Here is a 576,716-nt window from a genome sequence, read left to right on the forward strand (position 1 = left end):
CCCCCCCCCCACCCCCCCCCCCCCCCACCCCCCCCCCCCCCCACCCCCCCCCCCCCCCACCCCCCCCCCCCCCCACCCCCCCCCCCCCCCACCCCCCCCCCCCCCCACCCCCCCCCCCCCCCACCCCCCCCCCCCCCCACCCCCCCCCCCCCCCACCCCCCCCCCCCCCCACCCCCCCCCCCCCCCACCCCCCCCCCCCCCCACCCCCCCCCCCCCCCACCCCCCCCCCCCCCCACCCCCCCCCCCCCCCACCCCCCCCCCCCCCCACCCCCCCCCCCCCCCACCCCCCCCCCCCCCCACCCCCCCCCCCCCCCACCCCCCCCCCCCCCCACCCCCCCCCCCCCCCACCCCCCCCCCCCCCCACCCCCCCCCCCCCCCACCCCCCCCCCCCCCCACCCCCCCCCCCCCCCACCCCCCCCCCCCCCCACCCCCCCCCCCCCCCACCCCCCCCCCCCCCCACCCCCCCCCCCCCCCACCCCCCCCCCCCCCCACCCCCCCCCCCCCCCACCCCCCCCCCCCCCCACCCCCCCCCCCCCCCACCCCCCCCCCCCCCCACCCCCCCCCCCCCCCACCCCCCCCCCCCCCCACCCCCCCCCCCCCCCACCCCCCCCCCCCCCCACCCCCCCCCCCCCCCACCCCCCCCCCCCCCCACCCCCCCCCCCCCCCACCCCCCCCCCCCCCCACCCCCCCCCCCCCCCACCCCCCCCCCCCCCCACCCCCCCCCCCCCCCACCCCCCCCCCCCCCCACCCCCCCCCCCCCCCACCCCCCCCCCCCCCCACCCCCCCCCCCCCCCACCCCCCCCCCCCCCCACCCCCCCCCCCCCCCACCCCCCCCCCCCCCCACCCCCCCCCCCCCCCACCCCCCCCCCCCCCCACCCCCCCCCCCCCCCACCCCCCCCCCCCCCCACCCCCCCCCCCCCCCACCCCCCCCCCCCCCCACCCCCCCCCCCCCCCACCCCCCCCCCCCCCCACCCCCCCCCCCCCCCACCCCCCCCCCCCCCCACCCCCCCCCCCCCCCACCCCCCCCCCCCCCCACCCCCCCCCCCCCCCACCCCCCCCCCCCCCCACCCCCCCCCCCCCCCACCCCCCCCCCCCCCCACCCCCCCCCCCCCCCACCCCCCCCCCCCCCCACCCCCCCCCCCCCCCACCCCCCCCCCCCCCCACCCCCCCCCCCCCCCACCCCCCCCCCCCCCCACCCCCCCCCCCCCCCACCCCCCCCCCCCCCCACCCCCCCCCCCCCCCACCCCCCCCCCCCCCCACCCCCCCCCCCCCCCACCCCCCCCCCCCCCCACCCCCCCCCCCCCCCACCCCCCCCCCCCCCCACCCCCCCCCCCCCCCACCCCCCCCCCCCCCCACCCCCCCCCCCCCCCACCCCCCCCCCCCCCCACCCCCCCCCCCCCCCACCCCCCCCCCCCCCCACCCCCCCCCCCCCCCACCCCCCCCCCCCCCCACCCCCCCCCCCCCCCACCCCCCCCCCCCCCCACCCCCCCCCCCCCCCACCCCCCCCCCCCCCCACCCCCCCCCCCCCCCACCCCCCCCCCCCCCCACCCCCCCCCCCCCCCACCCCCCCCCCCCCCCACCCCCCCCCCCCCCCACCCCCCCCCCCCCCCACCCCCCCCCCCCCCCACCCCCCCCCCCCCCCACCCCCCCCCCCCCCCACCCCCCCCCCCCCCCACCCCCCCCCCCCCCCACCCCCCCCCCCCCCCACCCCCCCCCCCCCCCACCCCCCCCCCCCCCCACCCCCCCCCCCCCCCACCCCCCCCCCCCCCCACCCCCCCCCCCCCCCACCCCCCCCCCCCCCCACCCCCCCCCCCCCCCACCCCCCCCCCCCCCCACCCCCCCCCCCCCCCACCCCCCCCCCCCCCCACCCCCCCCCCCCCCCACCCCCCCCCCCCCCCACCCCCCCCCCCCCCCACCCCCCCCCCCCCCCACCCCCCCCCCCCCCCACCCCCCCCCCCCCCCACCCCCCCCCCCCCCCACCCCCCCCCCCCCCCACCCCCCCCCCCCCCCACCCCCCCCCCCCCCCACCCCCCCCCCCCCCCACCCCCCCCCCCCCCCACCCCCCCCCCCCCCCACCCCCCCCCCCCCCCACCCCCCCCCCCCCCCACCCCCCCCCCCCCCCACCCCCCCCCCCCCCCACCCCCCCCCCCCCCCACCCCCCCCCCCCCCCACCCCCCCCCCCCCCCACCCCCCCCCCCCCCCACCCCCCCCCCCCCCCACCCCCCCCCCCCCCCACCCCCCCCCCCCCCCACCCCCCCCCGCCCCCACAAGCCCCCCCCCCCCCCCCCACCCCCGCCCCCCCCCACCCCCCCCCCCCCCCACCCCCCCCCCCCCCCACCCCCCCCCCCCCCCACCCCCCTCCCCCCCCACCCCCCCCCCCCCCCACCCCCCCCTCCCCCAACCCCCCCCCCCCCCCCACCCCCCCCCCCCCCCCACGCCCCCCCACCCCCCCCACCCCCCGCCCCCCCCCCCCCCCACCCCCCCCCCCCCCCACCCCCCCACTCTTCTCCTCTGTTTGGTGTTGAGCTATTAGGCTTGCGGCGCCGCCATTTGGCTTTTGCCTCTCTCGACCCACTGCAGCTGACTCCTCACGTTTTACTTGCAGGGAGTTGTTTTGGTGTTACTTTTGCTTCTCCCCCAGACCCTACTGAGGGATGGAGTCTGTACTTTTTCAGACAAACCCCTTGCTCATCGCCTGGCTTTGCTCAAAACCGGAAGTCATCCTCCCCAAAAATGTTAATAGCAACCTATGCACATGTGCTGATGCTACTCAAATGATCAGTTCTTGGAATCTGATGGATTTTTTTCAAACTTAACCTGCGGGTAGTGAAGTCTATTAATGGTTTTGTCCTGTTAGGGGGGGAAAGGGTACTGAAAGAAGTAAAAAGGGTTGTTTCAGCCAAATCCAGTGCCCATTCACTTGTACTCTCTTTCATCAGCAGCACCAGATTGGGAACACAGTCTTTTGAGATGCTCTCTTTGGTGGAACCCTCTAAGCATCCCTGAGATTTCCCTTTATTTTCATCTTGAGAGCCAGCGTGGTGTAGTGGTTTAGAGCAGGTGCAGTCTATTCTGGAGAACCGGGTTTGATTCCCCACTCTGCCACTTGAGCTGTGGAGGCTTGTGAGGCAGGTGGGGCTGAGAGAGTTCCGAAGAACTGTGACTAGCCCAAGGTCACCCAGCAGGAATGTAGGAGTGCAGAAATACATCTGGTTCACCAGATAAACTCCTGCCCCTCAGGTGGAGGAGTGGGGATTCCCACCCGGTTCTTCAGATTAGAATCCACCTTCTCTCAACCACTAGACCACACTGGATGGGATATAACTGAATAGTCAGATGTACAGAAACCAGAGATGAGACAGCCTGATGGTAGGCAGGGACGGGAAGTCAACGGCAAAGGGATAGGGGGGAATGGGATTTTCCATCCCCCACAAATCCTTACAGGGTCCTCATGTTCTTTTTGTTACCTCTGGTCAAAGGGATGGTTTCCCTCTTAATGCCCAATTCAGAGTGAGGGCCTGAGGTGATTCCTGGAGGCAACGTGAGGCTACATTGGCAGATTTTGCTTCCCCAGGACATCCCAGACACAGTGCCCAGAGTCCCATCAGTGCTCCCACACCACCGCCAGCCCCTGGGGTGGAGCTGACGTTAGCTGGCTTTCACCCCAGGTTTGTGGCCCATTGCACCACAGCTCCAAGCTTCAACTTAAGTCACCATTTCGGGTGAAGGGCTTTCCAGTAGTGGAATGGGATTGGTGGGTTTTCTCCTCCCCATGCCACCGTAAAGCCATCTGGTTGGCCAGGACTGGATTGGGCTGTAAGTGGGATTGCTCTCTCTCTCTCTCCCTCTCCCTCCCCCCCTCTCCCCCCTCTCTCCCTCTCCCCCCTCTCCCTCTCTCTCCCCCTCTCTCTTTTCCCCCTCTCTCCTCCTCTCTTTCCCTCTCCCTCTCTCTCTCTCCCCCCTCTCTCTCCCCGCTGTCCCCCCCTCTCTCTCATCTGTCTATGAGCAGGTGTATAGTTTGAAATAAAAAGCAAAAAAAATTATCTTAGTCAGCACAGACACCTTCATGAAGCCAGCTGAGGGGAAAGGGGTGGAGGCCATCTTTTGCTGGTCACGTCTTTTAATTCATCACTGGGAACAGCCTTAAGGAGCCTGTATAATTCATTATAGTCTCCAGTTAGACATTTGAGCACTGAAAGCAAATTCCGTTCTTTGGGCCTGGTTTTTTATGTTTGGCATTAGACTTGGAGGTAATCGAGCCCAAATAAAGACACCCATCCAAAAGAGCTACAGGGACACCATTGTAAAGTGTCTCCTTCCCTCCCTCCCTCGCCCCCCCCCCATCACCCCACCTCGCTTATAAATGATGGATGGCTTTTCCCTGGCTATTTAATCAGATCTTCAAACAATGTTGCCGTGATTCCTCAGAGGTGCTGAGAACGGTGGCTGCACAGATGGCAGGGGAGCCAGATATAAATACAAATTAAGCGTTGGGCTTGACCACAGTGGGGGCAGAAACGTCGCCCTTCTCAGTTCAGAATTTCGTCAATAAAGGGCACCGTATCTTTCTCTCACGGTGCGAGCGCGACACTCCCACAGCTGTTCCGTTTGAGCCTGTCCGTGGGCTGCAGACGGGGAGTTACCCCTAGCAACTGTGTCAGTCAGTTTCTTGCAGAGACACAGACAATGAGGTATTAAAGCCAGCGTTTGCTGTCGGATGGATATTTATGGGAGCCTAATGAACTTCCAGTAGTCTTCTGAGTGGTGGCCAGCCTGCCCTTTTGCAAGGATTATGCTCAAAGAGAGGGCAGGAGGAGCAAATGGAAAGGACTGCTTAAAAGAGAGGGCATGCCTCTCTTGCAAGCAGTCTGCTTAGCTTCCCACATTGGATGAGATTGATCTAGCCTGGGCCATTTATCTGAGGCGTTTGGCCTTCATAGGTACTAAATAAACAGTGAACATCAGTGAACTTATGGTACCAAGGTTTTTATTTCTGTATTTATTTTTATGTTAGAATGCATATTATTATGTTAGAATGCAGGCTTAAGGTAATAGGTTGGAGGTCCTGTCATTTCAATGTCTAGAAAGTAGAAGTGTGTGTTTGTGTGTGTTGGAGGAAGAATCCTGTAATTTCAACACTGGAAGGTGGTCTGAGAGCAGAACTACTTATGAAAAAGAGTTTTGAGATGGCTGTACCTTTTCTGTTTCAGTCCACTCCTGGGATGCTGACCCACTAATCCTATTGGCTAAGAAACTTGCTGCTTCGTATTCCTGGGGAGGGTGAATAAGTTAGGAGATGAGCCTTCCTGCCGGATGGTTTTAAATAATACAGTAGATGCATTTGTCAGATGAGGTTATTAACCTGCTAATATTGGGTCATGCATTACCCAAAATGTGAGGCTAGGTGGCAGTCTTGACTCCAGTCTGCCATCCTTAGCCAAAAAAAGGGCAAATAGGAAAGTGAAGTCAATGAAGTGATGTCAAAAACTCTACTTGAAGTACCCGTCTCATGGCTTGTTTTGGATTACTTTAGTCAGGCCTGATTCACGTATAGGCATGCACTTAAGAAACCCAGTGTGTCATGTTAGTTTCTCTGCATCAGATAATTTAAGTTCATTTTAAGTTTATTAAGTTTATTAAGTTTATTTAAGTTTAATAAGTATTATTGAGAGCCACGTAGTGTAGTGGTTAAGAGAAGATGAATTCTAAACTGGAGAACCGGGTTTGATTCCCCCACTCCTCCACCTGAGTGGCAGAGGCTTGTCTGGTGAACCAGATGTTTTTGGCACTCCTACATTCCTGCTGGGTTACCTTGGGCTAGTCACAGTTCTCTCAGGACTCTTTCAGCCCCACCTACCTCACAAGGTGTGGTGAGAGGAAGAGAAAGGAGTTTGTAAGCCACTTTGAGTCTCCTTACAATCCAAACTCCTCCTCCTCCTCCTCCTCCTCCTCCAAGTTCTAGTCAGAGATGGACCTCAGTAATGCTATAGGTTCGTCCTACGTATAGCACACAAGGAAATACTGTTGGAGAGTTTTTTCATTTTTATTTAAACATAACTGTTGTATTCACAGACTTATTGCATTCATATTGTGTTCGTAGACTTGACCCACCAAATAATCCACCAAATATTTCTCCATCCACCCGTCATTGTTACATAGATAATGAAAGGAGAGCAATTATGAGAGTCCATTAAAATGTCTTGGTTGTGGTGGTGGAAAGCGTAGTCCAGTCGCAGCTAGGCTTGGAGATTCGGGTAAAACAAATACCAGATTCGGCCAGAATCTGGGTGAATTCAGGCATATTTGAGCAAAAAACGGCCGAGTGTGTCCTGCCCGAATATGAACTAAGCCGAATGCAAAGTATTCGGGCTTTGGGGGGCATTTTTGTGGTTTTTTTTACATTTCGGCCTGCAGGGAGCACACGTTTAATGATAGCAACACTGGAATTTCAGGGTATCATCTGGAGACTGTCCTGATGATACCACCCAAGTTTGGTGAAGTTTGGTTCAGAGCAAAACCGCTTTAGGACTGGGAACAGTGCAGAATGGGACATTTCTCTTTCTCAACCCAGGATATTTTGATTGTGCAGAAACAGCCATAGGGTCTGTGTGAATAAACATGGCTCTTTTGTCAACCTTTTATAATACTTGAGTTGATGGACAGTGACAAACACACACATGGAGCTCCAAACCTGACATTTAAAAAGACAAGAAAGTGTGTCTCCCAAGAAACTAGCAAACAGCAATTTGATTTGTCTCTGCATGTTCTGCCTTTGCTTTTCAGATAAAGTTTCAAGGAAGCACGCTTTTGTTCTTTAGCTTGATCAGTTTCAGCGTACTGAGGGGTGAATTCCAGCCAAGGCACATCTAGAATAAGCCTTTGTTTTACCATCTGATGCATAAGCACGGGGATAATTGTCAACACTATTTCATAACAACTTTTCCTCGCTTGCTAGAACCTTAGCTTGAGGATATATGCTCAGGCTCTGGACATGAGAGAAAATTATCAATCATTAATCGCTCCAGGCATTACTTTCAGTAACTGATTTACAAACGGCAAGTTAAGGAAACCATGTCTTGCAAAAAAAGGATTGTGTTGCACAACTCCAAGGCTGTATGGGGCTGCACCATACTGAGAGGCTATCAGCATGACTGCAAATACTTCCAAAATGTGGGCAAAATCTGCCTTCATTTCAATATGGCTTGCGTGGGAGAGGTTCCCGGTGGACTGAGCCCAACCTGCTGGTGGTGTGTGTACAAATGACGAGAGTTCAGGCTGTCAGATGTTAAATATTGATGGTAATAAAACAGCTCTTTGGAATGTGCATTTTCGGGTGGCAGGTTCTGGTGACCTTTTAAAATGCATTAAGTGGCCAAGTGATGGAGTTTCTATGGAAATGAGAGGTCTGTCAGGAGATGGATTTGAGGGCCACCTTGAGCAAGTTAGATTTATTCTGTGGTTTGCTAAAAGCCCAATGGCTATGGAAATTTTCATGTGTTGGACATCTTCGGACAGCTGGATTTGACTGTGCAGAAAAATCAAGATTCCACTTGCAAACAGTTGGGAAAGTGGATTGGAAGTGCATCATTCTGCATTTGCGGAATGGCCCCATGTCTTGATTCCATTCCATTCGGTGAAAGGTTCGATTTAGTAGTGTTAGGGAACCACAATGGATGGACCGGCTTTCTGTAAATCCTTTTTAAAGACTTTTAAACTAGCCTCCATCACAACATCTGTACGCTGTGTAAGCTACATTTTGCACAACATGGGCCCCTTCCACACATGCAGAATAATTCACTTTCAATCCGCTCTCACAATTGTTTGCAAGTGGATTTTGCTATCCCGCCCAATCAAATCCAGCCTCAAAGTGCTCTGAAAGAGGATTGAAAGTGTATTATTCTGCAGGTGAGGAAGGGGCCACCGAAGTGCTTTTAGAGGCATATCTCAGTGGGGGAGAGCAGTTTATAAACCAAATCATCATCATTATCACCTATGGAAAATAGCACCAATGGTGTTGGTTTGCTACACAGTGTTGATACATCTCTCAGGTGCCCAGCCCAGGGTTTGGGCCTCCTGCCAGCCAGCCGTTTAACCCGATCTCGCCAGATCTCAGAATCTAAGCAGGGTTGGTAGTGGGATGGGGGACCACCAAGGAAGACTCTGCAGAGGAAGGCAATGGCAAACCACCTCTGCTTCTCACCTGCCTTGAAAGACCCTTGCTGGGATCGCTATAAGTTGGCTGTGACTTGACAGCACTTTACAAAACTAAATGGCACAGTAACTGGATGACTGAGGGACTGGAGCACCTTCCTTATGAGGAGAGGCTACAGCATTTGGGACTCTTTAGTTTGGAGAGGAGACGTCTGAGGGGGGATAGGATTGAAGTCTATAAAATTATGCATGGGGTAGGAAATGTTGACAGAGAGAAATTTTTCTCTCTTTCTCACAATACTAGAACCAGGGGGCATTCATTGAAAATGCTGGGGGGAAGAATTAGGACTAATAAAAGGAAACACTTCTTCACGCAACGTGTGATTGGTGTTTGGAACATGCTGCCACAGGAGGTGGTGATGGCCACTAACCTGGATAGCTTTAAAAGGGGCTTGGACAGCTTTATGGAGGAGAAGTCGATTTATGGCTACCAATCTTGATCCTCTTTGATCTGAGATTGCAAATGCCTTAGCAGACCAGGTGCTCGGGAGCAACAGCCACAGAAGGCCATTGCTTTCACATCCTGCATGTGAGCTCCCAAAGGCACCTGGTGGGCCACTGCGAGTAGCAGAGAGCTGGACTAGATGGACTCTGGTCCGATCCAGCTGGCTTGTTCTTAAGTTCTTATGTTCTAACTGAACACCAAAAAGCACACAGAGCTGTACGGGAGGGGAGTATATAGAGGGAGGTTGGTTTCTTGACTTCCTACCATAATTTCTTTATGTGCCATAATATAAGGTTTGATTACCCACATTTTAGCATGCACAGCCAGTTTGTTATGCCCTTCTGAGTCCATCTAAGCACCCATAATAATAACAGTGATGATGCTAACCATGAATGATTACTTCTGCATATTTTTAATGGCTCCCTTTAGTTTAACATCCTCTATCCTGTGCTGAATTTGTAACCAACTGGTTTAAAAAAAATGCAGATCAGCCAAATGTTTATCTAGATTAAACTTTGGTCTTCGTGGGGCCCTGCTGCAACAGCCACTTTTAAGTCCTCGGGAAGAACATGAGGTTCCCTCTAGGGTACTTTTCATTTTGCCTTTGTAGCATTTGCCTGATAATCTTCTTGGGGGTAGGGAATTGCTTCTTACAATGACCTCTTCTAGTCATGCTGAGAAGTCAGCGGAAACATGATTGCCAGGTGACCTTACCTTGCTTGAATGCCCTCAATTACATGAAAGGTGATTTCCTGATATCAGGGTTCCCCGCTGAAGTTTTTCCTGTACATAGGAGTGCGCAGTTTTGTACCTGTGCAACGCTCACTTGTCGTAGACTGGGATTGCTTGTGCCCAATCCATGAACTAAATAATCACATATGACCGGACAAGAGACTGTATAACCCAGGATCATGCTTGAGACAACTGAACTGGCCTATTGGTACTACAGAGGATGAGGAATGGTATAGTATAAAAAGGATATCGAAGAGATAGAAAAAGTGCAGAGAAGGGTAACGAGGATGATTGAAGGATTGGAGCACCTTGCATTGTTGTCTTTCCCAGGGATTCTTGTGTTATCATCATGTGTCCAAAGTATGACAGTTTGGTTCTAGTGGCAGTTCAGGTTTGGTTTGATCTAGAATCCACTTTGTTGTTGTTTTGGGTGGTCCATGGCTTTCTTCCAACACCACATTTCAAAGGAATCTGCTTTCATCCTGTCAGCACAGACTCAACCCTTCTGTCCTTCCCTCTCATGATCTGCATAAGTTCACAGAGCCAGCATTGCTGTCAGATAACCATCTAGCTTGGGTTTAAAAACCTCCAGAGAAGGAGAGCCCACCTTTATTATTGTTATTATTATTATTGTTATTATTATTGTTATTATTATTATTATTATTATTGTTGTTGTTGTTGTTGTTGTTGTTGTTGTTGTTGTTGTTGCTGCTGCTTCTGCTGCTGCTGCTGCTGCTGCTGCTGTTGCTGTTGCTGTTATTAATTAATTAAATTTAGTATACCACCCTATCCCCAAAGGGCTCAGTTTTGTATAATGGGGCTAAGGAAGCAACATCGAGTAAGCATATGAAAGGCAGAAAGACTCACCACCGGTATCTGAAGCCAGAAGAAAGCTCTCAGGAGACGAGTTTTATTCTGTGTAAATTGTTTCTTTTGAACTTTCAGCTTGCTGTTCTTTTTCAAGAGTATTTTCCTTTTGCAACTTTTTTTCCCCACAGTCTTTCTTTCAGATAAGCTCTTTGGGGAAATAATTGCAATACTCTGGAAAAAAAATAGCCAGCCTAAAATATGTTTGTTCATTTTCTTCCAGTAAAATCAGTCTTTTCCAAAACGCTTGTTCTTTCTTGCTCGGTTACTTCCTTTCATTTGCTGGGGAAGGTAGGGACTTCCCCTGGGGTAAAACCGTGACCATACAAGTTGAAGTAAATTTTGCACGAGCCTCCCAGTTTCTTTATATGTACAACGCAAATGGGTGTGTGTGTGTGTGTGTGTGTGTGTGTGTGTGTGTGTGTGTGTGTGTGTGTGTGTTCCATGCTGGGTGCTCCCTTCGCTGCCACCGCCACCTGGCCCTCCACCTCGACTTCTTCCTTTTGCTTGGCTTTCCCCAATCCTGCTGCCACCACTCATTGAGTGCAGGAGAGAGAGGAGGAAGGTGCTGTCCTGCCCCTCCAGTGAGACGATGCCTAGCTCGCAGTTTGCAGAATGGGGCAAATGGGGGTGGTGGCAGTGAAGGAGGGGGCAGCGATGGCGAGACTGTAGACGAGTGCAGGGGCAGGGAAAGCAGGTGGCGAGGCAGGAAAAATAAACCAATCCTTCTCCCATGATATTTGCATGGCAGCAGGATCAGCGCAGGATATTTGAAAAGAGCCGCCAGTTTAGCAATTTTTTAAAACCCTGGGATAAGAGAAATCTCATGGGGCAGGCCCAATTTAGGACCAGAAGCCGTGCGAAAATCATGTGCAGACTGGGATATTTCACCTCCCCATCCCAGGATATTTGGACTGGGCAGAAAATGCCACAGAAGTCACCTTTCCTAGAATCACAGGCAGTGGTGGGATCCAAAAATTTTAATAAAAGGTTCCGATGGTGGTGGAATTCAAACAGTGGTGCCGCTGCACACACGCACCTCAAGTCCCTATTGGTCAGGGAGGTTGCTTTAGTAACCCCTTCTCGACACTCAGAAAAAATTAGTAACTTCTCTAGAAGTGGTGAGAACTGGCTGGACTCCACCTCTGATCACAGGATCATATTGGAGGGAGCTGGACAGGCCCTCTAGTCCAACCTCCTGCTCAAAGCATCCCTGACAAGTTGGCTGCTCGTAAGAAAATTAAGGGGATTTAGGTTCTGAATCTGGGGTACTAGTTACCAGATTTTGATCAATTTTGGTGCAAGGCGACATGTGTTTTTTAATATAGTTTGATCTATACATTTGCTTTATGTGTTGGTAAATATAAAAGAGAGACAGAGTGAGAGAGAGAGAGGTGTAATAGGTGAAATTTACTGTTATTTGTTATTTACTTTCAAGGCCCTAAATGGTCTGGGGCCATTGTACCTGCCAGACCGTCTCTCTCCATATGTCCCCCGAAGGATGTTGCATTGACAAGTAACAAACTACTGGAGATCTCTGGCCCAAAGGATTTCTGGCTAAGTACTCACAGAGTCAGGGTGTTCTTGTCCTTGGCCCCAGCTTGATGGAACACTCTGTCAAATGGGACCTGCTTGATCTAATGCAATTGATCTAATGCAATTCTGCAGGGCCAGTAAAACAGAGCATTCCAACAGAGGCATCTATGGTTCCTCTACCATCAAAAAGCCCCCCTCTCTTTCCTCCTTTGTATTGTGGTTTCTGTTTCATTGACTGAGATGTAAAGTCTTTGGCATTTTAATGGTTAAGGATACATTGTTTAGTCGCCATCTATATTTTCAATTTTTATTATTTTTAAAATAATGTATTTATTGAAGTTTTAATACATATAAGTAAAATGATAACATAGACGCTTTTAAGTAGCAAGAAAAAAATAGGCATCTCCCTCCATTTGGTGGGGAGTTGTGTAGTTTTAGGGTTGGTCAATACTAAAAAAAATTGGTAAAATTCGGATTTGGGTATTTTGGGGCATAAAATTATTTGTATGCCCGAATCCGAATCGTAGCCAATTCGGATATACCCGAAAATTCGGGTAAATCCGAAAAATTCGGGTCCGTTTTATTATTTTTTTGAATTTTGGGTGTTTTTACACGTTTTGGCCTGCAGGGGACGCAATTTTAAAGCTAGCGGCACCAAAATTTCGAGATATCATCTGGAGACTGTCCTGATGATTCTCCCCAAGTTTGGTGCAGTTTGGTTCAGGGGGGGCAAAGTTATTGACCCTCAAAGGGTGCCCCATCCCCCATTGTTTCCAAATGGAAAGCTAACAGGAGATGGGGGCTACACTTTTTGAAGGTCCATAACGTTGGACCTCCCTGAACCAAATCTTCTCACCAAACTTGGGGAGTATCATAGGGAACCCAAGTACATTTATGATACCCCAAAATTTTTTGGTGACAGTAGCTCTAAAACTGCATCTCCCTCACAAAGTCACCTCCAAAGAAATTTCCCCAGATACTTATGCTCTGTAGTGGCTGGCTGGTTCCATTATTGTAGCCAATAGGAAATTTCTAGTGGGAGGGAGTTGTGGAGGGCACATTTCTCATGGTAAACCCACCAGAAGCTTTCAAGGGTAGTCTTCAGGAGAAGTCTCTTCATGATCACTACATCCAGGTTTGGTGACCGTTGCTTCAAGGGGTTCAATGTTATGGGTAGGGTCCATCTCCCACTGCCCACATAAGCAAAGTTCCTCAAACCTGGATGGTGTCATCCAAAGACTCTCCTGAAGATACCCTGAACATTTTGTGACTGTACCTTGATAAATGTGCAACTCCCACAGCCCCTCCTCCAACCATTGTGAAATTCCACATTGACAGCAATGCAGAAGTCACTGCAGAAAAGAACCTTGGGCAAATTCTTGGGGTGCTCTCGCAGGGGCAACATTTTTAGACATATCAGCACTAAAATGGTTCAGGGTTGAAAATATCAGAGACTGTCCTGATGACACCCCCATGCTTGGTGCAGTTTGGTTTAGGGGGGCCAAAGTTATGGACCCTCAAAATGGTACCCACCATCTCCTTAGCTGTCATTGGAAACAAATGGGGGATAGAGGCCCTTGAGGGTCCATAACTTTGGCCCCCCTGACCCAAACTGCACCAACTTAAAATAATCAGGACAGTCTCCTGATGATACCCCCTGAAATTTGGTGCCACTCAGTTTTAAAAAATTCCGGTTTTCATGTTTCACCGCCTCCTGCACACATGAAGCCTGCTGGAGTGAGTGAGCGGTGAAACACGCAAACCAGCATTTTTAAAGCTAGTGACACCAAACTTTCAGGGTAACATCAGGAGACTGTCCTGATGATACCCCAAAGTTTGGTGCAGTTTGGTTCAGGGGGAGCCAAAGTTATGGACTCCTCAAAGGTGTAGCCCCCATCCCTCTATCAGCTCCCATTGGAAACAATGGGGGATAGTTGCACCCCTTTGAGGGTCCATACCTGGAACCAAACTGCACCAAACTTTGGTGGGCAAACATCATAGGACAGTCACCCCGATGATACCCCTGATAATTTGTTAATACATTCTCAAAATCAGTACCTGCAGGTATTCCCTCATAGTTTCTGTTCCGAAGATTAGTACTGCAGTGATCTTTGCTGTATTGCAATGTCAATGGGGAATTTCTGGTAGAGGGGCCTGTGAGGTGCACATTTCCCTGAGGGAAGGAGCCCAATAGTTCAGTAGTGTCTTCAGGAGAGTCTCTTCATGACACCGTCCAGGTTTGGGGAATTTTGCTTCAGGGGGTTTAATTCAATGGGACCCAAAAAAGGTAGGGCCCATCTCCCACTGCCCCCTGAAGCAAAGTTCCCCAAACCTGGATGGTGTCATCCAGAGACTCTCCTGAAGATACCCTGAAAGTTTTGTGGGTTTACCATGAAAAATGTGCACTCCACAGCCCCTCAGAAATTCCCCTATTGACAAGCAATGCAGCTAAGTCACTGCAGAACAAAGAATCTTGGTGCAAATTTCTGGGGTGCCTGCAGGGGTGCATTTGTAGATGTAATGGTGTATCAATATTAGTAATCATCAGGAGACTGTCCTGATGATACCCTCCAAGTTTGCGTGAAGTTTGATTAAGTTAAGTTATGGACCCTCAAAAGTGTAGCCCTCATCTCCTTAGTTCCCATTGGAAAGAATGGGGGATAGGGACACCACTTTTGGGGGTCCATAACTTTGGCCCGCCTAAACCACAATGCACCAAACTTGGAGGGTATCATCAGGACAGTCTCCTGATGATACCCTGAAAATTTGGTGCTGATATGTTTAAAAATGTCTCCCCTGCAGGCCGAAATGTGAAAAAACACCAAAAAATAAAAACGCAATTCGGCTGGTAATCCGAATCCCATGGATTCGGATCTGTTAGGATTCGGACAGCTCAGATTCGGCCCCTGCTCGTCCGAATCCGTCCGAATCCGTGCAGATTCGGTAAAAATTCGGATTTGGACTGTCCGAATCTCCAACCCTAGTATATATCTATCTTTCTGTTTAGTTACAGTACATTCTTTAATATCTATTCTCCCACCACTGCACCCTCCCGCCAATATATTTTCAATTATTTCAACATATGATTTTATTGCTTTCTGTGTTGGAAGCCACCTGAGCCCCTAAGGGAAAACTCAATAAATTAAACTAAACTAGGCTTGGAGATTCGGGTGCAACAAATACCAGATTCGGGCCAAATCTGGGCAAATTCAGACATATTCGGGCCAAAATCTGCCTAATATATCCTGCCCGAATATGAACAAATCCGAATGCAAGGTATTCAGGCTTTTTTGGGGGGAGGGGGTATTTTTTGTGTTTTTTCACGTTTCTTTTAAAATTGAATTGATGCCTGGAATTTGCAGCTCCAAAGTGCCTGTTCAAATGTAATGGGCTGCTAAGTCCCAGATTTACCAGTTTCAGACAATTAAATGTCTCAATTAACAGCCTTTATTAAACAGAAGTATTAGTAGAAACGCCCAGAGAATCCAGGGTGGTATTTTTTGGTCATCAAGTTTCAGCTCACTTTTTAAAATATCTACAGAATTAATACGTGTTGTTACAATTTATGTAATATTTGCAGCTTGCTTACATCTATTATTGTCTGACCTTACAATATCTTAAATGCCAATTAAGATTTTTCAAGTCTAAATGCAATGTAAGATCTAAAATCCCAATTGAACATTTTGTCCTTATACACATGACCCTTATTTCCTCTCATCACCCAATTCTTTGATTTATGTAGTCCAAAAAAACCCTTCTCCTGTCTTCTTCCAGACTCGGTGGATGGGCTGATATGTACCAACACTGTCTGCTTTGCCATGGACGAATATTCTGTTACTTTGTTCGTCCATTTCGTTAGATCTGGGATCTGCTTTCCATCTTGTTGCTGAACCAGTTCTGGCCACTGCCACACAGGGAAGTGGTTTGCCATTGTCTGCCTTTGTGTCATGATTCTGGTAGTCTTTGGCAATTGCCCATCCAAATTCTAATGAGGTCAGTCTAGCCTGGGGCTATCCAGATCAGGGCAAAGTGGCATTCAATGCACCTAAATCCATTAAGTTCAATACCTGTTGCACACCCTTATGCCATCCATGCATGCGATGCATGAGCATGACTTTGGCCCCTTCCACACCTGCAGAATAATGCACTTTCAATCCGCTTTCACAATTGTTTGAAAGTGGATTTTGCTATTCCACACAGTAAAATCCAGCTGCAAAGTGGATTGAAAGTGGATTGAAAGTGCATTATTCTGCATGTGCAGAAGGGGCCTCTATAATATGGCCCTATAATATGTAAAACAGGATCCTGCCATATTTCTTTCGAGACAACTCTTAAAGGGCAGCATTGGTGTTTGCTCTGTTTTCAACTTGTACCAGCCTGTCTCTTGTCTTACTTGTTAATAGTTTCTTCATCTGGGAGCGGGGTAGGTTTTAAGAGCCTGTTTCTCACTGTCCGAAGGATATCCGTGAGTGTGTCTTTCTGTACGAAGGTGGAGTAGGGTGTGTGTGGGAATGACGTTACCACTGTGGGGGGATATATTGCTTTGCCGGTTCTATTGTATTCAGTTCTGACAACAGGACGCCATAAACTTTTCTAAGCTTGTAATCAATAAATAAGAATTCGGCTTTCAAAGTACCGATTCATTCACTGGACAAGACTGGAGTCGCGACAGACTCAGATCTGAATGACGCTCCTTAAAGCAATGTTTGTGATCTCGAAGGAGAACTTAGCATGCAGTTTGGCTGGTTGTGGACAGCAATATGCTTGTACTGCATACTAGCCATTTGAATCCATGGTGCAGTCAAGCCTGTTTGGGTTTTGGTAGGGTGTTTCCTTTGGTCGAATTTCCATTTCCAGAAGAGAACAGGTCTGAAATCAGTGGTGGGATCCAAAAATTTTAATAACAGGTTCCGATGGTGGTGGGATTCAAACAGTGGCGCCGCCACACACACACACACACACCTCCAGTCCCTATTGGGCAGGGAGGTTGCTTTAGTAACCCCTCCTCGACACTCAGAAAAAATTAGTAACTGGTGAGATCTGGTTGGATCCCACCTCTGTCTGAAATGAACAACAGTCTTACAGTTAGACTCTTATGACTTGTAAACTTCATTTCCTGGGAAGTTTTCCTCAAAAAACTCATCTTCTCATTGAGATGTTTCTTTGCTTACTTATTTGGCACATGCTCAGCAATTTTTATGTCTTCCCTTAGAGTCTCGCAGCACTTTACAGAGTGATTAGGAGCTCTTGTGGGGGGGAAAGCATCCCTAGAATTTGCTGTGTCATGTTTTTTGCTAAGCTTTAATAGGCATTCTAATGTCAGATAAGTGTGAAAAGTTCAAACGGTTCCTGGTTAATCCTACCTGGCTCAGACAGTTATCCATCTGCCTCTTTTGCTTTTGAGTATTACAATTCCTCAAAGCACTATGTACGTAAACATGGTTGATGGAATTGTTTTATATCTTCCTTTGATACATTGCAGGCTTGAGGAACATGCAGCAGAGATGAATGATGGTCACACAAGTGTTGTATTGTTTTCTCAGGATCATAATTTCAATTGAAGTTATAGCTCCAAAGTCCAGTGGCACCTTGAGGAGACTTACAACATTTCCAGAATCTTCAATTTTGTGTGTTGTGGAGTCGATGCTGTGTAGATTCGACCTCAGAATCGGCAAGACTTTGGATATCGAGTCTTTACAGCATCGAAGCCACAAATGTGTGGGTTTTTTAAAGAAAGAAACATTTTTATGAGCTATGCGGACAAAACCCACAAAAACAATTATTTTCAAAACTTGTGGCAAACATTTTAAACTTTTTGTGTGGAAACGGCCCTTGTCGGATCTTGGAAGCTGAAGAGAGGCAGTACTGAGAAGACTACCAGGGAGAAAGGCAATGAAAAATGACAAACCACCTCGGCTTCTTGCTTGCCATGAAAGCCCCTTGCTGGGGTCACCATGTTTGTTGCAATCTGGTGGCACAGACATATATACAAACTGTCAATAATCTCTTTGTCAGAGAAGGGATGAAGAGGGTTTTGACTTTCAAAAATGTATATGCTGGACTTTAAAGTGCGGTTTGACTCAAATCTTGGTTTCTCTTGTGTTTAGGGTCTTTTTTTCTGCAGCTTGCCCCCCTCCCCCGCCGCACCTTTGGGAACCAGATGCTTATTATTATTATTATTATTATTATTATTATTATTATTATTATTATTATTATTATTATTATTATTATTATTATTATTATTATTATTATTTATTTATTTATTTATTTATTTATTTATTTATTTATTTATTTATTTATTAATATACCGCCCTATCCCCGAGGGGCTCAGGGCGGTGTACAGTATAAAATATCAGATAAAATCATACATACAATTTAAAACAACAGTTATATCCTAAAACAGCGGCCCACAAACCCTTACAAAACCCTCCCAAAAAAGAATAATGGGTCCCGATGGCATTTGGGACCCATATGGAGCAAAGAGGGGAGGGGCACCCTCAGCAGCTGGTCTCTCCAAAGGCCCGGTGGAACAACTCGGTCTTACAGGCCCTGTGGAACTCTCCCAGGTCCCTTAGGGCCCATATGGTAGATGGTAGAGTGTTCCACCAGGCCGATGCCAGAGCCGTAAAGGCCCTGGCCCGAGTGGAGGCCAGCCGCGTCATCGAGGGGCCAGGGACCTCCAGTAAATTGGCCTCTGCTGAACGCAGAGGTCGAGCTGGGACATATGGGGGTGGTGGTCTTTGGATGGCCTAGTAAAGATGCTCTGTGATTACTTCAGGGTGAGATAACGTGAATCCTGCTTTTCCACACATAAACTGCACATTCCTTACTGCGCGTAAACCTACTACCTGTTCAGAAAGCATAAGAATGCTCATTTAAAATATTTATATCCACCTTTCAAGAAAAGTGCACATTTTTAGCCCCCATGCCAGTTATTGAACACACAAGTTTTTCTGTGGTTAAACCAGGAGTACATCTGATGAATCACAATTCCCATTTGGATTCTTCTTCGAGGGTTATATTTCCCCTTGGAAAGTGGTGCATGCTGTTAGGCTTATTGTAGATGGTCATGTCCATGCAGTGTTCAGTAATGATTCAGAACTGTGTTCCAAAATTCAAGCATCCTCAAATGTCAAGTATATTGGCTCTGGACATGCTGAACATATTATATTAGAGAACAGGGTCACTGCAAGGATAAGACAGAAAAATGCTAACAGGGTGGAGGAAAGACTGAACTACTCAATACCTTTTTTGCCTTAATCTTATCCCCAAAGGAAAACAGTGATCAACCAGGGGGAAATGGAACAGAAGATGTGGTAGGGGAAACTCAGCACAGAATGAATAAAGTGGTAGTACAGAAGTATCAGGCTCTTTTAAATGAATTCAAATCTCCAGGGCCTGATGAACTACATCCCAGGGTACTAAAAGAACTGGCAGAATTAATCTCGGAACCATTTGCAATAATCTTTGAGAATTTCTGAGGAATAGGAGAAGTCCCAACAAACTGGAGGAGAGCTAATGTTGGCCCCAAATTAAAAAAGGGGGCAAAAAGAGGACCCAAACAATTACTGTCCAGTCAGCCTGACATCATTTTTAGGAAAGATTCTTGAGCAGATCATTAACAGACAGGCTGTAAGCACTTAGCAGGGAATGCCGTAATCATTAAAAGTCAGCATAGGTTTTCATGCCAGACTAATCTTATCTCTCTTTTATATAAAGTGACTTTGAATGGAGCATACCTTGATTTCAGTAAGACATTTGACTGGGTCCCCCATGAAATTCTTGCAAGCAGACTAGTAAAATGTGGTCTAAACAATGCGATTGTTAGATGGATTTATAATTGGTTGACCGACTGAACCCAAAGGGTGCTCACCAATGGCTCATCTTCATTCCGGAGGGAAGTGACTAGTTGAGTGCCACAGGGTTTGTCCAGTGCTATTGAGTTAGAAGATGGAATAGGGGGCATGCTAATCGAATTTGCAGATGACACCAAATTAGGAGGGGTAGCTAATACCCAAGAGGACAGGGTCAGAATGCAAAATGATTATAGTGCTGGGCCGAAACGAACAGAATGAATTTCAACAGAGATAAATGTAAGATACTACACTTAGGCAGAAAAAACCCAATGCACAGATATAGTATGGGTGACACCTGTCTTGACAACTGTATGTATAAAAGGGAACTGGGAGTCTTAGTGGACCACAAACTGAACATAAGTCAGTGGTGTGATGCAACAGTCAAGAAAGCCAATACGATTCTGGGCTGCATCAATGGGAGGATAGCGTCTAGATCAGGAGTCAGCAACCTTTACCACCCAAAGAGCCATTTGGACAAGTTTTCCATGGCCCCGAAGATCTACTGAGCCAGAGAGGTGGCTCCGCACGGAGCCGCCTCCAGTTTGGCCCCTCCACTCACCGTTCCTGGAGGGACATGCCCATGCTACCCTCCGACCTCCAGGACACCGGGAGCCGCAGTATAAGGCTAAAAGAGCTGCATGCGGCTCCGGAGCCGTGGGTTTCAGACCCCTGGTCTAGATCAAGGGATGTCATAGTACCATTGCATTCTGCATTGGTCAGACCTCACCTGGAATACTGTGGTACAGACTGGGAAATGGCTGCTGCAGAAGACTTGGGTAGAAGAAATGACACTGCCATGGGTGGGATTTTGATGATCTGGAGTTTCTACCCATATGACACTCACGGAAAGATTGCAGGAAAGAAATGGAAAATTCAGGCGATGCAGGAAAGCACCACAATACTGTGACAACATGCAAACAAGGTCCCCTTTCTAATAGCATACAAGCCAGGGTAAGCATTATTTTTGCAAGTGACTGTTGTGTCCTCATTTATTCCGGAACCTCTACCCAACCCGCACATTCATCATCGCTAGGATAATAATCATACCTGGCACCATCAGTGCCTTTCAGATGCAAACACAGATGGTGTTAGACTCTCTCAAATCTGAAAGTGTCAAATCTAGCTAGGGCTTTGTGTGTATGTATGTGAATGTGCATGTGTGGGTGGGTGGGTGGATGCGAACACAAGTGTCTTTTTGTTGCCACATCTGAGTGAATTATGGAAATGTTTCTGTGTTATCCAATACAGTCTGGAATATTGGAAAAATGGGATGAAATCTTTCTGTGCTTTGCCAAACATGAGAAAGATCGGTACTTAGCAAAACCTTCCATCATTAGATTTTTTTTTTAAAAAAATAAATGTCTATAGTTCCAGTTTGATGAGTAGTTTGAAAAAGTTTTGTACGAAAGGTTAGCCTCTGATGGCAGGCCTGTTTGGGTGCAGAAAGACCACCCTGTGGGATGATATTCTTGTGGCTAACTGAAGTCTTCATCCTCTTTCGTGATCATCTCTGCTTGAGCTGACCTCGTGGGCTGTGAGCCCAAAACTTCTGGTGATCCCTGGCCCTAAAGCTAACAGGCTGGCCTCTACAAGGGCCAGGGATTTTACAGCCTTGTCCCCTACCTGGTGGAACAGGCTTCCAAGGGAGATCAGGGCCCTGTGGGACTTGCAGAGTTTCCACAGGGCCTGTAAGACGGACCTGTTCCGCCAGGCATTTGGCCAGCCTGGTTGAATACATCGCTGCCATTTCATCTGGCCTCCCGTGGGCATAAAGGGGGGGAGGGGGGGAGGATGACACCATCTGACGAGGTATGGTTCCGGTTTTTATTTTTATTATTGCGAATCGGTTTTTACGTTATGTTTTTAAGTTGTTTTATCATTGTTGTTCACCGCCCTGAGCCCCTAGGGGGAGGGCAGTTTAGAAATCAAATAAAATCAATCAATCAATCAATCAGTCAATCAATAAAACTGAGGAGAAAGCTGTAGCAGCCACATGGAACCCTTACACTGGGAGTAAGCCACATTGCACTCAGTTGGACTTTACTTCTGAGCTAACCCGTGAGTCTAAAAATGGTTGTGCAGTGGCAACTGGATTCTGACTGCTTTCCGACAGCTCCCTTGTTAAACAACAATGGTATTAATTAAGGAGAAATATTTGGTTTTGTTAATGATAGAATTTCAATTAGTTGGAGTGGCGAGCAGGTGGCCTTTTCATTCTGCTATAATCTGCTCCCATATGCTTCATAAGGCTGTATTTGTGCACGGTTTGTCATTCTCAAGATGTTGAGGAAGATACCACAGCTTGGGAGGATCATATTCCTTAATCAGAATCTCTGTTGGATCAGGAAAGACCACGAGGCACAGGGCTTTTTTATCTCATGTTGAGTGGGAGCACACTTGTCTGCCTTAGTTGTGGACTGTGGGGACACTTTCCTTCTAGATGCTGTAATTGAAAGGAGTTGAAAGAACAGCTGCTATGGGAAAAATAGATCTAACTCTTACCCCATCTCTGAGATACCCCATCTTCTGAGATACCCCATCTGTAGCAGCTTAGTCCCACTACAGTATAACCATTGGATGATGATGATGATGATGATGAAGAGTTTGGATTTATATCCCCCCTTTCTCTCCTGCAGGGGCTTACCATCTCCTTGCCCCTTCCCCCTCACAACGAACACCCTGTGAGGTAGGTGGGGCTGAGAGAGCTCCGGGAAGCTGTGACTAGCCCAAGGTCACCCAGCTGGCTTGTGTGGGAGTGTACAGGTTAATCTGAATTCCCCAAATAAGAGCTCTGAGAAGCTGTGACTAGCCCAAGGTCACCCAGCTGGCGTGTGTGGGAGTGCATAGGCTAATCTGAATTCCCCAGATAAGCCTCCACAGCTCAGGCGGCAGAGCTGGGAATCAAACCCGGTTCCTCCAGATTAGATACATGAGCTCTTAACCTCCTACGCCACTGCTGATGTGGCTCTTATGTACCTTTTGATGCCCACGAAGATGCAGTGTATGCGAAGTCTAGAGTGACCTAGGGAAACTGGGAATTCTGTCTGGAATTACCTCCAAGACAGTGCTTTGAGAAAGGTTTGGGGCAATGTTAGTGTTCCTGGACAAAGATTGCAGGAACATTAAGAAAAGGTTTGGCCTGTGGATGTCACAAACAAAATAGAGTGTCAATTGGACAATAAGAGCCCATTCGATATTCTAATGCATAGGTGTCAAACTCACAGCCCTCCAGATGTTATGGACTACAGTTCCCATCATCCCCTAGCAGCATCATGCTGGCAGAGGATGATGGGAACTGTACTCCATAACATCTGGAGGGCCGCTAGTTTGACCCCTGTGTTCTAATGTCTGCATACTCCTCGTTTCCTCGTATATGGAGCTATCATTGAGGACATCCTGTTTTAGGAAGTCTACCAAAAACTGTCTTTTAATGTTGGGTTGCCAATGATCTGGTGGAAAATTCTTGGGATTTGAGATCAGAACCAGGGAAGGACAGGCTTCGGGGTTGCGATATTACTCAGCAAAGATATGATTCCATAGAGTACACACTCTGGAGATCCCACCCTTGTCCTTCATGAGAACTGATTTCTGTAGACTGGAGATTACCTGTAATTCTAGGAGATCTCCACATCCCACTTGGAAGATGGCAGCCACACTTGGCTGTGATATTTGAATCCAGATGGTTCAGCCAACTGATGTGTTTCTTGCCCACATGTTTAGGGGTGGTTAGAATTCTGGTTGGCAAGCCTGAAGCATGCTCTGATTTCTTGAAATCCCTAAATTCCTATATCACAAGATACAGAAACTATTTCCTCAATCAAGAAATCTTTAGCCTTAGTTCCCCTTGAGGTGAAGAGATATATATATACTAAACCTGTTCTCACCTCAACAAACTCTGAATCCCCCAGATAAACCTCCACAGCTCAAGTGGCAGAGCAGGGAATCAAACTCGGTTCCTCCAGATCAGAGTGCACCTGCTGTTAGCCACTATGCCATTGCTGCTCCCATTACTACTGATCTGGAGATCAGTTGTAATTCTGTGAGATCAGTAGTAATTCTGATCTGGAAAAGTACAGGAAATTTCTAGGCCCCACCTGGAAATTGGAAGCTCTAACTTGGAGGCAATATGAGAAGAATGAGAAGGAGGCAGCACAAATATGTTGTCAATAGCACCCCGAGGATTGAATATATTGATCTCATTAGTGTTTAAAGACATCATAAAGAAGGTCTGTCAGTTTTTTCTCCTCTTTTCTTTGGATGTGAGTATCTCTTTTCTTCTAGGCCCTTTTAAATGCAGATTATTCCCCCTCCCTTTCCTGGTTACCAAAGATTAAAAGAGTACAAAAGGAAGGAAAAAAAGAAAAGGAAAAGAAGGGGAAACGTTGACCCTCTGCGATCGAGAAATGAAATCCATTTATTTCCCCTAACTATCCTTATTACAGTGTTAAATATGGACTAAATAACTGGATATGGATTTATGTAATCAGCTCACAAATTGATTTTTTGCAGTGCAAGCCCCGGTTTAGAGTTGAGGAGCAGACGGCCTCTTAACAAGATCTAAAGACCATTCTTCTGTTGTGACACTAGACAATGTATTCCTTTTGTTACTGGTGGGGGCAGAGTTAATACAGTATTGTGTGTCTGTGTGCATTTCTGATTTTTGACATTCCGCCAGTCACTGTGGATTTGGGGCTGTTTCCCGAATTTTAATGCTGCTCTTCTCACCCCAAAAAAGACTTCACAAGAAAAAAAAAGTGTGGTATAAACCAGTCAACGATATCTGGGGATCCACACGTAGAACCACAGATCTATTTCTCATTTCTTTGTCTTTTCTGAATAACCATCCAGTTAAGAGAACTACTAGGTTTGCCAGCTCCACATTGGGAAGTTCCTGGAGGGTTTTTTTGTGTGGGGGGGTGAGCCTGGGGGGAGTGGGATTTTGGAGAGAGGAGAGATGTCAGCAGGGTATAATGCCAGAGGGGGAACATTTCAAAGCAGCCATTTTCTCTAGGGAAACTGACCTCTTCCATCTGGACAGCAGAGTTGTAATATTGACAGATCTCCAGTCCTTAGCTAGAGGTTAGCAGTTCTAAGAGTTATTGACAGGTTTGTCTTCCTTCCTTTCTTTTAAAGGGAGGGGGAAGGGAAGAAAAGAAGATTCACTCCATAATTTATTTATTTATTTATTTATTTCTCTCTCTCTCTCTCTCTCTTTCTTTCTTTCTTTCTTTCTAAGCATTTTCAATCTCCTGGGACTCACGAGCATCTCTTTCAGGTTGGGGAGGGGGGATGCAAATGCCATATCACTTTGAGTGACAGGATAAAATAGGTTTCATATCCCCTCTCCCGCCACCCTCCGCCACCCTCCCCCCAACCCCCGGTCCTCCTCAGTCGTCTTCTGTTCGGAAATAATGTCACACACCTGATTTAAGCATTAATTATTTAGCTGGGGTGATCTGCTGATAATTTGTGGAATACAATTCCTCCCGAGTTCTGAGAGGGGCGAATCTCTGAGCAGCGGCCTTTTTCAATCCGACCCCTTTCCCCTGTCAGGTTCTGAGGTATCAGTTAAGTGCATTTGTAATTGGTGTCTGGGTTACAGTGGCAGCCTATCATTTCTGGGTTTAGAGCAGAGCGCTGGGTAGCCGGATTTGTAATTTTAATAGACTTTATTCCTATTTATATTCAGGAGGCGGCTCACCTGACGGTGCCTTCCCCTGGAATGGAAAAGTGGTTAGATGGCACGGGAGACTTCAGATCAGTTAACTCTTTTTCCGTCCTTTACAACAGCTCGCTTTCTCCAGGGTACTGGCCAGGTTTTGAGAACTAAAATTTATGTGAAGTAAAGAAATGTTTGTTTACAGCAGTTATTGGTCCCCTGGGTCTTCCTCTGTGAAAGGACCAGCCCAGCCTTCAGGCACTGCTACCCTATTAGAAGTCAGAGGCACACACTCAAATGTTTTCTGAATTCACGAGGCAGTCCAAACTGTGATCAGCAACCTTGGAGGCATTGTGGATGCTTTTCAAATTCTCCTCCTCCAAATTTTCCCCTGGATTTGGGGCAAGACTGCCAAGTTGGAGCAAAATTGTTGGATCATCCTGAGGTTTGAGTTTGGGTCTGAAGATTGCCCCACTGTCTCTACAAAGGTGGTGGACCAGTTCAGTTCACCCTTGAGATTCTAGGAAGTACTAGAGGATGTTGGGAGCCTGAAAAGCAGGTCAATACAGTAGGGAAATGTTAAGAACATAAGAACAAGCCAGCTGGATCAGACCAGAGTCCATCTAGTCCAGCACTCTGCTACTCGCAGTGGCCCACCAGGTGCCTTTGGGAGCTCACATGCAGGATGTGAAAGCAATGGCCTTCTGCTGCTGTTGCTCCTGAGCACCTGGAATGTTAAGGCATTTGCAATCTCAGATCAAAGAGGATCAAGATTAGTAGCCATAAATCGACTTCTCCACAAATCTGTCCAAGCCCCTTTTAAAGCTATCCAGGTTAGTGGCCATCACCACCTCCTGTGGCAGCATATTCCAAACATCAATCACACGTTGTGTGAAGAAGTGTTTCCTTTTATTAGTCCTGATTCTTCCCCCCAGCATTTTCAATGGATGCCCCCTGGTTCTAGTATTGTGAGAAAGAGAGAAAAAATTCTCTCTGTCAACATTTTCTACCCCAGGCATATGTTGTTTTCAGCCTGTATTTAGTTCAGAATTTGATCCCATTTGTGCAGACATTTTATCTGGGCAAGCTGATCCATGCAATGGTGACCTCAAAGCTAGCCTACTGTAATACGCTGCACATGGGGCTGCCCTTGAAGGCTATTTTGAAACTTTAGCTGTTGCCAAATGTGATGGTCCATTTTTTATTAGAGGCAGTCTGACAGAACCATGACATACAAACCTTGAAGCATCTTCACTGGCTGCCTACTTGTTTCTGAGTCCAATTATGCTAGTGCTTACCTTTAGGGCCCATTGTGACTTGGGACCCACATACTTGTGGGACCATTGGCCCTGATCTAAATCCAGACAGCAATTCTCTTCCTCATCATAGGTTCCCAAAGCAGTACCCCCATTCTCAAGAATAAAATCTGTTACAGCTCAGGCATTTTTCTGTTGCTTCTCCACTGCTCTGGAATAACTTTATGAGAGAAATGAGGTCAGAGGCTACCTTTGGGGTCCCTGGCGAGGGTATAAAATGGAACTATTGTCGAGAGTTTATAGGACAGTTTGAAGTTTATAGATACAGGCTGTGGCTATTTAATGATGTGTTTTAGTTATATTATAGGGTTTCTTGTTATCTGCTTTGGAATCCGACTTTGTCATAAGGAATGCAGGGTATTAAATTTCCCTAAATAAATGAGCCTGGGAGTCGAAACAAATCTTTTGTCTTAGACTCTCCATGTCTGTTGCATTCCTGCATTTTAGAATTCCAAACCACCTGATCTGAGGCATCTATAAATATCCATAGTTCTGTCTGCTTCCAGATTTTGTATAATGTATGTTCACAGAGTTTTGTTCTTACAGTTCATTTTAATTTCCACCATCCCCTTCCCCGACACGTAGCTAAGTGCACATTGATAATCACTGTTAAAAAGATTGTTTATTTTTATTGTATCAAGATTATCTTTGTGTGGTGTTTTCTTATTTCATAGGAGTTCATTGTTTCCAAAAGAACTTTATACAACTAGACACAGGCAGTGGTGGGATCCAAAAAATTCAGTAACAGGTTCCCATGGTGGTGGGATTCAAACTGTGGCGTAGCGCCAATGGGGCTGGGTGGGGCATGATGGGGGCGTGGCTGGGCATTCCGGGGGCGGGGCATTCCTGGGCAGGGCTGTGGCAAGGACGCAGCCGCTGCGCTGGTCCTTGGGTGGGAAACAAATGCACGCAGGCGCAGGATGCCACACATGCTGGTGCACTTCCTGCTAGACTACTTCAAGTTCTGCGCGCTACTGCTGCGAGGAGGGGCGTAACTAAGGCAAAAATCACGTGGCAAAATCACCAATTAGTAACCCCCTCTCGGCCCAAACAAATAATTAGCAACCTACTCTCGGGAACCTGTGAGAACCTGCTGGATCCCACCTCTGGACATGGGCCATTTACACACTTGTGGTCTCCTTTGTGTTCAGCGTACATACTCTTTGGTTTGGTATTTTTTGGTTACATACGTTTTCCCCCTCTTCAAAACTCACCACGCTTCAGATCAGACTGTTTCCATGATTTCCAAAACAAGTTAAAGTGTGACTTTCCATCTTCCTTCTCAGGGAAAGCGAAGGGAATCAGCACATGCGCAGCTTCTCCCTGCCTCCCCCTGGCTACAAAGCAGCAGTTCCACTCACTTCTCTATGGAATTTCAGGAAGAGCAGTGGGGTTCTTTACTTAAAAAAAACTATGTAGGTCTATCACAGGAGTGACAGACCATTGAAATGCCCCCCACAAAAAGCAGCAGGCAGCCTTCCCCAATGTGAGTTGCAGAAACAATCAGAAAGCACATGGAGAGGGCAGGCAAAATAGTTACTCAGTGGGAATACTGTGTAAATGAAAAAGTGGGGAAGAAACCCACTGCGGAACAAACAGCCTTGTGATGAGTTTTGCCTGCATAAAGGTCCATACGGTTGTATCTGTATTGATTTTTGCAGGGTTTGATCAGAGTTCATGTGTGAATGGTTAACAAAGATTAAGGGGAAGAGATGTAGCTGAAAAGAAGGGTTGAACAGACAGAATTCTGATAGGAAGAGCAAGTGGCAAGAAATTCCGGAACTAGAGAAAAATTGAATGAACCTGGAGTTTACCGCAACATGAATGGGAAAAATCTGCTCATCCCTCATATACTACAGATATGAGTTCCCTGTAGTATATACATTATATTTATTAACTGAAAAAAAACCAATGGCACCTTCAAGATCAACAAAATTTTCTTCTTGGTATAAGCTTTTGTTTGCATGCATCCTTCTTCAGATGCACTGTGTGTCTGGAGATACATGCATATCCACAAAGCTTATACTAAGAATACAACTCAGACAGTTGCAAATGTGAATTCAAATGCAATTGTAAATGAACTCCACATGAGGTAGACAAAACACATACCCTGCCACATATTATGTCCACACTACACCACGGAGAGAAACACGTTTTACTTTGACATGCCTCTTGATGCCAGCCATAGATGCAGGCAAAACATTAATAGCAAAAACCATCCGCCCGTGGCCACACAGTCCGGAAAACCCACAACAGTCAGTTGATTCCATCTGTGAAACCTGTAAATGATACATTTTTATCTTACTTTTCATAAAATTTGGTGTCTTCTAAAAATGTCAAACAATGATCAAAATTCTTACTTGAAAAAAAGAAGCAGCTACCATTTATACCATGATAACTCAATCTGCTCCTGATCTAGGAGACCTGGCAAAATGGTCTTCTTTCACACCTGGAGAGGTGAAACTGTATATAAACCAATTAAAAAATGCTAAAGCCCCCAGTCAAAATGGAATTTACCCAGAACTTTTACAAACAGTTATTGGGTGGTGGGCCTCATCTATATAGACGAAACTGGCCAAATCCCTGAAGATTGGGGCATGGCCATTGTAGTTCCATTCTACAACAAAAGGTTGATCAGTCTATTAAACAAATTACAGGCTGATCAGTCTATTAAACATTATAGGTAAAGTATGCTCAAAACATCTCCTGGAGAAATTTACAGACTAGTCGGATGGAGATGTGATCTTGGTAATAGAACAGGTGGGTTTCAGAGCAGCGAGATCTAATCTGGATCACTGCATAGTAGTTCAGCATCTCATAAGTCCCTTCTGCACATGCAGAATAATGCACTTTCAGTCCACTTTCACAATTGTTTCCAAGTGTATTTTGCTATTCCGCACAGCTTCAAAGTGCATTGAAAGTGGATAGAAGGTGCATAATTCTGCATGTGTGGAACGGGGCATAGTGAAGTATGCATCTGGGAGAGAGACATCCCTGTATGCAGCATTCATAGACCTGAAAGTAGCTTTTGATTCAGTGTCCAGAACAAGACTGCTGTGCTTTATTCAAATTATGCATGAGAACACCATAGTTAGAGTCAGATAAAATCATAATGGCCTTTTGTGAGACTCCATTAAAACATGTAAGGGAGTAAAACAAAAATACTTGCTTGCTCCATTGCTGTTCATTTTTTTATTTGAATAACTTAGTAAACTCCCTGAATAACCCAAAATTTCACCCCCCTAAAGTGGCAAATACATATCTCTGTTTGGCTCTACGCAGATGATGCCGTAATCCTGTTAAGAACACCAGTAGGACTGAGGAGCCTTAATCACGCTGGCTTACTTTTGTAATCAAGAACAATTAGTAATCAGTTTTTTAAAAAGCAACAACCCTAAGATCCTTGCTTTTGGGAAACAACCTAAGATAAGAGACTGGCAATTGCAGGGAAATAAGATTGAACAAGTCCTCAGTTTCAAATACCTGGGGGTAATATTACAGGCCTCAGGTGGCAAATCACTCCACCATAATGCGATAGCTGCTGCCAGGGAAAGGTCTGCAAATAGTATCCTGAAACTATGTAAATCCCGAGGAGACTTTTTTGTTCCAGTAGTCTTTAAATTATTTAAAGCTAAATCAATTCCACAACTAATATATGGGTCCCCACCCCCCCACAATTTCTTTCATTGGAACATTGGAAAGAGTGCCATCTAAATTTCTTAGGTCCCTATTACAACTGCCTGAAAGTGTTTCCAATGTGTGGATTAGACTGAAAACCAGGATGCTCAGGGTCAAGGCCAAAATCTGCATATTTTAATCTGTAGATGGCTACCTCAACCCTCAAAGACTGTTTCCATTAACTCTCCAAGACAGTTTCCCAGCTAGCTGGCATATGACTGCCTTATGCACTCTTTAAAAATATGGGAATCTCCTCCAAAACCATTTTAGATTTGGGGCTTGAGCGGGCAAGAGTGTTTGTTAAATGGAGAAGGTTCGATTTCGAGCAACAAGCAGATTTAAAGTTCTCATCTGGATACTTCTCTCCGGACAACTTAAGATATAAGGTAGCTCCAGCAGCTTATTAATATTCTCCGGAAGTCGGTAGCATGAGGAGAAGTAACTCCTTGCCTTCGTCTGTATTGGAGGGAAGATTCAATAAAAATCCACGCGAGAAGAGGCTTTGCGCCGGTCCTTTACAGGAAATTGACTCAATCGAATGCATGTTTTTCGAATGTCCTTTTAACCCAAAAGTTTTGTAATGAAACTGTAGGCCCTCTGCTGTCCAGATTGTCTGGAAGGAATGATATGGAGTCATGTAAACAAGTGTAAATTGGACCATTTGCTACTAGGGAGAGACCACCAAATTACAGCCATTGCAGCTCAGTTCTGTATATTCCTACATAAAGGTAGGAAAAGCTGGGAGGCAGATGAAATTTAGGGAGGGTACTCTATTTATGTATTTTGCAAACATCACAGGTTCCTTTACAATTACTTCTCCAAGTGGAGGAAATGTTACAATTTTTTCATGGTTTTAAAATGTAAGAGATTGTCCAGTCTGCACAGGGTTTAGTTAAGTTTGGGTAAGGTTGCACACGCCGTACAGTTCTGGCTTTGCGCGATGCTGGTTTCTTTGATAATGGCTGTTTTATTGTCGTTCCCGTTTTGTATACCGTTCCGGTTGTTGACCATTAAAAATAAATCATTATTATTGCATTATTACCTGAGATCAACTTCTGACGGGATCAAATTCAGGTCGTGAGCAGAGCCAGAGAGGATTTAGGCAAATTATAGGGAAAAGAGAATTCCGTCATCATGGTACTATCATTGAAGTGCCATTCACGTTGTCATCACCTGCCTCACTTCAGAAGGTGATGGTACTTGCAGAATTGCTTCTCTGAAGTGCCTTACTAAATTTTTTAAAAAGGAATCTCATTTTGGAATTTTTCCAGAGCAGAAACTCTCAGCTCCCCCCCCCCCCATTTTTTTTCTTTTTTGACCTGGTATACATGTTGTCCATAGTACATTTTCACTGCCGTAAGGGCAATGCAATGCTCTTTCTGACTCTGTAAATTGATTTCATTTGTTCCATTCTACCTCAGTATGTCACCGCTGTAATGCCACATTGAGGACAGCTGCTTTCAGGCCTATGATGGTGGCTAAGGGGAGTTTGAATAGTTCTGCTCACTGCACGTTGTTATCATTAACAATGACTTGGTGCGTGGATGTTGTCAGATGATGAAAGTTATCGGTATCCTGATAAGCTTCTCATGCTTATCTACCTGCTGTTTTAGGCCCAGAAGGTGACCTGGCAATTTGCTTCCTAGTCAGTTGTCATGGTGTAACAGAAGAGGTCTGAGGGCAGGAGAGTTGGGGTACTGAAATGTCACTGCGTTGCTTCCTGGGGAAATTGAGAAGTGATGTGGAGTAGCTCTAGGAACTCATGGGAAACTCTGTGGTAAAACTTGCAGGGTTTTTTTTCCAGAAGTGATGTGGTAACTCCTCCTGTATTGCTGTGATAAATATGCTGTGGCTCAGACTGGGAGTTGGTCATGTTGGGGTGCTCTCCTCTGCCTTTCCACTCTGCTTCCCATTCTCACCTGTGCCATCTCTTAGACCTCAGTCCCACAGTTGTCTGTCCCTGCCTCGTCTTCTCTGGGTGAACCCTGCTGCCGTCAGAGACTAGTGTTGTCTTCTCTTGCCTGCCACAAGGTGTTTTTTCCTGCTGTATCCACCTCCCGTCCAACAGACGAGAACTGATTCACTGTTGCCAGTTGTTTCTCTTCTCTCCTAGCCATGTGCAGACTCCTCCAGTGCCTGCTGCTATTATCCCACACCCCCAGTCTGTTAATTGCTTCCTTTCAAATGTATGGCTTACCCATGGAGGTTCTGCCTCCCTGCTGGTATCAACTCACTGACAGTCCAGAGGACTTGTCTTTCAGTAATGCTGTCTGAAGTTTCCTGACATTGCTCAGACCTTGAGGTACTGTTCTGATGACCACAACCGCTTAAAAACAAAACAAAAGTAAAAAAAAACTCCCAATGATTCTTGAAACATCAGTGAGCAAAGCAAGCTGCCAGCAGAAAACCTTCTGCCGTAGTGTGAGGTCTGGTAGCCCCAGACTTTACTCAGTGGTACCGTACATAGTTTTCATGCCAAAAGTCAGGGATGCCACCTGGAGATCTTTCCCTATTTCAGTTGATTTCTAGATGACCAATATCAGTTCCATGGAAGAAAATGGCTGCTTTGGAATGTGTTCTCTTCGGCATTAAACCCTGCTGATATTTGGGAATATATGCAGTGGTGGGAGCCAAAAATTTTAGTAACAGGTTCCCATGGTGATGGGATTCAAACAGTGGCGTAGCGCCAATGGGGCTGGGCGGGGCACGACGGGGGCATGGCCGGGCATTCCTGGGCGGGGCTGTGGCAAGGAAGCAGCCACTACGCCAGTCCTTGGGCGGGAAACGAATGCACGCAGGCGCAGGCTGCCACGCACGCCGGTGCACCTCCTGCTAGACTGCTTCAAGTTCTGCGCGCTACTGCTGAGAGGAGGGGCGTAACTAAGGCAAAAATCACATGGCAAAATCACCAATTAGTAACCCCCTCTCGGCACACACAAATAATTCGTAACCTACTCTCGGGAACCTGTGAGAACCTGCTGGATCCCACCTCTGAATATAAGTAACAAGACAAAACAACAATTGCTAAAGGTAAAGTTTCCCCTTCAGTCATGTCCAACCCTGGGGTACCACTGTGAGCAGTGATTTTATAGGCAAGCCGTTTTTGTGGGGTAGTTTGCCATTGCTTTCCCCAGCCATTCTTTACCCCCCAGCTATGTGGTAGGTACTCATTTACCGACCAAGGAATGGATGGATGGCTGAGATGACCATGAGCCAGCTGCCAGGCTATCTGACCCACAGGGGGCTCGAACTCCTGACCGTGTGAGTGGCAGTGCAAGCACTTAACCATTACGCCATGCGGCTCCTACATGCTACATAGACAATTATCAAAAAGTTCGGACAAATATCAAGGAAGATCGTCAAAGTGGGCAAAATTACAAATTTCCTGGTTGGAAAGAATTTCTGCACTTCAAATGAATATATTGATTTTTTTTAAAAAATCCAAATGTTAACAATTTATAAAGATGACAGAGAATGATACACAATTTTATATGGAGTGGAAATAAGCCAAGTTAAGATTTAAAATATTAAAGATGAAAAAAAGGACAAGAGATTTAGCAGTACCAAACATTATATTGTACTGTCAAGCTACCACACTAGTCCGGGTGTCAGACTGGATTATCAATCCGTATCAAAGGAATGTGAAACAGAGCCCTTCAGGGATAGGGCGGTATATTAAATCAAACAAACAAACAAACAAACAAACAAACAAACAAACAAGTGACACTAAGGAAGGCATTCATACGTGTCCTGTGGATTAAGAAGTCATTAAGAACAATTCAAACTCATGATGGAAGATATATTTTGAGAGATGGTTTGTTAGGAATATAGTTTCAATGAAGAATAAATCTGTCAACTTCATCAGTTGATATTTAGTGTGATGAAAAAAGGAAAATTGATTATATAACTTATGAGAATACGATGGAAAAAAGAATACCCTAATAAACAGTCAAAGATGAAGGCAAAATATTCCATGGTTAATCAAATGTATCAACATCGAGAGAACAGATCAAGAGAACTAAAAAGGTGGCCAATTAAGCAGAAAGACAGGTTTTGAACAATCAACAGGAGACTCAAGACATTTGAACAACTGGAGACTCAAGACATTTATTGAGAAAAATATATAAAATGTTATTGTAACATGATTCTAAAATGGAACAAATGAAAGACGGCATGACAAAATGGATGCAAAATTTTGAAGAAAATATACTGTCACTGTCAAATATTAAGCGAAAATTCTTTTTAAAAAATGTTCTTCAGATGGCATATCACACCCAAAGATATAGATTAAGCTAACAAAAATTATAATGCAAAGTGTTGGAAATGTGAGGGTACAAATGCAATATTCTGTTATACGTGGTGGACATGCAAGAAAGCAAGAAAATGATGAAATGCAGAAGATATTAAAACTGAAGTTTGAGATAAATCCAAAAAATATGCTAATAAATATCATACCAAGTAATATTGCAAGAATATATAGGTAATTATTCAAGTACATGGTAATGGCAGCAATAATAACACATGTAGCAGAACGGAAGACAGAGTAATACCCAAATTTGAATGAATAGATGAGTAAATGAACTGAATATGTGATTATGGCAAAACTAATATCCTTTACGCATAATAGACCAATTTCAGAATTTCAAGAAAAATGGAATGTCCTTTTTAATTATATAGTTGAAAATTGAGAATAAAGTTAAATCAAGTTAGATGAAAATAGAGGAGAAATATTTAGGCAACTTATGTTTCACCATAAATGTTATTAGATATGAAGATATATAGAAAAGATTGAGTGGTGTAATTAAAAAAAATGTTTTAAAAATAGATAATAAACTCCATACAAGTTGTAAGAATATGAATGTCTATGCTTCATGTCTGTGTATTGCTGAAAGCTTTCATGGCCGGAATCAACTAGCTGTTGTGCGTTTTTTGGGCTGTGTAGCTGTGGTCAGGCGGTTTTTGCTCCTAACATTTTGCCCGCATCTATGGCTGGCATTTCATATGCACATCACAGTGAGATATGTTCCCTAGAGAGAAACACATTTCACCGTGACATGCCTCTGAAGATGCCAGCCATAGAAGCAGGTGAAATATTAGAAGCAAAAGCTACAGACCTCGGCCATGCAGCTTGGAAAACCCACAATGGTCGTTTCCCCACTTACCATCAACCACCCTTTGCTGCGCGCTACTCTCAGCGCGCGTCATTTCTGGCGCGCTCCCGGGCTTCCCCACGACCCCACGCTCTGCGCAGGGTCATCAAAAGGCGCTGTTTTGAGGAGCGCCAGGAATGACGCACACTGAGGGGGCGCGAGAACGGCAGTGTTGGGGCAGCTGCGTTGTCGCCGCCCCTGTAGTGGGGAGTGCTGCGGGACCCCGCGCTACTTGGCGACAGTAGCGCGCAGCAGATGGTAAGTGGGGAAACAACCTGTGTCTATGTTTGTTTTGTGTAACAAAATAAAAATTTTTTTAAAAAAAATACTCTGCTGTGGTCCCTCTTCTCCTCAAGCCCCCCTCTGCAGCCCCCGCCCCGCCCCGCATCTCCAAGTATTTCCCAACCCAGAGCTGGTAACTCTTCTGAAAGCCCCCAGTTTCATATCTTGAAACTGCTAAAGGGACTTTGTAGCAGATGTTAGGAAAGGCCTTCCTCTGCTTAGGACTCTGGAGAGTTGTTTCCTGGCAGAGTAGTCAATGCTGAGCCATATGGACCACTGTACTGACTCAACATGGTTAGTTTCTTATATACCTGCCATTTCAGGTGGTAGAGAATTGCCATAAGAAAGCCAATGCGATTCTGGGCTGTATCAATAGCAGTATAGTGTCAAGATCAAGGGATGGAATTGTACCTCTCTATTCTGCATTGGTTAGACCTCACCTGGAATATTGTGTGCAGTTCTGGGCACCGCAATTCAAGAAGGGTATTGACAAGCTGGAACGGGTCCAGAGGAGGGCAACCAAAATGGTCAAAGGTCAGGAATCAATGCTGTATGAGGAGAGACTTAGGGAATTAAGTATATTTAGTTTGGTGATGAAAAAATTAATAGGTGACATGATAGCCATGTTTAGATGTTTGAAGGGATGTCATGTTGGTGAAGGAGCAAGCTTGTTTTCTGCTGCTCCAGAGACTAGGGCCAGGAGTCATGGGTTGGAGGTGAAGGAAAAGAGATTCCACCTAAACATCAGGAAAAACTTCCTGACAGTAAGGGCTGTTTGACAGTAGAATTCACCGCCTCGGGGTGTGGTGGAGTCACCTTCGTTGGAGGTTTTTAAAGAGAGGGTGGGTGGCCATCTGTCAGGAGTGCTTTAATTGTGTGTTCCTGCATTGCAGGGGGTTGGACTTGATGACCCTTATGGTCTCTTCCAACTCTATGATTCTAAGGGTGTCCTTCTGCATGCTCCTTCCTTATAAAATAGTAGTTACTTTAGATAATAAGAAGCAGATGTATTTTTATCAACGAGTTTTTGGTGACTCTGTGTGTATTTCCTGAATTTTTTGTTTTGCATTGGTCTGAGTATTGCTTACAGTTCTTTCATTCTGAGCTCTCTTCCTACTTTCCTTTAGGGCTGAGTTAGTTAATGCTTCGGTAATCTTGCTTGCTTCCTGACATGCTGGTACGAAAATGATCGCTGCCAGTAAGAACGACAGCTACTTTAATCTTTGATTCACCAGGACAAATCTGATGTAATTTCATTAAGTGAAACAGGTTTGCTCCAGTTTTAAATTAATGTAACTCCCTCTAAAGCACTGATAGATAAAAATTGAGACAGCTGCTCACCTAGTGAAGCAGAACCGGGCTTTAAATAAGATCTTTGACATTTGGGGCTTTTGTTCATCCCTCATGTGCGCCAAAAATATAAATAACTAGAACGTTGACGGTTTGACCCAGAATTTTACTCACCATGTTTGCTTCTGGACGCATAATTTATATTGCCTAATTGTTCCACATCTAATTCCAAACAAAACAATTATATCCATAAGTATTTCTTGTTTTTTAGTTCTGTGAACTGGTTGACTCTACATCAGCTCCAATGGACTGATATAACTCAGTGTAGGATGTTGCTCCATGTAGGATACTGGATATGCTGTCTTGTTCCCTTTCGCCAGCGTAGTGTGGCGGTTAAGAGCAGATGGATTCTAATCTGGAGAACCAGGTTTGATTCCCCACTCCTCCACCTGAGTGGCAGAGGCTTATCTTGTGAACCGGATGTGTTTCTGCACTCCTACATTCCTGCTGGGTGACCCTGGGCTAGTCACATTTCATTCAGAACTCTCTCAGCCACATCTACCTCACAAGGTGTCTGTTGTGGGGAGAGAAAGGGAAAGGAGCTTGTAAGCCACCTTGAGTCTCCATACAGGAGAGAAAGGTGGGGTATAAATCCAAATTCTGCATGCCTGCGCAGCTATACATGTGTTGTAGGAAATTTAAAAAAGAGAAACGTCTTTGTGCGGAGGTGCAAAAGCAACCCAGATTGTTTCCATGGGCTCCAATTGCTGCCTGAATGACACACATATGAACTACAACCCATTACACATTTGCTGTGCAGAATGGACCAAAATGAGCTTGCCTTCTAGTAGGAATGAGACAATAGGACCATTTTAATTGTTTCTAGATTGCATATCTTGTCATTGGTATTGACTGACCAAGATTTCATTGCCCTTGAGGATTTTTTGGTTTCTTTCACATATGTTTTATGATATTTTGACACCATTTATCCACAACTAATGCACATATAAGATGGAGCAAATATACTACTCAAGTGGTGTAGCAGCTAAAGGGGAGCAGCAGTGGCGCAGGAGGTCAAGAGCTTGTGTATCTAATCTGGAGGAACTGGGTTTGATTCCCAGCTCTGCCACCTGAACTGTGGAGGCTTATCTGGGGAATTCAGATTAGCCTGTGCACTCCCACACATGCCAGCTGGGTGACCTTGGACTAGTCACAGCTTCTTGGAGCTCTCTCAGCCCCACCTACCTCACAGGGTGTTTGTTGTGAGGGGGGAAGGGCAAGGAGATTGTAAGCCCCTTTGAGTCTCCTGCAGGAGAGAAAGGGGGGATATAAATCCAAAACTCTTCTTCTCTTCACTTCTTAAAAGCATTGGGGAGTTCAAAACCTCACTGAGCTATGAAGCCCACTGGACCAATCACCCACTTCCAGCCCCACTGACCTTACAGGCTTGTTGTGAGGGCAGAAAAGTCAACTCTGCACTGAGTTCCTAGGAAGACTGAAAGAAAGACAGAAAAATGTGTAGGCTTTTTATGGGGAAAAATCAGCCCAGGAAAATATGAGTCAGTGTTCAGTGGTCCATTTCGCACAACCAAAATAAAACGTTTTCAGGCAGGAAATAAAACATTTCCTCCAAGGAGTTCCATGTTTTTTTTAGCCAGAAACATTTTATTTCCAGCTTGAGACCATTTTAAATGCGTGCTGGATTTTAGCAATTCTTTTCTCAAAACATTTTGAAAACGATTCTTTTTCTCAAAACATTTTGAAAATGTTTTCACTTGCTGTGCAATCTCTTTAAAACATTTCTCTCTCCTCTCTCAATTCTTACACTTCCTCCTCAGTGCCATTTTCTGAGTTCACTCCATCATCTCGCCTGTGTATTTTCATCATTTTTAAAATTTATTTTGGGGGTGATGTCTTTGTAGCTATGAAGACATGACCCCTGAAGAATCACAGCATGAAGCTTTGAAACATTGGATCCACAGAGATTTTTTTTAACAGGAACAAGCAGAAAATGGCTGCCTGGAATCATTTTGAGGGGCTGAGTGCAAACAAAAGGGGTAGGGGATTGAAAATGTCTTGAAAACTTGTGTGGAATGGGCCAGTGAGAAAATCAAGGTGAAAGGAATTCATTTCTTTCAATGGAAAAGTGAAACAGCAGTAGACCTATTTGAATCAATCTAGGAGGCTTACAAATTTCAGTCTGATATTCAGACTTAAGCACGGGGCATCTATACTTGCATGCTACAACTGGATTGGATGACATTTGCCACTTGACCAATACAGACCTTGTTCTGCATAAAATTCTTGTGTAGATAACTGTAGCTATCTTATACCAACTCAGATCACTGGTCCACCTAGCTCACTATTGTTTAACCCAGGTGTCCCCAACCATTTTGAGCCAGTGGACACCTTTGGAATTCTCTTACAGCATGGTGGGCTCATCCACAAAATGGCTGCTGTTGTTTACCTTCAGTTACAGTGAAACCCCTTGTGCTGTGGTGGCAGCGTCTGCCAAAGCAATGTTTTTTTTAAAAAAAATAGAACAAGCAATCCACTCTCCAATAGCCAATCAGAAAGCTTGCTGGGCCAAAACCAACATGTTGTTGATCATCATGGTGCCCATGGGCACCAGGTTGAGGACTCCTGGTCTAATCTGACTGCGGGTGAATCTGAGATTGGAACTAGAAGGAGAGCTGGGGGTAGGAACATGGTGGATGAGTGGCATTGCAGGTGTGACAATTCACTTCTGATGAAAATCCGGAAGTGGCAGTGGATAACTCTAGGAATCAGTGGAATCTCTGTGGTAAAACCATACATTTACTGGCAATTCTTAGACCTTCCCACCATCACTTTCAGGTTTTCCCCAGACACTGCAGAATTTTTTTTTCTTCCACTACTGCTTGGAGCAGCAGAGACTTTCCCCAATATCTGATACCACACTTTTTTTTAACAGGAGATGTTACAGAGTTTTAACAGGAGATGCAACCAGCACCATTTGTTTGCATAAGTGAAGCCTCTTTGCATTTTAGCAGGTGTGAGCTTAGAAATCATTCAGCAAGATTCTTTGATTGTGGTCCTTCCAATTTGTTCTCAAAGGCTTTGAAGATGCCAGCCACAGCTGCAGGCGAAATGTCAGGAGAAAATGCTCCTGGAACACGGCCGTGCAACCCGGAAAACCCACAACACCCTGGTCCTTCCAATTGTTTCCAATTATCAGCCTTTGCAAATGTCAGAGAGGAGCATAAAGCAAAAAAAAATAACCGATTAAGCAATGGAAACATTATGGCAGTGTTGTGCAATGTGCAAAGCATGCTTGACAGCTCTCAATTTTGATCCAGCCCATTTCATAGAAAATGCCAACGGCAGGCGCTACCTGATGTCACTCTGTGTGTGCCATTTTACGAGGCAGCAAACGATTCCCTTTTTATGGTTAAGGTTTTGTCTTTCAATTGCTTGAAATCCCATGCAGCAGAGAGACCAGTGCCATGCTGTTAATGCTGATCCACAGGGGCAGGTTTGGGTGTTGCAGTAGCCCTAGAGCAAGCTGAGCCGAGTGGCTCCCATGTTTCCTGGTCCCAGCAAGCAGCCACTGTGGCTCTTCCAGCACCACAGGGTCTGTTGGCTCAGCTTAACCCAGACCTCCTGCAGCTTCTCTGAATTGCAGCCCACTGGGAACTTTTCCTGGTAGGTTAAAAAAACTGGTCTATCCCTGCAATTTCTTGAGCAAGGAAGCAAACAACATATCCCTTTACTGTTTGGTTTTGTATTACTTCTGTAATAGAGGGAGAAAGTGCAAATCCTAGGTAAGGTACAGGACTCTGCTTGCAGGGAACTCCATTTCTAGGGTTGCCAGGCCTTCACTGGGAGCTCCTCCCATGCTCTTCAGCTGTTTGGCTGAGGCAGAGGTGTGTATGGGGGCAAATGGTGCCCAGGGCAAAATGGTACCCAGGCCTCACCCCTTTGGGGGCCCTCACTGGCCCCCACCCCCCATGGGCCCCTGCCCCCTCCACTTACCTTAGTTCAGCCAGCTGCAAAGAGCAGCTGGCTGCAAAAGCAGGCTGGTTGGGCCTGCCAGGCTGATCTTGGCTTCTGTCAGGCCTCGGGGGTGGGGCAAGGGTAGACTGACCAGACGTCCCGCTTTTGGTGGGACAGTCCCGCCTTCAAACAATTTGTCCCACGGGTTATTTCAATTGTCCCGATTTTGGGGAGGCTGCCACACTGCCTTCTGGGGCGCATGGCAGTGCGGCAGCCTCCCGTGCGTGTGGCCGCAGGAGCACGGCCTTCTCGGGCGCTGCCGTTTCCCGCCCTGTCACAGGGGCGAGGGGAAGCGACTGTAGCATAGCTGTCTTGCGCTCCTGCTGCTGTCTTGGCGCGCATGTCTTTGTGATCTTGACCCGCCTACCCCTGTCCCAGTTCACAAAGGTGACTATCTGGTCACCTTAGGCAAGAGCCAAGGGGCGGGGGGGGGGGGGCTCACCCACTTACCTTAGTTCAGCCGGCTGCTCTTTGCAGCCAGCTGAAAAAGCAGCCTGGGCTTCTGCCGGGCCTGGGGGGGCAGGGCAAAGGGGAGGGGTTGGGGGGCGATTTTCTGTCCCCCACATGATGCCAATGGCACATGCCCAGGGTGGGGCACCCCATGTCTCCAGCACAATGATGCACACTACTTCCCGAAGTGACATCACCACATTGATGATTTTGCAGGTGATGTTCTGGTATTTGGGCAAAAATCTATGGTAAAAACAGCATCTACCATAGAGTTTTTGTCCAAATATCTATCCAGCTGCTTTGGTGGCCCTTGTGAGAGTAGAAAGGCAGAATATAAACAGTGTAAAACAAATAAGGAAATATAGAAGTAATAAAATAATAGGCCAGTGTGGATTAGGATAAAATAAACTGTCCGGCGTTTGCAGTCTGTTTAAAGCTACATGTGTTAGCCTCTGTTGTTTCCATATGTCCCAGTGCAGAAGATACCACAGGAAAGCTCTATAAATCTGAATTGTATCAACCAGTTGATCTGTAGCATTCATAATTACCAGCAAATGAAAATAAATTTCAAAAAGACTTACTTTGGGCGATCTTCTTCCTGTGCTTCAGTGTTAAGTACTTGTTTACATTTACATTCTTTCCTTTCAATCCATGAAGGACCGTCACATGAGACCCATTCTAAATACAATGAATAGAGAGTAAAATACGAAGAGTGCAAACTAAACATCAGCCAGAGAGATTAAAACCATTTAAAAAGAACAGGGTCATCTGCCATGATTTGAGCACCAAGAAACTGATGGATAAGGGTATGGTTGAAGCTTAGAGGAGGCCAATAGTTAATCTTAGGACAAGAAGCTTGGGGAATCAGGGACCGTAACTCAGAGGTAGAGCATCTGCTCCATTCAGTCCTCAGGGTCTTCACTTAAAAGGCTCAGGTTGTAGGCGATGTGAAACACCTGCAGGTGAGACCCTGGAGAGCCACTGACAGTGGACGAGACTGACTTTGATGTGCTGACGGTCCAGTTCTGCGTATCGCACCTTCAGGTGTGTCCAACTGGATTCTCGTTGGAAGAACCAGCCACTTGTCGGGGAATGCTCATATCAACAATAATGTTTCAAGATCCAGAATTCTGTCGCTTTCTCCACGCGTGCTCAGAAGTACCAAATGTGCCCATTTTGTTACCGTATGATGCTCTCTGTCCCCTCCCTTGGTAGTTTATTTGCAATTTCACCTTTCCCTCCCTGCTCTTACCAACGCGGCAGGGTGTTTGGACTTGGGAAGGTTCCCCTATGCTTTGTTTGATGCAGCTGCTATGGCACACGTGTATATACGTTGATTTTGGCAGCCCATGCTGATTGGCATTCATGCTTCAGTGTCTTTTTATTTTCTCCTTGGCTGCTTGGAGCTGGCCAAGTATCTTGGAAACGAAAGAGCTTCATCTATTAGGCGTGACAGATTTGTATTTAGCGGTAAATGCCTGACCTTGCTCAGACTCCCTCATCCATTCCTTTCATCCCCCTCCTCAGATGAAAGATTCTGCTGAACTCCGGCTTCCTGTCTGTTGCCTTGGAAACGCGGACGAAGCAACTTGGCTAAGAGAATACCTAATAAGAGGATATCTCTGTTTTAAGGAGGAGGGGGAATACGCTAGAAAAGAAAACAGCGCTTCGGCCTCGTCTCAAAACAGGCACCACTTTGAAAGGGAGGATTCTCGAGGCTGTCTTGCAGGCATTTAAAACATAATTGCAGCCACTAGGAAATCAGCCTGCAGGGGAGTTCCAAGGTAATGAATGAGGTTCTCTTTGCTCTTGTGCAAGTCATAAGAATGTAAGAGGAGCCCCAGTGTCCTAGTTCCTTTGGTCAACCAGAACTCCTGGATGGCCTACAAGAAATGGCACGGAAGGTCACAGCTCTCCATATTGCTGATTGACATCAACTGGGGGGAAGAATTAAGACTAATAAAAGGAAACACTTCTTCACGCAACGTGTGATTGGTGTTTGGAATATGCTGCCACAGGTGGTGGTGATGGCCACTAACCTGGATACTTTAAAAAGGGCTTGGACAGATTTATGGAGGAGAAGTCAATCTATGGCTACCAATCTTGATCCTCCTTGATCTCAGATTGCAAATGCCTTAGCAGACCAGGTGCTCAGGAGCAGCAGCAGCAGCAGAAGGCCATTGCTTTCACATCCTGCATGTGAGCTCCCAAAGGCACCTGGTGGGCCACTGCGAGTAGCAGAGTGCTGGACTAGATGGACTCTGGTCTGATCCAGCAGGCTAGTTCTTATGTTCTTATGTTCTTAACTGGTATTCAGAGAAGTGCGTGTTGTGTCAAGTCCCTTCCAACTCATGGCAACTCATAAAGGAGTGTCCTCCAAAACGTCCTGTCATTAACAGCCTTGCTCAGGTCCTACAAGCTGAAAGCTTTGACATCTCATGGTGGGTTTGCCTCTTTCCCTGCCACCTCCAGCTTTTCCTAATGTTATTGTCTTTCCAAGCGACTCTTGTCTTCTCATTTAGCTTCTAGGGATGGTGCAGGCTTGATTTGATCTCAGATCCAGTGATTTGGCTTTTTTGGCATTTCACAATATCTGTAATCATGGCTAGTAGACAAGGGTTGCTCCATAGAGGAAGGCAGTAGCAAACCACATTTGCTCTCCTCTTGCCTTTCAAACACCTTGATCGGGTCACAATACATCAGTTGTGACTTGCCGGCACATTCCACCATTTTAGCTCCTCCTAGCTGTTAAACATTATTCTAATAGCTGACCCTTAAAACTACCTGAGAATGAATTTATGATTTCATTTCCATGAAGTTATGCATTAGTAAGAGACCGGTTTGGGCATTTAAAAAAATGCTATTATTAGCTTAGATGCTATGAGGGTCTGTAGAGGAATAAAAATGTATGCATAGAAGCCCATTGATTAAACAGAAGGTTTGGGCCCTGGGAGAGCCATTAGTGTTCTCAGTTTCCATTTCTCCTCTTCCGTCTGACTTTTTGGCTGTGCATTTGAACACTTCCGAGATGGAGAAGTAATTGTTTTTACTTCATTCCTGGTCTTTCACCCATTTCCCTCACCTTGCACCCCCCCCCCCCCCCCGAGAACTGGGTCTCTGTTTTGAGGGGTGGGGCGTACAGGTGTGTGTAACGGTGAATCGTGCCTTGGCTTGTGGTGCAAAACGGTGGATCGTGCCATTTTGAGTGCAGACTTTTTTCCCACATTCGAAGGGGCTGAAAGGAAGGCACTGAACACATTTGCAACTAAGAGATTCCCCAACAGGCACTGAAAACGGTGTTCAGCTGGAAGGACATATCAGGGAATCATGAACGAACAGGGACAATTTGTCAGAAAGAGAGACACAGGTGTATTGACCAATCAGGGCAGACTGAGCTAGGTCATGTGGATGTATCAGTAGTAATGCAACAGACCTTCTCATCTCTAGGAAACCTGCACCAAAAAAGGAAGGTAATTATTCCCCATGTCGTGACTGACCTGACCCCTTCCCCCTGCCCCAATGAATTGCCTCCTATAAGGATAAGATTAAACTGAACTATTACAAAGGGTCGCTACCTATCTATTCCTCTCCAGGATCGGGTCTGTCCACACTGTAAAAACCAAGTGGAGACTCTTGCTCACATTATACTTGACTGTCCGAGATATGTGGGTATTAGGAATTTCTCTCCTGGGCGGGTCTTAGACAAATCTGAAAGGGACTCTGACAACTCTGTTGTGGAGCTTTTGTTAAATAACACAGAGGCCGTGCTCTTGGAAAAAGTAGCAAAATTTCTTTTACAAGTGACAGAACTTTCTAAGTAATGTTCAATGCTCGATACAGTTTATCTGTCTGTGTTTTGAATGTACTTTTGATTTGTACTTCAGAAATGTCTGTAACGCTCTGGAGCCTATTTTAATATGCCTAATAAAGGTAGTTGTATTGACTAAACTGAACAAAAAGAGCCTTTGGGAGGGAGGCATGTGGACAAAATTCATGGGAAATGATCCGCTCAACAACACCTAAAATATGGAATAAATGCAGTGTGCTGAAAAGGCTTTGGCTAGTTTACAATGTTTTAATTAGACAGGCAGTCTCCTGACTTCCGCTGGGTGAGTAGTCAAGATTCATTATCAAGTACTTGGTTAATAGCATTAAAAGTTAAAAAGTCATTGTTAATATTTAACTAGCAAACCGAGTGGGGGTGAGCGCAGATGGATGGGACACAGTACGCCGCATATTGCAAACTTCCTTACAATGAAGAGACAACGGGGCATTTTAATCTAATCGCTCCTTGACTATTGAGTTTGTCGTCATATTTTATTGCTGATTTAGAGTTCCTTTTCTCTCTCTCTGTTTAAGTATCGTCTTGAATAGTTTTGTTGTATCTAGAAGCTTTGATCTTAGGGGGAAAAAACTGTATTAGAAGCATTTTGAATTAGAGAAGGAAAATAGAACAATAATGTTCCTGCAACAGAAGGAATGCCTGCTGGGATCTTCATGAACACAAGAAAATGGCTAACAGCGAACCAGGCCATTTGTCTGCCAGGTTCAAGATTGTCTACGGCAGCTTTCCAGGATCTTGGGTCAAAGTATTTCAGACCAGTACCTACCTAATCCTTTTAACTGGGTCTCCAGGGATGGAATCTGGGACCTTTTGCTTGCTAATCAGATGCTCTATCACTGATGCCCCTCCTTCTTCATCCCCAATGATCGATCAGTCTGGCAAATATCAGTAAATAAGTCTTTGCAACTTCTTTGCAACTTCAAAATTGCCTCCCTGAAAATTTAAAAAAGGGGGGAAAGTGACACATTCCCGTAATTGGCAGGAGAAGAGGAGTCCATTCATGTACTTTAACCACTGAAAAGGTAGGTGCCCAGTCATGACGCCAGCAGAGCAGATGTCGCAACAAAACGTCAGCAAATGATGGGCGGCTGGAGGATTCAAGACTCAGATAGTGAAAAGGAGAGAGGATGAGGAACAACTAGCCCTCCCCTCCGCTGAATGTTGAATTTGCATCTCACATTCCCTTTTGGCTGGAGGGGTATAAGAAGAAGAAAGTGGTATCCTTTCAGAGCAGGAGAACTTTCCCCCTTTCTCTCCCCAGGAGCATTTGCAAGCAAAATCCCCCCTCCACAAGCACATGCAGTGCTGAGATAGTTTCATCTCTTCCCATGAGCTGTGCGTGCCTCCATGTCAGTTTTTAAAAAGCAAACCTTCCAGACAGGTGGGGGGAAACTCCACTATCTCTTCACACGTTGTGTTTGTCTGTGCTATCTGGACAAAAAATGAGAATACTTTTTAAGACGTCCCCATGACGTCTTAAAACGGTTGTGCGGGCAGGACTGGAGTTCCGAGAAACTGTGACTGGCCCCTTCCGCACACGCAAAATAATGCGTTTTCAAACCACTTTCACAGCTGTTTGCAAGTGGATTTTGCCATTCCGCACAGCTTCAAAGAGCAATGAAAGCAGTTTGAAAGTGCGTTATTCTGCATGTGCGGAATGAGCCACTGACAGCCCGGCAGGCTGAATATGGACAAGTGGGGAATCAAACCTGGTTTTCCAGATTAGAGGCCGCCGCTCCTGTAGAGGAATGGGGAATCAAACCCAGTTCTCCAGATCAGAGTCTGCCGCTCTTTAACGGCTACACCACACTGGCAAATAGATGACAGGCCCAGTCAGTCAGAAAACCTCCCAATGGCAAAATTGGCAGAAACAAGGTATGCCACGTCTTTTTAGAAACTTCTAAAATCATTGGGCAGCACAAATTTTTATGTGTGACAGTTCTGATGTTGTCTTGGAGCCTCCCGCGCTACAGAAATGAAAATATTTGATCCAGCGCTGCGGGTTATAAATAATTCATTTGAACCAATTGAAGGATGGGAATGAAGCAGTTCTGTCCCGTTGCCCCTTTGGATTGTTTCTTGAGAAAAAAAATTGTTTGTGCTTGACTACGGCGATGCAGATAACGGGAGCGTTCAATCTAATCTGCTTTATGAGGTCTGCAGAATATCCCCAAATGGCCCGTCCATAAGTTGCGATCAATAGTGTTAGAAGTTTGACAGACTGTTCACCTGCGCTCGCACAGTTTGTGCATTTCAGTTGCACAAAAATGTAAATGGAAGCCCAATAGTGGATGCTGCTTTTCTGATTTTTTTTCTTCTGTGTTGGCTGCTACCTTTGCCTGCTCTCTTTCAGAGTGCAAAGCATTACTATTTTGGAGTTAATTATTTATATTCCTTTCATCCTTCACAACTGTCTGATGCGATGTTCTTCAATGGGAGAGGCAGGCGGACTACACAATTTTCATGTTCTCCCAATGCCTCATGGATATTGTAGTTCCTCCAGGAAGAGCTAGTATTCCCTTGGCAGCTATGTGACAAAGAGTAATTTCATCGGGGTGCTGTGTGGTTTCCGGGCTGTATGGCCGTGTTCTAGCAGCATTCTCTCCTGATGTTTCGCCTGCATATGTGGCTGGCATCTTCAGAGGATCTGATAGTACAGACTTCTTTGTTACTCACATGCCAGGCTACTCTATTCAGATGGCCTCACCTTTTGACCTCACAGTATATATACTCCACTCGCTTTCCATTCCTACTATCTGATGCATTCCTGCATCAGATAGATGCAGGCGAAACGTCAGGAGAGGATGCTGCTAGAACACGGCCATACAGCCCGGAAACCACACAGCACCCTCAGTGATTCCGGCCGTGAAGGCCTTCGACAATACAGTAATTTCATCACTACAAAGCATTGGGCGGATCGATGGCAATAAGGTCTCCAGACCTTTGGCGCCTGTGGGTGCATTTGGAATTCTGACACAGCATGGCAGGCAGGGAACAAGATGGCTGTCACAGGAAGTGGGGCCAACCACAAAATGGCCACCACAGCTTACTTCAGTAACCTAGTGCAGATCTCTTGTGTTGTGTAGGCCGCTGCTGCCAAAGCAACATTTTAAAAAATAATCTACACAGCGAATAAAATCTCCAGTAGTCAATTAGAATCCTTGCTGGGCCCTTCCCACTTCGTAAAAACAAGAAAAAGAGTTGGGCCTTAAGAAAAAGAGTTGACAGGTGCCATGTTGGGGACCTCTGGACTACAACATATAACAGTGATGGCGAACCTTTTCGAGACCGAGTGCCCAAATTTCAACCCAAAACCCACTTATTTATTGCAAAGTGCCAACACGGCAATTTAACTTGAATACTGAGGTTTTAGTTTTTAAAAAACGGTTGGCTCCGAGGCATACATTACTCAGGAGTAAGCTTAGGGAAGCAACCATACAACACTTCAAATGGGTGAATCACGACCCTAGGAGGGTTTACTCAGAAGCAAGCCCCATTGCCAGCAACCGAGCTTATTCCCAGGTAAAGGATCATGTCCAGGCCAGCCTAGATGTGTGTGTGTGTGGGGGGGGTGATTTTCCACTCCCCCCCACATGATGAGCTCTGTGTGCGAGTGCCCACAGAGAGGGCTCAAAGTGCCACCTCTGGCACCCGTGCCATAGGTTCGCCACCACTGACATATAACATGCAAATAGAGCTTGTTTTCCAAAGTATAGCCTGCCCACAAACCTATAGCATTCAGCAACTTAAAACCTGTAAACCTGCCCGTCTGAACATCCACTAAACCAAATGATGCAAACTATTCAGGGTCGAAGCATATCAGCACCCATGACATTTAATTCAAAAGTTGATCTTAATACCAAGGTGATCTGATAAGGGGTTCAACTTGTCTGTGTTCAAGCAGTTTGATCGCAGTGAGTTGGGATGTTGGTCTTTTTTTTTTTTTTGCAAAGTTTGCGGCATCTTGCTTTATTATGTGGCATCTGACAAACTCCCCAAACTGAGCTAGCCGAAGATACTGACATTAGAAAGAAAGCTAGCACTTGTCCAGTTGCTTCTGTGACAGCCTTGTGTTCAAAATCTCTGGGTTCAGATTCCAGCCCATTTAAATTCTTAGAGGGTCTTTTATCTAGGAAGGCAATTCCTCTTCTTCTCAGTTCTAAGTAGCTTGATTTCAGCAGACTTGAATTCCAGGCAAAACCAACTTTAGATGGAGGGAAGGTGGAATGGTATAACCCGATCTTGTCAGATCTAGGATGGTATGCAGAGCTGGTATTTAGATGGGAGACCATCAAGGAAGGATTATTTGAATAAGAAGCTTCTGCTATCTGTTCTTATTTCTCTGCTCTAGTTGCCTCTAGAGCACACTGAATTTATTCGAAACAAAATTGACAAGGCGTTTAAACTGATATGCTGTTAGGCATAATAGCTGATTGAAACCGCCCTTCCACGGCAATATTTTCCAGGTAACAAGCAGTGAATATCCTTTACCTGTCTAAGGTTGATTCCCCACTGCAGAGTCAACTAGATTCGACCTGGTTCCCTGAAAAGGAACTGACCTAGGTCGACTCCATTGTTACTCCCCATAGCAGCTTAGTTCGTCCCACCAGAGCTGAGCTCAGAGGGCGGGATCACCTCAGCGCCTCTTCTGCCCTTTGTTCCCGATTGGCTGTCGTGTTACCATGGGAATGTGAACGTGCGTCCATTTTTTTTTACATAATGGCAACATAGCCACAAATCAGTGCTCTATGTAGCTAAAAGCAGCGTGTAAACGTGTGCTGTTTATATTTATGGCCATCGCTTCAAGAAGGATTTTTGAAAAAGGGCGTGCTTTTCCCCACCGCAAGTCTTTTGTTCTGAGCATGCCCAAAACACTGAGCTGTGATTGGCTGACCGGAGGGAACAGTTCCTCAATGATTCCCCAGTTTACCGGCTTTGACCTGAGTTCTACCTAGGTTCGCTGAAAAAGCTGTACCTCCCTGATGGAGTCAGAATTTGACAGTTTGAAGGGGTGAAGCTAGGACAGAACCGTGTCGAACTCAGCGGCTGTGGGGAATACCTAAGTCAAACCTAGGTTGAACCTAGGTCAAACCTGCCAGTGGGGAATCGAACTAAGTGAGCCCCTTACATTCAGGCACTTGGTGACCACTGCAGAGACATAATACTGGATGTCTATTCCTGATCCAGCAAAACAATCACTACTTTGGTTGAGGATGTGGTAACTTGTTTCAGAGTTTGACACAGTCAATATGGTTGCCATCTAAGTTCTAAGTTCACTTGATAGCTCTTAGGCCCTTTCTGCACATGCAGAATAATGCATTTTCAATCCACTTTCACAATTGTTTGCAAGTGGATTTTGCTTTTCCACACAGTAAAATCCAGCTGCAAGGCGCCCTGAAAGTGCCTTATTCTGCATGTGTGGAGGGGGCCTAAGATGCTACTAGAGTTGAATTCAGCTCTATGTAATTTTAGGAAGGGCTTGGAAAGGGCTTTTCCAGTAAGGCTCCCAAGTCTCACCGTCATCCTGTTCTGATGTTGGTGAGTATTACTTTTCTTGACCTATTTAGAAAGGGTTTCAGAAGGCAGAATAATGGCTCAGGACTGCGTTTGCAATACCTTTCTGAAATATTTTCCATAAAATGGATCTGAGAGATAGGAGAAAATCCCCCCCACACACACACACTTACAGAGTACAGCTCAACACAGACAATGTCATCCTAACCTTGACAATATAGCGGGGCAGACCCAGGGGTATAACCAGCAAATGCTCCTTAGGAGTTTTTTCACGGCATTAGTCACACTCCAGCTTCCTCTAATATCAGATATTCATGGGTATTTGTTCCAGTAATCCAGTTTCATTATCAGCACCCTGAACCAAATCATGTCCCTGCTACGAATCCCAAGGAGACTTTGCTGGGAAAGTAGGACCATCTGAAAGCGAACCTCGTTGTTTCCTGTTTCATCCTGTACAGTTGGTAGTTCCGAACAGTCGTTCCAAATACAGTTTCCTTGAAGGTAAATAAAAGTGGATGGGTGGAAAAGTGTGGGAAAAAAGCACACTTGCTGCTGAAAAAAAAAATAGCTGGATAGCAGCAGTCAGAATGTCGCGTGGCCAGTAGAGGTCTGATTGCCACACTGAAAAGGGTAGCACTCTTGAGTTGTTCAAAGGGAACAGAAAGGAAATGGATGGATAGAATTCCAGTGGCCAGCTGCACCTGAGTGTCTGCACCAGAGGTGGGATCCAGCAGGTTCTCACCAGTTCCCGAGAGTGGGTTACTAATTATTTGTATGTGCCGAGAGGGGGTTACTAATCGGGTCCGCTTTTTCGTTAGAAATTCCATTAGGTCCAAAAATCATGAAGTCCTGTTGTTTCCTATGTGGCTGGTTAGCGAAGGTAGAAAACGGGATGATTCTCCCTGCTGGGCTGTTTTAAAAACATGTTTTAGAAATATGGTAAAGTTCCTTGTTTAAGGAAAGTATCCTTCTTTTGATTTCTAGAAACAAAATGAAGTATTTGAAAGTATTATTTGACAGGCAGTCAGTTAGAGAAGTAGTTGTTTCTGTTGGCAGTAGACAATAGGACTTGCTATAATGAGTTTAAATTATGGACAGAAAGGTACCAGCTGGAAATTAGGAACTTTTTTTTAACAGTAAGAGTTTTTTACTAATAACAGAGAGGATTATTATTAATGCCCTCACCGAGAATGCCGGCCCACACCCGCTGGAGTGCCCTGCCCAGCCCCATTGGCGCTACGCCACTGTTTGAATCCCACCACCATGGGAACCTGTTACTAAAATTTTTGGATCCCACCACTGGTTATGGTAAGCAACATTGTTTATTTTCCCCCTTTTGGCTAGAGCAGGGGTAGGGAACCTGCGGCTCTCCAGATGTTCAGGAACTACAATTCCCATCAGCCTCTGTCAGCATGGCCAATTGGCCATGCTGGTAGGGGCTGATGGGAATTGTAGTTCCTGAACATCTGGAGAGCCGCAGGTTCCCTACCCCTGGGCTAGAGAAAGCATGAGTTTAGAATAGGGGGGAAATCTTATGAAAAACAGCACTGGTGGCTGGTTGTGTTCTCAAAATTAATAGTGGGCGTTTTCCCACTTACCTTCGGCCCCGCGCTACTGTAGCCAAGTAGTGCAGGGTCCCCCGGAACTCCCCACTACAGGGGTGGCAACAACGCAGCCGCCCCGATGCTGCCGCTGTCGCGCCCCCTCAGTGTGCGTCATTCCTGGCGCTCTTCAAAACGGCACCTTTTGATGACCCGGCGCTCTGCATCATGGGGAAGCCCAGGCATGCCAGAAATGATGTGCGCTGAGAGTAGTACGTGGCATAGGGGGCTATGAGTAAGTGGGGAAATGCTCAGTGTTCCAAATTGCATTCCCCTGACCCACTGAAGTCTGTCCATACACGAGGGTGGGGTTTTCATGGTCATTATCAGCTTTTTCAAGTCTAAATTATTCTTGGTGGGGGGACCTTGCTATAAGTGTAAGCATGGTAGGAGGCTTACAGGGAATAATGCACAACATAAGAAACATTACTTAAAGCAAAAGTTTTTTTAAAAAAAATTAACAATAATTATCTTAATTAGCAGATTAACTTTTGACACTAGCAGTTTTTAGACAGTAAAATATCCATTGTTGTTGACTTTGGGGAAATCATTATAGATGTTTCTGTTGATTTTGAGATAACCAAAGGGCCTTACCTTTAAATCTGGCAGCCATTTCTCATGAATAGTGAGCACATAGGCTACAGTCCTAGGGCCAAAGTAGATTTAGGCAATGGCATATTTGCCTGGGGACATGGGGTTACCATGTCCCTGGGTGCAACTCATCTGGTTATGTGGAGGGCGCAAAATTGGCCCCCCACGTGACCAGATGCCTTCTGGCCCAGCAGCCGCTGTGCGTGCAGAAGTTTCTCTTGCGCTGTGGCTGCTGGGCTGGGAAGAGTGGCTGGCCAAGCTTTTACTGGTGAGTATGTGCTTTTAAAAGTAAGCATTTACTTGTGAGTAAGCCCCACTTACTCGTGAGTCAGGCTCCAGCCCCTCTTTCTGGCCCAGTAGCTGGGGTGCGAGAGAAGGAGGGGCTTGTGAATACGAGGGCCTTACTCGTGAGTAAGTGGGGCTTACTCATGAGTAAGCACCAAGAGGGCGGCCAGACAGGGTTTTACCTCCAGGCACCACATGGCTTCCACATGCCTCTGGATTTAGGGATGGGCCAAAGTCCAACAAATATTGCAACCTCAATCTCCCAGACTTTTCTTCTGTAATATTCTTGTTTAGTATCATCCTCCCTAAATCCATACTTACACCATGTTCCTCAAACTCACAAGCCATTCAAATGGTTTATATGATTTTTATATGCCTGTGCACTGTGTCAAGACTGTGACGTTTCTCTCAAGATGCCAACCATAGATGCAGGCAAAATGTTAGGAGCAAAAACCGCCACACAGCCCAGAAAACCCAAAACATTCTCATTTGCTTTTCGTTTTTGTTTCCCAGATGTGGATCCTCTGCAGTTATCCTTGTTTAATTGTGTCTTGTTCACATCCACCCGTTTTTCCAGTGTATTCAGATCTCACTGGATTTGATCTTTATCTTATTTATATATATCTTCATCTTATTTATATATATATATATATATAAACCGAATATATAAACCGAATATATATATATCTATAAACCGAATATATATATATATATTCGGTTTATAGACCGCCCTCCCCCTTAGGGCTCAGGGCGGTGCACAACATAGATAGAGCACAATATATCAAATCAGATAGAGCACAATATATCAAATCAGATTAAAATTCATTAAGTTAATTAATACAGGCTCTAAAAGATAAAATATAAACCTTCCCCATTAAAATGCAGCATTAAAATTAATATTAATACAAGATGGCATCTACTGTCGACTCCCTCAACCCCAAGAGGGTGGCAGGATTTAATGATGTTATCAGAAGAGGGGGGAACGAAGGGGAGGGAGGGGGCCCTCATCAACGGCTGGTCTCCCCAAAGGCCCGGCGGAACAGTTCGGTCTTACAGGCCCTGCGGAACTCAGCAAGGTCCCGCAGGGCCCGGACAGTTGGTGGTAGAGCGTTCCACCAGGCTGGGGCCAGAGCTGTGAAGGCTCTGGCCCTGGTAGAGGCCAGCTGTATCCTTGAGGGGCCAGGGATCTTCCGCATGTTTGCTCCTCCTCCCAGACTTAATCTGCAGATTTAATGGGTAGTCTCCCCCACCCCCTGATCCAAATCATTTCTGAAAACATTGAAATGTACTGTGCCAAAAACCAAGCCCTGTGGCACCCCACGAGACACCACTTTTCAAACAGATGAAACTTCATCGATAACTACTATTTGGGCGGAGTTCTCCAACCAGTTCCCTGTCCACCTAACTATCTTAGAGCCTAGTTTGCAGTTTCCCTAGCAGGTCATCAAGTGGGACCTTGTCAAAAGCTTTACTGAAATCAAGGTAAACAACATAAACAATGTTCCCACAATTCAGGAACCTCTTTCTGATGGTCCTTGTTGACAGTATTTATTAACAGGTTTATGTACAATGTCAAGTGCAATCTATAATCCAAATGGAAAAGCGTCCAGACCCCAGAATATATAACGCACACCATTATTTGTGCGGATTCCTTGTCTTGTCAGATCCATTTTGCCATAGTCAGAGCATTAACCTCATTGACTCAGGTAATTTATAAAAGGACACATAAAGCATCTTTCCTTTTATCTCATTTTCACAATAGATAGAGTGTTAGTGCACCTTCTGGAACAATAACAAAAATGTTCTCGATTGAAATCATTTTTTTTCCTGCTGGTAACTAAGACTTTTTTTCAACCCCCCCCCCCCCCCGTTCAGATATAGGAGTACCTTTCCTCTCCACATACCCCACGTCCCAATCTAACATGAATTTCTGCTGCCTGGTCAAATGTAATGCATTTTTGCAGCCGATATATTATTTTTCTTATCAGTCTCTGACAATTGGTATTCTAACACTCCCTGGTCTCTGCCGTCCCACCAGTCTGGGAGAATTATTGCAGTGTGACCACTGTCTGAAGGAACTCTTCGGTGTACTCTCTCAAGTTCTGCCTCAGGCAGTTTGTCTGCCTGCCATTTTTTATACTACCCTGATGACCTGAGAAAGAAAATGCAGTCCGTAAAGCAGCAAACGGCACCCGGTTGAGTCTCCAGTGCTGCATTTAGAGACTTTTTTTATCTGTTTCTTTGGCTTACCTGAGACGTGCAGAGTTGTGAGGATTTCCCCTGTCAATTAAAAGTAGACATGGGCGAAACGTTAGGAGCAAAAACTACCAGGCCAACGCCACGCAGCCCAGAAAACCCTCAACAGCCCGTTGATTCCAGCTGTGAAATCCTTCAACAATACTATTAAAAGCATTTACCAAAATGCTTTCACCAAAACCCTGCCCATTTTATGAATGGTTCAAGGGGAAATCACTTGCATATGAAGCCGCCTTACACTGAGGCCCTCTTGTTCAGTATTGTTTAGTCTTATCTCACTGCCTATCGGAGTGAGGTGGACCGATTGCTCTCATGGTGCAGGGAAAATAACCTGGTTCTTAATACTAACAAGACAAAGGAGCTTATAGTGGACTATAGAAGGAATAGCTCAGAAATTCAGCCCTTGACTATAAATGGAGATCAAGTAGAGCGGGTGGCTAGTTTTAAATTTCTGGGCGTTATGATTAATGAGGACTTGACCTGGGGCGTACAGACTGCCGCAGTGGTTAAGAAGGCCCAGCAAAGACTGTACTATCTGAGACTGTTAAGGAAACAACAACTGAATGGAACACTCCTGGTGTCCTTTTACCGCTGTGCTATAGAGGGTGTCTTAACCTACTGCATCTGTGTATGGTTCTCCAGTTGCACAGTGGCAGATAGGAAGGCGCTCCAAAGGGTGATCACTACTGCACAGAGGATTATCGGCTGCCCTCTCCCCTCCTTGGAAGGACTCTATAATTCCCGAAGCCTAAAGAAAGCCCAAAGTATTCTGAGAGACCCGTCTCATCCAGCACACTCTCTTTTTGAACTGTTACCATCCGGCAGACGATACAGGTCTATCAAAACTAGGACAAAGAGGCTCAGTGACAGCTTCTACTGTAGAGCTGTGGCGATGCTGAACGAGGCTTTGTGTTGATATGTTTGGGGCTGTGTAGGGATGGGTGGAGGAAGGGGAAAGTGAGGATGGGGTATGAGTCTGAAATTGTGTGCATCGAGGAATGCTGCTGTAAATTTCGTTGTGTATGCACAATGACAATAAAATGCTTATGCTTACTGGCGGTAGCTCTCCAGGGTCTCGTGAGAGAAAATTTCTTCCCAAACCTGCTGGGGCATCAGGAAATGAACCTGTTGGACCACTGAGCACATGGCCTCTTCTACTTAGCTCCTTCCAAAGACTGGAAGCTCTATGATCTAAATGATCTCAAGCGAACGAACAGTGAGAAAGCAGATAGGTGATAGGTAGGTTGCCCGATTTGGGACCAGAAGATATGACGGTTTAGATGGGAACAGAATTTAGGGTGGTTTAGGCTGGACGTTCTTGACACATGTCTATTGAAAATAATCAGGAGATGAGCAAATGGTCCTTTCTTGATTTATGGTTATATCAGCCAGGAATTGTGTCTATAGACAGAAATCTAAGAGTTTTGCTCATTATCCTGCAAAAGTGAGTCATTATTTGCAAAGAAATGGTGTGAGGAGCTCTAGAAGTTCAAAGGAACCTTTTTGATATTGCTCCACAGCAATGGTAGGATTCAAATAATTTAACAGTTACCTTAAACAAGGTGGTAAGAGCTTATAACAATCAATCAAGGTCCCAACCCGGTAGCCTTCCTTCCTCTAGCTGTCTGCAGCCTACTTCTACCCCTTTCTGGGTCATCTCATTTTTAACATAGGGGCTACACAGGCACAGAGGTGGGATCCAGCAGGTTCTCACAGGTTCCCGAGAGTAGGTTACTAATTATTTGTGTGTGCCGAGAGGGGGTTACTAATTGGTGATTTTGCCATGTGATTTTTGCCTACACCCCTCCTCTCAGCAGTAGCGCACAGAACTTGAGGCAGTCTAGCTGGAGGTGCACCGGCATTCGTTTCCTGCCCAAGGACTGGCGCAGTGGCTGCGTCCTTGCCACAGCCCTGCCCAGGAATGCCCCGCCCCCGGAATGCCCACCCCCGCCCCTGTCGTGCCCCACCCAGCCCAATTGGCGTTACGCCACAGTTTGAATTCCACCACCATGGGAACCTGTTACTAAAATTTTTGGATCCCACCACTGATCTCAGGGCCAAAATATTAAGGCCCTGAACCTGTATCTTGAGGTAATTCCACTGGAAGTGGGTCACTACACAATACAACTGAGTTCTCTATTATTGTCTGTTTTCATTTATCATGGGGGAAAAAGGCTAATCTGTGGAGTTTTCAAAGCCAGGGAGGCTTTTCTTCTTATACGTAAGCTACAAAAGCAAAATTACCTTAACATCAACTATTGCATTGGTGTCAAACTCGCGACCCTCCAGATGTTATGGACTACAGTTCCCATCATCCCCTGTCAGCATCATACTGGCAAGGGATGATGGGAACTGTAGTCCATTACATCTGGAGGGGCGCGAGTTTGACACCTGTGATCTATTGGTTGTGAAACTGATTTGGCAACTGATTCAAGGTAGACAAACCGAAGTACTCAGATGAGACAGACTGTAACCTGGAGAACCATGTTTGTTTCCTCACTTCTCCACATGAGGCCTGCTGGGTGACCTTGGGCCAGTTACAGTTCTCTCGGAACTCTGAGCCCCACCTACCTCACAAGCTGCATGCTGTGGGGAGAGGAAGGGAAGGCAACTGTCAACAGCTTTGAGACTTCTTACAGTTAAGAAAAGTGTGTATAAATCCAAACTGTTCTTCTTCAATGTATTGTCAAAGGCTTTCACGGCCGGATTCAACTGGTTCTGGTGGGTTTTCCGGGCTGCGTGGCCGTGGTCTGGTGGATCTTGTTCCTAACGTTTTGCCTGCATCTGTGTTCTTCAAACAGTTTAGGGAGTTGAGGTGCTGTGTGGTTTCCGGGCTGTATGGCCGTGTTCTAGCAGCATTCTCTCCTGATGTTTTGCCTGCATCTGTGGCTGGCATCTTCAGAGGATCTGATGCCAGCCACAGATGCAGGCAAAACGTCAGGAGAGAATGCTGCTAGAACACGGCCATACAGCCTGGAAACCACACAGCACCCCAGTGATTCCGGCCGTGAAATCCTTTGACAATACAGTTTAGGGAGTTACTTATCCAAAATGTTGTGATAATCATTAGATTAGATGGGGTTATAAAGGAAACCAGTTTATGGAAGAGAGATCTATTATTGGCCCTTGGTCATGATGGCATGACTCTGCCTCTGAGAGAGCACTCTGCCTCTGAGTGTTGGATGCTATGGAGGAGTCAGTGGGTGAAACCTGCTGTTTGGGGCCTTGCTTGTGGGCATTCATAACATCTGACTTTGCAGCTGTTTGAAACAGGATGCTGTATTAGAATAGCCATGGGTCTGGTCCAACAGTTATGTACTTTGGGCTTCTCCAGTGGACAAACAGTGCCACTATGGCAGTTTCAGGTCAGGAACAAGACATGAGACTGTTCTTCACAGACTTCAGTGCTGATCTGAATAATATACGGCTGTATCCAGAGGTGGGATCCAGCAGGTTCTCACAGGTTCCCGAGAGTAGGTTACTTATTATTTGTGTGTGCCGAGAGGGGGTTACTAATTGGTGATTTTGCCACGTGATTTTTGCCTTAGTTACGCCCCTCCTCCCCCTCAGCAGTAGCGCACAGAACTTGAAGCAGTCTAGCAGGAGGTGCACCGGCGTGCGTGGCAACCTGCACCTGTGTGCATTCGTTTCCCGCCCAAGGACTGGCGTAGTGGCTGCGTCCTTGCCACAGCCCCGCCCAGGAATGCCCCGCCCAGGAATTCCCGACCATGCCCCCATCGTGCCCCACCCAGCCCTATTGGCACTACGCCACAGTTTGAATCCCTCCACCATGGGAACCTGTTACTAAATTTTTTGGATCCCACCACTGGCTGTATCCAAATGATGTACCAGTGAATTGAGGGAAACCTGCAATTCAGGTCTGACTAAAAGAGAAGGAAACCCAGGCATGACCTGTGCAAACTGCAACATGTCAATTGGCCCTCAACAGCTGCACTAAGACGTGGGGATTGAGCGGCACTGCCTGGCAGTCTCTCTGCTTGCTTGCGATACCACGAAGAAAGCTTTCTTCTTTTTTAAAAAATTAGAAAACAAACCTGAAAAGTTTTATCAAGACCTTCGTGTCAAAAACTTTTTTATTATGTCCTTTTGAAAGGTTAAATAAGGAACGCCACATCTCTGTCCTGTCTCCACAAATATTTTTCCATATGCTGCTGTTATTTATGTGCCGTTCAGACTTGCTGTTTCATAAACAAGACAAGATCCCTGAGTTACGTCCTTTTTCAAAGTGGAAAAAAGAAGAAGAGAACAGCGATAACTTGGTTTGTCTTGCCGGGTTTTGTTCCCTAATGACTGCTTTGTAGAATCGGTTCAAAGCTTCTGATAAGTCTAAGAGGCTTTACTCCCCGTCACGTGGACCCCAACCACCTCACAGGATCAAAAATGAAACAATTTTTTTAAAGCGAAATAATTGAAATCCAGTACGACAAGGGCTCCAGTTGTACATTGAATGCAACTGTGTTTGAAATAGAACTGAAGCAGGGAAGGATTTTTTTTAAAAAAAAATTGTCTTTCTGAATTCAGCAACTTTGACTCCTCAAATTATTTGAAGAAGAGTTTGGATTTATACCCCACTTTATTCTACCTCAAGGAGTCTCAAAGCAACTTTCTGAATTCTTTCCCACTGGGATTTATGTCTGGGATATGCAGTTCTGAACCAAAGTGGCAAGATGAAGCCTTCTCATTATTGTACATACTGTATATACTCGTGTATAAGTTGACCTGGATATAAGTCGAGGCACCTAATTTTACCACAAAAAAACTGGGAAAACTTATTGACTTGCGTATAAGTCGAGGGTGGAAAATGCAGCAGCTACTGGAAAATTCAAAAATAAAAATAGATACCAATAAAATTACACTAATTGAAGCATCAGTAGGTTAAATGTTTTTGAATATTTATTTCAAAGAAAAACAGTAAACTAGCTCTATAAGTGGAAAAGAGGGTCAACAAGAACAATATGGTATCAACAATAACTTTAAAAGCACAAAAACCCTTAGCTTTTTTGTAAGGAAGGGTTTTAAACAATGGATCTTACAATAAAAACTGGAATGAAAATGCCTGTTCACTGTGACTCAAAACTACCCTGCTTTTTGAAAGAATAGTTCATTATTTTTAGTGTACATATTTTTTAAATTGCACATGGCAGGTGTCATTTTAGAAGGAACATTCACACAACCTGTCCGGGGAGGAATGTTTATGCTAGCAGTACCAACATTTCAGAGTATCTTTAGGAGACCCTCCTGATGATACCACCCAGGTTTGGTGAAGTTTGGTTCAGGGGTCCAAAGTTATGGACCCTCAAAATGTAGACTCATCTACTATTAGCTCTCATTGGAAACAATGGGGGATGGGGGCACCCCCTTTGGGGATCCATAACGTTGGACCCCCTGAACCAAACATCACCAAACCTGGCTGGTATCAGCAAGAGATTATCCTGATGATACCACCCAGGTTTGATGAAGTTTGGTTCAGGGTCCAAAGTTATGGACCCTCAAAAGGGTAGCCCCATCTACTATTAGCTTCCATTGGAAACAATGGGGGATGGGGGCACCCCCTTTGGGGGTCCATAACTTTGGACCCCCTGAACCAAACTTTACCAAACCTGGCTGGTATCATCAGGAGTGTCTCCTGATAATACCCTGAAATTTTGGTGTCACTGGCCTGAAAACTACGCCCCCAGGCGGCCGACAAAGTAAAAACCCTAAGATATTTTTTAAAATACACCTGACTCGTGTATAAGTCGAGGGGGGCTTTTTCAGCACAAAAAATGTGCTGAAAAACTCAACTTATGCACAAGTATATACGGTACATACATAGCCTTTATTAGCATATATACTAAACATAACGTTACAACACAAAATACAATAAAAGGAACAACCAATAAACTTATTTAAAATTATTAATTATCTCAGATAGAAATTTTGAACTGCATACAAATTGAAGAGATAGGAAAATAAGGTACATCCTTGTCTGATACCTTTGCCATTTGGAAACCACTCTGTTTCTCCATTTTCTGTCCTAACAGTAGCCTCTTCTCCAGAGTACAAGTTGTGCATCAATCCTATCAGACACTGGGGCACACTAGTCCCTTTAAAACTAGACATAACTTTTCATGAGTCACATGGTCATAAGCTTTGCTGGAGATTTGGGGGGTGGAGCCTGGGGAGGGCGGTGTTTTGGAGGAGAGGGACTTTATTGGAGGATAATGTCACGCAGTTCACCAACCAAAGTCTTTCTGAAGCAGCTACATCTGTTGAAATCCCAGGACATCTTCCATCTGGAGATGGGGCAACCTTAACTGCAGCCCAAGCTAATCATGGTATTTGTAGCTTTTTAGCACTGTTGGTTGTACTATACAGCAGGAAACTCAGTCTCGAGTTGATTCTGCACAGACGGCATGGGTTCATGGAACCTGTTTCTGTTTCCTGTGCTGTTTACATGGCAGGTGCAGGAACCAGCCAGGATCACACAGAGGCAGGAGACAGCATGGTTCACGCAAACCATGCAGCTGAGAACCCCCCATCTGAGAATCCACCCCCAGCCAAGAATCCTCCCCACTTGCCTGCATGGCATGGTGACCGCCTTTTAGAGCAGTGGTTCTCAACCTTCCTAATGCCGTGACTTTTTAATACAGTTCTTCATGTTGTGGTGACCCCCAACCCTAACATTTATCCATTTCACAGATGGAGAACACTGATGCAGAGAGTCTTAGGTGACCCCTGTGAAACGGTCATTTGACCCCCAAAGGGGTTGTGACCCCCAGGTTGAGAACCACTGTTTTAGAGTATCCATTCTGATAGCGACCGCCTGGAGAATCCACATAATGGTGGATGGAAGGGGGTGGGGATTGAGTGCTTCCTGCTTGCCATTGTTCACACAGGTAATCAGGAAATGTTTTCAACCCAGACTTAAGAAAGAAAGCCGCTAATATAGCCATTTTCATTTAACCCAAGTTCTGGCCAATGAGAAGAAGAAGAGGTGGAGTTTGGATTTATATCCCCCCTTTCTCTCCTGCAGGAGACTCAAAGGGACTTACAATCTCCTTGCCCTTCCCCCCTCACAACAAACACCCTGTAAGGTAGGTGGAACTGAGAGAGCTCCGAGAAGCTGTGACTAGCCCAAGGTCACCCAGCTGGCATGTTTGGGAGTGCACAGGCTAATCTGAATTCCCCAGATAAGCCTCCACAGCTCAGGCGGCAGAGCTGGGAATCAAACCCACTTCCTCCAGATTAGATACACGAGCTCTTAACCTCCTACGCCACTGCTGCTCATAAATAAAACAGATTAGAAGTGTTTTTTGGGGGGTGAGTTATGTGGGAATACCCCCCCAAAAGCTTTTTAAAAGGGCCTCAACCCATTTTACTTGGCCCATTCAAAATCACCCTCTCTCTCTCTTTCCCCCCTTGTATGTCAGATAAGCTGATGCTGTAGTATTGCTGCCACCCACAGCAAAAGGATGCCTGTCTGAAGGAGGAGGGGAAAGGAAAGAGGCAATGTTCTGTCCCTCTGCGCTGAAGCAGTGGGGTTATTTACATGCAGATCAGCTCCCCGGTGCTGAATTGCTTCTACACAGAATCACTCTGGTTCTTCAAATCACTCTGAATAGACAAGACCGGAGCGATAGATTCCTGCAGGCCTCTCAGCTTGATTACATTTATAGTTGGATTCACAAAAAATTTCTTTGGGGGGGAGAAGAAAAAAGGCAGCTCATTTATTTAGGGCCAATGGAAAACACATGAAGGGATTTTCATGTACCTGATGATGAAAGGAATGGGTAACCAAATACAATTATTATCTTGAACCTGGCAAGTCGGAGCCATTGTGATCATCAGTGCCAGCGAGCGGGCCGCGGCCGCCTGATGAAAGTGCCGGCTGGAAATGAACCCCGCCGTTCCCATTTAGTTCAAACCTGGCCTTCATTTTGCAAGTGCTCACCAAACGGAGGGAACTTTCAGAAATGTGCGCGTTTGTAACCCGGCGCAGGGTCATGTCAGGACAGCTATGGGCGGGAGGGAGGAGAAAACGGTGCCTCGAAGAGATGAAGACTCGCATTTGTTGCAAGTTGGATACGTGAGTCACCTGCAATTGCGCTCCAAACCGTCGTGCCCGACTTTCTCTCTTACCAAACATCCAGCCAGCGGAAGGGATTTTATGATAGCTTTATTTGCAAAGAAAGGGGAGCCGTCCAGTGGTGGGATCCAAAAATTTTAGTAACAGGTTCCCATGGTGGTGGGATTCAAACTGTGGCGTAGCGCCAATGGGGCTGAAAGGGGCACTGCGGGGACGTAGCCAGGCATTCCAGGGCGGGGCTGTGGCAAGGACGCAGCTGCTGCGCTGGTCCTTGAGCAGGAAACAAATGCATGCAGGCGCAGGCTGCCACGCACGCTGGTGCACCTCCTGCTAGACTGCTTCAAGTTCTGCACACTACTACTGAGGAGGAGGAGGGTTGTAACTAAGGCAAAAATCACGTGGCAAAATCACCAATTAGTAACCCCCTCTCGGCACACACAAATAATTAGTAACCTACTCTTGGGAACCTGTGAGAACCTGCTGGATCCCACCTCTGGGACAGACTCCGCTGAAACATCCCAGACGTGGTAATTTATAGCCTATTATTCCCGACTGAGAAAAGCCCTCTCCATTCCCCCATTGGTCAAGGGTAGTAAGAGTCACAGACTTTCCGTTTCACCTACATGCATGTTTCCCCTTTGTATGTTTTTTCCCCTCCATTATTCTTCCTGTATGTTCATAATAATATAGTTTGTCATCAGGGCCAGAGGAGAAGTTAATACTTACTAGCCTTTCAGCACACATAGCTTGAAGTATTTGAAACAACCTTTAGACTTTCACCCTGAACAATGCTTTATCTAGTCTCAACCGATACTGGCTAATCCTTCTAGATCTTATCTGCTAAATATCATATGGGCATTGTCCAGTTCCTACTTTGAAGTAGAAAACATATTCCTTGCTCAACATAAGATCTACCAGACCACGGCCACCCAGCCCGGAAAGCCCACAACAACCAGTTGAGTCCAGCCCAAAAACCTTTGACAATACTCTCTGGTAATGACCATAGAGACTGCTGGATTTCTAGAGTAATAGGTGGGTCAGGTCAGCAATGACACTCCTCTCTCTTACCTGACACTGCTGGATTAATTGGCAGCAGGCACTTAGATGCTTGGTACTAGCAAGGTACTTAGATGCTTGGTGCTAGTAAGGTACATGCCTATTGCACTCTTTGATAGTTACTGCTATAATAGTGTTTCTGTTCTTGCCTGCCTTTCTCACTCTGCACCGCTGCTTCTTCATCAGCTGAACAGACTAGAAGCAAAACTTGCACCAATACATTATGTACCTACCAAAACATATGTTTGGGTCTCTGTTTCATAATTTTTGTCTTGTTACTAAAATGGATGATAGCCTCTGCCCCGTTCTGTACCTGGCTGGGTAGGAAGTCATGAAGATCATAGGCAGGCAACCAAGAATGACCCAAGCTGGAAATGTCCATTTTCTCAGAAGTGGGAGGTGGAGACGAGGGGTCTCCACAAGAGGCAGCAAGGGCCTGTAGAGCTGGCGCCCACATAGAAGAAAGTTGCCCAGGCCGAGAGGCCAAAATGGTTTTTAGGGGTTGTTGAATCAGCAGAGAGCAACAGTGTAGTGCAGTGATGGTGAACCTATGGCACTCCAGATGTTCATGGACTCCAATTCCCATCAGCCCCTGCCAGTATGGCCAGCAGGGGTTGATGAGGAGTCCATGAACATCTGGAGTGCCATAGATTCTCCACCACTGGTGTAGTGGGATAGGAGGTGAAAGCTCATCTTTCCCTGTGGCTGAACTTCAGAAAGTTGTGCTCTCCTACTGAGTGAGAGGGAGCGTCTGTGGCTTAGTGCTAGAATGACTGCTTAGCATCCAGCAGGTCCCAGGTTTGATCCCTGATATCTCCAGTTAAGGATCAGGTTGAAGGGGATAAGAAAAATCTCCACCTGAAACCCAGGTGAGACATTGTCAGTCTGAGTAGACAATACTGACCTTGATGGACCAAGGCAGCTTCATGTGTGCTCATGAGATGAGTAGGCAGGAGGACTTATGCTCCTTGACTTCAGCCTGGTTCAGGTTCTGGGCTTGGTTCTCTAAACCCTTGAGAGCCAAGGGCGACTCTGGGAGTGACTGGTCCACTCAGGAAATTCCTGGTTTTCCTTGTACTGGCAGGTATTAAATGGAAGCCTTTTGTGGTCGTGGGAATTCCTAGTGGGAGTTTTCAGAATGCACAGAGCCTCAAAGGTAGGGAAGACCATGGTGTGGGCCCTTTTCTCTTGAACAATCTCCTGGGGTTTTTTCCTTCAATGTTAAGTAGGGATGCCAGTCTCCAGGTAGCACCTGGGGATCCCCTGGAATTATAGTTCATCTCCTGGAATTATAGCTCATCTCCAGTTCCTCTGGAGAAAATTGATGCTTTAGAGCAGTGGTTCTCAACCTGGGGGTCAGGACCCCTTTGGGGGTTAAACGACCCTTTCAGAGCGGTCGCCTAAGACACTCTGCATCAGTGTTCTCCATCTGTAAAATGGATAAATGTTAGGGTTGGGGGTCACCACGACATAAAGAACTGTATTAAAGGGTCGCGGCATTAGTAAAGTTGAGAACCATTGCTTTGGAGGATTAGACTCTGTGACATAGTACCCCACAGAGGTTCTTCTCCCCCCGCAAATTCCATCTTCAAATCTCTAAAAGTTTCCCAACCTGGATCTGGCAAATCTACCCCATCCCCCCACCAGTGGCCAAAAAGGACTTGAGAATCCTAATGTTAACTCTGGGCTAGTTTGGACCCAGTTAACGTCTGAACGATCTTTTCTTTTCTTTTGCTCCTAATGGGGATGAGACGGGATCCCAACAAAAAAAAAGAACACAGTTTCCCAAATGTTCGGCGTTGATTGCCTCTTGAGCAATAAATAACTCTTTCAAACGAGCTTGTTTTTAATCCCTTTCTTCCATCCTGTCTGTGTGTGCTTGCTAGAAAATCTTTTTTTTTCCGCCTGCAGTAATATTTTAAATGGGGGGAAATTACATTAAACTGAAGGCATATTTACTCAGTGATGTTCAAATTCTCTCTGCATCTGTTAAAAAAAATCAATCTCATTATTTACAAGGGATGCGATGTAAAATACACAAGACTAATAATCACAGCATAATGATTATGAATAATGAATCTTTGGAAAGTTAGAATGCTGCAAAGATGAATTTCTGGGCTGTGTGTTATTCCTTAATTATTGAAGCCTCCCTGATAATTACACGCTTGTTTTTAACTCCGTCTAGGTAGCTGATTGGGACCCTCAAATAATAAAGGCCCCTTTGACATGACATTTCAAACAGGGTTCATTTGAGAATGATAAGATATTTTACTTTATCATCTGCACATTTTTTTTTCTCTCCCTATGAATCATCATCAAACCAAACCTGGAGCTATCATAGGGCTTTAAAAGGATAGATCTGGAAAAGGGGGTAATCATTTTTACGACTCTCTTAAAAATTAATGGTACCGAAGTGGAGATTATGTATTAAATATTTGTCTAGAGTGCTGTGAGTTCTTTCTCTGTTGCTGAAATATGATTGGGGGCCCTGCCTGGCAGAAATCCCAAGGCCTCGCTTGGAGAAAAGAGAAGAAAACCCTGTTAGGCTTAGATGTGCTGAGGCACTTTCAGCTTGCGGTGTTCTGTGTATGCTGTCGTGCCCAATCTCCAGGGCTGAGGAATTGTTCCATGCTGGCATGTGTCACACTTGCTCGAAGGCCTGCTGCCACACTCTGCCTGCCACTGGCAAAGAAACATGGCACCCCTCAGCAGAAGTGTTCTGTGGCCTTTAAAGAGCCTGAGTAGAGCAGCAGTGGCGCAGTGGTTAAGAGCAGGTGCATTCTAATCTGGAGGAACCGGGTTTGATTCCCTGCTCTGCCGCCTGAGCTGTGGAGGCTTATCTGGGGAATTCAGATTAGCCTGTGCACCTTCCACACACATCAGCTGGGTGACCTTGGGCTAGTCACAGCTTCTCGGAGCTCTCTCATCCCCACCCACCTCACAGGGTGTTTGTTGTGAGGGGGGAAGGGCAAGGAGATTGTAAGCCCCTTTGAGTCTTCTACAGGAGTCGTCTCCTTCTCCTTCTCCTTCTCCTTCTCCTTCTCCTTCTCCTTCTCCTCCTCCTCCTCCTCCTCCTCCTCCTCCTCCTCCTCCTCCTCCTCCTCCTCCTCCTCCTCCTCCTTCTTCTTCTTCTTCTTCTTCTTCTTCTTCTTCTTCAAGTTGCCAGTGCCCAGTGCCCACCTTGTTTAGCTTTCGAGATCTGAGAAGATCAGGGTAGTCTATTTTGGATTCCTATGCATTTCTTGGCCTCCCCTTCAAGACCTGCCGTAACACTTTATCATCTAGTCAAAAGATCCTTTTAGCTGGCTGTTGTTTCAACTTTTTTTATTGTTGTCCAGTTGTTGACCTTTTTAATTGGATCGGATGAAACCATTAAGGATGCTGCTTCCAGAGGCATTTTGCTCCACCCAGGGCTAAAACCCAAGCTAGGAGCTCTGCATGTGAGAACAGAGTAAGAGGCTGCCAAAGCAGGGTGGTTTTTCTGTACTGGTGCCCGTTTTGTCCACTGGACATGCTAGACGTTGACTCCGAGACCTTGTGCATGCAACACAGATGCTCTAGCAGCAGTGGTGTAGGAGGTTAAGAGCTTGTGTATCTAATCTGGAGGAACCGGGTTTGATTCCCTGCTCTGCCGCCTGAGCTGTGGAGGCTTATCTGGGGAATTCAGATTAGCCTGTGCACTCCCACACACGCCAGCTGGGTGACCTTGGGCTAGTCACAGCTTCTTGGAGCTCTCTCAGCCACACCCACCTCACAGGGTGGTTGTTGTGAGGGGGAAGGGCAAGGAGATTGTAAGTCCCTTTGAGTCTCCTGCAGGAGAGAAAGGGGGGATATAAATCCAAACTCCTCCTCCTCCTCCTCCTCCTCCTCCTCCTCCTCCTCCTCCTCCTCCTCCTCCTCCTCCTCCTTCTTCTTCTTCTTCTTCTTCTTCTTCTTCTTCTTCTTCTTCTTCTTCTTCTTCTTCTTCTTCTTCTTCTTCTACCACTGAGATACAGATCATCCTCTTACACATAGTAACCCAAGCACTGTTCACAAGCTGCAATAAACACCCCCCCCCCCCAATTTTCCTCTTGCTGCCCAAGAGTAGAGTGGTGGCGGGAATGGTCTTTGTGGTACAACCCAAAAATGACAGTGGGTAACTCTAAGGTTCTTTGGCAGCCTTGGACTTCTAGGGATTCCTAGAGCTACTATTTGCCACTTCTGGGTGCAAGCAGTTCAGAGGACCTCATCACGGTTCTTCATCTTTTTGTAGAAGATCAGAGGCAATCTTCCTGCGGATGCCTATCACTCAGTCAACTGGCGTATATGACCTTTTGACTAACTTTACCCACCCCACCCATTCTTATTCTACAATCTGTTGAGTTCCAGAGAGGAGAACTTCAGCCAGGACCCCTTGTCTCCCTTTGGACCGGTAAGCAGGATCCTTGCCAGCGAATTTGTCAAGAGCATACTCCTTTCTGTGGGTAGGCAATATCTGTTTATATATAGAGCAACTCTGAAGATTTATGATGAAGGGTTCATCGAGATCCAATCCCTTCCACCACACTATATTTCTCAGCAAAGTTTGCAGCCTTGCCTGCTGCAGTTATAAAACTGGGGAGAGTGAACCAATAAACAAAATGAATCAAATCCCTCAGTCACAATGCTGTTCTTTTAAGGACATTTTGTGGCTTCCGAACATTCTCCGAAGAGCTGCAAAGGACCTCTTGTACTGCCATCATTCACTGTAATACAGTGTATTTATGTCTCACGCGGCCCTTCTAGGCTTCTCGGTCAGGAATGAAAATTCGCATTGCCTTTTTGCTAAATGTCACCCAAGCCTGGAAGAAAAAGACGACTGGCTGCTAAGGATCCGAACCGCAGAATGAAGAACCTCCCCCCACCCTCCTTGGGTATGGTCCAGTTGTCTGACTTGGGTTGTTCCTAGGGAGGAGGAGGAGGAGGGATTTATATCCCACCTTTCTCTCCTGTCAGGAGACTCAAGGCGGCTTATAAGCTCCTTTCTTTTCCTCTCTGCACAACAGACACCTTGTGAGGTAGGTGGGGCTGAGAGAGTTCCAAAGAACTGTGACTAGCCCAAGGTCACCCAGCAGGAATGTAGGAGTGCGGAAACACATCCGGTTCACAAGATAAGCCTCTGCAATTGGAGCCCATGGAAACAATCTGGGTTGCTTTTGCACCTCCACACAAAGACGTTTCTCTTTTTAAAATTTCCTGCAACACATGTGTAGCTGCGCAGGCATGCAGAATTTGGATTTATACCCCACCTTTCTCTCCTGTAAGGAGACGCAAGGTGGCTTACAAGCTCCTTTCCCTTTCTCTCCCCACAACAGACACCCTGTGAGGTAGATGTGGCTGAGAGAGTTCTGAATGAAATGTGACTAGCCCAAGGTCACCCAGTAGGAATGGAGGAGTGCGGAAACACATCCGGTTCACAAGATAAGCCTCTGCCACTCAGGTGGAGGAGTGGGGAATCAAACCTGGTTCTCCAGATTAGAATCCACCTGCTCTTAACCGCCACACTAAGCTGGCAAAAGGGAACAAGACAGCACATCCAGTATCCTACATGGAGCAACATCCTACACGGAGTTATATCAGTCCATTGGAGCTGATGTCGAATCAACCAGTTCACAGAACTAAAAAACAAGAAATACTTATGGATATAATTGTTTGTTTGGAATTAGATGTGGAACAATTAGGCAATATAAAATTATGCTTCCAGAAGCAAAAATGGTGCGTAAAATTCTGGGTCAAACCGTCAACGTTCTAGTTATTTATATTTTTGGAGCACATGAGGGATGAACAAAAGCCCAACACCAACAAAGTTGCATGTGTGAAGACAGCACTGCAGGGCCCAGGGCCCAACCAACTTATTCTTTGAATCGTTGTAGCTTCAAGCCAATGTCACTGTGTAAACGTTTGTGTTTGGTGCCAACAATCAAGCAGCGCGAAGAGCCGATGTCTCTTTTTTAGAACCAAAGCACCTGTTTCAATCACTCTTCTTTCTGGCCACCGTCAATTAAAAGTCACCTTGTCTTTTAGTGCCACTTCAGTTTGATAACCAGAATAAATCCCACGCAACCATAAAACAAGCATCACCGGCAAAAGTGTGAGCGGAGCAGGCACAGAGGAGTGAGATCTTTGACTTCGCGGCCAGCTCTGCGGCAACTTCCTCAACTGCCTCTAATGCAGGCAATAGTTTTGGCCTGACACCTGGCACCAACAGCTGTGACGACAAGGTCAACAGTGAAATCTGCATGCTGTTCAGAAAATATGTTCCCTAATGTGTTGTTCCAAAGTTCTCCCTTCCCAGTTCTTATGCATGTTTCATAGTCGAAGCAGCAGGGGACCTTCTTGCAGACGGCACTCAGACCCGAGAGCCTCAAGCAAGCCTCTAAACTACCTGCCGTGTAGCACATTGTAGCTGCTCTGTGTACTGTCTTGCTTTTTGTTTTCAAAGGACATTATCATAGTGATTTTTACAACATCCCTGTTAGGCATGTCAGTGGTATCATTATTACTTACATAAGGTACTTCCATCCCACTTTTTGAAAATGTGCCACCAACGTGACTTTCCATCCATCTGGCATCTTCAGAGGAGTATCATAGAGGGAAGTCTGTTATGCACAGTGTCCAGAGAGAAGATGCCAGCCACAGATACAGGCGAAATGTTAGGAACAAGATCCACCAGACCACGGCCACACAGCCTGGAAAACCCACCAGAACCAGTTGAATCCGGCCGTGAAAGCTTTCAGCAATTTCTTGACATTAGTCACAAGTTAAGAGAAGGTTTGCGCTGAGGACGTTTGGGGGGGAGGGGTAGCGCATGCAGCATTCTCTCTCGTTTTATTTTGCTCTCCTTTTATTTTATTTGTTTTAATTTTCAGTTTCTTTCCCCCTTGTTGGTGTTAATTATTCAGATGTGTTAATTATGTATATAGCCACACCGGCTCTCAGACTCAATGGGAATTGTTATGTTTATTAAAAACAGTACAACCACTTTCAGGGATGCAAATAGATCAATTTGTGAACAGATGTCGGGACAAATCAAGTTCTGCATCTTCTGGAGGTGAGTCTGTGGTTCCTCCAGAATGGAACAAGGCTGTCTATGCAGAGATAAGCAGATTCCTATGAAAATATAAACTTCCTTTAAATTCCTCCCTAATTATTAGGTCTGGGTGGTCATGAGGATTTTGGTTGTGTAGGACCATGTATTCTTTCATTGTTTATACATGGTGGTTTTTGGGGCCAACAGAATGTGGTTATTTCTGTACTGGAATGTGGTTATTTCTGTATGGAATCATAGAGCTGGAAGAGACCACAAGGATTGTCAAGTCCAACCCCCTGCAATGCAGGAACACACAATCAAAGCACTCCGGACATATGTTCATCCAGCCTCTGTTTAAAAACCTCCAAAGGAGACTCCACCACTCTCCGAGGCAGTGAATCCCACTGTCAAAAAGCCTTTACTGTCAGAGAGTTCTAATGTTTAGGTGGAATCTCTTTTCCTGCACCTCGACTCCATTACTCCATGTCCTAGTCTCTGAGGCAGCAGAAAACAAGCTTGCTCCCTCTTCGACATGACATCCCTTCATATATTTAAACATAGCTATCATGCACCCCCTTAACCTTCACTTCTCCAGACTTCTCCCCTGCTCCCTAAGTCTGTTTTCATAGGGCCGTGGTGGTGAACCTTTGGCACTCCAGATGTTATGGATTACAATTCCCATCAGCCCCTACCAGCATGGCCAATTGGCCATGCTGGCAGGGGCTGATGGGAATTGTAGTCCATAACATCTGGAGTGCCAAAGGTTCGCCACCACTGTCATAGGGCATGGATTCCAGACCTTTTACCATTTTGGTTGTCCTCCTTTGGACACGTTCCAGTTTGTCAATATTCTTCATTTAAAGTATTCAGGTATTCCTCTACTACTGGCTTTCTTCATGTCATTGTATCCTGCATGCATCCATTATGGACTGCAATCTCATCTATCTTTTACATCTTCTCATGTTGTTTACACCTTGATGTGGGAGACGCCGTAACTCAGAAGCAGATCATTTGCAGAAAGTCTCGATCCAACATATCCAGGTAAAAGAATCTGGTACAAGGTCACACAGAGGACCTTAGTTCAAGATCCTGGACAGCTACTGCCAGTCAGAGCAGGCAATACTGACCTTGAGAGCAAGCATGGTTAAGGTCAGATGGACTCTAATCTGGAGAACTAGGTTTGATTCCCCACTCCTCTACATGAGTGATGGACTCTTGTCTGGTGAACTGTACTTGTTTCCCTGCTCGTACACAGGAAGCCTGGTGGGTGACTTTGAGCTAGTCACAATTATCTCAGAACTCTCTCGGCCCCACCTACCTCACAAAGTGCCTGTTGTGGGGAGGGGAAGGGAAGGAGCTTGTAAGCCACTTTGAGATTCTCTACAGGATATAAAAACAGGATATAAATCCAAATTCTTCTTCTTCTTCTTCTTCTTCTTCTTCTTCTTCTTCTTCTTCTTCTTCTTCTTCTTCTTCTTCTTCTTCTTCTTCTTCTTCTTCTTCTTCTTCTTCTTCTTCTTCATAGTTTTGTCCCTTTGTCTCTTTGCTCCTCCAAATCTTTGGCCAAATTTGTTGATTTTGGAGCGGATTCTGCATGGGCCAAAAACAGCGGAGTGAAAACAGTGTAAAAAGGGTTTAAAACGGGGTAAAAGGATTTACAACATTTTCACACCGTTTTCACTCCGCTATTTTTGGCCCTTGCTGAATCCACTCAAGAGTGGTTAATCAGGATATCTGTCTGTCCATCTTCCCGTCCATCCATCCATCCAGTCATCTCTGTCTGTCTGTCTGTCTGCCTGCCTGCCTGCCTGCCTGCCTGCCTGCCTGCCTGCCTGCCTGTCTGTCTGTCTGTCTGTCTGTCTGTCTGTCTGTCTGTCTGTCTATCGTCTGTCTGTCTGTCTCGTCTGTCTTTCTATCGTCTGTCTTTCTATCGTCTGTCTTTCTATCGTCTATCTGTCTGTCTCGTCTGTCTTTCTATCGTCTGTCTTTCTATCGTCTGTCTGTCTATCGTCTGTCTGTCTGTCTGTCTGTGTCTGTGGGAAAAGAAACTGTTGCATAGGGACAATAAGGATAAAAGAGAATTAAGAGAATTTATCTGAATAATACTAACAGGTTTCACTTTATTCTCTGTTTTACGCAGATTTTAGCACAGATACTTTTCTCGCTCGAAACATTCCTTTGCTCTTTTGCGGTCTTACAAATCTTTTCTTTCTTTCTTTTTTAACACGAGCAGTTATTGTTCAGTGAATCTGAGATGGGCGAGTAGATTAACTGACCTGTATTTCTTCAGGGAACATTTGTGGGTGATTGAATTTCGTTGCAATCTCCAAGCTATCACTCCTTCCTCTTGTAAAATCGCTCATCTCTCTTGTTGACTAATTGTTTATGACAGATGTCACCTGAGCGATGAGGCTAATGGTACCCAGGCAGCCCTTGATTGAAGACTGAGGGTGGCACTAATAGAGCTTCTATGAGACCACCATGCTGATCACTGTTATTTTTGCCAATTGATTTCCTAGTGCATGGTGTCAGTTAATTATGGAGACCTGTTCAGCACATAAATGAAAGCGGCCATTATGGCTGTATTTCCAATTGATTTTTCTCACAAACACGAGGCGCAATTTGCCCAACCAGTGAAGGGGAGAAGCGAAATCATACATATATTCCATAACTTGACATAAATTCCCACTTGCGGCTGAAAAGGAGGTCAGGAGCCCCGATGCTTACGACATCTAGCAGGTGGGATCTGACCTAGTCACGCGATTTCGCCTGGAGCAAAATCAGATTTGGGAGAGCCTTCTTCCTGTGAGGTATCCTAGAATTGCGTTTTAGTAAGAGGAGAGGAATTCATCGACACGATCAAGTTGCCACCAAGGCTGCATTGTATTGTCCTTCCTTTAGCCTGTTAATAAATATAAAGTACATCAATGAGATGAACATGAAAGTTTCTGCTGAAGAAAGAGAGAGGAATTTCAAGAGTGTCTAAAAATATTAATAAGACAAACCAAAAATAAATTCCATGTGTCCCTAGTTTGAATGTGAAGGCACGCAGAAATGGTGTTCCTTCAATGACACCTGGAGTCCTGCTCCAAACTAAACAGATCTGGAGTCCTGCTCCAAACCAAACAGTGCACAAAAAGCATATCTGTCTAGCTATCCAGATGGCTATCTAGCTATCTAATGATATTTTTTTCAGACCTTTTGAATGCACCCACGAGGTTGGTGACATAAGAGGGAGTGAGAAACCGATGAACTGCAGGCATGGCAAACCGTGTACACCATGCTGTGTAAAGAATTTGTCATTTAATGCACGTGCATGTGCGTAGGCACACAACAACACACACAATAAAGAAATGAATGATTCCCGGTGTGCAAGTTTCAGTGTGGGAACAAAACTATTTGGAAACTAAACTAGATTTTATAAGATACAGAAGGAAATTGGGAAGAGAAACGTTTTAGAAGGATGTTATGATGGGAGGGTGCATCATCAGGGCAGAGTGGTTCCTTGAAGGGCCTTCCCACTGACTCGTGTCCTGAGGAAGAAGAAGAAGAAGAGTTTGGATTTATATCCCCCCTTTCTCTCCTGCAGGAGACTCAAAGGGGCTTACAATCTCCTTGCCCTTACCCCCTCACAACAAACACCCTGTGAGGTAGGTGGGGCTGAGAGAGCTCCGAGAAGCTGTGACTAGCCCAAGGTCACACAGCTGGCATGTATGGGAGTGTACAGGCTAATCTGAACTCCCCAGATAAGCCTCCACAGCTCAGACGGCAGAGCTGGGAATCAAACTAAGTTCCTCCAGATTAGATACACGAGCTCTTCACCTCCTACGCCACTTGTCCCTCCCAAGTTCTAATGGTCACTGCTGTGGTAACTGAACAGGCCTTATGGAATGCAGTAGTGTGAGTGTGGTTATTGGAAATTTGTTCTTTCTCTTGGAGATTTCCCACTTTTATAAATTAAATACACAGAAAGAACGGTATTTAAATGTTCTGCTAGGGCACTTTACAATCAAAAAGATGTGCAGCGCTCTCCGGACAATGAGTAGCCTGTTCCTATCTGTTAGAGAAATAATAAATTGGCACCCGAGGCAGGTAGAGTTCTAGCAAAGATTTACTTTTTAATAATTTACAAGGAAAATAGTAGAAACTGGGAAGTGTTTCAGGCATAGGACAACATTAATAAGTACATATGAGAAGTTGTTTCAGAGAAGTTACTTGTTTACCAGATGTTTCAGTATCATTGTTACAAAGTTCTCATAGGTCACTAATTGTAGTGCCTGCACACTTGTTACAGTCACTTAGGAAAATATCCAAAGCCTCGGGGATATTCAGTTATCTGTTCAGAACTCGCTAATTAAAATGCTGACAAGATGTAATTTCAAATTTCTGTTAAGTGTAACCAACACAGTTCCTAAACCACAAACTCCTAGACTGTCTCCCCCTTTTAAGGTCTTTTTCGCACATTGCTTCCCGTAAAAGGGTGGTTTCCGCACAGACCAAATATAACAGTTGAGGAAGCAATTTGCCCTGCTTTGGGGGAGAACTTCACACAGGGCTCTCCCCCCAAATGGGTTCAGCATGTTATATTTCCCTCAACCCTGGTTTTACAAAAATCACTAAACTAGCTATCTTCTGGGAGAAGCCGGGTAGAAATCGTTTTCAAGCAAACATCACGATTCCTTCCAATGGCTCACACACTTTCTTTTGTTTCTGCAGCCGTCTACCATCGCAGGAGGTGATTTTGCCCACCCATCGTCTTCCCACAGTTCACCAAGCATGGGGGGGGGGGAGAGAATTCTCTGAGCTCCCTTTAAATGTCCCAAGCAACTGGGGGCCAAGGTGGAATTCTCTGACACCCAGATTTAATGTCCCAAATATGAGCGGGGGGGGGGGTGTGATTCTTTTTTTAAAAAAAATTGGTGTAACCAATGGGTAGCTACGGAGATACATGGAGGATTCTTTGCTCCCTTGCTGCACATTCCTTTTTTGCGGGGGGGGGGGTGTTCTCATGCAAAGGAGCCACAGCAACCTGGATTGTTTGCAGTCACTTCCTGGAGGGGTGAAATCTCCAGTGTGAAGGCGCACAGCGGGAAATGGGCTTATTAAAAATGAGTCATATGAATTATTAGTGTGCCGTGCAGCAACTATGGAGGAATTGTGACTTTCCTCCAGAAAACCCAATCCTTTCTTTATTTACAATTTCACCAGCCTCAGGAGCTTCACTGCCTCACATCTAGGCGGGTTCTCCTCCGGGAAACTAAACCAAGTCACCAGTGTAATTAAGTGGGGTTTCTGTGTCATGGATAACCACAGGACCTTGGCACAGATGAACCTGCCCTTACCCAGAGTATCTCAGCTATCACAGAACTGGCCCTCAGCTTCCAGAGACCGGATCTGTAACAGGACAGCTGTTCCCTCTGGCGTTCCTAACAATTCTCCCTTCTCAGCACTAACTGCCCTTGAGATAAGAACTCTCAGCAGTTCTCTCTGGCAAATCAGGCTGCATTCTCTGTTAACCCTTTATGCTCTCTGCCAAAGTAGAAGTAGAAGTTACACATGTCTTGATCGATATGTTTTGTTTTTCCTGCCTTTGTTTCTGTGATCCTGGAGGCCGGCCATGGTATTGCAATGCAGTGATGGATTTAGCACATTTGTGAGGAATAGAAAGCTGAAGATGGCGGCTGTTCTTTCTTTAGGGTCAATTCTGACCAAAGTGAATAAAGTATAGTTTTGCTTCCGTCTGAACAAATGTTTTTTATGTTCCTGTTTGCACATTACCCCCACCTTTTTTTCTGCTCTGTTGAGTAGTTTTGATGTCTGTAGTTATCTGTTGCTTCTTGTCATGGGTAATAAGAGTTTTTAACAGTAACGTTTGCGAGAGAGAGAGGCAGAAGTGTGGCTTTAAAATATTTTTTTGGCAACACATCATTATTTCTCAACCTCCAGAAACTTAACATTTTTCTACCTAAAGTGACAGGGAACGAGACAGCCGATGATGCATACCCACAATTTATGATTACATAATGAGATTTTATTACTTTAATTAATCACTGCTACGAGTTATTCCTTTTCATTTGCCTACATAATGGATTTCAAGCCCAAGTGCCATTTGCAGCCAATGTACTTCCTATTTATGCTTTATGGCCCTACTGGCAAATTTCTCGCTTGCACACACAGAGTGAGAGAGATTGGCTGGTTTTCTAGCACAGGAACAAGTAGGCTTGCAGAACATCCTTTACTTGATGGAGCCAGGGTGGTCTAGTGGTTAAGAGCAGGTGCACTGTTATCTGGAGGACCGGGTTCGATTCCCCACTGTGTTGCTTGAGCTGTGGAGGCTTATCTGATGAACCAGATTCGCTTGTGCACTCCAACACATGCCAGCTGGGTGACCTTGGACTAGTCACAGTTCTTCGGAGCTCTCTCAACCCCACCCACCTCACAGGGGTTTTTTTGTGGGGTGGAGGGGGGGGGGGAGAAGGGAAAGGAGATTGTAATCCCCATTGAGTCTCCTTGCAAGAGAGAAAGGGGGGATATAAATCCAAACTAGTGTTGGAATCAAGCTGAATTAATATACTAAAAAAAATATGAAAGCTTTATTTACAGGAAAGTTCGTCCTCACCAAAAACCTATGTTGATAATACACCAGTAGCAGAAATCTCATCTCTCAATTGGCCATGCTTGCAGGGGCTGATGGGAGTTGTAGTCCATGAACATCTGGAGAGCCACAGGTTGCAGACCTCTGCAGTAGACCAATAGAGTGATCCGAAGCAGAGTTACACTCTTTTAAGTCTATTGTAGTCCCCACACTACAACAAAAAGGGAACTGCAAAGTCAGAACCTCAAAAAATAACCATTGTGTGTGTTCATGTAATACATTTCAGTAGAAAATTAGTTGTGTGTCAATGTCAAAATATTGGTGTCAAAGGAAGAACTGCACTACATGTTTCTTGATTACCAGTTATACAAATTTGCAGCAGTTGTAACTTTCAGGGGTTTTTTTTGTAATTTAGAGATATGCAATTAAGGGTGGTGGTGGTTGCATAGCAATTGTAACCTGCTGTCCGGGCGCGGCCCTGTCCCCAGCGCCCAGACTCAGCACAGCAGGCAGGGCAAGGAGCTTAGAAGGGGCGGCTGCCCAGCGCTGTGGGGAAACAGGCTGGTGAGCCCCGGGCTTCACACCGGCTGCTCACCCACCCCACCCCTGTGAAGCATAACAGGGTGGGGCAAGGAAGCCTGGGAAGGGGAGAAGCAATCAGAGGGCTCTCTTCTGTGGGGCAACAGAGAGAGTGAGAGGGAGAGGGGTCAGGCAAGCCGGTGGCTCTGGCAAACAGCGCCGGGACCCCAGGCCAGGGTACGGGAGGAGGGTACAAGGCGTGGCCTAACGCAAGGCGCCCTGTGGGCAAGCCTGTTCCTTGGCCCTCAGGGCCAGGCTAAGATAACATCGTCTGGGGAGTCCAACCCCCAGGTCAGGGAAGGTGGGTCGGTACAGCCACTTGCGGGGCCGGGGCAACTAGGCGAAACGCCACACCTGCAGATTCTAGTTATCCAGATACATGTAATCAAGTTGTTTCTTTGATTTTCATATCCAGATACTGACAAACACTAATATTGTATTTATATGTATTGCATGATTATGTGTATATATAAACCATATTTTTGAGGTCATAATTTTGTCGTTTCTTTGAAGACTCCCAGCATCTGGATAGAAATTTGGATAGGGAGATTTCTTGAGAATCCCGGGGCCTTTCCCCACTCGCTTCCATCCCCCCTATGCCGCACGCTGCTCTCAGCACGCGGCATCCCAGGGGCGCGCCCAGGCGTCCCCACGACCCCGCGCTCTGTGCGGGGTCGTCAAAAGGCGCCGTTCAGAAGAGCGTCTGGGATGCCGCGCGCTGAGGGGCGCGACAGCAGCAGCTTCGGGGCGGCTGCGCTGTCGCCGCCCCTCTCAGCGGGGAGCGCCGAGGGACCCCGCGCTACTCTCCTCGAGTAGCGCGGGGCTTAAGGGAAGTGGGGAAAGGGCCCCTATCTTTTACCACCGTGCCTCACCCAGGAGGCAAGGACTTACAGCACAATTCAGATGGGTATAGGGAGCTGCACGGTGTCTGGAGAGTGGATGCTCAAGAAATGGTGCAAGACCGAGGGCTGTGCCAAGGGCGTTCCCAGCATGAAAGCCCAGTGACAGCAGACTAAAATCAGCTCTACCCTGGGAATGCCCAAAACCGCCCCAACTGCTGTGACCTACAGCTTTAGGCTGGCACGGCTCTGCAGGGTTCAAGGTCTTTCTGGTTGAGTGCCGCAGAGCTCCACGGTGCCTGCCCCTCCCATTTTGCCGTCCCCACCAGTGTAAGGGCCACTTACACCAGCAGGATGGGCAAATGCCCCGGTGCTGCCTTGTGCCGGCTCCAAGAGCCAAATTTCCCCCCAGATTGGGCTGCCCATCCCAGTTTGCATTAAGTCTGTTTTCTTAGTTTTGTGCCATTGTGAACTCCGTGGGATCCTGGGAAACTTATAAGAACATAAGAACATAAGAACAAGCCAGCTGGATCAGACCAGAGTCCATCTAGTCCAGCTCTCTGCTACTCGCAGTGGCCCACCAGGTGCCTTTGGGAGCTTACATGCAGGATGTGAAAGCAATGGCCTTCTGCTGCTGCTGCTCCCGATCACCTGGTCTGTTAAGGCATTTGCATTGCGTGTAGAGGTGTGGCCCTTCCTGCTCAGTGACTAGATACACAGAATAATACACAGGACAGTATGTATATAGTGTGGGTAAGCAAATGGCCATAGCCAAAGAATTTATTAACCGAAAATACAGGAAGGCAAATTGGCGCAGCATGGGAGGTGATCCAAGCATCTGGGCAGCCCGAGTGCTGTACCCAGAGGATGGCTAGTTCCCTCAGCCCGCCTGCTGGAGGAATCTAGCCAAGCCGAAGATTGGAGTGGGACATTCCAGACCAGCGGCGCTCCATGACTGGGGCCCCATCTCCATCCTTCTCGCTAGGTGCAAGCTCCTTAGCCCAACCGTGGGACTTTGTTCCACCCCTACCTCTTAATGAGGTAATAAACAGGGGAGCTCTCCCAGCTCCCCTGCCAGCTGGATCACTTCCCATGCGCGAACCCGCAAAATGGCTATGACAACAACACAACGCTTTTAAACATTTCAAAATAGGGATCGGGTGGTGGGGAATCCTCGCGAAGTTCGGCAGAAGCGGAGGGCGGCGACCACGAAAGCGGGCCTTTTATAGGCTCCAGCCTTCCGCCTCTTCAGAGACGGCTCCTTATCGCGAGAGCACGCCTATCAGCTGGGGCCCTGCGCCATAAGAGGGCGAGCCCCGAAGCTGCCCGGGTCTTCTGCGATGCGCTGGACGGCCGCGATGCGCCAACGTGGCCTGGAGCCTTCGGGCTGCCTCGCCTCTTTACAACGGGCGGCCGCTTGTCGCGGAAAGCCGCTTTGCGGTAGAGGTGTGGCCCTTCCTGCTCAGTGCGACTAGATACACAGAATAATACACAGGACAGTATGTATATAGTGTGGTAAGCAAATGGCCATAGCCAAAAGAATTTATTAAATCGAAAATACAGGAAGGCAAATTGGCGCAGCATGGAGGTGATCCAGCATCTGGGCAGCCCGAAAGTGCTGTACCCAGAGGATGGCTAGTTCCCTCAGCCCGCCTGCTGGAGGAATCTAGCTGTCAAGATTGAGTGGGACATTCCAGACCGGGCTGGCGCCCATGACTGGGGCCCCATCTCCATCCTTCGCTAGGGGTGCAAGCTCCTTAGCCCCCCGCGGGGCGTTCCAACCGTGGACTTGTTCCACCCCTACCTCTTAATGAGGTGTAATAAACAGGGGAGCTCTCCCAGCTCCCCTGCCAGCGGATCACTTCCCATGCGCAACCCGCCACAGAACCGGGCCGAAGGTCATCCCTTCCCCCCGGTTCCCGCCAAAAGCCTCCTATGCCTTCAGCCAATCACACAATGCTGTTCTAAGGCTATGCAACCACAAATCCGTGCCCCGAGGCGACAAATGAACCCCATCCTGGCTGTACAGTGCTTCTACCTGAGGAGAAATGTCCCAATGTGAAACCTCCCGCCCCCCAAAACCCTGAACAAAACGCGACACGGTCCGGCAGATCCTCGCTCTGGCTCCATTCACCCGTAGCGGGTCTGAGGCACCCCTCCAGACGCGCCTTCCCAGCAAGTGAGACCAGAAGATCGTAGTTTCTGGTAGCAGGTGGTGAATGGAGTCCAAGTCCGCTAACATCGTCTGTAACAGCTGCACGCTCTTCACTGCAGGGATGTCGTTCTCTCCGAGCTGCAACACCAGCGCGTGGGGGGGCTTGAAAACTTCCAGCTTGGTCCGAAGGGTGGGGAGAAGGTCCTGCCAATGCATGCCTCTTCTTCCGATCCACCGTAGCCTGGACTGGTGGTGTAAGCCCAGGTCCCGACCCCATCCTGAAGAGGCTGCGTGTCTGCCGGCCCAGAAGACGATGCTGTGGCCAACCACCCAAATGACTCGCTGGTGTCCTGAAAGAGCTGACAAAATTGCAGGTTAGGTGGGGCCACAGGGTGGAGCACCCTACTGGTGCGCAAACGGCCTGATGTATGTTTTGTAGGCTGAAGAGCGCCAACGGCCCACGTCCATGACTCTGCCTGCTGTGGCTCCCAGTCCCGCTAGGGTGGATGCTGCCCCGATCCGAAAGGAATGGAGCCCATAGGATGCAGCGGGGAGGTGTAGGGCCGATAGGCAAAGCCTCAGCACCGCCGACAGCTGGTAACGCGAGAGGCGAGTCCCATCAATATGGACAAATAAAGGGGCTCCCCCCTTCGGGCGGATTGCCAAGTAAGATGCCATGTCCTTCACTGGGCAAGGGCCAGGGGCTGTGGAGGCCTGCATGGAGATGCAGGTGCCTTTGGCCTGCTGATCCGTCTTGGATCGCCGTAGGTGGATATGTATAGTGCGCCCATGGATCCGGACATCCTTGAGCGACAGGGGTCTGTCGCTGGCACCCTCCCTGGAGGCGGAGACAATTTCCCCGCATCGGAAAGCCCCGAAAAATGCCAAACTAAAGGCTGCTTTAAAGAGGCAAGTCTCAAAGGGGGACGTGCACACCCGGGGGAGTGTCGCGGCTATCTGAGTGAGCAAATTCAGAGAAATTGGGAGGCGCTTGTCCCCGACCCTAGGTGCTATCCGGGTCCACCCCTTTATGGCCTGCCTAACCAGGAAGGATCCCGTGGGGTCTGGAATCCCTGAAGCTTTGCAGTAGAAGGATACCGCGGCCAGGTGTGTTCGCATGGTCTTGGGAGACCGCCCCTGCGTTTGTAAACAGCCAAGGTACATCAGGAGAGAAGACTCGGTAACCAAGGGAGCCCCCCGCACCCCTTGAGAATGTTGGAACTGGAAGAAAGCATGGATTGCACCCTGATAGGACTGCCGCGTTGCCGGAGCCAGCGAGTTCAGGATTCCTGTGATGATTGTGTCCTCCCAAGGGCCCAGAGCTCCTGTGGAAAGGGTGCCGGGTCCGAGGATGCTCCAGGGGCGAGTAGGCGGAATCTCTCCATCTGGAACCTGGAGAGAGCGTCTGCTATATCGTTCTCCACACCTGGAATGTGCTGGGCCACAAAGGAAATGTTATTGATCAAAGACAACACCACGAACTTCCTAACAAGCCGCATGACCCGCTCAGAGCGAGATGATTGCCGATTGATCACTTTGACCACAGCTTGGTTCTCACACCAAAGATGACTCTGTTGGCAAACTGCTGGCCCTACAGGTGTAAGGCCACCACTATTGAAAAAATGCCAGGGAGGGAAGGTCTTTTCCCAGGCTCCTCGCTACCGAGTCTGACGGCCACCGTTGGGCACACCATTGCCCTCTGAAGTAGACCCCAAACCCCATTGTGCCCGTGGCATCCGAATGCACTTGTAAAGTGGACTCAGGGTGAACCCGTTCCTGCCACAGGGAAGTCCCGTTAAGCAATGGGCGAGGAACTCCTGCCAGACTGCCATGTCAGCCCTAATGCCCCTGGTCAGCCGTATGTCAAGGGGGAGTGGACACTCCTCTAGTGGCATGTGCCAGGCGGGCACAGAATGGTCTGCCAGGCGCCACCACCCGGCATGCAAAATTCAGGTGGCCTAACAACCTCTGGATATCCCTCAGAGTGCATTTTGATTTCCCTCGCAGCTGAAATAATAAGTCCTTAATGGCTGCTAACTTATCTGTTGGGAGGCTGGATGTGCCCTGTAGCGTGTTCAACGTGATCCCAGGAAATTAAGGTGTGCGAGGGGCCCTCGGTTTTCCATGCGGCCAGTGGTACACCTAGCTCTGCCGCCAATGCCTGAAAGTCAGAAGCCTTTGGTGGCATTGTAGGGTGCCCGCCTCCCCCACTATGAGGAAGTCGTCCAAGTAATGTGTGACAAATGGGCTGGAAAAACGACCCTTTGCTGCCCATTCCAAAAGGAACTGAAGGTTCTCAAAGGCTGCGCAAGCAATGGAGCAGCCCATGGGCATGGCTTTATCGACAAACCATTGCCCCTGGAATTTAATGCCCAACAGGCAAAAGTCATTTGGGTGTATGGGGAGTAACCGAAAGGCGGACTGTATGTTGCACTTTGCCAGGAGAGCCCCTGGCCCGCAAGCCCTGATCAGATTGATGGCATGGTCAAACGATGCGTAGCGGACGGAGCAGAGATCCTGCTCTATGTAGTCGTTTACTGAGGAGCCCTTGGGGTAGGATAAATGGTGAATTAAACGGAACTCTCCTTGGGCCTTTTTAGGCACCACGCCCAAGGGGGAAACCCTCAGGTTAGGGAGTGGGGGGGAAGGGAAGGGACCAGCCATGCGGCCGGGCGGCCACTCTTTCCATAAAGTTTTGCTTCTACCACTAGGGCATGTCCCTGGCAGATTTAAGGTTACTGCAGTCAGTGGCCACCTTGGGACCAGTGTAGGGAATGTGGAAACCCTGAGAAAACCCTTCCCAAAAGGAATTTGGCAACCGGCCGGTTAGGATAGCCAGATAGTGGGACTGTAGTGCGGGAGTTTGACCGGGGACGCAGCCAGGGTTCCCCAGGACCCAAGTACTCCCGTTCTAGGATGAGGCGGCTGGGGCGGAGTGGCCCGGCCCTCCTCCCCTGGGAGTTTGGTTACTTGAGGGCCGGGCTCCCCGAAAGGGCCGGGACTTAATGCCTCTTGTGCAAGTTGTCTTAGTGTGGGGGCCTAGGCAAACCTCGCGGGAACCCTCCCCCCGAAAAGTCGGCCGTTTCTTAAGAGAGTGGCCTTGGGGGCGGGCAAATGGCTGCACAAACATTGTCCACGCTTTCCTGGATTTAACTTGTCCCATCGAAAGCATCACTGCATCCCGATGCATCCATGCTAAACTCCTCGTCGTAACTCAGAGCCGCAGAGTCCCCCCTATAAGACGAAAGCCCGTGAGCACATTGAGCACTGGTGGGTCGCCAGGTGCCAGGCCCATAGCGGGTAGGCTGTCAAACCAATGCCATGTATTCCCCGAAACCCAGCAACCAGTTATCAGGTCCTTCCACCCGTTTGGCCTTGGGACCGGTGGAGGAGGACCCCGTGACACCTGAAGAGGCACCTGGGCGGAGAAATTTAAAAATGTCCACATAATACCCGTTGAGGGCCCTATCCTTCAGCTTACGGGTGAGGTGTTTTCCTGGGGGATGCTTGGTGGGCTTCGCACCGCTGAAGGGGACTGGTGGGGTGGGGCCCCCCCTGGCGGTGAAGCTCCAGGCCTGCGGTCGCTCAGGCCTGGGGGGAGTGATGGGACGGCTGCCGCATCCTCCCAAAATGTTCCTTCCCCCCGAGGAGAGTCCTCATCCGAGGAGTACTCACTGGAGGAAGACGATGGAGAACGCCGACGAGATGCGTGCCGGCGAGATCCTTTCCTTGGCTTCTTACGCTGGATGTCCCGGCTGGACCCTTCGCCCTCTTCCGCCGATGACGGGCTCGCGGTCTCCTCCTCTTCTTCCTGTGAAAAGGCCTCCTCCCCCTGGTCCCCTGCTGGCTGAGAAGGGCCTGCTGATGTAGTAGCGAAAGAGGCCGCTGCTCCGCTGGCGGAAGAGCTCTTGGCCAACCTTGCGAATGTATTCGCCAGGTCATTGAAAATCTGGGCACTGAGATCTGAAACCCCTGGTTGGTTCCCGGGGGGGGGGCTGGTGCTGCCCCCTGCACAGCACTTCTAATTGCCGGGGTTGCTGCTTCCCGGCTCCGGGCTTCTGAAGTTCTAGAGGCTGCCCCTTGAGAGCGCTTAGGCCGGGCAACATGAGATGAAGAAGTGGGTTGCCCCGCCCTGGCCCCTGCTGGGGAATCTAGGTCGCGCCAAGCAGGCGCCTTTCCCGCCGTTGTTCGCCGGGGCCTGCTAGTTGACGGGGGGTCTCTAGGAGCTCCCTGGGAGGGGCCTGGGCATGCTCTGCTGGAGCCCGACCCACGAGAGGCTGTAACTCTCACTTTGGGGGCTTGCTTAGCTCGGCCCTGGTCCCCACTCGGGGTTTTCCTTTTATCTCCCTTAGCCGGTGCCATGGTGTGACGAATAGTTGGAGTAATGAGAGCAATGAGCTACAACCGCACTGAGCTACGGTGTGGTGCCTCTCACACTACTGGGAACAACGAACAAAGCGTCTAGTAGCTACTCAGCCAGCTGGACAGGAACGGAATTGGAGATCCCCAAAACAAGGCAAAAAGTTAGTAAATAAGCGAGATTACTGTGAAAGTCATGTGGCCAACCCCCGCTGCCCGTGGCCCGCCAGCTCCCCTCTTAGACCGTGGGGTTTTTCTGTCCCCGAAGCCGACATGATAAGGCAAAACCAAAACGGGGGGGCGGTGGGTCAGAGAGAATTCTGAGAGGACTGTGACTGGCCCGAAGCCACCCGGCACGTTTCTTGGGGGTGGGGTGATGAATGAACCCACTCCCCAATACCATGTCTGCTGCCCACCCGAAAGGTGGGGCATCCACCCCTTGCACCGGGGTAAATGGCACTGTTCCCCTGCTGCAACGTTAAATGGGGGGGGAACTTCTGGTGAGCGAAAAAAGGGGGTGTGTGCCACGTACGCCCGGGTAGTCCCAGCCGCCACGCTTGCTAGGCCCCCCCCCCACGCTGGCCTGGCGCCATGTCCGTCGCTGGAGTCCCATGGTAAAGCAGATAAACAACAAACAAAAGAGGAGGGGGGGAGGGCAGTAAGGCCCGTCGCCCCCCCCATGTCGCCTGGCGCATTGTCCGTCGCGGGAGTCCCCTGGTAAAGCAGATAAACAACAAACAAAAGAGGAGCGGGGGAGGGCAGTAAGGCCCGTCGCCCCCGCTATGGCGCCGCGGCCGTTGCCGGCGCCATACCCGTTGCGGTGGTCCCGTGACAAAGGAAGGGGGGGCAAGAAGGCCTGTCGCCCCCGCTAAGGCGGCGCGGTCGTTGTCGGCGCTTTTAGCCACTGCGGAGGTCCCGTGGCAAAAAGGGGGGGCTGTAAACGGCAGGCAGCCGACCCATCGGCTTCACCCCCCCGCCCCCACCATACCCGGACAAATCCTTGAATCCCTCGAAGTTCGGAATCCCTCGCAGTTCGGCAGCGGAGTGGGCCGGCGACCACGAGGCGGGGCCTTTTATAGGCCCAGCCTCTCGCCCCCTCCGCAGACGTGCTCCCGCGTATTGCGAGAGCACGCCGCCTATCAGCTGGGGCCCCCTGCGCTTGCGCAGGGCGAGCCCGAGCTGCCCGGCCCTCTGCGCATGCGCGGGACGGCCGCGCAGGCGCGAACGGGCCTGGAACCTTCGCCGGGCCCCTCGCCCTCCCGCAACGGCGGCTGCGTTTAAGTCGCGGCCGCGCTATCTCAGATCAAAGAGGATCAAGATTGGTAGCCATAAATCGACTTCTCCTCCACAAATCTGTCCAAGCCCCTTTTAAAGCTATCCAGGTTAGTGGCCATCACCACCTCCTGTGGCAGCATATTCCAAACACCAATCACACGTTGCGTGATCTTGGGATCCGTGGGATCCTGGGAAACTTAACAGTGCAGTCGTAACCAGAGTTGTACTCTTTTTAAAAATAATATATTTTATTACCATTATTTTTCCAAGAGAACCAATATAATAAGCATTTATACATTAGCACTTAATAATATAGTCTCTTAAACATAGGAATTACATTTACTTATATATTAAGATTAAAACACATATAGAATCATAAAGTGAAGGAAATAGAAAGAGAAAAGTAGCATTAGATAGACTGACAAAGGAGTGAAGTGTTTGGAGAATAAAGAGAAGAAAAAAAGGTGAAGAGAAAGAGAAAAACAGAATGTTGGAAAGTAAAAGAATATGGAATTTCCAAAATTAACTTCGTCTTGGTTTGGAATTTAATCTGAAACATCTTAACTTCGTTGCCCTGTGCTGGCTCCAAGAGCCAAATCTCCCCACAGATTGGGCTGCCCATCCCAATTTACATTAAGTCTGTTTTCTTAGTTTTGTGCCATTGTGAACTCCGTAGGATCCTGGGAAACTTAACAGTGCAGTCGTAACCAGAGTTGTACTCTTTTTAAGTCCACCAAAGTCAAAAGGGTATAATTCTGCTTCTGATCACACTATTAGTCTATTGAATCCTGAGAATTCTGTTACTGACATATGATCAATATAAGTACTTGGCTTATATTGAGTCAGATCACTGACTTCAGTGTTGTCAATGGTGAGTGGCATCGGCTCTCCAGAGAGAGAAACACCTCACAAATTGGAGATAGCAGGGATCGAACCTGGGGCATCCCGCACGGAAAGCCGATTCTTTGTCGCCGAGCCGTTGCTTAGTCCTCCAGCCCAGATCTGCAGTTTTCATGGAAAGGTCTCGGTCTTTTAAAGTCTGTGATGTTACTGTGCCCTTCAGCTCTTTGCTGTGAAGGTGCCATAATAGCTCCTATCAGTGACTCTAATACCCCTTAGCACTTACCCAGCACTTTTTCAGTATTGAAAGGTTGCATTATCCTCCGTAATCCTTGTAAGATACGCCAATATTGTTATCGTCCTGGTTTTGAAGCTGGAGTGGCTTGTACTGATTCATATTTGTCCTGTGGTTTTGCTCTGTCAATTTTCCGCACTCTGCGTTCTGCTGATAAGTGTCGCTGCAAATGCTGGTAAACTTCGTTTGTGTGGACACGCATACAATGTGTATTTTGATCCATGCTCTCTGTGTATTTGGCATGCATTGAAATCCATATTTCCGCCATTTCCCCATAGCTGTAATAGCTATCAAAACACATCTCCTGCACCTACCTGTCTTCCTAGCCTGACAACATAAGCAAAAAAGCAATCTGTAGGCAATTCTGTAACACAGACAATGGCGATCAGGGCAGGGTGTTCCAGGAATAATTCCTCTTGGGGAGAAATTTGGAAATCTCCCCTGATGGCATTGGTCAGTCATGAAAATTACCACTATCTTTAAGAGTGCAATGTCAACGTTAGCCCAAATAAACTCAAAAATACACACGTTGCACTCTGGCTGTGTCTAATCTTATATATTGATCTTACATATAATTAAACAACTTAACACTTCTATTTGTATTTACATTTCCTTATTTCTCTGACAAAGTTCTTAAAGATACAGCATAAGTCTTCCAACTCTTATAACTAAACATAAATAATCACTTAGTCCATTCAATTCTTTTTTTCAGGAAACAAAGCTTCAGTTCCATATAGTCCATATTCCAATTCTGTAGGTTCTACATAAAAACGTCTTGCGCGCATAGAACGTTTTTCGTGCGTCTTTCTCAGTCTGCCAGTATGTTCAAACAACTTCCAACAGTTCTTTGAGGCTTCTAATGGGTATATCTGAAATTAAAATTACACAGATACATATATACTGAAATCAAAATTATGCCTATGCATCTATCTTTCTTGCACCAGTCCATTTCATCTGTCTTTCCTGCATCTTTTATTTTTATTACTCCCATTTTATTACTCCCAAGGGAGTGGGCAACTCTTAACAGAGAGCCAGTCATGAAATTTAGCCATGACTTGGTGGTAAAACAGATACTTCTCTTGTGGAAGTTCCAGTTTTAAGCTCCACGGTCTCCAGTTTAAAACAAAAATCTCGAACGTGTGTTGGAAAATAATGTCGTTTTTTTGCCTTCCTGATACCCCAGAAAGCCACTGCTAATCAGAAGAGCAAACACTAAGCTAGACGAACTAATAACATGGCTTTGTATAAGCAGCTCCATATGTCCCTAGCAGTTTGTCAGGTGATGTTTAATCCTTGGTCTTCCCGGCTCTCACTCCACCAGGTGGACGTTTGTCTGGCAGCAGCTGAGAAATATGGGATAAACTTGGACTCTCAGACTTGGTTTTGGCTTTAGAGTTTATCTCCCCACCTGCTAAAAAATATTTATAGCTGAGGCAGAGATGGTTACATCTTAGATGACCTTTGCTTGCAGTTTTCAATTTTGTACCGTTTGGTTGGCCTTCTCTTTTTCTCCCCCTCCTCCCCTACCTGTTGTCCCTGTCACTGCATTTACTTTCAAGAATGCTGGTCAGAACTTAAGACCAGAATTTTAAAATGTAGGAGGTTTTTTTAATTAATATATGGATTTCAAATCAATTGTATACACTTTGGTCTAAGTTGCGCTGAGCCAGAATATAATCAGGAAAGGACAGGATAGCAATCTAATAAAACTCAATAAATAAAATAAATAACTTTAAAGAAAATAAATAACTTTAAAGCAACCCCCTCCCTTCCTTGAGGAAGTCAGCAAGGAGAGAAGGTGAGTGTGGGGGGAAATGGAGGCATCGAAAAGTGGCGCCGGCAGAGAAACGCTATTTCCCAAATGCGTTTCCCCGGGAAAAGCAGGGTGCTGCCTCGATTCAGAGGTGGCAGCCGTGCAAACAGCACCCTTGGAACGGTGTTTTTACTGTTCCAGGGGCGCTGCTGGAATCTGCTTAAGATAAGGTGGCCAACTCGGGCTTGGGAAATTCCTGAAGGTTAGAGGTTTGAGCAGAGGTGGGATCCAGCAGGTTCTCACAGGTTCCTGAGAGTAGGTTACTAATTATTTGTGTGTGCCGAGAGGGGGTGACTAATTGGTGATTTTGCCATGTGATTTTTGCCTTAGTTATGCCCCTCCTCTCAGCAGTAGCACGCAGAACTTGAAACAGTCAGCAGGAGGTGCACCGGCGTGCATGGCAGCCTGCGCGTGCATGCATTTGTTTCCCGCCCAAGGACCGGAGCAGTGGCTATGTCCTTGCCACAGCCCCGCCCAGGAATGCCCCACCCCCGGAATGCCCGGCCACGCCCCCGTCATGCCCAGCCCAGCCTCATTGGCGCTACGCCACAATTTGGATCCCACCACCATAGGAACCTGTTACTAAAATTTTTGGATCCCACCACTGGGTTGGAGCCTGGGGAAGGTGAAATTTGGGGTTGGGGCAGAGCTGAGTGGGGATTAAATGCTATAGAATCCTCCATCCGAAGGGTCAAGCCCCAATCCCCATTGTGTCTGGCCATGGCCACCCAGGGGAGTCCAAGAGTCTGTGGCACCCAAGAGTTCCTTGTCCGTGCTTGTGCTTTGTTTAGAGACTGATAGAAACAGCTCTTCCCAGCCTAGCCAAACAACAACTTCTACGTATCCAGCTTTGATCTTGGGAGGGCTGAGGAGCCTGAGGATGCTTTTGGGGGTGACCGTCAGGGGAGGTGTTGCTTAGATGGAGACATAAACTGTTGCGTTGTAGGTGAATGTTCGATTTGGCTGAAACCCTGTTGGTGTGCACTCTAAAGCAATAAACCTGATTTCTGCAATCCTGAGAGGGTTATTTATTTATTATTGGAGTTATATACCGCCCTCCCCCGAAGGGCTCAGGGCGGTGTGCAAAAGGAACATAAACAGACAGGGCCTAAATTAAAACTAATACATATCTAATATAAGCTCTGTGTCATTACTAGACCATTAAAACAGCATTACAGCATTACAACGTACAACACCAGCATCCGAGAACTAAAACTAAACCCTCCCAAGGGACCCAAGAGGCCCCTCACTAAAATGGGCCGCGTAGTTAAAAGACAAAGAACAAGGGGAAGCGGGTAGGAGGCAGCTCAGTGGGCATGACTCAACGGTCCCATTTTCTCTAACAAGACTGGTCTCTGTAGTCTGGAGATGAGTTTTGATTCTGAAAGATCTGGAAATTCACTTGGTGGTTGACAACTGCAGCCTGAGAAAAATCCAAGCTTGTAGGGTCCGTCCAGGGGCATAATGCCCATTGGGCAAGGTGGGCAGCTGCCCAGGGTATCACCTTGTGGGGGGCACCAAAAATGCAGTGTTCGTTTTGGGGTATTTTAGTGGTTTTTTTGTTTTTGGCCTGCAGGGGGCGCAGTTTTTAGGCTAGAGGCACCAAAATTTCAGCGTATCATCAGGAGACTGTCCTTATGCTATCCCCCAAGTTTGGTGCAGTTTGGTTCAGGGAGTCCAAAGTTATGAACTCCCAAAGGGGTGCCCCATCCCCCATTGTTTCCAAAGGGAGCTAATAGGAGATGGGGGCTACACCTTTGAGGGTCCATAACTTTGGCCTCCCTGAACCAAACTGCACCAAACCTGGGGAGTATCATTAGGGCAGTCTCTCCTTGGGATGAGACCCCTGAAAGCTTTTGAGACTGTGCCTTCAGAAATGGCATCGCCCCCCCCCCCGCAGCCTGCAATCCCCATTGACAGCAAGGCAGAAAACTCAATGCAGAACAAAGATTCTTGGGCAAATTTCTGGGATGTTCCTGCAGGAGGCGCATTTTTGGACATATCAAAACCAAAATTTCAGGGTATCATCTGGATACTGTCATGATGGCACCCCCCAAGTTTGGTGCAGTTTGGTTCAGGGGGGCCAACGTTATGGACTCTCAAAGGGTCCATTTTTTCCAATGGGAGCTAAGGAGATGGGGCGATATGTCTAAAAATGCACCCCCTGCAGGCACCAATGACCTGGTTCAAAAAAAAATTTTTTGGTCATGGTGGAGTGGCCGCCCATTGGGGGGGGGCATCCAACTCAGATTTTGCCCAGGGCTCCAGTTTGCCTCGTTACACCCCTGGATCCGTCAGAGAGAGAGAGAGAGAGGCCATGCCATTGCATCATTTCACCCCACCCCATCCTATTTTCACAATCCCAGCACGGTGCTCTTTTGAAAGTCAGAAAGTTTCCTCCCTCCGTCATGCAGCTTGAGTGGACCACACTGGAGAGAGATAACGCTGCAAGGGAAGCAGGATGAGAAGGCCCAGGCGCAAAAACATTAACAATTGAGAAAACAAGCAAACATTTGACAAAAATAGCATGTTTTCCCTTAAAAGGCCGAGGGCTCTGCTCTCCCTTTTTAATCAAATTGTGATTTGGACGGAAAGATGTGAGATCCATTTCTAATTTTATGTGCTGGCGGGGGAAGTTAAGGGCTGGTGCAGCAGTGGGCGGGGGTCTGGACACACACAGGCATTTTTTCCTTTTGCTGTGATTGGCGTAGGTATCTATCATATAATTTTTTCCTTGGGATAATTGATTGTGCAAGCAAGTCGGGGTTGCGGGGGAGGGGGGGAGGAGAGAAAATGCTTAATATTCCATAGGCTCTGTCTCTTGCCTTTGGCCTTCTCAAGGCCCACACTGCCGTTCTCTGAAGCGACGGGTATAAATGTCTGTAAGTGAAAACTTTGGCCTTACTTTGGCATCATCTTGATAGGCTATGCATTGGGGTCTCCAGGAAGGCCAGCGTTTTGATCCATGGCTCTTATTACAGCAGTGGCGTAGGAGGTTAAGAGCTCGTGTATCTAATCTGGAGGAACCGGGTTTGATTCCCCGCTCTGCTGCCTGAGCTGTGGAGGCTTATCTGGGGAATTCAGATTAGCCTGTACACTCCCACACACACCGGCTGGGTGACCTTCGGCTAGTCACAGCTTCTCGGAGCTCTCTCAGCCCCACCTACCTCACAGGGTGTTTGTTGTGAGAAGGGAAGGGCAAGGAGATTGTAAGCCCCTTTGAGTCTCCTGCAGGAGAGAAAGGGGGGATATAAATCCAAACTCTTCTTCTTCTTCTCCCTATCTGAGCACTGCTAATGGCGTATTAGGAATGTGTGTGTGTGTGTGTGTGTTTTTGTGTGTGCACAAAAACATTTAGAAATGCGGTGTCATGTCCTCAGTTAATTTAGTCTGTCTGAGTGATCCTCTTAGCATGGTTTTGAAGAGACTGACGCTCCTTATGTGACCTGATGTGGAATATTTTTTCCCCCTTCTTCCTCCCACATATGTGCTTGTGTACTTGCCGTCGCTGTTCTGTTCAAGTACTGGCAGATCGGATCACTCCGAAGAATCTCATGCAAGTCAAAATGGATTATTCCTTCCCCGTGCCCCGCCCCTCTCTGTTCTGGGTTTGAAAAGAAAACAAAACAAAGACAGACGTGGTTGTTCCATGTGCGCACGCAACTGTCCTGGAGTATTCGCTGAATTCCACAATATCAAGACAGGCTGGGACAACTTATAAATAAGCTGGCCAAATAGGGAAAGGCATGATTGTCATCCCCATATGTGACCCAGAAGTGAAGCCATCATGCTGGCAATGATGCTTTCGCATTCTCCCCGAAACCCTTTTTGGCAAGTCCTGGAGAATCATGCCAGAGAATCATGCTTGGCATGATGGTGTCATCTAGGGGCTGTGCCCCAAATTGCATCATTGTGTGGGGATGATTGCACTTCCCCCTTAGTAAGTTGCCCCCTCTTTTTATCTCCTGCTGGGTGAAGTGGTTAAGAGCAGGTGGATTCCAATCTGGAGAACCAGGTGTGATTTGCCACTCCTTCACCTGAGTGGCAAAGGCTTATCTGGTGAACGAGGTGGGTTTCCACACTCCTACATTCCTGCTGGGTGACCTTGGGCCACTCACAGCTCTCTCAGAACTCTCTCAACCCCACCTACATCACAAGGTGTCTGTGTGGGGAGAGGAAGGGAAAGGGGCTCGTAAGTCACCTTGAGTCTTCTTACAGGAGAGAAAGGTGGGGTATAAATCCAAACTCCTGCTCCTCCTGCTCCTTTTCCTCCTCCTCCTCCTCCTCCTCCTCCTCCTCCTCCTCCTCCTCCTCCTCCTCCTCCTCCTCCTCCTCCTCCTCCTCCTCCTCCTTCTTCTTCTTCTTCTTCTTCTTCTTCTTCTTCTTCTTCTTCTTCCTTCTCCTCCTCCTCCTCCTCCTCCTCCTCCTCCTCCTCCTCCTCCTCCTCCTCCTCCTCCTCCTCCTCCTCCTCCTCCTCCAAATGTACTTGCCCCTCTTGCATGTGTTCTGTCCAAAGCAGGCAGTGTCTACACACATAAAAACCATATGTGTGTACTGTGTACCATGATAGACAACAGTGTATTTTGAATGCTTTCTACCATGAGACTGATGCATACGTGGGCACAGTTTATATATTAATTAAAATGTATATATTCTGCCTTTCCCTTGTGGCTGTAAGCTGCTTACAATTTTAGGATGTAGAAAAAAATAAAGTAAGTCTGTTAGTTTACTTTCTGTATGGTATAGTGGTTAAGAGCAGCAGTGGCGTAGTGGCTAAGAGCAGTGGCTAAGAGCAGGTGCACTCTGATCTGGAGGAACCAGGTTTGATTCCCAGCTCTGCCACTTGAGTTGTGGAGGCTTATCTGGGGAATTCACATGCCAGCTGGGTGACCTTGGGCTAGTCACAGCTTTTCGGAGCTCTCTCAACCCCACCCACCTCACAGGGTGTTTGTTGTGAGGGGGGAAGGGCAAAGAGATTGTAAGCCCCTTTGAGTCTCCTACAGGAGAGAAAGGGGGGATATAAATCCAAACTCTTCTTCTTAACAGTGACAGACTCTGATCTGGAGGACCTGGTTTGATCCCCCACTCTTCCACATGGAACTTGCTGGGTGAGACCTTGGGCTAGTCACAGGTCTCTCAGAACTTTTTCAGCCCCTACAGGGACAGGCAATGGCAAACCCACCTCCTGAAGCTTCTTGCCTTGAAAATCTACAGGGTCGCCTCACGTCCGTGGTAAAACTTGATGCAGAGGAAGGCAACGGTAAACCACCTCTGCTTAACCCCTTTCCTTGAAAGCCCCACCAAGTCTTGCTACAAGTTGGCTTCCCCTCGATAGCACTTTACGCACACCCACAACCCCGGTTCAGGTCCTGGCTGAGCTCAGAAGTCAGCGGGATGGTAAACATGCCAGTCTTTAGGGAGGATAAATGAGCTGCGCACTGTGAAGTGCTTTGCACAATGGAAAGGGGTAGGGTGATCGTTAACAGTAATGGAGTGGGCTGTTAGATCCCTTTCTGCTTTGCTTTGCCATTTATCCCCGTGCAAAGACACAAGCAAAGGTGTTTTGGCAGTCGGGTTGAATAATGACGTGGACCCAAAAAAGACCCCTTGTCTGTGCAGTTGCATTGTGCAACAGGTGCGTACCTGGTCAGACTCCTTGACCAGGCGTGAAATGATTGAACGTCCTCGTAAAAAAGAAAAACAAAGAAAGGAACAAAGAAAACCTTCAAGTGATTTAGGAAGTAACCTCTCGAGAAACATAAAAATAGGCTGTAGATGTGCTTCTCTTTTTCTGTATTGTACCCTGAGTGTAAATAACACGTTTGCTATTCAGTGCCTGCTTCCTAGCAGCTTGCAAAGGTGAAATAGATTTTTTCCCTGGTAATAACAGAAAAATGTTATGTATCAAACACTCTGTGGCTTACAGAATACCAGCAGGGTAGGGGAGCTTGAAGTGGTGGGCAAGATTGGGTTCGATTTCCTGCTGGTGGCCGGGGTTCATTCAGAGACCGAGACAATTTCAGGTCCATTTCAGAAACTGCTGCCTTTTTCAATATTTTTGGTCAGTGGCATTAAATGAAGAGTAGCCCCCGTTGGCAGTGGTGGGGGCGACCACATAAGAACATAAGAACATAAGAACAAGCCAGCTGGATCAGACCAGAGTCCATCTAGTCCAGCTCTCTGCTACTCGCAGTGGCCCACCAGGGGCCATTGGGAGCTCACGTGCAGGATGTGAAAGCAATGGCCTTCTGCGGCTGTTGCTCCAGATCACCTGGTCTGTTAAGGCATTTGCAATCTCAGATCAAAGAGGATCAAGATTGGTAGCCATAGATCGACTTCTCCTCCATAAATCTGTCCATCAAGCGCGCACCTTTTTTTAAAGCCCTGTATCCAGGTCAGTGGCCATCACCACCTCCTGTGGCAGCATATTCCAAACACCAATCACACGTTGTGTGAAGAAGTGTTTCCTTTTATTAGTCCTAATTCTTCCCCCCAGCATTTTCAATGAATGCCCCCTGGTTCTAGTATGGTGAGAAAGAGAGAAACATTTCTCTCCGTCAACATTTTCTACCCCATGCATAATTTTATAGACTTCAATCATATCCCCTCAACCCGTGCCACTCTCCAAAACTAAAAAAAAAAGGAGTCCCAAAGCTGCTGCAGCTGGCCTCTCCTCATAGGGAAGGTGCTCCAGTCCCTCAATCATCCTTGTTGCCCTTCTCTGCACTTTTTCTATCTCCTCAATATCCTTTTTGAGATGCGGCGACCAGAACTGAATTGTCCAAGGCTTTTATGGCTGGAATCAACGTGGTATTGTGGGCTGGGTGGTTGTGGTCTGGTAGTTTTTGCTCCTAACATTTCACCTGTATCTAAGGTTGGCATCTTCCGAGGCATGTCATGATAAGACATGTGCCATGGAAAGAAACAAAAGGAGTCACCCTTTGCTTGCGCCTGACATTTTGCGTGTTGCTGAAGGGATTCTCCCTGCCTCTATTTGCGGAAGGGACATTTGCTCTGCAGGCTCCGATCCTGGGTGCCTTTTCAACCCGAAAAGAATGTTGTTGTACTCAGCTCTTCCTGCCAATTCTGGCAATATATAGTTTTCCTTTTTTTAAAAAAAAATGAAGATACCAGTCCTAGTGCTTTTCAGTGGGAGTCCTCTGAGCTGCTAAGATTCTCTCTGGCCCCTTCCGCACATGCAAAATAATGCATTTTCAAACCACTTTCACAACTGTTTGAAAGTGTATTTTGCTATTCTGCACAGCTTCAAAGAGCACTGAAAGCAATTTGAAAGTGCATTATTCTCCATGTGCGGAATGAGCCTCTGAGTACCTTCAAATACAGCTCCTCAAAAAACAAGAACTATATATTGCCAGGAAGAACTAAGTATAATTATGTACTTTTCAGTCTGAAAAGGCACCCAGGTTCAGAGCCTGCAGAGCAAACAACCTGGGGTAGCCTTCAGAAAATGGTGGCAGGGAGAATCCCAAAATGGCGGGGAGAATCCCAAAATGGTGGATACAAGCAGAGGATGAAACTGACCAGAGAAATGACCGGGCAGGCAGGAAAAAATCCCCTTCCCTCCTCTGATTCCCTTGCTGTCTGGAAAAGAAATGAGAGGCCGCTTTTTAAAAGAACTCCCCAAGATATCTTATTTTGGCTGCGTAGAGTAAAATTAAGCCATCTCCTCTTTTTAATCTGATTGCCAGTCTTCTCATTTGTGCTGTGCGGAATGGACCGGTATTGAAACCATTGATGAAAATACAAACAAAAAAATTAAGATCAAATGAAACGTGTTACTTCACTTCTGGTAAAAAAAGAATACTGCCAGTGACGTAGAATAGTTCTTGGAATTGCTGGAAACTCTGTAGTATTTACATTGAACTGGCACAAAAGAGCAGAAGATGGAAGGTCTGAAGATAGTGTTTGCAGTCTTTGGAATATATGTTTTGCGATTAAATGTGTCAAAGGTAAAAGTCTCTGTTGGAAAGTGTTTAATCTGTATGTGAAGACTTTTATTAAAATTGCAAAAGGTCTTCTTGATTCTTCTTGGGGAATGTTCTAATTTTAATTCTGCTTCTTCTCTGTTCCTCATACCGTGTTGTTTGCTCAGGGAAAACATTGCTCTTTGCAAGCTGAAACTGCTGTATTTACAGCACTGATCAATGAAATATTTGGTAAAGTTTCATGAAGCCTCACTGCTCATTGGCTTCACGGTGAAATCAGAGAACCCTAAAATCTAACATATTTAAAATATAAATATCTAAATAAAAAGAATCTATGCAATTTCTGAGACATATCCACAACATTCAATTCTTACCAATTTATGAACTACAGGCATAAGTCATAGGTCCTTTCCGTACAAATCACCTAAAATGTTTCTGAAACATTTTCAGTTCCCCCCTTTACAATCTATGTCCGTACTCATTCCCTCAAAACAATTCATGGCTGCCATTAAGCGCGGCCGCGCCTAAAACGCGGCCGCCGTTGCGGGAGGGCAGATGGGCCCGGCGAAGGCTCCAGGCCCGTCTGCACATGCGCGGCCGTTCCGCGCATGCGCAGAGGGCCAGGCGGCCCGGGCCCAGTCTGCCTTACACTGCAGCAGGAGGGCCCGGGCCGATTGGGTGAAAACGTGCGGCTCATTCGCGTTAGCGCGGGAACACGCGATCATCAAAAAAAGGGGCCGGAGGTAGGGAACACTATAAAGGGCTCCTGCCTGCCAATTATGGCCTTCGGCCTCACTCCGGCCAGAATGTCGAGGGATTCTCCCACCCACCCGTTCCCTGTTTTTGGAAATGTTTAACTGTTTTCCTGAATTTGTCGCATTGCCGCTTTGCGAGGTTAAGCGCATGGGGGTGATCTGCTGGCAGGAGGGAGCTGGGGAGAGCTCCCTGGTTTGTATTATACCCTCCTTAAGAGGTAGGGGAGGGTAGAACAAACCCACGGTTGGAATGCCCTGTGGGGGGGGGCTAAGGAGCTTGTGCCCTCTAGCGAAGGATGGAAAGGGGGCTCCAGTCATGGAGCATTTTCGCCCGGTCTGGAAGCTGTCTCACCTCCAATCTTCTGCTTGGTTACATCTCCTCCAGCGAGGCCGGGCTGGAGGAACTAGTCATCCTCTGGGGGACAGCACTCGGGCTGCCCAGATGCTTGATCACTTCCCATGCTGCGCCAATGTTGCTTTCCTGTGTTTTCGGTTAATAAATTCCTGGCTATGGCCATTTTTCTTACCCACACTACATACATATTGTCTGGTGTATTATTCTGTGTATCAGGTCACTGAGCAGGAAGGGCCACGCCTCTACCCGCAACATGATTTTCCCCCTTTTTAAAAAAGGTTCTGTGTTGAATCAATGGCTCAGTGCTTCAAAATCTTGTTCTTCAATTCTCCACTCATATTTATTTTTTTTATTTATTTTATTAGATTTTTAGACCGCCCCATCCCCGGAGGAAGCTTTATCTGGGCGATTATTACAACAATCTTCAGAGCAATACAGTTGAATAACAATTAAAATAACATATAAAAACAGCAATAAAATCTCCTAGTACATTTATCAAATACAGACCTAAGTCAAAATTAAATTAAAATTCAAGATATAAATTAGTTAGTTGGCGTCCAGCGTCTCGATCAAATAAAATCCCTCCCTCCCTACGATAAAGGGAGGCATGGTGAGTCACAGTGATGGATTTGCGGCCCGGATGTTAGGGGCCGATATCGGGGGCACTATATGCCTGATGCTTTAAAGATTGACCCCCAAATTAAAAAAAAAACAAGAACAAACAGAAATGCTGCAAATAAACACATGAAGGGGAATGGAATGAGCTCAGAAAATGGCGCCGAGGAGGAGGTTCAGGGAAGCAGAGAAGTGTGGGAACATCGTCAATAGATTGCACAGGAACTAAAGTTATTTTCAAAATGTTTCAACTGGGAAATGATTTTAAAAGGGGATTCACTTAAAATGTTTCAAAGCTGCAAATGAAACATTTGGGGGTAAAAACAATGGGGAACTCCATTTTTTATTTCCTGCCTCAAAATGTTTTAGTAAAGGCTGCTGAAGAGAAAAGAGGGTCATATAGCGTTGCTTTCAGTTCGGCTTGAACTGAATGTGGTCCATAAGTTCTACTGGTCTACCGGGGAGAAGGCCGAAGCACATTTAAGCCACTTGCTTAACTCAATGATGGAGTGTGGCTCTACGAAATGAATAAGTTCAGCGAAACCTGTGACGATTGCCACCATGTTCCAAACGTGTTTTTGGTTATACAAAACTTGGTTTCAAAAAAATGATTTTATTGTTAGTTCTTTTTCTTTTCTCTTTTTCTTCTTCCTCTGTTGATCACATTCACACCTGATCCACTTGGTCCTTTGTCTCCTAAAACATCAGTGGTGCCTACGACAGCTCTTCCCACTAGCCCCAAAACCCTCGAACCACCAACCTCTCTGACTGATACCTCTCCTTCCCCTTCTTTAGCTATCCCAAGCTCCAGTGCCCTCCCCTCTGCTCCCCGCGATGTGGTCCCTGTTTTGGTCTCCAGTCGATTTGTCCGTCTCAGCTGGCGCCCACCTGCAGACGTGAAAGGGAACGTTCAGACCTACACCGTCTACTTCTCCAGAGACAGCGTGAACAGGTAAGTCCTGATGCCCACTTGCAAGTAGCAGATCTGTTTATGAGGAGGGGTCTGCACATTATGTTCTGTAAAGGGATTAGAATGCTGTGACCCCAACAGCAGGTATTTATTTATTATTTATTTGGTTGTTTGTTGACATTATTTATAGACCACCTTTCTCACTGAGACTCCAGGTGGATCACAACACAGTGGTCTTTTATGCACACATTACTTTTCCTGTGATTGTGGTGGAATCATAGAATCATAGAGTTTGAAGAGACGTCAAGGGCCGTCAAGTCCAACCCTCTGCAGTGCAGGAACGCATAATCAAAGCACTCACAACAGATGGCCATCCAGCTCTGTTTAAAAACCTCCAAAGGAGACTCCACCACACTCTGAGGTAGTACATTCCACTGTCAAACAGCCCTTACTGTCAGGAAGTTTTTCCTGATGTGTAGGTGGAATCTCTTTTCCTTCACCTTGAACCCATTACTCCTGGTCCAAGTCTTTGCAGTCTCAGAAAACAAGCTTGCTCTCTCATACCGGTACATGACGGCATCCTGCATTTTATTCAGGTGCACACATAGGAAAGGAGGCTTGGCCACACAGCCCCTTGCAGGAACTAACCTCGGAGCTTAGGCAAATCGAATCCCCACTACTGTCTTAGCCAGGTTTCAGAACACAAACTAACCAGGTTTGAGGTTGTTTGTGTTCTGAAACCTAGCTAAGATGGTAGTGGGGATTCGACCGGGGAGGTCGTCCCTCAAACCTGGTTAGTTTGTGTTCTGAAACCTGGCTAAGACGGTAGTGGGGATTCGACCCCAGAGACAGTGGATGTGGTGGGAGATATTGCAAGAGGAGGAAACAGTCTCTTCAAGGGGGGCTTTCAGGAGGGCTCACTGACCTCCAAGGGGGTTGGAAATATTAAAGTACCGGTAAGTTTGAAGAGAATGGGCAGTGAGAGCATGGCGACAAAGGAAGGAAATGCAGTAGTGGGATTAAAATAATTTAACAACTGGTTGTTTACAAGCACCATTTTAACAACTGGTTCTGCCAAAGTGGTGCTAACCTGCTGAATTCCACCACTGAGGAAGTGGTGCAGGCAGTTTAGAAATCTGTGCATGGTGGACATGTGTCTGCTATCCTCCAAGCAAGTTCCAAAGAAACCTTGTTGCAGCCCAATACTGGGCACTTGGAACGGAGCTGCATCAAGGCCTGAAGAGTGGAAAGAGCTACTGTGGTGTGGGCAGGAAAAGGCAGAGGGAGAATCAAGAAAACCTGGAAAAAAAACTTAGCCCACTGTGATTGCCTTCACTTTCCCTGCGAAGGAGGAGGAAAGGTTGAAATTAAACTGCAGGACTTCTGTAATCTGAAGCGGGGTGAATGCCCAAGGTGTGGAAGAGCGTGTGTTTCCCAGATTCAAATATGGAGGGAATGCAGGCTCAGTCCGAAGCAGACCAAAAGTTCTTAAAGGGCCAGTGAGTCAAGGCAGTCAACAGGATAGGACAGGAGTGGCGAACCTATGGCACTCCAGATGTTCATGGACTACAATTCCCATCAGCCCCTGGCAGGGGCTGATGGGAATTGTAGTCCATGAACATCTGGAGTGCCATAGGTTGGCCACCGCGGGGATAGGACATTCAGTGTGCCATGAAATAAGATTTGTGTTGTAGAACCAACCAGAAACCCAAAAAGCAGAAGTGAAGATGTATAAATGTACAGTTGTCCCTTCCCGATCCTTGGGGTTAGGGGCGTGGAACCCCCGTGATCTGGAAATCCCCCTAAAATATTTTGGCCTCTCCTTCGTACCAGAGAAAAGGTCTGGTTTTTTTCTTTTTCTTTAACTTAAAAAATGTGTCTATTTATGGTATCCAAAGATAAAATATGTTGATATTCTACAATACCATACAGATATTTTATGCCTCTCTTGAGTTTCTAAACTTTTCCTGCGTCATTTGCTGGTCTTCATGGGTTGTCTTCAGTTGCTACTGAGGATCTGGTCTTAAAAGAGTTCTTTGAATTTATCTGCCATCCTTTTACCATCCTGGGGGTATCCAAGGCGGTTGATGTACAGAGTGAATAGAAAATAAGCGGAATATTAAAATCAACCTTGTAATAAAAGCATTAAAATTATCCATTGTATTTTTAAAAGGGTATTGCAAAACAAATAAATGAAAGTACAGTGAATACATTTTCAGATGCAGGAGTCTGCTGGGGGACCTTGGGCTAGTTACAGTTCTCTCAGAACTCCTTCAACCCACACAGAGGCAGGCAATGGGTCACTAGCCTTGAAAACCATCAGCAGAGTTTAAAGCGGAGCTACTCCGGTAAGATGAGAAGGTCTATTGTCTTCTTGCACTCACTGCAGCCTCCTACCACTCTGGAAAAGAATACTCTCCACGCAAGATGTTCTTTCCATAGGAAGGTTTTACTTTAGCAGTTGCAAGGTTACACAAGTCTATTCTATACAAGACTATAAAGCTATACAGAACTCTTCAGCAAGAACAAAGTGAACTTACACTGAACTAACACTCTGAACTTTGACTCAGAACTTACACTGAACTTAGCATATACAATGCATTGGTTCTTATACATCCAACCAGATACTATTCCCCTGCCCCGGCAACAGCCTCTCATTGGTCTATAGTCACAGTTCAACTCACTAATCATGTTAAAGGTTAACTGTTGCTCCTTTGCCCTAGAAGACTTACTGTCTCCGGCCTTGCTGTTGGCAAACCTCTGCTAATTAGAAGATGACCCTTTTGTGAATCTTTATTATTATTCTTTTATATCATGACAAAAACTCTTCAGGGTCACCATAAGTCAGCTATAACTTGACAGCACAGGCACAAGACTAATTAATCTGATTTGGATAGCACAGGGTAGTGTGGTATAGTGATTAAGTGCAGTGAACCCTAATCTGAGAATCGCGTTGGATTCCCCACTCCTCCACATGAGCACTGGTCTCTTATCTGGAGAACCAGGTTTGATTCCTTCTCTTCCCAATGAAGCCTTTTGGGTGCCCTTAGAACTCTTTCAGTCCCAGCTGCCTCACAAGAGGTCTGTTATGGGGAGAGGAAGGGAAGGGGTTTGTAAGTTGCTTTGAGACTCCTAACACAGGGGTCTTCAAACTATGGCCCTCCAGATGTTCACGGACTACAACTCCCATCAGCCCCTGCCAGCATGGCTAAGTGGTAGGGCTCATGGGAATTGTAGTCTATGAACATATGGAGGGCCATAGTTTGAAGATCCCTTTCCTAACAGAAGAGAAAGGCAGGGTATAAATCCAACCTACTACTCTTCTTTCTCCTTCCTTTCTCATGAGATCACAGAAACTTAGCAGGGTCAATCCAGGCAGATACCTCCAAGGAACGCCAAAGTAGCTGTGCAGAGGCAGGCAATGGCAAACCACCTCTGAACATGTTTGTCCTGAAAACCCTACTATCCATCCATCCATCCATCCATCCATCCATCCATCCATCCATCCATCCATCCATCCATCCATCCATCCATCCATCCATCCATCCATCCATCCATCCATCCATCCATCCATCCATCCATCCATCCATCCATCCATCCATCCATCCATCCATCTATCCATCTATCCATCTATCCATCTATCCATCTATCTATCTATCTATCTATCTATCTATCTATCTATCTATCTATCTATCTATCTATCTATCTATCTATCTATCTATCTATCTATCTATCTATCTATCTATCTATCTATCTATCTATCTAATAGACCCCCCTACCCCCGAAGAGCTCATGGCGGTTCACAAAACAATTGAACACAATACATAATATGATTTCAATTAAGACAATAAATGAATTAAAACATTAAAACATTAGCAGCAATAATCTTCTATAATTATAATAAGTAGATGATGTCCTTCATTAACCCCTGGGAGGGGACTGGCCGATATTCAATCAGCAGATGACATATGGAGCGACAGAAACAGCAAAGAGGGGCGGATTCAGTGGCCAGCCTCACCAAAGGCCTGGTGGAACAGCTCGGTTTTATTGGCCCTGTGGAGGTCCAGCAGGGCCTTAACAGATGGAGGAAGAGCGTTCCACCAGGCAGGGGCCAGGGGCATAAAAGCCCTGGCCCGGGTGGGAAAACTAAAGTTAAGCATCATGGAGGGACAAAGGGACCATCCAAGTACGATTGCGCATACTCTGCCGAGGCGGAGAGGTCAACTTCTAAGGACATATACTATAGAGGAGTAAGGTGAGTCCTACCGGCAGGTATGAGGGCCCCAGGCCGTAAAGGGCCTTATGGAGACTAGGGGTCTCCCTAAATCAGGTGTGACTTGACAGGGAAAAGAAAACTCGTCCTTTACTTTTATGAAGGCTCTTTGAGAACTGGCTGATGAGGAGTTCCCTGGCTCTGCATCCGATAGTTTTTGCTCCTAACGTTTCACCTGCATCTATGGTTTACATTTTCAGAAGCCTATCAAGTAAGATGTGTTTCCCATCGTAGCACAGTTTGGAGCGTTCTGTGTTGCTGGGTATCGGTTGTGTCCACCTCCCATGGCTACACAGCCTGGAAAACCCTGATTCTGTCCATGAAAGCCTTCTCCAATACTATTGGAGGACATGGTGGAGATGTTCTTACCTTCTGCAGATCACATGTGTTAAAACGTCAAGGATAGCTTTTGATATTTCAGAATATCCAGGTGACGCAGTATTCATTTTTCATTTTTTTCGGGAAGTCTTCAGTGCTTTTTCTCAACTTATGACTGAACGTGTTGTTGAAAATGAATCCCCGCTAAAGGAATTTCTTTTCAAAATCTGTAGTTACTAATATTATAGCTATTTTGCAGCTTAAACTGTTTTAAAGGTTAAGTGTAGAAGTTTAAAGGCATGGTAGAAAAAGAATTATTTTATCCGTTTCAGAAAAGGAGCAGGACTTCAGCTTGTATTTTTCAGTCTCATTGCAAATTGTCAACATGTCCAGTTGATTGGGCTTCTCCTTTATTAAAAAAAAGATCCAGTTTTTCACAAGCATATGGCTTGGAACCAGTCTGGCATTTCCACACACAGGAGGATTTCCATCCATGGAAATGCTGTGATAGATCCATGCCATCACTTGGAGTTTGCCAGCTCAAAATAATGACCCCATAGCACAGAGAGATAAACTGTGGTGCTTCAGCCAAAGGTCTCTTGACAACCTACGTTTGATCAAGACAGAAGTTGGATTTCAGTCTACACTTTTCCACCAAAAGATATAGGTGCAGTCAGTCATGATGCAGCGGAAGTGAAAATACTGTGTTTCAGGCAGGTGAAAATACTTAGAGATTATTTCTAAGTATTACAGAATCATTTTTAAGCACAGCCTTTATCAAAACCATTATCCTGTGCACTGTTAAACATGGCAGTTTGGTAAAAGAGTATTGATATTGCCCAGTGGTGGGATCCAAAATTTTTAGTAACAGGTTCCCTCGCCAGCCCCCCCTCAGCAAAGGGAGCAGAGGCATACCTAGGCAAACCTGAGCCCTGGGCAAAACCTGAGTTGGATGCCCCCTCCATGGGCAGCCACCCCACCACGACCCCAAAAAATGTTTTTGCACCAGGTCATTTCTAAATCACCATCACATTGTAGAAAATGCCCCAACTCACAAATCTGAACACAGCAATGGTGAAACACACAGGTTCTTTGATAGAGACTGGTGAGATAAAAGGTACGAAAGGCTGAGAATCCATGAATTGCAGTACCTGAAAGGGATTAACCCCAGTTCAGGTAGTTACATTATTAGTCGCAATTGCTATATGGAACCTTCACGTTCAAAGGCAGTATGCCTCTCGGGGAGGCGAGGGCGTGGAGATGGCAAAAGCGGACCCAATTAGTAACCCCCTCTCGGCACACACAAATAATTAGTAACCCACTCTCAGGAACTGGTGAGAACCTGCTGGATCCCACCTCTGATATTGCTTCAAAAGACTTTTGGCGAAACTTGCCCTTTTCAAATGAAGACATTCCTTTCCATTGGAAAAAAATCAGCCAGATCAGGAGCTGGCTTTTCAAACTCTACAGAGAACTCTCACCAATGTCCGAAGTCAGACTCCGCAAGTAACTCTGAATGCGAATCTCCTACGAAGTGGTAAGGGCAATTTTTAAATATACTTTTTTCGTTCATATGGGGCTGGGTGGAATAGAACAATGCAGGCACTAGGACCTTGTGGATCATTCCACTACAAATAAAGTTAAGGAAGAAGTGGTGGATGAATTTGCAATTGTACTTAGATCTTTTGGTAGACAAGGGTATATCTGGCTCAGGGTTGTTTCAGTCTTTCATCCTTCCAAGGTTGATAAAATGGATACCCAGCTTACTGGGGATAATGTGTAGATGCTTGGGAAAGGCAACGGCAAACCACCCCATAAACATAGTCTGTCTAGTAAATATCATGAAGTGATTGTCAAAGGCTTTCACGGCTGGATTCAACTGGTTGTGGTGGGTTTTCCGGGCTGTGTGGCCGTGGTCTGGTGGATCTTGTTCCCGCTGTGATACACCTCTGAAGATGCCAGCCACAGATGTAGGTGAAACGTTAGGAACAATATCCACCAGACCACGGCCACACAGCCTGGAAAACCCACCACAACCATCATGAAGTGACATCACCCCATTGGTCAGTAATGACCTTTACCTATTTTACAATGACCTGAAAAAATATGTAGATGAGCCTGTGTAACCTCTATCTGTGGGTTCTGTGGGGCAGAACTTGGAATGAGTTTGCAACAACAAATTTTAAAAACAACATGGTTTACTTTCTTAACATATAACATCAACATTTAACATTACACTTCAAGGTCCTGTTCATGTTGCATTTTCAAGTCCTTTATTTACAGTGTACTGATACTGCCAAGTCCAATTCTTCTTTGCAAGTGGGTTGGCTCCTGAAGACTCCAAGGGCTTGATGAACAGGATTCAACATGATGAAGGTTTCCAGGAGAACTCTCACCCATTACAACCACAAAAACCCTTAACAAGGTGTTAAGGGCTTATACCAATCAAGGTCCGAGTCTGGTAGCCTTGTCTCCTCCAAACTACATGAGCTCTGCTGCAGCCTCTTGCTGCTTTGAGTCTCCACCCCTTACTGGGTCAACCCATTCTGAGCATGGGGGTTACACCTGGAGAGCAATCGGTAGGCCTGGTTTGAATCAGATGGAATTGCAGTGCCAGAGACCGATACGGTGCAAGAAGAGAGATATGGGAATTCAGAGTACATTTTCACAATGGGTATGCTTTAGGATTTTCAGTATGCATCTTCAAGCAGCTTAGTTTAGAAACCCTACCGTTTAGCTCTGATAGATGCTTTTACCTGGAGGATGGTTACTGTGCCGTCATTGTTATTCACATTGTTCTGCAGAACAATCATAAGTTTGTGCTGTACAATATACTCATCACTCCTGCTTTTACATTCACACCTTCCCACCCCCCCCAAGATAAGAGCCACAGTTCTGACTTAGATGGAAAGCCAAGCCGTTTTTTGTCAAGCAGAAATTTCTGAAAGTACACAACGCCTCAAGTGCTTTTCTTTGTGATTAAAGTGTGAAATGCACACAATTCCTTCTAACAACTGCATTTTAATTAAAGTTGGCATTTTGGAGACCAGGCCTGGAGGCAGCCATCTTTCAGAAACACCATGTTATTTGCCGGCCCTTGGAAAGACTGTCATAATACAGAACAGGGGCAGGGGACCGTAGCCTGAATGCTGACCACATCTTTATCACCTGCAGCTAGTTGCTTAGAGATCAAGTTCCTCTTGACGAACTGAGCAAATAGTGTAACTCAAATATTTTAGGAGGGGAGGGATGGACAGGTACACGGTTGGGCGGGTAAGAGACCCGAGAGAGTCTAAATCAGGATTCTGCAAGGTCATGGTTTATTTACTCGTCTCTTTTATATCCTGTCTTTCTGCCCAATGGGAACCCAAGAAGGTTAAAGTTCTCCTTTTCACTCCTGTGTTTCTTTCTCACAACAACTGTTTGAAGTAGGTTAGTCTGAGAGTGCCTGACTAGCTCAAGGACACTCAGCGAGCTTCCAGGGTAGAGTATCTGATAAAGGAAGAGAAGAAAATATATATATATATTGTTTCGCAAGACCCTAATCCTAGCAACGCATACCTTGGTGCTCACCTTCCCTGTTTCTCTGTTATGTCTTTGCCTCTTTTAATCGTGGTGTGAGAGTCAGAGTGGGTTAGTGGTTAAGAGCAGTGGACTCTAATCTGATGGACTGGGTTTGTTTCCCTGTTCCTCCACATGAGGTTTGTTTCCCTGTTCCTCCACATGAGGTTTGTTTCCCTGTTCCTCCACATGGGTTTGTTTCCCTGTTCCTCCACATGAGGTTAGTGGTTAAGAGCAGTGGACTCTAATCTGATGGACTGGGTTTGTTGCCCTGTTCCTCCACCTGCTGGGTGGCCTTGGGCCAGTCACAGTTCTCTCTGAACTCTCTCGGCCCCACGTACTTCACAAGGTGTCTGTTGTGAGGAAAGGAGTTTGTAAGCCACTGTGAGTATCCATACAGGAGAGAAAGGCAGAGTGTAAATCCAAACTCCTCCTCCTCTCCTCCTCCTCCTTCTCCTCCTCCAATCCAGCCATCTCTGGCAAGTCTATTGAATATAGATTGTCCATTATCACAGGCTACTTTTTATCAAAACATATTCCACAGTGACTCAGATCTTACATCATACAAGTGGAGCAAAGATGCATTAACAGTGACTTTCCTGCCTTCTCCCTTTGATAGCGGTCTTCTGTTCCCCCACCCCCACCCCAACCTTTGTTTCTCTGAGATACTGAACCTTCAGGAACAATAGGAGGATCAGTTTGAGGGTCTTCACTGAGTGGGAGGAGCTAGTGAATATCACCCTGTTTTTCCACAAGTGGAAGTATCTACACATGAATCCATGATGCGGCCTTACACTGAATCTGATTTTGCCCCACCATGGTCAGTACTGACCGGCAGCCGCTCTCCAAGTTCTCAGAATTGAGATCTTTCATGTCACCTGCGACCTGATCCCTTTAACTGGAGATGCCAGGGAAGCCCACAAATGGAAAGGTGCTTGGGATCCAAACCTGTGGGAAGACACATTACGAGCATCATCTCAACACAACACTCAACAACCTGCAATTTTATGGCCATTTATACACTCCCCACTTACTTTGTCACTCTTTGCATCAAAGTGGGATTTCCTCGAGTCTGTGGGTGTGCATTTGAAAGGTGTCTGGGCCGATCTGCTTTCAAAGGCTCATTCCGCACATGCAGAATAATGCACTTTCAAACTGCTTTCAGTGCTCTTTGAAGCTGTGCGGAATGGCAAAATCCACTTGCAAACAGTTGTGAAAGTGGTTTGAAAACGCATTATTTTGCGTGTGCGGAAGGGGCCAAAGTCTCCTTGCAGCCATTTCAGGACAATCAAAGGGGTTTTGCTTTTGTTTCTAAATGAGAAAAGTTGATCCAGGATTCTGCAGTCCCCTTTCCTTCTGCCTCCTTTGTTTCTCCCTGAAGAGGGATTGCAGAGTGCCTGAAGGAAAGACGATTGCTGTGTCCATTAGATCAGCTTTCTCAGTTCCCCACTGAGTTTGCATAGGAGAGAGAGTGATATGAAAGAGGGTGAATTGCACAATCCATCCAATCTTCATTGTTACAAAAACAAAACACTTCCAATCATCCTGAAATTACCACCATAGAGTGCTGTGCTGTGGCAGGGAGGAGCCAGGAAACCTAAAACAAACTGAACGCTTACTGATTTCCTCTGAGGGGAAAGCAGAGGGGGCTGAAAAAGTCACGCTTTACCAGGTTTCTAAAGTCGCAGAACTTCTATGACCTGGGGCACAGTAAATTTGGAAGTGGCAAAAAAAGAGTGCATAACAAAAAACAAAACCTTACAGGAAAGTACGCTGGCTGCAGGGCAGATGGCAAGGACATAATAGGCCTCTGTTTAATAGACAGCATTTCAAAGTCCAAGGTTCCTAAGTCCAATAAACATCAGCAGATGCCCCTCCAGAATAGCTGGACATACTTAACTATAAAAGTGCTCACAGGTTTAAAGCAAGATGCAGACTTTGTTTCCCTGCTCTCTAACACTCATCCCCGTCCCCATTCCGCTCAACAATATAGAGATGTGCACAGAATCATAGAGTTAGAAGAGACCCCAAGGGCCATCAAGTCCAACCCCCTGCAATGCAGGAACACACAATCAAAGCACTCCTGACGTATGATCATCCAGTCTTTGTTTAAAAACCTCCAAAGAAGGAGACTACACCACACTCTGAGGTAAGAACATAAGAACAAAAGAAAGAGCCTGCTGGATCAGACCAGAGTCCATCTAGTCCAGCACTCTGCTACTCACAGTGGCCCACCAGATACCTTTGGGAGCTCACATGCAGGATGGGAAAGCAATGGCCTTCTGCTGCTGCTGCTCCCGAGCACCTGGTCTGCTAAGGCATTTGCAATCTGAGATCAAGGAGGATCAAGATTGGTAGCCATAGATCGACTTCTCCATAAATCTGTCCAAGCCCCTTTTAAAGCTATCCAGGTTAGTGGCCATCACCACCTCCTGTGGCAGCATATTCCAAACACCAATCACACGTTGCATGAAGAAGTGTTTCCTTTTATTAGTCCTAATTCTTCCCCCCAGCATTTTCAATGTATGTCCCCTGGTTTTAGTATTGTGAGAAAGAGAGAGAAAATTCTCTCTGTCAACATTTTCTACCCCATGCATAATTTTACAGACTTCAATCATATTTCCCCTCAGACGTCTCCTCTCCAAACTAAAGAGTCCTAAAGGGGTAGTGCATTCCACTGTCGAACAGCACTTACTGTCAGGAAGTGTTTCCTGATGTTTAGGTGGAACCTCTTTTCCTTCACCTTGAACCCATGACTCCTGGTCCTAGTCTTGGGAGCAGCAGAAAACAAGCTTGCTCCCTCACGAACATGACATAGGCCGTTTCCCCACTTTAAAAAATGACGTCGGTTTCATCCGGTGTGGACCTTTTCAGCGCGGGGATTGTGTTCCCCGGTTTCCCCACTGCCCCGTGCTCTGCGCGGGGTCATCAAAAGGCGCCGTTTTTAGCAGAGCCAGAAATGATGCGCGCTGAGGGGGCGCGAGAGCGGCAGTGTCGGGGCGGCTGCGTTGTTGCCGCCCCTGTAGTGGGGAGTGCCGCTGGACCGCGCGCTACTTGGCAAGAGTAGCGCGCAGCAAACTGTGAGGGGGGAAAGGCCCATAGTGTGAATGTGAATCCACGTCACATGGTTTTTCTTCTGCACACACACTCCCTTTTGCTCTGCTGTCCCTGTGCAGCTCCAAGACAGAACTACATTTTATACTTGGCGTGGGCCTGCTGCTGAAAACAGCATTCACACTTTACCCCATAACATGTAGTATCACTTAGGTCATGCTGTAATAAGAGCATGCTGCCTTTGTCTCCCCCTCCATTAGCAGTAACCAGTAATGAGCAGAACATAATCATGGTACAGCATGACCTAAGTGATTGTGCCTATTTTTAGAGAACATGACACAGGCCCCTTCCACACAGCAAATATATCGCGGCTTGCAGTCAAGATAAAGTAACCGCTTTCCTGTTTTCGCGTTTGCGTGCATCAGTGCAGGCAGCAATTGGAGCCCACAGAAACAATGTAGGTTGCTGTCGTTCCTTCACGTGGAGGCACATCTGTTTTTTGTATTTACCTCCCACTGATGTGTAGCTGGGCAGCAATGCACCAATGAACCTCCACAGCCATTCTGACGTCTCACGATACCATGATATGACCCTTTGCGCCTGCGTGGCTATGCAGATGTAATCTGGGAATTTTTTTAAAAAAAGGAAAACACAGCCAAATAAAGTGCCTCCTGCCCGGCGGTTGGCTTGCAAGTGGCTGCAAAGACTCACAAAAAAACCAGTTTGGGGAAAATAACACAGGGCAGACTCGCTTTAGGGGTGTGATCAGAGGTGGGATCCAGCAGGTTCTCACCAGTTCCCGAGAGTGGGTTACTAATTATTTGTGTGTGCCGAGTGGGGGTTACTAATTGGGTCCGCTTTCCCATCTCCACGCCCTCGCCTCCCCGAGAGGCATCCTGCCTTTGAACGTGAAGGTTCCATATAGCAATTGCGACTAATAATGTAACTCCCTGAACTGGGTTAATCCCTTTCAGGTACTGCAATTCATGGATTCTCAGCCTTTCATACCTTTTATCTCGCTAGTCTCTATCAAAGAACCTGTGTGTTTCACCATTGCTGTGTTCAGATTTGTGAGTTGGGGCATTTTCTATAATGTGATGATGATTTAGAAATGACCTGGTGCAAAAAAAAATTGGGGGGGGTCGTGGTGGGGTGGCTGCCCATGGGGGGCATCCAACTCAGGTTCTGCCCAGGGCTCAGGTTTGCCTAGGTACGCCTCTGCCCCATTTGCTGAGGGGGGGGGGGGCTGGCGAGGGAACCTGTTACTAAAATTTTTGGATCCCACCACTGGGTGTGATCTGTGTGAAGTTGCCCCCCCCAATGTTTTTTATCACCCTTAACTTGTGTTTATTGGCCCATGTGGAATGGGCCAGTGATATATCAGTTTAATGGCACCTTTCTGTCAAGCGTAACGTGTATTTTTCTGCCTCTAAAGACACACAGTGCATTCTTGGGTAGAGCACATAATATTTAATGTGTTCAGCAGTTTAGCCATTTGCATGTATTTGTACCATGCTGTAATGGGGGAAAGTTAACTGCAATACTGTTTAAGATGTTTAAATATACATAGTTAATACGGAATTAGTTAAAGTCTGTTAAGAGAAATATCCTTTCCTCTTTTGCTAGAGGATAGTCCTTAACACGGGCTAACAATGCCACTTTTAATTTAAAATGAAAACTTTTAGAAACCATTTTAAGGCTTCTGTTGTGCTAGGAACTGCCTCCGGCCTTGTGAACTTTCAGGCTCTCTGGGTGAACAAAATAAATGGAGTTTCCTTTAAGTGCTTGGGTGGAATACTGAGTCATTTATTGTTTATACATTTTTTTTTTTACAAAAGAGCTATTTTTCTCTTTACAATAATAGTGGATCTGACATTAACCTCAGGCATGCACAGAAATTGTCAGACAAATTACTGCAACTCAGCAGAACGTAATGATTCCCGGTGTTGAAGAATAACAGTAATTTGGCTCGACAATTGACAGTCCTGGTAACGCCAGCAGTGTACGCAGAACCAGCCGTTCCGTAGCACATCTTTGACGATTGCATCTTCTTGTTTTCCCACTATTAAGTGTCATCTGTCTCAAGACTTAGAAAAGTGCAAGCTGTATTTTGGGGAGACCTGGGGTTCCTTGAGAGCTTTTCTCTTCCTTTCATGAGTCTCCACGTGGTTTACAAACTCCTTCCCTTCTCCTCCCCGCAGCTGACACCTGATACCTTGTAGGTGGGGCTGAGAGAGTTCTGAGAGAATTATAAGAAGAAGAAGAGTTTGGATTTATATCCCCCCTTTCTTTCCTGCAGGAGACTCAAAGGGGCTTACAATCTCCTTGCCCTTCCCCCCTCACAACAAACACCCTGTGAGGTAGGTGGGGCTGAGAGAGCTCTGAGAAGCTGTGACTAGCCCAAGGTCACCCAGCTGGCGTGTGTGGGAGTATACAGGCTAATCTGAATTCCCCAGATAAGCCTCCACAGCTCAGGCGGCAGAGCTGGGAATCAAACCCGGTTCCTCCAGATTAGATACATGAGCTCTTAACCTCCTACACCACTTCTTCTTCTTCTTCTTCTTATGTTCATATGTTGAAATGAACCATGAAAGTAATCAAAAACCAATGGATTGACTGCAGAACAGGTGTAATAATTGCTGAGCTGCAATATTCTGTGGATGCCAGACTTTCTGAGTTGTCTTGTGAGCAAACCCAAGCACAATGTGCCCCAACAATCTAGCCTCGTGGTTAATTCAGCGTGGATCCATGTGGCCAGATTTTAGTTGCAACAATCGTTCTGGGGTGGTGGTGGTGGTGGTTACATGTGTAAAGGGCCACCAAGTCACATCTGATATATGGCAACTTAGTAAGATTTTCAAGGCAAGAGATGTTCCAATGTGGTTTGCCATTGCCTGCCTCGACCCTGATATCCCTTGATGGTCTCCCATCCAAGAACTAACCAGGGCTGACCCTGCTTAGCTTGTGAGATCTAACAAGATCCAGCTGTCTAGGTCAGGGAGTGGTTACATACATATCTATTAAGATGGCAGTGAGAGAGACTCCCGCCGCCCACCTCCTGTAAATGGTACGGTTCTTTGCTTTATTAAGGCTTGCTATCTATTGAAAACATGCCCTTTTGCTTTTCCCTTGTTTCCCTTGGTTTCCTTCCGTTATCTCAGTTAGCCGCACAGATATTCTTTCTCACTCTGCCTCATATGAAATGTTTACATTCCTTTCTGTTTTCAGCCCTAATCTCACTTCCATCTCTGCCTTTGTCATTCATCCCCAGAGAAGCTGGAGTGTTCATTCATCTAGGGGTGTGAGCCTTTTGCTGGGGCTCTCGCATTGTCCCTAGCTGCAAAGAGAGACATCTTTTGAAATACCTGATATTCAGCAGTGTCATCTATGCTAGCAGATGCCTCACAGACTCACAGCAATCCAGTAAACAGCATGGGATCTTTTGACATCAACCTTGCACTTCAGTCAAGGGACCCTCTTTTTTAACTCCAATCCTAGGCCGTTTCTGCACGGCCACGCTGGGGATCGGGTCGGCGTACATGACGCCGACCCAACCCCCCCCCCGGATTGTTTGCACAAACGGTTCCGGAAACTACCAGGAAGACGGCGCCACTCTGCGCCGTCGCCCAGTCGACTCACCTTCCCTGCGACCATCCGGTGCGTCGCCGAGGCCAGGGGACATGCCCACCTGCCCTGCGTGACCGCTCCGGAGTTGCAGGGCAGGGGGGGCGTGACCCCATGCCTTAGCAACGTGCCAGACGGTTGCAGGGACAGTAAGTCGAGTAGGACAGGGGGGAGGGATGGTGCCTCCCAGCCGCTGCCCTTCACATGGCAGCGTTTGGAAGCCGCTGTTTCCCAAAATCCTCGCTCGGAAAGCGAGGTTGGGAAACAGCAGCATCATGCCGCTCGGGAGGAGTGAGGGCAGCGCAGCTCCCTGGGGACGGTGTTTTTGCCGTCCCCAGGGCGCTGTTTTTGGCCCATGCGGAAAGGGCCCTAGAGTAAGAAATCTAAATTTCCGCTCTGGAGCCCTTCGGGGATCGGGCGGTATATAAATTAAATAAATAAATAAATAAATAAATAAATAAATAAATAAATAAATAAATAAATAATAATAATAATAATAATAATAATAATAATAATAATAATAATAATAATAATAATAATAATAATAATAATAATAATAATAATAAATTTCACATAGCGTCACCTGGGCATGACATTTGGAATTCCAAGGCGGAGGGAGAACTGGCAGTGTCGTCCAAAGCAGTTAACCCCTGTTAAGCCTATTGACTGGGGAGGAAGGCATTACGGTATAGTCCGATTTCAGAGGAACTCAGATGCTAAGTAGAGTCAGTACTTGATAGGGAGACCTCGAAGGAAGATTCTACAGAGGAAAGCAATGGCAAACCACCTCTGCTTTTCACTTACCCTGGAAACCACTTAATGGGTCGCAATGGCTCTTGCTGTACAAATTCCTGAAAATGCTTGTAAAACAATTTCAATCCCCCCTTTACCATGATATATGGCTGCACTCCCCCCCTCCAAATGATTCCTGACTGCCATTTTGTGATCTCTCCCATTTTGTTTGGGAATGTTGCTTCTATGCTTCACAGCAGAATGCTGCAATTCTCAGCATCTTTTGAAGTCTATCATTCAATGATTAGCCGTTCCAAAATAAAGAAACCTGGAGGAAAATTCTGCACGGAAAAAAGGCGAGAGGCAAGGAGTGAGCTAAGAAAATGGCGCCAATGAAAGAAAATGACGCCAATGAGGAAGGCAGGGAAGGCAGAGAGACTTGGGTAACGTCTTAAATAGGCCAGACAGGCAAATGAAGCCGTTTTGAAAATGTTTCAACTAAAGAACTGTTTTTAAAAAGGCATTAATTTCAAATGTTTTGAGGATGCAACTGAAATGTTTAGGGGTAAAAATAATGGAGAACTCCATAAAGGGAACATTTTATTTCCTGCCTTAAAATGTTTTAGCATCTGTGCAGAAAGGGCCAATAAGTCTTGGCAACATGTTACACCCGCAAGCGTATTGAAAGCACAAGTTGTTTGGGGATGTCAGAATGGGAATTTGAATTGGGGTCTCTCAGATCTTGGTCCAACATTCTAATCGCCATGCTACGCTAGCTGTAATGAGTGAATAACTATAGTTCAAGAAGCGTGCAGTATTATGGCTCAGTACTACAAGAGCAAAAAATACCATTATTTTCTTCTTCTACAATATTCTAATATTGGCTACTTTAATGTGGGATTCATTGTATTTCATTATGCGGTTTTTACCAGCGTTGGGTCTTGACTGTTCAAGAGAGAAGTGTGATTACAAATAGCGTAAAGGCAGAGAAACAAATATCCGCCCCATCTCTAAACAGTGCAAAGTAGCAGTGAGGAAATACTTTTGAGATCCAAGCCTCCTTTGTATGCAATGCCTGTTTTCCCTTGAGTTGGTGTCCCCGTGCCACTCATATCCACAATTGGTCGGCAGTTTAAATGAGCAATATCTTGAATGTATTTCTGTTTGTGCAGCCGACGACATCAATAATCACACAGCTACTGCTGGCAAAGGCTCAGAAGCTCTTGGATTGTAGCACTGATCAAAATTATGACTTTCTCTGCCTTTCAGTACAGTGCAGGAGTCAGTGAAAACCACAGTTCCCACCGACTCTAACAGGAAGTCAGTCTGAGCAAGATTGGCAACACTAATTTGCAGGTACAATGAGCCCAAGACTGAGCCTATTCCCTTTTTTTTGAAGAGCAGTATTTATCTTTGGAAAGGGATCTTTGCAGAGAGGAGAACTGGTAGGAAAAGGGACAACCCCCCCCCCCAAAAAAAAAATGTTTCTCCATTTTGCAAACATTCCATCATACACTTTCAAACACCCCAAATTCAAGCAAAAAAGGCAGTTTTATAGCAAGCATAGGAAAACAAGTTATCCAATTTCAGCAGTATCTATATTACACTGATGACAGACAGACAGACAGACAGACAGACAGACAGACAGACAGACACCGTATATACTTGTGTATAAGTCAACCCAAATATAAGTCAAGGCACCTAATTTTACCACCAAAACCTGGGAAAACTTATTGACTCAAGTATAAGTCTAGGGTGGGAAATGCAGCAGCTACCAGTAAATTTCAAAAATAAAAATAGGTACGGTTGGGTGCTGTTTGGGGGTCTCTGCCACTGACCTCCCCATCTCGCCAATCCCAAGGTCTCTGCCACCGACCTCTCCATCCCACAGTTTGTCCAGCTCACCCAGGTCGACTGGCTGTCACCCACCAAGAGCCAGGGGTCGGCCGCCACCAATAAGGCAGAGGCAGAGAAAATAGCTGAAAGGGGGAAGGCAGAGAAGAAGGCAGAGGAGAGCGAAGCAGAGAAGGAGGCAGAGAAAGTGGCTGAAAGGGGGAAGGCAGAGAAGAAGGCAGGAGAGAGTGAAGACGGGAGAGGGGGAACACAACACAAGAATTAAGTGGGACCCTCACTCGCGTATAAGTCAAGAGGGGCTTTTTCAGCACAAAAAAAGTGCTGAAAAAGTAGACTTATACGCGAGCATATTAGATGGATGGATGGATGGATGGATGGATGGATGGATGGATGGATGGATAGGTAGGTAGGTAGGTAGGTAGGTAGGTAGGTAGGTAGGTAGGTAGGTAGGTAGGTAGGTAGATGAGAGATAGATGAGAGATAGATGAGAGATAGATAGATAGATAGATAGATAGATAGATAGATAGATAGATAGATAGATAGATAGATAGATAGATAGATAGATAGATAGATAGATAGATAGATAGATAGATAGATAGATAGATAGATAGATAGATAGATAGATAGATAGGATTTTATGGTCATATGAATCTCTGATGTGCTGGACGAGGCCAATGGCACATTAAAGACAAGATTGCTAATAACAGCAACAACAACAATAATAATGGTGATAAGGATAATAATAATTTCTCCAGTAGATAGTTTCTTTGTTTGAACATAGGGTTTGACAGAACAGGAAACCATGGCAAAAGTTGTGATTTCAATTCTGTCCATGTTTTATGTTTCAATGTGGCAGTCTTTCCCCTAACTCTCAAAATCCGATGAGTGTCTTTTTTGGTACGGTTACTGCAAAAGGCAGATGCCGTTGTGGCCATAACAAAGCAGTCTTATCATTCAGACAGACACTGCTGAATTAGTTCAGATACGACTTGACAGTGAAGTGAGTGACTGGGACCCTAATCGTGTCTAGCGAGCAGAATGCTCGGCTGTACCATCTGAGCATGACTAGTCGGAATCACAGAATCATAAAGCTGGAAGGAGCTATGCAGGCCTTCAATGCAGGATCAACGAAAGCATTCCTGACAAGTCTTCGCCAAGCTGCTGCTTGAAGACTGCCGGTGAGGGAGAGCTCACCATATACAGTATGGTGTATGGGCTAAGACAGGGGTAGGGAACCTGCGGCTCTCCAGATGTTCAGGAACTACAATTCCCATCAGCCTCTGCCAATTGGCCATGCTGGTAGGGGCTGATGGGAATTGTAGTTCCTGAACATCTGGAGAGCCGCAGGTTCCCTACCCCTGGGCTAAGAGCAAGTGCGCTCCGATCTGGAGAACCGGGTTTGATTCCCTGCTCTGACATGAGCTGTGGAGGCTTATCTGGTGAACCAGATTAGCTTGTACATTCCAACACATGCCAGCTGGATAACCTTGGGCTAGTCACAGTTCTTTGGAGCTCTCTCAGCCTCATGCACTACATTGCTCCCCACCCCCTCCTCCCCATGCTGAGCCAGGGATCATTTGACCCCCCTTTCCCTGTGGGCAGTACGCAGCACCAGTCTGAGCTGCCTCCTTCCCTCCCCAGGCTCTTGGGGGCAGGGCTCAGAGGCAGATGCTGCTTGTAGGGGTCTGGCTGCCACAGTGCCCTACCTCCCTGTGCCTCCCTGTAGGTTGGCTTCTGCAGGAGGTGGCTTTCAGGGAGGTGGGGGAGGACAGCTTGGATTGACGCCATGGAAGCAGGCTGGCCCAGGAGCCGGCCTGCCACTGTGGTTCCCTTCCAAGTTGCCCCACCCCCAAACCCTGCCCCCGGACATGGATGGCAGGGCCAGGGGTGCACAGAGCAGGGGTTATCCCTGGGTGCCATTTCCCCCGGATATGCCTCTGGGCAGCAGTGAGCAGCAGTGGCGTAGGAGGTTAAGAGCTCATGTATCGAATCTGGAGGAACCGGGTTTGATTCCCAGCTCTGCCGCCTGAGCTGTGGAGGCTTATCTGGGGAATTCAGAATAGCCTGTGCACTCCCGCACACGCCAGCTGGGTGACTTTGGGCTAGTCACAGCTTCTCGGAGCTCTCTCAGCCGCACCTACCTCACAGGGTGTTTGTTGTGAGGGGAAAGGGGCAAGGAGATTGTCAGCCCCTTTGAGTCTCCTGCAGGAGAGAAAGGGGGGATATAAATCCAAACTACTCCTCCTCCTCCTCCTCCCCCTCTTCTTCTTCTTCTTCTTCTTCTTCTTCTTCTTCTTCTTCTTCTTCTTCTTCTTCTTCTTCTTCTTCTTCCATCTTGTCCGTATCCTCCTTGAATTATGGTGCCTAGAACTGGGCGCAATATTCCAGGTGAGGGCTGAGCAATGCAGAACAGAGAAGTACTAGTCCATCCCTTGATCTAGAATTTATGGGGAAGTTCTCTAATAATTTATAGAAGTCTAGTCGTTATATGTCTAGTCATTTTTGTCGAGGCAATACAGCTTAGCAAGAGAAGTTATCTCGCTGAACTTTTTTTTGTTCATTGAAACATTGCACAGTTAGAGAAACATTAACATGACTCTTCCGCTTTGAAGCCGCTAATTAGGTGTTTAAGAGATTATAGCAGTATTTGTAGGCCACCTACGAGGTGTGGGGAAAAAACGGTGCAATTACATTTTTAACACCCAGGTGCACTTAAATAAGTTGATCTACGTTCATTACCTCAGGAGGGTTCCATATTTTTTTCAGTAGATGAATTATAGTAGAAGCTCTCTTGGTTTGTGTTTCCATGATCAGAGCAATTTTCTGTTTGGGTTTGTTTCAGGTGAATGGCTTTCTCGGAGCACCTGAATGCCAGACAGTTTTGAAAAAAATATCTGTTCACCGTGTGTGTGTGTCTCTGTGTGTGTGTGTCTGTGTGTGTCTGTGTGTGTGTGTGTTCAGCTACAGAATGTTTAGTTTAGGCTCAGAACTGGAAGTAGGCAAATGGCCATCTCGGGAAGCCCCAAGGCTAATCCTATACATATCACATATCACAGCCCACCAGTGTATAAAAGGTTAACTTCTTTACACTGTGGTTAAGGTATGTAGTATCCTTCGAGGCCCAGTGGGTCAGCGAGAATTTCCTTTTTCCTGTTTCTGATAATCCTTTGGTCCTGTTTGTAGGCCGGAGTTTCCGGTCTCTTCATTGTTTCTAACTAGGAGAGAGAATACTAGCATACATACAATGGGAGAATACAGCCAACATATACACACATAGAGGACACAAATGAGGCACCTGGTTTGGGAGAGGCAGTGATCCAATGGTTGATCATCTGCATGGCTTGCAGAAGGTCACAGGTTATAAGTAATTAATTGATTAATTGATTGATTGATTGATTGATTGATTGATTGATTGATTTCGATGCCACTCTTCCTCAAACAGGCTCAGGGCAGCTGATAACAATATAATAAATAATAAGATTCAGTAAAAATCAGTCCCTTTTTAAAATTTGAGGACTAAAACAACCAACAACCCCCATGCCAACCTATGTCAGCAATTCAAAAATTTGCCCCAGTCTCCATTTCTACCACTGAGAACTACCTACACAAAATGGAAGCAAAAAAAAAAGCTTACGGGAAGACACCCCCCCCCCCCCGCGCAATAAACACATTTTCCAGCCAAATTAGAGTTCCAGTAAAGGCAGCCCCTTATCAATTTCACTCACACCTAACTGCTGACAGCTATCTTCTCCTCTTTAGGATGTCATATATACTGTTTGGGGGGGAGAACTTTGCACAGCTCTCTCTCAGTTTCCCCGTTCAGACAATAACTCACTTGATGGGTTCAAAAATGTTATTGAAGACATGAGAAAGACAGGAGTAACAGTTCTGGCGAAAAGGTGCCGAAGTAGTTGATAATGTGTTGCAGCAGTTCCCCACCCTCACATGAGAACCAAATCAGTTAGAAAAAGTCCAGCCTAAAGTCTCGTCCCAGCCGCTGAGCTCCAAGGCTAGGGAAACAGATAAGCAGCACCTGCTGCAAATGCTAAAGCTCTCCCCAACAATCCCCCCCCCCCCTCACAGCAATGGCATCCTGACTCTCCCTTAGGCCTGTTATATTTCTCTCCACCTGAGTTTTTCAAGATCGCTAAACTAACATTTTTTTTCTCCCAATCCGGGTTGAGGATGATTCCTGCCTGCTGCATGAACGCCACTGGTAGGAAACTCTTCATTTCTCCCACCCAAACCACTTATTTTCAGTCCAGCAACGTTTGCCTGCCAATACATGCGCTGCAGGAGATTCTCCGTGAAGATTTCCTCTGCCTGCAACTCACTGGCTTGCTATTTCATTGTAAACAAGTAGATGAATAAAGTTTGTTTTGCCTGGCGATCGTGTGCATGGGTCGTTTTTCCTTTTTTTTTTTTCTTTTGAGGGAGGTGTCTGCAAAGATATGGCAGCACAAGTACGTGCATATTGCGGCTTCTCTAGCTCGTCATGTCACCGTAGCTTTGCAGGCAGCCCCCACGAAACAAAAACAAGGACAAACAACATGTGCATGGGATCGCTGGGCTAAACAAACTTTATTCTCGATAATTATATCTTTATTATAGTTTTAACCAATAATACATCATGTGTCACTTCCAACGCATCAAACTTCAGTTACTTCTTTACAAAACACGAACAAAACATCTACGTAATCTACCCACAACAACAACAATAACAGGGAATTATAACAAAAGACCAGAGACACAAAGAAAGAAAACAGAATATGTCTGGTTCACTTCCCGCTAACCTTACATTTTTACTTTAAAACAATTTCTCACAGTCCTTATTCTGACTTCTTATGATTACAGACTTCTAACTTAACAAATATACTACAATCTGTAAATTAAATGATAGCTGGTGTTATTATATTCCCTTAAGTTATATGTAAATTTATGTCTATGACCAATTTATTATCTTATTGTTGTAAATATATTGACAAATGCTTAAAAGTTTTTCTTGTCTTAGAAGAATTTGAGGAAGAGTTTGGATTTATATTCCCCCTTTCTCTCCTGTAAGGAGACTCAAAGGGGCTTACAAACTCCTTGCCCTTCCCCCCTCACAACAAACACCCTGTGAGGTGGGTGGGGCTGAGAGAGGTCCGGAAAGCTGTGACTAGCCCAAGGTCACCCAGCTGCCGTGTGTGGGAATGCACAGGCTAATCTGAATTACCCAGATAAGCCTCCGCAGCTCAGGGGGCAGAGCGGGGAATCAAACCCGGTTCCTTCAGATTAGAATGCACCTGCTCTTAACCACTACGCCACTGCTGCTTTCTTAGTGTAATTCACCAAGGGATTCTAGTCATTAAGAAAATTTTCTAAATTGTTATATTTTAACTATTTATTCATTTGTTCTATTTATCTGCTTTGTACAGTGAAATAGCAAATGGATGAGCTACAAGCAGAGGAAACCTCTGTGGAGAATCTCCACAGAGAATCTCTTGCAGCATACACAGTGGCAGGCACAGTGTAAAATTGACAAGAATTGACAGGTGTGGAAAAAGATCCCTTTTGGCTGACAATGCTTGTGTTACCCTGTGCTGTGAGAACACGAAATCCCAAACCGGATCTTTTTGTAACGTCTTATTGTTTACTAGAAAACATTATTTATCTTTATTAAGTTCTAAACCTGATACACTTCCAAAATTAATTAATCCTTTTTTAAGATGTGAAAGGGAGTCAGATGGATTTTCAAGTATTGTGACTACGTCATCAGCATACACTCTAACCTTATAATCTTCCTCTTTAATTTTAAATTCCTCTGATATAATTACTATTTTTTATGAAGTTCAACAATACTTCTAAAGAAAGAATAAACAAAAGCAGAGAAAGGGGGCAGCCTTATATAGATTTTGTTGGGAAGTTCTCCATTTATTATTAATTTAGCTTCTTGTGTTTTATATATTTGATTGACACAACCAAGAAATCTCTCTCCCAAATCTCTCCAATGGATGATTCCCAACATAAAGTTCCATTTCAACCAAATGCTTTATGCATATCAATAAAGAATGACACTAATTGTTTATCTGGTTTCTGTTCCATCAATTCCAGGGCTATGGGAGATTTGAAGAGCTGTGCAATTTTTTTTTAAAAAAAATGTGTTTGGCAGACTTGCCACCACAGTCACCACAGCAACCACTGTGTTGCTGAAGTCAAACTGTGGCAATCCTGTTGTGGCTGACTCCAACTGTTGTGGCAGCCATTTTGTGGCAGCAATTCTGTTTTGGTGCGTACCATGCTGTGTTGGAATTCCAGAGGTGGCCACAGGCTCAGAAAGATGGGGGACCTTTTGTTTAAAATAACAGATACTGTTTTTATAGAAATGCAGACAACAAGTTTTCTAGCTTTTGCATGTACAACAACTAACAACCACCCACTCGAGGGCTGCCATATGTTTTCTGGGTGGGAGAGAGAGAGGTCAGATACTTCTTGTTTTGTACATGTAAAGTTTCCTATCTTCACTTAAAAATGGATTTCAGGTAGCGACGTGGGACTGCTACTCTGCAACTTCAGTTTGATCTCACAGTGTGAGCAGTGTCCGAGAGCAATAAAAGGTTCGCTTGTAATAGCAAATGTTTTGGAGACGTGCGTTCCTCTGCTACTTATCACAGCTGTACCTGTGCCCTGAAAGCTGTACTGAACCTCCGCACAGCAGAATTCTATCTTTTGGCCGCTTGAGGAAGAAGTTCACGCTGAGGCTTGCTACTTAGAGAAGAAATAGAAGTTGCTTATTGTACGAGAACTCCATACTAGATAGGGAAAAGAGAGTAAAGGTGTCTAGCTAGCTAGCTAAGTTAGGATGGAGAGAGATTGTAGAAAGCAAAGAAGGCAAAGAAAAGGCTTCTAGCTATCTATCTGAGGTTTATTAAGCATGGAACGCTTACTTCAGGGCTCTTCGCTGCACAGTGAGGTTGCAGTGGCATCTCCTCACATTTCTCCATTTACGTGCGAAGAGACACCTGCTGCCTACTGTGAAGTTTGCCTGCTGAACTCTCCTGGGTCTCTGCTTTTCCTGGTTCTCTAAACTGCACCCATCAACTCACTCTTAAAGACACACAGTCGCTAATTGCTGGCGTTGTTAAAACCCTTTAAATTGCTGTTGTATCAATATTGCGGTTGTTGCAGTTATATCGATATTATAGCCCCTTTCCAAAAAATAATTCCCTCCGAATGAAAGAGGCAAAGTAATTTCCTGGACCACATTCTGCTGGAGAAGGGGACCATGTTCTAGAACTGATATTCTCTCTTCTCCCCATCTCCACACACGCGCACACATGCACATCTTAATTCTTGCTGCTGCCATGGGAGGAGAGAGAGGCTTGTTATTTTGATATTTCTTGATATTTTGATATTCTTGTATTATTTTGATAGATCTAATACAAATGATACAAATGCTTAAAGTTGAAACAAAGTTTTAAAAAGCTCTGCCAGTCATTGGGGAGGGTGGAAGGAGAGTGGGGGAGATGGCATGGAACCAACAAAACTCTCTGCTTGTACTATCCATAGAAATGCCAACTTGTCCCCCAAACAGAAATGAGCACTGTACAACCCCCCCCCCCCACACACACACACACATCCTGCCACCCCTGTAGTGCGTGAAGGGGGATTCTCACCCTCCCTGGAACATAGGGGGAGGTGAGTGCATAGGAACATTGGGTATATGGTGAGACCAAGTATTTTTTTATTTCCACTTGCTGACTACCAAAGAATGCTGGCAGGATGAGTAGGAGGCCAGAAGGAGCCGGCAACATGGAAGTGGGGGAGAGGGGAAAGGGATAGATGGCGGTGTGAGGGAGTAGGTGTAAGGAATTCCATAGACGCAGAAATAAAAGGCTTTGGTAATGAAAGTCCATTTATTAAGACATCTTAGAAAGCTCAAGTACACGCAGTGGCAGGAATGACACTTCCCGCCAGAAGCACAGGTTATAATACCATTCACCCCATCCCCCCCTTCCTGATTCCCATGGGAACGGAGACTTCATCTCCCGCGCAAAGATAAAGTCTCCGCCGATGCATCTGGCCCATCGCCCGGGCTGTGGAATGCACTCAAGGTTACTTCACCATCAACACCATTGAATCCTTTACACTCTGCCTCCTAAAGAAGACCCCTTCCAGGTTTATGCGGGGGAAAGCAGAAATAAGGGTGGGGGCTTCAATGTTTTCGGAATAAACCCATTGATTATACCCAGAGGAATATCCCACCCAAGAAACTAAATATTGCAAGCGGTTGCGATTAAAGCGAGAGTCCAGGATAGCGTCAATTTCGTAGTGCTTGTGGCCATCAATAATAGTCGGAGGGGCCTCTCCGCTGGTCGTGCCAGGCATCGGAAGCGGGGAGCCTCCTTGAGCAAGCTGGAAAGGAATACAGGATGGATGTTACTCAGACAGTTAGGCCAATCTAACCGGACAGTGACCTCATCCATCCCTTTCGTAATTTGCAAAGGCCCAACCTACCTCTTGCCCAGTTTGGAAAATTTATGCACGTCTCTGAGATTTTTTTGTAGATAAATACACCCAGGAGCCCACACGCAGAGGGAAATCTGAGCGGTGTTTATCCTTGCAGTTTTTGGGAGTCCTTTGCTTGCTGTAAGGCGGTCTGGACCGACTTCCATCCCTCGGCTAGGGATGAAATCCATTGTTGGAATTTGGGGTCCAACGCTGCTGCGGGTAGTTGTGGTAACGGCGGGAAGGAGCGACCAGACACAATTTCAAAGGGGGGTTTCTTTGTACTACTATGAACCGCATTATTGTAGGCGTACTCCGCAAACGGAATAAGCTCGCACCAATTGTCTTGGTGGTAGTTGGTGTAACAACGTAAATACTGCTCTAGGGTTCTGTTCGTTCTCTCCGTCTCTCCGTCACTTTGAACGGGCGGCGACGGCCGGGGCGGCTCCCAACAATCCCAAAAAACGCTTTCCAGAACTTTGAGATGAATTGGGGGCCGCGGTCGGAGACCACCTTAACGGGGGCGGAATGGAGACGGTAAACATGTTGAATAAACAGCCGTACAACTTAGGAGCAGAGGGGATGGAAGCCATGGAATAAAATGGGCTTGCTTTAGAGAATAAGTCTACCACCACCCATAAAACCGTGTTAAGGCGACTTTCGGGCAAATCTGTAATGAAATCCATGGAGATGACTTCCCAAGGGCGGGAAGCTACCGGGAGAGGTTTCAACAGTCCATGGGGCTTTCCCCGATGGTTTTGGCTTCTGCACAAACCGAGCAGCCTTTAATGTAAGCCTCAATGTCTTTGCGCCACCAGAACTGCCGGCGGGCTAAGTGCAGAGTTTTCAAAAAGCCAAAATGTCCAGCCGAACGGGCATCGTGGCAAGCTTCAAGAACTTGCTTGCGGAGGGGGGGGAGGCACGTACCAACATTCCCCCCTCCGCCAAACTGCATTCTCCAAACGCAATTGGGAGTCCCCTTCAGCCGCTGGCTTCATGCAGCCCCCCCTCCTCCAATTCCCCCGCAGGAAAGGAGAGACGGTAGACTGGGAACGGGGTGGAGGGGAGGCGGACGTTTGAGATCGGGTGACAGCCAACCCCAACTGGGAGGGGGAAAGAACGGTGCGTGGAATGTCTCGCAAGGCAGCTCCACCCTCCCCGGGTAGGCGCGAGAGCGCGTCAGCCAGTTTGTTGGTTTTCCCAGGAAAAAAATGGACTGTAAATGAGAAACGAGAAAAGAAAGCGGCCCAACGAAGTTGTTTTGCGGACATCTTGAGGGGGGTGGAAAGAGCCGCCAGGTTTTTATGATCCGACCAAACTTGAAAAGGATGCTTGAATGTAAGGAATTCCATAGACGCAGAAATAAAAGGCTTTGGTAATGAAAGTCCATTTATTAAGACATCTTAGAAAGCTCAAGTACACGCAGTGGCAGGAATGACACTTCCCGCCAGAAGCACAGGTTATAATACCATTCACCCCATCCCCCCTTCCTGATTCCCATGGGAACGGAGACTTCATCTCCCGCGCAAAGATAAAGTCTCCGCCGATGCATCTGGCCCATCGCCCGGGCTGTGGAATGCACTCAAGGTTACTTCACCATCAACACCATTGAATCCTTTACAGTAGGAAGTGTGAAGCTAGGTAAGCTAGAAGTAATGTCGCTCGCTCTGGAGAGAATGGAAAATGAAAGCAGGGCTCAAGGAAATACGTCTGTATGAGAAATCATGCCGCAATGGACATTCGCCCCAGCAGTGCCACAGACACCATGTGCATAATCAGTCTAAGATAGGATGGAGAGATACTGTAGAAAGCTTGATCAGACCTCATTGTGAATGAAGAGAGTGGGGAGGATAGAGAGAGAGACGGGAGAAAGTTCTCTATTGTGAGAACTCCATGCTAGATAGAAATAACAATAGCAGCTAAGTATCTAGGCTAGGATGGAAAGAGACTGTAGAGAACTTGATCAATCCTCATGGTGGATGGAGAGAAAGAGAAGGGAAGCGATTGCACCCCTCAGTGTAGCATTCTGGGTATCAAAGTGACAGCAGCAGGAGTAGGCTTAGGAAAGGTCCAATAGCACCCTTTCTAGCCCTTTACTATCTCTCTATCCCCTTGAGACTCATAATGGCCCTTTCCCCACTTACCGTTTGCAGCGCGCTACTCTCAGCACGAGTGATTTCTGCCGCAGGGTCGTGTTCCCCACTGCCCCGCACTCTGTGCGGGGTCATCAGAAGGTGCCGTTTCTTCAGCGCCAGAAATGACACGCGCTGAGGGGACGTGAGAGCGGCAGAGTCAGGGCAGCTGCTTTGTCACCACCCGGACTCGTGGGGAGCGCCACTGGACCCCGCTCTATTTGGGGAGAGTAGCGCGCCGCAAATGGTAAGTGGGGAAAGGGCCAGTCTGCAGTAGCGTCAAGTGATATTGCACGATCCTTTCCTTCCAATATCCCAGTCTATGTTATGATTTTTAAAAAGCCTTTCCTGCCACAAGAAAAATGCATTTCTTGGTTGTTTCTCTGGGTGGAAAAAGTGATATGGTTTCTCTCTCTCTAGTATTCTAGCCTTGGCTGTTTTTGCCCACCTGAGTCCAAAGGCAGAGTGCGTTCGCTGCCAAAATGGTTAGAAAATGTTTTGTGTATTTTCACTCTGCCACCTGGGAACTATTGTTCAGTTCAATAAGTTGTACACACAGGACAGCGTGATGGACACCTCTGGCTATGCAGGTGCAAAAGCATCATACATGCTCCAAACGGAGCTGGTTTTAAATGATGAATGACCTGCCTTTCGATCACCCAGAAGCGTGCATAACCCAAGCCAGCCGGTAAATGGTGAACAGGGGCCAACAGGAGATGCTGAGCCAGTTGCAGTGCAGTCTACCATCAATTGGACCAGGACAAATGCTGCCTATTTTGAATGCAGCACATTTTCAGTGCATTTGTATGGGGTGTTCAGCTCAAGAGAAATGGGGCATTGCGCAGTGGGGAAGCACCTGTTCTTTGCCAGGTAACAGGGCTGAGAAGAATCTCCGCTTGAGATCTCGAAAAACTTCCAGCCCAAGTAGAGGAAGATCCAAGCTACATGGACCGGTACCCTGACACAGTATAAGGTCACTTCAAGTATTGTCAAAGGCTTTCATGGCTGGAATCAACCGGCTGTTGTGCGGAAATGTATGGGTATAGTAGTGGACTCTAGTCCGGAGAACCAGGTTTGATTCCCTACTCCTAGACATGAGTGGCAGACTCTAATTTGGAGATCTGGGTTTGTTTCCCCACTCCTCCAGATGAAGCTTGCACCGTTCTCTCAGGGTTGTCTCAGCCCCACCTACCTCACATGGTGTCTGTTGTGGGGAGAGGAAGGTGATTGTTCAAACTCTTTTCTGGATTGTTTACTGCAGGGGTATCAAACTCACGGCCCTCCAGATGTTCATGAACTACAATTCCCATCAGCCCCTCCCAATATGAGCATTGGCTATACTGGCAAGGGCTGATGGGAATTGTAGTTCATGAACATCTGGAGGGCCGTGAGTTTGACACCTGTGGTTTACTGGCATTAACTTTTTACATTGTTGATACCTTTTACACTTTCATTTTTACCATCCACAAGATTCATCTACAACCTTTCTGGACTGGATTCTTGGACTAAGAATTTTTATTATTTATTTATTTATTTATTTATTTATTTATTTATTTATTTATTTATTTATTGTCAAATTTATATTTTTATTGTCAAATTTATATACCGCCCTTCCCCAAGGGGCTCTGGGTGGTGAACAACAAAGTAAGCAGACAAATAGATCACAAATAGAATAAAATTGTAAATAATAGGCTCCATGAGTCCTAAAATCACTAAAACCCCAATAAGTGAAAATACACAAACCCCAACAACATTACATACAACTTCCCGGCATCCGACATTAAAATTTCAATAAAAACCCTCCCCAGAGAGCGGGGAAGAACAGTGGGTTGCACAGATGATAAAAGTCCCAAGATGTAGGCAGGACAACCAAGGGGGGGGGTGCACCAATCAGTGGCTGGCTCCCCCAAAAGCCCGGCGGAACAACTCGGTCTTATAGGCCCTGCGGAACTCACCAAGATCCTGCAGGGCCCGGACAGATGGAGGAAGAGTGTTCCACCAGGCAGGGGCCAGGGCTGTAAAGGCCCTGGCCCGGGTGGAGGCCAGCCGCATCATCATGATGTTGTTAAGCTTGTGTATGTGTTTAATAGTTTGATATCTGAGGGAGATTGTTTCCGGTTGAAACAAAGCAGGTCTTTGTATGATGTGCTATGTGTAACTATTTATGTGTTCTATACAACTGTGTTTTTTAATTCACTTTTTCATGACTAAAGATTGTTTTTAACTTACAGATGTGTGCACTGTGCAATAAATGTTGACCATATATTGTCTTCTTGGTTCCTAATCATGTTGGTTCCTAGTATTTTATACCAACTGTGTTCCTTTTCTTTTTTTTAAGGGAGCGGGCTTTGAACACGTCACAGCCTGGGATGCTTCAGCTTACAGTAGGAAATCTCAAACCAGAAGAAACCTATACATTCCGAGTGGTGGCTTACAACGAATGGGGACCTGGAGAAAGCTCACAACCTGTCAAAGTGGCAACACAACCTGAATGTAAGTGTGTCACTTTTAAGTGTGTGCTTAAGACCAATTAAAAAAAACTGGTCTATCGGACTGCTTCAATTGCTCTAGGTCGCATGCGTGTTGAAATTTATAAAGCGATATTTCATCAGGGTGGGTCTCAGGCTATTTAGGCATGCACTACTTACCCCACGACTGAGAAACAGTCAATTCTGTAGCTTTGCTTTGCAGTGAGGTTTTCCTGTTTATACCATCTCTCCACCATTCCATTTAGGAGATCCAAGGAAGGAAGGAAGGAAGGAAGGAAGGAAGGAAGGAAGGAAGGAAGGAAGGAAGGAAGGAAGGAAGGAAGGAAGGAAGGAAGGAAGGAAGGAAGGAAGGAAGGAAGGAAGGAAGGAAGGAAGGAAGGAAGGAAGGAAGGAAGGAAGGAAGGAAGGAAGGAAGGAAGGAAACAATGTTGATCTCATTTGCATTTGTGAACTCACGTTTGTAGAAGAAAATGATATTTTCTTAGTTATTTAAATGTTCTCTTTTAATCAGGCAATATGGGGAACAGAAGGAGAGGCTGAATTTGTAAAAGATTGTGGGCAGATGGTGTGGAGAAGCTCTGAAACATACTGAGTTCATAGGTCATTTTTTATTATCCCTGGAAATTTTGAACAGGTCTGACAGTTATATTAAAAGACATTTGGTGATATGCTCTGATTAGGGCATCTGGTGATTTCCAGAGTATTGTAAGCAAAGGCACATCCTGATGTGACTATTGATTTTCATCTTTGTTTTAAAAGCTCATTGTTAACAGCCTGAAGTGTTCTATAGTGCAGGGATCTTCAACCTTTTTGAGCCTGTGGGCACATTTGGAATGCTGACATGGTATGGTGGGCATAGCAACAAAATGGTTGCCACAAGATGGCTGCCGTAGGAGGCAGAGGCAGTCACAAAGCCATTACCACAGTTTAACTGCCAAAACAAGGAGTAGATTCTTGTGCTGTAGTGGCAGCTGCTGCCAAAGTAACATTTTTTAAAAAATGTGCACAGCCAATCAAATCTCCAGTAATCAATTAAAAGCCTACCTGGCCCCACCCACTTCCTAAAAACACTTTTAGGTTTCAGCAGGCACTATGTTGTCTAGCAGATGTTTGGCTGCATCAGCACTTGATTGGATACTGTGCTATCATTATCATTCACAACTGTAGCAGTCGTTGGTGTTTTCCAGATGGACATAATTTCCTGGGATAGACCCAGGATCATGCATACTGAGTTGTTTGTTTCTCAGTTTCTCCCTTTGCACGGCAGTCTGTTACCGTGTTAAAACCGGGAGGGAGAACTCCAGTTAATTATGCATGAACCCCCGGTTTACTTTCATTTTCTACGCAAATGTTTCCACGCGTCCACGAACAGTCCTGTTTTCCTGATGTTCTGATTGGCTGTAGCTATGGGGCAGGGAGAGCAAGTGGCGAGGCAGGAAAAATAAACCCATCCGTCTCTCATAGGCCCTTTCCGCACGGGCAGAAAAGAGCGCCCCAGGGACGCTAAAAACAGCGTCCCTGGGGAGGGGTTCACATGGAAGCGCTAGCCTCGCAACCCCCGAGCGGCGCGAAGACGCTGCTTCCGAACCTTGCTCCCTGAGCGAGGTTTTTCAGAAGCAGCATCTTCCAAATGCTGGAAGGCACCATTTCCCCTGCACCATCCCCGAATGCCTACCTCATCTCCTGGCTTCTGGCTCGTCACAGACACGCCCCCTGGCCTGCGACTCCAGAACCGTCGCTCCAGCCTGTGGGGGCATGTCCCCTGGTCAGGAGACGAGGTAGGTGTTCAGCGACAGCGCAGCCTGTGCAAAGGCTGCGCCGCCACCTGCTGCCCTCCCAGGACCAACCGTGTGAATGGTCCTGGGGGCGTCGGCATTTTTTATGCCAATGCACCCCCGCACCGTTGCCGTGTAGAAAGGGCCATAGTGTTTGCATGGGAGTGGGAGCGGCGCAAGGTTTTTCAAAAGAACTGCCAATTTAGCAATTTTTGAAAACCCCGGGAGAAGGGAAATCTCATGCGGTGGGCTCGATTTAGGGCTGGAAGCCATGCAGCAGTCATGCACAGACCAGAATATTTCACCTCCCCATCCCAGGATATATGGTCCGTGCAGAAATTTCCTCATTATACCACTTCCCCCCAACACTAGTAATTTCAATGTTAGTTTGGTTTATTTAAATGGCCCTAAAATAGTGATATAATGCCGCAGTGTCCCAGTGATCATTTATGGAGTTTCTCTAAATTCCCAATGTTCATTGTTTGCTTTTTAAAAAAGAAGTAAGACTCTGTCCTCTTCCCTTGTGGAGATATGCCTTTTTCCTTATATCTCCTTTAGGCAAGGGGTGAGTTACTTTTTTTAAAAATAAAAGCTGGGAATTGAGAAAATCTTCTTAAATACTCAGAGTAACACAACAGCATTGTAGCACTATTTTAGGGCTCTGACGCCACTAATATTCAGACAACAGCAGCCTCCCTTGAAAATCGTCAATATTTAGGCCACATGCAGAAGAAAATAAATGGACTCAACAACTGAAAGAAAAATGCACAGGGGGGGCAGATGTGCAGAAGAATCCTGCCCAAACTGGTTCCAGTGCCTGTGGATTGACTCCCAAGAAAATCAGGAGTAACTCCAGCAGTGGTGGGATCCAAAAATTTTAGTAACAGGTTCCCATGGTGATGGGATTCAAACTGTGGCGTAGCGCCAGTGGGACTGGGCGGGGCACGACGGGGGTGTGGTCGGGCATTCCGGGGGTGGGGCATTGCTGGGCGGGGCTGTGGCAAGGACGCAGCCACTGCGCCGGTCCTTGGGCGAGAAATGAATGCACGCAGGCGCAGGTTGCCACGCACACCGGTGCACCTCCTCCTAGACTGCTTCAAGTTCTGCACGCTACTGCTGAGAGGAGGGCGTAACTAAGGCAAAAATCACGTGGCAAAATCACCAATTAGTAACCCCCTCTCGGCACACACCAATAATTAGTAACCTATTCTCGGGAACCTGTGAGAACCTGCTGGATCCCACCTCTGAACTCCAGTGCGTGGAAAAGGTCCTGATCAGGAAAACATACTGAAAAATGGGGGAGAAGAGGGAAAGTTGTGCATTGTTTCCCTGAGAAAACTTTTTTAGCACCTTCCAGGACAAGAAGGAGATTATCTCTTATGTTTTCCAAAAGGAAGAGGTGTTTCCTAGCTACTTATTATTATTTCAGGGTTCAAGATCTGAGGTCTACCATTCTATCCATTTTCTTGTTGCTTTCCCCCCACCAACCTTTGCCCCATGACAAAGTTATTTTTTTCCTGTTTATCAAACAGCCCTCAAATCTCCATAAAATCTGGACAGATTGGACTTTGCTCTTTCCTGAAACATGCTATGATCAATGTATATTTCAAACAATTTCAAGATCTTTGTGTTATGTGAAAATATCAAAAGTCTTCTGCAATCCGAGACAATGGAGTAATAAAAGCAGATAGAAAAGGGCACCCGGAATACAGCCTGCCATTTGTGTGTACATTTTCTCTGCATGTAATTAGTTGAAATATCAGCAAAAATACTAGCTTTTCCGATAATTTTTGAATATAAGGGTTGCTTGGATTTCTGTAGTGTGCGTGCCTTGCTCTTTGATTAAATCTAATTTTTGCTAGTTCTTGTCCCCATCTCCCTTGCTTTTACAATGTTTAATTTCAGTGCTGTGTTACCAGATAGGATATAAAACTCACTGCTCCTAAAGACTGTCTATTTTTCCCACAATGTATGTGTAGGCTCCCCTCCTCCCCAAAAATATTATTCTGGCTCTTCCAAGCTGCTGCTAGAGATTCTCCAAAGGGTAATTAATGGGCATCAGTTTCTAGGTTGGAGAGTTGAGCAGGCTGATTTGTAATGCAATGTAGGATTCATTCATTTGCCTAAGGTACTAAGAATTATGATATCCACCTACCCAGCTATCCCAGCAGATCCCATTCTGCAATGTGTCAGAGTAATCGAGGAAAAAAACTCCAGGTTGGAATTAATCAAACAAAGGCTAGTGAAGCTTTCAATTGGTTTTTGAGCACTTGCCTCAAGGCTGTTTGGTTCGCAGTGGGGTTTTCTCACAGTTTTGTGTTTACACAATAATTGGACTGGAATACTCACTTCGGCACTGGTTCTCAGGTCTATTCAGTAGAGACAAGCTGGTCCAAAGCAACAACTTTTATTTGCAAGGAAGGCATCTCTTACAACTATCAGCATTAGCTAACCTACAAGAACTAGAAACTGAAAGCAAAAGCTCGGCCCCGAAGGACCAAACTAAATCATACAGATAATAGGGGAGGAGCAGAGTCTTCCATTTTTTACATACACTATAAACGTGCCACACTAGCAGATTTTGCCTACACTACTTGCATTTTTAAATCCTTCTCTTCATATCTAAAGTACTTCTACCAGTCCAATGCAGACAAAAGTTAAAATCCTGCAACAAAACCCAGATAAGGAATTACACTTCCTGATTAGCTGTTTTGCTTCACAGGAAGAAATGAAGCAACAGGAAAATTTGGGTTTTGCCAGCATTTGGAAACCTCGTGGGTTCAGGGCGGCTTCCAACAGCAGGGAAAGCAGGCTCCTCAGAAATGGAGCTTGTGCTCAAGAGGAATGATGCAATGCAGTACACAAATGCAACTGCTAATGACCTCTCCCTAGGCCCATGCAAATGTGCATTCTCCCCCTCCTACCTGGGAGGGGGTAAAAACAAATAGCCAGCTACTCCACGCTGTACCACAGAGATAAAAACATCTTACCGTGACATGCCCAGAGGTGGAATCCAGCAGGTTCTCACAGGTTCCCGAGAGTAGGTTACTAATTATTTGTGTGTGCCGAGAGGGGTTTACTAATTGGTGATTTTGCCATGTGATTTTTGCCTTAGTTACGCCCCTCCTCTCAGCAGTAGCGTGCAGAACTTGAAGCAGTCTAGCAGGAGGTGCACGGGCGTGCGTGGCAGCCTGCGCCTGTGTGCATTCGTTTCCCACACAAGGACCGGCACAGCGGCTGCGTCCTTGCCACAGCCCCACCCAGGAATGCCCCGCCCCTGGAATGCCTGGCCACGCCCCCATCATGCCACGCCCAATCCCATTGGCGCTACGCCACAGTTTGAATCCCACCACCATGGGAACCTGTTACTAAAATTTTTGGATCCCACCACTGGATATGCCCCGAAGATGCCAGCCACAGATGCAGGCAAAACGTCAGGAGCAAAAATTACCAGACCATGGCCACACAGCCCAGAAAGCCCACAATAGCCAATGCAGAAATGCTCAGGCAGTGCTGACATCTACTGGCACTTCTTGTTTTAGAACTATAGATATATACTAAGGCATATTTTTTTAATGTGAAGGGATGTGCTAGGAAAAGAAAATAACTCCAAAGACTCTTTGCCTCTCCCTTGTAAAACTGATGTACAAAATATTTATTTTCAATAAGCCAATAGGCAAAATAATCCACATGTCCTAAATTAGCGCCTTTTTTCATTAGCAGCTTTTTTGACTACGATCAGGGCCAAGTACTGTGTGCGTATTCCAGCTACTTGCAAATCTGGGGTAAATTAAACACCATGTTTTCAATTTGTTTTTGCTTCACTCGTTTCCTTTGCCAACGTTCCAGATTTCTTTGTTTTTGCATCAATTTATGCTCCCTCTATGTTGTGTATTGGTTCATCAAAAAAATTAACAGAAGTGAGGTAGCAGAAAAATTGTTTAACAACAACGTGCAGGGAAAAGCAAAATTGAAATGGGGACCTCATTGGGTATATATTTATATATTAGCAGAGTAGAACAGAAGAGACAGATTCTCAGTTGCTTTTTATATAAATGAGTTTACTAACTACTAGGGTGGGCTACATGGAGATAATATAAGAAATCCTTTCTTTCCTGTTACACAGCTACATTACTATGCATTTGGTTACATCTTGCTACTGATCTGGTGTCTCTTCATGCTTACTTCATGGCTTCTCTTCGAAGAAACTTTGTCCGTTTCCGCACAGGCGGAATATGGCGGCCTGGGGACAGCAAAAACGCCGTCCCCAGGCCACCATTCACACAGGGGGTGCAGCTGCAACCCAACGCGCCTTCCCCCCCCCCCACTCCCTCCCTTCACTTACCTGGTCTCCGGCCCTCTGGCCCATTGCCGGGGCCTGGGGACACGCCCCCCTGCTCTGCGACGCTGAAGTAGGCGCGCAGGGCAGGGGAGGCATGTCCCCAGGCCCCGGCAACGCGCCGGAGGGCCGCAGGAACGGTAAGTCCACCGGGCGACGGTGCCCAGCGGTGCTGTCTTCCCGGTTCTTTCTGGGACTGTCCATGTGGATGGTCCCGGCATCATCGGGTCGGCTTCGGTTACCCCGACCCAAGCCCTTCCGCCTCCGTGCGGAAGCGGCCATCATTAACTTTATTACTTCTGATGTATGTGCTCACGAGCATGTAAGCAATGGTGGTCTGCCTGACCAATACCTAATCAATAGACCAGGTCATAAACAGTGACCTCAGCAACTTGTTTATGACTGAGTTGTGACAGACACTTGCAAATACCAACAGACCTTTGAGCAGAAAAAGCAGGAGTGAGACATTCAGGATGGTCCATCCCTAATGCCATGAGTATAAATCAGAATAAATCTATCAAGGTGGAGGATGGGAAAGAAGAACTACATCTAATCTGTAGTACTACTTGGGGACAAATGACAACTAACCCAGCGCATGGTCCAATAATGCAGTGTACATTATAGGAGCAGCGGTGGCGTAGGAGGTTAAGAGCTCATGTATCTAATCTGGAGGAATCGGGTTTGATTCTCCGCTCTGCCACCTGAGCTGTGGAGGCTTATCTGGGGAATTCAGATTAGCCTGTACACTCCCACACATGGCAGCTGGGTGACCTTGGGCTAGTCACAGCTTCGCGGAGCTCTCTCAGCCCCACCTACCTCACAGGGTGTTTGTTGTGAGGGGGGAAGGGCAAGGAGATTGTCAGCCCCTTTGAGTCTCCTGTAGGAGAGAAAGGGGGGATATAAATCCAAACTCTTCTTCTCTCCTACGCCAATACAGCAACTTCCTTTACTTTGATTTTTTAAAGAAAAGGTTTCTTAGATTTCTGAGAGGTTTTTAATGGATGGACTCCCTAAAGGTAAAGGAACCATGTGAGATGTTTAAATTGATGTGCAGTCCAACTTTGATAGACAGGCACAAGGTCAGTGGAGTTGTTACAACCCCATCTGTCTTTTTTATGACATGTAACATCTGTCTTGTTTCCCCAGGACATATGCAATACAATCCCCCCCCCTTTTTTTTTTTTGGTCAAGGACAATATTGTACTAACCCTTGATGATTTTGCAGCCTGGCCCTTTGTAATTTCTTTTTAGATGTGGTGAAGTTTAATGGTACCAGAGGTCCTTCGGGAAACTGAAATTTGGGAAGTGCTGTAGGGAAAACCACATAATTCTCAGCCAAATCTACTGAACCTAAAATAAGAGTGATGATTTTCTCAGCCTTGAGGTTCTTGTAGGAAGGGCAAATCAATGACCAACATTATCACGATTTACCCACATTATTGTCAATAGTATGTTGATGACATGGTAAAGACATACAGATATATATCCTCAGCTAGCAAAGGAGAGGGCTTAGCAATTGGAAGACCTATCTGAGAGATCCTGTGGACCATAACAACTAAACATGCCAAGGGCGTATTGCCCAGGGGGACATGTGGGGTCAAATGTCCCTGGGCTGTGGCCATTTAGTCACATGGGGGGTGGAGAGTTGCCCCACACCCCTCCTCCTTCCCCCTGGGTCCATACATTGACTTCAAGACCTGGTGCAAAAAAAGTTGTTTGGTTGTGGTAGGGGAGGGCAGCCGCCCATACGGGGTGGGGGAGGGCAGAAAACTCAGATTTTGCACCAGGCTACATTTCCCCTAGAAATGCCTCTGAAACATGCCCACCACTTATTCCCGCCACATGGTATGTTTCTGAATGTATCATGGCCTCTGATTCAACCTGCAAAATCTTGTGTTAGTTGAACCTGCGATTCTGTTTTCTCCTTTCCTGAACTCAGGTTTTCCTCTCACAAAATGAGCATATTTGTCCATGTTTTTAGGTGTCAACAGATCAATCAGCCTTGTGCATATATTATCTCTATAAATGACATGCATCGTACATATAAATAGCTACAATATGCACACACAATAGGAAGGAATCTGTAGAGCCAGCGATGCAAATTGGAGGACAAAAGTATTGTTAAAATTATGACGGAATAGGAAATAAACGAATTGGGAGACCTTCACTTGACCCTATCGAGAGTCAGCATGAACATAAGAACATAAGAAAAGCCAATGCTGGATGAGACCAAGGCCCATCAGATCCAGCAGTCTGTTCACTCGGTGGCCAACCATGGTGTGGTGGTTAAGAGTAGCAAACTGTAATCTGAAGAATTGGGTTCAATTCCCCACTCCTCAGAGGTGGGATCCAGCAGGTTCTCACAGTTTCCCAAGAGTAGGTTACTAATTATTTGTGTGTGCTGAGAGGGGGTTACAAATTGGTGATTTTGCCAAGTGATTTTTGCCTTAGTTACGCCCCTCTTCTCAGCAGTAGCACACAGAACTTGAAGCAGCCTAGCAGGAGGTGCACCGGCATGTGTGGCAGCCTGCGCCTGCGTGCATTTGTTTCCTGCCCAAGGACCGGCGCAATGGCTGCATCCTTGCCACAGCCCCGCCCAGGAATGCCCCACCCCGGAATACCCGGCCATGCCCCCATCATGCCCCGCCCAGCCCCATTGGCACTACGCCACAGTTTGAATCCCACCACCATGGGAACCTGTTACTAAAATTTTTGGATCCCACCACTGCCACTCCTCCGCTTGAAGACTGCTGTGTGACCTTAGGCCAGTCACAGGTCTCAGAACTCTCTCAATACACACAGGGGCAGGTGATGGCAGAATTCTGAATGTTTCTTACCCTGTGGTTAGTGACGGAGCTACAAGGGGGTGGGGGTGGGCGCCTGGGGGATATGAAAATCATCCCTCTTCCCCCCGCCTCACCAGACCTGGCCCTGCCCCACCAGCCTGGCCCATTTTCAGTTGGCAGAAAGCTGCTTTCTGCTGGCTGGAAAAAGTAAGTGGGGCAGGAAAAGGTAAGTGGGGGCAAGGGAGGGGGTGGGGTCACGGGGGTGGTGGAAAACATGGAGCATGCCCCAGGCGCACGCCTGCCTAGCTACACTTCTGCCTGTGGGGTAGTCCACTGCAACTTGACAGTGCTTTCCACCACAGTCCACTGCAACTTGACAGTGCTTTCCACCACACCATCTTTTTGCTCCTATCTGTTTGGACGAAACTACTTTTAGTTAAGAGCATCTAAAAACATTCTCCTTGCTGCATTTATAGAATGGCTTTTTTATAGCTGTGCTGCAATCTCATTTGGCAAGGTATGGTGTTGGCTTTACACAAATAGTACAGACTCGCAAGTTAATCGCATGTGTTCAAGGGCAAGGGTGGATGCGCGATATGGAAACTTACCTTGCAGCAGTCTGTCTCGTTCTTGCCTGGATGATAAAGAGAGAGCTTTGCTCTCCAGAGCTCTCCATCTGTCATTTTCCAGTGCTGTCTTTCAAAGGAGGGGAGAAAATATAGTATCATCATGAGGAAAAATTGACTTTCCTCAAGTCACCATTGCGTTCCCCAGCCGAGGTTATTGGTGCTAGAGTAAACAAATGCAGAATAGCAAACAGCTTCCTGTTGGGTGGCCTAAATGGTGTCCGTTTTGTGGGAGGCAAATGGTACTTACATGCTTTGAAATGTCAAAAGTGAAAAGTATTATCTGGAGGGAGAGGGACGCCCAGACGCTCTGCCATCCCTTCCAAGTTTCCAGTACTTTGGATTTCATATTAAAATCTGTTTCTGACAAGTGGTGTTGAAGGTCAGATACACAATAAAAGGTTTCAAAAGGTCAAGGTGGTCTCCTGTGCGAGCATTAGGTCATTACTGACCCATGGAGTGATGCCACATGGGACAACAGCCTTTGTTGGAAGCTTAAATACAGTATCTGGAGAGTCAACAGGAGGATTTGATGAACTTGGAGACCGATTCTTGTTTGAACAAGACACTTCCTTATCTAAGTTCAGCCCATCAGGAGCCTTCATGATATTGATGAATTGTAATCTAGTTCCTTCCAGTCTGTCAACCACATTTTTCTGTTCCTCCGATGATAGTAATCTGAAATCATCAAGGGCCTCTTGTACTAAATTAGCTGGCATCAGTGAAGGAGACAAGGTCACTGGAGAGTCCTGAAGATCTTTACTGCAGCTATCCTCAGAGGGGCAATTATTATGATGCCACATAGGTACCCAATATGAGGTGCCAATTCTGAGTTGGACACTAGGAAGGGTTGGATTTTAGGATGAAAGGGACTTCCAAATCAGCCATTTTCTCCAGGGGAATCTCTGTTCTCTGGAGATCGGTTGCAATTCTGAGAGAGCTCCAGGCTCCATCTGGAGGTTGGCAACCTAATATACAATCCAACTTCCCGTGCCACTCGATACTCACATATTATGACAGGAGCCCTTTTTCAATGATACAGTCATGTATAAAGGGAGCTTGCTAATGTGAACGCATTCTACACACAATACTTCTATATGGGGGGTCAGCATTTTGTGTGCATAGACCAACACGGAGATTTCCCATGTGCAACCAGCTTTGTAAGGTTGCCAACCTCCGGGTGGACCTTGAGGCCTCCCAGGATTACAAAGTACCTCCAGGCAACAGAGACCAGATCCCCTGAAGGAAAATGGGGTCTTTAAAGAATGAACTCTATGGCATTATACCAGCTGACGTCATTTCCCTCTCCAAATCCTATCTTCCCCAAGCTCTACCCCAAAAATACCCAGAAATTTTCCATCCTGGAGTTGGCAACCCTGTATTTTGTACAGAGGAACATGAACCTATGCCGTTTCCGCACGGCCATGCTCGGGGGGGTGCGTCGGTGTATGCGATGCCTACGCACCCCCCCCCGGACTGTTCACACGAATGGTCCCGGTAGGGGCGGGGAAGATGGCACAGCGCTGCACCATTGCCCGAACGCCTTCCCTTCCCTCTGACCTTCCAGCGTGTCGCCCAGGCCAGGGGACACCCCCCCTGCTCTGCACGACAGCTCTGGAGTTGCAGGGAGGGGGGGGCATGTCCCCAGGCCTGGACGACACGCTGGAAGGTCGGAGGGAAGGTAAGGCATTTGGGAAAGGGGGGGTGGCGCCTTCCAGCCACTGTTTCCAAAATACCTCACCCAGGGAGTGAGGTTCGGAAACAGCAGCTTCTCGCCGCTTGGGGGTTGCAAGGCCACCCCTCCCCAGGGGTGTTTTTAGCATCCCTGGGTCGCTGGGTTAGCTGTTTTTAGCATCCCTGGGTCGCTGTATTCTGCCCGTGCGGAAACAGCCCTAGGGTGTTTCATTGGTTGTACCATCTGAAAAGGGCTGTGTGACTTTGTATGTGTATATAAAGGGCTGTCAAGTTGCAGCCGACTTACGGCGACCCCATAGAGTTTTCAAGACAAGAGACAGACAGCGGTGATTTGCAATTTCCTGCCTTGGTATAGCAGGTGTAACAACCCTGGTCTTCCTTGGTGTTCTTCCATCCCAGTACGAACCAGGGCTGACCCTGCTTAGCTTCTGAGATCTGATGAGGTCAGGTTAGCCTGGGCTATCCAGGTCAAGCCAAAGAGGGCTATGCCAAGCAAGAAATCCGGGAAGAGATCACAGTGCCATTGTTTATCTCATTTCATCTTTTGCCATTAATGTCCCCAGGGGGTCATAAAAAGGAGCAGCAGAGATAATTGCCTACCAGGGCAAGATGAGCATGGGTAAGCAAAGGCCGTCGGAAGATAGTCAAGGAATCCACAGCGCTGTGCAGCTTTCTCTGTGGGATCCTTCAGGATTCTCAGCCATTTTATTTATGAGGTTGATTTTCACACCTGAGAGCCAAGATCTGGGTGGGGTGTGAAAGCAAAAGCAGGCTTTGGTGTCTCAGAAGGAGAGCGAGGGTTTAACAAGCTGTAGGCCTGCCGCGTTTCCACGGATGGCCCTAAGGTCAGCTCCGCAGGTTGTAACAGAAAAACGGGCCTTTGCTGAGGGGATCAAACAAATCAAAGAGTCTAAGTAAAACTGACAGCCTTTTAATTCACTCTTTGAATTTGAGGTTTATTGTAGGATTTATCAGCACATCGTGTATTGCTAAAATAAATAAGCCCATCTTCCTGTGATAGACAGATGCCAGAAAGATAATCCCATCACCTGCACTTTGTCAATACGTGCTTGCCAGTCAGCTGGAATTAAATATTGCAGTTAATCTTACCGTTCCGTTTTGCAAGAACCGTTTAAGAATTCATGCCTGTACATTGCAGAATCCTGGCAAAATGAGGGGTGGGAGGATCATAAGAACATAAGAACGAGCCTTCTGGATCAGACCAGAGTCCATCTAGTTCAGCACTCTGCTACTCGCAGTGGCCCACCAGGTGCCTTTGGGAGCTCACATGCAGGAGGTGAAAGCAATGGCCTTCTGCTGCTGCTGCTCCTGAGCACCTGGTCTGCTAAGGCATTTGCAATCTCAGATCAAGGAGGATCGACTTCTCCTCCATAAAAATGTCCAAGCCCCTTTTAAAGCTAAAGATCAATTCAATAAAGTCTAATCTTGTAACTGTTGTAAGGAAGAAGAAGAAGAGAAGAAGAGTTTGGATTTACATTCCACTTTTCTCAACTGAAAGGAGTGTCACAGTGGTGTATGAACTCCTTCCCTTTCTTTCCTCAAAACAGACACCTTGTAAGGTAAGTGGGACTGAGTTCTGAGAGAACTGTGGCTAGCCCAAGGTCTCCCAGCACATTTCAAAGGTAGGAGCATGGAAACAAATCTGGTTCACTCATGGGCAGTAGTGGGGAATCAAACCCAGTTCTCCATATTAGAGTCCACTGCTCTTAACCACTGGCATGTGTGAGTATGTGTGATTGTGTTTTCTGCCATCAAGTCAGAGATGAGAGCCAGTGTGGTGTAGTGGTTAAGGCCAGGTGGATTTTAATCTGGGTTTCCACATTCCTACATTCCTGCTGGGTGACCTTGGCCTAGTCACAATTCTTCGGAATGTTCTCAGCCCCACCTGCCTCTCAAGGTGTCTGTTGTGGGGAGAGGAAGGGAAAGGTGCTTGTAAACCACCTTGAGTCTCCTTATTAGAGAAAAGGTGGGGAATAAATCCAAACTCCTCCTCCTCCTCCTCCTCCTCCTCCACTTCCTCCTCCTCCTCCTCCTCCTCCTCCTCCTCTTCTTCTTCTTCTTCTTCGTCTTCTCCTTCTTCTTCTTCACCTCCAAGTTACAGAGTCTGAATTGTGTTAGAGATCCAGTGCTTGACATCTGGTGCAATTTACTAGTCTGCGCTCTAGGGCTCTTCAATACAGTTTGTAGGGGAAGGAGAAACCCAGCGTACTTAAAAAGCTGATCTGCATTCAAAAAGCTGGTGTGGAAAGGCCCTGCATAATTCCAGACCATTGAAACTTATTTAGGATCTTGTAGATACAAATACACATTTAAATCTAAAATGACACCCTTGTTCATTTTTTCCCTACTTTGAAGGCAGGAAGAGCAAGACACCTTGAGCAGCACAGTATCATCTTTTGTTTTAAAAAAGAAGAAAAAACTAAATATATATTTTTTAAAAAGATATACATAAAGACAAAAATGTAACAACCGTGGTGGCGTATCTACACATAATTTTCTATAAATGGTTTCCAAATGTCTGGATTTAAAAAAATTTATTTGTACCTATAAGCGCTTAGTCAACAGCAACAAAGAATTACAGGGATTACCAATAAAGACAAATACATTCATCACAGGAACTTCCAGCTTCATCAGCATCGAGTGTTAGTTGTAGGTAAATATACCTTTTGGTCCTTAGTAACACAAACAGAATTATATATTTATATAAACATCAGTTGCAAATTAATGAACATTACACTTTTCTCTATTGATTCATATAATTTTTAAAGTCCATTAAGGTTTTCAGATAATCTGACAACAAGACTTATGGTATATGCAAGTACGTGGCTCCTAGTCAGGAGTAGATCTGTCCTCCAGGAATCTGCCTAATATCATTTACACTATGTGCCTGTGACCAGCTCTACCTCCTTCAGTAGTGAAATGGACTGTGCCAGCCCAGTGATAAGCTAAGGGTTAATACAAGTCATTATTCTAAAATCCCCAGAGTTGGTTCAATTTGCAAATGATCTTGACTTTAATTATTACTAAGTAGATTACTTATTTCCTGCCTCCCGGTCATCATAATTTAACTGGGGGGAAAACACCTTATATATTCAATGGAGCACTCACACTGTCTCTGTTGAAAAGCGCCGAAACATGTAAGACTCTAATAATAACTGGAAGAGCATTTGAATTAGTCTGTATCTTTCCTAATCCCGAGCATCCGATGCCTCTTAGCAAGAATATGTCATTAAATCAAGAATATGTTCTTCAGGTACAGGCATACAGTGCTTTTTAATACCGGTTAAGTGATCTTCTGAGATGATTTTTTTTTCCTCCTTAACTTTATAATTTAAAGACAAATGGACAAGGCTGCTTTGATTTTGCATCAGAGGTCCAGGCTGGTTGATTATATCTTGGATCACTAACCTGTGGGGCAAAAATGCCACATGGGATGTCCTTGGTAAAGGAAAACAAGGAAGTTCACAGCCCTGGCAACTCCTTGGGATGAGGGTAGATGGTGAGGGACACATGATGTACACCGCCCTGAGCCTACTGGAAACACTTCTTCACACAACACGTGATTGGTGTTTGGAATATGCTGCCACAGGAGGTGGTGATGGCCACTAACCTGGATAGCTTTAAAAGGGGCTTGGACAGATTTATGGAGGAGAAGTCGATCTATGGCTACCAATCTCGATCCTCCTTGATCTCAGATTGCAAATGCCTTAGCAGACCAGGTGTTCAGGAGCAGCAGCAGAAGGCCATTGCTTTCACATCCTGCATGTGAGCTCCCAAAGGCACCTGGTGGGCCACTGCGAGTAGCAGAGTGCTGGACTAGATGGACTCTGGTCTGATCCAGCAGACTAGTTTTTATGTTCTTATGGCGGTCTAAAAATATAATAGATAGATAGATAGATAGATAGATAGATAGATAGATAGATAGATAGGTAGTAGGTAGGCAGGCAGGCAGGCAGGCAGGCAGGCAGGCAGGCAGGCAGGCAGGCAGGCAGGCAGGCAGGTAGGCAGGCAGGCAGGCAGGCAGGCAGGCAGGCAGGAAGGTAGGTAGATAGATAGGTAGATAGATAGATAGATAGATAGATAGATAGATAGATAGATAGATAGATAGATAGATAGATAGATAGATAGATAGATAGATAGATAGATAGATAGATAGATAGATAGATAGATAGATAGATAGATAGATAGATAATACTGGCAGCAAACTGAGACCTAGATCTCTGGTGCCAGTGACAAGTTGACCTCATTTCCAGCATGCACTGGATGTGATGTCATCATGTTGCCAGTGGCCTGGGGGCACTCTGGCATTTGGTCAAAAACTCTATGGTAGAAGCAGTTTTTATTATAGAGTTTCTTTCCAAATACCAGAGTGCCCCAACACCAGAAGTGATTTCAATGTTATGCTTGCGATAGAGGCCTGAACCTCTGTTGGCTGCTGAAAAATCTCCCCACTGGCGAGGGAGGGTCTAAACTGGGGCAGTTTAGACCCTGGGGCAGCAGTCCCACTGGGGCAGCAGTCTGGCAACCTGGTGACAGAGTCAGGACATCCACTTGCCTCTCAGATACTGCTTTACTGATTTTTGCCCAGTTCAGTGGACAGAAGCCACTGCAGTGGAGACCATGCAGTGTTTTCAGCCACAGATCCCTGCACTAACACACACACACAAAGATGTTCCTGTCCTCCTGCCCAAATGGAAAAGCCCCACCAGTGAGCTGACAGAATGGCACCCCAGGATCCAAACTTATCTAGTGCATTTTTATCAAGGAACCAAGAGCAGTGCGCATGGCTTTCCCATTCTTATTTTACCCTTGAAGAGGAAGAGTATCACTGGTCCAAGGTCACCCAGCAAGATTCATGTAGTGTGAGGATTTGACCCTGAGTCTCTCAGATCCCAGTCCGACACTCTAATCACTACATTGTTCTTGGGCAGCCCAAACCAGTAGGGGGAACAAAAGAAGGCAGTTATCTGTACCGAGACTACTTCCTTTTCCTTGCTGGTCGCCAAAGCAAATCAAGGGGTGGGCTTTTTTTAGTGGGGAAATGAAAGTGGGAGAGAATTAACTCTCTTCTGCATGAGAGGCACCACCCCAAGTAGCTTTTAAAGATCCGTTTCATCAACACAGGTTGTAACTGGGCAAGCCCCAGGCTCCCAGCCTCAAGGCCAATCTGTGATTTCTAGCTAACACTACTGACTTGCCTTATATGGTTGTGTTATCAGCAGAGTTTAAAGCGGAGTCACTCTGGTAAGATGAGAAGGTTTAGTAGTCTTCTTGCACTCACTGCAATCTCTTACCATACTTAGAAAAGAATACTCTCCACTCAAGATGTTCTTTCCATAGGAAGGTTTTACTTTAGCAGTTGCAAGGTTACACAAGTCTATGTTACACAAGATTATAATACTATACAGAACTCTTCAGCTAGAACAAAATTGAACACGCACAGAACTCGTCTCTATCTCAACTATCTGAACTTAGCATAGCATATACAATGTATACATCCAACAAGAATACTTTTCCCCACCCAGGCATCAGCCTCTCATTGGTCTAGAGTTACAGTTGAATTCACCAATTGTGATAAAGGTCAATTTTTGCTACTTTTGCCCTTAGATTGACTGTCTCCGTCCTCTGGGTTTTGCAAACTTCTGCTAACTCAGCAGATGACCTTTTTTGTGAACTTTTACTCTTTTTAAATATATTATGACATGTATAAAGTAATTGTAACACAGCATGATGTAGCGATTACAATGTCAGACAAGGATTTAGGAAACCCAGCTTCCAATCCTCACTCTGCCAGGGAAATTTGCTGGGTTATCTGGAGCCAGTCACACATTCTCAGCCTAACCAACCTCTCCGCATTGTTGTGAGGATAAAACAAAGAGGGAAATGATGGAAGCCATTTTGTGTCCCCATTGGGGAGAAAGTATATAGATAAATTCAATACATTGTGTGAAGCTGGGACACACTAAAAGTGCTGCCAAGTGTTGTAGAATGGGAACCAATGTGGTAAACTGATTCTGGTCTCCAATGAGGACCTGGGAAACCCAGGTTTGAACCCCCAGTCATCCCATGGAAACTTTCTGTGTGACTCTCAATCCTGACCGTGGCTACTGTTTGGATGGGAGACCACCAAGGAATATTAGGGTCGTAATGCAGAAACAGACAATGGCAAACTACCTCTGAAGATCGCTTGAAAATCCCATAGGCTTCCCATCAGTCAACTGTGGCTTGATGGCAGTGAAAGTGTTATAGCACCTAGATCTTCCTCTCGCAGCCCAAAGAGATCTCCTGTCCCCAAATCAGATCTACTGAACTAAATTCTGCCGTTAGGAAGGGAGCCATCACTTTTCCCTTAGTACTGAAACTTCTCAAAGTTTTTTTTTAATTTAACTGCTCTTAAAATCAACAAACTGTCTTCTTCCTCCTGGGTCAATGCAGATCAGATTTGCCAAAAGGCTGCAATATCTCCTTTTGCATGAATTCCCCACCTATTGTGTTCGGCATTCATTGTAATTGTAATCTATTGCATGGAAGAATTGTTTCCAGAACTAATGAACCATAGTATATATTTTGCAATGTCTTTTCCCGATAAATTGTTACCTGGCACCATTCTAATAGCACAACAACATCAAAACCAGCAATAGCGCGGTAATTAAAATGTACAGAGTAATTACGCAAAGGTCCCCTTGTTCTTAAAATAACTTCTATGCAGCTAGATATTCTTGAATGGGGGGGGGAGCCGAAAAAAATCTGCCACCTGATTATTAATGAACAGCTTGTTTTTTAGACAAGAATCTTGTATCTTTTTGCCAGCAGTTCATCCATTTTAAGCATTGTCTTAAACTAATTAACCTTGCATTCTTTTCCAAAGACTGCCTGGTATAGAAATCTGTCCTGCTTTTTAAAAAGTTGAACGGATTGTGTGAAAAGACAGTGATAGAATCAGTTTTTCAGGCAGAAAGTCCCACACAAATGCATAGTTCCAAGGGGTCCAGGGGGTGCGTGATGCACTTGCCCCTGTGGGGGTGTGGTGAGGGTGTTCCAGGGGCAGGACGGGGGCATTCTGGGGCGGGGGCATAGGACGCACCAGTGCACCAGATGCTTTTCCCCCTTGTTATACCTCTGGTCCAACATTCAGTCCCCAATATCTCCAGGAAGAAGGATCAGGTAATAGCAGATGTGAAAGACCCTGCAGCCACTCAGAGGAAATAGTTACCTTGAATGGTCTCATTTAATCTGAAGTCATTTCCTATGTTCAAGGAGACTTCAGTAGAAATGTGTGCCGGTGAGAAGAGAGCAGGTGACTCCACTGCCCAAATAAATCAGAGCAACCAGGGAATCTCAAAAACCAATTGATCTAGATTTGAGTCCTGTAGCACCTTAGAACTCAAGGAAGAAGAAGAAGAGTTTGGATTTATATCCCCCCCTTTCTCTCCTGCAGGAGACTCAAAGGGGCTTACAATCTCCTTGCCCTTCCCTCCTCAAAACAAACACCCTATGAGGTAGGTGGGGCTGAGAGAGCTCTGAGAAGCTGTGACTAGCTCAAGGTCACCCAGCTGGCATGTGTGGGAGTGTACAGGCTAATCTGAATTCCCCAGATAAGCCTCCACAGCTCAGGCGGCAGAGCTGGGAATCAAACTCGGTTCCTCCAGATTAGATACACAAGCTCTTAACCTCCTACGCTCTTAACCTCAAGAATCAAAGCTCCATTTGTCAACTACCTTTGCAAATCTTAAATCACAAGCAGCTCACACACACAACACACATATCTGAAAGCTGCCTTATTTGGAGTCAGACCAACAGGCATGCACGAATGCTCACTCGTTCGTCTTGTGTCCTCTGTGCCAGTTGTGAACATAGACCTGATTTTTCTGTTGGAAGTGAAGGCCTTTGCACTGTCCCTTAACCTTAGACTTCAGAAGGGGATTTGACTAGAGAATATGAGAGATAGAGGGGTCAAGGCACTGTGCAACCTTTCTCTATTGCTTTGATACTATCCCTTTGATAAGTAGATTCCTACTCTCAGGGAAACTTCCTTGTTTTACATCCTCTCTCCATACCCCTTCATCTTGTAATCATGAGGGCAGGACATGGATTCTGCATCTCTCTCCATCCTAGATAGACTAGTTGAGGGAACTATATTTATCCTATCCAGAAATGGAGTTCCTACAATAAATGAAATATATTAGTTTGGATAGACAAAAGGCTCCAAGTAATTTTGTTCCTGACACTCACAGAGATCAGATGAGATTTGCTGAATCCAACATTTTCAATGATGCAGTGGTTCTCAACTTGTGGGTTGAGACTCCTTTGAAGGTCGAACGACCCTTTCACAGGGGTTGCCTAAGACTCTGTGCATCAGTGTTCTCCATCTGTAAAATGGATAACTGTTAGGGTTGAGGGTCACCACAACATGAGGAACTGTATTAAAGGGTCGCAGCATTAGGAAGGTTGAGAGCCACTGGTTTAATGATTTGGTGATCTGTTCATGTCTGTTCAGCATGTTGCTCCACTTAACTATGCAGTTCTGCATAATTAAGTTTTCACATGTGCCTTTTTACGCCATCCAATTGGCTTCTAAAACCATCCTTGCAACCTAACAGCTCTGCTCACCAGCCAATTGTTTAAAGAGAGAATCACCCACAAATAGGGTTGCTACTTGCCATCCCTGAGTTTGGAAATACTTGGAGATTTTGGGGGTGGAGCCTGAGGAAGATGGGGGTTGAGGAGGGGAGGGACTTCAATGGGGTATAATGCCATTGAGTCCACTGTCCAAAGTGGCCATTTTCTCCAGGTCTCCTGGAGATCAGTTGCAATCCCAGGAGATCTCCAGCCACCACCTGGAGACTGACAACCCTAAAAATCAATAAATGTTGTGTTTGAAGTAAAATCCTACCCTCTTTGTCCTCACCCAGGGACTTCAGGTGATGGGTGGGAAAGAAGTACACAAATAAAATAAATAAATAAGTAAGTAGTTGTAACAAGCCTTTCTATGGCAGTATTACCCCAAATGGTGGGAGCCTGTCCTTTTCGAGTGGGGAATTAGCGAGAGCAGACTTTTGGCTTAGCAAAAAAAAAAAAATCCTGGCAAGGTCGAGATCTTTGCTGCCTACTTATACCACCATCAGCTTTTGCAAGAAATCTGCAGGAGTGCAAATTAAAGTTTAATATATTGTCGAAGGCTTTCACAGCCGGAATCACTGGGGTGCTGTGTGGTTTCCAGGCTGTATGGCTCTGTTCTAGCAGCATTTAAAGGTGGCTCAATCTTTGTTTATTATAAATGTACATTTTATACCATCACTCACATTTTAAAGTTTCTAGTATGTTAAGTACACATCAGCTTCAATTCCTGATGTCTTATGGTTGCTCTTGTATTTTTTTGAAATTAAATGTAAATAGACTGATTAATGCATGCTCTGTAATGACAGTTCAGAGGACTGTCCAGTCATAGTTAAATATTTGATTCTTGAAGCTCTTCTGACAAGTGTATGTAGATTTAATTAGTTGAATCCGACTGCTTTTTCCACTGGTGCGAAAGGAAGGCGAGTACCTTTTTTATCACCTAAAGAGCTATGATGGGATTCGTGGGACTGGCATGGACAATATCTAGGTGGAGCAGAGGCATAGCTCCAAAAGGACAGGGGGCGTGATGCACCAGGCACGTGCCGCTGTGGGGGTGTGGCGAGGGCATTGGGGCATGGCGGGGTGGGATGGGGCGGAGGATGCACCGGTGCACCAGGCACTTCCCCCCTTGCTACGCCTTTGAGGTGGAGATATAATAAGGAAGAGACTTTGAGAAGATTGTAGGGGAAAAAAACCTGGCTGGGTCTATTCAAAGATTCACTGTGGTATGATATTAAATAAATGACTGAATCCAGCTTTTCTACTCGAGGAAGGATTTATCGTCTAGCTTTTAAGCAAGTTGTTCACTAAACAAGGGACAAATTGTGTTCTCAGCATGAAATATTTCACCCTTCAAAAGTGCTGAAAGACCACGGTCTGTTTCTCCCCTTTGTCCCATCCAACGATGGTTGTGATTAAGTAGTCCTTGAGTAGTTCAGAGGTGTATTTTGTACACTGTTGGCCTGACATAATCTGAACAGATTTGGCAATTACTATAAAGCAAAATTGAACTCATCTCTCCCGTCACATAAGAGCACAAACTGTTTCAGATGCTGTTGAGATTATTCTAAAAGTCCCTTGTGATGGCCGGGTATGGAAATCTATTTGTCTTCCTCTGGCTCTCTCTGAAGTAGCCTAAATCTGCCACCAGGGTAATGAACTTCTTATCTTTTGAATACCAGAGCTGGAATCAGTGTAATCATCGCTGGTGTAGTTCAGTCAGTGAAATGTGGGGTCCCTGATAAATGTATTCCACATTTTCTTGATGTATTGGTTTTATTCATCTCTTTCCTGGGTAGCAGTGGGTTCAGCGGTTTTAGAGGGGCATTTCACCCCTCTTTCATAAGATGTTTCTTTAAAAAAAAATAATCAGTGTGAAATAACAGATAACAGATAACCTTTCATGGCATAGTACAAAGACCCAAAACAAGATACAAAAAAAATTAAAAGACAACAAAGCAAAATTAAGATCATTTGTTTTAAGTGACCGTGCATAAAAACCTGGTTGTTTCCTCGAGGGCATAGCTGGATTCGTTGTTTAATAGTGTGAAATATTAACCTTGTGTTGTGTAGATTATTCAATTGTATCAGATTGTCTTCACCGAGAGCTGCCATATTGTTTGCAATTAAGGCCTTCAGGGGAAATACATTCTGACGAGATATGCGGAGTCTCCTGAGAAAATGTGTTCCTCTTTTTGAAATTCTTTTAATTTCCCTTGAAATTCTCTAACTAGTGAAATATCAGCTCTAACTAGTGGAATATCAGCACTAATAAAAACAACAGCATAAAATACTATATATTTATATATAGATTGCTGTATACTATGTGTCTAACCAGACTTGGAAACAGCACCTTCTACAGAGTAATCTGTTATCTGTTTTATTTCTGAATAAGTCTGTTTTATTTGATGTGGTATGCGGACAAAGAATCAGGTAATGTGTTTCAATCTCTCCCTGAAGGAAGAACTTGGCATGTTCAAAACGAGGAAGATCAGCTTAGTGGTACATGATATTGTATTATTATCCTGCGTAGAAAGCCCAAAACATCTGGATTTTTTGTTGTTAAGTAGAGATTAGAGACATGATAGAGATTTATAAAGCTATAGATGATGTGTGTGGAAGAGTATATCAACAGAGGAAGTTTTCTTCTTCTTTAATAATCCAAGGTTACCTAAAGGCCCTAACCCTGCTCCTTTTTTGGTGAAACGAATGGTTTGGAACGTCACCATTTCAGGGACACATAATCAGTGCTTACCAGACCAGTGGAAATCAGAACCCTGGAACTGAGGTGAACTGATAGATATAAACAGCTCAGGAGTAAACCACGCTCATTGTTCCTTGGGGCACGGTATGTAAAGTGTCCTCTTGACACAACTGACTTAAGGTGACTCAGTAGGGTTTTCAAGATAAGAGGCTAACAGGGGTACCTTGTCATTGCCTGCCTATGTGTAGTGACCCTGGATTTTCTTGGTGATCTCCCATCCAAATACTAACCAATACCAACTCTGCTTAGCTTCCAAGATCTAATGAACCTGCGTGATTCAGTGTACGTGTGGTTCTATCAAGTTGTACCTGATTTATGTCACAGGGTTTCCAAGGTCAGCAAGGAACAGAGGTGGTTTGTCACTGACTTTCTCTGCATACTGACTGGTATTCCTTGGTGGTCTCCCATCCAACTACTAACCAGGGCCAAACCTGCTTAGCTTCCCAGATTGGACAAGTTCAGGCTAGACTGGGATCTTGCCAGTATTGTAGGAACTGTTCAGCTTAGATCTGGCCATGCAGCAGGAGGCAGCATCTGAGCCAATACCCATTGTGGATTGTCCAGGAAAATGGATTTACTACTGCTCTTTCAATCACTAGAAAGCCAGGTTAGAAACTGGGTCATAATTGGGCACTAGCTCCCAACTGTGCTGAAATAATACTTTGTACAAATACAGATCGCCCCCATAATCGCTAAGAAGTTCCCCACATGCAGTATGCTACCAACCACAGGAAAAAAAATTATCCAGTCCAGGGCTACAATCTTGATATGTTGATGTCAGAGCTGTCCAACAATGTTTGTTCTGGACAGATATGGGTCAGTTTTGAGATTTCAGATGTGTGATTGGTACCGTATATTACTGTGGTATAAGCTCGAATCCGCGCAAGATATAAGTCGAGAGGCACCTAATTTTACCACAAAAAACTGGGAAAACTTATTCACTCGTGTATAAGTGGAGGGTGGGAAATGCAGCAGCTACTGGTAAATTTCAAAAATAAAAATAGATACCAATAAAAGTGCATTAATTGAGGCATCAGTAGGTTAAATGTTTTTGCATATTTATTTCAAAGAAAAACAGTAAACTAGCTCTGTAAACCCTGTTTCTCCCTTTAAATCCACTCAGAAGGGGAGGGGGTGATTTAAAGGGAGAATCTGGGGAAAAATTGAGGATGCCTGTCAGGGGAGGAATCTTTAGGTTAGCAGTACCAACATTTCACAGTATCTTTAGGAGGTCCTCCTGATGATACCACCCAGGTTTGGTGAAGTTTGGTTCAGGGGGTCCAAAGTTATGGACCTTCAAAAGGGTAGCCCCATCTACTATTAGCTTCCATTGGAAACAATGAGGGATGGGAGCACGCAATTTAGGGATCTATAACTTTGGACCCCCTGAACCAAACTCCACCAAACCTGGTTGGTATCAGCAAGAGATTATCCTGATGATACCCTCCGGGTTTAGTGAAGTTTGGCTCAAGGGGTCCAAAGTTATGGACCCTCAAAATGTAGCCCCATCTAGTATTAGCTCCCATTGGAAACAATGAGGGATGGGAGCACCCCCTTTGGGGGTCCATAATTTGGACCCCCTGAACCAAACTTCACCAAACCTGGCTGGTATCATCAGGATCATCAGCAGTGTCACCTGATGATAGCCTGAAATTTTGGTGCTGCTAGCCTAAAAACTGCACCCCCTGGAGGCCGACAAAGTAAAAACCCTAACATATTTTTTAAAATACACCTCACTCGCGTATAAGTCGAGGGGCCCTTTTCAGCACAAAAAAAGTGCTGAAAATTTTGACTTATATTCAAGTATATACGGTATGTCCCTTCCTCTCCTGTACTTGTGGATACTTCCTCCAATCCTCATGTGGAATGTCTGGACTTTAGTCTGTGCACCTCAGGCTAAGAACCACAAGCCAAGACCCTTGTGCCTTAAAAATATGGATCTTCTTCCTCGGCTCTATAATCAAACCACTGCAGAGATATCTGAGGGGTAGAAATTGCAGCTATGTAAAGCACACAGGGATTATTTCATTCCTGTTTGAATCAGCAGCAAAGTTGTGTGCGCACTGACTTATTCCTGTTACCACTATTGTTGTCGGGAGTTTTTCCCCCCATGCCAAACACCTGTCATGTCTTCAAAACACTTTCAGAGAGAGGAAGCAGGGATTTCATTATGTTAATAATTACATTGCTCCGAGCTTTATTTAAAAAACAGTTTTTAAGTCACATCACCCCACACACCCTGGAAACTGATTTTATAGAAATGCCATTAAAGCTATTAACTGCGAGGAGACAAGTGGAGAGGAGAGAAGGGGAATCGCAAACTATCAAAAGATGCTCTCTATTATCAATAAGAGCAAATGGCTTTGTAAATAGGTTACATCAGCGATGTTTTCATTGTGATGATTCCAGACAAGGACTGGCTGTTGAAAGGGGGAAGTGTCACATAATGAAAGAGAGAGACGACAACTGTTGGTGGCATTTCATTATTAGAGCTAAGTGAGTGTGCGAGCTTGCCTCTTTCTTCAAAGGTAAAACGAACTGTAGTCACAGAGGAAATTGCCAGCTTACGTGTCTTTTTTTTTTTAAAAAAAGATGAAATAGCATCCTTCAGTGTTTTCGAGTTAATGCTTGCAACAACGCACGATGCAGTCACCGTTTTCCCTTGAGGATCTCTTGAATGTATGTGGAAGCTCCACTGCATTGTGGGTCAAAACCAGTGGGCGTGGGATGCGCCATTCTTTAGGAGGAAGGGCATGTCCCTATGCCTCTTGACTTAGCTGCCACTAATGAGAGACAGATATGAGGTTTCGGGCCAGAGGCGTAGCTTCAAGGGGACAGGGGGTGCACGTTGCACCGGGTGTGCGCCCCTGTGTGGGTGTGGCGAGGGTGTTCCAGGGTGTGGTGGTGGCTTTCTGGGGGTGTTCCGGGGCAGGGAGGGGGTGTTCTGGGGGAGGATGGGGCACCAGTGTACCTGGCACTTTCCCCCCTTGCTACACCTCTGTTTGGGGCTGAATCTGGATGCAGAGAGCACTCATAGAAATTGATGTACTAGAGTAAAACATGTCCTTTAATTTCCAGTTTGATTTGGACATTCATGGGTCTATCTGCCACGTGGGGCTGCCAGTGTATGGTGGGTAGAACCAGCCATGATTTGTGAGGTAGGCTATAAACTGAGTTTTGCAAGCTGGGTTCGCCAATTTTCAGCAGGGCCTGGAGATCTCTCTCTATTACAACTGATCCCCAGACAATGGAGGGCAGTTCCCCTGGAGAAAATGGCTGCATCCACCTTGAAGATCTCCAGGTAATTCCCAACCCAAAGGTAGCATCACTAGACTCCAGTGGCAAAGCCACCAGGGGACAGGGGGGTGCCCAACGCACCGGGTGTACCATTTCTAGTCACATGGGGGTAGAAAAATCCCCTCCCCCTCCCCCCATGCCCCCCTGCGGTGCCCTCCCTGCGCCCCCCCATGGTGCCCCCCACAGTGGCCCCCGAGCGCACCACCTCACTAACTTTTAGGAATGGAGCAGGCTGGAAGCCTGCCTGCGTTGCTTGGGCCTGATGGGAACTACATTTCCCAGGGGCTCCTGGGAAATGTAGTTCCCATCAGGCCCAGGCAATGCAGGCAGACTTTTGGCCTTCTTCTCCAGCCTGCTCCTTTCCTAAAAGTAAGTGGGGTGGGGGGTGCGGGGGTGCGGCATGGGGGTGAGGGGCACCGCGGGGGTGCAGGGGGTGGGGGGACATCGCGGGGGGCGGGCACAAAAGCCAGAGTGGTCTAGCTATGCCTCTGCTAGACTCTGAAAGCATACCATCACACACTATTGATGCTAGACTTGTGGTGATTCCAGAGATGCAGATCAGCAATGGGAAGAAGGCTGTGGGGTGTTTCAGAAGGTCGCTTGTCCCACTGAGATCTTTCCATCTTTCCCCCAGTATGGTCTGACTCATAAAAATGAAGTTGTTGTTCTGCATTATTATTGTTTCTCATACTGATATGCCCATGTTGGATTACCGTATATACTCGTGTATAAGTCGACCCGCATATAAGTCGAGGCACCTAATTTTACCACAAAAAACTGGGAAAGCTTATTGACTCACGTATAAGTCGAGGGCGGGCTTTTTTCAGCACCCAAAAAGGGCTGAAAAACTCAACTTATACACAAGTATATACAGTATTACCTGCCATTTTCTGTGTCCATGTGGTCAGCGGCACTTTGATGAGCTCTGTGTTGCCAGGTTCATTATCATTCTAATTGCATCTGTTTAATCCATGAAGCACACTTTAAATATTCTTCAAACAATGTATTTCTTCTTCCTTCTTATTCTTTTGAAGTGATATCAGCCTACTGACCCATGGGGTGACATCACATCCCAGTGTTTACTAGACAGACTTTGATTATGGAGTACTTTGCCACTGTTTTCCCCAGTTGTCTACACTGTACCCCTAGCAAGCTGTGTACTCATTTCACCAACCTCAGAAGGATGGAAGGCTAAGTCAACCTTGAGCAAGCAACCTGAAACTGACTTACTGTACCCCTAGCAAGCTGTGTACTCATTTCACCAACCTCAGAAGGATGGAAGGCTAAGTCAACCTTGAGCAAGCAACCTGAAACTGACTTCCATTGGGTCTAACTCAGGTTTTGAGGTCCTGGTTTGGGTTTTCTCCATTTTTTAGCCATCAGAATCGTTGCTGACGCCAGGATGTTGAAAACCAAATCCAGCCTTCAAATTTCTAACAATTCCCTCACTAGCTGTCACAAGGGACTGTTAACCAGTTGAAAGCCATCAGATATTCACCAGGTTTGCCCAACTGGCTAGTGGAAGAAAAAGTTCTACAATGCAGATGGAGAATGTCTGCCATCTCACGATTATTGTCACAAGGGCAGTGGGGTTACTTATGTGTGACTCTTTCCCTTTGAGTAGCGGTTGACTTTGGCTGAGGACAGTGATGGGATTCAGCAGATTCGCACCACTTCGGCAGAACCGGTTGTTAAAATGGTGCTTGTAAACAAACAGTTGTTAAATTGCTGCCAATGTCAGAGCTTCCAGGTGAATAACCACAGGACACTTTTTGGATTAAATTGGGCTGCAGCCCTTTATTAATGTTGAAGCTGAACGAGCAAGAGGAGCACATCGTAGCAGCCGATCAGCATCCATGGCTGACCCCGGCAACAACCCCAATGGGGTGCTGTATGGTTTCCGGGCTGTATGGCCGTGTTCTAGCAGCATTCTCTCCTGATGTTTCGCCTGCATCTGTGGCTGGCATCTTCAGAGGATCTGATAGTAGGAATGGAAAGCAAGTGGAGTATATATGCTGTGAGGTCAAAAGGTGAGGCCCTCTGAATAGAGTAGCCTGGTATGTGAGTCACAAAGAAGTCTGTAGCCTGGGAGTGACAATGAAGCTAGCAAGGTCAATAGGTGAATGCATCTGAATAGAACATAAGAACATAAGAACAAGCCAGCTGGATCAGACCAAAGTCCATCTAGTCCAGCTCTCTGCTACTCGCAGTGGCCCACCAGGTGCCTTTGGGAGCTCACCTGGTATCCTGGTCTTTGTTTCCTTGGTTGCTATTGTCTATAGTTGTCCTGTGTTTGTGTGGAGCTGATTAGTCACTGTCTTGATTCTAGAGTTTTTCAACACTGGCAGCCAAATTCTGTTCATTTTCATGGTTTCTTCCTTCCTATTGAAGTTGTCCATATGCTTGTGAATTTCAATGGCTTCTCTGTGTAGTCTGACGTAGCGGTTGTCAGAGTGGTCCAGAATTTCTGTGTCCAGGTTGGTTTATCAAGTGTTCTGCTATTGCTGATTTTTCTGGGTGAAATAGTCTGCAGTGCCTTTCGTGTTCTTTAATTCGTGTCTGAGTGCTGTGTTTGGTGGTTCCTATGTAGACTTGTCCACAGCTACATGGTATTCGGTAGACTCCTGCAGTAGCTAGAGGATCCCTCTTATCCTTTGCTGAACGTAGCAATGGTTGAATTTTCTTAGTGGGTCTGTAGATTGTTTGTATGTTATGTTTCTTCAACAACCCCAATCCCTACTGGGGAGGACCGAAAGGTACCGGGCCACCAGGTGCTTGCCCTATTTTGGCCCCCTAACTGCTGGGGTTTCGGGCTCGATTGCAGAGGCCTCTGCGGCATGCGCCATGAGCACGACACCCCAAGCCTCCGTTGGAGGCCCCCAGCTGTGGGGAGGTGTGTAAGCTCAGTCTCCCCACAAGGATCCACTCCTCTGCCCAAACCGCCAGAGCTGTGACTTGTAGTAGCCAAGAAACACCCTCCCAAAACAGGGAGGGTGGATGGGTCAGTTTGCTAAGGTGACAAAAGAGGCCGAAGCAACCGCATGCTGCCAAATATATAGGGAGCTTACACCACCCCTTTTGCCCATGTGCGTGTCGCACAACATTGCCGGGTGGTAAGGCTTGGCCGTTCAGCCGCCCAGGGCCGTGCATGCTCTCTATTCTGGAGCTCACTAATGCCCTGTCCCCTGTCGCAATTACGGGCCTCGTTGATTCCAGTGCCATGATTTATTTAAATCCCATCACCGGAACCAGTTGTTAAATTATTTGAATCCCGCCACTGGCTGAGGAGAGAGTACAGTCTAATGGATGGTTTGCAAAGTTCTGAAATGGGTCTTTAAACCGAAAGGAACTTTAAAAGGAGAGGGGGAAGCTAACCACAAATGTTTATTTTCACCAAACTCTTATTTAACGCTGGGAATCAGGGATTACTGAAGACTGTTCGGCGCGCGAAAGAGTAAAGCGTATTAGTTTAACTGTCAGTCTTGTAATGAAACAGAGAGTCTGGGGAATTGGAGGGTGGGGAAAAAACTTTCTAATTGTATTGATTTCACAACTGGGTATTAATATTAAATGGCTTTTAAAGTCCATCTATGTTGGTTTTGTATGACACGGGACTGTCAGCTTTTCATTGATTTCTGCTTTTGCATGTAACGGCTGTACAGAAGAAGGGAATTAGTAATGCAAACGATGCTGAAGCTGTCTTTCTTTGCCATAATGTGCACTGAGGTACTCAGAATCCTCTTAGGGGTCTTCTGGTGCCCATTCCACCCATTTATTTACATAGCGCTCTCCATTTATAGCCTCCTACTCCTCATAAACTTTGGGAGCGGGGATATAGCCATATAGAACTCAAAACTCTTGGTGAGTTCCGCAGGGCCTGTAAGACTGAGTTGTTCCACCGGGCTTTTGGAGTGTCCAGCCACTGAAGTGCCCCCTCCCTTTTATTCCTCCCACTTGGAGTTCCTTTGCCATCTGGGGGACCCACTTTCCTGTTTTGTCTTCCCCCCCTCTCTCTGGGAGGGTTTTAATTGGGGTTTATCGCTGACGCCATCTTTGTTAATTACCGCTGTGTTTTAAACTAACTGAATCTAATTTTAATGGGGTTTTGTTTGTATATGTTGTATGAGGAAATTATGTTGTGCACTGCCCAGAGCCCTCCAGGGGTAGGGCGGTATACAAAATAAATAAATAAATGCATGAATGCATGAATGCATGAATGAATGAATGAATGAATAATAAGATAAAATAAAATAACATTAAAATAGCCCTAATAATCCGAAAGCCAGTCCAGATGTATCTGAAATATGTGCAGGCTTGGGGTTTTGCTAGATGTTTGGTGATATGACCAGATCCAGGAACACCAGAAGACTACTTGAAAAATGGAGAGTAGATGGACCTGGCAGGTCTCCCACTATGGAAGGAGGTCTCCCACTGGCAAGCCCCATTGTGATTAAAAAAAATGAAACAGCAATGTCATCAACATTGCTACGTCACTTTCGGGTAACTCTAAGACTCGCCAGAAACTCTATGGTTTGTTCTACCATAGAATTTCCAGTGATTCCTAGAGCTACCCTTTGTCACTTATGGGTGACACCCAGAAGTGATGTAGCAATGGCAGTGACATCACGTGCACTCCCCGTATTCCCACCCCGTATTCCCTATCCCTCCCATTTGTTGTGGGATGCAGTTAGCTTTCTCTTCAGCCGAGGTTCCAGGTGTACATTAAAACATCACAGAGAAAAGACACTAGTCTCAACCAACAGGCCTCTTATGTTCTTAATACCTCAACATCTGTCTGCTGCTTTCCCCCCTGCCAATCATGCTGGGGAAATGTTTGCACACTTCCTAATGTCAGTGACTTCTTTTAGGATGCCTCAGTTGTTATTTCCTTAACGGGGAATGCCCATGTAACCTTAACGGATTGTGCCTTGCCTTATTCTTGGAGAATGGATCAAAGTAATCGGTTTCTGTGAGCCATTGTAAAAATAAGGCATTTATTGTGTAGTGCTTCATCACAGTTCATTTGATTGAACATGGTAATTTAGACCTTGTTCTGCCCCCCCCCCCCCCGTGAATCTGTTTGAGGTGCCCTGTACTTGGCTAGGACAGAGTGGGGGAGGGACAAGCCAGGTTCAACAGTTCTTACAATGGGTTTATTACTGGAGAGAAACAAGACCCTAACTCCTCCCTTGGGTCTATCTAAGTCAGAGTACTTGCTCGTCTTGAGCATGTTTGAAGTTGTAGACTGTGTCGTCTCTTGGTTGCTTTAGGAAAGTCCACTGTGTCTTGCTTCCTTTCAGCTCTTTCAGTCTTTTTTCTAGTTCTAACTGCTATTAAACTTGACTTGTACTCTATAGACCACCATATATTCATATGGATGTCACGAATATTCCAGTTTCCAACTACTGTTAACACCTCTCTCAGACTGACTGACTAGAACTAAAACAGGGGATTGTTGGGTAAAGAAAAGAAACTGCCTATTGGGAAATGTCTTAAAGGGACAGGGGCTAACTAAAATACCCTCCCTTAGAAGACTTTACAAAGAACTAAAACCATGCTAACTATGGGGAAACTAAAGCTTAATGGGGAAATAACAAAGACCTCTGTGGGGGCATAACAGACCTCTCTTTTATTTTAATACAGTGCAAATCCCTGGACCGGTGGAAAACCTGCGGGCTGTATCTACCTCACCTACCTCAATTCTTATTACATGGGAACCACCAGCCTATGCAAATGGCCCAGTCGAAGGCTATAGGTTATACTGTACCGAAATAGCTACTGGAAAAGAACAGGTGAGAAAATCAGGGAATGTTATATTCTGCCAAACGTACCTGGGTGCCAGATCCATTACTTCATCTGATCTATTACATTTTGGTGTTGCATCCTGTAATGTTGTTAACGCTGCCACTTTTGGGCTGTGTGGTGCATCTGTTGGGAGCCCTAGAAGGAACAGTGGCCCAGAGTTATGTACAAGGCAAAACCCCTGTATGGCTCTCCAGCAGAGAGACAAATGAAACCCTTCACTTTTTGTTCTGTCATTTGGGATGACCTTTCCATCGCATGTAGTTTTGAAGACCAAGCCTGCAAAAACGGCATGACGCCTGGAATCACTTTGCAAAGAGATATGTTGGAAGCTTGTTGAGGTTGATAGATTTAACCCATATTTTTTTAAAAACAAACAAACAATAAAGTCAACTTAAAAAAGAAACAAAAGTAAAATTGTAAACAAAACTTACCAGACCAGGGCCACACAGCCTGGAAAACACACCAGAACCAGTTGATAATATGTTGCAGCAAATTCCCACCCCCCCACATGTGAACCAAGACAGTTAGCAAAAGTTCAGCCTGAAGGCCCGTCCCAGCCGCTGAGCTCCAAGGCCAGGGAAACAGATAAAACAGCACCCGCAAAGCTCAAGCTCTCCCCAGCAATTCCCCCCTCCTCAATGGCATCCTGACATTAGGCAAAAATTAGGTTTCCCAACCTCTGGTTGGGATCTGGAGATCTCCTGGGATTACAGCAGATCTCAGGATGACCAAAATCAGTTATCCAGAAGTGCACATTAGCTTCGGGGGGGGGGGGTAGACTCTATGGTATTACATTTGCCAAGCTCCCTCCCCTGCCCAGGCCCCACCCTCCCCAGGCTCCACCCCCCCAAAAAAACCTAGTAAAAATGCTGGAATATTGGAAATATGGTCACATTCTGTTAATGAGTATCTACGAAACTACAAATCCCATAATGCAACAGTCCCCGCTGAAACTCCCTGGCGGGAAAACAGAACAATGGGAGACCACTACATATACTAAAACTGAGGGCACAAACCCTCAGTTCCAGCACCCTGTAGTTAGGGCGATACAGTTTAATAAAGTCCGTTCCTTTCTATAGAACCGGCTTTGTCTGAGTGTGTCCAGCCTTACATTGAGAGCTGTAGGGTGGCAAATAGAAAAGTCCATCTTTTTTTAAAAAATGCCCAAATTGGCATCCACTAACCTCCTTCTATTACTGTCCCTGCTTCTGTCTCTGTCTGGTTCAGATTCTAGTAAGCCCTTCTACAATCGGCTTCTTTAAAGAGTGATCTTCTCCCAAGATGGAAAAAGACAGGTTACAAATGAAATAAGTAAGCCCTTTATGATAGAGTCTGGATACAGTCATAGACATGTGTGGTTAACAATTCCCTGCCCATAAAAAAACAGGGGTTATTTATCCAGGATAATAACCGTGAGTTATCAGCTGTGGGGAGTGGAGCGTGGTGGATTGAGTGCTTTACACCAAACCGGCTTTTAGAAAATGAAATGGCTCTTTCGACCGTTGGGATGATGTTTCGGCCCGTGTAATATTTCTGTGCAGTAATGCTGGTATTGTTTCTCTTTGTGCCTAGAATATAGAGGTGAATGGCTTATCCTACAAGCTGGAAGGGCTAAAAAAGTTCACCGAATACACCATACGATTTCTGGCTTACAATCGTTATGGACCTGGAGTATCTTCTGAAGACCTGACTGTCAGGACGCTTTCAGATGGTAAGACAGAGCTAAACATAAGTACCCATAGGTGGAGAGAGCTGCTATAGAGTAGACTTCACAGTTGATGTCCCTCACTAAGGTCCATGTGGTCACTAAACCTCCATTTCAGTTCTTGCTCTGCCATTTTTTTGGTCCCTCACCTCACAGCTTCGCCCCCTCTTGTAAAAATGTAAAGTGATGCACATAGGGGTAAAAAATCCAAACTTCACATACACGCTACAAGGGTCAGTGCTATCAGTCACAGACCAGGAAAGGGATTTGGGCATCTTAATTGATAGTTCCATGGGAATGTCAACTCAATGCATGGCAGCTGTGAAAAAGGCAAACTCTATGCTGGGGATAATTAGGAAAGGAATTGAGAATAAAACTGCTAAGATTGTCATGCCCTTATATAAAGTTGTGGTGCGACCGCACTTGGAGTACTGTGTTCAGTTCTGGTCGCCACATCTCAAAAAGGATATCGAAGAGATAGAAAAAGTGCAGAGAAGGGCAACGAGGATGATTGAGGGACTGGAGCACCTTCCTTACGAGGAGAGGCTACAGCGTTTGGGACTCTTTAGTTTGGAGAGGAGACGTCTGAGGGGGGATATGATTGAAGTCTATAAAATTATGCATGGGATAGAAAATGTTGACAGAGAGAAATTTCTCTCTCTTTCTCACAATACTAGAACCAGGGGGCATACATTGGAAATGCTGGGGGGAAGAATTAGGACTAATAAAAGGAAACACTTCTTCACGCAACATGTGATTGGTGTTTGGAATATGCTGCCACAGGAGGTGGTGATGGCCACTAACCTGGATAGCTTTAAAAGGGGCTTGGACAGATTTATGGAGGAGAAGTCGATTTATGGCTACCAGTCTTGATCCTCTTTGATCTGAGATTGCAAATGCCTTAGCAGACCAGGTGATCGGGAGCAACAGCTGCAGAAGGCCATTGCTTTCACATCCTGCATGTGAGCTCCCAATGGCACCTGGTGGGTGGGCCACTGCGAGTAGCAGAGAGCTGGACTAGATGGACTCTGGTCTGATCCAGCTGGCTTGTTCTTATGTTCTTATGTTCTCTTCTTAAATTTTATTACTTCTGGTGTTTTTTTGTTTTTCCCTCCATTTTTGGTATCAATGAATCAGTGATGCCATGAAGTATCACTAGAGCACGTGCGTGGAAGGAAAAACTGGCAGCCAGGAAGCAGCATTTTGAGAAGGGTAGTGCAGACAAACTTTGTTGTAAACATTGGGCTCGAAAACATCTTCGAAATGGCATAAGTGGCATGTGCAGAAAAGGCCAGAGTTTGATTCTTGTCTGTGAAGGGAGCTTTAATTGTAAGACGATAGGAAAATTCTCATGCAAACAAATCGTCAACACGCTTGACCTGAGATCACTGGTTCAACTTATACAGGTTCAGTAGGGAGCAGCGGGGTTCATTACATTTGCAAAAAGTTCACTTTCCATATAATGGTCTCACTCGGGGCTCTGCTCTGTTGCTCCTCAAGTTGGCATTTCCACAATATGTTTTCAAGTGCCACTTGCTCCAATCCATCTAATTGAGAGAGATCTTTTGTGATACAAAACAGACCTTGGCGGAACAAAAGTACCTCATGAATAGAATTATAAAAAAAAAACAAAAAACATTAGCTGAAACGTTAACTTTGTGCATAATTTATGGAGATTGGATTCCACCTTTGAAGAGGAGGCCTGTCACCCAGGCAGCGAACTTTGGCTCCCAGATTGTGATCAATTGAGGGAAAGGATGATTATTATTCAAGCAGGTGTCAGGAATGTTCTCCTCCAAAAGCGTTCCAGAAGTTTTAATTCTACTGGAGCAAAAATGGTCAAGAGAAAACTTCTGTGGCACTAGAGGCCCAAGCGACAGGCCTAGATCTGTGAATAGGCACAGCTTATAATAAACAGCAGTGATCCCCCTGAATCCATTTTTAGATATCATCAGGCCAGATAGCAAGTGGCATATAAAAGAAAATGGAGGTAGATCCCAGTAACAGAAATGATTGCAACAAGCAAAGCCCGTGAAGTGCACTTATCTTCTACCTGCCTAATTCTTAGCATGTTCAAATCTGTGGATACTTAAATCCAGAGCCTGGAGCCATGGTCAAACAGGACAGATCCTTCTACAAACCTGTGAAAGCTCCAGATCTGCAGAAAAATCTGAAACGTAAAAACAACGGGCGTTTCCCCACTTGCCACCCCCCCCCCCGTATGCCCCGCGCTGCTCTCAGCACGCGTCATTTCTGGCGCGCACCTGGGCTTCCCCACGACCCTGCGCTGTGCGTGGGGTCATCAAAAGGCGCCGTTTGAAAGAGCGCCAGGAATGACACGTGCTGAGGGGGTGCGACAGCGGCAGCGTCGGGGCGGCTGCGTTGTCGCTGCCCCTGTAGTGGGGAGTGGCGGGGGACCCCGCGCTACTTGGCGACAGTAGCGGGGGCAGAAGGTAAGTAGGGAAAGGCCCAACAACAAGAAGAAGGGATTCAAATCAGCCCTCTGCCATGTAAACTCACTGGGTAACTGGGCTAGTTACACATTTCCAGCCTGACTTACCTCACGGAGTTGTTGTGAGGGGAAAAAAAAAGGAAGAGAAGACAATGGATTTCCTTTGAATCCCAACTGGTGTTGCTGACCCTTCAGCGTTCTAACTGTTTGTGGCAGGCTCAGGCAGCCTCCTAACTATGCTGGACAGGTTTTCCCTCCTTTTCTATAACTGAGCTGTTTTGATGGTTGTGTATGAAAGGTTTTATGCTTGTTTGCTCAGTCTTAGCGTTAGGGTTAGGTGAAGGGAACCTTTTTTCCCCTTATGGCAAATTCCACTTTTCAAGGCACTAAAGAGGTCTGAGGAAGATTCAACAAACAAAAATAAAAAGAATTACTGTACAAACTAGACGGGATCAAGAAATATTTCAGTAGATGGTTGCAATTAACTATATACATATAGAATCATAGAGGTCGATTCCGAACTTGTGTTATCGACCTAAGTTCGAGCTGCGTTCGACCTAAGTGCTCCGCACAACCACTGGGATCGACGTGGTTTTGTACCAGCTTCGCCCCGTGTAACGGTCAAATTTTCGACTCCAGTTGGGAACTATTACTTTTTCAGGGAACCACGCTCGAACTCAGCTCGATTCCAGTAAAATGCGGAATCTCTGGTGCCAGGAGTCCCCCATTCAGCCAATCACAGCTGAGTGTTTTGGGCATGCGTACAGCTGGCCAATCAAAAAACGGCACCTTCGTCCCTCCATTCCTGTGGCAGTTTTTTTTATAATGTGTGTGTGGATAGATGGAACATGGCCGTAGAACAGTAGCCAATCGGAACGGAGCGGCAAAGAGGCACAGGATGATTCTGCCCTCCGAGCTGGGATCAAGCTGGCTGAAGTGGGGAACAACAATGGCTTCGACCTAGGTTAGTACCCTTCTCAGGGAACTGGGTCGAACCTATTTTACTCATGTGTGGAATTGCCCAGAGTTCGAAGAGACCACAAGGACTATCAAGTCCAACCCCCTGCAATGTAGGAACACAAAATCAAAGCACACCTGACAGATGGCCATCCAGCTTCTGTTTAAAAACCACTCTCTGAGGCAGTGAATTCCATTGTCAAACAGCCCTGACAGTCAGATAGGTATTTCTAATGTTTAGGTGGAATTTCTTTAATATACAATTAACTATATATATAACTATAATCAGGTTTCAATTAGCTACATACAAACATCGATTTGGGTACAGGCACAGCTCTTAATCAAGCTTTGTAAGTTTTTTTTTTCCAGTTGCTTAGATATTATGAGAGATTCTTTAGTTTAAGATGGTATAGTTAGAAGTTACCAGCTAATGGATTCACTATGACTTTGGGTTCTAACAGACTGATAGCCTTTCACACAGTGCACATAACAGCTTTAACACTTTTAGCTATGCACTTCACATAAACCACTCTCCTAAAGGAACTATAGCAGAACACTAATACACCTGCAGTTGGTAACGGCTGTTAACGTACTAATCCTATTTTGAAAGGAAATATTATGTATTAGGCCCCTCATTGGACAGCTCCATTGGAAATAGCCATTCCTAATACAATACATTTTGCTTTGGGAAACTCACACTTACAACCCAGTAGAGCGAAATTAAATGACATAATGTCATTATAGTGCTTTCTTTCATATAGGTATTGATTTGTCTCAGACTGCTCCAACTTCCATTGTGTGTGTGGGGGGGGGGGTTGTTTTCCTTTGTGCAGACTTTGCTTCCCTGTGTACAGTGCCTGGAGTGGGTCAATCTTATTACCTTAAAAGATCAATAAGAAGGAACTATCCTATAAGCTCAAAGACCAAATCACATGGAATTACAGTTTTTCAAGTTCCAAGGAGTGGAAAACCAGACTAAAAATAATAATAACCAGATAATGGAAAATATTAACAGCATAAACTACTTACGAGGGTCAAATACATGCTGCTCTTATGTGATTAACACTTAGACTGTTCTTCTCAATTACTTTATTGGTTTCACCCTAAATACTTGTTATATATTTTTTTTCCTTTATAACCATCCCCTTTAGGGCATTTTTCAGCTTATTTGGATTAATAAAAGCTCCATGGTGTGCTGATTGATGTAACCAGATAATGAAACATCAGTAGTCCACGTGAGATAACTTAATTACCTCTGCAATATCATGGGACAAGCAGCATTGTTCAGTGTGTTATTTAATTGAAGCATCCACAGTTCAGAAAGCAATCCCAAGTACATTTTTAAAAAATTCTGGGATGATCACTACAAACCTGGAATCTAGCTCACTGAGGGCACTGGGCTGATGAGGAAGATGAAGGAGAAGAGAGAATGTTAGTGGAAAGCAAGATTACCAGCTCCAGGTTATGAAATTTCTGGGTATTTTAGGGGTGGAGACCTGCTGTAATTCTGGAGACATGCTGTCATTCTGGGAAATCTCCAGCTACCACTTGGAGACGGACAACCCTTGTGGAAAGTAATAGCAACCCCACCCTTCTCTTTTTCTGCAATATCAGCACATTCCCAAAGGGGGTTTGTAAAAGCCAAATACTGATTTGTTCTGGTATCAGATTTTGATGTTAGAACAGTTCATTTGACAGGCCAGGAACATCTTACATTCCTTTGAGAGCCAGCGTGGTCTAGGGGTTAAGAGCAGGTGAATTCTAATCCGGAGAACCGGGTTTGATTCCCCACTCCTCCACCTGAGTGGCAGAGGCTTATCTGGTGAACCAGATGTGTTTCCGCACTCCTACATTCCTGCTGGGTGACCTTGGGCAAGTCCCAGTTCTTTGGAACTCTTTCTGCCCCACCTTCCTCACATGGTGTCTGTTGTGGGGAGAGGGTCTGGTGGCTGACGGCTGGGAGCCAAGAGCCTGGGGGAAGGCTTGGGGGCAGGGCTTGGGGGCCCCACCCCCTGAACCCTGCCCCTGGTGTAGCAGGGGATGCACCCAGAGAACGGCTGTCTCTGGGCACCATTTTCCCACCATGCACCTCTGTTCTTTAGTAAGCTTATTAGCTATCACATTAAAGAATGAGCATCTTGTAACCAATCCGTTGTGACTTTTTCTTCATGCTAAGTAGTAATAACAAGTGGCACCCGGGGACAGAGAGTACCCCTGTCCCTAGGCAGATACACCACTGCTAAGGAGGGAAAGGAATGGGTAGGTATTTTAGCTTTCGCCTTATGGAGGAGTTCTGTGGTCCTGGTTGGGTGAATTGCACAGTTATTACCCCATTGTAAACTCATAGAATCATAGAGTTGGAAGGAGCCAGACAGGCCAGCTAGTCCAGGGGTCTGCAACCTGTGGCTCTCCAGATATTCATGGACTACAAATCCCATCAGCCCCTGGAGAGCTGCAGGTTGCAGACCCCTGAGCTAGTCCAACCTCCAGCTCAATTCAGTCGGCCTGAAGTAGTACATACGTTTGTGTGTGTTTTTTAAAAACTGAGAAACATTTGTCATTGTCATCTTTGACTCCTCTATTAACAGATTTTTCATTCTCATTTCCCCCTCTTTACTTTTCAGTGCCAAACGCTATGCCTCAGAATATCTCCCTGGAAGTGGTTAATTCAAAGGTAAGCACTCCTAATCTGAAATGACCCATATGTCTGTGTCTCTGTTTTGGCACGTGTTTGTACAGTACATTTGGCTTCATATATGCTCAATATGATGTTGCCAGAAAACATCCCTTCTCCCCCCCCACTGCAATTGAAAATCTGACTGTTTACATTACCCATCCATCCATGCTGATAATTTTAGTCCTGTTTGATTTGACTGAAATAGTGTCCTGATTCTGCTATTTGTGTTAGGTAAGTAGAAATCAAGATGGCCCATTTTCTCACTTCTCTAGTCGCAGAATCTTTCATGCATGCAAGTTTATAACTTTACATAAAGAAACATTTTTTGAATTGTATGTGTGCCAAATTCACATGCGCTATGCTAGCACCTTTAAAGCACCACAAACATTTTGTGGGTTGGCTCTTGAAAACTAGATATCTGATTGGTCTTTAAGGTGCTACTAGACTAGATTCTTGTTCTCTATAGCAGACCAGGATGGCTATCCACCTGAAACTATGTGTATAAAACGTCGAACTTTGAAGTGTTGTGCAGGTTTTGTAACTGTTTTGTGTTTCATAACTCTGAAACATGTATCAAATTTCAGGTTTTTGAACGATAACCAGTTTGACCCTCACGTTTTGAAGGAGAGATTTATAAACAGAGGCGTACCTAGGCAAACTGGAGCCCTGGGCAAAACCTGAGTTTGATGCCCCCCGATGGGTGACCACCCTCCCCCACCGTAATCAAACAATGATTTTTTTCCACCAGGTCGTTTCAAAGTCACCATCACATTATAGAACATCCTCCAACTCACAAATCTGGATTTAAAAAGAGAATCTTGGGAAATTTAGGGGGTGCCTGTTGTCAGGGGTGCAATTATTAAGATAGCAGCACCAAAATTTCAGAGTATCTTCGTGAGACCCTACTGATAATACCACCCAGCTTTGGTGAAGTTTGGTTCAGGGGGTCCAAAATTATGGACCCTCAAAGGTGTAGCCCCCATCTCCTATTAGCTGCCATTGGAAACAATGGGGGATGGGGCACTCCCTTTGGGAGTCCATAACTTTGGACCCTCTAAACCAAACCGCACCAAACCCGGGTCATATCATCAGGAGAATCTCCCAAAAACTCCCTGGAATTGTGGTGCTGCTAGCCTAAAATCTGCGCCCCCTGCACTCCAAAAACTGAAAAAACACTAAAAATACAAAATCCCCCACAAACGAACCTGCAATTTTGTCGCCCACCACAAGGTGGTGCCCTGGGCAGCTGCCCACTTTGCCCAATGGGAGGAACGCCTCTGTTTATAAATGACCCCTTTCCAGGATTTTGCCATATTCAAGTTCTAAATGTCAACTTTCTAGTTTGGAAAACTGTTTAATAATTCTAGGCATACCGTATATACTCATGTATAAGCTAACTTTTTCAGCACATTTTTTATGCTGAAAAACCCCCCCTCAGCTTATACTCGGGTCAGCTTATACTTGAGTATATACGGGTTGGCTTATACTCGAGTATATATGGGTTGGCTTATACTTGAGTATATATTGGCAAAGTCTTCTCAAGTTACTTTGGCCATTATTCCAGGTGGGCTTACAGAGCTAGTTTACTGTTTTTCTTTGAAATAAATATTCAAAAACATTAAACCTACTGATGCCTCAATTAATGTAATTTTATTGGTATCTATTTTTATTTTTGAAATTTACCAGTAGCTGCTGCATTTCCCACTCTAGGGTTATATTTGAGTCAATAAGTTTTCCCAGTTTTTTTGTGGTAAAATTAGGTGCCTCGACTTATATGCGGTTCGGCTTATACTTGAGTATATACGGTACTTTGTTTCTCTTGTATAGCAAGAGAGAGATTTCCTTTTTAAAATGTTCAAATATTCTTGGTGTGTTTGTCTAGTGTCATATATTAAATTTCAGGTCTCTCCCAGGAACCTATGTGCAAGAGTGTTAGAAAGTAGTGCTGTTACCAAATTTTATGATCACACTGTTCAAGTCTCTTTGATGGCTCCTCCACTCTTGGGAGAAAATTTCTGTCATCATTTTCCCTCGTCGGTTCTGCACAAGAGGCACATGCAAATTATAAAAGTGGAGCATAATGTAAAGATGCCGTAGAAATGGCAAAAAAGAAGCCAAATTTTTGTTTTAAAGAACCAGATTAAAATAGTCTCTCTCTTTTTTTCTCTCCATCAAGTCACACCTGACTTATGGTGACCCCACAGGGTTTTCGAGACAAGAGACGTTCAGAGGTGGTTTGCCATTGCCTGCCTCTAAATCATGTTCCTGGTATTCTCTGGAAGTCTCCTATCCAAATGATCTTCTAGACCAGTGTTTCCCAACCTTTTCGACATCACGGTACCCTTGACCTCACTCTTCAGATCTCATGGTACCCCTGCAATCCCCCCCACCTTCCCCTCCCAGTGCCCCTGCTTGCCACCCCCCGACCTTCCCCTCCCCGGGTGAAGAGAAGCACTGGGGGGGGGGGTTGCGGGAATTGGCTGCTGACTTTATGGCAGGCCCTGCCTCCTGGGCCAGCTCCATGTCCTTGCTGGTGCCAGCAGGAGACACCACAAAAGCGAGGGGGGCCGGTAGCATTGCTGTGGTACCCCTGGGACATGCTCATGGCACCCCAGGGTACCACGGAACCCTGGTTGAGAATAGCTGTTCTAGACTATGCAAAAAACTAAAAAAAATTGGTTAAAAACATGTTCATAAACAGGAAGTGGGGAAAATGAATGTTCAAAATGTGCTGTGCAATTATTTTTGTTGATTATCGCCTTATCCTTCCTTATTAGCTGTACTAGCCATTCTACCTCCATGCAAATTGTCCATGCGAGAAAGGGAGCTGGGCAGGCAACATATATTTTTCTCATGACACGGACCATAATGTTACAGATTCCAAAGAGCCTGTTTAATTAAGAAAAAACACCCTGTTTCTCTAGGACTTGGGGAGATGTAGGTGGTTATTAATTGCCAGCAAACCAGACTTTGCAAAGCAGTTGCTGACGCCGACAAAGAGTGGAGGACTCCTCCCGACGCTTTTAATGAGGCGTCAGTTGTGCAGTACACTTGAGGTTGCAATCTGCAAAGCGTAAGATAATGCTGGCTCACCGGTGTAGACATTAAAGGATTCCTTGTCACGCATAAAGCAGCTCATTTGTGTGCCAGAAGCCATGAAAAGAAGCATTCTCCTGCAGGATAGGAGAAAGTTGCATTTCTCAAAGCAAGTAACAGAACTCGCTAATTGGCTCCTTCACTTCCCGGCTCTTCAGAGAAGCTTCACCACCGATCTGCGGCTTAATGATTTTGTCTGTGCCGCGGGAAACAATATGGCGGGCGCAACTTTACAAAGAGTCAAGTTTTGCTGATAGCAGTCCGGGACAATATAAACACTCTTTTTTTTCAAAGGTCTGGGTTTAACAGTGCAGACAATACTTGTTTTGACAAAAGGGGCACTTACACAAGATTCTTAAACAGTGGTTCTCAACCTTCCTAATGCCGCAACCCTTTAATACGGTTCCTCATGTTGTGGTGACCCCCAACCCTAACATATATCCATTTTACAGATGGAGAACACTGATGCAGAGAGTCTTAGGCGACCCCTGTGAAAGGGTTGTTCGACCCCCAAAGGGGTCTTAACCCGCAGGTTGAGAACCACTGCATTAAACTGATCATTGAAAATGTTGGATTCAGCAAATCTCATCTGATCTCTGTGAGAGTCAGGAACAAAATTACTCGGAGCCTTTTGTCTATCCAAACTAATATATTTCATTTATTGTAGGAACTCCATTTCTGGATAGGATAAATATAGTTCCCTCAACTAGTCTAACTATCTAGGATGGAGAGGGATGCAGAATCCATGTCCTGCCCTCATGATTACAAGATGAAGGGGTATGGAGAGAGGATGTAAAACAAGGAAGTTTCCCTGAGAGTAGGAATCTACTTATCAAAGGGATAGTGTCAAAGCAATATAGAAAGGTTGCCCAGTGCCTTGATCCCTCTATCTCTCATATTCTCTAGTCAAATCCCCTTCTGAAGTCTAAGGTTAAGGGACAGTGCAAAGGCCTTCACTTCCAACAGAAAAATCAGGTCTATGTTCAGAGCTGGCACAGAGGACACAAGCCGAACGAGTGAGCATTTGTGCATGCCTGTTGATCTGACTCCAAATAAGGCAGCTTTCAGATATGTGTGTTGTGTGTGTGAGCTGCTTGTGATTTAAGATTTGCAAAGGTAGTTGACAAATGGAGCTTTGATTCTTGAAAGAATGCAGCCCAAAAATCTCCTTGAGTTCTAAGGTGCTACAGGATTCCAATCTAGATCAATTGGTTTTTGAGATTCCCTGGTTGCTCTGATTGATTTGGGCAGTGGAGTCATCTGCCCTCTTCTCACCGGCACACATTTCTACTGAAGTCTCCTTGAACACAGGAAATGACTTCAGATTAAATGAGACCATTCAAGGTAACTATTTCCTCTGAGTGGCTGCAGGGTCTTTCACATCTGCTATTACCTGATCCTTCTTCCTGGAGATATTGGGGACTGTATGTGGGACCAGAGGGGGGAAAGCACCTGGTGCACTGGTGCGTCCGACACCCAAAGGGGTCGCGACCCACAGGTTGAGAACCACTGTTCTTAAATAAGACTAAAAGAGAATTGGAAGGCAGTCGCTAGGACCCCACGGAGCATTCAACCACAAGGAAGGTCCAGGAAGATGCGGCAGTTTAATACACACATCTCGTGACCTCTTTCACTGAGACAGAGTATAGTCCGCATCTCACCAAGGAATTGACACTCACATGTGCAGATGAGGAAGTTTACTGCTAATGGTATAGGATGCCAATCATTAGGGGCAGATGAGCCTTCTCAAAGTATTCAGGGTGTTGGTAGAACTGAGGGTCAGTTGGCCATCTTAAGAAAATCTAGTGATTCCATCTTGCCTGACCTAATGGAAAAGTCCCCATTTTTAGTCTGGGCTGCTTCCACACAATGACAACACCTCTCGGGGCACCCATTGAATTCAGCTACATTTGCAGTCACAATACAGCATCTGTGTGGGGGAATTATCTTTATTTTTCCCAGGCCTTTCCTTGTGCCCCCCCCCAACCCCGTACCCCACTAGGAATCTTACACTTATTTTTTTAAAATGTAGTTACAGTGGAACCTTGGTTTTCATCGCCCTTTGGTTTTTATCGGTTTCGGTTTTCATCGATTTTTTCAGTGAAAAATTTATCTCGGTTTCCATCGATTTGCCTCAGTTTTCATCAGCTTGCAGTAAGGTGCAGGGGTTTGTGGAGAAAAATCACCTGAACAAAGCTCTTGCAGGCCGTGTCTTCAACTTGTTTAATGACAACATCTTGCCCCATTTCAGACAAATCTTAAAGAGGCGTCAGAAACAGACCTCTTTGGACAGCTTTCTGGTGCAACATTGGTCCACTGGCTCTGAAGCTGGTCCTAGTGTTATTGTTTGTTACTGTTTTCAGCATTAAGCACTATTCTTATTCACCCAAAAATGTGTTTTTGGTATGTTTTTTTGAGTGCCTAGAACGGATTAATTGGATTTACGTTGATTCCTATGGAAAAGCTTGCCTGGTTTTCATCGGTTTCAGTTTTCATCGATTCTTTTCGGACGGATGACCAACGAAAACCGGGGTTCCGCTGTATTCTGGTATACTGCTATCAGACTTTTTTTTCGTATGAAGTCACAATTAACTTATGGCGACCCCTGGTGGGGTTTTAAAAGCAAGAGATGTTAGGAGGTGGTTTGTCATTGCCTGTTTCTGCATCACAATCCTCGTATTCCTTGGCAGCTGCCCATCCAAATACTAGCCATGGTCAGGATTGAGAGTATGTGACTGGCCCAGGGTCATCTAGCAGGCTTCCACAGCTCAAGGGGGGATTCGAACCTGCATTTCCCAGGTCCTAGTTTGACACCTTAACAACTGCATCATGCTGGCAATAGCATTAGAGTAACCAGTGATGTTTAAAAAAGGACACCATTGGTCCTTAAAACTGCTCCACCGCACTGCTTGAGGAAAGAACAGGCTGTTGGCCAGTTTGCTGCTGTCTCAACTCGAGTTAGTGAGATAGAAGTACCTCTTGTTGTGACAGTTGCTGACTAAAGCCCTGCTTAGATCCTTACCTACCCGTCCTCATGGGGAGCCATCTTTATTTGGGTTTGATTGTTCAGAGAGAAGGATAGTACCCTGTGCAAACACTGGGTCCTTCCTGACCAATGGAGTGATGTCTCATCATGTTTGGAATATGCTGCCACAGAAGGTGGTGATAGCCACTAACCTGGATAGCTTTAAAAGGGGCTTGGACAGATTTATGGAGGAGAAGTCAGTCTCTGGCCACCAATCTTGATCCTCCTTGATCTCAGATTGCAAATGCCTTCGCAGACCAGGTGCTCGGGAGCAGCAGCAGCAGCAGGCCATTGCTTTCACATCCTGCATGTGAGCTCCCAAAGGCAAATGGTGGGCCACTGCGAGTAGCAGAGTGCTGGACTAGATGGACTCTGGTCTGGTCCAGCAGGCTCTTATGTTCTTAAGGCCATTGCTTTCACATCCTGCATGTGAGCTCCTAAAGGCACCTGGTGAGCCACTACGAGTAGCAGAGTGCTGGACTAGATGGACTCTGATCTGATCTAGCAGGCTCGTTCTTATGTTCTTATGTTATTTACTAGGCAGACTAAGTTTATGAGGTGGTTTGCCATTGTATTCCTCAGTTTTCTACACTTCACTCTCACTATACCCCACTTTACTGCCCTCAAAATAATGGAAGGCTGAGACAGCCTGGAGCCGGCTAGCTCAAACCGACTTCTGTTGGGGTCGAACTCATAACATAAGTGGAGCTTTGACTTTAGTACTCCAGCTTACCACTCTGAGCCACCAAAAGGGGGAGGAAGGGGGAAAGGGAAAAGGGAGCTGACTGTTTGGCACTGTAGTATGGAAGCTACCACACAACCATCACAGTCCTCTCAGAACTCTCTCAGTCTTACTTACCTCACAAAGTGTCTGTTGTGGGGAAGGGAAGGCAATTGTAAACTGCTTTGGGACTTCTTTGGTCGAGAAAAAGCGTGGTGTGAAAGCCAACTCTTCTTTTTCTGAAAGGACTAGATTCCTTGTCCTATTTTAAAAAAAGAGTTAGAAGATAATTCCGTCTTGGATTGCACAAATATTAAACAAAATGCAATTATATTTGGCTATCCTGAAAGAAAATCCTTTTGCCATATTTTCAAGCATCATTATAGAGAAGGGACCAAACCCTTTTCTTGGGGATGTTAATATGCATGCACTTTGAAAAAAAATGCATTACCAGCCTTGGCTTACAAATATAAAGAACTCCTGTTTGAACTCCTCTTTTTCATCTGGAAATGATGAGGGATGTACACATCATAGAACTGATTTATTTATGAGCAGCAAGACAATCAATCAAAAAGTCTGTTACATAATTCTTCTCCCTCCGCACCACAGCTTATTTCTCCTTGCCAGGCATATATTTGTTGGCAGGGAGAAGGGGCTGAACAGCACTTATCTCTGAACACCGGAATAAAAATAATAAACTCTATAAATTGAAATGCAGGGAAAAAATAATTCATGATGCTCAGTCTCAAAAGTTAGAGTCTCCCCTCCCATCTTTTTTCTCTCCCTTCCATAATGAAGAAATAGACTCCATTTAAGTGTTACATTTGTTGACAACATTTGTTGACGCCTGTCACGGGTGTTTTCCGCAGGCCTTTACATGAGTTAGTTGCTTTGATTCGATATTTCTGGCTTTCATTTGTTCATTTAGGAAAGCATGTATCCCCATAGCTCAAGGCAGCCTAGGATACATGCTTAAAATCACAATGTTATATATTTATTGACTTCATTTATTCCTAGTCTTTCTCCCCGGTTGGGACCAAAATGGCTGACATGTTCTCTTCTCCCTGATTTTATCCTCATCTCAACTCTGAGGAGGGCTAGGCTGAGAGTATCTGCCTGCTCCAAAAATAAGGTCGCCAGCCTTTAGGGGGTGGAATCACTTTGTACCAAAAAGGTTAGCAGTCCAAATTACTGAATAGAAGAAGAAGAAGAAGAAGAAGAAGAAGAAGAAGAAGAAGAAGAAGAAGAAGAAGAAGAAGAAGAAGAAGAAGAAGAAGAAGAAGAAGAAGAAGAAGAAGAAGAAGAAGAAGAAGAAGAAGAAGAAGAAGAAGAAGAAGAAGAAGAAGAAGAAGAAGAAGAAAAGGAGGAGGAGGAGGAATTTGAATTTATATCCCACCTTTCTCTCCTGTAAAAAGACTGAAGGTGGCTTATAAACTCCTTTCCCTTCCTCGCCCCACTACAGACACCTGGTGAAACAGGTGGCGCTGAGAGAGTTTAGAGAGAACTGTGACTAGCCCAAAGTCACCCAGCAAAAACGAAGGAATGCGGAAACACGCCTGGTTGCCACATTGTGTTTACAAATGCGTTTACTCAGAAATTCACATACAAAAACTCAAGACACCAAACTGCTTACAAACCTCACATGTATATACAATACCTCAACAGCAGAAAATGCTAATAAAGTTATCCTTCTGAGACATGTGACAAGGTCTTCAGGACGTTTCCCCGGGCTTGCCGTGTCTTCAGAACATCCTGGGATATGTGAATTTCTGCAGCTGTGTAGTTTATTAGCCTCCTGGGGTTACAGTTTTCTGTGGGGATAGCTTGAATGTCTCTATTCCTTTGGCTTCAGTCCTTCAACTGAGCATAGTGCTGTTTTTTCCTGTTGTTGATGTATCGTATATACACATGAGAATTGTAAGCAGCGTATGAAGTTTGGCGTATGAATTTCTGAGTTTAAAACACATTCATATTTGATCATTGCACGATATTCAGAAAGTTGTTTTGGTAGCTTCCAGGGTTCAAAACTGTTCAATGGGGGCATTATTGTTCCACCTCCCGCTTTTCTCGGTTTTAACCTATAGGAGATCCACTTGGACAACTCATCTCCAGGCGACAGAGATCAGTTGGCCTGGAGAAAATGGCCACTTTTGAAGGCAGACTCTATGGCAGTGGTGGCGAACCTTTGGCACTCCAGATGTTATGGACTACAATTCCCATCAGCCCCTGCCAGCATGGCCAATTGGCAGGGGCTGATGGGATTTGCAGTCCATAACATCTGGAGTGCCAAAGGTTTGCCACCACGACTCTATGGTATTATACTCCACTGAAGTCCTTACCCGTCCCAAACCCCACCCTCCTCGGGGTCCACGCCCAAAATCTCCAGGAGTTCCCCAACCTGGAGCTGGCACCCTAGTCCAGAGTCACCCAGCAAGCTTCCTGGATTCCATGGGTCTCCCAGATCCTACCCTCGACATCAAACCCAGTCCACCTCCAATCTGATGAAATGACTGCAATGTGGGTATAATGAATTATTGCAATTAATAATACGGGAAGGAAACTGAAAAACTTCATTCTCATCCAGTTTTTATCAATACATCTACCTTGCCTTTCCCTCCAGATAGGGACTCTTATGGTAGGAAGAGGGGAAAGAGCTATGAAACTCTCCTAGACCAAGGGTTGCCTGCAAAGCCCCCAGATAATGAGTGTCCACCATTCAGGGATCTCCTGAGAATATTTAAACTGACCCGCTGAGATGGCATCCTTTCAGTGAAAAACTAGGCCAGAACAAAACAGGATGGTTACCTTGGCAGATACATTAGAGCACAGGTGTCAAACTCGCGGCCCTGTATGGGAACTGTAGTCCATAACATCTGGAGGGACGCGAGTTTGACACCTATGCATTAGAGCAAGGGTGTCCAACTCTGGCACCCCAGATGTCCACGGACTACGATTCAATTGGTACAATTGGCCATTCTGGCAGGGACTGATGGGAATCATGAGTTGGACACCCCTGCATTAGAGTTGGACACCCCTGCATTAGAGCAATTAGAGCATTAGAGTTGGACACCCCTGCAATCAGAGTTGGACACCCCTGCATTAGAGCAAACTATGTTGTTCTTATGTGACTTGGCACTTAGGAGAAATATCCCAGACAAATGGATTGCACTACATGAAGCCAAAACAATGTAATTATTGTCGAAGGCTTTCACGGCCGGAATCACTGGGGTGCTGTGTGGTTTCAGGGCTGTATGGCCGTGTTCTAGCAGCATTCTCTCCTGACGTTTCGCCTGCATCTGTGGCTGGCATCTTCACCATCAGATCCTCTGAAGATGCCAGCCACAGATGCAGGCGAAATGTCAGGAGAGAATGCTGCTAGAACACGGCCATACAGCCCGGAAACCACACAGCACCCCAATATAATTATTGTTCCTTGCAGAACCAAAACAGGGGAGTCCTGAACTCCTATTCACCATTCTTGCTGTCACCATATTTTCTGTTGTTCCAAATGGAGGCAAAGACACATTCAGAACTCCCAGGTATTTATGGGCAGTGGAATCTGACCTAAGCCAGCTTCCTCTGCAAAACTGACTATGCTCCCAACTTCCTCAAGGGGCATGTTCCAAGGGACGCACTACTAGATGTTGGTTCCTTTCAGATGAAGGAACATCAGAGGCATACTGCGTTTTGAGCAAGATATGCTTTATTTGCCAATATATGAGACGAGCCCATCAAAGATGCATGCTACAGGGAGCTTCCCATGTTTGTATGGGTAATTCATGAGCGTTTCCCAACCCTTCTCTCCGAGATCCAGAATTAGCAGTGCCCGCCTCAGTTTGATCTGTGAGGAAGGAAGAAGAAGAAAAAAAATCTGCTTGAAGAAGGGGAATGACATATTTCCCTTCAAGCTTGCTGGAAATGAGTCGAAATGGGTGTTTTATCACATTTGTTCTGACACTACTGGAAATGGTTTAGAGGAGGAAGGTGAAGAGAGCAGGGCTAAAAGAATAGCATGTCAGAATATAACTGGGCTGGATGAGCCGCCCACACAACTTTAGAAAGCTACCTCAAAACCTCGTTTTGCAACATATTGGGTATGTTGCCCTTGAGGGGAAACTTTATTTGTCTGAAATCCTTCCGTAACTCTGCAGCAAGATTAAGAACAGTGACGTTTCCGCTCTCCCTTTCTGCAGAAACAGAAGGGACATTATCCAAGGTAGAGTTCCTTTGGAATCCCTTTTCTACTTTAGGCACTTGTATTGAAAGCTTATTTGCAGATGTATTTAGAGGTTATTCGGAGAATAACGTCAGGGGAAAAGTCCACATTTTTGCAACTTCAACAAAGACACCTTGAGCTGATAAAAGGCATCTTGGGAACGTCTTGGGGGAAAAGCTATGCAGAGTTCCTCTCCAGGGTCATTTCCGCATGGCAAAATTATACCCGTGTACCACTGTTTTTTTTTAACCTGGGTCTGTTTTATCCCAGGGTGTCCGTTCACATGGCTTCCCATTTTTTGAAGGGATTCAGTGAAGACCAGGAGGAAATACTCCAGCTTGTTTTGCATGAGCCCAGGACTTCTGTATTTACATTGGAGGCATAGCTGAGCATGCCCGGTGTCCCACGTTCTAATTGGCTGTTGTTTTTGAGTGGCAGCTTGAATGAACATCAGGCAGGGAGATCAGGCAGCTGGGCGGGAAAAATAAACCAGTCCTGCTCCTGATTGGTGTTTGCACTGTAGCAGGCTCTAGCAGGCTCACCCCGGGATTTTTAAAAAGAACCTCCAATTTGGTGGCTTTTGAATACCCTGGGATGAGGGAAATATTGTGGGGCAAACCCACTTTAGGGCAAGGAACTGTGCAGAATTGTTGTGCAGAGTGGGGCATTTCTCTTGGAGACGACTTCAGGGAAAAAGTCCACATTTATATTTCGACCATGCAGAAATGGCCTAAGATGCCATTTTCCCCATCCTCAAGATGTCTTATTTGTGCTGGGCAGCATGGGCCATTGCCCATTTCTCCCGGTCTTTATCATTCTTGACGATGTTTGCTTATTTTAAGCAGGTGGAAAAACATTTCTTCCACCAATCTGTCTTAAATGTAAAGTTCTGTTGCCTGATGCTAATAGCTTACCGCCTCCTCCTTCACAAGGAGAAAGAACTTCAGCGGCACGGCTTTGCTCGAAATGCATTGCCAAAGGAGATGCTGCATTGCTGCAGCAAGGCAGGCTCACCTGAAAGCATCTGCTGTTCTCTCTAGGCGAGCGGGCAGACTGCGAGGCGCTTCTATCCCATTCAGACCTTTGGAAAAGAAATCATCCCGATGTGTTTCCCGAAGCAGATTTTAAAGCTGTGAGCTGTATCTTCTTTTTTATCTCGCCCAGTAAGCAAGAGTTACCAATTCTCCGGAGAGACGTGAGATAAAATCAGTAACTAGGGAAGGGGCAAAAGGGTGTCTCTTCGTTGAATGCACTGCTGCATTCAGCCTGGGAGACTGGAATCCCCAATCCACAGGAAGCAAATTACACTGGCAGTATAATTAAGTCCTGTTGACTCTGTGGCTATTACCAAAGGCCCCCCGGTGGTAAGAATCCCACTTTAGCATCCTCCAGGAGTCCAAATTCAGAGGCAGAAAGATCTCAATCTTGAAAGGGAACAACATGGAAGCAGAGGAGGAAACGCACAGCAAATGTGACGTAGCTCATCAAGAAAGGTCTCTCCTTTTTCTCTGACTCTGAGTTGTGCATTCCGGCATCAGTGTTTGATCCGAATCTTTTCATAATAGCCCTGGTGACTTAAGGGAACCTCCCCGCTCACAGGTAGTTGTCAGAAAATGGTTTACCTCTTGCAATTTCCCAGAAAGGCACCATCAAAATCTCACAGCTGTGCCTGGTTTGCTTAGCTAGTCAAGGTAGTTCTCCGTGTTAATTGGAAAGATTCTTCACAGCGGTGGCATCTTCTGGAAGGGTGGGGTTGTTTTCTCCTTGCCGCAGGAGGAGGGGAGAATGAGCTCCAGGGCGCGGAAAGACAACACAGACAACCACCTTGTGTGGTATAAAATTTGGCCCCAGTCTGTTTATTGGTATGCTGGCTGAAGGAAGCAGAAGCGCAGCATAGGGGACGAATCCAGCATTGGGCAGCACATCTGCTGTCCCCCAGTGACCACTAGGCAGCACATCTGTTATCCCCCAGTAATAACCTTTCTCCAGCCTGATGCATGGGGGGAAAGCCAACACCCGGAGCAGCAAGATAGTGGGAGCAATCTAGGCTCTGGCCCCTGGATGAACTTTCCTTGCTTCCTGGGGACAAAAGCCACCCGCAGCCCCCTCCTGGGCATGTGGTACACATGCTCACTACCACCCCCACCCCTCTTATGGAGGCCCCTTTTTTACTCATTATTTGGGTTATACTTCCACTTTTTAAAAAAGAAGCCCTCTTGCCTTTTATTACTGCTAATAATTCTTTAACCACAATCTCATCATCTTGAACGTGTTCAAATCTCCTCCAGCCCATTTTGTAGGTAAATATCCATTACCACTATTTTAAATACTGTATGCCATTTAACCATCTTGACTTACCTATTAAAGTTTCTTTTAACTAATCGCATTACTTTTTAGAATTTTTTTGTCTTTTGATATTGTGACCAGAGGTGGGATCCAGCAGGTTCTCACAGGTTCCTGAGAGTAGGTTACTAATTATTTGTGTGTGCCGAGAGGGGGTTACTAATTGGTAATTTTGCCATGTGATTTTTGCCTTAGTTACGCCCCTCCTCTCAGCAGTAGCATGCAGAACTTGAAGCAGTCTAGCAGGAGGTGCACTGGCATGCGTGGCAGCCTGAGCCTGCGTGCATTCGTTTCTCGCCTAAGGACCGGCGCAGTGGCTGCGTCCTTGCCACAGCCCTGCCCAGGAATGTCCCACCCCCGGAATGCCCAGCCACCCCCGTCATGCCCCGCCCAGCCCCATTGGCATTACGCCACAGTTTGAATCCCACCACCATGGGAACCTGTTACTAAAATGTTTGGATCCCACCACTGATTGTGACCATATTGAAATTTCTGGGGAACTTTTCACTGATGTGTGTTTCATGTAGGATTTCCTCTTATCACTCACTTCAAGAATATTTACCTCACAATGCTGATGGTCATCTCTCTTCTAATTTGTTCTGTGATTACTGCTTTAAATCAGAATCAAATTCTAGGTCTAGACATGCATCATGATCTGAATGTTTATGTACCCGATCAATATAAAGGCTGTTGAAATCAGGAATTTGTCCAATACTTAAACTGGATCAGTTGGGTAACCAGGCATCAAGTTCAGACCACTCAAAATGTTATACGCACAGTGACATGGTTTGTTGATGTTGTATTTGATTAATTTAGTTTTAATTATTCGATTGTGAGTTATTTTTAATTGGTTTTATCTCCTTGACACCGCCCAGAGCCCTTTGGGGGTGGGCAGTATAACAAGTTAAATAAATAAGGGGGGGGGCCAGCATGCAAGCCCTTCCTCCCCTGAGTGGATCAGTCCCCATGCGCAATCCGCCAAAGAGCAAGGCCACCTCACCTCACCAAAGCAACAACCAATCATACAAAGTAGATCTGATGCTTTGCTGCTAAAGGCAGAGGCGTAGCTGGGCCAAACTGTGCCGGGTGCGCAGTGTGTTTTTACGCCCCCCATGGCTACCCTGAAGCCCCCCATAGCGCCCTCCCACAGCACACACACACCGCCTCCCCACACTTACCTATGTTCCTTTTCTTTTTGTAGTGCTTTTTGAGGCTGAAAAAAGCGGCCGCTTCACAGTTCAGGGAAAAAACTGCCTGATGAACTCTACTTCCCAGGAGACCTTGTGAGCCCGAAGGTCTCCTGGGAACTGTAGTTCCTCAGGCAGTTCTTAGCCTGAACTGTAAATAGTTCTTAGCCTGAACTGTGGGGAAAAGGGGGAGGGCTGGGGGGCGATTTTCCGCCCCCAGGCATGCTCCTGGTGCACAACACAGCTCCCCGCCCCCTTGGCGCTCCGCCACTGGCTAAAGGTCCACTGTGTGTGATAGGATCCTGGGCTAGATGGACCACTGATCTTATCAAGCGAGGCTCATTTTATTTTCTTATATAAGGCTTGGACTCTATGCCCAGTTCATTGGCCACACAGAGCAATTGTTTGGCTGCTATTTGAGATAGGATGCTGAACTAGATGGACCAGTGGCCTGATCCAGCAGGGCTCTTCTGATGTTCTTACCAGCATTTTGCTCACCCGACGGAAGGAGTAATTCTCAGCCAGGAATTTAAACCATTCATTTTCTGGTCCTGTGTCTGATGTTATTTGATTTCCTGTTGTCTAGAAGCACTTTTTCTCATGTGCAGCATACTGGATGTTTTGAAGGTTGCAATGTACTCCTTGCTGAAGAGTGGATTTTGGTAGGAGAGGAGCTATGGGCATGCTTATGTTCTGGTTACGAAAGAGAGTTGCTGTGGTAAAGCAGCTGCGATGCTGAACTGTGAACAAGCACATCCCTGCCATGAATTTACTCGATAACCTCAGGGAAGTTGATTTCTTTCTTAGCTTCCACCCTCATCTGTAGTATGAGAATCATAGTGTTGGTCCAAGTTTGCCAAGCCCGCAGTCGGGTTGAGAGGTCTCCCACAATGAGTTCTTATTACCCACCACTACTTGGGTCAGAAGTGGGGAAAAGATAAAATCATTAACATTGGCGAATTCTTCCGCAGTGCTGCCTGTGGCAGATTCTGCACGGCCAAAATCACTGGTGTCGGCCCAGTAAAAACAGTGCTGCCGTGGCCTGTGGCAACATCTCCGCATGAAGGAGGTAAGTTACACAAAAAAGTGGCACGTTGGCATGTTGGAAAACAGAGCCTTCCCCTGGTGCCGTTCGCTTGGCACCGGGTGGACAACACTGCTTTCCAAAAGACTCGCTTATTTAACAAGTCAACAAAACACCATTTTGGGGGGGGGGAAAGAGCGACGCTGCCTCAATTTGGAGGCGGTAGCCATGGGGAGTTCCCCCTCCAAATGGTGTTTTTACTGGGCCAACACCGGTGATTTTGGCCCGTGCAGAATCCGCCATTGCAAGTGCAATGATGTCACTCCCATGGAAAACCTGGAAATAATGCTAAAAGGTCTAGAATTGCCCCAGCCTTGATGGTTTTATCATAGACTTTCCAGTAATTCCTAGAATTTCCCCCGGAAATAATGCCATCATGCTTGTGATTACATCCACTGCCATGTCCCTAACTCCAACTTTCCTACTGGTTCCCTGGCTAACCTGGCAACTCTATGCTGGCCTGACGTACAGCATTATTTCAAGGATCGCATCCAGTTCATACGTGGAACCTCTTTTCAGCATTCCAAAGGGCTATGCAAATTCCTGTTGCTATCATGGGCTGAAGGATACAGAGGGGGGTGGGATTTTGCTTGGACACAATTTTTCAAAGTGTGTTCATGGAGAAAGGATCCACCATCACCAAAACAGGACCCCAGAATCCAGCTCTGTGTATGTATCCTTCATATGCAACACTTTTGTGGCACCAAATAAATATTTTGAGCAGAGCAACTAAGCCTCTGAGAGATGAACCAGAAGATTCCCAATTCAAAGCCCTCTCTCTGATATATGCTCTGACCTACAAATAATTCAGGCTCAGGCTCCCAGTGCTCTGCCATTTGAAATATTGGGATTTTTTTATAGGGTGGTTGGCAGGATTACAGTGCATGACAGATACGAAGCTAATTGTGCACTGAAAACATGGTGGGTTGTAATTTACAGATTCCCTTTTGCTTTCCCCTGGTTCATGGAATATTTCCCTTGAACTGGTAAAAAAATACCACTATTAATGGAACGAACCCATGGGATCCAATCCTATGTAAGCACTTAGTGTTGTTAATAAATACTTTTGCAACTAGGAGCGCAAACCACACTTGTTACCCTTTCCCTTGCCCATGTAAAAATCTCTGAAGTGAGATGCTCCATTTTGTTTCTGTATTCCTCGCCTCCAGTAAAGTTATCAGTGACAGGTCAAGCCTGAAGGTTGAAGGAGTGATATTTCATTTAGATAATAAAGTTGTACTCAAGGCAGAGAGAGAGAGTAAACAACTCCCTTAATCATAGTCATTCATGTCGCAAGCAGGGGGGCTTTTATGCTGCGTTGTGCAAGCCAGAACATACATTTCTATGTCACTTAGGCCAAGAATAATCAAGCAGCCGATATTATGTTGCCTTATTTGCTGTTTGAAAAGTTGCACTTCTGGTCTCTGCAAATGAGCACGCTTACTCAAATGGTAGCAGACAGCGCCGTTTGTATCCTGACAGCAGTGGTTTCCATGAGACGGGACATTTTCGGTTCAAGTAGGCAACTGAATATGCTTCCAGAGGAGAAGAAATTTCCCAGGGCTGCCAGGGCAGTTTAAGAGTGTGCATTTGGCAAAGCTGAACCAGGGGGAAATGCGGCTAATTTTGCTCCTGAAAAAGCTGGAAAAAATTGGCTTTCCCTGGGATCATTTTGGGATTGCCAGCTACAGTGGGAGAAACCCCTTTTTAAAGAAAAAACCTGCTTTGGCATATTAGTTCTGAGCAGTGGTGGGATCCAAAAATTTTAGTAACAGGTTCCCATGGTGGTGGGATTCAAACAGTGGCGTAGTCCCAATGGGGCTGGGCGGGGCACGACGGGGGTGTGGCCGGGCATTCCGGGGGTGGGGCATTAATAATTTCTCTGTTACTGTAAAAAACTCTTACTGTTAAAAAAAGTTCCTAATTTCCAGCTGGTATCTTTCTGTCCATAATTTAAACTCTTTATAGCAAGTCCTATCGTCTACTGCCAACAGAAACAACTACTTCTCCTCTAATTGACTGCCTGTCAAATACTTCATACTTTCAAATACTTCATTTTGTTTCTAGAAATCAAAAGAAGGATACTTTCCTGAAACAAGGAACTTTACCATATTTCTAAAACATGTTTTTAAAACAGCCCAACAGGGAGAATTATCCCGTTTTCTATCTTTGCTAACCAGCCACATAGGAAACAACAGGACCTAATGGAATTTCTAACGGAATTTGGACCTAATGGAATTTCTAACGGAAAAGTGGACCCAATTAGTAACCCCCTCTCGGCACACACAAATAATTAGTAACCCACTCTCGAGAACTGGTGAGAACCTGCTGGATCCCACCTCTGGACATGGCTCATTTCACCAAATGAATCCAGGTTTGATGAAGATCGGGTTGCCCTCCATTTTTCCTCCATCCGGGGGGTCCATAAAATTGGGCCAAATTATTTTTTTGTTTAGGGAATGAGTGAATTTTCCTTCCAGAGACTCTGGGGTGGCAGTTCAGAATGAATGAATGAATGAATGAATGTCCTTGAACTAATCCTCAGTTCAGAGCATATGCTATATTTATTTGGTCTGGAGGTAAGGGCCATAACCAGTCTTGATCACCAGGAGGGGCTGTCATATTTTCAAGCTGTGCCTTAATATGACTATTGTGGTTTTTCCAGGCTGTATGGCTGTGGTTTGGTCGTTTTTGCTCCTAACGTTTTGCCTGCATCTATGGCTGGCATCTTCAGAGGCATGTCATGGTAAAGTGTGTTCTCTCCACGGCACATCTTACTGTGCCATCTGGTCCAATGCCCTGTTCGATGCAAGCTCAGCCAAAAGCATCCCTGACAAGTGTTCTTCCAGCTGCTGCTTGAGGACTGCCAATGACGGCGAGTTCACCGGGCATCTTTGAAAGAACTCCTAGCACCAAGGGGGTGAAGCAGTGGTGTATTGCTAATAGGGGCATGTGGTATCCCATGTCCCTAGGTGCACAACATTTGATCATGGGGGAGAGTGCCCGGCGGCTCCCACTATGCTGCTCAGGTGGGCGCCGCATCTACAGGCCGGCTCCTGCACTCCCTGGCATCCCTGATGACAGGGAAATCAGCTGCAGCTCCAGCCTGACCCGCCTGCTGTTGAGCCGTGGCCACAGGCCAACTCCTGCCAGAGAGCCACCCTCCCTGTCAGCAGGGAAGCCTGCCTGAGCCATGAGCCACAGTCACAGGCCAGCTCTCAGGCAGGAGCCAACCTGCGGCCGCGGCTCAACAACAAACAGCTTGGGTGGGGGACCCTCGGCTCAGCCAGGCCTGGCCCTGCCAGGCTGCCCAGGACTGCAGCCATTGGAGTAGCCACCGGGACTGCCACTGCCAGAGCAGCCACTGGTTAAGGTAAGGGGGACACAGGTGTTGCCCCCAGGCACCATTTCCCCCTGGTACAGATCTGGTGTGAAGGAAACATGCAGAGGTGGAATCCAGCAGGTTCTCACCAGTTCACAAGAGTGGGTTACTAATTATTTGTGTGTGCCGAGAGGGGGTTACTAATTGGGTCCGCTTTTCCATCTCCACGCCCTCACCTCCCGAGAGGCATACTGCCTTTGAACATGAAGGTTCCATATAGCAATTGTGACTAATAATGTAACTCCCTGAACTGGGTTAATCCCTTTCAGGTACTGCAATTCATTGATTCTCAGCCTTTCGTACCTTTTATCTCACCAGTCTCTATCCAAGAACCTGTGTGTTTCACCATTGCTGTGTTCAGATTTGTGAGTTGGGGCATTTTTTATAATGTGAAGATGATTTAGAAATGACCTGGTGCAAAAAAAAAATGGGGGGTCGTGGTGGGGTGGCTGCCCGGGGGGGGGGATCCAACTCAGGTTTTGCCCAGGGCTCAGGTTTGCCTAGGTACGCCTCTGTCCCCTTTGCTGGGGGGGGGATGGTAAGGGAACCTGTTACTAAAATTTTTGGATCCCACCATTGGAAACATGCTTTACATATTTCATTGGTTGGTTTCGTTGGGCAGAGAAAGGGGATAATGTGGATCTTGAACAGCCACAGGATATGATTGTCAGTCCTTCAGTGGGGAAGGAGACCCTCAATTCCTGTTTCTCGCTGGTTCTGTCAACAGTAGAAGGTGAAAAATTTCAAAAAAAATGGCCATCAGCTTTCCATGTATGTGCAACTGTCCTGTCTAGGAAACACTGGTTTTACTGTAGAGTTCCTGGAGATATATGATGACCATTCCTGGTTTTTTTCCCCCTGGAAGTGACATCACGGCATTGCCAATAGTCACCCTTCCCATAGGAAGCACAGGCTCCAGGCTTATCCGGAACCCTGTTTGCTGGCCCACATGGGAGTTTAGGGGGGCGACGATGAAGCAGCTCCTGCCAGTCTCAAGCAGTGGCATGGCTCTGTGGAACTTGCCAGGGAAGCTAGCACAGCTGGGCAGGCTTCCCAGCATTCCTATTCTGTCAGTGGCTTTACAGCTGTTTCCCACTCTGGCCGGGCCAATCAGGAACAGCCCGATAAAGCTGGAGGGGCAGGGCCTGTGCCAGCAGACTGCAGCAAAGGGGTTTTCCCTCTGGTCCGCCAGCCCAGAATATAAACCACCCTGCTGAGCCACCTGGCACCAGGAGGCCTCATGGCTGTATCCTGCCCTCCTGCCCAGTATTGTATTTTTCAGTTCACAGTTGTACATTTGTTGTTACTTCGCAGTTCATCTGTTGTTACTTAATTCTTTTGCCACAACATGTTGACAGTGCCTGAATGGGGCAAGATCCATTTTGGGGGGCGGGGGGAGCCAGCCTAGAATAGAAAGCCAGTATAGAGCAGTCATGGGAGTAAGCCAGTGATGGGATCCAGAAATTTTAATAACAGGTTCCGATGGTGGTGGGATTCAAACAGTGGTGCCGTTGCACACACGCACCTCCAGACCCTATTATAAGGTGACCAGATTGTTACCTTTTAAAACCGGGATGGGGGGGTACACGCGCGCACGCAGCCGCAGGAACGCACTGCCTTTTGGGGCGCTCCCCGGATTCCCCTGTCACAGGGTGGGAAATGGGAGCGCCCCAGAAGGCAAAATCGGGACAGGTACAAAACCCCACGGGACGTGGGACAGATTGGTGTAAGGCGGGACTGTCCCGCCAAAAGTGGGACGTCTGGTCACCTTACCCTATTAGGCAGGGAGGTTGCTTTAGTAACCCCTTCTCGGCACTCAGAAAAAATTAGTAACCACTTCTAGAGAAGTGGTGAGAACTGGTTGGATCCCACCTCTGGCGTAAGCCCATTCTCCCCTACTTTGGAGATCCCATTGAGGGATTTGGGAATTAACGGAAGGAATTTCAGAGGATATGCCCAGCTTGGGGCCTGCCAGGACAGCCTCTCTCCAAGTGGCAGGGGAAATCATGCAGTGACCTAAGCCCAGTGGTAATCCCATATACTGCCATCCCATGCTACTCCCCAGCAGGCAGGGTAGGAGTAGGAGGTTAACATACTAATTGGCAACTGGGTCAAATGATGACATGGTGGTGACTATTTAGGGATTATTAGCACTTCTCTGCAGGGATATTTGGCAGGTGAGCAGTCTATTCTCCATTGCCCTGGGCACCTGTGGGCCAAACCATCTATCATCCAGCTTCACCATCATCGGCTTTGGGAAATATTTTTGTCTCTCCGATACCAGCCTTTGCAATTTCCCCTCAAGGCCCGTCATTTTTTTCTGCTAGCCTCAGAGATGCTAAAAATAAACCGGCATGACATTACGGGTAAAACTTCTGTTAAATCCTATTGCTCAGCATATTACTATCAGACAATAAAACGAATGTACATTTTATGATTCTGCTGTTCAGTTGGTATATCATTCTTTTTTGGCTGGAGACCAGATTCATTAAGGTAGCCGTTTGTGATCTTTCTTCCTCCAAATCAGAGAGATTGTACCAATATGCTTGATTGATAGAGGGGGAAAAATGCAATAAACTTTTATGCTTCTTTCCTTAAGCTTTCATCGAAAGCCAGTTGGACCGCTGGATCTGATTAAAAATAATTGACGACAATTTTGTGACCTCGAGTTCGAAGGCCACCCCCGGGTTTCTTTCCGGATTTAATGAATAAGCTTGCCAATGGATGAGTGTGTAGAATATCAGGACTCCAACTCAACAGAAACAGGGCAATTAATTGAATCAGTAAGCAGTGACCTCTTACAGATGCGGGTAGATTATGGGCCATTTAAAAATGGTTGCATGTCTGTGTAAAATAATGAAGTTGTTGTGGACCACAGTGATCTCGGGAATGTTTCTGAGTAACATATTACCCTGTTTTCACTTGTTTTTTGAGATAATGGTCTGTTAATTTAGAACTGTGCTAAAGACAGTGATTATTTACAGCATAGGTGTCAAACTCACAGCCCTCCAGATGTTATGGACGACAGTTCCCATTATCAGGGATGATGGGAACTGTAGTCCATAACATCTGGAGGGCCACGAGTTTGACACCTGTGATTTACAGGATCTCCCCCCTGCTGTCACCGCAGGTTTGGGGTACAGACTCAGAGGCAAATGAGCCAAACCGACAAAGGAATGAAATTAAAGAAATAATTTTATTCAGACCAACAAGGGCTCCGCTAGAATCAGGAGAGTCGCGCCCAAGTGGTCAAAACCAGGGGTTTATAAAGGGTACAAGCCAGGGTACATCAAAAGAATAAAAGACCAATCGGTGCAGCTAGAGTTACAGCATAAGTGTCATAATTAAGTCATCAATATGCCAGGAGATGTTCTTGATGTTCCCAAAACATGCAGAGATTTAGATCCGTAGTTTGACCTGATTTAGCATATTTCACACTATTGACATCCTGTTCCTCGGATGTTCCTATTCTCTTATCTCAATGTGCCTTTTATGGCCCTGACTTAAACTAAACAAAGGAGGCTAACTATTGACACTTCTTCTGGAATATCTCAGAACATTGGTGCCAGGGAGGGATTGTTTCTGGGCAGAAGAGAGGAGTGTTTCCTTTATCATTGGGATGCTTGCATTCTTGGGCATGATTTAGAACAAAAGGGGTCAAATTCAAATTCAAAGACCTTTATTAGGCATCAAGAGAAAATACAGATAAAACTGTGCAGTAATATGATCCTGAGTTTGACAGGGTAAAACAACTGCTCATAGTTCACACAGTACAAACTTCAAGAAAATAAGTAAATAAAAAGAGAGCCAGAAACTTATTTTACAATATAGAGCAGGAACTTGGCCACCATTTTCAACTGCCTGGGATCCTCATTGTTCAAGAGGCGACAAAAGGGGTCTTTTGATGACACAATGAATTCCATTAGGCCAAATGCTAATGGACCAGGGCAGAGAGCCTACGTCAGTGGTGGCGAACCTTTGGCACTCCAGACGTTATGGACTACAATTCCCATCAGCCCCTGCCAGCATGGTCAATTGGCCATGCTGGCAGGGGCTGATGGGAATTGTAGTCCATAACATCTGGAGTGCCAAAGGTTCGCCACCACGGGCCTACGTGGTCTCTCGCTTAGCAGATGATGGCTGCTGCCATCCGAAGACCTGGCTAAGAAGAGAAAAATATATTTTTTCGTTTCTGCGCTTACAGTTCAATGCGGAGGTTGCCAATTTTGGATTGGGAAAGTCCTGAAGATTTGGGGGTGAAACCTGGGAAGGACAGAGCTTGAGGAGTGGGGAGAACTTAGAAGGATATAATGGCACAGTATCTACTCTCTGAATTAGCCATTTTCTCCAGGGGAACTAATCTCTGTCATCTGGAGAGCCACTGAAACTCCAGATCTCCAACCCTGATTTGGAGGCTGACCACCCAAATCTCCAAATCACTGTTTTATTTCCCCTTCTATAGACAATTTTAAAAAATTAAACACTATTCTCTTGGTTCAAATTGGATTTTCTGACATAAAATGTTAATGACTTCCAAGATCCCTTCCTGTGCCAACTCAGCATTATGGACTATGTGTATATTATGCCATGTGACTTTAGGGTGGCCAGGGGAATAGAGATCTCCTGGGATTACGACTGATCTCCAGTTGGCAAAGATCAGCTCACCTGGAGAAAATGCTTTGGAAGGTGGGCTGTATAGCATTGTACCCCGCTGAGGTCCCTGTCCTCACCGGGACCCATCCCCAAATACCCAGGAGTTTCCCAATCTGGATCTTGCAAACCAACTCCTCCCATCCCCTGGTGGCTGCTGGTGGAACCTGACAATCCTCTCTGTAATTCAGTCTTATAGTTACCAAGTTACATATCACGGTTGCTCAGTCCTTCTCACCCTCCCTCCCTATCCTCCTAAGTACACCTGTTCTCTTCAAGTACTTTGACAGGCACCTGTAGAACCATATACAAACCCATTTGTTACCTTTCATTGCTCTTTTGAAGGCCATGCAAGATATCCAGAATATTGATGCATGCCTATAAGGGCTCTTTTTGATAGCAACCGTATGTTCTCTTCATTATGAAGAGCTGCCTCGAGTGAGTTTCAAAAGGAACGTGGTCCCGGAGCAAAAGGACCCATAAGGATAGATAAACCCCAGACCCTTGAGACCATTTCTTCTGACAATAATAACTTTCTTTGTTCCATACTTCAGTTTCTCAGCGAGACTGAATGTGCTTTCAGCAGAGCAAGCCCAGTGGTAGCACCAGGGCATCCGGCTCTCAGCGCAATGTTCCTCCAGTCTGTCACTTGCCTTTTGAAAGAAATGAAAACCAAGACCATTAAGGGGGAACAATGGAAAGAGAGAACACTACGGCCTGCCGCAGCAGGTCCTTAGCAGTATAGAACCGTCATGGGAGTAAGCAAGAAAGACAGAAAGAAAGAAAGAAAGAAAGACAGAAAGAAAGAAAGAAAGAAAGAAAGAAAGAAAGAAAGAAAGAAAGAAAGAAAGAAAGAAAGAAAGAAAGAAAGAAAGAAAGAAAGAAAGAAAGAAAGAAAGAAAGAAAGAAAGAAAGAAAGAAAGAAAGACTGTATAATGCAGTTCAGCTAAGGTGCCTCTATGCTCCTCTGATAGGTTTCTTGCATACTTTTTCTAACAGAAGGTTAAAACTTTTTTTTTCCTTTTTAACATTTGGACAAACTCATCAAAAGCACCGGAGGCATTTTACCCTGATTGAGGACTCTTTTTCTCAAGGATTAATAATAGGTTAAGTGACAGGGAACAGTAGGCAGGAATAGAGATTTCTCACGATGGAGGGAACGAAGAAATGGTGTTGTGCTGTTAAAGAGGAAAATCAACTTTTCTTTAGGGTTTATACTCACCACATGCAGGATATTATAGGTCAGGGGTGGCCAACCTATGGTGCTCCAGATGTTCATGGACTACAGTTCCCATCAGTCCAGAGATGGGATCCAGCAGGTTCTCACCAGTTCCCGAGAGTGGGTTACTAATTATTTGTGTGTGCCGAGAGGAGGTTACTAATTGGGTCTGCTTTTCCGTTAGAAATTCCATTAGGTCCCAAAATTCATAAAGTCCTGTTGTTTCCTATATGTGGCTGGTTAGCGAAGGTAGAAAACAGGATAATTCTCCCTGTTGGGCTGTTTTGTTTTAGAAATATGGTAAAGTTCCTTGTTTAAGGAAAGTATCCTTCTTTTGATTTCTAAAAACAAAATTAAGTATTTGAAAGTATTAAGTATTTGACAGGCAGTCAATTAGAGGAGAAGTAGTTGTTTCTGTTGGCAGTAGACGGTAGGCCTTGCTATAATGAGTTTAAATGATGGACAGAAAGATACCAGCTGGAAATTAGGAACTTTTTTTAACAGAGAAATTATTAATGCCCCGCCCCCAGAATTCCCGGCCACGCCCCTGTCGTGCCCCGCCTAGCCCCATTGGCGCTACACCACTGTTTGAATCCCACCACCATGGGAACCTGTTACTAAAAGTTTTGGATCCCACCACTGCATCAGTCCCTGCCAGCATGGCCAATGTAGTCCATGAATGTAGCCCATGCCAGCATGGGAATAGTAGTCCATGAACATCTGGAGCACCATGGGTTGGCCACCCCTGTTATAGGTAAAGGAAGTCCCCTCTGTCAGGTTGTTACCTTGTTTACTAGGCAGATGGTGGTCCTTGGTTGATTATTTATCTAATCCATGTGTCAGCTGCATTCTCAAGTCCAAAACTGAGTCAGTTAAAAACTGGAAAACCGTTTAAAAACAGTGAATGAGATTTTAAAATTTACAGCAGTTAACCAGCAATTAAACAATTAGCATTACTCACGGTTGAAATGTGAAAAGAGGTATACCATCATAACATTAAAAAAAACCCAGTAAAGATTGAAAACTTAGATAATAATACCACTGATGAAAAAAAAGAGCATTTCATCTACAACCAACAGCAATTTTTAAAACCTGAACAAGCCCACCCTCCAGCGGCTAGCTAATAATCTCATTTTAAATGCAACAGGCTGAAAAAGGTTAACATGGCTCTCCTAAACAGAGTTACATTGTAAACCCATTGAAGTCAGTGGGATTAGAAGAGTATAAATCTGTTTAGAATGATGTTGCAAAAAATATGTTAAATAGAGGGCAACCAACACTTCAACAAGATCGTCTAAAATTCCTAGATTAGTGATTTCAAACCTTGCTAAGCTTTTGGGCAATTTTTTAGAACTTCTTTAGAACTAATGCCCGCTGCCTACTACACTTAAGGATGCAGCTTGAGCTTCTGCCCTTCAGGACTCATCTAGACCTGAGGTTTAAACATGGCTTCCAATAGACTTGGAACTTGGAATTAAACATGGCTTCCAATAGGCATGTCCAGATGCTGGGCACCCTCACCCTCCCTTACATGCCATCCCTTACTTCCTCCCTTTCCTTCCCTTTAGGCCAGTGATGGTGAACCTTTTTGAGACCGAGTGCCCAAATTGCAACCCAAAACCCACTTATTTATCACAAAGTGCCAACAGGGCAATTTAACCTGAATACTGAGGTTTTAGTTTAGAAAAAAAACAGTTGGCTCTGAGGCGTAAGCTTGGTGAAGCAACCGTGCAACACTTCGAACGGGTGAATCACGACCCTAGGAGGGTTTGCTCAGAAGCAATGTTTGTGTGGGGGGCGATTTTCCGCTCCCCCCACATGACGAACTCTGTGCTCCCGTGCCCACAGAGGGGGCTCTGGCCATAGGCTCACCACCACTGCTTTAGGCAGTCCCTTTAGCACTGACACTTAAAATGGAGCAGTATATTTGTATGCTATATTGATTTCTTTTGTATTTGTTTCTCTATGGCAGGGGTAGGGAACCTGCGGCTCTCCAGATGTTCAGGAACTGCAATTCCCATCAGCCTCTGTCAGCATGGCCAATTGGCCATGCTGACAGAGGCTGATGGGAATTGCAGTTCCTGAACATCTGGAGAGCCGCAGGTTCCCTACCCCTGCTCTATGGGGTCCCAAAAATGTCTGATGACACAACAACATAAGAAAAATACAGTGAAAACAGACGAAAATGGGAGAATTGAGGGCATTTTCAAAGAGCTAAGCAGGCCTTTCTCCTCCTTTCCTGTCAGAATTCCCTTCCCGCTCTAGGTTAAGAACCAAAGGTCTTTAGCTCAGGCCTCTGGACGTGCAGATGTTTTCCCGCTAATTTGAGCCATGTTTCTTTTGTTCCCTGAATTGCTGTGCAAATACTCTGCATCAATAATCCACTAAGACCACTGAAATCAATGGTCTTATGGGGAGGGGGGGGGTCACACCACATAGGATTACACCATTATTTCTCATAGTCAAGTTTCCCAACAGGTCCCCCCATCCATTTTCATCCCGATTCGCCTGGTGTCTGAGAAGGAACGTAGGCATTAGGCCGCACTCCCAACAGATGGTTGCCGCCAGACTTCCCCCTAGTCTTATTTGGCGCTTATTGGTTTTGTGAAATAATTAGGATTTGGATTAATTTAGAGCACAGTAGAGCTTGGAAGCCGGGTGGAACGTTTGCCAGAGAATGCCGAAGAGAAATTAATATATGTTGGGGGGGGGGGGTTAATCAGCAGTCTGAGTCTTCGGAGTTTAAACTGTACAAAACCCTAGAGCTGGCAGGAATGCCTAAGAGAAAGCCGACCCTGAAAACTATGTGAACTGCAATTAAAATACCCCCGACGCATAATTTTCGAAAGAAAATCATTTCATCATTCACGTTTTGCTACCGGGGAAGAAAATGGCTTCCTCCTGAGCAGTTTTCTTTTAAGCAGCTGCTTGTCTACATGGTAGCCAGTGGGGAATGGTCCCTTTTTTTTTGTTTATACATGTGTTTAGGTTTTCATCAGCAGTTTATGTATCTTTTGCAGTTATTTATTTATTTATTTATTTATTCCACTTTTATACCGCCCTCCCCCAAAGGGCTCAGGGCGGTTTACAACATAATTACAGGCAAGTGGATAAACAGGATAAAATGCTAAAAATTAATACCAGTTAAAATGCAGCGCTCCAAATCCATAAATATTTAAAACAGATGGCATTCAACCATTAACTCCTCTAACTCTGAGAGGGGAACAGCGGATCTCAGTTGTTAATGGGCACCTATCAGCAGCCGGCCTTCCCAAAAGCCCGGCGGAATAACTCGGTCTTACAGGCCCTGCGGAATTCATTTAGGTCCCGCAGGGCCCGGACAGCTGGAGGAAGAGCATTCCACCAGGCAGGGGCCAGGGCCGTAAAAGCCCTGGCCCTAGTGGAGGCCAGCCGCATCATAGAGGGGGCGGGGATCTCCAGTAGATTGGCCTCTGCCGAGCGCAGAGACCGACGTGGGACATATGGGGCCAGACGGTCCCTGAGGTACGAATTGATGTTAATCGTATTGATGTGTTTGCATTGTATACTGTGATATAAAGGCACTGATATTCAGAGGTTCACTGCTTCTGAATGGTGGATTCCACACAGGGCAAAGAGCGTAGAGCTCAATACAAACTGTTGTCGAAGGCTTTCACGGCCGGAATCACTGGGGTGCTGTGTGGTTCCCGGGCTGTATGGCCGTGTTCTAGCAGCATTCTCTCCCGAGGTTTCGCCTGCATCTGTGGCTGGCATCTTCAGAGCCAGCCACAGATGCAGGCGAAACGTCAGGAAAGAATGCTGCTAGAACACGGCCATACAGCCCGGAAACCACACAGCACTGCAATACAAACTGTTTTGTGGGGGAGGGGACGTCGCGCGGGTCCCGTCCCCAGAACGAGTTTGGCCCGTTTTATTTCCCTCAACCCAGGATTTTTGAAAATCACTAAAGTCCCGATCTTTTTTGCCAAATCCTGGGTTAGAGCCACTCCTGGGTAAACAGACGTGCAGGAGATCTCTTTGTCACAAATGCCCACATGAATCAAGGACCCCTTCCGCACAGGCAAAATAATGCGTTTTCAAACCACTTTCACAACTGTTTGCAAGTGGATTTTGCTATTCTGCACTGCTTCAAAGACCACTGAAAGCAGTTTGAAAGGGCATTATTCTGCACGTGCGGAATGAGCCAAGTATCTGGCCTTGTTATCAGACTTTTGTTGTTGTTTTCCTGACAGCTGCATAAAAATGGCCTGCTGGATCTATCTAGTTCAACACTGTATTTCCCACAGTGCCCCTTCTACTCTATTCCTCCGGTTTTCGGAGTCCCCCTATCATCTAGGGGACCCACTTTTGTTACTGTCTCGTTCCCCCTTTTTTGGGAGGGTTTAATCTGGGGTATTGCTGACGCCATTTTACTGAATTACTGCTGCGTTTTAAATATTTAAACTTTTAAACTTACATTTTAATTTAATGGGGTTTTGTTTATATACTGTATGTGGAATCCATGTTGTACACCACCCAGAGCCCTTTGGGGATTGGGTGGTATAGAAATCCCATAAATAAATAAATAAATAAATAAATAAATAAATAAATAAATAAATAAATAAATAAATAAATAAATAAATAAATAAATAAATAAAATTAATGTCCACCAAGCAACTATGTCCACCAAGCAACCAATGTCCACTACAAGTGAACATGGAGGCTCAGTGCAGCCATTGTGGGTGGTAACTGTTAATAGCTAAAACATATTTTACTGCAGCAATAAAGTGGTAGAACCTTTGCTTTCCCCAATTTGTTCTCTTTGCGATTCGATTCGATAATTCATTAATCTCCCTGCAGCCACAGGAGGCTTGCTGAAAGATTATTCAAAGCTAACTGTGGCTTTGGAAGCAGATATGTAGATATTATATAGATTCCACAAGCCTGTACAAAATTGTTTAAATTTGACTAGTCTGAAATAGAAGATCATTTCAAGGCAGCGGGGGGTGGGGAATAACCCTTTGCTAATGCAGAAGTTGCAAAATAATCCCGAAGATTGCATGGCCAGACGGGAAGTGAATTTCTCTCTCGGTCTGCCTGATATCAGCCCCACAGACAGCCTGAGGGAGATTAAAAGAATGTACGCTTATTAGAAAGAGATTTGATGGGAAATCTTATCATTATAAAGGTCTTAATAAAATGAAGGAAATCCTGATTTAGGCTATTGTTGGATTATAAATTATTATTTTTTCTTGGGTTATTCTTTCCTTCAAGGGATTGGGGCAGCTTGTCGACATGGCTTGTGCCATGTTTACATCTTGAGTTTACCTCAAGAAAAATCAGCTCCCCGGATTGACATTCTGCTTTCCTCTGAGGGCGAAAGTTGGCTATTTTAAAAGTTATCAGTAGGAGAAAGAAAAACTGTTTTTACTTCCATTCTGGAGAGGAGGTGGAACAAGGTATTTTCCATTTCTACCTGAGCTTTGTTTTATTTTGTTTAATTTAGCCTGCAGTAGATGGGTCAAAATCTGAATGCAGGCATACGCCGTAAAGTGTGGTTGGAAACAGGACTGAAACGTGTAGCCAAATCACTCTAACCTCATTATTTAGTGTCTGACTATTTTCACCTATTGTCTCTTTTATTACAGACTTGTGGGGTGGGGGGGAGGTGTGTCTGACTATTTACACCTATTGTCTCTTTTATTACAGACTTGTGGGGGGAGGTATCAGGTAGAGAAGGAGCATTCAGATTTCTTCAGAGGTTGGATCCAGCAGGTTCTCACAGGTTCCCGAGAGTAGGTTACTAATTATTTGTGTGTGCTGAGAGGAGGTTACCAATTGATGATTTTGCCACGTGATTTTTGCCTTAGTTATGCCCCTCCTCTCAGCAGTAGCATGCAGAACTTGAAGCAGTCTAGCAGGTGGTACACCGGCGTGCATGGCAGCCTGCACCTGCGTGCATTCGTTTTCTGCCCAAGGACCGGCGCAGTGGCTGCGTCCTTGCCACAGCCCTGCCCTGCAATGCCCCGCCCCTGGATTGCCCTGCCACGCCCCCGTCGTGCCCCGCCCAGCCCCATTGGCGCTACACCACTGTTTGAATCCCACCACCATCGGAACCTGTTACTAAAATTTTTGGATCCCACTACTGGATTTCTTCCATTTTACATTCAATGCCAAAACACACAAGCACGTACAGGGGAACACAGACAGGAGTGAGATGAAGAGTACAAGATTCAATCCTCTAATGCTGCCATTTTCTCCAGTGGAACTGATGTATATAGTCTGGAGATCAGTTGTAATTCTGGGAAAACTTGGGCCCCTTCCGCACGTGCAGAATAATGCACATTCAATCCACTTTCACAACTGTTTGAAAGTGGATTTAGCTATTCCGCACAGTAAAATCCAGCTTCAAAGTGTATTGAAAGTGGATTGAAAGTGCATTATTCTGCATGTGCGGAAGGGGCCCATGTTCTACCAGGAAGTCGACAATCCTGTTGGAACCACATTTTTAATTGTACTGAGCACCTCTTATTTTTAAAAAATATATATATTGTTACCCTTCTCTCCCTTGCTATAGTGGGCTCAGAGCGGCTTCCAGCGTAACACTATATAAATTCCACATTTCATACAATATATTACAGCATATAATAAAGGGCGATAAAAATCCCAAGGCACTGAAACCCAACCAAAGGTGGAATAATACAAACAGTTTGTCAGCTCCACAACTAATATATAGCCCATTCCTATTAGCCAACAAGAAAAAGATCTGTGGGGAGAAACATTAATTATCACTTTTGGAAAGGAAAACTGAGGCAGATGAAGTTCATATGGGCACCTGGTGCAATTCAGAGGCACCAGGTTGGGGGGTCTGATGCATCTAATTCTCTTTCAGGTTAACCCATATCCTCCTGATCCAAGTTATTTTGCTTGGGGCTTTTTCAGGACAAACATTTTCACATTTAATACATGCCCTATTATTCGCCTTCAGTGTTCTTCCATTCATTTGAAGTGGTTCCTCGAAGGTTCAGTTAAATATTGTTGAAGGCAACTAGTATTGACTCATTTAATTAAAGAGGTTTACTTATGAACCTTTTCTTCTGAGGCGCTGCCATACTTAATGAAGCCGGATTTGCTCTTCAAATGTTAGAGGCGGTGGGTACAGAGCTACGCAGACCGTTGAGAATTTGCAAGAATAAAGCATGGGAGATGAGAAGATATTTGAAAAACACATTTGAGATGGGTGTCTCTCATAATCGTGAGGATAAAAGGGGGCCGTGTCTTTCTAAAACAAAACAAAAAAGTAAAAAGGCAAGGCAAGGCAGGAAGACATGCATATGTCACTCACTAGCTTTTGAGCTCTGCTCTTGGAACTTCTGCTTTTGATATTTTTAATTAGTGTGTTGGAACAGGTTGGAAAAACTGATTTTAAAAGGGTATAGGCGCTGTTTACGCCATCATCTGCATCAGGGTTTTCTAACAATGATTATTTGTGTTTGCTTATGGCAATGACTTGATTTCACTTTGTGCGTATATGTGGGTGGGGAATGGAATAAAAGGAAAACCAAGAAATCTTTGCATTTTTTTAAAATGGATCAGTATAGTTTTTTTCAAGGACTTTGACAATCTTGTCAAATAAACACACTGGCAATTTCTTTTGAAACTGTTTATACCAATTTCTTCTTGGCTCTCTCATAGATGGTCGTGAATCGTAGGGATTTCAGAACACTTACAAAGTTTTGTGATTGGATGGTAGTTTTAGCTGTGTCGTTTAGTGAAAATGTCAGTTTTTACCACATGTTTGTGTTCATTTTGTAGTGTTCCCATTTAAATAGAAGATGGTTTGATTCGCCATGCTTTCAGGCCTGGTGTAAATTAACCATTTAACAGAACCATTATGGGATGGTTAGGAAAATACAGAGCATGGATCCTGTCCATATTTCTTTATGGAAAAAGCAAATGTTCGTTTGGGGGAAAGTGACACCGCCCTGAGAAATTACACACAAAAATGGCAGTTGTTTGAGATATTGTAGTCATTTGGAACAGGGAATTTGGTCAATTTAATCCAGCTGAAATTTTCTTGGATTTCTGGACCCCAGCCTAGGAAAACGATTTTGGTCAATGGGGTTTCCAGGCTGTATGGCCGTGTTCTAGCAGCATTCTCTATAACACAGCCATATAGCCTGGAAACCACACAGTGATTCCGGACGTGAAAGCCTTCGACAATTTTGGCCAATATTTGAATAACCCCTCCTACAATGTTGCCAGCTGCCCTGTGCTTTCAGTTTCCATTTCTATACACTGTCTTTCTGTTTCCCTGTCGTTGTAAAGGGGGAGGTGCTGAGCAGATGTATGTTTGATGAGCTGACTATCCAACCAGAACATTTGACTAATGTTCACACCAAGTAGAGAGGAGACCTGTCAGGATATCAAATGAAAATACACTATGGGGTACACAGGGGAGAAGGAAGTTAACAGAAAATGAATCTGAAAACACAGTGCCAAAATTGTAGTATATGTCAGAGTGATCCTGAGAGGGACTTTGAGACATCAACCATTGTCCTGACATTCATTCTAACTGAAGGACCCAGTTTGCATTCCAAATTGGAATAGATCTGGACATTGTTGTGAATCAGAGAGTTCCACACAAATCATTGTACTGGAATACAACTCACTCGCCCAGACTCTGTGCCATCACAAACTCAATGAGGCCCCTCTCCAGCAACCTCTGATAATCTTCAGAAGTTTCCCCCAGATGGAGTTGACAACTGTAGACCCAGATCAGAATTTTTGGGGAAGGGAGGGAGATGATCATGAGAGTAGAAAATGGACTGAGTAGACCAGGGGTCTGCAACCTGCGGCTCTCCAGATGTTCATGGACTACAAATCCCATCAGCCTCAATTTGCCATGCTGGCAGGGGCTGATGGGATTTGTAGTCCATGAACATCTCGAGAGCCGCAGGTTGCAGACCTCTGGAGTAGACTGTTTCAAGGCCTGGTGTTAGGGTTGCCATCTCTGGGTTCAGAAATACATGGAGATTTTGGCGTGAACCCTGAGGGAGGGAGGATTTAGTGAAAGAAGGGACTTCAATGGGGTATAATGCCATATAGTCCACCTTACAAAGCAGTCGTTTTCTCCAGGTGAAGTGATCTCAGCAGTGGCGTAGTGGTTAAGAGCAGGTATACTGTAATCTGGAGGAACTGGGTTTGATTCCCCACTCTGCCGCTTGAGCTGTTGAGGCTTATCTGGGGAACTAGATTAGCCTGTGCATTCCAACACACGCCAGCTGGGTAACCTTGGGCTAGTCACAGTTCTTCAGAGCTCTCTCAGCCCCACCTACTTTACAGGGTGTTTGTTGTGAGGGGAGAAGGGAAAGGATTTTGTAAGCCCCTTTGAGTCTCCTTACAGGAGAGAAAGGGGGATATAAATCCAACTCTTCTTCTTCTTCTTCTTCTTCTTCTTCTTCTTCTTCTTCTTCTTCTTCTTCTTCTTCTTCTTCTTCTTCTTCTTCTTCTTCTTCTTCTTCTTCTTCTTCTTCTTCTTCTCTATCACCTGGAGATCATTTGTTATAGCGGGAGATTCTCAGCCACCTCCTGAAGGTGGCTACTTGACATCCACCCAAAGATTGGGGTCTATCTCCTGAAGACCTAAGCTTCATGTGGAACTCTGAGAATGGTCTCAATGAGTGAGATCCATTCTATCCGAAACACACTGATAATCCTTAGAATTCGGACATCTGCCTAGGGCTGGTAAGTACTGAGTTTCAAATGGCAGAGATTTAGCTAAGACTCTGCTTTATCTTTAGTATGCGTAGAGGGTTTCTGGACAGATTTTGCTTTCATTTTCCATTTCCTGTTCCTTCCTTTTTCCCCCTTCATTCTTATCCTCCTCCGAGAATTACAGAGAATTAGGCTGCAGTTACATCAAGTACTTTCATTGTCTTTTGATAGCAAAATTAAGTACGTTGTGTTTTCTGATCCTACGAGTAATTAATCATATACATGAGAGAGACTGAACAGTCTGTTACAAATATTAACAGAATTTGTATAATGTTTTCAGGAAGCGGAAAACTCCCCAGGCATCCAGAATATAAGATTACTTGAATAAAAGCAGATTTAATTTTCATTCCTGCACATATGAAATCAAAAGTTTAACAGGGCTGCCTCTCAAACCCAATTTGGAACAGAATTGCTAACTGCTCCACAACTGTTCCATTGGGGGTTTTCAGTACTAAATAAATCGGGGGGTTCAAGTAGTAACATATCAAAGTTTGCTGGGGATACGAGCCATGATCTGAGCCCCAGAAATGAAAGATCAATTCTGACGGCTGTCCCCCATTTGCCCTTACATGGTTTTCAAACTAGTGGCAAACTTGTTGTGATTTAGAAGATCTAAGAATAGATCTCACTGATTTTTTTTAACTGATTAACCCCCCAAGTAGCTACTCTGGAAATGTGGAAAAGACTGGATGGGAATAAGGTTCTTAACCCTTTCCTCCCTTGCTGCTTCAGTGATACTTCCGTTAGACAGGAATGCAAGCCTCCAGGTTAGACCTGGGAATCCCCTGGAACTACACCTTGACTGCAGAAATTCACAGGGACAACATCCCCAAAAGTTGTATAATTACTGCATTGTCACCTCTCTCAAGGGGTTTGGGGGCGCGTAGGGGGAAGAGTGCTTCAAACAAACACGAAAATATGTGTGATCAAAGATGCCACCAAGAAGAAGAAGAAGAAGAAGAAGAAGAAGAAGAAGAGGAAGAGGAAGAGGAAGAGGAAGAGGAAGAGGAAGAGGAGGAGGAGGAGGAGGAGTTTGGATTTATATCCCACCTTTCTCTCCTGTAAGGAGGCTCAAGGTGGCTTACGAGCTCCTTTTCCCTTCCTCCCCCCACAACAGACACTTTGTGAGGCAGGTGGGGCTGAGTGAGTTCTGAGAGAACTGTGAATAGCCCAGGGTCACCCAGCAGGAATGAAGGAGTGCAGAAACACATCTGGTTCACCAGATAAGTTTCTGCCACCCAGGTGGAGGAGTGGGAATCAAACCCGGTTCTCCAGATTAGAATCCACCTGCTCTTAACCACTACACCATGCTGTTGCCAGTCTCCGGGTGGATTCTGCAATTTTCCTCAAATTTTCCTGGAATTATATCTGTTTTCCAGACTACAAAGGAAATGGCAGCTTTGGAGGGCTGCTTGAAATCATCACCTATGTACTGAGCTCCTTTCCGTTCCTGAACTCGGCCAGTTTCCACCCCCAAATCTCCAAAAATGTCCCAACCCAGAGCTGGCAACTCTGGAAGGGAAATCAGTGTATACACTGCCATGAAAATGAGACTGTGGTTCTTCCACCTTAGACCACCACAAATGGTTATCCGTCCTCAGTCTTTGCCTTATCAAGAAGGAGCATATCAAGAGGTATCTGATTGCTCTCCTTAATACAGTTCCAAGTCCTTGGTTTGTTCATGTTGTTTTGAACCCACCCACTGTAGGCAGAGGTGGGGTTTTGCAGTATGCACGTTGAGACTGTTTCCACTTGATAGAAGAAGACGAAGAAGAAGAAGAAGAAGAAGAAGAAGAAGAAGAAGAAGAAGAAGAAGAAGAAGAAGAAGAAGAAGAAGAAGAAGAAGAAGAAGAAGAAGAAGAAGAAGAAGAAGCAGCGTTGGATTTATATCCCCCCCTTTGTCTCCTATAGGAGACTCAAAGAAGCTTACAATCTCTTTGCCCTTCCCCCCTCACAACAAGCACCCTGTGAGGTAGGTGGGGCTGAGAGAGCTCTGAGAATCTGTGACTAGCCCAAGGTCACCCAGCTGGCGTGTGTGGGAGTGTACAGGCTAATCTGAATTCCCCAGATAAGCCTCCACAGTTCAGGCAGCAGAGTGGGCAATCAAACCCCTCCAGATTAGAGTGCATCTGCTCTTAACCACTATGCCCAGAGGTGGGATCCAGCAGGTTCTCGCCAGTTCCCGAGAGTGGGTTACTAATTATTTGTGTGTACCGAGAGGGGGTTACTAATTGGGTCCGCTTTTCCATCTCCACGCCCTCGCCCCCCTGAGAGGCATACTGCCTTTGAACGTGAAGGTTCCATATATCAATTGCGACTAATAATGTAACTCCCTGAACTGGGTGAATCCCTTTCAGGTACTGCAGTTCATTGATTCTCAACCTTTCGTACCTTTTATCTCACCAGTCTCTATCAAAGAACCTGTGTGTTTCACCATTGCTGTGTTCAGATTTGTGAGTTGGGGCATTTTCTATAATGTGATGATGATTTAGAAATGACCTGGTGCAAAAAAAATTGGGGGGGGGGTTGTGGTGGGGTGGCTGCCCATGGGGAGGCATCCAACTCAGGTTTTGCCCAGGGCCCAGGTTTGCCTAAGTACGCCTCTGCCCCCTTTGCTGAGGGGGGGCTGGCGAGAGAACCTGTTACTAAATTTTTTGGATCCCACCACTGACTATACCACTGCTGCTCCTAGGAAGTTTACATTAACTCAATTATATAACATTCTCCCCCCCCCCCCCCATGAAATCCCATTGGTTTGGTACAGGGAGGCTGAACTTTCCTAAATCCTACTTAATAATACTGGGGCAAGGGGTGAAAGGGTGTGCTGTGATCAAACTCTGCATTCTACACAACAGTCTTACAAACGAATGCAGTAACATAAATAAGACGAAAGCAATATTGCCAAAGATAGGCTGGGCTTCTCCGAGGGCAGGAGAGATGAAACTCTAGAAGTGTCAGTTGCTCCTTGGCTTCCTTCCATGGGGTAATGATCTAATAAAGCATAAACCTGGTAGAGATTTGTTTCATCTGTCGAAGGCTCCTTTGTGTTCTAACTACACGTATAATTGTTTTGAAGTCATAAAAAGTAAGCACTTGAAGCTCCGGAAGGTTCCCCTGCGAAAAGGTTATGCGGCAGAGTTATTGCTTCAGTGCAGCTCGGGAACTTCTTCGGTATCTGCAATATTTGATTTTGACTTGAACGCGAGCAATTAGAATGAGTGTCTAAAGGGTCTCTGAGGTAAATTTACCCGGGAACAAGATTAATATTGAAACCTGCCAATGGCTCTCAGAGAGAGGGCTGTTGGAGGAGAGGCGGAGGGCTTGCAGGAGAAATTTACCGACTGGTAGGTTGAGTTCAAGACAGCCAGCATGGCGTAGTGGCAGAGGTGTATCTAGGGAAAATGTAGCCTGGTTCAAAATCTGAGAGGCCCCCCCCCCACAGACCCAGTATGACTAGTTCCACATAGGCAATGCTGGGGCTAGCTGACCAATAGTTTAATCAATGGACTGGCCATAAGGCTCTGACCTCAGTAGCTAATTAGCATGCACACGCTTAAGCCCTTCATGCAGTGGTGGGATCCAAAACTTTTAGTAACAGGTTCCCCTGGTGGTGGGATTCAAACTGTGGCGTAGTGCCAGTGGGGCTGGGCGGGGCATGACGGGGTGTGGCCGGGCATTCCGGGGGTGGGGCATTCCTGGGCGGGGCTGTGGCAAGGACGCAGCCACTGTGCCGGTCCTTGGCAGGAAACGAATGCACACAGGCGCAGGCTGCCACGCACACCAGTGCACCTCCTGCTAAACTGCTTCAAGTTCTGCGCGCTACTGCTGAGAGGAGGGGCGTAACTAAGGCAAAAATCACGTGGCAAAATCACCAATTAGTAACCCCCTCTCGGCACACACAAATAATTAGTAACCTACTCTCGGGAACCTGTGAGAACCTACTGGATCCCACCTCTGCCTTCATGTCTGAATTGTGACAGACACTTGCAAATACCAACAGAAAGGCTGAGAGACTTGAGCATTGCACTGTTATGCTATATTACCACCAACAAAAGAACATAGAAGTGGCTATGGCTATACTCTAGGATTGGACCGAATCTTTTGGATGAATCCTACAGCATTGCCCTGATGCAATGATACTTCCACAGAGTCCCTGTACCATGGAGAGAACTACATCTTATCGTGGCCTGTCTTTGAAGGTGCCAGCTGCAGATGAGGGCAAAACATTAGGAACAAAAACTACCAGATCATGACCACACAGGCCTGGGAACCCACAACAACAACCAGTCACTTCCGATTGTTGACTTATTTATTTATTTTTACCAGAAGTGACATTGTGTCTCATAAGGTATCTGTTTTGAGGAGAGGAAGGGAAGACGTTTATAAGCTGCTTTGACGTTCCTTATGGCTGAGAAAAGCATGGTAGAAGACCAAACTCTTCTTCTTAGTGCAGAGTCCATGGATGGTAGTGGAACATGCTGTTAAGTTGCAACCAATCCTTGGCAACCACATAAGGTTTTCAAATCATGAGACATTCTGGCCCCTTCCGCACACGCAAAATAATGCATTTTCAAACCACTTTCACAACTGTTTGCAAGTGGATTTTGCTATTCCGCACAGCTTCAAAGAGCACTGAAAGCAGTTTGAAAGTGCATTATTCTCCATGTGCGGAATGAGCCTTTCCTTTGCCTGATTCTGTGTAGTGATCCTCGAATTATTTTGTGGTCCCCCAACCAAATACTAATCAAGGTCAACCCTCCTTAGCTTCCAAGATCTGGCAACATTGGGCTCACCTGGACAATCCCAAGTCAGGGTCAGAGTCCATTAGAATAGCTGCATTGTGGCAAAATCAAAAAACGAGTCCTGTGGCATCTTCAAAACTGACATATCTCCTCAAGCAGAAACTTAAATGTACTAGACTTTCAGGGGTCACACAACTTTTCTGATTTAATTCAGAAGCTATGTTATTCCAAAATACTTCACAGGCTGTAAACTCTATGACAGCAAAGTCAGTAATTCAGGTCACCAGCATGGTGTACTGGTTAAAACCAGGTGGATTCTAATCTTTAGAACTGGGTTTGATTCCCCACTCCTCCATCTGAGTGGCAGAGGCTTATCTGGTGAACCAGAGGTGTTTCTACATTCCTGCTGGGTGACCTTGGACCACTCACAATTCTTCGGAGCTTTCTCAGCCCCACTTACCTCACAAGGTAAGTGTAAACCCACTTACCTCACAAGGTAAGTGTAAACCAGCTTGAGTCTCCTTACAAGAGAGAAAAGTGGGATATAAATCCAAACTACTACTCCTCTTCCTCCTCCTGCTCCTTACATCTTGGATTTTTTTAAAAGTAGTACTAACTCCTAGATTGCTCTTCAGTATATAATTGGCTCCTTCTACAATCATAACACGCTACTTCTGAAAGTCTAATGGAGACATTCTGTGAATACCTAAATTACAACTGCCACTTGGATTATATTTAATTTTGTAGGAGTGGGAGGAAAAGAGCGGTAGAATGTTATTCATTAAATAACATTACTGTTTGGGGACAAAACATTCTATTAGTGACTCATTTATAACCCAATCTAAAATCCAGTTATATCCAGCATTGAATTTGCCATCTGTTGAAAGCGCTGACATCAACTTCAGTTTCAGCAGAGACTTACAGCCCAATCCTGAGGGGAGTTATTCCAGTCTATGCCCATTCATTTCAATGGGCTTAGACTGGAGTAACACTGCATAGGATTGCACTGTTAACCATCTGCCTGGGAGAAGTAATGAGTTTCTACAATGAAGGATTTGTTTTCTACTCTTCAGTATAAATATACAGCATCTTGTCATAAAGCAGGCCATCAAGGGCCTCTCTGGCTCTGAACTAGGGGTCTTCCCACATTTCTTACTATCTGGCCTTTTATTTCTTTCACTTGAGATGCTGGAATTTGGACCTGCGGCCTTCTATTACTGAGCTGCAGCCCCTCCCCCCACTTCTGGAGTATTGGACAAAAATGAATTGTAGGGCAGGCTCAACTGTGTTTGGAACCAGTGTGTCTCTGAATATCAGTTACTGGGAGGGTTTCCAGACCAAGCCTGAGCAATCAAAAGAGAGGGTTAGGATAAGGTGACCAGATTATCACCTTTTTAAACCAGGACGGGGCGGGGGGGCGTGCGGCCACAGGAGAAAGTTGCCTTTTTGGGCGCTCCCCTGTTTCCCGCCCTGTGACAGGTGGAAAAAGGGGAGCGCCCCAGAAGGCAAAATCGGGACAGTTAAAAAACCCCGCAGGACACGGGACAAATTGGTTTAAGGTGGGACTGTCCCGCCAAAAGCAGGACATCTGGTCACCTTAGGTTAGGAGTGGAGACATGAGGGGTGTGGCATGGGTGGGATCTCTACATCACTTCCTGGCAATACCCAGAAAGTGATGAAGTGTACAGCCTTCAATCAGAATATTGAGAGGGTCCAGTCCTCCTTCTTGCGCGGCATTCTAACTGCGTCGGGCTTTCAGCTCTGTGCCTTAAAATTGGGCAAGGGTTCCTGGAAACCAGGGCTTGGATTCATTAGGTCAAGTTCTGGCAGCATCTGCACTTCCTAAATGAACATCCTAGTGCTATCACTGTCATGCGTCCAGACTCCTATGCAAGTAAGTTGTTGAAGCTAATTAAGTGGAAAATAACATCTATTTCTTTCGACTCTCTTCTGATGCTTGGAACGGAATGAGCCTTTATGTTGTCGCGCCAGTGCCTGCTGGATATAGAACGGCAAACTATTTTCTTCAGTGAACAGACCCTGTGCTTCCATGTCTCATGATATTGTGCTAGATTACAACCCTGCAGTTGCTTACCTGTCTCATCTAGAATTACCTCATGTTCGTAGAGCTTTCTTGATTAAATATTCTTCCTGCTACATGGAAGATACAAGAGAATTCCTCTCTGCGATCGGTGCTGCTCTTGTAAGGCTGGGGTGCGTGAACATTGAACTCAGGTGTTATTGTATTGTCAGTTTTACTCACTGAAAAAGATAAATTATCAGTCTGTTATTGTGTAATGCGTAGAGGTTTTCAGAACAGCACGTTGTGGTGTACCTTCTGTCAGGCCAAAACTCCAAGCAGCCAGATATTCGTTAGCCACAGTAAAGATTCACAAGCAGTTTGTATGTGCTTTTTGATAATGTTATTGACAGTTGGTTGTGGTGGGTTTTCCGGGCTGTGTGGCCGTGGTCTGGTGGATCTTGTTCAGAGGTGGGATCCAGCAGGTTCTCACAGGTTGCTGAGAGGGGGTTACTAATTGGTGATTTTGCCACGTGATTTTTGCCTTAGCTACGCCCCTCCTCTCAGCAGTAGCGTGCAGAACTTGAAGCAGTCTAGCAGGAGGTGCACTGGCGTGCGTGGCAGCCTGCGCCTGCGTGCATTCGTTAACCCGCCCAAGGACCGGCGCAGCAGCTGCGTCCTTGCCACAGCATTGCCCAGGAATGCCCCGCCCCTGGAATGCCTGACCATGCCCCCGTCGTGCCCCGTCCAGCCCCATTGGCGCTACACCACAGTTTGAATCCCACAACCATGGGAACCTGTTACTAAAATTTTTGGATCCCACCACTGATTTTGTTCCTAATGTTTCGCCTGCATCTGTGGCTGGCATCTTCAGAGGTGTATCACAGAGGGAAGTCTGTTACACACTGTGTCCAGAGAGAAGGGAATGTTTGGGGTATATATTATTCATGTCCCAGGGTGGGAACCAATCAGTATGTGTTTGGGTCGAACTTGTTATGCAAAGATGTGTTTGATAGTATTGTACTGCGGGTGGGGCTTATCAGTCCAGTGAGTGATTCACCTTTTCATGCCCTGCAGCAGCAGCAGTATTGGTGAATGCTGATCCTGTGTTTGGGTGGAGTCCATTGTTCATGAATTTAGCATGACCTTCGGATTTGCTTTTGGTGTTTTTAAGAACTGGTAGCCAAGCTTTGTTAATTCTCAGAGTCTCTTCTTTCCTGTTGAAGTTGTCTTGGTGTTTGTGAATTTCAATGGCCTCCCTGTGCAGTCTGACAAAGTGACCTTCTGAATTGTCCAGAATTTCAGTGTTTTCAAATAAAATGTTATGTCCAGTTTTGTTTATGACATGTTCTGCAACTGCAGATTTTTCAGGATGGTTAAGCTGACAGTGTCTTTCGTGCTCCTTAATACGAGTCTGAATGCTGCATTTTGTGGTTCCTATGTAGACCTTTCCACAGCTGCAGGGTATGCGATAGACTCCTGCAGAAGTGAGGGGGTCTCTCTTGTCCTTTGCCAAGCATAGCATCTGCTGTATTTTCCTGGTAGGTTTGAAGATAGTTTGTAGCCTATGTTTCTTCATCAGATGTACGGTAGAAATATTTTTCGTGTGGTGGGCTGTTTCTCCTCAGTCCTCTGGGTTTCTATTGGTCTTAAAGCTCTTCTAATTTCTGTTGTGGAGTAGCCATTAGCCTGCAGAGCCCAGTCTAGATGATTGATTTCATCAGGGAGGAGGTGAGGTTTACAAATTCGTTTTGCACAATCTTATTGACAATGTATTGTCGAAGGCTTTCACGGCCGGAATCACTTGGGTGCTGTGTGGTTTCCGGGCTGTATGGCCGTCTGAAGATCTGAAGATCCTCTGAAGATCCTCTGAAGATGCCACCCACAGATGCAGGCGAAACGTCAGGAGAGAATGCTGCTAGAACACGGCCATACAGCCTGGAAACCACACAGCACCCAACTTATTGACAACTTATTGACAACTTATTGTTTTAAATGCTTTTATATGTTGCTTAAATTACTTTGTAATCTTGTTTTTTAATAGATTTTATCAACATATTCATTTTCTCTCTTCTTAAAAAATGTTTTTATAATGGTGGTATGACAAATCCCTAATAAATATAAGGAGGAGGATAAAGTATGGCTCTATGAATCACTGAATATTTCATAAAACCATAGAGTTTCTGGTGATTCCTAGAACTACCCCTCATAATTGTTGTGTAGTGGTTAAGAGTGGTGGACTCTAATCTGAAGACCCACTTCTCCACATGATGCCTGCTCGGTGACCTTGGGCCAGTCACAGTTCCCTCAGAACTCTCTCACCCACTTACCTCACGAGGTATGTGTTGTTTTTTTCTCACAATACTAGAACCAGGGGGCATACATTGAAAATGCTGGGGTGGAGAATTAGGACTAATAAAAGGAAACACTTCTTCACGCAACGTGTGATTGGTGTTTGGAATATGCTGCCACAGGAGGTGGTGATGGCCACTAACCTGGATAGCTTTAAAAGGGGCTTGGACAGATTTATGGAGGAGATGTCGATCTATGGCTACCAATCTTGATCCTCCTTGATCTCAGACTGCAAATGCCTTAGCAGACCAGGTGCTCGGGAGCAGCAGCAGCAGAAGGCCCTTGCTTTCACATCCTGCAGGTGAGCTCCCAAAGGCATCTGGTGGGCCACTGCAAGTAGCAGAGTGCTGGACTAGATGGACTCTGGTCTGATCCAGCTGGCTTGTTCTTATGTTCTTATGTGGGGAGGAAAAGGAATGAGGCTGCTTTGCAAAAAAGTGGGCTATAAATCTAAACTCCTCTTCATCTGCTTTTTCCTGGAAGTGATGTAGCAATGACACCACTGTCACAGTTTTATTCTCTTCCACCACCACCACACCAAGCGGCATTGGACAAAGACAGCTGCCTGCAGGAGATTTCCTGTCATAGCAAGATACCTAGCAGCCCTATTTCTGGGAGACAGGCAACAAAAACAAAATGCATTGGTTGTCACGCCCATAGGTAAGCCATGTAGGGGACACAGGGTTAAAAACAACAAAAATATACGGTGTAGCAAACCAAACAGCCAAAAAACAGAAGAAACCTGCTACATCTAGGCTACCGGCAAACAAATGACATATAATGAGTTAACAGTGCCAAAAAGTGCTCAATGTAATAAATATGCGTGAGAAAGCTTATCATATAACATATAGCACAAGCAAAAAAGACAAGAAAACATAAAAGATTGCTTAGCCGACTGGCAAGCATCTACAATCTAACAAACACCAAACACAAACATCCTAAATGCTGTATCCAAAATAGAACAATGTATCAAGGCATCTTTATGTATGTTATACATTCAGATCACTTGCAGATAAATAGTAACAAGACTGGTAGATGGACAAGAAGATTGAACAGATGGACAAGGAGATTGAACACTGGGGCGACGGAGGGAGCGACCCAAAGGAACCATAACTGATTTAATGAGCCATTCATAGTTTCCCTATAACACCCATGTTTAGTTGGACATGCATGGCTTAATCTTTGAGACAAGCATATGCTACTGGCAGGATCAATTAGGTAGGACACGGGGTTGCCCAACATCCAGGTGGATCTAGAGTTCTCCTGAAATTGCAATTGATCTCCAGAAATCAGTTCCCCTGAAGAAAATGGCAACTTCAGGAGCCAAACTCTATGGTACACCATGGATTGTAAGTGAACTTTTTCTCCCCAGATTGCCCCATCCACTGGAGTTGCCTTCAAATTTCCAGGAAATTCCCAGACTGGCATAGGCAACCCCTAAGGGGACAAACTGATTTACTGTGGTATGGAACCAGATACCAGGCTTGAAAAAGAGTTGCTCTTGTCCAGCAGAGTTCATCTTTCATGTTCTTAAGAAAACTGCTTCCCCAGGAGCATTGCTGTGTTTCAACACACCTTCAAATTATCTTTTCTTTTGTAGTCCCTGCCTCTCCCTCCACACTCCTGGCATTCAATCTGTCTCACAGTGAATGTAGCCAGGAACAGGAAAAAGTAATCAAATATGCTCTTTGTATGAAAAGAACCACGTGAAAGAATCTGGGAAGTGTGTGTCACAACAAAGTTAACACGTCTATGTGATGGAAAGAAGGCCGGGCAGCTAATGGTCACAATACCTTGAAAAGTGATCTTTCTTTGATCACCACTGAAACAACCACTGCACAGCAATGCACAGGCATTTGTAAACTCTCCCCGTCGTTGACATTCTCTTGCTTCCAGCTTAAGCTTTTATAGCTTGGTTTAATTGCTATTCAGCCTCTCTCAGTGATAAAGTGTATATTGCGTGTCGATAAAAATATCGTTTCTTCTGCCCCATTTGACACCGGTGTATATTTTTGGGGGGTTTTGTTTTCAAAAATTTCATTTGCATTATGTGTTACTGTATGCACTGTGGCAGGGGTCTGAAACCTGCGGCTCTCCAGATGTTCATGGACTACAATTCCCATCAGCCCCTGCCAGCATGGCCTGCGGGAACATCCTCCTTCTCCCGTTTCTCCTTTCTCTTCATTAACCCTGTTGGTGGATGCCATTTTTATGCCTGGCGGTTGGCTCATGCTTGCACTAACGGCAGATGCCAGGCAGGTGTCTGGCCAGCCAGCAAACTGGCTGGAGAATGGAAAGAGAATTTGGACCGCCTCTCCAAATGCATCCATAGGAGAGTGCTTTGCTTTATGGAGAACAACCTATTGGAGGTCCCTGGCTCGAAAGATATCTAGTTGTCCTCGACCAGGGCCAGAGATTTTTCAGCTCTGGCCTCAGCCTGGTGTATTGCCCTGGGGGACTTCTCACTGTTCCACAGGGCCTGTTAGATGGAGCTATTCTACCAGGCTTATGATTGAGGGCCCCAACAGCTATCCAACAGAGCTGGCCTCCCTTTATTCTCCCCCTCTTACCTTAGAACTGGCTAGGGTGCCATAGGTTAACATTTATTGTGTGAATCTAATTGTTATATTATGATTTTGTTATGAACATTTTTGTAAGTCGTCCTGAGTCCATCAGGGGAAGGATGCCCTATAGATCAACTTATAAATAAATACTCCATCAGCTCCTGCCTGCTTGGATGTATCCAAGTTACTGTGCCTAGATGCACAATACTAATGTGCTGGTCATGTTTCAAATTAACACATCAAAAATCCAATGGATCATATTTTCTAGGGTGTGAAAAGGCAGGGAAATTTGGATATGTCTGAAACAACACCAAAAATGCAGTGGGAGGTGACTGGGGAGCAGGAGAGAAAAAATATCATATTTCAGCCTGTCTGGGATTGCCAACCCCCAGGGCTATTTCTGCACGACAAAATTATACCTGTGCACACCAGTTTTTTTAACCTGGGTCTATTTTATCTTGGGGTGTCTGTCCACATGGCTGCCCGCTTTTTGAAGGAGTTTATTGAAAACCAGAAGGAAATACTCCAGCTTGTTTTTGCACAAGTCCGGGACTTTCTGTCTTTACTTCAAACAAAAGCATAACTGAGCATGCCCAGTGTCCCTTGTTCTGATTGGCTGTTGTTTTTGAGTGGCAACTTGAATGAACATCAGGGGGGAGATCAGGTGGCTGGGTGGGCAAAATAAACCAGTCCAGCTCCTGATTGGTTTTTGCATGGAACCTCCAAACTGGCGATTTTTGAAAATCCTGGGGTAAAGGTAACATCATGGGGCAACACCGGGGCAGGCCCATGTTAGCACTGGGAACCATGTGGAATTCTCAGCTGCACAGGGATATTTTTTTTTTGCTCAACCCAGGATATCTTAAGCATGCGGAAACAGCCCAGAGTGAGGCCAAGAGTTCTCCCAGATTTGCAACTGATCTTAAGGCTAGAAATATCAGTTCCCCTTTAGGAAATGGCACATTTGAAGGGGATACATTTGTATGTCCTTATATTTTGCTGATCTCCCTCCCCTCCCCAAACTCCACCTTTCCTAAGCTGTGCCCCCAAATCTCCAGAGATTTGCCAGCCTGGAGAACCAGCTGCACCAGCCACCCTCTGCCACTGCCAGCACAGTAAATACAGCAGTAGAAGAGGAGGAGGAGGAGGAAAGAGGGACCATGGGAATCTCTCCCCATCTGTGATTCCACTGAACTCCCTCAATTCTGGCTTCACAGCCACAACAGAAGCAATGGCCAACATTCGTTTGGAATTTTCCCCATTTGTTTGAATTAACTGAATGAATCCAAAGAAGCTATCTAGTATTCTCTCTAGAAGCTAAAATAACGAAACCAAACTAAATGAGATGCAAAGAGAAAAGTCACTAGAAACGACAGTAATGCCAGGAAAAGTTGAAAGCAGCAGGAAAAGAGGAAGACCCAGCATCAGATGGACTGACTCAGGAGACCTCAGTGAGGCTGTTAATTATAGGATGTTTTGGAAGACATTAATTCATAGTGTCACCATAAGCGGAAGCAACTTAATCGCAGGGTGGCATGTATGATTTCCCTCTCTCATGTTATCTTCCCAGCAACCCTATGCAGTAGGCTGGGTAAAGAGAAAGTGACTAGTACAAGATGACCCCTGTGAGCATTGTGGCAAAGTGTGGATTTGAACTGCAATCCTGGTCTGGCATTCTCACCCTTATATCATGCTGGCTCTCTGAATGGAAGCCAGTGTAGTGTAGTGGTTAAGAGCAGGTGGATTCTAATCTGGAGAACCGGGTTTGATTCCCCATCCCTCCACCTGAGTGCCAGATGTGTTTCCGCACTCCTACATTCCTGCTGGGTGACCTTGGGCTAGTCACAGTTCTCTCAGAACTCTCTCAGCTCCACCTAACTCACAAGGTGTCTGTTGTGGGGAGTGGAAGGGAAAGGAGCTTGTACGCCACCTTGAGTCTCTTGACAGGAGAGAAAGGTGGGGCATAAATCCAAGCTCCTCCTCCTCCTCTTCTTCTATGGTTCAAATTTTAAAAACCTCACTATTGGACCAACCTATGCTCAAAGCAGGAGCTGCTGGATGAGAAATCAGATCAGCAATACCCTTTTTCAAGACCAATAAGATGGATAGCGTTGTGTGCTTAAAGCCTGACCTTTATAAGACGTTTTGAGCCTGTCTTGCGTTCTGATCCAAGGATCAGCATGCTGTTGCCCTCTTACACAACATTTTTCTTTTTTGTGTATGGCAGGCGGTCCCTTGCCACACTCAACTATGCCTTTTGTCAGGACAGAGCCATGGGGTCTGCCCTGAGCCCAGCCTGACATTTGACTCCTGGTGTTTCTTTACATTTGCTATTGATTTTTTAGACCAGCCGTGCCCACAGATTCAGGGACAGATACCTATGTATTAAAACTTAGCTTTGTCAGCCAATTAAAATCAAGGGAACAGATGAAACCTTAAATATTTCACTTAATCCCGGCTGCCAAATGTCAGTTCTAAACTTGGAAGTCTTCCAGTGCTTTGAAAAGACATCCGGTTGAGTCTCTGTGGGAAGGAAGTTCCAGACACCAAACATGCTTCCTTGACATTAACTTATTGACCAAACTTGGTGTGCACTGAATGTATTATTAGCAGGGTTCTCCTGGCCCAATTATCAGAAGGCAAAGCAACTCAGGTATGTTGGATGGGAGCTGCCTAGATTGCTCAAATAGTTCCTTTGAGGTAGCATTTTTTTTTTACTTTGGAGGAAAAGTCAACAGTGAGAGATGTGCTTAGGAATGTGCATCTTGCCGTTACCTGTGACACTGTTTGGGGCCTTGTAATCCACAAGAGAGATTGCTTATTATCTCTAATCACCAGAGTATTGATTTGTGCAACACAGGGGTCTGCAACCTGCGGCTCTCCAGATGTTCATGAACCACAAATCCCATCTGGCAGGGGCTGATGGGAATTGTAGTCCATGAACATCTGGAGAGCTGCAGGTTGCAGACCCCTGGTGTAACATATCAATGAAACTGAGCAGTTTATATACTAGTGAAAAGACTAGTTTCTACTAGAGGTAAGCACAATCTTTTCGATTCGCTAAATTTTCGGTTCAAGTTTTAAAAACCAGGAAATTTTTGGTCCAGCCGAATAAAGCTGATAACCATCAGCTTTCTTCAGATTTTTACCAGTTTTTTTTTTGTTTCTAATACTGGAACCCAAATATTACCAAATAAAAAAGATTGTGCTGTCCCCCTCCCCCTCGCATTGCTGGCTGCTGTTTCCCAAGACCATGTGGACCTGGGAAACGGCAGTGGCTGAGGGAACTTCACCTGAATTCATATGAACTGATTCAGTTGAAGCTCTTGCCTCCCCAGATGAGAAAAAAAAGTCAAAATCATGTTTGGCTTTTTTGGCACCACATCTGTTGGTTTTGCTTTGGGTTTTGTATTGGTAAATTTTGGATGGTAAATTAAAAAATGGCTTTTGGGTTTTTCAAAGGTGAATTGGTTTTACTGAATCACCACCCCTAGTTTTTGCAAGAAGGCACACAATCTAAGTAAACATCGAGGGTAAGAAGCTGGCAGAATTGATAGGAAAGGCCCTGATAAAAACTTTAATTGGCCAGGAGACATTGAGAATAACACTATATGTTGTATGCCATTACACTGTACTAGCCTGCATACACTCTTACCATACTGGCCTGCATGTACTCTTGCTTGGCTTGGTTGTACAATGAGAATAATTCTGACCCAGCATTTCTTTTCAGACTGGCAAGTGAGAGGTCCATGTTAATGCAAAGTGCCCACTTTTGCTGATGCTTCATGCCCAAACTTCCAGTAGCATCCCAGTGTGAGAGCCAGCATGGCATAGTGGTTAAGAGCAGGTACACTCTAATCTGGAGAACCAGGTTTGATTCCCCACTCTGCCACTTGAGCTGTGGAGGCTTATCCGGTGAACAAGATTAGCTTGTGCACTCCAACACACACCAGCTAGGTGACCTTGGGCCAGTCACAGGTCTTCGGGGCTCTCTCAACCCCACCTACCTCACAGGATGTTTGTTGTGAGGGGAGGAGGGAAAGGAGATTGTAAACCCCTTTGAGTCTCCTTTCAGGAGAGAAAGGGGGATATAAATCCAAACTCCTCCTCCTCCTCCTCCTCCTCCTCCTCCTCCTCCTCCTCTTCTTCTTCTTCTTCTTCTTCTTCTTCTTCTTCTTCTTCTTCTTCTTCTTCTTCTTCTTCTTCTTCTTCTTCTTCTTCTTCTTCTCTTCCTTGCAATAAAATTGCCAGCTTCCCATCCAACTGAATGAGAATGTTCACTATTTCATTGCATTTTGGAAGAACCAGCTGTTCAGTGACAACAGATGTAGCTGTGTTTGATCTTTATTGAAAGTTAAGTTACTTTTAAAAAGCATCAACCATGTTCAGTGTTGCTTCCACCAAATTTATCTCATCATTACACAATTTTGAGTGACTAAAAGCTAATGATAGAGCTTGACTAGCAGAACGTGGAGAGATGGGCTCTTGTTTGCCCAGCCACCTTGGAAAAGAAGGGACTGGAGCTTTGCATACATAAGATCCCAGGTTCTGGCCTCAGCAGCAAGGACTGCCAATTACAGGTTGCAAAATGCCTGGAGATTAAAGGGGTGAGGGGTCAGGAGGGTGTTTGGGGAGAGAAGGGAAAGCCTCAGTGGCAGATGATGCCACAGAATCCACCCTCCAAAGCAGCCATTTTCTCCAGGGGAATTGATCTCTATTATCTGGAGATCAGTTGTAATACTGGGAGATCTCCATGCCCCACTTGGAGGTTGCCGATCCTATCTCATCCTGGCAACTTATGGGCTTGTGGGGAACACTGACAGTTAGCATGAGTGACTCAGAAACATCATTGTCAGCATGCACTGGAATGGACATGATCACATTGCTGATGACCACATGAACACTCCGGTATTTGGGCAGAATTCTATGGTAGAGGCCACTTTTTAGTTATACCCAAATACCAGACCATATTCAGTGATGCAATAACATCACTTCTGGTTCACCCTAGCAATGACGTGGCCATATTTGTGATGGCTGAGGTCCAGAGGCGTTCCTCCCATTGGGCAAAGTGGGCAGTTGCCCAGGCTGCCCCTTTGTGGTGGGCGCCAAAAATGCAGGTTCGTTTGTGGGATTTTTTGGTATTTTCAGTGTTTTTTTCTGTTTTTGGCCTGTAGGGGGTGCAGTTTTAAGGCTAGCAGCACCAAAATTTCAGGGATTTTTCAGCAGACTCTCCTGATGAAATCACCCAGGTTTGGTGAGATTTGGTTTAGGGAGTCCCAAAGGGAGTCTGAAAACTCCAATCCCCATTGTTTTTTTCAATTGCAAGGAGCTAAAGGAAGGAGATGAGGGGCTACACCTTTGAGGGAGTCCACATAACTTTTTGGACCCCCCTGAACCAGAACTTCCGCCAAACCTGGAGTGAAAATATCTCGATAATGGGGGCTCACAAAGATACTCTGAAATTTTGGTGCTGCTATCTTAATAATTGCACCCCTGACATCAGGCATCCCCTAAATTCCCCCCAGATTCTCCTTTTAAATCCATCCCCTTCCTGCCAATGCTTGTTTTCTTTCTTTCTTTTATTCTCTCAATGCCTAATATAGGTTATTATTATTATTATTAAATCCACCCCCTTCGGCATGGATTTAAAGGGAGAATCTGAGGTCCCCAGTTTAAACATTGAAAGTGATGCTGTTTCAGGGTGGGGGAGAATCCACTCCAAAATATCATCACTTTCAATGTTGTTTAAACTGGGGACCCCAAATTCTCCCTTTAAGGTGAATTTAAAAGGAGAATCTGGGCTCCCTAGTTTAAACAGCATTGAAAATGATGCTGTTTGGGGGTGGATTCCAGCATCACTTCAGGGGGAGAAGTGGAGAATTAAACCCAGTTCTCCAGATTAGAGTCCTGTTGCTCTTAACCCCCTACACCACCCTGGCTCTCAAGTATGTATCACCTTTGTCTAAAGTTACTTAACAGTGTCAATCTGGATCCAGAGTTTGCATCCTGAAGGAGTGCTTTGAGACAAACTGTTTCCTTTTCATGATTCAAATACTGGGATGTTTTTCATCGTTCCTTAAAATATATATTGCTTTTAAAAAAAATAGAAAACTGATTTTCACTTGTCATTTTTACGAACATTTTTACTTGCCATTGAAAACAGCATTTCTTCACAGTAAGCTGTTGGTGAGACTTTACCTGCAATTTTGTCTACACATTTATCCAAGGTACTTAGCTGCACTTATCCAGTGTTTAAAACTAGGGAAAAAATAACAGAATGATGGCAGTCACCAGAATAATAAAGTACTCCCCCTCCCCCCCTCCCCCCATTGTTACTTGGTGACAATTGTTATTTCCTTAAAATAAAATATATTTTTCCAATGCAGACTGATACAGCTGACAGCTCTCAAAAATGATGTTTCTCCAGCTATAATGGCACATACATTAAGTTTTTCCCTAACATAACCTAGAGCCAGCATGGTATAGCGGTTAAGAGCAGGTGGATTCTAATCTGGAGAACTAGGTTTGATTCCCCACTCCTCCACCTGAGTGACTGAGGTTTATCTGGTGAACCAGATACGTGTTTCCGGACTCCTAGGCCCTTTCTGCACAGCGGAAAGGGTGCCTCTCCACCAGCAGAAATTATGCCGGTGGAGGGGAGGCAGCCATTCGCATGGGAGCATGCAAGCAGCCCCCACAGAGGCCAGCACAAAAGAACTGCATCCCCCCACTCACCCCGTCCTCCAGCATTGGTCTGGAGGGCTGCAAGGACCCGGCCATGCTGCCCTCCATGCCTCCAGGGGTCGGCGGGCAGCGTGGGCAGGTATCAGTAGCCTTCCAGACGGATGCTGGAGGACGAAGTGAGTTGGGGGGGGGACGGGAAAGCAGCACCTTCAATGCAGTGTAGTTCGCACCGCGCCGATGGGAAGGCGACGCTTTCCAAAAACCTCCCTCGGGAAGGGAGGAGGAAAGCGGCACCTTCACATCTCTTGGGGCCACACAGGACGGCGCTGCTGTGTTGTGGCAGTGCTGCCTGTGCAAACAGCTCCCCAGGGACCGGTGTTTTTCTGTCCCTGGGCCGCTGTTTTTGGCCCCGTGCAGAAAGGGCCCCACATTCCTGCTGGGTGACCTTGGGCTAGTCACAGTTCTTCGGAACTCTCTCAGCCCCAGTTACCTCACAAGGTGTCTGTTGAGGGGAGAGGAAGGAAAAGTGTAAGCCACACTGAGTCTCCTTACAGGACAGAAAGGTGGGATATAAATCCAAATTCTTCCTTTCTTCTTCTTCTTGAAAGGCTGAGTTTTGTGTCCCTTTTGACAGTTTTGGCAGCACTGTTTCTTAGGGTTGTCAGTTCTCTTCTGGGAACAGGGGATCCCAAGTACCCGTGAGGAATTACATCTGAATTACACCTGGTGACCTTAATTCTTAATTAATTAATTCACTAACTAATTATTGTGACCATATATACTGTTGAATACAAAAGCCACTTAATTAAAGAGATGTCACAGCAGGCAACACGTTGAGACTTGTGCTTCAATGACCCTGGTCATTGATCCTTGAAAATCAATGCATTTCTCTAGTAAGTATGGTCATGTTGCTTTGGACATGAATTCAGCGCCTGGATCACATGATAATTACAGAAACCCTTCAGCCCCCTAGACTTTAGCAAGACTAAAGATGGCAGGAGGGAAATCAAAGCCAAAATCATTAGTAAAGATTTTATGTTTTCATGGCTGACTGCAGTCAGAGGTGGTTAAGGTGAGATGGGGTGGCTGAAATGTTCTTATTTAACGATACAATATTTTATAGATTTGGGAAAAAAAGCTGAAGGCAAAGGAACAAATAGAGCGCAATCAGAATTCTCAAGTAGGAAACAGCCTTCGGTGGGCGAAATGTGAACGATGGTGGCAATATGGTAATTCTGCGGGCGATAAAAGATCAATCAGGAGACAAACAGAAGGCTGTGTCCCTGCTGGAAATGGATATGTTCTGGTTGTCAAAGCAATGGTACAGTGTCATTGTTCTTTCACCAGGTGCCATATTTACTTTCTATTTTGGATGAACATTTTGGATGAAAAAGGCAAACTCTATGCTGGGAATAATTAGGAAAGGAATTGATAATAAAACTGCAAAGATTGTCATGCCCTTATATAAAGCCATGGTGTGACCGCACTTCAGTTATGGTTGCCACATCTCAAAAAGGATATCGAAGAGATAGAAAAAGGTGCAGAGAAGGGCAACAAGGATGATTGAGGGACTGGAGCACCTTTCCTTATGAGGAGAGGCTGCAGCGTTTGGGACTCTTTAGTTTGGAGAGGAGACGTCTGAGGGGGGATATGATTGAAGTCTATAAAATTATGCATGGGATAGAAAATGTTGACAGAGAGAAGTTTTTCTCTCTTTCTCACAATACTAGAACCAGGGGGCATACATTGAAAATGCTGGGGGGAAGAATTAGGACTAATAAAAGGAAACACTTCTTCATACAACAGGTGATTGGTATTTGGAATATGCTGCCATAGGAGGTGGTGATGGCCACTAACCTGGATAGCTTTAAAAGGGGCTTGGATCGATTTATGGAGGAGAAGTCCATTTATGGCTACCAACCTTGATCCTCTTTGATCCAAGATTGCAAATGCCTTAGCAGACCTGGTGCTCAGGAGCAGCAGCAGCAGAAGGCCATTGCTTTCACCTCCTGCATGTGAGCTCCCAAAGGCACCTGGTGGGCCACTGCGAGTAGCAGAGAGCTGGATTAGATGGACTCTGGTCTGATCCAGCTGGCTTGTTCTTATGTTCTTATTTTTTTAATGCTTATTTGTTGTGTAGCTTAGAAAGTCTCTCTCCTCCCACCATTAACTTTTACATCCTTAAAAAGTCTGACTTGCAACAAAGTACTTGAAACTGGCGATAAAAGAGGTTCCCCCTGCCCCGATCCTTTGGTCAATCTTGGAATCAGGGGTGGGAGGAGAGAGCTATTTAAATCTAGGCTATTCTGAACCAGTTAAAAGTAAAAGCACCTTTGTAGTGAGTGCACTGCCGACCCAGCTTAGTGCATGTGAAAGTACTGCACTGCAGAAACGTTGGGACGCGTAGCGGACCTGCGGCCTTGCGGTCGCATCGTACCCCCACTCCTCATCCCCATAGAGTCGCGAAGAATTGCGTAGTGAACTGTCACCAGGCTCCAATCACCGGCGCAGGGACAATGAGATGCTGCCCCAAAGGTGAGATTAAGAGCTCCAGGCCCAGCATGCGGCTCTTCTCCATGCGCGTAGCCAGATGAGATCATGCATCACATGATGATCTCGACCTCCATCTCTCGGAAGGAGACTCCCCAGTCCTCCCTCCTACCGCTGATAGAGAGTAACAATACAAAGGTGCCAGGGGCAGCGGCAGGCCAGGGGAGACTTCGCTAGGAACCGGACCTCCGGTCTCCGCTGCTGGCGATCTCCCGCAGGAGGACCAGATGTGCTTATCTCCGGCGTCGTCACCGTTCTTCGCCTGACGGCGTGGAATTGAGCTACAAGCTGGTGCGAAACCGGGAGATCCTCGAAGACCTCCACCCTGCTCCACCGTGCAGCCCAGGGGAAGGAGCAGCGATACCGAAGTCATTTCAAGGATGCGATCATCCAGGGACCCTTACCGTTTGATTATCGCCTGTCCCTCTGGATCGGCGCATCCAGAGACTTCTTAGCGTCCTAGAGACACTCCTCGTCCGGCCGGAACACGGTGAGTATGGGAGCTTACCAAAAAGCAGGAGACTTATGACTTAAGCTGCGTTAATGAACTAAGCGTTAACGAAATACGGTAGGAGTCCCGTAAAGAGAAGGGAGCTGCGCAAATTGGATTGAGGAGATTGAAGCTCCAGTGTCGCATAGGTACGCAGAGGGGGGACATTTGAATCGTAAAGGACTGAAAACGGATAGAAAGCTGCTCTTAGCTGCAGGAGCCACCAAAGCGGCGATAATGCCGCTGCTACTGGCGATGGGAGACAATGTTTATGTAGCCATCAGCCTGCTGAACCCTCGGCTCCCCTTGCTGTAGGCCTTCCTCCTTCGATCTTTCACCTTCAATTTCAGCCGAATTTTTTCTCTATCCACTTCGGTTAGGCGCCTGTCCTCCCTTCTGCCCCCCTCGGCTCCTTCACCCATTTCAAACTCTCGCGGCTCAGCCGCCCTCCCCACTGCTCCGCTTCATTTTCGAAGCCACTGCACCTCCGTCCAGGCGCCCACGTAATAGTGCGGGTTTCAAAACTCTATAGAGCAGTATTAAAAAGCCGCGATCTGCAGAAGAAACCTGGCCGGAGGAAGGCGAATGCGATATTCTTGCATTGTGCCCCATCGCACTACAGATACTGAGGAGGGGATGCGCATAGTTAAATGAGGTTGTCGAGTACAGCCTGAGCTATAATATCATACCGAGCTCCGCCAAAGCAATGCAAAGGGCCAGCGGTAGGTCACCTAACCCCTCACATTGAGAGGCATGCTGGAAGCCATGCGCAAGGAACCACCTAATGGATTTCCAGATGACTGGAAAACCACCTTTCGCATGCTCCTGAGCCCTCGCCAATTTGTGAATGCCAGGGAAAGTGAGTTCGCCAGCAATGCTTCAACAGAACTAAGCCACCTCTGGGGCTGAAGCCTACACCGCCCGACTTTCCAGCACTACCCGGTTTCGTCTTTTGCGCAATCCCAATGATCAGATTGTGTCCTGCCTGAGGCCACACCTTACGATGTAAGCCTCTGAGTGCGCTACTATAGGCACATTTATCAAAGTCCCACAATGCCCGGCCAGAAGCCAACCCAGAGTTTCTCTCCTCCATCCGGCAAAAAACCCCAGAGCCCTATGCTGAATTTGTGAACGGAGCCAGGAAATCAAAGAGGCGGGTAAGATGGCGAGGCCCAAGGCAAAAGCAGGCTCCTCATGTCTTCGCCAAAGGAGAGGCAGCTTCCATGGCGGTGCATAGAACAATCCGCGGGCCCTGGGCAAAAATCGGAACTAGCGACATGCTTAAGGCTTGCCAGGACAGCCCGGATCCCTCCAGCCCACCAAGCTAGCCTCTTTCGCGCGGCCTCTCCGCGGCGGGAGACAGTCTCAGGATGACTGCTTCAGCTGCGTACGGTCCGGACCTTCCGAAGGGTGTAAGGCAGCCGGTGGGGGGCCTACAACCCGATGGAGGAGGAATCCTCCCCAGGAGAAGGCCACCTAAAACCCGGTGCTTACGTTGCCAGAAAGGGCTTCCGGTGGAGATGACTGCCTGTCGAGAGCGCTCCGCCATGGCGTCTCCCAGCCCAGGACCAAGGAGGAGAGTACAAGAGCCAGACCCCAAGCGCCCAGGCCCTGCCAAAACCACCCCTCATCGTGGCATCTACCGGCTGCATGCACCCAGCCCATCTCCTTTAGAAGTTCCCCACGAGGGTTCTTATTAAGCCCCAACCCGGCTATGGTGCCGTAGGCCCATCCCTACCGGGGACCGAAATTGGGCTAAAGTGCTGCGCAGAAGCCTCTGCCGCTGGAACAGGGACTGTTCATACGTCCCGAGTGATCGACTCCGCAGCACCCAGGACCCATCCGCCTCCAAGGTCCGCCGGACAACCGACATCCCACAGGAGCTGCCGCCCGGAGCCAGCTGGCTCAAGCTGGAGATTCATCCTGCCCCATCGCTGCCCGCTGCCGACCCAATAAAGGCTACGAGCCCCAGCAGCCAACATGGCGCCCAGCCTACACCACCGATAAAGCGGTGGAGGCCTTCTCGGGAGCTCCCGTCCATATCTGGGCGGCTTAGCCATGAAGGATGTAAAGTTTCAAGGGGCCTGTGGTGGACTTTTGGCTGATGTGTACCGTCACATCAGAGCAGCCGAGGTGAGTGGCCCGACCAGTGGCGACCCGAGGGGCTTACCGCACATCTGGGGGGGGTGGGGGGGGGGGGGACAAACCCAGCGAGGCATAGACATCCAGCCGCTCACGGTCCAACAACCCAGGACTCGGCGGCGGCTGCTGATCCGCCCATGCGTTTAGACATCCATGTCAATCCTCTGGGGAAAGAGACGCCTCATGAGGTCCAAGAGTTAAAAAGCGACTCTGGTCACTGGGATAGATGCAAAGCGATCACGGATCATTGATTCCAATCGATGCCTTCCGAAGTTGCCTCCCTAATGAATTTCCACAGGAAATCTGTTTCCCTCTCCCCTCCCCTTTTCCTTCTGTTTTCGACCGGTAAAAGGCGGAGGGACGAATTGCCAATTGTGACTGGCCCTCCCACTGGATTAAAATCTGGGCCGATCTGATACTGCGCCAGCACTGTCAGGACGGGGCCCCAGTTGATTTAAAAGGGGATGCCGCAGCCATTAAAATTCGCCCATAATACGGCAGGCGCAAACCCGTAATGTTGCTCTCGGTTATGGCTGCCAAGCCTTAGTATATAGCGAAGCTGTATCAACTACCATGTTAAAAGGCCGAAGCTCCAGCGGGAAACGCCCTTAAGAGGAAGCGGTGATCTCGTTGACGACTATTCCCCAAGATAAGTCCGATCACAAAATTTTAAGCACCATCAGCTTCACTGCATTTAGCCCACCAAAGGTCGCGGAAACGGTAAGTGCAGCTCCACTTGCAAAGAAACCCCTTCGCCTTTTCTCCTTTGTTGCCAGTAATGCGAGGAATTTTGCCTCCTAATTGCCCTGATTGCTTCATTCCCGGATGCACCCATCCCCACGAAAGAAGTGCTTCCAAAGCCCCTTTGTGTTGCTGATTGAAGCATGCATACCCACAATCCCCAGGACTGCGCCTGTTCCCTCCCCTCGAGGCTCGGACCCTCGCCTTGGCAGCACCCTGATGGCGGCTCTGAAGCCAATTCCCACAGGGGTGCGCCTGCCTCCTGCCCTCCCTGTCAAACGAAAGCTAAAGAATTGAGTAGAAATTTAGGCCCCAGGAGGATTGCATTAAAAAGCAACCTTCACAGGCTGCAAAACAAGCCTTCTTCCTTCCCATATTAAATCTAAACACTAACTTCGATCCCAATCTCGCCATCCGGCTCTAGAGACTGAGCCTGGGCGGGACCCAGTAACCTGGGAAGGGGTGTGGAACTCAGTCCCTCTTCCTACAGGTTCGTGGACTCCGATTAAGCCATGACAGGCCAACCCATGGAATAAGCCAGGAGGAAACCAACCCCATCCAGATGGAGCGCATCTCTCTAGAGGATCCGCCCAGCGATCCCAGCAGGAGCGCCCGTCATGCGCTAAAGACCGAATGATGACCAGGAGGCGTCAAAGGCTGACCACCAGCCGGAAACCCTAGGCTGCTCGCATCCAGCCAAGACCACCCGAAGACACCCGAGGAACCTCTGTGCGCTCTCTTTGCGATCATCACCACCAACTCGACCACCATCGCTTTGCCTGCTCTGCTGCCTCCTGCGATGGCGATCGGCCACCCTGGCAAGCTTTCACCAGACCAGCATCTGGGAGGCAGTTTGCTGCGCTGCCAGCGTCTCATCTTTCTGCCTGGGCCAGTACCTGGGAGTCGGGGAGCCTGCTAAGCTCCTGCCTGCCCGTCTGCAAAGCACCCGGAGACTTCCTAAGCGGAGTCTGGGCTGAGCTTCATGAATGCCTCATCCATCAGATATTCTATGAGCGCCGACTGGGGACCCGTCGTCCAAACCCTCCCGGCTGGCGCTCTTTCCCTTGTCACCAAGGCGGTGCTTTAACCACGAGTCCAACACCTGCGCCCGCATCACCCGGCGGCGCAGCCGAAGCGAAGGAACCGACCGGGCCCATTAAATTCGATGACCCAGTTGGAACTGCACACATGGAGGACATTCCCGTGTTCGGAAGCATCCTGCTCCCCAGGGGCTGGTTCTGGACCTGCGGGGAGAGGACGTTTAACTACATCCCGCCCGACTCCCTGCGGAACTCTTTGCTGCCTCAATTAAGCCTCACCATTGTCTACCCAGGCTCCACCGGGGAGCCGGACGCCGCCGCAGCTCCGCCCTTTTCGACCCCTCCTGGGCGGGCGGTCGCCCTCTCGAGGCGAGGATTAAGTCTCCCTCGCCTTCCCTGAGTGGGAGTCCCGGACTTCGCTTCCTACAATGCTAAGACTATTGGCCGGCTGGCCTGTGCCCTTCTTGAAGTCCATCAATTCTACCTCCACCGCTCTGGATGCCCTGGCCTCCGAGCAGCAGGAACTTCGTCAAGCGACCCTAGACAATCGTGCGCTATCGATTATTTGTTGTTGTTACATCCACCAAGGTTGTGAGAATGTACATAATATGTGTTGTTTTAATCTTTCTGATAATTCCCAGTTGATCCACATGAAGTCGTGAGCTGCAAAAGTTGTATCTAATCTGAGAGTATGATGTTTTGCCCCATTGGTGGTCAGCCCTCTGGAGCTGGCTGCGGGGAGGATGGTTGAGTGCTATTGCTTACAGCTCTCTGCATTGGATTTAGGTATTGATGCCTTGCTTCTCCGGATCTTGTTTACGTTCAATGCGTGTCTAATATTGCCTGTAGCATGTATTGACAAGAAACCCCTCGCATTTCCCTTACCCGCAGCCAAGTTCCTATTATGTTGCACAAAGCAGCGGCCAACTTGACCAAGCGGTAGCTGAGACTAAAGCGTCCATAAGTAGCCTTAAGCGGTTTGACCCCGTTTTCTAAAGTGATAAAAGGAGGAGATGCTTGGTAGTGCACTGCCGACCCAGCTTAGTGCCGTATTAGTAGAAACGTTAAGGGCCTTCCAGCGGACCTGCGCGATACCCGGTCGCGCTCGCACCCCCACTCCCTCATCCCCATATGAGTCCGCGGTCGTGAACTGTGAACTGTCTGGCTCAATCACCGCGAGCAGGGACAATGGTCTTGCCCCCAGGTGAGGAGAGTTAGGGCTCAGGCAGCGTACGGCAATCATCTTGCCCCTACTCCATACGTAGCCAGATGCGATCATGCATCACATGATGCTCTCCCGACCTCCCGCTCTCCCGGAACTCCCCCCAGTCCTCCCTCCTACACGCCCCCGATAGAGTAACAATAAAAGGTGCCAGGAACCGGCAGACGGGAGACTCGCTAGGAACACGGACCTCCGGTCTCCCGCTGCTGGCGATCTCCACCAGATGTTATCTCCGCGTCTCGTCTCGTTCTTACGCTGACCGCGTGGGTCGACTACAGCTTGTAATAGCCATGGCATTCCTGATGATATGATGGAAAAGCCCCATGGGCTTCTCAAAACACTTCACCAACAACTGACCTTACCTGCTCTTGCAGAAGCAGATGACAAACATTACTACTGGTCAGCATATAGGAAAGATCTTACTAGTGTGTGCTCTTCTTTGCATGGTGCATTCTGGGAAATGCAGTTTCCTAGACATGTGACAGGAATCCTCTCATACCCTGCTTCTGCAGCCACAGCTGATAAACCAAAGAAGAGAAGAGTTACCTGAGTCACAAAAGAACCCTGTAGTCCTTGCCAAACATCAATGTTGAGGATTAAAACCATTTGAGCTTGTCTGTATGGATTTTGGCATCCCAAAGACAGAATGGAGGGAGAAAATGTGCTGTAGAAAGACATAGCTGGGAGTTACCAGTGTATAGACAGACAGTGCTGAAAGTACAAGTGTTCAAGTATCTGCTAGTACAGTTCCTGTTGTAAGATGGGGTGGCTGCCCTTTTCATCCCACAGAACTAAAATTCAACATGCTGTTCAGCCTGTATTCAAACATCTTGAACATGCAGTACAGAAATGCTGCCACTCTGCATGGCCAGAAATGTGATAACCACATTGACTTTTGTCCACACCCACAGCTACCAGTCATGGCAGCCAGCAGAAAACTGCAGGGACATGGCGAAACATTGGCATGTTGCCACAGGTGATGTCCTCACACCTCTTTAGGAATCTCTGTGAACTCTATGCTAAAACAATAGACAGAGGTGCAGACAGGGTTTTCCCAGGAAGTAATATCATACTAGAAGAAGAAGAAGAAGAAGAAGAGGAGGAGGAGGAGGAGGAGGAGGAGGAGGAGGAGGAGGAGGAGGAGGAGGAGGAGGAGGAGGAGGAGTTTGGATTTATATCCCCCCTTTCTCTCCTGCAGGAGACTCAAAGGGGCTTACAATCTCCTTGCCCTTCCCCCCTCACAACAAACACCCTATGAGGTAGGTGGGGCTGCTAGCCGAACAGCTTTTAAAAAATCACCGGGGGGGGGGGGGGCTGGCAATCCTGCCACCAGTTGTTTAAGCGAAAAAAATTAACACAGCATGTACATCTGTGTGCTGTCAACTCACAGCTGACTTATGGAGGACCCAGCAAGGTTCTCAAAGCAAGAGACATTCAGAGGTGGTTTGCCATTGTTTGCTGCTGCATAACAACCCTGTTTTTTTATGCTCTCCCATCCAAGTACTATTCAAGGCTGACCCTGCTTCGTTTCAGAGATTGGATGAGGTCAGTCTAGCCTGTGCCATCTACATCCGGGCACTTTGTTTCATAGGTATATTAGACAGGTATATCTTATCCAGACAGGTGTATCTGCATAAGTAGCCAAACACAGGAAATGAGATAAGGCTTTAATTGATTTAAAACAAACACATTCATGGCTAACGGGACATCTTGAACACATCAGGAGATTGTTAAAGAAGCTGATTGTGGAGGGCAAAGGGCCGTGCAAAACGGGAGGCGGGGAGGGGGGAAATCCCACTTTCTCAATACCAAAGTGCAAATATTTAATAAAACAGATTAGAACTCCAGCACTCTGCTGGGATGCTGTTTTGATGTGCCTTTTTGTCCTGAGGGACAATTGGCTTATTCCAAATCACTTCCACGTCCCATAGAGAGGTGAGCGATTAGGCGCACTGCGGTGATCCGTTCTATCAGCTCTCGCGGATTAGGGAGGGGAACACGTCAGCCAGGTTTTAAAATGGAAATCCTTTTTTAAAAAAACAACAACAACCACCACCCGTATATATTAGACATTTTCTCCTCTGAATATTAATAGGCTAATTACCTTGGAATGGCTTTGGCCTTTGTTTCATAAACTCTTAATCGGCAGACCCTCGTGCCGACGCCGTTTCAGTAATCACAACGGGTGCCATCGGTAATTAAAATGGCAGCTGACTACAGGTGTCATAAATTGTCGATCCCTTAAAATGTGCTGTTCCTGGGTTTCTAATTGAAAGCTGTGTTGGGGCACGGACGGGTGCCTGCATCCCTCGCAAAGGCGGGGTGACCCTGGGCACTCCTAAGGTCCACTTGGGCATCTGAGGGATCTCCCTCCAGCCTCTCCTTGTGGTACCCGGTGCCCTCCCTTAGATTAAGGAGCGAAATGGATACAGGAGACCCGAATTGCCTTGATGGGCTGTTGAAAAGGGGATGTGAATTTTAATAGGTTTATTTGCATGCTAATTGGCAGCTCCCTCCAGATGGTTTTGCTCTTCCAGGCACGTCTGCGGTTGGCAAATGCCAGGCCCACTACGCAGGCGACGTGACAGGCGCTAGACAACGATAGGATTACTCTTTTGCTAGGAGGCTGTTGTTCGTATCAGTGTCAGTTTGCCGCGGAGCCTTCGGAGAGGGTTAATTAGTCCGGATACTGATAGCCTTTTGGAGACTGCAGACAGAGGAACGGTCGGCATCAGGCTGAGTGAATTGCAATGCAGTCCTAAACAGAGCTGCGTGCGACGGACTTAGATGGATCTACTCTGTTTAGGACTGCACTGTTATTGTAGTTCGTAAGCTACATTTGTGCTCTCAAAAACAGGAAATGATGTAAGGCAAGGATCTCCAACATGAGGCCCATGGCACCCTCTGATATACTTCCTGGTGCACACCAAATGTCTTTAGAAAGACTTTTCTAGAAAGTGGATGGGTGGGCTCATATGGGGCTTTTGAGAGCCTGCATGGTGTGCTGGTTAAGAGCAGGTAAACTCTAATCTGGCGAACCAGGTTTAATTTCCCACTCCTCCACATGAGTGGTGCACTCTTATAAACTCTAATTATACAGGTCATTAGTTTGCACAACTATCCAAGTTCTCAAATGGTATAATCCGAAAAAGCTTTCCACCTTCTTTCATAGCCTTTGGAGGGTCTGCTGCTAGTTTTGCTATCGTTTAGCATTCTGTATCCAGGGTAGATGATACAGACCTTGATAGACTGACTGCCCCATCCAAAGGGGGAGGATTGCCCCATGGAAGTGGTGCATGTCTGCACCAACGATCGCCCTTTCCAGGATACTTACCACAGCAAAGGGGGCGTGTTAGGGGCGGTCCCAGGGGTGGAGCTAACATTTGTTAGCTTCCAACCTGGGTTTGCAGCAGCTATGCCTCAGCCCTGGCTCTCAAACTTATGCCACCCTGGAGGGCTCTCCAGCAATGGGTTTTTTTAAAAAACATATTGTTTGCCTGCCTTAGAAAACCCTGTTCTCACCAAGATGGAAGAATGCCTGGTTCTTCCCTCTGCCCACACTGAGAGTCAGCGTGGTTTTGTGGTTAAGAGCAGATGCACTCTAATCTGGAGAATTGGATTTGATTCCCCGCTCTGCCACTTGAGCTGTGGAGGTTTATCTGGGTAACCAGATTAGCTTGTGCACTCCAAACACATGCCAGCTGGGTGACCTTGGGCTAGTCACAGTTCTTCGGAGCTCTCTCAGCCCCACCCACCTCACAGAGGCCCTTTCCGCACGGGCCAAATACAGCGCCCTGGGGACGGCAAAAACACCGTCCCCAGGGAGCTGTTCGCATGGGGGGCGCAGCTGCTTTGCAGGCACACCGCCCTCGCTCCTCCCCAGCAGCGCGAAGCCACCATTTTCCCACCTCACTCCCCAAGCGAGGTTTTGGGAAAACGGCGGCTTCCAGCGACTGCTGTGCGAATGGCAGCGGCTGGAAGGCGCCATCCCTCCCCCCTTTGCCTGATCAACCTACCTTCTCTGCGACTATCCGGCATGTCGCCGAGGCCTGGGGACATGCCCCCCTGCCCTGTGACTCTGGAGCGGTCGCACAGGGCAGGGGGGCGTGTCCCCTGGCCTCGGCAACATGCCAGACAGTCGCAGAGAAGGTAGGTCAATCGGACGATGGTGCTCCACGATGCCATCTTCCTTTTCGTTACCGGGACCGTTCATGCGAACAGTCCCGGGGGGGTTGGGTCGGCATCATGTACGCCGACCCAACCCCCAGCGTGGCTGTGCGAAACGGCCAGAGTGTTTGTTACGGGGGGGGGGGGAATGGAAAGGATTGTCAGCCCCTTTGAGTCTCCTTACGGGAGAGAAAGGGGGGATATAAATCCAAACTCTTCTTCTTCATCCTCTGTAACATTGCTTTTCTTGTAGAACAGGCATGTTTGCTCATGGCTGCAGCATCAAGTCTTCACTTGAATGCCCGAATGCCAGCCAACCACCAGCTGAGCATTTCCCTCACCTCTCATCAACTTAAATACCGCATTCTTCAATGGAGCCAATTCACACATTCATCAGTGACTCATGAACCTATGAGAAACTAAATTATGTATGTGCAGATGTGAACTGCTGACTTCCATTTACGATAAACAATGGCGTGAAGCATTTGCTTTCTTTTCGTGAGCATTTTTTTTTAACGCGGGGATAATTTGACAGGACTAAGTGTTATTTTAACATAAAAGCCATTTGTGAAAATAATAATTGTTGAAGATAAACACCATAACAAGAAAATTAGAATTTGCGCTCCAAGTCTGATGTTTGTTAGAAGGGCTTAAGGCTTTTTTTTTTTTTAAATGACAGTTAAACATAACATTTTTTCCTCCTTTTCTGTTCATTAAAGAGGAGGGGGTGAATTCAAGGTTTTGGAGAATTAGCAACATTGGTTAGGAACTTGCTTGTATCCAAGGCAACTGCTAGAGGGTTTCAGGCATGGTTTGTAAATTAATTTGCTGTTTACGTGTTGATTTTAGGAGTGGAAAGTGTGCTGTTCGGGAAAAAAAATTACGGCTAGAATAGTTCAGCAGTGGAATTGGCTGCCTTGGGAGGTCATGAATTTCCCTTCACCAGCCATCTTTAAGCAGCGGTTGGACGAGCGTTTGCTTTAGGCTGATGCTGTATTGAGCAGGGGGTTGGACGAAATGGCTTGTACGGCCCCTTCCAACTCTGTGATTCTATGATTCCATATCCCTTTGCACTTGGAACGCTGCTACTGATTGGCTGTGCCCAGCGCAGAGATGATTTTGAATTTCTCTTTCATGTCGTCTTGATCCAAAAATGCCCGCTTCCATTTCAGATCTCCCTGATGCAGATCAAACCCATGGTTCCGTATTTGTGTGATTCCCCCCACCCCCGGCCCTGTCTTTATAACAAACTTGTCCTGTAAAAGGCGTACTTTTCTCAATGCTATGTTTGAGGTCAAGAAATGAGTACTGTATTATTTGCTGAAGGTTGCCCCAGAACGTTTGCTCTGCAGCCTCCGATCCTGGCTGCCTTTTCAGCTTGAAAAGCACATAGTTGTACTCAGCTGTTCCTGCCAATTCTGGCAATATGTAGTTTTCCCGTTTTTTTAAAAAATATATTTTGGAGGAGCTATTTTTGAAGATATGCAGACACACAAGAGAATCTTAGCCATTCGGAGGACTCCCATTGAAAAGCACTGGGACCGCGGAGGACAGGTCTCCGCCCGTTGAGAAGCATTGTGCCCAGGATTGGAGCCTGCAGAGCAAACGTCCTGGGGCAACCTTCAGCAAATGGAGGCAGGAAGACTCCCTTCAAAAGCACACAGAACATCAGGTACAAGCGGAGGGTGAAACTGACCAGAGGGCGAAACGGTCAGGTGTCTTTGCTTTTCTGAACCAAATCAGCAGCCACCAGTTTTTAAGTCTTCCCCTGGACATCTTACTTTGGGTGCGTCAAGTGAAAACAAACAGTCACCTCTTTTTAAAATATCCCACATGTTTTTTGTGCTGTGTGGAACATCTCTCTGTGTCACCACCCTGGGCTTCATTCGTGGTCTCCTATCCAACTATTAACCCCACCGGCCCTGCTTAGAATCTGAGATCTGTCCAGATACGGCTACCCTGACCATCCATGTTATGCCATACCAATCAATATTTTCTAAGGATTGCAGGTTCCCATGGTGGTGGGATTCAAACTGTGGCGTAGCGCCAATGGGGCTGGGCGGGGCACGACGGGGGCGTGGCCAGGCATTCCTGGGCAGGGCAGTGCCAAGGGCACAGCCGCTGCCCCGGTCCTGAAGGAAAGCGAATACTGCATGCAAGCGCAGGCTGCCGCGCCGCGCCCGGTGCACCTCCTGCCCTAAGACTGCTTCAAAGTTCTGCTACTGCTGAGAGGAGGGGCGTAACTAAGGCAAAAATCACGTGGCGAAATCGCAATTAGTAACCCCCTCTCGGCACACACAAATAATTAGTAACCTACTCTCGGGAACCTGTGAGAACCTGCTGGATCCCACCTCTGATTATAGGTGTTTGCAATAACACAGAAGAGATCTAACTGTAGCTATTGTTCACAATTACTAAGCAGAACCTTCATGTTCCGATACAGCAACTCTCTAAAGATAGTTTCAGAGGGTACTTGTATTGGGCTACAGTAGAACAGCTAGAGTGAAGTCCAGTAGTACCTTAAAAACCAACAAGATTTTGTGTGTCTAAAGTTTTCAAGACTCAAAGCTCCCTTCATCTGATAAGCTTCTGAATCCCAGTTCTAAGGGGCAATGATGGGGAGTGTTGTTGACATACCAGGGACGTCTGACTATCAACAGTGTCAGATATGATGCTGGGGATGGCTTTGCATCTAACCATAGAATCATAGAGTTGCAAAGGACCATGCAGGCCATCTAGTCCCACCTCCTGCTCAATGCAGGATCGGCCTAAACCACAGGTGTCAAACTCGTGGCCCTCCAGATGTAATGGACTACAGTTCCCATCATCCCCTGCAGCATGATGCTGGGAAGGGATGATGGGAACTGTAGTCCATAACATCTGGAGGGCCACGAGTTTGACACCTATGGCCTAAAGCATCCCTGACAAGTGTTTGTGTAACCTCAGCTTGTGGGTTCTGTGGAGCAGAACTTGGAATGAATCTTGTAAGCAATTTGAAATACATTTTCTTTTTTACTTTCCGCTTAACAAATCATCTATCAACACAGAGCTTAGTAATACAACCAAACCATGACCTTATTCAAGTTTGACCTTGCCCCTTTTCCACAGCTGGCCAAATCTGTGACTAGGGAAATGGGGAGGCAGGTGGGAGGCCGACAGGAGGGCAGGTTGGTGCTGCTTCTCCGCTGGCCCAGGGTTGGGTTTTGGAGGAAGGGGAGGATGGCTTGGGAAATGGGGAAGCGGGTGGCAGACCTGGTGGAAGGGCAGACAGGCTGGAGGGCACCTTGCACAGTTTGTCTGCAGGCTCCAGGTTAATTTTTGGGATGTGTGGAGGGTGGTTGGGGACCTGGGAGGGTGGTAGGTTTGGCAAGCTGTGGGATTTCTTTCCTCTTATGGTAGCCAAGGAAGTCTCCAGGTGAATTCTTAGTTTACTGATCTCAGAAGATGAAGGTCCCGAGAGAACTCCCACCAAATAAACACAGCTCTAAAACAATAAATGCTAAAACTTACAGTTAAGAACAAAATCCCCCTCCCTTACTTGTTCCCATACAAGCATAATAATTACCTTAAACAAGGTGTTAAGAACCTATTATTGAATTTCAAGCTCCCAGTCTAGCTTTCTTTTGCTTTCCATGCCTTCTGCACCCTTCTGCATCTAGCCCCTTCTGTACATGCAGAATAATGCACTTTCAATCCACTTTCACAATTGTCTAAAAGTGGATTTTGCCATTCCGCACAGTAAAATCCAGCTGCAAAGTGCATTGAAAGTGGATTGAAAGTGCATTATTTTGCATGGTCGGAAGGGACCCCAGAGGCTCAACCTCTTCCTGACTTGTCTCATTCCTGTGTAGGGTTACATTTGCCCAGCTGCTGCTTGAAGACTACCAGAGAGGGATGGCCTACCACCCCCACCCTCATTCACCAAGCCCATTGTTACATCATAGATGGATAAGATGGGAGAGGGTGGGGGGGAAATATGAACGGGTGGGATTGAAAGCTGTGAAGTTTTATGATTATTAGCTCCGACCTTGGTTTTCCTCACTACGGAGATGTTCCTTCTTTGTCTGCATTCTCGTGCTTTAAACTTTACTGCAAAAGAATCCAAGTGCTGGCCAAGGAGTGCGTTTAGGCTGTCAGCTTTATGCAGAGGATCACACCCCCATGTATTAATAAGACAACATAATCAAAGTAGCTTCTCGAAAGAGAATGAGAGGACTGGAATTCTTTCAAGTACAGTCGCTGGATGGTTTTGCTGCTCGCAGACTATGAGGTCCCCCCTCTTTCAACGCCCACTGTCTGTGTTCTAAGCAAAGAATATGCATTTTGCATATCGTTTTCTCGGCAATCTTTGAGCAGTTGGTTCTTGCGGAACGCTCGGTTGTTTGAGCAGCTCCTTCCTAGAAATTGATCTTCCCTTTGGAAAGTGGGAGAGCTTAATTGTGACAGCTGTTGTACATTAAACTCTCCACTTCAAGATGCTTAGCAGTCAAGAGACCCAGTTTGGTGTAGTGGTTAAGTGGAGCAGACTCAAATCTGGAGAACCAAGTTTGACTACCCACTCCTGTAAATGAAGCCTGCTCTCTGAGCCCCACCTACTTTACAATGTGTCTGCTATGGGGAGAGGAAGGGAAAGGAGTCTTTAAGCCACCCAGAGACACCTTACAGGTGTCAGGACTAAGTTTAATTTCTCCGAATCTCCCATTTCCTGCCACAACGAACCGCCCACTCACACACCCTATATATATACTGGCACTGAGGGCAACAACCCTCAGTTCCAGCACCCTGTAGGAGCAGCAGTGGCGTAGGAGGTTAAGAGCTCGTGTATCTAATCTGGAGGAACCGGATTTGATTTCCAGCTCTGCTGCCTGAGCTTTGGAGGCTTATCTGGGGAAATTCAGATTAGCCTGTGCATTCCCACACACGCCAGCTGGGTGACCTTGGGCTAGTCACAGCTTCTCAGAGCTTTCTCAGCCCCACCCACCTCACAGGGTGTTTGTTGTGAGGGGGGAAGGGCAAGGAGATTGTAAGCCCCTTTGAGTCTCCTACAGGAGAAAAAGGGGGGATATAAATCCAAACTCCTCCTCCTCCTCCTCCTCTTCTTCTTCTTCTTCTTCTTCTTCTTCTTCTTCTTCTTCTTCTTCTTCTTCTTCTTCTTCTTCTTCTTCTTCTTCTTCTTCTTCTTCTTCTTCTTCTTCTTCTTCTTCTTCTTCTTCTTCTTCTTCTTCTAAATGTTGTGATGTGACTTCACCCTATGGGTCCATAATGACCTGATATTTGTTCAGGGGACAACCTTTACCTTTTTAGAAGAAAAACTTCAGTGTCTTGCATATAATTTATTGAGGGTAGAGTTTTCCAGGCTAACAGCGATTGTGTAGAACAAGTGGTAGCACAGAGATGATTCTGGGCCAGTTGGTCATCTAGTCTACTTCACATGAGGAATGAAGAACCATAACATCTTGAGGGGAAACGTGGGGCAAAGTAGGATGTCCATGGGTAGAAAGTCTGGTAAATGCAGTGATAGTAGGGAAGGTGGCACAGTATAGCCCAGTCTTGTCAAATCGCAGAAGCTGAGCAGTGGCATTACTTGGATGGGAGGCCACCAAGGAAAGCTCTGCAGAGGAAGGCCACACCAAACCATTTATACCTCTAATTTGTCTTGAAAAGCCCTCTGCTGGTGTCATCATGTTGACATTTGTATCATTGATGATATTTACGTACATAAATGCAATCATATCTCTCTGGGTGCAGCACTCTATGAGGAGAAATATCAACAGATGAATAAATGCTTAATTAAAGATAAATTTTCATGCCCAGGGGGGAAATCTGAAGGATGTGTACTCTCATCTTGCTAATAAAAGGGAAGCTACAATCCACAGGAAAACTAGAACATAAGAAAGAGCCTGCTGGATCAGGCCAGAGTCCATCTAGTCCAGCACTCTGCTACTCGCAGTGGCCCACCAGATGCCTTTGGGAGCTCACATGCAGGATGGGAAAGCAAGGGCCTTCTGCTGCTGCTGCTTCTCCTGAGCACCTGGTCTGCTAAGGCATTTGCAACCTCAGATCAAGGAGGATCAAGATTGGTAGCCATAGACTTCTCTTCCATACATCTGCCCAAGCCCCTTTTAAAGCTATCCAGTTTAGTGGCCATCACCACCACCCGTGGTAGCACATTCTCTTTTGCCTCCCTTTGGAATATGTTGCCACAGGAGGTGGTGATGGCCACATATTCTCTTGCTCCAACCCTCTTGTAAAAACTAGCACAGCTGAAAGCTTCCTACCAAGAGGTTTAGTATGGACGAGGCAGACTTGGTTATATATGGTTACCTTTTCTATAGCAGAGAGCTGTCCGACGTGTTTCAAATGAAGAGTGCAAACGTAACAAATAGCGTAACTCAATAAGCGATGAAAAATAAAATAGAACTTCCCAGCAGGTTATACAGGTCTGATCCTCCGTCTTTTCTCCCGTTTTCTTGCTCTTCCTCCTAACAGGGGCAAAAACGTGCAGCCCTCTTGGATTTTCATGTGCAATGCTAAATCCCTCTCACTGGATCTTGTATCAAATCCACCTTGGTTTTTCAGTGATCATGTGAGATTCAGAGCACCTGTATGGAGTGTGGAGAAGTGATTGTATTACAACCCCGGAACACGTGTGAAAGGCGATATGTTTCCTTCTGTGAGGAAAGTCTAGAACTGAAAGCACTGCAATTAGTATTCTCTTCTGCCGCTTTCTCAGAAGTTTGGGACGACAAGAAATATTTCACAACTTTGCCATTGATTTTGCTACAGCAAGACGAACATCTGAAATGCTATTGATTTTTAAAAGGGGAAGTCGCTGCAGCGTCCACAGAAATAACAGCTTTGGTTTTGTTAGGTTTCGTTACTGCTGGGCCATCTTCCTTATGTACCACTGTGCCGCATATGGGGCTTACTTTGAGCTGATGGGGGCTGAGAGTTGTATTTTGATCGCTGTTAAGGGTAGCCCTGAATACCTGATCTTGCATGGTCTAATGGTTAGGAGTGGTGGACTCTAATCTGGAGAACTGGGTTTGACTCCCCACCCCTCCACCTGAGGTGGATTATAATCTTGGGTGTTAAGGAACTTACCTGCCAAAGCCCAGTCTTGATTCTAGTTTGATGTAAGGGCTTTGCGCAGTCCGAGATAGTTTGTACGACATATCCCAGGATTCCCTTAGGCAGTGCCAAAATTTTTTGGGATGCTGCCCAATGACTTACATGGTTCCCTCCCCTGCGGTCAATTCAGACAGTGGAGAGTGTGGGCTGCTTGGGATATGCAGATGCAAGGCCCTCAAGGAATCGAAGCCCACGATTCTTTACTTCCAGTTTAACACTATAGCCAGCGTGGTGTAGTGGTAAAGAGCAGGTGCATTCTAATCTGGAGAACTGGGTTTGATTCCCCCCTCTGCCACTTGAGCAATGGAGGCTTACTGGGGAACCAGATTAGCTTGTGCATTCCAACACATGCTAGCTGGCTGACCTTAGGCGAGTCACAGTTCTTCAGAGCTCTCAGCCCCTCCCTGTTTGTTGTGGGGGGAGAAGGGAAAGGAAATTGTAAGCCCCTTTGAGGAAGGGGGAAAATAAATCCAAGCTCCTCCTCCTCCTTCTTCATTATTAAGTGGGAAAACTTGTCTGAATATGGACAGATAGAGCTGGGGAAAAGAAACAAGTACAAAGCAAATAGATGAATCCCCTGAAGTTTCATGTGGACAGATTTAAACGTGTATATGCTATATTGCACCCATTTCATTGAGGAGAAACTAAGGCATTACTCCTATAGTTAAAGCTTCTAATGTTCTTATAGGAAAATTAAAGTACTTTTTCTGTGTCTTGGGTCCAAGCAGAGAGAATTTTCTTTTGCTTCCATATGATGTGCTTCAAAAATCAGCAGTTTATGTATGTCCTAGAAAGGTGAAGGTTGTCTGCCCATTGTGAAACTAATGGTTTTCGATGAGTCTGTGGATTTGAGCTACTAAACAAAATCCTTCATTTAATTCTGCTTTTATACGATTGCATTTAATTTTGTTTTTTATAGGTTTGTCGCTCTCCTCTGCAAAACTGTTCTATTTCAAAAGTGTTTTATAAGTTTGGGCTTACAGCGTGCCTTTTAAAGCTCTCTTTGAACATTTGCATTTTCATACAAGTATTATGTGCATACCATTTCCTTTACGACCCTGGCTACTAAATCCACATTTAAAATAATGGTTTCCGGAATTGGAAAATACATCTGCTCTGCCATAAGGGCACTTTGTATTATCCAGCACTGAAAACATCTGAGGTTGTATTGCCTCACAACAAATGCTTCCACGACACATATGCAAAAATTGGGCTCTGTAATGCAGTTAGCGACTTGGATTCAAGCCGAGGCTTATATTTATTTATGGACTAATCAACTTCCTTGTGATAAAAACCGGATGCTTTTTATGAAGTATTCATTGACACCTGTTCTTAATCAGCTAAATTTTCTTTCTGTTTGAAAGAGAGCGGCAGAACTGGATACCTGATTCCGTGTGGTCATTTGCTTATCTGATTCTGCTGCTCTCCTTCAACTAGAAAGAAAAGTTGCACAGGAGCTTTGAGCCGAGTCCTGGGGCCTTTCCCCACTCTCTTCCATCCCCCCTATGCCGCGCGCTGCTCTCAACTCTTCTATCCCCCCCCATGCCATGCGGGGTCATCAAAAAAAAAAGGTTTCCCCTTAAGAAGAGCACTCTACAGGATGCCAGGCGCTTGAGGGGGGGCTGGTACCAGCCCGGTAACAGCGTCCGAGGCGGCTGCGCTATATGCGCCGCCCCTGTAAATATAAGGGAGTGCCAGGGGACCCCAAGGCTACTCTGCCTGGCAGAATAGCGGCTGGGGCTTAAAGGTAAGTGGGAGGAAAGGCCCATATTCAGGGGGCATAATGAGGCAGCCCACAAAGCTAAGGGCAAACTGTAGCCCTGGGCAGAAACCTTGAGCTTGGATGCCCCCCCCCCACATGAGCGGCCACTCCACCACTACCTACTCAAAATTTCTTTTTTTAGCAATTAGGACATTGGTGCCTGCAGGGGGTGCATTTTTAGACATATCAGCACCAAAATGTCAGCATATCATCAGGAGACTGTCCTTATGCTACCCCCCAAGTTTGGTGAGGTTTGGTTCAAGGAGTCCAAGGTTATGGACTCCTCAGTGGGTGTGTTCTATCCCCCACTGCTCTAAATGGGAGCTAATAGGAGATGGGGGCTACAGTTTTCAGGGTCCATAACTTTGGCCCCCCTGAACCAAACTGCACCAAACTTGGGGGGTGCCATCATCTCCAGATGATACCCTGAAATTCTTTATGCTGACATATCCAAAAATGCACCCCCCCAGGAACATCCTAGAAATTTGCCCAAGAATCTTTTGTTCTGCATTGAGTTTTCTGTATATTAAGCCACAAATGTAGGCTGTGGGGGGTACATTTCTGAAGGCACACAGTCTCAAAGCTAGGTTCATCATCAGGAGACTGCCCTATTGATAACCCCCAAGTTTGGTGCAGTTTGGTTCAGGGGGGGCAAAGTTATCGACCCTCAAAACTGTAACCCCCATCTCCTATTAGCTCCCATTGGAAACAATGGGGGATAGGGGCACCCTCTTTGGGAGTGCATAACTTTGGACTCCCTGAACCAAACCTCACCAAACTTGGGGAGTAGCATAAGGACAGTCTCCTGATGATACGCTGAAATTGTGGTGCCGCTAGCCTAAAAACTGCGCCCCCTGCAGGCCAAAAATGGAAAACCACTAAAATACCCAAAAACGAACCCAGCATTTTGATGCCCCCCACAAGGTGATGCCCTGGGCAGCTGCCCACCTTGCCCAATGGGCATTATGCCAGTGCCCATATTTGGCAGCTATAAGGTATGGTGGCTTTTCTCTGAGTTCCTGTATTACACTGTGCACATTTTGATGTGGTTTTGCTTTAGACTGTATGGCATTATAACCAGCTAGATCCCTCCCCTTCCCAAACCCTTCTTTCCAGAGCTCCACCGCCAGATCACCCCCTTATTCGGCCTGCCATTTAATCTCCTCCTTCTCTGTGTCCCTGTAGATCTGTGGGGGGTAGGGGGAGTTGCAGCCAAAGACAGGACTCTTTTAGTGGTGGCACCTCACCTTTTGAATTTGCTCCCCTTTGAGATTTACCTGGAGCATTTCTTTTTTACTCAAGATTTTAATGGAGGTCTTCCATCTTGTTAGGCTTCTAAAGCGTTTTAATGGTCTGCTTACAGCCTGGGAGTGGTTTTTTGAATATCATTTCTTTCTTCTTCTTCTTTTACATTTTTAAAATGTTTTAATGTTCTTGATGTCTTTGTGAGCCGCCTTGACCAGGTCTTAGTTGAAGTAACATATGTACAATGCTCCTAACTAAATAAATGCAAAGCGGTTCACTCTGCTTTGAAAACTGGTGTGTTGAGTCAAAAGCAAGAATGCTTCTCTTGGATGCCAAGTTATACTCATTTTTCCCCCTTTTTGCACAGAGGTGAAATCAATCGTGAAGTCACCCGTGTAAGGACTAATATATGAGCTCGTTGTTGTTGACTATGCTCTATTACACATAAAGTTGACAGTTCAGGTAGTTGAGGTACAACAGTTGAGAAAGTTGTATTCTTCCTCATTGGAATATAGTCCTGAATGATTATGAGAATTACCATTCATTTTCCTCCACTGCCTTTGTCAAAACCATTGTTTTGTGCATTGTTGAACATGGTACATTGATACAAGAGCATTTATGTCAAAATGTATGTTTACTTTCAAATGGATGGGGGGAGTAGGGTAGGTAGGAACTATGACCCAGGCAGAACATTCTACAACAATGACGCTCTGGCATGCTTTGTTCTGTGGCGGAGGAATATGCCATCTGACCTTTAAGGCCTTGCGCGGTCTGGGACCTCCGTACCTGCGGGACCGCCTTGCCCCATACGTCCCAAATCGGCCTCTGCGTTCAGCAGAGGCCAACTTACTGGTGATCCCTGGCCCCTCAATGATGCAGCTGGCCTCCACCCGGGCCAGAGCCTTTACAGCTCTGGCCCCTGCCTGGTGGAACGCTCTACCCCCAGCTACGTGGGCCCTGCGGGATCTTAATGATTTCCGCAGGGCCTGCAAGACAGAGCTGTTCTGCCGGGCTTTCAGGGAGGCCGGCCGCTGATGGTTCCCCCCCTTCTTTTCTATGTCATCTATGGACCATGCCGTCCCTTCCCCTTTCTTCTTCCTCCAAGGGGATTTAGTAGCTGGATGCCATTGATATATTTTGCTGTCAGAACGCTGCATTTTAATGGGGTTGGTTTTAATAACATAGAGCCATTATTTAATGTTTATCTGAAATTGGTTTTACTGATTTTAATGTGCTCTACCTATTTATCTGTACACCGCCCTGAGCCCTTCGGGGGAGGGCGGTTTATAAATACAACAATAAAATAAAAAATAAAAAATACTATCATCTTTATGTGAAACAGAGTATAGGTCTGCATTGTTTAGATCAGTGGTTCCCAAACTTATTTGGCCTACCGCCCCCTTTCCAGAAAAAATATTACTTAGCGCCCCCTGGAAATTAATTTTTTAAAATTTTTAATAGCAATTAAACAGAAAGATATATGTATTAATGTTTCTACCTGTGGCCATCACCGCCCCCCTGGATTGCTGCAGCACCCACCAGGGGGTGGTGGCGTCCACTTTGGGAATCGCTGGTTTAGATCGATGTACTACAATGTACTTCACCTTTATAGGAAACCAACGAAACAAAAATTAAATCATCAGTAACCTTTATTTTTGCTTTATTTTTCAGAGTATCAAAGTTAGTTGGCTGCCGCCACCACCAGGCACACAAAATGGATTCATAACAGGCTATAAAATCCGACACAGAAAGACAACACGTAGAGGCGACATTGAAACGTTGGAACCCAACAACCTCTGGTACTTGTTCACAGGTGAGTATTTGTGTGGTGTAACCCTACACAGAGATTGACAACTGAACTGGTTTGGGAATAGAATTTGCTTTCACTTCCAGGGGGACGTTGTTTACTTTGCATTCAGGTGACATTTATTGGACTGTACAGCAACAACCTTCATGCATTTTTACTTGGTTTTCTCCTTCTCGAGTTTTTTTATCGCATATTCATCTCTCGGTTTCCCTCGAGTTAATGAGATTGAAACACAATTCCCCCTTCTGCTTAGCAGTTTAGACTGAAATTACTTTCTGCAAATGCCAATTTGACAACAACAAAAAACCAAAACTTTTTTACTCTGGTACAAAGCTATTTTTTTGTATTATTTATTAAGTAGCAAAGCGTCTGTCGTTACAGCCAAGGGAGGGGGGAGGAATGTTGTACCCCTGAAGGGTGCCATATTTTTCCAGCATATTACAGCATCCTGGGAGATTCCTGGTATTGAGGACCTGGTAATCAAGTGTCAAGAGGAAAGTGTGTATATTTCCCCCCCATGGGTACTGTTTCCTCAAAGCTGCTGCTTTGCTTTTCCCAGAATTCAAAATGACCTGGACAGATTAGAGAGCTGAGCCAAAACAAACAAAATCAATTTCAACAGAGATAAATGCAGGATACTACACTTAGGCAGAAAAAATGAAATTCATAGATATAGGACAGGTGACACCTGGCTTGATAACACTACATGTGAAAGGGATCTGGGAGTCTTAGTAGACCACAAGCTGAACATGAGTCAGCAGTGTGATACGGCAGCCAAGAAAGCCAATGCGATTCTGGGCTGTATCAATAGGAGTATAGTGTCTAGATCAGGGGTAGGGAACCTGCGGTTCTCCAGATGTTCAGGAACTACAATTCCCATCAGCCTTTACCAGCATGGCCAATTGGCCATGCTGGTAGGGGCTGATAGAACAACGGATTCTAATTCCTGAACATCTGGAAAAACCCGCCAGGTTGTTCACCCCTGGTCTAGATAAAGAGATAATAATTGTTCTTCTCTATTCTGCATGGGTTAGACCTCACCTGGAATATTGTGTTCCGTTCTGGGCACCGCAATTCAAGAAGGATATTGACAAGCTGGAACGGGTCCAGAGGAGGGCTACCACAATGTTCAAACATTTGGAATCCATACCCTACAAGGAGAAACTTAGGGAGCTGGGTATGTTTCATTTGGTGAAGAGAAGGTTAAGAGGTGACATGATAGCCCTATTTAGATATTTGAAGGGATGTCATTTATTTATTTATTTATTTATTTATTTATTTGTTACTCTGCTTCTTACTTACTCTACTTACTTCTACTTGACTTACTGCACTTCTTAAACCACTTCCCTACCCGGAGGGGCAGAGTGATGTGCATTCGCAAAACAAATGAATACAATAAAGCCGCTTGATAATGGCCGTTATGTTGGGGTGAGGGTAGGCAAACTTGTTTCCTGCTGCTCAAGACTCTGGAACCAGGGAGTAATGGGTTCAAGGTGAAGGGAAAAGAGATTCCACCTTAAACATCAGGAGAAACTTCCTGACAGCAAGAGCTGTCTCGACAGTGGGAAATGCCACCACCCTCGGGAGTGTGGTGGAGTCTCCTCCTTTGGAAGTTGTTAAAGAGAGGCTGGATGGCCATCTGACAGGAGAGCTCTGATTGTGTGTTCCTGCATTGCAGGGGGTTGGACTTGATGGCCCTTGGGGCCTCTTCCAACTATGATTCTATGAGTTGGAGCAGGGGTGGAGCAAGGGGGAACTGTTTCTAGGGCATGCGTGCATCTTGCACCCCCGCCTGCCGTGGATTGTCCCCACCATGCCCCCGTACTGGTGCGCTCCCAGTGCATCGCGCCCCACCCCCTTAGCACTACACCACTGAGTTGGAGCCATTTGTTTAAAAAATTCCCTGTTTACAATCCTGAAAAGTACAAGGACCTTGTTTTCTGTGAGTTGTATCCACATGCAATATATTTGAACGTATAGGTTTCGAGTTTTCATCATTCAGTATGCCAAGTGCAGTCGAGAACAAAAGCCATATCTCCCTTCTATTGTTTATTTGAATATTACATGATTTCTAGAGGAGCTGAAAATCATGAAACTTTTAAAGAGATGATTTAAATATTCAAACAGTCGGCCCTTATGTCTCCTCAGAAGCTTTTGTGGGGGAAGGCAGGTGTTTTCGCCCGCTAATGAGGACATCTGCAACCAGTAAAGTAATTCAGAGTTACAACAAGGACTTTAAATCACCGCTATTGGTTTTATTGTAAGACCATGCATCAGCGGCTAAAATTTAAGAAGATTGTTTTTAATTTTGAACGGTATTCTTTCCCCAGGGGATCTGGACAGTGCATCTGACTGTTTATCTCTTGTGGCTTCATGGTCAGTATAGGGTACCTCCCCAAAATGATAAGCAGCATGTATGGCTGTGGCTTGAGGAGCAAGCAACCCAGAGTAGTTCATTAGAAACGGGAAAGAAAGTATCAGCGTGGCTCTTTCTCCTAACAAACTTAGCTGTGCTGAGAATGGATTAGCTCTTCCAGATTCATACTGGCTCGCAGGCATTGTAAGGGGGATGCAGTGGGCTCGAGCCCCAGGCACGACTTCCATTTATCACATGGGGATGCATTTGGCTACCAGGACCCCTCCCCATCCACCCCAGTAGCAAGGATTTGGGGTACTGTGCATCCTACTGCAGCCACTTCCTTGTCCTCTTCCACTTCCCACCCACACCCAGTGGTGGGATCCAAAAATTTTAGTAACAGGTTCCCATGGTGGTGGGATTCAAACAGTGTATGCTTTTAATGGGGCTGGGAAGGGCACACGGGCAGTGGCCAGGCATTTCGGGCGGGCATTAATAATTTCTCTGTTACTGTAAAAGCTCTTACTATAAAAAAAAAGTTCCTAATTCCCCCCCAGCTGGTATCTTTCTGTCCATAATTTAAACTCTTTATTATAGTGGCAGTCCTGTCAGTCTGCTGTCTAGCAGAAACAACTAAGCTACCCGCCAATGGAAGCTGCCCGGTCAAATGCTTACAATACTCCATTACCTAATTTTGTTTCTAGAAATCAAAAGAGGGATACTTTCCTTCAACAAGGAACTTTACCATATTTCTAAAACATGTTTTTAAAACAGCCCAACAGGGAGAATTATCCCGTTTTCTGCAATTAGTAATCCAGCCACATAGGAAACAGCAGGACTTCATGATTTTTGGACCTAATGGAATTTCTAATAGGAAAAAGCAGATTTAATTAGTAACCCTTTCCTCGGCACACACACAAATAATTATTAGGTAACCCCTTTCATGGGAACTGGTGAGAACCTGCTGGATCCCACCTCTGCCCACACCCTCTGCTGTAGTCACATTCTGCCAGGGTTTCCACCACCCATGGATACTTCTCCAGGTTGATGCACTGAGGAGAGGGCAGAGACCGCAGCAGCGAGCTGGGGATGGGGGCACATGCACATCCCTTTCTCATGCTACCACCCTCCCGGCACTGCCTCTGGTGATGCCACCACTGGCGACCTGTCCTCTGGGTCGGGTTTTTGCCAACTGAGAAGGTGGGGGGTGAAAAGTCAGTCAGGTGTTGGAGGCACCTGCCAACCAGAAGCAGGAGGCCCTGGACAGCTGCCAGTTCAGGAGCCAGTGGGGCTTTGGGAGATGAAGAGTGGAGAGAGAGGCTCTCTCCGCCCTCCCAGCTCAGCCATACCTCCCCTGCTCAGCTGGGAAGAGAGTGGGTGTGTCCTCCACAGCTTCCATCTCCTCGGAGGGAACTGCCCGGAAGTCCGTCACTTCTAGATGAGGGGGGTCAAGGGGAGGGGATGGGAACTGGCCTCCGCAGAAGTAGGAATGGTGCTTTGTGGGGATATTTTTAGGTGCTCAGCCTCTTCCTGCAGAGTCTGGTCTGTCTGCCTTTCTTTTCTTTCTTTGCTGCTCTTTCTTTTCTTTCTTTCTTTCTTTCTTTCTTTCTTTCTTTCGGTCTTTCTTTCTTTCTTTCTTTCTTTCTTTCTTTCTTTCTTTCCTATGGTTTGCAAAATTCCTGGATATTTTGGGGTGGAGCCTTGGGAAGGCCAAGTTTGGACAGGGGAGGGAGCTCTGCTGGGATGTGATGCCATAGAGCAGTGGTGGCGAACCTATGGCACGGGTGCCAGAGGTGGCACTCCGAGCCCTCTCTGTGGGCACGCACAGAGTTGCCCCCCACCCCCCACACATCTAGGCTGGCCTGGGTCGCTGGGCTTGATTATTAGCATTAAACCTAAGGTCTAGTTTTGGGGAAGCAGTGTAGGTAACCCTTTTAAGTGCTGTTAAACCCCACTGATTTTCATGTGAAGAACTAGAGTGCGATCCTTTACCTGGGAGTAAGCTCAGTTGCTGACAATGGGGCCTGCTTCTGACTAAACCTTCCTAGGGTTGTGATTCACCCTTTGGAAGAGTTGCACAGTTGCTTCAAAGCAAAGCCACCGACTACCACCAAGTTTACTCCTGAGTAACACACTCCTCAGAGCCAACCGTTTTGCTAAACTAAAACCTTTGTATTTGGGTTAAATTCCCGTGTTGGCACTTTGCGATAAATAAGTGGGTTTTGGGTTGCAATTTGGGCACTCAGTCTCGAAAAGGTTCGCCATCACTGCCATAGAGTCTATGCCCCAAGTTTCTGTTTCCTCCAGGAGAATTGGTTTCTGTACTCTGGAAATCAGGTATAATTCCAGGAGAACCCCATTGCCCCACCTAGTGGCTGGAAACCTTACCCTGATCTCAGGTTAAGTTATTAATATGATTCATGTTGCTATTATTTTCCCTTCTCTTTTTAGCAGCTGCTACAGTTTACTGTTGTAAATGGTTTATGCATTGTTTTAATACTGATTTTAGTTGTGTTAGCTAGGTAGATGAGCCACTGAATTCCATGGTGCTTCGTAAGCTTCATCCAAAGCCAAATGTATAACTTTTCAAATAAACAACATAAACATGCTTTCTTTTGGGCCTCCCTTCCCTGAGGCATTATCAACCAACATATTCTGGGGAGTTTTTTGCAAGCTGAAAATAATGTTTTCCCCATGAAAGCTTTTGTGCAAATATCCACTAGTTTTTAAAAAGTTTAGTACTTAAAAGTTTTTACATCGCTTGAATCAAACAAAGAGCAATTCACTGAAGTTCAAAGTACATATTCCATAGGATCTTCCAGTTTCTTCGGTGCAGGATATTAACACCAAAAGTATTATTACCATGTGGTCATTAATCACCCCAAATTGGATCTTTAGAGCTACTATGAGGCTTTCCCCACTACAGAAGGGAGCTAAGGTCGACTCAGTTCCCTTCAGTGGAGGGGTATTCCAGGCTGAGTTGGCCCCCTGGAACCGAGCTAAGTGGGCAGGATCTTTCATCTTGGTGCCTGTTTCACTCTCATTCGAGGGATTGGTGCTTTGTGTTGGCGAGGAAGCGAGGGCTTTTTTTTTTCTTTTACAGTTTTACAGTTTACGGTTCATGGCTTTTCTGCCACGCCATGACTCTCCCGTTCTGTGCATGCCACAAAAAAACAGCTTCGTGGATTGGTTGAATGGATGGGGAATTGTCCGTTCGATGCTTCCCCACTTTGAAGCCCGGTATTGACCTTTGTTCTGGCAGAAAGAGGTGGTTCGGAATCACGCATAACGCATGTCGCCAGTTCCGAGGGGCAGGGGAACTGAGACAAAACAATGTTGAGCTCACCGGTGGCAGTGGGCATTCACTGAGGTGAACCTAGGTAGAAACCAGTTCAACTCTGTCAGTGGGGAAAGCCCCTAAGTCTCATCTTTCTCTGTTGGTTCTTATTTTAACAGTTCTTAGCCTTCAAAACATTAATGGTCAATTTATCTTTTCCTATTTTATCCAAATACTCTATCAAGGATTTCCAATTGTACTGCACCCCCCTGCCCCCAAACAAACAACTATTCACTAGTTTTTATCCCATTCAGGACACTGTTTGCCCTGGTGGCTGCTGCTAGTATAGTGCTACCATTCCAGCGGCTGTCAACAACAACTCTCAGATTGAGGATTGCACAGCGGTTTAGTAATTAGAGGGTTAGACCGGGATCCATAGTATTACGGGGTTTAAAATCGGTGGGGCTCGCACCGTTGAACTTGGGCTAGATCGCGCGTTATAGCCTACCTCTCCTATCTCACAGAGTTGTTTTGAGGAGAATATGTAGGTGAGGAGAACAAGTAACTTTTGGGTCCCCAGTGGGGAGGAAGGCCGGATATAAATGAAGTTGAATAAATAAAGATGTAGTAATTCTGGTGATCCCCGCTAATAAATTGTTATGGAATGAAGGTTGATGTCAAAACAAGATGCAGCAATTCAGATTTGACATCCCTGAACTCAGCTGAGAGCAAGAGCAAAAGATATTGCTGTCAATGAAGCAAATCTGAATGTCATTGAAAATACCAAGCATATGTGATTTCTGAACATGTTTACAGAAGAAACACCTTATTATGATTCAGTTTCCTGCTGTTCTTAAAAACCTCTCAATTCTTTGAGAGGGCCATCAGTTGGATGGACAATGGGTGGTTCCGTATGAAATATAATATGTTTAGGACATTATACATACATGCCGTAAAGCTGGCATGGTGAAAAGAGTTACACAAATTGGGAACGAAATCTTGATCCTCTTGATCTCCAGATTACCGTAGAACCAGGTGCTCAGGGCAGCAGCAGCAACGAAGGCCATTGCTTTCATCACCGAGTGACTCCCAAAAGGCACCTGGTGGGCCACTGCAAGTAGCAGAGTGCTGGACTAGATGGACTCTGGTCTGATCCAGCAGGCTAGTTCTTATGTTCTTATGTTCTAATTCCATGGGTACATGATAGATAAAAGACCCCACGGGGAGCACAACAAATACGTTCTACTGGGAACTCTCAACTATCGCCAATGAAATTGGCGTCTCTTCACAAAGACCCGGGGTCGAGTTGTTTAACAATAGAGATAACCTAGTCAGATCAGGCAGCCCAGATTAGAAGAAAAAATGTAAGTTGGTATATTTAGATCTGATGTTATCAAATCTGGTGCAGTGCAAGAGTTGGTGAGTCAGGGTTTCAAGCACATTAAGTTTGCAACTGCATAACCTTGTGGAGTTTAGGACATTATAAAAAGATCCATTTTGACATTTTGTGTTCCCAAGCATGGGATAACACAAGCGTTGCCACCCAAAATTGATTTTTTTCCTACCTGCTCTTGTCAGTTTCACAGTTGCGCCAGCCATTTTGTGCGCTGCGGCAGATTCTCCATGAAGATTCTCCATGGAGGTTTTATCTGCTTGTGTTTCATCCATTTGTTACTTCACAGTAAAAAGTAGATGAATAAAGTGTGTTTTGCCTAGCAATGCTGTGCACGTCTCATTTGTCCTTTATTGTTTTGTTTTGAGGGATATGTCTGCGAAGCTACGGTGACAAGATTAGAGAAGCTGCAATATGTACATATTTGTATCACTGTATCTTCACAGACACCCCCCTCAAAACAAAACAAAGGGAAAAATGACACTTGTACAGCATTACTAGGCAAAACAAATTTTATTCATCTACTTTTTACAGCGAAATCATGCGTCGATGGCAGAACCGGTTGTTAAAACGGTGCTTGTAAACAACCAGTTGTAAAATTATTTGAATCCCACCACTGCCTCGCCCCCAGAAAGGGAGTTGCATCCCTAACATTGATTGGTAACTGCGAATGTTATCATGAAATCCAAAATGGCTGCCACTGTGGCCATTTAGCTTAACAGTGTTTACATCAGAAATGTGTCTGTCTGTGCTTAGAATGCTTTGGATTTATAAGTGGGTTTCAGACTAAAATCCTGGCAACATTAACTGTTCTTTTCCCTGCATTACTTTGTAATTCTAACAGGTCTTGACAAAGGAAGTCAGTACAGTTTCCAAGTAGCAGCCATGACAGCTAATGGAACTGGACCCTCCTCGGACTGGTATACGGCAGAAACTCCAGAGAGCGATCTGGATGGTAATTGAATTCCTTTCCTCCACTGTTATTACTGCTTTTAGCTTGTTCTGATGGTTGGCTTGCCCTTCAGCGGAGGTTGCTATGGAGGTCAGAAGCATTTGGTTCCCAGAGATAATGGTCATGAGAGCAGGAGTCTGAGTTCTTTGGAAAAGAAAAACTCACAAACAGCATGCCGTTAAAAAAAACCAACTTCTCTTTCTAGAGACTAGGGAAGCAAAAGAGAGAAAATAAGACTGTTTATCTCTCTTCCATTACTTTCCCCAGTGCTTCCAGCACCTTTCGTTAGTTTTAATTTCTTTACTAGCTATTACCTCTGCAGCTTTAGCCAAAATTTGACATTGGGATTGATGCTGAGAAGCCCAGTTTATTTTAATAGAATCATAGAGTTGGAAAGGGCCATACAGTCAGTGGTGGAATCCAAAAATTTTAGTAACAGGTTTCCTCACCAGCCCCCCCCTCAGCAAAGGGGCAGAAGAATACCTAGGGCAAACCTGGGCCTGGGCAAAACCTGAGTTGATGTCGCCCCTCGCCGGGCAGCCATACCCACCATGACCCCTAATTTTTTTTTTGCACCAGGTCATTTCTAAATCATCATCACATTATAGAAAATGCCCCAACTCACAAATCTGAACACAGCAATGGTGAAACACACAGGTTCTTGGATAGAGACTGGTGAGATAATGGAATGCGAAGGCTGAGAATCCATGAATTGCAAGGGACCTGAAAGGGATTAACCTGTAGTTCAGGGAGTTAGCACTCGTGAGTCACAATTGCTATATGGAACCTTCACGCGTTCAAAGGCAGTACATGTCGAGGGGCCCGAGGCTAGTGGATATGGGAAAGCGGGGACCCAATGGTAACCCCTCTTTCGGCACAACACAAATAATTAAGCAACCCACTCTCAGGAACTGGTGAGAACCTGCTGGATCCCACCTCTGCATACAGGCCATCTAGTCCAACTCCGTGCTCACTGCAGGATCAGCCTAGAGCATCCCAGACAAACGTTTGTCCAGCCGCTGCTTAAAGACTGCCAGTAAGGCGGAGCTGACCACCTTCCTAGGCAGCTGATTCCACTGTGGCCCAATTCTTCCCTTAACACCCAGTCAGAACCTTTCTCCCTGAAATTTATATGCATTATTTTATTTTATTGGATGTATACCCCACCCAATTCCTGGCCAAGGCTGGCCTCAGGGCAGCTTACAACAAATTAAAAACGCAACAATATACGGTAAATACAATTCTAAAAACAATTTATATACACTGATTCTGGTGGGGGTTTACGCAGGCGTGTATTTGCGTGGTCTGGTAGATCTTGTTCCTAACGTTTCACCTGCATCTGTGGCTGGCATCTTCAGAGGTGTATCACACTGGACACAGGTGTATCACACTGGACACACTGTGTGACAGACTTCCCTCTGTGATACACCTCTGAAGATCTTCTTCTTCTTCTTCTTCTTCTTCTTCTTCTTCTTCTTCTTCTTCTTCTTCTTCTTCTTCTTCTTCTTCTTCTTCTTCTTCTTCTTCTTCTTCTTCTTCTTCTTCTTCTTCTTCTTCTTCTTCTTCTTCTTCTTCTTCTTCTTCTTCTTCTTCTTCTGGATACCCCCTGAGATTGCATTAGCTTTTTTGGTAACTGCATCCCACTGGCTGCATCATATTTAACTGCATCACACTGACTCTTTCATATTTAACTGTCTACCCATACCCCAAGGTCTTATTCACACACACTGCTACTCAGTAGTATATTCACCACCCAGTATTTATGTTTCTCAGTTTTTGTTCCCTTCTTACTGCTTGTCTTTGATTTGCAGCACATTGTACCATCCTAGCATACACTGCAGGAGCTTTCTTGTCTGGGGGCATCACAATTAATTTTGCAGAGGTGCTGGGTTTATTTTGGTTCCTTCTTTGCATCTTTGAGAGCGAGAGGGCAAGGGATTTTTGCAAAAAGCAAGTATAACAGAGCCGAACAGTACAGAATTCGTCCATTATTTCTCTCTCGGTCTTCCGTAAAGAGTGTTAAATTCATTTTACCCTTCAGAGGATTAGATTCCTTTGGAAAAAGGGAACATCGGTGCCTGTGTAGATCATTGAATTATTTGCTGATGTACCAGCAGCGTATGTATTTTGGAGGAGCGGAAGCGAGCCCAGAGGAAGGGCCCTCTCCAAAACACGCCAGCCATTTAAATCCAGTCCCGCATCCAGATTCAATCCCAGACAACTTTGATTCAGTCCCCTGCCATGATATGTGGCCAAGATGTAGGGTCCACGTGGCAGCATTATAAATCCCCACCGCCTTCCAGCTTCTCCATGTGTAGTGCGTTCCAGTGGGACCTCCTTCAAAATAATTAGTTTAGCCAAGCACACAGAGGCCTGCGAGGATCAGCTAAACTCTAACTACGCTGCTGGGAAGATTTTAAATGTCTGTTCCTTCTTTGCTCTCTTTTGCCGAACCGTTCTTTGCTTCACCGGGCTGCCTTCTGCGGCATCTGCTGCTACAAACACGAAGGCATCGAACAGTATTTGGAAAAATGCTCCCTTGTCTCCTGACGGGTATTCCTTTTAATTAGTGCGTTTTTGTTAAACCAATTAGAAACCCAAACACCACTGCTTCTCCACAGTTCCCTGGAAAGCCAGAACGGTCGTTCGGACAGCTGGGAAGATTTTAAATATTTATTTTCAGCATCAAAGTTTGTGCATTTCTTTTTTTTCTGGGGGAAGATGGGGAAAAAAACTCAATATTCTCCCCCAAAGAGTGTGATTAAAATGGTTTAAGTACTTACGTCAGGAATCCTAGATCAGTCTGGAAAAAATATGTTCTAGGGAATGGGCTCGGTATATGTATGCAAAATGCTGTCAAATCACAGCCAGCTGATGGTGACCCTGTAAGGTTTTTAAGACAAGACACTAGCAGAGATGGATTGCCATGACCTTTCCTCTGCATAGAAACCCTGGTATTCCAAGGTGGTCTCCCAACCAGGACTGACCCTGCTTAGTTTCTCAGATCTGATGAGATCCATCTAGCCTGAGCCATCAGGGCTAGGCTCAATATATTAGGTTTAAATTCATTGTGTAGAGATTAGACATGGGCAGACCTTACAGGGTGTTTGTTGTGAGGAGGGAAGGGAAAGGAGTCTGCAAGCCCCTTTGAGTCTCCTACAGGAAATAAAGGGAGGATATAAATCCAAATCTTCTTCTTCTACCTAGTCAGACCTTTCATTCCCCAAAATAAAGGAGGGAAAACAATATGTAGAGGCATACCACCGAGGGGGACATATGGGGTCAAATGTCCCCATACCACCCAGGGGCGTCCCCGTATCCCTGTACCACCCTGGGGCATACCACCCAGGGGGACATTTGGGGCCAAATGTCCCTGGGCTGCAGCCATTTAGTTATGTGGGGTGTGTGGAAAATTGTCCCCCCACACCCCTCTTCCTTCCCCCTGGGTCCGTACACTGACTTTCAAGACCTGGTGCAAAAAAAATGTTGTTTGGTCATGGTGGGCACCCATACTTGGGGATGGGAACTCAGATTTTGCACTGGGCTACATTTTCCCAGGTGTGCCTCTGGTAGAGTATGGCCATATGTCAGTGGTGGTGAACCTATGGCACAGGTGCCAGAGGTGGCACTCAGAGCTCTCTCTGTGGGCACTTGCAAACAGAGTCCCCCCCCTCCACACACATCTAGGCTGGCCTGGGCTGCTGGGCTTGATTATTAGCATTAAACCTTTTGTGGAAGCAGTGTAGGTAACCCTGTTAAACACTGTTAAACTTCACTGATTTTCATGCGAAGAACGAAAGCGTGATCCTTTACCTGGGAGTAAGTTCAGTTGCTGGCAATGGGGCTTGCTTCTGAGTAAACCCTCCTAGGGTTGTGTTTCACCCGTTGGAAGAGTTGCACGGTTGCTTCAAAGCAAAGCCACCGACTACCACCGAACTTACTCCCAAGTAACGCATGCCTCGGAGCCAAACATTTTTTCTAAACTAAAACCTCAGTATTCAGGTTAAGTTGTTGTGTTGGCACTTTGCGATAAATAAGTGGGTTTTGGGTTGCAATTTGGGCACTCGGTCTCGAAAAGGTTCACTATCACTGCCATATGTGAACGGTGGTGCATATGAGCCCTGCTTTACTGATTCTCTATCAATGGCTGCATAAATTCTGCTATGCAAAAAAAACCCCAAAATAATCAATCAGGTACATTGCAAGGTTGTTACATGGTGAATTGAATTGCAGTGTTGGTGGCTCTGCAGTGGATATACCGAAGCAGGGGCAGAAATGCTTCATTGGCTACGCTTCAGTTCCTTTTGTGCCAAGATGCAGGAAAAAAAATGATGTGATAAAAATTATTTAATAGATGGATAAAGACCGAGGGACTGATCAATTCCAAGGCAGCCAGCTCCCTAATTACTGGGACAAGCCAGAGTTGTAAGTACATGGTTTTATGCAAGCTACATTAAATGAAGTCCAGGCACAGTTGCTGAAAAAGCGATCAGAGTGCCATTGCCAGTAGCTTTTTTTCCTTTTTTCTTTTTGCATTGTTCCAATTAGTAACGATTTGTCACAAATTTAATAGACAAACCCACTAATCTTATCCAGCCTCACAATAGCCAGGGCTTAATTTCTGAAGTGCAATATCTGAAGATGCAAACATGTTGGGATATCACACACATCCTTCCAATTTCCTGCTATTTTCACAAATAGTTCCTTCCTTCCTTCCTTCCTTCCTTCCTTCCTTCCTTCCTTCCTTCCTTCCTTCCTTCCTTCCTTCCTTCCTTCCTTCCTTCCTTCCTTCCTTCCTTCCTTCCTTCCTTGCTTTTCTGCTTGCTTCTGCTTCTGTTTCCTTTGCTTCCTTGCTTCCGTTGCTTTTGCTTTGTCACTTGCATAATGCCGTTAGAAATCCTCCATTGTTCTCTACGCTTGAGTGGCGTAGGAGGTTAAGAGCTCGTGTATCTAATCTGGAGGAACCGGGTTTGATTCCCAGCTCTGCCGCCTGAGCTGTGGAGGCTTATCTGGGGAATTCAGATTAGCCTGTGCACTCTTACACACGCCAGCTGGGTGACGGGCTTTAAGGTCACAGTACCGGAGCTCTCTCAGCTCCACCATTACCTCACAGGTAAGGCCGTTTCATACGGCCCATTAACGACACAGAGGCATTAAAAGCAGACGCTACACGCTTCTACCTGAAGCGCCGCTTTCGCGACCTGACTGGCACTTCCTTCCCCCCCCAGAGGCGTCGCAGGCAGCCCTAAACAACAACCCTTTAAAAGGGTTTGTTGTTGGGGAGGAAACGTCTTCAACGGCGGTGCGAACCTTTAAAGGAGTTGTTGTTAGGGGAGGCGTCTTCCGGGCGGTGCGCGAACTGCACCGCTGAAGATAAAGCAGCCTGTTCTCCCTACGCCACTCCGGTGTCCTTATTATAGCCTGCTGAAGTGCTGGCCTACTTACTGTCGATATCCAACCCTCCTAAAGTCCGGAGGAGCAGCGTATGGGCTGCACGCTTCCAGCAAGCTTACCCATTTAGGAAACGGTGCGTACCCGCCAACTGCTGCTTTGGCGGAAGACTGATGAATAAAGAGAAACGAGGCGACTACGATCTTGCGGCGACGCCTGCCGCCTGTCGGCCTCAGCTTCGCCTCGTTCATCGCGGAAAGAAATTCGCTACCACGCCGCCAGAACTCTTGGCGGCGTGGGGGCGCATTCTGGCCGTGTGGAAACGGCCAGGGTGTTTGTTGTGAGGGGGGAAGGGCAAGGAGATTGTAAGCCCCTTTGAGTCTCCTTACAGAAGAGAAAGAGGGGATATAAATAAAGAAAGAATATTATACAGAGCTACAGTTGCCAAATTTTAGGTCAGTGGTTCCTAACTGGGGAATGTGTACCCCCAGGAGTACATTCCAGAGCATTTAGGGATATGTGACAAAATTATGTAATGGGTTTGCTAATATGGGGATATAATTTTAGGGAAATGGGCTGCCATGGGTATGCATATGGTAAAAGGTTGGGAATCGTGTCTCTAGGTGATTGCTGGACATCTCCCTCTATTGAGAGCCAGCGTGATATAGTGGTTAAGAGCAGGTGGATTCTAATCTGGAGAACCGGGTGTGATTCCTCTACCTGAGTGGCAGAGGCTTATCTGGTCAACCAGATGTGTTTCCGCACTCCTACATTCCTGCTGGGTGACCTTGGGCTAGTCACAGTTCTCTTGGAACTCTTTCAGCCTCACAAGGTTTCTGTTGTGGGAAGAGGAATGGAAGGGAGTTTGTAAGCCACCTTGAGTCTCCTTACAGGAGAGAAAAGTGGGGTATAAATCCAAACTCCTCCTCCTCCTCTTCTTCAACTGATCTCCAGGTGACAGACATCAGTTCACTTGGAAAAAATGGCCACTTGGTATGTGGCCTGAATGACATTATAGCTACTGAAGTCCCTCCCCTTCCCAAACCCCACCCTCGTCAGGCTCCACCCCCAAAATATTCAGGTATTTCCCAAACTGGAGCTGAAAACCTTATATAAAGCCCTGCTCATTTGCAGGTTGAAGCAGCCAAAATCAGGATCCCCCCTGCATATTCCCTCCTCACTGTTGCCCATGTATGCCTGCTAAAATGCTACAAAAAAAGGATTCAGCAATGTTGTATTTCTGTATGTGAGTATGTGTTACCAATACCCAGGAGTACACGTGCACAGCAGTAAAACTCTGCAAAAGAACTAATAATCTCAATGTACTCCTGTCACAGTGAGGTTGTGTGTTCGCCTGTATGGTGTTGGAATCAATGCAGTGGACTGTAGTGCCAATGAACAGAAACGCTAAGACACTGCACAAAAAGAACCACATTTTTCTCCTAAGGTCCACCACAGGGTGGTTGTCTGTTGGCAGAGTTCTCCTGACATTTTGATCACCCGGCCTCTGTTTAAAAACCTCCAAAGAAGGAGACTCCACCACTCTTGAGGCAGTGAATCCCAGTCAAACAGCCCTGACAGTCAGAAAGTTCTTCCTCATGTTTAGAGGGCTGAACTACGTTCAAATTCCCATTTACTGTAACTGCTGAAGATCTTAGGAAAGTCGTTTTCTCTCTGCCTGGACTACCTCTCTGAAAGAAGAAGAAGAAGAAGAAGAAGAAGAAGAAGAAGAAGAAGAAGAAGAAGAAGAAGAAGAAGAAGAAGAAGAAGAAGAAGAAGAAGAAGAAGAGGAGGAGGAGGAGGAGGAGGAGGAGGAGGAGGAGGAGGAGGAGTTTGGATTTATATCCCCCCTTTCTCTCCTGCAGGAGACTCAAAGGGACTTACAATCTCCTTTCCCTTCCCCCCTCACAACAAACACCCTGTGAGGTAGGTGGGGCTGAGAGAGCTCTGAGAATCTGTGACTAGCCCAAGGTCACCCAGCTGGCGTATGTGGGAGTGAAGAAGATTCCCAGAGCTGGGAATCAAACCTGGTTCCTCCAGATTAGATACATGAGCTCTTAACCTCCTACACCACTGCTGCTCCAAGCTAGCTTGATCTCATCAGATCTCAGATACTAAGCAGGGTTGACTGGCCTTGGCCGGATGACCTCCAAGGAAGCTCCCCCGATCCTGAATATAGTCAGGAAAGGTAGGGATATATTTGTTGCCCTATGTGTCATCGGCTTGTCTGAAAATCTGCCAGTCCCCTCCCGGGCTTTTACCGAACGTCATCCACCTAATTTATTAATTAGGGAAAGGTTATTGCTGCTACTGTTTTTATTGTATTCGTTGTTTTAATTGGGATTATTCTATTGTTTTAGTTGCAATGTATTGTGTTTGATTGCCTGTAAGCTGCACTGAGCCCTTTGGGGGTAGGGCGGTCTAATAAATCGAATTAATAATAATAATAATAATAATAATAATAATAATAATAATAATAATAATAATAATAATAATAATAATAATAATAATAATAATAATAATAATAATAATAATAATAATTGACATGGAGGCAAGCAATGGCAAACCATCTCTGAAGTCTTTTCCTTTCAGAACACTATGAGGTTACCCAAAGTCAGCTGTGACTGAACGGCAAAAAGCCTACCTCATGGGGTTGTGTGGCTAACATGGAGGAGCCCCAGGAGGTCTGCAGGGGAAGATGTGGGATAAACATGCAATAGAGCAAAGTAGGAAAATATGCTCATTAACAACCCAAAACAACTTTGAGAGTTTAATTAAAGTCTATTAACTGTCCTTGCGTCCTTTTCACCATTTTTAGCATTTTTCTGTTTATTCTTCCCTTGTGATTTCATGTCTACAAGGACAAGAGCATGACACATACGTAGGTTGCACAGTGGCCCGTCTGGTGTAATCTTGATTATAATTAGACTTCTAATAATTATAAAAATGAGTAACAGAGCTTGGAAGTGTTGACGTTTCTCAACTTAGTTTGTATTTGGCACACACGGTGCCCCTTTAAGCGTGTTGTCATTGAATACCTTCCAGAAACGTTGATGTATAGTCATCCAAAGTAGCTCGGTTCCCTTGAATGACAACAAACGTTATGAGATTGAAGATGTGCAGCCTGCAGGGAATTCTCGAGGAACTGAACTGGATCGTGTTTGCTGGCTTGTTTGTTTCTTTTAAACAGAGCCCAATTAAGCGACTTCCAGGCGATGGAGTGTGAAAGTCTTGTAAAAGCGCTGGGCGCGTTCTAAGAGCGCTAATATTCCAACAAGGCTTCCCCGTGGCTTCCGTGGCTCCTTGGAAGACTTTACATGCTCTCCCTAGAATTTACTGTGAAAGCCTATAAAATCCCAAGGGCAGGGACAGGAACAATCAATGACATTGGGGCGGGGAAAAAAGTATTACTCCCATTGCCTTTTTATTGCCTTTCTTCCCAAGAAGAAGGAAGAAGAAGAGTTTGGATTTATATCCCCCCTTTCTCTCCTGCAGGAGACTCAAAGGGGCTGACAATCTCCTTGCCCTTCCCCCCTCACAACAAACACCCTGTGAGGAAGGTGGGGCTGAGAGAGCTCCGAGAAGCTGTGACTAGCCCAAGGTCACCCAGCTGGCGTGTGTGGGAGTGTACAGGCTAATCTGAATTCCCCAGATAAGCCTCCATAGTTCAGATGGCAGAGCTGGGAATCAAACCCGGTTCCTCCAGATTGGATACATGAGCTCTTAACCTCCTACGCCACTGCTTCTCCCAAGGTGTAGAGGGGGAATGCTTCACCATCCAAAGAGGCCATTTTTGCCGGAGTTTGCATCAGCATTTTGCATTGCTCTCCTTTCAGCCTGCAAGATTTTGCTAAAATGTTATAGGCCACTAATTTTATCAAAAATAGACAAAACTAAACTCTCCCCTATGTTGGAAATGTAAAAGTGAAGTGGGCACATTCTATCATAGCTGGTGGACTTGTGAATAAGTGAATAAGTATTGGAAAATGATACAATAGCAAATAGTAGCAGTTATAGGAATTTATTTCCCAGGACAATCAATTATTTATCTGTTGGGTCCAATGCTATCCTCTTGCAACATATTGCATCCGCATACACATATACTGTTTCATATGATAATGGCAGCAAGAATAGTTCTAGCACAGTTATGGAAAACAGACCAATTACCATCAATAGAGGACTGGAAAGATAAACAGCTTTACATGTTGGACAGAATGGCTCATCCAATAAGACATCTGCATATGATACTTATAAGCAGAATAAAATATATACATGTAAATAATGATGTTACAATTTCTCCTTATCGAATACTAAAATAGATAAGATTTACAGATGACGTAGGATAAATAAATAGAAGAAACAATAGTTGACATACAATCATATTTATAAAATAAGAAAAGCTTACCGTATATTAAAAGATTTCACAAAATGGATAAAATATGTAAACTTTATTAATTTATGAAAAATGTTAAGGGAAACCAATGTTCAAATTGTATTGTCTGTATCAGTATTTTGAAATTATATTAATAAAAAGCAATTTATATCTATCTATCTATCTATCTATCTATCTATCTATCTATCTATCTATCTATCTATCTATCTATCTATCTATCTATCTATCTATCTATCTATCTATCTATCTATCTATCTATCTATCTATCTATCTATCTAGAGATAGAGAGATAGAGAGATAGAGAGATAGAGAGATAGATACACACACACACACACACACACACACACACGCACGCACGCACGCACACACACGGTGTTTCCCCGAAAACAAGACAGTGTCTTATATTAATTTTTGCTCCCGAAGATGCGCTATGTCTTATTTTCAGGGGATGTCTTATTTTTCCGTTCCACAGCTTCATGCTCTGGTGTTCTGTCCGACGGGCATGCTTCCAAACAAAAACTTTGCTACGTCTAACTTTCGGGGGATGCTTTATATTTAGCACTTCAGCAAAACCTCTACTACGTCTTATTTTCAGGGGATGTCTTATTTTCGGGGAAACAGGGGATATATTACCACGTGGGAAGATTGTAATGTCTCTTTCTTGCTGCTTAAGAGACAAGCTACCGTGCCATTTTCCTAAAGAGGCGTGTGCTGTGGGAGAGCTCCTTCACAAACCTCTGTCAAAGGCTGGCTTTAACCTTTAAGAGGCTTTTAAAAACAAAGCAAGAGTGCTGGCTCGCATATCGTAAAAGCAGTATGTGTTCCTTGTAAATCAAACACTATTGGAAAGTAGCTGTTTTCACCAGGTACTGTTGTGTTACGTCAGACAGCTTCCCAAATGACGCTGCATGAAGAAATAAAAATGTTTGCAATGAGATTGCTACAAAGCCTATAGACCATTGCCAGGAAATGTTCCTAGCAAACAGAAATGTCTCACTAATGTGTGCTAAGTTTCTAGTCCCTGGTTAGTTAACTTGATTTTTAGTGCTTGATGATCTGCGTGTCTATGTGAGAAATCTGTGACATTTTGTTTTACAGGTGTATGTATTGTGATTCTGGCCTTTTCCGCATGGGCCAAAGGGTGCCCCTGCACCAGCAGGAATTCTGCCGGTGGAGGGGGGGGCCGTTCGCACGGGAGCGTGCGAGCGGCCCCAGGTGAGGCCGGCGCAAGAGAGACGGCTCCGCACGGAACCACCTCTTCCCCGTCCCTCTCCCACTCACCTCGTCACCTTTGTCGCCCTGCTGGCCTCCTAAGACCCACCCATGCTGCCCTCCAACCTCCAGGGGTCGGAGGACAGCGAGGGAGGGTCTTAGGAGGCCAGCAGGGCGATGAAGGCGACAAGGTGAGTGGGAGAGGGAAGGGGAAAACAGCGTGTTCCCGGAGGTGTCATTCACACCACGCCGCCGGGAATGCGCTGTTTTCCAAACCGTTCACACCACGCCGCCGGAAATGCGCTGTTTTCCATGCCTGACACTGCCCTGGGGGAGGGGGAGGGGAGCCAGGTCGGCGCTGCTGCGTTTTAGCAGCGCCACCTGTGCAAATGGCTCTCTGGGGACAGCGTTTTTGCCGTCCCCAGGGCGCCGTAAATGGCCCGTGCAGAAAGGGCCTCTGTTTCCTCTCATCTGGTTGTCATTGTCATCTTCATTGTTCTGACTGATTATTTCACTTCTCATTTGATTCTTTGTAAACCTTCCCGCAACCCATGGGAAAGCAAGGGGTAGTTCTGCAATGACTAACAGGTAGCACAATCAGGTGTCTTGTATGGTGTAGAAGAAAATACCAAGATATATCCCCAGTGCAGAAAAAAACCCAAAGATAATGGTTAAAAAGTGTGTGTCTTCTCTGTCTATTACTCAGAGACTCACTTATTTACTTCTGGTAGGCATTCAAACTATGTGCCCTCTGGCCACAGGTGGGAATGTGGGGGGGGGGCATAGGGTTACCAGCTCCAGGTAGGGAAACCCCTGAAAATCTGGGTAGGACTTGAATCTCTATAGGGTACAGTGCCATATTGTCTACCCTCCAAAGTATTAGAACTGTGACTTGTGCAAGGTCACCCAGCACATTCATGTGGAGGGATGGCGAATCATACCTGGTCCTCCAGATGAAACCCCACCACTCTTAGAATAAGAACTGTGGTATACTGGTTCAGAGCAGGTATATTCTAATCTGGAGAACTGTGAAGTTTGTGAAGTTTGATTCCTCACCCCCCCTCCCCCTGAGTGGCAGAGGCTTATCTGGTGAATCAGATAAGTTTCCAGCTAAGTGACCTTGGGCTAGTCACAGTTCTCTCAGAACTCTCTCAGCCCCACCTGTTTAAGAACATAAGAACATAAGAACGAGCCTGCTGGATCTGACCAGAGTCTATCTAGTCCAGCACTCTGCTACTCGTAGTGGCCCACCAGGTGCCTTTGGGAGCTCACGTGCAGGATGTGAAAGCAATGGCCTTCTGCTGCTGCTGCTCCTGAGCACCTGGTATTCTAAGGCATTTGTAATCTCAGATCAAGGAGGATCAAGATTGGTAGCCATAGATCAACTTCTCCTCCATAAATCTGTCCAAGCCCCTTTTAAAGCTATCCAGGTAAGTGGCCATCACCACCACCTGTGGCAGCATATTCCAAACACCAATCACACGTTGTGTGAAGAAGTGTTTCCTTTTATTAGTCCTAATTCTTTCCCCCAGCATTTTCAATGTATGCCCCCTGGTTCTAGTATTGTGAGAAAGAGAAAAATTTCTCTCTGTCCACATTTTCTACCCCATGCATAATTTTATATACTTCAATCATATCCCCCAAGGTGTCTGTTGTGGGTAGAGGAAGGGAAAGGAGCTTGTAAGCCACCTTGCGTCCCCTTACTGGAGAGAACAGTGGGATATGAATCGAAACTCTTATTCTTTTATAGTTTTATACCCCACTTTCCAGCAGAGAAGTGGGATCTCTCTGGAAATACAGTGCCATAGCCCCCCCCCCCCGCCACCCCCCACCCCAAGCATGCATTTTCTCTAGGGGGAACTGATCTCTGTAGGCTGGAGAAGAGCTGTTAATTGTGGAGGTCCCCAGGTCCCATTTGGAGGCTGGCATTCCTAACTTCCAGCACCAGCTACCTAAACTATGCTTTTTGTCACTGATTTGATCAAAAATAGTGCCACGCTTAACACCCCCTTCCTTTGAATCGTAGAATCTCAGGTTCCGGACCAGCCGAGCTCCCTTCACGTCAGACCTCTGTCGACCAGCATCGTCATGAGCTGGACGCCGCCGCTGAACCCCAACATCATTGTGCGCGGATACATCATTGGCTACGGAGTGGGCAGCCCCTATGCCGAGACTGTGCGGGTGGACAGCAAACAGCGGTACTATTCGATCGAGCATTTGGGTGAGCGCATCTCTCTCTGCCAGGCTGTTTCTAAGAAAATACATGTTTCCGATTTTGTGAAGTGTTCTTTCAGCCCTTGGCCCGGAGGAAGCAGCAGTGGCGTAGGAGGTTAAGAGCTTGTGTATCTAATCTGGAAGAACCGGGTTTGATTCCCAGCTCTGCCACCTGAGCTGTGGAGGCTTATCTGGGGAATTCAGATTAGCCTGTGCACTCCCACACACGCCAGCTGGTTGACCTTGGGCTAGTCACGGCTTCTCGGAGCTCTCTCAGCCCCACCCACCTCACAGGGTGTTTGTTGTGAGGGGGGAAGGGCAAGGAGATTGTAAGCCCCTTTGAGTCTCCTACAGGAGAGAAAGGGAGATATAAATCCAAACTCTCTCCTCTTCTTCTACATCCTCTCTTTCATAAGCTGCTGACGTGAATGAAGTTTGGAGCGTACATATCAGTGTGTAGAAGTGCACTCAAGCATCCATGAAACAATTCTACCCAGTAGGGATAGAGCAGGTTCAAAATCCTTGGCCAATGTGATAATGGAGATACATGAAGTATTCCCAGCAATTTTGTTTCTGGGAGGTTTGGTTTCCTCGTCTCAGTGCTGTTGCATCAGAGCCTGAATTACATATAGGAGTTTCTGCTTTCTGCCTCTTTGTTATGCCTGACTGTGAAGCCACAAGAGGACTGTGAAGGTAAAGGGCAAACTCAGTTTTTAATTGAGGTCTGCAGGGCAGAGGGGATGGGCTGCAGTCCTGGTTATGTGCGTCAGCAGAACGCTCTGCCCACTTCCACAGATTTGGGAAGGTCACCTGTAGCATATGGCTGGGGTCAGGTCCTCCTGCACCTGAGGAGGAAGAAAAGCTTTCAGACCCCACTTTCCTCTACCTTTAAGGAGTCTCAAAGCAGCCTTCTCGCCCCCTCCGCACAGCAGGCACCTGTGAGGTAGGGAGTGGAGAGAGTTTTGAGAAAACTGACTGGCCCAAGGTCACCAGCAGGAGCAGCAGTGGCGTAGGAGGTTAAGAGCTCGTGTATCTAATCTGGAGGAACCGGGTTTGATTCCCAGCTCTGCTGCCTGAGCTGTGGAGGCTTATCTGGGGAATTCAGATTAGCCTGTACACTCCCACACACCCCAACTGGGTGACCTTGGGCTAGTCACAGCTTCTCGGAGCTCTCTCAGCCCCACCTACCTCACAGGGTGTCTGTTGTGAGAGGGGAAGGGCAAAGAGTTTGTAAGCCCCTTTGAGTCTCCTATGGGAGAGAAAGGGGAGATATAAATCCAAACTCCTCCTCCTCCTCCTCCTCTTCTTCTTCTTCTTCATCATCATCATCATGAGGAGGACTGGGAATCGAACTTGGTTCTCCAGATTAGAGTCTGCCACTCTTAACCTCGACGCTAAAGAGTTCCCGCTGTTTTGACTTGTCACCTACTATACTTTGGATGCCTGGCAGTCAGTTACAGATTTTTCTCAGGTGGTGATGATGGAAAGTGCTGGAGTGAGTTTGGGAGATTTACTTGGAGGGCCCAGCCATAATGAATGGGTTTAGAACAGTGGTCTGCAACCCGCGACTCCACAGCCGCATGCGGCTCTTTTGTCCTTGCACTGTGGCTCCGCGTGACTTGAGTCCTCTCAGCCTCCTTCGAAGAGTCGCCCTAAGGGTTAATGGGAAAGAGTCCTTGTTCCTAGAGAGGCATGTATGAAACAGGTTCTACTGCTGGTCATTTGAATCATGTACAAAACAACCAGCTTTTTACACACACACCCCATTTTTTTTGCTTTGATGGGTAAAAATGGGCCCCAAAGAAGGGAACTTCTCCCTGCACGAGAATATATACAGTGTTATCTTCATTTTAGATGTCAAAAAGTATTTATGGCTCCAAATGTTTTCTTTTCCATGGAAAATGGGTCCAAATGGCTCTTTGGGTGTTAAAGGTTGCCGACCCCTGGTTTAGAACAATGTGAGGGGGAAGTCCCGCCTCCCAAGAATCCTTCATGACCACTCATGCTGCTGGACTCTGGTTTGAGCAAGGAGGTAGTGGTCACCCATCCCTGCTTCCCTGATCAGATCAAGTTTTTTGGGGGGAGGGGCTGGGCTAGGCAGAGATTACCTAGGGACCCCCTCCCCTCCTCTTCCCATGGCCCTGCTCATGCCTTTGTTTGTATCCCCTCCCCAGTCCACAAGCCTGTGCATCCTCCCCACACGTGCCATCTCACTGCCCATGTTCACAGATGCCTGCACCAAGGACGTGCTCTTTCCTGTCTATGCTGGGCACTGCATATGGCTGGAAGCTTGAGGCTGGAATGCTTGAGAAGGTGTTGGGATGGGCATTGTTCTGCCCCCCCCCCCAGTGACTCTGTTAGAGGTGCCCTGTTCTTGGCTGGGACAGAAAGGGGGAGACACAAGCCAACAGTTCTTATAATGGCTTTATTAATGGAGAGAAACAAGACCCTAACTCCTCCCTTGGGTCTAACTAATCAGGATATTGTCTTCAGGATATTAGAAGCTGCAGACTTTGTCATTTTCGGGCTGCTTTCAGAAAGTTCACTGTTTCTTGCTTCCTTGCATCTGTTATTTTTGGTCTTTGCTCTAACTGCTGATAAACTTGACTTGTTCTCTTTGGACCACCATATAAACATATGGACGTCACGAATATTAAGGGACCCCAGCTTCCCTTAGCACCTCATTGAGACTGACTACAACTAAAATAGGGGTAGCTGGGTAAGGAAAAGGAAATTGCCTACTGGGGAAAGTCTTAAAGGGGCAGGGACTAACTAAAATACCCTCCAATGGAAGACCTAACAGTAAGACAAAACCATACTGGGAGATCTGGCCAATACTGGGAGATCTGGCCAATTACCGCCCCGTTTGGAATCTTTCATTTCTGGGGAAGGTAATTGAGAGAGTGGTGTTGGAGCAGCTTCAGGGCTTTCTGGAGGACACATCGGCCTTCGATCCCTTCCAGTCCGGCTTCCGTGCTGGGCATGGGACGGAGACTGTTCTTGTCGCCATCACGGACATGCTCCGTATGCAACTTGACCAGGGCGGATTGGCGCTGCTGGTGTTGTTAGATCTTACCGCAGCGTTTGATGTGGTCGACCACGATCTTTTGACCCACCGCCTGGCCGCTTCTGGGGTGCGGGGCACTGTCCTTCAGTGGATTGCCTCGTTCCTCCGGGATCGGACCCAGCAAGTGTGGTGTGGGGACCAAGCCTCCCAAAGGTGCCCACTTCAGTGTGGTGTGCCCCAGGGAGTGCTGTTGTCCCCGCTATTATTTAACATCTATATGCGACCCCTTGCTCAGTTGGTACGGAGCTTTGGGCTGACCTGTCATCAGTGAGCTGATGACACTCAGCTCATCCTGTTGATGTAGAGGGGAACGGTCATCGCCCCTGTGGCTCTCCAGCATTGTTTGGAGGCGGTTGCTGGTTGGTTGAAGCAGAGCAGGCTAAAACTGAACCCGTCTAAGACGGAGATCCTCTGGCTGGGGCGGGAGGGTGGGGCTGGGGATTTCCAGCCGCCGGTGTGGGAGGAGGCTACATTGGCAGCGGCCTCCTCCGTTCGTAGCCTGGGGGTCCACCTGGATTTGTCTCTTTCAATGGAGACCCAGGTGGCCCATGTAACCCGGGTTGCGTTTTTCCATCTTCGTCAGGCCCGGCGGCTGGCCCCTTTCCTCTCTCAAATGGACCTGGCCACTGTGATCCATGCAACGGTCACCTCCAGGCTAGATTATTGCAACTCGCTCTACGCAGGCCTCCCCTTGCATCTGATTTGGAAATTAAAATTGGTCCAGAATGCGGCGGCACGTTTGCTCACAGGAGGTGCCGCCAGAGACCATATCTCACCTGTGCTGTGCCGCCTGCACTGGTTACCGATTGAATTCCGAATCGTTTTCAAGGTGTTGGTTTTGACCTTTAAGGCCTTGCGCGTCCTGGGACCTCCATACCTACGGAACCGTCTTGCCCCACATGTCCCGAATCGGCCTCTGCGCTCAGCAGAGGCAAATTTGCTGGTGATCCCTAGCCCCTCAATGATGCGGCTGACCTCCACTCGGGCCAGAGCTTTTACAGCTCTGGCCCCTGCCTGGTGGAACGCTCTACCTCCAGCTATGCGGGCCCTGCGGGATCTTAAAGAATTTTGCAGGGCCTGCAGGACAGAGCTGTTCCACCGGGCCTTCGGGGGGTCCGGCCGCTGATACCTCCCCTCCTATCTCCTCTCTTATAACATCTGTGGACCCTGCCGTTCCCCCCCTCCCTTCTCCTCCCCTTTTTCTTTTTAGGGGATTGCTAGTAGGTCGCCATCGTTAATTTTGATATTAGGATGCTGCATTTTAATGGGGTTAATTTTAGCATATAGAGCTATATTTAACTTTGATTTTATTTGTGCTCTCTTTGTTTGTTCTGTTTGCCGCCCTGAGCCCTTCAGGGGAGGGCGGTTTATAAATACAATAAATAAATAAAAAATACTGACTGTGGGGAAACTGAATCTTAAAGGGGAAATAACCAAAGGCTCTGTGGGGGCATGAAAGGCATGCAAGTCAGCAGCAGTGGGCCCCACCAGAAACACTGGGCCCCGAACAGCTGTGCTCCCCCACCTTACAGTATGATGATGCTGACCCTGTTTGCTTTGTTAACTGGCTGTTGTAGGTTTTCCAGGCTGTGTGGCCATAGTCTGGTAGTTTTTGCTGGTAATGTTTTACCCACATATATGGCTGCCATATAGATATGTCATGGTAAGATGTGTTTCTCTGTGTGGCATACAGTATACAATACTGTCATTTAGGACAGCTGCTTTGGAGTCACCGATTTGACTCGGAATTAGACACTCTGGTTGCTACTGCTTTCCAAAAGGACTTCCGGTTTCTTATTCCTGTGCTGGCATTCCTCTGCAATGTGTACGTGATGACATGGATTCTGCAACAAGGCTCTCTTGCACGAGGGAAGCATTTCTAGCTTTCGATGTGATAATGACGCAATCGTAGCCTAGACTGTGGATCCAGGAGAATTTCTGTGAACAGACCAGGCTGGGGAGGAGGTGTTTTTTGCATTGTGTTTCAAGAACAACATCAAAATGTCTAATGTTGGAGGGGCTGGATCCAGTCAGTTTTTCCACTGGTAAAAAAGGAATCAGGAGTCCTTGTTAACTGACTTTTTCAAAAAAGGTTATGTAAGGGATCATGGAGGAAAATCTATGTGAGATGTGGGGACTGTAGTACAAAGAAGAATTGGGCCAGGTGATGTGAAGATTGGGCCAGGTGATGAGTCGAGCACAAACGTTTGAATGGAGGTGTTTGCCTAAGGAGACAAAGTAACATGCAGCTGGCTCGAATCAAAAAGTCATAGAATCCTAGGCCCCTTCCGCACATGCAGAATAATGCGCTATTCCGCGCAGTAAAATCCAGCTGCAAAGTGCATTGAAAGTGGATTATTCTGTGTGTGCAGAAGGGGCCATGGAGTTGGAAGAGACCCCAAGGGCCATCAAGCCCAACCCCCTGCCATGCAGGAACACACAATCAAAGCACTCCTGACAGATGGTCCTCCAGCCTCTCTTTCAAAATCTCCAAAGAGGCTCTTCTTGTTTTGTGTTTCTTCTTGACTTCCTTAGACTTCTTGTTTAGTGCCAGCTTTAGATTCTGTTCAAAGCACTTGCCAAAAGCCCAAAGCATTAAAAGCTCCATTGAGTTTTTTTTTATCGGGGGAAATTATATTGTTTCTTTGTGAATTGAGGTCTGGCAGGCAGAGGTTCTTTTGTTAAAACTGTTTTTCACGTAACAACAAAAGCCTAAATGTTGCAAGCTGGCCTGCTATTATTCAATTATGTGTACAGCTAAGTTCCCTTTATCTCAGTTTCTCACTAAATTTTGCATCTGTATGCAGTTCCATTTCCTCCCTAAATGAGGAGTTATTGTTATGCCTCTGTGCGGCAGCTCCTGTTCTTATGTCATGGTTTGGAAATCAGAGGCAACAGCCCCGGTGACTGCGTTTGTTTAGTATCAAGTCATACAAATGAAGAGCATTTCCCTAAAAACCTGACTGCTGGCGGGGGGGGGGGGGGGAGCAGGTCTAGCAAACAGCACACCGAGAAAGTACATGTCCCCACCACTCGTTTCCTGAAAACAGCCTGTGTCCTTGCTCATTAATTTCTTGGCATCGGGTTGCGCGACTGACACATTTGTGTAATTGAGTCGCTTTGCCGTGCCAGAGCCAGTGTGAAATGGCTGATCTAAGGGTGCGCTCGTAGAGTCAGCGGCAAAGTCCAAAGCCTAATCAGCATTTCGTATTCCGGGACGGCTCTGCTAGTGCTGCTTCGGCCGGTCGCCTTCACTTCGTAACAAAATCTAAATGCTAATCAGCGCGGTTTTGATGGCTGCAAAGTCCCATGATTTAGCTCCGAGCGCCGTCTCTCCTCGAGTGCCAATGTCTGAACACAAGGGCCATCAAATCCTCACATTGTTGTGTGCGTCAAAACAATGTCAGGAGGTTCTCCATTCTCCAGTGTTCATTATGAACTTTCTTGGCCTGACACTTCATCTGGCTGATTTTTTGGGGGGCAGGGGATGGCTTACCACGGAGAGGGAGGACTTTGTGTGCTGTTTCCAAGGAAACCAGGTTCAGACTTTGATGGAAGGGTCAGGTTCATCAAATGATCCTCTTGCTTCCTTTATTACTGTGTTGCAGCCTAATATGCTTATCCTCTCTACCCTTGAAGTAGTCCACATGTTTTGCAACCACAGAGTTGGCAACAGAGTTTGGCAACAAGAGATCACTTTCTCCCTCAGACACCAACTGTACAACAATTTTCAGTCCGGGTTCCTCCCCACAGGTAATCTGGGAATTGATGAGAAGTACAGAAAATCCCCTGCCTCGTTTAAGGTTCTTGGCTTATGTTGAAGCACTTCAATTCACCGAGAGAGGAAGAAGTCGTCATGAGCCAAGTTAGTTGCAGCAGTGTAAGAAAATAAAGGAAAACAGAGATTTCATCTAGACAGAGATTGCAGGAAGTACTGTTGGTCCAGAACAGGGGTCTGCAACCTGCAGCTCTCCAGATGTTCATGGACTACAATTCCCTGCCAGCTGATGGAATTTGTAGTCCATGAACATCTGGAGAGCCACAGGTTGCAGACCTCTGGTCCAGAACAAAAACCAAAGGCAAAACCCATATAAGAACATAAGAACATAAGAACATAAGAACAAGCCAGCTGGATCAGACCAGAGTCCATCTAGTCCAGCTCTCTGCTACTCGCAGTGGCCCACCAGGTGCCTTTGGGAGCTCACAGGCAGGATGTGAAAGCAATGGCCTTCTGCGGCTGTTGCTTAATACTCATATGATATGAGTATTAAGACCAATCAAATAACACAAAACATTGTGCAAGTGTTCGAGTTCTCTATATCCCATGTCAGATAGGCTGACTACGCACAAGGTCTTTGCTGCATAATGGAGGCCGGTGTTCATCACAACAAGATTTCTTGCATGGATGTATTTTCTGGAGTCCCACTTTCACTTTTTGCTCTCTTTGCGGCAAGCAAAACCACTCATGGCATGATTTAAATCTTGGTTTTACAACAAAGATGGTCTGGCATATTGAGTTATGTGGTGGACAAAAATATACAATCTACTAGTAGACCTCCTGTATCTCTGGAATTCCTTGGGGTATCACACCAGTTTTAACTGCATTCTGCTCAGTGACCCTTGAGGATCCTCTCCCACCAATCAGTTTTTTAAAAAATTTGGGCCCCCCCATTTTTTCCCGAAATGACGGCCACAAGTAAAAACGCCTGTGTCTCTGAAATCCCTTGGGCTGTCACAGCGGTTTCAATTGCATTCTGCTTGAGGTCACCTAGGGATTCTTCTCCATACATCAGTTTATCAAAACTCATATCTTCCAATTTGATCATTTTTCCTGGTCCTTTAAGATGGCTACCACCTTTTTTTTTCAATACAAAGAAGTCAAGGAAGTGGCTGTGAATTAATTTAGCATTGAAGTTCTATCTTTCTGTGAGAGAAGGTATAGCAGTCATGGTTCTCTGTGACCAAAGGCACAGTAATTTGGCACTGTTGGCTGTGAGAAGCCCAGAAATGGATGGAGGCACAAACTGGCAGAAAAGGTGTGAGTAGAGTAAGTGGTGGGATCCAAACATTTTAGTAACAGATTCCCGTGGTGGTGGGATTCAAACTGTGGCGTAGCACCAATGGGGCTGGACGGGGCACGACCAGGACGGGGCCAGGCATTCCAGGGGCAGGACATTCCTGGGTGGGGCTATGGCAAGGACGCAGCTGCTGCTCCAGTCCTTGGACGGGAAACGGATGCACATAGGTACAGGCTGCTATGCATGCCGGTGCACCTCCTGCTAGACTGCTTCAAGTTCTGCGCGCTACTGCTGAGAGGAGGGGTGTAACTAAGGCAAAAATCACGTGGCAAAATCGCCAATTAGTAACCCGCTCTCGGCACACACAAATAATTAGTAACCTACTCTCGGGAACCTGTGAGAACCTGCTGGATCCCACCTCTGAGTAGAGTGCATGCACAGCCAGAAAGATATGGATATGTTGGCCGAGGGGGGAAGAACCTGCCCTCTGGCCAGTGCCAGTTAACACCCTTCTGGATAATCGAGTGCCAGATAAAAAAAGCTTTTGCTGTACATTAATTTCAATGGTGTGTACTTTTCATTTAGCTTTGTTGGGACAGGACAGGCTATTCCAGTGACTTGAGGGAAAAGGAAGATTATGCTTCGTTGACTTGACTTTTGTTTTTGCTGTAATACTTTGAGAGAGACTAAATCATTCATTTGTTATTACTTACATCCCTCAGAAAAAAACCCCTTTGTTTTCATGGAAGAGTAATCGGAATCATTGGACATGGTTTGCATTTTACAAACCCCTGTTGACTCAGTGCCAAGGCAGGTCCTTTCAACAACTTTCAGATTGCTGAGGGGAAAGGTCAGCCGTGGAGGACTGTGAAGATGTCCAGGGATCTGGAAAACAAATCCTGAGGGCAAGATTGAAGACCTGGCTATATTTGGCCTGGAGAAGAAAAGACCGAGAGAGGACTTGATTGTGCTTTTCAAATTCCTGAAGGGTTGTCACATGGAAGAAGGCAAAGATTTATTCTCTGGCAAGACTGGGGCCCCTTCCACACATGCAGAATAATGCACTTTCGATCCACTTTCAATCCACTTTGTAGCTGTGCAGAATAGCAAAACCCGCTTGCAAACAAGGGTGAAGGTGGATTGAAAGTGCATTATTCTGCATGTGTGGAAGGGTCCTGATGGGCTTAAGCTATGGGAGGGAAGATTTCAGCTGAACAACAGAAAAAACTTCCTAATGGTAACACCAGATTGAGAGTGGACTAAATTACTTTGGCAGGGAGTGGTGTCTCCCTGGGTTTCAAGCAAAGACTGGACAACTGGATGGAGAAGTTTCAATACATGGGAAGTGTAGGGTGGTAAAAGTTCCCGTGGTGCATGTGGCGATTTGAACCTGTTTTTTTCCAGATCCTACTGAGTCTGACACCTTAACCACTACACCTTGCTGGTCTCACATACATACAATGACAGCATTCAGCAACACTAACATCAATGATTAGAAGGCACTGTTCATGTCTGGACACTTTGGGACGATCACTACTGAAATTTAGAATGAATGTTGTGATCTTCATCATCATCTTGATTGACTGCACGGCGCAAAACGGAGCCAGAACGGAATGCTTCTCACCTAATCAAGTTGTCTTTGAATTTCCACTCTCCCTGCCTTTACTCCTTTCAAGTCCTGTAATAAGGCTTTCTTAATTTAGCTCCTTCTGAACTCCATGACTGGAGGATGCTCATTTCAAAAGAAAACATGTCAGCCTATGATTGAAGGTAGCAATCTAAAGTTTGTTTAAACAGATGTTCAGTAGTCTACTAAACAGAAGCTAGGCAGTTCTTTAAAAATCTGTGTATTTTACGCAGGGAAACTTCATGATAGACTACACCATAAATCAGTTAAAGCCTGAATACAGTGTAAAAGAGGAACAGTTTTAAAAAATATGTGAATGAGGAGTGTCACATGATTAAAGAAATCTTAGTCAATGGGTGGTGGATAATACCTTGAAGTTGTAGCAACTTCTGGTGTCCCCATCTATGATTCATTGGGTTTTCAGTGCAAAAGATGAACAGAGGTGATTGGCTATCACCTGCCTCTGCACAACAACCCTGGACTTTCCTTGGTGGTCTTGCATCCACGTACTAACCTGGGCCATTAGCAGGGTTGGGATTCAGCAGGTTCGCACCACTTCGGCAGAACCGGTTGTTAAAATGGTGCTTGTATACAATCCCACCACTGGCCATTAGTTGCATTTGTGTGAATTGACAAAATCTGAATGCATTTGAATGTGAATAAAAATAATTTCAAGGGCCCCTTCTGCACATGCAAAATAATGCGTTTTCAAACCACTTTCACAACTGTTTGCAAGTGGATTTTGCTATTCCGCACAGCTTCAAAGAGCACTGAAAGCAGTTTGAAAGTGCATTATTCTGCATGTGCAGAATGAGCAAAAGATTGTGTGTGTGTGTGTGTGTGTTTTAACCATAAATGCACTTTTGTTGTATCATCCACCCTCTTAGAAAAGACACTCTTCAGGATAAGAGAAAGGAGAATATTTACCCTATTTATTTTTATCCCATTTTTTTATAATCTATATCCAAGGTGGCTTACGAAAATCACAGTAAAATTGCAAGAACCATATATAAAAAAACAAAAATTTGAAACACGTATTAAAAAGCAATTATTAAGAATAAACCATGATTGGCAGAAAATACTAATAATCTGGGGACACCACAGAAACCTATAATATCTTGTGTATTAAAACTCTTATTTGTTAAAATACTCAGAAGGTAAAAGCTCCCAATTTTTTTAAAGGCTTGGTCTTCCCTAAAGTGACCTGTGTCATCAGAGGAGTATGGCCCATAGGGACATGGGGTCACCCATCTCCCCGGGCGCACGCCACCAAGCCCTGCCAGGGTGGGGGGCACCCAGAGAAGAGTTGTCTCTGGGCGCCATTTTCCCTCAATACACCTCTGTGTGTCATCCATGATTTAAAAATTAGTGAATTTAAAAATATTTTTACTCTTCATAATTGGAGACCCTGCTTAAATATTTGGGAACTTGCTTTTCATTGATCAAAAAGTTAGTGAACAGTAGCCTCCCAACATGTCAGTGCTAATTTGAACCAGAAGCATGTGGTAAGTTTTCTGAATATGTACGTAGTTAAAAACATTTCTTCTTTTAGTGAAGCTTGGCAAAGAAGAAAAAGGCCATTTGACTTGTTCAGTTGGCCTTGAATGTTGTGCTACGTTTAGAAAAAGAAGCCGAAGATGTAAACTTGTAAAGAAATCCTTCTCAGTTTGGCCTTCATGCCCATTTAATTCTCTGATTCCCACATGAGTGAAAAATCACAGGTCAACCCTGATATGAAGTAATAGTTCCAGAGGTGGGATCCAGCAGGTTCTCACAGGTTCCCGAGAGTAGGTTACTAATTATTTGTGTGTGCCGAGAGGGGATTACTAACTGGTGATTTTGCCACGTGATTTTTGCCTTAGTTACGCCCCTCCTCTCAGCAGTAGCGGGCAGAACTTGGAGCAGTCTAGCAGGAGGTGCACCGGCGTGCGTGGCAGCCTGCGCCTGCGTGCGTTCGTTTCCCGCCCAAGTACCGGCGCAGTGGCTGCATCCTTGCCACAGCCCCGCCCAGGAATGCCCCGCCCCAGAATGCCCAGCCACGCCCACGCCGTGCCCCACCCAGCCCCATTGGTGCTACGCCACAGTTTGAATCCCACCGCCATGGGAACCTGTTGCTAAAATTTTTGGATCCCACCACTGAATAATTCCCTTTCCCATGGAAATGGTTTCATCTCATCCAGTGCAGGATATATTCGAATCACGTTGATGGGAGCAATCCAGTGAGTCCTTGGTTGGGTTTCCAAGCTCTAGGTTTGGAAGTACCTGGAGATTTTGGAGGTGGAACCTGTGCAAGGTGGGGTTGGGGGTGGGGAAGGACTTCATCAGGGTATGATGTCATTCGGTCCACTCTCCACGGCAGCCATTTTCTCCAGGGGAAATCATCTTGGTTGTCTATAGGTTAGCAACCCTAGTCTTTGGGCTTATGCAGCTGCCTGCTGCTGAGTCACTTCAAAATCACTATTGGCCCTTTCCACTTTCTAAAACGTTTTCAATCCCCACCCACCTTTAACATGACGTATATCTGCCCTCAGTGCCTCAAAATAATCCACAGACACCTTTAGGTGATTTTTCCCTCTTTTTTTCGAGATTGTTGTGGAATCAGCAGGAATTTTCCGCACACGCAAAATAATGCGTTTTCAAACCACTTTCACAACTGTTTGCAAGTGGATTTTGCTATTCCGCACAGCTTCAAAGAGCACTGAGAGCAGTTTGAAAGTGCATTATTCTGCATGTGCGGAAGGAGCCAGCGTTTCATGGGCTTCATAGCCTCATTCTGCGATTTTCAGATCCCTCGAAGATTAGCCCCCCCAAATTACAAAAACTCACAGAAATGCTCCGAAAACTGGCAAGGGGAAACGAAGGCCCCTTCCGCACACGCAAAATAATGCGTTTTCAAAACACTTTCACAACTGCTTGCAAGTGGATTTTGCTATTCCGCACAGCTTCAAAGAGCACTGAAAGCAGTTCGAAAGTGCATTATTCTGCATGGGCGGAATGAGCCGAAGAGTGAGCTCACAAAATGGGGCTGAGGAGAAAATTCAGGTAAGGCAGAGAGGCATGAAAAACATCTTAAAGAGATCGCACAGGCAAGTGAAGCTGTAACCTCTTTCTGTGGGTTCTGTGGGGCAGTACTTGGAAGGAGTTGCAAAGAACTAAGTTAATCAAAACAGTTTACTTCTCTTAACAAATAACACTTTTAAAACATTTAACATTAACACTTTACAGTCCTGTTAAGTTTGCATTTTCGAGTCCTTATATTTAACGTCTACTGATATTGCCAAGTCCAATTCTTCTTTGCTGGTGGTTGGTTTTGAAGACTTCAGAGGCTTGGTGAACGGGATTCAAGGTGTTGAAGGTTCCCAGAAAACTCTCAGCATTTACATACACAAAAACCCTGAAACAATAAATTCTAACGTTTACAATGTAGCGAAAAAATTAACAACTCCCTTCCCACTAGTTCCCCACAACATTGCAGTTACCTTAAACAAGGTGTGAAGGGCTTAATAAAATCAATCAAGGTCCCAGCCTGGTAGCCTTGCTTCTTCCAACCTCATGAGTTCTGCAGCCTCCTGCTTCTTTTCAGACTCCACCCCTTTCTGGGTCATCCCATTCTTACACAGGGGTTACAAAGCCATTTGGAAAACATTTCAATTGAAGAATTGTTTTAAAAGGGCATTCTTTAAAACATTTTGAGACTGCAAATGTAACTTTTTGGGGATCCAAAACAACACACAGAACTTCCTGGAGGAAACATTTTATTTCCTGCCTCAAAATGTTCTAAAAGGTTTGTGAGGGAACTGGCCTTGTGTACGGTTGACTAGCAGACACTCTGAGGGGTCTCAGTAAAAGTCTTTCACATCCTCCTCCTACATGATCTTTTTAAGGAGAGATTCTGGTATGTGCAAGGCGATAGTCCCTCCATCTCGCCTTATTGTTGCCTTGCCTACTCAACTGGGCTTTATAATTGGTCCACCTACATGATTTCAACCTTCCAGATGTTGGTCACGCTGTTGGCTCCATGGTAAAATATACTTTGTGAGAAGAACATCCCAGCTTCAGTGCTTGCATCTCCCGTTAAAATAGCTTACTTACAACAACTTGAGATCTTGGTGGGCTGCTGACAGTAAGAGTAGCTAGGCAGAACAAAGGTCTAAGGAAGGATTTCATATTGTATCCTGGGCCTTTGTGCGAGCTACAAAGGGATAAGAGAAGAAGAGTTTGGATTCTCAACCATAAGCAGTCTCAAAGCAGCGTACAATCTCTTCCCCTTTCCACAACAGACACCTGGTGAGGCAGGTGGGGCTGAGTAAGTTCAGAGAGAACTGGGACTAGCCCAAGGTTGTCAAGAAAACAGGGTAAGCCAGGTGCAGTAACAAGACCACAAAAAGAACAAAATTCTGTCTGGCTTCTGATCAATGGCATTAAAATATCTATCTGTAATGAAAAGAAATAAAAAGTTTGTAGAATACACTCAAACTTCTAAACATCATCTGCATATATAACTGGGATAACACATTTGCCTGTTCCGCACGGGCCATATACGGCGCCCTGGGGACGGCAAAAACGCCGTCCCCAGGGAGCCGTTTGCACAGGCGGCGCTGCTAAAATGCAGCAGCGCCGACCTGGCTCCCCTCCACCCACCCCCCAGGGCGGCGTCAGGCCGCCTCCAAAAACCTCCCTCCTGGAGGGAGGTTTTTGGAAAACAGTGCGTTCCTGCCGGCGCGGTGCGAACGGCATCGCCGGGAACATGCTATTTTCCCCGTCCTTCTCCCACTCACCTTGTCGTCCTGCATCACTCTACTGGACTGCTGAGACCCTCCCTCACTGTCCTCCGACCCCTGGAGGTCGGAGGGCAGCGTGGGCGGGTCTTAGGAGTCCAGCAGGGCGACGAAGGCGACGAGATGAGTGGGGGGGAAGGGAAAGAGGGGGCTCCGTGCGGAGCCGCCTCTCCTGCGCCAGCCTCTGCGGGGGCCGCTCATACGCTCCTGTGCCAACGGCCCCCACCCCTCCACCGGCAGAATTCCTGCCGGTGCAGGGGCGCCCTTTCCACAGTGCGGAAAGGGCCAAACATAGATAACACACAATACAATTCATAAAAACACGAACAGGAGATCCCACAAACAGTACTAGGACTATGTATTGTCAAAGGCTTTCATGGCCGGAATTACTGGGGTGCTGTGTGGTTTCTGGGCTGTACGGCCGTGTTCTATGTTCTTATGTTCTCTCCTGACGTTTCGCCTGCATCTGTGGCTGGCATCTTCAGAGGATCTAGGAGATTCACACAGCACCCCAGTACTAGGACTGCAAGTCTCTGCATGAAAGGAGATCACTTCCTTGCAAATCCAGTGTTGACACAGGAAAGATTTCAAATATCTGGTGCCTGTCTGAACTCTTCAATGAATGCGCTCCATACGTACATAGGTAGAAGCACAGTTAGTCTTGATGATGACACAGGCATGTTCCATGGATATCCAAGGCAATTGTGATTTAAATATGATGGTAACATACGAAATTAATTGTGTTGTGGGAGATTCCAACCGAAGAGCATGATTACCCCAATAGCGGCATCAAACTCTTTGGCATTCAAAGTTGGCAAAGAAAGCCCAGGAAGACAAAATATAATGGTTTGCTCTGCTGTGAGAAAATGCGTGGACAAAGTGCTTTCTTCTCTGGTCTCTTTGCCTCTGTTCTCATATATCGAAGCGCCTATCTTGCATTACTTTTTGCAATAAATGAGAAATCTCGGGCTGATCTGATAGACGTCAAAGTACATAAGCCTGAGGGATTCTATGCTGTGGACACCATAAGCTTCACAATATAAAGACAAAGCCCTTGCCTTGCTTCACGATAAGAAGACAAATAGACCTTGATTCCCTGCAGTCCGAAATTCATCAGAAAATCTTTGGTTTTTGGAGAGAAAGACTAAAGCACTTCCAGAAGGCCCAGAAGAACACACAAACACAACCAATAAACTACCAACAAACTCAGGAACGGTGAAACAGTTCAAGATCTGAAAATAAAGTCCATGTAGGTGAGCAGTTCAATGGCGCGCCTCTCTTCTTAGTTCTATACGGCTTTGATCAATGGTCCAATTCAAATTAATCAATTTTATTGGGTTTTCTGGAAAAGTGTGTCACACACACACACACACACACACACACACCCAGATACTACAACACAAGTTTGTTGTGCTGGTGGATTCCCATCAGCCTTAGAAAGCAGATAGAAATATCAATTGTCATCTGCATCGGCCAGTGCATGTCCAAATGCATTGTATTCACTAGATAAGCCTCCACAGCTCAAGTGGCAAGCAGGGAATCAAACCCAGTTCTCCAGATTAGAGTGCACCTGCTCTTAACCACCACACCACGGCTGGCTCCAATAGGCAGAAGCTCTCAGAAATCCTCAGTTTGAGGCCTTTCACTTACTTTCAAATTACCTACTACTTCCCTCTGAGAAACGTCAGAGCAAAAGAGAACACTTTGGGGGGTGAATCAGGTTTTTAAAACTTAAAGTCAATTAACTAGATTTGCTGAGGACGGTCGTGTGCTCTGCGGTTGTATTCCGGGTGTTCCTACATTTTAGCCAGTTGGTGGTAGAAAGTGCTGTCAAGTCACAGCTGAATTATGGTGACACTTCGGGTTTTCAAGGCAAGAGATGTTTAGAGGGGCTTTGCCCTTACCTGCCTCTGTCATGATCCTGGTCTTCCTCGGTGGTCTCCCATCCAAATAATAGCCAGGGCCAACCCTGCTTCGATACGGAAATCTGATGAGATTACAATAGCCTGGGTCAAGTTCAGCCAATTACAGGCTGTAAAAATAAAAATTGGCACTTAGATTCTGAATAATCCAGGCACAATTCTCCCAGGGATTTATGCTAAAAAAAAGTTACCTTTACTGTTAATTTATAACCTAATCTGTAATCTCATTGGAGAATCAGGGTGCTGTAGTGGTTTAGAGCAATCTTGATCCTCCTTGATCTCAGATTGCAAATGCCTTAGCAGACCAGGTGCTCGGGAGCAGCAGCAGCAATAGCAGTAGGCCATTGCTTTCACATCCTGCACATGAGCTCCCAAAGGCACCGGGTAGGCCACTGCGAGTAGCAGAGTGCTGGACTAGATGGACTCTGGTCTGATCCAGCAGGCTAGTTCTTATGTTCTTATGTTCTTAAGAGCAGTGGACTCTAACCTGGAGACCTAAATTTTATTCCCTAATCCTACACATGAACAGTGGACTCTGGAGTACCAGGTTTTTGCCCCAGTGCTCCACATGAAGTCTGCTGGGTGACCTTGGGCTAGTCACAGAACTCCAGTGGCGTAGTGCCAAGAGTGTGCTGGTGCGGGGGTACGGCGGGGGTGTTCTGGGGCATGGCAGGGGTGCAGAGCACACATGAGCCCTGGGCGCAGTTCCCCCTAGCTCTGGCCCCTATCTCACAATACTAGAACCAGGGGGCATTCATTGAAAATGCTGGGGGGAAGAATTAGGACTAATAAAAGGAAACACTTCTTCACGCAACGTGTGATTGGTGTTTGGAATATGCTGCCACAGGAGGGGGTGATGGCCACTAACCTGGATAGCTTTAAAAGGGGCTTGGACAGATTTATGGAGGAGAAGTCGATCTATGGCTACCAATCTTGATTCTCTTTGATCTGAGATTGCAAATGCCTTAGCAGACCAGGTGCTCGGGAGCAGCAGCCGCAGAAGGCCCTTGCTTTCACATCCTGCATGTGAGCTCCCAAAGGCATCTGGTGGGCCACTGTGAGTAGCAAAGAGCTGGACTATTATTATTATTATTATTATTATTATTATTATTATTATTATTATTATTATTATTATTATTATTATTATTATGGACTCTGGTCTGATCAGATGGACTCTGGTCTGATCCAGCTGGCTTGTTCATATGGTCTTATGTTCTTATGGCCCTGCAGAACTCTCTCAGACCATACAGAGGAGAACAGTGGCAAACCACCTCCAGACTTCTCTCGCCTTGGAAAACCCTACGGAGCTGCCATAAATCAGTTGTGACTTGCCTGTATTTTCCATCACAACCAATTATTCAAGAAATGCCGCACGCTCTGGATGTTGTGAGGTGGGGGGGAGGTATTTTTACAGAGCTATGTGGCATGTTTAATTGAGAACAAAAATATGGCAGTGCTCAAATATGAGCCTTAAATTAATGAATGGTTCGGATGAGCTGTGAGAGGAAGCCAAATTTGCCAGACCAAAGAGGTATTGGTCTGATATTGAAGACTGATCATACAGAAGAATCTACACTGTTTTCAGACCATTTTGCAGACAAAAGGAGAGTATGGATGTGCTGTCATGTCACAATTGACTTAAGGCAATCCCAGCAAGGGGCTTTTAAGGTAGATGAGAAGCAGAGGTGGTTTGCCATTGTTTTCCTCTGCAGAGCCTTCCTCGGTGGTCTCCCATCCAAGTTCCGATCCAGCTTATTTTTACGAAAGCTTATGTTTGTGAGGAAGTTTGCAATGTCATCAAAGAAACGTGTTTGATTGTATCATGTCTTGGGCGACCTGTAGAGTTTTCAAAGTGTGGGATGAATAGAGGTGGTTTGCCGTTGTTTGCTTCTACAAAGTCAACCTGGACTTGCTTGGTGGTCTCCCATCCAAATACTAACTAGGGCACTGCATATGTTTAAGTGAGGTCCCTCTTGTGGTTAAAACTTTAAACTTAGTATTTTGCTATTGGTTATCAATACAGAGGTTTTTTTCCCTTCTGGTCTCTTTCTCTCCAGATATTGTAAGATCTAAATTTAGTTAGAACAGTGTTCTTTACATTCCCTTTTCTCTGCAGCTATTTTCTTTCATATCACCGGGATGATGCAGCATGTTCTGACTTACCAAATATCCACCACTTATGCCCTTCTCACTTTGTCTGTATTTACTGTCTCATCCCACAAATTGAGCCCGAGATTTATGCCAACTTAATTGGATTTATGCTGATTTATTTCCTTGAAAACCAGTGGGTTGAAAGCTGCAGTCCTGAGCACATTTACTTGTATGAGACTTCGGCGGAAATAAATCTACCAAAACTGTATGTTTAGGATGCTGGAGAAAATAATTGGGCATCGATGTATTGTCTTGTTCTGCGAAAAAGGATTCTGTCTTGGAAGCAAAAGAATGGCCTTGTAAAACCAAGTGTGATAGAATGTAAATGCCAGCCGTAGCTTAATAATTCTGTGCTGTCAAATCACAACCAATTCATGTGGACCGCAGGGCTATTGAGTTTTCAATGCAAGAGGAGTGGTTTGAACAGAGCGGGCTTGCCTATGGCTCGTTCCGCCCATGCAGAATAATGCACTTTCAAACAGCTTTCAGTGCTCTTTGGAGCTGTGCGGAATGGCAAAATCCACTTGCAAATCGTCGTGAAAGTGGTTTGAAAATGCATTATTTTGCGTGTGCGGAAGGGGCCTTTGTCTTCCTCTGCATTTCAACCCCTGTATTGCTTTCAAGTACAAGCCACAGCTGATGGGCTAAACAGGGCTATTAGAGCCACAAAAATCCAGCGGTTCCCTGTAGCTTTCCATATGATCCTCTTTTTTTTCTGTCTGTGTAGAACAGGGGTCCCTAAACTATGGCCTTCCAGGTGTTCATGGACTACGATTCCCATCAGCACTGCCAATTGGCCATACTAGCAGGGGCTGAAGGGAACTATAGTCCATGAACATCTGGAGAGCCATTGTTTGAAGAGCCCTGTTGTGGAACTCCATGAAATCTGTTGACTCCCCGGGGTTTTTTTTTTTGTGTGTGTGTTCCCCATCAAGCAAGTTGCCAGTCTTCAGTCCATTCCTGTGAGTCATGGAAATGTACACTAATTTTTATTATTATTATTTATTTCTTAGACTTTTATACCGCCCTATCCCCGAGGGGCTCCGGGTGGTGTACAACGTATAAACATAATACAACATAAGATGGTTAAAACCTTTAAAAGCAGCGATAAAAACAATAGAAGCTGAATCTAATAAATATAATATAATAAAACGATATAAATATGAATGGCGTCCGACAACTCCATTTTCAAAGTCCTCTCCCCAAAAGGGAGGGATGGCGAGTCCCGTTGGATGAAAAGCGGCCCAGGTGTAAGGGGCCAAAGGAAGGGGGGCACCATCAGCGGCTGGTTCCTCCAAAGGCCCGGCGGAACAGCTCCGTCTTGCAGGCCCTGTGGAACTCACCAAGGTCCCGAAGGGCCCGGGCAGTTGGAGGGAGAGCATTCCACCAGGCCGGGGCCAGAGCCGTAAAGGTCCTGGCCCACGAGGAGGCCAGCCGCATCACCGAGGGGCCAGGAACCAGCATGGCTGCCTTCTGAATTTGACAGATGTCTGAAACTTATAACAATGTATGCACAGAAAGGGCATTTGGGATGCTGGGTGGAAGGCTTGTGAACAGCTGGCTGTATCTGTTCTGAATGGGCATATGATATATATCTAATTGCTTTATTTCTTTAGGGGATAGCATGTTCAACCCAGTTACTAAAAAAGATCACTTTACGTAACAGATTTGGATCCCAGGAAAGATTGCCAAGTGTATTCCTTTTATCCCGTTCCTGAAAGCCCCATCGTATCTCTTCTTATCCTGGTTGCATCTCTCCTTCCCACCAGCCAGCCAGCCAACCTACCTTTGGGAGAACTTTATAATTCCCGCTGCCTAAAGAAAGTTCAGAATATTCCGGTATACTCTCTTTTTGAAATGTTACCATCTGGCAGACGATATAGGATTATAAAAACAAGGACAAATAGGCTCAGAGACAGCTTCTATTCTACAGCTGTGGCTATGCTGTACTCCATGGTTTCGTGGTGATGTGGTTGGGGCTGTGTAGTGATGGTTGAAGGAAGGGGAATGTGAGGATGGGGTGCATCGGGGAATGCTTGCAATTTTCGCTGTGCATGCACAATGACAATAAATGCTTATTATTTGGGTGCTGTGTGGTTTCCGGGCTGTATGGCCGTGTTCTAGCAGCATTCTCTCCTGACGTTTCACCTGCATCTGTGGCTGGCATCTTCAGAGGATCCTCTGAAGATGCCAGCCACAGATGCAGGCGAAACATCAGGAGAGAATGCTGCTAGAACACGGCCATACAGCCCGGAAACCACACAGCACCCAAGTGATTCCGGCCGTGAAAGCCTTCAACAATACAATGCTTATTATTATTATGGTAGATTTCACAGCTGCCAGATCTTTAGCTGGTTGTTGGCCTTCATTACAATTCAAGCCTCACCCAGAGGCCTAGGAAGTTGTAATGTATTGGTGTAGAATTTGTGCGGATCCCAGCAGGGCTGCCTTCTGAATTTGACAGATGTTGTTGTTTGTTGTTGTTGTTGTTGTTGTTGTTGTTGTTGTTGTTGTTATGTATTCCCTTCCCCCGTTTTCCTTCCTCTCCTTCTGGCAGCTTCTATGGCTAAATTTTGTGGTGCCAGATGAACCCAATTGCATTGTGGGGAGCCTGCAATGACTTACAGGGGACTGTCCCTTGGAACCCTCTCTCAACAATATTTCCCCTCTCCCTCCTCCTGATGACTGAGGCTTAAGGCAGATTGCAGAAGCTGGAAAATTGTGAAAGAAATCAGTATAAGCCATCTGAGCAACAATACAAGGGGGGGGAGCATTAAAACTGCAATACTAATCCTTTTACATAAAAAGGAGAGCCCTTTTGAACAATCCTATTTTACTGCCACCCTGTACCCTTTATAAAAATGCCCTCTAGAACAATTCAGTTTTACACGCTTTTCGGAATGTTAAACCCTTGCTAGGAGGACCATTCCACTGGGCAGGCAAGTTTTTATTATATTTTATTATATTTTATTGTAGTGGGTCATCTTTGATTCCGTTTACGTTCATTTCTCCATCTGTCACCTCCATTTTGTTCGCTTCGCATTTGGCCTTCCAACTTGGTGTGGTTTCGATTCTGTTTGTTGCATCAGTTCCACAATAGATGCCACATGCGGCGTCTTTAAAAAGGGGGAAAAAAAAGCTTGGCCAAGCAATACACTTTGCGTTGAGTGCACCGAGCTTGCAATGCACTGTGGGAGTTGTAAAGGTTCACGTCTCTGCAGGGGTTGAACTTTCTTCTGAGTGCATTTCAGCAACAGCCTTTTAAAAGGGGCCCGGCACTTGGTTATGAGTCATTCAGGATGTATCTCATGTGAGAAATTGGAGAGCAGGTGTAAGGTACGACGGGATGACATCTTAAAAGCCCCTGTAAAGATGGGATTTACTGTTAATCTCTTGAACTGCATTAATATAATTGCCTGATTGTTTAGTGAAGCATGGAGAATCTCTAACGAGAACCCAACATGGCTAATTTTCAGACTTCTTTCGGAAATCATCCTCTGTCCGCAAGTACATAAAAACGCCATGGAAATAACGGAACAAGAGTGACATCTTCTTAATGGCGGGTAGTTCAAAGAGATGTTACCTCCCCGTGTCCTAGGTCCTGCAAAAATGTGTTCCTGAAAGAAGTATGGAGACCCCTTTGGATGTCCATGCATTTAGCGTCATTGACCGACTTGTAAGTGACATGTGGAAGAGATGTGGCCTTTAGAAAGTCGCAGAAGCGCAGGGCAACCGTGAAGCATTAGTATATGTATCAGGGGGAGCTTGTTCCTTTGCCAAAAGCCGCATTATTCATCACTGAGAGCAGTTTCCTTGGATGACAGTACAGGTCAGACTAGGATAAAGCTTGGTTTGGAATTAGTCAGAGCTTTGAGCAATGCACAAACAATGGCTCGCACTCAGTAGGACTGAATCACTTGATACTTTACTCCATCACTAGTGTGAACAGAGTCCACCAGTGGGGCGACGAGACCTCGGTCTCTACAAATATATGTCAAAGCATACAATCATCCGACAATTCACCTCAATGAAAGCTTCCCTAATCTCAATAGAAAACCCTCAATGAGCTGCCAGTCTCCAGTAGTATCTGACTTTGACGAATCTTCAAAGGCTCATGGGCACATGGCGTTTTCAGTGTTGGCTACACACTGCCTCTGCTTCACCGTTCACTCAATTAGCTAACAGTGAAAATAAAGCAACTAAATAGACTCGAGTACAACTGGAGTATTCCCTCCCTGTTTTCACTCATTCCTTCACAGGAATGGGCAGCCATGCAAAAGGAGAGACCGGGATAAAATAGACCCGGATTGTAACCAGGTATAATCGTGACATGCAGAAACAGCCCTTGTAAGATGGCTAGCTCAGTCTTGCAGATCTCAGAAGCTTAGCAGGGTTGTCTCGGGTTTGTATGTTGAAGGGGACATCACCAAGGAAGTCAAGAGTTGCTATGAGAGGAAGGCAATGGCAAACCACCTCTGTTCGTTTCTTACCTTGCAAACCCTACTGGCTTGCCATAAATCAGCAGTGATTTGATGGCACTTCCACCATTACTCATAAGTCACTAATTGGAAGCCCTGCTGGGCAAACCCCCCAACTAGCCGACTAACCAACTGATTATCCTTGTAAAAAATGTATCCTCTTCTTTACATTCGAATTTGCATGTTGACTGTATGCAAACTGCCTTTACAACCATAACAATGACATGTGTGAGGAAAGAAACAGAATACTCAATGAAAATAAGGTGGACCAAAATCTCTTACGATATGTGGAATCAAAAAGATGCAACCTGTACTATAACATTAGGCGTTTCTTGGCCCTTGAAAAGTTTGGACACACCTAACCCTTCAGAGAATGTGGCAAGGTATGGTATATAGCCCGATCTTATCAGATATCAGAAAGAAAGCATGGTCAGTACTTTGTATTGTCGAAGGCTTTCACGGCCAGAATCATTGGGGTGTTGTGTGGTTTCCGGGCTGTATGGCCGTGTTCTAGCAGCATTCTCTCCTGGCATCTTCGGAGGATCATCACTTTGGTCAGTACTTTGCTGGGAGACCTCCCAAGGAGACTCTGGTGAGGAAGGCCAATGGCGAACTATCTCTGCTTCTCATTTGCCTTGAAAACTGGATTCACCATAAACTGGTTGTGTCTTGACAGTGTGTACTTCCCTATCTGGGTTGGGAACATAAGAACATAAGAACATAAGAAGAAGCCAGCTGGATCAGACCAGAGTCCATCTAGTCCAGCTCTCTGGGAAATGAGAAGGATCCACTCAGCAGCGGTCGTGGTAACAGCAGAAGCAGTTAAGGAAAAGAAAACGCAGGAACCCAGGCGTTGTTCACTTCAAAGAACAGAAGGGTTTTATTCCTTGTTTCCAAAAGCACAAAACAGTCTGACAGAGTGCAGCGCAGCAACTGGATAACCAAAGCACGCACAGAGCAAACTGTTCTGTGCATATATATATATATATATATATATATAGACATTCAACCAATCAGGGAGTAGTGATGCAATCACACTAGATGTGCTTAGTCATGGTTGCATCACCCACCTGAAACTAGGTGAAAGGTGGAGGATTGCATCAGCCAAGCTGATCTAATTGTCAAGTCCTAACAGGAAATTCCTGGAGATTTGGGGGTGGAGCCTGGGGAAGACAAGGTTTAGAAAGGCGAGGGACTTCAGCAGGTCATAATGTCATAGAATCCACCCTCCAAAGGTAGGGTTGCCAACCTCCAGGCAGTGGCTGGATATCTCCCACTGTTACAACTGATCTCCCAGAGATCAGTTCACTTGGAGAAAATGGCCACTTTCGAAGGTGAAATCTAGGTAATTATGTCCCACTGAAGTCTCTCCCCTTTCCAAACCACACCCTCTTCAGTCTCTGCCTCCAAAACTCCAGGTATTTCCCAAACCTGAGCTGACAACCCTCGAAAGGAGCCGTTTCTATAGAGGAACCGATCTCTGTAGTCTGATCTGTGGTCAAACTGGGAACTGGAGATTGACAACTTTAGCATACATAGATATCCTTGCGTAGACTTGGGTGTTCGAGGCATTTACCTACATCTGTAATATCGATTTCCTCATCCCCATCCTCTGAAAGAAAGGTACTTGTCCTAGTGTTTGGCTTTTACCCACAAAAAAGATAGAGTTGAATTAGGAGTTTAATTAACCTCAGTTTAGCCCTCCTGAGATGAGAGATATTTTGGAAGTCACCTCACCCGACCTTTTAGTGCCAGACAAACAGAAACTATCTTCTAAGGATTGTCTTTCAATGGTTCAAGATGGTGAAGTCCGTGCTCGGGCAAACGTTGCCTCGATCAGGGGTTAATTCTATGCTAATATGGCTCTTTTAAGAAAAGAAAAGAAAAGCTATATAAATGAGAACTGCTAATATGATTAAAGGCAGCTAATAGGATTAACAGGTTCTTTAAAATGGGATGTGTTTTTGAGAAGGGCTTTTGGTCTGCTTTGCATCCGTCACGTTGCACTATGCACCTGCTCTAGCAAAATATTCTAAATGAGGGCTCAGAAGACGATGTTTTCACAGAGTTTCTGGTTTTAGGAAGTAAGGATCTTTTTTTCTCGCTGCGTGTTCTTAGAGATGAGGGAAGAAAATCACACCTGCTGTTTTGTCTCTTCAAGCGGTACATTATGATCCTTTTGCTAGTTCTGCATAGCGTTGGCACCAGCCTGCTGTTTTTTTTTTCATTGTAGATTTCCTTGCCATTATATAATCCTGTGTGTTGCTCTCAAGAGGTCATAGGCAAAGCGAAGCAGGCCATAGATATGGAGTGGTATAGAGGGATGCTACTGTCGCAGCTCTGTTGGGTCAAATCCATCCCCCCCAGTTATATTTTGCCTCTCTCTTGTGGAATTGAACCGTGAGCCGTTGTTTTCACTCCTCTTCCTTCCTTCTCACTGATTTTTTTCTCATTAAATATGCCCAATTCCCAAGAACTGGGAAGCCCAATAGCAAAAAATGGGTGAAATTAATAGGCTCATGTTGATTACATTCAAACCAAAAGAGAATGAAAAAGGGAAGATACCGGTAAGCATATTTCGAAATGTGTGGTCAAGGTTGTGGTAATTCTTTTGCCCACCAGTGTCTTAAGTGCTACAAGGAGGAAATTGTGTGTGTGTGTGGGGGGGGGGGACTGAAGCATGTACTGGCATCATGCAGCCATTCTGACATCACTTCTAGTCAAAACAGGAAGTGACATTACCCCGTCGTTTTTGCAAATCCTACGGCAGTGATGGCGAACCTTTTTGAGACCGAGTGCCCAAATTGCAACCCAAAACCCACTTATTTATCGCAAAGTGCCAATCCGGCAATTTAACCTGAATGCTGAGGTTTTAGTTTAGAAAAAAAAAACGGTTGGCTCCCTCTGCCTCCACCCCACACGCTCGAGCAGGGGCCAGCCTGCTCTAGCCTCCAGCAAGTCCCACGCACACTGCTCTGTGCCTTTCTAGCATTTCTGCCTCCTCTGTGCCACCCCCCTCGGGCAGCAGCCACCCAGAGCACAGGCACCAGGCCTGCCAGCCGAGTCCTTCCTGCTCATCGCGGTGCGCGCACATCGTGCTCAGTGGCCCAGGCCAACCTAGATGTGTGTGTGAGGGGTGATTTTCCACACACCCCACATGATGAACTCTGTGTGCGCGTGCCCACAGAGAGGGGCTCCGAGTGCCACCTCTAGCACCCGTGCCATAGGTTCGCCATCCCTGTCCTACGGCAACCAATGATGTCACTTCCACTTTTTACCAGAAGTGAGCCCAGAGTAATACAAGTGTGCCAATCCCCGCATTACTCCTGGGATTTGTCAGTTATGTTCTGATAGCCCTAAATGCAGAGTGTCAGACTTGGACTGGGGAGATCCAGGTTCATAAACCTCACTGAGTAAATCACGAGCCAATAATTTCTTATCCTAGGATACCGCATCGAGTTATAATGTTTATTTAATGAAAATGTTATATGCTGCCTTCTCTCCAGCAGTTTCAGTTCCAATTTTGTTTTTAAAAAAACAAGCAAAAACTCCAGTCGAAACCTTTATCCACCTCCCCATCAAAAATGCCTATAACTTAAACCCCATAAGAATCCTTCACAAATAAAACAGCCTTACAGTGCCTCTTAAAAACTCCTAAAGATTGTAACCTCCATTTCCTCAGGGAGCTTGCTCAGCAAGGTGAGGGCTACTATAAAAAAGAATTGAACAGCCTCTAGTAAAATGTCAAAATAGTCACCTTAAGTAGGAGTACAATAGATCACAGATGGTAAGCAGGAATGAATGGGGAGAGAGAGTTCTTTAGATGCTTGAAGGGAGAACAGGGTATACGATTCCCAGGCTTCCTATATCCAGCTTCAAAGGGCATTGAAAGTGGATTATTCTGCATATGTGGAAGGGGCCTCAATTGGCAGACGAAGGCTACAGTTTGCTGGAGGCCTCTCAGCATAAATAGGAAAATGGTAACCCTGGCAGGATAAAATATATAGCAACAAACTCAGATATGAAATGAAGACCTCAAAGAAATGGTCCAGGCAGTACATACGTCCAAGGAAAGATAAGAATCGGTATAGACATGTAGCTAGGCCTATTGCGCTCTCTCTCTCTCTCTCTCTCTCTCTCTCTCTCTCTCTCTCTCTCTCTCTCTCTCTCTCTCTCTCTCTCTCTCTCTCTCTCTCAAGTCTAAACTCTTATATTCTTCTGAAAGCTTCCTCACCCAAATCCCCCTTCCCACACACTCACACAATTTTGGAGATAAGTGTTTCCCACTCATGCACTGACAGAATGCTGTGGTGGAAAGAAAAGATTCTAATTATTGGAAGCAACAGCAAATTGCAGCAAATTACACATGCTTCAATTCTAGAATGAACTGTAGAAAATCTGCTAGTTAGATGAGAATTCAGCAGGAGTGGAATGCCAGCGTAAAATAATGGAGCAGTAGGAACTGGGTTGGTTCCAGTTTGAAATGACTACTTAACGCTAGAACTTTCCAGCAAGCAGAAACACAAGAAGATCACAGTAGTAAATGGCACTAAATAAAATTTGCTGAATTTTCAGTTATAGTTCCACATGCTCATGATTTTGTACAACCAATGTACTTGGTTAGGGCCTCTGTGAAACAGATGCGGAGCTTCCACAGGGCAGTCTGGGGACAAATGTCCCGGGCGGGCCCCCGTTCAGTCACATGGGGACAGAAAACCACACCCCTACTCCTTCCCCTCTTAGCCCGGCCCGCCAGCTGAAGGAGCAGCCTGGTGGGACTGCCACAGGGCACCCCTCAACCCAGCACCACCCTGCCAGGCCAGCCAGGCCCTGCCAGGCTGCCCAGACCGCCGCCAACTAAGGTAAGTGGGATGCAAGGGGGCGTGAAGGGGGTTCCCAGAGCAGGTGTTGTCCCGGGCACCATTTTCCCTCGCTGTGCCTCTGCTGTGAAATGACCAAAACTTTTGTCTGCAGAGCCTTGGAGCAGATTTTCTCTGTTGTTCATACTGAGATGTAATGGACTGTGATGAAAAAGGTGGTTTAATGAAGGAGCATCTGTCCAGGTTGAATCTCCAGCATCTCCATCTTAAAAGGACAAGATGATGGATTTGGAAGACCTCTGCCCAGCACTTTGGAGAAACACTACTGGACACCGTAAATAGTGTTGGGCCAGATAATCAGTGGTGTGTGGCTGACTATAGAAGTCAGTTTAGACTTTATAGACTACTAGCATGCCCGGCCACGCGTTGCTGTGGCTGAGTCTGGTGAAGTGGAAAAGGAAGAAAAGGGGAAGCTAACGGTTCGAACATGTGTCATTGCACAATGATTGCAAGGGAGGGGAGAGGCAAGGGGCCCCTCGCTCCCCTCCCTCTCTCCCGTTCCCTTGCATGGCAACCCTGCAGGTCCCTCCCTAATGTTCCCCTTCCTCTGCTAGGGTGGGTGGGCTATGTGCAGGTGGCTAGTCCTGTCCCTTTCACTCCCTTCCCTTGCAGGTGAATTATCTAGCGTAAAACACGCTGGGAGGCATGAGCTATGTTGTGTTCAAATTTCAGAGCGTTTGGTCCAGCAAACCCCTGGACCCTCCCTCACCTTCCCCTTCCTCCGCTAGGGTGGGTGGGCCATGTGCAGATGACCCGCCCCATCCCTTTCACTCCATAAGGCAGTGGTTTTCAAGGAAGGCATGGTTGGTTCCCTTGTATCAGAGGGTGTTGCTTTGATGGCCAGCAGATGGCGCTGTTGCGGAACAGAACTGTGGTTCCAACTGTCACAAGTGTGGCATGTACACAATAACGGGCACAGTTGTGACATGTACACAACAGGAGGTGTGGAAACAGCATGAAAACCTGGCCGCACGTGAATGCGACATTGTGTGAAAATTTCAAAGCAATCGGTCCAGTCATTGGGGAGATTACCTGTCATCAACAAAAACACTGTTAGCTTTTTATATATATAGATAGGGGTGTGGCTGAGTATAGAAGTAATTAGAAATGCCTTAAGATCTCATGTTCAGCCTGCCCTTCACCACTTCACCAGTTGCACTGGTTGCCAGCTGAACATCAAATCAAGTTCATGGTTTTGATGTTAACCTTTAAACCCCTAAAAAATCTGGGACCATTATACTTACAGGACCGTCCCTCCCAATATAACCCCTGGAAGGTGTTGTGCTCTACTGGAAGCAATATCCTGGTGATCCCTGGTGAACAGTGGTGGAGCTACAAGGGGATGGGGGGTGTGCCATGCACCGGGCGCATGCCTGGGGGGAATCACCCCATGCCCTTCCCCCGCCCCCCACAAAGCCCCTTTGGGAATCACCCCATGCCCCTCCCCCCACCCCCTTCCCACACTTACCTTAGTTCCTTTCCTTTTTCTAGAACTTTTTCAGGTTGAAAAAAAGGCCTATTCACAGTACAGGCTAAAAACAGTCTGAGGAACTACAGTTCCCAGGAGACCTTAAGGCTCACAAGGTCTCCTGGGAAGTATAGTTCCCATCAGGCCGTTTTTAAGCCTGAACTGTGAATAGGCCTTTTTTTCAGCCTGAAAAAGTTATAGGAAAAGGAAAAGAACTAAGGTAGGTGTGGGAAGGGGAGAAGGGGGCACTGCAAGGGGACCATGGGGGGCGCCGCAAGGGGACCATGGGGGGCGCCGCACGGGGACCATGGGGGGTGCTGCAAGGGGGTCTTGGGGAGCGGAAAATATAGACTGTGCACCGGGTGCAGTTTGGCCCAGCTGTGCCTCTGCTGGTGAACCATTACCCACATATATGTTTGAAGAAGGGCATGGGGAAAAATGGTGTATGCCCAGGCACAGAAATTAAGGGTGTATTGAGTTCTTGCATATGGATACCTGAGTTAAAGACGCCAGCCTCCAGGTAGGACCTGGGGAGCCACCAGACTACAGTGACCAGTTCCCCTGGAGAAAATGGATTCTTTGGAGGGTGGACTCCACGGCATTGTACCCCACTGGTCTCCTTGTCCTCTCCAGATTTAATCCCTGAAACTCCAGGAATTTCTCAACCTGAGTCTGGCAACCAGTGGTCACAGGAGACCTGGCAATCCTAACCCCAGTACAAAGAAAAAGTCAAATGAGAATGTGCCCTTTGTGAGTTTCTGGTACCTCTAGCTAAAAATGGTTAGATCTGGTATAATAGGGATGAAATGAAGTATATTGACACACAGGGAGAATAATGGGAGAGGCTGGGTTATTTAAACCCTTCTCTCCAGTGACTTGCCAATAATGAAAGCTGCCATTGAAGCTGGTTTTGCAGAGGGGCAGAAGGAGCTCTCCATGTTGCTATAGAGACGGCAGGCCTACAATCTTCTCTTGTACCATTGGGGGAGGGAACCCTGTGCAAATCCATTCAGAGCAAATCACATCCTTAGATTGAAAGCTAATAATGGAAATTCCATGAATATCTCTCTGTATCTATCTGCTTGCATACCAGATGATTTCTGCTTGGCCAATAAAGCTGCGGTGAATGCCAGTGGAATGACTAATGTTGTAAAATTGATCTGTTCGCCCTCAAGTATTATGAATGGATAACCGCTCTAGTTATTCATAGAACCATTTAAAAAAAAAAGTTTAGCTCCTTTTTTTCTGGCATCGAGGACACCATCCATCTCATTAGTAACATTAACCAAATGTATCCATGTAGGACATAAAAGTAATTACAAAATATGGGGGTAGGGAATCATTAAGCAGCATTATAAAATAAGTAATATTGATTCATTGGGTATTTGAATAATAGGATTAATCATCCCAAGCATGTCTGGGATTATAAACGGGAATGAAATATGGAATTCTACATCAAGGATGTCAGTCTGGCAAGTTTATGAGCTCCTCAGTTTTCTAACAAGTACATGACTGAAAAAATTACGGACGTGGTTTGACATTGTAAGCGGATGGGCTCCAATCTAGCCGCCAATGCCTTCCAAAATGGGTCAGCTGGTGACCTCTGTAGTTCCAGTCGGGGTGACAAATTCCCAACTGTATAAAATCACAACTCTAGACTGATGTTATAAACAAATGTGCCCCAGTACAATCAGAAATTCTCAAGACCAGTGGTTCTGAAACTGGGAGGTGATTTTAAAGTTGAGTGTCATCTTTCTGATGGAGTTCATTCAGCAAGAAAATTTGGATGGTGGTCTATACTTGCAGAAAGAGTCAGTACCATTAGTGGTTAGACCGGGGGGGGGGGCACATTTGGAATTCTTGCACATCATGGTGGGTGCAGCAACAAAATGTCTGCCTCACTTGGTAGAGTTAGCCACAATATAATTGTCATAGGGCTTTTATGCATGGAGTTTTTACCGTGTGGCTGTGTGTCTTGCACTGGTTCTTTTACACAGGTTTTTTTGTTTCAATGAAATTCTCCAACTGTGAAATGTCCAATACTGAGCAGATCCATCATTTAGCCTGCCCCCTACTTCCTTGTTCTGTGTGATTGGCAAGAACTGTTTTTGTGTGGGCAGGGGAAGCAAGGAGGAGCGAGGAAATTCTGAGCCCGCAGCGAGAAGGGCAGTCAATTTAACCAATAAAATAAAATTTAAATAAAATGTTAAAAAACAGTGGCAGATCTATAAATGACTGCAAAGGGAAATGAAATGGGGAATATGTACTTAGCCCTTAAAGGGACATAGTTCATTATTGCCAGGTAAAAAGTATGAAGCATGTGCTCTGGTTCCACATTAAGTGTCTTCTGAGACAGTTTGCGTCTGTGAAATGGATTGGTCAGCGCTGCTCTTGCAAAAATGATAGATGGTCCATGACCAGATCTCTTGGGAGGAGCATGAAAACGTCCATTGTCTTTTTCTTCTATCAATAGCAGTAGTCACAACACAGTCCCCAAGCCTTTCAGTGCCTCCTTTTGTGTTGTCATGCCTCTCATTTTGTTGTTGGAAATAAGAGGAACGCTCTTGAATAGCAAATAATATCCCATTTTGGTGATGGTGCCACTGGTCAAGAGCGGAGCTTCCCTTGGGTTCCCACCAAAGAATAGCTGCAAGAATAGTCTTCGGCTCATGGGTTGGGACTTTCACATGGATCATAAAGCCTCAACTATGAGGTCAAATGATATTACTTGTCTTTTGAAAGGCCCCAATTGCTAGTCTCTGTGTAGGTAGAGACCAAGGGTGCTGAAGTAAAAGAAGGACAGTGATGTAGATGGAGAAGATTCCTTCATGGTTCTGACTTTTTTTGTCCTTGGCACTATACACCTTCTGGTGTTTGGCTTGGTTTTTTTTCTTGTCCCTAACTCTCTTGGTCTTCTGCTAGGGCTGCCAACTCTGGGTTGGGAAACATCTGGAGATCCTGGGGGAAGTGAGGCTTAGGAAGGGAGGAATTTCAGCAGATTATAATGCCATAGAGTCATATTTCCAAAGCAGCCATTTTCTCCAACGCCCCTTCTGCACACGCAAAATAATGCATTTTCAAACCACTTTCACAACTGTATTGTCAAAGGCTTTCACGGCCGGAATCACTTGGGTGCTGTGTGGTTTCCGGGCTGTATGACCGTGTTCTAGCAGCATTCTCTCCTGACGTTTCGCCTGCATCTGTGGCTGGCATCACAGACAATGTTTCTTCACCCACCCTGGACACTCCAACAGATATATATATATACTCCACTTGCTTTCCCAACATCAGATCCTCTGAAGATGCCAGCCACAGATGCAGGCGAAACGTCAGGAGAGAATGCTGCTAGAACATGGCCATACAGCCCGGAAACCACACAGCACCCACTTTCACAACTGTTTGCAAGTGGATTTTGCTATTCTGCACAGCTTCAAAGAGCAGTGAAAGCAGTTTGACAGTGCATTATTCTGCATGTGTGGAATGAGCCTAAGGGAGCTGGTCTTTGTAGCATGGAGATCTGTGTAATTCTAGGAGATCTCCAAGTTCCACCCTTCCTACTGTCCATGGCCATATTCTTCACAGCAGTGAGGTCATAACTCTGTCTTTTCCACTTCCTGTCGTACATTGTGATTACGATGTCCCCAGACTTCTTCTCTCATGACTGCAGCTTGGTGAGTAGCAGGTCTGGAAATGTGGTAGACCTTCTTAGGTAGATGAATATATGGCAGTAGGGTTGCCAACCTCCTGGTAGAACCCAGAGATCTCCTGGAATTACAACAGGTCTCCAGATCACAATGAACTGTTCTCCCAAGGGAAAAAAAAAAGATAGATTCAGAAGGTGGACTTAATGGCATCACATCTCCCCCTGAATTCCATCCCCTCCTCAAACTCCACCTTTCCCAGGCTTCACAACAAATATCCAGGAATTTCCCAAGTCAGAGCTTTTTTTTTGAAGGTTGTTGTTTCTTTATAATATTGTGTGAAGCAAATTGAACAGCCACATTTCCATGTGGTTTTGGTGACATCCCTGCCAGAGAATGTCTAAAATATTTATTTCAGAAAGATCCCCACCCCATCACGTGCAGGAGGTGAAAGCAATGGCCTGCTGCTGCTGCTGCTGCTGCTGCTCCCGAGCACCTGGTCTGCTAAGGCATTTGCAATCTCAGATCAAGGAGGATCAAGATTGGTAGCCATAGATCAGTGATGGTAAACCTTTTCGAGACTGAGTACCCAGATTGCAACCCAAAACCCACTTATTTATCACAAAGTGCCAACCTGGCAATTTAACCTGAATGCTGAGGTTTTAGTTTAGAAAAAACAGTTGGCTCCAAGGCGTGCGTTACTCAGGAGTAAGCTTGGTGGTAGTCAGTGGCTTTGCTTTGAAGAACCCTGCAACTCTTCCAATGGGTGAATCATGACCCTGGGAGGGTTTACTTAGAAGCAAGCCCCATTGCCAGCAACCAAGCTTACTCCCAGGTAAAGGATTGCGCTTTAGTTCTTCCCATGAAAATCAGTGGGGTTTAACAGCGCTTAACAGGGTTACCTATACTGCTTCCCCAAAACTAGGTCCTAGGTTTAATGCTAATAATTGAGCCCAGCGGCACAGGCCAGCCTAGATGTGGGGGGGGGGCACTCTGTTTGCACATGCCCACAGAGAGGGCTCTGAGTGCCACCCCTGGCACCCGTGCCATAGGTTCGCCACCACTGCCATAGATCGACTTCTCCTCCATAAATCTGTTCAAGCCCTTTTTAAAGCTATCCAGGTTAGTGGCCCTCACCCTCTCCTGTGGCAGCATATTCCAAACACCAATCACACGTTGCATGAAAAAAATGTTTCCTTTTATTAGTGCCATCAGGAATGGCATGGTGGTGGAGTGATTTCAGAGTGTGCGTGGGGTGGTGGGGTGGGGGTGGAAAGCCAGTGATACTCACTGGGGCCCACATGCTTTGCCTAGAGAAAGTACCAGAGTCTATCCCTTGTTAAAAGATTTCCTGTTGGAAGAAGGAGCACACTTTTAAAAGGTTCCTCAGCCTAGCAGCCACTGCTGACGATAATTGACAGTACTGTCCTGGATCAGAACCTTTTAAAAGCCATCTTGACTCCGGGATAATACGATGCAAGGGCACTCATTACAGAGTTACAGGCCAGCCATAAACAGATAATCAGTTTGCACTTGCTCTGTAAACCAACACACAGCCTCCAACTGAAGCAGGAAGCCAATAGTAATCAAGGCTAACAATAACAAACTGGTAGAATTAAATGTACTTGTTTTACATCTGTCCTTTAAAAAAAGTTATTTATGTTGTTTTGGGAGAGGCAAAATCTTTCACTGGGGGATGTGGGGGAACCTGGAAGGGGGGGGTCTTACTTCCCTATTTAGCATACTTCAAAGGGACAGTGCAATTTGGGACATATATTTAGTGGCTGCTCTGGGGCCCCTTCCGCACAGGCCAAAAAACCTGGGTTGAGGACAGGGAAAACCCCGTTTGGGGGGGGGGGTAACTTCATATGCTTCTGCCCTTAAAGCAAGGTTGCCCCGCATTCTCCCCCCCCCCCAAAAAATGGGTTATTGGAGAATCGTGCTATTTGCGATTCTCTTGTTTTAATACATTTTGGGGCCCCCTAATGAGCGAACGGCTGCCCTGGGAAGTGATTTACTCGGCCGCTGTTCCTGGGTTTTAACAGTCCCCACCCGCAACCTTCCAGCAGAGGGAGGTGGATTTTGTTTTTTAGGTTGCACTTCCACGTGAAGGGGTGACGGCAGCCTGCATTATGTCCGCAGGCTCCATTCGCTGCCTGCATGGAGGCAAACGGACACAAAAACAGGGGGGCAGGCTACCTTACCCTGCCTGCAACCTGCTCTCCCTGTGCTGTGCGGAAGGGGCCTGGGTTGGGAAATTTGGGGGGGGGTGGAGCTGGAGAGGTGGGGTTTGGAGTGGAAAAGGACCTCAGTGGAGTTCAATGCCAATCAGTCCACCTCTCCAAAGCAACTATTTTTTCCAGTGAAAGTGATCAGTGGCCCCTTCCGCACATGCAGAATAATGCACTTTCAATCTACTTTCACAACTGTTTGCAAGTGGATTTTGCTATTCTGCACAGCTGCAAAATGCACTGAAAGTGGATTGAAAGTGCATTATTCTGCATGTGCGGAAGGGGCCAGGGCTGTCTAAAGATCAATTGTAATAGTGGGAGATACGCCCACTTGGTGGCTGGCAACCCATTGTGATATTTAGAGGAACCATTGGCTGAATGAGGCCCAGCGTAGCTGTATTTCTCATGTTGGAGCAGCAGTGGTGTAGTGGTTAAGAGCAGGTGCATTCTAATCTGGAGGAACCGGGTTTGATTCCCCGCTCTGCCACTTGAGCTGTGGAGGCTTATCTGGGGAATTCAGATTAGCCTGTGCACTCCCACACATTTATTTATTTATTTATTTATTTATTTATTTATTTATTTATTTATTTATTTATTTATTTATTTATTAATTGATTGATTGATTAATTTTGAGGCTTTTAGACCGCCCCATCCCCGGAGGGCTCTGGGCGGTGTACAACCAATAAAAACAACAATACGGAGTTATTAAAACATTAAAAGCAGCAACAGTTAAATAATAATTATCAAAAAATAAGGATATGAGTGGGTCCAGCATCCTAATTTTAAAATTCCCTCCCCTCCCGCCCCCAGAGGGAGGCATGGTGGCCTCGTTAGCTGACAGATGCCCCAGATGTCGGGGTCAGACGAGGACCAAACCGGGGGGGGGGGCACCACATCAGCGGCCGGTACCTGCAAAGGCCCGGCGGAACAGCTCCGTCTTACAGGCCCTGCGGAACTCACCAAGGTCCCGCAGGGCCCGGACAGCTGGAGGAAGAGCATGACTGTGACTACCTTGGGATAGTCACAGCTTTTCAGAGCCCCACTCACCTCACAGGGTTTTGTCGTGGGGTGGGGGGAAGGGCATGTAATCCTCTTTGAGTCTCCTACAGGAGAGAAAGGGGGGATATAAATCCAAACTCCTCCTCCTCCTCCTCCTCCTCTTCTTCTTCTTCTTCTTCTTCTTCTTCTTCTTCTTCTTCTTCTTCTTCTTCTTCTTCTTCTTCTTCTTCTTCTTCTTCTTCTTCTTCTTCTTCTCTAGTCTTAGTCATTAAATGTATTCCTCTCCTTTTAAAATGAATAAAAAATATTATGGAGGGGAAAACTCACAGTCCGGTTGGCAGTCGAACAACACAAAGATTCTTTTCTGGATGCGGGCCTGTGTCCCTTGACGACGCAGCGCCACGCTTTGTAAGTTATAAACCTTTCTTCTGCCGCACTCGGGTGAAATATGCCGCAATTGGGAATCGAGTCAAAGGGTTCCACATCATGTAGGCAGCTGAGAAGCTCTCAGTAAGATGGAGAGTTTTAAAATGAACATTATGAACACATCTCCTTTCCCAAAGAAATTGCCAGAGGGTTGGTAGACCTACCCACTCTGGGATGAGAAATTCCTGGAGATTCAGGTGTGGAGCCTGAAAAGGGAGGCATTTAGAGAGGGAATAGACCTCAGGAGGTCATAACACCATCTAGCCCACCCTTCGAAGCAATTATTTTCTCCAGGGCAACTGATTTTTGTAGACTGGAGATCAGTTACATATTTCCGGGAGATCTCCAGGCCTCACCTGGAGGATGGCAACCCTCTCAGAATTCTGTTAGCCCCACCTGCCTCACAAGGTATATGTTAAGCCAGCGTGGTGTAGTAGTAGTCTGAAGAACTGGGTTTGATTCCCCACTTTCCCACGTGAAGCCTGCAGGGTGACCCAGGGCCAGTCACAGTTCTCTCAGGACTCTCTCATTTCCACCTACCTCACAAGGTATCTGTTGTGGGACTGGGAAGGGAATCCAAACTTCTCCTTGTGGGGAAAGGAAGGGAAGCGGTTTGTAAGCCGCTTGGAGACTCCTTACGATTAAGGAAAGCAGGCTACAAATCCATAAAAACATAAGAACATAAGAACAAGCCAGCTGGATCAGACCAAAGTCCATCTAGTCCAGCTCTCTGCTACTCGCAGTGGCCCACCAGGTGCCTTTGGGAGCTCACATGTAGGATGTGAACGCAATGGCCTTCTGTGGCTGTTGCTCTCGATCACCTGGTCTGTTAAGGCATTTGCAATCTCAGATCACCTGGTCCCGATCACCTGGTCTGTTAAGGCATTTGCAATCTCAGATCCAAACTCTTCTTCATTCAGTAAGCAGCTAGAAATGAACCATAGTCTAAGAATAGTTGGGTTCATCCCTTTGCTTCTCTGCCCACCTGTTGCAATGCAGCCACCACCACCTTAAGCTGCTTGGGTCACATGGTAACAAGAGGGCTGCAGAGGCTTCCGGTCCTCCCTTTTGCTTAGCCACCCCCAGTGCCCTGGCAATGGAGAGGGTAGCAGCACCTCCTCCCCAGCCCACCTGGCTCAAGTGGCAGGGGGCAGCAACTCTGGCAGTGCCCAGTGCAGCTAGATCTAGAGGAGGGAGGGGGAGGAAAGAGAGGGGGAGGGGTGGCACGCAAGGGAGGGGAGGGAGGGCCCCCGGAATCTGGACATGGCCCACCCACCCTAGCGGAGGGAGAGGGAGTGGTGCCATGCAAGGGAAGGGGAGTGATATAGGATCAGAGGTGGGTTCCAGCAGGTTCTCACCAGTTCCCGAGAGTGGGTTACTAATTATTGGTGTGTGCCGAGAGAGGTTACTAATTGGGTCTGCTTTTCCGTTAGAAATTCCATTCGGTCCCAAAATCATAAAGTCCTGTTGTTTCCTATGTGGCTGGTTAGCGGAGGTAGAAAAAGGGATAATTCTCCCTGTTGGGCTGTTTCAAAAACATGTTTTAGAAATATGGTAAAGTTCCTTGTTTAAGGAAAATATCCTTCTTTTGATTTCTAGAAACAAAATTAAGCATTTGAAAGTATTAAGTATTTGACAGGCAGTCAATTAGAGGAGAAGTAGTTGTTTCTGTTGGCTGTAGACGATAGGACTTGCTATAATGAGTTTAAATTATGGACAGAAAGATACCAGCTGGAAATTAGGAACTTTTTTTACAGTAAGAGTTTTTTACAGTAACAGAGAAATTATTAATGCCCCGCCCCTGAATGTCCGGTCACGCCCCCGTTGTGCCCCACCCAGCCCCATTGGCGCTACGCCACTGCTTGAATCCCACCACCATGGGAACCTGTTACTAAAATTTTTGGATCCCACCACTGTATAGGATGTCTATTGGAGGACTGGAAATAAACAACCTCTTCATTCACTGGAATGTCCTGAACTGCATTTGAGAAGTTGGCTATAGACCTGAAGAGAAGCCACACGTGGGCAGTTTCTAACTTTTAAGAATGTGGACTCACGCAAGCCAACATGAGCAGAGAAAGCTCTTGGAGGGGGGGGGAGGCTTCAGAGTCTGTGGCTATTTTTCTCCTCCTTTTATTTACCTACATGCCTTCCTTATTTCCCTTTTAGCAGTCAATTGTCCCTGCCGCTCTGCCTCTGAATACTTAAGCAAACTTAGTTGCTTTAAAGAAACAATCAATAAGGATAAATGTGCAGGGACAAAAGCCGTCCCATCTTTTTTTCTGTTTGTCTACAAGGACTCCTTCAGCATTTGTCACAGTCACTACTCAGGCGATATGCGGCTTTTCACAGTACAAGCACAATCCAAGGACAGCCTCATATAAAAGCAATGTATTGAACCAACAGCGGCCAACATGTTGCATACAGTGAATGAGTTTAACCTGCTTACTTTGTAGCCTGCAGGCAGCTAAAAACCCAGGAGGCTGGGAAGGACCTAGAAGGCCATGATCCATGGCAAATGGGCTAGTGGGTCACAAGTACAGTTGTCAACCTCCAGGTGGTGGCTGGAGGTCTCCCACTATTACAGCCACTCTCCAGGTGACAGAGATGATATCTGCTCACCTGGAGAAAATGGCCACTTTGAAAGGTGGAGTCTTTTATGTTGTACCCCATTGAAGTCCCTCCACCCCCCACCCACTCCACATCTCCAGGTATTTCCCAGCCTGGAGCTGGCGACCATAGTCACAAGTTACATAAACTCAGTTGCTTGTAAGTACTGTTTTTTGATGTATGAAAGCCTTAACAGACCAGGTGCTCGGGAGCAACAGCCACAGAAGGCCATTGCTTTCACATCCCGCATGTGAGCTCCCAAAGACACCTGGTGGGCCACTGTGAGTAGCAGAATGCTGGACTAGATGGACTCTGGTCTGATCCAGCTGGCTTGTTCTTATGTTCTTATGTTCTTATTAAAAGAAAATGTCTTGTTGAAGACTTTTATGGCTGGATTCAACTGGTTATTGTGGGTTTTCTAGATGGTGTGGCCGTGGTCTGGTAGATCTTGTTCCTAACGTTTCGCCTGCATCTGTGCCAGCCACAGATGCAGGCGAAACGTTAGGAACAAGACCTACCAGACTACAGCCACACAGCCCAGGAAACCCACAACCACCAATTAAAAGAAAACATTATTACATAGCAGAGATATGAAGATCTTACTCACATCTATCGGCATCTTAAATTTTTCATCATCGAACATTCTATTTGAGGTTTTTAATTCCAAAAAATTGTATAGAATTTTATTGTCGAAGGCTTTCACGGCCGGAATCACTTGGGTGCTGTGTGGTTTCCGGGCTGTATGGCCGTATTCCAGCAGCATTCTCTCCTGACGTTTCGCCTGCATCTGTGGCTGGCATCTTCAGAGGATCTTCTGAAGATGCCAGCCACCAAATCTGGCAGCATCGAGAAAATACTATAGGGCAGCCAGGCTCTAACCTGTCATATAGCATTTCTTCTGATCCATATTTTTAAAAAATATTTTTTATTGTCCCAGACCTTGATCTAAGTAGACTCAAAAAAAGATTCATTTTTTAAAAAATATTCTGCCATGTCGTGTGCTAGAGATGTCAGCTTTGCCATTGTTGCATATTCTATTAGTCCAGGGGTCTGCAACCTGCGGCTCTCCAGATGTTCATGGACTACAATTCCCATCAACCCCTGTCAGCATGGCCAATTGGCCATGCTGGCAGCTTCTTGTAGTGTGGGCTGAGCCACAGGTGGGCTCTTCATCTGTTCATCCATTCCGTAAGATCCGGAGGTGCTTATTTTATTATTCTGATTATTTTAGAGTCTTCTGATTCTACACGTATATAGAGAACGGTTGCCAAAATCTGCTTCGAAACATTAACTCCAAGAGTATCATGTTTGCTTTCTTTACAGAGCCGAGTTCCCATTATGTCATCTCTTTGAAAGCTTTTAACAATGCCGGGGAGGGAGTCCCTCTTTACGAGAGTGCCACCACCAGATCTCTGACAGGTGAGTTGAACTGAGTGACCTGATCTATTAACCTGTTTTTTCTGTCAGTCCATTGAATGTGTTCAGAAAGCAATGAGCACGGAAAGTAAGTGGATCCATTTTTTTTCCAATTGGAGCAGCTTCGTCCATTAATGCTACATGCGCTGAGTTTGGGTTGACTCACTTGTATGATTGAGAGCCCCATCCAAAAATGGGGGCGGAAATGAGGAGGGTTCAAAGGCCACGAAGGGCTTTGTATGTGATAGGCAATAACATAAATTGGACCTACCATGTTTTCCCGAAAATAAGTCAGTGTCTTATATTAATTTTTGCTCCCAAAGATGCGCTATGTCTTATTTTCAGGGGATGTCTTATTTTTCTGCTCCACAGCTGCATGCTCTGGTGTTCTGTTTGACGGGCATGCTTCCAAACAAAATCTTTGCTACGTCTTACTTTCAGGGGATGTTTTATATTTAGCAGTTCAGCAAAACCTCTACTATGCCTTCTTCTCAGGGGATGTCTTATTTTCGGGGAAACAGGGTAGTAGCTGATAAGCAGCCCATGGAATGATTGCAGAATTGTGCGTAATATGTGTGCTCCATCTAGCTCCCAAGCGTTTGGGACTCCTTAGTTTGGAGAGGAGACGTCTGAGGGGGGATATGATTGAAGTCTATACAATTATGCATGGGGTAGAAAATGTCGACAGAGAGAAACTTTTCTCTCTTTCTCACAATACTAGAACCAGGGGGCATACATTGGAAATGGTGGGGGGAAGAATTAGGACTAATAAAAGGAAACACTTCTTCACGCAACGTGTGATTGGTGTTTGGAATATGCTGCCACAGGAGGTGGTGATGGCCACTAACCTGGATAGCTTTAAAGGGGCTTGGACAGATTTATGGAGGAGAAGTCGATCTATGGCTACCAATCTTGATCCTCTTTGATCTGAGATTGCAAATGCCTTAACAGTCCAGGTGCTCGGGAGCAGCAGCAGCAGAAGGCCATTGCTTTCACATCCTGCAGGTGAGCTCCCAAAGGCACCTGTTGGGCCACTGCGAGTAGCAGAGTGCTGGACTAGATGGTCTCTGGTCTGATCCAGGCTCATTCTTATGTTCTTAATAATAGCTAAGCCACAGCATGCTGCATCAACTGGAGTTTCCAAACTGATTTTGAAGGGTGGGGGGAGCATCTTGCTCCTGCCCAGGAACCACAGCATCTTCCCACACAATGTGATTCCTTTTTTTTCTCAGAAGAAACAAGCTTCAGTCCAGTGGCACCTTTAAGACCAGTAACATTTTATTCTTGATGTAAGCTTCCATGCACGTCCTTACTTCTTGCACACAAAAGCTTATGCCAAGCTTTCAGACCAACTTTGTTGGTCTTAAAGGTGCCACTGAAGTCAATGGGGTTTTTTTTACTGCTGTTTCAGGCCAACATGGAGATCGACTTGAATCTACTGAGATCTAGTCATGCCGCAACAGCTCTCAAAAGGTTGTGCTAACATATGAATCACCCTTCTGATGTGTGGTGGGGATATTTTACTCATGCCATCACAACCAACTCCAATAAATCAGACTCCACGCTGAAAATAATTCAACTGCACCTTTATTTAGATTTAAATGGAAAAGACAGAGCAAAACAAATCATTTCACCTCTCAGAAATGCATTCCGTTTCCCCTAGTGATCATAAACTACATACAATGCTTACGACAAAGCTCTCTAGCAGATCTTTGAAATTTCAGATCTGAGCATAATTTCAATGTTTAAAGGCCACATTGGAGCAATTCTCATACAGTTAGCATTCTTTATCCACCCCCTTTTTTTGTCGTTTATAACTGTGTTGAAATTAATCCATAATAGAAGTCGGCAAAAGTCAGAGGCGTCAATAAGCATTGGGCAGAAAGGTCTCACTCTCAGATGACACTCCAGCATGAATTTATGACTTTGCCGCTGAGAAGGGCCTCTATTGTCCATACTTGTTTGCACTGAGGCCCCCATAACCCCTCCCTTCATGGGGACCCCCATTTTTGACCCCTGTGCGTGTACGCATCTTAGCATGGGCTTAGCAATGAAAGATGGTGTCTGCATCAAACTTGAAGGCCAACAGTGAGTCACACTGAAGGCCTGAAAGGAATGTGAAGGCAGCTGCCCCATCCGTCATGAGAGTCAACCAGAGGGCCATTTTCCCCAAGGACCCTGGAGCCTCCTCCATAATTTGGTTTGAATGACTGGCTGAGAGCTCCAAGCAGCTGGCCAACCCCAGCTATTTTCCCCTCATTTTCATGGATGGGCAAGGAAAGTCTTTGCCCTAAATCACAGAATCATAGACTGTTCCCGCATGGCCGCTGAGTGGGGGCATATCGGCATAAAAGATGCCGATGCACCCCTCCCCCGGGATTGTTCACAAGGACGGTCCTGGCAGGGGTGCAGGCGATGGCACAGACTTTGCACAGGCTGCACCATCCCCGATTGCCTTACCTTCGTCTCCTGGCTTCTAGCACATCGCAATGGCTCTGGCTGGGGGGGGGGGGGTTCCCCTGGCCTCTCCAATGTGCCAGAAGCCAGGAGACAAAGGTAAGGCATTCGGGGAAGGCGGGGGGGATGGTGCCACTTATGAAAAACTTCGCTCCAGGAGTGAGGCATCTTCAGAGGTGTCTTGGTGCCGCTTGGGCATTGCAAATAGTGTGAATGCCACCCCAGGGATGGTGTTTTTAGCATCCCTGGGGCACTGGTATCCACGCGTGCAGAAATAGCCATAGAGATGGAATGGAACACACTGGCCATCTAGTCCAGCACCTTGCTCAATGCAGGATCATCCTAGAACATCTCTGACAACTGTTCATTCAGATGTTGCGTGAAGACTGCAAGTGAGGGAGAGCCCATCATGTCCATTGGCAGCCCATTTCACTGCTGAACTACTCTTACTGTACTTTTTTTACTAATAACCAGCCTGTACCTTTCCACCCTTAACATATGTTGCGAGTCCTATCTTCTGCCACCAACAGGAACAGCTCCTTGCCCTCCACTAAGTGACAGCCCTCCAAATGTCCCCCCCAACCTCTTATTTCCCTTATTCTTTTAAGTGGTCTGAATCTCAACCCCGGTATACATAGTGTTAAAGCCTCGATACTTAGTACTGCCCCAAACTCATTTTCTCTATGCTAACAGAAAGACATTTTTTGCTTGTTACGGGGGCTGCATGCAGTGGTGGAGCTACAAGGGAATGGGGGTGCACCGTGCACTGGGCGCACACCTGGGGGCTCAGAAAATCGCTCCAGGCCCCTCCACCTTTCCCCCCTGCAGTGCACCACCCCACCCCCCATTCCCAAACTTACCTTAATTCCTTTTGTTTTCCGAGAACTTTTTCAGGCTGCAAAAAGGCCTGTTCACAGTAAAAACGGCCTGAGGAACTACAGTTCCCAGGAGACCTTGGGGCTCACAAGGTCTCCTGGGGAGTATAGTTCCCATCAGGCCATTTTTACTGTGAACAAACTACAACCTATATCCTAAAAGATATCAGAAAAGAAAGAAAGGAACTAAAAATAGAAAGTGTGGGAAGAGAGGGAAGGGGGGGCTTTCCACTTGAGGGCAGAGAGAACATGGGGGTAGGAAATATAGACTGCACACTGGACGCAGTTTGGCCCAGCTGCGCCTCTGGTTGCATGTGTTCTACTGATTTGGGTGACACCATACATCATTCCATACACATTATATGCAGGGTTCTTAATGACACTGGACTTGAAATTGTCCTTTTCCTAAGCATTGTAATACAATTGTGATTGCATCAAATTGTAACTTGGGGCATGGTCACTCAAAAGGGTAGCTCATTTTTTCACCAGTAAAAAGATCCCTGGTTTAGAATATCTTGGGCAGCAGGACTGGGCAGTGAGAGAGACGGCTGTCTGAATAGCCGGAAAGCGGCAACTTCTGCCAACTGAAGTAGATAATATGCAGTTGGGTGAACCAGTAGGTCATTCCTGGGAAAGGCCATCCCTTGCAGAGTGAGAGAGCAATTTTAATTGATGTCCTTGAGCAAGATTCCTTGTGCAGGTGGGGAGAGCTTTGCATGCAAAAGAGCAAGGAAGCTTCCTACATTCACTTGTACATTCATAACGGTGGAAGATTATGCATTAGAACATCATGTTCTTATTATTAGAACATGAAGGGGTCCGAGAAGGACAGTGTTGCTTTGCTGCTCTACTCATCCTAAAATTGGCAAGGCGAAGATGAGAGATAAAACAAGGATGAAAATATAAAGAGGAGGGGAAAAAGAGGGATCCACAGGGCAGTCTTAAGGACAGTTAGTCCCTTCTGACTCCCCTGAAGTCAATGGGCTTAGAAAGGGGTAACTTTGCTTAGGATCGCAATGTCAGACAGCTAGTGCAGTGTAAAGGCTAAGAGTATGAGAAGTGTTTTTGCATTTTGCTCACTTGGTGGGTCATTCCCTGCTAACCTTCACCTATTATGGAGATAGTAGTAACATTTCTTACCTGGGCTCTGACTGGGCTGGCCTGATCTCACCAGATCTCAGACGCTAAGTAGGTTAAGCCCTGGTTAGTACCCAGATGGGCGACCATGGAGGAATTCCAGGGTGGCTATGCCAAGACAGGCAATGGCAAACCATCTCTGTTCACCTACTCTGCCTTGAAAACCCTACAGGGTCATCATAATTTGGCTACAACTTGATACCGCTTTTTGCTATCACCTTGCCTGGATATATATCTGGGAGAATTATGTGAAACACTTTGACCTCTCAGCAATGCTTTATCAATGCCGAATTTCGGTATTGTTTTCTCCTGCTTGAGCACCAGCTGCCATTTAGTTCAGGGAGATTTTTTTTTGTCCTTTTGCAACTCCCCGCCATGTTGTTAAGGATCGAGTCTCTGAGAGTGAAAGAAAGTGACTGATAACGCTGCCTCACAAGGAAACACTGAACAAAGTAACAGCATATTTGCTCCAGATGATCAACTGGTTTTTGGCTTATACAGTTTTGTGAAGTGTTCCAGTTAAAAAATCTTGGAAAACCATAAAGGAGAAAGGCTGTTACGCTTTCAACTAAAAAAAAATGGAAAAAAGATGATCCGTATCCTCTTATCACTTGTAATGCTTGCTATATATCCTTGCAAATGTTATCTTTTTTTGTAGTGGTTACAAAGGTCATCTGTAGTTATATGCATATATATTTTTTGAAATCTTTCCAAGAACAATTACATCTCCAGATAGATGATATTTTTCATCTTTTGGGGGGGGGGGAGAGCGATTTGAACCATGCGGACATACTATTATAAGAAGCATATTTTAGCTGGTGACTTTTTTAAAAATAACGTGGCTCGCGACTTTGCACGAGAAGAATGTTTGTAAGCGAGCTTTTAATTTCCGTTTCCTCTTTTACAAACTGACCTAAAGAGTGTCCATTCTCGCTACATCCTTGCTTTGGAACCCTTTGTTCATTACTCAGGACCACTTTAACCAGTAATTTCCTCCTGGATGACCATTTCCATCCCTCTTGAAACAGCATCTGAAGGGAGGCTGTGGTATGGATCATTCCAGAGAAAGAATGCTCTCTGCAAAGCAAAACAAAACAAAAAAGCTGGGTAGCTCAATCCGGGGGAATGAAATCTCCCTTTGGAACTAGTTCACTCCTGCACCAGTGGAAATGCCCTTTCTGCTAGTTCAAGGGGCAAATGCACAGGTGGAGGGGTGACTTACCTGGGTAGCCAGGCACTGTGTGGCTCTGCAGCACCCAACCAGGGAGTTGGTATCATCACCCAGGCCCACTGGTGCAGAACTCTGCACTGGTGTGGCACGGGGCAGGGCAGGATTCACGGTTGACCTCAGTCTGCCCATACTTGAGAAATAGATATATAAATAGGCAGATTCAAGTAGATAGGTCAAAGGTGTCCAACTCTGGCTAATTGGCCATTCCAGCAGGGGCTGATGGGAATTGTAGTCCATGAATATCTGAAGCACCAGAGTTGGACACCTCTGAGATAGGCAGATCCCAGACTAATCAGAAGCAGGCATCTCTTGTTTTGTATGAAGGCTTCCAGGTTGCTGCAAGAATCCTCCAGACAGGTAGAAACCTGAAAGGGATCTTCTTTTAAGAAATTACGTAAGTGCAGATGGATAACTGGGCTTCTTTATAGGGTTTGAGGACTGTCCAGCTAAAGAACATCAGTGAAGCCTTCTTAAGTTGTGAGAAGCTGAGAGAGTTCAGCTGTGTAATCTGAGAAAATGCGTGTCCTGCTGAGGACTTCATCCTTTTGCTTAAGTCAGGCTGACCAGACGTCCCGCTTTTGGTGGGACAGTCCCGCCTTCAAACAATTGGTCCCGCGGGTTATTTAAATTGTCCTGATTTTGGGGAGGCTGCCGCACTGCCTTCTGGGGCGCAAGGCAGCGCGGCAGCCTCTCGCGCGCACGGCTGCAGGAGCACGGCCTTCTGGGGCTTGCTGTTTCCCGCCCAGTCACAGGGCGCCTACCCCCATCCCGGTTTACAAAGGTGACCATCTGGTCACCCTAGCTTAACTGTATAAGTGTTTGCTCTCTGCAGAGAACTATGAGCGATCTCTCTTGATGTCCTCAATATCTGGAAAGGTCTGAAGCTAACCAAAAAGATTTTTATGATCTCCAGCCTGCTAGGGTATACCACATGAAAAGAGAATAGTGGTGATCCAGCGTGGTGTAGCAGTTGAGCAGCAGGATCTAATCTGGTAGACCAGATTTTATTTCCCCACTCCTACGTTATGATGTGTCTCTTGTGGGGAGAGAAAGGAAAGGTGTCTGTAAGTTGCTTTGAGGCTCCTTATGCTTGAGAAAAGCAGGGTATAAATCTATACTCTTCTTCTTCTGGTTAGGACAGGCTGACCAGAGGTCCCGCTTTTGGCGGGACAGTCCCACCTTCAAACAATTTGTCCCGTGTCCCGTGGGTTATTTAAATTGTCCCGATTTTTGGGAGGCTGCCGCACTGCCTTCTGGGGCGCAAGGCAGTGCGGCAGCCTCCCGCGTGCGCAGCCGCAGGAGCACGGCCTTCTGGGACTTGCCGTTTCCCACCATGTCACAGGGTGGGAAACGGCAAGCCGCAAAAGGCAGCGCGCTCCTGCAGCTGCGCGCGCATGCGCACGTGTGCATGCACAGCTGCCTACCCCCCGTCTCGGTTCACAAAGGTGACCATCTGGTCACCTTAGGTTAGGATCAGTTTTGGATCTCAGCCAGTGTCCATCCAACCAAGTTAGCCGTTCAAAGGATATTGCACTAAAACAGTGGGGGAAAGTTCATTGCTCAGTGGCCAAACATAATCTTTACATGCTGAAGGTCCAGGCTTCCATTCCTGATATTCCTAGTGAAAGGTTTTTTCAAGAGTTAGCAAATATTTTTTTGCTACCTGAGAGACCAGACAGTGAATTGCTGGTAATATCATGTCATGTTCACCAATATTCTGATTCAGTATAAGGCAGTTTCCTATGTTAAACAACCTGATGGCCTTCTCCAGGCAAAAACAAGCAATAAAAGGAAATGTGTGGTATTTCTTCCACTGTAATAACGCAATTACTTAATGACAGATGTCTATACATCAGCATCAACATTAGCAAATGGAAGAAAATTGGCAGGGTATTTAGGGTCCCCTTTTCTGGCTCCAACAGAAATGATTATTGGAATCCTTGTGTTTTGCGGCTCAGCAATGCGATGTTTCAGAAACAGGATCGTTTTGATTAAAGCTGAACATTAATACTGCTCGGCAGCCTTTCTTTTTCAATACTCCATATGCAACGAGCTTTCAGATTTCCAGATGTCACCAGGGAGAAAAGATGTAACACGAAGATGCTTTATATCTTTAACACGTAACACATGTTATCTTTCAGTTACAACTATGCAAACCGGTAGTATCGCAGCTATAAATTTTTCAGCTGCTTCGCTTTTCGGCAAAACGCTTTCAGGTTTCTCGTCTTCAGTTTTCCGGTGCAAAATGAAATGTCTACGCTCAAATGAGTAGCATTCTCCATTATTAGACAATGGCGCTGCAGAACGTCTCTTAGCGAATGTCAAGTACAAAGGGAAATTGATCATGTTCTGTCTCATTTTTGTATCAAAGTGTCTTAGGGAAGAGCTTGATGATGAAAAGAATAGCAACTTAATTCCCCCTCCCCAAGAGTTTATGCTAATACGCTGCTTGACATATTTTTTCGCATCAATTAGAAAGAGGAAATGAGAGTGGGGTTTGGGGGTAGTTTTGGGTTTAGCAAGGAACAACTTACTGAAAAATAAGCTGAAGAATAAATGTAAATTCTTTCCCTCCCATCCTTCCTTCTTGATATTTTTCTGGTGGATGTGCTCACGGTGTGGGGGTGGTAGGATCAGCAGTGGCGTAGTGGTTAAAAGCAGGTGTACTCTAATATGGAGGAAGTGAGTTTGATTCCCCACTCTGCCACCATGGGGTGACCTTGGGCTAGTTATAGTTCTTCAGAGCTCTCTCAGCCCCACCTACCTCACAGGGTATTTGTTGTGAGGGGGAAGGGAAAGGAGTTTGTAAGCCCCTTTGAGTCTCTTACAGGAGAGAAAGGGGGCGTATTGTCCAACTCTTATTTATTTGTTTGTTTGTTTGTTTGTTATTAGTTTTATATACCGCCCTCCCCCTGAGGGCTCAGGACGGTTCACAACAGGTTAAAACAAACATTAAAACATAATTTAATATCAATTATATAAAAACAGAACCCATTTTAAAATGTGGATGGCGTCTGACTACTCCCCTCCCCCCCTTGTGCCCACGGGAGGCCAGATGACATGGTAGATGTTTTTTTTTAACCAGACTGGCCAAACGTCTGGCGGAACAGGTCTGTCTTGCAGGCCCTGTGGAAACTCTGTAAGTCCCGCAGGGCCCTGATCTCCCTAGGGAGCCTGTTCCACCAGGTAGGGGCCAGGGCTGAAAAGGCCTTGCCCCTCGTCGAGGCCAGCCTTTATGGACTGTGCAGTGGAGTCAAAACTTTAACTATGCTCTCCCCCACCAAAACAAAAATACAGCTTAGCACAAGCTTTAAATACCAGTTTATTAATGTATGTTTTATTTTTCAATGGAAAGATTCTGGTCTCCTGAATTGCTTAGCAGTTGATTAGAAAATGACCAAAACCAAACCAATTTTTTTTAAAAAAGGCATTTAAAAATTATATACCCAGGGAGCACATGGATTTGAGTAAGTTTCAACTGGATTTTTTTTCAAGTATTAATTCTTTGATTTTTGCAGTCTGACAACAGTCCCAACTGCCTAATCAAGAATTGGAGTTCACCATCACAAGGTTTAGCGCATCCTGTATCTTGTCCTGGCTTGTCAACAGCATAAAGCCTCGCGCACACCCTGAAACATACACAACACAAAACCCTAGCAAACATATCAAAATTGGATAAATAATTTCAGGATTCAGAGTATGGGTCTGACATGCCCGATGCCAACAACCAGCAAGCCGGGTGAGAGAAGTGGCTCTGGAAGGGGGTTTCATAATGAGGGCACCACTACAAAAACGGCCTAGTGTTGGATCTTACAAATCTTGTCCACTTGTTGCGGCTCCTTCCCCCCATACAGCGAACCTTCCCTTGACCCAAGAAATGGCTCTAATCGTGCAAGAGCCTCTTGTATTTGAGGAGATCTCCTTGTACCATGCTAGCAGAATGGATCCAGAATGATCCAGCCACTGTTCTCTGCTCATTACCCACCTTACCTCTGAAAGTAGCTTTTCAATTAATTTCCTCTAAGGATGCAGGCAGGATGTTTGGAGGTTTGAGTGTTAACATGTGCTTGTATGACCCTGACACTTCCTGGATGCTTAAATCTCTGTGTGGCGAGGATTGGCTAACTGGGACAGAAAGGGAGGAGGAGGAGGAGGAGGAAAAGGAGGAGGAGGAGGAGGAGGAGGAACAAAGGGAAGAGGAAGAAGAAGAAGAGGAGGAGGAGGAGGAGGAGGAGGATAGTAGTATTACTAGAAGCTCTCAGCCCCACCTACCTCACAAGGTGTCTGTTGTGGGGAGGGGAAGGGGAAAAAGTTTAGTCATCTTGAGTCTCCTACAGGAGAGAAAGGGGGGTTATAAATCCAAACAACTCCTCCTCCTCCTCCTCCTCCTCCTCCTCCTCCTCCTCCTCCTCCTCTTCCTCTTCCTCTTCTTCTTCTTCTTCTTCTTCTTCTAGTAGTAGTAGAAGTAGAAGTAGAAGTAGAAGTAGAAGTAGTAGTTTGGATTTATACCCGCCTATCTCTCCTGTAAGGAGACTCAAGACGACTAAACTTTTTGCCCTTCCCCTCCCCACAACAGACACCTTGTGAGGTAGGTGGGGCTGAGAGAGTTCTAAGGGAACTGTGACTAGCCCAAGCTATCTTTTCTGCACTAGCCCAAGCTCACCCAGCTGGAATGTAGGAGTGGGGAAACAAATCTAGTTCATCAGATAAGAGTCTGCTGCTCATGCGGAGGAATGGGGAATCCATCCCAGTTCTCCAGATTAGAGTCCATCTGCTCTTTACCACTACACCACACTGGCTCTCCAGGAAGAGGAGAGTTGCAAATATAGCTAATTCTCCCTTTCTCCTTAATAGGGGACTTTTTACATTCTTTTGCCTTCTCCACACAACAACAACCTTGTCAGGTTAGGTTACACTGCAAAGTTGTGACAGGCCCAGGGTTACCTAACAGGCAACCACAGTCTTCTCAGATTAGTTGGATGGCAAGTCAGGAGAGGGCCTTCTCAGTTGTGGCACCAAAACTGTTCAATTATCTCTCCAGCAAGGCTTAGCTATCCCTTTCTGTTGCCATCTTCCAGGAGAAAACATCTTTGTTTCCTTTGGAGTTCCCTCAGTGATTCCTCTTTTCAGCCCAATGATTGAATTGTTGCTTTTTATGTTCTGGTTTTAATAGTTTTAATAACGTCCTTCTTGATAGGTTTAATGGCTTTTAAGATATGTTTTCACTATGCATAACTTGTTAGCCATTTTGGTGGCCTGCACAAGGGCAGAAAGTACGAATTTTCTAAAATACATAAATAAATGGGGTATATCATAGAATCATAGAGTTGGGAGAGACCCCAAGGGCCATCCAGTCCACTCCCCTGCAATGCAGGAACACACAATCAGTGGCAAACTGATGAGAAGTGATCCCAGATAATTTAGATCTTTGAAGGGAATGTGTAGCATTTTTGATGGATCACAGCTTAACTGCTCTTAATGAAGGCCAGGCTGAGGAACTGGAAAGCGTTCTTTCCAGAGGTGGGATCCAGCAGGTTCTCACAGGTTCCCAAGAGTAGGTTACTAATTATTTGTGTGTGCCGAGAGGGAGTTACAAATTGGTGATTTTGCCACGTGATTTTTGCCTTAGTTACGCCCCTCCTCTCAGCAGTAGCACACAGAACTTGAAGCAGTCTAGCAGGAGGTACACCGGTGTGTCCGGCAGCCTGCACCTGCGTGCATTTGTTTCCTGCCCAAGGACCGGCGCAGCGGCTGTGTCCTTGCCACAGCCCTGCCCAGGAATGCCCCACCCCAGAATGCCCGGCCACACCCCCCGTTGTGCCCTGCCCAGCCCCATTGGCGCTATTCCACAGTTTGAATCCCACCACCATGGGAACCTGTTATCAAAATTTTTGGATCCCACCACTGGTTCTTTCCCCACAAAGTTCTGTGAATAATGCTGGTACGCCTTCATGATACCTGCTTCCATGCTCCAAGGGGTCACGCTAGACACCATGAGATGGTTCAAGCTGTCGACAACCGTGTTATCCACGCTTTTGGCGTACCATCGCACAGAATTTGAGGAAACGCCAGTACTCATTTCTAGCTTGAATCGTTTTCGCACCTTCCAGTCAATAAACGTAATCCTTTGGCTGCGCTGAATATTCTCCCAACTTTGATGTTCGTTTCCAAATAGAACATCTAATGTAATAATAACCAAATAAATGACCCCAAATTACTCGCTTGACTGAACATTTTAATTGTCTGCTAGCTTATAACGAACGCTGAAATTATTCTGGTGCTCCTAATGTTCTTTTTTTTTTCATTTGCCTGATGGCAGCTGCTGCTGCCGCTTCTCAGTCCCATTGTCCTATTCGTGCCCTCACTGTCCTTGCCCTCATTAGCTCGTGCTGGGGTTTAATTTGATTAGCTGGGGCAGGCCACCTGATTTTGCTGACACGCATTCATGATCTCATTATCTGAGAGGTGGAATTGTGATGGAATCAACAAAATCACCGCGTTCCCCACAGGCTGTCAAATTAAATAACAGTGAAGGCAAAGCAGACCAAGGGCAGCGAGGGCAAAGAAAAGGGAAAATGACAGAAAGGAGATAGCATCAGGACCATGCAGATACATTCCGTGAACGACGAGCGCAGTCATCAAGATGCTGTACAACACAGATACAAGTGAGAATGAAATCAAGCAAATAAGTTTTTGCTTGTCCTTAATCTCAGTAAATAAGCTCATTCGGGGTTTTTTCTTTTCTTTCAAGAATATTTAAACAGATGGTGCTCTTTCAAGTGCCATTTAGAGTAAAATGTTGAGAGGTTTCAGGCGAATGCAGGTAACTCCTACACATGCCGGAGTGTGCTGTGCTTACAAAACACAGCATTCAGAATAGCTTGTTCTTCTGTACTTTGTTTGGGTTTCTTTGTAAATCTAGCATACATTTGTTTTATTATAAAGACATGGGACTCATTTTGATGACAAACTAGGCCTCGAAACTTTGCCGGGAGAAAAGAGAGTGGAGCAGCGTATTTGTAATGCATTCAAACTTAAAAAAAAGAAAGAAACATATTGTTTAGTTTGAAGGCTGTAGCGTAACTTAATTATTGTTTGTGTTCCTTTTTTAAAAAATTAACAGCTCTCTCTTTTTGTTCTTTTCATATTCTTCCCCTGTCATCATTGTTTCGCCATACATTTAACCCATCGTGATGTGTATCTTCCTGCCGGCTGTTATGATTTTTTAAAAAATCTTTTTTTTTAATTTGTGGAATGCTCATTTGGGTGGCTTTTGTGACCCAGATCCCATTGACCCATTAGAAGTTGATTTTTATCCTTTGCTTGATGATTTCCCTACCTCAGTCCCAGATGTCTCCACCCCCATGCTCCCACCAGTAGGTGTTCAAGCTGTTGCGTTAACCCATGATGCCGTGAGGGTCAGCTGGGCGGACAATTCTGTCCCGAAGAATCAGAAGATGACCGAAGTCCGGTTCTACACAGTGCGATGGAGAACCAGCTATTCCACAAGTGCTAAATACAAGGTGGGTTTGTAAGCATTTCCAAACAAGCTTCTCTCTTTGTGTTCGCTTCATTGCTTAACAGAGGTCTGTCTCTGATTATCATGAGCAGGGCTGCATGAAACGCCTGGAAATTCATAATGTTGTCCCAGCAGATGGTCTGAGAGTTTGTGATATTGCGTCATTAGTGACGCTAAGTGGGTGTGTGGATCTGATCAGTGATTTGGATAGGAGGCAGGGTAGCCAAACTCCAGGGAGGGCCTGGAGCTTCCCTATTATTGCAGCTGATCTCCAAACTTCAGAGATGTTGCCCTGGAGGGAATGGCAGCCTCAGACACTATGGCAGGGGTAGGGAACCTGCGGCTCTCCAGATGTTCAGGAACTACAATTCCCATCAGCCCCTACCAGCATGGCCAATTGGCCATGCTGACCAAACTGATGGGTGGACTATTTTGAACATCTGGAAAGCACCACTGGGACCCTACTATATACCATAGAGCTAGGAGGAATCTGAATCTAGGGGGCTTTCCCCACTACAGAAGGGAGCTAAGGTCGACTCGGTTGGCCCCCTGGAACCGAGCTAAGTGGGCGGGATCATCTTGGTGCCTGTTTCGCTCCTCGATCGTGATTGGAGCTTATGCTACGGCGGGAAATGGGAGCATTTTTTAAAACAATTTTTACAGTTTACAGTTTACAGTTACATGTGCTTTCTGCCCGCCACGACACTCCCGTTCTGCGCATGCCACAAAAGCGGATCGTGATTGGTTGAACGGATGAGGTGTCGTTTCAATGCTTGTTCCGGCAGAAAAGCGTAGTTTATAACTGCGACAAGGATGTCACAGTTCTGAGAGGGGGGAACTGAGACAAAACATTGTTGAGCTCGGTGGCGGTGGGGATTCACTGAGGCGAACCTAGGTAGAAACCAGTTCAACTCTGTCAGTGGGGAAAGCCCTTAGGTCTTCCACAGAGGAGAAAAACTAGAAACAAATAAAATAGAACATGCAACAACAAGAAGCAAGGGGACTGGGAAATGCCTAAACTGGTTCACCCTTCTCTTTGATGCGGTTAGTTATGCCAGTCTGGAGCACTAATAGTCACGCCTAATGGGAAATGAGGGGTGCAAATCAAAGTTAGCAGGGATTTTCATCTCTCATTAACACAGCCTGAGCTAAATATTACATAAGTGCAGCAGAAATGAGCCCAGCATGTCGGAAAACAGTTTACCTGCTACAAGGAAGCGGGGTCAAACAAATCTCCACTTGCATCATGACAGAAGAACATCCTTCCTGGACCAGACCAGTGGTCCATCTAGCCCACCATTTTATTTCTGACAGTGACCAAACAGATACAACAGGAAGGCCCACCAACATATCACAGTCCTCATTTGTTGACGTCTCCCCATCATCTGTCAGTCGTCGGCATCCTTTCTCTGAAACCAGAGGTCTAGTTGACTACGTGTGCACTCTGGAAGATATTCCAGTGCTTTGAACTCCCAGCAAAGCTCTGACATTTGAATGGTCTTTGATGTTTACATCTCAGGCCCGTTCCACCTGGGCCAGTGAAGTGACTGCACACTGGTGTACATGATACCGGTGGAGCCCCGGGCCCATTCGCACGCTTCTGTGCAAGTGGTCCTGGAGTTGCCGCGGCCTGCAAAGGTGCCTCTGCAAGGAGGCGCATCCTGCTTTTTAAAAAACTTCTCACCCTGTGCAGCTCTGCAGGGATTAGAAAACATGCCCCTAGGCCACAGCGATGCCTCGGGGGTCAGAGGGCAGCATGAGCATGTCTCTTCGTCCCCGTGGAGATGCGCAGGGCAAGAAAATAAGTTTTTTTAAAAAAAACAGGATGCGCCTAAAAGCAGCACCTCCCACCCAGTGCTGGGTGCAAAACGGTGTTTTTGAAAAAAAACTTGCTCATTGAGCAAGTTTCAAAAACACCGTTTCCCCGCTGGTTGGTGGGGGGGAAGCACGGGGCTGCCTCATTTCAGAGGCGGCAGCCATGCGAAGGGCTCCCCCCAAACGGTGTTTTTACCATGCCTGGGATACTGTTTTTGGCCCGTGCAGAGTGGGCCTCAGTGTTTATTGATCCGGAAAGGTGTTTTTATCCCGCTGTTGCACTGTATCTGGTGTTGAGGCGGATTACAAAATCCATCTGGAAACACAACAAATTTTCCAAAATGCACAAACTGGCGTCTTCACCCAGATGGCCAAGCTAGACCAATCTCATCAGATCTTCAGCCCTGGTTAGAACTTAGATGGGAGGCCACCGATGAAATCCATGGTCGCTGTGCGGAGGCTGACAATGGCAAACCACTTTTGTTCCTTTCACCTTAAAAACTTTACATGGTCCCCATAAGTTGGCTGTGACTTGATGAATACTGGAATACTAGAATCTCACTTGTGACTTGATGAATCTCACTTGTGACTTGATGAATCTCACAATACTAGAACCAGGGGGCATACATTGAAAATGCTGGGGGGGGGGGAGAGAATTAGGACTAATAAAAGGAAACACTTCTTCACGCAACGTGTGATTGGTGTTTGGAATATGCTGCCACAGGAGGTGGTGATGGCCACTAACCTGGATAGCTTTAAAAGGGGCTTGGACAGATTTATGGAGGAGAAGTTGATCTATGGCTACCAATCTTGATCCTCTTTGATCTGAGATTGCAAATGCCTTAACAGCTCAGGTGCTCGGGAGCAACAGCCGCAAAAGACCATTGCTTTCACATAATGCATGTGAGCTCCCAAAGGCACCTGGTGGGCCACTGCGAGTAGCAGAGAGCTGGACTAGATGGACTCTGGTCTGATCCAAATGGCTTGTTCTTATGTTCTTATGTTCTTAATCTTTCCACCACCATCACACACAGCCAGTAGACAGTGTTTCCTCCCCTCGTCCCAAAGGTCTTCCTGCCACATTTAATCTTTTGTATGGGTGTGTCTACTTCCAAAGCCACACAAAAAAAATACTCTCAGGTCTTTTTCCCTTTGCAATACCTCTGTCCCCTGTTGAGTGTTAACATTGCCCAATCCTGTTTTATTGAGAAGTGCGGAAGATTAGCCTGAAAAGCTAGAGCCAGTTGCTCCCGTTCACCCTACTGATGGTTTTTTTTTTCTTAAAGTCTATTTGGGGACGATTGAAATGCTAATGCTTTGGATCAAAGCATGAAACAAATAGTTTGAATCAATGAATTTTCCCTTTCATTGCAAGAATAAGGGTCCTCTTATGTTTGTCCAAAGTCCACTTTGTTTTGATCAGCCTGTATGTATTTTCTTTGTTTATGAAATCTTACAGTTTTCCCCTTTGCCATCTGTCAACATGGTTGTAGCTTGTTTTTTGGGGGGGAGCTGGACAGATATAATATCGCAGCAGAACTGATGAGTTTTAGAGTCTCTTTTGTGGTTTATGCCTCTGTTTTATCACATTTTGATGTCAACTTTCAAAAGTCTTTTGCAGATTTTAAGCAACACAAATTATGGTCAAAACTGGCAAAGAACTCAAAAGAAAAAAAATACACTAACCATCTTATCCAGATCTGTCTATCTATTCCACTTTTATGATGCGACGTCTCTGACTAGCTATGGGCAGAATGAATGGATCTTATTTCGTTTTATCTTCACAACAACCCTGTGAGATAGAACAGGCTAAAAGGGAGTGGCTGGCCCAAAGTCATCCAATGAGCTTCATAGCTGAGTAGGGATTTGAATCCAGGAGCCCATCAGAAAGATGCATTATGTATTTTTTTGAAGGGACAATTTGGCAACAATTGAAGCCTTGAAATTCCTCTTTTAAAAAAACAGCCAACTACCAGACCAATCGAGAGGGCTCTGGTGGCCAGAGATTTACCACCATGCTGTCACCAGAGGTGACAAGGGCTCATTCCACATGGGCCAAAAACAGTGGTGTGAAAATGGCGTGAAAATGGTATAAACCCTTTTATACCGTTGTAAACCCATTTACACCATTTTCACACCATTTTCACACTGCTATTTTTGGCCCTTGCAGAATGAGCCAAGGAAAGGCAGTGAAAAAAGAACATAGCTTCCCAAAAGCCCTCCATAGCCCAAAACAAACTCATGCCAACCTTTTGGGTGGCGTAAGCCCAAGAGCTATGCTGGGAGTGTTCCTGGGCTGAAAGCCAAGTAGAAGCCAACTATGTTGTATTTATGTTGTATTTATGGAAGCTGTATTATGATGATTTTATATATATGGTTTTATGTTGTACATCGCACAGAGCCCTTCGGGGATGGTGCGGTATATTAAATAAAATAAATAAATAATAGTAATAATAGTAATAATAGTAATAATAATATGATTGGCTCTGCCCCCGGAACCCCCCTATCCTGAAAGGACCCTGTGTCCTTTCCCCAATGGTGCTTGGTGTTATGTTCAGATGGAACACCACACCATGCTCACAAACAGTGCTTCCATTGTGTTGTCAAAGGCTTTCGCAGCCAGAATCACTAGGGTGTTGTGGGTTTTCCAGGTTGTATGGCTGTGTTCCAGTAACATTCTCTCCTGACGTTTCACCTGCATCTGTGGCTGGCATCTTCAGAGAAGATGAAGATGCCAGCCAAACTCAGAAAAGAAATCACTATTACTGACCATACAACAACTACAACTCCCTATTGCTGCCATTGTTTACTATCTTCAAATCCTTCCCTGGCAGTGTGTAGTAGGGAGGCTCTACAGCCATGGACTCTGCCAGAGCCCCTGAGCCCCAGGAGCCTTTCCAGGGACCGAATACTCAAAGGCAGACTGAGATTTCACTAGCGCAGAGGTCTGCAAACTGCGTCTCTCCAGATGTTCATGAACTACAATTCCCATCAGCCCCAATTGGCCATGGTGGCAGGGGCTGATGGGAATTGTAGTCCATGAACATCTGGAGAGCCACAGGTTGCAGACCCCTGCACTAGCTGTTGCCGAACTTTTCACGCTGACGGTTGAAATCCAGTAGAACTAGGGACTTGTTTTCTTAAAGGGATCAGAGATCCTCTCAGTGTTCATTTTTACTCTCTTATGGATGTGAGCAGTGATATAAGGATTACCAGAGCCATGGGGTGCCATTTCCTCAGATGGAACTGCATGCTGGAATTCTCTAAATCCAGAGAAGTGCAAAAAATTCCACCTGTGTTGGTACTTCACTGCTGTTTTCCTCTGGCTCTGCTTCTTGTCTTGTTTTGAGATAAGAATCTTGCTGTGCTAAAGTGGTTCCTTAATACAAGCTTAAACAAAAGGCAGATGAGGGAAAACACTGCATTACCAAACTCCCTCCATACGCATTAGCTCCTGTTTATTTACCTGTTCCTAACTGACTTCCGTCAACAAGATGAATAATTCATTTTCCACAATAAAACAAATGAACGAAAGCAGATACTTAACCAAGCCAAAGTACATACAAAGGTATTAAGCTGAGAACTTTTTTGATAAGAGCTTGTGTACATATTTACTGAAGAGGTGGCTGAAAGGGGTTTTTTTTTCCTGATCATCTGATTAAATATGAATTATTGAATCTCCCAATCACAATCACAATAGACCTTTATTGGCATAAGGCAGTGGTGGCGAACCTTTGGCACTCCAGATGTTATGGACTACAATTCCCATCAGCCCCTGCAAATTGGCCATACTGGCAGGGGCTGATGGGAATTGTAGTCCATAACATCTGGAGTGCCAAAGGTTCGCCACCACGGGCATAAGGTATAAAAGCGTGGGGATGCACCATTGTTTAAATTTAAAAGAATTGTGCGTGTCATCTGTGAGTAGTTTTGCATTCTAACATCACACTTCATTTATAAAAAATATAACATAGATTAAAAATTTTGACCATTCAATTGTAAACAGGATTATAAACAAATATAGTACGACTACACTATTGAATCTCAGGATGCCCTTGTAGGAAAATGACAAACAGCTATGTATTTAGATTTTTTTTTAAAAAAAGATCCACTGGAGACTGAAAATTCATTTTATTCGAGAAGTTATTTTTAAACTTCTCGAATAACTTCTTGAATAAAGTGAATGTTTAGTCTCCATTAGATCTCTTTTTAAAAATCTATTAAAATGTATTAAAATGGCTCCCCTTAAAGAGCCGTTCACTTACAATGTACTGATGGTGAATCCTGACCTAGGGTAGTTTGCTAGTGGAGTAGACCATAGGTGTCAAACTCGCAGCTCTCCAGATGTTATGGACTACAGTTCCCATCAGCCCCTGCCAGCATGATGCTGGCAGGGGCTGATGGGAGCTGTAGTCCATAACATCTGGAGGGCCGTGAGTTCGACACCTGTGGAGTAGACGAAAAGACCATCTGTTCCCATATAAACCTGTCCACCAGGTAATATCTTCAGCAGCATTGTTCAGTACCTCACCTTTGTGAGCTACCTCACCTTTGGACTTTCCTCATCACACAAATTCACTCAGTGTGGTTATTAGGGACAAAATGGAGGAGGGAAAAATATTGTAAACTACTGGTCGAATCCCCACTACCGTCTTAACCAGGTTTCAGAACACAAACTAACCAGGTTTGAGGGACGACCTCCCCAGTCGAATCCCCACTACCGTCTTAACCAGGTTTCAGAACACAAACAACCTCAAACCTGGCTAAGACGGTAGTGGGGATTTGATCGGGGAGGTCGTCCCTCAAACCTTGTTAGTTTGTGTTCTGAAACCTGGCTAAGACGGTAGTGGGGATTCGACCTATTGTGGCTTCCTGTTGGGGTGAAAAGTGAGTTATAAGTATCTACATTTTGAAAACTAACCTAGCAGAAACTTATATACTGGAGGAAGGACTGACATCACGTCATCTTCAGATTTGCTTTCTAACATCACTCTAGCAATATTGTATCGTAATTACCTTCTACCCTTTATAGTCAGCAGATACAACAGCCTTGAGTCACACGGTATCCGGGCTGAAGCCAAATACAATGTACGAATTTTCTGTCATGGTAACAAAAGGTCGAAGGTCAAGCACGTGGAGTATGACTGCTCACGCCACTACCTATGAAGCAGGTATGTATTGTTTGGTTCCCTTAAAACAAGATTTAAAATGGTATTTTTTTTAAAAGGAACATACCACTTTTGTTCCTAAAGTAGACTGTACTTTATTTTACTGTATGGCGTAGACTACTTAAAATAATAATTTTAAAATTGACTTCTTCCCTACCAGTGGTTAGCAAAACAAAGCAAGCAAAGCAGCCGTTTCATTCAGCATCTCTTAAAATGGCTCGAAGCCAGGTTGCTGCACTTTAATGAATGGAATTTTTGCAGTGCTGTGCAGTACGAGTGCCATGAACTTCAAAGACTTCCCTCACTAATGATGAGGTATAGATGCCATTCATTTTTCAAAGGACACCAAGATCAGATGAGAAACATGGGCAGAAATCCTCTATTATTATTAGAACCAGAGTTTTGTAGTGAGCATTATGTATTAATTTATCAAGGGCTCAAGGAATCTGATTGCATTCAAGGCCTGATGTATGAAGGGAAAGTGTGCTTTGATATCACATTACTCTTCTTGGTCATATCGCTGTTCCTTGTGGTAATCTATTAATGAGGACAAAGGAAATCATGGTCTTGAATTTTATGTGATTTCCCTTGAGGTTTACTTCTTTAATGCTGAAAGTATTGGCCATTGTCCAGATCCAAGTCCCACGGACTGAATGATGCTGAATAATTCTCTGTGATTCTAGATGTTCCTTAGTTCCAAATGTTTGTCTGACTGAAAACACTGGTTTGGAAGGAAAAAAAATCCCCCAATCTATGGCTATTCCTGAACAAATATTTTGGCTGTGTGAATATGCACATGTATCTTGTTTCTGTTTGCCAACATTGTTTCTACTATTTTCAACTCCATTTTCTTTTACAACTGGTTATTTCGCTTTCATTAGATTTATTAGAATAATTATCTAAAACAATTCCTTAGTAAAATTATTGGTGAAAGTAAAAATAAATCTGAGGATGCCAGCCACAGAGGCAGGCGAAACATCAGGAGAGAATGCTACTGGAACACAGCCATACAACCCGGAAAACCCACAACACCCTAATAAAAATAACCCTTCTATATCAGATCAGTGGTCTATCTGTTTCATCCCCTTTGTTTGCAGTATTGGCCAGTTAGATGTCAAAGGGAAGTTGTCAAATGGAGTCCACAAGGAGCATTCCTCGTCAAGTGACTGCTTCCCTGCATCTGGCCCTAGAGGTCCCATTCAGCTATCATGGCCAGAGATAGACCAACCCTCCATAAATTTGTCTAACACCCCTTTAAAACCATCCAAGTCTGAGAAACAACCACATAATGTATTCATTATTCCTGGACCCCAGCCAACCAGGGGTCACATAAGCAGCATAGACCCACCATCAGTCTAGGCCGTGTGATAACATAAGTAGGAGGAAATTACATCTCTTGAAGGTCAAAAGGAGCAACAGAATTGCAAATAAATGAGCAAATATTTTTGCAAGCAATGCCGAAAAAGTGGAAGAGATTTTGGAGGAAAAGGAGGACATTGCTGACTCCGCCAAAGCATTAGCAGTTAGGTTTGGCTCAGTATTACATGATTTAAGGGGCTATGACATTGCAGCTCTTTGTATCAAGCTTCAAAAAATGGCTATTCGAATGTTCACTTTGCCATGGAACCTTGGTGGGTGACTGTGGGCCAATCACACGCCCTCCAGCCTAATTCACATTGCTAGGTTGCTGCAGGGATAGAATGGACGAGAGGAGAATGATACAAGCCGCTTTGGGTCCCCATTGGGTAGAAACGTGAGGAACAAATAACGTTAAATAAATACATAAAGTAATGCTTGAGAGAGCATGTGTCTACCTGAGAGAAAACTTGGGTTGAAGCAACCGCTGCAATGCCAAGATATGCATCTTCATTAGGAGCTACGCGGAGGTGAGCGTACATACCTCTCTCCATGCAATCGGGAACTGGGAAAAAGCAGAGTTGTCACTTGCCGGAGAAAATCTCATACGTGTGCGCATATTTCCATAGGCAATTTCTGCCTACTTTCCAACTAATGTGTTTTCTTTTGGGGGTTGATTCTGAGCCCATCCCTGTGTTTCTCCTCCTCAAAATATTTTGTTAAAGGAATTCTTGTTCTAATACAAATGTTGCAGTTAAGCCTCTTATTGGATTCTTAGTCATTTGACTGTTTAGAGTTCCTGTAGTCAGGGATCAGGGGCGTACTGCCCAGGGGGACATATGGGGTCAAATGTCCCCAGGGTTCCAACCATTTAATCATGTGGGGGTGAAAAAAGAGGGAGAAACACAGCCCACCCCACAACCGAAAATAGACCAGTGGTTTCTGGAATGAGATTCTAGCAAGCTCTGGGTGGCAGGTTTGCGGCAGCGAAAGCAGGGATCCCATCCTCCCACCTCCATTGCACCCTCTGCCTCTGCAGTGGGAAGGACTACAAAAGAACCCCTTGTTTTTGAAAAGGGGAAGGTGAGGGGCAATGGGAGTGAGGAGAGAGATTGGTGAGTGGACTTTAGGAGGGCTGGAGCTGGGCGAGCCCTCGCACCAGTCAAAAGAATGCACTATGCATGCATCACGGGGGAAAAGCCCCCATCCAAGGCACCTGGAAAGTTATTAAAAAGATGGGTGCTGGATGCTTGTGGGAGGGGGGTTGGGGTGCAAAATCAGTTCTTGGAGATGAAGAAGAATTTGGATTTTTACCCTGCCTTTCTCTCCTCTAAGGAGACTCAAGGCAGCTTATCCATACCTTCCCTTCCTCTCCTTACAACAAACACCTTGTAAGGAAGATGGGGCTGAAAGAGTTCAGGAGAGAACTGTGACTGGCCCAAAGTCACCCAGAAGGTGTCGTGGGTAGGGATGGGGAAACAAATCCAGTTCACCAGATCATAGTCAGCTGCTCATTTGGAGGATGGGGGTGGGGCAGTGGTGGCGAACCTTTGGCACTCCAGATGTTATGGACTACAATTCCCATCAGCCCCTGCCACCACGGGGGTGGGGAAATCAAACCTGTTCTCCAGATTAGAGTCCACCATCTTAAGCACTATAACACATTGTAAAAGCCAGAGCCCTTTCGGTATATCAAACGAATCATAAATAAATAAAATAAATAAATAAAAGCAAGGAGAAAAGGAGCAAGGGAAAGGTGCATTGGCTCAGAAAAGCATTAATATGAGATTACTGTCATTACTATCTAAGATTTTTCTTAATACAGAATGTTTTTGAAAGCCGTATCTGCACAAGACAGTTTGAGGGCAGCCATTTTGCTTTGCAGTAGAACAATGAGATTTGAGCCCAGTAGCACCTCAGAGACCCACATGATTTTTGGCGTATAAGTTTTTGAGAATCAAAGCTTCCTTTGTCAGATATCTGAAGTAGGGAACTTTGACGGCATTTGCCCAAATTAACAGTCTGTCAGGCCTCCTTACGGTGGTCCACTGAAATAGATACACTCAGTTTCTTAGGTGGTTCTCAAGGGTTTCAAAGGAGCTTGTGTAAGATCACTTCCTGGTGGATCATGGTCAGTTACATATGTTTGATTGTTCCCTCACATTTCTTCTGTTTAAAAATATCGGTGATTTTGTCTTCTTCCAAGCCCCAAACTCTGCTCCCAAGGATTTGACAGTCATTACTCGAGAAGGCAAACCTCGGGCCGTCATTGTGAGCTGGCAGCCTCCATTGGAAGCCAACGGCAAGATTACTGGTAAGCTACTGTTGTGTTCTGTGCCTTTTGGTTTTACAACTGACTTGGAGGTGTGTGTAAAACTGAGGTGGATTCTGCATAGGGCAAATATAACAGGCGTAGGACGCAACACCGTTCGCGGTCTCGGACCTGCATACCTGAGGGAGCGCCTCTCCCCATATTGCCCTGGTAGGCCCCTCTGCTCCTCGGAGGAGGACCTACTCGTGATCCCTGGCCCAAAAATGATCAAGCTGGCCTTGACAAGGGGCGGGGCCTTTTCAGCCCTGGCCCCTACCTGGTGGAACAGGCTCCGTAGGGAGATCAGGGCCCTGCGGGACTTACAGAGTTTCCGCATGGCCTGCAAGACGGACCTGTTGCGCCAGGCGTTTGGCCAGCCTGGTTAAAAATACATCTACCATGTCATCTGGCCTCCCGTGGGCACAAGGGGAGGGAGGGGGGTAGCCAGACGCCATCCACATTTTTAAATGGGTTCTGTTCTTATGTAATTAATATTTAAATTATGTTTTAATGTATGTTTTAACCTTGTTGTGAACCGCTTTGAGCCCTCAGGGGGAGGGCGGTATATAAAATTAATAATAAACAAACAAACAAACAAACACAAACTGTTTCGGGGGGGAGTTCACACAGGTCCTGTCCCCAAAACGAGTCTGTCCCATTTTATTTCCCTCAACTTGGGATTTTCAAAAATTGCTAAACCAGCAAAATCCCCGGTTGGAGCCACTCCCACACAAACAACCGGGGCGGAGGACGCACCGGTGCACCAGGCACTTGCCCCCCGTGCTATGCCTCTGTCATTTGGGCTCATTCCGCACATGCAGAATAATGCACTTTCAAACAGCTTTCAGTGCTCTTTGAAGCTGTGCGGAATAGCAAAATCCACTTGCAAACAGTTGTGAAAGTGGTTTGAAAATGCGTTATTTTGCGTGTGCGGAAGGGGCCATAGGCTTGGTATTGGGAAATATGTTATGAAACCTGCTGTTCGCTAAAAACCTGTTTTTAAATTTCGGAAGGTTTTTACCCTGTTTTTACTCTGGATGGGACCAGATTTTGCAAGTTGTCTAGGTTAGTTTGCATATCCCCTTTTTGATTTCGGTTTCCCGTTGTGAACAAAAATATCCACGAGTCTGAGTTTTCCCAGCGGTCTTCTCTTTCATCAAACAGATTATTTCCTGCCGAAAAAAATGTATTTTCCCACAAGTATTTATTTCTTTTAGAAGATCTATGTGGTTCCTCTCCAGATGACTAAATGATTAAAAGCGTTTCTTTTAAAAAATAAAAATGTGATAAAAATTAAAAAAACATTCATCTGACAAAAGAAGAAATGAAAGGCAGCAACGAAGACTGTATAAAACAATCTCAAGCAAAAATTTTCTTTTTAAAAAACACATGAATACACATGATAAAAGAAAAAAGACTGCTGGATCAGACCAGAGGTTCATCTAGTCCAGCAGTCTGGCTCACACATTGACCAATCAGTTGTTCTGGAGGTCCAACAATAGGGCGTTGAGGCCGAGGCCTTCATAAGAACATAAGAAGAACCCTGCTGGATCAGACCAGACATTCATCTGGTCCAGCAGTCTGGCTCACACAGTGACCAACCAGTTGTTCTGGAGGTCCAACAACAGGACATAGAGTCTGAGGCCTTCCCCAGATGTTTCCTCTTGGCACTGGAATGCACAGGTCTACTACCTCTGATTGTGATGGTTCCATTTAGTCAACATGGCAAATAGCTGATAATAGACATCTCATCCATCAATCTGTCTAACCCCACTTTTCAAATGATCTGTGGTTGTACCCTTCCCAACATCCTTTGGCAGCCAATTCCACATTTTAATCTCTTGTTGCGTAATATTTCTTTTGTCTGTCCTGAACCTACTACCCTCCAGTTCTAGTATTTTGAGAGAGGGTGGAAAAGTTCTCGCTCCACCTTGTGTATAATGTTATAAACCTCTGTCACGTTCCCCCTTAGTCCCAGACACTTCACCCTTTCCTCACAAGGGAAGGTGCTTCTGCTCCCTAATAATCTTGGTCACTCTCTTCTGTCCTTTTTTCAGTTCTGCGATGTCCTTTTTGAGAGGCAATGACCAGAACTGCAACTGCACACAATATTCCAAAAGAGGCCACCCCATAGATCCAAATAGGGGAATAATGATATCAACCATTTTATTTCCAATCCCTTTATTTTAAATCCCTGCCATGGCACACTGGGTTGATACTTTCGTGGAGCTAACTACCCCAACCCCCAGATCTTTTTTTCCTCTCAGAGGCCCCTTCCGCACATGCAGAATAATGCACTTTCAATCCACTTTCAGTGCACTTTGCAGCTGTGCAGAATAGCAAAATTCACTTGCAAACGATTGTGAAAGTAGATTGAAAGTGCATTATTCTGCATGTGCAGAAGGAACCAGACTCAGCAAATACAGACTAGATTTGCCTATACATGAAGTCAAGTTTTCTTGTTTCTTACCTACACTGAGGCTCATTCCGCACGTGCAGAATAATGCACTTTCAAACTGCTTTCAGTGCTCTTTGAAGCTGTGCGGAATAACAAAATCCACTTGCAAACAGTTGTGAAAGTGGTTTGAAAACGCATTATTTTGCGTGTGCGGAAGGGGCCTGAGTGCCATTTGCTATATTGCTGCCTACTCAGCCAGTTTGTAGAGATCCCCCTGGAGTCTCAAGTTCTGCTGCCTTGAATCAGGCACTGTGCAGAAGACAACGTCTGCTCAGAGGGCTACAATCTGCAGCCTGGGTGTTCTTTTTTTTTTTTAAAGGCTTTGTTTTCATATATGCCAGTAAGGAGACGTTCTGGTAATTAATTCAGTGCAAAAATTATAAGAAGAGTTGACGAGACAGGAACAAAGTAAGCCCTTCAGTTTTCAGAGATGAAAGCATTCAGCACCTTTTTTTTTTTCAAGGCCTTGGAGCAAAGGTCTTCTGATGTATTATGTTTAGTGGCAATTAAGCAGTTGTTTAGCAGTGACATAAAGCATAATGTACATAATGATAGGGTGCCTGACATAGTGTGTTGGAATGGTTTGGTGGATGCTTAACTTGGTAATAACAAGGTAAGGTTCAGATGATCTAAAACCCCTTAATACTGAATGACAAGGACAGGACTTAATGAATGGTATACACACTGACAGATATTATTCTCCCCAATAACGCCATAACACTGACAGCCAATTAAGACAGCCTTTAGTGTTAATGTTCTGCGGGGGGGGGGGGGGAATCCTTCAGCGGGTTTTTTTAAAAAAAAAAATCCGAGATTGTTGGCTATAAATGACCAATTAAGGTTATTAGTAGACTTTTCACAAGCATCTAATTAACATGGAAAAATATTGTGAGACTAATAAAATGAGAACATTACAGTTTTGCGAATATAAACAGCAGGCATGGAGAATGGAAGGCACTTTCGTTCTTACAAGTATTTCCTTCCGTATCCGGAATAGGATTTTCCTAATCCCGATACTCCACTATCCACAGGAGGATATAGAAAAGTGTCACCTTGGTGCCTACTTCGTCCTACACAGAATTATCCATTTGGCCAGTCAAAACAGGTTTGTTCAATTGATCGGTCAAATGCTGATAATATTTTAAAGAACTAGATTTTAAAAGGAATGAAGCAAAGTTATGGCAACAGTTTTCAAAATGGCAGTGTGGTGCCATTGTGCCAGCCAGCATGTTGTAGTCAGTGGTGGAATTCAAATAATTTAACAACTGGTTTTTTACAAGCACCATTTTCACAAACGGTTCTGCCAAAGTGGTGCGAACCAGCTGAATCCCACCACTGGTTGTAGTGCTTAAGAGCTGGAGGACTCTAATCTGGTGAAACATGTTTGATTCCCCACTCCTCCAACATTCCTGCTGAGTGACCTTTGGCTAGTCACAGTTCTTGGAACTCTCTCAGCCCCACCTACCTCACAAGGTGTCCGCTGTGGGGAGAGGAAGGGGAACAAGTTTGTAAGCCGCATTGAGTCTCCTTACAGGAGAGAAAGGCGAGGTATAAATCCAAACTCTTTTTTCTTAAAATCAGGTAGGAGGGATATTGAATGGGACGGTATAGCTTCATCTTGTCAGATCTCAGAAGCTGAGCTGGATGTGTACTGGAGAGAGAGACCTTGGAGGAAGACTCTTTAGAGGAAGGCAACAGCAAACCACCTATTTAAATGTGAATTTTTCATTATATTGCTTTATTTACTGGATTTGTGTGCCACTTCATCAGACATCTGATTAAGGTGGCTAATAGTAGAATCCAGCATGTTAAAACAAACACTCCAACAATAAGACTATCCCACTTTAGCACTCGTAAAACAACCTTATAAGAAGAAGAGTTGGATTTATATCCCCTTTCTTTCCCGTAAGGAGACTCAAAGGGGCTGGTAATCTCTTTTCCCTTCCCCCCTCACAGCGAACACCCTGTGAGGTAGGTGGGGCTGAGAGAGCTCCTAAGAACTGTGACTAGACTAGCCCAGGGTCACCCAGCTGGCGTGTGTTGGAGTTCACAGGCTAATCTGAATTCCCCAGATAAGCCTCCACACCTCAAGCAGCAGAGCAGAGAATCAAATCCGGTTCCTCCAGATTAGATTACACCTGCTCTTAACCACTATACAACTGCTGCATTAGTTCATTAAAAATCATTATCAGCAAGTAGTAAGCAGTGTAGACATTACTAAAACTGATTGGCTAAAAATTCGGTTGTGAATTTCAGCTATCCCGGTGCCTAAAAGACAATAGGGTAGACATCTGAGAAGTCTCAAGGAGTTAAGAGATGGGACCTTGCCATGAAAAGAGGTTTCTTAAGTCACACCCACCTTACCTCTGTGAGCAGGGTTTAGAACATCTATACATATATGCATATCTTCTTTTGTTTTTGGTTGTTTACAGCTTACATTCTGTTCTACACTCTGGACAAGAACTCTCCAATCGACGACTGGGTCATGGAGTCTATCAGCGGTGACCGGCTTACCCATCAAATCATGGACCTCAACCTCGACACCGTGTATTACTTTAGGATACAAGCCCGGAACGCCAAAGGAGTGGGACCCCTCTCAGATCCTATTCTCTTCCGGACTCTAAAAGGTTTGGAATTTTTATTTGGTTCTGTAGATATTAATTTTTATTTATATTTTTATTTATTTATATATTAAATTTATAAACCGCCCACCCCCGAAGGGCTCTGGGCGGTGTACACTAGGCCGAACATACAATGGCCAGAACAACAATACATCAAATAAAATAAATTGGTTAGGTAAGGAGTCTGGCTGTTGTTTAAGGCACGGCTCTGAGTTTTGACTTTTGTTAGATCAAACGGCAGTCTTCCGTCAAGGTGGGAAACCATTTTTGGGCATGTTTTATCCCTGCCAGAAGAAACCGTACACAGCAGCACTTGATACAACGGTGGTTCAAAAGGCGTCCAATCATATTTCGCATCCGCAAAGCCACTGTATACAAAACAAAACCATCGAGGGGAGGAAGGGTGAAATCGGGCCAGTAAACTGCATCATCAAAAATGGAAATCTCTTCGACTGTGATTCTTCCAGCTAGGCTTCCACTCGTTCCCGTATTGATTTCTTGCAACTATGAAGCCGGTAAACGATTCATTCATTAAGGTTAATGGAGGTTCCGAACTACAGGCCTCTTTTCTTGTCTGCTTGTTCTTTTACAAATTAAAAAGTAATCAGGACGGAATCGGTTTATGAACGCACCCGGGGTTTAGAAAAGGTTGTCCCGGGAACGTTTTGGGTGCCCTTCGTAAAATCAGTCTGCATGTCCTGACTTGCTGTTTGGTGATCTTTAAGTTTGAGCTTTCGACCTGTTAGTTTTCAAACTGTGTCCCCGGGAGTCCTAGAAGTTCCCCAGGAACTCACCAGGAACTCCTTAATTAAAAGATCGGTAATGGTGGATAAACTTCCCTGAAAGACAACCCATTATGATCGAGCGTGTGAGGACCCAGGGGAGCATTGTTTTGTCTTCTAGCTTGTACAATTACTTCCCCAACAAGCCCAGCAGGTGCTGCACTTGAACAGCGTCTGAAAATGCCCCAGAATCCTTTGCAACATCCTTGGCAGATGAGTCCCCGTAGAAAGCGTTCCTTGCCTGTGGAAAGCTTGAAATCCGTTGCTTTAGAAGAGTTTGGGATTTATACCTTGCTTTTCTCAACTGGAAGGAGTCTCAAAGTGGCTTACAAACGCCTTCCCTTCCTATCCTCACAACAGATACTTTGTGAGGTAGATGGGGATGAGAGAGTTCTGAGAGGACTGTGATTAACCCAAGGTCAACCAGCAGGCTTCATGTTGAGGAGCGGAGAATCCAGATTAGAATCCACCTGCTTTTAACCACTAGCCCTACTGACTCTCTTTAGGCAGTTGTGGTATGAAACTTGCCATTCCGTAAATATCGCTCCTGGAAGCCTCATATGAATAAGCCACTCATATGAACTGTTGTTGTACTGTATTTATCCTTAAGAGTTTCTTTTGAGCCCTAAAAAGCACGGAGGCACAACTGCTTTAAAGGGAGTTGCCATCCTCCAGTCAGGGCCTGGAGATCTCCCAGAATTATAACTGATCTTCAGATTACAGAAATTAGTTCACCTAAACAAAATGTCTGCTTTGTAGGATAAACTGTATGGCATTATTTTCCCACTGAGCTCCCTCTTTCTTAGGCCCCACCCCCAAAATCTTCAGAAATATTCTAACCCTGTGTTGACAACCCCAGTTTTAAATGAATCATTTTAAAATATTGGCAGGTGAATGGATCAATATGTTAAGCCTTTTTGGCAGAAAAGTTCTCACGTTCACATGAGCTAAAATCTCTGGCATGCATACTACCATCCATGCATGGGAATCTTCCATCATTCCTGTCCAGCGTGGTGTTGTGGTTAAGAGCAGGTGAATTCTAATCTGGAGAACCAGATATGATTCCCCACTACTCCACCTGAGTGGCAGAGGCTTACCTGGTGAACCAGGTGGGTTTCCACACTCCTACAGCAGTGGCGTAGGAGGTTAAGAGCTCATGTATCTAATCTGGAGGAACCGGGTTTGATTCCCAGCTCTGCCGCCTGAGCTGTGGAGGCTTATCTGGGGAATTCAGATTAGCCTGTACACTCCCACACACGCCAGCTGGGTGACCTTGGGCTAGTCACAGCTTCTTGGAGCTCTCTCAGCCTCACCTACCTCACAGGGTGTTTGTTGTGAGGGGGGAAGGGCAAGAGATTGCAAGCCCCTGTGAGTCTCCTACAGGAGGGAAAGGGGGGATATAAATCCAAACTCTTCTTCTTCCTCTTCTACATTCCTGCTGGGTGACTTTGGGCTAGTCACAGTTCTTCAGAACTCTCTCAGCCCCACCTACCTCACAAGGTATCTGTTGTGGGGAGAGGAAGGGAAAGGAACTTGTAAGCCACCTTGAGTCTCCTTCAAGGAGAGAAAGGTGGGATATAAATCCATACTCTTCTTCTTCTTCCATTAGTGCCCCTTCAAACCCCGGGAAACATCATTTTTTGAGCTCAATGAATCCATTTGAGGAATAGCTGTGACGGTCTGAGGACTGTAGAGCGGAGCTTGGGCAGAGGATTTTAAGGGGCAGGCTGAACACTACGTGGCCATGTAGTCTTTCAGATACTATGGCCCCATGCTGTTTAGGGCCTTCAAGGAGCGAATGGGCAGTCAATACAGATCTTTAGGCCCTGGGATAAAACGAGTCCTTCATCCAACCCCTGATTTTCATCTGAACACAGGTGAGCAATCACCACACTGCAATATGACATCACATGATAAGGAGACTCAGATATCTCTCAGCTTTAAACCATTAGATGATCTGCTGGTTTTGTGTCATTTATGCAAGTTAGTATAAAGCAAGAGAGACATTTTAAAAGAAAAAGCAAACTTACTCACTTTGCTCCCTCTTATAATAGCCTATGAGGTCTACGTCTGATACCCTGACATGAATATTTAATGTCACTCACCCTAAATGTGTCGTGTTCAGTATCGTTCATGCAGTTTTTCTGATAAACCTTCTTCTAAGTGTAAGGTGCAAGCAGCTTGTGATGTCTGGCTGGTGTTCTAAATTATGCAAAAATATTAGATCTCTGTATTTAATAATGATTATAAGGTTGTGTTTGGTGTCCTGTGGAAGGATCCCTTGCCAATCGATGTACACATATATATGTACACATATAATTCCCATAGAACTTGTTTTCAAAAGGAACAACAGAAATATTAGATGTCAACCTTGCTGTTAGAAATTTGTAACAATACACTACATGAAAATCTTTCATAACCTTTACCATTATTCAGACGTTCATCCTGTTTTGGGCTGTATTGGTATACTAATGAAACAACACAACCAGGGTATAATCAGTCTGGAAATTGCTGGGGAAATAGGGTGAACCCTATTCAGATCCTTTGCCTGATACAAAGGCTCCTCTCCTGGCTAGGAGGATGCTACTTGTCTCGCAGGAAGGGAGAAAGAATCACACAGATGCCTACGTGTTTTCTACAATGGGGCAAAGGCATCTTGTGTGTAGATAGTGATGGTAGGGCTAGGAATGCCAGCCTACAGGTGGTACCCAGGGATTTTCCAGAATTACATCTCATCTCCAGACTACAGAGGTCGGTTCCTCTGGAGAAAATGGCTGCTCTGGAGGGGGACTCTATGGCATTGTACCCCACCAAGGTCCCGGTCCTCCCCAGGTTTCATACCTATATCTCTAGGAATTTCCCAGCCTGGATCTGGCAATTTGCTTCCCCTATCCCTTATCATTGGCCGGGGGGGACCTAATAATGCTATGATGGGCTCTAGTCTGATATTGTTGTAAGGACAGCTGAGATCATGGATGAAGTGTTATCTAAGCAGCAGTGGCGTAGGAGGTTAAGAGCTCATGTATCTAATCTGGAGGAACCGGGTTTGATTCTCCGCTCTGCCGCCTGAGTTGTGGAGGCTTATCTGCGGAATTCAGATTAGCCTGTACACTCCCACACACGCCAGCTGGGTGACCTTGGGCTAGTCACGGCTTCTCGGAGCTCTTTCAGCCCCACCCACCTCACAGGGTGTTTGTTGTGAGGGGGGAAGGGCAAGGAGATTGTAAGCCCCTTTAAGTCTCCTGCAGGAGAGAAAGGGGGGATATAAATCCAAACTCTTCTTCTTCTTCTTCTTCTTCTAAGTTCATACCGGTAATATTGTTTGTTTAATTGCTCATATCCCATGCTTTTCTCCAGTGGGGACCCACAGTAGCTTACATCATCATTTGCCAGTCTTCCATTTTGTCCTTATAATAAAAAAAAACCCTGTGAGATATGTTGACCAGAGATAGAGGGTCACTCAGCAAGCTTCTATGGTAGCGGGGATTCAAACCTGAGTTTATTTATTTATTTATTATTTGGTTTTGTATACCGCCCTATCCCCGGAGAGCTCACAACATAAAATTTCACCACAAATACAACCAAAACAAGGGCGCAAGAACTGAATACAGATAGATAAATTAAAAACCACACAAGCTCCACTAGTTATAAAATATAATAATTACTAAAATCCCTTTAAAACAGAGGTTAATGCAATAAAACGGCATCCAGCGAAAACCCATATTTAAAACCCTCCCCAAGAGGGAAGAACAGTGGGTCCCATCGATGTTAAGGGACCCCTGATATAAGGGGAGCAATTTCCTAGCTCTTAGTTGAGATATATAAGATTGATGTCATCTTGCATTCTTATGTCTAGCATAATAGAGAAATTAATAGTCATTGGTTTATATCCCATAATGATAATCATAGAGCTTTTTGGGTTGAGATTCTCCACAGTAGTGGCCTTCATCCCTGTAGGACCCTAACAAATAAGCAGACTGATGTTTATAATGTCAGTAAACATTTGTTATGCTGCCTGCTTTCTCCTTCCCTAAATTTCTATATATTTGATGCAGGCTGCTATGCTGCGTCATATGGGATTTTATATTCATACATGGAAGTCTCACGTCGTGCGGCACAGTGGCATAAGTTCCTTGAGAAAGTTAATGGTCCTTACTTAATCAACTGGAAGGCAGAATTTCACTTTCAATGTTCCATTAGGTTTACAGCAGACAGATTAATAACATTAAATAGTAAATATTCTCAAGCCGAGTTCCCAGGATCCGTTTAGCATCCGGAGGTAAGGCGCTCCGCTCTGGAATTTACTTAGCCGAGAAGCCCCGCTTGAAAAGGGCTGAGTGAATTAATGTCACACAGGGAAGGGATTCCCTCAGTCTATCAAATAATTCATTAAGACTGGTTTTTTCCGTCTTCACCTGTGGCTGAAATAGGTAAATCTGAAAGAGCAGGACTAATGAGAGTTATTCCCCTCTCCTATAACTGTAGCATAATTTCCTTCCAATCTGTCACTCCCAATTTTCAAATGGATCTTAATTGCATGCTGAATTTTAACTAGGATCGGCAAGGCAGTTGCTTATTAAAGGTCATTTAGGGGTTATCTCTCCATGAAGCTAGAAACTGAGCCAAAGTGCCCTACCATCTCCGAAACCAAAGCTGTTTTATTCCACGTGCATTCACCTGGCCCTGTTTCCCACATTTTGCCAGTGGTAGCCTCAATCAAATGGATCTTCTTTGTGGGGTTAGGCCCATCTTAAGCCATCCGTGTATAGCCAGTGTGAGTGAGATTTATTTTATTCCATTTGTTATTTTCCCAATAAAAACCATTGACAAAGAAATCTATTTTCTCTGCTGGTTTCTTATAGTGAGCTGAAGCCCATATGCAGACATATATATTCAGACACATATATCAAGTTACCCAATGCTCCTCAAGTGACGCTAAGCGACCTTGTGCTCTGCAGCTAATTTCCCCAACCAAAAAGGGTCATTGCGTCCTGCCATTTTGGGTAACAATCTGCCTCATTGCCCGGATGGAGGGAATGAGAGGGGATGTGTGCCGGTGTCATGCTGGTGCACTTACTTTTGTTCTGATTAAACCAGGAAGTGACGTAGGGGGGATGCTCTAGCATAGAGGTTTTGTGAAATGCAAGAACTTCCCCATGTCGCTTCCAATTTTAACCAGAAATAATATAAACCTGCCCAATCCCAGTTCCAGAGTCCGATTCTTCTCAGGTAGGGTCGCCAACAAACCTGGAGATCTCCTGGAATTACAATTGATCTCCAGACTACGGAGATCAGTTCTCATGGGGAAAATGACCGCATTGGAGAATAGACACTACTAGGGACATATCTACAGAAGAAAGTGTCTGTGTCGGTGGGGGTTCTCTTGCTGACCAGCCGAGCACCTTGTCACTGGCACAGAGTGGCTGGAGCCCCTTTCCAAAGATCAGTTTGGCATGGGTGGGCATAGCCCCAGCAGTGCTGAGAAGCACTAAGAGATTGGATGGTGGACAGAGCAAAATGAGACACATGGGTGGTGGTCAAGCAGGTAGGAATGGCTTCAAGAGACATCTTGAAGCCATTCCAGGGCATGTGCATACTTGCCATATTTTAGATATGAAACTGCATTATACTCCATTGAGGTCCCTTCCCTTCCCAAACTCTACTCTCCCTAGGCTCTCTACAGTGGTGGGATCCAAAAATGTTAGTAACAGGTTCCCATGGTGGTGGGATTCAAACAGTGGCATAGTGCCAATGGGGCTGGGTGGGGCACGACGGGGGCATGGCCAGGCATTCCTGGGCGGGGCTTCGCCAGTCCTTTGGCAGGAAACGAATGCACGCAGGCGCAGGCTGCCACTCACGCCGGTGCACCTCCTGCTAGACTGCTCAAGTTCTGTGCGCTACTGCTGAGAGGAGGGGCAAAAATCATGTGGCAAAATGACCAATTAGTAACCCCCTCTCGGCACACACAAATAATTAGTAACCTACTCTCGGGAACCTGTGAGAACCTGCTGGATCCCACCTCTGCCTCTCTACCCCCAAATCTCCAGGAATTTTCTAACCCAGAGTTGGCAACCCTACTCCCGGAGGTTGCTGGTCGTGACCTGGCAGCCCTGTTCACTTCTGTGCTTTCCGTTTCCACTGGCATTTGCTTCGCTGCAGTCTTGTCTGAGGTAGGCCTAGAAAGATGCCTCAAGATGGGTGATTTATGGGGAAGACCTTTTTGTAGCACAGTCCACATCTGTCTTTGCTCACCGATTCTTTCAGAGTGTGGTAAAATGATTGAATGACAAACTCTCGACACTGCTGCGTTCAAGCTGACATCCCATTGTGAACGCTGAACATTTATCTCGATGTCTAGCAGCCAGCTAAGCATTATGTAGAGAATCGGCAATTGGATTTGCTTGGGAGCCCATTTTTGGAGGCAGCGTGGGTCAGTGGGCTAAGCTTCCTCCCTAATCTTCTTGAGGCTGTCAGCAAGATCATTTTGTTCCTTCTGTAAATAAAAGTGCCTTGTGCCTCATTTCTTCATTCCCTGCCTCTCTTTCACTGCCTTTTGGTCTACCTGTTCTTTCTGTGGTTGCTTGAAAACTTGCCAGTCCCCATGATAACCACTGTGGTCTTATGGACAAATGTCTGACAAGGATTTGGGGGATCCGCATTCAAATCACCATTCTGCTATGGAAGCTTGGGGCGACTGAGGCAGTCACACGCTCTCAATCCAGCCTACCTCACAGGGTTATTAGGAGGATAAAGTGGAGGTGAGGAAAAGGATGAAAATTGCTTTGGGTCTCCATTAGGGAGAAAGGTGGGGCATAAGCGAAGTAAACAAGTGAATCAATCAATCAATCAATCAATCAATCAATCAATCAATCAATCAATCAATCAATTAATTAATTTACTTGTTTACTTCGCTTATGCCCCACCTTTCTCCCTAATGGAGACCCAAAGCAATTTTCACCCTTTTCCTCACCTCCACTTTAATTAATTAATTAATTACTAATTTTTAATTAATTAATATACGAATTGAAGCACTGTCTACCATAGGTGGTTTGGAATGAACATCAGATGAGTAGAGTATTACTGGTGAGGTCAGAAACTGAGAAATGTTCCCTAGAGATGAGGAAGGAAGAGTCAAGAGGCAGTAGAGGGCAGCAACTGTGCACTAGGGCCGGGGTACTCAGGTACCCCAAGCAGCCCTCTCCCACGTTATCCCAGTGAGGCCCAAGGCAAGGTAAACAGGAAGCACCTCTGCAGCTCACCTCGGATCCCTGATGACAGCAGCAGATGAGGACGAGTGCAAGCCGCACCTCCTTCTAAATCCCCACACTTCCTTGTTTTGGTGCTCCAAGGGGCACCTTTGGTCACGCGGGCAGTGAACTGACCTCAGAGTTGGACAAATGAGACAACTGGGCTAGCAAACCACAATGGCTTGAAGGAGAACCTTGCCATAGCTTGATGAACACAGAAAGGAAAGGCAAGAGCAGAATGCCAGAAGATGTAGAATGAACAAGGAGACAAAAGTGTCAATGTCCTCAGTGCCATTTCTATGATCAGGGGGCAGATTTAGGTCTTCGTAATGATAGAAAAGAATCCATATAGTGCTAGCCTCCTAGGATTGTTTTTGGCTCTGGGGGAGAAAGCATTTTTCTGATTCAGCAGCTAACCTTCAAGCAGAGCCTAGAGATGTCCCAGAATTATAACAGCTCTATAGGAATCAGAGATCGAGCCTTCTGGAATTAAAGCTGATTTGCCAAGCAATCCAGGGGGGGGAAAGTAGGTCCAGTGGAATATAAAGCCATTTTTTTTCTAATCCAGAAAGAAAGAAAGAAAGAAAGAAAGAAAGAAAGAAAGAAAGAAAGAAAGAAAGAAAGAAAGAAAGAAATTTGTGATCTGATAGTCTCCCACATGTGTACAGTGGCTGAATTCAGTTGTTTGTCCACAGGTTATATATATATATAAAAACCTTTATTAGGCATAGAATCCATATAACAGCCAACATTGTCCAAACAAGTATCCCATACATGAGGACCATCGCAGGTAATCATTTCAAAGTTTCCATAAGGAACCTAGCTACAGAAGTTAAAATCTCGGAGGCAGAATTGTTTAATAGGAACGTAATCTTCCCCACGGTAGAGTATTCATTAAAGATTACAGGACAAAGAGCAAAAAGTCTGGTCCTAGATCCCTCGTATTTGGGGCAGTCGAGCAATATATGTTCCATGGTTTGAATCGCCGTGGTACAATGGGGACATTTCCGCTCTTGCAGGTCGATTTTTCGGAACCTTCCTTGTAGCATAGAGCAAGGGAAGGAGTTACATCGAGCCCTAGTGATTATCCATCTATGCTTGGGCTCCTGAAGTAAACTCAAATAATCTGCCATATGATTGATTTTAAATTTGATGTTAAAAAAGAGGGGAGAGCAATTGCTTCTCGCCTTGTCCTGCAGAACTTGAAACTCTTGATCTAATAGTCGCCTTTTTAATTGAGAGAAGATTTCAGGAGCAGGCAGCATTTGCAAGGCTTCCCAGGAAAATCCCAGGGAAAGTATTTTAGTTTCCACTGCCCGCCACCACTTAGATTATATGTCTGTGGGCATGCACATACTTGGTCAAGTGAGAAGTGAGAAATAGTCTGTATATTCCAGTGGAATTAAAACCAGCTTGTGAAGGCCAATCTTGATCCTCCTTGATCTCAGATTGCAAATGCCTTAGCAGACCAGGTGCTCAGGAGCAGCAGCAGCAGAAGGCCATTTCTTTCACATGTGAGCTCCCAAAGGCACCTGGTGGGCCACTGCAAGTAGCAGACTAGATGGACTCTGGTCTGATCCAGCAGGCTAGTTCTTATGTTCTTATGTTCTTAAGGCCCCAACTTGATAATCTTTGAGACCCATGTAGGTTCTAGCCTAACAGAATCACTCGCCTGAGTTTATTTATCTGCCTCTGCTTAGATTCGCAGAAATGCAAACCAAAATACATTTCAAAAGCGCGGTCTTGCCTGAACACCACTATCATAGCATGTGCAGAGCCTCCATAACCTCAATCTGAAAGTTGGATAAATTGCATGAATTGATATGTGTCAGAGGGAGAGGCGAGAGAGATGGCTTTTGGCTTGTTAATTCTGATAGTGGTTGCGTCCCCATTAGCACAGACAAGAAAGGTCTTTGTTTAGGGCTTTCTGCAGGACATGAAAGACAACGGTGTTAAACGTTGCAATCATCTCTTTAAAAAAAGACTACTACTCTGTAATTGCAGATATTGTCATTGCAGGGAGCTTTTTCTTCCCCCTGTTGCAGACAATATCTGACAGCATTTTTAGCATTGCAGTGCCCTCTAATGCTTCACTAGGGCGGTGAAGGGAAAGCACTTCCGTATCCCTGAATTGTACAGAAGTTGTTTGAAACCAATGCTTTGTGCCACAGTGGCCTTTCTGGATGAAGGGCACCAAGGATGATTGAGGGATTGGAACACCTTCCTTATGAGGAGAGGCTGCAGCATTTGGGGCTCTTTAGTTTGGAGAGGAGACATCTGAGGGGGGATATGATTGAAGTCTATAAAATTATGCCTGGGGTAGAAAATGTTGACAGAGAGACATTTTTCTCTCTTTCTCACAATACTAGAACCAGGGGGCATCCATTGAAAATGCTGGGGGGAAGAATTAGAACTAATAAAAGGAAACACTTCTTCACGCAACGTGTGATTGGTGTTTGGAATATGCTGCCACAGGAGGGGGTGATGGCCACTAACCTGGATAGCTTTAAAAAGGACCTGGACAGATTTATGGAGGATAAGTCGATGTATGGCTACCAATCTTGATTCTCCTTGATCTCAGATTGCAAATGCCTTAGCAGACCAGGTGCTCGGGAGCAGCAGCAGCAGCCGCAGAAGGCCATTGCTTTCACATCCTGCATGTGAGCTCCCAAAGGCACCTGGTGGGCCACTGTGAGTAGCAGAGTGCTGGACTAGATGGACTCTGGTCTGATCCAGCTGGCTTGTTCTTATGTTCTTAATGTCATGGCATTGTCTGTGTCATGGTTTGCCAGTTTAGCAGGACACACAGCATGGGGAAGGGGGGTACAAATTGTTTTGCTGTTATCTGTGTGGACTGCAAACCGCATCAGTGTTTCAAGATGCCAGTATTCACTACAAATATGCCTCTGTTTAAATAACAAGAATAAGCGCTCAGGTAATAGAATCAGGGAGACATTTCTCTGAGAGTAATAGAGAAAATCATCACACCTGTTATAAAATCCCATTAATCCGGTCAGGGGCTACAGAAATGACTGATGACTTGAGTTAAATTTGTCTCTGCGGGTTTTGGAAAAGCCAAAACTCAAGGACATACAAGTACAACCCACAATTTCTTGTATCCCAAGGGTTGGATGCAAAGATGCTGCTTGCTTGTAGAAAATCATTTCTACTCATGGGAAGACTCTGTTACACTATAACTGCAGTGGCGAACGTTTGGCACTCCAGATGTTATGGACTACAATTCCCAATTGGCCATGCTGGCAGGGGTTGATGGGAATTGTAGTCCATAACATCTGTAGTGCCAAAGGTTCGCCACCACTGCACTATACTATATGGTTTAAACCTTAAATTCACTACTGCTCCTCAATCACAAGAGATCCAGCATAGTAGAGAGGTTAAATGTGTAGACTGCTCCACACCAAGCCTGCTGGGTGACCTTGGGCCAGTCACAATTCTTTCCAAACTCTCTCAGCCCACAAAGAGGCAGGCAATGGCAAACCACCTTTCAACGTCGCTTGCCTTGAAAACCCTATGGGGGTTGCCATCGATTGACTGCAACTTGATGGCACCCGTACACCTCAAGTACAAACTGTATCACTGAAATATATATACGCTTCCTTTCCCCGTTAGGGATGCTGCAATTTCTCCGCAAACCTGTTTGGCAGTCACAATAAACTTTTTTAAAGACTCACAGTCCCCCTGTGGAGCCAATGAAGGAATATGTCCAGGTTGCACCAAACAGCTCAAACAGCTGCTGCTGAACGATGTATTGTCCAGAATCAAAGACCAAGGACATGCTAAGTTCATGGACAACGAACTCCACCTCGACACAGGATTTGCATTCACTAATACTGTTGCTACTACAGGGAATTCAAATGTGAATACGAATGTAAATGGACTGAAAACCCCCACCTGCAAAACAATGCAGTCCACCACACCTTTGGATAGCAAGTTCCACCCAAAGCACTTACTGACTGGTTCCCCACCCTGGGACATGGACAATATATATGCCGCTAAGCATTCCCTTCTCGTTGGACACAGTGTGTAACATACTTCTCTCTGTGATACACCTTAAAGATGCCGGCCATAGATGCAGGCAAAATGTTGGGAACAAGATCTACCAGACCAGGGCCACACAACCTGGAAAACTCACAACAGCAAGCTGCTGAATGAGTTTCCAATTGACTGCTGATTGGAAACCAGTTCACAGCTGATCAAGGGGTCTTTGGGGAGTCAGGTTCTGATCTCCTGAACACAATAACCTCTTTTGCTGGAGAGCAAAACCAGCAAAAAGGATATTGTTTCTCTTCCCCTGGCCAAGCCTGAAGGCAATAATAGCAGTACAAAAGGGAGAAGAGTGTGTGTTTATCTCCTTTTCTCTGTACCCCAAGCCAGTATTTGGCAAGGACAGAGGAGAAGCATTCTGTTTCTTTCTTCCCACTCCAAACTGAAATCTTGGGCTGAAGATAACAGGAGTGATATCCCCCTTTTCTCTGCAACCCAAGCTGATACCTTGAGGTGGGGAGAACAAAAGCTAAAGATATCCCCCAAGTTTGGTGAAGTTTGGTTCAGGGGGCCCAAAGTTATGGACCCTCAAAGGGGTAGCCCCCATCTCCTGTTAGCTTCCATTGGAAACAATGGGGGATAGGGGCACTTCCTTTGGAGGTCCATAACTTTGGACCCCCTGAATCAAACTTTTCCAAACTTGGGCGACATCATCAGGACAGTCTCTGACTGAGACCCTGACATTGTGGTGCTTCTAGCTTTAAAGATGCACCACCTGCAGACACAAATGCAAAAAACAACAAAAAATACCTTAACATCCGACTGAGCCGAATATTCGGGGTGTATCCAAATATGTTTTTTGTCTTATTCGGGCATAATTTTATGCCCAAATAAATCCAAATCTGAATTTTACCGAATTTCTAGGATATTGACCAAGCCTACCATCACCCAAGAGACCTTCCCCTCCAAAAAACCCATACATTTAAAATTAACATGATAGAATCACATTTATACCATTTTCCATTTTCAGAGAAGGTACACATGAACACATGTACACATGAAGAGAAGGTTGACATGATAGTCATGTTTAGATATTTGAAGGGATGTCATGTTGGTGAGGGAGCAAGCTTGTTTTCTGCTGCTCTAGGGACTAGTACTAGGAGTCATGGGTTCAAGGGGAAGGAAAAACTTCCTGACAGTAACGGCTGTTCGACAGTGGAATGCCCTACCTCGGAGTTTGGTGGAGTCTTCTTCTTTGGACTTTTTTTAAAAAAAGAGGCTAGATGGTCATCTGTCAGGTGTGCTTTGATCATGTGTTCCTACATTGCAAGAGGTTGGACTTAATGGCCCTTGTGGTCTCTTCCAACTCTATGATTCTATGGTCTCCAGGTCCCTGATCTTTCTCATTGTTCTCCTCTGCACCTACTCCGTTCTGTCCACATCCTTTTTGAAGTGACGCCTCCGGAACTGTACACACCTTCTTGAAAGTGACATGTCAAAATTCTGGATGCACTACCGAAAAGGCATGATCCCATGCTGCAGACAAACAGATGGCTCAAAGGGAGGGCTCAACCAAGAAGAGTCCCTGGATCTTAGGTGGCATACAAAATACATAATCAAAATAAATTAGGTTGGAAGAATACCTCTCCAGACAAGGAAGCTTTATGATACATGTGTGTGTGTGTATGATACATGCATGTGACACCCAGATTTCAGGCATACATTCAGTGAGATTGTTACATCTGATGGACATCAGCCAACTCCTTAATGTCCCCCACTGCTCCGGATGTTTCCATCACTGTATGGCCAATCACTGTGCTGGAATGCTGTGTAAGGGAAGTGAAACGAAATTCTGGAATGTTCTTAAGCAAGAGTTTGGGTGACAGCGCACAGAATTGTTCTAGAATCCATATGGCATGGACCAGGGGTCTGCAACCTGTGGCTCTCCAGATGTTCCTGGACTACAATTCCCATCAGCCCCTGCCGGCATGGCCAATTGGGAGTTGTAGTCCAGGAACATCTGGAGAGCCACAGGTTGCAGACCCCTGGCATGAACTCGTGTGTGGAACCATACATACATTCCTTATTCTTTCTCCCCATATTTTATGAATACAAAACATGTTTTATTAGTTCTTTCATTTCAGAGTGATGCAGTCAGTTGATTAGCTGCTTGACGGGATTACCAAGCTGTCAACTGACCTACAGAAACTCATACAAATTGGTCAGGTGATCTGCCAAACCATCGTGTGTAGGGTTGCCAACTCTGGGTTGGGAAATACCTGGAGGTGTTGAGGGCAGAGCAGGGCAGGGTTTAGGGAGTAGAAGGACTTCATTGGGGCATAATTCCACAGAGTCCACCTCCCAAAGCAGCCCTTTTCTCCAGGGGAGATCCAGGGGAGATGAGATGTAATAGCTGGAGATCTCCAGCCACCACCTGGAGGTTGGCAATGCTAATCATGTGGGTAAAGATCAGGGCTAAAAGAGGGATGTAAAAAGCAGCAAGCAGGAGAGGAGGGAAATACCTTCATGGTACTTGGCTCACCTTGGCCCCTTCCGCACATGCAGAATAATGCACTTTCAATCCACTTTCAATGCACTTTGCAGCTGGATTTTACTGTGTGGAATAGCAAAATCCACTTTCAAACAATTGCGAAAATAGATTGAAAGTGCATTATTCCGCTTGTGCAGAAAGAGCCCTTGTGAGACACCCTTTGGTATACATCTGCTATTTAAAGAGTCTTTTGTGGAGTGCACATTTCCTGGGCAAGTGGGACATTAAGCTTACTGACTTCTGAGTCTGTTGGAGTCAATGGGTTTAGGAGCAGCAGTGGCGTAGGAGATTTAGAGCTCGTGTATCTAATCTGGAAGAACCGGGTTTGATTCCCAGCTCTGCCGCCTGAGCTGTGGAGGCTGATCTGGGGAATTCAGATTAGTGCACAGGCTAACGCCAGCTGGGTGACCTTGGGCTAGTCACAGGTTCTTGGAGCTCTCCCAGCCCCACCTACCTCACAGGGTGTTTGTTGTGAGGGGGGAAGGGCAAGGAGATTGTAAGCCCCTTTGAGTCTCCTGCAGGAGAGAAAGGGGGTATATAAATCCAAACTCCTCCTCCTCCTCCTCCTCCTCCTCCTCCTCTTCTTCTTCTTCTTCTTCTTCTTCTTCTTCTTCTTCTTCTTCTTCTTCTTCTTCTTCTTCTTCTTCTTCTTCTTCTTCTTCTTCTCCTTCTTCTTCTTCTTCTTCTTCTCCTTCTTCTTCTTCTTCTTCTTCTTCTTCTTCTTCTTCTTCTTCTTCTTCTTCTTCTTCTTCTTCTTCTTCTTCTTCTTCTAGAAGGGTGTGACTTTGTCTTAGCCCAGAATAGAGAGTTGAGGTCCGGTTGGCCAACACTTCTGGGCCATCGCCACAAAAGGATATTGTTGCTGTCTATAAATCCCAAAGACTTGACTGGAGCACTTGTAATCCCATCTTTCTCTTGTCAGTGATTATTGCGAAAAATGCATGTACAATCGCTTTCCCGCAAAGCACGAAACAATGACAACCTAAATCGGAGCTTGCTTTCAGCGTGGCGGAGATTTGTGTCTAATTATCCAAAGGAACAATCTCTCTTTCTCTCATCTCACTTCCCCTCTTAATTAAGCTTTCCAGATGATACCTCAGATCTGAAAGAAAAACAACTGGGGATACATTTCTTAGTGTAAAAAAAAAAAGCTCGCATCCGATTCTGGTGGTAACAGGATAGTAGACATCTGACTCATGTTTGTTCTTTTGGTCTCTCAAATGTCTCAGAAAATCAAGGGGAATGTTAACATCGTTCCTGTCATGCCGATCAGTCTGCTGAAAAGGCGCCAAAGGACGGCGTCTTGACACGAGAGCCGGCGAACGTAACCGCCGATTTCTTATGTCATCCTATTTCCCCCGAAACTGTCAAAAGTCTAACAATATCTTTCTTGCTTTTGCTTTGCAGTGGAGCATCCGGACAAAATGGCTAATGACCAAGGTGAGTAGCAATGCTGTGTCCTGTTTTCTCTTCCAATCAGTGCCGAGCTGTGGGTGCGATTCCCCCTCCCCCTTTTCCGCATCCTCCTCCTTCTGTTCTTCACCTGGCCGGCTCACCTGATGAGGCAGACATTGGCACGATAATTAATCTTGTTAATGAAGTTCTGCTCGGCTGAGGCTGCTGTTTTGATGGGAAGCGATGTAAATTTTCTTGAGAGGAAATTGTTTTGTCTCTTTTCTGAAGGACCAATTAAAATGTCAGACTCCTTTGTATGAAATAATTTTTTCCCTCTCTCTGCTGCACTTCTGAATAATTCACATTAAGTATAATTAAGCTTGGCATAATTTCCAAGCTGCTCTTCACACCCTTTTGTGGGGTATAGATTAAAGTTTCTGGAGACGCACTGTAAAAAAAAAAGAAGGAAAAACCCCTGTATTTCTTTAGCTGTAAATCAGCTTCTCTCTCAGGTTGGCACTCCTCGGTTTAATAATACAAAGTTTTGATAACTTTTCAAGGCATTATTCTTTTCATAGGGTTGTTTGTACGGACATCTGGAATTGTTATTATGTTTCTGTTTCCAAGCCAGTTATGTTAACCTAGTTGATTTTTATAAAGGGGAAATTAGGTGATGTTCTCTTTCAACATATTTGCTTGCAGTGTCAGAAAAATAATCCAATTCCCTTCAGCCATTTTCTTCCCATGGAAAGGGCAATATCTTTCCCACCCCTTATTTCAGCTCATATCAGGGCCAGCACTATAATTAGACGATCTGAGGTAATCACCTCAGAAGGTGAGTTATTACCTCAGAAGGTGAAGAAGAAAAATGGGTTGGTTTTTATACCCTTCTTTTCTTTATATTTAAGAAGAAGAAGAAGAAGAGTTTGGATTTATATCCCCCCTTACTCTCCTGCAGGAGACTCAAAGGGGCTTACAATCTCCTTGCCCTTCCCCCCTCACAACAAACACCCTGTGAGGTAGGTGGGGCTGAGAGAGCTCCAAGAAGCTGTGACTAGCCCAAGGTCACCCAGCTGGCGTGTATGGGAGTGCACAGGCTAATCTGAATTCCCCGGATAAGCCTCCACAGCTCAGGCGGCAGAGCTGGGAATCAAACCCGGTTCCTCCAGATTAGATACACGAGCTCTTAACCTCCTACGCCACTGCTGCTCTTTAAGGAGGTTCAGAGCAGCTTACAATCACTTTTGCTTCTCCCCCTCCCCATAACAGACCCCTTGTGGGTAGGTGGAGTGGAGAAAGTTCTGAGAGAACTGTGACTGACCCAAGGTCACCCAGCGGGCTTCATGTAGAGGAGTGGGGAAACAAGTTCTCCAGATTAGAGCTTGCCTCTCTTAAACACTGTACCACGCTGGCTCTTACAGCACAGCAAGCCCCACAAATGCACTGGTACCCAAACTCCATATTCCTTTTCCTATTTGTTTCTGGTTGCCTTTTGCTAATCAAGCCCTTGCAAGGTGGTCGTCTCATGAGACTCCTTGAAGACCTATGTATCTGTGTGGCATTGCACTGAGCTTGGTGCTTCATTGTACATTGTGTCCTGTGTATTGGTAAACCAACGTGTCATTTTCTTGCACAGTCACATCAAGATTTCATTTTTGTGGTGTTTTGTCAGTGGATGTATGCACAGATGTGAGTGGACATGTTGGATCAGAACTGTCACCATCTGGATTAGCATCCTTTCTCCCATGATGGTCAGCTGTATGCCCCTAAAATAGCTCCATGCAGGGTATGGAAACCAAACTCTGAATAATTATGAATAATAGTGCCATTTAGAATTCTTAGCCACAAGTGGCTGTTTGCATGAGCACTGGCAAATCCCATTCATCACTGTGGACCTGTTTTCCCACTCAAGTTGAAGAGAAGGGTCCATTCCTGCTCCCAGTCTTCCACGGGTATATGGGTAGCTCAGGTAAAGAACTGGATCCAGTTTCTCCTGGGCATTTGCCTAGTGGTGGGATCCAAAAATTTTAGTAACAGGTTCCCACGGTGGTGGGATTCAAACAGTGGCGTGGCGCCAATGGGGCTGGGCGGGACACGACGGGGGCGTGGCCAGGCATTCCGGGGGCAGGGCATTAATAATTTCTTTGTTACTGTAAAAAACTCTTACTGTAAAAAAAAGTTCCTAATTTCCAGCTGGTATCTTTCTGTCCATAATTTAAACTCATTGTAGCAAGTCCTATTGTCTACTGCCAACAGAAACAACTACTTCTCCTCTAATTGACTGCCTGTTAAATACTTAATACTTTCAAATACTTCATTTTGTTTCTAGAAATCAAAAGAAGGATACTTTCCTTAAACAAGGAACTTTACCATATTTCTAAAACATGTTTTTAAAACAGCCCAACAGGGAGAATTATCCCGTTTTCTACCTTCGCTAACCAGCCACATAGGAAGCAATGGGACTTTATGATTTTTGGACCTAATGGAATTTCTAACGGAAAAGCAGACCCAATTAGTAACCCCCTCTCGGCACACACAAAGAATTAGTAACCCACTCTCAGGAACTGGTGAGAACCTGCTGGATCCTACCTCTGCATTTGCCCTAGAACTCTGCCTAGTTATTACTCGGTTTTTGCTGGAAAGGAAAACTACCTAATAAACACTTCTCTCCAACTTCAGCGCCGAGTTACAAATTGGCAAAACAAATAATCTTCTACGTTTCATTATAATCGATATTATGGAACATAAAGTAGATGCCGTTGTCCTTACATATGTCACATCAATTTCAAGTAAACACAAATAGAATCAAAGGCAAGCTTCTCTATCACTTGGTTGACAACGACACTCATCTTCCCGCCTATCAGCATAGTAAATTGAGATTTCCAAAAGGGAAATGTTGCGAGAGAAATGGCAGCAGGCTTGAGAAACAGAAATGAGATCTTAAATACGGTTCCCTCAGACAAGCCCAGAAGGGACTCCTTGTTACATACTAGGGTGAAGAGAAGACCAAGAGGCAGAGAAATGAGGAAGAGAAATGTGATCCTTGCACAAATTTGATTTGGGGATAGAGACTTTGTCAGCAGTTTGTTAATTACAGTGAGATTAATGTTGTCCCATTAAAAAAGGCAGAACAGAGATTTCGTGCTATGAAAGGCTGATGAACAGAACTGAGATGAACGGAACAGAGTGACCCGCATTTAGCTCTGGAGTGGAACTGTATCACAGACTGAGAGGTGTCCAGAGATACTGGCTACCAGGAGAGTGGGGTTTTTAAAGGGAAAAACAGACCTTCAAGGTTATACAGAGTGATTCTTAATTTCCCTTGGCAAAGAGATTTCCTGCTTTTTCCAGGGAAAGACAAGAGCCTTAATGGTTGGGTCATTGGTCTAATGGTTTGAGACATCAGCCTGGTGTTCCAGGCTTGGGAGTGTCTTCAAGGGGGAGGTATCTGATGAAATTATAGCTGTAAAACAGTGACAATGCAAACAAGGTGGTTGTTAAAGGTGTTAGAGGAAGAAACATTAGTTAGTGCAACATTGGGCAGCCAAGGGCATTAACACATCCATTGCCTTTACAGGGGTGTAAGGTCCATGGATGGAGATGGGATTTCTCTCCAGGGTGATGTCTTTGTGTTCAATTAATCCTGTCAAGAAGGGTGTGAGAGAAGGATTGCGCAAGTAGATTTGGAAGTTGACAAGTCCAGACATGATTCTTTTTCCTTGTGGGTACAATGCCCCAAATGGGCTCCCCAATTTTGACACTGTGCCTGCTAGGCACCCCAAGGCTAAGGTGGGAAGAGATGCCACTGTCTTCCACACAAGGTTCCTCTGGGCCACCATAGGTTGGTCTGCCAACAGTTGAGCTCAGGCGGAATCATAGCTTGTCTAAGGTCTGGCTTCTGGTAATGTAATGGCTGAGGTTCAGTTTGGATCGGGGACTTCAGCTCTCCTATATGAGTCCCCATTCCAATGAGAATCTGGATTCTGCAGCCTAATAAGGTGGTCTGAAATGCCCATCAGATGCTCAGGTTATTGAGCTGGAGATAGTAAGAGAGGAGAAGCCTGAACTGTGCTTCCCACCATTCCCTCAGCTTGCCCTTGCAATGTTTACCAAAAGAGAATGGTGACTGGTACTTTGAGGGACCCTTCATATGTCTGAGGTGGTATCGTGGTCTTTTACTTAGGGGGTGGCATCCCAGAAAGGTAGGAACCCATCACCATATGAGTGATATCACACATTTGGTGGACATTGTCTTTTAGAAACATGCACAGTATCGATGAACCTAACTTCCCTTTAGAAAGGATTGCTGAGGAAGCTTGTTGCCCACATACTTGTATACATGATTGTATGCAGATGTTCTTGGAGAGAATCAATATGGAACTGATGTGGAACCAGGAGACCAAGGGTCAAAACCTCACTCTCCCATAAAATGTATGAGGTAGTTTCTGCACGGCCAAATAACAGCGTCCTAGGGACGGAAAAACGCCATCCTTAGGGTGCTGTTTGCACGATGCAGCAGTGCCATCCTGCCCACCTTGGAGCAGCATGAAGATGCCACTTTAAACCTTGCTCAACGAGCGATGTTTTTGCAAAGCGGCGTCTTCCCACACCGCCGGGACGCCGCCACTTTTCCCATTTCCTCCACTGACCTGCCTGTCCAGCGTCGCTCTGGGGGGCTGCAGAGACCCGCCCACACTGCCCTCTGACCTCTGGAGGTCAGAGGGCAGCGTGGGCGGGTCAGTGGAGGGGGTCAACCCAGAGGTGGCTCCATGTGGAAGGGCCCTCCTCCATGTGGAGCCGCCTCTCCGGCTGGGGAGCAAGTCAGGGTCGCTCGCACAATAGCATGTAAACAGCCTCTGAGTCTCCACCGGCACAATTCATGCCGGTGGAGGTGCGTTTTCGCGCATGTGCGGAAAGGGCCTAAGATAACTTGAGCCAACCAGCCATTATTATCTCACCTTAATCTACTGCGCAGCATAGTTTTATTTGTTAATTCATTCATAATCCATCTTTCTCCTTGATGGAGACCCAAGGCTGTTCATGTAATTCTCCTGTCCCCCTTGTATCCTCACAGCTGTCTTGTGAGGTAAATTTGATCGAGAGAGTACGGTTGACCAAAGGCCAGCCAGGGAGCTTCCATGGTGTGAGCGGGAATTCAAACCCAGGTCTCCCAAGTGCTAGCCCAACACTCCTAACTATTATACCACGCTGGGTGTTGAGTGTAAAAGTGAGACAAAAGCCGTGTATGCTAACTTGCATTCGTTGGAGAAAGGGTAAAGTGAAAATAAGATAGATTTCGTTCTCCACTCGCCCAGGCTCATTTGCTCATGAGCACCGTTTCGGTCGTGAGCTGCTTTGAGCAGATCTCTGAAGAAGTGGCATACAAATGTTTCAACAATAAATAAATAAATAATGCCAGAGGCTCACCAACTGGTCTCTGCTGAAGCTACCATCAACAATCACATTCCGTCCTTTTGGTTCATTTCAAAGGTTCTATCTGTGACCTTTTGCAGGACTCTGCTTATGTTTTTTAGAGGTAATCATCCCTTGTTCTGCGTATATTGGAAGTGCTACAGAAAAGAGTCCCCAGAGGGAGGCCAGCTGCCCAGTCTGAGAAAGGAGGTGCTGTTTTCTTCCGTGTGGTGAACTATATAAGCATGTTAGATTGAAGTTGGATTAGGGTGTTGTGGGTTTTCCGGGTTGTATGACCATGTTCCAGTAGCATTTTCTCCTGCATCTGTGGCTGGCATCTTCAGAGGATCTGAAGATGACAGACACAGATGCAGGTGAAACATCAGGCGAAAATGCTACTGGAACACGGCCATACAACCCGGAAAACCCACAACACCCTAGCGATTCCAGCCGTGAAAGCCTTCGACAATACAAAGTTGGATTGCCTTGTTTAAGTGGCTAAAACCTGTTTGCCCCCCCCCCAAGCTTCAGATGCTATTATTTCAGATAATAATAATAATCCTTCCTTCTGAATGTTTCATTTGCTCCTTCCTTTCCTCTAGGGGGGGGCACAAAATTAAATGGGATGTTGAAAACTGTGAAAAATAAGTACAGTGGCAGGAGCTACCAAGGAGGTTGGCTTAAAATGTGTTTGCGTGTTGTAAAAGGCACCGGAAAATCCACCTTCCCCTTGAAAGAGCGGAAGTTCATAATCAGGTCTGGCATGTCAGCTGTACTGCCATTTGTTAACAAGAGAATGTGCAGTGTCTCAGTGTGACTGATTCTGTGGGGACGGTTCCAGGAGCTGAGAAGCCATCGCCTAATGAGGTGAATTATCACAAAGGCCTTCCTCCCGCTGCAAGCACTGAGCCAACATTTTATTGCTGGTATCACTCAGAATTATGAAAGCTACCCATTCTTAATAAGCATATGTAGCACTGAGAAGCCGATACAAAAGACTCTTTAGGAAGTGTTAGGAAAACAACTGACAGGCGTTAGAAAGAGTGGCACCAACACCAACATTTTAGAGCTGGTTTTTATTTTTATTTTTTTTAAAGAATCTATAGAAAAGATACACCATTTGCCAGATATGCATTTTTGCTTCACCTTCGAGTTTCTGTCAGATGTGGTTCCGAAGCAGTTATTGCTAGGATGAAGGCAGAAGGGGACAAAGGGCTACCCTGTTTCCCCGGAAAATAAGACGTAGTAGAGGTTTTGCTGAAGTGCGAAATATAAGGCATCCCCCAAAAGTAAGACGTAGCAAAAATTTTGTTTGGAAGCATGCCCGACGAACAGAACACAGAAAAATAAGACATCCCCTGAAAATAAGACATAGTGCATCTTTGGGAGCAAAAATTAATATAAAACACTGTCTTATTTTCTGGGAAACATGGTAGTAGCTAGTGGGGCTGCTAACACCCAGGTTGGGACATTTCTGGTAATTTGTGGGTGAAGTCTGCAGAGGGTTGAGTTTGAGGAGGGGAGCGGCCTCAGGAGGTTTAATGCCGTACAGTCTACCCTCCAAACCTCCAATTTTCTCTAGGGGCACTGTAGACTGGAGATCAGTCGCAATTCCAGGAGTTCTCCTGGTTCAACCTGGAGTTGGCAACCATAACGCCTTGGCGGGTGGGCTCAGGCCACAACCAAGTCTGACCTTGCCTCCAGGCTAACCCTTAATTGCACAATTGCTCCCATTTTTAATGTTTTGTTTTTTGGAGGGAAAGAGCTTCTATAACAGGTTGGACGTCATTGGGCAATTCCATAGTGGCCCTGGCTCACATTCACATTTCTTGCCTGGTAGTGGGCTTACCAACTATCAGGTCAGGCTCCCGGCCTTCCTGGCACCCCACCAGTCACAAGGTCACACCCCACCAGTCACATGGTCACACACCCCCAGTCACATGGTCACATGGTCACACCTGGGCAGGGGGAAACATCCTTTCATTTCTGTCATATGTTAATAGGCCTTTTGTTCTTAATCACTGGGCTTGGTGGTTTTTGGGGGAGGAGGGGGGCTCCAGGCAGAAGGCTATCCTTTGGCCTTGAGACACTCGGGACTCCATAACAAAGTTTTTCACACTTTGTTGTTCTACTCATCTGTGGGAAGAGGGGAAGGGGTGTTTGAGCGGGAAAAGACGAGAAGAAATGTGTTTGCCAGAGCCAGGAGCCCCAGATCTGGCTTCCTGCCACTCTGAGCCTCTGCTGACAACCCAATAAAGACTTCTGATTTTATATCCAGAGTTAGACTTATTGATTGTTGTACCAGGACCTAACACCAACCCCCTGGAGGGGCCTGAAGATTTCCTGGAATTACAATTGATCCGCAGACTACAGAGATCAATTCCTCCGAAGAAAATGGTTTTAGAGGGTAGCCATCTTGGTCTGTAGAAGTAGAACAGTTAGATCTGAGTTCTGCAGCACCTTAGAGACTCACAAGATTTTTAGGGTAAAAGCTTTTGAGGAAGAAAATGGTTGCTGTGGAGGATGGGTTCTATTACACTGAGGTCCCTCCCATCCCCAAACTTGGCCCTTCCTTGGCTCTTCCCTAGAGTCACCAGTGCCCAGTTGGTAGCTGAAGGTCTACTGCTGTTATCACTGATCTTCAGGGGACAGAATTCAGTTCCCTTGTAGAAAGTGGTTGCTTTAGAACAGTGGTGGTGAACCTTTGGCACTCCAGATGTTATGGACTACAATTCTCATCAGCCCCTACCAGCATGGCCAATTGGCCATGCTGGCAGGGGCTCATGAGAATTGTAGTCCACAACATCTGGAGTGCCAAAGGTTCACCACCACGGCTTTAGAAGATGGGCTCTGGCTCTTTCTGCACAAATCTCCTAAAATGTTTGCAAAATGTTTTCAGCCCCCCCCCCCCGTTACTACAACGTATTTCCACACTCACCCCCTCGAAACGATTCATTGTCCCCATTATGTTTCCCCCTTTTTTCTCAAGTTAGTTGATGAATCGATTCTTCCACGCTTCACAGTTTTGTGCTGTGATTCTCCTAGCCGTGTATAATTGATGCCTCGAAAATTACACCTGCCCCCCCCCAAAAAAACCCTCACAGAAAAGCTCAAGAAACAGGTGAGGGAGAACGGAGGGTGGGCTCAGAAAATGGTCTTGAGGAGGAAGTTTAGGGAAGGCAGAAAGGTGTGGGAAACGACCACACAGCAGTGAAGCTATTTTGAAAACGTTTCAGCGTAAAGAACTGTTTTTAAAGGGGATTCACTGAAAATGTTTTGAGGCTGGACATAAAACGTTTTCACAACCAAAACAGGGAAAAGCAATGTGGAACTCCTTGTATGAAATATTTTATTTCTGGCCTCAAAATGTTTTAAAAGGTTTGTGCAGAAAGGGCCTCTATGGGGCTTTCCCCACTGACAGAGTTGAACTGGTTTCTACCTAGGTTCGCCTCAGTGAATCCCCACTGCCACTGAGCTCAACATTGTTTTGTCTCAGGTCCCCCCCCCCCCAGAACTGCGACATCCTTGTCGCAGTTATGAACTACACTTTTCTGCCGGAACAAGGTCGATACCGCTTCGACGTGGGGAAGCATCGAAACGACATCTCATTCATTCAACCAATCACGAGCTGCTTTTGTGGCATGCGCAGAACGGGAGAGTCATGGCAGGCAGAAAGCACATGTAACTGCAAACTGTAAAAACTGTAAAAAAAAAAAAAGAACGCTCCCATTTCCCACCATAACACAAGCGCCAATCACGATCGTGGAGCGAAACAGGCACCAAGATGATCCCGGCCACTTAGCTCGGTTCCAGGGGGCCAACTCTGTTGCTGTGGGGACAGGCTGGAATCGCCCTCCGCTGAAGGGAACCGAGTCGACCTTAGCTCCCTTCTGTAGTGGGGAAAGCCTCTACGGCATTTTTATCCCAAACCCTTCCCTTTTCAGGCCCCGCCCTCAACCCAGAGCTGGAAACCCTAGCTCCAGGACTGATCTGGCTTGAGGCCAGAACTGCTATTTGAAATCAGCAGATTGAACTGCAAGAGAGAGGAAGAGTAATCAAGGTCTCTTTTCAGTTTGCGTTTGCGGTATCGTTCTACAAGTGCTCAACATGCTGCTTCCTCAATGCAGTTTCTCATTTGATTTGATGTGCTTTTTATGTCTCAGCATCTAGTTGTATTAGGTCAGCTACCCAAAGCCCACTGGCTTGCCTCAGTAGTTGGGGCGTGAAGTGATGCCGAAATACATTCCAAAGTTATCCTAATTCTCAGGTGACCGAGGCAGCATCTCTACAGAATCTGAAAAGGGCTTGGTGTTCCCATTACATAATCAGACAGCTGTTTTCATAATGAAATGGTTGTTGTTCTTATATAATTGTACCAGAGCGCATTGCTGTAGGGTTGTTTTTTGTCTTCCCCTACACACTGTTGTAGTGCAAGTATGTTACAGAAATTAAATGTGTTGCAGGAGAAAATGGTGGGAGGAATAATAGAGAGATCTAAATCTGGAGTCACAAAAAACAGGAAATTAGAACCGAAGAGAGTCCCATCTTGTTTTTTGACCATCGTTTTTGAAACAAATTAATAAAAGCTGAGTCAAATGCATAGCCTCAAGAACAAAAAAACCCCAACAACCCCTACTGCACCAAGGCAGAAGCAACAATACAAGAATGCAGGATATGTTACATTTAATGTGAAACACAAAACAAAAATATGTATGTGTAACCTCTATCTGTGGGTTCTGTGGGGCAGAACTTGGAATGAGTTTGCAACAACAAATTTTAAAAACAAAATAGTTTACTTTCTTAACATATAACATATAACATCAACATTTAACATCACACTTCAAGGTCCTGTTCAGGTTGCATTTTCGAGTCCTTATATTTACAGTCTACTGATATTGCCAAGTCCAATTCTTCTTTGCTGGTGGTTGGTTTTGAAGACTTCAGAGGCTTGGTGAATGGGATTCAAGGTGTTGAAGGTTCCCAGAAAACTCTCAGCATTTACATACACAAAAACCCTTAAACAAGGTGTTAAGGGCTTAATAAAATCAATCAAGGTCCGAGTCTGGTAGCCTTGACTCCTCCAAATTACATGAGCTCTGCAGCCTCTTGCTGCTTTGAGTCTCCACCCCTTTCTGGGTCAACCCATTCTGAGCATGGGGGGTTACATTTGCGCACCCCAAAAAAGTGCATAGACAACTACATTAGTCTAACATGAAAATTCCATAAGAGAATCACTGGTAATTCAACTGGTCTTAAGTCCAAAAGATTCTATATGGTACTGAAATAGTGCCCCATAAAACAGGGTCCCCTTGTCTATGTGGTACTTAAAAAGTGTCCTGTAGAAAAGGGTCCTCTTGTAATTGCTGGCAGATTCACTGATTAGTCATGTGGGGCCAGAGCCACCTCTCTGGTCCTACACAGCTGGGTTAGTTTTAAGAAAAACTAAGTTAGAAATAACAGCACAAGGCATCTGAAATTAGAAAACAAACAGACAGTTTACTTGACAGAATATAGCAAGTTACAGAATGTGAACACTCCCCAGTGCCCTCGAGTGATAGAACAGAATTTAGAACGTTACAGAATACAGATAAGTTACAGAAGGTGACCTCTCCCGAAGGAGGCACACCCCAATACAATGTTTAGAATGTTACAGGAGATTGCCTTCTCCTGGGTGGCTCTCGAAGGAGGCACACGGCCAGTAGAGGAAGACCTGAATTTTTGTAGATTCAAAGACGTCACACAGTCCATCCCCTTACTCTACGTATTATGATCCATATGTGTTCAAACTCCATTGGTCAGATCTGTCTCCTTGTCACAAATAAAGACAGCCTATATTTCTACGTCACATTCCTTCTGTAATTCAAACGCTACATGCTGTTAGTTTATGGCCTCTACGCATATACAAAGGATAGTAATAAAAGGTAGCTTGTTCCTCCAAGAAAAACCCATTCTCTGAGTTTGGCTCTCAGAGAGAGAGCTATGCCTAAAGGGCATGCAGGACATTCTTTTGGATCATAAAACGTCCCTTTCTCCCAACATGATTCTAACACTTATACAATGATTCTAAGACAATAGAGTTATAGTGAAATACAAATACATGTAAATATGTCATTTATCATTTGTGTGTTCATTCAACTATATAGAAAAACCACTTTGTAATTTAACTAATCACATTGGTTTAGCTAGTTCTAACCCAAAAACCCAACCAAGAAAACAAGGTAATAAAATTGCATCTTGTCTTCTGTCACGTAGGCCCTCAGTGCCAAGATACCAAAAGATGTTATCTTGCTGGCCTGCATATTCACTGAGAAACCTGGTGACATTCCTTTGACCTGTTGCTAAAACATGCAGGTTTCTGCTGGTCTCCTACACAGAAGCTCCATTTTGATTCATTGCAATCTCTGGTTCATTTGGATTAATCTTCCTTGATTAAACAATTTTAATACACATTCTGGCCCATCTCCACAGTCACATATGAAAGTCACCCATGAACAATGAAAATGGGGAATTCTGGATAAGAGACCCATTTTGCCCTCAGTGTCAAGAGCTTTATCACTTCCAACAACTTAGTAGTATGTCCAGACTTGGGAATTAGTATGAGGCATCTACTAAGAACATAAGAACAGCTGGATCAGACCAGAGTCCATCTAGTCCAGCTCTCTGTTACTCACAGTGGCCCACCAGGTGCCTCAGAGAACAATGTTTTCAAATAGCCAAATGGGTTTGGCTGGCTGCTACAAGGGCCAGGGCTTTTTTGGGCCTGGCCTCTACCTGGTGGAATGAGCTCCCAGCTGAGATCAGGGCCCTGCAGGACATTGGTGAGTTCCACAGGGCCTGTAAGACTGAGCTCTTCCACCAGGCTCTTATACCTTGCCAGCCGGCCTGACTGGAACATCGTCATCTCCCATGGGTGCCTATTACGGGGTTTTTATTGCCATCTGCTTATTTATTGATTGTTCTACTGGATGAAGTTTTAATTGATATGGTTGCGGTTTTATTGGTTTTATATTGTATTGTTTTATTTAGCTTGTGTTGATGTTCACCATCCTGAGCCCTATTGAGAAGGGCGGGATATAAATCGAATGAATGAATGAATGAATGAATGAATGAATGAATGAATGAATGAATGAATGAAGTCTGTCCCCTCCCCTACAGAGGATTTTCAGGCCTCTGGAAATGCTTGTGGACCCTCAGGGGCTCCAAGGCCGCAGTTTGAGATAAAGCCCTGCCACCATTACACTGGGGTGAAATTTGAGGTGGTCTGAACCTCTTAATCCAGTGATGGCGAACCTTTTTGAGACCGAGTGCCCAAACCGCAACCCAAACCCCGCTTATTTATCGCAAAGTGCCAACCCGGCAATTTAACCTGAATGCTGAGGTTTTAGTTCAGAAAAAACCAGTTGGCTCCCTCTTCTTCCGCCCCACCCGCTCGTGCGGGGGCCAGCCTGCTGTAGCCTCCAGGAAGTCCCGCGCGCACCGCTCTGTGCCTCTCTAGCATCTCTGCCTCCTCTGCGCCCCTCCCCCTCAGGCAGCAGCCACCAGAGCACAGACACCAGGCCCACCAGCCGAGTCCTCCCTGCTCACCACAGTGCGCGCACATCGTGCTCACTGGCCCAGGCCACCCGCCCACATGATGAACTCTGTGTGTGCGTGCCCACAGAGAGGGCTCCGAGTGCCACCTCTGGCACCCGTGCCATAGGTTCGCCATCACTGTCTTAATCACTATGTAACGCTGGCATCATCCTGCAATGGAGATACAACATAGCTGAAAGATGCTGTCTGGAAACACGAAATCATATGTCTTCCACTTCAGAGGATATTCCTCTTTTCTCTGTTTTTGAGTACCATCATGGAAGGCGAGCCCCAGAATCTTCAAACACCTCCCATCGAGTTCAAAGCACTGTGCCTTCCCTGAACGAGGAATTATTATATTGCATCTGACAGGACACCTGCCATTTTGCACCTCGCTGGTTTTAATCTCATGAATAAACAGAGTGCTAATTGTTTTGTCTTAAGGGGAAATCGGGTAGGGAAGGCGTTTGAAGCCAGGCCTGGATTTTCGTTTTATTATTTTTCGTAATTTCATTTGTTTTTGCATGCAGACACACGCACACAAATTGCTGTTCAACCTGTGCCATGTTTGGTTAGCAGCAGGTGTGTTATTGCCTGGCTATTTGAAGCGTAAATGGTCTCTGTTCAGTGTTGTTTTGGCTGAAAAATCAAATGATGGGTTCATGCAGATATGTTGACAGGACAGTAATAAGTCGGGGGACTTAATTCTTTAACATCCTTTGCAATTCACTTAAAAGTGACCCTTCCCTGTGATCATAGTCTAACTTCTGTTTCAGCCCCCATAACTCAATTCAAAATGGAGAACATTTAACCAGATTGGTTTTTTCACTTATCTAAGCAAAGTCAGGGCTTACTAATGAAATTACATTATCATAAATCCAAACTGAGATATTAGTGGGATTAATTTTTTTTAAATGTCATGTACTAGACTTGTCAAGAATTATTTAATTTCTATCTCTGTTATCAGTCTAATTGCTACTAATCAAAAACTTAGACCTTTTGATTCCATGCATAAAAATGGATTCATTTACTTTTTAAGGAGGTTCTCTACTTTTAAGGAGGTTCTCTACTTTTAAGGAGGTTCTCTACTTTTAAGGAGCTTACTTTTTAAGGAGCAGCCGTGGCGTAGGAGGTTAAGAGCTCGTGTATCAAATCCGGAGGAACCGGGTTTGATTCCCAGCTCTGCCGCCTGAGCCGTGGAGGCTTATCTGGGGAATTCAGATTAGCCTGTGCACTCCCACACACGCCAGCTGGGTGACCTTGGACTAGTCACAGCTTTTCGGAGCTCTCTCATTCCCACCTACCTCACAGGGTGTTTGTTGTGAGGGGGGAAGGGCAAGGAGATTGTAAGCCCCTTTGAGTCTCCTGAAGGAGAGAAAGGGGGTATATAAATCCAAACTCTTCTTCTTCTTCTCTTGGGCCATTACTCTATGACCGTGGTGGTGAACCTTTGGCATCTCTTGGGCCTTTACTCTATTAGATATTTGACTGAAAGAGTACGGCCCAATTGGCCATGCTGGCAGGGGCTGATGGGAATTGTAGTCCATAACATCTGGAGTGCCAAAGGTTCGCCACCACTGCTCTATGAATACTAGTATCCCGAAATACATTCCGTGCTGCTTGGGCTACAGATGATGTAGTTCGAGGTAGCTGCTCTTGGGAAACTTATTGTTCCATACAGTAAATCTTGTTACTGAAAAACAAACATTTCATAGTCCAGATAGTGCCTTCACTGGGCTCTCTTAAAAGTCTGTCCTGGATTCACAGACCTATGACATTCCCATTCGAATTATTAAGTAGGGCAAGTTCTATAAGTGCACGCATGTTTGGTAAAGTAAGCATTATCCGTTCTAGAATGCCTTCCTGGTATTAAAAGAAATGGGGAAAATAAACACAAATACTAAGTGCCAATTTTGAAAAGAAAAAAACTCTACACAGGAGTTAGCTGTGGAATTTTATTTTTTAAAATCTCATCTCTGCTGCAGGGGAATGTGTTGGTCCCTGAGGCTGCAACTGAGTTCTGTGTTAAAGTTTGGAACAAGGTGAGGTGGAATTGTGCCAACATGGACTATCATCCCGATTCTGCTTCAGTAGATTCCGTGTTGCTTTTAAATTTGCATCGCTTCTGTGCATCCCAGTAACCTGCAGCTTTCAAAGGCTCTAGCTTTCCTTCGAAATTCAGGGAGCAAATGCATTCAAAAGCTTTTCAAGGGGTGTAGCTTCCCCTTGAAAAACAGTTTCATCCCAAATGAGCACAAAAAAAAATCACATTTGGCTTGCAGCTACAAACTGGCCGATTTGCTCTCAATTTCTAATGATTATGACTCAACATTGTGCAACTTTGCTCCTTTTTTGAGGATCAAATGCCAATGGCTGTGCAATTATCTTGATTGAGAAGTTGATTATTCTGAAAGCTCCCGTGATGATAATGACCTCACATTCCTAATTGTGCCTTTCGTGCCCAAGTACTTCACAGGCATTGATAGGCAAAGCAGTGCCAAAGAATAATTTTCAGATATACCTGAGGTGCAGACACCCAATTCCCCCCCCCCTTCTATGAAATATAACAACTCTTCAAGTTAACACTGTGATTCTCAAAGCGTACGTCGGGTCTCCTTAAAGTAGTTGCAAAGCCGTTCTTGGGTCGTTTCCCCACTAACCTGCTGCTGCGCGCTACTCTCCTCAAGTAGCGCGGGGTCCCCCGGCACTCCTCACTACAGGGGCGGCGACAACGCAGCTGCCCCGACGCTGCCGCTGTCGCGCCCCCTCAGAGCGCGTCATTCCTGGCGCTCCTCAAAATGGCGCCTTTTGATGACCCCATGCAGAGCACGGGGCCGTGGGGAAGCCAGGGAGCGCGCCAGAAATGATGCACGCTGGGAGTAGCACGCAGCAAAGGGTGGTCGAGGTAAGTGGGGAAACGACCTTAAACTAGTTTTGTGATGTGTTCTCTCAGTTAAGGCAGGGCGTAGCGCCAATGGGGTGGGGTGGTGCGATGCCCCGGGCGCGTGCTGCAGCAGTGGCATGGAGGGAGCAGGGTGGGGGCATTCTGGGAGTGGGGCACAGGCGGGTGGCTCCGCAGCAGGGGCAGAGGGCGCACGCACGCCCTGGGTGCAGTTTCCCCTTGCTCCCCCCCTGAGTTAAGGTGATGGGGAGCAGTATGGTTTAGCCTGATCTCATCGGATCTTGGAAACTAAGCACCATCAATACTTGAATGGGAGACCACCAAGAAATACCTTGCAGAGGAAGGCACCAGCAAACCATCCCTATGTCTGCCATAAGTCAGTTGCAACTTGTCAGCAAAACATGCCTTCTGTCAACTAAACATGGGCAAATCTCCCATCTGTGGGCCATGGACAGTTGATGACATGGGATTTTACATCTTGGAGCAGCCGTGGCATAGGAGGTTAAGAGCTCGTGTATCTAATCTGGAGGAACCAGGTTTGATTCCCAGCTCTGCCGCCTGAGCTGTGGAGGCTTCTCTGGGGAATTCAGATTAGCCTGTACACTCCCACACACACCAGCTGGGTGACCTTGGGCTAGTCACAGCTTCTCGGAGCTCTCTCAGCCCCACCTACCTCACAGGGTGTTTGTTGTGAGGGGGAAAGGGCAAGGAGATTGCAAGGCCCTTTGAGTCTCCTGCAGGAGAGAAAGGGGGGATATAAATCCAAACTCTTCTTCTTCTTCTTCTTCTTCTTCTTCTTCTTCTTCTTCTTCTTCTTCTTCTTCTTCTTCTTCTTCTTCTTCTTCTTCTTCTTCTTCTTAAGTAATTTTGAAGGTTCTATTATAGTGGCTAAGATGTTATGATACTGTGATAGTATGATATTGTTATGTCATGGAAGGTTGTTTTATATTGATTATAGCATGTTATGAAATGTCATTACATTGGTTATATTGTATGATTTAGTGATATTGTATGATTTAGTGAAAATTATGTTTTCTATCCCCACCCCATTTGTGTAATTCACCTCCTCAAAATGATTTCTGGCCACCAGTTTGTGATCATTCACAAGATTCACCTCCCCACCCCCCCCAATAAAAAATGACAGAAATAAGCAGGCGAGCTGACAGAGTAAGATCAGAAAATGGCACCAAGGAGGAGGTCCAGGAACTGTAGAGCGGCATGAGAAACATTTTAAAGAGATTCGCACAGCAAGTGAACTGAAAATGCTTCCCCAAAAGAATTGCTAAAGTGAAACCGTTTTCAGAAAAGAATTGCTAAAGAAGAGGATTCATTTGCAATGTTTTTAGGCTGAAAATAAAATGTTTTGGGGAAGTGGTTAAGAGCAGGTGCACTCTAATCTGAAGGTTTGATTCCCCGCTGTGCCACTTGACCTGTGGAGGCTTATCTGGTGAACCAGATTAGCTTGTGCACTCCAACACATGCCAACTGGGTGACCTTGGGCTAGCCACAGTTCCTCTCAGCTCTCTCAGCCCCACCTACCTCATAGGGTGTTTGTTGCGAGGTGGGGGAAGGGAAAGGAGATTGTAAGCCCCTTTGAGTCTCCTAACAGGAGAAAAAGGGGGATATAAATTCAAACTCTTCTTCTCTTCTTGGGGGGGAGGGGGGGAAACCATGCAGAGCTCCCCAGAAGAAACATTTTATTTCCTGCCTCAAAACGGTTTATTTCAGTTGTGCAGAAAGGGTCAAGGTGAGCTAGATTAATGGTTTGGCTCAGATTCAGATAGCTTCAATGTGTGCAGCAATGAAAAAGACTAGGATGGCTTTGCCTAAAGGTTGATTTGCAGTCTGTACCTCAGCGTAATTACTTGGAATTGAGTCCCACTTCATTAATTACTGAACTTGTAATAAGACTCACTGGCGTATAAATATATTTAGGACCGCAGCTCGACTCATTTGCGCTTACTTTAAAACTCTGCAAGTTTTAAATTAACTTAGTTTAAAACTCTACGAGTTTTAATTGAACTTAGTTTAAAGCTCTGCAAGTTTTAATTATGGAAAAAATGTAGTTTCAAGAGGAGAGCAAAGTGAATGAGGAAAACCGCAGCTGATCTAACAGCATAGGAATTTCAGGTTAGCGTCATGGTCCAACGCGGTGACAGTGAAGACTCCTCAGCTGGCAGTAGAAGATCAACAGGGAAATTGAGGATCATGGGAGGTGCAGCCGATAGTTGACTTAGAGCAGTGATGGCAAACCTTTTCGAGACCGAGTGCCCAAATTGCAACCCAAAACCCACTTATTTATTGCAAAGTGCCAACGCAGCAATTTAACCTGAATAACCCCCTCGAGCAAGGGCCAGCCTGCTGTAGCCCCCACCAAGTCCCACATCTGCCACTCTGTGCCTCTCTAGCATCTCTGCCACCTCGCCCCCCCCCCCCGGGTAGCAGCCACCTGGAGCACAGGCACCAGGCCCACCAGCCGAGTCCTCTCTGCTCGCTGAGGTGCACGCACATCAAGTCCAGTGGCCCAGTCCAACCTAGATGTGTGTGTGTGTGTGGCCGATTTCAAGACAAACTCTGTTTGCGCGTCCCCACAGAGAGGGCTCTGAATGCCACCTCTGGCACCCGTGCCATAGGTTCGCCACCACTGACTTAGAGGCACTTCCCACCCCTGACTCTGAGGCGGCCAGGACAGTCCAGCCACCCAGCCCTGGCTTTCCAGGGTCACCAGCCTCCTTGAAATTCCTTAGAAAGAGACTGAGGAAAGAACGACAGGCCCAAAGATGCAGAGCACACTTGGTTGCTCAGCACACGCTGCAAGCTGACAGCGGAGACTAGTGGTGTAGCTGGTAAGAGCAGGTGCACTCTGATCTGGAGGAACCGGGTTTGATTCTCTACTCTGCCGCTTGAGTTGTGGAGGCTTGTCTGGGGAATTCAGATTAGCCTGTACACTCCCACACACGCCAGCTGGGTGACCTTGGGCTAGTCACAGCTTTTCGGAGCTCTCTCAGCCCCACCCGCCTCACAGGGTGTTTGTTGTGAGGGGTGGGAGGGCAAGGAGATTGTAAGCCCCTTTGAGTCTCCTATAGGACAGAAAGGGGGGATATAAATCCAAACTCTTCTTCTTCTTCTTCTTTGCAGGAGAGGCAGGCTGTATGCATGAGTTCTAAGGTTTGATTCCCCACTCCTCCACCTGAGTGGCAGAAGGCTTATCTGGTGAAACAGATGTGTTTCCACACTCCTACATTCCTGCCGGGTGACCTTGGGCTAGTCACAGTTCTCTCTGAACTCTCTCAGCCCCACCTACCTCACAATGTGTTTGTTGTGAGGAGAAGGGAAAGGAGCTTGTAAACCTCCTTGAGTCTCCTTACAGGAGAGAAAATCCAAACGCTTCTTCTTCTATTGCTGTTGGCAGTAGAGTATAGGACACACAATAGTGGGTATAAATTATGGGCAGAAAGATACTGGCTGGCCATTAGGATTTTTTTAATTACTGAGAGAGTAGTTCAGCAGAGGAATCAGCTACCTTTGCAGGAGAGGCAGGCTATATGCATGAGTTCTAATCTGGAGAACCAGGTTTGATTCCCCACTCCTCCACCTGAGTGGCAGAGGCTTACCTGGTGAATCAGATGTGTTTCCACACTCCTACATTCCTGCTGGGTGACCTTGGGCTAGTCACAGTTCTCTCTGAACTCTCTCAGCCCCACCTACCTCCCAAGGTGTCTGTTGTGGGGAGAGGAAGAGAAAGGAGCTTGTAAGCCACCTTGAGTCTCCTTACAGAAGAGAAAGGTGGGGTATAAATCCAAACTCCCCCTCCTTCCTCCTTTTTTCCTTTTTCTCTTCTTCTTCTTCCTCCTCTTCTTCCTCCTCCTCCTCTTCTTCTTCCTCTTCTTCCTCCTCCTCCTCCTTGGTGGCTTTAAAGCCTCCTGGAAGGAAGTACTGGGTGTGGATGCAGTTAGTTCAACGAATTCTAACCCTGCTGTCACCCTCCTGATTGATTCCTGGAACTTTAACCCTTGGACTGTATTACTGGCTGCTGTAAATTCTTTGGCTTCCTCGACCTGGACTGTTTGGCTATCCTTGTGGGATTCCCTCTGGACTGTTCAACCAATGAGAGTTGAGTGAGAGATGCTGCAACCGGATACCAGAAGTTGGCAGGCAGCCAGGACAGTTCGACCAGGAAGTTTGGGATGAGAATTTATCCGGCACACACTTGCCTTCTTAGAATATTCTTAGAATTGGAATTGACCAAAGATAGCTAGAGGTTCTCTTTTTTTTAATGTTATTGGAGAGATTGGAGAGCATCTTGCAGAGTTATGGATTTTCTGTCAAGGCATGGGGAGAAATTTACATAATTATCACAGTCTTACCTTCATAGGGAAGACATATTACTCTGCATCGGTTTTACATTGTTAATACTCTGTCTAGAATTTATTTTTCAAATTCTGTGATTCAAATAAGTTAGTCAGCTTTTTAAAATTTTACTGGACTTGTGATTTCTAGTTGTGATTGTGCTTTGGGAGAGGGGTCTTTGGAGGTGTGTGTGTGTGTGGGGGGTCTTGTTATTATGGTCCATGGGGGATAATGGGAACCCTGAGACCTCTACTTAAACTTTGTATAGGGACCTTGGAGAAGTGTTTGAAGGGTAGCATGACTTTTAGAATACTGAGGCTTCAGTATTCTGCAAAGCTGCTTGTCCCTTTGAGAAGTTCAGAATAAATGGTGCATTCACAAAATTGTGCTTCTCAAAATGCTGAATTATGTATCAGATTCTTCATCCCGCAATCCACGTTGCAATTGCAGGCTTGTAGTGTGCATACAATTCTGATGGGATTACAGCAAGGGAAGCTTTGACGTTTTATAAAATATGGCAGGACAGTAGTCATGGAAGTGTCATGATGACATTTGTACAGCCCCGTTTGCTGGAGAGCCATTGTGGTGGTGTAGGTAAGAGCAGTGGGGCCTTTCCCCACTTTTCCCTCAGCCGCCGTACTGCGCGCAATTCCCAGCGCGTGGCATCCCTGGGCGGGGTCATCAAAAGGCACCCTTTGCAAGAGCGCCAAGGGATGCCTCGCGCTGAGGGGGCGTGACAGCGGCAGCGTTGGGGCGGCTGCGCTGTCGCCGCCCCTCTAGTGGGGAGTGCCGGGGGAGCCCGCGCTACTCTCCTCAAGTAGCACGGGGCTTAAGGTAAGTGGGGAAAGGCCCGTGGACTCTAATCTGGCGGACTGGGTTATTTTCCCCACTCCTCCACTTGAGGTCTGCTGGGTGACCTTGAGCCAGTCACAGTTCTCTCAGAACTCTCCCAAGGGGAGGGGAAGGGAAGACACTTGTGAGCTGCTTTGAGAGTCCTTGTGGTAGAGAAAAGTGGGATATAAAAACCAATTCTTCTTCAGTAACCAAAAGTTCCCTATTGTGTGTGTGTTAATGGTTTCATGTAGGGATGTGCACCTACATAAAAATCGTATTTTTCATGTTCCTGTTCGGGGAAGGGCGCAAATATTGGTATTCCAATTTACTTGGCTCCCTTAATGCCGTTTCAGTCTTCGTGTTTGTGTTTTTCTTCCAGAATTTTCTGAAAGAGAATGTTCCGCAGCTTCATCTTTTTGTCCCTTTTAACAAGCAGTGGTGAATAAAGGGGTGATGAAAAGAGCCAGGGAGAAGGGAGAGGATCCAACTGCTCAAAGCTTTTGGCTGAGAAATGATCCTTTTATGTCAGATTTCCCCCCAATGCAGATGTACAATCACAAATATCTAATGGGCTTAAATGTCAAATCAACACTGTTTGAAGCACTGAGCCAAACTTGGCTTTGGATGCATCTTCTATGCCATTCTGATATTTTTTCCTTTTTTCCCCCAGGTCGTCATGGCGATGGAGCCTATTGGCCGGTTGACACAAATTTGATTGACAGAAGCAGCCTTAATGGTAAATAATATGGCCTAAAAACAATTCCCTACAAAGTTGGTTCCATTACTGCTGATTGTTTCACCAGGGCATTGATTTCTGTCTTCTCACTTCTGTCTCCCCGATTGAATACCCCTTAGAATCACTGGGTTATCTGATACAACTGGCTTTACCTTTTTGAAGATCCTTGGGCAACTTAGAAGAAGAAGAAGAGTTGGATTTATATCCTCCCTTTCTTTCTTGTAAGGAGACTCAAAGGGGCTTACAAACTCCTTGCCCTTCCCCCTTCACAACAAACACCCTGTGATGTAGGTGGGGCTGAGACAGCTCAGAAGAACTGTGACTAGCCCAAGGTCACCCAGCTGGTGTGTGTTGGAGTGCACAGGCTAATCTGAATTCCCCAGATAAGCCTCCACAGCTCAAGTGGCAGAGCAGGGAATCAAACCCGGTTCCTCCAGATTAGAGTATATCTGCTCTTAACCACTACGCCAGTGCTGCTCCTTAGCATAAAAAGTGCTCTTAATGACTAGAGGGTGAAGTTGGATGAGTGGTGAGTCACAGCAAGTCACACCGAAAAGGCCCTAGAATCCCCTTCAGTGTCATACATGGATGTAGGTAAGGGGGGATTCTCGGGTTTGAAACCCCCCCATTCATGTCCGAAGCTCCGCCCCACCGTTTGTGGGTTTTAAAAACATTTTAGTGCTTTTTTGGTTTTTGGCCTGCAGGGGGCGCATTGTTTGGGTTAACAGCACCAAACTTTCAGGGATTGTTTGGGGGATTCTCCTGATGATACTACCCAGGTTTGGTGAGGTTTGGTTCTGGGGGTCCAAAATTATGGACTCCCAAAGGGGGTGCCCCCATCCTCCATTGTTTCCAATGGGAGCTAATAGAAGATGGGGGCTACACTTTTGAGGTGTTGGCGTAGGACTTGAAAAACCCAGGTTCAAATACCAACTTACACACCTCATGGAAGCTTGCTGTGTCACCTTGCTGTGTCACACAGTCTCAATCTTGACCCTGGCAAGTATTTGGATGGGAGACCTCTAAGGGATACCAGGGGCATGCTGTGGAGGCAGGCAGTGGCAAACCTTCTCTGAACATCTCTTGCCTTGGAAACGGTTCAGAACAGTCGTAAGTCAGGTGTGGCTTGACAGAACCTCCCCCAAAACAACCTCTCAGTTCGTGGACCTCATAACTGCCAGCTGATAGATGATGTAGGCCATTCTTGGGCAGCCTGCTGTATCATGTGGGGGCAGAGCAACTCCAGGAACACTTTAATGATATGTATCTTCCCTTCCCCCATTTTCAGCTCTACTTATTTGAGAGAGGCAGTATCCCTCCTCCAGTGGTAACTCGCCAGTGCCCCCTCCAAGAGACGCCATGGAAACTAGTCAAAGAACAGGAATCTAAAGAAGCGGGTAGCAGACCAAATGATTAATTTTTTTTGGTCCTGGCCCCAACCTGCTGGAATGCCCCCCCCCAATCTGCTAGAACCCTCTGTCCTACAAGATCCAGTCCCTACAGGACCTGATGGGGGGCGGGGGGGGGAGAGGTATAGTCGCACATGAGGATGTTTTATCTCTGTTGAAAACTCCTTGGAGCTGTTAATCCTGTGTCTTGCGCTTGTAATGGCAAATGTTATCTTCAGGACCATGGATAGTTCTGAGGTAGAGAAATTGCTGCAGTGGGTTGGAGTGTGAATTATACCTACACTGTATTTGGTGAGTACTTCAAAAGAAAGTATTTCAGCCTTCTGTGGTTTTATGGGTTTTTGTTAGGGTGTTTGTGTGTGCATATGGAGAGAGGGCCTCTGACAGAAGATTTGTGGACAAGGAGGGGCCGCTGGCCAACTGGTTCTTTAGAGTTCTCAAGGTGCCTTATCTGGGACACTGACTTGGCCCCTTTGGATTGCATCACGGGCTTGATTCCCAGCTCTGCCACCTGAGCTGTGGAGGCTTATCTGCGGAATTCAGATTAGCCTGTACACTCCCACACATGCCAGCTGGGTGACCTTGGGCTAGTCACAGCTTCTCGGAGCTCTCTCAGCCCCACCTACCTCACAGGGTGTTTGTTGTGAGGGGGGAAGGGCAAGGAGATTGTCAGCCCCTTTGAGTCTCCTACAGGAGAGAAAGGGGGGATATAAATCCAAACTCTTCTTCTTCTTCTTCCTTAATGGTAAGAACCTTGATCATTCTGTGAATTCACTAGAATGATGAGCTTCTTTTTATGTGGCATCTTGCAGATTGGGATCTAAGTCCATAAGCAGGTGCCGTATGCATGCAGTTATAATGCCCACATACCACCCAGAGCTGGGCACACAGTGATGGAAAATGCCACCAAGTCACAGCTGACTTATGGCAACCCTGTAAGTTTTCAAGTGAAGATATTAACTTAAGTGGTTTGCCATTGTTTGACTCTATATAGCAACCCTTTGTGATGCTCCATGCAAGTACTAACTGGCACCAACCCTGGCTTTTCTATTGGGTCACCAAAATATCTTCAGAACATATGCGAGTTGAGTTGTTCCTAAACCTGCCTCACAGGCCTCAGCCAGGTTCAGTCTTATGCAGTGACTGATAATTGAGTAAATCTATTTCAGCTTTTGGGGGGTTGCCCTCAAAAGCCAAATAGATTGGCTCCAAAAAAATAGCCAAATGCATTTTGGTCTTTCTGCTTTCCTTGCAGTCTGTGGGGTTGGGAGACTTCCAGTCCAGCAGGAGCAGCAGTGACATAGGAGGTTAAGCGCTCGTGTATCTAATCTGGAGGAACCGGGTTTGATTCCCCGCTCTGCTGCCTCAGCTGTGGAGGCTTCTCTGGGGAATTCAGATTCGCCTGTGCACTCCCACACACGCCAGCTGGGTGATTTTGGGCTAGTCACAGCTTCTCGGAGCTCTCTCAGCCCCACCTACCTCACAGATGTTTGTTGTGAGGGGGGAAGGGCAAGGAGATTGTCAGCCCCTTTGAGTCTCCTGCAGGAGAGAAAGGGGGGATATAAATCCAAACTCCTCTTCTTCTTCTTCTCGCTTGTGAAGCCCGTTCCAACTTCGCAAGCAGGGAGGAGACCTTGCGCAGCTGAACGCAGGGGTCAGCTCAAACTATTTTGAAATACATCAATGAACATATAAACTATACATACAATGGACAACAGCAACAACAATTCGAGACCCCCACATACACTCATGCACAAAAAGGGAGAGAGATTCTCTGAACCAATGTATACACAACAAGTCTCTACCATGAGAACATCATATTCAATGAATTGCGCACAGTTGTGGGGTGAACAAATTGGCTGGTGGCCAATCTCCGATGGAGGTGGTCATATTGACTCTCATGGTAGAGACTTGTTGTGTATACATTGGTTCAGAGAATCTCTCTCCCTTTTTGTGCATGAGTGTATGTGGGGTCTCGAATTACTGTTGTTGTTGTCCATTGTATGTATAGTTTATATGCTCATCGATGTATTTTAAAATGTTTATATTAAACATGGAGTTTTTAATTCTGTATTAGAGCCAGACAGGGGATTTGCTGTTTATGACTGACATTTATACTGTCTCAGGTTTTGTTTTGTGTTGCACTGTCAGCTCAAACTATCCCTGTATTTAGCTGTGCAGGGCTTATATTTTTCAGGTTCATCTTTAACATTTTTGGAAAAGGTGAAAAAGACAACACAAAAAAATATTGGCTTTTGGGGGCTTTTTTTGAAAATTTTCTGGTCTTTTAACGTCAAACTGAAAATTACTACAACATAAACGTTGATCAATCCTAGTCATACCTGACTTATTGCAACCCCCAGCAAAGGACTTCCGAGGCATATGAAAAACAGATCTGGTTTGCCATGACCTTCCTCCACCATCTTCTTGTTGATCTTCCGCTCAAGCATCAACCTTGCTTGACTGCCCAGATCTGACAAGATCCAGCTATGCCATGCCACCTTCTCTTCAGATGGTGGGCTTTATACCCCTGATATATTGTGTCCTTTGATCCTTTGCTGGTTTAACCACAGGAATCAGGGCTGCTGTGCTGGTGTGATATCCTGACTGAACATGGCAGATCAAAAAGTACCAATTGTTATGGCTGTCACAGCTCCCTGAGCAAATTACTTATTTAGCAGCAGTGGCCTAGTGGTTAAGAGCAGGTGTACTCTAACCTGGAGGAACCGGGTTTGATTCCCCACTGAGCTGTGGAGGCTTATCTGAAGAATTCAGATTAGCCTATGCACTCCAACACATGCCAGATGGGTGACCTTGGGCTAGTCACAGTTCTTCTGAGCTCTCTCAGTCCTACCTACCTCACAGGGTGTCAGGCATAGCTGGGTCAAACTGTGCCTAGTGCGCAGTCTATATTTTCCACCCCCTAATGCCCCCACGTAGCACCCCACCCTCCCCCACGGCGCCCCCCTTCCCACACGTATCTTAATTTCTTTCCTTTTCCTACAATTTTTTCAGGCTGAAAAAAAAGGCCTATTCACATTTCAGGCTTAAAAACAGCCTGATGGGAACTATACTTACCAGGAGCCCCAAGGTCTCCTGGGAACTGTAGTTCCTCAGGCCATTTTTAGCCCGTACTGTGAACAGGCCTTTTTTTCAGCCTGAAAAAGTTCTAGGAAAAGGAAAGGAACTAAGGTAAGTGTGAGAAGGGGGTGGGGTTGCCGTGGGGGAAGGGGAGGGGCCTGGGGGGAATTTTCCACGCTCCTCCAGGCATGCACATGGTGCACTCCCTCGCCCCCTTGTAGCTGCGCTGCTACAGGGTGTTTGTTGTGAGTGGGGAATGGAAAGGAGATTGTAAGCCCCTTTGAGTCTCCTACAGGAGAGAAAGGGGGATATAAATCCAAACTCTTCCTCTTCTTCTACTACTACTATTTCAAGGTTCATAGGATCAGTTAGATCAGTTTCATAGCCTCACATTTTTTAGCCATTTTAGTGAGAAATCTGGACAAAGCTTTCCAGAGGGATTTGACCTAGTAAGCTTACTGAAGAAATGGGTATCAAAGGTATTATCCAGCGGAAACCCACAGTATATTTACAGTCCATTGTCATGTGAGGGTCTCATTGGAATCACCAGAGCAAAGTAGCTTCCCTGGGAAAAAAAAAGCTGCAGGAGATTAAGGAGGGAAATGGAATAGATAATTGAGAAAAATTAATTATCTCTTGGCAGCTTCTACCATGACCGAGTTGTTGTTATACGTAGGGGAGGTTTATCAGATATAAACGGCAGAGCCAGGAAATTGCACTTCACTAAGGAGCAGGTTCTGTTTTTTGTGTCTGTTTCCCCTCCACCCCAAATCAATTCTGACCTACTCTGAAGTCAGGAGACGTATAATATTTTCTGCCCTTTGGGACCAGCCCAATTACTAATGGAGCATTTAAGGAAGCATTTAAGGAAGTATCTCACTTGGCTTGAAAGCTCCTTGTTTAATGTCACCATAATTCCTCTGAAACTTGATGGCACTTGTAGAAATGTGGAGCTGGAAGGGACCTCAAGGGTCATCTAGTCCAACCCCTTGAACAGTACAGGAAATTCACAACTACCTACTTGTATAGATATGAAACTTCTGCTTATTCTATATAATCGTAGCAGTCCATCAAGATTTGGATCTGAGGCAAGAGGTTTGCCTCTAACGTCAGAAGCCAGCAGGTGTATTTCTGGGGTTTGGTTTAATGATCTGTACATTTTCAGAAAATCCTGGAAAGCCTATATAGATATTATTGGCTTTTTCAGGGGCTGTTGAAAATTTCCAAGTCTGGTGGACCCAAATCTGCAAAATACCAATGATTGGGTGGGGTTTGCTCGCCCCTATCATAGGTTGCAGATACAACACTAACGTGATATAAAAACAATGCTCTTGAATAGTTAATGTTGACATTGAATACAAAATTATAGCATTCCGAATCAGTAGCCAAAATATGATCTGAAGAATGAAGAAGAAGAAGAAGAAGAAGAAGAAGAAGAAGAAGAAGAAGAGGAAGAAGAGGAAGAAGAAGAAGAAGAAGAAGAAGAAGAAGAAGAAGAAGAAGAAGAAGAAGAAGAAGAAGAAGAAGAAGAAGAAGAAGAAGAAGAGTTGGATTTATATCCCTCCTTTCTCAAAGGGGCTTACAAACTCCTTTCCCTTCCCCCCTCACAACAAACACCTTGTAAGGTAGGTGAGGCTAAGAGAGCTCAGAAGAACTGTGACTAGCCCAAGGTCACCCAACTGCAGTGTGTGGGAGTGTACAGGCTAATCTGAATCCCCCAGAGAAGCCTCCACAGCTCAAGCGGCAGATCGGGGAATCAAACCCGGTTCCTCCAGTTTAGAGTACACCTGCTCTTAACCACTTCGCCACTGCTAAGGATTAAAAAAGAAAAAAGGCTAAAAGCCCATTTTGATGCACCTCACAACTTCCTCTGGTATGGAAGAGCTCTTCTGCCTTTCCATAATATACAAATTGGGAAAATCCACACAAAACCTCTCCCTGTTCCCTGGAGTGCGGCGCATCCTCACCCTAACTCCTCAGCATGTTACCTAAAGCCAAGCTGGAAAATACAAAATTAGTACAAGTCACTCCCTTGATTATATATGACTAATTATCCTCTGGACCACAAGATGAAGAACACGCACCACATTCTGTCTCTTTTATTAAAAGCTATAGTTAGCAGTGGATGAATGACTTTTCTTTTGTGCGTTCGGCAGGCGAGCCAGAGATGGTATCTTTGAATCAGTGCTGTTTAATTAGGTCTCCGCATTGTTTGGTACCTGAGAATTTTCTTTATCAGAACCTGAGTAGACAAGAGGTCTTGGCTGTGGATATCATACTGCATCATTAGTGACAGATGCAGTGCTCCATGTGTTCATTTGAGATGTAACCTTTAAAGTAGGTATCCCCGGATTCAAAATGACTTTGTTTTCAAGGAAATCAGCCAAGATGCCTTTAATGCTTCCATTACCGCTGTTTTTAAAGGGATTTTAGTACTCATTTTTAAAATTGATGGAGCCTGAATAATTTGTAATTTATTTACATGTAGTTAGTTTTTGCTCCCTTGTCTGGTTGTATTGCAGTGGAATTTTATGCTGTACGCCGCCCAGAGCCCCCCGGGGATACGGCAGTATAGAAAACCAAATAATAAAATAAATAAATAAATAAATAAATGCTCAATCTGTGGTAAAAAGAGCAGGAATAGTTACCATATAAGAAGCAGAATAATCACTGCTTTATCTGATTTATGTTGTTCGCCGCCCTGAGCCCTATTGGGAAGGACCGGATATAAAATTAAAAATAAATAAATAAATAAATAAATATAATCATAGCATAATAATCTGATAGGATATATTTTGATGTCCAATTGTTTGCCTTGATCTATTGTCTGAAACAAAAAGTGTTCCCTGGGTCAAGTCTGATATATCCCTGTGATGTTTGAGAAGAGAATGCTTTTGAATGAAGGGGGCTAAAGCGATATAGATTAATATAACATACTTTGTGGCAGATTGTGAGCTGACGTTTCTAACAGGCACTCAAATTAGCCAACAGACTGGAGGTTCATTATCCCTTAAACACCAGCAGGCAGGGAAGTAAAAATCAGTCTCGTCTGTTTTCTTATCATTCAGAGAGAATGTTAATAATCTAATGAGCCTCCCCAAATCCTAGGTAATGGCCATTACCGTGTTTCCCTGAATATAAGACAGTGTCTTATATTAATTTTTGCTCCCAAAGATGCGCTATGTCTTATTTTCAGGGGATGTCTTATTTTTCTGTGTTCTGTTCGTCGGGCATGCTTCCAAACAAAAACTTTGCTATGTCTTACTTTCAGGGGATGCCTTGTATTTCGCACTTCAGCAAAATCTCTACTGTGTCTTATTTTTTGGGGATGTCTTATATTAGGGGAAACAGGGTAGTACCAAATAGCGAACGAGTGCCTGACTTGAAATGGCTTCAGTCTCTTCTTGTTTGTTGCGCTGTGTGATGCATCCAAACATAAATCCCCCCAAGTTTTACGATGCCATTCTGAAACCCTGCCTACTCTTTGAGGTGGAATTCACATGCCCGTGGCAGGCATTAAATTGTATCTCTTTTTATGGGTAGTTTCTTAAAAAAGGATGAGCGGAGTAAATTTGTGACGGTGGAACGTCGAGCAGTTTGTCTTTTGTGCATCAAGTAAGTAGGATATTTGCCATAAACCATGACCTTTTGTCGCTCATGTCACAGATCTGTTTCTGCAGCATTAAACATCCAAATGACTTGTGGGGAATTTTTTTACCCTAGGTTGGAAACTTTGGCTTCTTTCTGAAATATCTGCCAACTCTCTCTGTTGCTCCTCCATGGGATGTCTCCTGGCCCAAACCCCTGGCAGGGTGTAGTGGTTAAGAGCAGGTGGATTCTAATCTAGAGAACCGGGTTTGATTCCCCACTCGTCCACCTGAGTGGCGGGGTCTTATCTGGTGAACCAGATGTGTTTCCGCACTCCTACATTCCTGCTGGATTAGTTACAGTTCTTTAGAACACTCTCAGCCCCACCTACATCACAAGGTGTCTGTTGTGGGGAAAGGAAAGGGGTTTGTAAGCTACCTCGAGTCTCCTTACAGGAGAGAAAGGTGGGTATAAATCCAAACTACTACTCCTCCTCCTTCATTAAAATGCATGATTGGATGTTGGAAATAACATGTTGTATGGTGGGGGTCTGGGATGGACCCCTATGGTGGCCCACTTCCTAATGTCCCTGTAAGATGCCCCCACTGACCTCAGGACCAAGAGGAAGGGGCAGGGGCAAAGTGAGTTGGAACTACACCCAGGGAAGGAGGGAGGAGGCAAGGGATTTATAAATCTAAGGATAAGCCAGGCTTGATTTCATCATGAAAAAATGGAACTTTGATCTTTGTTCAGAAGTATCACAAAAGCATGGTTTACTTGTACCTGTGACTCAGTTCAGATGTCCCATGAAATTATGCTTTAATTACATTAACTTTTAAATGACTTTCAGATGAACAGTGGGCTGCAAATTCTCTCTCAGTTGGTGCAAACTGGGATTAAATTGATGTTTAGATTTCAGGAAGGTTGGCTGGGGGTGAGGGGAAGAGAAAGACTTCTATGTACTCACATATCTTCAAGCAAGAGATGCAGAACGATATAGTCCCAGAGGTGGAATCCAGCAGGTTCTCACAGGTTCCCGAGAGTAGGTTACTAATTATTTGTGTGTGCCGAGAGGGGTTACTAATTGGTGATTTTGCCACGTGATTTTTGCTTTAGTTACACCCCTCCTCTCAGCAGTAGCGCGCAGAACTTGAAGCAGTCTAGTAGGAGGTGCACCAGCGTGCGTGGCAGCCTGCGCCTGCGTGCATTCGTTTCCCGCCCAAGGACCGGTGCAGCAGCTGCGTCCTTGCCACAGCCCCGCCCAGGAATGCCCAGCCATGCCCCCATCGTGCCCCGCCCAGCCCCATTGGCACTACGCCACAGTTTGAATCCCACCACCATGGGAACCTGTCACTAAAATTTTTGGATCCCACCACTGTATAGTCCAGCCTGATCTTGTGAAAACTTGGAAGCCAAGTAGTGTCAATACTTGGAAGGAAGACCTCCAAGGAAGACTCTGTGTAGGAAGGCAACGGCAAACCACCTTTGTTTCTCATTTGCCCTAAAAACCCCTTGTTGGGGTTGCCAAATGTTAGTTGTGACTTAAATGGCATATACTTAGGTAGTTGATCTCCCTGCCCAGACCTGGATGTCCCAAACTAGTTTGATCTCATCAGATCTCAGGAGCCAAGCATGGTTGGCCATGGTTTGTACTTGGACAGGAAACTACCAAGGAAGGCTGTGCAGAGGAAGCCAATGGCAAACCACCTCTGCTTAATCACTGGCCTTGAAAATCCCACCATGGATTGCTGTAAGTCAGCTGCAACTTGGTGGCACTTTACATGCACATTCCCAAACAAACGTTATGGGAAATTGGGATTTGATCCAAGGTTTCCTAAGGCCAATCCAGCCTTCAGTTTTACACTCCATGCATTGTGGAAGAAGATGGGGGAGGACCAAATGGAGTGAGAAGCCATAAGAACATAAGAACTAGCCTGCTGGATCAGACCAGAGTCCATCTAGTCCAGCACTCTGCTACTTGCAGTGGCCCACCAGGTGCCTTTGGGAGCTCACATGCAGGATGTGAAAGCAATGGCCTTCTGCTGCTGCTGCTGCTGCTGCTGCTGAGCACCTGGTTTGCTAAGGCATTTGCAATCTGAGATCAAGGAGGATCAAGATTGGTAGCCATAGATTGACTTCTCCTCCATGAAGCAAGGTCATTTCCATGCTGCATTTGGTGAAGTGAATCTGGTCCTCATTAGTCTTCATTAGCGGATAATAGCTGTGTCTTCTCTAGCAAAGATTTGTGACTCCTTCCCTTCCAGTCTGGATAATCTGTAGCCAACCCTTTCCTGTCACAGACTCTCACTGCAATTTATGTTCTTCCAGAACCTCCCATCGGACAGATGCATCCTCCCCATGGAAGTGTGACACCCCAGAAGAACAGCAATCTCCTCGTCATTATTGTGGTCACCGTTGGGGTCATGACGGTGGTGGTGGTGGTGATTGTGGCTGTGATCTGCACCAGGCGTTCATCAGCGCAGCAGAGGAAGTAAGTCATTGGATTGTCGAAGGTTGCCACGGCCGGATTCAACTGGTTGTTGTGGGTTTTCCGGGCTGGGCGGCCGGGGTCTACCAGATCTACCAGACCACGGCCACACAGCCTGGAAAACTCACAGCAACCAATAAGTTATTTGAATCAATGGATACCTGTTCTGCTCACCTGTCCATCCGACACTGGGTCAAGAATAACTTGTTTGTTTTCTTTGATTTTCATCTGAAAAGTAAATTGTGTAGGAATTCAAAGTAGATGACTTCTGAAAGGTCTGTGTTTGGAGGCTCCGGAGTGTTTCCTTCACAAAAAGCAACTGCAGAAGGGGAAATGTGATTAAAATTCGGACCCCAGCACCGGGGGGGGGGGGAGTTTAACCCTTTCTTCTGTCCTGTTTTTCCAAAATCATACCACTGGGGTACACCTTGTTCTGTTAGTAGAATAATGCATGCAACATTCAGGGTGTGGAGGAAAGGACCCAAACTACCTAATTATTGGTGGTGTTTCCTCCATGACCCATCATCTTCTCGTTTATTTTCTGTACCTTTGGCCAAGGCCAAACTTCCCATACCGATAAAAAACAGGGGTCTTGAATGACAGTTTCCATGGTCTAAATAGGGATGAGCACCCAAAACCTGAAAATAGGCCTTGCCTATTAGCTTTTTATCTCTGCTTCTTGTTCCCCTGCCATCTAGTTTGTCCTTCTCCCCATCCTGCTAGTTTATTTGTGTATTTATTCAAACCTTTATTAGCCATCATTCATTCTTAGGAAGCTCAAAGTGGCTTAGGATGTAAATAAAGCACATAAACGGAGCACATAAAAGTACATGAGAACCAAACTTAACATCACAGATACCCTTGTCCAAAGTCATGTTCGTCTTTACAAGTCAAACTCAAGCCTTGGATTAGGCTTGGGAGTGGATCAGTAGCCAGTGAAAATGCTGTAAAATTAGGGTCATGTTGTCCCAATAGCTGGACACTCTAGAGTGCCTGTAGTCCAACATCAGAATGCATTTGAGGTTCCACAGATGAGAAGAAAGGGGAAAGCAGATCAAACACCATGTATGTTTGTGATGTGTGGTATGTTCCAACTGGGGCGAATTTACACATGGGTTAAGAAATTATAATAAACACTTTGGTGGCAGAGTTATGTAAGAAGATAGAATCAGAGAGCCATAGAGCCCAAGGGCCATCAAGTCCAACCCCCTACCACGCAGGAACACACAATCAAAGCACTCCTGACAGATGGCCATCCAGCTTCTCTTTAAAAAACCTCCAAAGAAGGAGACTCCACCACACTCCGAGGTATTCAGAACATGGCATGTCAGCCAACCATGACTGAGGATCAGAAGTGTAGCTATCACTTCTTCTGAGAAGTGAGCTGTTGGTTAGATGGAGTCAGATTTTTTTAAATGTCCAACTGGCAGAAGTGAAAAATGTGCATAGATCTGTATGTCATCCGTAGACCCATCAGAACAGAAACAACAGTACTTATCATCACAGATTGACTGACAGAGGGGCTGTCCTGACAGATAGACCCACCAAAACAGAAACAACAGTACTTACCATCACAGATTGACTGACAGAGGGGCTGTCCTGACAGATAGACCCATCAAAACAGAAACAACAGTACTTACCCTGGGTCCACCAGATTGAGGCTGACCAGAGGGGCTGTCCACCTGGCAAGAATAGACCATCCAAGGCAAACAACGGTACTTACCCATCCCACAGATTGACTGGCGGTGTCACGGTAGATTGCCAGAGCCCATCAAAACAGAAACAACAGTACTTACCATCACAGATTGACTGACAGAGGGGCTGTCCTGACAGGTAGGCCCATCAAAACAGAAACAACAGTACTTACCATCACAGATTGACTGACAGAGGGGCTGTCCTGACAGATAGACCCATCAAAACAGAAACAACAGTACTTACCATCACAGATTGACTGACAGAGGGGCTGTCCTGACAGGTAGGCCACCTGCTCAGGAAGACCAACAGATGGAACAGGGAGGAGGAGGAGGCAAAAATGGAAGGGGCTAATCCAGGGGTAGGGAACCTGCGGCTCGAGAGCCGCATGCGGCTCTTCTGCCCTTGCACTGTGGCTCCACCGCCGGCCCCATCCTTGCCTGCCCTGCAGGCTCAGCGAGGCGAGCACACCAAGCAGCCGCACCCGGATTTGGCTGGTCCGGCGCTCACCCGAACTTCCCCTCTCCCCCGTTTCCGGAGCAGTGCGGAATTGCTTTCCTGGCGGCCAGCGAGGGCGAGGAACCACCCGACTTCATCCTTGCCATGCAAGCCTGGCTTTAGGGGAGGCGGGGGCAATCCATCAGCTTCTCAGAATGAGTGGAGTAAAAGGTAAAAAACCCCTATATCTATATATCTATATCTATATATCTATATCTATATATCTATATATATATATATATACACATATATATATACATACATACATATATATATATATATATATACATACATATATATATATATACATATACATATACACACACACACACACACACACACACACACACACACACACACACACACACACACATATATAGTGTTATGTTTATTTTAAATGTCAAAAATTATTTGCGGCTCCAAGTGTTTTCTTTTCCCGTGGGAAACGGGTCCAAATGGCTCTTTGAGTGTTAAAGGTTCCCTACCCCTGGGCTAATCCTAAACCTAACCCGCCCACCACTAAATTGATCATCTTCCCCCCTCCCCCGAAAAGCCATCAGTCTGTGACTATTATACCAGACCACTAGTTTGAACAAAGAGAAAGTTCTGTAGCTAAGGCAAGAAAACCAAGCATATGTTAAGAATGCCTTCCGGCACAGGAGTAACTAATCGTGACAAGCAGGCTTTGGGTATTGGAGCAGGCTGTGAAAGCTAGTGGATAGAAAATGAGGGAGCATCATCCAGATTCCCAGAGATTGTGTTCATCACCACGGCATCGTTAGGTTGTCAACCATTTTCCCTCGGGTCCTATCTCTGTTTGTAATTTCAGTCTGCCTGTCCGGTGTTCATCAGCCTTGACATTATGGTTTCAACCCCGGGCTGGCCGGTTCTCAGATGGGATGCAGAGGTGGGATCCAGCAGGTTCTCACAGGTTCCCAAGAGTAGGCTACTAATTATTTGTGTGTGCCGAGAGGGGGTTACTAGTTGGTGATTTTGCCACGTGATTTTTGCCTTAGTTACGCCCCTCCTCTCAGCAGTAGCGCGCAGAACTTGAAGCAGTCTAGCAGGAGGTGCACCGGTGTGCGTGGCAGCCTGCGCCTGAGTGCATTCGTTTCCTGCCCAAGGACCGGCGCAGCGGCTGCGTCCCTGCCACAGCCCCGCCCAGGAATGCCCCGCCCCCGGAATGCCCGGCCACGCCCCCGTCATGCCCCACCCAGCCCCATTGGCGCTACGCCACAGTTTGAATCCCACCACCATGGGAACCTGTTACTAAAAAATTTGGATCCCACCACTGCTGGGATGGATTTGGGCTGTGTGCGGTTGCAGGGAAGGCTCAGTTCCATTCCGGATCCAATGGAGTGACAATGCGCAAAATAAGAAATTTAGCGCGAAATCTGGGCAGCTGTAATACACCGTTTTGCTACGAGTCGCTGACGCCCCTTTACGGAGCCCATGCAAAACAAGGTCAGGAGGAGAAATCATTTCTTACCACAGACATGAACAGCGACACGCTGTCAGGTCAAATAAGGCCAATTGGAAAGGGCCTCCTTGGCTTCCTCGGTATCTGTTTACAGCTTCCCGTCGGCAAGCTCCCCACCTACTGGAAAGTTTGCAATATGGTGTAATAATGGGTTTGAATTGGAGAGGCAAAGATCCGAACTCCTTCGGGGCACCCAGCCAGCTATCCAAAGCCCTGATGCTAATGAATTATGAGCTCCCTTTTCACTTGTCATTTGCCATGTCAGGGAGCGTTAGAGGAGGGGAGGGAACAGCGCCATTGTGAAATTGTAACTATATGATAAACGCTAGGGGAGGATTGGCTAATAAAAAAACACTGGCGGGAATCCAATATGAGGGGCTGGTGTTAGAAAAAGAAGAGTAGATTTGTACCCCACCCTTCTCTACCGCAAGGAGTCTCCAAGTGGCTCACAAACTCCTTCCCTTCCACTCCCCACAACAGACACCTTGTAAGGTAGCTAGGGCTGAGAGATTTCTGAAAGAACTGTGATCAGCGCAAGGTCAGCCAGCAGGCTTCATGTGTAGGAGTGAGGAAAACAAACTCAGTTCACCAGTTCAGAGTCGATCGCTCATGTATAGGAGTGGGGAATCAAACCAGATTTTCCAAATTAGAGTCTACCACTCTTAACCACTACAAGATCCTGGTTCTCTCTCACTGGCTCTACTGCCATGGTGTAGTGGTTAAGAGCAGGTGGATTCTAATCTGGAGAACTGGGTTTGATTCCACACTCCTCTCCACCTGGGTGGCAGAGGCTTATCTGGTGAACCAGATGTGTTTCCACCCTCCTGCATTCCTGCTGGGTGGCCTTGGGTGAGTCACAGTTCTTGGTAACTCTCTCAGCCCCACCTACCTCACAAGGTGTCTGTTGTGGGGAGAGGAAGAGAAAGGAACTTGTAGGCCATCTTGAGTCTCCTTACAGGAGAGAAACATGGGGTATAAATCCATTCTTCTTAACCATGAAAGCCCTTCACAATCTTAGATTCTTTTATCTGCAAGACAGCCTCCATTCAGACATGCCCACAAGGAAGTTCCAGACCATAGATAAGGGATATTAGTAGTTCCTCAGCTCTGGTTGGTGAGAACTGTTTCTGTTCGGGCTTGGGTTTTCTCAAAGGCTGCTCCTGTTCTGTGGAACGAGGAAGGCCCCAGTGTTTCAAAGAGCTCTGGAAAACAGAGTTTTTTATGTGCGTTTGGTGGTTCATGAATGAAGGTCAGTTTAGTATGCGTTCGCATTTATTTATTTACAGCCAAGCTGGTACTCAAAGAGGCTTAGAATACCCTTCTTTTGTCCTCCATTTTCTCGCAACAACCCTGTGAAGCAGGCTAGGCGGAGAATTTGTGATGGCCCAAGGTTAACCAGTTAGAAATAGGGATTCAGACATGGGTTGCCCGGGGTCATAATTTGCCCCTTTATCTATTGGCCATGCTGTCAGGGGCTGATGGGAATTGTAGTCCATGAACATCTGGAGTGCCATAGGTTCGCCACCACAGCCCTAGTATGATTGATAATGAGTTGCTCTTCTTTGAACTGTACTGTGTGCTGAAATTTTAGCTGGTTTTAATGAAGCAAGCCGCCTATGGCTGATTCTGCACAGGCAACACTAACAGGTTAAAGGAACCTGTGCTGCCTGTGTCCCCATTTGCACAGTGGGTACAGGAACCAGCCAAGATCACTGGGATCACTGCAGCAGGAGGTAGCATAGTGTGTTTCCCTACAAACTACATGGTGTTTCCCTACAAACCATGCAGCTGAGAATCCCCTCCACCCAAGAATCCCTCCCACCTGAGAATTCCTCCCACCTAAGAATCCACCCAAACCCGAGAATCCCCTCCCCTACTTATTGGCACAACAAGTCAAGCCCCTATTAGAAAATCCACTCTAATGGCTGCCGTCTGGGGAATCCACCATAACAGTGGACGGAAGGAATAGGACATTTCCAACTTCCTGGAGTTCATACAGGCAAACAGGAAGCATCCCAAACCCAGGTGGAAGAAAAAAGTTGCTAATTTAGCAACTTTCATTTAACCCAGTTTCAGGCAAATATAATGGGTTAGAAGCATTTGGTAGGGCAGGTTCTGTAGGAGCTTCTCCTCGATCACGCTTTAAAAAAAACCCATTGTATTTGGCTTGTACGGAATCACCCAATGGATGCCAAACCACCAGCTTTCAGCCCTGAATGACCAACTTTGGTTCGCTAACTTGCTCAGACACAGAGCCAAGTCACCCTTTTGTATTTCAGTTCCTTCCGCTTGTATTGCACAAACTTGTCAGCACTGATTACGGAAAGTTTGCAGCCAGGTGCCGCTTTCCACGAAGTCCTTTGGCTTGACAGTAATTGAGAACGGTTTCCAAAACTGATGTGTGTACAAGGAGAACATATTCTGGGATGACTCATTCATTTCCAAGCCTTGTTATTGATGACCTTTCTTTCTAGAGTCTTGTCTCGAGTTCCTGTCACTGCTTATTATCAGCAAGACTGGTGGTAATTTGCCGAAATAAACAATGTCTCTGGAATATGATGTTTTCCCCCTTTTTCAGTCTAAGATAACAATAGTAACGCTGTACAAGAGCTGGACATTCATCTGGCACGACACCCTCATTATTTATATATCCAGTTTCGTGGAAAATTACTGAAATGTCTGTGGCATTTAGATTGGGTAAAATGATGAATTCTTGAACTTCAAAGCCTTGCTTAGCTTAAATATAAAAGTTGCTTTGGAATTTCAGATGGACAGTGGGCTTTTTTAGCAACTAGAGTGCTACTGATTCCCCTACAAAAAGAAAGTCTCAGATTCTCTCATTTGTGATGGTAAACCCACTATCAATTTCTCGTGGACAACATTTTCTCTTTCTCCAGGGTTACTTATTGTTGCAGGAAGTATCCAGAAAATGTTTCAGGCGGATAGGGGCCTGTTTCTTCTTAGATACCTACCGGTTTTGAAACAGAGCTCACACGACTTTCCTTGAGTTCGTTACACAGAACAAAGGAATAACTGCATGGATCATTGTTCTGCCCCTCCCCCCCCCCAGTGACTCTTTTGGAGGTGCCCTGTTCTCGGTTGGGACAGAAAGGGGGAGACACAAGCCAGTATCAACAGTTCTTATAATGTCTTTATTCATAGAGAGAAACAAGACCCTAACTCCTTCCTCGGGACTAACTATCAGAGTACTTCCTTGTCTTCAGGATGTTAGAAGCTGCAGACTTTGTCCTTTTCTGGCTGATTTCAGACAGTTCACTGTCTCTTTCTTCCTTTCAGCTCTGAAGTCTTGGTCTTTGCTCTCACTGCTGATAAACTTGGCTTCTTCTCTTTTGGACCACCATATAAACATACGGACTTCTCTTTAGACCACCATATAGATATATGGACGTCAGGAATATTAAGGGACCCCAGCTTCCCTTAGCACCTCATTGAGACTGACTGACTAACCTAAAACCGGGGTTGCTGGGTAAGGAAAGTCAATAGCCTATTGGGAAAAGTCTTAAAGGGGCAGGGACTAACTAAAATACCCTCCCATGGAAGACTTAACAGTAAAGCAAAACCACACTAACTGTGGGGAAACTAAAGTTTAAAGGGGAAATAACTGAAGGCTCTGTGGGGGTTAGGGTTAGGCTGACAATCATAGAATCACAGAGTTGGAATCACAGAGTTGGAAGGGGCCATGCTAGCAATCTAGTCCAATTCCCTGCTCAATGCAGGAGCAGCGTAAAGCATCCCTGACAAATGTTTGTCCAGCCACTGCTTGACGGCTGCCAATGAAGGGGAGCTGCCCACCTCTCTAGGCAGCCAGTTTCATTGCTGGACTACTCTTACTGTAAAAAAAAAGATCCTAATATCCAGCCGGTTACCTTTCCACTTGTAATTTAAACCCATTATTGTGATTTTCTATTCTCTGCTGCCAGCAGGAACAGCTCCCTATCCTCCTCTAAGTGTCAGCCTTTCAGATACTTAAAGAAGCAATTATGTCCCCCCTCAAGAGCAGGTGTACTCTAATCTGGAGGAACCGGGTTTGATTCCCCGCTCTGCCACTTGAGCTGTGGAGGCTTATCTGGGGAATTCAGTTTAGCCTGTACACTCCCACACACGCCAGTTGGGTGACCTTGGGCTAGTCACAGCTTCTCGGAGCTCTCTCAGCCCCACCTATCTCACAGGGTGTTTGTTGTGAGAGGGGAAGGGCAAGGAAATTGTAAGCCCCTTTGAGTCTCCTATAGGAAAGAAAGGGGGGATATAAATCCAATTCTTCTTCTTCTTCAACCTCCTCTTTTCCAGACTGAACATGCCCAAGTCCCCCAGCCTTTCTTCGCTAGGCTTGGTCCCCAGGCCCCTGATCATCTTCATCACTCTCCTTTGCACCTGCTCCATTCTGTCCTCACCTTTTTTTGAAACGAGGCCTCCAGAACGGCACACAGTGCTCCAAGTGCAGTCTGACCAACATGGTTTGCAGTGGGACTATGGCAACTTGCAGTCTGGATGTTATGCCTCTGTTGATACACTCCAAGATCACATTAGCTTTATCTGCCACCGCATCACACGAAATGCTCATATTGAGCTTGTGGTCCCTCACTACCTGACAGTGTGATCAACAGCCTGTGGTCTTTCCTCCTTTTTAAACTTGTTTTGCATCTGTGTCATACATCTCGGCTTAGAATTCCTTGTTTGCTGTCTGATGGAAGTAGCTAATACCCTCCTGCTATTGAAAGAACTTTTAATACAACAACATTTGTGTGTGGAATAAAAACATTTATTAACAAAATTGGTTCAAGGTAAACAAAAGCGTAAGGCGCAGCATGGGAGTCTGATCTTATGGAATGTGTACTGGGCAGCCAAATATAGCTGTCCCCCAGACACCTAAATTTTTCTCAGCACGCCTGCCGATGAAAAATTATGACGCACACTGGAGCAGCTGTGAGATTCCAGATGGGCGGTCGCCACTTCCTGAAGACTCCTTGCTGCCAGGGGCGCAAGCCATCTAAGCCCACGTCTGAGCAGGTGACCCCTTGGCTTGCTCCACCCCAAACTTCATGAGGAGGTTCCACCACAGCAGGTATTTTGCCCGCTGCCCACCAGCTAAAAATCAGTCCCCCATGCGCAAACCGCCATATAACAACAATAAAGCGCATGCACTAACACAGACCAGAAAACAGGGAGAGGTGGGTGGGAAACACGCATGTTTTCAGCAAATGGGGAGGTGGGGAGGCCGGGCCCAGGCTTAAATAGGCCACCCTATGTCAGGGCACGTCACTGCCTGGCGCCCATGACCTTCCAGGCCTCGTGTTGCCAGCAAGCTGAAGCCTCGCGAGCATAGAGGAGCTCGCAAGGCAAGGGGGAGGAGGCAGCCCCATGGAGGCTGTCTGTTCCCCATCAGCAATGGCAGCCGCGGTAAGTAATGGCTGTTCCTTCCTATCATTTATGCAGACACGTCCCTAATAATGTACTCTTTAGGTAAGCAGATTTGGAGGTCTTGATCTTTACTTATCTAAAAAAATAAAGGTGGAACACTTTTTTTAAAAAAAAAGAGCTATGTACAGATAATTTGCTTGTGTTCATGATTTAGATGAGAACATATTGTAATGCATATTCATAAAATTGCAAATTTAATATGTTGGGACCTGACAGTCTGGATCCTCCAATGGATTAAAAAAAGAACACATTTTAATCCAAGACTGAAATAAATGCAGCATATGCTGCAGAAGCAAGTGGCAAGCGAAAAAAAACAGAAACCTGCCACTAGCAGCTAGTTGTGCTAATTGAAAGGGTGATGTTCTTGGTAAGCGGTTGCGGCACCAAGAAGGCCGAGGCTTCCGAAGAGGAACGCCTCTGTTTCTGGAGAGAGCTGCTCAGCCACTGAGCATCAGCTGGCGAATAAACGGACTACCCTGTTGAGCTGCAGGCCTGCACGCCCTCGAGCCACGATCGACATTTCCTCTTGTTGGTCTCCTCCTATTCATCTTCCCAGCATATGCTGACAGTCAGGGGCCGCTTGTCTAGCTGGAAGGGTGTTGGCAAGTCGCCCCAGCTGGAGCCGAAAGGGGTGCTTCTTCCTGAAACCAAATAAAGCAGCTGGGTACGAGGATAATCAGACACCTGGCATCCGGTTCCATTCCCCCCCCCCCCGCCCACCGGGAACTAAATATGTCACATCTGTAATACAGTTGTCTCAACCGGCATGAGAGGCAGGCCAGAAAAATCAGAAGCAATTGATCCTTTTGTTTTCATTGAACGCCGGACGGTCAACAGTTCGGAAATCCATCTTGCCACTGATGGCCAAAGACACCACAACGTTCGTGGCGTGGAGCTAGTTTGTTTTGTATAATTTTTTAATTGATTTCCTCAAAATAATGGTGCAGAAAGAGAAGATAGCAAACAGAAAAACAAGAAAAAATAACATAAGAATAATAAACAGGAAAATACCTCGCCGCTAAACTAAAATACAACAATCAAATGGAACTTAACGTTCTAACAGATTGACGTGTAAACATAATACCAGTTTGAGAGCCTTCTACCTATATTTATCCCATCTAGCGTTCTATTCTTAGATGATTTCTTCAACCCCCACTGATATATGTCAATTTAACAAATACTTGTAACTTAACTATTAACATATTTATGTTATTGGCTAAGGGGCTTTCCCCACTACAGAAGGGAGCTAAGGTCGACTCGTTTCCCTTCAGTGGAGGGTGATTCCAGGCTGTCCCCACAGCAACTGAGTTGGCCCCCTGGAACCAAGCTAAGTGAGCGGGATCATCTTGGTGCCTGTTTAGCTCCTCGATCGTGATTGGCGCTTGTGTTACTGCAGGAAACGGGAGCGTTTTTTTTTTACAGTTTTTACAGTTTACAGTTACATGCGCTTTCTGCCCGCCACGACTCTCCCGTTCTGTGCATGCCACAAAAGCGACTCGTGATTGGTTGAACGGATGAGGTGTCGTTTCGATGCTTCCCCACTTCGAAGCTTTGAAGCGGTATCGACCTTGTTCCGGCAGAAAAGTGTAATTCTGAGGGGGGGAACTGAGACAAAACAATGTTGAACTCGGTGGCAGTGGGGATTCACTGAGGCGAACCTAGGTAGAAACCAGTTCAACTCTGTCAGTGGGGAAAGCCCCTAAGCCTCAGGCTGAAAAAAAAATGCTTCTCACTTCTCATCAAACTCAGATTTTGACTTTCTGTTTACAGAATTTGTCAGTTTCGCATTGTAGCATATTCCCTTACTTTATCATCCCAAGTGACCGTATTTGGGTAACTCTTGGCCTTCCAGCTAGATGCTATTAACACTCTGGCATCCATTAACATATGCAAAAATAATTCATTCAGCTTCTTTGGAAAGGGCGTAGAGCTAGTTTGGAGTGCCTTGCCACCCTTCTCTATGCTTGTGAAGGGCAGAATGGCTTACCGTATTAAGGCCCCTTCCGCACATGCAGAACAATGCACTTTCAATCCACTTTCACAATTGTTTGCAAGTGGATTTTGCTATTCCGCACAGTCAAATCTAGTTGCAAAGTGCAATGAAAGTGGATCGAAAGTGCATTATTCTGCATGTGCGGAAGGGGCCTAAGTACATTCATTTGTCACTTCCACATGTTTCCAGCAGGGCCAGTAGTGGTGTGGAAACTGTCCACACTATCTTGGGCCCCTTCGGCACAGCAAAATAATGTGTTTTCAAACCACTTTCACAACTGTTTGCAAGTGGATTTTGCTATTCCGCACAGCTTCAAAGAGCACTGAAAGCAGTTTGAAAGTGCATTATTCTGCATGTGCGGGATGAGCCTTGAAGAAATGGGGCCCACACGGATGTCTAATCCATCTAATCGGCCTCCCTCCCCTCCCCTGCTCCTCCCCTCCCCTCTCCTCTCTTCTCCTTCTCCTTTTCCTTCCTTTTATTTGCACGAGTGTGGTTTTAAGGGATAACGTTCAATTTTAATCGCTATCCCATAGCGGAATTAATGGCACGGGGATGTGCTGTTGAATGTTATTGGTTTATTGATGTTTTAATTAACATTGCATCCTGCCTGGAGCCTAATTAGGGAAGGGTAACCCATGAAACAAACAAAGTTGAGGAGCTTCTTCTCTATGCTGCAGTCCCAGCATGCCGCTGTCACATAGATAAGGCTGATCCTGTCGGTGTTCCCCACTCAAGCCAACGTGGTGTAGTGGTTAAGAGCAGGTGCACTCTAATCTGGAGAACAGGGTTTGATTCCCCGCTCTGCCACTTGAGCTGTGGAGGCTTATCTGGTGAACCAGATTATCCTGTGCACTCCAACACATGCCAGCTAGGTGACCTTGGGCTAGTCACAGTTCTTTGGAGCTCTCTCAGCCCCACCTACCTCCCAGGGTGTTTGTTTTTTGGCAGGGAAGGGAAAGGAGATTGTAAGCCCCTTTGAGTCTCCTTGCAGGAGAGAAAGGGGGCAATATAAATTCAAACTCCTCCTCTTCTTCTTCAACTAGCAATCTGTGGAAAAGATGTGTATTACATGGGAAACCCCCACATGATCCATGGCACCCACAATGGGGCTATCCACTGATATTCCATAGTGACTTGGAAACCCAAGTTGGGATCACCCCATGGGAAAAGGCTGCTGTGCTTTTGTATGTATGAGAAAGGAAAATGTGGGGTGCCCCATGCTGTACATTAGAGCAATGACTTCGAGAAGACAGGAGAACACAGAGGTCTGATTTTAGTTCCATGCAGCAAGCGCAATGCGTGCCAGTCTGTAAAACATTATGAGATGAACAGAAAGCACCCTGGGGGAAATGGAATCTAGCCCTGAATTGGATAATTTCACTGGGATTGAACCTCTGACCATATGAAGCAGCAAAATCTGAAAGAGAACAAGCGTTTATACTGTCTGTCGGGAGCAGAAAAGAAAGTTGATCCACATCTGAGACAGTGATATTTCTTTCTCGTAATTTTTTTCCCATCTGCCTTACAGAAAACGGGCTACTCACAGTGTCGGCAAAAGGAAGGGCAGCCAGAAAGACCTGAGGCCTCCGGATCTTTGGATACACCACGAGGAGATGGAAATGAAGAACATTGAGAAACCGTCAGGTTCCGATCCATCGGGAAGGGACTCGCCGAGGCAGAGCTGCCAAGAACTCACTCCGGGCAGCCACAGCCAGTCTGAAACCCAGATGGGCACCAAGAATGCCTCACAGCCTGGTAATACTTCCAATGTCCTCTTTGCAAAAGTCTAGTTCAAACAAGCAAGTTCCTCACTTGTGTGTTGCTTGCTTGGAACTTGGGGACTCAGGGAAGAATGAACTTGTGGGAGGAGCCATGACTCAGTGGTACAGAATCGACTTTGTACACAGACAATCCCAGTTCAATTCCCCCCATCTCTAGCTCAAAAAAATGACATAGTAGTTAATGTGGAAAACCTTTGTCTGTGACCCGGGGGGGGGGGGGGGGTTCCTGGTAACTACATACCTGATTGCCATAAAGTCGCAACTGACTTATGGTGACCCCAATAAGGAGCTTTCATAAATTACCAGAGAGGCACGACTGCACTCCCTATGGTTGGCTTAAATTTCATGGAGTCATTAATGTGGGCGTTCCTATAGAAGACAGCATGGTGTAGCGGTTAAGAGTGATGGACTGTTATCGGGAGAACTGGGTCTGAGTCGGCTCTCCTCCACATGGGTGTTGGACTCTTACATGGTGAACTGGATTTCTTTCCCTGTTCTTACACATGAAGCTTGCTGAGTGACCTTGGGCCAGTCATGTTTTCCTCAAAACTCTCTCAGCCCCACCCACCTCACAAGTTAACTGGTGTGGAGAGAGGGAGAAACAGAGGCTGTTTCCGCACAGCAGCAGAAACGCACCCCCACCGTCATTAATTGTGCCAGTAGAGGCTCGGAGACCATTCACACCCTATCGTGTGAGCGGCCCCGAATTGCTCCCCTGCTGGAGAGGCCTCTGGGTCGGCCCCTTCCACTGACCTGTCTTGGGTCGGAGGGCAGCGTGGGCAGGTCTCTGCAGCCCTCCAGAGCAACGCTGGACAGGCAGGTCAGTGGAGGCGATGGGAAAAGCAACATCGTCCCACCGGTGCAGTTCACACCGCTCCGGCGGGAGGACACCACTTTACAAAAACCTTACTCAATGAGCGAGGTTTAAAACGGCGGCTTCACACCGTGCGAACGCTTCCCCAGGGACAGCGTTTTTGCAGTCCCTGGGGCGCTCTATTCCACCCATGCGGAAAGGGCCAGAGTTTGTAAGCCACTTTGAGACTCCTTACAGGAGAGAAAGGTGGGGTGTAAATCCGAATTCTTCTTTTTCAGCCCAGATTGAACAGCTTCCCTGAATCCTGTGGCCTGAAGTGACCTAGTCATTTTTATAATTTTAGTTTTATTAGTTTTATATGCTGCCCTTCCCCTCACAGGCTCAGGATGCCTTCCAGAAGCTCAATAAATGCAATAAAACAATTTAAAACATGATCTGAAACCAGATGATGACTAAACCACACAATATGGCTACCAATCTTATGGCTACCAATCTTGATCCTCTTTGAACTGAGATTGCAAATGCCTTAGCAGACCAGGTGCTCAGGAGCAACAGCCGCAGAAGGCCATTGCTTTCACATCCTGCATGTGAGCTCCCAAAGGCACCTGGTGGGCCACTGCGAGTAGCAGAGTGCTGGACTAGATGGACTCTGGTCTGATCCAGCAGGCTTGTTCTTATGTTCTTAATATAAAACTAGCCTACAGAAGGGAAGGGAAGATAGATGAAAGTGGGGTGAATATCATCCAGCTGCTGATAGCTAGCAAGTGTGTAAAATATGCAGTTACGGTAAGTCACAGCCAGCGTGGTGTATTGATTAAAAGCAGTGGATTCTACTCTGGAGTATCAAGTTTGATTCCTCGCTCCTCCACCTGAGCTGCAGACTCTAATCTGGTGAACTGGATTTGTTTCCCAGGGCCTAAACACAAAGCCTGCTGGGTGACCTTGGGCTAGTCCAGAGGTTGGGAACCCGCGGCTCGCGAGCCGCATGCGGCTCTTCCGCCGCTGTTCTGCGGCTCCATCAGCCAAGCCGCGGGGCCCCTCTTCACCCGCCCTGCGAGGAGCAGGGCGGGCGCATCGTTCCCCTGGTGGCCGGCCCGGCCGAGCCGCCCGGAGCACCTCTTCTCCACGCCCACACTCTGCTTAAGGGAGCAGAGGCGAGGCGCATCACTCGCCCGGCAGCCGGCAAGGCCGAGCCGCCGGGCCTATCTACGCCTGCCCTGCAGGCGGGTGTGTGTGTGTGAGCGGGCGGAGGGGGGGCGCGAGCGAGCAAGTGGGCGGGGGAGCGGAGGGGGGGCGTGCCAGCGAGTGGGGGGGTGAGGGGGGGGTGAGCCAAATGGCTCTTTGAGGGGAAAAGGTTCCCGACCCCTGGGCTAGTCGCAGTTTTCTCAGGACTGTCTCTCGGCCTCACCTACCTTGTTGTGGGGAGGGGAAGGGAAAGGAGTTTGTAAGCCCCTTTGAGTCTCCTTACAGGAGGGAAAGGCAGGGTATAAATCCAAACTCTTCTTTTTATGGTGACCCAAGCAAGGGGATTTCAAGGCATGTGAGAAGCAGAGTTGTTTTGCTGTTGCCTTCCTGTGTAGAGTCTTTCTTGATGGTCTCCCATCCAAGGAACAACCCTGCTTGGCTTCCTGGATCTGACGAGATCCAGCTAAACCACGCCGTTTTCCCTCCCATCTCTGCCAATCACAGTGACGCCATAGAGACCTCGATAGACCACCGGTCTAGCGCTGCCTAAGGTAGCATCAACATTTGAGGTGTTTAGCATTTAGACTCAGCTTTGGCGCTGACCTTCAGAGAGCAATTTGACCATTTGATGAAGCCAAGAAAGCCAATGCAATCCTGGGATGCATCAATAAAGAGTACAGCGTCGAGATCAGGGGAAGAAAGTGTACCACTCTACTCTGCATGGGTCAGACCTCACCCAGAGTACTGTGTTCAGTTCTGGGCACCGCAATTTAAGAAGGATATTGACAAGCTGGAACGTGTCCAGAGGAAGGCAACCAAAATGGTAACATGGAGTCCATGCCCTATGAAGAGAGGCTTAGGGAGCTGGGGATGTTTAGCCTGGAGGAGCAAAGGTTATGGGGGGACACGATAGCTATGTTTAATATTTGATGGGATGTCATGTCAAAGAGGGAGCAGCCTGGTTTTCTGCTGCCTCAGAGACTAGGACACGGAGTAATGGATTCAAGGTGCAGGAAAAGGGATTCCGCCTAAACATTAGGAAGAACTTTCCGACTGTCAGGGCTGTTTGACAGTGGAATGCACTGCCTCGGAGTGTGGTGGAGTCTCCTTCTTTGGAGGTTTTTAAAGAGAGGCTGGATGAACATATGCCTGGAGAGCTTTGATCATGTGTCCCTGCATGTTCCTGTGTTCCTGCATGGCAGGGGGTTGGACTTGAAGGCCCTTGTGGTCTCTTCCAACTCTATGATCCTATCATTCTAAGAGCTGGTGGGGTCCATCTACAGAGGACACTGGGAGCAATTTTGACTAGAGTTGATACTTTCAGTTTCCCCAAATGCAGCATCCAGAGTAAATTCTGAGGTGGCTGTTCAGGCAAAACCACTGAACAATTTCGAAGGAAGCGAAAAGAGTTTGAATAGGACAAATGAAATGTCTGCAAGAGGAGCAAGATTGAAATGCTTAAAGGGAGGGGGGAAGTGGCTGTTTGTGGTAGCGTCCCCATGGCAACTGTAATGGCCACTCTAGCTTTGATGTGTTCCATGGAGGGAGGGGGTGACCACTTTAACAGAACGTGGGAAATAGCAGGCAAACAGCAGCAACCCCCCCCCCCCGCCCGTGCAAAATTTGCGGCCCTCTGAGAAACAGGTGCAAAGCTTCAGAGAGCGTTGTTGCCCAAGAAGGCATTAGCGTTTTTTCAACATTTGTTTTTGGATTGCATTTTTTAATCTGTGTGTCCTTCAGCATTCCTTGGCAGCAAGGCAAACTGTTTCAGAACAAGTAGCTAAACACCAGGGAGAAGCTGTAAGCACAGACAATCCTATTTATGCCGTTCCTTTTAATGATGTTGCCGACATTCAAGGAGGCTGGGTTTGAATGGTAATGCTCACTTGTGTTACAAGGCAAATATTGTAACTCTGAATATTCTTCGCCAACTTGGACTGCAACTTGGACTTGGATTCTGCAATGAATTTAGCTCTTGCTTTCTGTCCCTTCTCTAGCATTTGAATGACTATGACAGTGTTCAGGCGTCAAGGATCATGGGAAATATAGTTTTCCTAGCGTGTTTGAGCCCTGACCTGGATTTTCCAGTATAGCCGGATATCAATACACAGAGAAACCCTCACATTGTTTTGATGGCATGCCTATGGAACAATGTAGCCTTGCATTTGAGTAAATATTGTACTCATCCCTGTGGCATTCCATCCAATTTCAACGTGAAACTGTCTGGCTGAAATAAGCCATTTTTGCCCATGCTGTTATCATCTTGTATATTAGGCCACAGACCATGAATCCCCAGTGTGATACCTGTGGGGCCCACGATACCTCCCGACAACTTTCTTCACACCCACCAAGTGCTTTTAGAAAGTGGGTATGGCTAATTGGGGCTTTTACCCTGAAGAGCTTTTAACTGGCTGTGCAGATTGAAAGGCATCCTGTTAAACAGAACCTTTGCCTGAACTGTTGAAGAGGTATTGTTAGAGCTATATATAACCTTGCTTCCTGGCATTTTGTGGTTGGTTCCACCTCCTGCAGCAGTCATTTTGTGATTGTGCCCACTACCCTGTGTCTGAATTCTGCCATTAACAAAAGCAGTGACTGGTAGTTGCAGATCTATACTCTGTTCCACATAAAGGTAATAGTAGAGTTGTATATTCCTCCGCCACAAAACAAAGCATGCCAGACCTTCTTTGTTGTAGAGTGCTTTGTCAGGGCCCTAGTGCCTACCTAACTCAGCTCCCGCCATCCATTTGGTAGTCATTTCATGAACTACAAATACTCTTGTATATTGTACCACAAAGGCAGCGCATTAAAAAATGTCAATTCTCAACTTTGTTTGGGACTATATTCTAGGGCAGAGGCATGCTATTTTCTCAAACGCTGCATTTCAACATGACCGCACTATTATCTTTTTGTGGAACAGAGTATGATCTTCAATTATTCTCATTAGCATTTAAGAGAATTTCATACATCACATCCTGCACCTAGTTTGTATCTCTACGAATAGATCTAGATCAGGGGTCTGCAACCTGCGGCTCTCCAAATGTTCATGGACTACAAATCTCATCAGCCAGTTGGCCATGCTGGCAGGGGCTGATGGGATTTGTAGTCCATGAACATCTGGAGAGCCACAGGTTGCAGAACCCTGGTCTAGACCACTCTCTTACTATCTCTCTCATTTCTGCATCACTCTGCCAAACACTGCCGCTCCTTAACCAGAGGTTGATTCGATGGGTCGTATTAAACAACTTCATGCTATTAACTCAAATGCAATATTTAAATTTTGTGTCATTAAATAGACATTGAGACTGATTTCTGTTCTCAAATGCACAGCTTTGAAGTCTCAAGGGTCACTCATGTATCAAACGACCACGAGTTAATGGGTGATTATATTCTGCCTTTTAAACACTGTGGCTGGTTGCACAGAATGGGAAATCCCGATTCGAGTGCAGAGCTAGTGTGGGAGAGTTCAACCCACAATGGGATTCTGCTTGAACCTTAAGGGAGATTGGTAGCAAACAACATTGAGGGAGACAATCGGTGTCGTTGCGGCAAAGAGCTTTTCACGGCAGCTGCAAAGCGAAATGACCGTTAAGTCTGGATGCAATTGAAAAGGCAGAAATTAGCATTCTGGGAAAATGAGAAGCAATTTCTTGCACCCCAAAGTGATCCTTAAAATGTTCCGTAGTGGTGTTAGGAGGCGATATTTGCCAGACTTTTTTTTCCAGTTGGAAGTTTCACAATTCTTTCTTGTTTACTGTGCTTTGGCCTGGTTGGGGGAAAAAAGCATTTAAAAAGTGGCACAGAGTGGCCATTTATTTAAACTTTTGTGTTCTTTCCTATTGGTCCTTAAATGAAACTATCCACTCGACTCAATGGCCTTGAGCAGCATCACACTGATAAAGCTTAAAACAGTCCTAATAGCCCATCCCCAGATTCAGACTAATTTATTTATTCATATTATTATATCTGACTATAACTTGGGGGAAAAAACTTTGCAACACCCAAAGCAACCTTGTGTTCGATGCCTGCTAGAAGCACTTTCTCCAACAGGTATTTTTGCCCTTCCTTAAAGAAGTAGAAAATCCATAATTCTCTTATATCCAAGGGAAACCCTTTCCAAAAGACAATACTGCAGTGTATCGATTCACCCCGATCGATTCAAACATAATTTATTTGTATACGGAAGCTTCCTATACTAACCGTACTGAGAAGTATCTAGCTGATGAAAAGGCTCTTCTTTATTGTGGAACAGTTGAATATTTTAAATATTCAGGAGATGCCCTTGAATATGACAAATATAATAAAGGGGGGAGCAAACTATATGCTCTGACATAGGAGCTGAAGAAATCCAGCTCATATAAACTGCTCAGAATCAACATTTGAGCAGCCACCGCCCCTGATGACCTGAAGTCCTCGGTCTGAATTTTTATTTTATTTATTTATTTATTTATTTATTCAATTTATATACCGCCCGATCCCCGGGGGGCTCCGGGCGGAGAACAACAGGAGCAATCATACAAATATAAATACATAGGCTCCATCCCATAAAATAGCTTAAAACTCATAAAAACAGCGAGTAACCACAATACATAATAAATAAATAGAAGGCGTCTGGCCCCAATTTAAAAACCTACCTCCCTGAGGGGGGGCCAGTGGGGCTCCCCATATGAGGGGGCTCCTCATATGAGGGGACCCTGATGTAACCAGGAAGGGGAACTTAGATTCTTTCACCTGGATCCAAGGTCTTATATAACAGGTCTCCTCCAGCAAGGAAATATAACCAATCTTCTCAAAGACAAAAGCCACCGTCAATCAAATGTGAAATACAGCAAGCCAGACTCACGCTTCTAAAGAATGAGCTCCCAGTCAATCTCCAGTTGATGGCTGGAGATCTCCCTCTATTACAACAGATCTCCAGACAACCGAAACTGGAGAAAATGGCCAGTTTGGAAGGTGGACTTCCGGACATCAAAGGGGGCTCTGCAGTGGCGTTTCTGCCTAGGGACAGGGGGTACCCTATGTCCCCGGGCGCCCCCCATTTGGTCACGTGGGGGGCGCCAACATTTCAGGGTCGTTTGTGTGTTTTTAAATTTTTAAGTGTTTTTTCACGTTCCGGCCTGCAGGGGGCGCATTTTTAAGGCTAACAGCACCAAAATTTCAGGGTACCATCCAGAGACTGTCCTGATGATGCCACCCAAATTTGGTGATGTTTGGTTCAGGGGAAGCAAAGTTATGGACCCCCAAATGGGGTGCCCCCATCCCCATTGTTTTCAATGGGAGCTAACAGGAGATGGGGGCTACCCATTTGAGGGACCATAACTTTGGTCCCCCTGAACATAACTTCACCAAACTTGGGTGGCATCATATGAATAGTTAACAGATGATACCCTGAAAATTTGGTGTCACTAGCTTTAAAAATACACCCCTTCCAGGCACCCCAAGAAATTTGTCCAAGATTCTTTGTTTTGCAGTGACTTTGCTCCATTGTAGCCAATGGGGAATTTCTGAGTGTGTAGGCAGGCTGCACATTTTTGAAGACAGAGGCACCAGACTTTCAGGGTGGCTCCAGGAGGGCCTCCTGGTAATAGCATCCAGGTTTGGAGGCCTTTGCTTCTGGGGGTTCAATTTTATGGGCCCCCAAAAGGCTTATTTTGTTTCCCCGCTCCTGCACATGAAAGCCTGTGGGCTGAGTTCTCTCAGAACTCTCTCAACTCCCCCCCCCACCTCAGAAGCAAAGCTCACCAAGATTGGATGCTATTACTCAAGGCCTCTTGGAGCCACCTTGAAAGTCTGGCGCCTCTATCTTCAAAAATGTGCAGCCTGCCTCAGAAATTCCTCATTAGCTACAATGGAGCAAAGTCACTGCTCCAAAACAAAGAATCTTGGGCAAATTTCTTGGGGTGCCTGGAAGGGATGTATTTTTAAAGCTAGTGACACCAAAATTTCAGGGTATCATTTGTTAACTATTCTTATGATGCCACCCAAGTTTGGTGAAATTATGTTCGGGGGGACCAAAGTTATGGTCCCTCAAATGGGTAGCCCCCATCTCAGGTTAGCTCCCATTGAAAACAGAGGGGATGGGGGCATTCCATTTGGGCGTCCATAACTTTGCTGCCCCTGAACCAAACATCGCCAAACTTGGGTGGTATCATCAGGGCAGTCTCTGGATGATGCCCTGAAATCATGGTGCTGCTAGCTTTAAAAATGCACTCCCTGCAGGCCAAAAAAACACCAAAAATACCCCCCAAAACCTAAATACCTTGCGTTCGCATTTGTTCATTTTTGGGCAGGACATAATCGGACAATTTTTGTCTGAATGTGCCAAAATTTGCCCAGATTCCAGCCAAATCTGCTATTTGTTTCATCTGAATCTCCAACCCTCAAAAGTGATGCTGTTTCAGGGTGGGGGAGAATCCACCCCCAAACAGCATCACTTTCCATTTTGTTTTAACCGGGGACCCCAGATTCTCCCTTTAAGGTAGATTTAAAAGAAGAATCTGAGCTCCCTAGTTTAAACACCTTTGAAAGTGGATTCCACTGGAGGTGTTTTGTGAGAGATGATGCTGACATTTGTTTGGTAAATGTTTTGCTGGGGGTGATTTGTGAGAGATTTACATGCTTAATACCGACTTGCACTGGCTTGGAGTTGTTTCTCAGGCTAACAACCTACCTCATAGGGTTGTTGTGATTAGGAAATTAGGAAAAGAGTTGGTGGGGAGAGAGGCATGTATGTTTTGATGGGAGTAGGAGGTGATTTGTGAGCTGGTACAAAAAACCATTGTTTGGTCATGGTGGGGGAGGGTGGCCGCCCATATGCTGGGCGGGGGGGGGGGGCGCCAAACTCAGGTTTTGCCCCCGGGTGCCAGTTTGCCTAGGTACGCCCCTGGGGCTCTGTGTTCTGTTACATTAATAGGCCTTCACTTTGCTTTCAGTTTCCCACCTTCCCTTGATTTGCAACATGTATCGGACTAAGAGCACGTAAGTGCCGGCACCTCACTTGGTCTCTTCCTGCTGGCCTTGAGAACGCAACGGCTGTAACATTCCTGTCTTGTTTTACTCTGCTTTTAATATGGGGTGAGAAAGGGGAGAGGGGGGAGAACTCAGGGATAAAAGGTTGTACCCACAGACAGTTCTTTAGAACTGGCTTCTTTATTGGCCAATGTCTGCCAATAAAGAAGAGGAAGAAGAGTTTGGATTTATATCCCCCCTTTCTCTCCTGCAGGAGACTCAAAGGAGCTGACAATCTCCTTGCCCTTCCCCCCTCACAACAAACACCCTGTGAGGTGGGTGGGGCTGAGAGAGCTCCGAGAAGCTGTGACTAGCCCAAGGTCACCCAGCTGGCGTGTGTGGGAGTGTACAGGCTAATCTGAATTCCCCAGATAAGCCTCCACAGCTCAGGCGTCAGAGCTGGGAATCAAACCCGGTTCCTCCAGATTAGATACACGAGCTCTTAACATCCTACACAACTGCTGCTCTTGATTTGGCTACTGATTTGAAATCCAGAGTCCCATATTTGTCTACAGATCTAGGGCTTGACAGTTATGCCCCACTGAAGTCTCTCCCCTCCCCAAACCCCACCCTCCACAGGCTCCAGCCCCCAAATGTTCACATATTTCCCAACCTGGAGTAGGCAGCCCTAAACCACAGTGTAATTCCTGCTACACAACCTGGAACCCCAGCCATTTCAGGTAGGCATTTTATTAGGATGTAATCTGGTGTTTCCTGGCAGGTGTCTTGGCATATCGGAGCTCTATAGAACATCTGCTTTACTACTGTGTTCTTTTCTGCCAGCTCCCGAGACAGAAGAGGTGGGAAGCAGTATGTCCACACTGGAGCGCTCCCTCGCTGCCCGCAGAGCCACTCGCGCCAAGCTCATGATTCCAATGGACTCGCAGCCCAGCAATCCATGTAAGCTGTACCTCTAACAGGCCAAATCTCATTCTATTTCTGCCCAGGAATGTTACTGCATTGTATTATGGAGAAACATAAGCACGTTGTGTAGGTGAATAGGTACCCTTTGGCATAACAGGGGAATATGTTTCTCCAAGGGGCTGTAAAGGTTTTTGATGACTGCTGGTGACTGCTCATGGAATAAGGATATGAACAGATTTCACAAGCTTGCTGCTTTAGTTCAAAAACCCTTGTCCGATTTTGTTCCTCTCTTGGGAGAAACAAACCTGTGTCGTTTTCTCTTTCCTTGTCGCAAATGTTCCTATTAAAACAAATGTATTATAACTCTGTATGTGTGTGTGTTGCACATAAATGAGCGTTTCCCCACTTGTAGCCCCCTATGCCGTGCGCTACTCTCAGCGCGTGTCATTTCTGGTGCACGCCCGGGCTTCCCCACGACCCCGTGCTCTGTGCGGGGTCATCAAAAGGCGTTGTTTGGAAGAGCGCCAGGAATGACGCATGCTGAGGGGGCGCGACAGCGGCAGCGTCGGGGCGGCTGCGTTGTCACTGCCCCTGTAGTGGGGAGTGCCGGGGACCCCGCACTACTTGGCTACAGTAGCGCGAGGCAGAAGGTAAGTGGCCCAATGGCAAAAAATGATGTGTATGTGTGTTCTGTGTTCTGTGTTCAGTTCCCTGATACTTACTACTGTCCCTTCAACATATCTGTGTTTACCAATGTTTGTATATGAGGAAGACTTGGCCATATTTCTGCTTTGCAAAGACAAAACCCGATGAGCCCAATCCAAAGCGCTGAGACAGCTGGAGACGGCACTGCTGCTGCTCTGCCATGCTGCCTCCAAAGGGCTTGCAGGCGACATGGGGAAGCAATGAACACCAAAAGCTCCCTGGCAACCTGCAAGCCCTTCACAGCCCGAAATAGACTTACACCAGTGGTGGCGAACCTTTTCAAGACCAAGTGCCCAAATTGCAACCCCAAACCCACTTATTTATCGCAAAGTGCCACCGCGGCCATTTAACCTGAATGCTGAGGCTTTAGTTTAGAAAAAAACGGTTGGCTCCGAGGAGTAAGCTTGGTGGTAGTCGGTGACTTTGCATTGAAGCAACCGTGCAACTCTTCCAACGGGTGAATCACGACCCTAGGAGGGTTTACTCAGAAGCAAGCCCCATTGCCAGTAACCGAGCTTACGCCCAGGTAAAGGATCGTGCTGTAGTTCTTCACATGAAAATCAGTGGGGTTTAACAGCACTACACTGCTTCCTCAAAACTAGGTCTTAGGTTTAATGCTAATAATCGAGCCCAGCGGCCCAGGCCAGCCTAGATGTGGGGGGGGGGCACTCTGCGTGTGCCCACAGAGTGGGCTCTGAGTGCCACCTCTGGCACCCGTGCCATAGGTTCGCCACCACTGACTTACACCATCTGAAAGGGTAGCATAAGTCCCAGGGCTGTGTGAGGCATTCCTGGCTTCAAAGGCCAGTGAAAGCTGACTAAAGTCAGCTCCACCCCCAGGAACATTCCTGTTATGCCCCCCTGTGATGCCAGTGTCTGCCTGAATGGCAATGCAGACCTGGGGGCCAGACTGTCTTCCCGGTTGGGTACTGCTGAGGTTTGTCCTCCATTCTGGTGTAGTTCCCCATTCCTCCCCCTGCCCCAGGATTGGGCTGCCCATAAAACAAATGTTCTCTTCAGCAAAAAACCACTCATATCTTCTTATGCTCCATTCTCCCATTGTGTGTGTGTGTGTTAAGTGCTATCAATTCACTTCCAAATTTCGGCAACCCTACGAATTAGTGACTTTTAAAACATCCTATTAACAGCTTCACTTTGGTTTTGCAAACTGAGGGCCGTGGCTTCCTTATAGAGTCAATGGCTCCTTCCGCACATTCAGAATAATGCACTTTCAAACTGCTTTCAATGCTCTTTGAAGCTGGCGGAATAGCAAAATCCACTTGCAAGCAGTTGTGAAAGTGGTTTGAAAACGCATTATTCTGCGTGTGCGGAAGGGGCCAATCCATCTCATGTTGGATCTTTCCCTTTCCCTGCTGCCTTTGATTATTCCCAGCATTATTGTCTTTTTGCGTGAATCTTGTCTTCTCGTGAAGTGGCCAAAGTATGATAGCCTCAGTTTAGTCATAAAATGGTGTGTTATATATAAACAGCAGTTTCATGTCATTAATGTTCAAATGGTATAAAAGAAACAGAACTCTTGATTGCCTGTGTGGATTAAAAGGCATTCTGGTAAGCAAAATTTCTGCCTGGAATGTTGAATATCTAATAGAAGAATTACAAATAACCTAAATCCCTGACATCTTGTGGTTGGCTGTGCCTCCTGTAGCAGCCATTTTGTGATTGGTTCCATTGACTGCAGCAGCCATTTTGTTATTGTGCCTATTGACTTTGTCAGAATTCCAAAGGTGCCTGCAGGCTCACAAGGGGCCCTTGATCTACAGGTTGAACTGTCTATTGGTGTGTTGTGTAAAGAACTGATTGTGTTTTAAAGATGAGTATCTAGGGTATAGATGCATGTTTGCTGTGATTGGCTAATATCCATATGTGTAGGAACAAATATTATAAAAGCACCCTAAAGATTCAGCTCTCTCCTCACAAGTAAGTTGACCCTTTGGCTATCAAAATACATTCCAGTCTTTAATCTAAAACCACTGCATTGTCAATCTAAAACCATTGTCAAGAAACGACAGCAGCTGTAGTTAAAATTCCCTGGTCTCTGGAAAGGTGGGTGACTTTGAAATGCTACATTGAACAATTTTGACATCATCATATTAGGAAGATTTTGGGCAGTCATTCAGAATTAGGAAACAATGGACAATGTAAAGATAATTACCACGGTCTTCTCCTTGAGGCTTAATGTAGTACTCTCCATTTTGCCCTGCAATGCGATTCCTGAAAATTATCTTCCCGGTTGAAGAATTCTGCAAAAAACCTCTCTCTTCTTTTGCCTTCCTTAAAAACCTTAGCGCAGATGGTATGAGCAAAACATCTTTGCACTATTTGAATACTATTCGTGCCAGAGGTAAAAGCCATTACTGCTGGATAGCAAAGCAGGGTTTGAATTTGTATTGGAGCCATGTCTTAATAAAACACTGTATTTAAGAGTTGGGATTTTATTTGTTTGTTTGTTTGTTTGTTCTTTACATTTATATCCTGCCAAATCTCTCACAGGGCTCAGGGCTGCTAACGATAGGAACATACAAAAGAATCCATACCACAAATATAATAAATAGTATAAAAATAAACCTTTAAAACATTGCAAGTAACATAAGCTTAAAAACAGATTACAAAACAGATGGTGTGAAAGAAGCCTAATATGGGAACATAAAAACAGATGCACGCACAGTATCCAAACGAGGACCAGAAATGATTTTTTTTTAAAGGAATGCCCGGCTGGCCCAGCAGAAAAGGCCTGGCGGAACAACTCTGTTTTACCGGCCCTGCGAAACTGAGACAGACCCCACAGGGCCCGGAAGTCACCAGGGAGAGCATTCCACCAAGCCAGGGCCAGGGCCATTAAAGCCCTCACCTGTGTCATAGCCAGCTGAACATCCCAGGGACCCTGGGCCACCAACAAGTTCCCCTCCACAGACCAGAGGGGTCCTCGAGGGCAATATGGGAAGAGGCTGTCACGCAATATGAAAACAGTGCCCTCATTAGAATCGTTCAGGCTAGCTCTCATCAGATCCTGCGCTCTGCCACCACCTCCCAGATCATACCCAACACCAGAGGTGGGATCTAGCAGGTTCTCACCAGTTCCCGAGAGTGGGTTACTCATTATTTGTGTGTGCTGAGAGGGGGTTACTAATTGGGTCTGCTTTTCCGTTAGAAATCCCATTAGGTCCAAAAATCATAAAGTCCTGTTGTTTCCTATGTGGCTGGTTAGCAAAGGTAGAAAACGGGATAATTCTCCCTGTTGGGCTGTTTTAAAAACATGTTTTAGAAATATGGTAAAGTTCCTTGTTGAAGGAAAGTATCCTTCTTTTGATTTCTAGAAACAAAATTAAGTATTTGAAAGTGTTAAGTATTTGACAGGCAGTCAATTAGAGGAGAAGTAGTTGTTTCTGTTGGCTGTAGACGATAGGACTTGCTATAATGAGTTTAAATCATGGACAGAAAGATACCAGCTGGAAATTAGGAACTTTTTTTTTTTACAGTAAGAATTTTTTTACAGTGACAGAGAAATTATTAATGCCTCGCCCCCGGAATGCCCGGCCACGCCCCCTTCATGCCCCGCCCAGTCCCATTGGTGCTAAGAACATAAGAACATAAGAACAAGCCAGCTGGATCAGACCAAGGTCCATCTAGTCCAGCTCTCTGCTACTCGCAGTGGCCCACCAGGTGCCTTTGGGAGCTCACATGTAGGATGTGAACGCAATGGCCTTCTGCGGCTGTTGCTCCCGATCACCTGGTCTGTTAAGGCATTTGCAATCTCAGATCAAAGAGGATCAAGATTGGTAGCCATAAATCGACTTCTCCTCCATAAATCTGTCCAAGCCCCTTTTAAAGCTATAAAGGTTAGTGGCCATCACCACCTCCTGTGGCAGCATATTCCAAACACCAATCACACACTGAGTGAAGAAGTGTTTCCTTTTATTAGTCCTAATTCTTCCCCCCAGCATTTTCAATGAATGTCCCCTGGTTCTAGTATTGTGAGAAAGAGAGAAAAATGTCTCTCTGTCAACATTTTCTACCCCATGCATAATTTTGTAGACTTCAATCATATCCCCCCTCAGTCGCCTCCTCTCCAAACTAAAGAGTCCCAAACGCTGCAGCCTCTCCTCATAGGGAAGGTGCTCCAGTCCCTCAATCATCCTTGTTGCCCTTCTCTGCACTTTTTCTATCTCCTCAATATCCTTTTTGAGATGCGGCGACCAGAACTGGACACAGTACTCCAAGTGCGGTCGCACCACTGCTTTATATAAGGGCATGACAATCTTTGCAGTTTTATTATCAATTCCTTTTCTAATGATCCCCAGCATAGAGTTTGCCTTTTTCACAGCTGCCATGCATTGAGTTGACATTCCCATGGAACTATCAACTAAGACGCCTAAATCCCTTTCCTGGTCTGTGACTGATAGCACTGACCCCTGTAGCGTGTATGTGAAGTTTGGATTTTTTGCCCCTATGTGCATCACTTTACATTTTGCTACATTGAACTGCATTTGCCATTTCTGAGCCCACTCATCTAATTTATCAAGGTCCGCTTGGAGCTCTTCGCAATCCTTTGTGGTTCTCACCACCCTACATAATTTGGTATCATCTGCAAACTTGGCCACCACGCTACCCACCCTACCCACGGCACTGTTTGAATCCCACCACCATGGGAACCTGTTACTGAAATTTTTGGATCCCACCACTGCCCAACACTCTAACCCATGCTCCACACTGGCTTTCCATAATAGCATGAGCCAGTAATGAGTGAGCCACCCAGCTGAATGCAAACCATGTGCCACATAGCCTGGAGTCTAGTTTCTTGCAGTCCCAAGCAAAACCTGAAAGTTCTTAAAGCCCCTGCAGAGAGGGCTGTTTTGAGGCCACAGTTTTATTAATGCCGGTGAGAGTATGACCAACCTACAGCAGCGTGTTCATTATTGCCCTGCCGTTACAGGGAGGTCCCTTTTTCTTTTATACGTTGCACATCCACAGCTACGCAGTTTCAGCCGATCAGGTTGTGGGACGATCAGTCCGGCTGTGGGAGTTAATTCCTGTATGCCTGTGCATGTGTTGCAGGAAAATAGCAAAGAAGAAGAAGAAGAAGAGTTTGGATTTATATCCCTCCTTTCTCTCCTGCAGGAGACTCAAAGGGGCTGACAATCTCCTTGCCCTTCCCCACTCACAACAAACACCCTCTGAGGTAGGTGCGGCTGAGAGAGCTCCGAGAAGCTGTGACTAGCCCAAGGTTACCCAGCTGGCGTGTGTGGGAGTGTACAGGCTAATCTGAATTCCCCAGATCAGCCTCCACAGCTCAGGCGGCAGAGCTGGGAATCAAACCCGGTTCCTCCAGATTAGATACACGAGCTCTTAACCTCCTACGCCACTGCTGCATCTCTGTGTGAAAGGGGCAAAGCAACCTGGAATGTTTGCATGGGCTCCAATCACTGCCTGCATGGCATGCATGTGAAGTGGAGAAAGGAAACCAGGTTCCTTTATAACAACTGCACCCATTATACATGTGCTGTGTGGAACCCACCAAAGACCCAGGAACCTCTATACCTATTTGTACCTGATGAAGGTAGCTTTGGCTCTTGCAAACGTATACCCTGAAAATCTTGTTGGTCTCTGAGGTGCTGCTGGACTTGAATTCCAAAACAGTGTTTAATCTTCTCGTTCAATCCTCTGCCGTATTCCTGTTCCCCAGTTTCAAAGGCTGGCAGGTTTTTATCCGTGCTGCTTTGTGCCATTTCTTTTTAAAACAGGGTCCCTTTAAGAAAGCGATAGATAATTTGTCTTTGATTTGAGCAGCAGGTCTTTTTTTCCCCCCCCCTTAGACAGCACAAGCAGCAACGAGGACAAAGAAAGCCCTGCTTCGTAATTTATTCGCAGGCTAGCAGTTGGTGTCTAGGGATGGCACGGATAACTGTGATTTTTCCACCCCTGCATGAAAAATGCTGGTTCACTCTTGCAGATAAGTGTCTCACGTTGGCAGCGGGTTTGGAGAATATTAAAAGTCCAGATGCACCATTAAGCCAATGGCGGATGACACCGCCTGCGATTCACAACATCAGTTCAGATCTGCACTGAGATGTTTGGAATGGAGGATGTAATGCACAGTTAAGCCAATCATGGTTAATAATGGTTAATGATGTGTGTGAAATGTGCAACACCCATTTGGATCCGTGTGCTTTCCTCTGTGAATAAACACCGGCTATGGCAGCAATACTATTGGGGAGAAAAGACAAGTTTTGCTCTATTTCAGTTGTTGGCCAGAAGAATGGTTGAGAGAAATGATGCCATGGCTAAGAGGATAGTGTCTAGATCGAGGGAAATAATTGTACCACTCTACTCTACATTGATCAGACCTCACCTAGAGTACTGTGTTCCGTTCTGGGCACCACAATTTAAGAAGGATATTGACAAGCTGGAATGTGTCCAGAGGAGGGCAACCAAAATGGTAAAAGGTCTGGAATCGCTACGAAGAGAGACTTAGGCTCATTCCGCACATGCAGAATAATGCACTTTCAAACTGCTTTCAGTGCTCTTTGAAGCTGTGCGGAATAGCAAAATCCACTTGCAAACAGTTGTGAAAGTGGTTTGAAAATGCATTATTTTGTGTGTGCGAAAAGGGCCTTAGGGAGCTGGGGATGTTTAACCTGCAGAAACAAAGGTTAAGGGGAGACATGATTTACAAACTCATGAAACATGATGTTAAACATCACACACACCCATTGGCTGGAAACTGGGAATGGATAAACCTGAAACTCTTGAGCGAAATCTATGCAAAACAAACTCCTTTCCCCTAATGCCTATTTGAGCAATTGACACTGCAGTCCTAAACAGAGTTATTCTAATCTAAAATTATTGGTTTCAGTCAGCTTAGAGTGGAGTAACTCTGCGCAGGATTGCTCCGTGTTTGATCAAGATGAGCTCCACATCGCCTGTCCTTTCCTATTTGCTAGCTGAGGTGTGCCTTACGTAGGTGTCGCTCTAATTCTGACAGACCAATATAATCAAAACCCGGGGAAGAAATGAGCCATGATAGATCCCTTCTCTCGGAGAAGCAAAGAAATTTAATTCCGTGCCTTGACTTTGCCTCCCTTCCAATACCAATTGGTTTGACAGCATTGGGCATATTCCAATTACTCCTGGCCGTTAAATCATTCCTCACTCTTAATTTGGAGGCCATTTTAAAACTCAAAACAAGCACTAATTGATCAGTTTTTATAATAAATAGCATCAACTTCATTTGTGATTTAATTCATCATGCGTCTCTTTCCTTTAAGCAGCGGAGTTTTTACTTGATTGAATGGTTCGGCTTTTATCTCCCTCAAGCCAGCTGCAGCAGCTAGAGTCTGCCCGATTAAGAGATGCTCTACCCAAATGCATCCTCCATTCCAAAATAAACACACAAACCCCCTCCCAAGGTTTTCAATACCTGCCGTCTCCCCTTTCTGTGAATCTATGACATACCCTCTGATGTTTCACTAATTCAGACATGCTTGGAATGCTCCTCTTTGCTTATGAGGGATGGTTTCATGAGTCCCGTCACCTCTACCTTTATGCATTGTTGACGTTTCTTCAGTTTGTGCTGCATTGTTTTCTAAGGCTCTGCAAAGGCTCCAGTGATTTAGAAACCAATTGATGATCTCTGAGGCACAGTGATTTAGAAACCAATTGATGATCTCTGAGGCACTTTTGGAATTTTATGGATGGGCACTGCCACAAAATGGCTGCCATCATGAGCTCAGGTAAACATAAAATGGAGAGCCAGTGGTGTGTACTGATTAAGAGCATTACTGTAATCTGGAAAAGCAGGTTGGATTTCCCACACCGTAACATGAGTTGTGAACTCTAATCTGTGAACTGGGTTTGAGTCCACCCTTGCGCACACAAAGGCTGCTGGGTGACCTTGGGCTAGTCACAGTTTTCTCAGAACTCTCTCAGCCCCACCTACCTCACAAGGTGTTTGTTGTGAGGAAAGAAGGGGAGGTGATTTTCAGCTGCTTTAAGACTCCTTAGAATCGAGAAAAGCCGGGTATAAATCAAACCCTTCTTCTTCATCATGAGGACTTGAGGTGAATCACAAAATGTTGATGGGTACGAGCCAAGTGTCACTGTGTGATGAAGACAGTTGTCTCTGAATGGGCGGTCCCTGCAGACACATACATGACGCCTCCTAGATTCTTCTGAACCATGTGGTGAGCTGGAGGAAAGGGTGTTGGACTAGATGACCCTGGAGGTCACTTTCAACTCTATGGCAGTTTCTGCACGGCCACGATGGGGTTGGGTCAGCGTACATGATGCCGACCCAACCCCTCTGGGACTGTTCGCACGAACGGTCCCGGTTGCGGTAGGGAAAACAGCGCCACGGGGCACTGTCGTCCAATCGACCTACCTGCTCTGCGACCGTCCGGCTCGTCGCCGAGGCCAGGGGACATGCCCCCCTGCCCTGCACGACCGCTCCGGCGCCGCAGGGCAGGGGGCGTGTCCCCAGGCCTCGGTGATGTGCCAGATGGTCGCAGAGCAGGTAGGTCGACCGGGCACGGGGGGAGGGAAGGCGCCTTCCAGCTGCCGTTTTCCGTAAACCTCGCTTGGGAAGCAAGATGGGAAAATGGCGGCTTCGCGCCGCTCGAGAGGAGCAAAGCAGCTGCGCCCCCCATGCGAATGGCTCCCTGGGGACGGCGTGTTTGCCATCCCCAGGGCGCTGTATTAGGCCCGTGGGGAAAGGGCCTATATTTCAGTGTTTCTAATAATATTTTATGGGGTTATGAGGACAAGATGGATGGAAGTGCTGTGAACTCTACCCTGAGCTCATTAGAGGAAGGGTTGGATTAAATAAGTAAATAAATAAATAATATTCCTCAATGAAAATTTAGAGCAATGACTTAGGTGAGAAATGACAATCACAAATTAAAGCATCAAACCCTTTCAATTGTCTGATGTCCTTTCAAGTCGATACTTTTCAAGACACATACGTTGCACAGTCCGAAACATTTTGGTGGATTCCAGAACATGGTGATTCCCATCTACTAAGATTCCATGAGGATTTGGGAAGCGTGCAAAAAGATGCGACTCTTTGATTTGTTGTCGTTGTCATCCATTTTGATTCAACTTGTGTTTTCTTCAGTCACTGATCATATTTTGTCTTTTAAGCTGCTTTTCATTGCTGTTGAATACACACCATTTTATGCCTCTTATAAACAACTAACGTTCGAGTCCGGTAGCACCCTCAAAACACCAAGGTTTCCAAAAAATTTGTTGTTCTCAAAGGTACTACTGAACTCGAATCTAGTTCTTGTAATGCAGGCCAACATGACTATCCTCTAAAAGAAATAACAATGATGAATGAGGGATTTTTCCAGGAATTTTTTTTTGCAAGCTTGGGGGGAGGGGTTCATTTCTTACAAAGGAGAGGCAAAACTGAAACGAGGATTTTGTATCAAATTAAAAAGATGGGAACGTCCAGGTCAACGCCAAATGGGGATGTTCAAATCAAATTACCAAGCTTGCAAAATTACATCTCATCCCTAGCTTGGAAAGAAAAGGGACCCTTTTGGTGTAGTGGTTGAGAGCATGGTGTAGTGGATTCTAATTTGGAGAACTGGGTTTGATTCCCCACTCCTCCACCTGAGTGGCAGAGGCTTATCCAGTGAACCAGATGTGTTTCCGCACTCCTACATTCCTGCTGGGTGACCTTGGGCTAGTCACAGTTTTTTGGAACTCTCTCAGCACCATCTACCTTACAGGAGAGAAAGGTGGAGTATAAATCCAATATAAGATTCACAAACATGCGTGGCACATAGGCACTGGCTCAAGCAATTTATATTACCTGTTAGTTTCTTGTAAAGTATGCCAAATTGTTGGCTGTTAGACTTACCAAACTATTATATCTCCATAACACATATATATCTCCACTTTAAATCCAATTCATGCAACAATTTATTACAAGACAACCTTCTCTCAAGTCCATAATCATGTATTTGTTGAACCAACAATGTCCATAATCTTGTAAATAATATTGCGTCAATGTCACCCGTTGTGACTGTAATACAAGTTCATGACAATTAATTGCTTGAGCCAGCGCCTATGTGCCACGCGTGTTTGTGAATCTTATATTGTTTTGGATGTAGCACATTAATTTCACAGATTGGAGTATAAATCCAAACTCCTCCTCCTCCTGCTCCTCCTCCTGCTCCTGCTCCTCCTGCTCCTCCTGCTCCTGCTCCTCCTCCTCCTCCTCCTCCTCCTCCTCCTCCTCCTCCTCCTCCTCCTCCTCCTTCTTCTTCTTCTTCTTCTTCTTCTTCTTCTTCTTCTTCTTCTTCTTCTTCTTCTTCTTCTTCTTCTTCTTCTTCTTCTTCTTCTTCTCCAAGTTTTGAATGCCACAGTATCTCTAACATGTTATGTATGTATTTCCATTAAAGAAATTCTGCTAGAACATTAGCGGTTCCCAGCTAGAATTTTCTCATATATTTTCTGCTGTGATCCATGACATTCCAGTGTTTTATTTTTTTCTCCCCAGCTGTCGTGAGTGCCATCCCCGTCCCGACGCTAGAAAGTGCTCAGTACCCAGGCATCCTGCCATCCCCCACATGCGGCTACCCACACCCCCAGTTCACTCTCCGACCCGTGCCATTCCCGACGCTCTCAGTGGATCGAACTTTTGGAACAGGAAGAAGTAAGTAGACAAACTTGTCATTTCTTTTGCTCGGTACGTTGGAATAAATAAGAAGAACGATGCAAACAGACACTGCAAGGTGTCCTAGGGACAGAGCATTTTAAAGGGAACTTCTCATTATGCAACTGATTTAAATTGACCGGGAGAAGGGAATGAAGTTACATAATGATGCACTTCAAAGTGAAGACCATGGAACATCACAGAGAGCTTGTTTCAACAGAGTTGTTCAGAATTCTTTGTTGTTGATGTTGTTCAAATTCAGTAGCACAAAGGTTCAGAATACAGGTGTCTGCACCATTCCACTTCCCTTTCTATCACGTGTTTTGAAAAACAAATCACAGAAGGAACTTCATTTTCCTGTGAGGAGGGATTCAAAATGCAGAGGAAACACTAAAAATTCAACGTTTCTAGCACGCCTTCTGAACTGCAACTCATGGGCTGATTACACAATGTCCTTGCTGTATGATGGAGGCAAATGTCCATTGCAGCAAGACTTCTTGTACGGACTTGTTTCATAGAATCATAGAGTTGGAAGAGACCCCAAGGGCTATCAAGTCCAACCCACTGCAATGCAGGAACACACAATCAAGGCAATCAGTTCCCCATTTTCCTCAAGCTCCAAAGCAATCAAAGCCCCACTTTCCTCAAACCCCACTTTCACTTTCCAATCTCTCTGCGGCAAGTGAGACCACTTTTAGCATGACTTTTCATTTGCTTCGCCACAAGAGCTGTGAGACTTGCCAGTGAGCACAGCTTTGCCCTGGAGATCTTCCCTCTGCCCATGGTCAGCCTTCCCTCTCTCTTGCACCGCTGTGCACACCTTCCCCCTAACCCCCCCTTCCATGTTGTCGGCTGCTTCAAGTATCAGAAAAGAAGCTTATTCACACAATGTCAGGGATGGCACTCAATTGATGGATGGGTAGCCCTGGCTCCAGTCTAGGGCTATAAAAGTGGGTGATAGAATCTTAATGTTGGTGATGCCTCCTTGCCAATGTAACTGATGTAAAGTTTTAGATATATGGGCTTGGCCTGCAAAATGTTACCATTGTGCTAATGAAACATTCCTACCTTGATCTCTCTGTATTACTTTCACACGCTTGTTAGATAACTTGGCTGACCCCTGAGACTCACTCCCATGGGAAAAGAAGATGTTTCCATTACTCTGTGGGGGTGAGAGTCCAGGTGTCTTTACCTCTGACTGTTGCCGGCCTTGCGGCACCTCGGCTCCATTGTAACTCTTTCTTACATTCTTAGGGAAAATAGGAGGAGTGATTGTTTTGGGAATAAAGAGGGGTACTGAAGCCAGGTTTGACAGCACTAACTTCCTGTAAGCTAGGTGCTTCATTACCTTCCAATAAACTCTACTGATCAACAGATCCAGAGTCCGTTTATTGCTTCAAGGGTCGAGACCTAACACACAACACCAACCTCTCATTCTTTCGATATTTTGAGATATTGATGTAAAGAGAGCTTGGAAATGACAAGCCTCTGTCCTCTGGTATCAGCAGCAGCAGGAAGTGTCGTGTGGAGAGGAGAGGAGAGGAGGGAGGGAGGGAGGGAGGGAGGGAGGGAGGGAGAATATCTGCTCTGGGACAGTCCCCTTCTTTAGCAGAGAGTTTCTTTGTCTCTTTCATTTGAAGGGAAGGGGGATTACTTTTGGAAGAATAGTATTGACATAAGTGCAGCGTAAAGGGCTAAGCCAGCAAGTGTACCAGGTGTAATGAGATCTGTGCCTTTAAGAATTACTTGAGGGGCACAGTTGAGAGAACCGGGCCTGGTGAACTCTCTGCAGAAAAGCTCCAGGGAAAGAAGAGAGTGGCTTTTTGCATGTAAACAGAGAAATGGTAGGAGAGCCCTCTGCAAGCCCACTGCGCAGAGAAGAGCCTTGAGGTAAGCATTCCATACGTAATGGCCCATGCCAACCTTTTTATGGGGTATTTGATGAACAGATTTTGTGTTTCACTTGAAATATATGTTGGTGATTTTCCTTCAGTCCTGTTGCCTTGTTTCTGTACTGACTGTAATGAGGCTCTCACCCCCTTTTGAGGAGAAACCTCCATGAAGCTTAATGAAAACCCCTCCACTTTTGCTTGGTACCTTATGTGGGGATCATAGTTCATAGATGGACAGCCCATAGTCCATACACCCATTTTCTGAAAACTTCAACAACAAACCGTAAAACAGAATTTTTCTATACCTACTACACAGTATTGATTTGGACCATTAAGAAGCAATCTTCATTTTGTAGTATCAGAAGCAAATTTAACTGTGCATTTAGTCAGAATTTTTTTCCTTTCTGCCTCATATTTAGCTCAGTCAGAAAACTCATGCACTGATGAATCGAGAACACACATTTGACAATCACAGAATCTTTGATTTGAAGGAGCTTGTCAATAGTAGCCCTTCATCTGGGCTGTTGGAAGTGCATTACATCATGCAATCATATATTCTCACTTCAATTTAAGGACGGTTAACATACAGAAGTAGAGAGAGAGAAGAGGAGAGTTTTGGATTTATATCTCCCCTTTCTCTCCTGCAAGGAGACTCAAAAAAGCTTGAAATCTCCTTTCCCTTCCTCCACCACAACAAGCACCCTGTGAGATAGGTGGGGCTGAGAGAGCTCTGAAGAACTGTGACTAGCCCAAGGTCACCCCAGCTGGCATGTGTGGGAGTGCACAAGCTAATCTGGTTCACCAGATAAGCCTCCACAGCTCAAGTGGCAGAGCAGGGAATCAAACCTGGTTCTCCAGATTAGAGTGCATCTGCTCTTAACCTCTACACCACACTGGTGATCCTGTTTAAGACACTCAAGGGAACTCTCCTGGTCGGAAAGCTAGAGTCAAGTCCAGAAGCACCTCAAAAACGAAACAAGATTTGCAGGACACGAGCTTTCGAGAGTCAAAACTGATGAAGGGATATGATATACCTGCCGAGGGACATTTGACTCTTGAAAGGTGATACTCCGGTTAGTCTCTGAGGTTCTACTGGGACTTAATTCTAGTTGTTCTGCTGCAGACCAACACGGCTACACTTTGAAGCTATCTTCTGGTCTAACATTGCCACAAAGAGAATGAGGACATCAGAAGATGTCAGGCCAGAGTCACGAAACTTATGTCTCATTTCTCCAGGAGCAACACTCCTCAGGGCCTTGTCTGGCCTTGCTACAATTCAATCAGGGCTGGCCTCATAATCTCCCACTGAACAGAGGGGGATCTTTAAGCTGTCAAAGCAAGATATGCTCATAAGCAACCAGACGAAAACATTGTGTGCATCACCGCTGACATGTAACAAACCATCCGAGCGGTTTTCATTTTCTTATGCCTGGTTAGCTCTCGGTTCAAGAGCTTTGGATGGGCTGAGGCAGAGTTTGAACTTAATAGCTGAACTTTCCACATGGCTTATAGTGAGAGAGAAAGAGAGAGGGGTGTGGGGGAAACAGGTTATAGCCACCCGCCTCCCGTCCATTTCTTATCAGCATAGTAAAACTGAAGATAACTGACATCACTTCTTTAAACTCTTTTCCATCTCGGTGGGATGGCTAATGAAAATAACAACGCTTGGGCCTGTTCGGATGGATAGAGTAAACTCCCCTGCTCTTGGGGTAGCATCATTGTTATTTGTCGAAGGCTTTCATAGCTGGATTCAACTGGTTCTGGTGGGTTTTCCGGGCTGTGTGGCCGTGGTCTGGTGGATCTTGTTCCTAACATTTCGCCTGCATCTGTGGCTGGCATCTTCAGAGGTGTATCACAGAGGGAAGTCTGTTACACACTGTGTAACAGTTAGGAACAAGATCCACCAGACCATGGCCACACAGCCCGGAAAACCCACCAGAACCAGTCATTATTATTTGTTTCTTTGCAAAAATGTGTATCCTGCATTTCTGCCCATACAAGGGCAGCCAATATGTCTCACAAATTAAAACATACCTGGTAAAATTACATTATAAAACCATTAAAATCATGCCCCCTCTCAAACATACATCATTAAAACAATATGTTTAAATCACTTGGGAGAATATGTAACAGTTCTGTTAACTGTATTGAATCCATAAATCCATAGACTTCTAAGGTGTCCTGAATTCTTTGACAGGAGCTGATATTCCCCTCCCCCCCCCCCAATTAGTAACAATTCAACCTCTCTAGATGCTGAGACTCTTAGGCTAGTGAGAAGTGAGGGTTACATATACGTTTTGTAGATTTTCGGGTGCTGTTGTAGGAATGCAGGAACTCTGAAAGGCTAATGCATAAGCCTTTCACAAAATATTTATTTATTTTATTTATTTATTTGTTGGGTTTATAAACCGCCCTCCCCCGGAAATAGATCGCTTTCCATCAATTTCTCATACATGATCTCTTAGTGGCTGCTCATGACCACTTTGTTGAATGAACAGCAAAAGAAAGAAAGAAAAGAGTATTAGTAAATACAAGTTACAATACTTAAGAACGTTGCGTAGGAAGGAGGGATCATTGAGGGAATGTGAAATGAAACAGATCTGGCAGGAGACGGCAACAGGAGACCAACAAATCTCCCTGGGGAAAGAGTTGCTCAGGAGCAGGTGCTCAGGAGCAGCAGCAGCAGAAGGCCCTTGCTTTCACATCCTGCACGTGAGCTCCCAAAGGCACCTGGCGGGCCACTGCGAGTAGCAGAGTGCTGGACTAGATGCTGGACTCCGGTCTGATCCAGCAGGCTCTTTCTTTATGTTCTTATGAGTTCCAAAGCTTTGGAGCCGTGATTGAAAAGACCCTCTCCTGTGTTGTTGCCCATCTAATCTCACGAGGGGAGGGACCCGAAACAGAGCATCTGAAGGTGACCATAATGGTCCGGTGGGTTCATAAGGGATAATCCTTCAGATATGTTGGTCTCAAACCATGTAAGGCTTTAAAGGAGCAGCAGTGGCGTAGGAGGTTAAGAGCAGGTGTACTCTAATCTGGAGGAACCGGGTTTGATTCCCAGCTCTGCCGCCTGAGCTGTGGAGGTTTAGCTGGGGAATTCAGATTAGCCTGTACACTCCCACACACGCCAGCTGGGTGACCTTGGGCTAGTCACAGCTTCTCGGAGCTCTCTCAGCCCCACCTACCTCACAGGGTGTTTGTTGTGAGGGGGGAAGGGCAAGGAGGTTGTAAACCCCTTTGAGTCTTCTGCAGGAGAGAAGCAGGGGATATAAATCCAAACTCCTCCTCCTCCTCCTCCTCCTCCTCCTCCTCCTCCTCCTCAGGTCAAAACTAGCACCTTGAATAGTGCCCAGAAACAAGTGGGAAGCTAGTGTAGGTGGGCCAAGGCTGGAGCATGGGGACTACCCTATGACTCACTCCAGTCAATGTCCTGGTTGCAGAGTTCTGTACCAATTAAAGTTTCCAAGCACTTTTCAAGGCCAGTCTCACATAGAGCACAATGAAATACTCTAATCCAGATGTAGCCAGGGGACTCACCACAGTAGCCACGTCTTGTTTGCCCAGGAAAGGCCACAGCTGGCTAACTGGTCAAAGCTAGTAAAAGGAGCTCATAGAATCATAAAGTTGGAAGAGATCCCAAGGGCCATCAAGTCCAGTCCCCTGCAATGCAGGAATACCCAATCAAAGCACTCCTGACAGACGGCCATCCAGCTTCTCTTTAAAAACCTCCAAAGAAGGAGACTCCACCACACTCTGAGGTAGTCCATTCCACTGCCAAACAGCCCTTACGGTCAGGAAGTTCTTCCTGATGTTTAGGTGAAATCTCTTTTCCTTCACCTTGAACCCATTAACTCCTGGTTCCAGTCCCTGGAGCAGCAGAAAACAAGCTTGCTCCCTCACCAACATGACATCCCTTCAAATATCTAAATGTGGCCCCAGCTTCCACCTGATAATCCATCTGTAGGCCTGGATCTAAGAGCAACCCCAGACTATGGACCTATTCTTTCTATGAGAATCTAATACTACCCTGAACAGGTGAAACCTTGAATCCTATGTCAGACCTGCCCCTTACCAGCAGCACTTCCATCTAGTCAGGATGAAGCTACCGTTTATTAGTCCACATCCGCTCCAAAACTATCCTGGGGCTCCGGTCCTGGTTTTTGAGCTAGAAGTGTAAGACAAAGTTGAGTGTAATCTGTGTATTGGTGACAACCCGGCCCAAATCTCCACATGAAAAAAAATGTATGAAGTCGATAATAAACATCAATTTTACTAGATCAAAGCTAGAATTAGTATATTGCTGATTGAAAAAAAGATGTTTCTGTTAACTTACTCTAAAAATAGAGTTAACTTTTAGAGTTAACTTACTCTAAAACTAGGGTCATGAGACACTGCAGATAAATTCCATAATGCACAAAATATTTTTAACCTAAAGCAAGATCCATGCATTGCAATAAGTCATTTTGGAGTAACTATTCCTGAATTATTACATGACTGAACATACTATTGATCGGCAAGATGCACCCCTTCAAATTCATCATGTGTAATGACATGACGGGAGGTGTTGCCATTCATTCTGTCAAATGGGCCATGTTCGAATCCTTTTTTTTCCCGTTCCTTGAAACCCACTTCTAATGAACTGGAACAAAAAACCAAGGCTGAAAAAATCACCCTGAATAATAATAATAATAAAAAGTTCTCACAGCCAACTGCTAAAGAGAAACTGAAGCAAATGAGGGGGGAAAGACAGACCTCAGTTGGCACCTTCCATCTCTGGATGATAAAGCTGTCTGCCATTCTGACCACTGTCAAAAAACCAGGAGGCGGTAAGACAAGAGTAATGACTCTGTGCTGACTCCTTTCTTTTACACTATCTACCAGCATAAAAACATCTGCCTTTATCCCTTTGGTTTCATGACATGCATCCATTGTGTGGGTTGAGGATGATGTTAAGCTCACAAATTACAGGGCACTTGGACTGGATTTGTTTTTTCTCCGGTTTCTTGAGCTGTGAGGAGGTTTAGCAGGATGGCTAACTGTACTGGATAGAGAGCCAGCCTGGTGTCGTGGTTAAGAGTGACATACTCGAATTTAGAGGAGCGTGTTCAATTTACTGGTTCTCCCAAGCTGTCTTGGGTTACCTGGGGCCAGTCGTAGTTCTGTCAGAACTTTCTCAGCCCACATGGAGGCAGGCAATGGCAAACCCCCTCTAAACATCTCTTCCCTCAGAAACCCTGTGGGATTGCCATGTCAGCTGCGACTGAATGGCAATAACAACAACAAAACCCAACGGGATAGTTGCCAGCTTTCTGGAAGGGGGTATCAGCATCAGTCCAGCGTCCCAGTGACTTTACCTCAGTGTCAATCCAAAGAGTGGTTCTGCCAATGGGGATTCCTGACATTAGTTGCATGATCATGTGCTAGAGCAGTGGTTGCCAACCAGGATTCCGTGGTACCCTGGGGTACCGTGAGCATATCCCAATGGTACCACGGCAATGCTACTGGTCCCCCTCATTTTTGCGGTGTCTCCCACCGGCACCAGCAAGGATATGGAGCTGGCCCAAGGGCAGGGCCTGCCGCAAGGTCAGCAGCCACTGCCCACTCCCCCCCCACCCCCTGTTCTTCCCTTCACCCTGGGTGGGAAGGGAAGGTGGGGGGGTGGAAAGCAGGGGAACTGGGAGGGAAAGGTGGGGGGAGGATGGCAGGGGTACAGTGAGATATGAAAAGTGAGGTCAAGCGTACCATGACGTTGAAAAGGTTGGAAAACACTGTGCTAGAGAATAACTTTTGACTAAATTTGTTCAGCCACCATCTGTGACCCCAATGCAAAGCTAAGGAAGTCTGAAATTTATATTTTATAGGTGAAAAGAGACGCAGAACCTTCCTCTCATCTGTGCCTTTAGCATGCACAAGTCATAAGGTCGTAGCTTCAGATCCTTATGCTCCCTCTTCAAGCTCTTTCTAGGGTTGACAAGTCCCCCGGCCACTAACAGGGGAAAGGAAGGGTAGGGATGCCACATAAAGCTTGAGAAACTCCTGGAGATCTGGAAGATGGAACCTTGGTAGGACAGGGATCTCTGTGGGGTTTCTCGCCATCAAGTCCACCCTTCAAATCATTCATTCGCTCAAGGGGAGCTGATGCCTTTAGTCTAAAGATGAGTGGTTGGTTGGTTGGTTGGTCGGTCGGTCGGTCGGTCGGTCGGTCGGTTGCTCGGTTGGTTGCTCGGTTGCTCGGTTGGTTGCTCGGTTGGTTGATTGGTTGCTCGGTTGGTTGATTGGTTGCTCGGTTGGTTGGTTGCTCGGTTGGTTGCTTGGTTATACTTTGATTTCTAGGTTTTCCATCCCCTTCCGGGGTCAGGGTGGCTTCCAACAGAACAATGCAAATCAATCCAACTGTTAGCTAGAAAACCATGGTGCTCGAAGTGTATCTCATTAAGGATGATATTAACGATATAAAATAGAGGATGTCAAACAATGACAAAAAATTTAAAAGGGGAAGGAAGGCCAGCCAGTTGGATATCACCGTTGGCATCAACCAAAGGCCTGGCAGGACAGCTCTGTCTTACAGGCCCCGTAGAACCGTGATAAATTCTGAAGTCCCCTACCCTTGACAGAGAAAAGGTACGGTCTGTCATGTATTCAGAACTTTTGTGCCTAAGAAACATTTTGTAACAGATACTAGAAAGAATAAAAATGGAAAACACATTCAAAAGTAAAGGTAATATTTGGGCAGGGAATCCCTGGTCTTATCCACCCCATTCTCCCAGGGGCTAATTCATTGGCATTCGGCTTGAATCTCCCCATATGTTCAGTTTTTATTTGCCACATCTCTGAATCCACACTTCCCGTAACATTTCCATAAAACAACTGCCAGTCAAGATTTACAACTCAAGTCTATTTCCTCTGACTTGATCAAATGATCCCGACGCAGTCTTCAGTCACGCCTACAGGGTAAAAAACACCCTGCTGTACATCATTAAGTCTTCAGATGGCGAGTCCAGATGTGTGCCTGCTATGCTCCCAGTGCTGGCTTTCATTTTTTTTTAATCCTGAGCTTCTCTGGCTTTCAAAAATCGTTCAAGACAGTGGCTGTCTAATGCTCCATAAGGCCGAACGCCAACCTGCCTGACGAAATCCCACTTTCACCCAGAAGAGTTTAAGAACCGCTGAAAGAGATGCAGTCCTGAAACAGCAGGTGTGAATTAGTGGAGCTTAGTAACACATCTGGCCGGCCCCAGCCTCTCCACTGCATCTTATTACTGCCTTTAGAATTGGCATTAACCTTTGCCTCTCCCAAGCTGCTGACTTTGCACCTGCTCTCTGTATCTCCTCTGTTTCTTTGGGACTGGACAATCATTGGCATCCAGTGTCACCCATTTGTCATTTCACTGGGGACACAAGATGAAATCTGGAGATCCACTGTAATTCAGGAAGAACTCCCTGTTCCAAATATACCTAGGTACAAATATGTACCTAGGTGTGTACCTAGGACACCTTAGGGCACGTATTTAACAGAAGTCTCCCAGTCCCAGAGAGCAGCAGTGGCGTAGTGGTTAAGAGCAGGTGCACTCTAATCTGAAGGAACCGGGTTTGATTCCCTGCTCTGCCACCTGAGCTGTGGAGGCTTATCTGGGGGATTCAGATTAGCCTGTGCACTCCCACACACGCCAGCTGGGTGACCTTGGGCTAATCCCAGTTCTTCTGAGCTCTCTCAGCCCCACCTACCTCACAGGGTGTTTGTTGGGGGGGGGGAGGGAAAGGAGTTTGTTAGTCCCTTTGAATCTCCTTACAGGAGAGGAAGGAGATATGAATCCAACTTCTTCTTCTTCTTCTTCTTCTTTTTCTTCTTCTTCTTCTTCTTCTTCTTCTTCTTCTTCTTCTTCTTCTTCTTCTTCTTCTTCTTCTTCTTCTTCTTCTTCTTCTTCTTCTTCTTCTCATGCAAGGTTGATAATGCCTTTCAATATGTTTTCAGAAATTGATTACCTGGGTGGTGTAGTGGTTAAAAACAGGTGGATTCCAATCTGAAGAACCGGGTTTTATCCTCACTCCTCCACGTAAGTGGCTGAGGCTTATCTGGTGAATCATGTGTTTCCACACTCCTACATTCCTGGTGGGTGACCTTGGGCTAGTCACAGTTCTTTCAGGACTCTCTCAGCGCCACCTACCCTCATAAGGTGTCTGTTGTGGGGAGAGGAAGGGAAAGGAGTTTGTAAGCCACCTTGAGTCTCCTGACAGGAGAGAAAGGTGGGGTATAAATCCAAACTACTATTCTTCCTCCTCCTCTCCTCCTCCTCCTCCTCCTCCTCTTCTTCTCCTCCTCCTTAATTACATTTGGAGGGAAGGCATCTATTTAGCTAATCAGGATCTTTTCCCAGCTTAATCCAGATCAGAACAGAGGGAGTTTTGCCCGGCTCTAATATTGATCTGTTACGTTATAACTATTCCGTGACATTTTTATGATCTCATATTTTGTATCACTGTCCCATCTGCAATAAAAAGTGGTTGCGTTTAATAGTCCTGCTATAAATAGCGGTTCTTCGGCGGAAATGATGGCTCATTATCAAGCCCTGACGCTCCGACAGTGCCGGTAGCTCAGGTACAGGCCCGCTGCATTTAACTTTATCCTCTTTGGGCAAATGAAGCACTCATTGATGTGCACAAATGCAAGGGAACAATAATTTAACACAGTTCTTGCCCTTGCCAAAGTTGTAACCAAGCAACTAATGGACACGAAAATTGACATGAGCTCGGGCTTCGCTCCAGGTGGCCAGCCGAAGCTGCGGCTGCCACATGTTGGCAGAGCACTTTAGACGGCACTCGTTTGGACATTCCTAAGCTGTAATAAGCTGTAATAGTCAACCTCTCATTACTGGCCTGGGTACAAAATACCGGGTGGGAGAAGAGGGAGAAAAATGGGAATTAGGAGATGCACAGCAACCTCTTCCTGTCGGATTATCTGTCTTCATATTTCCACGTTCATCCTAAACAGAATGGCACCTGTCCAAAGATACCTGTTAGGCATGCAGGAAATTAAAAAAACCCAACATGCTCTTGACCAGTGGTGGCGAACCTATGGCACGCGTGCCAGAGGTGGCACACAGAGCCCTCTCTGTGGGCACGCATGCACAGAGTTTGTCATGTAGAGGAAGCAGAAAATCACCCCCCACACATTGTCAGGCCCCACCATTCTGGGCCTGCCAAAACGCCTGAGACACGCCTGGGCATGCCCTTCGGTGGCTGGTCTTGCATCAGCATTGCCCCAGGCCAGAGGTTCAGCTTTCCTGTTTTGCAGCAAGGTAGTGAATAGAGTTTACCGATTCCTCCTAATCTCTCCTCTTCCGGGAATGACCAGGCCATTCCCAAAACAATGTATCTACTGCAACTGTCTTCAACTGTCCTTTCTAATGCTGATATGGGGAATGCAAGGGTGGGGGCTACCTGACTGTAATTGTAAGGTTTATACTGGGAGCCAGGGAGCTGGGACCTCAGTCTCAGCTACCTGGCCATATGGCTCAGACACTGTTTCAATAAAGCTCTTGACGCTCTTGAGGCCCTTGCACATATACACACACATCTAGGCTGGTCTTGCTTCTGAGTAAACCCTCCTAGGGTCGTGATTCACCCATTCAAAGCATTGCATGGTTGCTTCACCAAGCTTACTCCCGAGTAACGCGCACCTTGGAGCAAACAATTGTTTCTAAACTAAAACCTCAGTATTCAGGTTAAATTGCCATGTTGGCACTTTGCAATAAATAAGTGGGTTTTGGGTTGCAATGTGGGCACTCGGTCTCGAAAAGGTTCGCCATCACTGCTCTTGACCGTCACTTCTGGTGCTGCTGAACCCACGGACTGATCTTAAGTGAAAGGGTGTATAAGGAACAGCCTTGCCGAGGCACCGGATCACTGGTTTATGTGGCCCATATTGTGTTTCGGCCGACTGCAGCTTTCCAAGACCTTGACCAAGAGGCTTTGCCACGTTGGTTACTGGCATCTTTTAACTGAAGAAATCAGAAAGTGTATCAGGTGCAGAGCACCAGCGCTCTGTCTCTGATAGGGTTGCCAGCCTGCTGTTACAACTGATCTCCAAGCAACAGAGATTAGTTCAGCTGGAGAAAATGGCCACTTTGGCATTATATTGGGAACAAGCTTGATTTCTGCTGCTCTAGAGACTAGGACCAGGAGTCATGGGTTCAAGGTGAGGGAACAGAGATTCTACCTAAACATCAGGAAGAACTTCCTGACAGTAAGGGCTGTTCAACAGTGGAATGCACTACCTCGGAGTGTGGTGGAGTCTCCTTCTTTGGAGGTTCTTAAAGAGAGGCTGGATGGCCATCTGTCAGGAGTGCTTTGATTACGTGTTCCTGAATGGCAGGGGGTTGGACTTGATGACCCTTAGGGTGTCTTCCAACTCTATGATTCTATTGTACCCCATTCCCCCCACCCCAAACCCTGCCTTCCTTAGGCCCCACCCCCAAAATCTCCAGGTATTTCTCAGCCTGGCACTGGCAACCCTCTGTACAGTGAACATGATTTCCATATGTAAGGCGGATTTGTTCTTTAAAAAACAAATGCATGCTACTCAAGCAGGTTCACTGCAGGGGAACAGAAGGAGGAGGAGGAGGAGGAGGAGGAGGAGGAGGAGGAGGAGGAGGAGGAGGAGGAGGAGGAGGAGGAGGAAAAAAACAACCTCCACAGCTCAAGTGGCAGAGCGAGGAATCAAACCTGATTCCTCCAATTAGATACACGAGCTCTTAACCTCGTACGCCACTGCTGCTCTTCTACGCCACTGCTGGAAGAGCTAGATTCAAACCCTGTAGGACCTTAAGATCCTAACAAGATTTTCAAGGGATGATCTTTCCAAAGTCAAAACTCCCTTGAGAGTCAACGTGGCTTTCATCACCTGATGAAAAGGAACTTTGACTCTCAAATGCTTTTACTCTGAAAATATTGTTGGTCTCTAGATCCAGCACTACTGAACTCTAAGCTAGCTCTTCTAGTCCAGTCCAATATGGTCGCCCTCAGAAACGAGTAGGAAGATTGAAACATCCCAAGTTCTATTAAAATGGGAGAGACCAAATTCAAATGAGGATTGTTCGGTCAGTGGGGATGAGAAGTTCACGCATCATTCCTACAGCAGCGGTCCGTTGTAGTGTTGACTCTTCTTTTGTACGGTGAGGACCTTTGTGGGTCCTCTTCCCTCAACCAAACTCCCGATGATCAAATAGCGTCGAAATTCCCGATGATCCAATAGCATCAATAGCATCAGGCTGGGTTGATACGGTCTATTCACATCCCAGAAGAATTGACTCAGTACATAGGATAACAAAGCAGACATTGACAACTCTGGCAAACCAAATATTTCAGCTGTCTCAAGTACAAAAGTGGTAGCATAAGCAGAAATTAATTAAAGAGCCTCTGTCAAAAGCCCTCGTCAGATCCAATTATTGTTAATGTCTTAAAGCTGTACATAATGCATCCAATCTGTGACAAATGGTGTCTCCATCCTCCTTGTGGATGGATGATATGTTTAGACTTGTGCTTATATTTAACAAATATTTATTTTGAAAACCCAGTGTCTAGTCCAAACGGGTAGGAAGTGCAGTACAGACATAACTATACAAATCTATATACCACCTTCCTTCCCCCTGGCCAGGAGATGCCATTTAATCCCACAGGAAGGGAGAAGGAAACACACGGATGCCTACATGTTTTTTCACAATGGGGAGAAGACATCTTGGGAGGAGAGGCAATCTGTATGGGGGAAATGTTGGCAATGTGGACTAACCTGGATAGCTTTAAAAAGGGCTTGGGCAGATTTATGGAGGAGAAGTCGATCTCTGGCTACCAATCTTGATCCTCTTGATCTCAGATTGCAAATGCCTGAGCAGACCAGGTGCTCAGGAGCAGCAGCAGCAGCAGAAGGCCATTGCTTTCACATTCTGCATGTGAGCTCCCAAAGGCACCTGTTGGGCCACTGCGAGTAGCAGAGTGCTGGACTAGATGGACTCTGGTCTGATCCAGCAGGCCAGTTCTTATGTTCTTATTAATGTGTTTCTACAGCAGCAGTGGCGTAGCGCCCAGGGGACAGGGGGGAAACTTGCTCCAAGTACGCACCAGGGCGGGGGGGGGGGTTTCCAGGGCGTGGCGGGGGCGCAGGGCACACATGTGCCCCGGGCCCAATTCCCTCTTGCTATTGCTCTGTACAGCAGTCAGGACACTGACCCGGTGATTCTAGCTTCCAGGTGGGACGTGGGAATCCTCTGGAATGACATCTCTTCTCCAGAATACAGAGATCAGATTCCCCCAGAGAAAGTGGATGCTTTGGAAGCTGGACTGTGCGCCGTTGTACCCCACTGAGGACCCTGTCTTCCCCAGGCTCCCCCTCCGAATCTCCAGGAGTTTCCCAACCTTGATATGGCAACCCTACTCCCCCACCTCCAGCTGGTAGCTAGGAGAGCCTTTGTAACCAGAGTGCCATCTCACTTTAGTGATTAAATACCTACTATAAAAGAAGAGGTCAACTATTTCGACTGCTCAGTTCTCAAAAACTGTCAACTGAGTATTACTGGGCTGCAATCCAGGACACAGCAGAGGAGGTGGAATCTACCTTTGTATTGAGATTCTAGCAAATTCAGGGGCAAATTCAGGGGCAAATTCAGGGGCAAATTCAGGGGCAAATTCTAGCAAATTCAGGGGCAAAGGCAGGATTCCCCCCCCTCCCAACACTCTACCAAAGTTCATCCCTTTCTTTGCTCTCATGTAAATGAATTGTCATCCATTCACTCCAGTGGAGATAAGTGAGGCACTGCAATCAGAAAAGCTGTTGCATTGTGGGTCAAAACCTGCATGATAATGTTAGTAAAGGATAATGAAAATTGTATCTACCGGCACAGAGATATATCGGAGGACACAGAGGTGTGTTGTATTGCATTCCGAAGACTCTTGAAATGCACTGGTCAATTTTCTGAAAACACAAGTGCCCGCCTTGTAATGGTCAGAATTGCCCCATCTAGGAATGCCATTTCCTATTAAAGAAGCATTGTTTCCTGGGTGTTTGTGTTATTTTGTCCGTTATCAGTATTTTGTATTATGTCCGACATAATGTATGGGCTCGAGGTAGGTTACAGAAATTGTAAGATCCGTATCTCTTAATGTGATTCCCAGTTCCTTATGAAGGTGCAAGGTACAGAAAAGGCAATGAAGCATAAACTTTTTTAAGGGCATGTTTTCTTACCGCACAAATGAGCTTTAGTTACGCCCGTCCTTCCCTCTGATTCTCTTGCAGCTGTGAACGAAGCACCAGCCCCTCAGCAGACAACCATGTTACCACAGACCCAGCCTGAACATTCCACCAGCGAGGATGCGCCCAGCAGGACAATTCCGACCGCATGCGTCCGGCCTACACATCCGCTCCGCAGTTTTGCCAATCCCTTGCTACCTCCGCCAATGAGTGCAATAGAACCGAAAGTCCCTTACACACCACTTTTATCTCAAACAGGTAAGGTAGCTGTTGGACTCGTCCACATAACTAGGGCCATATTGAAGGTAGCCGCGGAGTATGCATCACTTAGGGTTGCTAAGCCAAGCCTGGCAACCGGTGGGAGGGTTGGGGATGGGGCCATGGGTGGGTGCAAGCAGGATGACATCAGTTCTCAGGAAAGTGCTAGGAACTGCCCGAAACACTATGCTAAACCATAGAGTTTCTGACAGTTCCTGGAGCTACCACCTAGATCATTGGTTCCCTTCTTGGCTCTCCACATCTGGGCCTCTTACCATCTAATGGGACTCGCCGTCCCTCCCTCTTGGGAGAGGATTTTAAAAATGGGGTCGTCGGGTGCCACATATTTATTATATTTATCACATTTAGTCTTTCATTGTTTTTATCGCTGCTTTTATAGGTTTTAGCTATTTTATGACTGTATTATGATTATATGCTGTACACCGCCTGGAGCCCTTTGGGGATATGGCGGTATAAAAGTCTAAAGAATAAATGAATGAATGAATGAATGAATGAATGAATGAATGAATGAATGAATGAATGAATAAATAAATAAATAAATAAATAAATAAATAAATACATTTTTGTACCCCTTGGCAACCCTTTTCCCTAAAATTGTATTCCCATATTATCAAAACCATTATGTAATTTTTTTCACGTACCCTCAAATGTTTTGGTTCATACTCCTGGGGGTATGGATACCCCAGGTTGGGAGTCACGGACCTAGAGCTACCAAATATTTTGTGTGACTCCATAGGGTTGTGCCAGGCCTGCCAGCTCCCCAGTCAGGGCACGGTTAAAATTTTAAAAGCCCTCACTGATGTTACAAGTGTGATGATGTCGCTTTCTGGAAAAACCAGGAAGTGACATAATCACACTTGCGACGCCATTGAGGTTTTTTCCCCCCTGCCCTGACTAGAGGGTTTGCAGGCCTAGCACCACTCCATGGAGTCACACAAAACAAATTCCTTTAAAATACAGAAAAATCTCTGTTTATCTGAAAAATTGGTCACTACTGCAGTGTCCCATCTCCCCATATCAATGTTCCAGTCACCACCTGTCTGTAGCCACTTGACATTCACTTGGTTCAGAGTGGATATTTCAAGATCACTATTATCCTCATTATCCCATTTGACACTGGAAAAGTCCCTCTTTACATACAAATATTATAAGTGTGATAAGGTAATTGGAAAGGGTAAGTCGTTTCAAGCAGAGGAAGGAAGCCAGCATATTATAGCCTAATCTCGTAAGATCTCAAAAGCTAAGCAGGGTTGATACTTGAAGGGAGACCACCGAGGAAGACTCTGCAGAGGAAGGCAATGCTAAACCACCTCTGCTTCTCCCTTGCCTTGAAAGCCCCTTGCTGAGGTTTCCATAAGTCAGTGGTGGTGAACCTATGGCACGCGTGCCAGAGGTGGCACTCAGAGCCCTCTCTGTGGGCACGCGCAGAGTGGCCCCCCCACACATCTAGGCTGGCCTGGGCCGCTGGGCTTGATTATTAGCATTAAACATAATAATTGCCCCCCCACACACACACATACACATACATCTAGGCTGGCCTGGGCCGCTGGGCACAACGTGTAGGTAACCCTGTTAAGTGCTGTTAAATCTCACTGATTTTCATGGTAAGAACGAAAGCACGATCCTTTACCTGGGAGTAAGCTCGGTTGCGGGCAATGGGGCTTGCTTCTGAGTAAACCCTTCTAGGGTCGTGATTCGCCCATTCAAATCATTGCACGATTGCTTCAAAGCAAAGCCACCGACTACCACCAAGCTTACTCCCGAGTAAAGCCAACTCAGAGCCAATCGATTTTTTCTAAACTAAAGCCTCAGTATTCAGGTCAAATTGCCGTGTTGGCACTTTGCGATAAATACATGGGTTTTGGGTTGCAGTTTGGACATTCGGTCTCGAAAAGGTTCGCCATCATTGCCATAAGTCGTGTGTATCTTGATGCCATTTACATGCGTATTTACTTAAGTGCAAGGTGTTCATTGTCATTATAAGTAGATGCCAGCTTTAAAATTATACTTTTTTTCTGTTCAGTTTATATGTTCTTGATGCCAGCAATTCAGTTACTGAAATGTACAAACACCTGGGCTTGGGCATGGTGACAGGAAAGTAGAAACATGCATCACTTATGAAGAAATCACTGGTTTTCCATTCATCTCTAGGCAACCCCTGCTAGCAAGAAAGCCTGGCTGTTGCCTTTTGCAAGGCCACAAATATTTCATTCTGAACAATGGGCTCTGTCAAACAGCACCAGTACTGCAATCTTGCAAACCACTCGTTCTGTTTTTAGAGCATAAAGCACACTCGGGCACAAGTGCTAGGAAATGCTGCATAGATTTGGCTACGTCTGCTTGAGGCAGTCGAGCCAAGATGTAGTTCTTTAGTCTCAGCCATAGAACAACAGTTTAATTAACACTCAGTCCTTTCTCCTCAGAAGGTTGTGGCTTTCTGTCCAAGCCGCAAACATCTTTCTCTTCAGACTCCCACTTGCTGTCTCTGTCATCTGCTTCTTCCCAGTCATGGTCACTTTTTGCTTCTGCTTTCTTGGTCTTGAATAGTTTCCCTCTTGCAGCCTTTTATTCATGTGGGGAATCAAAACTGGTTCTTCAGATTAGAGTCCACTGCTCTTAACCATTACCCCACACTGTCATTAGATTGAAGCACCATATTCAGTGGTGGGATCCAAAAATGTTAATAACAGGTTCCAATGGTGGTGGGATTCAAACAGTGGCGCCGCCGCACACACGCACCTCCAGTCCCTATTGGGCAGGGAGGTTGCTTTAGTAACCCCTTCTCGGCACTCAGAAAAAATTAGTAACCACTTCTAGAGAAGTGGTGAGAACTGGTTGGATCCCACCTCTGACCATATTGGTACATTGACCTCACTTCTTTAGGGTTAGAAGACCTTCTGCTGTGACTTGAAATTGCCACCTGATTATCACCATCAGAATTCCTAGAGCTTCCCATCGTCTGTTCCAAGTTTTACCCCCAAATAACGTATTGATGCTAGTGATGTTGCTAACATCACATGCCCCCTCACATCTCAGCCCCCAATTCTCCTGTCAGTTGATGGCTGCTCAGCCCGGCAACCTTGGTTGACCCCTCTATGACTCTTGGTTGATATGAAAGACCACAACTCTGAAACTGGCCACAACATGTGACTGGGCCAACAAGCACCGTTTTTCTGAGTCAGGGAGTAGAACACAGGTGTCAAACTCGCGGCCTTCCAGATGTTATGGACTACAGTTCCCATCATCCCCTGCCAGCATGATGCTGGCAAGGGCTGATGGGAACTGTAGTCCATAACATCTGGAGGGCCGAAGGTTTGACACCTATGGAGTAGAATGACAAGGCAGGCCTGAATCATCTTGCTTTTGACAACAATATACTTGCCTGAGGAACTGGACAATTTTTCTTGTGAGTTCTTCCCGTAATAACTGCAGCGCAAAAATACCTTTCTTTCACCATGTCTCCACACAGCAAGAGGCTGAGCTAATCGTACCTCCCCACAATGTGACACAAACAAGTGACATGGTTGTACTGTCATGTACGCTTGGCAGGCCCTCTCGTTTCTCCTGGCCTGTGTCCTACCATTCTGCTCATCAAAATGTGATGCCTTCTTCCTCCAGCTCAAAGTAAGGAGGCTTCCTCTTCCATCAGCAGAAAAGTCGTTTGCGTTGCAAAATGATTCCTTAGGCTGGAGGAAGGCTCCAAATTTCGCTGAGTAGAGTAGGAAGATGCAGGACAATGTACAATGTTGATCTAGATCAGGGGTAGGGAACCTGCGGCTCTCCAGATGTTCAGGAACTGCAATTCCCATCAGCCTCTGTCAGCATGGCCAATTGGCCATGCTGGTAGGGGCTGATGGGAATTGTAGTTCCTGAACATCTGGAGAGCCGCAGGTTCCCTACCCCTGATCTAGATACTCTGATGGATGCCCTGGCTGTCCAGTGTTATGATACATATTTTCCCCAAAGCATTGTCTAGTCTTAGAGGAAGACTGGAGTCTGGGAGCACCTTGGAGACCAATAAGATCTGCAGGATATATGTTTTCAAGAGTCACAGCTGTGTATCTGATGTAGGGAGTTTTGACTGCATTATTGAAGACTTTTATAAGCAGAATCACCTGGCTGTTGTGGGTTTTCTGGGCTGGGTGGCCATGGTCCGGTAGTTTTTGCTCCTTTGGGGGTAGGGCAGTCTATTAAATTTTAATAATCATAATCATAATCATAATCATAATCATAATCATAATAATATGCCAAATGCCATAGAAATAAAGAGCTTACCAGTGAATGAAAGCTACAAATACTTGGGGATACTGCAAGCAGAGAACATCAAGCATGCAGAAGTCAAAGGCGCAATTAGGAAGGAATATCTTAGAAGGATAAGAAAAATTTTGAAATCAAAGTTAAATGGAGGAAATACAATAAAGGCAATTAATACTTGGGCGGTGCCTGTAGTACGCTACACTGGTGGCATAATTAACTGGACACAAGCTGAATTGGACATCCTGGACAGAAAAACAAGGAAAATTATGACCATCAATCGAGCACTGCATCCAAGAAGTGATGTAGACAGACTCTACCTAGCAAGATCAGAAGGAGGAAGAGGGCTGCTCCACGTCAAGCAATCAGTAGAGGAAGAGAAAAGGGGCCTGAAAGAATACATCCAAGAAAGTCAAGAGCCAGCATTGAAAGAAGTCCACAAGGCTGAGATGCTGAAAGCCAAAGAATCAAAAGAGTATGGAGTCCAACAGTTTAAAACACGAAAGAAGCAGTGGCTAAACAAGCCACTCCATGGGCAGTACTTTAAGAACATTGAAGGGAAGGTTGACAGCAAGAAAACATGGGAGTGGCTCAGAAGGGGAACTTTAAAGAAGGAAACTGAAGGCCTGATTTTTGCTGCCCAGGAGCAAGCATTACGGACAAATGCAATAAAGACACGAATTGAAAAGTCCTACAATGACCCAACGTGCCGTCTCTGCAAAGAGGGTGATGAAACCGTGGAGCACATCATCTGCTGTTGTAAGAAAATAGCCCAAACTGACTATCTCGAACGTCACAATAGGCTAGCAGCAATGGTGCACTGGAACCTTTGCAAAAGTACGGCCTGCCTTGTAGCAAGACCTGGCAATTTGAAAGCACAAGCCAGAGAAGACCACAGAAAATGAAGAAGCAAAAATACTCTGGGACTTTAGAATACAGACAGACAGACACCTGGCACACAACACACCAGACATAACAGTGGTAGAGAAAAAACATGTTTGGATCATAGATGTTGCTGTGCCAGTTGACAGCAGAGTAGAGGACAAAGAGCTGGAAAAGATCACAAAATACAAGGACCTACAAATTGAAGTTGAACGATTGTGGCAAAAAAGAACAACAGTAATCCCACTAGTAGTCGGTGCTCTAGAAGGGATCCCAAGAAATCTTGAAAAACATCTGGAAAGCCTAAACTTGGACAGAACATCAGTCCACATGCTGCAGAAAGCAGCACTTCTAGGAACTGCAATATTATTCTATCGCAGAAATACCTCTAATATCCTAGGTCCTTGGGAAGGACTCGATATTCAGATGAATTCCAGACACTTGTGCTGTGTTGTTATGTGTATAATAATAATAATAATAATAATAATAATAATAATAATAATAATAATAATAATAATAATAATAATAATAATAATAATAATAATAATAATAATAATAATAATAATAATGCATCATCGACATAGCAGTCCCCGGTGACAGCAGGGTCATTGAAAAAGAACAGGAGAAGGTCACTAGATACCGCAATTTGAACATCGAGCTTCAGCGTCTGTTGCACAAACCAGCTGAGGTCGTCCCAGTGGTGATCGGCACGCTGGGTGCCATCCCCAAAACACCAGGGCAGCACTTAAAACATTTTCGAATTGACAAAATTAACATCTGTCAAATTCAGAAGGCAGCCCTGCTGGGATCCGCATGAATACTACGCCGACACATTACAACTTCCTAGGCCTCTGGGTGATGCTCGAATTGTAATGAAGGCCAACAACCAGCTAAGGATCTGGCAGCTGTGAAATCAACAACAACAACAACAACAACAACAACAACAACAACAACAACAACAACAACAACAACAATAATAATAATAATAATAATAATAATAATAATAATAATAATATTTTTCCTTCATCTATGGCTGGCATTTTCAAAGGCGTGTCCCAGAGAGATGTGTTTCCCTCTGTGGCACAGATGTCTTTCTCTCCTGTGCCATGGAGAGAAACACATCTCACCATGACATGCCTCTGAAGGTGCCAGCCATTGATGGGGGCGAAACATTAGGAATAAAAACTTCCAGACCATACCCACACAGCCCGTAAAACTCAAAACAGCCCGGAAGTTTGGTTCTGGAAAGCTTATACCTCGAAATCTCATTGGTCTATAGCAGGGGTAGGGAACCTGCGGCTCTCCAGATGTTCAGGAACTACAATTCCCATCAGCCTCTGTCAGCATGGCCAATTGGCCATGCTGGTAGGGGCTGATGGGAATTGTAGTTCCTGAACATCTGGAGAGCCGCAGGTTCCCTACCCCTGGTCTATAGGGTGCTGCTGCTAGACACGAGTCTTGCTTTTCTAGTGCAGACCAACCTGTGAAATTGTCTAGCCTTGTCATTTGTGAAGCGTTCTTTAGATTGGTTGCTTGATCTTAAATCAAACCACAGGTTTCCATTGACAGATTGCAAGCTCTGAGCAAATCATATGACATTGCACTGTGTCCTCTGATGTAAGAATTTGTGTTTGAGAATCAGCGTGATGAAGTGGTTAAGAGCAGGGGAATTCTAATCTGGAGAACTGGGTTTGATTCCCCACTCCTCCACCTGAGTGGCAGAGGCTTATCTGGTGAACTAGATGTGTTTCCACATTCCTACATTCCTGCTAGATGACCTTGGGCTAGTCACATTCTTCGGAACACTCTCAGCCCCAACTACCTCACAAGGTTGGGGGAGAGGAAGGGAATGGAGCTTGTAAGCCACTTTGAGTCTCCTTACAGGAAAGAAGGGTGGAATATAAACAGAGGTGGGATTCAAATTATTTAACAACTGGTTGTTTACAAGCCCCATTTTAACAAGCAGTTCTGCCAAAGTGGCGTGAACCTGCTGAATCCCACCACTGGATATAAATCTAAACTCGTCTTCTTCTTGACGTTTCCCTGCAGTTCATGCACTGCACCATAGAGACTGTTCAGGGAACCAGACCTATATTTAGCTGCTTTGTATTGTCAAGTTGCTTAATCCTCAGCAGATAGAAATTATGCAACCTTTGGGGGGGAAAACAGTATGCCTTTACCTCCAGACACCTGCTGTCCATCACTAAATAATCCTCTTTTGATGGCACGCCGAAGCTTGCAAATCCTGAAACGTGAAAGGGGATCTTATTTTACTAACTTCTACTGGTAATAAATCTTCCCTTACATGATGTCTGGGTGGTTGTCTTTACTTAACTGAAATGCAATCAATCCCTGCTCACTTATATCCTTAGGAGCAATTTCTTTGCATTTGTGTTGGGCATCGACTCAGCAATACTGTAAAGCAGTGCTAAAGAGCCAGTGTCGTGTAGCAATTACGACTGCTGAGCTAGCTAGTACGAGGGAGATCTGGGTTGAATCCCTACTTCTACCATGAAATCTTGCTGGGTGATCCTGATCAATCACATGCTCTCAGCCTAACCTACCTCACAAGAAGGGTAAAATGGAGGAGAGGAGAATGATGGGAGCTGATTAGAGTCCCCACTGGGGAGAAAGGCAAGATACAAATGAATGAATGAACGAACGAACGAACGAATGCATGAATTCAAGGGGGAGCAGAAACTAGGGCTGTGGTGTAGTGCCAGTGTGTTGTAGTGGTTAAGAGCAGGTGGATTCTAATCTGGAGAACTGGGTTTGATTCCCCACTCCTCCACTTAAGTGGCAGAGGCTTATCTGGTGAACCAGATGTGTTTCCACACTCCTACATTCCTGATGGGTGACCTTGGGCTAGTCACAGTTTTCCAGAACTCTCTCAGCCTTAACTACCTCACAAGGTGTCTGTTGTGGGGAGAGAAAGGGAAAGGAGCTTGAAAGCTACCTTGAATCTCCTTACAGGAGAGAAAGGTGGGATATAAATTCAAACTCCTACTCCTACTCCTACTCCTACTCTTCTTCTTCTCCTCCTCTGTAAGAACATAAGAACATAAGAGCAAACCAGCTGGTTCAGACTAGAGTCCATCTAGTCCAGCTCTCTGCTACTCGCAGTGGCCCATCAGGTGCCTTTGGGAGCTCACATGCAGGAGGTGAAACCAATGGCCTTCTGCTGCTGTTGCTCCCGATCACCTGGTCTGTTAAGGCATTTGCAATCTCAGATCAAAGGGGATCAAGATTGGTAGCCATAGATCGACTTCTCCTCCATAAATCTGTCCAAGCCCTTTTTAAAGCTATCCAGGTTAGTAGCCATCACCACCTCCTGTGGCAGCATATTCCAAACACCAATCACACGTTGCGTGAAGAAGTGTTTCCTTTTATTAGTCCTAATTCTTCCCCCCAGCATTTTCAATGAATGCCCCCTGGTTCTAGTATTGTGAGAAAGAGAGAAAAATTTCTCTCTGTCAACATTTTCTACCCCAGGCATAATTTTATAGACTTCAATCATATCCCCCCTGTAAGTTTCGGGGTAAAGCTTAGGATTAAGGCTTGTGTGTTGTCCAAGTTGAGTAGGCCTCATTCCTTTTTTCCCCTCATGTGAACTGTTGGCCGACATGGCTAGGCCATGCAGTCCTTTCATAGCTCCCAACTCACATTACATTCAGGCCCACAATTCAAAGGCAGGGCCAGTCACTACATTTTGTAACATGCTTGCCAAAGAAACACCAGTTGTGCACCTGGAATAAATTATACATATTTTTAATGATTTGTGTTGCTTTGCATTGCCAATGTGAAGCCATAGCAAACTCATGAAATGCAAATGAAGGATGCCACAGATGAAATCTCTACCGTGTTGTCTCTATGGTACACTCTAATGAAATGCATGAGGCTCATTCATTTCAGATTCATTTTCAGAACTCTACTCCCTCCTGACTTGGGGAGAAAAAGGCAAACTTAAACAACCCTTAGACTGATATCTGTCCCCTAGAATGTCGACCACCAGCCAGTGTGATGTAGTGATTAAGAACAGGTGGGCTGTAATCTGGGTTTGATTCCCCGCTTCTCCACTTGAGTGGCAGACTCTTGATCTGAGGAACTAAATTTGTTTCCCTGCTCTTATGCATGAAGCCTGCTGGGTGACCTTGGGCTAGTCCCAGTTCTTCTGAGCTCTCTCAGCCCCACCCACCTCACAGGGTGTTTGTTGTGAGGGGGGAAGGGCAAGGAGTTTGTAAGCCCCTTTGAATCTCCTATAGGAGAGAAAGGGGGAATATAAATCCAACTCTTCTTCTTCTTCTTCTTCTTCTTCTTCTTCTTCTTCTTCTTCTTCTTCTTCTTCTTCTTCTTCTTCTTCTTCTTCTTCTTCTTCTTCTTCTTCTTCTTCTTCTTCTTCTTCTTCTTCTTCTTCTTCTTCTTCTTCTTCTTCTTCTTCTTCTTCTTCAGCAGATTTTTGGGCCTATGACTCTGCAGTGTCAATTGCGTCTCATTCTCCATAATTTCTGGCAATAACCATCCCTCCTCCCTTGACACAGCACTGATTAAACCTGGGAACATAATGCGTGCAACGTGGCTGGGGACAATTCTAGGAAGCATTTGCTTCTTGACCAGACAGACATGTGGCATGCAGCTCTGCATTACGGCAGGGTTATTTAGCAGCTGAACATATTCTGGGAAACATGTCCCATAGATATGAACCATATTGCAAAGGATGCCCATTTTGTGGCATGGAGATGACGGCAGAGGTGTGAAAGTTTACATCTGTTAGGGACCAGGTGTGCAATTCAGCTGAACTCTGAAAGCAAGTTTCATCTAATATTCTCAAGGAGGCCCTCTAGTAATAACAAGCTAGCCAGTATTTGCACCTGGCAGCAATATATCGTTCAACAAATGAGCTAATGAAATACTTAATAAGCCTACGGAGGAAATAAAGCTGTCCTATATTAAACTCCTGCTGTGGCTATGCAGAACAGCAATATGGTCAACACTTCGATTTCCAGTTGGTACTTTCCTTCCTTCCTTCCTTCCTTCCTTCCTTCCTTCCTTCCTTCCTTCCTTCCTTCCTTCCTTCCTTCCTTCCTTCCTTCCTTCCTTCCTTCCTTCCTTCCTTCCTTCCTTCCTTCCTTCCTTCCTTCCTTCCTTCCTTCTTTTCCAGTTGGTACTTCCCTCCCTCCCTTCCCTCCTCCTTTCTTTCCTTCCTCCCTCCCTCCCTCCCTCCCTCCCCTCCTCCCTCCCTCCCTCCCTCCCTCCCTTCCCTCCTTCCTTCCTTCCTTCCTTCCTCCCTTCCCTCCCTCCCTCCCTCCCTCCCTCCCTCCCTCCCTCCCTCCCTCCCTCCCTTCCTTCCTTCCTTCCTTCCTTCCTTCCTTCCTTCCTTCCTTCCTTCCTTCCTTCCTTCCTTCCTTCCTTCCTTCCTTCCTTCCTTCCTTCCTTCCTTCCTTCCTTCCTTCCTTCCTTCCATTTCACTAGCTTGACAAACGTTAGAATCCAAGTGCTATTGATTTGATTAATTTTACAATGGGCCGAATTTGCTGGCTACTCCAACTCTGTCTTTGGCTTCAGCTCTGACTTCAGGTCTGCCTTTGGCTTTTTTTGTCCATTTCATTGGGGGAACTATTTAGGAAGTCTGTTCTTTGAAAAGGAAGGGTCGGTTAACTGGGTTTAATGGATTATGTACTGGACATGCAGTACAGGTGACCACACAACTAGCTTCATACTAGCAGGACTTTGTCTGACATTCTTTTACAAAAACAGGAACCCTTGTTAATGTTCGCCACCTACAAGACTTTCCAAAGTTGGTTATGGCATGGCACAGGAGTGCTATTGTTTACAAGGAAAGGGTTCCATGTGATGTGTTCTCTAGAATGTGGTTCGTATCTCTGACTAACAGTGATCACTTCCTTCATCCTGATTGGCTGAACTCTCTCCAGTCAAAAGTAAAGTGCCAACAGTCTTGAATCATGGACTCCTGGTAACCGAAAACCACTCTCTTACTCCTTGTTCCATCATGGATGTATTCTCAAATACTGGCCTCATCTTTGCTCAGCCATTGCTCTACCACCACAGATGGCTCAAGACTGGCACTGAATCATCCAATCATAGTAGATATTATATCCAGATATGATCCCTGCTGGGTGCAGAAAGCTGCTAATTCTGACTTGGATTCTCATTCTGAGCAAATAATTGGTCACATACAGGCTGAGTTACTCTTTGCCTGGTTTCCCTGCTGATGAATCTCCTCCATACCAGCCTCAGCATCACTGCTCCGATACTAAGCTGTTTGGGAACTGGAGATTTTCTTGATATTATTATACTACCAGCTTCAACATCTGGAGGGGGCCCAGACCCATGCTCCCCAATTCAGCCCCAAACTCCTTTTTCCTGCCGTTGTTCTGAGAAGCAAAAAAAAATCTCTATTATATTCACCAGGATGTAACTTCCAGGTAAAACTCAGAAGTGACATCAGGCAACTCTTGGAATGCTTGGAAACTCTATGGTACCACAGAGTTTCTGGTGATTCCTAGAGCGGCCCAAGATTGGCTGTTCCCTGAAGTGACATCATGATGCACATCGTGCCGCGTGCCCCCACACTCCAGCCAGTTGCTGGAAACTGCCATGGTACCTTCTCATTTTGTGATGTGCAGACTACCTGCCAGATCAGATCAGAGCACCTTGTGTGACTTTTCTATGCAAAGAGATTTGGGAAACTACACAAAACTGGGTCGGGGGCCAGACGTGGTCTACAGACCACCAGTCGCTCACCCTGGCCTCCAACCGTGGAAACTTCACAACTCTCCCAACATTTGCTTATTTATTTTGCTTTTATTTCTGCTTATTTTTTTAAGCGACAGGCGGTAATGATTACCTGTTGCTAATTGCAATGGAAAGGGGTGCGCGAGTGCAGGGAACCTTAATTGCCATTTTGGTTTCTCATTAGCAATACCCAAATGGTAACCATCTGCCTTTGTGCTCAGATGCATCTCTGTGAGGCACAGTTACATCAATTAATGAGTTACATATGAGTAACATGACTTCCCCCCCTTCCCCACGGGGCTCACAGGTGCACCTCTTTGTTGTGCCAGGAATATATTAGCAAAGTTTATTTTCCCCCTTGCTTTTTATGTGCCAGACCTAAATGGGTTTTGAATGACTGGTTTGCTCTAGGAAAAAAAAATAAGGCAGTATAGCCCTGTCATTTATTTTGCATTAGCTTAATTAATAATGCTATATAAACCTGAAGAACAATTTGAAATGAAAGAGATTCACTTAAAGACCAGAACTGACAAATGCATTTATTGTGTGTGTGCATATCAGCCAAGCCACGTAAAAGAAAGAAGAGTTTGGATTTATACCCCATCTTTCTCTCTTCTAAGGAGACTCAAGGTGGCTTACAATGTCCTTTCCTTTCCCCCCCCCCCCAACAAACACCCTGTGAGGTGGGTGGAGCTCACAGAGCTCCGAAGAACTATGACTAGCCCAAGGTCACCCAGCTGGCATGTGTTGGAGTGCACAAGCTAACCTAGTTCACCAGATAAGCCTCCACAGCTCAAGTGGCAGAGCGGGGAATCAAACCCAGTTCTCCAATTAGAGTGTACCTGCTTTTAACCACTACACCACACTGGCTCTCTCTATAGGCCATTATTGTCTGAATGTCAATCATCTCTTGAATTGAGGAGTCACTGAAACTGAACATGAAGAAGAATGGTTGGTTTTTATACACTGCTTTTCTCTACTTTTAAGGAGTCTCAAAGTGACTTACAATCACCATCCCTTTCTCTTCCCATAACAGACACCTTATGAGGTAGGTGGGGCTGAGAGAGTTCAGAGAGAACTGTCACTGACCAGTCACCCAGAAGTCTTCATGTGTAGGAGCAGAGAAACAAACCTAGTTCACCAGATTAGAGCCCACTGCTCTTAGAAGAAGAATAGTTGGGTTTTATTCTCCACTTTTCTCTGTCTTTAAGGAGTCTCAACCCTTCTTACAAACTCCTTCCCTTCCCCTCCCCACAACAGACACCTTGTGAGATAGATGGGGCCAAGAGAGTTGTAACTCAGAGGCTTCATGTGGAAGAGTGGGGAATTCAGATAAGAACATAAGAACAAGCCAGCTGGATCAGACTAGAGTCCATCTAGTCCAGCTCTCTGCTACTCGCAGTGGCCCACCAGGTGCCTTGGGGAGCTCACAGGCAGGAGGTGAAAGCAATGGCCTTCTGCGGCTGTTGCTCCCGAGCACCTGGACTGTTAAGGCATTTGCAATCTCAGATCAAAGAGGATCAAGATTGGTAGCCACAAATCAACTTCATAAATCTGTCCAAGCCCCTTTTAAAGCTATCCAGGTTAGTGGCCATCACCACCTCCTGTGGCAGCATATTCCAAACACCGATCACAGGTTGTGTGAAGAAGTGTTTCCTTTTATTAGTCCTAATTCTTCCCCCCAGCATTTTCAATGTATGCCCCCTGGTTCTAGTATAAGAGTCCACCACTCTTAACCGCTACACCATACTGGCTCATCATAGCTTTGCTACTCTATGGAGCTTGACCGCAAGACAGCCAAGAAACCAGTTAAGGACTGAAATGGAGTTGGGTTGCACATTAAACAGCATGAGGGGCAGATGGGTCGCGAAGACCCCCAGGCAACTGTGACTGTCTGCCACCATGAGCACTCCGCATATGCCATTGGTCAGTGGGATCCACAGCAGGCCTTCTTAGGCTTGCCAGTTCCCCTAGCCACTGGTGGGGAAAAGGGTTGCCACATCCAGGTTGAAGGCTGGCATCTGTAGGCCTGCTCCTTCCCTTCTTCCTTCCACTGCGGGGCGCAAGACTGGGGTGGGACCCTTTTTATTTCCCAGTCCATCCCTGAACAGCAGTCAGTCAGAAAAGGTGTATCCAGCGCTCCTTGCAATGTTATAAAAGCTACCCATTTGCAGTTCTTGGACGAGGGAGCATGTCCTCGTGGCATCTTATTGCTGTGACCTTGTGGGGATGCTAGCCTCCAGGTAGGATCTGGGGACCCCCCAGAAGCATAGCACATCTCCAGACTACAGAGATCAGATGCCCTGAAGAAAATGGCTACTTTGGAGATGGATTCTGAGTATGGTACCCCACTAAGATCCCTGTCCTCCATAGACTCCATCCCCAGATCTCAAAGAGTTTCCAAAACCTGGATCTGCCAGCCAGCAGGGGTGTGGCCAGGTCTGACCCCGCAGGGCAGAGCGGGTGGCAAACACAAGCATGGTCAGGTCACAGTCCAATGGGTCAAGGCAGGCGGCAGGCAAGGCATAGTCAGGTCACAGTCGACTAGGTCAAGGCACGGGAGAACCAAAGAGCAGGCTAGGAATCAGCAAAGAACCAGGCACACAGCAGCAACAGCAGTGGTGGGATTCAGCAGGTTCGCACCACTTTGGCAGAATCGGTTGTTAAAATGGTTCTTGTAAACAACCAGTTGTTAAATTATTTGAATCCCACCATCGGAACCGGTTGTTAAATTATTTGAATCCCACCACTGAGCAACAGGTAACACATTTATTGTGCTCAGGCAGAAGCAAGCTCACAGCAAGGCTTATACAGAGAGCCTTGTTCAGGGGGCTGGGATTCTGCGAGGAGTTAGTTCTCATCAGATGCAGAGACTTCTAATCTCCCATACCGTGCTGCCAAACCAGCACCCCTTCTGTGCTTCTGCAGTAGCAACCTCTGCTTCTGCCTCCTATGCACAGTTGGCTCATCGCTGGGTTCCCTAGGGGGATCTGCAGGCTCCTCCACCTGTATGTCATCAGGCAGGGAAGGACTGGGCATTGGCTCTGCTGCCTGGTCTTCCTCAGGAGCATCCAACTCTGGCTGCACTGTGTCCTCAGGTTCTGCCTCAGAGTCCTCTGTGTCCTGGTAAGGACCCAGGGGCTGGTTCATGACACGCCCATCCGCTGTGACCAGTGGGGACCTAGCAGCCCTAGATGTGGGACATGTCTCGCGGTTTGTGCAGTATAGTCATTTGGTTCACCCAACAATCTACAGGCAATTCTGGCCAAAGTAATTTTCTCTCACCCTATTTTTTTTTTCACTTGCATTTGTACTATTCTTTAAAAAGGAAAAAAACCCCTTTCTATCTTCTTGGGATGACTGTATCTTCTGTTCCTGCTTTGAGGTTCCAAGAAGTTCAGCAAAAAGCCATTTATTAAAGAACTCATTTATTACAGTGCAGATAGCAAAGTGATTGTATCTTCTGAAGAATTCATTTAAGTTTCTCTTTTTTCGCTTTCCCTTTTTCATTTCAGTTAAACTTGTATTATCAAAGGGATCCAGGCATACAGAGCATGTCTGGCTCTCTTTTTTTTGTCTTCTGCTTCCTTCTGGAAAGGTACTTATAACTGATAAAATACAATGCGGATCCCTAATTTGGGAAAGCAGACATTCTCACTTTGAATATTGTCAAGGTTTTTGAGGTTTTTTGCTAATGAATGCTGCAGCTTTTAGAATTAATTTTAAAGTATCAACCGAGTTCTTCAGAATGAGAAAGAGGAAGACCTGCAGAATGCATTTTTGGAACATTCCATTTGTCTTCTTTTTTGTTGTTGTTAAATAAGTTATTCACGTTGATAAATTTACATTAGAAGAAGAAGAAGAAGAGTTTGGATTTATTCTCTCCTGTAGGAGACTCAAAGGGGCTTACAATCTCCTTGCCCTTCCCCCCTCACAACAAACACCCTGTAAGGTGGGTGGGGCTGAGAGAGCTCTGAGAAGCTGTGACTAGCCCAAGGTCACCCAGCTGGCGTGTGTGGGAGTGCACAGGCTAATCTGAATTCCCCAGATAAGCCTCCACAGCTCACGCGGCAGAGCTGGGAATCAAACCCAGTTCCTCCAGATTAGATGCACGAGCTCTTAACCTCCTACGCCACTGCTGAGAGAGCTCCGAAAAGCTGTGACTAGCCCAAGGTCACCCGTATGGGGGCCTCCATAAGAGGCTTGGGGTGGGACGGGCTCAAGGTGCATGCCGCAGAGGCCTCTGCAGGCGAGCCCAACACCCTTGCAGTTTTGGGGCCACAAGGACGGGCGAATGCCCCCTGGCCTGTACCTCCCCGTCCTACCCAATAAGAATTGGGGTTGTCGCTGGGGGGCAGCCATGGGGGCTGACCGGCTCCGAACGATGCGCTCCTCTTGCTCACCCAGCTTCTGTATAATAATAATATAGGGCTGCAGCCCAATTTTAATCCAAGCCATGTTCTGTGATTATTCAAAGCATCTGCAATCTGGCCGCAATTGTATTTTCCATTGACTCTTCTCATAAAGTCAATATCTCCTCATAATGTCATGTCAATGGCAAAAGTACTATACCCTCAGTTCAGTAGTTTCTAGGGAGAGATCAGGCTTGATCTGATCTAAAACCCAGTCATTTGATTTTTTGGGGCGATCCACAGTATCATTAAAATTCCCCTCCAACGTCACATTTCAAATGAACAAGCTTTATTTCCACCTGCTATCTTCACGGTCCAACTTTCACGTTCCTACATAACAACAGGGGCTGTGACAGTATGAATTAGCTTGCTCTTGGTTGCCAGTGACATTTCCTTACACTTATGGATCTTTTCTACTTCCTTCATGGCCGCCCTTCTCAATATCAACTTCTTCTGCTTTCTTAGTTGCAGTCTCCCTTTGGGTTGATGATGGAGTGAACGAATAGAAAACCTTTAACAATTTCATATTCTTCATCGTCAACGTTACAATTTCCTTCTTGATGTTGATCTGACTATTAGTTTGTCTTGATGTTCATCTGATTGTAAAGGTAAATGGCATCTATGAGTCATATGCCAACATTATCTCTGTTTGCCTCTTCCTGTTTCAGCATCCAGTCTTCCCAAGGCTCAGGTGAAGACAGCATCCCTTGGACTGGCCGGAAAGGCAAGATCCCCTCTGCTACCTGTCTCAGTGCCAACAGCTCCGGAAGCCTCAGAAGAAGGTCACAAACAAACGGAGGATTCAGCCAATGTAAGGACAAGTTGACATCCATTCATGAAAAGCTGGCAAAACAAATTTTAAGATTGCCATCATGGTCTGTACTACTCTGTATAGTGTGCTGTAAATTGGACCCTATGATGTAATTTTACATCATTTAATGGCATATACATAGTTCAGCACTGCTTCAGTTCTATTGTTTTAGACTTCTGGTTTGTTCTATAGCCCTAATCCTGTTATGTTTCATTGAATAGCCATCTTCTGGATTGTATTGACTCACTGTGTTCTAATCCACCTTGAGTCCAGCAAGCAACTGGACTGTAAATCATGCAAATGGATGGATGGATGGATGGATGGATGGATGGATGGATGGATGGATGGATGGATGGATGGATGGATGGATGGATGGATGGATGGATGGATGGATGGATGGATGGATGGATGGATGGATGGATGGATGGATGGATGGATGGATGGATGGATGGATGGATGGATGGATGGATGGATGGATGGATGGATGGATGGATGGATGGATAAATAAATAAATAAATAAATAAATAAATAAGAACTAGTAGCTGTTACATAAGGAGAAAGACCTTCCCTCTACACAGTTTTAATGGCTATACAAGATCTTTTCAGATGTTTCATCACGGGAAATCCAACCATGCATACCAGGAACGCAAGTTCCCTTTGATGCTTTCTACCACAGTTGCCATTTTGTCGGACTACCAAAATATGCATACTTTCAGACTTCAGCATACATAAATAGAATAGTATTGCTTGTATCAGTATAGGTTTGCCTGTATCAGTGGAGAAATATTGAGGTGTTACCCTATTTCAACAAAAAAAAGCTACAACATGTTTCAGGAGCACCCTGGGTACCTCTTGCTCTCAGTGCCCATGGTTGGCTATCCCCAAACGACATGCCCGACATCCAGTTGAGGTTCTTGTTTAAACTTGATGGTGTCCACATTTCTAAGGTATAAATCCCCAAACATCTCCTTTTTCTTCAGAATTTGATCAGTTCCCTAGGCTAGAATGTCACATTATTTTCCTGCCTGCTCCAAAGCAGAGAAAGGATTGACAAGCAGGGGCTGCATCTTCCCAATCCTGGTGCAGCTCTCATGTTCACAGATTCTTCTCATGTCCATACATGTCACTTTTTAAATACATTGTACAACATAGACTCTCTTTGTACTGCAGTGTACTACAGTGTAGCACACTGTACTACAGTGAAAAATGACTTATTTGCTGGTATCAACAAAAGAAGAAGAAGAAGAAAGAGGAAGAGGAAGAAGAAGAAGAAGGAGAAGAAGAAGGAGGAGGAGGAGGAGGAGGAGGAGGAGGAGGAGGAGGAGGAGGAGGAGGAGGAGGAGGAGGAGGAGGAGGAGGAGAAGAAGAAGAAGAAGAAGAAGAAGAAGAAGAAGAAGAAGAAGAAGAAGAAGAAGAAGAAGAAGAAGAAGAAGAAGAAGAAGAAGAAGAAGAAGAAGAAGAAGAAGAAGAAGAAGAAGAAGAAGAAGAAGAAGAAAAGTTGAAGCAACTGGTATAAACCAGTGTCCCCAAGGAAACGTACTAGTTGTAAGGGTCTGTTACTCCAGTCAATAACTGAGACTCGGGAAATGTTCAAGAGCTTTATTGAACTGTGTCAGGACCTTAGCTGCATGAAGCCGGAGCTGGAGCCCTGGCCTTTGCAGCTAGCATATATCTCCCAACTTTCCCACTTTCACAGACTCCCCCCCTCCCACCTGTTCCCACAATAGATGGAATAAGAAAAGGACAGTAATTAGACCAGTATTGTTATATATTCCAGGACTCAAGGATGAGTGATAGACTCATTCCGGCCCCAGGGAGGGAAGGAATGAGGGATGTCTACTTCACTAGTTATAAGCACAGCAATTGAAACAGAATGGCCCATTAACATCCAGATAACAACAAGCGCAGGTATGACCTTGGTGCCAGCCCATTGATGCCAGGCCTGACACTAGACTAGTCCCTTTAGTCCCCTCTACAATAGAAGGTAATTAAGAGGGGGATAGTCTTATCTTACATATCTCCAATATATCCCCAAGTATCAATGAGTGCCTAAAACTGAATATAGGCCTCTGCTTATATCTAAGAATACCCAATAGAATACACTAATAATCTCCCTCTTTTCCTCAGAAAGCTCACCAGAAGTCAGAGATAGAACCAGTCTGTTTCTCTCCATTTTCTTTTAGGTATCAACAAAGATTTTCTGTCACACATGCTCACACACACACACATATATCTCCTGGAGAACCGGCATGGTGCAGTGACAGCCAGCATGGTATAGTGGTACACTCTAATCTGGAGAACTGGGTTTGATTCCCCGCTCTGCCACCTGAGCTGTGGAGGCTTATCTGGTGAACCAGATTAGCGTGTACACTCCAACACATGCGAGTTGAGTGACCTTGGGCAAGTCACAGTTCTTCAGAGCTCTCTCATCCCCACCCACCTCACAGGGTGTTTGTTGTGAGGGGGGAAGGGCAAGGAGATTGTAAGCCCCTTTGAGTCTCCTTACAGGAGAGAAAGGAGGAATATAAATCCAAACTCCTCCTCCTCCTCCTCCTCTTCCTCCTCTTCCTCCTCCTCCTCCTCCTCCTCCTCCTCCTTCTTCTTCTTCTTCTTCCTGTTTTGATTGGATTGAGAACGTTTTCCCCCTTGAGAACCAACTTTAGACTTCTTGGTTTGCAGGCTGCTTGCCACATAGATAGCCCCAACCATGCAAAGGTTTTCCATGCCCATTCCTGACAGCTACATCTTCTCACGTGGAGCTCCCCATGTGACCGGGACCCTCCACAAAGCAAGCAGATTTGGTTTTGTGTATGGTGTCCTGACCTTTGCAAGAAGAGTGCTCAAATCCACCAGATGCGCTCTCCTGCTCTGTGAGAAGGTCTCTTTCTAGTGCAGCTTTATTTTCCCTCTGGCTTTCTTCCCTGTTCTGGCTCTAGCCGTCCATCAGAGCATTCGCTCAACAAGTGTAATGCCGGCACCGTGATTTAGAGGCCTTCTCCTGCAAAGCGGTACCAGGGACTGAGACAAATGATAATTGAAATGAACGGAAAGCACAAAAGGTGGCTCACCGGTGGGCGAAATCCATTACTACACAATGGCATCCCAGGGGAGTCCGTGGATTATTTCTGATCCTTCTTTGCTTCTGAATGGTTTCCAAGTCTCAACGGCGATGCTGTGCGGCGAAGATAAGGAGGCCCAGCCTCATGCAGTTAGGAAGAAGCAAGCAAATGTAAGCAACCACTTTGGTGGAGATGACAGGCCTAAAGAGCCGTTGAGTGAGGAACAGTTTCAGCTCTAAATATCTTACTTTAGAGCAGCTGAGCAAATTATTTCCCAAATTGGTCACTTTTCAAGCACTACAGGTGTGGCAGCACTTAGAAGAGATAATGGCCAGGGAGCCAATGCAGCTCTTCAGGTGGTCGAAGGTCAAGCTGTCATTCGCACTCAGCCTCTAGGTGTTGAGCTGTTAACTCAGTTGATTCCCTTTCCTCAATTCCAGTCCTTTCAAGCATGCTTCCCATTTCACACCTGCATAAATAAATATGCTCTTGGTAAAGTTCCACTTCCATCCTCCTAACAGGCATTATTGTTGCTGTACCTGTACATTCAACACAATGATATCATGAAGAGCTATAATACCTGGATTCTACTCTGGAGAACCGGGTTTGATTCCCCACTCCTCCACCTGAGTGGCAGAGGCTTATCTGGTGAGCCAGATGTGTTTCCCCACTCCTACATTCCTGCTGGGTGACCTTAGGCTGGTTACAGTTCTCTGAGGACTCTCTCAGCCCCACCTACCTCACAAGGTAGAGGTAGGGGAGAGGAAGGGAAAGGAGCTTGTAAGCCACCTTGAGTCTCCTTACAGAAGAGAAAGGTGGGATATACATCCAAACTCCTCCTCCTCCTCCTCTTCTTCTTTTTCTTCTTCTGCTTTGAAAGTGTGCAATACCCAGAGTTTCCAACATCCAGGAGGTAGCTGGAGACGTCCCACTATTACAATTGATCTCCAGGCAATGGAGATCAGTTTACCTGGGGGAAATGGCCACCATGGAAGGTGGGCACTATGGCATTATGCCCCAGTGAAGTCCCTCACTTCCTCAAACCCTGTCCTCTTTAGGCCCCACCCACAAAATTTCTAAATATCTCCCAACCCAAAGTTGGCAGCATTAGCAATACAGGAAGGGAATGGAGATGATCCAGACAAGTTCTAGGTCTAGGGGGTGACAAAGGTTAGCCAAATGCCAAGGCTCGGAGGGACAAAGAGCGTGAGAGACTCCTCAGTTTGTATTCCCTTCAAGTATTTCCAAGTTCTGGAATTGGCACTGACTAAAAGAAACTACAGAGGCCCATCACAGGACACTCTAATCACAGCTGAAGCTTCAAAGAAGTTAAGAACATAAGAACTAGCCTGTTGGATCAGACCAGAGTCCATCTAGTCCAGCACTCTGCTACTTGCAGTGGCCCACCAGGTGCCTTTGGGAGCTCATGTGCAGGATGTGAAAGCAATGACCTTCTGCTGCTGCTGCTCCTGAGCACCTGGTCTGCTAGGGCATTTGCAATCTCAGATCAAGGATGATCAAGATTGGTAGCCATAGATCAACTTCTCCTCCATAAATCTGTCCAAGCCCTTTTGAAAGCTATCCAGGTTAGTGGCCATCACCCCCTCCTGTGGCAGCATATTCCAAACACCAATCGCACATTGCGTGAAGAAGTGTTTCCTTTTACATCTCTTGGACATCTCCCTTCCAAATAGGAGGCAAGAATGAGTATCACTTGTGCCACCCGTAAATCCTGAGAAGAAGAATGGGATAAGCATGTGATAAATCAGAACGTGAAAGATTTGAAAGGTGGAGAGGAAAACCAGATAGAGAACTGCAAAAAGGAAGTTTGGGCAGAGAGACCCCTCCCTGGGAGGCGTTGTCTTCACGATTATGGTGGGATCTGAAAACTGCAAATGTTCTCTCATTGGTAGAATTTCAGCCCTGAATCTAGTCAATTAAATCCTTAAATGTTAGCATCCAAACCTGGATAGCTTGCTAACAACTCCATAAATATATTTGTTAGGCAAATGCAATGAATGGCAGTGTTAGAAACAGACAGTTTTCTCCATAAATCTGAAGATTCGAGCCCAGTATCACCTTAAGACCAACAGGATTTGGGGCGGGGGGGGGGGGTCAATGCTCCCTTCATCAGAAACAGAGCTTGGAGTCTTCAAACCTTTTACCCTGGAAATCTTTTAGGTCTTTAAGGGGCTACTGAACTTGAACACCAGCTGAAGACCATCACAGCTATGCACCTGAAACTGTGTCCATTAATACCAGTCACAATTAATGCCACAATTACTATTAATGCCACAATTACTACTACAATTAATGCCACAATACTAGCCACAATCCATCCATCCATCCATCCATCCATCCATCCATCCATCCATCCATCCATCCATCCATCCATCCATCCATCCATCCATCCATCCATCCATCCATCCATTCATTCATTCATTCATTCATTCATTCATTCATTCATTCATTCATTCATTCATTCATTCATTTATTAGATTTCTATACCACCCCATCCCTGAAGGGCTCTGCCATTCAAAACATCATTAAATGAGTCTTGCATATATTTTTTTAAAATCATGCACCTGAGTCCTGATGGAACACTCCTTAAATTCATGAGGATCGTATCTTCCTTGGCAAGGAGTGCCCCTGTGGCATATTCACCACAGAAAAGTCCTCCGTAGAACTCAGCAAGCAAGAACTTAGCAAGCAAGAAGACTCCATGGAAGGAACCCTGCGAGGAAGGACTTAGGGAGCTGGGGATGTTTAGTTTGGTGAAGAGAAGGTTAAGAGGTGACATGATAGCCATGTTTAGATATTTGAAGGGATGTCATGTTGGTGAGGCAGCAAGCTTGTTTTCTGCTGCTCCAGAGTCTAGAACCAGGAGTCATGGGTTCAAGGTGAAGGAAAAGAGATTCCACCTAAACATCAGGAAAAACTTCCTGACAGTAAGGGCAGATCGACAGTGGAATGCACTACCTCTGAGTGTGGTGGAGTCTCCGTCTTTGGGGGTTTTTAAAGAGAGGCAGGATGGCCATCTGTCAGGAGAGCTTTAATTATGTGTTAATTATGTGTTCCTGCATTGCAGGGGGCTGGACTTGATGACCCTTGGGGTATCTTCCATGGTTCCAAGGAACATTGCTTCCCATTCTTATCTTTTATTTACATTTCTGAGTTGTTACATAACGCGATATTTGTGAACGGGATGGAATACACGCTCAAATCAGTAACATTTGGTTTCTTTCTCCACAGGTATATGAACAGGACGATCTGAGTGAACAAATGGCTAGTTTGGAGGGGCTAATGAAGCAGCTTAATGCTATCACAGGCTCAGCTTTCTGAAAGGAAGGGAGGAGAAGAATGGAGCTACCCAGGAACATTGCAGCATACCAGCGTTTCACGTGTACCACCACCCAACATCTGTGTCTACCATAACGTCAACCGATAGATCATCCAGCGCCATTCGACACTAGGATCTCACCCTCCGGACAGAACATTGTTCATTCCTATGGATCGTGCATCAACCTTAAAGTAGTGATGAAAGAGCGTCCCTCAGAAGCAAGAAGGAAGGTGTCCTCACAGCAGAATGGCGGATAGTGCCTCTTGGCACTAGTGTTCTGCTGATGGTCTAAGCCCACCAACTCTGCTGAAATTCATGCCCAAATCTTAACAAGCTCACCCCTAGCACCAATATTGCTGCTGCCAGTAAGCCCTCACTGGTGCAGGTCTGCTCTTCCCCTTTTGTGAGAGACCTAGAATTCATGGCTGTGCCTCATCTTTAAAGTCTGGCTGTTCTTGCAAAATACCAGGGAGCCTGAGAAGTTATTATTATGATTATTACGTTTGATATCATAGCTGCCAGTTCTTTAGCTGGTTGTTGGCCTTTCATTACAATTCGAGCCTCACCCAGAGGCCTAGGAAGTTGTAGTATTTGTGCGAATCCCAGCAGGGCTGTTTTCTGAATCTGGCAGATTTGATTTTGTCGATTCAAAGACGTTTCAAGTGCTGCCCTAGCATTTTCGGAATGGTGCCCACAGTGCCGATTACCACTGGGCCGACCTCAGCTGGTTTGGGCCACAGTCGCTGTAACTCGATTTTCAAATCGTGGTAATTAGTGACCTTCTCTTTTTTTTCAGTGACCCTGCTGTCACCGGGTTCTGCTATGTCAGTGATGGTCACTTTATTATTATTATCTTCATCCAGCCTATATGCCGCTCTCCCCCATAGGGCTCAGAGCAGCTTACATTCGATAGATTAAAATAAAATACATTACAATAAAATTTATTAATAAAATACATTACAATAAAATAAAATACAGTCCACTAAAACCCTGTAGCCAGTGGCGTCCCTCACAACCCTTCCCCACTTTCCTGAGGAGAGACTGGCTGATGTTATGTAGAAGTAGAAGAAGAAGAAGTGTTTGGAGGTGGCAGAGCTGGGAATCAAACCCGGTTCCTCCAGATTAGATACACGAGCTCTTAACCTCCTACGCCACTGCTGTAGGAGGCCAGTTGATGTGACCTCCTCAACCAAATGCCTGGTGGACACAGCTCTGTTTTACAGGACCTGTGGAGCTCTTTCAAGTTCCGCAGGGCCCTGGTGGAAGTAGGTAGAGCATTCCACCAGGCTGGGGCCAGAGCCATAAAAGCCCTCATCCCGGTTGAGGCCAGTCGCACCACAGGGGGGGCAGGGATTGCCAGTAGATTTGGCATTCTTCATACCTCCTGGCTCAGAAAATTCAGTGTAAACTCCATCTCCCTCATTCCCTTGCATTAATAATGGCTCCTTGCAAGCTTCCGTGGCACAGCATCCAGAACTTACAGATGTGACCACTGCTGCAAGCACGCTTCACCAGACCTCGCCACCATCACCCCGTCACAAGGCTAAGTGTTGGGATTGGAGAGAATGGTGGGGAATGCTGGCAGGAGCATCAGTCAGGTACCACCAAAGTCTCAGTGAACTCTCATGACAAAAACAAGCTTATCGAAGAGTCCTTCACAAAGGTTTGGGAAGAGCAAGCTAATCCCAAGGCATGCAGTTCCCGTCCTATCACTCTTTATAACCTGATTCCCCAGAACGTAAACAGGCATAACAAGAGATCTTGCTTGGAGATTCCTATTGCATGTCCTGACAATTTGACCTTGCTGGTTTTAACCATTTAGCCACTATAATTGGTCCCAAACATTTGGGTGCTGCATCACGCGAGGGTCCAATCTTGCAGAGGTGGGATTCAAGTGGCTCAGAGTCTCCAGCCACAATGGTCCTCAGGGTATATGTGGAATGGGTCTAAGATCATACGTTTGACTTACTAGAAAGGTTTGTAGGGGGTTTTGTGTGTGTGGGTGTATGTCTATGTGTGTATGTGTAGCTCATCTAAGTGCATTTTGATACACGTTACAGGCCACTGTAAAGTCAAGACATGCTAGAACTCTTGTTTCTTTATCATTTCAACGCAAAAGTATTACCACGTAGCACCAAAGGGTTGGAGGTATTGCAAACAGCACAAACTATGAAGAATAATATTGACGATGCTCTTTGGATTATTATTTTAAGCACCCATGTTGCACAAGTGGTGGGGAAGAGCCATTTGCTGGTAGAATTCAGGAAGCATTTGCCAGTCCTCCAACTGGTAAACGTCTGGCTAATCAGAGAACGTGCCCGGGGAAAATTAACTTGCAGTGTGGCGCACCAACTTCTGTGTACATTGGGAACTGGAATCTTCAGTGGGACCACTTTGTTCACAAGCCAACCCTAGAGGCAAGTCTAAATAAGTGTGCTTTTCTGCATAATGGTAAGCTATTTTCAGCAGCCGCTCCGTGGCAAAGGAATCCCACTTGGCTCTTTTTGAACTTCTGATATCCCACAAGGCTGCTCAGTTTCATAATCCCAAAACGCAGCTGCTGAAGACAATTGAACCATGTATGGAAGGCGCTGAGCTTGGTCATCAGCGAGCTAAGTCCTTGTTCTTGAGAACAGTTGACAGCATATGTTCTTATGCACGGGCAGTCAGCGGAAAGGAAGAACCGGCTACCTGATCCAAACAGTAGCCATGCCAGAAAATACGTTTGACACAGAGTAACTGAACTGGCTCCACATCACAAAATGTGACCTTTTGCCAGAGGGCTTATTCCCAGTGCAAATGTTTACAAACCCATCTCTGGATTTTTTTCTCTTTTCGAAAAAGAAGACATCTTGTAACAGTCTTCACGTTAGCAAAAGCCTGTCAATAGACACAAACCAAAACAGTTGCCAACGTTCCCATGAGGACTGTGAACCTGAAGAATACCTACAGAAGTGTTTTCTTCCCCTTTCCCATTGCGGCATTCCTGCCTTTTGTTGCTGTGTTTAGTGAGATCCCGAACCGGCCACACGAACCGAATGTTCCGTGCCCATTTCCTGTTGCCGAACATTCGGCGTTCATTCAGAGTTAATCCCTGTTTTCACAGGCAAACCACCAAAAGGGAACTAAATTTGCATATTTATCAGTTATGAGGCTGAAAAAAAAAACCCAATGAGAAGGTTTCGGCTGAGTTATTGCATTCATCCCTGCCTTTGATTTCAAGCTTGAGTAGGTCATAATTTTAAAAGAGCAGGGAAAGGAGAGAGGATCTTTACATCCTAATAGCTCTTTTTATTAGGAAGGTAATTATATGTGAATCCCTGAATAAAATATTTGGAGGAAAATGGCGCAGTATCAAAAGTAATCATTCAGAATGCTTTTTTAAAAAAAAAACCTCATGCTGGGAAAAATATCACAGGTTGAAGAGAGAATTCAAATGCTTCATTAGAAATGCTAGTGTAGTGGGGAAAGCATATCCCAAAATAATGCTTTTTATTCAATTTAGCCCAGGATTTTAATGCAGTGTTTTCTAATAACTAGGAAGTCTTGTTAAGTATGGGAGGCTGACTTTTTCTTAATGTTCTGACCCATTTGCGAGGGGCAGCCGACTGCATCTAGTTCTGGATGCTGCACAATTCTTTGTCTCGCTTCAACAAAAGCCAGAATGGAAAGATTGTATTCCCACCTGCCGGAGTGCAGAAACTCTCTGAATTTTGAACAGGCAAGGCAAGGTTCAGCTGTAACTTCCCCAGAAGAAATTTTTATTCTGAATTTTTCTATATGCCCGCATTTCAGTTATGCTGAGATGCTAAATGAGGAGAGTTCTCCCTTGGTCTTCGGAGTCTCTGTGCATCTCACAACCGGACTCAGGGTTTGCTCATTCATCCACATGCACGAAGCCCCTGTTCATTCATAACATCAGAATTCATTCAGAACCTCTGGATTTTCTTGAGCTCTAGACATGGGAATGGCTCTCCTTCCATGCGGATAGTCCAGACCACGAACAGCAGTGAGAACTTTATGAATGCGCTTCCCCACAGAGCTCTTCCCTTTTCCTCTTTCTTTGATTGCAGTTTCCCTCTGACCTTTCTTACCTTACTCAATATTTCCTTATTCAACAACCCACGGACCTATAGCACAGCAGCTTCTCTTCATAAAAGTGTGACATATTAGCAGGGAAAGAACCTACTTCAGATGGCCAAGACCATTGTCTCATCTGTGATTATGAGGAACACAATAGCTGTTGGTAATCATTGCTCCTGCTAATTCGTGAATGAAGCATGAGGGAATTAACCTCCATGAAACATTCGCTCTATCCCGCAAGGCATTCTATTCCCAGTTGTTGTGTAGCATTTCCTGATGGACTCAGAACCATTTCAGATAGCCAGCGGCCACCAAAGTCCACATGCTTCCATCCCTCAGCCATCTTAGAATACCTTTTCTACTCTGGTAGTGCTTCTGAAAATAGAGTTTCTTCTTGACAGGGGAGCTATTGAATGTAACCGCATCTGTGCAGATTTGAGACTCATTACTTAAGTGGCTAAAGGCTCATTCAAACCCAACATCCTTAATATCTGGGTTACCCACACATGGATGTTCCTCAAAGTTAGGATCGTCTTTCTCCCTGATATTCCATCTCCCAACAACTCCATATGATCCTTGTCCCTAGTTTTCATCTTTCCATTCAGATATAACAACACTGATCCCTTCATGTTGCCATCGGGACAAATGCTAGCCACATCAGGTCCTATCATTCAGACTCTCTGTGACAGGATTTTCGCAAAGCATGGCAGTCACGGATTAATTTCTCCACTGCAAGGATCTATCAATGTTTATGTGTATCAGTGACTGACTCTTCATGAGGGATTGATGCTGTGTGGTTCAGACAGGTATTTATTTCGCCCGGTGGCCACATTAGTTTATATCAATAGGGTTAAATCACACTTGGCACCCAGTCAGTATATTGAATACTTTATTGATGTACTTCACCTCTAGACTTTTTATGTGGGGATTGAATAGCGGCAACTGGAGCTCTTGCATGTTACTTTTGTCACCGTCTGATACAAAGACCTCTTAGGATCCGGTAACTCCATGGACTTTAGTATTCTTGCCACTTCCCCCATCAAGTAAATCCATCTCCACGTGAAATTGCCCCAACTGCTTTTTTCCCCCTGTTCCAATAGCCCTAGGACCAAACATTCCCTCCAACATCCTCAACCCGCCACAGTTGTGGATATTTAGTATCCAGACTCCTACATGTGATATAGTTCAATCTTTCAGTCAGCTAGCTTTATTCTTGCAACCAAAACATTCCTGTATGGCTGGGGCTCTTTGTCAGGGCTATACCATTAATGTGGTATGGACTACTCAGACTGTAACAGTACGTATCATTCTTGTTGAAGCAAACATGGTGCACTGGGTATTGGTGCTTTTTCAACCTCTGTGAATGGAAGGGAAGAACATTGGTCAGGTTTCAACAAACAGTATTGTTGCCCAGCTGTATGTAAAGAGGTTTTACCTAGGTGATCTAGTGTTCCCCAGTTGCTGTCCATGGTACTGATAGTGACAAACGTTTGGCAAATCCTGCAGCAGAATCCAAGAGACTGTTGACCCTATATAGCAAAGGTATGCCCCTGCCATGTTCTGGATGTCCCTGATAGACTCTTTTTTAAGTGTAAGCCCCACCTGGTGCAAGAGATTGTGCTCCAAGATATGCAGGAGTGTAGGTTCTCAGGGGCACAAGGATCCCTTTTGTATCAATTTCCCTATCCCACTTATACCTTGAGTCCTTTACAAAACTATAAATGGATGAGATTGCATTCACATAGAGCCATGGCGGCCCCCGTGCCGCTCAGGGTGCACAAAGATTTATCAGTCTTGAAGAAGTTTCACACAGCTGTTCAGGATACCAGATCTTATCTCCCAACACCACGAAAGGGTACAGCTAAATCTCTGCATGAAGTATTAGACCCATATTTTGATTTTCCTAGGTGATGGCTTATCAAGAGCATTAAAATTCCCTGTGAGATGATTTGATGCACCCAAGCCATCTAGTCTTTTTACACAAACTTCTTTCCACAACATTGTAGACTGTTATCTTGCTTAGTTGCGGACCTTTGGTGGTGTGCTGTGAAATTACGCTATATGAGACCATCAGTGTCTTCAATAGAAGTTGACATTTCAACAGTTCCTCCATATATTTCTCAGCAGAAGGACATGGTATGTTTTCTCATCCAGCTATTCCAGAAGTGATCACCTACAACCAGAGCTCTTCTTCCAGTCAGCACCCTCTTCTTGGCTTTAACTCAAGGCATGGGCAAACCCTTTGAAACTATGTTCATGTGCGTTCAATGCTCCCTTTGCTTTGTAGTAGAAATGATCCTGCAAGCAGAGCAAAAGAGCTGTCTCCTCTGGGATAACACGGTACTTCCACCTGACATTATCTTTCTCCTTGAGGTGGTATCTCAGTTCCACTTGTGACAGCATATAAAACTTCTCAACTTCTTTCCAGAACCTCAGGTTGACAGAGGACATACTTTATGTGCCCTGGATGCCCGGAGGATTCCAGCTTTCTGTCTTCATCGAACGGCAAAGATTTGAACAGACACTAAAAATCCATTTGAGTATTACTCTTTCATATAAAGGGCAAAGGTGTTATTACCGACTGCTAGATTTTTATTTTTGTCAGTCAGCAAAGCACCCTTCTTCCTAGCCTGTAAAGAATGATTCTGGTTGGGGACAGGTTATGTCATCCGATTCCTCTTTCAAGTTCCCTTACCTGGTTTATCCAATATGAGGCTGTATTCTGTGTGTGCTCTTAAAGTATTGCCGCTATATTTAATCCAGTGGTCCTACAGAAACTGTTTCACTGACACCTTTAGGGATATTAATCCTACAGTTATGGGACCACATCCCCCAAAAGAAAAACAGGTTACTTTCCTGCAACTAATGTTCTTCATATGGTCATCTATGCAGTCACAAAACCCACATTTCTCTTCTTATATTATTGTCGTTGTAGCTTTGCAGAAAAAACTGAGCAGGAAACCACTCATTCTACCCTTTGGGGCATGGCACAGATAGATAGATACTGTGTAGCTGGGGAAAGGGGCCAGTCCCTAACTGGAGCTCTAGAAAGTTTCAAATATGCTCTGCACAATTGCCCTAAGTTTAATTACAATCTTAAGCAACCAACCAAAATTATCTTTTTCCCATATGTAATGTCTAAGAGTTAGAGGATGCTAACTTGCTGTCACTTAGTATTCATACTTCCTAGTGGTAAGCAGGAATGCACCAAATTCCCTCGGCAGCAAAAAATGACATAGTCTTGAGTACTGATTGTGGTGAAGTTCAGAACTGAAGGGGTTCAGAAACGAACTTCTCCAGTTTAGCACCGCAAGCCTATTACAAGCAGAGACCAATTTATTATCAAATGCTTTCATGGCTGAAATCAGCTGGCCGTTGAGGATTTTCTGAGCCGTGTGGCCATGGGATGGTAGTTTTAGCTTCTAACATTTTGCCCATATCTATAGCTGGAATCTTCGGAGGCATGTCATGGTACTCCAAAGATGGCAGCCATAGATTGGGGTGAAACATTAGGAGCTAAAACTATCAGACCCCCGCCACACTGCCTAGAAAACCCACAACAGCCAGTGAGACCAACTCTTTCTGAGTCCTAGTACTGGTTTCAGAGCAGTACTAGTCCTTTGCAGTGCAGATATCCTTTTTCAGTCTGAACCTATCAAGCAGCTCTGGGCCTTTCCCCACTTTTCCCTCGGCCGCCGTCGCTGCGCGCAATTCCCAGCGCGTGGCATCCCTGGCGTGCGCCCATGCGTCCCCCTTTGCAAGAGCGCCAGGGATGCCTCGCGCTGAGGGGGCGCTACAGCGGCAGCATCAGAACGGCTGCGCTGTCACCGCCCCTCTCGTGGGGAGTGCCGGGGGACCCCGCGCTACTCTCCTCAAGTAGCGCGGGGCTTAAGGTAAGTGGGGAAAGGCCCTCTGATAGAAAGACTTCACTGTGGGGCCAACATTGGATCTTCCATGTTGTCACAGTAGCATTCCAGACACAAGGATCCAGAGAAGAAGCCATTCATGTGAATTCTGACAGCCTCATAGGATCATCAAGATACGTGTGAAAGGAAGGCCCCTTCCGCACACGCAGAATAATGTGTTTTCAAACCACTTTCACAACTGCTTGCAAGTGGATTTTGCTATTCTGCACAGCTTCAAAGAGCACTGAAAACAGCTTGAAAGTGCATTATTCTGCATGTGCGGAAGGAGCCGAAGTTAGGAGTTTGAATTTCAGGGATGCCATGGTACTTGATGACGTTTCTGATATGTCAGGATCTATGGAAACATATATCTCCTTGCACCATAGAGATACTAACTATACTGACACTTCTCTACTTAGAGACCTCATTGCTGTCAGGTCAGTTTTGAGGAAAGGCGAGGGGATGGTGATGAGCCCGATAGTGCAGAGTTGTAAGCTGCAGTATTGCAGCTCGTGACCAGACTTCGAACCCCACAGAAGTCAGCTTCAAGTAGTTGGTTTCAGCATTTCATCATTCCAAGGTCAGTAAAATTAGTACCCAGCTTGTTGGGGGCAAACTTTAGACAACTGGGAAAGGCAACGGCAAACCACCTCGTAAACAAAGTCTGCTTAGGAAACATCACGATGTGACATCGCCACATGGCTCAGTAATGACCCAGTGCTTGTGCCTCAAGGAGATGGGGTTGGGTTTGCCACATCTGGCTCCCGCTTACATCAGTGGGAACAGGATAAGGCAGTGGTGGCGAACCTTTGGCACTCCAGATGTTATGGACTACAATTCCCATCAGCCCCTGCCAGCATGTCCAGTTGGCTATGCTGACAGGGGCTGATGGGAATTGTAGTCCATAACATCTGGAGTGCCAAAGGTTCGCCACCACTGTGATAAGGCCTTACTCTGGAAAGCTTAGCTTTAACTCAAGCTTGAAAGGAGTGCAAACCATTTCACTTTGAATCAAGCCTCTGGTGACACCTTAAAGGACGCATAAATACGACTGGCATGATCTGTCACAGATAAGGCCCCAAATTTATGATAGCTGGCTTTCCCCTTCCTTGGACCCTACCCCACTCGTTGTTTTTCCTCTGGGCAGTTAGTTTCAGATGATAACCAAAACTCAGAGACTCTAACGTGTCCTCCCATCCCCCTTGGAAGAGAATCAGAAATTAAATATAAAAGCTGGAACTGGATATGCTGGACCTGGATCTTTGTCGAGGCGCTGAGTTTCAGAGTATCACATCTTCTCGAGCTTTGCTATTCTTACTGGACTTTTTAATTCAACACTCTTCATCATGTTCAGCAGTCGCAATCCGTAATGTGACCTGAAAATTGCTGAGGATTACTTCTGCCGCCATGCATGCGGTGCTCCAGTGAATACATCTCCCTGTAAACTTGCTGTCATATTCAGTTTGTCATCCTTGGCGAACCCTCCCCCCTGCACCAACCATTGGGTGTCCTGCTGAAAATGTTTTGTCAAAGAAGGATGGGGTCTATTCGCGAAGCCAACGCCCTTCTTGTTTTATTGGACGTAGGAACAGCTTTGGATTTGACTTATGTGTGTTCTACATATGCTGGAAAAGGAGCCAAACCCCATAGGACAGGTGTCTGGCATCTGAGAAAATCTGGAATGAGTTTGCACTGGTTTGAATCACCTTGCCAATCTCCCAGGCATGGCCATCAAGAGGAATATTTCGAACTGGCATTTGTTGGAGCATTCACTAGCACCCGTTTTTGCCATCCTTTTCCACGCCTTCCCTTCCTTAGATGCAGGCAAAGTAGACAAATATTAGAAACGGCTCTTGTGTAACCACATCCTTCTTAGACGGTTGTCTTGTTCCCTTACAGACGGGATGCCAAACTCTGAGGTGATGAATCTCTTCTGTTACGGTGTCAGCAGGCATTTTGCAGGTGTCGAATCACTCTTTGTTTTTCCTCCTCTTGGTTGATATCAATAATAGCAACAAGGTATAAATACGCTATCGAGTTGCCCAGGCCAATCTTATTTCAGTGTATGCTGTAAATGTCTTTCGATGACGGTGGAGGAAGAGAGGCGGGTAGATGGAAGGAACAATGCTGTTTTTATTATTGTAAAATAGACCTGGCAATTCCTACCTTTGTGAATTGTCATCATGTTTGGGGGAGGGGGGAGGGTGGGAGGGAAGCGGGTACTTTTTTATAAGTAATATTTAATTTATTATTTAGAGTGGCTTCGTTTGGGATAATTTATGATTGGAAAAAAAACAAAAGGGGGTATCTGGTTGGAGACCTAGAGCAGGACGTTAAAGTTGTGGTGTATCTCCTGTTTCTGTCTCTGGCCGTTGAAGCTACAGTGCATTCCCTTCATTTTAAAGCCAGTTGTTGATGAATTTATCGGCAGCATAAGAAATAGACCTTCCCTGGCAATATCCTTTGCTGAAATTGACCGATTAAGTAGAGCTTCCCTCAAGGGAAGTTCAGGTTTCCATTGAATTGTTATGGGAAGCTTCTTTGGGCACAATCCAGCAGAAGTCAAGCCTGTTTCAGCCCCCTTGATTTCCTTGGGAGAGGTGCACATGTCATCTTCCATGGAAACCAATGAGTTCTCAAAATGCTATCAAAATGGTTGACGATGGTTTTGTTTGTACCCTGCAGTAAGGGTAGGCTCAGTCTAGGGCAGGGGTCTTCAAACTATGGCCCTCCAGATGTTCATGGACTGCAATTCCCATCAGCCCCTGCCAGCATGGCCAAGTGGTAGGGCTCATGGGAATTGTAGTCTATGAGCATCTGGAGGGCCATAGTTTGAAGACCCCCTGGTCTAGGGGGAGCCTCCCTCTCCAAAGTAGTTAGTTCGACCAGAAGCAACTGAGAAACTTAGCAAGTCAGTTGGAATCCATTCATCCCACTTCAGCAGAAAGAAATGGATTCATGAATGGGTGTTGCATGTGCATTTACCCTGGCCTATAAAGTCTTAGCTAGAAGGCTAGCCTAGAAACTAGAAGGGTACATGCAATTAAATTCAGAATGCACCAATTACAATTCAAGGAAAGTTTCATTCAACACTCTTATCGTTCCCCCTTTTGACCTGAGCCAGTTGAAGGGGACCTTCCGATCCCTAGTGTATGTATCTGTCTTTTCCGGGAATGGAGCACGTGGCTATTTGTGCCTCTTGTTAGATTGTGGTTGCGTTCTCCCCATCCATTGTAAAGGTTCACTGCTATAAGAGGCTCTGAACATCTGGATGCCGATCAACTGACTGAATATCTGATCAATTGGGTGACATGCTGAGGATGTCTGTAATGGTGTTTTGTTTTGAAATGAACTTTTCACCCCTGGGATGGCAGATAGAACCTGAAAGCATGAGCCATCATCCTGCCAAAGAGAAGTGTTTTTCAGTGTTATTGACTTTTAACAGAAGTAAAAAGTGTCAGCCTGTAAACCTGAGTCCTCAACATAGTAAGTCTAACTGAAGTCAGTAAACAAAGCAAGCTTCTCAGCTTCCCCATTGTTTAACTAGGCCAGATCTTACTTCATAATTTTGTTGATAGGGGAAAAAAATCCACTCATTGCATTACTATTATTATATTTATCCTGCACTTTCCGCCATTAACCTCAAGCTAGCATCCATGAGATGTTCTCCTTTTTTAATCTTCCTAAGGAGCATATGGAGGGAAGGTGGTATGATCTCATCAGCTTTTGGAAGCTAAGCATGGTTGGTATTTGGATAGGAGACCACCAAGGATAATTGTGCAGAGGAAGGAAGTAACAAATTACCCCCTCTTCTCATTTGCCTTGAATGCCCCTTGCTGGGGTCATAACAGATCGGTTGCAACTTGATGGCACATATGCATTTACATAATGACCATATGATGTGGATTAGGCTATGAGATAACAACTAACCCAAAGTCATCTAGAGAGCCAGCATAATGTGGTGGTGGACTCTATAGAACCAGGTCTGGATCTATAGAACCTGGATCTATAGAACCAGGTCTGGATCTATAGAACCAGGTCTGATTCCCCACTTGTCCACATGAGCAGCGGACTTTTATCTGTTGAACTGGATTTGTTTCCCCACTCTTACACATGAAACCTGCTGGGTGACCTTGGGCTAGTCACAGTTCTCTCTGAACTCTCTCAGCTGCTCCCACCTCAGAAGATATCTGTTGTGGGGAGAAGAAGGGAAATGAGTTTGTAAGCCACTTTGAGACTCTTTACTGTTGAGAAAAGCAGTAAGGAATCTCAAAGTGGCTTACGAGCTCATCTCAAAGTGGCTTACAATTGGCCATGCTGGCAGGGGCTGATGGGAATTGTAGTCCATGAACATCTGGAGAGCCACAGGTTGCAGACCCCCGGGCTATCTGGACTTAATTTCACTTTCTGCTTATGTCATGTACACACACAGGAAGCATATGTTCTGATCATAATTCTACAATTCACATGACGTCTTAAGAAGCTGGCCAGTTGAGAGTTCTTAACTCCCTTTGAAAATATTATGAGTTCCGGCACTTCATTCTCATTAATCTCAGTCAGACCTAAGCACGTCTATCTATTCCTGGATTGTGGTTATTGAGAATCCAAGAAAGTGAGAAGATCCAAATACAGAACTTTGTCTCGTAGCAAAAATATTAGGCACTTCCTTTAGTTCCACGTGTCCTTACAAGCATTCCTGTTCACTCTGTTTTCTTGGGTCCTAACATGAGAATGTCAACTCAAAGGGATTCAGAGCTTTGTCGGCACATGGCTTGGCAGCAGATTTGAATTTGCAATCAAGTGTTCATTTGTAGCTCTGAGATCTCCCTGATCCTATATGTATGATCCCCATCTTTGCCTCTTTCTCACATAACACTTGCAGCTGTATACTTTAAAACAGGTTCTCCAACCTATGGCTCACCAGATGTTCATAGACTACGATTCCCCTCAGCCCCTGCCAGCATGGCCAATTGGCGAAGCTGATGGGAATCGTAGTCCATGAACATCTGGGGGGCCATAGGTTGGAGACCCCTGCTTTAAAATGAAATGTGAATCAGTCTATAGTTCTTGGAGTGCAGCTGTGTGCAATGTGATACCATTGCCACTTTTGAATATCATAGTTTTGTTCAGTGGGCATACAATATTTCCAGATTGTGGACTGTTCTTTTGTGATCTCAGTAATCTGGAACCCTGGATTACGACGGGAGAGAATTCTGATCTTTGTTTCTGAGATTCTGAGTTTTTTTTCCCATGATATCCAGTGGTCTATCTTAATCAGACGTTTAAACACACTGCCTACATTTAATTGGCAGGGTCTAGATGTTCTAGGGTACAATCCAATGGGAAGTTCATTTGCACAACCAACATTACATGCAAAGGAACCTTTGTGCAGCTTTCATTTCAGCTTGGCCCATACAGAGGAAATTGAGAATGGACTGAATCCATTTGTTCAGCATTTCCAATAACTACTTAAGACACTAAGTATTGCTCCATTTCCTTTAAATGGCATGCAGTAAATAGAGGGGGGGGGGGAAATTGGATGGATTGTGCCCTTGTGTGAGTTGCAGGATTTGGCCTTTAATGTATTCCTCCATTATTAAACATAAGTTGTCCCCGCCCCACAAGGATGTTTGAGAGGAAATCCATACAAGTCATTAACCCACAGGGGATGCATTTGTCAAACAGGAGTAACACCACAGCTTTAGCTAGCCTTAGGAGCGGGGAAATCTTGTTCTTACAAAATGCCCCAAATTAGGCATTTTGCGCCTACAAAGTTTTTCTTTGAATTGTCGGACTCTAGCATTGTTAACCAAATTAGACTAGTGATTGCAATATTTAAGTGTAAATCTTGTTCTATGAGGAAGAGAACTTGCTTAGGGTTTGGAAATAAATGACTGTTTCTACACACAATCTTGTATTCTACTACATGATGGGGGGTTGGGGGTTTTGTAATGTACTGTAGAACAGTCTCATATTCATTTTTTTATAGAAATGGTATTCCAATGGTGCATTTTTTTGTTTAATAAATAAAGTTTTGATACAAAAAAAATCTCTGTCGGCTTGTCGCATTGAATGCATCGTTGGGTTGAACGACAAAGAAATGTTCATGTGAATTCTAGAAGCGCACCGACTGGAAGGAGTGGCCACTAAGAATCCTGTTGTATATCCTTCATTCATTCATTCATTCATTCATTCATTCATTCATTCATTCATTCATTCATTCATTCATTCATTCATTCATACATTCAATTTCACCCCCATCTTTTCTACAAACAGGGCAGTATTCGACAACATAACAGCAATATATCTCAAAAACCAAGCTGCTGGACTATTCACCACTGTTTTCCAAGTGCAAGCACTATTTATTTACTATGCTTTATGGACCTGAAGGCAGCTTAGAGGGGGTGTCCGGGAAATCTCCCGTCGAAGCGTTGATGAGACTCAGACCTGTTTGCCTTCAGCAAGGTCGATGCATCATGTGCCTAAGGGTGAATTCTGCATGGCTGCAATCATAATAAATGAACCTGTTTTCCTTTTTACCGTTCGCATGTGTGCCATTTACACTTTCAGGAAGCATTTACACTTTCAGGGGGCATTCATTGAAAATGCTGGGGGGAAGAATTAGGACTAATAAAAGCAAACACTTCTTCACGCAATGTGTGATTGGTGTTTGGAATATGCTGCCACAGGAGGTGGTGATGGCCACTACCCTGGATAGCTTTAAAAGGGGCTTGGACGGATTGATGGAGGGGAAGTTGATCTATGGCTACCAATCTTGATCGTTCTTGATCTGAGGTTGCAAATGCCTTAGCAGACCAGGTGCTCGGGAGCAGCAGCAGCAGAAGGCCATTGCTTTCACCACCTGCATGTGAGCTCCCAAAGGCACCTTATGGGCCACTGCGAGTAGCAGAGTGCTGGACTAGATGGACTCTGCTCTGATCCAGCAGGCTCCTTCTTATGTTCTTATGTTCTTAATTTGAGCCAGTGGGCTGTTTTTGCACCTTTGCATGAAAACGTTTCTCTTTTTAAATTTTTTCACAAAGCATGCATAGCTGCAAAGGCATACAGAATTTCCCCCACAATCTGAGTGACTGCACCTGTGTAGCTTTGCATGTTCAACACACAATTTTAAAAAAGAGAGAGAGAGAGAGAAATGGACTTTCCTGCAATGGCCGGATAATGATGAATGTGTTGCTGCAGATCTATGAGTGAAATGGCAGTCACGCTGTCACGGGGAGAAAATATGCTTGGGGGGGCTTGTAAAATGGAAGGGGGGCAGAATCTTCTTATCATGGAAGACTGATACAGAAGCAAAAGTGACCACAGACCCATGCAGCAATCACTTTCCTGAAACTTGAGGGTGGTGCCAGATTGGGGAACAAGCCACAATGGGCATATCAAAGAGCCAAATGAATGAATATTATTGGTCTATGGCAGGGGTCCCCAACATGTTGTCCATCGGCATCATGGCACCCAAAGACACCTTTCCTGGTGCCCACCAAGTGCTTCTAGAAAATGGGCGGGGCTTTTTGCCAGCAGAGGTTCTGATTGGCTATGCAGATTTTAAAAGGTGCTGACATTGGCCCATAAGCATCTTCACTGTATGGCTGAAGGTAAGCTGTGTGTATGCAAGAAGACATTTTAAAAAGTATGTTCAATTTTTTTAAAAGGTATGCTGTTGAACATGGCTTCTGCCTGAAATTTTGAAGTGTTACTATTATAGTTGTGTATAACCTCGCTTGCTGACATTTTGTGTTTTTGGCTTGGTCTCTCAAAGCTGCTACATTTTGTTTGGCTCTGCCTCCTGCAGTAGCTATTTTGTGGTTCCATCCACCACTATGCGTCAAAATTCCAAAGTTGTCCATGAGGTAAAAAAATATGGGAAGCCCTGGTCTACGGCATATCTCTCAAGCTCTCTGCTGGCAAGCTTTGAAGTGGAGAGCAGTGAAAACCGGTTCCATTTTATGTCAGAAATAAATATAACTCCTTCATTACGACTATCACCTCCTGTTCCACCAATGGCCAGAAGTGAACATAATTCACCACCTTTGGCACATAAGCAGGTTCTTCATTTACCTGCCCCACCACCACTTGAGCACCTGGGCCAGCAAACCGGCCCTGTGCAGTGCAGTGGGAAAGAGCAGCAGATCCCAGGAAGAAGAAGAAGAAGAAGAAGAAGAAGAAGAAGAAGAAGAAGAAGAAGAAGAAGAAGAAGAAGAAGAAGAAGAAGAAGAAGAAGAAGAAGAGTTTAGATTTCTATCCCCCCTTTCTCTCCTGCAGGAGACTCAAAGGGGCTTACAATCTCCTTGCCCTTCCCCCCTCACAACAAACACCCTGTGAGGTAGGTGGGGCTGAGAGAGCTCCGAGAAGCTGTGACTAGCCCAAGGTCACCCAGCTGGCGTGTGTGGAAGTGGACAGGCTAATCTGAATTCCCCAGAGAAGCCTCCACAGCTCAGGCGGCAGAGCTGGGAATCAAACCCGGTTCCTCCAGATTAGATACACGAGCTCTTAACCTCCTATGCCACTGCTGTTCCTGAAGAACCACGTTTGTTTCCCCACAGCTACACAAGAAGCTTGCTGGGTGATCTTGGGCCAACCATGATTCTCTCAGACGTCTCTCAGCCCCACCTACCTCCCAAAGAGTCTGTGGTAGGCAGAGGAAGGGAAGAACTTGTAAGTCGCTTTGAGACTCCTTATGGTTGAGAAAACCGGCATATAAAAAAAACAACTTTTCTCCTGCCTCTTTTGAATAAGAACATAAGAAAGAGCCTGCTGGATCAGACCAGAGTCAATCTAGTCCAGCACTCTGCTACTCACAGTGGCCCACCAGGTGCCTTTGGGAGCTCACCTCCCAAAGTTTGTCTATATTTTATCAGATTGAAGTTGCTACATTTTTGTGTTTGACCATGAAATACTAGATAGGTAGATACTTAATTTACTGTCAATGACTAATAATAACCAAAAAAACAATAGTAACAATTGGCATAAAAAGAACAGATACAAATAAGCATACCCAAGTTGTTATAAAATTCATAAAAGTAAAAATAAATAAAAGCAAATAAAATTGATTAACAATCTTAAAATTACAAAATATTTTCCCAATGAAATTTTCCTATCAATCTTTTATCAATTCTGCTGCTGCAAAATTTATACACTATTACTCAGAACATGACCACCAGCTTTGTGGTTTGAGGAAATTTATCACTAAGGAGAATATTCGTTCTAGTTGACTTAGGGTAACCGGACCTTTTGTTCAATGAAGGTTCCAAAATTTCAGTTTGAGCATCACTATAAAAACTGAATCTGAAAAGGACGTGTTCTAAAGTTTCCATTTCTCTGCCTCCCATGTGGGTAAGAGTGATGGATTCTAACCTGGAGAACCAGGTTTGATTCCCTGCTCCTGTACATGAGTGGTGGATTCTTACCTGGTGAGCTGGATTTGTTTTCCTGCTCCTCCTCACAAAGCCTAGGTGACCTTGGGCCAATCACAGTTCTCTGTGAACTCTCTCAGCCCCACCTCCCTCACAAGTTGTCTGTTGTGGGGACAGGAAGCAAAGAAGTAAGTCTCTTTGTGACTCCTTACAGGAGAGAAAAGGGGGGTGTTAATCCAAACTCTTGTTCTCTCACATGGACTATGAGATATTTTGGACATCATTTGGCCAGTTGTGATGGTGGGGATCCATTTTCAAAATAACTGACCCTCCACCACACCTGTGCCTTGAGGTATCCACAGCACAAGAATCACAAACTAGTAGTTTCAATGACGTATTTGGGCTGATTCTACATTGAGCAGTGGGTTGGACTAGATGGCCTGTCTGGCACCTTCAAGCTCTATGATTCTATGCTTCAATGAATTAGGCTATAAAACTACAGTGTGTTCTTTCTGTAGGCGTTTTGTTCTGTCTTGTTAAAGCCAGTGTGTTTATGATTTATTTCTCTTTCACTGCCTGTTAGGAATTCTGTCAGATCTCTACCTCAGACTGCAATGGCAGACATTTAATACCTCTTTGCTATGCATTCTGTTGTTGTTTTTCCTGCCAGGGCAATGTTTTAATCCTCAACTTTCCCATAATGCTTTTCTGGCAGCCAAAGCTTTTTACTTCAGAAACAAATGATGACCGCGGGAGATTTCCGCAGTTGCCTCTTGAGTTCTGGCAGCTGCGAGTTTGATCGCCCTTCAATCTATCTGGCACTATGATTTTTCTTTTCCTCGTTTTCCCTCAGAAAATGCATTTAGAAGTCTTGTCGAAAAGAGAATGTAATTATAATGCTAAGTGTTACATGCAAATCCAATATTCCTTTCTCCCACAAACAAAATTGGCTTTGATATGTGGGAAGGCTCAAATGAATTACCAGGATTGATTATTTCTTCCTGATCTTTGGATGAGATGACAATATTTCTTGCACCACAAAGAAGTCACCTCGGTGTGAAAGAAGGGAAAGGTGCCATCAAGTCTCAAGCAACTCATGGCAACCACGTGACGTTCCACTTCCTGCATTGCAGGGGTTGGACTTGATGACACTTGGGGTCTCTTCCAACTCTGTGATTCTATGAGTTTTCAAAGCAGGAAATGAGCAGAAATTGCCATTGCCTTCCTCTGCATAGCAACCTTCATCTTCCTTAATGATCTCCCATCCAAATATTGGCTGCAACCAACCCTGCATAGCTTTTGAGAGATCAGAGCAGGCTGAGCTGTTAGTGCTGCTGCCATCTGTGTGGCCTTCTATATTAAACCTACGCTAGATCAAAACTTGCCTGACAGGGCTAGTCAAAACTCACCGGATCTCAGAAGCTAATCAGGGTCAGCACTGGTAAGTAAGTGGATGGGAGACCACCAAGGAAGTCCAGGGTCACTACATAGAGGCAGGGAATGACAAGCCTCCTCCTCTAGCCTTGAAAACTCTATGGGGTCACCATAAAGCTATGACTTGATGGCACCTCCCACCACCATCATATTAATCCTAGAATGCCTACGTCTTTAATATCCTCACATTCAATTTTCAGTCTCAATATAATCCTCCGTGAGCTGGCAATAGTAGAAACATGCAGTGGTCAACTGTGGCCATGAAATCCCACCAACAAAGTTCCCCAATGAGCCAGACCGGGTGATGAGAGTTAACAGCAGATGTCTGAAGAGCCGGTAATGTAGGGTAGGGGGTGATGCTGGCATTGATGAGGGAAAGTAGAAGCATGGACACATGAGAGGACATCCCATATCTCTGCCCCTGGGATGAGCTGAGCTGGACTCTAAAGCAGGTGATACAACTGCAGGGCTGGAAGCTGTGCATTATGGGGGAAGCTGAAGAGCTGACTGCTGAAACCCATCCTCTGCATTTGGGCAGCAGCTGTAGCTCAGTGGTACAGTGTCTGTTTTGGCATGCAGAGGGTCCTGGGTTCAATCCCCAGCAGCTCCTGCTAAATGGATAAGGTGATATAAATGACCGGCACCTGGAAACCTGGAGAACCACTGCCAGTCTGAGTAGACAATGCAGACCTTAATGGACCAAGGGTCTGAATCAGTGGAAGGCAGCTATATTGATCAAGGGGCATGGCTCAGTGGTAGAGCACCAGTTTCCCATGCAGAAGTTCCCAGTGTAGTCTCCAAGCTGAGTTCCAGGATCCCAAGTGCTGCATACAGAGCCAGAGCAGGTTACTGTAGAAGATGCGGTCTTGGCGAGATCTCCATTCTTCCAAGGAGGAAGATGCATACCCCATGCAGGTTGTGTCAACAAATTCTTTACTCATGCTTTGCGTGGGTGGCAGGGTTCTCGGGACAATCTAAAACACCCCCTTTTTCTGACTGCTTCACATCCCTCTCCTGCTGCCCACATTCTGTCTCACCTTTTCACATTAAGGCACCTGTGCTCCTTACACACCCAACTTCTCTCCATGGCCATCCTTAAATCCTTCCTTCGACATGGTCCCACAGTGCCCAAACCAGGACAGAGCCCTCAGTCCCTTTGAGCCCAGTTCTTCTTCCAACCTGGCGATATGTCTTCTCATTTCCAAGTGGCTCCAGCCCCTAACAACCAGCCTCTTCCCAACTGGCGCCCTTCTGATCATACATCAGCTACCAGCTGGTGATCCTCAGCTAGCTTTCCCTGGGCTGCCCTGTGCAACACTCAGCATCTCCTGCTAAAAGGATCAGATATTATTAGGTGATGTGAACCATCTCCACCCAATACCCTGGAGACCCACCCCCAAAACAGATAATATTAACTTTGATAGAGCAAAGGTCCAACTCAGTATTAAAGGTAGCTTCATGTATTCAGTCTGTTTATTTGCAGCTTCCGTATCCACCCTTTTCCGATTCTCAGGAAAGGAGGACCTGGTGATAAACTTTCCCCATCATCTATAGACAGTCAGGGTGTTTGCCCTGCTTCACATAATCTTTTTGCAAGGCGACTTGTCATTGTCAGTCCAGATTGAGAAGCAACCACAATTTATTATCCACCATAATCTAGAGACAAACCATCAGCTCCTTATGGTGGCTCATAAGGGGCTCAGTAAATTTCCTCGGTTTGCCACCTGAGTGAACATTATCAGTATAGCATTGAAAATTATACTTCCTGTTACATACCTTGAGGAGAGTTTCAGAGAGTGAAGAAGAAGAAGGAGGAGGAGGAGGAGGAGGAGGTGCAGGAGGAGGAGCAGGAGCAGGAGCAGGAGCAGGAGCAGGAGGAGCAGGAGGAGCAGGAGTAGTAGTTTTGATTTCTATCCCACCTTTCTCTCCTGTTAGGAGACTCAAGGTGGCTTACAAGCTACTTTCCCTTCCTCTCTCCACAACAGACACCTTGTGAGGGAGGTGGGGCTGAGAAAGTTCTCAAGAACTGTGACTAGCCCAAGGTCACCCAGCAGGAATGTAGGAAACACATCTGGTTCAGCAGATGAGCCTCTGCCACTCAGGTGGAGGAGTGGGAACTCAAACTCCAGATTAGAATCCACCTGCTCTTAACCACTACACCACACTGGCTCTAGCAGAACAGCTAGATCAGGGGTCTGCAACCTGCGGCTCTCCAGATGTTCATGGACTACAATTCCCATCAGCCCCTGCCAGCATGGCCAATTGGCCATGCTGGAAGGGGCTGATGGGATTTGTAGTCCATGAACATCTGGAGAGCCGCAGGTTGCAGACCTCTGAGCTAGATTCAGTAGAAGAGCTAGAATGAAAACCAATGAGATTTTCAGGGTCTGAACTTTCAAAAGTCCAACTTTGCCTGGAATCTTGACAAAAGTAGAAGTAACAAATTTACACACCTGGGTTATTTTTTTTCTGGAAAGAACAAGATAATTTAGCATTCTCCCAGCTGTGTGTTGGTGTGACAGTTCCTTTGATCCCCGAATCAATTTGTGCCATGAACACAGAGAACCTATTTATCACTAGAAATGCGCTGATTTCCCTTTACATCCACATGCATGGGCGCGCACACGAGGCTTTGTGCCAAATTGGGCTGTTTGGAAAGATAATGCTCTTACATTGCAGGGCTAAGTTACAAAAGGTGATTGCTGTCTGAAAGACCGTCAAATTGAAAACAGGCCTGGCTTTGGAAATGAATATCTCTGCTTTCCTTTGATACCTGGAGCGATAACATTCTTGGCATGGATTCCGTTGAAGCAGATTTTGAATTTTTCATCCCTGATGTTATGACTTTTTAAAAGCTCATTTTAGTCTTTCTTCTCCTTTCTATGGGAGAACACATGATTACTTATATATGATTACTTTTTCTGTTTCCTTGGCTCTACATTCCCCATGAAATGTCCACTTTTCCATTAATTACTTGTTCATTAAAAATTCAGCATCTACCTGTGCTACATTTGATGTAACCCTTGCTCCAAGGAATGCGTTGCTATGTACTTGGTTTTCCCCATCCCATTTACCTTGACAATAATCCTGTGATAAGGGGGATATCTATAGAAAATGGGGCCCAGGACAAGCACTGAAATTGGACCCCCAAGAGCAAAAAAATGCAATTCTCCAGAGAGCATCAAACTGTGCCCCCTCTCCTAGGAGGCAAAGCATGCATTTGCTTGCCCTTTGCCCCAGGTTCCCTGCAATCCTGAGGTTAGCTCAGCACAGGCAGCCCACAAGTGCCCAGGTAATGGGACAGTGGCTTTACCAGCCAGCGGGGGCAGGTCCAGCTTGGCTGGCCTCAGGAGACCCCTTAAATAGGTGGCACAGTGGGAGCTGTGCAGCACTTAGTCAGTGGCAGAAGTAGTGCTGCTTGGCACTGACAGTGCTGCCTCTGGCTTCACTGCTCTTGCTCTCAGACACCGACTACAATCTGTTGCTCTTCTGCTGCACCCGAAAGCTGCCGCCGCCACCCACCCAATGCCATCCTCTGCCTGCACAAGTCTTCCTTCCTCACAAAGTGGTCTGGGCACTCCCAGTCAAGTGGCACCCAGGGCATGAGCCCCAGCCTGCCACACCCTAGGTTTGCACCTGCCTGTGAGGTAGGTTAGGCTCGAATATGTCAACTGACCCCAAGTCACCCAACAGCATGGGAATTCGAACCTGTGTCTTGCCAATGTAATGTCAACCATTACAACACACCAGCCGCATGTTATCCTGTGTTCTAATTCTAATAGCAAAATCATCCAAATCTTTAGATACTTAAATCCAAAAAGTGGGGCTGTGAATGGACAAGACAGATCTTTCTACAAAGCCGAAAAGGGACAAGTTTCGAGAAAAATATTACATTTAACCCCACCCCCACCCCGATAAAAAGAATGCCTGTACCTCTAAGCAAAAGATTCCCTCAGTGGATGTTGCTAGGCAACCACAGCATTCCATGATTATATCTCTGTGAGTAAAAGGCAGGGGAGGAGGGCAGGATTCATTCCAGATCCACTTTGGTCTTTGAGGGGAGTGTGGTTGGGGGAGGGAAATGACTTTAGCATGGTATAATGTCATAGTGTCCACATACAGAAGTAGCCATTCTCTCCAGGATTGCTTCAGGACTTTCCCAATTTGTGTTTTTTAACTATATGTGTATTTTATACTGTATATTGTTTTTTGCACTTATCACTTTAATGCACATGCACTTTTATTGAAAGCACCGATTGTGGATCTTTAGTCCAGTTTCCTTGAAGAAAATGGCTGCTTCGGAGGCTGGACTCTATGCCATGATACCATGCTAAAGTTGCTTTGTTCCCCAAACCTTCCCTTCCCAAGGCCCCTGTAACATATGCAGACACTTAGGCACGTTCAGGCAGTAGAATGTTTAGAGCCCAAAGAGTTAATCTGTAACTCCATGTGATTGGCTGAGGGAACGGCACAGCACTCTGTAGTCAGAGGACAAGGAGTTCTGAGGGAGAACTAAATTGATAGCAGAGTGAATGGAGCAGAGTGAATAGTTGTTCTGTTATACCTCCATTCTTTGGTAGCTGAAGGTCAGTTCAGAGTGAGCTGTGCTTCTCTAATTAAGTATCAGGGAGGACAGTTTTCAGTTAGGGAATATGTGCCAAGGTCCTGGAGTTAATAACACAGTAACACTGTTTAAGTATACTGGTAGTAGTTTTCTCTGAGGAGAACCGCACTCAGATATAGAGCAGGGAAGCTCCTGGGGATGGAGTTATATAGAGAGCGGATTGATGCTTCCTGAGGGAGAGCAGCCATCTTTCTTTGAGAAGCATCATGTAAGAGAGACACTCTAGTGGAGAGACTGACTTAGAGACAGTGTTCAAGGAACTGCGTGAGTTACACTTACCTGAGGGTAGAAATTAAGGTTTCTAAACAAAGGGCTAGAAAAATCAAACAGAACATTGCAACACCTATATGGGAGTATCTATCTTTTCCATCTAGAATTGAAGTAACTGTAACAATGGGAAGACACTAAGACAGTGACCTGCATGAAGCTTGTATCAATTGGAAAAAGTTACTAAAACAAATTGTAAATAGTAACCTCTCAGAAACCAGCTTCTTATATATATATATTTATCTATTTATTCCTTTGTCAGTAAAGCTCTTTCATTTGGTTCTTGTAAATAAAATCTTTTAATTTCACAGTTTAACGTTACAAGCCTCTGGTGCCAGTTTATTATTTCCTGACAGTAATCAAACAGGTTATTGTGGTGTCCCATCAGAGCTGCTTCTCTGCCTAAATGAAAAGTGGCCTGGATAAGTGGCTAAATACTTTTTTCCCCCTTTTCTGTTTAATTTAATGGGGAATGTGGGAAAACTCAAGAGAGTAAAACACCCTCTCCACATTATTAAAAATCTGTTTTGACAGAGGGGAAAAAAGGAAAGCTGCTCAGTCAGAGTTGTACAGTCCATTAGAGGTGGGGTGGGTGGTTAGAGGGGAAATCCCCTCAAGACATTGGGCAGGGAGCAGGCACTTGAGGGCACCCCCTTTTGTACAGGTGTATGTGAAAGCTCCACTCATACATTTCCAGAGATTTCCCAACCGGCAGTTGGCAACCCTAAGGCTCATTCCGCACACACAAAATAATGCACTTTCAAGCTGCTTTCACAACTGTTTTTGCCATTCTGCACAGCTTCAAAGAGCCCTGAAAGCAGCTTGAAAGTGCATTATTCTGCGTGTGCGGAATGAGCCTAAGAAAGAACTGATCTCTGCAGATCAGAGATCTGTTTTGATTTCAGGAGATCTCCAGGTCCCACCTGGCAATTCTAGAAAGAGAGAAGGAAACAGGCAAAGCAGAAAGACTTCAGGGGGCTTTCTGGAAAGGGAAAGAGGACAGAGTGAAGAAGGGAAAATGAGATGCCTCCTGCAAGTACTTGTGGGTTCCTACTTGTAGAATTATATACGCATGCATTACATATAAAACGATATGAATCATATTTATAAATGGTGTGTTAAAAAGAAGCCATTCAATGTGCACGCACAAAGAAATAAATTTACACATGGCAAATAAAATTGAGAACTGAAACTGCTGGCAAGATATTAAAAAGAAATGAACTGAGAAACATTTGCTCTTCCCTAAAGACAGTCGGCAGAATGAGACGATTCTTGTAAAGCACTGGAGCCCAGTGGCCACTTAAAGCCTTTAAAAATGTATTCCTCTATAACATGTGTCTTAAAAGCACCTGATGAAATGAGCTCTGACTCACAAAAGCATACGTTGGAACAGGTATTGGTTTTCCAGGTGCTGCCAGACTCCTGTTGGCTTTTGCTGCAACAAACAAACACTGCTGCTTGTCAGAAATTAAGTTAAAACACAGTCCTGTTTCACTTCTGTGGAGCCACTGTCAGATTGGGAATGCAAATTCGATACCTAATACTGGTAGAGAATGGGGTTTTCCACACAACCAAAATAAACTGTTTTGAGGCAGGAAATTGGGTTTTTAGCCCAAAATGTTTTATTTCCAGCTTGATTTTAGTGACTCTTTTTGTGAAAACGTTGTGTCAAAGACGCAACCCAAGCAGAATTTCATCCTGGGGCTTTGAAGCACTGAAGCGATATATCCACAGCGAGGTCAAAATAAAATGAAAGAATCACAAAAATGGCACCCAGTAAGCATTTAGAGGGGATGAGTGCAAACAAATGGGGGGGAAATATCAGGGACTTGTGTGGAAATGGCCAGCGATCAGGTTTTCAACCTCCAGGTGGGGCCCATAAATCTCCCAGAATTATAACTGACCTTCATACAACAGAACCAGTTCCCCCAGATGAAACTGATGCTTTGGAGCAGGGGTCTTCAAACTATGGCCCTCCAGATGTTCACAGACTACAATTCCCATCAGCCCCTGCAAGCATGGCCAAGTGGTAGGACTCATGGGAATTGTAGTCTATGAACATCTGGAGGGCCATAGTTTGAAGACCCCTGCTTTGGAGAGTGCTGAGGTCTTTTTCCTCCCCCAACCTGCTTCCCCCGGTTCCACCTGCAAAGCTTCAGGAATTTCCCAAACCACAGTTGGCAATGCTACGAAATGCTTCCTTAATTGCTTCCAAGTCTGCAGGAACAAGAACTGGCATTTGCAACTGATTCTAAAACTTTCTGTGTGCTCGGCAGACTTAGTCTAAAATTTCATAAGCCATGTCTATAAATAGAGAGTGTGCATGGGAGATCTATGTGTCAAAAGCAAAAATAATACAGCTAGGCCAAAGAATAAGGATCCCCACCTCTGGTGTCACCTGAAGATCATCCACTATTAACAAGTACAACCAAGATGAGTGACCCTGGAGAAAAAGGCTGCTTTGGAGGGTGGAGTGGAGTCTGTGACATTGTACCTTGCTGAAGTCCCATGAAGACTTCCAAAATTTTCAGGTATTTCCCAATCTGGAGCCGGCAACCCTCACTCCTGGCCCTAAAACAGTCTGTCCTGGGCCATCCTGATACACATGGTAAGTTCTCTAACATCTCAGCACAGACAACCTGTTCCTAAGTGGAACCAACAAGTCAGGTAGAGACTGAAAAAGTAACCAACCTGGTAGCAAGGTGGAAAGCTAGAACTGAGTGCACCTGTGGACCTGCATTTTGAAGGACAAGGGGAAAGGACCAAAGAACCAGCAAAGAAGGTAATGTCATGAGCCCAGAAATGGACCAGGCAGATGGGCCAACCTTCCCCCATCCATGGACCTCTTCTGCTCAAGCAGCTGGCTCAGGCAGCTAGCAAAGTACTGTTGCATGCCACCAACTGGTTTGGCCAACTTTGAGTGAATGAGATGTGTGACTCAGTGGCTTCAATCCAGCTTTATTCCATTTGATCTTTGCCTGGGCATCTCTGTTCACTGCTAGATTTGTTCTAGGGTCTGAACTAGGGTTGACAGGTGCCCCCTGGCTGCTGGTAGGAGTGGGGGTTTAGGGTGATCCAAGTTGGGAAATTCCTTGAGCCTGGAAGGGACAGAAATCTCAGGGTGGTACAATTCCATAGAGCCCACCCTCCAAAGTATCCATTTTCTTCTGGAGAACTGACCTCTGTACCTTGGAGATAAGCTTTAATTCTGGGGCAGATCCCTAGGTTCCACTTCGGTGCTGACAGCCCTTAGTCTGATCAGACCCAGAGTAGAAGAAGAGTTGGGATTTATACCCATCTTTCTCTCCTGTAAGGAGACTCAAGGTGGCTTTAAAACTCCTTTCCCTTCCTCTCCCCACAATAGACACTTTGTGAGGTAGATGGCACTGAGCCAGTTCCAAACAACTGTGACTAGCCCAAGGTCACCCAGCAGGAATGTAGGAGTGGGAAAACAAATTTGGTTCACCAGATCAGAGTCTGCCACTCAGGTGGAGGAGTGGGGAATCAAACCCAGTTCTCCAGATTACAGTTCACCTAAGAACATAAGAACACCTGCTCTTAAACACTACACCATTCTGGATAGATAGCAAAGGACGATAGATGCTAGATAGCAAAGCACCACAGGTTCTATCTTGCATCTAGCATCATGCTATCCATGCCTGTCCTTCACAAAGACAAGTTCTGATCTCCTGTGGTATGGTCCAGTGGTGAAAAGAATCTTTGAAAGATGTCCAAGGTGTAGACTTGGACTAACCTGCTGGACCCTGACTTTTAAAATCAGTGCTCTGGAGTCCTTGAAAAATTCCATTTGGGGATGTCAAAAGGGATTAATGGACATCTATTCCATTATATTCCATTTAAGCATAGAGAAATATGACTGTAGGGTAAACCAATCCATGATGGATGGTACATGTTGAGGTTTTCATTTTGAATTGGAAATGGCGGGACTCTAATAAATTTATCATGGTTCAGTATATTATTTGGCAAGTGGGAATATTTTACTCGGTACACACAAAGATTCCGTTCTCCCTTGGGTCTCATAAATCCAAACCCCCTTTGAATTTCTCAAGTAACAAAATAACATTAGACCTCATAATAAATCAGCAGGGACTTTGTAAGGAGGAAGGGAAAAAAATTGCGACAAGGTGTTTTTTCTTTTTCTTTTTGCTTGAGAAAGTCAACCTGAAGGTTTAAGAAATGCACTTTGCTTGGCCGACCTTTTGTTTTTAATATTTCTGCCACTGCTGATTTATTTAAATAGATTCAAGAAATACAAGCACCCGGCTTTATCACAGCTTTGAGGTGGTATGTTTATGCACTAAGGCTGAGATATGGAGGGTTTTTCACGTGACAGAATTGCCAAGAATACAAAGGCAGAAGTCTGGAAAGGTAGACCAGAATCAGGGCTGTCAAAAAAAACAGCCTAGGATTTTGCCATCCCGCTCACATACATTCTTGAGGGTAAGTGGACACACAGCAGACCAATTTTTTTAAAAAAAGTTTTATAAAAAGAAAAAGATTAAAAAGTCAGCATGAAAAGTCCTTCTGCATGAATAATTACATATGTATAAATAGCAGATTAGCTGAAACATAAAACAGAATAAAGCACTCACAAATATGCAAATATTAGCACAGTTCTAGAAGTCCGTTCAGTGTTGGCCTTAATTTCTTCTAGCAAGCATAAAGTCAAAGAGAAGTTAGAAGAAGAAGAAGAAGAGTTTGGATTTATATCTGTCAGGATATTGAAAATTGCAAGGTGGTCATATGCTGGTCTAGAATGACTGGAATGTAACAGTCAGCAGAATTGTAAAGGTCGGAGCCTCTCTGTCTGGGTCTGCAGTGATTGGCATGTAACAGTCAGCAGAATTGTAAAGGTCGGAGCCTCTCTGTCTGGGTCTGCAGTGATTGCCATGTAAATAGTCAGCAGAGATTGTAAAGGTGGGAACCTCTCTGTCTCTGGAGTCTGCAGTGATTGCCATGTAACAGTCAGCAGAAGTGAAAAGGTCACAGGCCAGGATGATTAGATCATCTAGCTAATGATTTGCTGGACAAAACTATATAAGAAGACTGCATACCCAATTCAGTACCTCTCCTTCACCTTCAGGTTCGGGCTCAGATTGTTGTCAGAGTGGATAGTTATTGTTATTTTTGTTCCTTTGAGAAACAAGAGATAAAAGTATTCCCTAAGTTGGAACTAAATCTACTGTCTGAGTGTTTCTTTTTCTCTTATACTGCAAGCAAAGTTACCTCCTGTTCTAGCAAGGGTCGAGTTGGCACCTAGTCCTTCCTCGCTAAAAGTTACTAGGCCAACAATTTGGTTATAATTTGATATCTAACCACTGAAGCTAGAAATTAATGAGGCAGTGTGACGATGACATCCACCATGTGCAGTTGCCTTTGAGCGGCTGACTGCGGGAACCTCAGCATGGAGTGTGAAAATGCAGAGCTTTCTCATCACATTGAAGATTTATGGGCTGTAGTGAGACCCACGAGACAGGCACAGCAGCAGAGCAACAGAGGCAGATGCCAAGAACCAAGTCCCATAATGTTGGCTGTGGAAAACTCCCAGCTCATCTATCACGAGGGCTGCTGAGAAGGCTTCTGACTGCTGGAAGGTGTTGAAGGACCTGTACCAGAGCGCCCAGACTGCTGGTTCCAAGGTAATCTTGACCGAGCGTTTATTACAATTTGAAGCTGAAAGGGAGGTGAAAATGTGGCCAACCATGTCCAACAGCTCGTGCACACTATTAGGTCCGAGGCTGGAGAAGACAGAGGCATGACTTTCACTGAACAACATGGGGCTATAATTGTACTATCTTCCCTAGATGACTGGGACAATTTTGTCTATGGTATGCAGAGCATAAAGGAGAATGATTTGACTCTAGACTATGTGACTGCCGCGACTAGGGCTCAAAACAAAGAGTTTGCCTTGAAGCCACAGCCAGAGAAAAGCCTGCTGTTTCCAGAGGGCAAAAGTGAAACCCAGCTTTCCCTGAACTGTCCAGGTCATCATGCAGTGTCACCGGCGTTGTTTCCGTTGTGGCTCTACTAATCATCTTCTCGAGAATGCCCACAGAAGGGGAGAAGAAGGGCCAATAAGGACAGAGGAAAGAGGAAGACACTACTTGGCCGAGCACTGCTGAGAACCGATGTCCAGAGAAACCAACCCATCTGGCTCTTGGACTCTGCCTGCTCAGAGCATGTCGTAAATGCTCATCACCTATTGACTGAGAGTCCAAGGCAAATTAATGAAAGCATATCCCTGGCTGGCAGATGGATCACCAGCTGCTTTCATTGCAGCTGCAAGGAACTGCCACATACCATGCCTAGGTAAAAAGTTGCAAAATGTGTTGTGTGTGTTCCTGGACTGGATTTTTTTGTTTTATTGAAGCGTCCCAAGTTTAGCTGAACAGGTACAAAACATATTTGATAGACAGGGTTGTGCAATGTAGGCCAATGACATAGAAGTGTGCAAAAGAGTACACTCTCGCGACAAAATGTATGTTATGACTGATAAAGGGCAAAATGAAAATGTAATGAATGTTTCAAGTCTAGCTAATAAGCCTATGCATGATGATTGTGTGCACTATCTTCACAGAGTCCACAGGACATTACAAGTTTGCCACCATCAAGCAGTTGGCAAAGTATGTAATTTGAGTGTAAAACCTTGCAAAGCATTCCTAGGCTATTTCAGTCTGTAATTTAAGGGGTTAAGTGAAATCCTATCCAATCCCCAAAAGAGCTACAGACAAATGGAAAGACCATTTGAACTAAGTCCATTGAACTTAGCTGGTCCTTTCAATCAAAGCGAAGGGGTGCCGCGATATATATTTCTGCTGATTGATGATTATAGCGAATATTCTTGTGCTTGCTGTTGAAATCTAAGGATGAAACCTTTACAAGGTTTAGGAATAGGTCTCAATGATTGGAGCGGAGGTTCCCTCACAAGGTGGCTTGCCATGCAATCTGACAGAAGCGGTGAGAGTTCATAGGAACAAATTCCAAACATGGCTGACACAGAAAATTATTATACAGGAGAACAAATCCACCGTTCCTTGGCTGAAAATGAGTGGCTGAGAGGAGACCTAGGCATTCTTCAAACAATGCGGGATTGCATGATAAATGATGCCAAGGTTCCATTCCATTTCTGGGGAGAGGCTGTCTTGGCTGCCCACATGTAATAAACAGGTTGTGGAGTTCAAGTATCAATGAAACACCATTTTCAGAATGTTTGGCGAAAGGCCTGCCAGGAAACACCTTAGAATATTTAGAAGTTTTGCTTCGCGTCCTCATTCCCGAACAGCAAAGGAGGAAAAAAAGGACAGAATGGCGAGACTTCACGTTTTATAGGATATCGCCAGAATACCCAGGCCTTAGATTTTCATTGGGTCATGGAAGAATTGCTATGCATGCCAGTGCCAACTTTGAAAGCATACAGGTTGGGAACATGTGCATCAAAACTCTGAGAATGTTCTTACCACCAGTAAAGCCGCTGACACAGTACTGTGACAGCACACAACCCCCACTCTGTTCAAGGTCACACATCTGCTCCAGGCAAGCAACAACAGAACGGTGATAGTGATCAGGAAGGAAGCCAGGGAGAGGGAGGGGCTGAGCAAATAGCTATACCAGCAGATCAGAAAAAGAGCAAATAAAGGCATACCCACCAAAAGGTTTATGGTACAAGAAGTGAGAGTGTTGCCAATTGGGGACAACAGAATACAAGGTTTCCATGATATGTTGAAATGTCCCACCTGAGGAACAGGAAAAATGGGAATCCAGGCTATGGACGAGTTTAGTCAACAGTGAGCACCAAAGGTATTTAACATTGTTGATAAACCTACTGATAAATGATCATAGGATGCAAGATGGAGTATACAGGCGTAAACCTATGCCTGATGGGACACATAAATATATAAAAGCAAGATTAATTAGCACAAGAAGCTTCTCTCAAACAAAGTTTGAAGCAGTTATGATCGAACTTATGCACCCACTGCAAGGCAGAATCAGATTGGTGATTGCTCTGGCTGAGCAAGGAAGACTTTAAAATGAACTGATTTTGAAACAGCTTATTTAAATGCAGATTTGCAAAGAGACCATATACATGAAGCAAGCACCAGGTTATGAGAGCATGAACAGGATTGATAAAGTTTACACAAAGCTCAACAAAAGCACAATGCCGGGCTAAACAGTCTAATGAATGTTGGAACAGGTGCATACACAAAAGCATTATGTGAAATGAAATTTGACCAAGATGGCGGACACTGTATACCACCAGAATTTTGGTGATGAATGTATCATTTTGATGATTTATGTTGATGATCTCTGTGTGGTTGCAAAACAGACAGCAAAATCAAAACAACTTTTACACTGAGTTGAGGTAAACACTTTAAGCTGAAAAGACTTGGGGTATCTAAAAGCCAATACCTGGGGTATTCAAGTCAGTAAAATCAGGAGAAGGGATAATGTTTCTGACACAAAAACAAGAACAGAGGGTGTCATACCAAGCTGGTCTGCAAGATGCCAAAGTATGGCATGAGCCCCAGCTAATTGGCTGTTTTAGAATGTTTAACAAACATTTGAAAGACAGGAACCTATATAGTTCCTTAGTGGCAGCCTGCTGCACATTGCTAACTGGACAAGACCAGACATAGCTTTTGCTGTAGGTTTTATTAAGTAGAACAGTTGCAAAACCTACTGAGAAAAGACTGGCGAGGCCAAAATTAGATTGCTTGAAGGGAACTGCCTAACTATGGTTTACACTTTTCTAACCAAAACAATAAGGACTTGGCGTGGTTATTATCTTGGGGACAGCTCACATTTTGGAAGGACTCAGAGATGTAAGTCAGTGAGTGGTTATTATATGCAATATATATCGGTTGTTGAAGTCTGAAACATTCTTGATTTGCCTAACTTCCAACTACTGAGGCAGAGCATACGACTCTTAATGAGGCAGCCAATGAGCTGACTGGGTTTATACGGTGCTAAAAAAAGACTATAGATTGAAAATGTAAAGAACAACCTATGAACAGTTTTTGAAGAAGACTCACAGACATGTATAGCCATGGCAGAGAAGCAACAAAAGTAGTACTAAACATGTAGCTGTAGAAATTCCAAAATGTAAAAAACAACTGATACAGTCAAATATGATTAAGTTGCAGTACTGTGAATCATCTGCAAGCATAGCCGACATCTTATAAAGCCATTACCAATACAAAAAAACATAATGACTTGGTGTTTTGGTTTGAGTTGACAGATGTACAATTTGGCAGGACTCTGTACAAGTGAGGTGAAATAACTCTGTGTACTGACTATGTACTAACTATGTAATGAGTGTAAATAATGTGGTGAACTTGTTTTGTAATTATTTTTGTTTGTAAATAAATATTATGTAATGGGCAACATTCAACCAGATATGAAAGGGGTGTCAGGATATTGAAAATTGCAAGGTGGTCATATGCTGGTCTAGAATGACTGGAATGTTTAACAGTCAGCAGAATTGTAAAGGTCAGACACCTCTCTATGCAGACCACAGTGATTGGCATCGCAACAGTGGCAGAATTGTAAAAAAAAGGTCAGACCTCTCTCTATGCAGGTCTGCAGTGAGTGGCATGTAACAGTCAGCAGAAACGTAAAGGTCACAGGCAAGGATGATTATATCATCTAGCTAATGATTTTGCTGGACAAAACTATATAAGAAGACACATACCCAATTCAGTACCTCTCCTTCACCTTCAGGTTGAGGGCTCAAAGATTGTTGTCAGAGTGGATAGTTATTGTTATTTTGTTCCTTTTGAGAGGAAGCAAAGAGATAAAAGTATTCTATTTGGAACTAAATCTACTGTCACAGTGTTTCTTTTCTTATACTGCGTAAACCCAGTTACTCCTGTTCTAACGGGGTGAGGTTGGCACCTAGTCCTTCGCTGTGCACTAGGCCACCTTAATATCCCCTTTCTCTCCTGCAAGGGGAGACTCCAAAGGGGCTTACAATCTCCATGACCTTCCCCCCTCTGCTCTAAACACACCCTGTGAGGTGGGTGGGGCTGAAAGAGCTCCGAAAAGCTGCAGGCTAGCCCAAGGTCACCCAGCTAAATATTGTGGGATTGCACAGGCTAATCTGAATTCCCCAGATAAGCCTCCACACTCCACCTGAGTGGCAGAGGCTTATCTGGTGAACCAGATGTGTTTCCGCACTCCTACATTTCTGCTGGGTGACCTTGGGCTAGTCACTGTTCTTTGGAACTCTCTCAGCCCCACCAACCTCACAAGGTGTCTACTGTGGGGAGAGGAAGGGAAAGGAGCTGGTAAGCCACCTTGAGTCTCCTTACAGGAGAGAAAGGTGGGGTATAAATCCAAACTCCTCCTCCTCCTCTTCGTCTTCTTCTGCAGTTTTCTCTTCCTCCTGCGTCGAATCTTCCCTACCACTTCATAGGGTACCATCGGATACCATCACAGGCCCTCCCGCTTCCCTCCCTTTCTTTTTAGCCTTTGGATTGGGTGCCGATTTTATGAAACTGCTGCTTAAATTTTAAATTTTAAATGTTAAATTTAAATTCTGATTTTAAACTGGTAATAGGTTAAGGGCTATGTTGTATGATTGCTGTCTGAATAACAGCCATGTTGTGAGCCGCCTCGAGCCCTTCGGGGGTGAGGCAGCTTATAAGTCAAATAATGAATGAATGAATGAATGAATGAATGAATGAATGAATGAATGAATGAATAGGGACTCTCTGTCGTCTAATGGCCTAGATGGGTAAGGCTGTGAGTTCAAGATTACCTGTGGCCTGCTCAATCCTGATCCTTCTTGAATGTTTGGACAGGGCTGTGGCTAATGGAGATTGTCTCCAGACAGAGACCCTGAAGGGTCCTGCCAGTGGTGGCAGAGGGATGAGCCAGTGGTCCGACTGTGCTCATGCAATCTTCTCCCTCTCATAGTTTCAGAAAACTAGCCAGCATGGAGGCAAAACAGACGAAAAGCCAAAGGCGAGAATTGATCCACCCTCTCTTAACTCCATGAAGTTATGGGGGAAGTTGCCACATTCACAGCTGGCTTCCCAGGCCATTTTTTTCCCTACTAGGAAAAAAGACAGGCGCTAGCACTTTGTAAGTCTTTTTTCTTATCAGAAAAAAAGGAAAACAATTTGTAGGGAGGCGTGAAATCCTCCCCTAGGACTGGACTTTCTCCCGCAGCTTCCTTCTAAGATCAGATTACACCTCTTCTGGAGGTCAGTTCAAGGATTTCCATCATCACAGAGTTTGGTCCTAAGTACTCATAACACGTCAACACCAAAAGCTCAGCTGGAGTCATTCAGTTACTCTTGTTCTTCCTTTAGGATCTAGTAACCAAGTGGAAGGTTTTTTTAGGGTAACACAATATGCCGTTCAAGTCTGATACACACAGAGCACAGAAACATCCTATCTCTCAGTGCACGAAGTCTTGGCAATTTACTTAGGCCTCCTTACATAAAACTCCATGAGCAAAAAGTGTTTTGGTGTGTTCCTGGTCAGCTGGAAGAAGAAGAAGCAAAGAGCCTACAGCTGATGTATCTGTCATCCGTCTGGATGGAGTTACTTCATGGACCATGAAGGTTGTTGATGCGGAGAAGGGCAAGAGAGCAGCAAAACAAAAGTGCATCCCATGAGTCCTCCTGGTTTTCATTGCGTCGGCCCAGGGCAATGGGAACTGAACCGGTCAGGAATTACTATGGCTATTTCGAGTCATGGAACATCTCGAGAAATCAAAAGGAACAAAACTGCGCCTTGTAGTATAAAAGGCTAATCAGTTTGCACAGCAAAAAGAAGGTTGAATGAGCAAGGAAAATATTTTCACCTTCACGAGTTGTTATGACTGATCATGGAATCTAGACTTTCTTCCTGTTGACTCCGTCCTATACGGTATCAAACTGGGGACTGTCTCTGGTTTCAGAGCATGCAATAAGCATCACAAAGTGATGGGATATCACAAAGTGAGGGATACTGATAAAAGTGCTAAGAACTGTTGCTGGACCAGTTTCAGTATCTACAAGGCTAGGGCAGTCAACTGCCTGGAGGAAAAAAATGTGCTGCCCCTTTAAATAAAAGTTGCCCCCTGTGCAAGCCATGGGTCATTAGTGACAGAGTTAGCAGCTGGTCCACTGAGCAAGTGCAGAGTGCAGGACAAATGACTGGAGTCAAGTCAGTCAGTCAAGGCTAGTTATATTATTGTAGTTGCATATATGTACAGAATATAGTGACAGAGCCTCCGGCTTGGGGCCTGTCCTCAGCAAAGGACATCAGTACATTGTTATCTACTACACTTATACATTTCTATAACCAATGACTGAAGCATGCACGGAGCACGTGACTATTTAACCATTTAACAAGCAAATTAGATGAACCTGCAGTATCAGCTGGTCCAGTAGTTTCTGCCAGGCAGCTGTTACATTACCAGCTCCTGACAGTGATCCATGGGATGACATCTCATTGTGATGTTTACCAGGCAGGAAGGAGTTTGTAAGCCACTTTGAGACTCCTTGTGGTTGAGAAAAGCAGTATATAAATCCACTCTTCTTCTCTTCTTGCTGGGTGGCTTGCCACTGTCACACCCCAGTCCTCTATACTTTAACCCCAGCAAGCTGGGTACCCATTTTGCTGACCTCAGAAGGTTGGGGGGCGGAGTCAACCTTGAGCTGGGTACCTGAAACTGACTTCTGTCAGGATCAAACTCAGGTTATGGGCAGAGCTTGGACTGCAGTACTGGAGCTTACCACTCTGCACCACAGGGCTCCTTCTGTTTCTTTAAGAGAGGCTTGCTGGTACCTTTTTTTTAACCAGGTGATGCTTCCATGCCTTAAAAACCGGGATCTTCCCACTTCCACAATTAAGCCTCTGTTAAAGGATTGCGAAGAGCTCCAAGCGGACCTTGATAAATTAGGTGAGTGGGCTCAGAAATGGCAAATGCCGTTCAATGTAGCAAAATGTAAAGTGATGCACATAGGGGCAAAAAATCCAAACTTCACATACACGCTACAGGGGTCAGTGCTATCAGTCACAGACCAGGAAAGGGATTTGGGCGTCTTAGTTGATAGTTCCATGGGAATGTCAACTCAATGCATGGCAGCTGTGAAAAAGGCAAACTCTATGCTGGGGATCATTAGGAAAGGAGTTGATAATAAAACTGCAAGGATTGTCATGCACCCTATATAAAAGCAGTGGTAGTAACTCACACTTGGAAGTACTGTGTTCAGTTCACGGGTCGCCACATCTCAAAAAAGGGATATCCAGAGAGATAGAAAAAAAGGAATTGCAGAGAAGGGCAACCTTGAGGGATGAAAGTTGAAGGATTGGAGCACCCAACTTCACCTTTATGAGGAAGAAGGCTGCAGCGTTTGGGGACTCTCCTTTAGTTTTGGAGAGGAGACGTGTATGAGGGGGATATGACTTACGAGAGTCTATAAAATTACATATGCATGGGGTAGAAAATGTTGACAGAGAGAAATTTTCTCTCTCTTTCTCACAATACTAGAACCAGGGGGCATTCATTGAAAATGCTGGGGGGAAGAATTAGGACTAATAAAAGGAAACATTTCTTCACGCAACGTGTGATTGGTATTTGGAATATGCTGCCACAGGAGGTGGTGATGGCCACTAACCTGGATAGCTTTAAAAAGGGCTTGGACAGATTTATGGAGGAGAAGTCGATCTATGGCTACCAATCTTGATCCTCCTTGATCTGAGATTGCAAATGCCTTAGCAGACCAGGTGCTCAGGAGCAGCAGCAGCAGAAGGCCATTGCTTTCACATCCTGTATGTGAGCTCCCAAAGGCACCTGGTGGGCCACTGTGAGGAGCAGAATGCTGGACTAGATGGACTCTGGTCTGATCCAGCAGGCTAGTTCTTATGTTCTTATGTTCTTAAAGGGACAGGACATTTTTTTTCTCTAAGCTTATGGGCAACCCTAAAACATATGAGGGCAGGGCACCACTCCTACTCAAATGCCCTCATCTATTGACCTTTACTCACAGGTATATATACTCCACTTGCTTTCCTTTCCTACTATCAGATCCTCTGAAGATGCCAGCCACAGATGCAGGCGAAACGTCAGGAGAGAATGCTGCTAGAACACGGCCATACAGCCCGGAAACCACACAGCAACCCTAAAACAAGCTGCAACCCTAGCACAGGCTGGCTAAAGGCCAAGGAGAGTCCAAAGAGATCCTAGGAGAGGAAATATGTACATTTTAAAAATTCTATTCCATTGATATCCTGCCTTACTCCCCAATAGAGACCAAAGCAGCATAAAATCATTTCTTTCTATTATTACTATTGTTGGGGTGCTGTGTGGTTTCCGGGCTGTATGGCAATCAAAAGAAACAAAGACCAGGATACTTCTATTCAGATGCATTCACCTATTGACCTTGCTATCTTCATTGTTACTCCCAAGCTACAGACTTCTTTGTGACTCACATACCAGGCTACTCTATTCACTTTTTGACCTCACAGTATATATATTCCACTTGCTTGCCATTCCTACTATCAGATCCTCTAAAGATGCCAGCCACAGATGCAGGCGAAACGTCAGGAGAGAATGCTGCTAGAACACGGCCATACAGCCCGGAAACCACACAGCACCCCAGTGATTCCGGCCGTGAAAGCCTTCGACAATACATTACTATTGTTGTTATTAAAAACATTTTTTGCTGCCTTGCTCCTTGATCATGGCTCACAAGGCAGCACACATAAACAACATTTGAGAACTCAAAAATACAGTTAAAATTATAAAAATAATTCATTTAAAATACATAAACAAAAGGAAGGCCAGTGACCACTGTTTGGGGGTATTACAGACAAAATAATAAAAAAAAACCCTACACTATTTTTTAAAAAATCCTCACAACTACTCTGTAAGGCTGAGAGAGTGTAGGACAGTGGTGGCGAACCTATGGCACTCCAGATGTTCATGGACTACAATTCCCATCAGCCCCTGCTGGCAGGGGCTGATGGGAATTGTAGTCCATGAACATCTGGAGTGCCATAGGTTTGCCACCAGGGGTGAAGGATGAGCTTATAGATACCCAGTAAGCATTCACAGCAGAGAGGGGATTTGAATTCAGGTCTCCCAAATCTTAGTGCTACTGTCAGGTCTTGGGACTGAAGTCAATAAGCAGACTCTGGATGCTGGATCAGAAGTCTTTATTGGTAACAGCAAGAACCTGGCTTTTAGAAAGCCGGTTCTGCCAGACCACAAAAATACATTTGCCTTTATTTCCCCAGAGTTCCAACCATAAATCTCCTCTCCCTGTTTCCCATGGATTGTGAGAATAATACAATGGAAAGAGAGATGTTTGGGAGCTGAGCTTCTCAAAGCCAGCGCAATGATAGTTCTCAGCCACCTGCCGCCACCCCCACCCCCACCCCCCGCCCACTGGGAAGGTGCCAGTGTTGCTCCTAGTTAGCTACAATTACAGGCATCAAAGGAAAAGGAAAGGAAAGGAAAAGGTCTATTAACATACCAGGAGGTGAAGACAACTTCCCCTTCCCCACAGCCAGGTGTGAATCCATGCACCCCCTTCTGCCTCCCTGATGGCAGGAGAAACACATCCTGACATCTACACTCTAACTACTTCACAATGCATGGTGTAGACAGCCAACTGGAACTCACCAGGAACTACAGCTCCTCTCTCAATTACAGAGATCAGTTCTCCTTGGAAAAGATGAATGCTTTGGAGGCTGGACTACACAGCATTAAACCCACTGAGGTCCCTTTACTCCTCCAGATTTCCATCTCCATCTCCAAATTTTGTAAGCTTATACCCCGAAAATTTTGTTGGTTTCTAAGGTGCTACTGGTCTCGAGTCTAGTTCTTCTACTGCAGACCCACACAGTTCAGATACAATGAATGATATCCTAATTAGTCATCAATCCACTCGGAGACAGAGTGGGAAATCACATACACCACTAGAATAGATCCCTTGTCATGCCAGCATAAGGAGCCGTGTGGCTTTGGCCCTTTCCGCACGGGCCTTTTACAGCGCCCTGGGGATGGCAAAAAACCCGTCCCGAGGGAGCTGTTCGTATGGGGGGCGCAGCTGCTTTGCAGCCGCGCCGCCCTTGCTCCTCCCCAGCGGCGAGAAGTCACCATTTTCCCACCTCACTCCCCGAGCGAGGTTTTTGGAAAACAGCAGCTTCCAGCCGCCATCCCTCCCCCCTTGCCCAATGGACTTACTGTCCCTGCAACCGTCAGCGTGTCGCCAAGACCTGGGGACACGCCCCCTGCCCTGCAACTCCGGAGTGGTCGCGCAGGGCAGGGGGGCGTGACCCCTGGCCTCAGCGACGTGCCGGATGGTCGCAGGGACGGTAAGTCGATCGGGCGACGCACCAGATGGTCGCAGGGACAGTAAGTCGGCCTCAGGGATGTTGCAGGGACAGATCGGCCTCAGCAACGCGCCAGACGGTCGCAGGGATGGTAAGTCGATCGGTCGTTACCGGGACCATTCATGTACGCCAACCCGGCCCCCAGTGTGGCCATGCGGAAGCGGCCATAGTCTCAGCCATCCATCCATTCCTTGGTTGGTAAATGAGTACCTAGCACATAGCTAGGGGGTAAAGAATAGCCGGAGAAAGCAATGGCAAACTACCCCACAAAAACGGCTTGCTTATGAAATCACTGCTTGCAGTGGTACCCCAGGGTATGTCTGAAGGGGAAACTTTACCTTTACATGCCAGCATATATGGTGGATCTGGAGTTCCAGGTATCAATACTTTTTATAGGAGCTGGAGAAAATATGACAAATTACCGAAGACATCATAACGGGATTTCTTTATTCCTAACACTCAAGTCTTTCACTGATCGTAGCTGAATGGATTTGCTGGAATTGTTGGGTAGTTGTGTGAATGATAAACGGTTATAGACTGAAGAACAGAACATGGAGCATTCAATTGGCTATATATCCCTCCCTGGTACAAAAGTCATCATTATTAATGTGCGTGGAAAATAATGACTAAGACTTTTGGGGGCGCGTTTGGAAAGGAGGATTCGTACAACTAGAGCATAACAAATTAGTACTGAATTATCTCTCATCAATTTTATGTGTGCATTTCCAGGAGAAATGCTTCTCTTTGCATGCTGTTGTCTGTCCATTTATAACTATCAGAGTCAGCTGGGTCCATCAACTTACTAAGCCAACGTGTTTGGACAACAGCCAATTTCGTCACGGTGAAATCGATTGGACTGCACCGGTTTCCATCACAAGGACTCCGACGTACCTGGTTCTTGGAGGAGGTCCTGGAAAGTTATTTAGCTCCGACACGACAATGGCTCGCTTCATCTCTGCTAACGAAGAAGCTAATTTCAAAGAAAAATGGGAGGGGAATAATGAGGACAAAAATCTTTGAACAAGGACATGTGTCTCCACAATGAAATGCTGAATGAAATGTTACCACAATGAAATGTTACCAGCACATGGACCCACTCTGAAGTGCTGAGTTTCCAGAAGCTTTGATAGGTGTACAATATAATAACACTGCTTGCAGTCTGAAGCTGGGTGATGCACGTTGATTCTATTTAAAAATGCACTGGCAGGCTTAACATCTAAAAACATCAGGGGAAGGGGAAGGACTCAAAAGGCAGAAAGTAAGAGAGGGAAGAGATTAGAAGCCGAAGACTCAGGAGAAAAGAGGCCTTTTTTCAGAATTGCTTAAACAGATTCAATAATGCAGAGGGATCAGTGTGAAATCGTATGGTGGAGAGAAAAGGGGGAACACTAGAAGATGAATATTAGTTCAGAGAGAAGCTGTGGCTCAGTGGAAGAGCTTCTGCTTTGCGTACAGGAAATCCCAGGTTCAGTCCCTGATATCTCCTGTTTTAAAAGGACCAGAGAGTAGGCGTCAAAGATTTCTTTACCTGAGCTCAGGGCTGGATGCATCCATAAGTCTGAATAAGCTGAAGCCTAGGGGCCTGTCAGGTGTTTTTATTGGGACCTGTTACCGGCATTCTAGGGCTCCAGTGGTTAAAGGCACTTTAATCTGCACCATAACAATACATGCACATATATGTTTATCCATATATATATAGAGACATAGACAGATAGATAGATTGATAAATTGATAGATGATAGATGATAGGAGAGAGAGAGAGAGACAGAGACAGAGAGAGATAGGGCGGAATATGGCGGCCTGGGGACGGCAAAAACGTCGTCCCCAGGCCGCCATTCGCACAGGGGGCGCAGCTGCATCGCAGCCGCGCCGCCCTCGCGCCGCCCGACCAGCGCCAAGCCAGCGTTTCCGGAGTGCGCTGGGAAGCGCACCTTCCCGGGAACGCCGGCTTGAAGCCGCTTGAAGCTGCTCCCCCCCCCCCACTCCCTCCCTGCACTTACCTTGTCGCCGAGGCCTGGGGACATGCCCTCCTGCCCTGCGACGCTGGAGCAGGCACGCAGGGGCGGGGGGGCGTGTCCTCAGGTCTCGGCGACGTGCTGGAGGCCCGGGGACATGCCGGGTCGGCCAGGCGACAGCGCTCTGCGGCGCCGTCGTTCCGGCTCTTTCTGGGACCATCCATGCGAAATGCGCCGACCCAGTGCTGAAACGGCCAGAGATAAATAGATAGATAGATAGATAGATAGATAGATAGATAGATAGATAGATAGATAGATAGATAGATAGATAGATAGAGAGAGAGAGAGAGAGAGAGAGAGAGAGAGAGAGAGAGAGATTTATCCATATGTGTGTGTGTTTATATATATAGATAGATATAGATAGAGTGATAGAGAGATAGAGATAGATATATAGAGATAGAGATAGATATATATTCCAAGCACAGCCAGTGTGAATGGTCAAAATGGTCCCTTCTACCCTTTTTCACCTGGGCCAAAGCTAGCTGGTTCCATCCTAAGGAGCGGATGAAAACTCAACATGCAAATGTTGATAAGAAGCATGACACTGGAAGCACACACATGAGCCCCAGGCGCAGTTCCCCCTCGCTACGGCTCAGCCCAAACCCACGGGCTTCTAAGTTGAAAGCTTACTTTGAATAGAGAAGGTGCTGAGTTTTTCACATCCATTTCTAATGGCAATTCTCTCCCTTCATATTGGCAGATGTCATCTGTTTATTGCCTTCTGTTGAGCCCCCCTGAGCTATTTTGTTGTATTTACAAATCTTGCCATTACGTGTCTGTTTTTGTAAGTGGCAGAATCATTTAAAAACAAATAAAGCAATTGTTTGAAAAACGCAAAACCAAAACAAGATTCCTGGTTTAATTTTTGTCGTCTCTAATTTTAAAAAATGACTCCCGGGTAGCAGGGAGGAGGAGGAGGAGGAGGAGGAGGAGGAGGAGGAGGAGGAGGAGGAGGAGGAGGAGGAGGAGAAGAAGAAGAAGAAGAAGAGGAGGAGGAGGAGGAGGAGGAGGAGGAGGAGGAGGAAGAGTTTGGATTTATATCCCCCCTTTCTCTCCTGCAGGAGACTCAAAGGGGCTTACAATCTCCTTGCCCTTCCCCCCTCACAACAAACACCCTGTGAGGTAGGTGGGGCTGAGAGAGCTCCGAGAAGCTGTGACTAGCCCAAGGTTACCCAGCTGGCGTGGGGCTGGGAGTGTTCAGGCTAACCTGAATTCCCCAGAGAAGCCTCCACAGCTCAGGCGGCAGAGCTGGGAATCAAACCCGGTTCCTCCAGATTAGATACACAAGCTCTTAACCTCCTACGCCACTGCTACTCCTTTTATGTCAAGAGTTTATGTCAAAGGCCTGGCTGTATGGCTATGTTGGATTTGCTTCCGCAAGATCTGGGTGCAAATGTTCCTACTGCCATGAAGCTTGCTGGGTAATTTTGGGCTTCTCAAACTCACTCAGCATTCAGTTCAGTTCAATTCGACCTGTAATGGCATATAGAACTCACTCAGCGTAATCTACCACACAAGGTTGTTGTAAGGATAGATTAGGGAAAGAGGAAATCATATGTGTTGCTCTGACCTTATTTCCATAAATACTTAAAAGCATTTATATTCTCTTCTTCTCCTGATCAAAGGGATTCAGAACGGCTTGTGTAATTTAAAAAAACAAACAAAGAGAATATCACATCACCAAAGAAAATTACAGTTGCCAACTCCTGGGCTATGAAAGGCACGATGAAAGCAGGGCGAAGAACCAGTCAGCTTGTTGCTCATTGAATATGCAAATAGACCATGCATCAGCAGCTTCAGGCAATACTAGGTCTGAATAATAGAGTTGCCAGGCCCTACCTGGAGATCTTCCAGAATTGCAACTGATCTCCAGACAACAATGACCAGTATCCCTGGAGACAATGGCTCCTTTGCAGGGTAGACATTATGCGGCATTCTAGCCTGCTGAGATCCCTCCCCTTCCCAAACCTTATCCTCCCCAGGCTCCACTCCCAAACCTCCAGGAATTTCACAGCCCAGAGCTGGCAACCCTACCAAATAACATCAGCTGTACCATTTTGGTATTATTCACTTGCGCTCATCCTCTACTGTAATATAATCCATCAGATATAACCAATGTATACAGATTCAAAGCATAAGCATAAGCATTTTATTGTCATTGTTCACGCACAATGAAATTTACAGCAGCATTCCTCGATGCACACAATTCCAGACTCATCCCCCATCCTCACTTTCCCCTTCCTCCACCCATCCCTACACAGCCCCAAACACATCAACACAAAGCCGCAGAGTTTAGCATAGCCACAGCTCTAGAGCAGAAGCTGTCTCTAAGCCTCTTTGTCCTAGTTTTGATAGACCTGTATCGTCTGCCGGATGGTGACAGTGCAAAAAGAGAGTGTGCTGGATGAGACGGGTCTCTCAGAATATTTTGGGCTTTTTTAGGCTTCGGGAATTATAGAGTTCTTCCAAGGAGGGGAGAGGGCAGCCGATAGTCCTCTGTGCAGTAGTGATCACCCTTTGGAGCGCCTTCCTATCTGCCACTGTGCAACTGGAGAACCATACACAGATGCAGTAGGTTAAGACACTCTCTATAGCACAGCGGTAAAAGGACACCAGTGGTAAAAGGACAGGAAAGGTGATCCCATATGAGGAAGAATTGCCTGACAGTACAGCAGTGGAATGCACTGCCTCAGAGGGTGGTGGAGTCTCCTTCTTTGGAGGTTTTTAAACAGAGGCTGGGTGGCCATCTGTCAGGAGTGCTTTGATTGTGTGTTCCTGCATGGCAGGGGGTTGGACTGGATGGCCCTTGGAGTCTCTTCCAACTCTATAAATCTATGATCCTATATATTTACAAAATTCATATTCCACTTCTCTGCCTTCGCAAGAGCCAAAAAAGCGAACAATTTAAGCCATCCATAATAAAATCACATTTTATAACTGTTGCAAACATTAACAATTCAAAAAAAAAAACCAGAGCTCAAATATATGCAAAGGCATAAAGTTAAAACATTCCGTGAGAAAGAGACGGATCGCCGAGGGAATGCCAAATGAAGCTCAGAACTCTTCACCCTGTGGCAGAAGATGGCAACAGATGGGGACAGATGAGTGACAGTTCCAAAGTTTTGGTGTCACGGCTGGGAAAGTGGGTTGCCACCAGCCTCGTCTCAGATTCAGGACCTCCAATGGCCCTTTGTACTCTCTGCATTGGACAAAGCACAGCCCCCCCAATGCTAAAGAACAGAGGGACACAAATCAGTCAGCAAAAATTGCACTGTTCAGAAACCAGGAAGTGAACATTTTCACCCTGCAGGACACGCAGCTACTGATCTAAAGGTTACCATTCTCCTGGACAAAATTTCAAAGGGAGAATCCAATTACTTGTCAACAGGGTGACACAGAGCCCAAAGAAAGGAACCTCTCTCTCTCTCTCTCTCTCTCTCTCTCTCTCTCTCTCTCTCTCTCGGGTTTGATGACACATCAACAGAAAATTCACTTTGGCTGCAAAACGCAAGTCAGTCAAATAACCATGCTCATGTTACCAAGACTACATTCCCAGGAAGAAAAGAAGGCAAATAGCTTTAGGTAGAAGGCTGGTATTACTATGAAGCAGAAACTTATGTCTGTACTCTTTCAGACTCGTTCTGCGCCATTCCTCCCCAACCCTCCATCCCCTAAGGAAGATTATATTTAGTGAAGTATTTTTAGTATAGCATATAGTGTTCTTGGGGGTTTTTTTGTGGAACGGTCTTCTGTGAAAGGGGGGGGATAGGCTAGGTGTTTTTCTGCTTGGTCCTGGATACCTGGCAAATCTTGAAGAAGAAGAAGAAGAAGAAGAAGAAGAAGAAGAAGAAGAAGAAGAAGAAGAAGAAGAAGAAGAAGAAGAAGAAGAAGAAGAAGAAGAAGAAGAAGAAGAAGAAGAAGAAGAAGAAGAAGAAGAAGAAGAAGCAGCAGCAGCAGCAGCAGCAGCCCTTCGGGGGAGGGCGGTTTATAAACCCAATAATAATAATAATAATAATAATAATGATGATGATGATGATGATGATGATGATGATGATGATGATGATGATGATGATGATGATGATAAGAAGAAGAAGAAGGAGGAGGAGGAGGAGGAGGAGGAGGAGGAGGAGGAGGAGGAGTTTGGATTTATATCCCCCCTTTCTCTCCTGCAGGAGACTCAAAGGGGCTTACAATCTCCTTGCCCTTCCCCTTTCACAACAATCACCCTGTAAGAGGTAGGTGGGGCTGAGAGAGCTCCAAAAAGCTGTGACTAGCCCAAGGTCACCCAGCTGGCGTGTGTGGGAGTGTACAGGTTAATCTGAATTCCCCAGATAAGCCTCCACAGCTCAGGCGGCAGAGCTGGGAATCAAACCCGGTTCCTCCAGATTAGATACACGAGCTCTTAACCTTCTACGCCACTGCTGCTGAGATGTCTCTGCTGCCCTGGTCTCTCACAATAACCTCGAAGCTCAACTCTATTGGGATTAAGGTCCTGAGAGTAACTTTAGGTTTCCCTGTGGGACTTTTAACTGCTTCCATGGAACAACAGAGTTTCATTTGAAACCGCAACCTATTTCTGAAGGTCCTGTTGTTTGCCATGGAACACAAAGGTCTCTTGTTTAGGATTGCCATCTCCAGGTTGAGAAATCCCTGGATACTTGAGGGGTGGGGTTTGGGGAGGGAGGGATTTGCAGAGAGGAGAGATTTCAATAGAGCACAATGTCATACCATCCACCTTCCAAAGCGGCCATTTTCTTCAGGGGAATTTTTCTCTGCTGCTGGGAGATCAGGAGCAGAGCAAGGGGAAACTGTGCTTGGGGGGCGCACACCCTGCGCCCCTGCTGTGGTGCTGTCCACCCCACCCCAGAATCCCCCAGAACCCCCCCTTCACACCCCAGCCATGCCCCTGCCACACTTGGGGCATCGTGCCCCCCACCCTGTTGGCACTACATCACTGTTGGAGATCAGTTGTAATCCCAGAAGATCTCCAGCCACTACTGGTGATCCTAGTACTGACTGAGAAATCCAACCCTCAACCTCAGTTGGTGACGGAAAGAACCATCAAGTCACAGTCAACTTATGGTGCCCCCCTCATGGTCTTTTCAAGGCACGAGGCTAAGAGAGGTGGTTTGCCCCAGCTTGCCACTGCATAGTGACGATGCCCTTCCTTGCTGGCCTTCCAGCCAAGTACTAAACCAGGGCCAACCTCACCTGTGTGGTGTAGTGGTTAAGGGTGGCAGACTCTAATATTGAGAACCAGGTTTGATTCCTCACACCTCCACATTAAACCCGGTGGATAACCTTGGACCAGTCATGGTTCGTTCAGAACTCTCTCAGTCCCACCTGCCTCACAAAGTGTTTGTTCTGGGGAGAGAAATGGGAAGAGTTTGTAAGCTGCTCTGAGACTCCCTATGGTTGAGGAAAGCAGGTTATACAAGGCAACTATTTTTCTCTCTCTTCTTAGCTTCGAGATCTCATGAGACAGGGCTAGGCTGGGCCATCTGAATCAAGCCCAGTCCCACTTGGGGATGCACAAAGGGAAGGGTGGCTAATACCCCAGAGGACAGAGTCAACATTCAAAATGACCTGGACAGGTTAGAGAGATGGGCCAAAGTTAACAAAATGATGTAAGATACTTCACTTAGACAGAAAAAAGGAAATGCACAGATATAGGATGGATAACACCTGACTTGACAACACTTAATGTGAAAGGGATCTGGCAGTCTTGGTAGACCATAAGCTGAACGTGGGTCAGCAGTGTGATGCGGCAGCCAAGAAAGCCAATGCAACTCTGGGATGCATCAATAGGAGTGGTGTAGGAGGTTAAGAGCTCGTGTATCTAATCTGGAGGAACCGGGTTTGATTCCCAGCTCTGCCGCCTGAGCTGTGGAGGCTTATCTGGGGAATTCAGATTAGTCTGTGCACTCCCACACACGCCAGCTGGGTGACCTTGGGCTAGTCACAGCTTCTCGGAGCTCTCTCAGCCCCACCCACCTCACAGGGTGATTGTTGTGAGGGGGGAAGGGCAAGGAGATTGTAAGTCCCTTTGAGTCTCCTGCAGGAGAGAAAGGGGGGATATAAATCCAAACTCTTCTTCTTCTTCTTGATCAAGGGCCATAATAGTACCTGTTTATTCTGCATTGGTCAGACCTCAGCTGGAATACCTCGCCTGTGTTCAGTTCTGGGCACCACAATTCAAGAAAAAATATTGACAAACTGTAACGGGTCCAGAGGAAGGCAACCAAAATGGTAAAAGGTCTGGAATCCATGTCCTATGAGGAGAGACTTAGGGAGCTGGGTATGTTTAGTTTGGTGAAGAGAAGGTTAAGGGGCGACATGATAGCCACATTTAAATATTTGAAGGAGTGTCATGTTGGTGAGGGAGCAAGCTTGTTTTCTGCGGCTCCAGAGACTAGGACCAGGAGTAGTGGGTTCAAGGTGAAGGAAAAGAGATTCCACCTAAACTTTACGAGGAACATCCTGACAGTTAGGGCTGTTCGACAGTGGAATTCACTACCTCAGAGTGTAGTGAAGTCTCCTCCTTTTGAAATTTGTAAACAGAGGCTGGATGGCCATCTGACAGGAGTGCTTTGATTGTGTGTTCCTGCATTGCAGGGGGTTGGACTTGATGGCCCTCGGGGTCTCCTCCAACTCTATGATTCTATGATTCTATAAATGGTTTCCAAATATCTAAAATAAAGTCCAAACACAATTGCGGTCTATAAGCCATGTGTTCGGATATTGATTGAATACAGTCGTCCTCAATCCATTGATTTACCAGAGCTGGGGTTCTAGTGTTATAATATGAGTCTTTTACCTGCAATATGAGGAGGAGGAGGAGGAGTTTTGATTTATACCCTGCCATGCTCTCCTATAAGAAGATTCAAGGCAGATTACAAACTCCTTTCCCTTCCTAACCCCACAACAGACACCTTGTGTGGTAGGTGAACTGGGAGAGTTCTGAGAGAACTGTGACTGCCCCAAGATCATCCAGCAGGCTTCATGTGTAGGAGTGGGGGAACAAACCCAGTTCACCAGGTAAGAGTCTGCTGCTCAGGTGGAGTAGTGGGGAATCAACCCTGGTTCTCCAGATTAGAGTCCACCTACTCTTAACCATTACACCACACTGGCTCTCAACACCAACCTGGCTCTCAAGGTACATGTTCATTTACCATTAATTGGCATGGTACATGTTCAATCACCATCAGTTACCATCAGCCTCCAATCACCATTAGCCTTCAAGAGACAGGCAGATGGTTTAGATTAGAAGTACATGAGCATCCTCAAGAATCAATGAGCACTCCAATACAAAATTATATGAGTAATAACTTCCTCCCAGAAAAACCGAGTGGTCCCGCCCAAAGCATATGTTGAAGTGAGCGAATGTCCACTTAAAGATAGAACTATGTACTGGAAACCATCTCACCTTTACCTTCTTTCAGTCAAGATACATTTTCAAAGCACTACTGAATAGCAACAAGCATGTACATTTAAAGCCTGCGGTGGTTAAACGTTATGTGAAAAGGGAGACACACGGAAGAATTGACTCTTTTTTTTTGTTTTCATGCAGACCTGTTCCCCCTGGCAGGAAGTCTTCAAATCTGTTGCGAAAGGAAAGCTGAGACAGAAGCGCTTTATTGTTTCCTTGCTGACTGTTCGTCTCATTAAAACTGTCCTCTCCCCATGCTCCTTTCCTCTCTGCAGGACAAAAAAGTCGGCAGGCCCTGATATCTTTTTGCTCTGTCAGTGAGGAAGCAGCTGGGGAGGGGGGCATTTCCGTGATGAAATGCAGAGCTTGGGGAATGTATGTACTGAACGAGGCCGTGGTTTATCCAAAAGGTCAGCGTTATTTACCCTCATCGGCAGTGTTTGGCTAGAATCTCAGGCAGAGATCTTTTACAACCCCTACCACCTCATCCTTTTAACTGGAGGGGCTGAGACTGAACCAGCCGATGTGTGGCCAAATGCGTGGCCAAATGAAGTGGGCTTATGCCGAGAGGCGGAGTGCTCATGGGGTCACATGTCCCTGGGTGCATGCCAGTTGGTCGTGGAGGGTAGAATGACCCCCACCCCCACCCCCACCCCCTTGGGCCTGCCCTGTCAGGTTGCTCTTTCAGTCAGCACAGCCTCCGCTGGCCGAAGGAGCAGTTTGACTGGGCTGCTGCCAGGTGTCCCTCAGACTGGCCCCACCAGGCTGCTCCCTCAGCCAGCAGAGGCTACGCCAGGTGAAAGAGCAGCCTGGCAGGGCCGGGCCAAGGGGCAGCCCATGGCAGGCTCCCATTTGCTAAGGTAAGTGGAGGGTGGGGGCGGCCGGAACAGGTGTTGCCCCGGGTGCTATTCCCCCCACCCTCGCACCTCTGCTTATACTGACCAAGTAGCCTTGGTCTGTCAAAGCCAGCATTGTTTACAGTGACTAGTAGTAGAACTCCAGGGTTTCAGGTAGACCTTTTTAAAAATTATTTATTTATTTCATTTATTTATTTATAGGCCGCCTCATCCCCAAAGGGCTCGAGGCGGCTCACAACACGGCTGTTTCCAACAGCAGATTGATACAACATAAAAGTTAACCCATTAAACTCAGCAGCAATTAATAACAAAAAATAAATTAAAACAACAAAGAAAGAAAGAAAGAAAGAAAGAAAGAAAGAAAGAAAGAAAGAAAGAAAGAGAGAGAGAGAGAGAAAGAGAGAGAGAGAGAGAGAAAGAAAGAAAGAAAGAAAGAAAGAAAGAAAGAAAGAAAGAAAGAAAGAAAGAAAGAAAGAAAGAAAGAAAGAAAGAAAGAAAGAAAGAAAGAAAAGAAAGAGGGAGAGAGAGAGAGAGAAAGAGAGAGAGAGAGAGAGAAAGAAAGAAAGAAAGAAAGAAAGAAAGAAAGAAAGAAAGAAAGAAAGAAAGAAAGAAAGAAAGAAAGAAAGAAAGAAAAAGGAAGGAAGGAAGGAAACGAGGGAAGGAGAAAGAAAGAAAGAAAGAAAGAAAGAAAGAAAGAAAGAAAGAAAGAAAGAAGGAAGAAAGAAAGAGAAGAGAAGAGAAGAAGAGAAAGAGAAAGAAAGGAGGGAGATGGAGGCCAGGGCCCCTAAGGGATGGAATTAGGGGACCCCAGCCAAGGTGGTCAATCAGGACAGGCAGCTTTGATTCTCAGTTTCAATGGGGGGCTGTGGAACTGCGGCCATGGCCATTACTCCAAAAGTCCCGGGGTGGAATGTAAAGCTGCCTGGTTCCTTTATGATGCTAAGTAATGGACTTCAGACTCTCTAGCACTGAGCCATAACAGCTCTCCAATAGAGTTGTCCACCTACTCTTGGCTCAGTTCAGATGTCCCATGGATCCATGGTTTACTCTTAACGATGGATAGTTTGTGGAATTTCTTTACAGGTGGTCACAGAAACCCTGGATTTAGAGTCGCAATCCTCCTAAAGGGTCACCCTCCTGAGCCACCTACCCAGCATTATAGGAAGTCAAGTTTCCCTCAGTTCTTCAAATACGTAAACATGAACATTTTACATTCCAGGTCACCCAGTTTCAAAGGAGAGAGTCAGATTAACCTGAAGCAATTTGGCCCGTTTCTGAGGAAACTTAGTGGGGTAATTGGGTCTTCCTGGAATTACTGCAACCCTCGTTTCCAAATTCATTTTCCCTCCATTTAGCTAGGTGGGATGTTCATATCATAGGGAAAAGGTCTGTTTGTGCCTCTTAAATGAGAGAGGGGGTGGGGAAACTCTGCAAAAAAAAGAGCAAAAAACGGTAACAGCAGTGTCTGATATACGGCTCTCTCCTGGCAGCATGAGGAATTACTTCCACTTTGACTGAGGTGAGGTTGCATACAGATGACAACAATATGCATTTATTTACAATGAATCAGGGTGGGAGAGCTCAAACCTGTATTTTGTACTCTAACAGACAGGACACAAATTACAGAGAGGAAGAGACTCATGGCGTGCCCCTGGTTGCTGCAATACTTCTCGGATTATTTAGAGGGGGAAGTACAAGCGAGGGTGCCGGCTCCCTGACTTGAAATGCGGTTCACTGCCAAGCCTTCATAAAGCAGATCTGGGGGGCTGTTTCCTGAGTAGAAATGGAGCAGCAGTGGCATAGGAGGTTAAGAGCTCGTGTATCTAATCTGGAGGAACCGGGTTTGATTCCCAGCTCTGCCGCCTGAGCTGTGGAGGCTTATCTGGGGAATTCAGATTAGCCTGTGCACTCCAACACACACGCCAGCTGGGTGACCTTGGGCTAGTCACAGCTTCTCTCGAAGCTCTCTCAGCCCCACCCACCTCACAGGGTGTTTGTTGTGAGGGGGGAAGGGCAAGGAGATTGTCAGCCCCTTTGAGACTCCTGCAGTAGAGAAAGGGGGATATAAATCCAAACTCTTCTTCTTCTTGCCCCACAGGATGGCAGCTGAAAACCTCCTGGAGAGTCCATGGCAATGATTGAAGTCTGAAGCAAGAAAGCTTCACCAGTCCCTGGAGGGGGAGGGAGCAAAGATACAAATGGGAAAGGGGCCACAGGCAATTGAGACATTTCAGGGCTTTTCCACATGTTTGAATTACTCTTGATTTACTTGGTAGTCGATTGGCTCATTCTGGAATCGTTTGGGGCACATTTCAACCCCACATCTGCTCTCCCATTGCACTTCCACAGTGGCCGCATCAGTTTGTTTTCAAGGAAGGGTGTTGTTGTCATTGGTGGCATCACTAACAGCATTATAGCTGTTATAAATATTGATATTCCACTGAAATATTGATATACCACTGGGGTGCTGTAACAATAGGCACAGCAGGTTCTCTGAATCCCAGCTTTCTTTCTTTTTTTTTAAAAAAGTAATTCTCTAGCCTCTTCCGTTGTGGAGATTTTTCTTTTCCTTTATATTGCCTAATTGTTTTCAGGGTGGGAGTAGGAGGAGAAGTTGTTGTTTGCCCAATGCATTGCAAGCTCACTTCAGTTCGTTTGAGTTTTTCTTAACATGTACTAACTTAGTGGTTAATAGCAGGTGGATTCAAATCTGGAGAACCAGGTTTGATTCCCCACTCCTGCACAGGAAGCCTGCTGGGTGACCTTGGGCCAGTCACAATTTCCTCAGAACTCTCTCAGCTTGGGAGAGCCAGAATAGTGTAGTAGTGAAGAAGAAGAAGAAGAAGAAGAAGAAGAAGAAGAAGAAGAAGAAGAAGAAGAAGAAGAAGAAGAAGAAGAAGAAGAAGAAGAAGAAGAAGAAGAAGAAGAAGAAGAAGAAGAAGAAGAAGAAGAAGAGGAGGAGGAGGAGGAGGAGGAGGAGGAGGAGGAGGAGGAGGAGGAGGAGTTTGGATTTTTCCCCCTGCCCTTTCTCTCTTGTAAGGAAACTCAAAGGGGCTTTAAACTCCTTTCCCTTCCTCACCCTGCAACAGACACCTTGGGGCTTTCCCCACTGACAGAGTTGAACTAGTTTCTACCTAAGTTCGCCTCAGTGAATCCCCACTGCCACCGAGCTCAACATTGTTTTGTCTCAGTTCCCCCCTCCCCTCAGAACTGCGACATCCTTGTCGCAGTCATGAACTACACTTTTCTGCCAGAACAAGGTCGATACCGCTACAAAGCTTCGAAGTGGAGAAGCATCGAAACGACACTTCATCCGTTCAACTAATCACGAGCCGCTTTTGTGGCACGTGCAGAACGGGAGAGTCATGGCAGGCAGAAAGCGCATGTAACTGTAAACTGTAAAAACTGTAAAAAAAAGAAGAAAGAACGCTCCTGTTTCCCGTGGTAACACAAGTGCCAATCATGATCGAGGAGCAAAACAGACACCAAGATGATCCCGCCCACTTAGCTCAGTTCCAGGGGGCCAACTCAGTTGCTGTGGGGACAGCCTGGAATCGCTCTCCACTGAAGGGAACCGAGTCGACCTTAGCTCCCTTCTGTAGTGGGGAAAGCCCCCTTGTGAGGCAAGTGGGTCTGAGAGAGTTCCGAAGAACTGTGACTAGCCCAAGGTCACCCAGCAGGAACGTAGGAATGGGGAAACATATCTGGTGGCAGACTCTAACCTGGAGAAGTGGGTTCAATTCCGCCGGGTGACTCTGCGCCAGTCACCATTCTCAGAACTCTCTCGGCCCACATCGACCCAGGCAGCAAACCACCTCTGCACGGCTCCTGCCTTGAAAATCCTATGGGGTTGCCATAAGTCTGCTATGACTTGACAACACTTTCCACCACTAAACATTGAACCTGGGGCCTTCTTCACGCAAAGTCAATATGATATGAACATATAGTTTATAATTTGGGTGCTGTGTGGTTTCCGGGCTGTCTGGCCGTGTTCTAGCAGCATTCTCTCCTGACGTTTCGCCTGCGTCTGTGGCTGGCATCTTCAGAGGATCTGAGGATCTTCAGATCCTCTGAAGATGCCAGCCACAGATCTTCAGATCCTCTGAAGCCACAGATCTTCAGATCCTCTGAAGCCACAGATCTTCAGATCCTCTGAAGATGCCAGCCACAGATGCAGGCTAAAACGCCAGGAGAGATCGTTGCTAGAATGACGGCCACAATAAGTTCGAAACCACACAGCACCCCAGTGATTCCGGCCGTGAAAGCCTTCGACAATATAGTTTATAATGTCTTAAGCCATTGTATTTAATCATATAAGTTATATGAGTGTAATTCACGGGCACCAAAGCTTTCAGAAACTTACTTTTTGTTGAAGAAACGAAGCAGAACCCATAGAGCAGCCTGACACAAGCGCTTTGGGATTTGGGGAAAACAGGGCCCCCCTCAGTAGAGATAAGAAGTTAGCTTAGAAGCTCACAAATACAGATAAGCAAAGATGAAGTAAAATCTTAGTTGGTATATACAGAACCCAGTAGTTGCTATATATAGAAATCTTTTTACGCTTAAGGAGTTTTGACTTAAGTTTCACCAACATAGGGAATGGGCAGAAGTGTGGTAAAGGTGGGATGAAATGACTAGGACTGTAATGCCTTCTTGACTCAAAAAAACCAATGGTCAAGAAGACAAGGAGGGATGTTTGTAAGGAAGCTTATATCATAGGTGTAGGCTTGTGGCCCTCCTCAGGATGTTAGGTGGACTCAGACAGTTCCCACATCATGCTGGCAGGGGATGATGGGAACTGTGAAGATCCATAAATTACCTGGAGAGGCCGCGAAGCCTGACACACCTGGGCTGGTATAAGATATTATGTTACATAGCTTAACCAACAGCCCCTTGAACCTCCTCTCTGTCCTGCTTGACAAAGGAGAGTCCCCTCTCCTGTGAGGAATTGAAAAAAAACAATAAATTTCTGAACACTGAAGAAGCTTTGGGATGGTTATTCATAGCCGGCTATTGCCTTGAGGGCAGGGCTTTTGACCTGTGCCTATCAAATACACCACTCCTGTGCCAAAGCTTGGCTTTTTAAAGGGGGGGGGGTTAATTTCCCATTCCACCTCTGCCTCTGTCCCCCTCAGCAGCACGACTGGAAATTCTTTTGCTGAATGTCGCTGCCAAAGCGTCGCATCCTCCACCTTCGGTAGGCAGCAGCACAAGCAGTCTTCTGTCACCATGACATGTGATTTCCAGTGCCAAACCCAACCGAGCGTTCCGTCCGTCAAGTCATAATGAGGCATCTCCTTCTCGCCACCAGGAGACCAAAGTGAGCGAAACAGAGAGGTGGCTGCCGAATGTAAACAGTGCAGGGAGCGTATGCTCATTCCTGTAATGTTTTTCCTGCTGGGTCTGCACCTGTTTTGTTCTTGTTCACACTTCCAGGCTGCAAAGGGAAATTCGCCAAACAATAATCCTCAGTTCCCTCACCCACCCACCCCCCTTTGGCAAGCATAAGATGATCAGGTTTATTTTTCCTAGGGAAAGTGTGGAGGGAGTTTGCTGCGTTGCTAAAGCAGATGGGCCCTTCGTCTTCCCAAGGCAGAAGCCTAATTCTTCCTCCCACCTAGGACAAATCACGCTCGCAGAAGCATAAGGCGAAAGTGACTCTTCTGGGCAGGCTGGGGTCCGACGGGAAGGATTGGCCCAGGAGCTGGCCGGGACCCAAATGAATGGAGATTAAAATCTAATTGTCAAATCCAAGCTTATTGATGGCACAGCCATCTGCAAATCCCCTCATGCAAAAGATATGGATTTGTGAACGCGTCAATAGTGGGATTAATACAAACGAAGGGTTGGTGTCTCACTTCCAAGCATTAAATTGTGCTATACTGGAGGCGCTTTTAGGAACATGCAGGGGAAGCAGAAGCCGTGGGAGAAATCTGTGGTTGGATCCAGCAAGCATTCTGCTGCCAGAATCAGATTAAGGGATACGACCCACCAGACCTAGGATTGCAGCTCATCTCCAGACTACAGAAATGAGTTTCTCTGGACAAAATGGATGCTTTGTAGGATGGACTGTATGGCATTGTGCCCCACTGAGATCCCTGTTCTCCCCAGTCTCCATCCCAAACTTCCAGGGGTTGCCCAACCTGGATATGATAACATAAGAACATAAGAAATAGCCTGCTGGATCAGACCAGAGTCCATCTAGTCCAGCACTCTGCTACTCGCAGTGACCCACCAGGTGTAATGGCCTTCTTCTGCTACTGCTGCTCCCGAGCACCTGCTCTGCTAAGGCATTTGCAATCTGAGATCAAGGAGGATCAAGATTGGGAGCCATAGATCGAGTTCTCCTCCATAAATCTGTCCAAGCCCTTTTTAAAGCTATCCAGGTTAGTGGCCATCACCACCTCCTGTGGCAGCATATTCCAAACACCAATCACACGTTGCGTGAAGAAGTGTTTCCTTTTATTAGTCCTAATTCTTCCCCCCAGCATTTCCAATTAATGCCCCCTGGTTCTAGTATTGTGAGAAAGAGAGAAAAAATTCTCTCTGTCAACATTTTCTACTCGGTGCATAATTTTGTAGACTTCAATCATATCCCCCCTCAGACATCTCCTCTCCAAACGAAAGAGTCCCAACCTTGCCACATGTTATCCTTGAATGCAAGTACTATGAAGGTCCACATAGTGAATGCCCCATTCCATACAATATATCTTCCAGATATTTTTAAAAAGAACCATTTTGACTTTTTTGCTCCCGCACAGTGAGGGCAAATGAAGAGTTTCTTTCACCTGCCTCCCCCACCCCAGTTTGGAGCTCTTGCCTTCATCTTCTCTGCAGTTTGCACCTGCCATTTTGTGCTGCTGCGGGTTTCTCTGTGACGCCTGCCATTTGCAGAGGGATCCCTTGGACGTGTCCCCTGCTTGCAACTCACTTATCCGTGATTTCACTGTATAAAGTACATGAATAAGGTTAGTTTGGACTGGAAATCTCTAGGGCCGTGGTGGTGAACCTTTGGCACTCCAGATGTTATGGAATACAATTCCCATCAGCCCCTGCCAGCGTGGCCAATTGGACTGCTGTTTTTATTATAACGTATGGATGCTTATGATGTTTTTATGTGATTTTATGTTGTACACCGCCCAGAGCCCTTCGGGGATTGGGCGGTATATTAAATCAAATAAATAATAATAATAATAATAATAATAATAACATCTGGAGTGCCAAAGGTTCGCCACCACTGCTCTAGGGGAAGGATGACGCTATATAAGAATGTTTGTAAGTATGTATAACAATTAGGACTAAATTGATGTTCAATAATAATATAAGTATGGATAACAACAGTCTTGCGTTGTAGAACCCCAGAATGAAATCAAGCTGTTGACAATCGGTATACTGAGGAAGATACCTTCGAAAACGCATTCAGACGCGTGGTGCGATTCTATACAAGATTCTCAGTTTTAATGTACCATCCAAGTATGGACTCAAAGTACGGGATGTGTCAGCTCTATTGTGAAGTTCCATTTGGGAATCACATGAAAATGGAATTGTAAATTTCTTGCAAGTTAATAATTTGAAGTCTCATGTGGACTTTTGGATATATGCTTGACAATTAATGTGAGGAAAATCTCGTGAAGTTCCACTGAGAATCACAAAAAAATGGAAATGTAAATATCTCTTGGAACTCATCAATTTGAAGTCTCATACGGACGTTGAAATAGACACCCAATAAGTGATATGATGAAAGTGATACATTGATATTGTTTATTGACACTGGCACTTTATATATATGTATTGCACTTTATGACTTTCATTAATATGATATTAGAATAGGGTTAGTATTAGTATAGTTATGTTATTGCTTACATGAAAAATAATTGAAATAATAACTTTGTACAAATGTATATGCGAATCATTTATTACAATTGTTGTATACATACAAATCCAAGTTAGTGTGCCAATTTGGGTTGTTCATTTCTGTCATACATTATTTGGCACGCTAGTTCCATTCCTGGCTGCAATCCTGCACACGTGCCATTTCCTTTTTTAAAAAAGGGACATCTTTGAAGCTATGATGACTCGAAATATGCACATATTGCAGATTCTCATATCAAGTCATCACCGCTTGGAGGATGTCTTATTGAAAATATAACCCAATGTTTCCTGCTTTCTGCACAGCAAGCCGGGAATGTTTTGAAAAGGTCTTAGGGGGAAAGAAATGTTATTTCTTGTTTTCAAAATAAAACATTTGGAGGAAAAATAAAATGTTTTGAGAGAAAATAAAACACCTTTCAAATGTTTCAAGAAAAAGCTGTGTGGAATTCCAGAAGGAAATGTTTTATATTTTAGACTCAAAATGTTTTATCTGTGTTGTGTGGAATGGGTCTTTGGCCCGTACTTCAGGCCAATTTTTTTAAAAATAAGATAATCCAATTTGTGTTGTCTGATTGAGATTTTAGAATTACCACACTGGTTGCCAGGTTCCTACTGATGATATTAAATCAAATTATAAAACTAACCCAACTTTTTAATAGTGGTTCATTCCACACATGCAGAATAATGCACTTTCAAACTGCTTCCAGTGCTCTTTGAAGCTGTGCGGAATAGCAAAATCCACTTGCAAACAGTTGTGAAAGTGGTTTGAAAACGCATTATTTTGCGTGTGCGGAAGGGGCCAGTGATTGGTAGAACTGTCTTGTCTTTGCAGACTAATATTGTATCTCCTAGCCTCGATGTTTTAATTGTTATATTTATCTTTTGATTTGAAGACTTTTAAATATGATGTCCTACAAACTGATTGATAACTAATGAAAATAATTCCTTCTGCACTTTCCATAAAATCATGCTTGTAGTTTGATGTAGTTCGATAGGTTTCATGCTAATTTTAAAATCTATCCCTATTCAAGATTGATGATGATGACCCTACCTCACCATCCCACTCTGGTGGCCAGAGGGGACCCGCCATAAGAACATAAGAACTAGCCTGCTGGATCAGACCAGAGTCCATCTAGTCCAGCACTCTGCCACTCGCAGTGGCCCACCAGGTGCCTTTGGGAGCTCGCCTCAGCCAACCTCAATCAGATCATTCCACCAGCTTCCACCAACAGCCATTCCCAAGACTTCTCAATAACCTTACAGTGGATCCAGCCAGTTTTCTGCTTGTGAAAAGGGGAAGAGGTTATCCCTTTGATCTCCCAAAATTCCAGTTCTGGGAATCATGGGGCATCAGTAAACAAAAACCATGTTGGGCAGAGGCTGACGCATTTATTTCTTTTATTTTTATTCATGTCATTTGTACCCTGCCTTTCTCTCCCATGGGGACTTGAAGAAGAGGAGGAGGAGGAGGAGGAGGAGTTTGGATTTATACCCCACCTTTCCCTCCTGTAATAGAGACTCAGGAGCAGCAGTGGCGTAGGAGGTTAAGAGCTCATGTATCTAATCTGGAGGAACCGGGTTTGATTCCCAGCTCTGCCGCCTGAGCTGTGGAGGCTTATCTGGGGAATTCAGGTTAGCCTGTACACTCCCACACACGCCAGCTGGGTGACCTTGGGCTAGTCACAGTTCTTCGGAGCTCTCTCAGCCCCACCTACCTCACAGGGTGTTTGTTGTGAGGGGGGAAGGGCAAGGAGATTGTAAACCCCTTTGAGTCTCCTACAGGAGAGAAAGGGGGGATATAAATCCAAACTCCTCCTCCTCCTCCTCCTTCTTCTCCTCCTCCTCCTCCTCCTCCTCCTCCTTCTCTTCTTCTTCTTCTTCTTCTTCTTCTTCTTCTTCTTCTTCTTCTTCTTCTTCTTCTTCTTCTTCTTCTTCTTCTTCTTCTTCTTCTTCTTCTTCTTCCAAGCTCCTTTCCCTTCCTCTCCCCACAACAGACACCTTGTGAGGTACGTGGAGCTGAGAGAGTTCCACAGAGCTTTGGCTAGCCCAAGGTCACCCAGTAGGAATGGGAGTTAAGGCAGCTGACATAATTCCTGTGTCCTCCAGTGTGTCCTCACAAGAGCCCTGTGGAAGTAGGAAGGTTGGGCTGAGGGGTTATGGCTGACCCAAGGTCACCCAGCAAGCATCCATGGCACAAATGGGGATTCATACCCAGGTCTCCCTCCCAGATACTTGTCCAACTCTCTTAACCACTATGCCACAACTGAGCCACCTTCTTTTCAGTACTCTGCAGTTGTTATTTTTGTGAGTTGGCCTCATGCCACAATATTAAGATTGAAAGCTAAAGTAGGGGGCCAGTAGACAACAATTAGATGGAAATACAAGGTGAGTACTCCCTAAACCTGCGGTACCTTGCCTTGAGCGAGTTTCCGCACGTGTCTCCTCACCTGCTACATCAGTTTGTGATATAAGGTGGGTCCACGTTTCAAGAGAGAAGGGTGTTTGGCACCTCATCAGATGTTCACAAGATTCTCAGTCCCTAAACTAGTTTTTGCCAGCTCTGTGAAGCGTGGCTGATACATGATCTCAGCTGGGGATGTTCTGGTCCACTGCTCCATCTCTTAACCACAATGCCACTCTAACTCTGCTCTAGCCTTTAATAATTCGGGAGGCATTTGATAATTTTATGTGATGACTCCTTCTTTGGCCTCACCTGGGAACTCATTAACATTTGAATCCTACAAACCAATGATATATAATGCATGGCCTTGGAGAAATCCCTGCAAAAATATTCTGTAAAATGTACTGTTTAACAGCTTAGGCTTCCAAGTGGCACCTCTTAATGGTGTTCAAACATCTCTATTTGCAGCCTGGCCTTTTCATTCAGGACCCCAGGTTGTCATTCACTTATACTCTGCAAATCCTACTTGGCTTTCCAACTATAGACTATATTTCCAATTCAAAGTGGCTAATGAGAAGAAGAAGAAGAAGAAGAAGAAGAAGAAGAAGAAGAAGAAGAAGAAGAAGAAGAAGAAGAAGAAGAAGAAGAAGAAGAAGAAGAAGAAGAAGAAGAATTTGGATGTATACCCTGCTTTTCTCAATTGTCAGGAGTCTCAAAGCAGTTTACAAACTCCTCCCCTTCCTCCTCCCACAACAATCACTTTGTGTGGTAGGTGGGGATGAGAGAGTTCTGAGAGAACTGTGACTGGCCCTAGGTCACCCAGCAGGTTTCATGTGGAGGACTGGGGAATCAAACCTGGATCTCCAGTTTAAGAGTTCACCACTCGCCCCTTCTACATATGCAGAATAATGCACTTTCAAGCTACTTTCTCAATTGTTCGCAAGTGGATTTTACTATTCCGCACAGCTGCAAAGTGCATAAAACATGAATTGAAAGTGCATTATTCTGCATTTGCGGAAGGGGCCTTTATCACCACACCACGCTGGCTCCTAGCTGTGCTCCTGGGATATGTGTTCACAGTCCAAATTTTTTCATCTCCCCTTTCATGTTGTGGGTTTGTGGGAGGAGCTGCTGTACCCCATGAACAAAATTTGATGACATTTCAAACGGGGACCCGAGGAAAGAAGTGAGAAAGTTAGGATTTGAAAGCCCATGGAAACACACTGGGGATCTACAAGACTGACTTTTGTTTTGTTTTTTAAATCAGGGCATGTGGGGATGATGGAATCACATTTAGGACAGGCACGATCCTTTCTGAAATGCATTCTACCTTTTTAGACAGCAAAATGTCTCCGGATAATATATTCTATCATATGGGGAGCCATCTTTTTTTTAACTGCTTTAGAATTTGGGCTTGGTATTATTTTCAGTTGGATCATTACTGCATTGCAGAGTTTGTTACTTCCCAGAGAAACCTATTTCAAGGTACACATATGTAAGTCCTGCACACATTCAAGTCCTGAATTTTTTGCTCCAGGGATCTTTGAATCCTTGTGTACACAGTCACAGCTTAGGGTTAATATCCTTTCTGGAAAGTGTGTGTGTGAGAGAGACAGGAAACTACTTAACCAATTTTAACTTATTGACCTAGCAGAGAATATAAAGTAGGAATGAGGAGGAAGTGGCTGTTCAAAATGCAGGGATAAATTCAAAGCAGTCCTAAGCAGTCAAAACATGAAGGCAATTCTAAGCAATTCAGTAAGTAAAAGCACAGTGGCAATTTACTCAAGGAAGTTAGTTCCCAAGCACACTGGCCATGCTTAGTCACAAAGCCCTGGTGTCCAATTTATTTTAAAAAACCCCACATATCTTTCATTACCATTCCTGGGGAACTCACTCAGGGAAGAGTGTATGTTCTGAACAAGATAGACTGGTGGATAGGACAGGGAAGGCCGGATGAGAAGAGAATCTTTAAGTGAGCACAGAGACAGAAGTAAAGGACAAAGTCAGAATGAGAAAATTGGTTTTTATACGCCGCTTTTCTCAACTGTAAGGAGTCTCAAAGTGACTTCCTCTCCACACAACAGCACCTTGTGAGGTAGGTGCCATTGCTTTCACCTCCTGCACGTGAGCTCCCAAAGGCACATGGTGGGCCACTGCGAGTAGCAGAGAGATGGACTAGATGGACTCTGGTCTGATCCAGCAGGCTAGTTCTGATGTTCTTATGTTCTTAGGTGTGGCTGAAAATGTTCTGAGAGAACTGTGACTGTTCCAAAGTCACCCAGCAGGCATCATGTGGCGGATTGGAGAAACAAACCCAGTTCACCAGATTAGAGTCCAACGGTCATGTGGAGGAGTGGGGAATCAAACCCAGATCTCCTGCCAGTCTTAACCACACTGGCTCTCAGAAGTGTCTGAGCATTGCTGCCTTGTCATAGGATTTACACGATTGTATATCGTCTAGAAGGTGATTAATTGAATTGATACAAAATGGAATCCTCTTGTACCTGTGGAGCAAAATCAAGGGAATCTAAAGAACTCTGGGTCAAAATACATGTTTGGATTTTTAACAAGTTGGGCCTGGATTACCTAGTCCCGGGTCAGGTTTTCTGCAGCCATACTGAAGCTAGAGGGAATGGCTTTAAAAGACATCAGCAGGATATAATGCCATTGAATCTATACTCCAAAACAGCCCTTTTCTGCTGCAAAACTGGTCTCTGTCTGGAGACCTGTTTAATTCCAGGAGGTCTCCAGGTCCCACCTGGAGTTTGGCAATGCCTAGAAGTGGTGGTGGGATCCAAAATTTTTAGTAACAGGTTCCCAGGGTGGTGGGATTCAAACTGTTGCGTAGCGCCAATGGGGCTGGGCGGGGCACAATGGGGGCGTGGCCATGCATTCCGGGGGTGGGGCATTCATGGGCGGGGCTGTGGCAAGGACGCAGCCACTGCGCTGGTCCTTGGGCGGGAAACGAATGCACGCAGGCGCAGGCTGCCACGCACGCAGGTGCACCTCCTGCTAGACTGCTTCAAGTTCTGCGCGCTATTGCTGAGAGGAGGGGCGTAACTAAGGCAAAATTCACGTGGCAAAATCACCAATTAGTAACCCCCTCTCGGCACACACAAATGATTAGTAACCTACTCTCGGGAACCTGTGAGAACCTGCTGGATCCCACCTCTGCCTAGAAGGGACGACGTTGATATGTGCATGAATGTATGAGACCTTCTTTGCTGCAATACAGAACATTTTACCTCAGTGGGAAGGTGCATATTGTTGGCTATTACATTCACACTCTGCATTTTGAATTTTCAAGGCGCTAATGCATAGCCAAAGGAGCGCCTCACGCAAACATCAATCTTCTAATATATTTATGGTGTGCATGGCTTGATGTATCTTGTGCTTACAGGGAAAACCTTTTAAAATGACTATCTGATAAGGAAGGAGACTATTATACCTGTAGTATTACAACAGCTAATGAAAACATTGGCTGTATACAAATATATTCCTGCTGTTAAGTCTATAAACTTGGCAAGTACAATTTAAATACACAAGGAACCTGAGCGGAGGGGAAGGGGGAGTAGAGGAGAATGAAGCTGTTTGGAATGAACTGTGTTATCTTTACTTCCTGGATTATTGGCACACGTCTGAAAGACTGTTTTTGTATTGCACCTTTCCATTGAGTTAGCACAGAATCAGATTGTGCATTTTGCTTCCAGGGAAACCTGTCTAGTCAAGGGGTCTTTGTGAAAGCCCTTGTGGTTTCGACTTAGAGCCTAAATGTTACAAAGTTCTTATGTTCCCCACATGCCAGCATGGATCCTGTAGCTTAGGCATGCTATGAGCTTTCCTTGCTTGGAATTTACATCCTAGATCAGTGTTTCCCAACCTTTTCAAGGTCAGGGTACCCTTGACCTCACTCTTCATATCTCAAGGTACCCCTGCCGCCACCCTCCACCTTCCCCTCCCATTGCCCCTGCTTGCCATACCCCCCACCTTCCCCTCCCAGGGTGAAGGGAAGCACTGGGGGTGGTGGTGGCTGCTGACCTTGTGGCAGGCCCTGCCCCATGGGCCAGCTCCATGTCCTTGCTGGCGCCGGTGGGAGACACCACAAAAATGGGGGGTGGGCGGTAGTGTTGCCGCGGTACCCCTAGGACATGCTCATGGTACCCTGGTTGAGAATGGCTGTCCTAGATGCTCAGAGACTCACAGATAGAGAGGGCTTCCTCTTCCTATCCCGTGCCATTTCCCCCAACCTGCCCTATGTCATTCCCCCAACCAGAAAACTGCTATTTCCTCCCACAGGGGAAATTTATCAGTATGCATAAGTTTCCCTGACAGGGCAAATTGTGTGTCCCAACTGAGGAAAATAGTATGTGGGAAAAGTTGGAGCTTTTTCTTGCCGAACTCCACGGCCCTAATCCAAACTGTGCCCTCACATGACTGCCAAGCCCTCCAGAGCAGAACCAGACAAACACACAAGGGGCCTTTATAATATATAATACTGATCTTAGTCCTCTACTTGAACAAGGTTAACAAGAGATAGAAGTAATCAATTCAAAATTCATTTTTCCTGTGGTTCAAGTCAGATGCCCTGATTCAGTAATAAATGGAGGAGGAGGAAGAGAAGGAGGAGGAGGAGGTTTTCATATCCTGGTTTTCATATCCTGCTTTTTCTCTACCTTTAAGAAGTCTCACAGTGGCTTCCCTTTTTCTCTACCTTTATGGAGTCTCACAGTGGCTTCTCTTTTGCTCCCGACAACAGGCCCCTCGTAAGATAGGTGAGGCTGAGAGAATTTTGAGAGACTTCATGTGGAGGACCAGGAAATCAAACCAGGTTCTCCAGTTTAGAGCCCACCTGTCTTAGAAGAAGAGTCTCAAAACAAATTACAACCACCTTCCCTTCCCACCCCATTTCCCAAAAACAGGCACCTTGGGAGGAAGGTGGGGCTGAGAATGTTCTGAGAAAACTGTGACTAGGCCAAGGTCATCCAGTATGCTTCATGTGGAAGAGCTGGCAATCTGACCCAGTTCTACAGACTAGAATCCACCCCTGTAAACTATACTGGCTCACACCTGCAGCTTTCTGCAGGTGTATCTCTAGCTGTATAGAAACTGCTAATGCAAATAGATAATATTTAATAGAGGAGTTAACTCTGGAGTGCTGTGTGGTTTCTGGGTTGTATGGTCGTGTCCTAGCAGCATTCTCTCCTGCATCTGTGGCTGGAGAGAATGCTGCTAGAACATGGCCATACAGCCCGGAAACCACACAGCACCCCCAGTGATTCCGGTCATTGAACCCTTCGACAATACATTGGAGTTAACTCTTTTTCCTGCTTAGATGTTATGACTAGAGATGTCCCATACTTTACACCCTGGAGGGGGGGCGGACACATACTTGTATTATTTCTGCCTTTTCCTCTCTACTAGGACTAAAAAACCCTGAGGAGACATTTTTGATGGGGCAAATAGTATGGGAGGAAGTATTAACCGGCTCTTTCCCAGCTTGACAGTACAGAGGTACCTCCAGGTTGCTTTTAAGGTTCAAACAACATCAGTGGTGTATCTAGAGGGGAGAGGGGGCATTTAGCACCTGGGTTCACCCAGCTCCCAGCCAAGCTCCTCCCCCCACTGAACTCTCCTTTTCATACCTACCACTGCTCTGCTGCCCCGCAATTGCAAAAAAAAAACCCGAATTCTCCTCAGTTCTGCCCCCAGTGTGTTGCCGGCTGATGCTGCTTGGACGGAGCAGATGATAAGCTTTGTTGGGTTTGTTTTTGCTGGCGGTAGGGGTTAAGGTGCAGGGAGTTTGGCAAAGGCTGGGCAAGGTGTCTGGGACTTGCCTCATATACCACTTTGTGGCTGTACACCACCGAACAACATATTTAGAGTTCCAGTCAGAGAATCCCAGCCTCACACGTAGCTCATTCTTCTGGATCACAAGAGGTTGGAGCACCAACCTCTGTTCAGAAGCTTCATGGCTCGGGACCTCAGATATCAAATTAGGGTTTTTTTCTCAGATGGGTCACCTTCTCTGCAGGATAATAAGATCAAAATATATCTAAAGCTCTTCCTCTGCATTCCCCTCATACGCAGCTCAGAAATTAATAGCCCAGGGAGAATGTGGGGGTTTTTTTGTGTGTGAATGCAAATCCCATGAAAACAATTCAGTTGCATGTCTAGGGAATAGGCTGCTAAGTAGGGAGCCTGTTCTGAAACTTGAGGCAGGGATAAGCTGATTAGCGACAATCCAGTTTTCCCAAAACTGATCTTTGAAGGAATCAGGAGTCAACTCCAGCAGTCAAAGTATAATTGGACTTCCAGAAGGGAAATCTTCTTAACACGCAGCGGAGCTCCATAATCTTCCTCTTAAAAACGTTTCCCAAGATAAAAGAACAATAATGGTTATGTGAGATATATGTAACTTATTAGTGGGTGGAGAAGTGATTCTGTGCCGAGTTATCACCATGAGGAAAAAATTGACAATTTAGAGATGTATTTGGCCATTTAAAAATGCTATAAGAAGAAGAGGAAGAGTTTGGATTTATATCCCACTTTATATTTATATTTATATCCCACTTTCTCTCCTGTAGGAGACTCAAAGGGGCGTGTGTGGGAGTGCACAGGCTAATCTGAATTCCCCAGATAAGCCTCCACAGCTCAGGTGGCAGAGCAGAGAATCAAACCCGGTTCCTCCAGATTAGGTACACGAGCTCTTAACCTCCTATGCCACTGCTGCTCCTAAGGGCCCATAGTATGGTAGGAGTGAGTGATATTATGTCTCCCCCCCATGACTAAGTGCTGAAACAACTAGTTTGGCCCTTCAAAGGCCAGTTATGGGACCTTGACCTGACTTATAACATTTGCATTATTTACGTGGGCCTACAGGCCCTGACCTAGACAAAAACCAAAGTATTTCATGGCCCTATATGTGAATTTGTTCTTAATCTTTGCGTACTTAATCCTGACTTGGACAGCCCAAGACTAACAGAATCTCACCAGATCTCAGAAGCTAAGCAGGGTCAGCCCTGGTTCGTATTTGGATAGGAGACCACTGAGGAATTCCAGTGTCACCATGCAAAGGAAGCCACAGCCAAGTCACCTGTGTTAGCCTCTTGCGTCTTTTAAAATTTTGTATTCTTATTACCAGAGGTGGGATCCAGCAAGTTCTCACAGGTTCCCGAAAGTAAGTTACTCATTATTTGTGTGTGCTGAGAGGGGGTTACTAATTGGTGATTTTGCCACGTGATTTTTGCCTTAGTTACGCCCCTCGTCTCAGCAGTAGCACGCAGAACTTGAAGCAGTCTAGCAGGAGGTGCACCGGCGTGCGTGGCAGCCTGCGCCTGCGTGCATTCGTTTCCTGCCCAAGGACCGGCGCAGCGGCTGTGTCCTTGCAACAGGTATGCCCCACCCCCGGAATGCCCGGCCACGCCCCCAGAATGCCCCGCCCAGCCCCATTGGTGCTATGCCACAGTTTGAATCCCACCACCATGGGAACCTGTTACTAAAATTTTTGGATCCCACCACTGCTTATTACCTATGCATACTTGAACATCAGTAAAACAGAAAAGGATATAACAAACTGAAACATCTGGAATCTGCTGCGCTGCATGCATGCTTCAAATTCAAAATAATTTTGGGAATCCCTGCAATTAATCTGGAGTTAAGGAAGTGAGGAACACAGTGTCAACCACAGGAGCCATAAAGAAACAGAACTAGGGAACTGTGATATATTTAGCCTAGGAAATACTGACAAGTGGGGACCATACAAAATAATCCATGCTTGTTTTCATGATTTTATTTTCTGTGCAACGAAGACTCCTTTGTTCCTCCAGTCTAAACCTGCAGGGGGATAAAAGCACCGTCTTCAGATAAACCTCTTGATGAATCTTCTCTCAAGAGGAAAGGCTAATAAGAACATACTCAATGCACGTTGTGTTCGGCCAAAGACAGAGATGCCAACTCTGGTGTCACTGAGGGGGAAATTCAAATGATGCTTTCCTATGATAACTGAGCATGTGATAAGCTTATCACGCTCAGGCTTGCTCCTCGGGAGGCATGCTTTGCTCACACGATAAGAAGGCTGGAGCCGTGATTCATGGGTTATCTTGATAGAGTGGCAAGCTGAGCTGGTGGCAGCAAGCAAAAATTCAGACCAGGATGAATGTAAGCTGCTCCACCTAGTATAGTACCACCAAGTGCATAAATGGATGGTTCGAGATAAGCAGGGCAGCCGATGGTAGTACTGCTCGGGAAAACAAAATACAATACCTTTAATGGCATATAAAAAGTGGTAAAATACAAATTATGTTAAAACCAATTGACTAAAATTTACACAAAGGTTTCACCCTTGATCCAAGTGCCTTTGTTAAAAACCTGGCAACTGATTCAGTAGTGTGGGGATGATGGTCACTAAGCAAGTATGAAACTATTTCCTTGTCTGATCTCACTGAAAATTTCTTCAAGATGGCCTCGAGAAAAAGCAACCGATAAACTGCCAAATCTTGACAATGAAGGAGCACGTGTTCAGTTGTTTCGGGTAGGCCCGCTGCGCAGGAACAAGTCCTGTTCTCCTGTGGGATGCCATGATATCTGCTCCTCTTGTTTGGGCAGTCGGTAGCATATTAAGCCGAGCAAGCATAAAAAAAATATCTACGAGGAGATGTGGATTGATTAAGTATTACTCCAGATATTTAGCCATGAAACCCGGCAATGGTGGTGAAATGCCATAAAATGTGGGAGAACAAGTTCTGCAGGCTCCAGCTGTGAGGAAGCTGCCTTTCGAATGTCAAGAGTACGTTGTTTCAAAACTCCGAGAAAGCCTGTCTTTCATCCATCAGTAGGAGTTGGTCCAAAAAAGAATACACCTATGTTGTTTATTATTTGATTGATAATTTTGGTGTGCCAGGTGGAGTGGAAGTAGTGCAGCTTAACAGGAGATATGTCCAGACTGCCCGGGAGGGCTCTTGAAAATGAAGAAGCTAAGCCAGTATTTAAACAAAGAAAGCCAAACCCGGGAAAAAATTGTTCTTGGCTCCGGTTTCTAAACAAAAGGAAGCTTGATCATCGCGACTGAGTTTGGAAGACCCAATAAACGACGAAAAAACAAAGATTGAACACTCTCTAATTTCTCAAAAGCGGTTTTTGCTCCCCAGATTGGAGCTCCGTAAAATGGTAATGGCGTGGCAGTAGTTTTAACTGAAAAAACTTCCATTGTGGCAGGAAAAAAAATTGACCGCCTCTGGTGTGAAAAAAAAAAAATCTGGATATTGCCAACATTTGGTTTTACTTGCATTTGAGAGTCTGGTGGATATGAGAGGTCCAGGTTAAGGAATGGTGGAAGCTGTGATTCTAAATATCTGTGTATGAATGGACCTGTTCAATCAATGTACCGTATTATTTTCCACGTGCTGAAGTTTTTTGAATTCGAAAAAATCAGCACTTTGGATTGGTGTTATAATTAATCGACAGGCACTGTTTGTGCAGTACATCGCAAAAAGGCTTGAAGTAGTCTTTGCAGGCCCACTTTGGACCGAGACAGTAACACACAGTGTCGTCTGCATAGAGAAGTGCACATGTGGGTCTTTGTCCCAAAAAAATGGAGTGCGTGACTTTCAGTCTGAGATAAATGAGGAGCAAGGTCGTTTTAAATAAAGATTGAACAGGAGAGGAGCAAGAATACAACCCTGCTTGACTCTCCTTGTTAGAAACTATAGGTGAAGTTAGGCGGCCAGCATGATCACAACGAATCTTGACAGCAGAGAAGTTGAGGAATACAACTGGCGAATAAGAAACAGTAATCTCTGGTCTATTCCCACCACTGTCAATTTTTCCCACAGCTGATTCCTGGGGATAGAGTCAAATGCGCATTTCAGATCTATATAGGAAAAGCCGCATAGAGTGAGTTTCCCACCCTTTGGGGTGGCAATATTTCTCCCAAATACCAAATGATTTAAAAACCAGACAATGGTCAAGGGTGGATTTACCTGTGGCATATCCTATCTGTTCCGGGCCTAGCACTGAAGAGGACCAGGCAGTGAGATCGTATCATAAGGTACCTTAGCAGTAAAGCTTTCTACTAGCCACTGAAAGCAAGCTTATCAGGCTGCATAGTTAGATGGATTTGATGGATCACCTTTTTTTTATATAGAGGTACAATGATAGCTTCCAGTCCAATACTTAGGGATACAGCCACTGTTATTAATTTTGGTAAACAGGGTAGCCAAAATAGGGGCCCAGAACTCCGGGAATCTTCTAAAGAGTTCAGGTGGCAGGCCATCAGGGCCTGGCGCTTTCCCTTGTTTTAGGTTAGATATAAGGGTGACCACCTCATCGCAGCTGACAGGAGGCCATTCTGGTAAATGCTTTGCTGCTCCAGTTGCACATGGAATATCCAAAAGTTCTGGATTGCAGAAAATGGCTGTAAAATGTGTCCTCCATGCTTCCACTGAAATCTGAGAACTGATGGCTGTATAGGGCTCGCCGGCACTTGAATTAATTATGCGCCAAAAGCTTTTGCTGTCTCTGGAGTTAAAGGCTTGATGGTGCTCGGGAAAACAAGAGGAGGAGGAGGAGGATGATTTCAAACCCAATCCATCAAATCAAAGCGATTTTAAGTTGCATGTTGGTGATTGTGCGCAGGCCAAATATAAGGAGAGGCTGCGACATTTGGGACTCTTTAGTTTGGAGAGAAGACATCTGCAGGGGGATACTATTGAAATCTATAAAATTATGTATGGGACATAATTGACAGAGATAAATTTTTCTCTCTTTCTCACAATACTAACAGAGAGAAATTTTTCTCTCTTTCTCACAATACTAGAACCAGGAGGCATACATTGAAAATGCTGGGGGGAAGAATTAGGACTAATAAAAGGAAACACTTCTTCACACAACGTGTGATTGGTGTTTGGAATATGTTGCCACAGGAGGTGGTGATGGCCACTAACTTGGATAGCTTTAAAAGGGGCTTGGACAGATTTATGGAGGAGAAGTCGATCTGTGGCTACCAATCTTGATCCTCCTTGATCTGAGCTTGCAAATGCCTTAGCAGACCAGGTGCTCGGGAGCAGCAGCAGCAGCAGAAGGCCACTGCTTTCACATCCTGCACGTGAGCTCCCAAAGGCACCTGGTGGGCCACTGCGAGTAGCAGAGTGCTGGACTAGATGGACTCTGGTCTGATCCAGCAGGCTCTTTATTATATTCTTATGTTCTTAACAAGTTCAGGGATGTGAAAAAAGCATCCTGGGGGAACAGTTTCCACCAAACTGGCCCCCCAAACACCGCTAGCCGGTTATATTTGGCTACACCCAGGTTAAATCGAAAGTCATTAAATTAGAGACTTTTCCCCTTTAACCTGGGTTTTCCCCTTTAACCCAAGTTCAAGTTCAAGTTCAAGTTCAAAGACCTTTATTAGGCATTAAAACATAGCAGAGCTAAGTAATCCAAATACAGTTTTACAAGATAAAACAGGTACTCCTGTTTCAAAAATGCATACATCAGAGCGAAAGAGGAGACCAGGAAATTATTTCGTAATAGTGAGCAAGAATTTGGCCACTATGTCCAATTGCTTGGGATTCTCTGTATTCAGAAGATAGTTCAATTTAAGATTTAAAAGGCTTGGATGGACCAGTAAGGGATCCCCTAAAAACAGGTTTGGTCTAAAATCGTTAAATTTTGGACAAACTAATAAAATGTGCTCCAATGACTTCTCAAGAGGTTTGACTTTAGTATTATTCACAGGTACGCTTTTGCTGTGAAGGTACCGTGAATCTCTCTGGGGAAAAGGTTAGTGGAAATGTGTTGGTTCTCGCTCTGGTCAATAGCCACCTCAGCTTAGGGTCAGACAAGATGTTTAAATATGCAGCTGTCTTGCATTTCCCGGGCATGATGTTAAAATGGAGGGGATCCCTTTAACCCTAGTTCGCACAGGCATGCTTCCTGCTTGCCTGTGTGAACTAGGGCAAGCAGGAAGCTTTCTATTTCTCTCCCCCCGCCCCCCCACTTCCATCTATCATTATATTGGATTCCCTAGGTGGCTGCCATTAGTGTGGGTTCTCTAGGTGGCCACCATTCTGTGCCAGTGAGTGTGTGTCAATTTTCGGGTGTGGGGTTCTCAGGGAAACACAACATTTCCTGTGTGAACCATGCTGCATCCTGATGCTGGGATCCCAGCAATCCTGGGTGTCCCCTGCATCTGCCGTGCAAGTGGAAACAAAGGGAAGACAGGTTCATTTAACCTTTTCAGGTTGCCTGTGGAAAACGGGCCTGTATCTCAGTTACCAGAGGGGAATGCACCATGCTTGAATTCTGCTTTCACTGCTTTCACTTGTCTTCAAACAGCTTTGTTCATCTTTATTATACTTATAATTATTCCCATTTGTTTTAGATACCCTAATGAAATCAAATCTGGAGAGTCAGACCTGATTCCCCACTCCTTCACATGAGGCCTGCTGGGTGATCTGGAGCCAGGCACAGTTCTCTCAGAATGCTCTCAGCCCATGCAGAGGCAGGCAATGGCAAAACACCTCTGAATATCTCTTGCCCTGAAAACCCTACGGGGTTGCCACATGTCAGCTGTATCTTCATGACAGGCACACAAACAGAATAAAGGTAACAAAAGAGGGCTTTTTCTGGCTCATTATTTCATGGGTTTGGAAATGAACCTGCATGTCTATTCTTGTGCGTGCAAGGCACATGCAGAATAATGCACTTTCAATGCACTTTTTGCAGCTGTGCGGAATAACAAAATCCACTGGCAAAGAATTGTGAAAGTGGATTGAAAGTGCATTATTTGGCATGTGTGGAAAGGGAGGGCAAAGATCTGTCTGGCTTTGGCTTGCCAGTTTCATGGTATCTCCTGCTCTCCTTTTCTCCTCCCTCAGACTTCCTTAAGCTCTCCAAACCAACCTGCCATTTGTTCTATATAATTTTTTTTTGCCTTTTTGCTATTAACCTGGAAGGTAAGAAATACGGATTATTTGTTTTTCATTAGTTTGGAAATGAATGCTCATCCCTTAAAGCTAATAGGTATAAAATAAACTTATGAAAATTACACAAATGGAGAAGAGCAAAAAAAAAATCCAACTTTTTTTTTGCGGGGTGGGGGGTGATGAGCCAGCAATAGTATACAATAGAAAACACCGTAAGTAGGGGGGGGGGGGGAACAGCTAAATCCAGTGGTGGGATCCAAAAATTTTAGTAACAGGTTCCCATGGTGGTGGGATTCAAACTGTGGCGTAGCGCCAATGGGCCTGGGGCGGGGGTACACTTATCAGCCGCATCAGCATGGGGGCCAATTGGCCATGCTGGGCGGGGCTGTGGAATTAGTAGTACTCTCGGGAACCTGTGAGAACCTGCTGGATCCCACCTCTGGCTAAATCTATCAGCTGACTAAATAATCACGTGCATAGCTGTCTTCAGACTATACTACATTAGACTGCAAAGAGGGATTGCATATTTGAAATGCTCCTCTGCTTATCAATTCTAGTAAATTTTGATAGTCATAATGAATATTTTTAACAGAAGGGAGGTACTTAACTACATGCTCTGATGTGGAACTACGTGCTCATTTCCTTTCCTTTTATTTTTTGGGTGCTCAGAGCACATACCTAAGCAAATTCACACCTTTGGATATGGATGGGACATATTGCTTTCCTCCCTTTTTGGACAGATTTTATTATTTTCTATATCACAATGTTAAGGAGGGGGCTTGCCTGCTTCATGTTTACATGTGGTTTCAAAGCCTTAAACTTTTTTTCCCACGCTGGAGAAATGAGAGGGAGAGGTCCTGCTTGGGCTCCCGGGGTTGCTGTAGATTCTCCACCAATCAGAAGAACTCCCTTAGCAGAGGGCGGGAGTGGGCGGAAGGGGGACTGGGGTGATGGAACAGCCAATCAGAATGTAGGAAAAATGGGATGGTTGTGCCTGCGCTTTGCATTGTTAAAAAAGTAGATTCGTGCAAAGGGGCAGAAAGAAAACGGATTGTTTCCTTTATGGAAAATGGGCACCCATGCGAAGGACAAAAATGGAATAAAATAAACTCAGATTCAGAAATATCATATGTAACCCGTTGTTATTATTTTGTGTGGAATTGACCTCAGAGGCAATTCAGAGGCCGATTGATTCTTCTTGTTGCCCTGACTTGAATGGCACAGGTTGGCTCGACCGTGTCAGATCTCAGAAGGTAAACAAGGTCAGCCCTGGAGAATACTCAGATGGGAGGCCGCCAGGAAAGACCAGGGTTACAATGCAGAGGCCAGCAATGGCAAATCACCTCAGGAAATGTCTTGCCTTGAATGAAAACCCTATGGGGTCACCATCAGTTGACTGTGAATGGATGGCACTTTCCACTACCACTTAAGCATGTATGGAAAAGAGTCTTGTACTCATCCTCTCCTGTGCCGTGAAATCACCCCCACCCCCACAACACACATTATTATCTGGCAAGAGAGAAGTAATGCCCCCAAGGTAACTTTAACTAGCATTTTAAAACACGCAGGTTAAAGAAGATCTCATTGTAAATCTCCAAGATGCTTATCGTTTCTTATCCCCAGGAAGCATGAACACTAATTGCCTGCAGCAGCGAAAGAGACAAAATCAGCGCTAGGAATAATTAGGAAACAGGCCAACATTAGCTGAGCAAGGACAGTTGTTCCATTTTTATAATAAAGCAAATTCAAAAGAAATGTTTCTTTTTTTTCCCTCCTCCCCCTCCCTCAATTTAGAGCTTCAAATATATTAAAGTCTAGAATGGCTTCCCTTGCAAGAGCAACAGAGGGGGATTCTGTGCAGGTGTGAAGGTGTTGAGAGGTGTGAAAAAAGCATTATGGGGGGAGAAGTTCCCACAGAACTAACCCGTTTTATTTTGTTGAACCTGGGTTAAATGAACGTCGCTAAATTAGCAACTTCTTCCCTTTAACCTGGGTTTCAGACACTTCCTGCTTGCCTGTGCAAAGACAAGCAGGAAGCATTCTCCCCCCCCCTCCCCGCCCTTCCATCCACCATTATGGTGGATTCTGTAGGCAGCCACCATTAGAGTGGAGTCTCTAAGCAGCCGCCATTTTGTGCCAGTATGTTTGGCTGGGGATTCTCAGGTGGGGGGATTATCTGGTGGAGGAATTCGCATGGCAATAAAGTGTTTCCTGTGTGAAATGTCCTGTAACCTGTTGCCAGGCTCCCAGTAATCCCAGATGGCTCCTGCACCTGTCACACAAAGGTCGAATCCCCACTACCATCTTACCCAGGTTTCAGAACACAAACTAACCAGGTTTGAGCTCGTTTGTGTTCTGAAACCTGGTTTGAGCTCGTTTGTGTTCTGAAACCTGGCTAAGACGGTAGTGGGGATTCGACCAAACAGAGATACAGGCAACACTGGTTCATTAAACCTGTTTGTGTTGCCTGTGCAGAAGGGACCAAATAGTATTTGAAGAAAGATATTTTGACACTCTGAATGCCTTTTGCATGTGATTTCTCTCCTGGCATCCGAAGGAACTTCATGACCAGATATTCATCAATAGCAGTTGCATGATAGTAGAGATGTGGGCACCAGGGAGAGGTCTCTCTGACCTTTTTTTTTTTGGGGGGGGGGGGGAAGTAGGAGCAAAGTGATTTTTTTCAATCCCACAGTGCTTCATAGGACTCCAGATGGCAAGGCATGTGAGACATAGAAGTCTTTATGTGGGGTTCCTTACCGTCTTGTACTTCTTTAACTTCCGTTCGTTGAAGAAAGATTTGGTTCCCCTGAACTTAGTTCATATCATCAGTCAGACTTATTAACTTGAACTCATTATTGAGATTGTCCCTTGCAGCTTAATTACTCATCTTGGGGTCTTGTGAAGGCTTCGTGTCTGGTGCCCCTCTCTTTCGCACATGCAGAATAATGCACTTTCAATCCACTTTCACAATTGTTTGCAACTGGATTTGGCTATTCTGCACAGTAAACTCCAACTGCAAAGTGGTTTGAAAGTGGATTGAAAGTGCATTATTCTGCATTTGTGGAAGGGGCCTAAGTGTATATTCATGCTAGAATGGATCCCATTCCAACTTTAGTCTCTGCAGCTAGAAAACAATGGTGTATAATATCAGCACAATATCAGTTTGATCCATTTTCACATGCTAAATTAACAGTATGGCCCAATCCGGCCTTTAACATTGACAGATTCTGCACGGGCCAAAAACAGTGGTGTGAAAACAGTGTAAACCCTTTTACGCCATTTTAAACCATTTTATACTGGTTTCACACCGTTTTCACACTGCTGTTTTTGGCCCGTGCGGAATCTGCCCTAGGGACAAGAATGTCCCCATCCCAACTTGATTCTCTTCTTCTCCTCAGCAATTACATGAAATAATGTAAATAATGAGGCACTATGCTTCCGGGAGGGGGAATGAGAGACAGTTTGGTCTCTTTTCTAATGCCAGTGCCGGGTAAGAAGAGGGTTAGAGGTGAACAAAGAATTTTCTAACTTATCTTTAAAAAATAATAGAAATTAACAAGCAGGGAAAAGAAAAATCATAGTTAGAAAAGGTGAACATGGAATTTGATGGTCTCTGTAGCTGCTTTGGGAACCATTAGGTAATTTTTAAAAGGATCAAATGCAACCCTCACAGTACAAACTTTTCCGGCATCTTCCGCTGACTCTCCTGAAATCTTAAGCATCGCTAATAAATGACCAACACTGACCTTCTCTCTGCCCTTTACTGTAACATATGCATTTGGTAATATAGTATCGAAAACGTCAATTAAAAAACCCCCAGACCACAGCCGCAATCAATGTTCCTCGGCCATTTTGCATTTTGCAGCCCACAGAGTGTTTAGCAGACCAGGAATCTATGCAACTTAATTATGCTTTTCCCAAGATTTGTGTTATCCATGGGCGAAACAATAACAGAATGTTGGGCTATTAAGAAGCTTTGCACCCTGTACTTCTGTCTGCAGATACTCATCTAAAATGATGTAAAACTACTCAGTTATGATGCAAATGGCGCTCAAGATAAAAATATGAGCCGCTGTTCTCTGAGTTTTCCATCCACAACAATGTACTTAGCATTTGCATATAGCTATTCTCCGGACACTTCAGTTATTAAAAGACTTTGGTGATGGATTTGGTCAGACCGCCCATATTCTCCTCAGCATTTTTATGTTTTCTCGTTGCTTCCTCTGTCTGGAAGTAAAGCACTTGCAATGAAACCCAATGAGAGGCTAGATAAGTCCAAAAAAACAGTACAGAACAAGACAGCAGTTTTTGACGGGTAACTGCGCTAGTCTGTACTAGTAGAATTTAAGACTAACACAAATTAAACTAGCCCAAGTACATACAGTGTAAAAATAAGGATGGGAACATTGAACTCAACAGGAACAAAAATTACAAAAGATGTAAGGAATGTTGTGAAACTTTATTCTTCAAAGAGAAGTGCAAGCCCAGACAACTCTGCAGGGCTGGTGTATCAATGCGGGATGCTTTCCCTGTTTGCAATGAACATCATGCACGTGAAAGCAAGGTGCAATCCAGCCAGACCGTTTACAGTGTATCATACCTTGTGCATCTAGCAAGGTGGCTGTACAAAACTTCTACACAATCCCTCATAAACAAGCACCATGTGCCAATAAGGGAATAAGATAGTCCTAGAGAAAAGAAGACGAGGTAGCTGGACAACTTTGAGCTCAGGAATCTGTGCCCACTTTATCAGCTTTCATAATCCACTTTGTTGCTTGCCTGTGCTGTTTTTGGAGCTAAACCAATAAATACCAATAAAATAAACAAGGTATCTACTACCATTGTTAAAGCAGTCAAATACTTGGATGTATACAAAGTCTAATGGCTGTGTCTTGAGCCTAACTAGTCATGAGCGAAGCTCCTACCAGAATACTTCAACTTTGGTGTATAATGTGCTCTTTCTGATTACGTCCATCCAAGTATACGCAAAGAAATCTTGTTCTATGTATTGTCGAAGGCTTTCACGGCCGGAATCACTTGGGTGCTGTGTGGTTTCCGGGCTGTATGGCCGTGTTCTTGCAGCATTCTCTCCTGACGTTTCGCCTGCATCTGTGGCTGGCATCTTCAGAGGATCTGATGTTGGGAAAGCAGTGACCTTGTTGCTCCCACCAGTGACCTTGCTATCTCCAGTGTTACTCCCATGCTATAGTCGTCATTGTTACTCATACTTCTATTCAGATGCCCTCAACTATTGACCTGGTTGCCTTCTTTGTTACTCACCGACAATGTTTCTCCACCCACCCTGGACACTCCAACAGATATATATACTCCACTTGCTTTCCCAACATCAGATCCTCTGAAGATGCCAGCCACAGATGCAGGCGAAATGTCAGGAGAGAATGCTGCTAGAACACGGCCATACAGCCCGGAAACCACACAGCACCCAAATCTTGTTCTGGTTAAATATGTTTCACAGTGTGATCGTAAGCGTACGTTCCTCAGAACAATCCCCACTGAATAGTGGGCCACCTGGTGGGCCACTGCGAGTAGCAGAATGCTGGACTAGATGGACTTTGGTCTGATCCAGCTGGCTTGTTCTTATGTTCTTATGTTCTTAATAGATTTGAGTAGGATTCTGAATAAACCAGCTCTCTTTGGTTATTAAAATATATTCTTGGATACTTTCTTCTTCTTGCAACACCTCTCCTGCCACCTGACTGGGATATAAGGACTAAGAAATCTCCATTTCAACATTATTTGATGAAGGGAGCTTTAAAGCTCAGACTCTGAAAATTTGGTAGGTCTTTGAGGTGTGTTGGACTGTAATCTTTACCACCAGCTATCCGGGCCCTGCGGGATCTTGGAGAGTTCCGCAGGGCCTGTAAGACCAAACTGTTCCACCGGGCGTTTGGAGGGGCCTGCCGCTGATGTGCGCCCTCCTCCTCCCCCTTTTACACTCTGGACCCTTAATTTATATGGGGCCCTCAGCTCTCTGGGTTTGTTTTTTCCACGGTGGGTTTATTACGTTTTACGAAGTTTTATGTTGGATACCGCTGTAATCTTGTTTAATCCGCTGTTTTAATTGGGGTTTAATGTGATTGTTTGTTATTATGTTGTTCATCGCCCAGAGCCCTTCGGGGGAGGGGCGGTATATAAAACTGATTATAAATAAATAAAAATAAATCTAGTTTTTTGCATGTCACAGCATGAAGTCAGAATTGTGATTTACTTGGGTGACGCTGAGATCCATTTCAAGGGGAACTAGAAATGAACAAAACCTTTGCCTCTGTCTGAAGGTGCCGGACTAGGGAAGGGGCACAGAATGGGACAAAATTGTAGAAACCTCCACTTTTATTTCCTGCCGCACCCCCAATTTTCTTCCAGGGCATGTAAGGAGAAATGATGAATTCAGAAACATTGAGTAATGGCCAGTTCTGGACTAGTTGGTTGGAAATCTAAAAGTGGAGAAAATTTCATCTGGGCTAGTTGCCCTTCTGAGTTTGACTAAGAAGGCATGTTTGGGGTGAGATTGTGACCATTGGCAATGCAATCCCAAAGAGAGTTACAGCAGTCTAAGCCCACTGAAATGAATGGGTTTAGATTAAAGTAACTCCCCTTAGGATTGCACTGTTTGATTCCAAATATATAACCCTGTTGTGAACTACCAGTAATTTCCTAACAATTTTAAGAACAGTCACACGTGGCCATTGTTACAACTATGCTAGTGATTGGGATAGCATATATATGTATTAAGGCAAGCCATTTTATTATGTGCATTGCTATGGGTAGTAGAGAAACGTAAGATTTAAGCAAGACACTAGCTCTTGCAAGAAGCTGCAGAATATAGCTAAGTAAAGAGAAAATCATGCAAAAATTGAAGCCAAGAGAGATAACGGGGAGAAAAACAGGCTTGGTTGATATAGCAACCGAATCCTGATACGGGGCAGGGGGAGGTATGACATAGGAGTATCCCCAAATATGGGAGAAGGTAAAGGTAAGCAAAAGGGAAGGGGGATGTCAGGAGCAGCCCAGCCAATGAGTAAAAAGACAGGAAGTGCGCGCTCGGGAAGAGTATATGTTTGCAAACAATAGAGCTCTGAGACTGCTCCCTGAAGCTTACAGGAGATCTCCCAAAACTGCAGTTTTGAACAAATAAAACTTTGCAACAGAGGAATCTTAACTGGTTTATTTAACCTGGCAGGGCTTTGCTCTGTGCTTATCACTAGGAAACTACTATGTCACACCAAACCGTGGCTAAGATACTATCATCCAGAAGTAGGCAATCTAGTTTACCAACCCAACTGAACAGTGCTAGCCACCCCAAGGAAGGTAGGTATTGATGGATGATGTGGGGCCCAGTTTCCCAATGCAACACATACATCCCATATAGGGTTGCTGTATATGGGAGGGGGATGCATTATCAGCTGCATTTCTATGTCACTTCTTGAGAAAATCCAGAAATGACACAGGGTAGCTCTAGGAATCACTGGAAACTCTGTGACCATTACTACAGCTACCCTATGTCACTTCCAGGCTTTCCCCAAAAGTCATGTGGTGGAGCAGTGGCAGGCAAGTAGGGCCATACTCAGTGGTGGGATCCAAAAAAATTAATAACAGGTTCCCATGGTGGTGGGATTCAAACTGTGGCGTAGTGCCAATGGGGCTGGGTGGGGCACAATGGGGGTGTGGCCGGGCATTCCGGGGCGGGGCATTCCTGGGCGGGGCTGTGGCAAGGATGCAGCCACTGCGCCGGTCCTTGGGCGGGAAACGAATGCACGCAGGTGCAGGCTGCCACGCACGCCTGTGCACCTCCTGCTAGACTGCTTCAAGTTCTACGCGCTACTGCTGAGAGAAGGGGCGTAACTCAGGCAAAAATCACGTGGCAAAATCACCAATTAGTAACCCCCTCTCGGCACACACAAATAATTAGTAACCTACTCTCGGGAACCTGTGAGAACCTGCTGGATCCCACCTCTGGCCATACTGGTAAGACAGACTTGGGCCCACACATTTCATGAAGCCTTCCTTCCACACCAACGGGATGACATGAAGATTCTTGTGAGAAAATTTTGACAACTGCACTTTTCTTTGCTGATATCACAAGGCGAGTGCCGCTTGTAAAGAAACTTTTGGCTCAGAATGTCGGAATGTGTTTCTTAAACCACAGGCAGTTTTAGCTGCCTAAAGTACCAAGGGAACTAGGCCAAAAGCATTGGTGCATTTTGACAACGAGACCGTGCCTTTCCTCAATTGCTCATCACTTAACCAAAAGTAATTGCTGTGTCACAGCAATGTTTCCAAAGAACTTCCTGATGCAGGCTTCAAGGTCTCGTTCAATGAAACGGAGACTCCTTATTATATGGTCCATTGTTTTTATAGCCGAGGCTACAAATGGCCACATAAAATACCTTGACTGCCGTGGCCGAGTACTGAATGCCTCTCCTCCATCAGCTCCACTTCCCTTGGAGGTTTCCAGCAACTCAGAGGAGGGCAGCCACCATAACAGCCTCTCCCAACAATATTCACAGTAGCAGGATTCGGAAGGCTACTGAGAGCTAAGCGTGGTGTAGTGGTAAGAGCGGTGGACTCTCTGGACAACCAGGCTTGATTCCCCACTTCTCCACATAAGCAGAGAACTCTAATCTGGAGAACTGGGTTTGATTCCCTCATCTTTCACATGAACCTTGCTGAGTGATCTTGGGCTAGTCACAGTTCTCTCAGAGTCATCAGAAAATTCATAGAGAATCACCATGAAGGCCATTTTCAGTCATGTTTTATTCCTTCTCCTGAATTTCTTGAAGACAGGGGGAATGGATTTGAGGAAAGGGAGTTGCCTGCTATAGACACGCAAGTGGCACACCTACTCCAGGGAGTGGCTGGCCTGAGTTCTTGTATGACACTGTAACCATTACAGCACACCAACCTGCAGAACTTTGCTGTGTACGTCAATAGCGTGTTTGTATATAGAGCACTCTCAAGTCACAACTGGCTTATGGTAACCCCGTAGGGTTTTCAAGGACAAATACTTCCAGCTGTGGTTTTGCCATTGCCTGCCTTTGACCCTGGACTTCCTTGTTGATGTCCTATCCACGTACTAACCAGTGCCGACCGTGCTTAGCTTCTGAGAACTGATGAGATCCGGCTAGCCTGGGTCAACCAGGTCAGAACAAGTATTGATTTAGAATAGTTTTAGTATAGAAGGCAAGAATCCAATCCATCTACAGCAGTGATGGTGAACCTTTTCGAGACCGAGTGCCCAAACTGCAACCCAAAACCCACTTATTTATCGCAAAGTGCCAACACGGCAATTTAACCTGAATACTGAGGTTTTAGTTTAGAAAAAACAGTTGGCTCCAAGGCGCGTATTACTCGGGAGTAAACTTGGTGGTAGTCGGTGGCTTTGCTTTGAAGCATCCGTGCAATGCTTCGAATGGGTGAACCACAACCTTAGGAGGGTTTAGAAGCAAGCCCTATTGCCAGCAACTGAGCTTACTCTCATGAAAAGGATTGTGCTTTAGTTCTTCCAATGAAAATCAGTGGGGTTTAACAGAACTTAACAGGGTTACCTATCGCCCCACCCCCACATGATGAACCCTGTGTGCGCGTGCCCACAGAGAGGGCTACAAGTGCCACCTCTGGTGCCCGTGCCATAGGTTCGCCACCAATGATCTACAGAGAGGTGGTAGCAGCACTTCCCCTCCAGGGAAGAGGCGGCCTAAAAATCTAAAATATAAATAAATAAATAAATAAATAAATAAATAAATAAATAAATAAATAAATAAATAAATAAATAAATAAATAATAGCTGAGCCTGGCCTGATCTCTCAGAAGCCACACTGGGTTGATCACGGCCAATACTTGGATGGAAGGCCACCAGGAAGATGGTAGTTGCTACGCAGAGAAAGACAACGGCAAAAACAATGTCTGCTCATCTCTTGCTTTGAAAACCCCATGAGGGGGAACGTCATGTGGACTCTATGAGCCAGTTGTGACTTGACAGCACATTTTACTTGTTTTACACAGAGGTGGCTAATTTGTCTTGCAAGATCAGGAAGAAAACATCAATCCCGGCAAATCATTTGAGCCTTCCCAGATAGCAAAGCAAATTTTGTTTGGGGGAGAATCCCCGAATGTACAGCTCTGTAGAACTTTAGAACATTCTGTACTAGAACAGGAAGGATAGGCTAATTTAAATTTTGATATAAGTTATTCCCAAGGAAACACAAATATGGAGGCCGTATTATCCAAGATGCCACTACCTATTGACATGGGCAGAAATATAATTGTGTGTATCAAAGGGGCAATCATTGTTGTTGGGGGGAACTATTTTATAGTCTGAAGATACAGAGGGCAAGATGTCCTGGGTAACAGCTGCTTCATCCAGACTAGTGATAGCAGATGAATTCTCCAACAGCACTGTATCCACACTGCAATCCATCCCCCAAGGAACATCTACTGCCAGCTCAGAAAGAAGACCCTGCCAAAATTCTTGAATATAAGGCTTGGAACACAACTAGCGATGAGCACAAGAAAGGATGCAAAATCTGCTTTATTGGCACTTACTGAATGCAGACAAAGATGGATCCTTTACTGGGTGAAACAAGTCGAGAAACCAATTTTTAGAGGACATGCATTTAGAAGTAGTGTTGTTGAGCGGCTTGCAAAATTGCATCGGAAGAAAGCACAGAATATCAGTCAGTAATTTGTTAGCTGATAAAAGGCTCCACAATAACCACCCCCAACAACTGGGGATGTGATAAAAGACCATCTGGTGGGGAACAGGATAAAAAAGTATAGACTACAAAGGAAGGACTTCTTCACTCAATGCACAATTTTATGCTTGGAATTCTCTGTAGAGATGTAGGAAGATGACCTTTTTGATCTTTGTTTTCTCCTGTTCTTCTTTGTTGTCATTTTGACTCCTGGTGTTTCCAGTTCATTTGTTTCTTTGGAGCATTTTAAAATTGAATTATAACTTATTTTTTCACTCTTTGGCACCACTGATGCAGTTCTATTTCAATGTAATTAGTGCATGACAGTGTTAAAAACTGCATAGTGGATGGAAAGTTTTCTTGGATTGGATAAATCAATGAACAATAAATTGAATCTTCTTATAAACTATGATCTGGGCAACTAAAGACGTTAAGGGCAATAAAGATTAGAATGTATTGAACATTATACTAATTACCAGATGTTTAAAAATTTGAACTAGATTGTAAATGATGTTGGAACCTGGATGAATAGTAGACAGATGTAAGTTTCACAAGATTGTGGTTTGATTTTATTATAATACAATTTTTTTGGAATAAAATTGCATAATGGGGGGAATTGGCAGGAGAGACTCATGGATTTGATTCACACAAGAGACAAGTGAAACTGAAAATGAGTTGAAAGAGCAGTACTTTAATTTTTGTATCATTCTTGTTTCTCAATTACAAAAAATGTGATGACTATCTTGTGTGACTACCAAAATGTGATGGTTATCATTTGTTTATTTCGATGGTCTACCAGAGTATTGGATAAATCCATAGGGCCTAAGCAGTTGTGGGATCCAAAAATTTTAGTAACAGGTTCCCATGGTGGTGGTGGGATTCAAACAGTGGCGTAGTGCCAATGGGGCTGGGCAGGGCACGACGGGGGCGTGGCCGGGCATTCCGGGGGCGGAGCATTAATAATTTCTCTGTTACTGTAAAAAACTCTTACTGTAAAAAAAAGTTCCTAATTTCCAGCTGGTATCTTTCTGTCAATAATTTAAACTCATTATAGCAAGTCCTATCGTCTATTGCCAACAGAAACAACTACTTCTCCTCTAACTGACTGCCTGTCAATACTTTCAAATACTCAATTTTGTTTCTAGAAATCAAAAGAAGGATACTTTCCTTAAACAAGGAACTTTACCATATTTCTAAAACATGTTTTTAAAGCAGCCCAACAGGGAGAATTGTCCCGTTTTCTACCTTCGCTAACCAGCCACATAGGAAACAACAGGACTTTATGATTTTTGGACCCAATGGAATTTCTAACAAAAAAGCAGACCCAATTAGTAACCCCCTCTCAGCACACACAAATAATTAGTAACCCACTCCCGGGAACTGGTGAGAACCTACTGGATCCCACCTCTGGGCCTAAGTGCTGAATCCTACCAGCTTCTCAACATAAACAAGTCCAGTACTGTCCAAATGCTCTTGGCTTTTGCCCACAAGAATGCCACAGCATTGCCTTATTGGTGGACAAAAGAGGCCCCTCTCTCTTTTGCCAGTAGAAAAGCTGATCAGATCTAACCTATATGCTACAGATCCCCTACCAGCATCTAACAGGTGCACCTGAACAGAACACATCTACAAACCTGTTCTTTAACAGGGCGTGCAGCTTCATTCATAACAAGGCCCCCATCACTAGTGGAGCTCCTCACCAACATCACTCCTATTTTGTCAGACAGAAGATCAGTTGATAGCCTTCATCAAGCTCATTACAGCTTCCGGATACCTAACTGTGCTGCCAGTCCTGGACTTGATGTAAAGGAGAAACAGGATGGCACGATGTTATAGCTGAACAAATGAGGGCTCTTTCATCCATGCAGATTGTTAGCTGCAAAGGCTTCAGCTTCCCAAAAGCAAACACAAAATCTGGTCCAAACCAAGCGTTAAGAAACAGAGAAGTGATCATCTTTTGGGGTAGTGGGTGGGATGAGCCCTTTGACTTACTGGGGGACTTCATGATAGACTACTTTTCTGGAAGACTGGCCATTGGTACTCAGAAGCTAATCCAGTCGTCCTGGAAGTCACACAAGGGACTACTCAGCTTGGACCCGGGCAGGGGCAAACTGTGGCGTAGGAGGTTAAGAGCTCGTGTATCTAACCTGGAGGAATCGGGTTTGATTCCCAGCTCTGCCGCTTGAGCTGTGGAGGCTTATCTGGGGAATTCAGATTAGCCTGTGCACTCCCACACACACCAGCTGGGTGACCTTGGGCTAGTCACAGCTTCTTGGAGCTCTCTCAGCCCACCTACCTCACAGGGTATTTGTTGTGAGGGGGGAAGGGCAAGGAGATTGTCAGCCCCTTTGAGTCTCCTGCAGGAGAGAAAGGGGGAATATAAATCCAAACTCCTCCTCCTCCTCCTCCTCCTCCTCCTCTTCTTCTTCTTCTTCTTCTTCTTCTTCTTCTTCTTCTTCTTCTTCTTCTTCTTCTTCTTCTTCTTCTTCTTCTTCTTCTTCTTCTTCTTCTTCTTCTTCTTCTTCTTCTTCTTCTTCTTCTTCTTCTTCTTCTTCTTCTTCTTCTGTTCCTGTTATCATAATTACTGCTAATCAGGTCTAAGCCAAGGAAGTTCTGCATCACTGATGCTGCCAGTGGCCTTTGGCTTAGCTTGCTATGGGCCTGTCCTAATAGCCCAGTCTGTCTCCAATTTCCATCCTCACTCAGGTGATTCTAATATTGACTCTCACTCTTCAGAGGTTAAGCAAGCAAGTACCCCATGATTCATCCAGCTACCAGATACAGAACACCAAGCTGGTGGACTGCAGGTTCAGTGAATGTTTCCTCCTCCTGATAAAAGGAAGACTTCTGCTAGTACCGTGTATCCCCGAAAATAAGTTAGTGTCTTATGTTAATTTTTGCTCCCAAAGATGCGCTATGTCTTACTTTCAGGGGATGCCTTATATTTTGCACTTCAGCAAAACCTCTACTATGTCTTATTTTCAGGGGATGTCTTATATTCGGGGAAACAGGGTAGGATGCCAACTCTAGGCTTGAAAATACCTGGAGACTTGGGGGTAGAGCCTGAGAAGGACAGGGCTTGGGGAGGTGGCGGTCGGGTGTTGCTTCTACCAATCTTGATCCTCCTTGATCTGAGATTGCAAATGCCTTAGCAGACCAGGTGCTCGAGAGCAGCAACAGCAGCAGCAGCAGGCCATTGCTTTCACATCCTGCAGGTGAGCTCCCAAAGGCACCTGGTGGGCCACTGCGAGTAGCAGAGTGCTGGACTAGATGGACTCTGGTCTGATCCAGCAGGTTGTTTCTTATGTTCTTATGTTCTTATGTTCTTATCTGTATTTACTAAATATCTGTATTTACTAAGTGTTTGGTGCAAAGTGGCTATACTGCAGACTTTAGTTTCACCTTCCTTTTTCAGTAACATGCAATTCCATCTCTTAAGGTTTGCAGAAAGACCTCCAGGTTCAAATTCATAGCAAACACACAAGCTGCCCCCTCCCGCATAGGTGTCAAACTCGTGGCCCTCCAGATGTTATGGACTACAGCTCCCATCATCCCCTGCCAGCATGATCCTGGCCGGGGATGATGGGAACTGTAGTCCATAACTGGAGGTTGACAATCTGGAGGTTGACAATCTATCTGGAGGTTGGCCATCTATCCCTGATGCAGTGGACAATATTTCTCAACCTCAGGACAAAGTTGTGCCAGAGGTCTAATCAATCACCCAATGATAGCTGAAGTTGAAGAGGCACCACGAAAGATTCTCATGTTCAATGTATTGTCGAAGGCTTTCACGGCCGGAATCACTTGGGGGCTGTGTGGTTTCCGGGCTGTATGGCCGTGTTCTAGCAGCATTGCCGTGTTCTAGCAGTAATGCTGCTAGAACACGGCCATACAGCCCGGAAACCACACAGCACCCAAGATTCTCATGTTCTTTCAGGATATTCGGTGTTATTCAGCTAGAGAGCATTGTTCCTTTTTAGAGCCATGGTGAAGTTAAGTGGATCAATGGAGCACAGGCAGGCTGGGATTTCCTGCTAGCATTCTACATGGCTATTATATATTTCCTTTTTGAACTGTGATTAGATGTTGGTTTGGATAAGCTTTATATTCAAGCAAATAAATTAGTGTTCCTTTCAGGCCGCCCAGGTTGCTAACACGAAGAGGTCCAGAAACAGCTTGAATTCTGTTTATTTTAATGTTTTTGCCCCTTGTTCTCTCTCTTGCATAGCATTTACATTCTCTCGCCCCTTTTCTTCTTCTTCTCTCTCTCTCCTTTTTCAGTTATTCAGCTTTTAGAAAATGAAGACTCAGTCAGCCTTTTGTTCTCTGTCCTTTAAACGTGTTGTTTGTAATTTAGGTAATTTCTCACGCTCGGCTTCATAATGGCCCAGTTGTGTAACTCTACCTTTTTTCCAACCCCCCAGCAAGATCTGAATGAGAAAAGAAATGAATTATTCTCTTTAGCCTAATTTTTAAGAATGGCGCTTGGGTATTTGTTGAATCGCTTTTTTAAAATAAATCCTCAGTTCTGCGGAGCAGAAGGTCTGGATACAAGGTTAGCATTTAGAATGACAATTACAGAATTTCCAAATGGATTGCATCTGTAAAAGCAGCATGTAGGAATTAGCCATGAATGACAAGACAGATTCACGCATGCAGTTCCATCTCTTAAGGGTTGCAGAAAGACCTCCACGTTCAAATTTATAGCAAACACACAAGCTGCCCCCTACCAAGTCAAACCATGGGTCCAAATTCAGCAATAGATTAGAGCAGTGGTGGCGAACCTTTGGCACTCCAGATGTTATGGACTACAAATCCCATCAGCCCCTGCCAGCATGGCCCATTGACCATGATGGCAGGGGCTGATGGGAATTGTAGTCCATAATATCTGGAGTGCCAAAGGTTCGCCACCATGGGACTAGAACCTTCTCCAGTATCTCAAGCAGAGGTTGTTCACCTCATCTGTTACCTGAGGATGCCAGGAATTGAAACACAGATCTTCATGCAAAGCAGGTACTCAATCCCTGAGCCACAGCTAGAGTGGCCAGGCCTGGCTCAGCAGTTGGTGGGAGATGGGGGGGGGCACATATTTACAGCAGGGTAGGTGCTATTGTCCCCCACAATCAATGACATTTAGAATTGATGCCATTGTGTTGGGGTGACATGCTATCACTCACCCCCAAACTCTGTGGGTGCCATAGAGTTTTTTGGGGAATGCTAGTGCAGTGCCTCAGCCCAATGGCGGCACTTTTGGATCACACTAGAAGTGATGTCATTGTTTGGGGGAAAGTGCTAGAATGGCATCCTGTTGCAACTCCGACACTTTCAGGTCATGCTGGAAGTGATGTCACCACACAGGGATGATGATCACTACCCACCCTGCTTTGACTGGCCTGTTTTCTCCTGCAGAAGAGTTGAGCATCTGGAGGCCATGGCCAAAACTGCTAGGAGGTTGCCTTCCATAAGTAGGTACCTGGCAAGCCTAGCACAGCCATAGCGGTGATAAAAAGGCAACGTGGAATTGTCAGTGAAAGGTAAGAATGCGAAGGAAATTTAGAGTTTGGGTTGGCATTTTAGGACCCTTTTTCATCCCCCACTGTAAGAACCAAACATTCAGTCCATCAGCTCAAGCAGGCTGTCTGTAGTGGTGACAACCAAATACCTTTAGGAAGTTCAAACACCTGACATATAAGACATAGAATCATTAGAATCATGGAGTTGAAAGAGACCACAAGGGCCATCAAGTCCAATCCCCTGCAATGTAGGAACACATAATCAAAGCACTCCTAACAAATGGCCATCCAGCCTCTCTTTTCCTTCACCTTGAGCCCATTACTCCTGGTCAGTGGTGGGATCCAAAAATTTTAATAACAGGTTCCGATGGTGGTGGGATTCAAACAGTGGTGCGGCGCACACACGCACCTCCAGTCCCTACTGGGCAGGGAGGTTGCTTTTGAACCCCTTCTCGGCATTCAGAAAAAAACTAATAACCAATTCTAGAGAAGTGATGAGAACTGGTTGGATCCCACCTCTGCTCCTAGTTCTAGTCTCTGGAGCAGCAGAAAACAAGCTTGCTGCCTCACCAACATGACATCCCTTCAAATATCTAAACATGACTAACATGTCACCTCTTCACCTTCTCTTCACCAAACTAAACATACCCAGCTCCCTGAGTCTCTCCTCATAGGACATGGATTCCAGACCTTTGACCATTTTGGTGGCCCTCCTCTGGACCCGTTCCTACTTGTCCATATCCTTCCTGAACTGCAGTGCCCAGAACTATACACAATATTCCAGGTGAGGTCTAACCAACGCAGAATAGAGAGGTCCAACTACATCCCTCAGTCTTGACACTATACTCCACAGGTGTCAAACTCGCGGCCCTCCAGATGTTATGGACTACAGTTCCCAACATCCCCTGCCAGCATGATGCTGGCAAGGGATGATGGGAACTGTAGTCCATAACATCTGGAGGGCTGCGAGTTTGACACCTGTGCTATACTCCTATTGATACAGCCCAGAATTACACTGGCTTTCTTGGCCATCGCATCACATCGCTGACTCATGTTCAGTTTGTGATGTACTAAGACTCCCAGATCCCTTTCACATGTTGTGTTGCCAAATCAAGTGTCACCCAACCTATATCTGTGCATAACAGACACAGGCTTCTGGCCTTAATTGGTAATTAGAGGCCCACTGACTGCTGTAGGATATGGAGGATCCATTTTAGTTACCCCGGCTAATCAGACTTAACTACCACAACCTCGCTAGATCTTTTTCGAAAGTTACCTGAATTAGTAGCCTTGAATTCCATCCATTAATTATGCATCAGTAGTCTGATAATAAAGAAGAAAAATTGCCTCTGGGGGTGGGGGAGAGATTGATTATTTGGAGCAGTTGTGAGCCTGTGGAATCAATTCTTTGCTCCAGAAGTTCTTAGTCCACTGAAGAGGGAGCTTGTGAAAACAAGCTGTAGTATTGCTTTGTCAATAAAGGGCGAGGGGAGGTAGCATGCATTAGCGCTAGACTTATTATATTATTTCTTTTGTGTTTTCTCCCATTCTGCAATCTATTTATTTCAGCACTTTACGCCTGGGGTTTTTTTTTATTAGTTGTTAGCAACACTGGCGGGAGAGAGGTTTTTTTAAAAAAATACAAAATCTGTCTAATAGCATCTGGCGTCCACGTGGGGCTATTTGCGGATTGATGGTTTACTCTGTAGCATGCTGACTTCTAAACCTCAGCAGGGTCTCGGGATTTCTCCCCCTCCTTTCCTCTGTCTGTTCCTCTCACTTTCTTCTTGTGTTTTGTTTTAATCAGGCTCCATTTTCCCATCTATTCATCATTGGCTGCGAGTGGTATGTGGTCGCTTTCCTTTTCAGGAGAATTATGAGCCACATATTACCTGTCGCAAATAGTTTTCTTTAAAATGGTAGTGAGCGAGATGGTGAGTTTTTTGGGGGAAAGTTTGTGGGTGGGAGGGTGCTTATGTAACCTCTGCTTGTGGGTTCTGTGGGGCAGAACTTGGAAGGAGTTTGCAACAACTAATTTTAAAACAAAATGGTTTACTTTTCCTTAACAATGTGACACTCATTAAACATTAACACTTCAAGGTCCTGTTCAAATTTCAATTCCAAGTCCTTATATTTAGAGTCTACTGATAATGCTAAGTCCAGTTCTTCCTGCTGGTGATTGGCTTATGAAGACTTCAGAAGCTTGGTGAACTGGATTCAAGATGATGAAGGTCCCCAAAAGAACTCCCATCAACTACATACACAGGAAGCCCTGAAACAATAAATTCTAACATTTACAATACAGCAAAAATAAACAACTCCCTTCCCACTAGTTCCCAACAACTTTGCAGTTACCTTAAACAAAGTGTTAAGAGCTTATAAAGAAATAAATCAAGGCAGAGGTGGGATCCAGCAGGTTCTCACAGGTTCCCGAGAGTAGGTTACTAATTATTTGTGTGTGCCGAGAGGGGGTTACTAATGGGCGATTTTGCCACGTGATTTTTGCCTTAGTTACACCCCTCCTCTCAGCAGTAGCGCGGAGAACTTGAAGCAGTCTAGCAGAGGGTGCACTGGCGTGCATGGCAGCCTGCGCTTGCGTGCATTCGTTTCCCACCCAAGGACCGGCGCAGCAGCTGCATCCTTGCCACAGCTCCATCCAGGAATGCCCCACCCATGGAATTCCCAGTCACGCCCCTGTCATGCCCCGCCCAGCCCCATTGGCGCTACGCCACAGTTTGAATCCCACCACCATGGGAACCTGTTACTAAAATTTTTGGATCCCACCACTGAATCAAGATCCCAGCCTGGTAGCCTTGCTTCCTCCAACTTCACCAGTTTTTGCAACCTCTTGCTGCTTTGAGTCTCCACCCATTTCTGGGTCAACCCATTCTGAACATAGGGGTTACACTTAACCATCTCTCAATTTCCTCGCAGTCAATGTGGGATTCCAAGGGGTGTCAAATAGGTTCAAATGACACCCCGGGTGATATTTCAGGTCAGGAAACCCACACGTGCCAGAGGCAGAATTTCTGTCTCCATGTATGACATATTCCTGATCCAAATCAGAAGAAGAATAGTTGGATTTATATCCCCCCCCTTTCTCTCCTGTAAGGAGACTCAAAGGGGCTTACAATCTCCTTTACCTTCCCCCCCCCATCACAACAAAAATCCTGTGAAGCAGGTGAGGCTGAGAGAGCTCCAAACAACCGTGACTAGCCCAAGGTCACCCAGTTGGCATGTGTTGGAGCGCACAAGCTAATCTAGTTCACCAGATAAGCTTCCACGGCTCAAGTGGCAGAGCGGGGAATCAAACAGAAGAAGGAGGAGGAGGAGGAGGAGGAGGAGGAGGAGGAGGAGGAGGAGTTTGGATTTATATCCCCCCCTTTCTCTCCTGCAGGAGACTCAAAGGGGCTTACAATCTCCTTGCCCTTCCCCCCTCACAACAAACACCCTGTGAGGTGGGTGGGGCTGAGAGAGCTCTGTAGAGCTGTGACTAGCCCAAGGTCACCCAGCTGGCGTGTGTGGGAGTGCCCAGGCTAATCCGAATTCCCCAGATAAGCCTCCACAGCTCAGGCGGCAGAGCTGGGAATCAAAGCTGGTTCCTCCAGATTAGATGGTGCCTGTAATTTATATCCATTTTAGGGTTGGCGATTCGGGTCAGCCGAATCAATGATTCGGCCCGAACCGCCCCCAATTCGGACAGATTCGGACTAAGCCAGGTCCGAATCAATGGCATCCGAATCGGGCCCACCCGAAGCAATGGCGTCCGAATCGGCGCCATTTTCAAACCCGGCCGAGACTCATTCAAAAAAAAAAACCCCAAAACGCTCCCTCCGACGACCCGTAGTTCCAAACAAAAACCTTCCCTCCCTCTTCCCCAGCCACGCTTCCCACCTCTGAAAAAGCAGACCCCCCCAGAGAACATACCCCACAGTCACTCAGTCAGCTGAGCCCCAGCTTTTAAAAACTCATTCAAAAAAACACTCATTCAAAAAAAACCCCATTCATTCAAAAAAACTCAAACACTCTCCCTCCTTCGGAAAAAACCCTTCCCTCCCAAGATCCAAACAAAAACCTTCCCTCCCTCTGCCCCAGCCGCACTTCCCACCACCAATAAAGGAGACCCTCCCAGAACATACCCCAAACTCACCCACAGTCACTCAGCATTTTTAAAAAGCCCTCCGACGAAGAAAACCTTCCCTCCCGAGTCTCCCTCTCCCCAACCAAAAACCTTCCCTCCCAGGGATCCGAAAACCCCTTAAATTAAACTACCCACGCTCTGCCCCAGCTGTGCATCCCACCCAATTTCCCACCCCACAAAAAACAACACACACAAACACAACCAAAACATACCCCACTTACCCACAGTTGCTCCCATCGGTGGCTTGCTGCTGTTTCTGGACTGGCTGGCTGCGGGCTGCTGCTGCTTCTGTAAATGTCCTTCCAAAAAAAGAAACAAAACACATAATCCCCATCAAAAAAGTGTAAAAGGTTGCAAAACAACACCTGCACTAAACTTTTAACAATAATAACTTAACTTTACTAACAATACTAACGCGATACCATGCTTCATGGTCTCCACAGTGGCATGCTAAAACATGCTTAAAAACAGTGACTCTTAAGGATCCTGATGGTTTTTCATAATTTGGTCACCCTCCCAAATCACCACCACATCATAGCGCAAGTCCTTAGACACATGTCTGCACAAAACAATCACACATACCACACTTCGTGGCCCCACAGTGGCGCAAAAACATGCTTAAAAACAGTGATTCTTAAGGATCCGCATGGTTTTTTCACTTGGCCACCCCAAAATCACCACCACATCATAGCGCAAGTCCTTAGACACATGTCTGCACAAAACACTCACATACCACACTTCGTGGCCCCACAGTGGCGCAAAAACATGCTTAAAAACAGTGATTCTTAAGGATCCGCATGGTTTTTTCACTTGGTCACCCCAAAATCACCACCACATCATAGCGCAAGTCCTTAGACACATGTCTGCACAAAACAATCACACATACCACACTTCAGGCCCTAATAGTGGCGCTAAAACATGCTTAAAAAAAGCCTGGATCCTCATGGATCCTCCTGATTTCCTCACTTAATCACTCAAAAATTACCAGCAAATCATAGCTCAAGCACATAGCTACATGTCTGAACACAACAGCCATGCATACCACGCTCTGTGGAGCCACAGTGGTGCATAAACCAGCAAAATTCATATGATTTTAAACAGATCCTTGTGAATTCATATGATTTTCCTATTGGAATGAAATGAAATCACCATGAAACTGTAGAGCATATCTTAGTCTACAGGCAGCACCAAAACAATCACACATCCCATGCTCCATGGCAATGCAGTGCCACAAAAACATGCTTCAAAAACATGGATCCTCATGATTTTTGCAATAAGTAGCCCCTAAAACACAATCACATCACATCACAAGGCTTTAAACACATGTCTGCACAAAACAATCACAGATCCCATGTTCCATGGCAACACAGTGGCCCAAAAACATGCTTCTAAAACATGGATCCTCATGGATCCTCCCTGTTTTTGGCTAGAATGGAGTGAAAGTCACTCAAAGCACAGAATCTGGGGAAATTTCTGGGGGAGCCTGCAGGGGCCAATTTTTTAGATATATTGGCACCAAATGTTTAGGGTATCATTTGGAGACTGTCCTGATGACACCCCCCAATTTTGGTATAGTTTGGTTCAGGGGGGCCAAAGTTATGGACCTTCAAAGGGGGTGCCCCTATCCCCCATTGTTTCCAATGGGAACTAAGGAGATGGAGCTACCCCTTTGAAGGTCCATAACTTTGGCCCCCCTGATCCAAACTTCACCAAACTTGGGGGGTAGCATCAGGACAGTCTCCAAATGATACCCTGCACTCACTCACTCCAGCAGGCTTCATGTGGAGGAGTGGTGAAAAAAAACACAAACCAGAATTTTTAAAGCTAGCAGCACTAAACTTTCAGGGTATCTTTATGATACTCTCCTGATGATACTACCCAGGTTTGGTGAAGTTTGGATCATGGGGGCCAAAGTTATGGACCCTCAAAGATGTAGCCACATCTCCTATTAACTCCCATTGGAAACAATGGGGGATGGGGCACCCCCTTTGAGGGTCTATAACTTTGGCCCTCATTAACCAAACTTCACCAAACTTTAGGGGTGTCATCAGGAGAGTCTCCAGGTGATACCCTGAAAGTTTGGTGCTGCTAGCCTTAGGAATGCATCTTCCGCAGGCACCCCCCAGAAATTCCCAATTGACAGCAATGGATTGTGTAAATGCAGAACAAAGAATCTTGGACGTATTTCAGGGGGTGCCTGCAGGGGGTGCATTTTTTGACATATTGGCACCAAATTTGCAGGGTATCATTTGGAGACTGTCCTGATGCTACCCCCCAAGTTTGGTGAAGTTTGGATCAGGGGGGCCAAAGTTATGGACCTTCAAAGGGGTAGCTCCATCTCCTTAGTTCCCATTGGAAACAATGGGGGATAGGGGCACCCCCTTTGAAGGTCCATAACTTTGGCCCCCCTGATCCAAACTTCACCAAACCTGGGGGGTAGTATCAGGACAGTCACCTTATGATACCCTGAAAATATGGTGCCAATATGTCAAAAAATGCGCCCCCTGCAGGCCGAAACGTGGAAAAACACCCCAAAAATAAAAAAACACCCAAAATTCCCGGATTTTCCCACAGATTCGGCCCAATCCGAACCTGCAAGGTTCGGAATTCGGCCAATCCGAACCCATTGATCCGAATCTGGGCCGAATCCGAATTGGAACGAATCTGGCTGGTATTGACCAACCCTATGCAGGGACAGTTCTCTGCCCTCCTGTTTGTGACAGCCCTTCAAATACCCCAAAAGAGCAATCACGTCCTCCTTCAACGTCCTCTTCTCCAGTCTGAACTTTCCCAAGTGCCTCAGCCTTTCCTCATAAGTGAAAAATCAAGTGTTACTTCAGATGAAACATTCAGCACTACTTGCTTTTGTCACCAGGGTAGCGTCCTAACCATTTCCTGTCCCGCATTCCCCAGGTCACATTACTCTCCCTGCCTATCCATAGCATGGACACACAACAAATGAAAGCGGGTGTCCTTTTTTTGCTGAAAACGACGCAGCTTTCTGATAAAGGAAACAATAGCCAAGTCGGAAATGGTCCCATTTGAACTGTCAACGAGCGGCTTATCTGCAAATAATAGTTTAACAGTTTCCCGAAGAAATCTTCGCTTGGCATGTTTACGGCATCTTTATTTCCACACAGGCTCAAGGTCAGCCATTCAGTGTGAAAGGAAGTTTCTGTGCCGGTGCATTGGACCGCTGAGAATAGAATGTGCGGTCCCTGTGTTGCCATTCTGCCTCCTTAAAGCACAGCTGTATTTCTTGACAGGGCCCATCTGGACGTTATAAAGACAATGCCAGCCGTTCCCTCCTCCCACCACCCAATAGTTCAAGCACCAGCATTCAGATGCAGGTTGGGATTTTATAGACCCCAATGCTACAACATGGCAAACTGTGTTTCCGCCTGCCAGCTCTGAGCTGATGCTATTCTTAAATAAAAAAGAAAACATTGCAAGCCAGAAGCGAGGCACAACAGATCTGACAGCTGTTTGCATGATGTTTACTGCGCAGTGTTGGGGACCAAGGGTATTTGCATGATGTAATTTGTACATATCCAAAGGAGGGAAAGCGTGCCTGACAAACAGCATGTGTTTTATACCACTGGTGTGTTCCATCAATCTCAGCTGAGGACGCGAGAATGTTGCGCTAGGTTATATCTAGTCTGTATTCTCAAAGAGTTAGCTTCTCTCCCCACATACTACAGATTCTTAATTAACTGGGAAGGGGGATTTTAAAAAGATATGCAAAGAGTCTAAAAATTAAAATGCTTATAGAAGAAGAAGAAGAAGAAGAAGAAGAAGAAGAAGAAGAAGAAGAAGAAGAAGAAGAAGAAGAAGAAGAAGAAGAAGAAGAAGAAGAAGAAGAAGAAGAACAACAACAACAACAACAACAACAACAACAACAACAACAACAACAACAACAACAACAACAACAACAACAACAGCAGCAGCAGCAGCAGCAGCAGCAGCAGCAGCAGCAGCAACAGCAGCAGCAGCAGCAGCAGCAGCAACAGCAAAACAACAACTTGGATTTATGCCCCACTTTTCTTTCCTATTAGGGATCTCAAAGTGGTTTATTGTATATACTCACGTATGAGTCAAAATTTTCAGCATTTTTGTGCTGAAAAAGCCCCCCTCGACTTATACGCGAGTCAGGTGTATTTTTTAAAAAATATTTTAGGGTTTTTACTTTGTTGGCCGCCAGGGGGCGCAGTTTTTAGGATAGTGGCACCAAAATTTCAGGGATTTTTTTCAAGAGACTCTCCTTATGATACCACCCAGGTTTGGTAAAGTTTGGTTCAGGGGGTCCAAAATTATGGAGCCCCAAAGTGGGTGCCCCCATCCCCCATTGTTTCCAATGGGAGCTAATAGTAGATGGGGCTACATTTTGAGGGTCCACAACTTTGGGCCCCTTGAACCAAACTTCACTAAACCTGGGTGGTATCATCAGGATAATCTCTTGCTGATACCGGCCAGGTTTGGTGATGTTTGGTTTAGTGGGTCCAAAATTATGGAGCCCCAAAATGGGTGCCCCCATCCCCATTGTTTCCAATGGGATCTAATAGTAGATGGGGCTACATTTTGAGGGTCCATAACTTTGGACCCCCGAACCAAACTTCACCAAACAGTGGCTGGTATCATCAGGAGGGTCTCCTAAAGATACTCTGAAATGTTGGTACTGCTAACATAAACATTCCTCCCCTGACCAAAAATCCATTTTTGAAGGATTTTAACTCTTGTGTTCTAGCTTGGTTGCTGGTTGAGCTAAGGTTTTTGTACTTTTAAAGTTATTGTTGAGACCATATTGTTTTTGTTGACCCTCTTTTCCATTTACAGAGCTAGTTTACTGTTTTTCTTTGAAATAAATGTTCAAAAACATTTAACCTACTGATGCCTCAATTAATGTAATTTTATTGGTATCTATTTTTATTTTTGAAATTTACCAGTAGCTGCTGCATTTCCCACCCTCGACTTATACACGAGTCAATAAGTTTTCCCAGTTTTTTGTGATAAAATCAGGTGCCTCGACTTATATGCGGGTCAACGTATACACAAGTATATACGGTACAAGCTCCTTTTCCTTCCTCCCCTTTCCACAACAGACACCTTGTGAGGTAGGTGGGGCTGAGAGAGTTCTGAATGAACTGTGACTGCCTCAAGGTCACTCTGCAGGCTTCATGTGTAGGAGTGAGAAAACAAATCCAGTTCACCAAATAAAAGTCTGCAGCTCATGTGGAAGAGTGGGGAATCAAACCTGGTTCTTCAGGCTTTCTGATGTCGTGGAAAAGCAAAAAACACACACGAAAGGTCTCCCTGCCACCAAGAACCACACACTGGGCTTAATGGACTTACGCCATTGGAAAGGTGGTGTAAGTCCAAAGCTCCAGCTGCCAGTGTAGCAGAGACAATGGCCATGTGGATGCCAACTAGCTTCGGCTCCTCTGGACCACCCCCACTGCGCTGGCAGCAAGGGCACAGTAATACTATCACGGTGCTTCGTTCAACTGCCGTGGAGGGCTGCAGCAGCAACTTGCTGGCGGATCCACCCTCCCACTGGGGCAACTGCCCCAGGCAGGGTAAATCCAGTGGAGCAGCCCACCCCACCTCCAGCAATGGATTTGCCCCAGTGGTGGGATCCAAAAATTGTAGCAACAGGTTCCCATGGTGGTGGGATTCAAACTGTGGCGTAGCGCCAATGGGGCTGGGCGGGGCAAGACAGGGGCGTGGCCAGGCATTCCAGGGGCGGGGCATTCCTAGGCGGGGCTGTGGCAAGGACACAGCCGCTGCACCGGTCCTTGGGCAGGAAACGAATCCATGCACACGCCGGTGCACCTCCTGCTGGACTGCTTCCAGTTCTGCGCGCTACTGCTGAGAGGAGGGGCGTAACGAAGGCAAAAATCATGTGGCAAAATCACCAATTAGTAACCCCCTCTTGGCACACACAAATAATTAGTAACCTACTCTTGGGAACCTGTGAGGACCTGCTGGATCCCACCTCTGATCCCCCCCCCCCCGCTTTGGATGAGGCTGTGAGCCATACTGTCACCTAGGCCAGGGGTGGCCAATCTGTGGCACTCCAGATGTTCATGCTGGCAGGGGCTGATGGGAATCGCAGTCCATGAACATCTGGAATGCCATAGGTTGGCCACCCTTGACCTAGGCCATAGAGTTTCAGGCAGCAGTGGCCAAAGGGCAGAGAGGGTGATTTACGGGACAGAGAGAGTAAAAGGGTTTTCTATGGGGGGGGGGGGCGTAGGCTAAGACAGATGCTTCAAAAAACATTCAAGCACGCTGAAGAAGCTCTCTCGATCATATGACACCCACGTAGGAGGCCTGAAACAAAGGTAAGGAATGATTTCTAATTGCAGCCAACTCCAAGAATCATCCTGCTTCTCTCCTACTATCATCTGCAAGGCTATGTAAGAGACACGGATTAGAAGATCTGCATTTTATTCACCTTTCTTTTTTTATCCTTGCTCTGTCTGTTGTGTTTACAGATTAGTGTGCATTTTTCATTTTCTTATTAATCCCCTTTTCATTTTCAATGTGATCTGTCGGATCTCTGTGACCTCCCAGTAAGCTCCATACAACTTGTATGAATATGAATGTCCATGTTCATTGTACCTGTGGCAGAAGCATTAAAGTCTTACTCCCCTTGTGTACTGATCTGAAGGAGCCGGTCTCTTCAGTCGTGAATGCAAACCAAAATGTGCTGCTAAGTAGTTTATCAGCAAAACAGCACAGGAGGGGTGAGCTCAAGGGACGTTGGATGTGATGGTGACGGCAGCTCAGAGATAGAGTAGAAAAAAGGAAGGGGATGAAGAGGGACCCGGCTGGGTTGGCGCGGCTGAATAACTTTTTCACTCTTGCACTGAGCAGAAAGCAGTGTTTGCAAGCCCCATTTCCCCACAACACCCATAATTGTTTGATTGTTCTGAAAGCAATGAGGACAAATCCTGGAAGTGTTCGCCTAAGTTGGCAGTTTCCACTTTACTGGGAGCATAAGCTCAAGACTGAGAGCAAGAGAGGGTAACTGGGATCGATAACCTATATATGAGTTCCGAATCATCTTCAAGGTAGGGGGGCTTACCTTTAAGGCGTTACGCGGCCTGGGACCCTCGTATCTTCGGGACCGCATTACCCCATATGTCCCTACTAGGCCTCTGCGTTCAGCTGGTAGTCCCTGGCCCCTCAATGATGCGGCTGGCCTCCACGCGGGCCAGGGCCTTTACAGCCCTGGCCCCTGCCTGGTGGAACACTCTTCCTCCAGCTGTCCGGGCCCTGCGGGATCTTGGTGAGTTCCGCAGGGCCTGTAAGACGGAGTTGTTCCGCCGGGCTTTTGGAGTGTCCAGTCGTTGATAGGTGCCCCCTCCTCTTCCTCTTCTTCGTTTCTGGGTCTCTTATCACCTATGGGACCCGTTTCCCCCCCCCTTTTTGGGAGGGTTTTCATGAGGGTTATTGCGGACATTGTTTGTTACTGATCGCTGCGTTTTAAATTGTTTTAATGTATTTAAGGGTTATTGTATATATGTGATTTATGTTGTTCACCGGCCAGAGCCCTTATATATATATAGTCCTGCGTGAAAACTCTTCAAATGAGTAGGCAGTTGTATAATTAAAACCTGGTTTTATTAAAGAATAAAAATTGGAAAATAAGAAGTGCATTTTAAGTGATGGATATGCGCACATAAAGCACACAAGAGCTAACTAAGAGAAAAGGGAGGAAGTTTGATAAACTGCTTGTGGAGGGTTTTCCGGGCTGTGTGGCCGTGGTCTGGTGGATCTTGTTCCTAACGTTTCGCCTGCATCTGTGGCTGGCATCTTCAGAGGTGTATCACAGAGGGAAGTCTGTTACACACTGTGTCCAGTTTGATAAAGTTTGAGGGATGGGTGATAGTACTGAAGGGACATCCAGGGAAAGCACAGTGCTGCAGAGGAAAATAACCAGCATTCCCAGGAGCAAAAGGAAAAGCCCACACATAAATGGGGTGCATGCAGAGATCCAGAACACACACACATACACACACATACACACACACAATGAATGACAAAAGAACCAACATCAAATATTCCTCATCACACCCCGTGAGATTGACAAAACATTCTGCACCACAGAAGAAGAAGAAGAAGAAGAAGAAGAAGAAGAAGAAGAAGAAGAAGAAGAAGAAGAAGAAGAAGAAGAAGAAGAAGAAGAAGAAGAAGAAGAAGAAGAAGAAGAAAAGGAGGAGGAGGAGGAGGAGCAGCAGCAGCAGCAGCAGCAGCAGCAGTTTGGATTTATACCCCAACTTTCTCTCCTGTAAGGAGACTCAAGGTGGCTTACCAGCTCCTTTCCTTTCCTCTCCCCACAACAGACACCTTGTGAGGTTGGTGGGGCTGAGAGAGTTCCGAGGAATGTAGGAGTGTGGAAACGCATCTGGTTCGCCAGATAAGCCTCTGCAACTCAGGTGGAGGAGTGGGGAATCAAACCCGGTTCTCCAGACTAGAATCCATCTGCTCTTAACTACACCACACCGGCTCATTTCAGCACTAGACAATCGCTATACACTGTACCATAGAGAGAAACGCAGCTTACTGTGATATGTCTCTGAAGATGTCAGCCATAGGTGCAGGCGAAGTGCTACCAGCGCAAACCAACGGGCCATGGCCTCACCGCCCAGAATACCCAGAGAAGCCAGTTGATTCCAGCTGTGAAAACCTTCAACAACACATTTCCACTCACCCTCTGAAACCCTTTCAGCCTCCAGCCCGAACCCTCATTTCCAAATCTGCTTTTTTTCCACAGGCCAAAAAGGCCACCACCATCTATTTCCACATCCTCGGAAATCCGACACTCCATCCTTGATAATTTTGCAGCTAATTCAATGTGTGATGGGAGTAGCGCTGCGAGCTCCGGGCAGGGAGGTGCCTGGAAATTTTGGGGTGGAGCTTGGATTGGAAAGGGGAGGAGCTCAGCGGAATATTATGCCACTGAGTCCATTCGCCAAAGCAGTCATTTTCTCCAGGGAAACTGATCCCTGTCACCTGGGGACTAAGTGTAAATCCAGAAGCTCTCCAGGTTCTAGGAGCAGCGGTGGCGTAGTGGTGAAGAGCAGGTGCATTCTAATCTGGAGGAACCGGGTTTGATTCCCAGCTCTGCCGCCTGAGCTGTGGAGGCTTATCTGGGGAATTCAGATTAGCCTGTGCACTCCCACACACACCATCTTGGTGACCTTGGGCTACTCACAGTTCTTCTGAGCTCTCTCAGCCACACCCACCTCACAGGGTGTTTGTTGTGAGGGGGGAAGGGAAAGGAGATTGTAAGCCCCTTTGAATCTCCTTACCGGAGAGAAAGAGGAGATATAAATCCAACTCTTCTTCTTCCTTTTATTCTTCCTTTTCTTCTTCTTCTTCTTCTTCTTCTTCTTCTTCTTCTTCTTCTTCTTCTTCTTCTTCTTCTTCTTCTCCTTCTCCTTCTTCTTCTTCTTCTTCTTCTTCTTCTTCTTCTCCTTCTCCTTCTCCTTCTTCTTCTCCTTCTTCTTCTTCTTCTTCTTCTTCTTCTTCTTCTTCTTCTTCTTCTCCTTCTCCTTCTCCTTCTCCTTCTTCTTCTTCTTCTTCTTCTTCTTCTTCTTCTTCTTCTACATGGATTTTGGGAACCCTCTAGGGAGTCCCACTGTTCAAGTAAGAACATATCTTCCTAGGTCTCAAGCTGTTTATCTTGGCCAAGTCCCCAGGCATTACAGTTGACAGCCATTGCATACGCTCCAAAGAAATGTATGCAACTTGTTTGTACAAAGAATATCAATGTTTGTTTTCAGACTAAACATATGGTTTTCCTCAGAAACCTTTCTTGGTAAATTGATGCACATCCCCATTTGTTTTTTGTTTTTTTGGTTCTGTTGGGATGGTGGGCGGGGGGGGGGGGGGGGGGAGAGGATCAGTGTCAAATAGTTACCTGTCTCCAAGCTTTGCATTACAATTTCCCTGGCATGGATCCCCAATCCATAATTCCAATGGGAATATCGATCCCCAGAACTTGTCCAGGCTACAAATTTATTTCCCAGTGATCTCAACCTAATTGAGATTCAGAATTACAGCTTCTGGAGTTAGTTTCTGGGCTTCGTTGTCCCATGCCAAAATGAGGATTGAAAAACAAATCGGCAGGACATTTTTTTTAATGGCTTGCTCGTTCGTTATGTGACATATCTGTTTTTAAGTTTTAAAAGTTTTATTTCAATACACAAGACAAACATAAACATGAAACATGAACATTAATATTCATACAATTTGTTTGGACCTTACTAGTTAAATTTACTTTTTTGAGTTACATTATATCTTTTCAATGCACCTTCATATCTAATAATTTGTTTATCGTGAAGCATATATTACCTAAAACTTCTATTTTGAGTTATCTTTTATCTTAATTTCCAGCAATTTAATTTTTCTTGACATTCTGAAAATGGTCAATTTATACAGAACAATGTTCGTTTTGACATAATTGCATATTCAGTTCACTCATCCATTCATTCAAATCTGAGTGTTTGTCTGCTTTCCATTTTGGGGTATTGGCTACCTTATAGGGTTATTTTAAGAATCACCGAGATCCTAACAATATGTGAAATCTTTTGTCAGATCTTATGCTAAATGTTATTAGTTATTCTGTATATGGGCTAAGGGAGAAAAAAACATTTTAAATTCATTTGTGGGAGTTTTGTTGTGTTAGATTTATAGGCTGCCTTTCCCCATTGGGCTGACTTGGGGCAGCTCACAACAATCAGAATTTGCAATGTTAAAAATAGCCATTTCAAAAGAAATATCACCACCTCAATAATAGGATAATTGTAGTCATCACAGCCAGACATTAAAAAATTATTCGATAAAATGTTCCAAGGAGGTTTATGGTCCAGTACAGATGAAGAAACTGTCTATGTGTTTACATGATCTCTCATTTTTGTTTGTTTTGATGTGAATAAAGAACATCTATTTTTGCACATTTAAGGGCATTTCTGCACATGCAGAATAATGCACTTTCAATCCACTTTCAATGCTCTTTACAGCTGGATTTTACTGTGCAAAACAGCAAAATCCACTTGCAAACAATTGTGAAAGTGGATTGAAAGTGCATTATTCTGTATGTGCAAAAGTGCCCTTTTACGACCCCCCCTCCTTTTTGTTTTCCAAAAAATCCTTCATTCAATGCATGAATGCGCATACAAATATCATAAATTTCAAGACCTGAAAATTCATATGCCATCACTAAGACATTTCTGATTTCAAGTGATCCTTCCTTGCATTTCTTCTCCATATACATGCAATAAAAATTACAAATGCACAAGGCTCCGACTCATTTCCTTCACTTGGCTGTTTGAAGATTTGTTTTGATTGGATATCAACAATAAGTCATAATTAAGTCTTCTAAAATAACATTTTCACATTCTACAGTGGTCAGTAGTTTATTCCAAGCAAAAGAACAAATCAATTGGCCAAATTTCCCCCCTTTTCTCCCCACCCTGGTTATGTCTCCCCTACCTTTCTGCCTTCTATCACTGTCACATGCTTGAACATTTAGACAAAACCGATCCATGTAAATTGCACAGTGAACCAGATTGGCCTTCAACGTAATTTTGTGTCGGACAAAAGATGAAGAGACATGGTGGTCCCATTCGCAGGGGATGATTCGTGACCTTTCTTGCGTTCATCTGAATTCTTTGATATTTAAGAACGCACATTGTGTAACAGATCAATCTTCTGCTTCATCAGCTGAAATCAGTGAGTCCCTTCTATTTTTAGATCCCTTGAAGGCTGTTGAAGGAATAGACCTGAAACAATTGGCTCGGTCCAGAAGACCAAGTGGGGGGCCACGGATGAACTTTGCATGGATTAACTTTGATTTGAGCAACTGGAGAAGAATCGTAACTGTCAGATTCAGTTTGATGAAAATGTCCTATCTTTCCTGTGGAACAAGAATATTTTCTCCCAAATTTGGGCTGTATCCCATTTGACTACCATCAACAAGTCCCAATAATATGGACACTTGCTCATCCTTAGTAATTACAGTTATGTCTCTAGAACAGAGGTTCTCAGTGTGGCAACACCTTTCCAGGTAGCTGCCAAGTGTTTTTAAAAAGTGAGTGGGGCCAAATGGGACTTCTGATTGGCCTTTGGAGATTTGATTAGCTTTGCAGATTTTTGACGAACATTGCTTTGGTAGCAGTCGTCACCATAGTGCAAGTCACTGTGTGACTAAAAGGAAGCGATGGCAGCCATTTTGTGTCTGCTCTACCTTCTGTGACAGCCATTTTGGGGCAGCCATTTGATTGGCTTTGCAGATTTTTGACAAACATTGCTTTGGCAGCAGTCGTCACCATAGTGCAAGTCACTGTGTGGCTGAAAGGAAGCAATGGCAGCCATTTTGTGTCTGCTCTACCTCCTGTGACAGCCATTTTGTGGCAGCCATTTAGTGCTGCCCTGATCACATTGTCATAGATTTTCAAATATGTCCACAGGTGGGGACCTCACATATGACATTCAGTATAGAAATCCTCTGTCGGGAGTGAAAGGCCCTGTATCAAAAGAAAAGGGGAGATTTTTTTGCAACAGATCCCTCCAAAAGAAAGTTCTACACTAAAAAATTATTCTGTGTGTTCCCATTGAGCATGCCTCACTTGGCAATGGTTGATCAAGAAAGACAATTTGGAGTCATGGTGACCTACGCAATAAAAATGAACTCAGTGTACAACAGTACTAAAATTCCATGCTTTTATGGGGAGAGGCAGTCAGTCTGTGGTAGAGAATTTGCTTCCCATCCAAGACGGTCCCTGGTTCAAATCCCAGAATCTCCAGTTTAAAAAGAGTACTTAGGAAATTTTGTGAAAGAAATCCATCTGAAGTGCTGGAGAGTCACTACTAGTCACAGTAGAAGATCCTGACCTGGAAAAACTGAGGGTCTGATTCAGGATAATCAAGTTCATGTGTCCATGGCAAATGTTAGGAAAGGAAGTGAAAATAAAATTGCTAGCAGGCTAGCCCAGTCTCATTAGATCTCAGAAGCTAACTCCTGGTTTGTACTTGGATGGAAAACCAGCAAAGATGACCAGTCACTACAATCACAAACCACCTCTCTTATTTTGAAAACTTGATGATGGCTTTGTAAGTTGGTTGTTGTCTAACCTAGCTGTCTAACAACAAACTCTATGCTGGGGATAATTAGGAAAGGAGTTGATAATAAAACTGCAAGGATTGTCATGCCCTTATATAAAGCAGTGGTGCAACCGCATTTGGAGTACTGTGTTCAGTTCTGGTCGCCACATCTCAAAAAGGATATCGGAGAGATAGAAAAAGTGCAGAGAAGGGCAACGAGGATGATTGAAGGATTGGAGCACCTTCCTTATGAGGAGAGGCTGCAGCATTTGGGACTCTTTAGTTTGGAGAGAAGACGTCTGTGTGTGAATACTATTGAAGTCTATAAAATTATGCATGGGGTAGAAAATGTTGACAGAGGGAAATTTTTCTCTCTTTCTCACAATACTAGAACCAGGGGGCATTCATTGAAAATGCTGGGGGGAAGAATGAGGACTAATCAAAGGAAACACTTCTTCACGCAACGTGTGATTGGTGTTTGGAATATGCTGCCACAGGAGGTGGTGATTGCCACTAACCTGGATAGCTTTAAAAAGGGCTTGGACAGATTTATGGAGGAGAAGTCGATGTATGGCGACTAATCTTGATCCTCCTTGATCTCAGATTGCAAATGCCTTAGCAGACCAGGTGCTCAGGAGCAGCAGCAGCAGCAGAAGGCCCTTGCTTTCACACTCTGCACGTGAGCTCCCAAAGGCACCTGGTGGGCCACTGCGAGTGGCAGAGAGCTGGACTAGATGGACTCTGGTCTGATCCAGCAGGCTAGTTCTTATGTTCTTATGTTCTTAATGTCAAAACAAAGAATCCAAGGCAAACAATATAGCAAGGAATACAATTTCGGGTCTATTAAGAAAAAACAACAACAGAGAATCCAATCCAGTGTCAAACCAGTGACTCCAATGCAATCCAACTCATGCAAAGAACACAATGTTGCAAAACCAACAGAACCCATTTCAAAGCACAGAATCTAAAACAAACCAGTCTGGCAAGCTGTTGCCAAGCCCTAGGAAAAAGATACTGATACAGACACGTGGGAGGCTTAAAAAACTGGCCTCCATTATTTCCAGTTATTCTTGAATATTTCCAAATTGTTATGACTGATTTAGTGGCATCCAAAAAATCTCATAAGAACATAAGAACAAGCCAGCTGGATCAGACCAGAGTCCATCTAGTCCAGCTCTTCGCTAAGCTACTACGCAGAGTGGCTCCACCAGCTGCCTTTTGAAGGAGCTTCACATGCAGGAGGAATTGAAAAGGAACGCGCCTTCTGGCGTTGACTGCCGTTGCTGTTCCCCGGATCACCTGGTCTGGCTAAGGCATTTGCAATCTCAGATCAAGGAGGATCAAGATTGGTAGCCATAAATCGACTTCTCCTCCATAAATCTGTCCAAGCCCCTTTTAAAGCTATCCAGGTTAGTGGCCATCACCACCTCCTGTGGCAGCATATTCCAAACACCAATCACACGTTGCGTGAAGAAGTCCTAATTCTTCCCCCCAGCATTTTCAATGTATGCCCCCTGGTTCTAGCATTGTGAGAAAGAGATATCATTTGGACACCCAAATATATCCCAAATTGCTGATATATTTTTTTATATAGAGTTGGAGTGTAGACAGCTACGGAGAACTGGTGTAGTCAAAATATTCTGCAATTTAGAATTTAGATACAATTCAGAAAAATTTTGACTGCTTAATATAAATCACATTTTTTAAAAAAAACATTTGAGGGTACTGGTCAGAATGTGTCATCTAGAGGAGTGATTTCTCATCTCACAGTAATGCAGTGGTTAAGAGCAGTGAACCAGGTTTGATTCCCGCCTCCTCCACGTGAGTGGGGGACGAACTGGTTTTGTGTCCCCAGTCCTATACATTAAACCTGCCGGGTGACCTTGAGCTAATCGCAGTTCTTTGGAACACTCTCAGACCCACCTACCTCACAAGGTGTGTGTTATGGGGAGGAGGCAGAAAAGAAGTTTGTAAGTTACTTTGAATTTCTACCCACTTTTTTCAACTCTAAGGAGTCTCAAACGCCTCTTCTTCTTTTCTTAAGTGGCAATGAAGACCAAAAGCAGAAACCAGCCCAGCTCCGTGTACTGAGGTGAATTAACCAGCCAATTACTTGCCTGCTGACTTTCGGTACAACATCTAATGACGGAGGAAGGGCAGGCCTTCTCATTTAATCTTCCTGCTCCCAAGTTTTAATGTGAGATGATTAAAACAGAACGGTCTAGGAGAGAATACTTCCCCAGCTTACGTCCTACTGAAAAGAGTAGGGCCACCCATCCCATTCGTCTTCGACTAGCTAATGATCAATAACTCATTAGCTGATACCACTTTGCCTCCAGCTTGCCTTGTAATTAATACCACTAGAATGGGAGGATATATGCTTGCTCATTAATGGCAACAAGTTCTCTGAGCCACAAAAGCCAAAAGAGAGAGCCAACCTCCCTTGAATAATTTGCACAAGGTTGAATTCTCCCATATTCTTTGCACTGTAAGGATGCCAAGGAGCACCTCGCTCCATACTTCCCGATGGTCTTCTGTAGGTTGAAAAAAATGCCAGGAGATCCAGCCATGTAAATGTTTTGATTTATTTTTAAAGGTTTAGACCACACCCACACACCCACACACACCCCACAGTGAAGAAACGGGTACCCAAGATGGATCACAAAATAAAACATTCCACATTGTCAGAACAGGGTCATAAATAGCCATATGTGGATGGAATGTATAGAAGTGAAAAAATGTTGGACAACCGTAATGTTATATATCGAGAAACTGGTGAAGATTAATATTGGGATAAATAATGATTTAATGTTCATGGGTGTAATGGAGGATAGAAGGGTAGATAAAAAATATAGCTATATGTATAAAATAATGATCAAAGCAGCACATGCAACAATAGCTTTAGGCTGGAAAGAAAAGAAAAAATGGACAATCCAGAAATGGTTGGAATATATCTGGGAACAACTGACACTGGACATTTTCGAAATAATAACAAAAAATAAACTGTGGCAAGATAAACAGAGCGAAATTTTGAAGATATGGACAATATATGCAGACTGGATGAAAGAAGCTGGAGTCAATGAGGAGATATGGGAGAAGAGATTACAAAGAATGAACTTACTGCTGTTTGTTTGATAAAACTATGATGAAAATATAGGGGGAGGGGAAAAGGGGGAAAATGTATTGTTTGAAAACGAATGAAGAAGAGTATTAATATAAAATGGAATATTCAAATATACAATAAAAAGAAAAAAAGAACAGAATCATAAAAACAAAAATACAAACAACCACCACATCTAAACTGGTATTTGACAAAGCAACCAGCACACCCTCCTGATTCTATGTTGCCCAACAAACATGCAAGCCAGGTTTGCTAAACCATGCCTAGCAACAGGCAGGAGCTTAGGGAGAGATGACATAGGTGTGCTAGTGGTGTGAATACTGTGATATCCCTTCTGGGGGAGCTGGATGTGACATCAGGTCACTTTAGGAATCACAGGAAACTCTGTGGTAAAACCATGGAGTTTCTGACGTTTCCTAAAGCAGTGGGATCTTACGTCTGCGTTTCCCTGGTAGTGATGTTACACTGTATAAACACGGGTGTAGAATGCTAAAAAAACTTTTGGGGGGGAGACTTTTCACAGATCCCACCCCCAAAATGAGTCTTTCCCATGTTATTTCGCACGACGCATTTTTTTTTTTGAAAATTTCTTAATTAGTGAGGCTTTTCAAAAATCCCAAGTTGCAGTCGGTCACAAACCGCACGTCCAGGCAGGAAGCATTTTATTTGCCTCCCTTTTCCTTTTCTTTTAACAAAATGTTATGGTTTGCATCTGCGTAGCTACGTTACCATGGGCTCCAATTGCTGCCTGCACAAAATGCATGTGAATGCAAAAACAGGAAAATGGGTTCCTTTATCCTGACTGCAACCTGTTATACATTTGCTGCGCAGAAGGAACCTGTGTGATGCCAGAGTTTTTAAAAAACGTTTCCTCCCACTGTTACCTGAGTTGGTCTGGGGCAGGGGTGTCAAACTTGCGGCCCTCCAGATGTTCATGAACTACAATTCCCATCAGTCCCCCCCAACATGAGCACTGGGTATGCTGGCAAGGGCTGATGGAAATTGTAGTTTATGAACATCTGGAGGGCCGCAAGTTTGACACCTGTGGTCTGGGGTTTGTTCCATTTTAGCTTGAGGAAAATAGCAGGAACGAACTTGGCAATGCAGGAGGCTCAGGCTGTGATTTCTACCAAAGTTTATGGGACTTTTTTTCTCAGACTCAGGCTGTGATCGCTACCAAAGTTTCTGGGGTTTTCTCCTTAGAAAACCACAGGAGACCAGAATTTAGAAAGTTTACCCATTTTATTGGGAAAAATTAAAAATTAAAGTACACACGGAGGTTTGTCATGATACACACAGAGAGAGAACTAGAAGAAGCCAAAGATTTAAATGAAGGTGAAAGATAGGTGGGAATAGTAGAGATCATTGAGGGTGATATTTACCTAGTTAGATGAGGAAGGTCTGAGGAGGCACAGCCCAATGCCCGCAATGGATTCAAAGTGAAAGTGGAGTATGCCAGGCACAGCGTGAGTGAACCAAAGATAGTTCAGAGAAGACTGGGATGTTTGGGCAGGCTAGATATAGGGTAGATATAGGCAAATTTGACCCTCTAATGAATGCTAAGAACACTATTTCTCCATATTAAAGAAGAGTTCCTGTTGTATCTGTCAAAGGCTTTCACGGGCAGATTCAATGGGAAGCTAATATTGGTTTCCGGCCAGGGCGGCCATGTTCCCAGCAACATTCTCTCCCCGACGCCGCCTGCATACCTGTAACAGCATCTTCAGAAGAGGATCTGATGTTGGGAAAGCAAGTGGAGTATATATACCTGTTTGGAGTGTCCAGGGTGGGTGAAGAAACATTGTCTGTGAGTAAACAAAGAAGACAGCCAGGTAATAATAGTTGGAGGGCATCTGAATAGAAGCAGGGAGTAACAATACCAAAGTCTATGGCAGAAAGGAAAAGAAACCATGAAATGGCCAGAACTTGCTACCTGCTAGTATGGAAAAAAATACTCAGAAGTCAAAAAACAGTGACTAATCAACCTTAGCCATAAATATAGGATATTCATAGACAAAAGGAAACAAAGCGTCAGGATATTTCTTAGTATTCAGATGCTCCCAAATTCCTATTGACTCTTGCTATCTTCTATTGTTACTCCCATGCTATATTCTAATTCATGCTTTTATTCAGATGTTCTCACCTATTGGACTTGGCTGTCTTCTTTGTTACTCACAGACAATGTTCCTTCTCAATCTTCACCCTGGATTTCACCCAAATAGGTATATATACTCTAATTTGTTTTCCCTCCGCTGAAGATGCTGTAGCCACAGATGGTGCTAAACGCTAGGAGAATGTTAAGCAGAAACACGGCTTATACAGTCGGAAACCACACAGCACCCAAGAGTTCCTGTTCTCAGGAGAGAACAATGCAGTGGATGATGGTTGGATGAGTCAAAGCCAGGGAGTGTCCAGCTTTTGATTAGATTTAAATTGGAGTTGATGGAATTACAACTCCAGGGTATTCCAATTCAGAGTGAGGTTGGATGATTCTCCAGCAGTGGAGAAAGAAGAGTATGACAGGATTAACCTAGGTTAGAATAAAATGCAGGAAGGCTGATTGTATTAATTGCCCTTTGTGGGCAAGCGAACAGGTGTGCCTCTTCCAGGGCTGTGACTACCTTCCAGGGCAGTGGTTATTATAATCCAAATGGAAACTCTCAAAGCGACAAGAAAGGCACTGCGAGCTGCTCTGAATACTGTTATGGGAACAGGAAACTTGTCAAGGCAAAGCTGCTTTCCTCGTGTCAAAACCCAGAATCAAAATTTGAAAAGGAAAAGTGTCTGATGGGACATATTCCAGCATTCATCTTGGTCTGAAATGTCTATGGCATCTTTAGAGGTGACCGGTAGAGCCCTGCCCAAAAACAGACCACTCTATCATGCCATAGTCTTGCCTGGCAACGCCACTTCTTCTTGGAGCAGTGGTGGGAAACAAATGGTGCTAGCAAAAGATCCCCTGACACAGCAGGAGACCTGGTGAACCTAGTCCAAGCCCACCTTAGTCCTTCATACCTACACCCTGTTATATAACCCCACATGCTCATTGGAAGTTTAATATCATGTGCAGATTGATTCCCTGGTTTTTTGATTCAGTGCAGCCTGGATGTGGTATTAACACTCTCTGGAGCAGCAGTGGCGTAGTGGTTAAGAGCAGGTGCATTCTAATGTGGAAGAACCGGGTTTGATTCCCAGCTCTGCCGCCTGAGCTGTGGAGGCTTATCTGGGGAATTCGGATTAGCCTGTGCACTCCCACACACGCCAGCTGGGTGACCTTGGGCTAGTCACAGCTTCTCGGAGCTCTCTCAGCCCCACCCACCTCACAGGGTGTTTGTTGTGAGGGGGGAAGGGCAGGAGATTGTAAGCCCCTTTGAGTCTCCTGCAGGAGAGAAAGGGGGGATATAAATCCAAACTCCTCCTCCTCCTCCTCCCTCCCTCCTCCTCCTCCTCCTCCCCACCTCCTCCCCCTTCTTTTCCTCCTCCTCCTCCTCCTCCTCCTCCTCCTCCTCCTTCTTCTTCTTCTTCTTCTTCTTCTTCTTCTTCTTCTTCTTCTTCTTCTTCTTCTTCTTCTTCTTCTTCTTCCTCCTCCTCCTCCTCCTCCTCCTCCTCCTCCTCCTCCTCCTTCTTTATAAGGCCTGGTCTAAAAAGATGCAAAAAAAATCTTTGGGGGCTAAAACATGCATAATATTGGCAAACCGGGTCTGGAAGAAATGGGAAACAACAGGAAGTTTGACTTTAATGAGGGGGTGAGTCTTTCAGAAGCGGGTCCTCAGATTCCACGATAAGCTCTTCTTGGATTCACAGTCAAATAATTAATGCAAGCGATCAGCGGACCTGCTCCGTGTCACTGTCATTAGAACAGTGAATGCAGGGCTTTCTCACAGCACAGCTACATCATCCAATTAACCTTGATAAAAAAAATACCCTGCAAAGTCTATCTACTCAGCGAACCCCGCATTTTTATCATCTACTCTCCGGTGTGCCTTTCTCCTTTGCCCATCACTTTTGACTGTGACAAATTCCCTTTTGTCTTCCATTCATCCGCTGGGGATCTGTTTGCTTAATCATTTCCCGCCTGCTAGCAGAGGTGGGCGGAAGTGAAATTTCGGACAGTTGTTTTAGGTTCATTTCTAACGGTAAGGCCAACAGGCGCATTTGAGATCATGATGAAGAGCGAGGCTGGTGACAAACGGCAGACAGCGGGCGGACCGGGAGCTCCTTGGTTTGTAATGCTGATGAACAATTAGCCGCTGCTCTCTTCCAATTAAGCACAGGAAAGGCAATTTCCAGCAAGACTAATGAGAAGTGACTGGCAAGGTGGAAACAATTGGGCATGGAGGGCTCTGAAGGAAACAGGGAGATTGGCTATGGGCTTGACTTTAAGGATGCTCCATCATCATCATAGGATGGTTTCCATGTATCAGCGATGATTTGCTCCCTGTTTAATGTTTTTTCCAACTATGAGAAGACCACCATCTGATATCCCTACGGGGATCGGGCGGTATAGAAATTGAATGAATGAATGAATGAATGAATGAATGAATGAATGAATGAATCATCAATCATCATCATCAGGATGTATTCCCCACCCTTTACTATATAATCTTAGGGTGGGTCACAATAAAATCCATAATAAAACTCATACAATAAAAAAACGATCTAAACTCTAAAACTCCCACCCCAACAATCCTCAAAAGAAGGGGGAGTGTGCAGGACACCATGAGGGGCCTCCATCCCAAAAGGGGGTATCAACCAAACACCCAGGTCTATTGGTTGTGGTGGGTTTTCATGCAGTGTTTTGCACACATGATCTTGTTGATCCTGCTCCTGAATGTTTCGCCTGTACATCTGTGGTTCTGGCATCTGCAGAGGCATGGCCCAGAAATCTGTGACACACCTCTGTTTTTCTGCCTCACAGATGTAGGTGAAATGTAAAGCAGTAGTCCCGATCTCATCGTATTCTGACGTGTCATAGGCTCCTGAAACCCCACTCACAACCAATGGAAGTTCCTGTCACAAAGCCTTTGACAATACACTGAACCATCTCCACCCAGATACTCAACGACAGGAGAATAAGTTCCTGGCAGGCCCTATGGTGAAAAGGGCATTCCACAATGCATGGACAACTTTTGAGCCATATGTTCCTGTAGGCTACCCACACAGCATGTCCCCACACACTCCAAAGGGGATGGGACAGCCTATGCAGCATTCCCTGCTCTGATGACCCTTAGGGCTGTCAATCTCCCAGTGAGTCTCGAGATCTGCCAGTTCTACATCTGTTCTTCAGACTATGGACATCAGTAGCCCTGGAGACAAAGGAAGCGTTGGAGGGTGGATTCTGTAGCTTAATACCCCACTGAGATCCCTCACCCACTCTACCCATTCCAGGCTCCACTCCCAAATCTCCAGGAAGTTACCAACCCAGAGATGCTCCAAGTATCCAGAGTTCTGCCCAGATCCAAAGTTCTGGGTCCACCTCAGCAGATATATGGCATAGCCTTCCTCTACTTCAAGCTTCAGCCAGTTCAGAGTTTTGATATGTCCAGGGCAGAGTTGCCAGCTCTGAGTTAGGGAGTACCTGGAGATTTGGGGGGGGGGTGGAGTTGGGTGGGTTTCCTTCCAGCTGGGCACGACCTTTCCGGTGCTGCCTTCCCCAACCTACGTGTGCCTCAGCTACATTGGGAGAAAGTTTCTTCAGAGTCAGTTCTTTTGAGAACTTTCCTGGTGCCTTTTACCCTCATTTTCTTCTACCAGTGGTGTAACACAGGAATTCAGAATCAGTCATTTCAAGAGTTCGTTTGACTCCTCGTCACCT

General features: G+C 45.7%; 1 protein-coding gene across 1 annotated transcript; it reads left to right on the forward strand.

Moving 5' to 3' along the window:
* Positions 1 to 4,906: 4,906 nt before the first annotated feature.
* Positions 4,907 to 461,520, forward strand: DCC (DCC netrin 1 receptor). The gene is made up of 23 exons (XM_048503204.1): positions 4,907 to 4,940; positions 101,008 to 101,164; positions 131,496 to 131,650; positions 163,212 to 163,360; positions 164,946 to 165,084; positions 171,112 to 171,161; positions 248,367 to 248,508; positions 256,373 to 256,483; positions 269,503 to 269,697; positions 310,310 to 310,405; positions 323,387 to 323,625; positions 330,469 to 330,607; positions 334,167 to 334,274; positions 339,162 to 339,356; positions 355,343 to 355,375; positions 377,071 to 377,136; positions 387,543 to 387,705; positions 400,336 to 400,562; positions 410,379 to 410,495; positions 421,684 to 421,839; positions 437,017 to 437,229; positions 454,220 to 454,362; positions 460,674 to 461,520. Exons 3-23 carry the CDS (start codon positions 131,527 to 131,529, stop codon positions 460,761 to 460,763), a joined length of 2,895 nt encoding a protein of 964 aa, XP_048359161.1. The 5' UTR covers positions 4,907 to 4,940; positions 101,008 to 101,164; positions 131,496 to 131,526; the 3' UTR covers positions 460,764 to 461,520.
* The last annotated feature ends 115,196 nt before the right edge of the window (positions 461,521 to 576,716 follow it).

The sequence above is a fragment of the Sphaerodactylus townsendi genome, linkage group LG07 (genome assembly GCF_021028975.2).
Source record: "Sphaerodactylus townsendi isolate TG3544 linkage group LG07, MPM_Stown_v2.3, whole genome shotgun sequence".
Lineage (NCBI taxonomy): Eukaryota > Metazoa > Chordata > Lepidosauria > Squamata > Sphaerodactylidae > Sphaerodactylus > Sphaerodactylus townsendi.

Coding starts and splice junctions, on each gene's coding strand:
- DCC (XM_048503204.1), top strand. CDS start 131,527: ATGCTTCAGCTTACAGTAGGAAATCTCAAACCAGAAGAAACCTATACA. Junction 131,651..163,211: donor AGTGGCAACACAACCTGAAT/GTAAGTGTGTCA, acceptor ATTTTAATACAG/TGCAAATCCCTGGACCGGTG. Junction 323,626..330,468: donor CCACAAGTGCTAAATACAAG/GTGGGTTTGTAA, acceptor TACCCTTTATAG/TCAGCAGATACAACAGCCTT.